The 546,811-nt window shown below is 42.9% G+C and overlaps 4 protein-coding genes and 1 long non-coding RNA gene across 20 annotated transcripts; 3 read left to right on the top strand and 2 right to left on the bottom strand.

Moving 5' to 3' along the window:
- Positions 1-5,144: 5,144 nt before the first annotated feature.
- On the bottom strand, positions 5,145-9,105 carry NPBWR1 (neuropeptides B and W receptor 1). Its single transcript, XM_082433076.1, has one exon. It carries the CDS (start codon positions 9,032-9,034, stop codon positions 8,033-8,035), a length of 1,002 nt encoding a protein of 333 aa, XP_082289202.1. The 5' UTR covers positions 9,035-9,105; the 3' UTR covers positions 5,145-8,032.
- Positions 9,106-84,957: 75,852 nt separating this feature from the next.
- Positions 84,958-113,104, bottom strand: LOC309646600. Its single transcript, XR_014255454.1, has 3 exons — positions 112,453-113,104; positions 109,188-112,280; positions 84,958-89,646 (listed from the first exon to the last, which is right to left on the bottom strand). It is a non-coding gene; the product is annotated as an uncharacterized lncRNA (long non-coding RNA).
- Positions 113,105-113,244: 140 nt separating this feature from the next.
- Positions 113,245-173,731, top strand: RB1CC1 (RB1 inducible coiled-coil 1). Of its 6 annotated transcripts, none has more exons than XM_082432980.1 (23): positions 113,245-113,718; positions 132,130-132,250; positions 133,225-133,351; positions 133,520-133,690; positions 138,233-138,435; positions 139,875-140,301; positions 144,073-144,243; positions 146,878-147,062; positions 147,229-147,415; positions 147,500-147,581; positions 147,706-147,767; positions 149,040-149,143; positions 149,910-150,036; positions 150,125-152,025; positions 159,912-160,077; positions 162,448-162,556; positions 162,640-162,868; positions 163,993-164,047; positions 165,392-165,439; positions 168,202-168,260; positions 170,262-170,389; positions 172,652-172,722; positions 173,469-173,731. In XM_082432980.1, exons 2-23 carry the CDS (start codon positions 132,180-132,182, stop codon positions 173,544-173,546), a joined length of 4,761 nt encoding a protein of 1,586 aa, XP_082289106.1. In that variant the 5' UTR covers positions 113,245-113,718; positions 132,130-132,179; the 3' UTR covers positions 173,547-173,731. The 6 variants fall into 6 exon arrangements, 4 of the variants coding, with proteins under 4 accessions (XP_082289106.1, XP_082289108.1, XP_082289107.1 ...); XM_082432982.1 differs by lacking the exon at positions 173,469-173,731 and adding an exon at positions 172,891-173,462; XM_082432981.1 differs by lacking the exon at positions 173,469-173,731 and adding an exon at positions 172,891-173,462 and having other exon boundaries at positions 170,262-170,398.
- A 34,278-nt stretch (positions 173,732-208,009) lies between these two features.
- On the top strand, positions 208,010-220,224 carry ALKAL1 (ALK and LTK ligand 1). Its single transcript, XM_082433113.1, has 4 exons — positions 208,010-208,458; positions 215,707-215,760; positions 217,365-217,445; positions 218,549-220,224. The coding sequence occupies exons 1-4, from the start codon at positions 208,293-208,295 to the stop codon at positions 218,611-218,613; spliced, it is 366 nt and encodes a 121-aa protein (XP_082289239.1). The 5' UTR covers positions 208,010-208,292; the 3' UTR covers positions 218,614-220,224.
- Positions 220,225-234,540: 14,316 nt separating this feature from the next.
- ST18 (ST18 C2H2C-type zinc finger transcription factor) lies at positions 234,541-543,498 on the top strand. Of its 11 annotated transcripts, XM_082432995.1 has the most exons (26): positions 405,718-409,849; positions 417,342-417,418; positions 431,611-431,653; positions 438,612-438,703; positions 440,410-440,560; positions 441,359-441,462; positions 447,918-447,972; positions 450,061-450,094; positions 475,070-475,272; positions 481,683-482,477; positions 488,728-488,862; positions 490,409-490,499; positions 491,506-491,610; positions 494,171-494,364; positions 496,521-496,732; positions 508,596-508,841; positions 515,504-515,619; positions 520,766-520,828; positions 521,571-521,639; positions 525,215-525,277; positions 525,379-525,459; positions 526,363-526,584; positions 532,196-532,284; positions 534,299-534,402; positions 536,834-536,977; positions 539,852-543,498. In XM_082432995.1, the coding sequence occupies exons 7-26, from the start codon at positions 447,918-447,920 to the stop codon at positions 539,990-539,992; spliced, it is 3,162 nt and encodes a 1,053-aa protein (XP_082289121.1). In that variant the 5' UTR covers positions 405,718-409,849; positions 417,342-417,418; positions 431,611-431,653; positions 438,612-438,703; positions 440,410-440,560; positions 441,359-441,462; the 3' UTR covers positions 539,993-543,498. The 11 variants fall into 11 exon arrangements, with proteins under 11 accessions (XP_082289115.1, XP_082289121.1, XP_082289120.1 ...); XM_082432994.1 differs by lacking the exon at positions 438,612-438,703; XM_082432993.1 differs by having other exon boundaries at positions 438,612-440,560.
- Positions 543,499-546,811: the final 3,313 nt, after the last annotated feature.

The raw sequence follows: 546,811 nt of genomic DNA, 5'->3' as shown, positions 1-546,811 counted from the left end.
TGAGGAGCAGTTAGACAAACAAGTCTGAAGATCAGAGGAAATGTTTCCTGGACAGGAAATCTGATCATTGTCTCTTGTAGACAGCATATATATGGGTCTTGTTTTTGTATCCATTCAGCGAGCCTGTGTCTTTTGGTTGGAGCATTTAGTCCATTCACATTTAAGGTAATTATCGATATGTATGTTCCTATTACCATTTTCTGAATTGTTATGGGTTTATTTTTGTAGGTCCTTTTCTTCTCTTGTGTTTCCCACTTAGAGAAGTTTTTTAGCATTTGTTGTAGAGCTGGTTTGGTAGTGCAGAATTCTCTTAGCTTTTGCTTCTCTATAAAACTTTGGATTTCTCCATTGAATCTGAATGAGATCCTTGCTGGGTAGAGTAATCTTGGTTGTAGGTTCTTCCTTTTCATCACTTTAAGTATATCGTGCCACTCCCTTCTGGCTTGTAGAGTTTCTGCTGTGAAATCAGCTGTTAACCTTATGGGAGTTCCCTTGTATGTTATTTGTCGTTTTTCCCTTGTTGCTTTCAATAATTTTTCTTTGTCTTTAATCTGTCAATTTGATTACTATGTGTCTCAGTGTGTTTCTCCTTGGGTTTATCCTGCCTGGGACTCTCTGTGCTTCCTGAACTTGGGTGGCTATTTTCTTTCCCATGTTAGGGAAGTTTTCAACTATAATCTCTTCAAATATTTTCTCGGGTCCTTTCTTGGTTTTTCTGTCTTAACCAGAAGTTAGTCAAATGTCTGATTAAATTACAGTTAAACATGCCACAGTGATGCTGTGTACAGTATGTGTGTATGCATACATGTGTACATGTTAGAGTGCACAGTATATGTGTACGCACACATGTATGTATATGTTATAGTGTACATTATGTATGTATGCAATATGTGTGTATATGTTATAGTACATGGTATGTATGTATGCATACATGTATACATATATGTTAGAGTGCACAGTATGTGTATATGCGTACATGTATGTATAAGCTACAGTGCACAGTATCACACAGCACTTAATGTCAAGTTGTCCTGTCATTAGTCATGCTAAATTTGATTCCTTGATAATACCACCAGATTCCTCCTTTATACATGTATATCTTCTATCCTTGAAATTAGCAAGTCATCTTGGGAGTGATATTTTGGCATCACACAAATATCCTTGTTCCCAATAAATCTTCCACCTGATAATTTTGTTATCTATTGATAAACCTTGCTTGGGTCAATTATTACAAAGTGGTTCATATTCTAACTTCAAAATGGTGATTTTTTTTTCTAATTCTGTCATTTCTTCTGCATTTATTAGCTGTCATTCTCTGCAAAGAAGAGTTTATGGCAGCTCTTTTTTTCATTGTTGCGGAATGATTGAATGCCATAAACACTGTAAGTAGAAGGCGAATGCAGTGAATTCAGGAGTGAAGGGAACAGCCTTTGAGAAGGTGGAAGGAAGGGATTAGCAGCACATGGGGTGCGGCTGATGTTTTCCTGGGACGCGCTGCTTCATGGGACGGGACGGAGGAGGGAAGCTGAGGGGCTTAGAGGCTTGCATGTGAGGTCAGAAAGTAAATCCACTCCTAGCCACACCCTAAGGAAATGATAAAAGAAGATAAAACATACACGAACAAGAAAATGCCATATAGTAATAAAAACTTATTTAAAATAAGAATAGTAAAGGAACAGCAATAGAGGAATGGCAAAGACTATTATATTTTCACTCTCTATAGAATATTATGTCATTAAAAATTATAATTAGGAGACCTATAGGAAGATAGGAACACAGCAAGTAAAAAAAAAAAAAAATCAATATTTTTTGCTTGAAGTTTTCTGATTTAAAAAAAAAAAGCTAGTACAGCTGCCACTGCAAAGCCTGATGTTCTGCGTAAATCATCCTTAAGGGGACAGGCAAGTCCTCTCTTTACAAATGCTTTAAACAAGTAGGTTTATTTTATCAGTGTGGCTCCTCCCACTGAGAATAACAAATAAAATTCATAAACTATTATTCACAAAGAGAATGTTTATTTTGAAGAATGTTTATATTTCAATATACTAATGGCAGGGAGAGAAAATAAGCACTTTGAAGTATGCCAGCAGGCCAAAGAAATAATTCTTATATGATTTTTTTTTTAAAGCTCTACTGTCAAGAGATGTCTCTGCCCTGGGAAGCCTAAATAATCAATACTTTGATATTTCAAAACTATTATTAGTTACTCAAATGATTCTAGTTTACTATTGTAAAATATAACTTAAAGGATGATCTGGCAAGAAAAAGTGAAAGCTTCTGAATGAGATCAATTAAAAGCAGGCCCAAATCAGTTATTTATGTAAGAGAAATAGGTGAGAAAATAAAATCTTGTCTGGTATGTCAGCTTTCACCTCAATAAGGTCACATATCCCAGTGACATAAGACGACAAGCATTGGTTCTCCACGGGGACATGTCAGCCGAGGGGCATGCTGTTGCCAGGAGCCCCTCAGGGAACCTGATTTCATGGGTCTCAAAGGCAGCCTGGCAGTATCTGAATAATCCTGCCACGTCAGCTGTGCTGGGCACGTGGGTGGTGCTGAGTTACACAGAGATTCAGCTCTGCTTCAAGTCGGTTATGCTTTCTCGACAGACTGCATGTAGGTATCTCCAGACACCAGAACGCTTGTTGTCAGAGAAACCTAGGATTTTCGATTGCTTTTCATTCCAGACGTTCTATGACATTTGGATGACATATCTACCTTTACACACTAAGCTTCTTCCAAGGAACTGATTTCTTACTGAGTTCCTCTCAATCAGCAGGTTTACTAGAATTTCATCAACCTGTTATACACACACACACACACACACACACACACACACCTATAGGACACATATGTATACACACACAGAGTGCAGTTTAAGATGATGGCGTTCATACGTATTCTGGTTATTTTCTCTTAAGCCCCTGCTAACGGCAGTAGCGGAGTAATTTTTAAATGCACAAAGAGAGCTGGATCCAGGGCGGCAGAGACGAGGCGTCAGCAGGTTGGAAAGAACAGGAAAGGGCAGCTCCGGGCAGCAGACGGGAGAAGCGCCAACGGGGGCGACGCGGGCTCCGTCCCAGCCGATCTGCCTCCAAAGCCCCCGGGAAGCCCCAAGCCCCTGGGAGTCGGGGCGGCTGCAGGGTCCCACACAGGGGCTGGAAGCGTGTAAGGAGAGCTGGGATGCCACATCTGACCCCCGCAGCCGGGTGACTCCCCTCTCCACCCCGTGGGGGGCAGAAGTCCTTGCTCTGGAGAAACTGGACCCAGGGAACCAGGCAGGAGAAGACAGGAACCAAGTGTGGGAACAAAAATAGGGAGATGGAGTGAAGTCTGAAAACAGAATGAGCGAAGAGACCCTTTGAACACAACTAGCGTCCAGACGTGCCAACAGCGCCCCTTCCCCCAAATCTCATAATCATAAGGTCTAAGAGCAACGAATTAAACCATTGAGGTGTAAACCTGGCAACCTCTGTCCCTGCCAGGAGGGATTTCCCAAAAGAGAAGTCCTGTTCTGGCTGGTGGGAGACATGCAGCTCACCCACTCTGACGTTTCTCAGACATGCCATTTTCACTTTCCCTCCCTTTCCCCATCTTTTTTTTTTTCATTTAATTGATGTCTTTTGTAACCTTGTGAGATATGGTACAAATAAATGTACCTTGCCCTAATTTTAAGGACAGTATCATCCATTGCAAAACTCTGTTCTGTATAAACAGAAGCACCGTTGACATTCTGTTCTACTTAAATGGCGCACCTGGGCCACAGGTCCTTACGCACAAAGCAGGCAGATTACAACGTACCTGGTGCATTTGCAGTTGAACACTACGTGCAGCCAGCTCTGGTCAAGGAAATTTTATTCTCATATAAACTTTAACAACACCATACACTTTAAAGACTCTGAGTTAGGATTGAAGTTTTATTATGAAACTTTGTCTTCCCTTTGTACTACATGAGGGAATACTAGTAGGTATATCTTGCTTGATCCATGTTTTCTATGATCTAATAATTTCAAATTATACATTGCAAACAATTTCATCTCTGCTGGAATGGGATGAGACAATTCCTAGAATAGGAACCAGATGGGCTCTGATTGGTCTTAACTGGTCTTTGTGGTCCTTGCCAAAACGACCCACTTCCTGTATCTCACTTTGTATATAAAATGGGAACCAAAGTGCCAGACCCGAAGCCATCCTAGTAAAAGAGCATTAAGGGAAGCATTCTTTGATGTCTTCCTTAGTTGGATAAGTGGAGATCATGGCCATCTAGGAGGAACAGTGTTTGCTGTTGTTTTCCCAGCATGTTGCTACGGAAAGGAGAGTTTTCTGGAAGTCGAGGGTCTTTTTGGTGAGATTCTCTACCTTGCACACGTGTATGCCACGTCTGTGCATCCTGTTAGCTGAAATAGTAATGTGTGTGCTGACAACTTAAGCAATTTCTCTTCCCTTCTCACTCTCCACACAGGCTGTTCAAATTTTCAAGAAATGAATACGATAAACAGCTTATTATCCTTTTTCCGTCCAGCGTATGTACTAGGGTTTTTGTGCTAATCAGCAGTTTGACATCATTTTCACAATCAACCAAAATAAGGGGGGGGGATTTCATTCTTAACCTTATCCTATCAAGTACTTCTATTTATGCATTGCTTATCTGTTAGATAAGTTTTCCCTGAAGGCAGTATTTTTAAAACTAATGATGCATTGGGACTTCCCTGGTGGTGCAGTGGTTAAGAATTCACCTGCCAATGCAAAGGACACGGGTTCGAGCCCTGGTCCGGGAAGATCCCACATGCCGTGGAGCAACTAAGCCCATGTGCCACAACTACTGAGCCTGCGCTCTAGAGCCTGCGAGCCACAACTACTGAGCCCGCGTGCCACAATTACTGAGGCCTGTGCACTTAGAGCCCGTGCTTTGCGACAAGAGAAGCCACCGCAATGAGAAGCCTGCGCACCGCAACGAAGAGTAGCCCCCGCTCGCCACAACTAGAGAAAGCCCATGCAGCAACAAAGATCCAACGCAGCCAAAAATAAATAAATAAAATGAATAAATTTATAATAAAATAAAATTAATAATGCATAAATACTAAGGTGACTGAATTATGGATCCCATGTTCTCAGGAAATAGAATATTCACTCTTCACAAAGAATGTTTCAGCTTTTATTTTAAACAGAGCTTCTGTGCAATGGTGTCGCAGGGTTTCTGCATTTCTCAAGAGAACGCCTAAGCACATACATTACATAACTGTACTAAGTTAAGTAAAACCAAATGGACATTTAAAATATCAGAAGTGGTATAACCAAACAACACAGTTTACAGGAAGACTGCAAAAATCAAACACAGAGTTAAAAGCTCTGCAATGCAATGATGTAAGTAAATTCTACTTTGGCATGACTATTGGCATATTTATTCTACCTAGTACCCAAGTCATAAGAAGGAAGTCTGAGACTTACAATCTGGGTTGCTACATGCTAATAAGAAGGCAACAACCTAGAAGTAATGATACAACAGTCTATCCAATAATTTAGAAAGCCGGGAGGAAACTGAAGTACTGGGTCCCACTTAATCACACACACACACACACACACACACACACACACACACTAGGATGCCAATCCACGCCTTGCTGTGTGGACAACGCAGCCATGTCGGTCCTGTGTTTTTCCAGCAGTCTCCTCGGTAGATTCCACGACAGCCAGGCTGATCTGTGGGAGGGATGATGCCGCGGACAGGTGGATCACACCGCTCTCCCCCGATCTGTGTCCAGAAGATGTCAAAGTACAGCCGCTGAGTTTACGAAGGCAGATGAGGTTTGAAACTCAGATCATCACCCTTGTCTGTGTTTGCGGCCAAATATCCACTTTACTCTCTGTCCACTACCTTAGAGAATGTGGTAGCTACTCTAAGCTTAAATTTTTAATTTTGAAAATACACTGAGGATTCACAAAATAATTTTGTGAGTCATAAAGAAAATCAATAGAATGTTTCCAAGAAATTTGAAGATACTAAAATGAATTCCAAGAGGCCTCTGAAGCCCACCAGCAGAGGACTGTTCAAATGCCATGATGTACATCATTCAAAATGCATTGGAGATGGAAAACCATGTTCTGAAAATTTTACTATTATTTGTCACCCAAGGTAGGTTTCTAAATTTACATTTTCTAAACTGATAGCTATGAATTATCGCATTGTTCCTAATCACTCTGAGAGCTAAGGAAGCAATTCTTATTCATGAAAATAAGCAAGGGAGTTAGCTTCTTCCTTGGGAAAAACCCAAGGGAGAGTTTTTCCTTTTCATTTATTTTGTTAGAAGTATTTGGAAGCTAAGTAATTGAGAAAGTGGTTAATGCCCATCAAACTAAGTAAACAAATTCTGCCAGCAACACTCATAATTTTTATCACACGTAACACTGACCCTGGGAAACAAATACTTTTAGAAATTTTCATTCCTGTTTGGAATTCATCCCAAAGGGAAAAAAATGTCTTTTAAAACACTCATTAATGACTGCAGTCTGGTTAAAGCTCTGCCCTCAGGTCTGAAGTGTAAACTGCAGATGGCTGGGCAAAGCCAATGTCAGTCCTCTCTCTTAATCCACTTTTGTCTCCCAGAAGTAGAGATAAAATATAGGGTGCTGTCTGGTCTCCCTTGTGAGACCAGACATCTCCCAGTTGCCGTCTGGGACTAAGAAATAAAGTACAAATAATCCACAGTTCCCTGTGGAAAGGGAACCAGGAGAGGTTATCATGAGGGCGTCGGTCATTTCAGCTCCCTGGGTCCCCTGAGGCGAACAGGATTAGGAATACGAGGAGAAAGGGAACGGAGGGATGGATACGCATCTCCTTATCTCATTAACTCCCCCGAAACGTGTGAGATTAGGACACACATAAAGTTCTCGGTCTTCAAAAGCAATATGCACACTGAGAATTGCAACGAACTGCTCCAAGCTGTACTAGGTCGACGGGGGCAGAGGGGCGTTGGTGTGTGTCGGGGGGAGTGGAGCCCTCTGGAGAGAGAAGCGATGACGAGTAACCGAGCCACGGAAAGAGCGGTTTCGCAGGTGCGCTCACCTGCACACACAGCGCTGTTTTTGGATGCTCGGCGCCCGCAGTTGGCTCCGCCAGGGGGCGCCACAAGCCGGCCGCGGATCCGGCCCCAGGCCCTTCCCGAGCCCGGCGGCCGGGTCCCCGCAGGGACAGCGGGGGTGGGAAAGCCAAAAGGCAAAGAAAGAAGAGGCTGGGACAGGAAGGGGGCTGTCACCGTTCTTATCACTGCTGAGTAGGCATCACAACCAATTTCCATCCTCCTGCATCCAAAGCCCCGGCCTCTGCTAGACGCGCGCGCGCTCACACACACTCACACTCACCCACTCCTGACCCGCCACCCGAGCTGTCTGTCTCCCCCGTCAAAGGCCCGGGCGGCCTTAGCATCTCCCCTCGCACCTCCGCGGCGTGGGAGCGCCCGCGCGCGCCGGACCCTCTTCCCCGGCGGCGAGAGCGCGCGGACACGGTGGGGGCGCGCGCCGGGCAGCCTGAGCAAAAGCACGAAAGGTCGCTGAGGGAAACCGGAGAAGCCGAGCGCGGAGGCGAGCGCGGAGCCGGCGCCGGGGCGCCCGCGGCATCCGAGGGCCTCTCCCCTGACGGCGCCGAGGGCTCCACGAAGAGCCGGGCTGCGGACGGCTGGGGCGGGAGGCGGGAGGCGGGGGGGACCGGAAGAGGGTCCCTGCAGTACTGCCCCCTTTTCTCCCCTTCCTCCCCTCCGTGTCAAGCTCGGGGGTCGCCTCGGCGCCCTTGGGCCTTAGGGAGAGGTCTGTGCGCTCTCCGGCGCCTCGGCCGGTGCCCATGTCCTGCGCGCCTCCGCACCACCCGGAGGGCTTGGCACACTGAAAGGGCGGGCGCGGCCAAAGCGCGTCCGAGTCCGCGGGGCCTGGGGAGGGGCCCGAGAACCTGCGTCTCTAGGAAGCCGGTGGGGGGGGGGCGAAGCTGCGGCTCAGGGACCACCCTGAGCGCCGGGCCGCCGGCTCCCGGCGCGCCGGCTCAGGCGGCGGCGGCGCGACACGGCAGCAGCTGGCGGAGGCTCCTTCGGAAGCTGTCGTCCAGGAAGGCGTAGAGGAAGGGGTTGAGGCAGCTGTTGGCGTAGCTCAGGCTGGTGATGAAGTAGGAGACGGCGATGACCACCGGCGTCTGCGGGAGGTCGGTGGTGAGCGCCACCACGGTGCTCAGGTGGTAGGGCGTCCAGCAGAGGAGGCACACGGCCAGGATCGCCACCACCAGCACGGTCACCCGCTTCTTGGCGCGCTCCAGGGCCCTGGCGTGGTTGTCGAGGCGTATGGCGCGCAGCCGGCACAGCAGCGTGGTGTAGAGGACGCAGATGGTGGACACGGGGAGGGCGAAGCCGAGCACCAGCGTGTAGAGGCGGCTCGCGCGCCACCAGAAGGCCTCGGGCTGCGGGAAGACCAGCACGCACTGGCGCCGGCCCTGCTCGTCGTCCAGCCGGGCGAAGATGGCGAAGGGCAGCACGACCAGCGTCACGACTCCCCACACGGCCAGGCTCACGGCGCGCGCGGCGCCGTACGTGCGGCCGGCCACCCGGCGCGACTCGGCCGTGGCCAGCACCACCAGGTAGCGGTCGGCGCTCATGACCGTGAGGAAGTACAGGCTGGAGAAGGTGTTGTACTGGTCGATGGCCACGATGAGCTTGCACATGAGCTCCCCGAAGGGCCAGCGCCGAAGCAGGAAGTCGGCGATGTTGATGGGCAGCACGAGCGTGAAGAGCTCGTCGGCCACGGCCAGGTTGAGGATAAACAGGTTGGTGACGGTCTTCATGCGGGGCGCCCGCAGCAGCACGAACAGCACGGCCGAGTTGCCCGCCAGCCCCACGGCGCAGATCACCGCGTACACGACGGGCACGGCCACGGCCAGAGGCGGCGGCAGCGGCGGCAGCGGCGGCAGCGGGCCGGACGCGTTGGGGCAGCCGAGCGCGGGCGCGGGGCACGACGTGTTGGCGCGCTCCGGGCCCCAGGACGACGCGTTGTGCATCCTGGCCGGGGCCAGGGGCTCGGTCCCCTCGGCCGCCTCCCTGCGGGGCTCCGCGGTCCGGGGGGCCCGACCCGCGCGCTCGCGGCCGCGCTCCGAGCCCGTCTCCGGCCTTCCCGGGGCGGCGCGCTCCCGCCGGCCTCTCAGCGCACGGGCGCCGCGGACGCCGGGGCCGCAGAGCGGAGCGGAGAGCGCCCGTTAGGCTCGTCGACGACGGGCAGCACCGAAGGGCGGTTCCGAGGCGAGGGGGCTGCTCGCCGCCCAACCTGCCCCACGTGATCGCTCTCTGCCACCTGTTTCTTTTTTTTGTTGTTTTTTTTCCGAGGTGGTAGATTCTTTTATTAATCTTCCATGGGAATCAACCTCCATCACCTCTCTTTCTTGGGCTTTAGATTCCCCATGTCTGAAATGAAGAGATTAGACCAAGTCAACTCTCAGTCTCTTCCAACTTGAACAACATCTAATCCTGTAACTATCTTGGTATCTCAGTTCCTGGTCAACACCTTCCTAGTTGAGGGCGGGGATTTAGGGTCCAGAGCTTGGAGGGGGCAGGGTGTTGTTCAAACAACCACTTTCTGCCACCTGTTGAACTCTTATTCTGATCCGCTGGCTCCAGCAAACGTTACCCTTAGGGGGAAAATACAAACCCACTGGCCCAGCTCTGGCCCCCGCCCGGCCCCCGGAGGCCCCGGTCACCCCAGCGAGCCCGGCAGCGACCAGCTTCGGGGCCCCGCGGTTTCGTGCGCCCCGGGTAAGAGCGGGCCCAACAGCAACCGCTGCCTCCCCCTGCCACTCCGGGGACGGGCCTGCGGCTCCCGGAGCGCTCCGGGGGGGGAGTGAGGGGCGGGGGGCGGCACCGGCCGGGGGGAGGGGCGGGGAGGCAGCGGCGCCCGCGGGCCGCGCGGCCCCGCCCCGTGCGCGCGCCCGGAACCGGCCTCCCGCGCCTCGGCTCGTCCCGCCCCCAGCGCGCCCCGCCGCCCCAAGCAGAGCCGCCGGGAACTGAGAGCAGCCTCCCCCGAAAATTAAGGAATAACTTTCTTCGTTCCGGTAGTGTGACCTCACTCCGTCTGAATTCATGAAAAGCTCTCCTGTTAAGAACTAAATGAAAGAAAAGCAAAGGTAGGGCGTTGCCGGGTCTATTTGAAACGGAGCGCAAGGCAGTTAAGGCTCCCGTTCCAGTTTTTTTTAACACCGTACCCCCAGTGGGCTTCTGTAATTTTAAATGTTAAGTTACATTCACATTGCAAGGCTATAGCGAGGGAACTTGCACGCAGTCTTCACATGCAAATCACCCGTTTTCTATGACTGGTCTCCACAAGGTTATAAGGTTGTTTCGAACACGTCATGGTCGACAATCTGAGATACTTAAGGCTTTCTGGAAAAAAAAAAAAAATATATATATATATATTTATAAATATATACATAAAGATAAAGTGCTTCCGATTCTCCCCCGAAGAGAACTGCCCCGCGGTCGCAGCAGTGCTGCCCGGGCCCCGGCGCGGGCTCCGGGGGCCTCCAAGTCTTCCTCATTTAAGAGGACCTCGCCTTGGGCACCTCATCTCTGAGGCCCGAGTGAAATGAGCTCAGTAGTGGTTCTCTCCACTTCCTATTTTCGTCCTCCACCTTCCTTTGGGAGAGCCAGCAAATGAAAGCACGGGGTTCTATCCTGCTTCCCTCCAAGAAATTTCCCTTTCACGAGAGCAGGCAAAAGCCCAGATAAAGTGCACGTTTGATCCTTTATGAAGCCTTGGAAAAGGAAAGGGCTTGAGACACCGAGAAAGAGACCCGAAGGAGCCAGTGGAAGAAGCCTGGAAGGGGCAACGGTACAAATGCTTTCCTTTACCCACTCAATTCTCCTTTTACTAGAATCTATATAAGTTTGGCTTCTCTGCAGTTTCATGCTTTGTGTGAGAATATGTCAAGAGAGTCAACGTCCATGAGCAAAAATATGTGAGAAAACACCATACGATGTTAAGTGAAACAAAAAAGAAAAATACATACATATATAATATATATAATGTATATATAATACACACATGTATATACATATGCATATATCTGTGTGTATGAATGTGTATATACATATATATGTATGTAGTTGCTTAATTGGCAAACATTTGGAGACTTTCTAGCTTTTTAATTATTGATTTCTAGCTTAATTGCACGTGGACGCAGTACAAATAGTATGATTTCAATTCATTGGCGTTTGTTGAAACATTGCCCAATATATAGTTCTCTAATTATTTTATGTTTACTTGAAAATAATGTGTGTTCTGCATTTGTTGGGTGCAGTTGTTGGGTGTAGACTATTGCACCCTACAAACGTCAGCTAGTCAAATTTATTACTGTGTTGTTTAAATCTTCTCTGTCAGTATTTTTTATCTGATTGTTTTGTCAACTTTTAACAGAGATGTGTTAAAAAATATCAATCAGTGATTGTGGATTTCTCTATGCTTCTAATTTTGTCAATTTTTACTACGTAATTTGATGCTGTTTTATTCGATGCACACAGATTTAAGATTGTCATATTTTTCCATGAAGTGGACTTTTTCACCGTTGTAAAATATTCTTCTTTAACTGCGCTACGACTACTTCTTGTATGTAGCCTCCTTTGTTTGATACTATTACAGCTACACCAGTTGTGTCTCTCTTAGTATTATCATGGAATACGTTTGGGATCTGAACTACTGTCCATCCATCAGTGAGTTGATGGTGACGGTTTATAATACAGATTTTGGAGTTGGAATTAATTGTATGTGCTTTATGGATTACCCTTTCATTAATGGTCTTGATTTTTTCTAAAGTCAGTTTTATATAGCTGTCATATACTGGGCATCATCTATGTGTCATAAATTATACTAGATGCAAGTAAAAGATGTAGAAAGAGGAACTTGCAGGCCAAAAGATACTTAAAGGATATATAAGGTTATCACAATGTGTAAAACTTAAGTACTCTCTAAATACTTGAAAAGATTAAGAATTTTTTGTTGTTGGGTCTTTTTAGAGCTAATGGTACTTTTAGTTTAGTTTGTTCTCCCCTTCAACAACAAAAATTTGGCATCCATCCATAAGCAGAAGTGCCTCTGTGGGATTTGTGGAACCAAGCACCATACACCAAGGGACCCAGAAGGAATCTCACCCACTGGTGCATCAGGTGATAGGCAGACAGACTGTGGCACCAGCTGTGGAACCTACAGGACACTGTGAGCTGGTTCCAGCCCCTCTTGGCCGCTGCCTGGGAGCTTCTGCAGAACACTGACGTGGGTGGTCACCTTCAGGCAAGAGAGCTCTTGCGGAAGTCAAGGTTTCCAGAGAAGCTCCAGCACTAAATTGTAGGGGAAAAAAATACAAACTTGGATGCATTAGAGGGTAAAAGGAACAACTTACCTTTGCTGGCATCACCCCACACCCAAGGCCGCACAGCTGAGGGCTAAACTAGATGACCTGTGATTTCTCCCATGAGGGAAAGGGAGAGCCAGTGAGTGAACTCCGGGCTTCCTGAGCTGTGCAGGATGCTGCCAGAGAGACTCATTCCTCTCTTGCAGCATCCAGAACACTAAAGAGGGAGAGCCATGATGGAGGAAGGAGCAGATAGAGAGTGGTATACGAGATTCCCTGCTGACTGCATTCTGGACTCAGTCAGGGAGCCTGCCCACGAGACGCAGGGGAAATACCACCCACAGATCCCCACTCCCCAAGTGACCCTCAGGCAGCCCCACAGCTCCTAGCACCCTGCAGTGGGCTCCCTGTGCATACAGTGGGCTGAGCAAGCTCTGGTAGGTGGGGGGCACAGGCAGAAGGCAGGCCAGGGTCTGTAGGCGAAGGAGAAATCACAAACGTGGGCTGTGTGCCACCTTCAGGGAAACAGCAGAGGCTACCAGCAGCCTGTCTGGTGCTTGGTAGGATTGAGAGAAGACACAGAAGCTTAAGACTTCTGCCATAAGAGGGAGCAAGAAATGAGAAGCAGGTGTATCCATTCAAGGTCAGAGAAAGTCTCAGAATCTATAGCAGGCCTGATGAAAGGAATTGCTGCCCTGAAGGCCAGTTAGTAAAAACTGGAGGAGGTGACTGCTACTTCAAATGTGAATCCAACAACGCAAGACTCCAAAGAACATGAAAAATCAAAGAAACATGAAGTCACAAAAAGATCATGATAATCTTCTAGTAACTGAACCCAAAGACATGGAGATCTGTGACTTACCTGATAAAGAACCCAAAATAGCTGTTTTAAGTAAACTCAGTGCCCTACAAGACAACAGAGAAAGACAAATGAAATCAAGTAAACAATATGCAATCAAAAGTGAACAGAAAGATTGAAATTTAACAAAGAGATAAAAACCATAAAAAACAATCAACAGAAATTCTGGAGCTGAAAAACTCATGAATGGAATGAAAAATGGAATAAAGGACACTAAATAGAAGAATCAGTGAGATACAGGATAGGAACTTGGAAGTAACCCAGTCTGAGGAGAAAAATAAGAGTGAAAGAGAGCAAAGAAAGCCAACGTGATCTATGGGACACCATCAGAAAAACCAGTATCTGAATTATTGAAGTTCCAGAAGAAAAGAGAATGAAGGGAGCAGAAAGGTTATTTACAGAAAGAATGGCAGAGAACTTCCCAAACCTGGGGAGAGATTTGGACACTGCAGTCCACAAAGCTAATAGACCACCCCATTATTTTAATCCAAAGAGACTTTCCTCAAGACACATTATAATAAAACTGTTGAAATTCAAAGACAAAGACTTTAACCAAGGAGGTGGAAGATCTTGAAAACTACAAGACCTTGATGAACGAATTTGAAGAAGACACAAATAAATGAATGTCTCGTGTTCATATTCTAGAAGAATTAATTTTATTAAAATGTCCATACTACCCAAAGCCATCAATAGATTCAGTGCAATCTCTATCAAGATTCCAGTGGCATTTTTTACACAAGTGGAAACAACAATCCTAAAGTTCAGATGGAATCACAAAAGACCTCAATAGCCAAAGCAATCCTGGGAAAGAAGAGCAAAGCAGGAGGTACTCTACTTCCGGATTTCAAGCTATGTTACAAAGCTGTATAATCAAAACAGCATGGTACTGGCATAAAAAGAGACACATAGGCCAATAGAACAGAATTGAGAGCTTGGGCTCTCACACATATATGGTCAACTAATATTGGACAAGGGAACACAGACACTCAGTGGAAAAAAGAAAGTTTCTTCAATAAATAGTGCTGAGAAAATTGAATATTCACATGTAAAAGAATAAAACTGGTCCCTATTTTACACCACAAACAAAAATTAACTCAAAATGGATTAAACACTTAAATGTAAGATGTGAAGCTGTAAAAATCCTAGGAAAAAACATAAGAAAAGGCTCCTTGACATGGGTCTTAGCAATGATGTTTTTGGATATGACACCTAAAGCACGAACACATTATATATATATAATGAAGTATTATTCAGCATGAGAAAGACCAAAATCCCATGATTTGCGAACACATGATGGACCTTGAGTGTACTGGGCTAAGTGAAATTAGATGGAGAAAATTAAACACTGTGTGTTCTCACTTATAAGGGGAATCTAAAAAAGCTGAAGTCATAGAAGCAGAGAGTAGAATGGTGGTTACCAGGAGCTGTGCAAAGGGGGAAATGGGGAGATGTTGGTCAAAAAGTACAAACTTCCAGTTAGAAGATAATAAGTTCTGGGGATAGATAGTATTGTTATCAACTGATCATAGATTCTGTTCTATATACTTAAAAGTTGCTAAGAGAATAAATGTCAGTGCTCTCAACACAAAAAAAGATACAGTAATTGTATGACATAATGGAGGTGTTAGCTAACATTATGCCGGTAATCATATTGCAATATATGTGTAACGAATCAACATGTTGCATACCTTTAAGTTACAGAATGTGATATGTCAATTATACCTCATTAACACTGGAAAAAATTAAAAACCATGGCTACAAAAAAAAAAAAAGGTTTTGAAATAGATAATGATGATGGTTGCACTATGTTGTGAATATAATTAATGTCTCTGACTTGGTTACTTAAAATGGTTAAAATGTCATATTTAGGGAATTCCCTGGTGGTCAAGAGGTTAGGGCTCTGTGTTTCCGCTGCCGAGGGTGTGGCTTCGATCCCTGGTGGGGGAACTAAGATCCCACAAACCGCACAGCGCAGCCAAAAAAGAAAGAAAGAAAGAAAATGTCATATTTATATAATACATATTTTACCACAATAAAAAAAAATGTAAGTAAAGGGATGGGGAAAGATATACCAAAAGAAATCTGGAATAACAGTGGTAATATCAGGCGTGGCAGATTTCAGACCCAGCTAGATTGTCAGGAATAAGAAACGGCATTACATAAAGATAGAGGAAGCAGCGCTCCAAGGAGACAGACCCATCCTGGATGTGTAGCATTTAACAATAGAGTCAAAATACATGAAGCAAAGACAAAGAGAACCGCAATGAAAAATAGGCTAACCCACTATTGAACTTGGAGACTTCAACACCCCTGTGTCAGTAATTGACAGAAGAACCAACAAGCAGAAAATCAGTAAAGACATAGTTGAACTGAACAGCACCATTCATCACCTAGATCTAATCAGCACTTACAGAGTACTTACTCCAATAACAGGAGAATACATATTCTTCCCAAGCTCATGGTATATTCCCCAAATAGAAAACATTTGGGGCCATAAGACATACCTTAACTAATTTAAAAGAACAGAAACAGTATAAAGTTTTCTCTTGGACCAGAATGGAATTATACTAGGAATCAATAAAGATTGCTGGAAAATCCCAAAATATTTGGAGATTAAACAACACACTTTTAAATAACACATGGGGCAAAGAAGAAGTCTCAAGAGAAATTTTAAAATATTTTAAGCTAAATGAAATTACAGCTTATCAAAATTTGTAGTATGAAGCGAAAGCAGTGCTGAGAGGGAAATTTATAGCATGGAATGCATATATTAGAAAAGAAAAAAGATCTAAAATCAATAATCTAAACTTCCACTGTAGGAAAGTACAAAAAAATAAAATAAAAAGGAACATATTAAATCCAAAGTAAGCAGAACAAAAGAAACAATAAAAGTCAGAGTCGAAATCAATGAAACTGAAAACACAAAAACAATAGAAAGAAGTGATACCAATTCTCTACCACCTCTTCCAGAAAATAGAAACAAAGAAAACGCTTCAGAACTCATCCTGTGAGACTAGCATTACCCTAATACCAAAACCAGGAAAAGACATTATAAGGAAGGAAAACAACAGATCAATGTGTCTCACAAACATAGATGAAAATTCTCAACAAAATATTAGCAAATTGAATCCAACAATGTATAAAAAGTATTGTACAACATGACCACGTCAGATTTATCCCAGGTATACAAGCTTGGTTCAACATTTGAAAATCAGTTAATGTACTCTATCACATCAACAGACTAATGAAGAAAAATCACATATGTTATCTATAGAAACATCAAAAATACTTGACCAAATCCAACACCCCTTCATGGTGATAAAACTCTCAGCAGGAATAGTGGAGAACATCAACTTGATAAGGAACATTTATCCAAAAAAAACCCCTCCAGGTAACATCATATTTAATGATGAGAAGCTACGTGCTTTCCCCCTACGATTGGGAACAAAGCAAGGATGTCCCCTCTCACCACTCTTTTTCAATATGGTACTGGAAATCCTAGGTAATACAATAGGAAGTCTGTCTTTTTACCTGCCCCTTAACTGCCTAAAGAACTCAGGCAAAGGCCCTGTTCCAGGAAGGGCACTGTCACCGGAGATCTACAAAGAACACGGGTCGGGCCTGGGGAGAGCTGCATAGGGCCGGGAGACCAGAGTCCTCTGTGTGTCCCACTGTCCCTGCGGGCCCAGCAAACATCTGTCACCAAACATCTGCTTTCCCACCTCCGTGTGAACTGCCTTCTCCCCGCTGAAGCCCCCCCCCCGCACCCCCTTCTCCTTCTCTCAGGCGCCACATCTGCAGCCTCATATTACGGGGCCCCTGTACATACGTAATTAAATCTGGTTTTCTCCTGTTCATCTGTCTCACGTCAATTTAATTCTTAGACCAGCCAGAACAACCTAGAAAGGGTGGAGGGAAATGCTTTTCTTCTCAAATACCACTCTTGGTATCAGTTTGCTTTTATAGCTTAGGAAGATAAGATAATAAACACAAATTGGCCAAAATTTGTCTTCGTATTGGAACCCTGTGTGCCAAGAGCATCATTAAGACTGAGTGATGGGTGATGAAGACCCTGACAGCCTCAAGTCTGAGGGCAAAAGTGTGTGCATAATGCTGGTTTGTTTACACAGATGTTCTTTGGAAGATATTTCCCATAATAAAATAAGTTGCAACGTTTTTCTGTGTTCATTTTTTTGGAATAAATCTTCTTAGAGCTGCTTGGTTATTACTGTTTTAAAATGAAATGCTTTTGATTATACTAAACATGTGACAGCGCTTTCTGATTTCTGTACGTCATACTGCTGAGAGATTCACGAAAGGAAACAATGATCAGAGCAAAGTGGTCACCGAGTTTATTAATCAAATCTCGGGGAGAAAAACAGACAAAGAGTGAACCCTAATGTAACCTATGGACTTTAATAATGATTTATCGATACTGGTTCATCAGTTGTAACAAATTTACCACACGAATTCAATATGTCAATAAGAGGATGATTCCTCATAATCATATTGGAAGGCAGGTCAGTAGCACACAGACTCACATAACAATAGAGTTAAAGTCTTGGAATATGGTACCTACATGGACAAGGCACTTACCCGACAACTCATGACCAATTAGGCATTATCCCAGGTTGGTTTGTGAATCCACCAGCCACAGGAGGCTGGGTGCTTCTCTGACCTGGCTGACTCATTGGCACTTTATCCAATAGAACGAGTGCTCTAATGCTTAGTTCGAATAGTGAATCTTAAAGTTTTTATGTCTTCTTTCATCCAAGGATTTATAATTGTTCCATTTAAAATCCTGTGGTGTTGTTTATTCATCTTCCTCTCTTCTCTCACTAATAGTGGCCCCAAGCAGTCCTAATTTCTCAGTCAGCTCCCTCTGGTTGCAGCTGAATAATTTATTTCCTTTACTTCCTGATGGCCTGGTTCCAGTTCTAGCAGAGTTTGCTGGAAGAAAATACCACCAAAATGTTGTCTGAAATTTGTCTGCCTCAGAGTGTGGAGGAATGCACAGCATATACAACAATCACTGAGGAACCGTAATGCATAAGACGATGTATAGAATGCTGAGAAATAAGACAGCGAGAAAGCAGCTATTGTACAAGGCAAAAGAGTTCTGCAAGTTTGTCATAGATCATAAGTGAAAAATGGTAGAACAAGGAAGTGAAGGCCGAATAAGTTTCTTATTGCAGGTCCTCTCGGAATCCTTAGTATGCTAACGTAAATCAGGAACTCCAATTCAAACAGCAGTAGGCAGAATTCTATAGACTTTCATTACCTGAGAACACTTCTTTATGTGGATGCTTCCAAGAGACAAGCATTCTACAGAACACACCTAAGAAAATGCAGTGAAGAATTAAGTACCAAAATAAAGACGAAGTAGTGCTGAGGCAAAGTCTGGTGGAAGTCCATGAGAAGAATTGTTCTTGCCGACCAGGGGGAAATCAGGGGAGGCTCCACTGAGGAGGTGGCAATGTAGCTGGTTTCCAAAGGATATAATGAGGATAAGATGTGGATATGGACAGTCCTGGTCAAAGAGCACGAACAAAAGAATGAGGCGTGGTGTTCCTTGAGGAGAGAGAATTTTGACATTCCTAGTCCGGAAGACCAGGAGGATGGTGCACCATTTACCAATGATAGGGAAAAAGAAAAAACTTTTGACCAGAAAGAACTAGAAGATGAAGGAAGTGGCATGCGAGCGACAAAGGTAACGGATTATTTTGAACTTGTTAAATTTGTGATGAAGAGGCTCTTGGTGAAGTTTTCAAGAGACAATTCCTGGAGATTAGGACAGAGCCTTAAGGAGACAATAAAGGTTTGAGGGACCTTCTCCTATCCAACATCCAGAAATATGGGACTAGCTAGAGTAGCCTCTTAGAGATTAACCCTTGGTGACATTAATCCGTGTATCTCAGAAAACAAATTACTTGATGAAGATATCAAAATCACGTCCATCTTTACAGTGGCAGAGAATGAGTTCTGATCAGCCTCTTAAAGATGAAATGACCTTGTTTGTATCTCATAATTTGCAGCACAGTCAAACGGTAGGGTTTCAGCAAAATTATAGCAAAATTTAATCCTAACTCTGACATCTCAGTCACCTTTCATATTATTTGAAAGAAAACTGGTCTGCCTTCTCTGGTCTGACAGATGATGGGAAATATTCATCTACATCAATTCGTGGGCAGTAGCTAAAGGATTGGCTGAATGGATGGTAAGGGATACAGAAAGGACAGGACTGGAGGACTAGTGACAAGGAAGTTTGGGGTATCCACATACCTCTATAGATAGATCTCTCCAATGGGGTTTGTGTCTGTATTAGTTATGTGTTGCTGTCTAACAAATTCCCTCCAAAACTTAGAGGCTCAGAACAACAACCCAGTAATGGCTTAGCGGGTCCCCTGCTTCACGGTCGGGCAAGGTTGCAAGCAGGGGTCAGAGCTGCTGGCTCAAGTGACGGCTCTTCTGGGACAGGATCCACCTCCAGGGAACATGGTTGTGGGCAAGACTCAGTCTCTGAATCTGGAAACCTCAGTCCCTCACGGGCTGCTGGCCGGGGCCCACGCTTCGCCACGTGACAGGTCGTCCTCTCCGTCGGGGCACGTGTGCAGGCGGAGTTCCTCGTCGTGTCGGTGGCATGTCACCACTTTCCCACATTTCATTCCCTCGAAGCACGTCACTGGGTCCAGTCCCCACTCAAGGGGAGGGCATCACACAAGGACGTCCACGCCCAGAGGCAGGACCCCCGGGAACCATCCTAGGAGGCTGCCCACCACTCATCCTAGGGCATCCACTGCCGAGGAGGCGCTCGGTACTCAGGCACACGAGGATGCGCTCCGTGGCTTCAGTCAGCATCCTTCCCCAGCCCCACAGGACCTTTTCATGGACGAGAGAAAAGTATCCATGGAGATAAGGATGCCATTCATGGGCTCAGCAACCCACGCTCCTCCTCACCAAGGCTTACCCCTCTCTCTGCGGCCTTATCTGCCAACAGCAGAGAGAACTAGTTTAGCCCCAAACAGGGAAGAGTTCTCCAGGAGGAACAAGCAGCTACCTGGTGGCAGGTTGGTCACTGGTCCTGCTCCGTCACGGAGGAGGAGAGGCTCATCCTCACTGGATGTTGACTTTACAAATCCGTCTTTAGGGAGCAGAATTTTCGGCGGAAGATGACTGAATGTAAGGAGTTGTTCATATGGTCTGTGACAGGTACAGTTACCTTTGGGACTGTTTGGGGCTGATTCAGAGAGGTGACCGTAGACTTCGTCTCTGTACTTTGACTGTCAGGCACCCAGGAGGTGCTCAATAAATGTTTAATGGATGAATCAATAAACTCAAATTGCTGTATCAAAGGATGCTAGTGAGTTAATCATGAACCTTCTCAGGTGATGCTTGTCATTTCAAAAGTTTCAAAGAAGATGTTTCAACACGAGGGAAGTCTTCAGGTTTTCAGTTACTGAGCTGGGTAGTGGAGAAGACTCTGAAGCAAGGATGGCCTCAAATCAAACCATTTATGTGCTGCCTGTACGGCACACGCTCAGAGGTGTTCATCATTATCTATGTTTCTGGCTGTTCATCATTATCCATGTTTCTCCATGGTTACTCTTGGCCAGCCTAGTAACATGCAAGGCTGCCTGTAGGATTGGCCATTTTTACAGCTTCCCTGTCAGCTCGGCTTGCAGGCAATTTATGCGTGGCTGGAGTTTCTGTAACTTAAAGGTCACGGAACTTTAATAAAAGACCAAAGGCTGTTATCATTCATCTGCTTTCTTTTATGGCCCTGTGTGAGAAACACAGAGGTAGTATTGATAATTCACGGAGGTCCTTATTTAGCTACTGAGAATATAATGCTGAGAACTGGAAAAGGTGTACAATGGCATGATAACCCTTGTATATGGATGGTAACCTACTACTCAGAACTTACCATCTCTAAGCAATGTGGGTGTTTTTTCCCTCTTTGCTGTGATTTGAAAGAGTTCTGCTGCCGTGCTCCCTAGGTAGGCTCTCCTCAGATGACCTGCACCTGCCCAGCATTGCATGCACAAGTCTGAAGAATCAAAGACGGTGCCAGGCACACACCTCAGCTGCCCCCGGAAAAGCTCTGGGCACCGCGGCGTGATGCCCTGAGACCACACTGCACGAGAAGTTCTGAGAAGCCAGCGCTCTTTGCAACGGCTTCATTGGGAAAACATCATGCGCGTGGAGGACCCCCCCGCCCCATTTCCCGCCCTCATTGTAGGTGCCCGAGGGAAACAATCAAGAAATCCTGTAAAATGTTTTTTCTAAAGTTCGACTTGTTTCAAGACTAGCTCATGTTAAAAAATGGTCAAGAAGTCTTACATTTTTTTAACTTTTTATTTTATATTGGAGTATAGTTGATTAACAATGTGGTGTTAGTTTCAGGTGTGCAGCAAAGTGACTCAGTTATACGTATACATGTATCTATTCTTTTCCCATTTGGGTTGTTACATAACATTGAGCAGAGATCCCTGTGCTATACAGCAGGTCCTTGTTGGTTATCCGTTTTAAATACAGCAGCGTGGACATGTCAATCCCAAACTCCCTAACTATCCCTCCCCCCGACCCTTCCCTGCTGGTGACCAGAAGTTCGTTCTCTAAGTCTGTGAGTCTGTTTCTGTTTTGTAAATAAGTTCATTTGTATCATTTTTTTTTTAGATTCCGCATGTAAGCGATATCATACGATATCTGTCTTTCTCTGTCTGACAAGAAGTCTTACATTTTTGGCAACTGAAACCAAGATGGATATTTTCACGTCACTGCCTGTGATAGCTGGAAGGAAAGTGGGCGTGCTTGGAGGGACAGCGGCAGAAAACTCCTTCTGGTAAGACACTTAGGTTTATTGGATGTTTGTGAAATGCCGGGTTTGCCTGTGTCAGCTCGTCCTATTCTCAGCTTGGTGCTGTGATTACCTCCCACCCTCCCCGTGAGGACACACTGAGGTGTAGAGCGCGTGCGCTGAAGGTCACAACGTGGTGAGCGGATGTGGGAGAGTTTGGACCACACCAGCCCTCGCTCCAAATTACTCCTCCAGACTGCCTTTCCCCCTTCGGTTATTGCCGTAGAAGGCCAGGAAGCAAAATATGATATCCAGGGACCCTTATAAATAGGTCACACATGGGGAAATTCTTAGAACTAAAAAATTATAGATCATGCAAGAAAGCATTGAAGTTACATTCAATAAAGCTGTCCGACTTGCCAAATATTTTTCCAAACTGCAGACACTTCTGTTTACCAGCTAACACTTTACTTAAAATTTCAGTTCTTGATAGTACTCGATAGCTCCTGATAGTATGCTAGTGACATGCTAACCGTCTTGCATCCCAATTGCTTCAAGCCAGTGTGTGATAAACCAAGGGGATGACGTCATAGAAACCCAGGGGCTGCTCTGTGTCCCCTCCTCTTCCTGCTGAGCTGTCCATTTTGTTTTCATTTATCAGGCCAGGGACACAGCTGCTGATACGGTACAGGTATAAGGCAGCCTCTCTAAAACATCACATTTTCAGTTCTCTGATGAAATTTAATTTTCTGAAGATTTTTTTCTTTTGTAGACACGTTCACTTAATTTAAGTTAGAATTTGTACTTCTGTATTACAAATGAATCCTTCATGTAATAAGCGTTTATTGCGTGCCAAACATTCTCATATGGGTCAGTTTTAGTCACCACGGCTAGCATAGTGTGAAATAACTTTTTCCATTCATATTTTATGATCTTCCTCGCAAAGCTTTTAAATAATTAAAGTTTATTTCAAATTAAAATGAAGTTAAAACATAAACTCCGGTACATGAATTTGTAATGAGTCTGTAATTCTTAGGAAATAGAATGTCTGCATTGTAATTCGTCTATTCTTTTAACTTGAAACCCTTTAAAACTAAGAAATGGAGCTGTCTACACTTCAAGTTTGCTCAAGGCACACTCCAGACAGCCACTCGGGGATTTTTGTTGAGATACACTTTAGAGTATGTTCCAGGCCCAGCCATAATCAAATGGCACACTCAGTTTGAGAAGTCCTTTGAGGAGTCTTAACAAGAGGACCATGAAAGGTGTAGGTAATGTTTAGGAAAATTGGTAAGAAGTAAGAAGAAATGTATCCTGCAGCTGGCCTCAGTGGAGGAAGAGAAGGAGGCATCGCCTCCTACGGGCCTGAAAGGATGAACAAGGGCCGGGTTCCCTGGGCACAGAGAGAGCAGTCTCGGGGTCAGGGCCGTGCAGCTGGACCACCCTAAGGGAGGAAGACGCAGCTGGACCTCCTGGCTCCACAGGGAGGAGACCCCAGAAAACACCCCTCACTCCCTTCCTGTCCTCTGACCTCTGCACAGCAGCCCACTGGCCAAACTCAGTGGGAAGCCAGAGGGCAGGGGGGGGCTGTGGATGCAGCCACAGAGGTCAGTGTCCCTGGACCCACACACTCTAGAGCATGGGGAGAAGGTGGGAGGGGGGTCTGAGAGGGATGAGCAGAAAACACCACACGGTACTTCTCTGTCACTGTGTGCTGCAGGCATTGCAAGAGCCTCATGAAATGGGGCCACTCAAAATTTGGTTGAGAAAATTAGTATAATACTAACCTCTTGGGTTTTCTTTTTCTTTTCTTTTCTTTCTTTCTTTTTTTTTCTTTTCTTTTTTTTTTTTAGTGAAACAAGTAAAGTGTTTATTTGGAGGAAAAATAGTATGGGTGAATAGACACACACAGATGGACTCGAGAGAGAGTCACGCCTTTGTGGTAGTTTGAATCGCTTATATGGGGCATTTCTTCTGGGTTTCCTCTGGCCAATCATTTGGGTTTTCTTTGTCTCTTCTTACTTCCTTTTGCTCTCAAATTAAGATAATTCTCTTACAAATTCTATGCTGAAATATTTGGGAAACAGATATCAAAATATTTCTTTGATCTACCTAAATAATTACTCTAATTCTCTCCTCTTCCCAAATTATGAGCGCAAAATACCAAAATAGTTTAAAGTAGCACAGGCCACATTGGAAATACAATTTTGAAGAAGATAAGGGGTATGTGTGAAATGAGAAAAATGCCTCTTGTTTCTGTGATGTAAGTGTCCCATGGCATTCCCTGAAAACCATGCGCCGAATAAATGAATATGAATGAATGAAGGGATTGGGTAGGAAACACAACACATAAACGTGTGAGGCCAGGGATGTCACTGCTCTACCAGGAGCAGGTCCTGCTCCCTCTCCTGTCATGTTTCTTCTCTGAGTGCCCCCATCCTCTCTTCACCCTACTTAACTTGTTTACGTGTCTGGCTTTCTGATGAAACTGTAAATTCCTTGAAAGCAGGTGCTGTATCCTCTCAGGAGGTAGGAACTCAATTCATGTTATTTAAATAGTCAACAAAGCAGGAATTACAGCAATAGTTTAATAGTAAATCTTACAAATAGGTGAAATCAACTAAATTTAAGAGGCCCAAAACTCATAGAATTTTCACATGTTCCAAATGCCAAAAAGACTTGAGGGAGGGGAAAAAAGCCTTCATTCCCTACCTTCTTTATTCTCTCATTAAATTATTTTTATCTTGCTAGTAGCAAATAGTGTTTCTTTTTTTTTTTTTTAACTGATGCTTTCTTCCATTTCCAAGTTGTACAAATGCTTGCATCACAATACAGGGCACCTATAACAATATTAAATGTATTTATATTATATATTTATAAATATTAGAATTCCCATAATGCTTATTATGGAAATCTTGGTGAAGTTCTAGAAATGGGAGCTATTTAGCATAGGTAGATTACTCTCTGAGGACACAATCCCGATTCCGTGATTCTTTAAGCCTGATCGGGCAAGGACAAAGGTTTTTCAAGCAAGGCGTCTTCATTTCTTCTGCTTAATTATGCATCTGTGTAGTGGCTGCGGAAGCTTGCAAAAAACTTTACCTTCATAGTTCAAAAGGAAAATGCTTTCTTAATACTTGCATTTTTAATGGCAAATATAACTTTTTAAAGCTTTTTATATTGAACATATCTATTAACTTTTGAAAAGTATGTTGAAGATGAAAGTATCTAAAGTGATGGAAGAAATTTTCGCACATTGAGGTATGGGGGAGTCGTTCTAGCTCGTACGTGATTTGTCTTGAACTTTATGCTAATGGACAGCCTGTCTTCTGGCCCGTCAGACATGTACTGTACATCCGCTTTAACCATTAAAGAAAAGAATGCATTGATCAATCAAAATGGATGCTATACAGCAGAAACTAACACAACACTGTAAATCAACTACACTCCAATACAAATTTACAAAAAAAAAACAAAAAGGAAATAGGCAGCTGGCTGTACTCAAACCTGGAAGAGCTGAAAATATACAAATTAAAGATGACTTTGAAAGAGGAAAAGGCCAGAATCCTATTACAACTAATCATTTTACATATTGATCTTTTGATCTCTGCCCATGGGCATGCATATTTTCTTCGTTATTCATTAATACATTCAACAAGCATTTACTGAGTCTCCTATATGCTGACGCTGTTATAAACGAAGCACATGCACAACTTTGTATTTACTTTTCAACTGAATATGATAATACACATTTTTGTCAAATGAAATAAACAAACAAAAAACACAAAATGGAGTAACCATGGTTCAGGCATCGGAAATGGAGCCCAGCTGTCACTGTGAATATTGGTTTCAGACACATTCCTGCATCACTGAGAACTTGAATTTTGAACTGTATCAAACTCGGGACACCACCAGCTGCTCTCAAAACAGTACCTGCCAGCAGCTGCCAGCTGCCACCTCATGGTCTCAAGGTCTCCCCTTGAGTGTGCCACCATTTCAGACCCCACCCGATCCTTGCTTAACAAGCACCCTTGCTGCTTGCCAGCTCCCATCCTAATTCTTGACAAACAACTTACGTAACTTTGTGGGTTCTGCCTTTGTAAGCTCCCCCCATTTTGTAGTCGGGCAGAACACAGTTCAAGTGCTTCTTGAATCTGTGTCTACCGGGCTATAGTTCTCAGTGTGACTCAGATAAAACTCATTTCTATTCTTTTTTTTTAAATTTCTATTTATTTATTTATTTATTTATGGCTGTGTTGGGTCTTCGTTTCTGTGCGAGGGCTTTCTCTAGTTGCGGCGAGCGGGGGCCACTCTTCATCGCGGTGTGCGGGCCTCTCACTATCGCGGCCTCTCTTGTTGCGGAGCACAGGCTCCAGACGCGCAGGCTCAGTAGTTGTGGCTCACGGGCCCAGTTGCTCTGCGGCATGTGGGATCTTCCTAGACCAGGGCTCGAACCCGCGTCCCCTGCATTGGCAGGCAGATTCTCAACCACTGCGCCACCAGGGAAGCCCCATTTCTATTCTTATAATAGATTATTTATGGATTATTTGTGTCGATAAAAGTCAGTGGATTGTGGTTTCATCCGCTTGTTTGCTGAAATTAAAAACACATAGAAACAAAAAACCCTGTGGCAAATACAACTTTTATCCTGTCTGCTATCAATTTGGAGAATAGTTTCTATAACTTCAACGTCTAAGTTTTCTCACTTTAATTTTTAGTCAGCATTATTTTTACGTTTATACAGTAGACAGTGAGCCAAAAATTAGAGCAGAAGTAGGTTGGTACTTTTGAATAGAGCTACTAATTTAACGGTAGAATGAGATTTGCCTTAATAAAATTTTGATGAAAATATTTGATTTCACGTACTCTGTTATAGAAGGAAAAAATTCAGGCTTTTGCCTGAAATATCTTATCAAAATTTCTGAATGCATTTGTAAGTGGAGGTTTTACCTTACTTTTTAATTACCCCTTTGGTGTTTAACAACACTTACTCTCAGGAAAATAATTTAAATCTGCTTAACTTCTTTCATGAAAGGTAAGCGGAGTTTCTCCTGATTTATCTTCACTAAAATTATTTATTAGATCATACTTACTCTTGTCACCTAAGAAAATATGAAATTATTCTAAGGCAAACTGACCAAATGTACTTCCGATTCAAAATGCACTCATTCTTCCCTTATCTTTGAGTGACTCAGGTTAGTAGATAAGAAATGGAGTGGCTGATGGTAGGCTTTCTGAAAGCAGGGATTTCTCTCTTTCATCCACTGGTGTAACCAACCATAGGCTTTAGAACAGCCCTAGTAATTGTCCAATTATACTTTTTGAATGAATGGATCAACCAAAGCAGATTGTCTCTGTCTGTTTTGGCTGCTTAAATAAGAACACCACATACCAGGTGGCTTATAAACAACAGAAATGTGTTTTTCACTGTTCTGGAGGCTGGGAAGTCCAAGGTCAAAGTGCCAGCAGTTTCAGGGTCCAATGAGAGCCCAATTCCTGGTTTATAGAAGCCGAGTGTCCGCTATAACCTCGCATGGCAGAAGGGCGAGGGATCTCTCAAGAGCTTCCTTTGTAAGGGCACTAATCCCATCACCTCCCAAAGGTCCCACCTGCACATACCATCACATTAGGGGCTAGGTTTCGACATATAAATTTTCAAGGGCCACAAACATTCAATCTATAGCACAGATCTTTCATAAAAGGCTGTTTCGTGGTAATTCTCTAGAAAGCAAACATTCAAGTAATAAAGCAAATAAAGGTAAATGTGGATGTTTACAGAGTGTTTCCAACTCAAATGAATCTCAGATAAATAGATGATAGATAGGTCAATTGATAAATATTATGTTATAATAAAGTCATACCACGGTCCACACACCAAGTCTGATCAGGGTTGGGGAAAGAGAGGAACCTCTGGGGATGTTTAACCGATTAGTACATAAAACTAACTTTGACTCAGATCAGTTTTCCACGCTTTGGTGATATGATTCACCTACAGGCTTATTTAAAATATCTTCCCAGGCTCCTCCATAAAAAGTCTGTTTCATTGGACCTGCAGGGATCCCAGGAGTCTGCATTTTTATAAGCTCAGCAAGTGATTTTTATAATCGGCTAAGAGAGCAAAGTGGCTCTATTTTCATAGTTGCTGGGAAATAGTTAATACAAAAGCAAGAGAAAATATAAATAAGTATGAAATAACAGAGCTGCAACTGTAAAAATAAGAACAATGTACAGTAGCTCCCCCTTATCTGCATGGGATCTGTTCCAAGCCACAGTGGGTGGTACCGAACCCTCTATATATTGATACTGTATCTTTTCCTATACATACATACCTGTGATAAAGTTTAATTTATAAATTAGAAACAGTAAGTGATTAACAACTATAACTAATAATAAAATAGAACAACTATAACAATATCCTGTATTAAAAGTTAGGTGAATGTGGTCTCTCCCTTTCGAAGTATCTTACTGCACAAATTTAATGCCTTTTCCATCTTTTTTTTTTTTTTAATAAATTTATTTATTTATTTACTTTTGGCTGTGTTGGGTCTTCGTTTCTGTGCGAGGGCTTTCTCTAGTTGCGGCGAGCGGGGGCCACTCTTCATCGCGGTGTGCGGGCCTCTCACTATCGCGGCCTCTCTTGTTGCGGAGCACAGGCTCCAGACGCGCAGGCTCAGTAGTTGTGGCTCACGGGCCCAGTTGCTCCGCGGCATGTGGGATCTTCCTAGACCAGGGCTCGAACCCGTGTCCCCTGCATTGGCAGGCAGATTCTCAATCACTGTGCCACCAGGGAAGGCCCACCTTTTCCATCTTAACGAAGCCCTTGTCAGGTACCACAGCTGTAAATTTTGCAGTTTGAGATGCTACAGCAAGACTAGGACAAATTTCGTTTTCCTTCTTCACAATTTCACAGATAGAATAGTTGTTCTTATTGTAGCTCTTAGCCACTTCAGCATATAATTCTTTTCTTTCCTTATGAACCTTCACCTTTTCACTTAAAGGAAGCACTTTATGCTTCTATTTGGCATATTCGAATTGCCAGCATGATTCCTCTTGTGCTTTGGGGCCATTATTAGGTAAAATAAGGGTCAGTTGATCACAAGCACAGGACAGTCGACCTGATCACCCAGCGGCTACTAAGTGAGTAACCTGCAGGACACTCTGGACAAAGAGATGATTCACGTCTCAGGTGGGATGGAGCTGATGGTGTGAGATTTCATCACGTACCCAGAATGACACACCATTCAAAACTTAAGGATTGTTTATTTCTGGAATTTTCCATTTAATATTTTCCGACCCTGGTTGACCGCAGGTGACTGAAACCGTGGATAAGGAGGAGGCCACTCTAAGAATAAAGAAAGAGGACAAAAAATAAGTACATAAGTGTTGATAAATATCAATATCTGATAGGAGAGTAGAGAAATGACTTTTTAAATGTCATTTTGAAATAAAACATTCTTTTTTTTAAAAAAAAAGGAACATTTATTCTTTACTTTTACCATAAGTGTTTTAGTATATTGTAGCAGCAGCTTCTGAAAATGTGCAACTTATAATTACAAAACTGTCCAAGGGAGGATCTTGCCCAGGAAAAGTAACCTTTTATTTGAAAACTGAAGGAACACCTAGTGTCTGGTAGACACTTTCAGGGCCGTGACTAATAGGTGTAATTAAAGTGTTTCTCAGCAGGCTGGGGAGAGAAAAATCTGAAACTCTGAAAAAAGTCTTGTCAATTTAAGGCCTCACAGATTTGAACTCCAATAAGAAAGACTCAAATCAAAGTTTGGAGGGGATTTGGGGTGAAGTCCTGTTGGACACACACAAGCTGGAGCTCCCTGGGCTGTGCCCACGCAGCCTGTTCCCCGGGCGTCGGGGGTCGTGGCTTGCTGGTGCAGGACCCGCTGAGTTCTCTAAATTGTAAGGAATGACTCAGAGTGCAGGCCCGCCACTGGGACCCACTCAGGTCCCCCTTGAAGTTGGGCATGAGAGGCATGGGGGTGAAGAGAAAGAAAGCAATGGGTTACAACCAGTCTGGCTACAACTCTGCAAGAACCGTGGGTGTGGTCAACCACAAACAGAAGTCACTGGAATCAAATAGATACAAAGTCTCTGAGGTTTCAAAGACGGCTGTACAGCTCCCAGCCGCAGGTGGTCGTTGAGAGGCACACTCTGAGTTTACAGGGAGCCCCTGCCTTCCCCCACCCCAGGGGAAGGGAAGGGAGGAAACAGGACTCACAGAGGACAAGCCCGGCTCCAACGTAGCCTCAGTGGTGGCTTCAGCCAGCCCATGGGGGCTCTGAAGCTGGCGTGATGTGGCCGAGTTGTCCCCAGCTGGGGTAGAGGTGGAGGACTTGGTACCCTTGCACTGACCGTAGGGACGTGGCTACACCAGGAAGGGGCGTAACCTTGGCAAGGCAGCTCCCTGCAGCTCAGGGCTAACAGATGCTGAGGGCTAACTGTTGCATCATTCCCAGTTACCAGGAAAATCAGTCCTTCAGTTCTAGATGGAGGTCCGGGCAGTGCCTGCCAGGGTCCACTTTACCAGGAAACCACAGTCTAGACTAAAAGAACCTGTGACTGGTTGAGCCATAAAATGACCCTTGAATCCCAGCCTACATGGGCAGGAAATGAGCTCAAGGCCACAGGGAGGGGAAACTCCAGTTCCGAGATAGAGTAGATGTACGTTTCCCTACTGTTCCCACTAAGTATAACTAAAAACCTTGGACGTTACATAAAGCATACATAAGAAAACTCAAGAATGTAGAGAGCAAGCAGACCAGCTAGGGACCTTGTGACCTGAGGAACACAGGGCAGTTCCCTGGCTTTTCTTCTTGCCTCACATGCGGAGCCAAAGAAACAGGCAACCTGGAAACACCAACAGGTGCAGATCCAAAAAGTCCCCCCGCCCCACCAAATAAAAGATCTGCTCTCTCTAGTCAAAGGACAAGGAAAACTGTAACCTCTGAGGACAGAAACTTTTAGACAATAATCATTCTACTCTAGCCAAACACCACAGGAAAAGGAAAGTGAGGAGCCCAGCTTCCTGGTCCCCACCAGCCTGTGACAGGGCACCCCTCATCCCCACAGTGGGAGAACCAGGGACTTTCATGACTGCGTGCAGGTCATGAGACCCCAACACAGTGTCCCTGGACCCCACGAGGGGAGACTTGGCTTTCAGCCCAACCCAGCAGTAACCAGGAGACCCAAACCCCTCAAGAGACCAAATGGGGAGTTTGGACTTCTACCGCTGCTGGCAGTATCAAGGAGATGCCCCCCCGCCTTTTTCTTGCCAGAGAAGTGTCAGAAAAAAACAGCTAAAACACAAAGCTTAAATAAGATCCAGAGTTTCATAATATAATACAAAAATGTCCAGCTTTCAATAGAAAATAACTCATCACACCAAGAACAAGATCTCAAGCTGAAAGAACAAAAGACAATAAATGGAAGCCAGCACCACAATGACAGAGATATTAGAATCATCCTACAAAGATACAAGCAGCCGAGATAAAAATAATTCCATGAGCAATCACAAAACACTTGAAATAAGTGAAAAACAGAAAGCCTCGGCAAAGAAAAGCAGCCCAATGGGAATTTTAAAACTGAAATAAATACAATAATGGAAATAAAAAGCTCAGTTGATGGGCTCAACAACAGACAGGAGGGGACAAAGGAAAGAATCAGTACACGGAAAAATGGAAAATAAGAAAATTTCAAATCTGAACAAAAGACAGAAAATAGGTTGAAAAATAAACAAACAGGGGAGAGGTAAATCAGAAACTTGGGATGAACACACACACACACACACACACTACTATATATAAGATAGATAAACAAGAAGGACCTACTGTATAGCACAGGGAACTCTACTCAATATTCTATGATAACGTATATCTAAAAGAAAAGAATCTAAAAAAGAATGAATATATGTATATGTATAACTGAATCACTTTGCAGTACACCTGAAACTAACACAACATTGTAAATCAACTATACTCCAATAAAATTTTAAAAATTAAAAATTAAAATAAAAAATTTTTTTTAAGTAATAATAAATAAATAAATGAACAGAGCCTCAGGGCCCTTCTCCCTGTGGGATAAGAACCACAGTTCTGCACAGCACAGGGAGATCAGCTCGGTGCTTTGTGACCACCTAGAGGGGTGGGATAGGGAGGGTGGGAGGGAGATGCAAGAGGGAGGGGATACGGGGATATATGTATATGTATAGCTGACTCACTTTGTTATACAGCAGAAACTAACACACCATTGTAAAGCAATTATCCTCCAATAAAGATGTTTTAAAAAAAAAGTTAAAAAGAACTACAGCTCTTACATTCCCATCACCTAGTCTCAGAAAGGAGAGAAGAAAGAGGTGGGGCTGGAAAAGTACTCAGATAAATTATGGCTAAAGCCAAGCGAGCAGATCATTGGACCCTCAGAATATTTCATCGCTCTCTGGTACAGGTCCACAGTGCAGCACGTACTGACCTCACAAATCACGACAGACGATGAGGCAATGCTTGGCTGTGCCTCAGATGTCGCTGGTGGGAATGACTGGTGGTGATTGACATGCACACTTTGTGTACAAGAAGAATGTAATGAGTCGCTGCCTCTCTCCTACAATTTGACTTTTATGATCTGTAATCTACTTTTTGGCCTCGAAAACAGCTGCTTCCCCCTCGCTGTCTGTCACTGCTTCATACATTCCAGTCAAGGTAGAAAGAAGACAGCAACCCGGTGTTCAGAGTGAGCCAGAAGCAGAAGCACAGTGACGCGGCTTCCAGCTCAGGAGCTGTCCCAGCGCTGACCTCACGGGCCGTGACCCTGGGCAAATAGCTGGACATTTCTGAGCCTCCGTTACCTCATCCTGAACATGGGCGCCATCAGAATGCCAACCTCCCTGGACAGCTGTGCAGGTTAGACGAGACGGTGGAAATTCTCACTGTGATCAGCTCCTGCAGTCAAGTCCACGAGGACAGGGCACAGCTGGCTGTGTTGGGAATTTTTTTCTCACAGAGATGGTTATGCCCAATCATTCATGCACCTACAGCCACATGATTAGGGAACTGGATGAGAGGAAGGCACAGTGTTACAGGAGCTCGTTGATTCATTCATTCATTCATACTCCCCTGCTGCATCCTGGAGGAGCTGACAATCTCGTCAGGGACCCGGACAAATAGACAGGCATGGTGATGAGCGCTGGAATAAGACATGGGCGTGGTTAGAGCCCCAGGCAGGGACCCAGCGGAAGGGCTAGAAATTCTATGTGGAGCCGCTCCTTGAACTGGCACAGCAAGATGGGGGGCGACACTCTCCATGTAGGGAGAAGAATGGGTCAAAGCAAGAGAGGGCATGGACACACAGGGAAGTGGAGGGATTTGGCTTGGCTGGAGAGTGGGAATACCAGTGGGAGAGAGGCCAGAGATGAAGCGCTTTCATGCAGTGATGCGGGGTGGTGGTCCTTAGGCAAAAGCAAGGAGCTTTTGTATTGTGAATATTGTGAATCAACTATACTTCAATGTAAAAAGGAAATATATTTAAATTCTTATATTACATTTCAGTAAATTATATGCTTCCAAAAGCTCTTGGTGTTGCGTTTGTCTTCAGATCGTTTGGTCTGTGGGTTCACCTTTTCAATAATTGCTGGCATTTCTCTGAAGGTTACAAAGGAAAAAAGTTCTTAAAAAGTTAATGAGTCTGTCTTCTGGGGCTCCAAAAGGAAATTGAGACTGTCTGTAGTTTAACGACGGTCTAGCTGCCCTGTACAAGGACAATAAAAATCATGTGCTCCCCTCATCAGACAGGTTTTGAGTGGTTACCTGCTGCCCTTCCAAGGAGCTCTGAAGCAATCAGGGAGCCTATATCAAGCAGAGCGTTCATCTCTGATCCGTCAAGTGGCTACCATTAAGCACATATCTTGACATTTACTTTAAAGGTGTTTCCCACAACATCCTATCACTCATTTGATCAAAGCCTGCTCTAAAGGGTTTATTTTAATGGCACACATTGGCCTTAGCATCCAGCACTTCCCTGTTTCAGACTCACAGATGGAGAAAAGATAAAGGACATCTGGCTTCTTTATAATTTAATTCGAGTCAGCGATCATTTATGCAGCGCTCAGCCCACGTAGGTCTCTACGTGGAGAGAGCCTCTACGTGTTGCAGCCTCCAGCCCACGTAGGTCTCTTTCTCCGGCTCCTTCTTGTCTCTCACCAACCTCCCGCATCAAAGTACTGCTCTTTCTATCCATTTAACTTAATGGAACCACCATTTAAAGGATCATCATTTAGACCCACAGGCGTGGAGAACAGACTTGTGGTTGCCAAGGGGGATGGAGTGGAGGAGGAATGGATTGGGAGTTTGGGATTAGCAGATGCAAATTACTATATGTAGGTTGGATAAACAACAAGGTCCTACTGTATATATAGCACAGGGAACTCTGCTCAATATACTGTAATAACCTAAATGAGAAAAGAACTTGAAAAAGAATAGACACATGTATATGTATAACTGAATCACTTTGCAGTACACCTGAAACTAACACAACATTGTTAATCAACTATACTCCAATATAAAATAAAAATTTAAAAGAATGGATAAACAACAATGTCCTTACTGTATAGCGCAGGGAACTATATTCAATATCCTGTAATAAACCATTATGAAAAAGAATATATATATATGCATAACTGAACCATGTTGCCGTACAGCAGAAATTAACACAACATTGTCAATCAAAGTATACTTCAATAAAGTAAATTTTAAAAAAATGATTCTTGTTTACTTCACTCCCCCTCTCTGTCTATATCTAATCAATTATCAAAATGTGCTGATTTTCTCAAATGTCTTGCCTTCTCTCCAACCAACTACCCACTCTCAGGCTGGGTCTCTTGCAACAGTTTTATGATCCTTCTTGGTGCTGTCAGACTAGACCTGCTGGATTCTGGCCTTAGCACAAGTCCCAGGTCATCAGTACAACCCCACCTCTGCCCCTGCCACTGTCCTCGGCGCCCTTTCTGGGTGCAGGGCAGTTTCCCGGCAGGTAACACCTCCTTGATGGGAACCCGACCCATAAGTCACATCATTTTACTACTTCCAGCCTGCACCACAGAAAGGCTTGTAGTTTTCTGTACAAATCATGCTGCTTTTTGTCTCATTTATTTGTTCATATAAGAAATATTTATTAAGGTACTTGCTCTCTGCAAGTCTGGAAATGTAATGGTGAACTGAATGTCTACACAAGGTTACAGTCTATTGGATGCCTCTGGAAATCCCAGCTCCTCACCACAAATCATGGGTTTTATTCATTGTTGGGCATCACCTTCTAGAAGAGACTTCTGACCAACCAGGCTCCCCGCCCCCACCTGCTTCACACCTGTCTCCTCCCCTGACTGTGCTTCTTTCTGCACATGTGAATATAAGAACAAATAGAGCTGCTCTGCAAGACCTCATAATCCGTGAGAGAAGATGAGAAATATGTGCATGTCCCCATAAAAATGCAGAGAGCAGTCAGAGAAACACAGCCTCCCTGTACTAGATAACAGAGAGATTCCCTCAAGAAACATGCCCTGGGCACCTGGTGTGAAGCATCTCCTGGTGCTTGGTGACAAGAAGAGTAGGCAGAAGCCCATACATCTGAGGAAATCACAGACTGACATGGGGTTCAGAAATTTTCATAGAGAGGAAGATTTGAGATGGACAGAATTTCCAGAAAGGAGAGTGAGGAAAGGGTGAGCATTGTGGGCATCAACAACTGGTGAGTGGTCCGTGGCAGGGTTTGCTGCAGGGATTAATTTCCCTGGAAGGGGAAAGGATAGCCAGAGAATTGATGTCTTAAATAAACAAGTAACCAATCTTTTAGGAGAAGGTGTAACCTCAAATTGACTAAATTTGTTTGATTCTGTTTGCATTTAAGTTTTCTGAGTCACGAGGGGATGGTCACTATTAATTCAGAGTGTGTGTCCAGGCAACAGCTAGGGATGTCAACTTACCGTGAATCATTCAATAATTTACTAGTTCAATCTGAGTTTCAAAACATTCGTTTTCTTTTTTTCTTCTCTCTGTGTGCCAAGCATGGATTTAATACACAATTACTGATGGATTTATTTTAGCTCTGGTATAAATAGATCATACGCTTTCTGAGTCATGTAGTTTCATCCTTTTGTTTTTTTAATCTTTAAATTTGATTTGTTTAAAAGTTAAAGAGGGGTGGAGTCAAGATGACGGTGTGGGAAGGTGCGGACTTAGCTTCTCCCCACAACTACAGTGCCCGCTGGCCGCTGGGGGGAGACTCTGACCCCCAAGGAGTCGGGAGAAACCCCAAAGTGAACCAGTAGGATGTAGGGGGACTGAGGGGGTAGGGGGAGTGGAGACCAGACAAGATCGGCGTCCCTGAGGCGGGAGAGATCAGGAGAGGCAGGTGGGAGGGGCCCTCCCAGACCGGAAGAGCAGGAGAGGAGAGGAGGGTATCTGCCCTGAGCACTCGAGCCCAGGAAGCCTGCTGGGCTCCCAGGTGAGTCCCCCGCCCTCTGAGACCAGGGTGGGGGGCACCCTGAGCCCCTTCTGCTTCTTGGGCCTAAGCCCCACTGCCCACAGCCCCCAGGGCCTTTTCCAGCCCTGTGGGTCCTGAGCATTGGCCCCACCCACCCCACAAACCTCGCCCTTGCTTAGGCCCCACCCTCCACAGCCAAGACCTTCTCCCCCCCCTTTTTTTTTTCTTTTCCCTCCTCCTCTTTTTTACTATTGTGGTACTGATGTACCTTCTGGTTGTTGTTTCATCTATATTTCTATTTTTATATTCTTACTAACATATCTGTTAGTTTCCTAGTCTAATTTTAGTTTTTACTTTGTTATTGTTCTTTTTTTTTTTTTTTTTGACACCCCACACAGCTTGTGGGATCTTGGTTCATGACCCAGGGGTCTGGCTGAAGCTCCTGCAGTGGGAGCTCCGAGTCCAAACCACTGGACTAACAGAGAACCTTAGACCCCAGAGAATATTCATCAGAGTGAGGTCTCACAGAGGTCTTCATCTCAGCACCAAGACCCAGCTCCACCCAATAGCCTACAAACTCCAGTGTTGGAAGCCTCAGGCCAAACAACCAGTAAAACAGGAACACAGTGCCACTCATTAAAAAAAAAAAAAAATGAGATGGCAAAAAAATGTCACAGATGAAGGAGCACAGTAAAAACCTACAAGACCAAATAAATGCAGAGGAAATAGGCAATCTACCTGAAAAACAATTCAGAGTAATGATAGTAAAGGTGATCCAGAATCTCGGAAATAGAATGGAAGCACATATTGAGAAAACACAAGAAATGTTTAACAAAGATCTACAAGAACTAAAGAACAAACCAACAGAGATGAACAACACAATAAATGAAATGAAAAATACACTACACAGAATCAATAACAGAATAACTGAGGCAGAGGAACGAATAAGTGTGCTGGAAGACAAAATGGTGGAAATAACTGCCAAGGAGCAGAATAAAGAAAAAAGAATGAAAAGAATTGAAGACAATCTTGGAGACCTATGGGCAACACTAAACGCACCAACATTTGAATTATAGGGGTCCCAGAAGAAGAAGAGAAAAAGAAAGGGTCTGAGAAAAAGTTTGAAGAGATTATAGTTGAAAACTTCCCTAACATCAGAAAGGAAATAGTCACCCAAGTCCAGGAAGCACAGAGAGTCCCATACAGGATAAACCCTAGGAAAAACACGCTAAGACACATATTAATCAAACTCACAAAAATTAAATTCAAAGAAAAAATATTAAAAGCAGCAAGGGAAAAATAAAAAATAACATACAAAGGAATCCCCATAAGGTTATCAGCTGATTTTTCAGCAGTAACTCTGCAGGCCAGAAGGGAGTGGCAGGATATACTTAAAGTGATGAAAGAGAAAAACCTACAGCCAAGATTACTCTACCCAGCAAGGATCTCATTCAGATTCGATGGAGAAGTCAAAAGCTTTTCGGACAAGCAAGAGCTAAGAGAATTCAGCACTACCAAACCAGCTCTACAACAAATGCTAAATAAACTTCTCTAGGCGGGAAATACAAGAGAAGAAAAAGACCTACAAAACAAACCCAAAACAATTAAGAAAATAGTAATAGGAACATACATATCGATATTAACCTTGAATGTAAATGGATTAAATGCCCCAACCAAAAGACACAGACTGGCTGAATGGATACAAAAGCAAGACCCATATATATACTGTCTACAAGAGACTCACTTCAGACCTAGGGACACATACAGAGTGAAAGTGAAGGGATGGAAAAAGATATTCCATGCAAATGGAAATCAAAAGAAAGCTGGAGTAGCAATAGTCATATCAGATAAAATAGACTTTAAAATAAAGACTGTTACAATAGATAAGGAGGGACACTACATAAGGATCAAAGGATCAATCCAAGAAGAAGGTATAACAATTATAAATGTTTATGCACCCAAGATAGGAGCACCTCAATACATAAGGCAAATGTTAACAACCATGAAAGGAGAAATCGACAGTAACACAACAATAGTAGGGGACTTTAACACCCCACTTACACCAATGGACAGATCATCCAAACAGAAAATAAGTAAGGAAACACAAGCTTTAAATGACAAAATAGACCAGATAGATCTAATTGATATTTATAGAACATTCCACCCAAAAGTGGCAGAGTACATTTTCTTCTCAAGTGCACATGGAACATTCTCCAGGATAGATCACATCGTGGATTACAAATCAAGCCTCAGAAAAATTGAAATTGTATCAAGCATCTTTTCTGACCACAACGCTATGAGATTGGAAATCAATTACAGGAAAAAAACTGTAAAAAACACAAATACATGGAGGCTAAATAGTGTGCTACTAAATAACCAAGAGATCACTGAAGAAATCAAAGAAGAAATAAAAAAATACATAGAAACAAATGGCAACAGAAACACAATGACCCAAAACCTATGGGACACAGCAAAAGCAGTTCTAAGAGGGAAGTTTATAGCAATTCAGTCTCACCTCAAGAAACAAGAAAAATCTCAAATAAACAACCTAACCCTAAACTTAAAACAACTAGAGAAAGAAGAACAAAGAAAATCCAAAGTCAGTAGAAGGAAAGAAATAGAGATCGGAGCAGAAGTAAATGAAATAGAAATGAAGAAAACAATAGCAAAGATCAATAAAACTAAAAGCTGGTTCTTTGAGAAGATAAACAAAATTGATAAACCCTTAGCCAGACTCATCAAGAAAAAAAGGGAGAGGATGCAAATCAATAAAATTAGAAATGAAAAAGGAGAAATCACAACTGACACTGCAGAAATATGAAGGATTATAAGATACTACTACAAACAACTATATGCCAATAAAATGGACAACCACGAGGAAATGGACAAATTCTTGGAAATGTACAATTTTCCAAGACTGAACCAGAAAGAATTAGAAAATATAAACAGACTTACCACAAGTAATGAAATTGAAACTGTAATTAAAAATCTTCCAACAAACAAAAGTCCAGGACCAGATGGTTTCACAGGCGAATTCTATCAAACATTTAGAGAACAGCTAACAATGATCCTTCTCAAACTCTTCCAAAAAATTGCAGAGGGAGAAACACTCCCAAATTCATTCTATGAGGCCACCATCACCCTGATATCAAAACCAGAAAAAAAATCACAAAAAAAGAAAATTATAGACCAATATCACTGATGAACATAGATGCAAAACTCCTGAACAAAATACTAGCAAACAGAATCCAACAGCACGTTAAAAGGATCATATGTCATGTTCAAATGGGATTTATCCCAGGAATACAAGGATTCTTCAATATACACAAATCAATCAATGTGATACACCACATTAACAAATTAAGGAATAAAAACCATATGATCATCTCAATAGATGCAGAAAAAGTTTTGACAAAATTCAACACCCATTTATGATAAAAACTCTCCAGAAAATGGGCATAGAGGGAACCTACCTCAACATGATAAAGGCCATATATGACAAAGCCACAGCAAGCATCATACTCAATGGTGAAAAATTGAAAGCGTTTCCACTAGGATCAGGAAAAAGACAAGGACGTCCACTCTTGCCACTATTATTCAACATAGTTTTGGAAGTCCTAGCCACAGCAATCAGAGAAGAAAAAGAAATACAAATTGGAAAAGAGGAAGTAAAACTGTCACTGTTTGTAGATGACATGATGCTATACATAGAAAATCCTAAAGATGCCACCAGAAAACTACTAGAGCTAATCAATTAATTTGGTAAGGCTATAGGATACAAAATTACTGCACAGAAATCTCTGGCATTCCTATACACCAGCAACGAAAAATCAGAAAGAGAAAATAAGGAAACACACCCATTTACCACTGCAACAAAAAGAATAAAATACCTAGGAATAAACCTGCCTAAGGAGGTGAAAGACTTGTACTCAGAAAACTGTAATATACTGATGAAAGAAATCAAAGATGACATAAACAGTTGGAGAAATATACCATGTTCTTGGATTGGAAGAATCAATATTGTGAAAATAACTATACTACCCAAAGCAATCTACAGATTCAATGCAATCCCTATCAAACTACCAATGGCATTCTTCACAGAATTAGAACAAAAAATCTTACAATTCGTATGGAAAAACAAAAGACCCCGAATAGCCAAAGCAATCTTGAGAAAGAAAAACGGAGTTGGAGGAATCATGCTCTCCAACTTCAAACTATACCACAAGCTCCAGTAATCAAGACAGTATGGTACTGGCACAAAAACAGAAATATAGATCAATGGAACAGGATAGAAAGCCCAGAGATAAACCCACGCACATATGGTCAACTTATTTTTGATAAAGGAGGCAAGAATATACAATGGAGAAAAGACAGCCTCTTCAATAAGTGGTGCTGGGAAAACTGGAGAGCTACATGTAAAAGAATGAAATTAGAACACTGCCTAATACCATACACAAAAATAAACTCCAAATGTATTAAAGACTCAAATGTAAGACCAGACACTATAAAACTTTTAGAGGAAAACATAGGAAAAACACTCCTTGACATAAACCACAGCAAGATCTTTTTTGACCCACCTCCTAAAGTAACAGAAATGAAAACAAAAGTAAGCCAATGGGACTTAATTAAACTTAAAAGCTTTTGCACAGCAAAGGAAACCATAAACAAGACAAAAAGACAACCCTCAGAATGGGAGAAAATATTTGCAAATGAAACAACAGACATAGGATTAATCTCCAAAATATACAAACAGCTCATGTAGCTCAATATCAAAAAAACAAACAATCCAGTTAAAAAATGGGCGGAAGACCTAAGTAGACATTTCACCAAGGAAGACATACAGATGGCCAAGAGACACATGAAAAGATGCTCAACATCACTAATTATTAGAGAAATGCAAATCAAAACTACAATGAGGTGTCACCTCATGCCTGTCAGAATGGCCATTATCAAAAAAGCTAGAAACAATAAATGCTGGAAAGGGTGTGGTGAAAAGGGAACCCTCCTACACTGTTGGTGGGAATGTAAATTGATACAGCCACTATGGAAAACAGTATGGAGGTTTCTTTAAAAACAAAAATAGAATTACCATATGACCCAGCAATCCCACTACTGGGCATATACCCTGAGAAAACCATATTCAAAAAGAGACATGCACCACAATGTTCATTGCAGCTCTATTTACAATAGCCAGGACATGGAACCAACCTAAATGTTCATCGACAGATGAATGGATAAAGAAGATGTGGCACATATATACAATGGAATATTACTCAGCCATAAAAAGAAGTGAAATTGAGTTATTTGTAGTGAGGTGGATGGACCTAGAGTCTGTCATACAGAGTGGAGTAAGTCAGAAAGAGAAAAACAAATACCATATGCTAACGCATATATATGGAATATAAAAAAAACAAAAACAAAAACATGGTACTGATGAACCTAGTTGCAGGGCAGGAATAAAGAGGTAGACATAGAGAATGGACTTGATGACATGGGGTGGGAGGGCGAAGGTGGGGCAAAGTGAGAGTAGCATCAACATATATACACTACCGAATGTAAAATAGTTGGCTGGTGGGAAGCAGCAGCAAAGCACAGGGAGATCAGCCCGGTGTCTTGAGATGACCTAGAGGGGTGGGATAGGGAGGATGGGAGGGAGACGCAAGAGGGAGGGGATATGGGGACATGTGTATGCATATGGCTGATTCGCTTTGTTGTGCAACAGAAACTAACATGGTACTGTGAAGCAATTATACTCCAATAAAGATCTATTAAAAAAAAGTTAAAGAAATCAATTCCTTATAAAATTATCAAAAATACTACATATAGAATTTCACATGTATTTGTTAGTTAATTATGCCTTATAGCCTGCTTATATCCAAATCAGAAATGGCATTATACCCTCTTTACTTTCTAACATTTCCAAGTTCTTCAATTTGTGAGGCCAGGAAGTAGCTATTGGAATTGCTGCAAAGCAGAAATTTGATCTGGGTCACATCTGACCAAACAAGAGCAGAAAACACATTCTTTTAAAATATCCACAAATCATATATGAATATTAGACCATATCACGGTCCACTAAGACAAACCTCAATATACTTAAAAGAATTGAAATCATGCGGTGTGTTCTCTGACTACAATGGAATCAATACGAGACGGATAATAGGAAAATCTCCAAACATGTGGAAACTAAACAACGCATTACTAAATAATCCATGGGTTAAAGAGGACGTCTCAATGAATGTAAAAGTACATTACATTGGATGAAAATGAAAATACACTATATCTTAATTTGTAGGACACACCTAAATCATTGCAGAGGGAAATAGCACAAAATGCTTACATTAGAAAAGAGGGAAAGTCTCAAATTGAGCATCTAAGCTTCCACCTCCAGAACCTAGAAAAAGATGAATAAAGTAAGCATGAAGAGTGCTTAAGGAAGTAAATAATAAACACAGAAGCTGATGACATTGAAAACAGAAAAATAACAGAGAAAATTAATGGGGAAAATCTGGTTCATTGAAAGAGCAATAAAATTGGCAAACCTCTATCAGGACTGACAAAGTAAAAAGAGAAAAGACACAAATCACCATCAGGAATGAAACAGGAGATACCAGTACAGACTCTGAAGACATCAGAAGGATAATAAGGAAATACCACAAACATCTCTACAGGCAGACATACATTTAGCAACTTAGATGAAACTTCCTCAAAAGCAAAATTACCACAGCTCACTCAATATGAAATAAATAATTTGAATAGCCTGGAATGATTATGGAAATTTAAATCTTACTTTAAAAACTCTAAAAAATAACTTGAAAAGACACATGCACCCCATGTTCATTGCAGCACTATTTACAATAGCCAAGACACGGGAGCAACCTAAGTGTCCATCGACAGATGAATGGATAAAGAAGACGTGGTACTTATATACAATGGAATATCACTCAGCCATAAAAAAAGAATGAAATAATGCCATTTGCAGCAACATGGATGGACCTAGAGATTATCATACTAAGTGAAGCAAGTCAGAGAAAGACAAGTATCATATGATATCGCTTATATGTGGAATCTAAAAAAAAAGATACAAATGAACTTATTTACAAAACAGAAGTAGAGTCACAGATGTAGAAAACAAGCTTATGGTTACCAGGGGGAAAAAGGGGAGGGGGGGCTAAATTGGGAGCTTGGGATTGACATATACACACTGCTATATATAAAATAGATAACTAATAAGGACCTGCTGCCATGACATAGCTGCCACAATTCTGAGAATTGGCCTCAAGGAAACGGGAACAAACCAACCCTGGAACTGAAGATTAACTGTACCTAAAACAATCAAGATGACGCTGGTTAGACCACCAATGACCAATTTCAAGATGACGGTCAGAGCTGACTGTGCTGTTTCTGTGTGTAGCCCCCTCCCTCTGTCTATAAAAGCTATTGCCCACTGATTGTCAGTCAGAGGAGTCGGCCTTTGGATAGGAATCTGCCTTCCCCCCCGCCCCCACTGCTTTCCTCCTCACCGGCATCTGAAATAAAGCAAACTTTTCTCTCCACCAACCTTGTCTCTTTATTGCTTTTGAGCGGCAAGCAGCCAGACCCCATTTTCGGTTACACTGGGAGTTCTAGCAAGTGCAATAAGTCAAGGAAAGGAAATAAAATGCATATGGATCAGAAAGGAAGAAATAGAACTGTCCCATTTTGTAGATGACATAATTATCTATATTAAAAATTCCAAGAAATCTTAAAAAACTCTTAGCACTAAGACATGAGTTTTGCAAAGTCTCAGGATAGAAGATAAATACAAAAATGAAATTCTACTTATATATACTAGTAATAAACGTGGACATCACAGTCAAAAAAAATATAATACCATGTATGGTTGCTCAGAAACGTGAAATATTTGGGGGTCAAACTAGCAAAATATGCACAGATCTTGTACACTGAAAACTACACAGTACTGATGGAAGAAAATTTAAATAAATGGTGAGACATACCATGTTCATGAATTAGAAGGTTGAACATAATAAAGTCAGTTCTCCCCAAACTGATATACAGGTTTAATGCAATTCCTATCAAAATCTCAGCCAGAGGATATGTAGATATAGACAAGATTATTCCAAAAGTTATTTAGAAATACAAAGTAATTAGGATAATTAAAACAATTTTGATAAAGAAGAATAAACTAAGAAGATTCATTCTACCCAATTTTAAGATGTATTATTTAGCTAAAACAAACAAGACTGTGTGGTTTGGGCAGAACAATAGACACATAAATCAATGGAATAGAGAACTCAGAAGTAGACCCACACAGATATGTCCAACTTTTTGGTAAAGTTTCAAAAGCAATTCAACAGAGTAAAGACAGACTTTTCAACACATGGTGCCAGAGCAATTGGAAACCCACAGGCAAAAGAAGATGAATCTTTACCTAAACTTCACTTTTTATACAAAAGTTAACTCAAAATGGATCACCAATTTTAAAAGTTAAACATAATACTATAAACCTTTTAGAAAAAAAATAGGAGAACATCTTGGGATCTAGTGGCAAAAAGAGTTCTCAGACACCAAAAACATGATCCATAAAAAGAAAAATTGATAAATTGGACTTCATAAAAATTAAAAGTTTTGCTCTGTCAGGAGAATAAAAGGACAAACTACTATAGATGGGGAGAAAACGTTTGCATACTACATATCCAGTGAAAGACCAGTATCTAAAATATACAAAAAAAACCTCTCAAAACCTAACAGTAAAATAAACAACCAAATTAGAAAATGGTTGAAAGGCATGAAGAAACATTTCACTGAAGAGAATACACAGATGGCAAATAATCACATGGAAATGTGTTCAACATCATTAGCCATTAGGAAATGCAAATTAAAACCACTATGAGATATCGCTACACACCATACAGAATGGCTAAAATAAATAATAATGACAACACCAAATTCTGATGAGGACGTGGGGAAACTGGATCACTCATACGTTGTCAGTGGAAACGTAAAATCATACAGCTACTCAAACAGTTTGGCAGTTTCTTTAAAAACGAAATATTCCACAACCGTAGAGTCCAGCAATTGCACTCCTGGGTGTTTATCCCAGAGAAATGAAACTCATGGTCAGACCAAAGCTGTACACACATGTTGTAGCAGCTTTATTTGCAATAGTCCAAACCTGGAAATGACCCAGATGTCTCTCAGTGGGTGAAGCAGTGGTACATCTATACAATGGAAATCCTAGTCAGCAATAAAAAAAGGAACAATCTGTTGATACATGCAAGAGCCTGGATAAATCCCCAGAGAATTATGCTGAGTGAAAAAAGCCAGTCCCCAAAGGTTATAATACTGTATGATTCCATTCACATAACATACTTGTAATGACAAAATTATAGAAATGGAGAGCAGATTCATGTTTGCCAGGCATTAAAAAAAAAAAAAAAAAAGAGAAGGAGAGAGGGGAGCAAGAGGGAGGCAGGTCTGGCTATAAAAGAGCTACAGGAGGGATCCCTAGGTGATGGAAAAGCTCGGTACCTTGACTGTATCCATGTCAATATCCTGGCAGTGATATAGTGTATCATTTTGCAAGATGTTACCATTGGAGAGACTGGGTAAAAAGGCACATGGGCTTTGTCTGTAGTATTTCTTTTTTTTTTTTTTTTAATAAATTTATTTATTTTATTTTATTTATTTTATTTTTGGCTGTGTTGGGTCTTTGTTGCTGCGTGCGGGCTTTTTTCTCTGGTTGCGGCGAGCGGGGGCTACTCTTCGGTGCAGTGCGTGGGCTTCTCATTGCGGTGGGTTCTCTTGTGAAGCACGGGCTCTAGGAACGTGGGCTTCAGTAGTTGTGGAGCACGGGCTCAGTAGTTGTGGCGCACGGGCTTAGTTGCTCCGTGGCATGTGGGATCTTCCCGGACCAGGGATCGAACCCGTGTCCCTTGCATTGGCAGGTGGATTCTTAACCACTGCGCCACCAGGGAAGCCCTGTCTGTAGTATTTCTTACAACTCATGTCAATCTATAATTATCTCGAAATAAAAAGTTTGATTTTTAAATATGGCCCTTTGATTTCATGTATCAGTGTCTTGAGGTTGGCATCTGCCTCTAACGAGAACTCACTGTGTTCACATAATCAGGTTTCTGAGGGTCAGCGTTCACCCACGACAAGTCCAGTATGGACAGCTTCGTCTGTGAAGACTTTTGGGACCTTTGGAAATATCCAACCTGACCTTTGCTGTATTATTTTCCACTTTCAAGCTTCTATAAATTCTAAGATTATTTCAGAGATTCATTCGAGTCCCCCTTTTCCATGGAGTTCTGCTTCTCCACCCTGGGGTCCTGGACGCTCCTCTCTGAAACCCTCTCTATGGACACCTGTCTATCTAGTGTAGGTGCCACGAGCCCCGTGAGGCTGTGGAGCCCTTGAGAGGTGCTGGTGTGACGTGAGAGTTGCTGGAAGTGAAAAACACAGACCAGATTTTGAACTCAGTGTGAAAAAGGGCATAATGCTTTATTCTGTTTATATGGACTTCATGTTAAAATGATAATATTCTAGATATAGTGGACTAAATAAATGATAGTAATAAAATTACTTTCTTAACTTGGGTGTAAAATGTGAAATCCTGTGCACAGCTCGCATTTTTGGCGCACATCGTGTTTCTACTGGACCCACTGATGGAATCTCACCATCTAAGCATCAACATCCACCACTGCAGTCTTCCTTAGCAGCAATTTTAAAACTGCCTACTATTTACTACTTATATATGCCACCTGCTGATGGCAGAGACTAAAGACTGCTCTTATTCCAATCACCCTTTTACCCCGTCTTCCTGAATCACATAGACTATAAAGCTAAAATTTCATTTCCCCAGAGTCCCTTGTAGCTAAGTTTCGAATGAGATCAAGCTCCCGCCATCAGGCTGCACAAACGAGAGGAAATGGAACAGCCATCACAGCGGGGAGGTTCTCTGGCAGGCATGCATTTCACAACCGACATCTAGTTTCCTGGGGCAGCTGTGCACGGGGTCTAGGGGCTGATCCCCAGCACCGGAGGTGCCATGCCATGGGCTGTGGTGGCAGTGTGGTTTCTGCCCTACAGCCCTGTCGTGTGATGGGCCGTCTTTGCTGGCTGGCTTGCACCTCACTGCACATCTTCTGCTGATGCAGCATCCCTGCATGGGTCTCAGCCCTGCTCAGGGATTCCATGAGCTCCTAATATGCTTTAATAGGCTCCTTTATGCTCAACTGTACTAGAATAGACAATGGGACCTGCGACTAATACTGCTGACCAAAGTCAAATGTATGTCTTTTGAGAAGGAGGACTAGTCTCTCCTTTGAATGTGTGTTACTAACATAATTTGCATGACTCAGTAAAGAGGTCCATAAATAAATGTTGTGATAATGATCAGAATGCCAGATTCTACTGCAGGGTAATAGCCATGGGCTTTTCAGAGCAATCATACATGGCATGGAAAAGATTTTTTCAAAACTCTCAATTCTTATACTAAAGTAAAAGAATGTGGGGACTTCCCTGGCGGTCCAGTGGTTAGGACTCTGTGCTTTCACTGCTGAGGGCGTGGGTTCAATCCCTGGTCAGGGAATTAAGATCCCACCAGCTGCGCCGTGTGGCCAAAAAAAATTTAAAAACAAAATAAGAGAATTTCATTTGACTCACAACAATGAGTTGATGAAAAAATGTCACTGTTGAGGAAAAACATCGTTATAACTTACATGTCCCTTTGCTTACAGTCTGATTTGTATTTATATGTTTTAATAAATATTAATTTTTCTGATCACCAAGTTTCTTTTGGCACTAAGGACATCATCAACGAATCCTAATAGTCAACATCCTAAATTCTGAAAGCCAAGAACGGTATCCTTGTTCCTTTGAATATGGAACTTTTGGAATTTATCCGACACAGGTCAGGAGAGACCATCTGCAATGTGCCCTGGGCATCGCAAGGCCCTCTTTTCTCAAGCCATCTCTCTGGGTGGTGTCTGTAGCAAACAACCTGAGGGATGGATAGTGCCTCCCTTGGGCTCAAAGAGCAGACTCTTTGGAGGTTCCCCAAGCTCAGTGTTCTCTAGTCACACATCCAATGCACGTACAGGTAACCGTCTGGGCTGTTCATCCCCATGGGACTCAGAGGGCCAGGGAACCGATGTGAATTGTGCTACTTGCTGCGCTGAGTAACAAAATCCTTTGTCTCTGACCCAGAAGTCTTGTGTCTTCCTCTGGTAACCATCAAACAGGAAGGGATAACTTATAAGCATAGTAAATCGGGTAAAATCAAATGCCAGGCCTGACCTCTAATATTTGAGTGACTCTTTGGCTGCTTCTTTTTTTTTTTTGACTCTTTGACTTAATACCAGGGGTACAATTTTTAGACTCCATAGTAATAACTTCAATCTGCTTCAAAAGACTGGGCCATTTCTGAGTCTCCAGAAATTATGGTTCTCTAATATGGGTAATGGAAGTGCCTTAAGATCTATTGACACAAAACCTGTTTAATTTTCAGAAGCTATTAAAATATGATTGCATGCTATGCTAACTATTGAATATTATTACCATTTGTTCTGTTTGCCCAGATATAGTATTTTTTTTTAAAGTACATTGCTCTTTTTTTTTAAATGTTTATTTATTTATTTATTTTTGGCTGCGTTGGGTCTTCGTTGCTGCGCGCGGGCTTTCTCTAGTTGTCGCGAGCGGGGGCTACTCTTCGTAGGGGTGTGCAGACTTCTCATTGCGGTGGCTTCTGTTGTTGAGGAGCACGGGCTCTAGGCACGCAGGCTTCAGTAGTTGTGGCACATGGGTTCAGTGGTTGTGGCTCGTGGGCTCTAGAGTGCAGGTTCAGTAGTTGTGGTGAATGGGCTTAGTTGCTCCGCAGCATGTGGGATCTTCCCGGACCAGGGCTCGAACCTGTGTCCCCTGCTTTGGCAGGTGGATTCTTAACCACTGCACCACCAGGGAAGCCCCAGATACAGTATTTATAGCATAATCTTCTGGTTCATTTCCCACAGAAGGGCATTTATAAATTGCAGGCTGCCCCGCGTGCGTGCTTCAGAAGCAGCTGACGCCCAGCACACCTCTTTTTACTCATTCATTTCACAAACATTTTTCGAGGAGGGCCTACGTTTCCAAAGGCACTGGACTGCGTGCCGGGGTAGCACGGAGATGTATATGGCAGGATCTCTGCGCTGCATACTATCCGCTTGTTCCCTCCTCACATTGGAGGGTGAGAGAGCCTGGAGTCCGGGGGATTTGATAGGAGGCTCACACAGGAGCTGCCAATATGCTCAACTAGTGGGTGCAGAAATGAGGGTCTGACGGAAGCGAAGACGGCTTAGAAGACTGGAGCAGGTGCGGGGCTGGAGGCACGGGAGAAGAAGCCGGTGATGGTTCTGAGGTTTAAGACTCGGTGCCTTGAGTGCTGGTGATACCCGCCCCCAGACAGAGAATTCTGAACGAGAACGTCTCCGGGAGGGGGTGAGGGAAGGAAAGCAGGTGGTAGGTTTTCGTCGTTGGTGTCTAGGGCAGCGGCGGGACGTGAGTGTAAGGAGTCAGCGGGTATCACGTGGGCTCAGGAAGGGGCCGGAGCAGGACGTGGCCGTGCAAGCTGTGCGTGTGCCGGCGATGCTGGGCTTGCAGAGGGGACGGTCCCTGCGGCAGTGCCAGGGAGGAGCACGGTGGGGAAGGACAGAACCTCCTGGGCCCCACCTCTGGGCAGTAACATGAGGAGGGGCCTCTGAAGGGCAGACAGAAGGAAGGATGCAGAGAGGCAGTGAGTCCAAAGCCACAGGGAGCGCTTCCAGAGGGAAGGCAGGCCAGCACCTCCACACGCTACAGAGGGCTCAAAGAAGATGACTCCTGAGAGAGGCTGCTGGAAGGCGAGCCCATCCTTGGGCACATGCTTGTGGAAGCCACGGCAGCTGGCAGGGCCTGGGCCGCTGGTCGTTGTGGCCAACTCCCAAGGGCCTGCCAGCTCGCGTTCCTTTGAACTCAGGGTGCGAGCACCTAGATGTCCCCAGGCCACACCTGATTTCGGTTAAAACCAAAGCCAACACCCCATCACCTGCCAACACCCCAACACCCACCTTTTGGCTCCTCTGGACCGAAGTTCCTGATCTTCGCGGTGATTGTTGCTGAGGACTCCAGGGCCCAAGAAAGGCCAGGCGGTGCCCACCTGCTCCCGCCACCCAGCCCTGGGTCCACGGAGTGGATTTGCTGCTTCAGCGCTGAACACCTCGGCCGTGGCTCCTTGCCAACCACCCGCCCCGCCCCCAGTACACTTCACAGCGTACCTGGGCCACGACGTGAGCCGTTCTCTACTAGTGACACCGGCTCCAAAGCAGTGCCGCACTTTGCCGTCCCCCATAGTCGCAGCTCACTGAGTCTGTACCCAGAGCTCTCAGCCCCTCTCTCCCCGGGTTCAGGCCTGGCTGGAGCCCAGCACGGGGCAGAGAAAGTGCTGGAAATGCAGAGCCGTTCCTAGCCCGAGCTTCTGTGCTCCGCTCTCTCTGTGCTTAAAGTGAGAACTTGATCAGGACAGGCCTCCGTCACGGCTACAAGCCAGCTGCCGTGGGCCAGGCTCCAGCCATCCCCCTACACCCGCCGCCCAGGCCTGAAGTGTAGGCTGAGCTCCACGAGCCTCTCGCGGACACACCCACGGCTCTCACCAGCCTTACGATGGATGTTCAGGGAAACACTATGAGGAGAAGGGACTTTTTTCCAAAAGGTTTTGTCACTTTACTAAAAATATTTACTTTTTTATTGTTTTAATTGTAGTTGATTTACAATACTTTGTTCGTTTCAGGTGTACAGTGTAGTGATTCAGTTATTTTCTTTTTCTGATTATACTCCATGATAAGTGATTATAAGATATTGAATGTAGTTCCCTGTGCTATACAGTAAATCTTTGTTGCTAATCTATTTTATATATAGTAGTGTGTATCTATTCATCTCGTACTCCTAATTTGTCCCTCCCCGGCTCCCTCTCCCCCTTGGTAACTATAAGTTTGTCTTCTATGTCTGTGACTCTTTCTGTTTTGGATATAGATTCATTTGTATTATTTTTTAGATTCCACATATAAGTGATATCACAGAATATTAATCTGACTCACGTCACTTAGTATGATAATCTAGGTCCATCCATGTTGCTGCAAATGGCATTATTTCTTTCTTTTTTATGGCTGAATAATATTCCAGCATATCTATGTACCATGCCTTCTTTATCCAGTCATCTGTCGATGGACGCTTAGGTTGTTTCCATGTCTTGGCTATTGTAAGTAGTGTTTCTGTGAACATTAGGGTGCAAATGTCTTTTGAATTAGTGTTTTCATTTCCTTTGCATGTGTTTCCAGAAGCGGAATTTCTGTATCTTACAGTAGTTATATAGGAACCTCCACACTGTTTTCCATAGTGGCTGCCCCAATTTACACTCTCACCAGCAGTGCACAAGGGTTCCCTTTTCTCCACATCCTCACCAGCATTTGTTGTCTCTTGTCTTTTTGATGGTAGCCTTTCTAACAGGTGTGAGGTGGTATCTCATTGTGGTTTTGATTTGCATTTCCCTATTGACTAGTGATGTTGAGCATCTTTTCAACTTGTTGACCATCTTTTCTTTGGAAAAATGTCTACTTTTTCCTTTTGTCAAAAATAATATGTGGGACCTTCAAGATGGTGGAGGAGTAAGACGTGGAGATCACCTTCCTCCCCACAAATACATCAAAAATACATCTACATGTGGAACAACTCCTACAGAACACCTACTGAACGCTGGCAGAAGACCTCAGACCTCCCAAAAGGCAAGAAACTCCCCCACATACCTGGGTAGGGCAAAAGAAAAAACAGATACAAAAGAATAGGGACGGGACCTGCACCTCTGGGAGGGAACTGTTAAGAACAGACGCCTTCAGGCAACCTACACGCAGAGGCAGGGCCAAATCCAAAGCTGAACCCCAGGAGCTGTGTGAACAAAGAATAGAAAGGGAAATCTCTCCCAGCAGCCTCAGGAGTAGCGGATTAAATCTCCACAATCAACTTGATGTACCCTGCTTCTGTGGAATACCTGAATAGACAACGAATCATCCCAAAATTGAGGCAGAAGACTTTGGGAGCAACTGTAGACTTGGGGTTTGCTGTCTGTGACTGACTTGTTTCTGATTTTTATGTTTATCTTAGTAGAGTTTTCAGTGCTTTTATGATTGGTGGATTTCTTTATTGGCTTGGTTATTATTTTTTTTAATTTTTAATTTTAATAATTTTTATTTATTTTTTCTTTCTTTTTTTCTCCCTTTTCTTCTGAGTCATGTGGCTGACAGGGTTTTGGTGCTCTGGCTTGGTGTCAGGCCTGAGCCTCCGAGGTGAGAGAGCCGAGTTCAGGACGTTGGACCACCAGAGACCTCCCAGCCCCACGTAATATCAGTCAGTGAGAGCTCTCCCAGAGATCTCCATCTCAATGCTAAGACCCAGCTCCACCCAACGGCCAGCAAGCTCCGGTGGTGGACGCCCCATGCCAAACAACTAGGTAGGCAGGAACACAACCCCACCCATTAGCAGAGAGGCTGCCTAAAATTATACTAAGTTCCCAGACACCCCAAAACACACCACTGGATGCAGTCCTGCCCACCAGAAACACAAGATCCAGCCCCACCCACCACAACACAGACACCAGTCCCCTCCACCAGGAAGCCTACACAACCCACTGAACCAACCTCACCCACTGGGGGCAGACACCAAAACCAACGGGAACTACAGACCTGCAGCCTGCGAAAAGGAGACCCCAAACACAGTAAGTTAAACAAAATGAGAAGACAGAGAAATATGCAGCAGATGAAGGAGCAAGGTAAAAACCCACCAGACCAAACAAATGAAGAGGAAATAGGCAGTCTACCTGAAAAAGTATTCAGAGAAATGATAGTAAAAATGATCCAAAATCTTGGAAATAGAATGGAGAAAATACAAGAAATGTTTAACAAGGACATAGAAGAACTAAAGACCAAACAAACAATGATGAACAACACAATAAGTGAAATTTAAAATTCTGTAGAAGGAATCAATAGCTGAATAACTGAGGCAGAAAACGGATAAGTGACCTGGAAGATAAAATAGTGGAAATAACTACAGCAGAGCAGAATAAAGAAAAAAGAATGAAAAGACTTGAGGACAGTCTCAGAGACCTCTGGGACAACATTAAACGCACCAACATTCGAACTATAGGGGTCCCAGAAGAAGAAGAGAAAAAGAAAGGCTCTGAGAAAATATTTGAAGAGATTATATTTGAAAATTTCCCTAACATGGGAAAGGAAATAATCAAGTCCAGGAAGCGCAGAGAGTCCCATACAACATAAATCCAAGGAGAAACACGCCAAGACACATATTAATCAAACTATCAAAAATTAAGTTCAAAGAAAAAATATTAAAAGCAGCAAGGGAAAAACAACAAATAACATACAAGGGAATCCCCATAAGGTTAACAGTTGATCTTTCAGCAGAAACTCTGCAAGCCAGAAGGGAGTGACAGGACATATTTAAAGTGATGAAAGGGGAAAACCTACAACCAAGATTACTCTATCCAGCAAGGATCTCATTCAGATTCAATGGAGAAATTAAAACCTTTATAGAAAAGCAAAAGTTAAGAGAACTCAGCACCACTAAACCAGCTTTACAACAAATGCTAAAGGAACCTCTCTGGCAGGAAATATAAAAGAAGGAAAAAACCTACAAAAACAACCCAAAACAATTAAGAAAATGGTAATAGGAACATACATATTGATAATTACCTTAAATGTAAATGGATTAAATGCTACAACCAAAAGACATAGACTGGCTGAATGGATACAAAAACAAGACCCGTATATATGCTGTCTACAAGAGACCCACTTCAGACCTAGGGACACATACAGACTGAAAGTGAGAGGATGGAAAAAGATATTCCATGCAAGTGGAAATCAAAAGAAAGCTGGAGTAGCAATTCTCATTTCAGACACAGTAGACTAAAATAAAGACTATTAGAAGAGACCAAGAAGGACACTACATAATGATCAAGGGATCAATCCAAGAAGAAGATATGACAATTGTAAATATTTATGCACCCAACATAAGAGCACCTCAATAAAAGAGGCAAATGCTAACAGCCATAAAAGGGGAAATCGACAGTAACACAATAATAGTAGGGGTCTTTAACACCCCATTTTCACCAATGGACAGATCATCCAAAATGAAAATAAATAAGGAAACACAAGATTTAAATGACACATTAAACAAAATGGACTTAATTGATATTAATAGGACATTCCATCCAAAAACAACAGAATACACATTCTCTTTTTTTTTTACATTTATGGTAAATTTTTTATTTTTTATTATTGAATTTTATTTTATTTATTTTTTTATACAGCAGATCCTTATTAGTGATCAATTTTATACACATCAGTGTATACATGTCAATCCCAATCGCCCAGTTCATCACACCACCACCTGCACCCCCCCACTGCTTTCCCCCCTTGGTGTCCATACGTTTGTTCTGTACATCTGTGTCTCAATTTCTGCCCTGCAAACCGGTTCATCTGTACCATTTTTCTAGATTCCACATATATGTGCTAACATACGATATTTGTTTTTCTCTTTCTGACTTACTTCACTCTGTATGACAGTTTCTAGATGCATCCACGTCTCTACAAATGACCCAATTTCATTCCATTTTATGGCTGAGTAATATTCCATTGTATATATGTACCACATCTTCTTTATCCATTCGTCTGTCAATGGGCATGTAGGTTGCTTCCATGACCTGGCTATTGTAAATAGTGCTGCAGTGAACATTGGGGTGCATGTGTCTTTTTGAATTATGGTTTTCTCTGGGTATATGCCCAGTAGTGGGATTGCTGGATCATATGGTAATTCAATTTTTAGTTTTTTAAGGAACCTCCATACTGTTCTCCATAGTGGCTGTGTCAATTTACATTCCCACCAACAGTGCAAGAGGGTTCCCTTTACTCCACACCCTCTCCAGCATTTGTTGTTTGTAGATTTTCTGATGATGCCCATTCTAACTGGTGTGAGGTGATACCTCATTGTAGTTTTGATTTGCATTTCTCTAATAATTAGTGATGTCAAGCAGCTTTTCATGTGCTTCTTGGCCATCTGTATGTCTTCTTTGGAGAAATGTCTATTTAGGTCTTCTGCCCATTTTTGGATTGGGTTGTTTGTTTTTTTAATATTGAGCTGCATGAGCTGTTTATATATTTTGGAGATTAATCCTTTGTCCGTTGATTAGTTTGCAAATATTTTCTCCCATTCTGAGGGTTGTCTTTTCATCTTGTTTGTAGTTTCCTTTGCTTTGCAAAAGCTTTTAAGTTTCATTAGGTCCCATTTGTTTATTTTCATTTTTATTTCCATTACTCTAGGAGGTGGATCAAAAAAGATCTTGCTGTGATTTATGTCAAAGAGTGTTCTTCCTATGTTTTCCTCTAAGAGTTTTATAGTGTCTGGTCTTGCATTTAGGTCTCTAATCCATTTTGAGTTTATTTCTGTGTATGGTGTTAGAGAGTGTTCTAATTTCATTCTTTTACATGTAGCTGTCCAGTTTTCCCAACACCACTTATTGAAGAGGCTGTCTTTTCTCCATTGCATATCCTTGCCTCCTTTGTCATAGATTAGTTGACCATAGGTACGTGGGTTTATCTCTGAGCTTCCTATCTTGTTCCATTGATCTATGTTTCTGTTTTTGTGCCAGTACCATATTGTCTTGATTACTGTAGCTTTGTAGTGTAGTCTGAAGTCAGGGAGTCTGATTCCTCCAGCTCCGTTTTTTTCCCTCAAGACTGCTTTGGCTATTCGGGGTCTTTTGTGTCTCCAAGCAAATTTTAAGATTTTTTGTTCTAGTTCCGTAAAAAATGCCATTGGTAATTCCATTAACATTGCAAAGAAAATAGTCAAATAACCAGAACTCCAATTTTGCACCTTCAGAAGGTATTGGTGGCCATGTTTCCCCAGTTCTCATGAGGAACAGGTAACCCCTGCTGGTGCTGACAATAACCCAGAGAAGAAGGAAGGCTGCAGGCCACTCCTGCACGTCTGCCTGGACACACATGCGTACCCAGCTCAGGAAGAGACGTGGATGAAGAGAAGGGAGAATCCTTTCTCAAAGGCAGTCAGGAAACACGTGTTCCAGGTCACAGGGGAGCAGACAAGAGTATGACTCTGTTAATGAATCCTTCCCACTGAATCCCACTGAGCTCCTGGCTGCACAATTGTCTTAACTATGAACTTTAGGAACCTGAGCATTAAGTTCACTGGAAATTCCAATGTGCAGAGAACTAAGAAACAGGAACAGGAACTTCCCTGGTGGCGCAGTGGATAGGACTCAGTGCTCCCAATGCAGGAGGCCCGGGTTCGATCCCTGGTCAGGGAACTAGATCCCACATGCATGCCGCAACTAAGAGTTCACATGCCACAACTAAGGAGCAAGCCTGCCACAACTAAGACCTGGTGCAACCAAATAAATAAATTAATTTTAAAAATAAATAAAAGGCTCCTATACCTTTAAAAAAAAAAGAAAAGAAACGGGAACAGAAAAGTCTAAGCCAAATTAGTTTGCATTTCCTCTTTGTGGACTGATTTCTAAAAATATGGAGAATGGTGTGGTGAGAGGTGATGACAGCATAAACAAGAGGGGCTGAGCACAAATGTGGAAGGACAAACCGATGTGAGAGGCATCAGGAGGGAGAGCTGATGAGAGGGAGGAGGTGAACAGGCAGACTGAAGACCATGAGAAGAATAAATACAATCAACCACAGAGTTTCAAATGCAGTGAAGGCTCAGACATCAACATTATGTATCTTCTTTGAAGCATTATATTTATTTATACCTAAGAAGGCAACCTCGACTTATGGGACTTTTCAAGTTAATAGATATTGGTTAATCCTGGCCAGGTGTCTGTTCCTGATACCATTTGGATTCTGGGCAAACTGACTTAATCTCATTATAATTTAAAGCTTGTTGCTAGGTAACTACGTCCAAGGTTCTTTCTGATCCCTAGATCAAGATATCCTTGCCCCAAAGTCGGTAAGCTAATCTGTTTAGATACACGCACATGTCATTTATGAAACTATCTCTGCATGAACAGAGTCAGATATTTTCCCACAGAAGCTGAGTGTTCACCCGCTGGTAACCTAAGTCATCTTTTTAAAAACACGAGGATGCCAAAAAAAAAAAAGATTCCAAATGTAGAAGAAAACGTAGCACAAGGAACAGAAAGAAATTCCTCACAGTATGGCATTAGATGGTTTTTGAAGTTATTGTAAATCGTGTATTATTTTTGTATATTTCATTTTATAATTGCTTGTTGCTACTATGTAACAGTACAGGGTTAAGCATTAAAAAACTGTTTCTTGGCCTTAAAAAAACCAAACAAAAAACCTGAGGAAATAGAATAGGCCCCTCCCACTGAATGGCCAACAACCCTCTGTCCTTGGCTTCAGAGTCACAAAAGTGTGAAGCAGCATCCTGTGAGCTGAAAATACAAAGTCCTCGCCTGCACCTTCTCGTGGAGGACATAGGGGGTCAGAGAGAGAGGATACATTGGAGTAATCTGGTTCCAAGGGGGTGAGCAGCCCAGGAGGGTTGACGTGGAGATGGGCTCTGGACGATGGAGTTGAGCACTGAGACTCTGGTCTATAGGACACAGGAAGGGATGGGGTAACTGAGGGAGAAACACAGCGCCTAAAGGACACTTGAAAGACATCCTATTCATACCATTAGTTGTCAGCCCCGTTCTAGGTCTCGTGTGGGTGATTACTGTTCAGCATCATGAATGAACTCACGTACTGTGCACGTATTGCTCCAAGGATATCACACAGTGACCACATGTGATGCTAAACACTTCCTGTGAATTTATTTGTCCAATAAATAAATAAATGCCACAAAACTATGGTGTGTCTATAAAGACTATAGAGAAAGGTGTTAAGTGCCAGTGATTCTACTGAACCCATCAAACAGGAACGCTTTGGGGACTTCCCTGGTGGTCCAGTGGTTAAGACTCCACACTCCCAAAGCAGGCGGCCCGGGTTCGATCCCTGGTCAGGGAACTAGATCCCACTTGCTGCAACTAAATATCCCGCATGCAGCAACGAAGATCCCGCGTGCTGCAACTAAGAGCCAGAGCAGCCAAATAAATAAATATTTTAAAAAAAGGAACGCTTTTGAAGAAGTCACCAAGATGGGACCCTGCAATAAAACAGACTTCAGTGATTTCCCTGGTGGTGCAGTGGTTAAGAATCTGCCTGCCAATGTAGGGGACACGGGGTTCTATCCCTGGTCCGGGAAGATCCCACATGCCGCGGAGCAGCTAAGCCCGTGCACCACAACTACTGGCCCTGCGCTCTAGAGCCCGCGTGCGACAGCTACTGGAGCCCGCGCGCCTGGAGCCCGTGCTCCGCAACAAGAGAAGCCACCGCAGTGAGAAGCCCGTGCACCACAAGGAAGAGCAGCCCCCGCTCGCCGCAACTAGAGAAAGCCCGCACGCAGCAACGAAGACCCAACGCAGCCAAAAAATTTTTAAAAAATTTAAAAAAAAAAACCAGACTTCATAAACCATATCTGAACAAAATGTGCTTGAGATGTGGCACATTTGGGGCAATAAACAAAATCAAATGAGAACAGGGAAATGTTTCCCATACAATCCTGGTGGTGCATTCAGTCACTCCCTTTCTTCCAATTTTATTTTTCTCATTAAAATCCAATCTATGGCACATTTCAAGTTCTCTGCCATCCAACAGTAACACACGGGAAGCAATAAGCTGCACGTACCCTGGGGGACACCAAGTGAAGACTCTCAGCGTTCCAAGCTCCATGTGACACTGCAGTCAACAAGACTTGTCAGCCGCTGATGGCACAAATCTGACACACTGCCAGGTGAGACTGGGTGAAATATGTGGATAATAAATGTAAGAGTGTTGGAACTGAGTCATACAATTTTTGCCTGTTTTATGGGGAAAAAATAAAAACAATTCAAAAATTGGGCTTGAGGGGAAATCACTTCTTCCCTGGACGTCAGAAAGCCTGGGTGGCAGCTCAGCCTATTCTAACTGTTCAGCTAAATCTGGTTTGCTCACAGTGAGGCAAGGGCTTTTTAATTCAACAATGTTCTTGCCTGAAAGCTCAAAAACTAATCATCTTTTTCATGCTATTGCCAATAGCTTTAGTGTTTTGTCAGAAGTGCATCCTTCTTCCAACAGAAATCTGCCAACAAACACACAAACAACCCTAAATGATTGAAGAGCTTCATTTCATCCTTATTTAAGTACCACAGGAAAAAAGTCTTCAATTTAAAAAACATACTTATGAGAAACTCATCTATCTGGTGAGTGAAATTAACTTTCTTCCCCTGAAAATTCTTGTTGAAAGTTAGTTAATTCTGGGCTCAGTACTGAATTTTTTGGGGAATTTCCCATGCTTCTCCCTACGCAAAGCCAAATTGACGGATAACTAAAGGTTAAAGGAAACCGCCCTTCGCATGATGTTGAACATAAGGATGGAAGAAGGTTACCATGCCATTTCTGTGGCGTTTGTGCTGCCAGGAGATAGGACTTAATGTCCCTGGCACAGCACTGCTTTTCTTCTGAAAATGCCAAGGTCAGAATATTCACTGATCAAAGGCAGGCCTACAGGAGGTCATCAGCTCATGCAGAAGACAGTGAACCAGCAGGAACAGTGTGATAAATTCCTTAGCATGTGCAAAGGAAGGGAGGTTACCCCTTCGGTTTTGCAAGGTCCATGAGGGCTTCCCGGAAGGCAACACTTATGAGCTGACTCCTAAAGGGAGGGAGAGAGCGAGTCGGGATGGAGAGAGGGCAGCAGAAGATGAGAAGTGTGGGAGGCCCTCTAGCCAGTGAATGCAGCTCCTGGACATGTCAGAGGTAAAGGGGCACAAAGCTTCGGGAGAGTCCCCAGCACTAGGCCTCATCAGCAGTGTTTCTGGGCGTGGTCCACAAGCCACCTCCATGTGCAGCGCTCAGCTTGTTGAAATGCAGCTTCCTGACCTTGACGCTCTACTACATCGGTATCTGGAGCCCAGGACTCTGAGTTTTGAATAAGCATTCTAGAGGATTCTCCCACACTCCAGATTTTATACCCTCCAGCACAGCATAAGATGGGCAAGGAGGAAGGGTCCAGAGATGATTTTGGAGAGGAGAGCAGTGTTGGACCACGATGTCCTTGAACATTGAAGGTTTGGGACTTGGGACTTCCCTGAGCGCAACAGAGAAGCCGCAGCCAGGATCCCCAACATAACAAAAAGCGAACAGAATTCTGCTTGAGCAAAGCCATCTTGGCGGCCGTGTGTGAGAAGGGAGCTGGGCTGTCAGCTCTTCTGTGTCCCAAGGAGCCAAAGAGAAATAGTTACAAGCAGACCTGATTGATTCAGTGGGATATGGTAGTGGAGGGGAGGGACGTGGTTTTCAGGACAAGAGACACCAAGAATGACCCCTCCCCAGGGTTCTGGCTTGATACAGGGCACAGGGCGCTGATCGCAAGGCGTGGTGCGGGGACAGTTCAGTTCTGAGCAGGTTGAGTTCGAAGTGTCTGTGGAACTCTGATTCTGGAGACACACTTGGGATGGAGTTAAACTCAGAAGTCATCGATACACAGATGGCAATAGAAACTGGGGGGAAATCAAAGCATATGGTACGCTTTTCTTCATAAAGTAGGAAGTGAAGTTATCTCCCAATCCTTAGTAAAAGAGGAGGTGTCAGAGAATGCAGGAAATACAGAATAGCCTCTACGAAGCCACAAGAGAGACCAACTGAGTAGGGAAACAGAGTAAGCGTTAAAGGCTCAGCAATCATGAAGAACAGCGACAATTGCAGCGGCCCCTGTCTTGCTGGCTGTGTTGTCCTCGTGCAGCACATGCTCGCCTGGGGCAGGAATGGAGAAAGAAGACAGCTGGGGTGCTGGGGCCTCGGCCTTTAGAGGAGCAGAGCGACTAAAGGGCCCCTCTTGTCTGGAGGGCTCCCTCCCCCGTGCTGTGTTCCCAAAACTCAGATCCCGAAAACAGAACCTGCCATGCCTTTCTTCAGTTTGACTGCACGCACACACGCGCACACACACAGAGACACACATGCACAGACACACACACACACTTTCCTGCAAATACAAGCACATCTCTTGACTACTCACTAGGTCTACTTAGGTAGCAATGAATGTTGACATTTCTTCCTGTTTCGCAGTTACATCTGCCTATAGCCAAAAAGCCAGTGTGACAATGCAGTAGAGCGGTCATTCTAAGGTGTATTCTGAGTTCATAATTAATCATTATTTCTATCCCTGGCGTTTCCCAGCATCTCTCCCTCTGTTCACTCCCTTCTTAGATGTCTTCACCAAAATACCCTTTATAAAGGGCTTAACTTGAACACGATTGTATTTTTTAGAAATCATATTCTCTGTAAACTCATCCCAGTTCATAATTTTTCACCGGTTGAATAATTTTTGACTATTAACAAAACAAAAACAGAGCACAAACAAGACAAAACAAAGCACCTTTAACCACATCAGTAGAAACCCACAGGAATTAAGGCTTACTACACCACGAATCAAAAGCAGATTGGGACAAGCTGAGTTGCTCCAAAAACAAGAGCGTGTGATGCTGTTGAATTATTTCAGTGCACCAATCACCCAGATTCAGTTTCATACCAAATAAACTTTTCTACTAACTCAATATTTATCTAAACATGTTCTAATCCAAACTTTTCTTGTGTTAACAAAAATTCAACTGAGTAAATTGAAGATTCTAATGGGCTTTATTAAACAATTCATGAATCAGGCAGCATTCCATCCAGCAAGTAGAGAGGAGCTCCAAGGAGCTGCACAAAATGAAAGTCTTTTATAGGCAGAAGGTGGTAAAGAGTGGACTGTCTCAGGCTTAGGTAACCTACCTACAGGGGATAAAAGGGGACTATGTGGCAGATACCTCATTGGTGCTGACCTGAAAATTCAAGACTGACCAGTTGAGACTACAGTCCTGGGGGAGGTTGTAACTGCAGTTAGGTTAGGTGTTAAGTCTTGGTTTGCTGATGTGACGCTGAGCACAAGTGACTCCATTTAGGGCCTGTCATTTCTTTTTTAACAATTATCTTTCATTAAGACAGCTTCCCACCCACTTCTGGTAATCATATTGCTGTTACTCTATTCAACTAAGATAAAAATATTGTAAATATCTTACTTTTCCTTCATATTCAATTTTTTGTCCTAATTTTTTTTCTTTTTTGAAAATGCCTTATTTACCTCTATCTTTGTTTCAGTCCCTTTTCTCTGTAAGATTATATTACTGGAATAGCTTTCCAGTAGGCTACCCTGATCCCAGATTGCATCCAGTGTGACAAAGAAAAAAAAAAATGTACAACTCTGTTCTTTTTTTAAATAAATTTATTTTTATTTATTTATTTGTTCATTTATTTATTTATTTTTGGCTGCGTTGAGTCTTCGTTGCTGCACATGGGGTTTCTCTAGTTGCGGCGAGCAAGGGCTAATCTTCGTTGTGATGCGTGGGCTTCTCATTGCAGTGGCTTCTCTTGTTGCAGAGAGCAGGCTCTAGGTACAAGGGCTTCAGTAGTTGCAACACGCAGGCTCAGTAGTTGTGGCACACGGGCTTAGTTTCTCCGCGGCATGTGGGATCTTCCCGGACCAGGGCTCGAACCCGTGTCCCCTGCATTGGCAGGCGGATTCTTAACCACTGTGCCACCAGGGAAGTCCCAACTCTATGTTCTGAATGTCACATCTCTAACCCCAAAATGAGTCCCATTGTTTATTGAATTAAATACTCAGCTTGACCTTTGGGGAGCTTTCATAATGCCCTCCCCCTTCCTTTCTGTCCATTGTTCACACTGGTCTTTAGATTTCATCTGACCTGACAAGAAATGCCAATCAGGGAATTCCCTGACAATCCAGTGGTTAGGACTCTGTGCTTTCACTGCTGAGGATGTGGGTTCAATCCCTGGTCAGGGAACTAAGAACCCACAAGCCACGCAGTGTGGCCAAAAAAAAAAAAGAGATGCCAATCATCCTTTTAAGCATACGTCATACTCAATTTCATCTCTATGCCAACATTCACTATAACCTATTATTTAGAGAGCTGCCTCTCCTTAAAGGACCACGTAGCTCCACCAGTAACTGTGATAAGCTTTCTTGAACCTTTTAGAGCTCTGAAAGTAATTTGTGGAGCAGATCACACAATTGTGCCTCTAATTATTCTTACATTCTAACTTAAATATTGACTTCTCTTTGCATTAAATTTGTAAGTTCTTTGGGACAGGTCTGTTTCTTAATGAGAAGTAAAATAAACATGCAAAGAAAACAATAACTTTCCTATATAACAGCCATAACCTACTATAAAATGTAATAGGAAAAGAATCCCATTTATTTAGCAAAACAGGAGTATACCTAGGAATGTAACTAAAAATAAGCATGCAGGCCATTATAAAGAAAACTTTATTGAAGTACAGCAAAGAAAACCAGAAAAAATAGAGAGAGACAGGCCATTATTATTGCAGGAGGCTCAATGCTCTAAAAAGTCAATGCTTTTTTTTTTTTTTTTTAGCTGCGCAGCTTGTGAGATTTTAGTTCCCCGACCAGGGATCAAACCTGGGCCCATCAGCAGTGAGAGCGTGGAGTCCTAACCACTGGACCGCCGGGGAATTCCCTAAAAAGTCAATGCTTCTAACAAATTAATCTCTCAACCTAAAGACTCCCAAAAGTCTCCATATTTTGACATGCTGTTTCTAGCTCATTAAGAAAATAAAGCAAATGGCAAGAACAACCTGAATACTTTCAGGGAAAAAAATCATAATATAAATGAACTTGCTATAGCAGATAAATATTTAATAATTATTCAATAATTAAAACAGCGTTGTCTTGGAATAGCAATTGGAAAACAAGAAAAATAAGTCAAGAAGCAGAATTAGGCATAATATTATAAAATATAATAAAGTAGCATTTCAAATTGATGAAGAAAAGATGGGCTGTTTAATGTATGGCTGAGTAAACAACTTATACTCAATGTAAAAATAAATATCAGATAGATTAAAATCTAAACATTAAAAAACAAAACTAACAATTCAACTTTTTGAAATTATGGTAGCGGCAAAAACAAATTTGAAAAGGACTGCACGTTTGTCATGAAAGAAACAGTTTATAAAGTATAGTGTAACAGTATGCCACAGCCTTCACCACCAGAAAGAGTAAGGTACATTTATTTGTACTGACATTTAAAGTTTCCAAGAAACTGAAAAGAATAAGGTAGACTTATTTGTACTGACACTTAAAGTTTCTAAGACATACTGCTGCATGGAAGAAGCCAGTGAAATGAACAGACATGAACCTCGATCTCATTTATGATTCTATAATGAGACACAGGGATTGTTTAAATGTGCAGTGAATGAGCGAGGATGTTAGGATGCTAGGCAATAATAGTGAACACTGGTTGCCCAGGGAGGGGAGGAGGGGTGGGTGTGTAACCAGGAGATGGAAAAGTAGAGAAGACCTTCATGTTTCACTCCAAGTTCCTCTGCAGAGTTTAAAACTATGACATGACAAAAAGGAGAAATACGTGTAATTAATTCATACCAAAGAAATACAGGAAAAGTGCCATTGTCTTTTAGTAGAGATGGCATTCCTAAAAACATGCAAACCTTTAAGAGGAAAACACATTGGATAACCAACAAGGTCCTACTGTATAGCACAGGGAATTATAATTAATATCCTGGGATAAACCATAATGGAAAAGAATACAAAAATGAATGTATATATATATGTATAACTGAATCACTTTGCTGTACAGCAGAAATTAACACAACATTGTTAATCAACTATACTTGAATTAAAAAAAAAAAACGAGGGACTTCCCTGGTGGTCCACTATTAAAGACTCCACACTTCCACTGCAGGGGGCACAGGTTCAATCCCTGGTTGGGGAACTATTATCCTGCATGCCTCATGGTGTGGCCAAAAACTGTAAATAAATAAAAATAAAGGAAAATGCTGTCAGATTTGATCACATAAGAATGTAAAGTCTTTCTAGGTCAAAAGAAAACAACACACAAAGAAAGTTAAAACACAAGTTGTACCTGAGAGAAGTATTTTAAAATGTATAACAGATGAAGGATAAATAGTCATAATATATGAAGAATTATTATGAACAAGAAAAAGACAAACTATCCCATAGAGAAATGGGCATCTGATAGAAAAGACAATTAACAAGACACAATCACAAAATTACATGTGGAACATACAAAAAGATGTTCAACCTGTCTAGTTATAAGAGAAATGCATATTAAAATGGTAAGTTTGCCCATCAAATATATAAGAATTTTTAAAATATTGATAATATTCAAACTCAGTGAGAACTGAGGTTAGCAGTCACTCTCAAAAGTGCTTCTTGTGAGTATAAATTAATATTATCGTGTATATGCTAGCAAGTAATTGGAGGCAACCTAAATGTTCACTGACAATGTGATGGTTAAACAAGTTACTAGGAGATGGTGCAGTCAATGAAAAGAACAACTATAGGCATTGAAAGATCTTCATGTTACATTGCTAAGTGAAAAACAAATCACAGGAAAATGTGTGTGCTGTACTCCTGCCTATGTTGGAAAAAGACACTCAATCTATACATAGTGTTATGGGCTGAATTGTGTCCCCCAGACTCATATGTTGAAGCCCTACCCCAAAAACATCAGAATGAGACTATATTTGGAGACAGGGCCTTTAAAGAGGTGATTAAGTTAAAACAAGGCTGCTAGTGTGGGCCCCAATCCAATCTGACCAGTGTCCTTATAAGAAGAGGTAATTTGGACACACAAAGAGACACAGGGGAGAAAAGACCATATGAGGACATGGCAAGAAGATGGCCGTCTGCAGGCCAAGGAGAGAGGCCTCAGGAGAAACCAAACTTGCTGACACCTTGATTTTGGACGTCCAGCCTCCAGAACTGTGAGAAAATACATTTCTGTTGTTTAAGCCCCCCAGTCTGTGGTGTTGTGTCATGGCAGCTGCTGCAGAGTAATACTAATAGCAAAGATTTTAGGAAGATACATACCCAGTGGAAAATAGAGGTCGCTTCTGAAGCTCCGGAATAAGAAGGGGGAAAGGAAAGAGATTAAAAAGTAGATATATATATATATATATATATATATATATATATATATATATATATATAGTTTATATATGCTTTCATGTTGCTAGAAATGTTTAGAGCAGTTATTTCTTTTGTAGCTTTTTTTAAATTGAAGTATCATTGATTTACAATGTTGTGTTAATTTCTGCTGTACAGCAAGGAGACTCAGTTATACACATACAGACATTCCTTTTCATATTCCTTTCCCTTATGGTTTATCACGGGATACTGAACGTAGTTCCCTGTGCTATACAGTAGGACCTTGTTGTTTAACCATTCTATATATAAAAGCTTACATCTACTAACCCCAAACTCCCACTCTATCCCTCCCATCTTTCATAATTAAAAAAGAAAAAAAAAAAGGATCACTCTGACAAGTTGGAGAACATTTGTCGATGACACACAAAGCAATACTTTAACCCATTACACAATGTTTTAAACACAATAGGTGCAGACAGTATATTTTGAGTTTAGTTATACAGGAAAGTCATAAAGTTTATATATGGAGTATGTATTTTTGAAAAGACTTAAAATATCAGTTCTATTTTCAGAAGGTACATTTTCAAAAAAAGAAACCTCACAGCCAGTGTAATTTTAAGTCCAAAGACTGTTCATTTTCCTTGCTGCATCTCCATTACTGCAACAAGCCACCACCACATTTTGCTAAATCTAAGTTATTCCAAATTAAATAAAAACACACAGACAAAGTCAGAAACATTTCCACCCCAGAGAGGGCAGCAGAATCCACAGCAAAGCTCTCTGGCTCAACCCTCCACGGCCACGGATACTGGATCTGCATCTGCTGGATGCAGATTCTGACAGGTTGTCTTACCCAACAGCTGGCTTCAAGAACTTGCTTCACGCTTAGGTCACTAAAGGACAAATTCAAGAAAAAGAAGCAAAGGGATGAGGAAGTCGTCCCGTCTCCCAATTCTGAAACTTAAAATTGTCGGCTAGAAGCGTAAAAACTCTACCATCAAAGTTTTCACTAGCTGGACCGTGTTTTAACCCGGCTCCACTGTCCACTCTCTGCCACCCCCATCCGCATCCCGCCCACCCCTGGGATTAGGGTTTGGATCCATATTGTGACATATTTGTTAACCTGAATCTTATTATGTGATTTTTGCCAGAGAAGAGTCTGCCCTGAGAGGAATGATGTTGGAGGCTCCAAGCAGAGGAACTATGTACCTGGAATTGAGCTGTAAAATGACACTCTGGTTGCTGTGTTGACGACAGACAAGGGAGGTGGGGGGCAAGCAGGCAGGAGAGTTAAGCGTCTAGTAAAATAGTCTAATGAAGAAGACGGTGGTGACTTAGACCAGAGCATAGGAAGGGAAAGGTGAGAAGCAGTCAGAGTCTGGATCTTTTGAAGGTAGAGCCAAGAGAATTTCCTGATGATTGGATTTGAGGGGTGAAAGTAAAAGAAGAGAATCAAGGATAAATTGGAGTTTGGGCAAAGACAAATGGAAGATTAAGTTGTTGGATGCAGGGGTTTTGGAGAATCAAGAGTGTGTTTGGGGGACTTCCCTGGTGGTCCAGTGGTTAAGACTCTGCTCTTACACTGCAGGGGGCACAGGTTTGATCCCTGGTCTGGGAACTAAGATCCTGCAAGCCACACAGTGTGGCCAAAAATAATAATAATAATAAGTGTGTGTATGGGCATATTTTGGAGATTTCACATAGAACACTGGATATATGATTAGAGTTTAGAACCAAGGTCTGAGCTGGACATACAGATTTGGGAGTGGAGGCTGTAGAGTTGGTGTCTGATGCCAGTGAGTTGGGTGTGACAGAGGTGAGGTCCAAGGTCAGAGAGACGAGGAGGGACAGCAGGAGAGATGAGAGGAGGGAGAGCATGACACCCTAGAAACCCAGGTGAGGAAGAGGCTTTGAAGAAGGGAGGTGACCAAGCATCCTTGTCCACTGTTAGAGCAGGACGGGACAGGGAAGGGCCATTGGTTTCCCGTACTGCAGTCATTGGGCACCGTGATAAATGCAGTCTCCAGGCCGTGGTGGTGCAAAGCACTTTTGTAGGATGACGAAGCAGATTGCAAAGCGCTATCTGCTATGTTTTCGTTTACGTCACAGGATGAAGCACATTAATTGATAATACTATCTGGAATCATATTACTACCAGATTTCTGGTAATATATTGATATGAATCTATGCTGGTGTGATAAAGAAGAGATACATATACATTGAAACATTTTTAATTAACTTGAGAGGAAACCATGGAGCCATAGATAAAAATCACAGACTCTTTCCAAAAGTTTATTTTTATCTTAAGAAAAAACCTCCTTCCTATTAAACCTTTACCAAATCCACTAAAGAGCGCAAAATTGACTGGCTGATGACTCACCTCTCAGCGATATTAGGTACAATTAGCAAATGCTCTGAAATAGATGCAGGACCTAGGAGGAGAAGCAATAGCCCTGAATAATCTCCAACCTGAATAATCAGCAAGCATTACAAAGCATCTGTAGTCCAGAGAAGGTGGCGTGCAGATCCCAAGGCCTGTATTTCTGCATCACCTTTGCCACGAGCGAGCTGCCTGAACTCTGACAGGTTACTGGCCCCTCTGGGCCTTCAGTTCTTCACGTATGAAATGAGTGGGTCAGAACAGAACCTCCAATTCTAAAACGCCATAAGTCTGCACCAGCGTAAAAACATTGGTGTCATTCAGAGCAAACTTTGAGAGTATATATGAGTGAACTCCATTCTTCTATATATATTTTTAAACTCAGAAGATCATTCTCGGATTCAAACTTGACACTACTGATAGCTTTCTTTCCCAGTACCCTATTCTCTACGCAAGTGGACTGACTCAAGGACGCATTGAACTGCTATGACACTGTTGAGTTGCAACGTGCAGGGAAGACTCAAATATTTACACCTTTCTCTTCCTCCCCAGAACCAGTAAATTCAGAAGGTTTCGTAATGATGAAGGATTATTGCACCCAACAGTCGTGAGCAGGGAAATGGTGACGCTGTCCCCACGGGGTCTTCAGGGGCTATAGCACCAAATGAAATGTTTAGTTTGCTTTTCCAGCAAAGAGATCCTGAACATAATATTTCAAGCTTTGTCTACTGATGTAGCAGAACTGAAAGAAAAATCAAATCAAAATGAAACAAAAAACTCATTATAGGTGAAAGGCAAGGGTTAGATGAAGGTATCTTTGCCTTCCAGAAATAAGTAACAAAATGCAGATGCATGGTTTATAAACATTTACTTTTCTCATGAAATAGAAATCAAGAAAATCATACATAACAAAAATGCAAATCAGCACTCTTGGACAATAAAAATCTTAAGAAAAAACACTGTTGGCTTTCAAGTTTCATTAGGTGTCAGAAGATATTTATTAGCAAAAATAACAAACCACTACTTTGCCTAGCATTTTAAAAAAATAGCTTAACGAGACTGAAAGGCAGGTCACCTTGCCCACTCTCCACCGGGCACTCATAAAGTGTCCAGATTCCATCGTGAACAAAATAGGAAGTGGTGGGTGTGCTTCAATCAGGGTAGGACATGACTATCATCAACAACACGTGTGTCATCTGGTTACAGATGAGTAGTTAAAACTCCTAACATTTCTATGCCTTTTTTAAAAAAATTTATTTTTGGCTGCGTTGGGTCTTCGTTGCTGCGTGCGGGCTTTCTCTAGTTGTGGCGAGCAGGGTCTACTCTTGGTTGCAGTGCGTGGGCTTCTCTTGTTGCAGAGCACGGGCTCTAGGCACACGGGCTTCAGTAGTTGTGGCATGCAGGCTCAGTAGTTGTGGCACACGGGCTTAGTTGCTCTGCGGCATGTGGGATCTTCCCAGACCAGGGCTCGAACCTGTGTCCCCTGTATTGGCAGGTGGATTCTTAACCCCTGAGCCCCCAAGGAAGCCCTGCGCCCCCAGGGAAGCCCTCTGTGCCATTTTTAATTAGAGTAAACTTCATAGACATTACCTTGCTTAATCATTCATTCAGAACAACCACGTTTGTTGAGAGTTTGCTATGTTCTAGCCCCTCATAAGGCACGGGTATGTATGTATACAATGGAATATTACTCAGCCATAAAAAAGAAATTCTGCCCTTTGTGACAACATGGATGGACCCAGAGAGCATCATGCTAAATGAAATAAGTCAGACAGAGAAGACAAACAACATATGATCTCACTTATATGTGGAATGTAAGACAACGACAACAGTAAAATGAACTCATAGATACAGAAAACCAGATTGCTGGTTGCCAGAGGCGGGGGTGGGGAGCTGAAATGGGCGAAGGTGGTCAAGAGGTACAACGTTTCAGTTATAAAATAAATATGCACTGGGAATGTAATATACAGCTTGGCAATGATAGTTAACAATACTGTATTGTATATTTGAAAGTTGCTAAGGGAATAGATCTTAAAAGTCCTCATCACAAGAAAAAAAATTGTACCTGTGTAGTGTTGGATGTTAACTAGAAATACTGTGGTGATAATTCATAATATATACAAATATTTTATCACTGTGTCATATACCTGAAACTAATATGTTATATATCAACTGGATATAAATTAAAAAATAAAAAAGACAGTTTAAAAGAAAAAAAAGTAAAGATCGGAAGGAAAATCAGAGAAGGGGATGAGAGCTGGCAGTCTCGGGGGAAGGAACGAGCTCCCACCTGTACTGATTCCTAGACTAGTGGGACGGTCCAGAGGGCGTTTGCAAGGTAAATTATAAATGATACAGCAAGTGTGGGAGAGTGTAAATATTTTATTCTCTATTAGCACAAGCCTGAAAAACAAATTTTCCCTAGATTTGATTACAGAAACTTTTCTTCTCTCAAAAATCGCTATATACAAATAACCAGAGGGAATGGAAAGAAACTAAATTTTTAAGAGCCATCAATCATTCGTTGTATTACTTCTTTCATTCATAACCACACAATGAGCACTGAGCCCAGCTCTGTTCTCTGTGCTCAGATGCTAAAGTGAATAAACACGAATTCTAGAATCCAGCGGAGACGAGGGGCGTGAATCACTCAGAGCAGGAGGGCAGTGGCCTGAGACGGGCACGCACCTTCCTGGGGTGCAGGTCACCTGGAGGACTAGAAGGGGGCCCAGGGGGTCGAGCCCAGGACCTCGGGGCAGAGACTGTGGCTGGAGAGCCCCCTGCATTTAGGGCGGGGTGCTGCCCAGCAGGAGGCACAGCATCTACCCGGGCTGGACTTTGGGAAATCGAGCTGACACAAGCGTCAGGAGGACAGAGAAGGACCGGCACGAATACACTGCGGTGGTTCAAGCTGTGAACCTCAGGAAACTAGAGCCCCTGCCCACCTCCAGAGGGGTCTGAGCTGACACAGAGGAAGCTCTGAACTGGATCTCACTGTGCCCAGCAGAGAAGCACCTGCTTTCCAGACACAGCGGTGAAGGCTTATAGCTCTTATATTTGGTGTTCTCCAGACACTAGTGAATTTATATATTGGTGTATAAAGAAATACATATATCTTTTTATCCTTTTCTTTTCTACAAAACTTGAACCATTCTCTGCATACCATACTTTTTAAAATTAATTAATTAATTTACTTTTGGCTGTGTTGGGTATTCGCTGCTGTGCGCGGGCTTTTCTCTAGTTGCGGCGAGTGGGGGCTACTCTTCATTGTGGTGCACGGGTTTCTCATTGCAGTGGCTTCTCTTGTTGCTGAACATGGACTCTAGGCATGTGAGGTTCAGCAGTTGTGGCATGTGGGCTCAGTAGTTGTGGCTCATGGCTTCTAGAGTGCAGGCTCAGTAGTTGTGGCACACAGGCTTAGTTGCTCCACGGCATGTGGGATCTTCCTGGACCAGGGCTCTAACCTGTGTCCCCTGCATTGGCAGACAGATTCTTAACCACTGCACCACCAGGGAAGTCCCTGCATACCATCCTGTAATTTTGGGTTTTTTTTTAACTTAACAGGCCTTAAAAATTTTTCCATCTCAATAAATATAAATTTATGCCATAATATAACAGCTGTATAATATTACATGATATACCTGGATCAAAATTTTCCTGATTAATCATCTGTTGTGAGGAATACGAGTTGTTGTTTCCTATTTTCACTCTCATAAACCAGGACATGATGAAAAACCTTGCAGTTTTCCCATTATTTCCTATGATTAAAATCCTAGGATTGAATTTACCATGGATCAAAGGATGTTTACTTTTGAAATTTTGATACATGTTCATATTGCTCCCTGGAAAGGTCGATCCAATCTTCACTCTCACCAATAGCATGAGATTTCCAATAAAACCATCTTGGATGCTTAATGAAACAGACTCCCACCTTGAGATACTAACACCTGCTATGTCACACATACACAAGTGTATCAGTTTTCTTCTCAGATCATTCATTTATCTTTTTTTTGATATGGTCTAAACATATACATAACATTTTGATTAAAAGCAATTTTCCAGTGTAAAAATCTGTACACAGACCAGAGGGCAGACAGCAGAAGCAAGAACTACAATTCTGCAGCCTGTGGAAGGAAAACCACATTCACAGAAAGATAGACAAAATGAAAAGGCAGAGGACTTTGTACCAGAAGAAGAAACAAGATAAAACCCCAGAAAAACAACTAAATGAAGTGGAGATAGGCAACCTTCCAGAAAAAGAATTCAGAATAATGATAGTGAAGATGATCCAGGACCTCGGAAAAAGAATGGAGGCAAAGATCGAGCAGATGCAAGAAATGTTTAACAAAGACCTAGAAGAATTAAAGAACAAAGACCTAGAAGAATTAAAGAACAAAGACCTAGAAGAATTAAAGAACAAACACCTAGAAGAATTAAAGAACAAACACCTAGAAGAATTAAAGAACAAACAAACAGAGATGAACAATACAATAACTGAAATGAAAAATACATTAGAAGGAATCAATAGCAGAATAACTGAGGCAGAAGAATGGATAAGCGACCTGGAAGACAGAATGGTGAAATTCACTGCTGCAGAACAGAATAAAGAAAAAAGAATGAGAAGAAATGAAGACAGCCTAAGAGACCTCTGGGACAATATTAAATGCAAAAACATTCACATGATAGGGGTCCCAGAAGGAGAAGAGAGAGAGAAAGGACCTGAGAAAATATTTGAAGAGATTATAGTCAAAAACTTCCCTAACATGGGAAAGGAAATAGCCACCCAACTCCAGGAAACGCAGAGAGTCCCAGGCAGGATAAACCCAAGGAGAAACATGCTGAGACACATAGTAATCAAATTGACAAAAAACTAAAAACAAAGAGAAATTATTGAAAGCAACAAGGGAAAACCGACAAATAACATACAAGGGAACTCCCATAAGGTTAACAGCTGATTTCTCAGCAGAAACTGTACAAGCCAGAAGGGAGTAGCACGATATACTTAAAGTGATGAAAGGGAAGCAGCTACAACCAAGATTACTCTAACTGGCAATGATCCCATTCAGACTTGACGTAGAAATCCAAAGCTTTATAGACAAGCAAAAGCTAAGAGAATTCAGCACTACCAAACCAGCTCTACAACAAATGCTAAAAAACTTCTCTAAGTGGGAAACACAAGAGAAGAAAAGGACCTAAAAAAACAAACGCATAACAATTCAGAAAATGGTAATAGGAACATACATATCGATAATTACCTTAAACGTGAATGGACTAAATGCTCCAACTAAAAGACACAGGCTCACTGAATGGATACAAAGACAAGACCCATATGTATGCCATTTACAAGAGACCTACTTCAGACCTAGGGACACATACACACTGAAAGTGAGGGGATGGAAAGAGATATTCCATGCAAGTGGAAATCAAAAGAAAGCTGGAGTAGCAATACTCATACCAGATAAAATAGACTTTAAAATAAAGACTATTACAAGAGACAAAGAAGGACACTACATAATGATCAAGGGATCAATCCAAGAAGAAGACATAACAATTAGAAATGTATATGCACCCAACATAGGAACACCTCAATACATAAGGCAACTGCTAACAGCTATAAAAGAGGAAATAGACAGTAACACAATAATAGTGGGGGACTTTAACACCTCACTTACACCAATGGACAGATCATCCAGACAGAAAATTAATAAGGAAACACAAGCTTTGAATGACATAATAGAGCAAATAGATTTAACTGATATTTACAGGACATTCCATCCAGAAACAGCAGATTACACTTTCTTCTCAAGTACACACAGAATATTCTCCAGGAGGATCACATCTTGGGTCACAAATCAAGCCTCAGTAAATTTAAGAAAATTGAAGTAATATCAAGCATCTTTTCTTACCACAATGCTATGAGATTAGCAATCAATTACAGGGGGGAAAAAACGTAAAACACACACACACATGCAGGCTAAACAATACATTACTAAATAACCAAGAGATCACTGAAGAAATCAAAGAGGAAATCAAAAAATACCTAGAGACAAATGACAACAAAAACATGACAATCCAAAACCTATGGGATGCGGCAAAAGCAGTTCTAAGAGGGGAAGTTTATAGCAATACAAGCCTACCTCTAAAAACAAGAAAAATCTCAAATAAACAATCTAACCTTACACCTAAAAGAACTAGAGGAAGAAGAACAAACAAAACCCAAAGTTAGCAGAAGGAAAGAAATCATAAAGATCAAAGCAGAAATAAATGAAATAGAAACAAAGAAAACAATAGCAAAGATCAATAAAACTAAAAGCTGGTTGTTTGAGAAGATAAACAAAATTGATAAACCTTTAGTCAGACTCATCAAGAAAAAGAGGGAGAGGACTCAAATCAATAAAATTAGAAATGAAAAAGGAGAAGTTACAACAGACAACCGCAGAAACACAAAGCATCCTAAGAGATTACTACAAGCAACTCTATGCCAATAAAATGGGCAACCTGGAAGAAATGGACAATATCTTAGAAAGGTATAACTTTCCAAGACTGAACCAGGAAGAAATAGAAACTATGAACAGACCAATCACAAGTAATGAAATTGAAACTGTGATCAAAAATCTTCCAACAAACAAAAGTCCAGGACCAGATGGCTTCACAGGTGAATTCTATCAAGCATTTAGAGAAGAGCTAACACCCATCCTTCTCAAACTCTTCCAAAAAATTGCAGAGGAAGGAACACTCCCAAACTCATTCTATGAGACCACCATCACCCTGATACCAAAACCAGACAAAGATACTACAGAAAAAGAAAATTACAGACCAATGTCACTGATGAATATAGATGCAAAAGTCCTCAACAAAATCCTAGCAAACAAAATCCAACAGCACATTAAAAGGATCATACACCATGATCAAGTGGGATTTATCCCAGGGATGCAAGGATTCTTCAATATATGCAAGTCAATCAATGTGATACACCATATTAATAAATTGAAGAATAAACACCATATGATCATCTCAGTAGATGCAGAAAAAGCTTTTGACAAAATTCAACACCCATTTATGATAAAAACTCTCCAGAAAGTGGGCATAGAGGGAACCTACCTCAACATAATAAAGGCCATAGACAACAAACCCACAGCAAATATCATTCTCAATGGTGAAAAACTGAAAGCATTTCCTCTAAGATCAGGAACAAGACAGGGATGTCCACTTTCGCCACTATTATTCAACATAGTCTTGGAAGTCCTAGCCACAGCATTCAGAGAAGAAAAAAAAATAAAAGGAATACAAATTGGAAAAGAAGAAGTAAAACTGTCACTGTTTGCAGATGACATGATGCTATACACAGAGAATCCTCAAGATGCCACCAGAAAACTACTAGAGCTAATCAATGAATGTGGTAAAGTTTCAGGATACAGAATTAATGCACAGAAATCTCTTGCATTCCTATACACTAACAACAAAAGATCAGAAAGAGAAATTAAGGCAACAATCCCATTCACCACTGCAAAAAAAGAATAAAATACCTAGGAATAAACCTACCTAAGGAGACAAAAGACCTGTATGCAGAAAACTATAAGACACTGATGAAAGAAATCAAAGATGACACAAACAGATGGAGAGATATACCATGTTCTTGGATTACAAGAATCAATATTGTGAAAATGACTATACTACCCAAAACAATCTACATATTCAATGCAATCCCTATCAAATTACCAGTGGCATTTTTTACAGAACTAGAACAAAAAAATCTTAAAATTTGTATGGAGACACAAAAAAAACCCGAATAGCCAAAGCATTCTTGAGGGAAAAAAACGGAGCTGGAGGAATCAGACTCCCTGACCTCAGGCTATACTACAAAGCTACAGTAATCAAAACAATATGGTACTGGCACAAAAACAGAAATACAGATCAATGGAACAGGATAGAAAGCCCAGAGATAAACCCACGAACCTATGGTCCACTAATCTATGACAAAGGAGGCAAGGATATACAATGGAGAAAAGACAGTCTCTTCAGTAAGTGGTGATGGGAAAACTGGACAGCTACATGTAAAAGAATGAAATTAGGACACTCCCTAATACCACACACAAAAATAAACTCAAAATGGATTAGAGACCTAAATATAAGATCGGACACTGTAAAACTCTTAGAGGAAAACATAGGAAGAACACTCTTTGACATAAATCACAGCAAGATCTTTTTTGATCCACCTCCTAGAGTAATGGAAATAAAAACAAAAATAAATAAATGGAACCTAATGAAACCTAAAAGCTTTTGCAAAGCAAACTACAAACAAGATGAAAAGACAACCCTCAGAATGGGAGAAAATATTTGCAAACGAATCAACAGACAAAAGATTAATCTCCAAAATATATAAACAGCTCTTGAAGCTCAATATTAAAGAAACAAACAACCCAACCCAAAAATGGGCAGAAGACCTAAATAGACATTTCTTCAAAGAAGACGTACAGATGGCCAAGAAGCACATGAAAAGCTGCTCAACATCACTAATTATTAGAGAAATGCAAATCAAAACTACAATGAGGTATCACCTCACTCCTGTTAGAATGGGCATCATCAGAAGATCTACAAACAGCAAATACTGGTGAGGGTGTGGAGGAAAGGGAACCCTCTTGCACTCTTGGTGGGAATGTAAATTGATACAGCCACTATGGAGAACAGTATGGAAGTTCCTTAAAAAACCAAAAATAGAATTACCATATGACCCAGCAATCCCACTACTGGGCATATACCCTGAGAAAACCATAATTCAAAAAGACACATGCACCCCAATGTTCACTGCAGCACTATTTACAATAGCCAGGTCATGGTAGCAACCTAAATGCCCATCGACAGATGAATGGATAAAGAAGATGTGGTACATATATACAATGGAGTATTACTCAGCCATAAAAAGGAACGAAATTGAGTCATTTGTAGAGATGTGGATGTACCTAGAGACTGTCATACAGAGTGAAGTAAGTCAGAAAGAGAAAAACAAATATTGTATATTAACGCATATATGTGGAACCTAGAAAAATGGTACAGATGAACCAGTTTGCAGGGCAGAAATAGAGACACAGATGTAGAGAACAAATGTATGGACACCAAGGGGGGAAAGTGGCAGGGGTGGTGGTGGTGGGATGAACTGGGAGATTGGGATTGACATGTATACACTGATGTGTATAAAATGGATGACTAATAGGAACCTGCTGTATAAAAAAATAAATAAAATAAAATTCAAAAATTCAAAAAAAATCTGTACAGAACAGTCCAAATCTCATTAAAATATATGCATAGAAAAAAGCCTGGGAAAATGCCCTCCAAAATATTAATAATGATTTTCTTTAGATTGTGGTGGCAAGAAGTGTGATTTGTATTTTCTTCTTCACAATTTTTATAGTTTCCAAATTTTTAAGAATTCATCCTTAGGAAAGCTTATTATATCAAAGCAGTGCACAGTATTAAGCAAATTATTCCAGTGATAAATTATTCCATTGCAAAAATTCAATTCTTTAAACCCTCTGTGCTAGTTAAATCTGGGGAATCATATCTGGATGCATGAAGGTGCTGGTGGGCCCATGAGGCTGTAGGCAGGCCTCCCTTTGCATGGTTGGGCTGTAAAAATGACCATGCACACTGAAACCATGCTCGGTCCCATAACATCAAAGGGGAAAGTATGATTGTTCTGTGACTTTTTAAACTTTTTGTCAAAATATTTAAAACTCTTGGACTTCCCTGGTGGTGCAGTGGTTAAGAATCCTCCTGCCAATGCAGGGGACATGGGTTTGAGCCCTGGTCTGGGAAGATCCCACATGCCGCAGAGCAGCTAAGCCCGTGCGCCACAACTGCTGAGCCTACGCTCTAGAGCCTGTGAGCCACAACTACTGAGCCCACATGCCACAACTACTAAAGCGCGCACGCCTAGAGCCCATGCTCTACAACAAGAGAAGCCACCACAGTGAGAAGCCCGTGCACCGCAATGAAGAGCAGCCCCTGCTCGCCACAACTAGAGAAAGCCCGCGCGCAGCAACGGAGACCCAATGCAGCCAAAAATAAATAATATAAATAAATAAATAAATTTATTTTTAAAAATAAATAAATAAAGCTCTTACTGTTATAAAGGAAAATGAAAAAAATTTAAACGTTATTAATGCTAATATTCAAATATGAATTTATATTAATTATACTAATATTCATTTAAATCCTAATGAATCCTAATTTTAAATATTAGGAACATTGAGAATAAAAATATTTTATTTCTTGAAAAACTTAAGAGCAGCTTGAACACTGTATAACTTACAGAACAAAGGGAGCATATTTTCCTTGCCTTGGTCAATTATACTCCTTTCTAAATGGATCAGCTGCCAATATTTTATAGTTTGTGCCTTTGATGTCATGAAATATCGTCAAGAATTCCCTTAACATGAAGCTTTTTGCCAGCGTCACGGTCTCTGGGACATTGTCGTCCTTTTCTCACAACCATGGTCCTTGTTTACGTTAAGTTCCTCTAGGCTGAACGACTAGAAGCTCTTGGGGCAGCAGGGTCAACAGTGCTATGGTCCGGTTTCGCTTCTATAATTCCATTGATGTTTCACTCAGATTTCACTTCCAGCATGGTCAGTTTTTGCTTCTTTGCTGCACTTTTGTCTTCGTCGGCCAGTTTCCTTTTCTGTGTCTATTTTCAGGAAATGTCACAGGGGTTTACAACTGGGAGACAAGGAGGCAACAGAGCTACATGCTTTGCTGCCTGTGTGTGACCTGAGTAAGCGCTCAGGGACCCATCACCAAAAGACTTTGAAAGATGTGATGACACACACCCGCTATTTATGTAATGACATACACGCTGAAGACCTAGCAGTTAAATTTGTACTTTATCCACTTACAGTTCATGTATCGTGGGCACTGACGTTTTAACTGAGTTGTTGGGGGGCTGCTTTATTGAGCTGAACGGGAGTAAATGAAAATTCATGCATATCGGGACCAACCAACACAGGGGCTGCCTGTGTTGTTCTTACTCGCACATGCCAATAACTTGGAGGAAACTTAGGGAGAGAATAGGACCTAAGCCCCGCCTCCTATTCCCTACATTATATCTATGCAAGATCTTTCCTTTACCTATTTGCTACAGTAGCTAAAATCCCACTGATGGTCAGCAACCCTTTGGTGTTAATACCCTGCCCTCCTTTGATCAATATTTACTGAGTACGTCCTGTTCCACACACAAGGAACGTAGTGGGAGAAGAGCAGAGAGGGATGTAAACGGAGCTTCTATTCCAAAGGAGAGAGTCAGAAAACAAAATGAACAAATAAACCTAAAGCATGATTTCTGCCTGTGAAACTTGCTTTGGAAAAAGTAGAAAGGGCGATGTGATAGAAGCGAAGGCAGAGTGGGTGGGAGGAGGCTTGTAAGCGTGAAGGAGAGCAAAGGCCCGCTGAGATTTCAGATGAGCTGCGCCCTGATGATGAGAAGGAAACAGGTTTCAGAAAATGAAAATGCATTTGGAGTGTTTGAAAAAAAAGCAAAGAGTGCGGCTGGGGCCCCCGGGTGAGGAGGGGAGGAAGGGGATGTGGGATGGCAGAGCTGGGCCAGATCTCGGAAGGCCTGCAGGGCCCCAGAACGGAATGGGGTTTTATTCCACTTACAATGGGAAAAGGTTGGAAAGTGTTAGGCAAAGGACTGGCGTGATAAGAGCTTTGTTAAGATGGAAATATATCTGGGAAGGGTGACAAGCTGCTGCCAGTTGGAAATAGAAATGGTAATTCTGTAGCTGAGCCGAGCAGAATAATTTGGGATGAGGGGTGCCAGCCACACTGAGTAAGATGAATTGGAACTCCTCCGTGCAGGGATGCAGGTGCTCCAGGGCACCCAGGACCATCAGGAGGACAATGGGCACCCCTGGGCAGGAGGCCGACCCACGCTGCCAGGTGCTCTCCGGGCTCGGTGATCCGGCCAACAGCAGCCAGTGTGCTGGAGGCATAGACACTGCCTGCTAAAAACGGCAGTTTTCTATCCTGAAGGTTGTCATTGCCTGGTGTCCTTTTTCATTTCTTATCTATTGTCGCTAACCCAAATCCCCTAAACCCAGCAGAGAGAAGAAGTAGCTAAGAAAGAAAGAAGATGCATAGTGAGAGGCAGGAGGAATTGTTACTTCGCTGTGTTTCCAAGATCTCGGAAGGCAGTTGAATCTTTCCTTAACACCTGGGGTCCTGGAAGTAAACCTGGAGTTCTGAAAACTGAAAGAAATCAAATTAACAGCCCTTCCTATGATATTGTGAAATAAGGATCTTTTGTTAACAGAGCCTCTTTGGGTTGGGGGATGAAATAGACAGGCTTTAAAGTCAAACAGGCTTAGGTTCAAATTCCAGGGGTAAATCATTTTATGTCTGAACCTCAGCTTCCTATTTGTATGGAAAACGGGTTTTATAATCATACTGACCCCACATGCTCCTCGGCAGGTGAGATGAGGCAAATATATAATATGTCAAAATCCCTGGCCCATAATGAGTGTGAAATAAATGTCTGGTATGTGAAATACGGAATCCATGAAAGTTTCCAGCTCGGAATACGAGCTCAGATAGATTAGTCATCTTCTCCGCCCTCCGGCCATTCCTCTCCCCGCCTCCCTCCCTTGAATGGGATGCGTGGCAGGCCCAGACTATCTGAATTTTCTTCAGTATTAAAATATTATTATAAGGTGCCAGGATAGGAAAAAGAGAAAAAGGAAAACAGGAAGTCAACAGGAACAGGCAACGTGGAGCGGTTCTGGGGGAGCTGGAGAGCAGATCCAGGCAGCGCCGTCTTCCAGCGCTGCTTTGTGCAGCTGAGCGGGAGCAGTTTGTTAAAATGATGGGATCGCACCCCATCCCGGCCCTGAAGCGTCAGCCGTCAATTCCCCGTGCACAGCACACTCTGGCGCAGCTGTTCCGTGAACGGGGAAGAGGGCCCTCCAGGCAGGCTCGCAAACACATTCTTAACTTTTTAAAACATCAAGTGACTGTGAAATGGTATTGAATGCTAAAATCAGAGTGGCAAGCTAGACAAGAATCTGGAAAGGTCATCCTACCAATTTCTTTGTCTTATGGCCCAAATAGGGAAGATGCCAAAAATTAATGACATTCAATTTAAAAAATATCAATAGTGCACGTACCACATTCTAGACACCCAGCTGGGCAGGGAGACTACAGAGATGGGTGTACCCAAAGGGAAGAAGATCTAACATCCGATAGCAAACTATTTTTCCGTTTAATAACCCTTCACCAAGTTGTCCCTGACATTTTATTCTGTCCCCAAAGTAGAGAAAGCCATGACCTCTCATGGGGATACCGGAGACATTTAAAGACTGAGACTCTTAGCTGATTTCAAAGTTTTGGCTCAAACAAATAAGGCAGATAAGCAGAAGAGATGATGTCAGACTCCAAACTCTGTGGCACTTACAAAATGTCTAATACCCAAGGTATGCATATTTGGATACCCTAAGGGGATGTTTCCAGCAAAATAGAAAATTAACCTCTTTAGAACTATAGATAACTGGTCTACTAGCCTAGAGGAAACAAACTCCTGTCTTGTGTGTATCCCTGTAATTTGCATGATATGAATATAAGTTCTGTCTGAAATAGAGGTACATCTTTTTTTTTAAACTGGGTTGAAATGGAATTGAAATAGTAATTTTTTTCTTTTTATCATTTCCCTCCACTTCCATCTGATGTTGTTATGTAGACCATGTTAGGCTTTCCTGATATCAGAGGGGCAGAACTGAAAGAGAAGAGAAAGAGTGATAGAAAAACTGTCTCGGGTTTGCTAAGGGAAGTTGGCAAACAGGGCTGGAGTAGGAATCTTGAGATTAAACCCCATCCTGGGGCAGAATTTTCCATTTATGTTTGAATCAGGTAGGTATACATTCTTTTATCGTCATTCTTAGTGTAAGAACCAGAGGAGAATTGGTAAATCATTTCAGAAGCAAAGTCAGACTGAGCTATGTGGTTGTTTTGTGCCTTATATAAAATGTATATAAGAATCGCCAAGCAATTAACAAAACTAGGCAAAAATTGCGGGGAAATTTACGTCTTACAGTTACCACGCAAACCATTCCTATACTCTATGCTTGCTCCTAGTTGCAGCCATTTAATCACTTTGACCTTCTTTAAAATTTTATATTCTATTCTCTTTATGTTCCTGTTAAAAGCAAGTTCAGAATAAAATCAAATACTCAAATAATCCATCAACTTTTTTTGCATTCAAAAATAAATGAAATTCATCACAAGCCCAATTAGAATCCCAGCAGTCTTTTTTGTAGGAATTGACCAGCTAGTTCTTAAGTTTATATGGAAAAGTCTATATAGAATATGCAAAAAAGTCTTAAGAAGACTAAAGTTGGAGAACTTATACCACCTGACTTCAAGACGTACTATAAATCTACAGTTTCAAAACAGTGTAATATTTATATAAGGATCAACCACTACAGCAATGGGATGGAATACAGAGGAGGAAAACAGACCGAAGCTTATAAGGTTATTTGATTTTCAGCAAAGAAGACAAAGAAATCAGAAATGGACAACCTTTTCATCAAATAGTGCTAGAACAACTGGATATTTTGGGGGGAAAAAAAAGCATGATCCCTACCTCACACCATACACAAAAATTATTTTCAGATGGATCATATGCCTAAATGTAAAAGCTCAAACCATAAAACTTTCAGGGGGAAACATAGGAGGCTATTTTTCTGACTTGAGGGTAGGTAAAGGTTTCCTAGAAAAAAACATAGAAAACAATAACAATAGGAAAAAAGTAATCATTGAAAACAAAAGACATTAAAAGAGAAAAGTGATAACTTGGATTTAATTATAATTTAAAATTTCTTATTAAAAGACACCTTTTAAAAAATGAATAATCAAGCCACAAGCTGAGGGAACATATATCTATCAGAGGACTGGTATTAAGGATAAGTAAAGACTCCTTACAACTTAGTAATGAAAACAAATAACCCAATGAAAAAATGGACACAAGATTTGAACAGATACTTCACAAAGAAGATATACGATTGGTCAGTAATCTCATTAAAAGCTACCCAGTGTCACTATTCATTAACGATATGCAAATTAAAATTGCGTAAGATGTCATTGCACACCCGCAGTAGCAAGTGCTAGCAAGCATGAGGAGTAACTGAAGCCTCAGACATTACTGGTGGGAATGTGAAAATGGAACAACTGCTTTGTAAAATGACCCCACGCTTCCTTCAAAAGGGAACCATACACCTACCCTAGCAATTCTCCTCCTGCATATAAGCCAAGTATCCATCAATAGGAGAATGGAAAAACATACTATGGTATATACATAAAATGGAACACCAATTAACAATAAAAAAGGAACAAGCTATGAATACACACAACTACTGGAGGGGAATGTCAAAAGCATTATGCTGAGTGAAAGCCTAACAGAAAAGAGTACAAAGCGTATGATTCCATTTACGTGAAGTTCTGGAACAGGAAAAACTAACCTGGAATGTAGAAATAAACATAGTGACTGCCTCTGGGTGGGCAGGGACAAAGATTGGCTGGAGATGAGAAGGGGGGTGGGTTTCTCAGGTGAAGAAGTTCTAAATCTTGATAGAGGTTTGGAATGCATAGATGTATGCATTCATCAAAACTCAAAGAATAGTAGACAAGATTTGTCTATTTCATTGTGTGTAAATTTTACCTTAAAAAAAAAAAAAACTGTAAACAATATAGAGTTTAGGGGAATTCCCTGCTGGTCCAGTGGTTAGGACTCTGCACTTCCACTGCCGAGGGCATGGGTTCAATCCCTGGTCAGCGAACTAAGATCCCACAAGCCATGCGGTGCAGCCAAAAAAAATTTAAAAATATATATATATGTGTATGTATCTATATATCTATATATCTATATCTATCTATCTATCTATCTATCTATCTATATATATATATATATAGCTTAGGGAAAGTGTACTGATTTCTGCAACTTACTTTGAAATGCATAAGAAAATAAGATGGGTTGATGGATAACAGAGGGATGGACAGATTGATAATAGGCAATAAAGTAAATAAAATAAAATGTTAATGGTAAAATCTAGGTTGTGGGTATACAGGTTTATAGTGTAAAATTCTTTCAACTTTTATGTATATTTAAAACTTTTCATAATTAAATGGTGAAAAAAATGAACTTGAAAGCTTTTCTTATACTTATCGTAAGTTTAGAATTAATGCAGCACTATATTATTAACATCCACCTGGAACTGTCTACATCTTCCAGATCTGGGCCATATTTGGCATTGCCAATCACGTTCTCACCCAGGCACCCCTCTTTATATTTGCACAGTTCATCATTCCCCCCCAACCCCTGAGCCCCCGTGCTCTACACTCTATTCAAATCTGTCAAGAGGCCTCATGATGATTACTGATCATGCCTCCATCTTCGTGGTCATTTTGAAACCATATACCTGTCAGTCCTCTACCCCCAAACCAGGGCTGTGGTTTTCCAGGGCTTTTTACTCCATCTGATCTCTGGGCAGAGGGTGGGAAAATAGCAGTCTCCTGGGCTGGTCACTAGGCAGCATGTTTGTCCAGGTGCCTAATTTCAAGAGTCATCATACTGAGATTATTTTTAGTCACATAAATTTTTCAGCCAGCAGGTACCTTACACACCAGATGGCTCCCTGCTCCTGCTTTTCTCAATAGGACCTTCTAATGAGACTATTATATGGTGTGCTTAGGGTACCACAATTAGAGGTAAAATGAAGAGAGAAATCCAGGCTTTCTGATTTCACAAAGGTCCTTCCAGTGAATCCCCACCAATCTCAGTTATGTTAATCTTATTTTAAAAAGAGAAAGAGTAGAGATAAGGGAAAAGTTCTCCTTAATGTGACTAATTCAGACAATAAAAATATTATTCCAATGGTTATTTGTGGAAATGTTTTATAGGAGTACATTTACTCTTATAAAGCACAGTAGGATTTCTGTGTGCTTAGAAGGCTGGGTGTCTGCTGGCCCACAAAAGCTATCATTAGAAGGAACTAAATGGTCTGAATGCCAACAGCCAGGTGCCATCAGGATTCTCAGATAAATAGATATGGATGGGGGAGAAAGTCAGATAGGAGAGGAGGAGGGAGCAGGATAATGAAAATGAAGATTAAATCTTGATTGTAATCTTTTCAATTCTGTAAGGCCATTTTCTAAAATTCTGTCATGTTGAAATGTTACCTTATTAATGACCATGAGCACGTCTCAAAAGATTCCAAACTTCTCCGTACTCTGGTCTTTCAGAGATATTTTTTAATGCGGATTCAGACATTCTCTGTGATACTGGAGAGAGCCCTCTTGGGCAGCAGGGCCCACGACCATTACCAATGCCCCAGGGAGCCTCCAGTTGGGCTGCAGCAACTGGAATAATAACACCGAGCATTCTGATCTAGCCTGTATCCTCCCTTTAGAGCCCATGGACCACCTGCCCACCTGTTCCTGTGCTTTCTATCAAGGCTACTTTCTACAGTAAGTGCACTTACCTCCACCTTTGGTCTCTTTCCTCTTGACTCATCACCTTAGTGTGAACATGATTTTCAACAATTGGTTAATTCTTTGCATTATACCTTACTTGTCCACTTTTTACCTTAGACCATTGTTTCCCTGTGATATTCCCATGACTTTACCTATTGGTATTCACACATCTACCAATGTAGATGTTCTTGTCTATGAGATTGGATCTCGTAGACAAGAACACACCTCGATAGAGGGATTCAATATAGGGATTCAAGGTATAAGGGAAAGAACATAGAATCTGAAATCAGGAGACTAGTTCATCTCTCAACTCAGAATCTTACTAGATGGGTGGCTTTGAAAAGTGCACAACCTCTGTTTCCTCTTTAAAAGTGAAATAATATTATTCTGCCATCCTCTAAAAGTTAAGCTGATGGCCAAATGACAAAATGTTTGTAAATTAGTTTGGGTCCCCCTCCCCCATCCCGTGCAGATGAGACAAGGATTTAAATGCAAGGAGTGTATTTGGAAGGTTCTGGAAACACTGGTAGAGAAGGGAAGAAGTGACACCGGGAGGAAAGAAGTGACACCAGGCAAGAAAATTCTGGGGAAAAGTACAAAACGCAAGTCTCAGAGTCATCCAACCCAAGACGCAAGGAAGCTGAATTGTTGGCTATGGAATGTTTCCGAGGGACTTATCCCCCAGCAATATAAAAACAATTGTTTCTATCCCAACTGAGAGTTCCTTTGTAGATGACCAATAAATGGAAATCAAAGCCACACTGAGCAGCAGTGATTTTTAATCAACTGTAAGAACTGTTTACATTAAGCACTGGTTGAGAGAATTTACTCTGGGTCTTTCAGGGTAAACACTTTACAACATTCTTTCAGTACATGTGCCACTAACCGTGTACTAAAAAAGTTCTGCCCTGGGATAAGTGAGGGTTAGACAGGTAGATGTGTAATTTATTGTAATTTTCTGTCTGAACTGGTACACTTTTGAGAGTGAGAGGGGGTGATATTAATAATCACGCCAGGATACATGGTCACCCTGAGTTTAGGTATAATGTGGCTGATTAATTTCAAAACATTTATAAACTTAGTGCGAACAAACTTGGCCTCGAGTTGATGTTAGTCAATTTAAAATGTCTCTCACAAAAGCATTCCATGGTCTCATAGCAGACACCCTCGAAAATTTTCAACTGTGAACTAATTCCTGTACCTTCTTCCCCTGTAGTTAGGTGGTTTCATACTTTTGTTTCAGACAGTTGTTATTGGTTTGACGTTCTTTGAAGGTAAGCCTTTCTAAAATCAAACACACACAAGCACACACACAACTTTTCTTTCTTTATAATTTCTATTCTAAGTTTGACCTTTACGATAGTATTTAGTTTCTTTTGCTTTTTGAACGGTAGCTTGGAAAGCATTAAAGTTTCTGCAAATATGTCTTAATAATCTCTTCTTTTCCTATTGTATTATTCAAAAATACTAACTTTACAGATCAAATTTATTTGTATTTTTTTGGCACTTTTTCCTTCTTTAACAGTATGGCTAAATTCTCCCAAATTTTAAAATAAATAGAAATATTTTTGCATGTATATTAAACCACTAAGGCCTATATAGTATGTCACATCTTTCCCAAATACATTCCTGTGAGATTGTAGTTTATGCAGGTGACTGCGTTACTACACAGCGAGGCCAATGCCATGGAAAGAAGAACTTATTACTTACATTTCCCAAGGGAAGGGGGCATGCACTCCATGCAGGGCACAGGGAAAATACTACACGATGAGACAGGACTACATTGTGGTACCAGAAAGTAAGAAAGTACACACACACACACACACACACACACACACACACACACACACACACAGAGTGATGGGGTTGTGTCCAACCGACACAGAAGTCAACCAAAAGATCTCCAAATGCTCAAAGCTGGAACTAAAGAACGTAGCATTGGATCATAACTGAAAATATAAAGTAAATATCCGTGAGTCCATACTGATATAAATAAATGACTGAATTTGTAAATGGGGAAGAATACACAAATCTCTTGGGTGAAAGAATTCCGAATAATTTCCGTAGATACTCTTCCGTCCAGGTGGTGAAGTGTAACTCCCGCTCTTCAAGTGTGGGCTGTGCACAAAGCCTTCCAGGGAATACCGCAGTGAAAAGGGGAAACGACAGTAACTTTACAGCGGAGGACCTGATCGATTCTATCTCAGTCAGTTGGTCAAGGTTAGCCCTGACCGCGGTGGGCCGTGTTGGTGGTGTGTATCCTGGATACAGATGATAAAAACGGACTGTACCCTGGCAGCGCCCCCCAAAACACAGAACTCCACTTGAATCAAGAGAAAAACATGGGACACGTCTCAGCTGAGGGACATTCTACAAGATGCCTGACCACTACTCCTTAAAATTGTCAAGACCCCCCAAAACAAAGAAGACATGAGGGAAACACGACGGAAACATGACAACCGAATGTATGGAGCTGTGAGCTCCTGGGTGGGACCCGGGAAGAGGGATAGGTCGTGGGGCAAAAACTAAGGAAATCTGAACAACAGATTAGTTAAGATTAACGTCTCAATATTGGTTAGTTAATTGTAACAAGTGCACCGTACTAGTGTAAGATGTTAATAGCAGGGGGAGCTGGATGTGGGGTGTGTACTATCTTCACACTTTTTTCTGGAAATTTTCTACAAATCTATTCTTATTTAAAAAAAAAAAAAGCACAAATTTTGAGAGATTAAGCTTTCCAGTCAGCAAAAGTAACTTCAACAATTTGTTTTTTACATTTGTTAATAAAAGTCATGTTTTAAAAACTGTTCACATATACAAAGGTTTATTTTCTGACTGGGTCCGTTCACTCATGACTGGCATAAATAAATGATGAACCAAGAGGCTCAGAGAGAGGAGAGCGTTTTCTCACTTGACGGATTATTTTCTGACGCTGGACACACTGTTGGGCTCCGGCCACACAGCCGAGGACGTGCGGGCTCTGTGCTCCACGTCCACTCGGGATCAGTCAGGATGCCCAGGCAGACCCGAGACCACCAGAGCTATTCCCACCCGCCAGCAGCTGGCGACACACCGGTCCTTTGGAAGACAACGGTCCTTTGCCTCTGCAAACACAAGAGAAAATGTTTGTAGAATGATTGTGTATATGCTGCAAACCACGTTAAAAGATAGGGAAAATGATTGCGTCTCTCTGCAGGAGACTTTGCGCTTATCTGCACCTTGGTTTCTGGGAATTCTGGCCAGAATTCTTGTGGTTCTACTGTGAAACAGACCATTCATTTCCTCCCGCTTTAGCCTTTGAGACCCTCCCAAGAGTTGGACCATTCACGGCCTTTCTCTCTCTCGTATTTGACGTACACTCCCATTACCAGGAAGGGTCAGGGCACACCTTTAAAAGAGTGACACAGCCACTGAGAACACGACACAAACTGGTTAGAGCCAACTAGTTCCAACATGGGGGACTTCCACTAGACACAGAGTGACACAGCCACTGAGAACACGACACAAACTGGTTACAGCCAACTAGTTCCCACATGGGGGACTTCCACTAGACACAGAGTGGCACAGCCACTGAGAACACGACACAAACTGGTTAGAGCCAACTAGTTCCAACATGGGGGACTTCCACTAGACCCTGAGCCTCATCGTACGCTTCCTGTAACACATCAGCTAAATGACACACCCACAGGTGCCACGACTGTTCCGAGGCTGACCATAAAAGGCCAAAAAGTGGGCAGTGGCCGAATTCCAGGAAATCTCTGCTCCTTCCCCAAAACAGTTGCAATAATCCTCCTACTCATTAGCCTATGAAATTACCCAGCCCATAAAAACTAACCACCCCATATTTCGGGGCCTCTCTCACTTTCTGAGACAACCGTAGTCTCTCTGAGGCAGGAGGTAGATGGCCCCAGGCTGAACAGTTTCTCCCTTGTGGACAGAAACTCCATAATAGCAGAAGCTCCATAAGAGCAGGATGATGGAGGAGGCTGGGCCCTGCCCGGATAGAAGATAAGAGACCGCATATTCCTCATTCTCGAAGTCAAGGAGACCTCCCCGACTACACATCCGCAGAAAGGCTCCTTGGAGGTCAAAAGGGGAGCGGGTGCCACCCCATAGTAAGTGATGTCAAGTACCCATAGGCCTCTTCGCTGGAATCCATCTTGGCTAAGAGATGCTCGCACACAGGGTAGGACCCTGAGGTAAACCAAATACGGACTCAGAACCAGGGAAAGCAAGTTGATTGATCAAAGGAAACCTAGAAGAAATGCCCCAAACAAGTGATTCAAACTGCCACAAGCGCTCGACTCTCTCTCTCTCTGAGCCCGCCCATGTGTCTACGCACAAGTTCTTTTTCCTCCTAATAAACACGTTACTTGCTTCACTACTTTCCATCTCTGTGGAAATTCATTTCTTCACAGCTGATGGGCCAGGGCCTTGTCACTGGCCACTGGTCCCTGGTGGTCTGGAGGCCAGCATTCAGTGCTCTCACTGCCACTCCCGACGTCGGTCTGTGGCCGGGACCCGAAATCCTGCTTCAAGCCGCTGCAGGCCGAGGCAACCGAGATCATGTCTATGGAATGTGTATCTCTCTAAATAAACCTGCTTTCACTTTACTATGGCTTGCTCTTGAATTCTTTTCTGCACCAACCCAAGGACCCACACTTTGTGGCCCGTCCCATCCCAGGGACTCGCCTGAGACCTGGGACGTGACCCTCCTCCCACGCCCCACTCTTTCCTGCAACGACATGGAATCCTTCCACATTGTAAGTTCTCAGTGTTCTCCCCTCTAATCCAAGCTCTCTCTGAGGATAAGGGCGGGGGTGTGATCTTCCTGAAGTACTAGTCTGATTATGACCTCAGCCAGTTAAAGAACCTTCAAGGGCTCCCCCTAGTAAAATTCAGTGCCTTTAGCTTGTCATGAGTAAATTCACAATCCTGATTCAATGTAATTCTTCTCCGTTAAACTCTCAACTCCAAGGATACCTTATCCTTTTTCCCTTCCTAGCCTGGGTGGCTGCAGAAGCTGGTCCTTAGGCCGGGGCAACGGAAGGGGAGAGGGCCTTTCTCCCTTCTAGGCCAGATGCTCTGGTTTACCTTTCATTTGCGTAGAGAACACTCCTGCAGCGGGACCTTTCCAAACCCCTTCTCTGACTCTCATCTCCCTTCCCATTGTGTCACCTCAAGGTCAGTGTCCCTCTGTAATGCCCAGCTGTCCAGCACTCTTTGCGCACTGGGGCACCGACCGCAGAACTGAAGTGTCATGGCACCCGAGGACTTTCTTCTCCCTCCTTTCCAGAGACTGTAAGTCCTCTGAGGACAAGACCTGGTCTGTTTGGATTTTTTTTTTTAACTTTCTAGGGCTTAGCGCTGCCTGGAACACAGGAGGCAACCAACAACTGCTAACTGAGCCGGATGAATCGATCTAATCTCTTCCAGCCTGGAACTTGAAACTCTCCCACAAAGATTCACAATGTCCCCGCCTCCTGGGATAAATCTCCTCAAGGAAGGACAGACGTAACTCCTACCTGAAGACCAAAAGACCCTTCGTCTTCTTTTAAATTTAAAAGAAGATGGTTAGGAGAGGGGTATAAGCATAAATACCCCAAAGAGAATTTAAAGATCTGTGAATTTACACTAACCTTTTCTGCAATATCCACTTTCTTTTGCCTCTACAGGTCTTCCAGGAAAAGGCGAGTGAGACTAAATTTTTAAATGTAAATGAGATGTTTTTTCCCAATTGCTTTGTATTTCAAGTACAGAAAAAAAAGTGCTGAATTTATTTTTTGCCAGCTTAAAGAGTGAAAATAGTTGTCTTTTGAACATTTAGTTTGCCATTAAATCAAATGAATTTGAAAAAAATATGTTTTAAAAACATTCTTCCTTGTAGATTATTCTATTTAACTGTGAATTAGATAATTTTCAAGAAATGAGATGCTAAATTAATCCTTAAATCATTGACTCACCAGAGTGTCTTCAGAAAGGCAGCGTGTTTACTTTGAAGTTTATTATTTTTAAAGTTGAATGTTTTAGGGTAAATGTTTTAGTTCAAATGATTGTGAACTAAAGTACATTTGAAGGGAAAGAATACTTGGAGCTAGTAGTCCAAGTATTTACTGCTTTCTGTTACAGTGTTTCAACTCTTTGTATTTTCATTGACTTCTTTCTAAAGATGTGCTTAATTGTCATGATCTACTTGAGGGTCTCACCCATTTTAAGTACATAATTTGATGTTGACTAATGTATACAGTTGTGTCATTACCACCCAAATTATGATATAAAATATTTCCATCACTCCAAAAAGTTCCACTGTGCTCCGTTAGAGTCTGTTCCCTCCCCCATCCCAGCAACCCATTAATCTGCTTTCTGTCACTATAGTTTATCGTTTCTAGAATTTCATGAGTGGAATCATACAGTTTGCAGTCTTTTGTTCAGGACGGGAGTAGTGTGAGGGGAGTGCTTTTCTGTCTGACTTCTTTTGGTTAGCGTAATGCCTTTGAGATTCTTCTTCGTTGTTGCCTGATTCTGTAGTTTGGTCCTTTGATGTTACCAAATCCAATGAACCAGTATACCGTAGTTTATTTATCTACTCATCTGTTGATGGACACTGGGTTGTTTCCAGTTTTTGGTTGTTGTGAGTAAAGCTTCTTTAAAGATCTGCTATACTAGTATTTGTGTGGACATAGGGATTTATTTCTCTTGGCTAAATACAAGAGTGGGACTACTGAGTTGTAGGGTAAGCATTTAATATATTTTTTAAAAGTTTTATTTATTTATGTATTTATGGCTGTGTTGGGTCTTCGTTGTTGAGCGCGGGCTTTGTCTAGTTGTGGCGAGCAGGGGTTACTCTTTGTTGCGGTGCGTGGGCTTCTCATTGCAGTGGCTTCTCTTGTTGCAGAGCACGGTCTCTAGGCACAGTAGTTGTGGCTCACGGGCTCTAGAGCACAGGCTCAGTAGTTGTGGCGCACGGGCTTAGTTGCTCCGCAGCATGTGAGATCTTCCTGGACCAGGGCTCGAACCCGTGTCCCCTGCATTGGCAGGTGGATTCTTAACCACTGCACCACCAGGGAAGTCCTAAGCATTTAATTTTTAAAGACTTAAACTTTTCCCAAAGTTGCTCTACCAATTTACATTCCCACCAGAAATGTATGAGAGTTACAGTTGCTTTGTGTCTTTGCCAACATTTGGTATTGGAAGCCTTTTTAAGTTTTGCATTTAGTAGGTATGGAGTGGCTTCTCATTTTGATTTTATTTCCCTGATGACTAATAATCATGAGCAGATTTTCATGTGCTAATTTGCCGTTTACTTCTCAGTGAGATGTACTTTGTTATGTTTAATCTTCCTGTTTCTTTTACTTGGGGTATGTTGAGCTTTGACCTGTTCGTTTTATAGTTTTCATCATATGACAAATATTTAGCCATTATCTCTTCATACATTTTTTGTCTGAACCCCTTCTCCCTCCTTTCTAAGACTAATTATATGTGTGATGTATATTAAGCTGTTTTATGTTGCTCTATTCATTTTTTTAAAACCTTTTCCCTCTGAGTTTCATTTTGGTTATTTTCAATTGCTTTGTCTTCAATTTCACAAGCTTTTTTGCAGTGTCTTATGGTGTCTTACATGCTGTTAATCTCATCCATTGTTTTTTTGCATCTCAGATCTGATATTTTTCACATCTAGAAATTTAACTTGGATCTTTTTACAATTTATGTTTCTTTTCTCTAATCCCCTTGAGCATAAGAAGTATATCTTTAATAGTTGTTTTAATATCTTGTCTGCTGACTATATTAGTTATGTCATTTCTGTATCTGCATCCTGGTTTTTTCCTCTTGGTGTTGGGACATGTTTTACTGCTTAATTGTATGTCTGACAATATATGATTAGATGCCAGTGCTGTCAATTATATGCTATTGGATGTTGGGTTTTTAAAAAAATTCCTTTAAATATGTTAGGGTTTCAGTTCTAAAATGCAGTTAAGTTACTTGAAATCCATTTGATCCTTTTGAGGCTTATTTGTCTAGCTCTATTAATGCAAACTATGAATGTATGATATGTAGCTAAATAGTCTGTTTAATCTGATTTCAATTATAACCAAATAGCTGGGTAGGAAAAAAAAGGTGGTCCTGAGAGCTAATCCAATTCCCTTTATTCCATCATGGCCAGAAGTAGAAATCCATCCAGAATCTTTTTTGATAGCAGTTCCATGAGAATATTTAAGTTCTCTTATCGACCTTCAAGTACATAATACAGTTCTGTTAACTGTAGTCACCATGCTATGTATTAGGTTCACAGAAATTATTCATCTTATGACTAGGAGTTTGTACCCTCTGAACAACCTCTCCCCATTTCCCCCACCTACCAGCCACGGCTACCACCACTGTTTCTATGAGTTCAGCTTTTTTAGATCCCACATATAGGTGAGATCATCCAGTACTTGTCTTTCTCTGATTTATTTTGCTTAGCATAATGTCCTCAGGGTTCATCCATGTGACCATAAATGTCAGCATTTCCTTTTTTATGGCTGGGCTATATTTCACTGTGTATTATTACCACATCATCTTTATCCATTCATCCATCAGTTGACACTGAGGTTGTTTCCATATATTGCCTATTATAAATAACGCTGCTATGAACGTGGGCGTGCCGATATTTCGCAGAGATTCCGTTTTCATTTCCTTCGGATATATAGCCAGAGGTGGAATTGCTGAATTATGTGATGGGTTTTAGTCACTTGTATTTCTTTAGTTACCTGTTAGTGTCATTTTGTCTTATTTCCTCCTTTTGAGTTCTCCATGTTTTTCTTAGAGATTTGTATGCGCTATTTAGCTAATAAGCATACAATCATTTCTTATGAATATTATTTCCTACTTTATTCTCTCATTTTATTCACAGTCAATTCACAACCATTGTGATGTATAGACATTTAGATCTTTTATAGTCAGATCTCCCTACCCTTTCCTTTCAGAGGCCTCCCATCCCTTTGATGCTTAGAAAGATTTATTTATCTAACTCAATGAATGGCTCAACAGCCAAACCAGAAACCTGAAAGATACATTATTATGTAAAGGCCCCTCGTTTGTTAAAAATTATTATAAATATATGTTTATTATTAATGCCTAAGCTAGTAGTAGGCACGGTTGGCACCAGGACACCACAGAGACAAAAATAAACAACACCCAGCCAGTCATCCTGCCTCTCCCAGTATTTCCCTCTTCACTCCCATGTCCATCATCTTAGTTCCCATCTGCACCTCCTGCCTCTATTAATCTACGCATTGCTCCCTGATTGCCAGAGTGATTTTCCAAAAAGCCAAAACTGTTTCTGCCACTCCTGTGTTTAAACACCTTCCATACCTCCTTGAAGATTAAGTCTCAGCAGTGTAGCTTGACTTTATTCATAGTTCATCTCTCCCCTTTTATTTAGTCACGCCCTAAATCCCATCGATTTTGCACACAAATTATTCCCTGTGGTGTTGGGAAAGTTTTAAATATTTTTTCTATTTAAACAATTTTTCTTCATTTAATACTACTGTCCTCTCTAATACACTCTACACTTTAATTGTCATAGCTGCAAACCTCCTTGGTTCCCCAAACAAGTGGAAATCTAACAAGTCCTTTCCACGTTCTGATTTGCTTTCCCTTGAAGGAAGGATGGACTTGCAAAGGCCATAATAAATGTATGCCCTGTCTACATTATAATGAAATACACAAGAGTCTACAGTGCCTTTTTTTTTTTTTTTTGCTGCATGACTTGAGGGATCTTAGTTCCCCCACCAGGGGTCGAACCCATGCCCCCTGCCGTGGAAGCACGGAGTCCTACCCCCTGGACTGTCAGAGAATTCCCCACAGTGTCTTTTTAAATCTGCCTTCTCAGGGGTGAGGAAATATGCATGATGGCAACCACATAGCAAGTCAAATGAAGTAGTCACATTCTTAAGATGAACTTCACGGTAATGATTATTTGTGACTGAAAATTGCATGCATTTTCGTTCATAATTTTGTTGTCCCCTAACTTATAGCCTCTGGAGGAGCAATTCATAAATAATCCAAAGGATGAGGGCAAGCATTCAGCCTCAGTGTGACTGGCTCTTTTGGGTGAAGGTACTGATTCATGTATAGGTTAGGCTGCTAATAAGCAGAATTGCACTTATCATGACTGGCCAGTGGCTTCTGTGGGGCAAGTTTGCTGGGTGCTGAATTACCGCAGCACAGATCTAACTGTAGCTAAAAACAAACCTACAACACAACCCATCCTTGCTTATCCTTTACAAATAAGAGAAATCAGACTGAAATTCCTATGGTAGAGTTTCTCAACCTAAGATCCTTGGTTCTTTATTGGTAAACACTGAATTTTGTGCATCTTTCTGGGTCAGAATGTCTGTAGCTATAAGCAAATTCCAGAAGGGGTTAATGATCCCCTAAAATGCTAAAATCTATAGTTTGGTAACCGGAACTCTATTTCCTGTATATACCCTATCCCACCTGACCCCAAAATTGAAAAGTATTCTATCTAATCTTCAACCTGAATTTACTCTTCCTGTTGTCCTTATCCTTCATTTGCCTGTTTATTTTGAATAATAAATACTGAATTTATTTTGTTGTGGCTTAATATTCAAGTAAAAATCATGTGATTGAATCATTGTGATGAACTCAACATTTTAAAACATTTGAAGGTTTCTAGCTTATAGTGACCCCTGGTGTTATTTTGAAAAATATGCAGTATGCTATTCATATCTTTAAGATCATCTTTAAGATCTTTAAGATCATCTACTGATGGTCTACTGGCCGGAGTGGGCAAACTGTATAGAAAGTTGCTCCTTCCTGGTGACCCATGGGGTAAATAGCAAATTTATCCACGTGAAATTAGATTCTGTGCACTAAACATACAAAAGAGCAACATTGTATTAGGTAACACCTGCACATGCTATTTTAAAATTTTACAATAAAACCATTTGGGAAATAAATTCATTTTATCAACTCAGAACTATTAAAGCGATAGGAAAAATAAAAAGTGATTATAGGAATTCAGACTTATCTAATCTAGTGGAAGGCAATATCTAAAAGGAGAAACATAGATATTTTTCAAGTGCCTTAAAATCCACAATTATGCAGAATTAGGTGTTCCCCCAAGAAGAGCAAATTTAAGAAATCAGTTGTCTATGTAATAATATGAGATAAATCTAAGTAACTCATACTGAACACTAGAACATTTATCTCTGGATATGCTATTGTAATGAAAACAAAATGTTCACCTCAAATCCTTCATGGATGTATAATCATAATTTAACTTGTCTTCTATTAATGAACAATCCATATTTTACTACTACAAACAGTAATTATTCTTGTTCATGTGTTCTTGTTCAGTTCCCATACGTGCAGTTATATCTATAGAATAAATTAGAATTGACACTTTTATGGTAACATTAATCACAATGGATTGTCAAATTGCCCTCCTTTGAGGTTGTAATACATTTACACTCCCTGAAATAAATATGTGCCCACTTTCTCACCTCCTTTCCAACACTATTTTTTACTTAAATACTACATTTTGGAGATATATATAGCTCTAGTTCATGCATTGAATAGTATTCAATCGTATAACTTGAATATACTGCTATTTATTTATCCACATCCCCACTAGTGGACAATTATGTTTTTCCCATGTCACTTTATCCTTGTCAGAGTGCCTGGTCCATGATAAATGTTTGTTGAGTGAATGAATAAACTAATGAATCAATGAGTAACAAAGAAACTGATTGCAAAGTATGCTAGACATCTGGTATGGACTGTAGTTGAGAATTCCTACTACAAATTGCAGTGTCAGAGGGATGCCCAAGAAACTCCAAGCCCAGCTACCTGCTGTCTTTTCAAGACCTTAGAGGTAGATGGGAAGGGTTGGGGAAGAATAGCCTTTCACTGCTTTTAAGCTCTGTATAATTTTTCAGTTTTCATAATTGGCATTAATATCCTCAATTATCACTTAATTGAAGTGTATATTAAGGATAATTTTTCTACTTTTAAATGTAAACAGTACGTTATTAGTGATCTTTTGAATTGTAGGGACACACCCAGCTAGCTACAGGCCACCACAGCCCGAGTGTGGCTTATATTTAACTGAATCAAGAATAAATCCGGCTAGGTTGCTTTGTTGTTAAAATGAGACCAGTTATTTGAAGCTCAAGTTCGAGTTCATATATTCTGGTTCACCAGCTGGTTTTTATATCATGACAATGGGGCAGCTTCCACATAAGAACTTTACAACACTGACCATCCAGTGATGGCAAGTTTTGGCATAGGACATTATTTAATATTTGGGAACAATGCATTTTGTGCTGGGGCAAAGGAACGCTGAAATGTGGTCGACTGAGGCCAAGCTTAGAAATTTCTGATTCCATGGCAAAATGCCATGCATCCTTCTTGCTTGTATCTAGCTTTCTACTATGGGAATAGAATTCACTCCAAAAGTTTTACAATTGTAGGTAAGAGAGAACATTTTAGGAGTATGTTAAAAGACACTCGTTTTGTTTCTCTCCTGTCCTATATTTTAGAATTGTACTTTATCTTAATGATTCTACCTCCTCTTATTATTTACCTGTCTTTCAAAATAAAATTGTGCACCAAGACTTTCCTGAAAGAGCCATTTCCGGACAATTTTTCTTTGAGCTGAGTTCATGTTGACTAGGCAAGCTTACAAACTTTTTTTTGGAGTATATACTCAGGAGTGGAATTGCTGGGTCATATAATGATTCTATTTTTAGTTCCTCTGTACTGTTTTCCATAGCGGGGGCACCAATTTACATTCCTACCAATAGTGTACAAGTGTTCTCTTTTCTCTACAGCCTCACCAGCATTTGTTATTTGTAGACTTTTTGATGGTAGCCATTCTGACAGGTGTGGAGTGATATCTCATTGTGGTTTTGATTTGCATTTCCTTGATGATCAATGATGTTGAGCATCTTTTCATGTGCCTGTTGGTCATCTGCACTTCCTCTTTGGAAAAATGTTTATTCAGGTCTTCTGCACATTTTTTAAAAGTGGGTTGTTTTTTTTTGATGTTGAGTTGTATGAGCTGTTTATATATTTTGTATATTAACCCCTTATTGGTCATATCATTTGCAAGTAATTCCCTTATTCAGTAGGTTGTCTTTTTATTTTATGGTTTCCTTCACAGTGCAAAAGCTTTTATATCTAATTAGGTCCCATTTATTTATTTTTGCTTTTATTTCCTTTGCTTTAGGAGACAGGTTAAAAAAAATATTGCTATGATTTATGTCAAAGAGTGTTCTGCCTATTTTCCTCTAGTAGTTTTATGGTTTCCACTCTTACATTTAGGTTTTTTAGCCTCCTACAATAAAGAATTATCTGGCCAAAAATAACAACAGATTGAGAAAACCTGAGTTGGATTAACAAAAGATATTTTGGGGGAAAAGTATTTTTTTGGAGCATTGTTTAAGATGGATGGCACATAGTGATAATAAAAGCAGACTGATTAAAGTTATATTTATTATTGTTAAATAATTAACATCGACAGTGCACTACCTTATTGCCTGCACCCAGGGCCAGTTGTTAGATTTCCATTAGATTTCTCCTTCTAAAGGGCTGCCAATTCAAGTGAGGGCTAAATCAGATTTCTGCTTTCAAAGTACTTTTAAAGCACTTCAGTGATAGTTAAGTGAACTAGAGCTTAGCAACAGGTGATTCATGTGGCTATATTTTTCTGTTTACTACTTATCTCATTTGATTTTTAAAAATATAATTTTAAAATGTTGTGAACTTTTTATTGAAATATAATTCACATACCAAAAATTCACCATTTTGGAACTTCCCTGGTGGCCCAGTGGGTAAGATTCCACACTCCCAATGCAGGGGGCCCAGGTTCGATCCCTGGTCAGGGAACTAGATCCCGCATGCTGCAACTAAGGCCTGGCGCAGCCAAAGTAAATAAATAAAAATTTTAAAAAATAAATATTTTTAAAAAACAAAGCAAAAATTCACCATTTTGAAGTGTAATTCAGTGGTTTTTAGTATAGTCATAAAGTTTTGTAACAATCACTACTATTTAGTTTCAGAATATTTTCATCATTCCTATTTTCATCATTCCCCAAAGAAACATGCACATAATCTTTTTAAAAAAATATTTATTTATTTATTTGGCTGCACCGGGTCTTAGTTGTGGCACACGGGATCTGTTTTAGTTGTGGCATGCAGGATCTTTAGTTGCGCCACGTGGGATCTAGGGATCGAACCCAGGCCTCCTGCATCTGGAGCGTGGAGTCTTAGCCACTGGAGCACCAGGGAAGTCCCAAAACATGCACATAAGTATTCATATCTCATTCTTCCCTTTCCCTAGTCCCTAACAACCACTAATCTACTCTCTGTCTAGGAATGTGCCTATTCGGCACATTTTATATAAGTGGAATTATAGAGTATGTGACTTTTTCTGAGTAGCTTCTTTCACTTAGTATGTTTCTGTGGTTCATCCATGTTGTAGCAAGTATCAGTATGTTCCTTTTTATTGCCAGATAATATTCCATTGTATGAATAAGCCACATTTGGTATATCCATTCATCAGTTGATATTTGGGTTGCTTCCACTTTTTGGCTACTAAGGATCCTATGAACATTTGTGTCCACATCTTTGTGTGGACATAGGTTTTTAATTACCTTGGGTATATACCTAGGAGTGGAGTTACTGGGTCATATAGTAATGCTGATTGTCATGTGAGGCACGGAAATTCTTGCATCACATATATTCTACTGTGTGGATATGCCACATTTTGTTTATCCATTGATCAGCTTGTGGATGTTAGGATTGTTTCCACTTTTTAACTGTTACGAATAATGTGGTATGAACATTTGTGTACAAGTTTTTGGTGGAGACGTGCTTTTGTTTCTCTAAGAATGGAATTGTGGGGCTATGTGATAACTCTATGTTTAACCTTTTGAGGAGCTGCCGATCTGTTTTCCAAAGTGGCTGCACCATTTTACAATCTCACCAGCAACATATAGAGTTCCAATTTCTCCACATCCTTGTTATTGCCTGTCTTTGATTTTAGGCATCCTAGCCAATATGAAGTGGTATCTTGTTGTAATTTTGATCTGCATTTCCCTAATAACTAACAAAATTGAGCATGTCTTCATGTGCTTATTGGCTATCTGTATATCTTTGTTGAAATGTACATTCAAATCTTCAGCCCATTTAAAAAAACTGGGTTGTCTTTTTATTATTGAGTTGTAAGAGTGCATTAGAGAGGCTGGGTACTTGTTCTTTATATGATATGTAATTTGAAAATATGTTCTCATCTTCTGTGTAGTCTTTTCACTTTTTGATGGTGTCCTCTGAAGTACAAGTTTTTAATTTTGATGAGGTCCAATTTATCTAATTTGTGTATGTGTATTGCCTGCATTTTTGGTGTTATATCTAAGAAACCATTGCCTAATGCAAGGTCATAAAGATTTACTCCTATGTTTTCCTGTAAGAGTTTTATAGTTCTAGTTATTACGTTTAAGTCTTTGATACAGTTTGAGTTAATTTTTGTAAGTGGTACGAGGTAGGAGCCCCACTTCACCTTTTGCATATAGATATCCAGTTGTTCCAACACCGTTTGTTAAGAAGGCATTCTTCCTCCATTGAAACGTCCTGGTGCTCTTTTTGAAAATCAATTAACTTTAACAGTTCATTTCTGGACTCTCAATTCTTTTCCTTTAATCTGTCTAACCTTATGTCAGTACCACACTGTCTTGATTATCGTAGCCTTGTAGTAAGTTTTCAAAGTGGGAAGTGTGAATGCTCCACATTTGTTCTTTTTCAAGATTGTTTTGGCTATTCTGGTCCCTTGCATTTCCATCTGAATTTTATGGTGAGCTTGCCAGTTTCTGCAAAAAAACCTACCTGGGATCTTGGTAGGGCCTATGTTGAATCTGTAGATCAATGTGGAAAGCATTGCCATCTTAGTAAGTCTTCTAATTCATGCACAGGGATGTCTTTAATTTCTTTCAACATTTTGCAATTTTCAGTGTACAAGTCCTACATTTCTTTGGTTAAACTTATTCCTATTATATGCTTTTAAAATGGATGCTATTAAAATGGAATTGATTTCTCAATTTCGTTTTTTATATTTATTGCTACATTACAGAAATCTAATAAAAATGTTTTTAAATAAACAATACCACTGAGGCAGATGCATGAAATAGGAAAAGGATGTTTCTTTAATCACTTAGTGTGGACTTTTGCTTTTTTTGAATCTGTACTATCTGCTCTGTTGAAGACATCCATTCCATAACTTCTTTAAAAAGGCTGGATGAACTTTCAGGAAACTTGTGATTCTCAGCTTATTTCTTGGTGATGTTGGACATTTTTCAAAATGATAATTTTTTTTTTTTGATAGGTAAGAAGTGATTTAGAGAGAAACACACTCCACAGACAGAGTGTGGGCCACCTCAGAAGGTGACAGCGGCAACAAAACAATAATCTTCTTGAAACAGGAGTAAAAAGTGTTCTCGGGAGCCTTGTATAGAAAGGAAAAGACAAGCATTTCACACAAAGATCTCTCTTGGGTCAGCTTCTAGGAATTTAGGGGTATAAAGGAAGGAAGGGAAAAAGGGGAAGAGGTAAAAAGCCTATAATATGAATGTGTCAAGAAAGATGTAAAATAAAGAAATTTGGGAAATTCTTTTATGTTTTAAATGTAACTAGATGTATGTACTGACAAACACTTTATTAATTTCAAGAACTGATGGAGTTGCATTTTTCAAAATGTATCGAGTGGCCATTGTATAATTATTGTTCTGAGCCAACACAAAATGTCTTGAGTTGCAGTATATTTTACATGCCTTTTTTTTTGTTTTGGCTCGCTGCACGGCTTGTGGGATCTTAGCTGCTCTGACCAGGGATTGAACTGGGGCTCTCAGCAGTGAAAATGCAGAGTCCTAACCACTGGACTGCTGGGAATTCCCTACATGATATTTTTTTTATTTTAACCTAGAGAGTTAATGTGGAGTAGCTACAATAGGTATTGCCAACACCACTTTAACAGGAGGAACTTCAGATCATAGATTTTCCAAATCCAAATGAGATCTCAGGTTTTCCACCTCCTAAATGCCAAAAACCTTATGAACTAGTTATGTAGAAATATACACGTATTTTAAAAAATTAGGACAGGGACACATGATTTCAGAGGGCAGGAGCTCTCTGTGTTCCCCTTTGCCTGGAAAAACAATAAAGCTATTCTTGACCAGAGGGCAGACAGCAGAAGCTAGAAGAACTACAATTCTGTAGCCTGTGGAAGGAAAACCACATTCACAGAAAGACAGACAAAATGAAAAGGCAGAGGACTTTCTACTAGATGAAGGAACAAGATAAAACCTCAGAAAAACAACTAAATGAAGTGGAGATAGGCAACCTTCCAGAAAAAGAATTCAGAATAATGATAGTGAAGATGATCCAGGACCTCGGAAAAAGAACGGAGGCAAAAATCGAGAAGATGCAAGACATGTTTAACAAAGACCTAGAAGAATTAAAGAACAAACAGAGATGAACAATACAATAACTGAAATGAAAAATACACTAGAAGGAACCAATAGCAGAATAACAAGGCAGAAGAACTGATAAGTGACCTGGAAGACAGAATGGTGGAATTCACTGCTGCAGAACAGAATAAAGAAAAAAGAATGAAAAAAAATGAAGACAGCCTAAGAGACCTCTGGGACAACATTAAATGCAACAATATTCGCATTATAAGGGTCCCAGAAGGAGAAGAGACAGAGAAAGGACACGACAAAATATTTGAAGAGATTGTAGTCAAAAACTTCCCTAACATGGGAAAGGAAATAGCCACCCAACTCCAGGAAGCGCAGAGAGTCCCATACAGGAAAAACCCAAGGAGAAACACACCAAGACACATAGTAATCAAATTGGCAAAAATTAAAAACAAAGAAAATTTATTGAAAGCAACAAGGGAAAAATGACAAATAACATACAAGGGAACTCCCATAAGGTTAACATCTGATTTCTCAGCAGAAACTCTACAAGCCAGAAGGGAGTGGCATGAGATATTTAAAGTGATGAAAGGGAAAAACCTACAACCAAGATTACTCTACCCAGCAAGGATCTCATTCAGATTCAACAGAGAAATCCAAAGCTTTACAGACAAGCAAAAGCTAAGAGAATTCAGCACTACCAAAACAGCTCTACAACAAATGCTATAAAACTTCTCTAAGTGGGAAACACAAGAGAAGAAAACGACCTACAAAAACAAACCCATAACAATTCAGAAAATGGTAATAGGAACATACATATTGATAATTACCTTAAATGTGAATGGACTAAATGCTCCAACCAAAAGACACAGGCTCACTGAATGGATACAAAAACAAGACCCATATATATGCTGTCTACAAGAGACCCACTTCAGACCTAGGGACACATACACACTGAAAGCGAGGGGATGGAAAGAGATATTCCATGCAAATGGAAATCAAAAGAAAGCTGGAGTAGCAATACTCATATCAGATAAAATAGACTTTAGAATAAAGAATGTTACAAGAGACAAGGAAGGACACTACATAATGATCAAGGGATCAATCCAAGAAGAAGATATAACAATTAGAAATATATATGCACCCAACATAGGAGCACCTCAATACATAAGGCAACTGCTAACAGCTATAAAAGAGGAAATTGACAGTAACACAATAATAGTGGGGGACTTTTAACACCTCACTTATGCCAATGGACAGATCATCCAGACAGAAAATTAATAAGGAAACACAAGCTTTGAATGACATAATAGAGCAAATAGATTTAACTGATATTTACAGGACATTCCATCCAGAAGGAGCAGATTACACTTTCTTCTCAAGTACACACAGAATATTCTCCAGGAGGATCACATCTTGGGTCACAAATCAAGCCTCGGTAAATTTAAGAAAATTGAAGTCATATCAAGCATCTTTTCTTACCACAACGCTATGAGATTAGCAATCAATTACAGGGGGGAAAAAACGTAAAAAACACAAACACATGGAGGCTAAACAATATGTTACTAAATAACCAAGAGATCACTGAAGAAATCAAAGAGGAAATCAAAAAATACCTAGAGACAAACGACAAGGAAAATACGACGATCCAAAACCTATGGGATGCAGCAAAAGCAGTTCTAAGAGGGGAAGTTTATAGCAATACAAGCCTACCTCAAGAAACAAGAAAAATCTCAAATAAACAATCTAACCTTACACCTAAAGGAACAAGAGAAAGAAGAACAAACAAAACCCAAAGTTAGCAGAAGGAAAGAAATCATAAAGATCAGAGCAGAAATAAATGAAATAGAAACAAAGGAACCAATAGGAAAGATCAATAAAACTAAAAGCTGGTTCTTTGAGAAGATAAACAAAATTGATAAACCTCTAGCCAGACTCATCAAGAAAAAGAGGGAGAGGACTCAAATCAATGAAATTAGAAATGAAAAAGGAGAAGTTACAATGGACACTGCAGAAATACAAAGCATCCTAAGAGACTACTAAAAGCAACTCTATGCCAATAAAATGGACAACCTGGAAGAAATGGACAAATTCTTAGACAGGTATAACCTTCCAAGACTGAACCAGGAAGAAACAGAAAATATGAACAGATCAATCACAAGTAATGAAATTGAAACTGTGATCAAAAATCTTCCAACAAACAAAAGTCCAGGACCAGATGGCTTCACAGGTGAATTCTATCAAGCATTTAGAGAAGAGCTAACACCCATTCTTCTCAAACTCTTCCAAAAAATTGCAGAGGAAGGAACACTCCCAAACTCATTCTATGAGACCACCATCACCCTGATACCAAAACCAGACAAGGATACTACAAAAAAAGAAAATTACAGACCAATGTCACTGATGAATATAGATGCAAAAATCCTCAACAAAATCCTAGCAAACAGAATCCAACAGCACATTAAAAGGATCATACACCATGACCAAGTGGGATTTATCCCAGGGATGCAAGGATTCTTCAATACAGGCAAATCAATCAATGTGATACACCATATTAACAAACTGAAGAATAAAAACCATATGATCATCACAATAGATGCAGAAAAAGCTTTTGACAAAATTCAACACCCATTTATGATTAAAAACTCTCCAGAAAATGGGCATAGAGGGAACCTACGTCAACATAATAAAGACCATAGATGAAACACCCACAGCAAATATCATTCTCAATGGTGAAAAACTGAAAGCATTTCCTCTAAGATCAGGAACAAGACAGGGATGTCCACTCTCGCCACTATTATTCAACATAGTATTGGAAGTCCTAGCCACAGCAATCAGAGAAGAAAAAGAAATAAAAGGAATACAAATTGGAAAAGAAGAAGTAAAACTGTCACTGTTTGCAGATGACATGATACTATACATAGAGAATCCTCAAGATGCCACCAGAAAACTACTAGAGCTAATCAATGAATTTGGTAAAGTTGCAGGATACAGAATTAATGCACAGAAATCTCTTGCATTCCTATACACTAACAACGAAAGATCAGAAAGAGAAATTAAGGCAGCAATCCCATTCACCGTTGCAACAAAAAGAATAAAATATCTAGGAATAAACCTACCTAAGGAAACAAAAGACCTGTATGCAGAAAACTATAAGACACTGATGAAAGAAATCAAAGATGACACAAACAGATGGAGAGATATACCATGTTCTTGGACTGGAAGAATCAATATTGTGAAAATGACTATACTACCCAAAGCAATCTACAGATTCAATGCAATCCCTATCAAATTACCAGTGGCATTTTTCACAGAGCTAGAATAAAAAAATCGTAAAATTTGTATGGAGACACAAAAGACCCTGAATAGCCAAAGCAGTCTTGAGGGAAAGAAACGGAGCTGGAGGAATCAGACTCCCTGGCTTCAGGCTATACTACAAAGCTACAGTAATCAAGACAGTATGGTACTGGCACAAAAACAGAACTATAGATCAATGGAACAGGATAGAAAGCCCAGAGATAAACCCACGCACCTATGGTCAACTAATCTATGACAAAGGAGGCAAGGATATACAATGGAGAAAAGACAGTCTCTCCAATAAGTGGTGCTGGGAAAACTGGACAGCTACATGTAAAAGAATAGAATTAGAATACTCCCTAACACCATGCACAAAAATAAACTCAAAATGGATTAAAGACCTAAATGTAAGACCAGACAATGGGCATCATCAGAAAATCTACAAATAACAAATACTGCAGAGGGTGTGGAGAAAAGCGAACCCTCTTGCGCTGTTGGTGGGAATGTAAATTGATACAGCCACTATGGAGAACAGTATGGAGGTTCCTTAAAAAACTAAAAATTGAATTACCGTATGACCCAGCAATTCCACTACTGGGCATATACCCAGAGAAAACCACAATTCAAAAAGACACATGCACCCTAATGTTCATTGCAGCACTATTTACAATAGCCAGGACATAGAAGCCACCTAAATGCCCATTGACAGACAAATGGATAAAGAAGATGTGGTACATATATACAGTGGATTACACAGCCATAAAAAGGAACGAAATTGGGTCATTTGTAGAGACGTGGATGGATCTAGAGACTGTCATAGAGAGTGAAGTAAGTCAGAAAGAGAAAAATAAATATCGTATATAAACGCATATATGTGGAACCTAGAAAAATGGTACAGATGAACTGGTTTGCAGGGCAGAAATAGAGACACAGATGTAGAGAACAAATGTATGGACACCAAGCGGGGAAAGCGGTGGGTGGGTGGGTGGTGTGATGAATTGGGCGATTGGGACTGACATGTATACACTGATGTGTATAAAATTGATCACTAATAAGGACCTGCTGTATAAAAAAATAAATAAAATAAAATTCAAAAAAAAATTAGGGCACATTTGAAAATGACAAGTGATTTCCAATGAATCCCTTCAACAGTACAAACATAGAAAGTTGTGAATGAATTAGTATTTATCTGATGAGTTCATTTTGAGAGAGAGGGTAGCACTATGGATTAAAAGGAGAAGGAATATTTAGTAGGACTGTAAGGAGTTTTAGAGATTTAGTCCTTTGTTTCTCAAGGCCATCATCTGCATTAGAATTCCCTTTAGAGCATGTTAAAAAAGAGTCTTGGACCCTGTCACTGGTATATATCTAGTGTATTAAAGAGTGGATAAATTTCTAATACTCCATTTTTCTATATAACAAAATTGGTTTAAGTAACAATCATGAAATAATAATAATGGCCAAAAAAGAAAGACTGAAAAAATTTTTTTAAGAATGAAAGTTTTTATTGAAAATTCATATAATCAAGGCAGTCAAAACTAAAGTTAAAAAATAAATATTACAGAAACAAAAAGGAAAACAATTTTTCTATAGTTTTATATCTGCTTAAGAGTTTTAACATTAATCTTTTGTTAAGAGATCAACATGACATTTCGTGTAAATAACTGTCTAGCAAGTAATAAGTGAATTTTAATAAAACTGAGAGATCAAAAGATATCTTACGTAACTACTAAATCTTACTGCTGATGTAATGCTTTCTTACTTGATTTTAGTTTTAAGTGGAATAACAGGCAATTAAGGATAAATTCCAATTTCAAAAGATGTTACTTAAATTCTGTAAAACATTTGCCATGTGCACTAAATTTGGCACTTACCAAGGGGTCCCACAGAATGACTGAATGCGATGGTGGGATGGAGTCAGGAGCCCACCACTCCCTTCAGTAGAAGGGACAGAAGAGTGGCTGGAGCGGGTACCAACAGTAGGCATGGATAGGTTTGCAGATTACTTGGCAGGAGAGCGGAGTTCTTTCTCACAGCTTCCATTTCCTCGTGATGTAGGAGGTGAGATTACTGACCAAGAGAGAGGAATTGCAAAGGGGTGGGGATTAGGGATTTAAGAGCAGTGCAGTTTGATGGAGAGCAGAGTTGACTACTAGGGAAACAAACAGAGCACAGACGGCTGAGGCAGGAATGGACACCAGGTTTCCAGACACCCAGTTCAGTGCTCCCTTTAATAAACCCTATTAAAAAGGATGCCTACTGGGAAGTGTTTTACATGCATGGGCAGCAGGTAGGGTTCACTAAAACAAATGGATGATTTGAGGAAGCAGTAGTTTCTGCTTTTTTTTTTTTTTTTTTAATAGATCTAAGACAACCCAGTTCTACTTTTTGACATTTTAACCTCTTTGTCAAAATAATGAAAGACAGGAACTCGATGTGAAAAAAATGACTGTTTTGTCTCAATCTATTGGTTTAAATCTGCTGGAAAATGAAGGATGCTGTATTTTCTTGTGGGTGTTGTATTAGAAACAATGTTGCTCACCAAGCTCACTAGCTTTGAAGATCCCCACTTGTAAATTAACTATCATCATCATCATTAATAACATGTGAGTACCAGCAGAGCAGCTGACTGGGGCAGCTTTAAGGTCTGTAAATAGCACTGGACAGATTAACTTAATAATCACATGCCAGAAGCCTCCAAGTATTGTACGTGACCATGTCTTACACACCAAATAGCTATGGTCTTCAAAACAAAGTCTGAGACTTTTTAAAGGGGCTAACTTTTAAAAATAGAAAATTATGATTCATACTTTAAGTCATGTCAGTCGTGGTTACTGCTGTTTGAATATAATCTAAAAAATCAGGCTAATGACACGAAATTGTTTGAGAAATATCTGACACAAACGGAGAATGAAATCCCCAATCAGGTAGAGTTAACAAAATTAAGCTGTGTACTGTGATCTTCCCAATATCCTGATGTATTTTTGGTTAAAAGATTAATGTCATAAACTTGTCACTACAAGGATTTTTGAATGATCCCCTGTCCGAGTTTTTGAGATACTTGAGGGCAGAAATTTTCCACAGTACCTTACCTACTCAACCTTCAACTTGAATATTTGCATAGTTTATTACATTCAATATTTTATTAATTGCTAAGTGCCCAGCTCTCTATAAAGTTCTAGGAACTTAAAAATGAGTAATTCATAGTTCCTCGTCTTAAGGGTTTCAGATTTAGATGGGGAGACAACAATTTACACTTGTGGGATACGACGCAGAGGTGGTGGAAGGGGGAGTGATCACTATATTGTCTAGAAGCTGGCAGCTGGCTGAGGTCCAAGCTCTGTTTTAAAGGATGACTTTGAAAGATGAACAAGAGTGGAAGAACATCCCTGGATGATGAAACTCGCGTACCAGGCATGTGTAAACGTGACAAGTGCCAGGAGATGCCCTAGAGGTGGGTTGGGACCTAAGAGATTCTTATGCTAAGAAGCTTAAATTGTATCTAAAACGCCAAACAAAATCAGTGAAGGTTGTAGGCGGTAAGAGACAGGATGAGATTGGTCTTAGATTGAGTAAATAACGAAAGATGAGTTGGGTGGTGAGCTGAGGTATCAACTAAAAAAACTGTAGGGCACTGTCACCAAATGTGAGTGCTCTGCACTGTAGAGCATGCATTTGGGGAGACAGCTCCATTAAAGGACTTACACTTCAGCAGGTCAGATAGATGCTGAAAGATACAAGGATCTAGGGGAACTACGGGCACGTCAGGGAAGACTCCCTGAGAAAGTGACACGGAAGTTGAGACCTAGAGGAAAAAGAGGCGTTAAAGACTGGAACTGATCTGAAGTACTTAGGGTGTTTAATAGCAAACTCTTCCTACTCCTCTTAAAGACTCAGAAAGAGAACCACTGTCTTTTGCCCTCATGGGAAATCTATCAAAGGGCCTAAAATGTTTATCAAATTAACGAAGTAATGTGATGAGGACAAGATCAAGTCTCTTATCTCTGCGCCCACAGCACCTTATATTTTCATCATTTGCATCCGTATTATAATTACTTGAGAATTTGGAAGAGGTCCAAGTAAAAGAACAGATTTAAGAGCCAAGAGGGAGACACTACAAAGGGAAGGGGGAGAAAAAAAGATTTAAAAATGTAAAAGGGCAAACGGTTTAGAAAGTTCATTGTCCATTTAATACAATAATTTGGGGGTCCTTATTAATCCGCAATTTCAGCAAGAAAAGTACAGTTGGCAAAAATGAGACTGTGGATCGAGGACTTCCTATCAGGAAGCTTGGTTGAGAAGGAATGCTGCATGAGGATTGTTTGTTCTTGTTTTCATTTTTTAAGGGAGAGGGCAGAGGGTTTTCAATATCCTTGGTTTGAAGGAAAATGTGACTTACTGAGAACTATTATGGACACACGCAGCATCAGGAAACTGTAACAGTGTTTTCTCTAGACAGCTAGATATATGTCAAAAAACTAATGTTGATACATTTTCACTCATCACTAGGAAAGGACATGAGGCATATAAACTTACTATTTACACTCTGGAGAAGAGGAAGAAGAGGATTGAATTAGGTTTTGTTTTGTTTTTTTCCCCCAAATAAAGAAGTCAGGCAAGTAACATTTAAAACATTTTAATAGATTATCATTGGCATATTCCAGTCATGATTTTACATTCTACGGTGTATTTAATTTGTACTGATGAACGTCATTGATAACTAAGAGGAAGGTCAAGCACCAATATATTCTTTAGAGGCCTAATCCTGTGCTCCGCTTGCTAATTTTCTGGCTGAATCCCTTCTGACCACTTTCTTTATGCTGGTTACGATGCTGTGCCTGATAAAATCAGCTCCTTTCTTCATCTCGCCAGTTCACACCTTCCCCCAAGGCATAACAACGGTTTAGCCTCTTAATTTTCAGTTCCCTGCAGTAGTACCTTGTTGGGGTGGTGTAATAAAACTCCATCTTTAAAAAAAAAAAAAAAAAAAGTAAAAATGACTCGCCAAAGACAAGACCTCTCCAGGATCGGCAGGAGTGTAAACCTAAGAATCAAGTGGTAACACGTGTTGGCCCGTCTCAGCCAAAACTTTCAGATACCGGATCAGCGCGATGGAAACTGAAAATCCGTAATGCTTACCAGCTGTTCGACGTTTTCTTTCAGTTCCCACCATTACAAACGAAGGAGCGCAGGTTTCGCTTGCCGTAGCGTGTGTTCCGCTTGGGCGCCCTCGAAAAGGGTGCTGACACGCCTCTTTACGCAATCGGAACTCAAAAGCCCTCTAGTGACTCAGCGGCAGCACCTCCAAGCTGTTACTCATACCAGATATTCCTGGACCTAACAGGAAGCCTAGAAGTCTTACGTATTACTCTACCTGCAACTCCAGCTCCTCAGATTTGAATACTTGCGCGCTGCGGCTCCCAGACATTGACCGTGACTCACCGTCTTCCCAGCATCAGGACCCCCGACACTGCTTTCCTTAGGGGGCTCGTGCTAACCCACTAGAGAGCTCAGGCTCGAGCTGAAAAATGGGGTGGTCGCGGCGCTTTCGACCTCCTCCCCACCGACCCAGCCTTAACTGCCTTCTTTCCCTTCCCTGATCTGAGCCTGTGCCGCCAGCGCCTGCAGGCTTGCCCAGGCCCCTGGCCGGCGGCCTGCAGGCCCGGCGGGGGGACACGCAGCCCTCCGCCCCGGCGCCCCGTCCCCTCACGGGCGCTGGGCCGGTGGCGGGCGCCCAGGGGCCGCGACAGGCCGAGGGGGCCGAGCTCTTCCGCCCGGGCTAACCCAGGATTCGGTGGGTCGGCGAGCGCAGGCCCACTCGCTGGAGCGGAGAAGGTCAGGCTCACCTTGGGGCAGTCGCGCCCGGACAGCGGCCGGCACCGCCCCGGGCCGCCCAGCGGAGTCTCCCGGGTCACGCGAGGACGCCAGGGCCCCGAGCTGGGCAGCACCAGCACACGCAACACCACCAGGCGGAGCCGGGGCCGACCCTTCCCGGCAGCCGGCCGACTTCCGGACCTGCGCGGAGCCGCCCTGCGCCCGCCGCGCCGCCCCTCCCCCGCCCGCTTCCCGGCGTGCCCCGCGCAGGAAGGGCCGGAGTCGACAATAACAAACCCGCGGCGGCCGTGTCCGCGGCCCTGCCGAGCCCGGCGCTGCCTTGGCTCCCCGTCGCCCGGCCCCTCGGCTCTAACCGGCCGCGGCCCGCTCTCCCCCGGCCCCCGACCCAGAGCCGAGGGGCCTGCCCGTCCCCGCCGCCCGGAGGCGGCGGCCCCGGCCGCGGCGGTTGTGTCGGTTGGCGGCACCGATGGACGGTTGGTAGCAGCCGCCGAGGACGAGGCGGCGGCGGAAGATGGTGCCGGGAGCCGCGGGCCCTGCTGCTGCCGCCGGAGGAGGAGGAGGCTCTGCCCGGTGAGTGCGGCGTCCTGCCCTTCGGGCGCGGCCCAGGGAGCGGGTGCCTGGGCGGGGGAGGCGGGGGCGGGCGGCTCCGCGGAGGCCTGTGCAGCTCCGGCCTCCCGGTGCCTCCCGCCGGCGTCGGGAGCGCCGGGGCCCAGGGACGCACCCTCGCCGCCGCCGCCGGGCTGGGCCCCGAGGTGTCAGGCTCGGAGGCCGGACGGGGCGAGGGTCCCAGACGCGGCTCCGTCCCGCGGCGGAGCGCGAGGCTCCCCCGAGGGCACCATGCGGATAAAGTTACTCCCGGGAATGACTCAGCCTCCGCCGCCCGGCGGGCGGGCGCGGGACGGGGCGCGGGTGCGGGTTTCACAGCTTCCGCGGCCGGAGCCGGACGGCCCTCGTGGGTGGGTCATCGCCGCCGTGCCTCCCACCGCCTGCCGCGCGCGCTGCGTTCGTTGTAGATGGTTTCGTGCCCGCGTCTCCTCCGTCTGAAGTGCAGTCGCCCCGCGGGGCCCTGGGCCGGCGCAGGTGCCCGCTGTTGATAAAGAGGCGCGTTGCTGCGAGACCCGGAGCCGGAGAGGAGCGTCCGCCAGGCAGGGAGCAATGATTTGGGCCGCAGGAGCAGGGCCTAACCGCCGTTTTGTATAGTTTCTAGGTTTTCGTGTGTGGGTGGTGCTTGTGTGCTTTCTCCCGAGGGTGGGAAGGTGAGTCGCTTAGGAGCCGGGTACTCAGTTTAAGCAGACAGCCTGTTTGGTGAAGCATCTCGCTGTTGTATGTCCGTATTTGATGTAAGCAGCGCCCTTCCGACCCTGACGTTACTATGAGGAGCAGCCGGGGTCCCCTGAGGAAGGTGGCTGACTTGATCCTGAAGGAGACCCTTGCTGGCGACGTGAAGACTTCTTTTTCCTTTCTGTCTTTAATGTTGCCACAACAGAATATGGTCTGGATGAACACATTTTCTCAGCAACATTTTCGTGTTTAATATTGTGTTTGAAACCTAGAGGTTTAGAAAAGAGATGCTTTCTGTTGATAAATGTTTGTGTTGGCAAATGCCTGTTGATGGACCATCGGACAGGGAGTCAGACCACGGTTTTAAAAAGTAATTTTATTTCGTCTGTTTGGAACCTTTTATGTTAGTCACAGTTAGGATTAGTTTGGGGCCTGATTCTCATATGGTGATGTTGGATGACAGGGAAGGCGAGGAGGCGAAACTCTTGTCTCTGAGGACAGTGTCTTTTGGCCCTTGCCGACAAGCACAGGGTCGGAACACATGGCAGATTTGACTCCTAGCACATGAAGTTCACTAAGTCAAGAGGGTAGAGGGCCCAAGACCTTTGTTTTTGAAAAGCCACACTTCTGAACTTAAAATTTTTATTATGTAAGCTTAAGGAGCTTTTATTTAGCCTCTGATTTTGAGACTGTCTTTAATTCTCATGCATTCAAGCAAATGTTTGAACACCTGCCCTATGCTTTACTTTGTAGCTGTATCTAACCCTTCAAAAACAGTAGTGGGTAGTGAAATTTTCTCATTCAGGTAATGCTGTCTGTAACCCCAGTTAAGCTTTCTGTGTTCAGAAAATACTGGCTCAGACAACTCAGGTAAAAATCTAGCAGCCCCTTTCCACGCACACTCATTTAGATGGTTATTCTTTTCTTACCAAGGCAGACCGTTGAACCAGTTACTGCAAGGAATACGAGAATGTGTTCGATATTGTTTTTGCCTTTTATAAAGAAAGAAAATTGAAGTCCTGTATACAGTCAATCACTATTTAAGCATTAATTGGAAATCTGAAGGAAAGACCCAAGAGAAGTGAGGAAGCTGACCGTGAGACTGTCTGGGGAAAGAAGGAATTGTAACTGCAAAGGCTCTGAGGACCTGGGCGTGTACGGGGAAAGGGGGGAAGGTTGCTGAGGTGGGCGGGATGAGTGAGGGGAGGCTAGTAGGAGCCTGTGGTGACAGCAGAGGCTCTACAGATACTCAGGTTTCGGGGCTCTGAGTAAGGAGAGTAGCGTACTCTAAGCCCCACGTGCAAAGGCACAGAGGTTTGTTCAGTAAACCTGGCAGAGCTGGGAAGCAGCTTGGGCTGAGAGTCATTCCTTTGCTCGTGAAATGTTAAACCCCAGCAGGGCCCAGTTAGCTCCAGCAACACGAGCAGTGGACAAAAGGAACTTTATATGTAAGCTTTGTATACAAGGTTGTAGGAAATGGTGAAACACCGGAAGTTTTCAGGAAGATAAATCGCAAACGCAGACTGCTCTGAGATGCTGAAGCAGACACAATGCTGGCGGAGCAGACTGTGGAGTGCTGGGTTGAAGATTCCGCACTTGCCGTCTCTACGTAGTGATGAAAAGGATGCACGTTCTCATTATTACATGACTCTGATTCTTCCATATTGGGGGCCTAGTAAGGCTAATTTGTCTGTAGCCTGGACCCCTTGTGCAGGGCCCTGGGAGGGGGGCCTTTCTTCCATGGCTCGGTGAAGTTTCTGTTCGGTTAAATCTCTCTGCAGGTGCGGTGCTGGAGCGCTGCAAGGGTCCCTTCCTGCGTCGGTTAGTGTCTGCTTTTCACAGCCGTCCAGTGGGGACCCAGAGGGTTACGCAGTGTCTCCCCGCAACCGCCCCCCCTCCCGATTTTGCTCTCTCTCGAATTCTCATATTTTATTGGCTTGTAATTACGCTAAGAGACGAAATAATGGTGACTCCCCCTCCTTTGGTTGCTGGGTCAGGACTATTTGCATCATGTTTTCCTTCATGTGCCGCACATAACTGGTTAGTAACCAGCAGAATATCGAAATGTTAGTCGCATCAGTACAGTACCTGTTCATATTTCCATGGCTGTTTTAGCCATTATACTGCAAATTCCAGATGTGCACATCCTTTTCTGATATTGCTGTATATTTACGTATAGTCTTGGTTTAATAGAATGAAACTAATTCAACATTTGCTGTAAAAGATAGTTTTGGTTCCATTTCTTTACTCTTAGTATCTATTATAAAATGAAGCATAGAACTAGAAAAGTTTGCTGTAGATACTGTTGTATGAGACTTAAGAGTTTAAAAAAGAAACAATTCGTTTTTAAAGAAGGTGTCATAAGTCGATCTTGATGTTTCAGAATTGTACCACGCACAGCCCTGGATTTAGCGTCGTCACGATGACGCTAATACAGAAAAAACGGTTGTGGCTTCCATGGTGGGTATTTGGAGGCCGGAGAGCTATTTTGTAGCAGACTGACTTAAATTCATTTTAATGGTTATTCTGAGAATCTATCAAATGACACATGAAAATTTTTTAAATGTATTAAGGATGAAATCGAATGATACTTTCTATTGGGACTAATTTTTTAGACTGTGTATTTACTAATATTTCCAATTCCAAATTATCTTTAAGTCATGTGTTTTACGCAGTTTTTTTGAGTGTCAGGATACCACGGTGTGTAATACATTTATATGTACTGATATGGAAAGATTCCCATGATATTGTGTTATTCAACTCAAACAAATTGCACGTATGCGTGATGTTATCTCAGTTTTGAGAAACCACACTGTCCATACAGAGGCATGTACTTCGTGTACACGTAGGAAAACCCCGAAGGGCCTCCTCCACGCAGCTGAGAGTATGCCTCTTGCCTCCGTTCCTGTCTGTCGTGCTGCCCTTCGATCAGGTGGCCTGTCAAGTTGCAGGCAAGGCATTCATTTAGGACGTCCTGGACCTTTATGGAAAGGTTCTCTCTCGGGGAGTGTAAGGAAGATGGCTGACCTACTCTTCTTTCCTTCTTTTTCTCTTTTTCTTTTCTTCTTGGCAGAGAAAGAGGAGGATCAGATGGGAATAAATCTGATCTGGAGAGGTTGAAGCCCAGTTTGCAGTCCCTGGGTAACCCGGACAACTCCATTTGTGGTGAACGTTACTAGTTTCATTGATGTAGCGCCCGTGGCCCTCGCTGAGGTCCACCTCTGAATTACAATTTGCAGAACTGCAGGTCAGAAGTTTCCCTAATCCTTGTTCTTCATGAAGCTTTTGGCCCACTTTGTCCGGCGTCATGCACATTTCCTGTGTTCCGCTAGACTTGAAAGCAACTCGCGGGTCTGTGTACTCCCAGCACCTGGCGTAGTGTCTGGCTCATGTCGGGTGTTCAGTAAAAGTAGGGTGAATAATGACTGGCTGTGTTCAGTTTGGGAGGGCAGAGTTGTCGTCTGGGGCTTTCCCCTTGGTCTCCCCAAGTAGGGAAGCTGATTCTGAGTTTTGAATGGATTAGACCGGTTGACAGTAAGCTGGAGTGACTGACCTGATCATTGTGGTGGTAAAATCTCTCAAAGAGGAAATTACAAATTAATCTCCAATGATAAATGATAGACACTTTTTTGTGAGTATGAGAGATGCTTTCTTTTTTTATGGGCATGAAAGTACAATTGTAACACCTGTATGTCTGGGAATAAATGCAGTGGAATCAGTATTTTTAAAAATACGTCTCTCCTTTCCCCTTCATTTATAGCTGACTTTATCCCAGGAGGATCCAGAAGAAACAGATGTCCTTTCATGATGGGAGATTATCCCCCCCCCCAATAAGATAATTCACACCACTTGATAGTTAGTGAAGAGCTCTGTAAGTTCAAGGCAGGGAAGGGAAGACTGTGGGCCACCTGTGACTAGGGAAGACTTCCCAGAAGGGCTTTTTTTTTTTTTTTAAAGATTTTTAAAAAATTATTTATTTATTTTTGGCTGCCTCAGGTCTTAGTTGCAGTGCACGGGCTTCTCTCTAGTTGCGGCCTGCAGGTTTTCTCTCTCTGGTTGTGGCGCGTGGGCTCTGTAGTTTGCGGCACGCGGGCTCAGTAGTTGTGACACAATGGGCTTAGTTGCCCCGCAGCATGTGGGATCTTTGATACCAGGGATCGAACCCGCGTCCTCTGCATTGCAAGGTGGATTTTTTTTTTTACCACGGGACCACCAGGGAAGTACCCAGAAGGGCTTTTGACCACAGTTGGATGAGTAAAGTTCAGATGAGCCGAAATGGGGCGAGTATTTTATCTGGTAAGACTATGTATAGATAAAGTGAGAGTGTGGGTTTCGTGTAGGAGAGTAGCTGGAGATACTTTTAAGAAAGACAAACTGGGGTTGATAATGAAGTCCTAGAATGTTGAAGATTACTTAAAATTACAATTGGCACCATTTTAGAAGCTTTTATTATATTTCTTACACCATAATCTGAAATGCAGTTTTGCTGTCCCTCTCATACACTCTGCAGAAGGTATGATTTCAGTTCATAAACTGATGTGCAGAGGTTCACTGAGAGTGGGAGAGTTGGCACTCAAATACAGGTGACTCTTGCCATTTTAATGCTAATCTAGCTTTAGGCCAGAGCTGGTGGATTCACACGTTTGACGGGGCAGGCAGAAGACGAAGCTCAGGGAGACTGTCTGTGCACCGAACCGGGTCCTGCACCCAGGTCACAGGCGGCAGGGCACGGTGGCCACTCGTGTGCTAGCTGCTCTGGCAGCAGTGCGGCTCCGGGTGGAGGGGCGAGGCGGCTTTGCCTGCAGTGGTTGTAAGTGGAGGGCGTGTTCAGGAAGGGCTGGAGCAGGATGAGGAGAGCTTCCAGGCTCTAAAAGAGGGATTATGTCGTTGGAAAATGAGGGGTTGGATTATAAAGGGAAAAAGGGATAGGATTTAGACAGAAGTAACTGAAGTCTTGGGTGGCAGAACCATCGTTTTGTTCACAAAAACACTTAGGGAATAGCTTTAAAGGAAAAGCACTGAGTTGAGATGTAGATGTGCTGAGTTTGAGGAACAGTGTGGTCTCTGACTGGAGACAGCAGCGGCCGGGCGCTGGTCCTGAGCTGAGGACAGAGGTCTGGGAGAGTTCATTGTCTTGCGCTCGGTTTGCATAACCCTCCTGTGTATGTGTAGTTTCTTCTCGACATTCTCACAACCTGTGAGTTGGGAAGTCTCCTTCCTTTTTGTATCAGAATAATTCAGGTTAGTTGAGGTCCATCAGCATCACACAGTCGGTAGTGGGGACAGGACTTGCATATAGGTCTTCTGACCCGTGATCTCATGTTCTTTTCACAGTTCTCTTCTCCCTCTTATGTGCACATCAAGACAGTGAATGAAACTTGAATGGCCATCTAGGGAAGTGTGCAGAGTAAGCGGGGTGGGTCTCCCTGGGGCCCCGAATGGGGGCCAGCCTGGGACCAGCAGGTGGGGAGGGTTGTCTTGTCTCTTAGCTGGACCAGCTCTTCTAGGGCAGTATCTTCAGGTCCTTTATTTCTTTGGAATGTGTAGAGTGTTGTCTTTTTTTCTTTTTCAAAATGGAAGCAAGTATTTTTAACCCCAGATTATAAATGTGATTTTAAAGACACCAGAGAGCATGAAAGTCCTGTGTCCAGAGATAGCCTTTGTTAAAAACATTGATGTTAAGTTGTTCCAAACTTTTTTAATGCTTGTGTCTGTGTATATATCCCTCAGTATTAGTTAATAAAATAAAAATAAAATCCACAAACAGAATCACATGATATATTCTGTAACTTGCTTTCTGTAATGAAATGATAGATATATCACTAATCGATGGGTCTAGATCTAATGAACATTTTTAAATGTCTGAGTAATGTCACATTATATAGTTGCACTGTAATTTATTTGACTGGCACCTGTGATAGTCATTGTTCTGATGTTTAATTGTTAATAACAGTGTAATGGAAATCATTGAATATATACCTTTGTACACTTGCCTGGGTATCTGCTTCCGATACCTTTCAAGAAGTGGAATTTCTGCTTTGCACATTTTAAATTTTGGTGCATATCACCAGATTAAATCTCCTTAAAAGTTACACCAATTTATATTCTTGTCAGAGCTGTGCCAGTGTGCTCAGTGTTACCTTGTCAGCAGTTTTATTCGTTAATCATTAATGGATAGTAATCTGAAGTGTAAAAATGGTATTTAAATAGACTTTGTTTTTCTGCATGCTGTGGATAGCCATTTAGTATAATACTTTGAACAGTTTTTACTTCCTCTCAGTTTGGATTTTTCCTATTGTGTGTCTGTGTGTATGTGTTTAAAGATATGTTTGAATCTCTTCTGTTCCATGTGTTATCTATTAATGGGCCAGAATCCTAGTTTTAATTGCTGTTATAGTATGTCTGATGTGTTTTGATCAATGTTCTTTTCTACAGTGTCTCAATATATGTACAGCAGGCTGGTAAGTTATATTCTCAACCGATAGAAACTAAAGACAGTGTTTATGCAAAGGGCCACATAATTTTAAGAAAATTTTGTGTTAGTGGTTGAGTTACTAATCATTTGATTTTTTTTTAATATGGGCTTATTTTCTTTCTTTTTTAAAAAAATTTATTTATTTTTATTTTTGGCTGCATTGCGTCTTCATTGCTGCGTGCAGGCTTTCTCTAGTTGTGGTGAGCGGGGGCTACTCTTCGTTGCAGTGTGCGGGCTTCTCACTGCGGTGGCTTCTCTTGTTGCGGAGCCCGGGCTGTAGGCGTGCGGGCTTCAGTAGTTGTGGCACGTGGGCTCAGTAGTTGTGGCACGTGGGTTCGGTAGTTGTGGCTTGCGGGCTATAACCCGCAGGCTCAGTAGTTGTGGTGCACGGGCTTAGTTGCTCCACGGCATGTGGGATCTTCCCGGACCAGGGATTGAACCCATGTTCCCTGCATTGGCAGGCGGATTCTTACCCACTGTGCCACCAGGGAAGCCCCTGACCCTTTGGTTTTAATTTAGAATTGCGTTGTGTTAACTTGTGTAATATTGAGTATGATTTCATTTTGTAGAAATTAAGAAAAAGTTTATATAAAAAATGAACATGCCAAATTTTAGAAAATCTTGACTGGTGGAAAGTAATGCTGCATTATGAACTAAGCTTATATTTTATATGAGGCACATAAAGTTAGTTTCTAATTCCTTCAGCAGCAGTTGGCTTCTGTGTTGGTACTTTATAATTAATTGCATGTAAGGAAGGATGTCTGTGACCTCTTTGCTTACAAAATGGAGGCAATGAAATGATAGGAGCAAGGGCACGAAAGGTGAAGCTTATTCCTCCCTGTTCAGGAGGTCAGCGTAAACGGCGTGCAGCTTTATGTAGCGAGCTGTAGAAATGCGATGCTGGAGTGTTAGTCCAAGGAATTTAGATGACTGAGTAGATGTTATCAAGCATTTTTAGTTTGGGGAGAAGTACAGTGACATTAAAATGAGACCTAAGATTGCATAATTGGTGATGTTCTCCAAGATGGCTTTGACATGACCGCTGCAGGTAGAAGGAGCTGAGCTAGGCTGTTGGCCCAGGTGTGCAGTAGTAGCGCTGAGTTAGATCGCTTCCTGGGAGTAAAGTGGACAGAGGGGCGCACAGACTTCGGGCTGTTAGGTCTGCGCCAGGGAGTACTTCTTCACATAAGACATGTTAAACCAAACTGATCACCACTGGTAAAACCGAAGAGGTGGGTAGGAGGGGTAGTTATAAAGAGGAGGATATGTTTAAGGTAGAGGTGATTATTACTGTTTTGGTTTTTTATTAAGGAACCTAGGAATATGTTGGCTGCTAAAGAAACTACCAAAAATTAGCTACTTGGATGTGATCTCTCTCAGTTACTATTTGAACTCTGCTTTGTCATTTACTTACGGCTAGTAGTGGAGTTTTTGTTAGTGAGGACCTATTCACTCAACAGATAATCTTGAGTACTTTGTGTTATGTCACAAGATATTTCCTGTCCCTGGGCAGCACTTTGGAGTATTTACTGTGGAGTTGGCAGTGTGCTGAATATGCTCTTTTGCGGGGATTATTTTACTTGTTTTCCACAAAAGCGGTATGAGGCAGGTATTGCTAATATCCCTACTTGACAGGTTAGGAAATGGAAATTTAGATGGATGTGCACTGATGAGGACGTTGAGGTTTTTTGTGTTTTTAACTCTGTTTACTTGACAGTGAAGCCATGTGGCTCATGGATTGGCTGGAGAAGATGTAACTCAGTAAAATTTTATAACTTTGATTTAGATTAAACAAGATTGGTCTTTATATAGGTCTTACGACATTTCTTTTAAAATAATTTAAAACATTAGCATGAATAAATATATTTTGTTCAGTCTGTTACCCTTTTTAGAACATTTAACTTTATAACCCATACTTTTCAGTTAGAATCTGACCAGAGCTTTTATTTCGCTCACATACAGATTCCTATTTCCATTTCCTTTTTATTGTGTCCAGTCTGCAGATTATGAAAAAAAAATAAAATTAAATGTAGAAATAAAACCTTTCCTCTACCAAACAAACTTACCTTGCTGTGAAGCAGTGACATGACCACCTAAAAATTAGTAATACAAGGTTGAAGTAACAGCTCAAGATAGAAATAGATTGTTTTAAAGGACTTTAGTCTTAGAGGAGCTAAGGTAAAGGAGAGAGAACTTGAGATCAGGCAGCTTTATGAGGAAATGCAGGTGGTGGAAAAGCAGGGGTCTCTGTGATACGCCTTGGCTTGGACTGGGACAGAGTGCTTGCGTGAGAGTCACGGGACATCTTTCTCGTTTACTGTTTATTTCACATCTGGCTCTTTGAATTGTTAGTTACATCTTGTTACCCCCGCAAGATGGTACACACTTCAGGACAGAGACTCAGTTTTGTCTGTTTCCATGTACACAAAACTTACCGCATAGAACCTCCCTCGAGCAGGTCGGCACTGGGGGTGTCGTCCAGGGCGTCTTTCCTCTCAGGGCAGTGACAGGTTTGGGGAACTCTTAACTCAGAAGTAATTTCATTTTTCTTGTCTGTAGTTTGAGAATAAGAAAGCCTGGATTGACCTTTATACTGTACATCGATCAGGTGTTGGTGCACAATGGAAGTCTGGTTTGTATGTTCCTGTATGTTCATGCTTACTTGTAGGAAGTTATGATTTTCGTTGCACTGGCGGTTGTTACTGTTGCTTCTAGGCAGTGAAGCATAATGTTTTTGCCTTGCCGTGGACACAGTGGCCACAGAGTCCCTCTGTACAGGCATTATTTGTATATTTTGCTCATTTTCATGGATTGGCTGCAAATATGATATGCTGAGAGCTGATAGGAGACGCTGGGTCCAGACTTACTTGAAAGTGGGATGAAGACTGCCTTGGAGAAATTATGGAAAAGAAAATTTCTTAGCTCTGTCTTACCACAGTGAAAGGCTGCTCCAAAAGTGTTTCAGTGACTTGTATCCATCAGCGTGAGAAAGGATGACCAAAATGTGTGGGGGGAATTAAGTTTTTGTCCAGCATGAACGGTGGGAGATCAGGTTCATAATTTCTGGTGTGCGTGTAACCCTCGCACAGGCATATGTGTCATTTTGTTCAGTAGTTACCACATGGCCAATCTTGCTTCATGCATGTTTCCCCCCCTCACTTCCCCTTGTCTCACTACTTTGATCTTGTAAAATTTGAAGAACAGATATGCCCCCGATAGCTCTGCAAGGTAGGTATTATCTCTGCTTTTGAGATGGGAGAGGTGTGTGTTTATTAAAGTTTTACTTACCTATCCCAGGAACACCGGTTGCTTTTCAGGAAGGTCATAATTATTTATAGTAGATTCCCACCTATAATATATGAATGCTGAATGTCTTGTGTGCTTTAGTAATTACCAGTATTTTGCTGATCTTATTTATCCCCCTGTCTAGCTAAACTCTCTCCTCCCTCCCTCTCTTCCTTCCTTCTTTCATTTGTTTTTGCTAGACTATTTTAGAACATCTCAACTGTCATTTTACACATGAATTTTTTTAGAACTAATTGTTTTTTACAACTAATATTTTATAACCAAAATGCTATTATCATCCAAAAAGAGGAATCGTAATTCTTTTTTTTTTAGTTAATTAATTAATTTATTTATTTTTGGCTTCGCTGGGTCTTCACTGCTGTGCGTGGGCTTTCTCTAGTTGCGGCGAGCGGGGGCTGCTCTTCCTTGTGGTGCACGGGCTTCTCACTGCGGTGGCTTCTCTTGTTGCGGAGCATGGGCTCTAGGTGTGTGGGCTTCAGTAGTTGTGGCTCGCGGGCTCTAGGCGCGTGGGCTCAGTAGTTGTGGCACGCAGGCTCAGTAGTTGTGGTGCACGGGCTTAGCGGCTCCGCGGCATGTGGGATGTTCCCGGACCAGGGCTGGAACCCGTGTCCCCTGCATCGGCAGGCGGATTCTTAACCACTGCGCCAGCAGGGAAGCGCTGTGCATTGGTTTAGTCGAACCTGGGCTTAGCTGGAGTGGTCCTCACAAGACCGCTCTCACTTGGGACACCAGCCACAGGTTTGGTGGCGCCCAGGACCACCCTCACTTCGGACCAGCTGACTGCAAAGTCAGGCGTTCCCCAAGCTCACAGAGTTCAGGAACGTGCTGTGCTTATGATTACAGTTCTTTTATAGTGAAAGGATGCACATTAAGATGAAAAGCAGACAGAGGCAGATCCGTGCGGAGGGGAGTCTGGAAGGGCTCCAGGTGCTGAGCTCTGGTGGTGCCCTCCACGGGGTCGAGGGAGGCTCCGTGCTGCCCCCTCTGCCGCAGCACAGAGTATGGCGCCCTGCGGCTTACCCGAGTCGTTGGGCAGAGTTGTAACTGGGGCTTCATCACCTAGCGTCCCGTGGCTGGCCTTTAGTCTCTGGCTGCTCCTGGAGGCCAGACACACGTCTTTATTCCCCATTTCCTCTGGGGATCGGGACTGATGCCGTGTTTCCCAGCTGTACGCACAGTTGAAGGAATAAAACAGAAAAGAGCGAGCGTACATGTTGGAATTGCTTTTACTTAAAAATAATGTGCTTTTTTTTTTTTTTTCTTCTTCTTCTTTTGCTATTCTTTCTGAAAGTAGATATCATGGAGTTTGTGTTTAGATATAAAATTTTCATGTTGCCCACTAGGATGTAGGCTTTATGAGAGAAGGCAATTTTATCATATTGTTTTCTCTTTATTCCCAAAGCCAAGAAAATGCCTAGGATGTACTAGAGCCTCAGGTGAAGTTTTATTGAATGAATGTTATTCGTTGACCTGGGTTCAAGGCCCTGGAACGTTTATTTACTAAGTTTCTGCCTTCGGCAAGTTGAGGAACCTCTGAGTCTTTTTGTTCATTTGCAGAGGGGGGCAGTAATACTGTAGATATCTCACACGTTGTGAGAAGTGAGTGAAGGAACGCTGAGCGTAATGACCGGCATGCGGTGCATCGCTCCGTAAGTGCTAGCGGTGATTATTTCACGTGCCGTCTCCTCAGGACAGGGGAATAGACAGCATTTGTGGTCCTGGCAGCCAGCAGCCTGACGTTTGCACGCAGACCCTCCGTGCTTGGACCCCGGAAGCGATGACTGACCTCACCAGCTGGGTTTTCTGCACACTGTTCAGGGGAGGCCCTTGGTGCGGGCTGACGGTGAGAATGCGGAGGGAAGATTCGGACGGGGGCTCTGGTTCACGCTGCCGGTTTGATGGCTGCAAACCATAGTCAGGGGATGAAAACATGGGACATCCTATCAGGGCGGGTGGGCTTCGGAGCTGTTGAAATGAGCTGAATGCACAGTGATGGGGTCAAGTGTGCCGATACAGTGGAGTGGAGTTCTGCTGAGTTCCGGAGCCACTGACGTCAAAACTATCCTTGAAATTGGCTACATTGCTCATCAGGTGTGCAGACCGACTCAGTCTCAGATAAGTTTTGTTCAGGTTTTTGTCGGCGTTGTGAACGACTGTGGGTCACAGGTTGAGCTGCGGCTTTGGGTGAGCGCCCAGAGAAGACTGGTGTTTGTTTGAAGGACACAGGAGCTGCTGCAGCTTGTCAGTTTCTCTCATTTGCTGCAGGTGTTGTGGAGGAGGGCGGCGACACTGAGGTCGTCGCTAATCTCTGATGCTCCTGATTGACTGAGAGTGAGGTCGTGAAAAGGAAAAGGAAAGATGGAGTGTTCCAGATTGAAGGAGATTAAATAGATTTTACAGCTAAATGCCGCATATGGTCCTGAGTTGGATCTTGTGTTGGGAGAAAAAAACTTTAAAGAATATTATTGGGGCAGTAATTTGAATATTGACTGTGGATTAGATAAACAGTAGTGATCAGTGATGTGATAAATGTACTTTGATTATGTACAAGCAAATCCTTGCTGTTAGGAAATACACACTCTGAAATATTTATGGGTAAAGAGACATTCTGTTCTGTCTTCAGATTACTCTCTTAGTTCAGAAAAAATGTATCTAATATTTGTATGTATCTAAAGAGAGAGAGGAAGAAGGAAAGAAAACCGTGCACGTAGCAGGAACTGGTGCAAAGGGTGAAACAGTGGAGCACAGTGGGTGAATCTGGGCAAAGGGCAGAAGGGAGTTTTTTGTACTATTTTCGTTAGCTTTTTTCTTATGTGTGAAACTATATCAAAACAAAAAAGATAAATAATGTTGAAAAGGAAACAAAAAAAGAAAACTTAGAATAATATAGTGATTATTATAGACTTTATGTTTAGTCTCAGAGAAATGCTGTGTCTTCCTGTGGTGCTTTCCCCACCTTCCCAGGACAGGCTTCCTCTCACCCACTGCGACCCTGTCTAAATGGACCCACACAGAGGCCTGCTGCCATCACCCCAACCTAAAGTAGGTCCTCTTTCCTGCCCACTCTTCGTTCATTGTAATCATCACAACTTACATCATGTTTGCTTTCTTCTTGCTTGATGCCTTTTTCTCCCTCAAGACTGTGGACTACATCAGGGCAAAGACCATATCTGTTCTGTTCACAGAATTCCCAGTCCTGGCACATAAGTTCGTAGGCGTTGGTTGGATTTGGATGAATGAATGAATGAGTGAGTGAAAGAATGAATCATCTCCGCCACCAGTGTTATTATACTTCTGTTTTAGTCACATACTTCAGCTGCATAATCTGTCGTGAAACAAGATGGCTCCTCTTCACCTGTAAGATAAAGTTTGTGCATTCACTGACATTTTTTATCTAATTCGCCCCTTTATCCATGAAACCTTCATTGACTGCAGTCATGTGATCCTCTGCTTATTTTCTAGTTTCGTCTCTTATAACAGCTCAGGTCTGCATCCTTTTTCTTGGGATGCACCCTCTGGCTACTCTTTTCTTGTCAATCTGAGTGCCTTTCGTGTTTCCCTATCACTCTCTACACACTTCTTAGACGGTAATGCGATTATGGTCATTCTGCCTACTTTTCCTGGTGGCAGATGTTACATTTTTTTCCATTGTTTTTATATCTTCAATGCTCAGCCCTTGAACGTACAGAATCTGCATATGCTGAGTACGTTTCTCGAGTGCTTGTCTTAGGCATTGCATTGGATGTTTATATATATATCGTGTTGCTTAATTTTTAAGCTCACTGGATAAGATGAGCTTCCATTTTTTCTGGTAATTGAGGTTCACAGAAGTTCTGGGACTGTGCTGGTCTTATTTACTGTTACATCCCACGTCTAACATAGTCATGGTACGTAGTAGGCAACCTATGCATGAATAAAGTCAAACTCACAAATAATCAGAGACAGGGTTTACATATAAAATAATGAAATAATATTAGCAAGCATTTGAAAATAGGATGATGGCAAGGATACAGTGACCTTGTTGACTGGGTGCGTTGCCTGAGGAGTATAAATTGGTAAGAGAAGCAAGCCTAACAGCCTTAAAATCTTTGAATGCTTTGACTCAGCGATTTTACTTCTAGGAATCTACTCTATGGGAATAATCCTAAGCATAAGAAAAAATGTGTACCTGTGAGATTAAAAGACAAAAACCTGGAGGTAGTAAATAGACTGTGGTGAATTCACAGGTTGGAATGCTTTTTGGCCATCAATATTGATGTTTATGAAGTATTTGTAATGGTGTGGAAGGATGATTATTAAGTGATGGACAGGTAATTTAGATAAGTCAAGACACACTGGATAATGCTCTGGTATGAAATTCTCATTTAAACTTCCAGTGATTTTTCACATGTTTTTCTCTCACACTACAAGCCCCACAGGGGTGGGCAGGGGACCGTGCTTATTGCTACTACCCAGAGACCCAGCTCTGCTGCTTGCGATGCCCTGATAATCAGCTCTTTATTCATCACTTCCGTGTGTTGGCTTCCTCGTCACTTTCCCTCATTCATTAAAAGATTTGGTTCTACTCTGTAGTGTAACAGGAGCATATCTCTTTGTATAAGTTAGGTATCTGTTTAGCTGGGCTGAGCCACTGGGGTTGCATTTGTAGGGTAGTTGCATCGCCCATAATCGGTAGTGGGGCGAGTGTGTTGGTGGTGGGTGAAATGCAGCCTTACTTATCCTTGGTGGAGATAAAGAACCTGTGGTTAGTGCCACGCATGTGACTTCTTAGCAGTCTTCACAAGGATATAGACTACTCCTTTACTGGTGTAAGATTAATGGTTCATTTTATTGAGAAAGTATTTTAGAGCTAGTTCCCAGGAGTACAGGGTCCTTGCTTTACAGAAGCTTGCCGTTCAGTAGAGCTGAGAACTCTGCAAAGAAACATCGCAATATGTGCAGCGTAGACGCGCACGTGGAGTACGTAGTCAGCACAGCTAGTGGCAGGACTGTGTGATTACCTCTGTGAAGGACTGTGTGGGGGGGGGGCAGGGGGAGGGTGGTCACAGCAGACAGAGGAAGGAGGCTCTAGGCGGGGGAGCAGCCCTCACGAAGGCTCAGAGACTCGACAGGGCTAGTTTTGTCCAGGAAGTTAGGCAGCGTGGTATCTGGGAGTGACGAGCTGGGGAGGCTGAGGGTGGAGAGGAAGAAGCCACGCAGCGTCTGCTGGTTTCCTGGGTGTCGTCGTCGTGGTTGGAGACTCGAGCAGATGGAACTGCACGGTCTGGGTTTGAGTCCTCACTCATTAACGTGTGACGTTACTGAAGCCCTTAATTCTTAGTTTCCTTGTCTATAAAGTGAGGACGATGATAGCATCTACCGTGCAGGATTCTTGTGAGCATCCGGTGAAAGCGTTTCATTTAGTAAAGCGTTTAGAACAGTCGCCTGGGACATAGTAAACACTGATAAACGGTGGCCGCTGCCATGAAGGTCATCCTGACCCTGGTGGGCTTTGGGGAGCAGAAGCGCCTCAACGCCAGGTGGTCAGGCTCTTAGAACGGCCTCCCTGAGGGCGGTGGGAGGGTATATGCTGGGGGGGGGGTCAAGGAGGTGGGGAGCCGGTTGAGAAAGTCCAGAGCCAGTGAGGGCTTGATAAAGCAGTAGCCGCAGGAATAGGGGTAGGTAGCGTAGATATCGCATCAGAACCAAGCAGACGTGGACCGTTACTGACGTTTATGGATCTGTGAGGAAGACGAAAGATCTAGGACAGCACGTGAGAGAGTGGGTGAATGTCGGTTCCATCAGCAAAGAGAAGCGAACATGAACAGTGAGAGTTTTGGGTGGCAGAGCGGATTCGAGAGGGGTTGTGTAGAGAACTTGGGTCCAGGGAGTGATTCAGGCTGGGTTTGGTCGTCAGCAGTGGGGGCTTTGCAGCCCCGGGAGGCGGTGAGGTCCCAGCCGAACGCTGGAGAGGAGGAGGAGGAGCCCAAGACGGGGTTGGGAGGCGGCCTTGCCCCTGCCCAGCACTGCCCTGTGGGGCCCCTGTGATGTTAGTACTGTGTCGCCTGTCGCTGAGGAAGAAGTTACCACGATCTTCGCTGTTTAAAACAGCACAGACCGATTATTTCACGTTTGTGGGCGCGGCTTGGCGGGGTCCTGTGCTTCACGGTCTCTCACAAGACTCCAGTGAAGGTCTCAGCCCGGGTGCGGTCTTGTCGGAGGCTCAGCAGGAAGGATCTGCTTCCGAGAGCTCGCTGTGGTTGTCAGGAACCGGCTGGTTCCTTGCAGGCTGTTGGACTGATGCCCTCAGCTTCTTGCTGGCTGTTGGCTTCGGTTTCTTGCCACGTGGGCCTCTCCATATGACAGCGCGTTCCATGGAAGCTGGTAAGAGGGAGGTCACAGTCCTGAGTAGTCATCATGTAAGTGACACCCCATCACCTTGGCCGAATCTCAGTGGTTAAAACAGATCACAGGCTCCACCCACGTCCAAGGGGACTTAGGGAAGCGGAGGCGCTGGCTCAGAGGCCCAGTGCTACGGGTACCATTTTATTCCTGTCTTACAAAAGAAGAAACTGAAACAGTTAAGCATACAAGTAATGGGACCCGTTATATTTTAAGGACTGAAAAATGGCTCTACGCTTTGACAGTGTTGGGGAGTTCTTTGGGGACTTTTGTTTGGTGTCTTTTTAATGCAGTGGTGTAGGTCAAGGTCATATGCTTGTGGTTGAGTGAATGTGCAGGTAGGAAGAGAAGCTGAGTAGAGATTACTCTTTCAGAAGGTAATGTTAAAAGGAAGAGCACTTAACCGTTTTTGTAGTCACACTGAATTATTTCTCTCTATAATCAGAAATTTTTCTTTTCCAGTTCACTGAGTTTAACCAGTAATGCCATTCAGTTGCCAATATCAAGCAAAGCAAACATAAGCCACTTTTAATCTGCTTTTTAAGAAAAGTGGTAAAATCCTTTTCACAGTGCCTGACGGTAAGTCACAGTTCCTGCCTTCGTAACGGAGTTTTGATCTAATGCATTTAAAATAGCGATTTTGGAAACATTAATTTTAAAGCCTTATTTGCTTTTTTCTTCTTCCCTCATAATTCTGCTCTAAGCTTATGTGGAGAGAGCATAAAGAAAGATAACTACTAGTTTCTGGAAATTTATTTATCATCATCTTTCATCACTTACATTGATATTGGGGATTTTTACCTCCAATTGTTAAAAATAAAACGCTAGCTCTTGACATCTGTCCCTTTTACTTATAGATGAGGAAGCTTTATTTTATATATGGGGTTTTGACTTGCACAACTAGGTGATGGCAGGGTTGCTTTAAATATTCTGATTTCCAGACCTGGGCACTTCCTGCTGTTCCACAAAGTGATGGACTGTTAGGGCCAGAGTTTCTTACGTGAAGTGTTTCTAACTCAGCGTGGAGGTGAACTCAAGAGTAAGAGGCACCTGGTGGAAGGAATAGGGACTGACTCTGTCCCTCCTATTGCAAGTGGTGGCTCTTCTTATTTGCTGTTAGTAAGTTTAACCTTAAGACTTTTTCACTGTTACAAGGAAGAAGCAGGGGAAGAACTTTTGGAGTTAGGAAGATGTTGGACCAAATTTTTAATTTTAATTTTTCTTCTTAATGTAAGGTGGTCCATGAGAACAGTGTGACATATACACCAAACTGTTCTAACTACTGTCCTCTTTTCTTCCTCAGAACAGATTATTTTTCTTTATGATAGAAGTTACGCTTCTCATTAGCCTCATTACTGTTCATTTTTGTTTTTTAAGCAACAAGTTTACTGAATTGTCCAGTTAGCCGTTCTAGACATCAAAACCTATTCTGTTTTTTTGTTGCTTATGTAGTATAACTGTGCTCTGTCTTACGTGAGCATAATTGTCTTTGTACTTGCATTTGTAAATTGACCACTTTTCTTGTCTGTTTCTTTCAGTAATCGTTCTCAGAGTGCGGTATAAGCTCACAGAATCCAGAGAAATCATCATGAAGTTGTATGTATTTCTGGTGAACACTGGAACCACCCTGACATTTGACACTGAGCTTACAGTGCAAACGTGAGCTGGGTTTCGTTGATTCTCATCAGCTTTGCATGTTGTACATGTAAAAAGTTAAAGATTTGATTTTTGAGAATACTATCCCTTTATTAAATAAGAGTAGCAATATGGCAAGTCTTAACTTTTTCATCCTCAGCATATTACGTATACAGTTGTCGTCTTCCTCTAAAGTGCTAATGATAAATTTGTTAAGTTGTGCTTTGTTCTGTTTGCGTGACTATATTTTTCAGAGTAAACATACTGATTTCAAACCAAAGCAGTCGAATAGAAGTAAGTTTTCATAGTTGGTTGCTCTTCTGAGTTTCACAGGACGCTGCTGAGGGGGTTATTGCTAGCTACATAAACCAGCACGTACCAGTCCTGTGGTTTTTCGTCATTGTTTTTACTATTTTATGTGAATAAAGTCAATAGTGTTTGTTTTGTTTGTTAATGATAGAGTAAAATTTTGAATTAATCTTATTTTTTTAATGGAATTATGAAATTATTTTTTTGAAAGTTCTAGTATAAAATCTGATTTGACCTGTAAAGGAATGGTTTTTTGAAAGATTAGGAAAAGGAAGCAATTTTCATATGGTGTAGACTTCATGTGTTTCGTGTAATGGGATGTGGAGATTTTAACACACATCCTTTGTTCTGAGGATTTTAACAGACCTCTTGCTAATTTGAGCATGTTCCTTTGCTACGTTATATAAAGATGACAAAACTAAATGTTTCTGCTGCCTGCATTTCATAGACTCACTTTGAGGTGTGGCACACGGGTGACCGTTGACCTTCTGGTTATTTATGATTGGCTGGTTGATTATGGAATCCAGCTGCAGAAACAAGAAGCTTGTAGTTTTTGCTACTGTTTTTGGGGAAATTTTTAGAGTGAAGTTCATTTATCTGTCAGGTATTTTTACGTAGTGCCACTTGGATAATGAAGAGAGTTGTCATGGGGCAAATGTAAATAGCTGCTGTCTTGGCCCCCTTTAAAGTGTGGCAGACCTGAAGCACGCCGTCCACAGCAAGTACAAGATCGCTGTTCAGCACCAGGTGCTGGTGGTCAACGGGGGAGAGTGCATGGCCGCGGACCGGAGAGTGTGCACCTACAGCGCCGGGACGGTAGGTGTCCAGGGCCTTTCCTTCCGTGCACACGCACGCCAGCTTCACGGAGGGGCTCGGGGCTCGTGGCCGCGAGGAATGTGTATCTGGTTGGTGTATGGAGGGCAGTGTGCACGTTCAGTATTTGTAACATTTTACTTCTTTTTTTTTGCATTTTTACTTCTATAGGACACAAATCCAATTTTTCTTTTTAACAAGGAAATGATCTTATCTGAACGTCTACCTGCTATTCCTAAAACTACCTTTTCAACAGAAAATGACATGGAAATAAAAGTTGAAGAGTCCCTTATGATGCCTGCAGTTTTTCACACTGTTGCTTCAAGGACACAACTTGCAGTGGTAATTGTAATATTTATTTATACCAGTTTAAAATTAAAAATTGGCATTATTTAACATAATAATGTCTTGTTCACATGCTTGGTAATGTTTTTGTGGCCATTATTAGCTTACTAGGCATTGGCGAATGATCTAACAAATTGATTGCTTCTAAAAGCATTCAAATCTCGGACTTCCCTAGTGGCGCAGTGGTTAAGAATCCGCCTGCCAACGCCAGGGACACGGGTTCGAGCCCTGGTCCGGGAAGATCCCACATGCCACGGGGCAACTAAGCCCATGCGCCACAACTACTGAAGCCCATGTGCCTAGAGCCCACGCTCCACAACAAGAGAAGCCACCGCAGTGAGAAGCCCACGCACGCAACGAAGAGTAGCCCCTGCTCACCACAACGAGCGAAAGCCCGTGCGCAGCAACAAAGACACAATGCAGCCAAAAATTAATAAATAAAAAATAAATAAATTTATTAAAAAATTTTAAAAAAACATTCAAATCTAAATAGCAGAGTAGTCTAAATTATAGAAGAAGCATGCCAAAATCATGAAAAATAACAAACTTTGAAAAAATATTTTGTGATTACTTTGTCTGGTTTTTAAATTTCAGGCGTGTGCTTTGTTAGTCATCCTATGTTTGCAAACAGTTACAAGATCTTAGAGTAGAACAACTGTCTTAAATATGGTTTGTTTACTCTTTCCTAGATGATGGTGTGCAGATAATGACTTCAGGACATTACTTTGATCAGTGCACTACCTGTGTTTGAGTAGGCAGACATAGGCACAGAGAGCTTAAAGAACTCTTAAGATTGCGACTCTTTCTCTCATATCCATACTTAGGTCCTGGAGGGGCGCCCAGTTTCTTCCTAATACGTACCTCTTGTGTTGCTGCCTGCAGTCCCCATGCACTGCTTCCCAGTCATTTGGTTCATGTTTTGTTTTTGTTTTTGTTTTTTTGTGTTTGTTTTTGACTTGCTGGTACTTTACTGTAATACTGGCTATAAGCTATCAGTAGTGGGACACATTTTGCTTTCAGACATAAAAAAAAATGTTATCTTTTAGAATCAACTGAAAAAGAGTACTTACCTTTTATAAAAATAATGAAATAAACTATTAAGTAGTAATATTTGCGTTTTTAAAGAAATATCAGCAGGTTGTTTTAATGTAGTACATACATTTGTGAAACTATACCATTTTTCACACAGGATACAACGTAAAAAGAGAATAACCCCATCTTTCTGGAATATGCTTAATAAACATTAAAGAGTCTGGAAATGATTTTTAGAAAGCAAAATTATTTTTAAAAAGACAAACTCTGTAAACTGAATTTATGTAATAGAGTCCTTCAGATTTCTGATTATTGGTCTATAAATAAATTAATAAAACAAATAAAGATAGGTTACACAGTTGCATGCCACTTAAAAAGCAATAGTTTTGATTTAATTGAAAAATATAGATACTACATGCTAATAGAAAAGTGTAATATTAGATATAAAAATTATAGGCTAACCAAATAGGATGTATAATTGTTAAGTGATTAGAGTAAGAAATCAAAAGAACAAATAAAACTTGATAAAAAGATTTAAAAATCAAACAGATGAAATGAGAGAGAGGATTAGTGTAGCAGTAAACAGTCTTTGCAGTATCTAGTGATGCCAGGTGACAAGTTAAAGAATTGTAAAGGTTTCATCCAGGCATGGATTAAGTCAAGTAGGAAAGAGAAGGGGGTATAAATAGTAGCAGAGAAGAGCTAGGAATGGAGTTCCTTAAACTAGCAAAAATCTGGATAGGATATAATAGAAATAATAAAGTGAATACTAAACATAAAATAGATTAATACAGTCTAGTATTTGGTTATTAATTAGCCAACTTTTCTCTTATTAAAAGAAATTTTATGGTATGATCAAAACAAAACAACTATGCCATCACAAGAAATACTGCTAAAACAGGTTGCTAAAGTATGAGAAGAAAGTTATGCACGGAACTAGTAGATAGTGGTTGTTAAAAGCATTAAACAGAAAAAAGTGAAATTAATAATAAAAGATTTAATTTATGAAAAAGGCAAGCCACATCTGTATTTGCCTATCAACACAGGCTAAATATAACAATATTAATCCCAGGAGAACTTTTAATATAATGACGTACGTCAGTGTTCATAGCAAATGGTGGAAACAGCTCAAATGTCCAGTGGATGGATACACAAAATGCAGTATATTCGTACAGTGGGATATCATTCCGCCTTCAACAGGAAGGAAATTTGTGAAACGAGCTACAACATGGTGGAACCTTGAAGACAGTATACTAAGTGAAATAAGCCAGACACGAAAGGACAAATAGCGTATCATTCCAATTATATGAGGTCTCTAGAATAGTCAAATTCATAGAGACAGACTAGAGAGCAGATGTTACCAGGGGCTGAGGAGTGAGGGGAATGTTGAGTTAATTGTTTAATGGATGCAGAGTTCCAGTTTGGGATGATGAAAGAATCCTGGAGATATGGGTGGTGGTGATGGTTGCCCAGCAACGTGAATGAGTTCATGGTACTGAGCCATACACTTAAAGATGGGTTAAAACAGTAAAATTTACGTGTGTTTCACCACAAAAATTTGTTTAAGGGAGATTTTAATACATTTCTGTCATAATCAAAAAGATCTTGTGGACTAGATTGAATTCTCTGAATCCTAAAAATATAGAATATACTTTTTTTTTATAGATAAAAACCCAGAAGAGTATCAAAAGACTAATATATTAATAGCAAAAAGCAGATGTTATAGGGATGCAAGGATGGTTCAATATTTGGAAATGTATTAATATAATTAATTGCCTCAATCACTAATACTTTACAGGAGAAAACACAGCACGTCATATTAATGTTGTCTGGAAGAGGCATGTGTTAAAATACAGCAGTTGTTCCTAATAAATTAAATAGCCCTAGAAGGGAGCAAAATAAATGTAACACAGACTTGACCAAATATAAAAAGATAATCAGCTTTCAAGTAAGTGAAAAGCTAGAGTCACTTGCATAAATCAGAATAAACCTGTTCAGTATTCTTTTGGAACGTCTGAGAAATTTACTGAAATAAAAAAAGTAAGTAAGTGGTGAAGTTAATGGAAAAGAAGCGAAAAACATCCATTTTAGGTGATATGATTGCATATTTGGGAAATTTGAGAGAATTTAATAAAAACCCACTGGAAGGAATCGTAAGGTTGATTGGGTGTTTGATAAATATATAAACATCATTCCTATTTCTCTGTATTGGCCCTACTTTAGAATAGAAATGGGAAACATATTGCATTCTCAATAGCAACAACAACAAAAGTCTATAAAGTTCCAGAACATAAAAAATTATTATTTTTTTAATCTTTTAAAAAATTTTTATTTTATAATGGAACATAGTTTATTAACAATAAAACATAATCAAATGAAAAGATATATTCTTAATGTTCATGATCATATTCTGATTACTATCTGTTCACTAGCTTAATTAGTTACAGTTAATTGCTATGATGAAGCATTTTTGCTTTGGGGGGGTTAGGGGAATTTGGTTGTTTTGTTTATTTGTTTTATTTGTTTTACATAAAATGGATGTTAAGTTTGCTTGGAAGGATCAGTGTCCAGGAGTAGCTAAGAAAGTGATGAGAAAGAAGAATGGGAAGTGGAGGGAAGAATGTACCTCTCAGATTGTAACATTCACCCAAAGCTACTCTAACCAAGACAGAGACCCACAGTCAAACTGTCCATCATGTCAGCAATTAGAGGCTCTGTCTTTTTTTTTTTTTGCTGCGCCACTGGGTTTGTGGGATCTTAGTTCCCCCACCAGGGATCAAACCTGGGCCCCCAGCAGTGGGAGTGTGGAGTCCTAACCACTGGACGCCAGGGAAGTCCTGAGCCTCTGTCTTTTAACCATCCAGAGTGTGGTCTCCCGAGTCACATTTCCCAGTTACTTGTGTGACCTTGGACTGTTGTCTTTACTGCTAGTAAATTTAATAATAGAGTGTTGTTTATTGATAAACATATTTGAAAAATGGACATATCACAATTATACATTCATAATTTTTAGTGCAGTTTCACAAAGTGAACATAAATTTTAAAATACGGTGTCACCCCAAAAGCCCTGCGTCATGCTTTCTCCCTTTCAGGACCCGTTATTTCTCTTCCATGAAGTTAACCAATATCCTGACTCCTAAAACGGTTTGTTTTCTTTTGTGTCTGGCCTCTTGGACTCACCATTACGTTCCTGAGACTCGTTCATGTATTAGTGGTTTGTATTCATTGCCATGTAGTATTCCACCATAGAAAGTTCACAGTTTTACTTTTGATGGTTATTGCTGTGTTGCCCTGCGTGGACCTCTAGCCGCGTGTACTCCCAGGAGCAATGAGTTCCTCCTCATTATCACGGCAACAAGCAGGAACCAGAAGCTGAAACTTTCCTGTAACAGTGCTTCCTTTGAAATGAGTTCAGAGCACATCCATGCGTGTATGTAAGTACACGTATGCAGACGTGCACACAAACGTTACCTGCTTTTACCGATTACTTCTTCTTTTCCAACATAGGAAATGTATGAAGTTGCCAAGAAGCTTTGCTCTTTCTGTGAAGGTCTGGTCCACGACGAACATCTTCAGCACCAGGGCTGGGCTGCAATCATGGCCAATCTGGAGGATTGTTCAAATTCCTACCAAAAGCTGCTTTTCAAGTTTGAAAGTATTTATTCGAATTATCTGCAATCCGTAGAGGACATCAAGTTAAAACTTACTCAGTATGTTTGCCATTAAAATGGATAATAAGATGTTTGTTTAAAATACCTTTGCAGTTTATCAGTAGTTTGAGTAACAGTAATTTCGTTTCTAGTAGGCCATATATTTATTATAATTGAGGTTCATGTTTTTGAGACTTTTATGATGACTTTTATGGACTGTAAAATTTTTTAAATTATGGACAGTTTTATCCTCCATATGTTTTATGGATCTGCCATGTTTCTTTTTCTTGTGTTTTCTTTATGTAAAAGACTCAAAATACTTTTGAAATCATTTAGAAACCCAGGAACCTTTGTCTCTTGCCTTGCTACCAATTTTACAATAAAGTAAAGCAAAATGCAGAAATAACAATCTAATGGGAGTGGAAAAGTTTTCAAACATTAGGCAGTCAAGGAAAATTTTATTTTTCTTTTTAAATATTGCCATATGATGAAAGCTTGCTGAGATGGAAAAAAGCCTTTGTGTTCTGGTTCTCATTTAGATGTTTTTCTGGTTCTTTGCATATAAGCCCATCTGATACCCATTGGTTCTTTTTTAAAAGGGCTATAATGAATGTAAAAAAATACGGCAATAATTCCACACAAATGTAGCCCTTTGTTGTGTGTGTGTTTGTGCTTTCAGTGTTTTGTATTCATTTTTTTGGTTCTTCTTAAATTTTTTATTTAACTAGAGTTGGAGGGAAGTATCATTTTCTTTTTCTTCTTTCAAGTGAACTTTATTAATTCAAGTTTCTCTATTTTGTGGTATGAATATTTAGAACATTTTGGCCTTAAGTGGACAATAGGATGCATCTTGGGAAGGAAGGAATGATTAATGAAGACTGGAAAGAGCATTTAAAATTTTTTATAACCTGAAATTTCAAGTAACTGTTTTTTGGGGGGTGGGTAGTTCTCTCAGATGTTAATTTAATGTAGGAGCCTGAATCATTTTACATATGTTTTTACAGAAGTCACATCATCAAGATTTCATCTTTTCCCCATGTTTGTTTTGACAGCATACATCTGTCTACCTGTTTATTTTCAGGGAGTGATGAATGCAAGAGTTAACCTTAATCTCTAATAAGAGTGTTAATTTTATGCTTTGCTTTCAATATATCAAAAATGTTTTGTCTTTAAGCTAATCGAACATTAAACTTTCTATGGTAAATCTTTTTTATAAGTTCCAATTTTTTATACCTTAAGGTTTGTTAAAAACCAAGTGTCCACATGTCTAGTGTAAACTTGCTATCTTTACTTTAGAGGGTGTTTCAGTGTGTGAACGATATCCTCCTTCTCTCTGTCTTCTTTTAAAGAACACCTCATGGACTACTTAGATGCATGTAGTGTTAACAGGGAGGTGGTGAGATTTCTGTGTGTGATGATAACATATTATTTCTTTCAAAATGCTAACCTCTGACTAGAGCAGTCCCATTATTTTACTGACAGGTCTTTTGTACTTTAAGTTTAGGAAATGCGGTTTCAGTCATGGCCAAGATTCCACTGTTGGAGTGCCTAACCAGACATAGTTACAGGGAATGTTTGGGAAGACTGGATTCCTTGCCTGAACGTGAAGGCTCAGAAAAGGCCGAGATGAAAACCTCCACTGAACTGGTGCTCTCTCCCGATATGCCTGCAACAATGAACAAACCCTCCTTAACCTCATTTCACAAGTCCGTGGAACATGTAGCCCCAGACACCACAGATGCTGAAAGTGGAAAAGAAATGAGGGAACCTTGTCCAAGTCCTGCCCAGCAGGACGAAGCTGCAGTAGACGCTAAAGACGGTGACCTGCCCGTTTTTAATGTTTCTTTGTTAGACTGGATCAACGTGCAGGATAGGCCTAATGACGTGGAATCCCTGGTCAGGAGGTGCTTTGACTCCATGAGCAGGGTAAGAGTCTTCTGATTTTTCTTGTCATTTAGCCACTTGAGACTATGTTACCTGTACTAAATATTTTCTGTACAGTAATGGGAGAAGGGGCGGGGGGTGGTACCATGTTATAGCAGAAATAATGAGCCTTGGAATAAAACTTTATAACCATATCTAAGACTTTGGACAAATCAGATCATTTAATGCATAACCTTATTTATGAACTGATAGTAAATTTGGGAAGATTATTAGAAGTAATATGGGTAAAATCTGTGTGCAGTGCCAAGCCTTGAGGTGTCCACTCCAATGGGGATGGTCTTGGTGGTGGTGGTACTTTGAATTTTTTTCCCCTGATCCTGTAACATTACTTGGACTTTTTAATATCTCCTATCCTCTAATTTGTCCCTACAGTTAGGCTCTTTGATCTGCTAGGTAAAACTTGAACAGTCTTGCTGGTTTTCATTATTGCGCCTTGAGTACTGAGCATTCTCTACAAGTAAATCTACAAGTAAATCGGTAAAATGATAATATTTGGCCATCGCTGTTTCTTAAATTAACTTAATAATTCATATGTTCACATTTACAGATGCTGTAGAACTTTCAAGCTTTTGGGGGAAAAATATTAATGATATAATTTCGTTTTTATCTATAACAGTTTTTTACACTGAGAATGATTGACGTTCGATGAAATACACAAGTCTCGAGTGGTTAGTTCACGGAGTAACCAACATCCACAGGCAGATACATTGAACCTTTCCACCTCCCGGAGAACCCCCATGGGCCTCTTTTGCATCACTCCCCACCCCCCCACCCAGGGAACTTGTCTCTGAGGTTTAGAAGAAGTAATTTTAGATACTGTATCTGCCTGAGATATTTTAAAATTCAAAACCTAGACATTGTGTTTTTAGTTTTAGTTTGTAACTATAGTGACTTGTGTTTTGGATTAAGTTCTCCCCCAAGTACACTTATAAAAACTTTTAAACCTGGGGAATAAATCTGGAATAAACCTCTTCAGATCTGATCAGTAAGTGGATAGAAAATCTTTGAGGCCTGAGAGGAAGTTGCTGAGGCACATGCGTCAGTGATGCAGACCATATGAAACAATATTTTGAAGGCTGCTGTTGTCTAAAGATGATGGGCAGAATACTAAACTTTTCTCAAAGGTAAACTTTTGACTCAGTTGGAAAAGAGACTTATTAATCTTTGGTTGGTTATTGGGGGAAAGGCAGCACACTGTCTGGGATGCCTGGAAAATAGCAACATTTTTTCTTGTTTAAGTTATTGGACAGTAAAAATGGAATGCATTCTAAAGTTTATTCTTAATTCTTTCAGTACACCCATTTCCTTGATGACATCCTTCAGGCATTTCTTTCATTTTGGCCATTTATTATTTGTTGTCAAAGAACGCTTCAATTAAGACATTTGCCAGGGCAGGGAAGCATGGAATATATTGTGCAAAGATTACTGCCAAAAATGAATGAAAACTAGTGTTCCTATTCAAACTGTTGACATTTTAGTAGCCTAAAAATTCCATCTGTGATTGTGGAAAATCAACCACATGATTGTGATAGGGTGATTGAAGCGTCATTTTTTATAATTGCACATGAATCAGAGAACAGGGCTCTAGGCCACGAGAACCACTTTTTTCAAGGGCTTGCAGTTGGCTTTGTGTTTGCATGTTTAAATGAAATCTAGCGAAGCCATAAGTTTTATTCACTTTATATGACAAGAGAGAAGAAACAATGATCCTTTTCTGGCTTAATAACGAAAATTCACAATAATTTATACCTGCAGAATTCAGAGAATCTTAAAATATTCTTCCATGCTTGTCTGTGTAGGTGTTGTACTCTGAGTGAATTATGAGATACAGAAACATTAGAACCTGGAGCCATGGTTTGGAGTTTGTTTTTTCTTCCTTAAATCACTGCTGTGTTTTATGTATAGCTGTAGTTTGGCCCAAGTTGAAATTTTGAATTATTTTAGTCATCTTTTTTAGCCTTTTATCACCCTCATAATTTATAACTAGTCAATACTTTGGATTGGAAATGTGTGCACATTGGACTCACCATGGAAATGAGGAAATGTTCACATATGCACAAGTTTTAGTTAATATTGTGTGAAGCAGGTGCTGCCCGTGTTAAATAATGGCTGTGTTAACTTTTTTGTGATGTTAGAAATGCAGCTTCTTACTGACTACACTGAATTCTTGATAACAGTAGAATAGTTCATTTTTAACTGCTTTCGTATGTTGTCTGTGAGCCTAACACTGTACGTAAAATGAGTAATTTACAGTCCCTTTGATTGTGGTGATCAGGGGAGACGTGAAGGAGGTGGCGTTTGACTAGGTCCCTCGCAGGGAGGCTGAGGTGGGCTTCAGCAGCTGGCAGGACAATCCGTGTGAACAAAGATGAAGCTAGAGAAACACAGCATTTGTCTGCAGTTCAGCGTTCTGTGCTTTTGGGACGTGTCTGTGGGCCGAGGGAGCCATTTCGGGATTTCAGCAGAGGACAGCTTAGCAATCGTGGCTGATGTCCACGTGGAGGCGTGAGCGGGCAGGCAGAAACCCAGGCTGAACATTTGTGAGAAGGATGAAGGGTTGAACAGGCGTTGGGAGTTACCTCCTTCGAAATCCTGTAAGGACCAGTAAGGATGGGCCACAGCCCAGAGTCCTCCGGGATCTCGCCTGTTTATGGAGGAGACGGAAGAGGAGCCAGACCCAGCGGAGGGGACGCCCGGAGCTGCGAGGGGGTGGTCTCCCTCCCGTGGGTAGGTGGGCTACGCTGTGAGCCCCGCAGGAAGCCAGTGCACCGGAGACGCCAGCGTGCAGTGTTCTTCCGAGGGAAGGTGGAGCAGGGTGGAGAGAATTTTGGGGGTTCCTTGAATTACCTAAATTCCAGAAATCTTGGAGAATTAAAGCCCGGGAACAGGAGAGATTGCAGAGTAAGAGAGTGTAGTTGATCAAGCAGCTTCCTTGAGGAGCTACAGACTGAAAATAAAGGTCTCTCCAGGAGGGAGAGAGGTTTGAAGGTGTTGCTGTGTTTTAGGAGGAAGTTGATTGATCAGACAGGTAATGACCGAAGAATGTGTTTTCGTTATTAATTCTGCTCCACTTCATAAGACCTTGAAAATAACATTTTTGGTGGAATATTGAGAATTGAATGAATTGTGGCTTGAATTGAAAGGTGTAATGGGGCTTCCCTGGTGGCGCAGTGGTTAAGAATCCGCCTGCCAGTGCAGGGGACACAAGTTCGAGCCCTGGTCCAGGAAGATCCCACGTGCCGCGGAGCAACTAAACCTGTGCGCCACAATTACTGAGCCTGTGCTCTAGAGCCCACGAGCCACAACTACTGAGCCCACGTGCCACAAGTACTGAAGCCCACATGCCTAGAGCCCGTGCTCCACAACAAGAGAAGCCACCTCAATGAGAAGCCCACGCACCGCAGCAAAGAGTAGCCCCCGCTCGCTGCAACTAGAGAAAGCCCGCGCGCAGCAACAAAGACCCAACACAGCCAAAAATAAATAAATTAATTAATTTTAAAAAAGTGTAATGCCTAGAACTAGATTCCTACTTATGTATCCCAATATAATCAGTAATAATTGTGTTTTATTAACACCATAATTACCCTGTTCTTGACCTTCTTGTGGAAATATAACCTTGATTTCTCGTGCTTTTGCTTTTCTATATTTTTCACTATTACTGTTTTTCATTAAAGCTGTGTATCAAAATAGTGTGAAATACATTTTAAGCTATTGGCTGAAAATTTCATTCGCACGTGTTTCCTTGTCATTCAGCTTGATCCACGGATCATCCGACCCTTTATAGCAGAATGCCGTCAGACTATTGCCAATCTCGATAATCAGAACATGAAGGCCATCAAGGGGCTGGAGGACCGGCTGTACGCCCTGGACCAGATGATCGCCAGCTGCGGCCGACTCGTCAACGAGCAGAAAGAACTCGCTCAGGTGCTTATCGCAGACTTCTCTCAGGAAAAGGAATTTGCGGTTTTCTAGACACATCTTTTACGTGCACTGTCAGTTTGCTGTGCGCCGTGTTTTCACCTCACCCATGAATACTGTTAACGCGGTATTACTGGTTCCACGTAGTAAAGAAGGAGGCCAGTTCTTCACGTTCAGGTTTGAGAACACCACGTGAGCTGAGGCTGCGGAGGGTGACAGCCGGGAGGTGGCCCGGAGACGCTGTGAGTGGCAGGGGAGACCTGCGCACGCTGACAGCCCCGTGCTCGACCCCCGAGCAACCTCTGCTCCCTCCTCGGGGAAAACGGGGAACCTCAGAAAATGTAGGTCTAGTTTAATGCAGTGTTCTAGGAGCCCTGCTGCCAGGTTAGGTCGATGACCAGAAGAAGGTGGTGGAATCGTGGGGAGTTTTCCCCTGGTGACTGGCTGTGACTCTGGACTGCTTTGTGTGCCCCCTTCCCTGGCGAGAGCCCTCTGTGAAGCAGCCTGGAGCCAGAAGAGGTCGCTCTTCTAACCTCGACGCTCACACACGCTTTTCGGGTTCCACTTGCCCTGCCACCGTTTTTCCTCTAAATGTGTTCTTTCATTAGAACATCAGAGTGGTCGTTTCAATGTGTACACATGCTTTATTTCACCTGCGCGGCTGAGGACGTGCGGTATCGGGTAGGTAGGTAAAGTGTGTAGATGGAGCCTTGCTGTGTTCTTTTTAAACATGTTTAAAATATGTATAGCGTTTTTATATAGTTCACTAACTGAGTTCATCTTGTAATTACCAGATTCTCTTTTTCTGGCTCTTGATTTTGGATCCGGCCCCCTTTCTGTGAACTGAGTTTCTTTATCTTGTGTTTGCACCGAGTGGCGCCCTCCCAGTGCAGTGCTGAGATGGATGTGATACTGGGTGTCCTTGGTTAATTCCTGATCTGTAGAAAATGATCAACATTTCACCATTAAAGTGTTTGTAGTAGGTTTTTTTCCTCCTTGTTTTAATAGAAACCCTTTATCAGATTAAGAAAGGTATGTTCTACTTCTAATCTTGGACCATCCTTGGATTCTTGGAATAAGCTCAACGTGGGCATAGTATATTGTCTTTTTAATGTATTAGCTGTATTCCTTTTAAGGAGTACATACATCCTTGATGTATTAAAGTCTATCATACGTTAAAATATCCTTTAGTATTTCCTTCCAGGGGCAAATTCAGGTTTTGCCATTTGAAAATCCTTTGTTTCTGAAGGATATTTTTTCTTAATAGAGAATTCTAGACTGTTACTGATTTACTTGTAGCTCTTTGCCTTTGGTTTGGGTTTTAGCAGTTTGACTGTGAGATGGTGAGGTGTGACTTTCTTTGTATTTCTCCTGCATTGGGCTTGTACTTCATGAATTGTGGATTGATGCCATATTTTTCTTGGATTCAGTAAAAAGCAATTGAAAACCTATTAAGATTTTATTAAAGGAGAATAAAGCAGTAAGTTACTTTTTAAAAATAGATTAAATTACAGAAAAAGCATAGCCACAGTTAAGCACGCAGCATATTGGAAGAAAAATAAGATATAAAATAATTACTAAAATTATCTTATTTTCAGATATTGAATCATCTCGACTTTTTTTTTAACACACATCATTTAAACTTAAATATTTTCATGATATTTAGAAAAAAACATGAAACAGAAAAGAGAGAGAGAACTACCAGAAAGTAAGAAGACACACTTGCTGTCCTTTGTTGGCTGTGTGGTTGAGCCCTACAAGGATAATTATCTAGAGTAGCAAGTGTGACAGCGAGATGGGTGTGCAGATCCTAAAACTTCTATAACATGGTAACTAGTCAGTAGAGTAGGGAAGAAACCTGTAAATACAGTGAAATTCTCAGCAAGATGTCTCATCAAGATGTCTTTGGACTTTTTTTTTTTTAAGTGTTTGCTCTTGGCTTTGGCACATCTGTCTGAATTAATCTATAGCCTAAAAACAATTCTTGCCTAACAAAAAGATGCAAGGTTCACCTGTGAAAATAAATAAGGATAGCTAAGAAAAAAGTGTGGTAATTACTTTTCCTATGAAACAATAAAATACACTGTAGAAGTCATTGTTCTAAAGATAATGATCACAGATCAGTGGAACAAAGTATATAATAGCCCAGAAACACCGGAGGAAGGAATGACTTTTCAGTGAGTAGTGCAAAGTCGATTGATTGATTTTTATTGGGGGAAGTGTATAATATGCTTTTGAATATCATTGATTAGATTAAATCTGTTGTTAGTTTTCACGGGGCTTAAAGTCAGTGCCCCTGTTTTTATTTACCCGTGCTCTGACTGAACTGTGGTGTAGCAGTTTACAGTCATAGGTTCTAGTTCTGATTTGCCTGCTGTGTCCTTGGATGTGTTGCTTTAGCTTCCTGGGTCTCATTTTTTTTTTCTAGCGCGAAAATGGAACAGAATTAGATGAGCATAAATTTCTTAAGAACTCTGAATCTTTTGCTATGGACATACCTACTACACTCAGAAAAGTAGGAGATTTTAAAATCTTATTTGAAAGTAGAACAGTTCATGTCTAATGTAAAGCTTTTCCTCTTAAGTGAATGCTCATGGTTTTCATGAAAGTTAATATCCTTTAAAATATTTTCTCCCAAAGGGATTTTTAGCTAATCAGATGAGAGCTGAAAACTTGAAGGATGCGTCTGTGTTACCTGATTTGTGCCTGAGTCATGCAAATCAGTTGATGATTATGTTGCAAAATCATAGAAAACTGTTGGATATTAAACAGAAGTGCACCACTGCCAAACAAGAACTAGCAAATAACCTTCATGTCAGACTGAAGTAAGTGATTCTAGGGTATCTAATTCGGGATGTTGAGAGTTGATTTTTTTTTATTTCTCCCGAGTGACGGCATAATCTTATCACCATGTTGACATACTTCACTGGTTGATTAACATGGGCTTGGATGATTTTTACAGAGTTTGTGTGTCTTGATTTCTTTCTGTAGGTGGTGTTGCTTTGTGATGCTTCATGCTGATCAGGATGGAGAGAAGTTGCAGGCTTTGCTCCGCCTCGTTATAGAGCTCTTAGAGAGAGTCAAGATCGTTGAAGCTCTGAGTACAGTTCCTCAGATGTACTGCTTAGCTGCTGTTGAGGTTGTCAGGAGAAAAATGTTCATAAAACACTACAGGGAGGTATGCAGGTTGGATTGTACTTTGATTGTGCCTGAGCCTCAGTGACTTGGTATGTGACACTAACAGAGGCTCTCCTTTTCTTAGTGGGCTGGTGCTTTAGTCAAAGACGGAAAGCGATTATATGAGGCTGAAAAGTCAAAAAGGGAATCCTTTGGGAAATTATTTAGTAAGTGTTCTTTATTAATAACTTATACTTTTTAAGAAAAAAATGCTGTTTTTATTTCATAGATATGAATAGTATTATATAGCCTGAGTTGTAAAATAACCATATTGTTAATTTCTTTACACAGGGAAGTCCTTTTTAAGAAATCGTCTGTTTAGGGGATTGGACTCCTGGCCCCCATCCTTTTGTGTATGTAATTTATTTTCTAATATGACTAAATCCTGTGTGTGTTCAGACCTTTATTTCAGAAGTAGAGATATTTATCAGAAACAGAAATTTTTTATCAAAATGTTTTTGGCTTTAAGATGAATTCATAGTTTTTGTTCAGGAGTCTTCACTGCATGGGACGATGAAGTCCTATTGCACTGTCAAGATGGGTGGGAACAGATTCTCCCCCTCACTTTATCTGTCTCTTCCCCTCCTGTCCCTGCCGCCCTTTCCCTCCCCTCCCCTCCCTTCCCCTTCCCTTCCCTTCCCTTCATTCATGTTGCACAAATCAGAATAGGGTGACCCATCAGGTCACCTTCATTGAAACCATGAAAAATAAGGTTGCTGCATTTCTAAACCAGAGTGGTCTGGGGACCACTTATTTTATTACATGAAGAAAATGATTCCGTGATCAAAGAAGTTTTGGAAATGCTGTAGGTTTGTTGTTTTCTCCTCAGACACACTGCTTAACTGTTAAACATGTGTTTGTACTGCAGGAATCCTTAGGGCTTTAAATGTATGTGTTTTTGTGTATCTATGAATGAGCGTCATAATAGGCAGGATTTCCCACACTCCTTTATCTAGGAACCCTGCTTAATGAAGGGTGTCTTGACATCTCTAAATCTGCATAAGTGATGACTGAGACCATTGGAGTTATCCTACAAGGTGCATTTCTTGGCAATATTTATAAAGAAATGGTAGATAATTTTTTTATGAATCTGAAATTGACTAAGACTTTGTATTTTGGAAAATGTAATGAAAAGGTGAAGAAAAGGGCAAGGAGAAAGTTTTGCGTAAGAAAAAACGATCTTTACTGCATTAAAACAACACAGCACACTAGTAGGTGACAGGAATAGATACAGAGGGCTGGGGCTGTCCTCACGACTGTGCTGTCGGTCAGGTAGAAACTTGGGAATAGCCTGTGTAATAGCGAGACAGTTGGGTTCCTTTAATGCTGGCGGGAATACCAGAATTCCCGTGAAAAGATGCTGAGAACAGAGAAGTGGGGAGTGAGCACGGCAGTTGATCACCAACAGCTTGCACGTCCCTGTTATTTCAGACTCAGAAAAGTGGTCTCCCCGTCCTCACTGAATAGTCCTGCATTTGCATTTTATTATTTTATTCTGTTTCTTAGGTGTGAGTAGATCATTTGAAGCATTTTTGTTTATTTGTTATTGAATTTCATTATACTAAGAAATCAGTTACAAAATTATACTGTATATTTTTTGGTAAATTATTATTTTTTTAATATAGACACAGAAGCCTCGAAAGTTTGACTGTGAACTTCCAGATATTTCATTAAAAGATTTACAGTTTCTGCAATCACTTTGTCCTTCCGAAGTTCAGCCATTCCTCAGGTACATACAGTTCATGTTTCTAGCCTCAGTTACTGCCTTGTGGTGATTCCGGTGTTCGGGAGCTGTGGGAAGAGCAGCAGCACCCCTGGGAGGTGCCGGCGTAGAGGAGGACGTCCTGGTAACTGGCTCCTCCGTGGCTGCTGTGGGGAGTCTCTGGGGAGTATAAGAATGATCCGGAAAAAAAGATCAGAAAATGAAGAAGATAAAGTGGGAGGAAATTAATGCCTTACGTGAAGTTGATTCTTTTCTGGTAGTGCTCTGACGTTGTTGCATACTGTGAGAGATTTCTGATTCATCACTTTATTTATTTATTTTATTTATTTTATATTTTATTTATATTTATTTTATATATATATATATATTTTTTTTTTAGTTGGAGTATAATTGCTTTACAGTGGTGTGTTAGTTTCTGTTGTACAGTGAAGTGAATCAGCCATTTGTATACCCATATCCCCTCCCTCTTGGACCTCCCACCCCTCTAGGTCACCACAGAGCACTGAGCTGAGCTCCCTGTGCTCTACAGCAGGTTCCCACTAGCTATCTGTTTTACACACGGTAGTGTATATATGTCCATCCTGATCTCCCGATTCGTCCCACCCTCCCCTTCCCCCGCCTTTAGTGATATGTCTTAGTCTGCTTAAACTATTCCTGGTATTGATTGAAAGAGGATGGTGAGTTGCTTTTGACATAGATTATAGTATTTGGTTGCAGTTATCCATTTTTCATTGAGAAATTAGAAATCTAATTTGATTGTGCTCTGTTTCAGGGTGCCCTTACTTTGTGACTTTGACCCTCTACACCAGCATGTACTTGCTCTACATAATTTGGTAAAAGCAGCACAAAGTTTGGATGAAATGTCACAGACCATTACAGACCTACTGAGTGAACAAAAGGCAAATCCCGTTCTTTGCAGTGGTTCGCCCCGTTAGCGTAAATGCCTGTGTCGCTGCAGCTCTGTAAGCCTGTCCCTCTCTTTTCCAGGCGTCCGCGAGTCAGACCTCCCCACAGGCGGCTTCCTCACCCCGGATAGAAAGCACGACAGGAATCACAGCTACTACCTCACCCAGAACACCCCCTCCACTCACCGTGCAGGGCCCCTTGTGTCCTGCAGTCTGTCCCTTAGAGGAGTTGTCTCCGGATAGCATTGATGCACATACGTTTGATTTTGAAACTATCCCCCACCCAAGCATAGGACAGAGTCTTCACCAGGCCTCGCTAGACTTGGATTCATTAGCAGAAAGTCCTGAGTCAGATTTCATGTCTGCAGTGAATGAGTTTGTCATAGAGGAAAACTTGTCATCTCCCAATCCTGTCAGTGACCCACAGAGTCCAGAGATGATGGTGGAATCCCTTTACTCCTCAGTCATCAATGCCATCGACAGCAGGCGAATGCAGGACACGAGTGCCCGAGGTCAGGAGCACTCGGGCCACCACGCGTCTCTCAGCGTCCAGTTGGAGAAGTGCCGTGTCACTGCCCACGACTCGCACCTCAGTGTACAAACCATAAAGGAGGACCTTTGCCACTTCCGAACGTTTGTGCAGAAGGAACAGTGTGACTTCTCAAATTCTTTAAAGTGTACAGCGGTAGAAATAAGAAACATTATTGAAAAAGTAAAATGCTCTTTGGAAATAACACTAAATGAAAGACACCAAAAAGAACTACAGTCTTTAAAAAGTGAATATGAGGGCAAACTTGCGGCGCTAGTAAAAGAGAGTGAAGAAAATGAAAACAAAATCACAAAGCTGAAAGGAGACTTGGTGTGCCTTGAGGAGGTTTTACAAAATAAAGATAACGAATTTGCTTTGGTTAAACGTGAGAAAGAAGCTGTCATCTGCCTGCAGAAGGAAAAGGATCAGAAGTTGTTAGAGGTGGAAAGTATAATGCACACGCAACACTGTGAGATTGAAGAACTGAAGCAGTCACGAGAGACCGTGCTGGAAGACTTAAAGAAGCTCCGCGTGGAGAACGATGAGAAGCTCCAGCTGTTGAGGGCGGAGCTCCAGTGCCTGGAGCAGGGCCATCTGAAGGACTTAGAGGACACTCTGCAGGTCAGGCACACTCAGGAGCTCAAGAAGGTCATGACCGGCCACGAGGTCTGTTTGGAGAAATTAGAAAAGGAAAATCAACAAAGAATCGAGCAGATGCAAGATTCTCATGCCACAGCCATCCAGGAAAAAGAACAGCAGCTCCAGGAATTAAAACTCAAGGTTTCTGATTTGTCGGACATGAGATGTAAATTAGAGGTTGAACTTGCCCTGAAGGAAGCAGAAACGGACGAAATAAAAATTTTGCTGGAAGAAAGCAGAGCCCAGCAGAAGGAGACCTTAAAATCTCTCGTGGAGCAAGAGACAGAACATTTGAGAACAGAGATAAGTAAACTAAACCAAAAGATTCAAGATGATAATGAAAATTATCAGGTGGGCTTGGCCGAACTAAGAACTTTAATGACAACTGAAAAAGATCAGTGCATTTCAGAGTTAATTAGTAGACATGAAGAAGAATCTGATATGCTTAGAGCCGAATTAAACAAAGTGACATCATTGCATCACCAAGCATCTGAAGTAGAAAAAGGCCTGAAAGAAGAATTGGCTGAACTGCAGAGTAAACTGGACTCAGAATTGAGTGCTCTTGAGAAACAAAAAGATGAGAAAATCACCCAGCAAGAAGAGAAATACGAAGCTATTATCCAGAAACTTGAAAAAGACAAAGAGGAATGTGTCACGAGGCACGAACAGGACCGAGAACAGCTGATTCAGAGGCTTAATTGTGAAAAAGAGGCAGCTATCGAGACTGCCCGTAAAGAAATGAACTTGGAAAGAGAAGCTGTTGAGAAGGAGTTGTTAGAAAAAATTAAACATCTTGAGAGTCAAATAGCAAAAAGGTAAGAATGAACTTTAGTCTACAATCATAAAATTAAAGTCTCAGTGATGGAGATTTTAATTGTGAGTGTAATCCCAGTACCTTGATTTACTCATTTACCTGAGGTGAAGGTAACAGTGAGATACTTTATGAAGTAAAAACATACTTTTTAAAGTAGCGTTTCTCACAGACATCTAAAAAAAATTAACAGGCTACGTGAATCCATTAGGATGGCTTTTAAAAATGGATTCGTATTTTGGATTTTGAGAGGAATTTTTGAAAATTTCCTATGTTTTCGGGATCTTCTTATTCCTTTTTTAAGTTATAAATTTCCTTTTGGTTTATTTGTAGTTCTTTCCCTAAATTCTTCATTTGAAAGTTACTTAGTTTCATTCTTTTAAAATACTGTATGTATGTATGTATAAAAGAGCCGTAGTTAGTAACTTCTAGGTTGGTGCTGTATAGCTTTCTGGTGGTTATTTTCTTGATATTACAATTTCAGTTATTTCCTCTGTGATTCAAAAGATAATGTTAAATGCTGGGTTTATACAGTGGTGAGGGTTTTTGCGTTGTTGTTATTGTTGCTGCCGGACGTTACTGCCTTGGCTGAGAGAAAGTGGGCTTCCGCATTTCCACTCGTTAAAATTCATTGAAGGCGTCTGTGGCCTAATAAATAATTTCTAGAACATTATCAGTTGGTTCTATCGTTAATTTTTCCAAGGGAACATATGTATAGGTATATTTGCATTGGCTATTTTAACCTCCGGCCAGAGGTTCAAGGGACTTTTACACCGTCTCCTGTGATTGACTGTCCGCTGTGTGGTGTTCGTACCCTGGAGCACAGGGTATGAACCCTCCGCGTCTGTTTTGAAGGCAGAAAGCCTTTATGTGTTCTGGAGGGATGGCGGGCTCTTAGAGGAGCTAGGCCCTACACGAACCTTCTCAGAGCTTGGGGGACGCCGAGGTCCGGGCAGTCACCGCAGCAGGCCAGGAGGGCCCCGGTGACACAGCAGGAGGACAGACGCCGGCGGGGCCCCTGGGACGGCGCGGCGGCTCCGGGCGTCCCCGCGGGGCCCAGCGATGGGCTCGGGGTGCGGCGCAGCCCGGGACTGTGTTCCTGGGCGACGGGGAGCGGGCCCGGCTGCCCTTCTCCTTCCAGACTCCGCGCTCGTCCTTCTCGGTGGCGGATTTGCGGTTGCAGAGGGGGTTCCGGGAATGATCCGGCGCAGGGGAGGCTCCGGCCCGGGGGTGAGCGCAGCACGGCGGGCCGCCCGGCACCGAGCACGCGGTCCTCACCCGGCTCCCGCGTCCGCTCACCCGCGCTGACCCGCCGATGCCAGGCTCCCGCGACGCGGCCTCTGTGCCCCGTCTCCCCTCCCTGGAGCCGTTCCCGCCACCCCGGAGTGGCTGCGCGGCTCTTCGTTCACCTTTCTCCGCCGACGGTCTCTCTCTGATACTCCGTTGGCCGGTCCTGCCCCGGGCGGGCGTCCTCGAGTTCACTGCTGATCTCGGGCGCCCCGCCCGCCGGGCTCTCGTCCTGCCCCTGGGCTCTGGAGCCGGGCCCGCGTGTTGTGCGGCGTCCTCTGGAAACCGGGCCCGCCAGCCTGCTTCCCTGCGGGCTCGCCGTGGCTGTGATGGAGGGAAGGGAAGCACCTCCCGTGCCCGCCTGGCGCTGCCGGGGCTCGTGTGGGCCCGCCTCGCGTCCACCACGCCGTCACCCGAGTGTCCCCCCGGCGTCCGGGCTCCGTGGGCGAGACAGTGTCCACTTCCTGACGGGCGGCTCAGGTCACACGGTAACTGGGCAGAGCACGGTCAGGCTCTCGGCCTCTGCAGACCCGGGAGCGAGCCCTAAGCCATCTTACGGGAGGGAAACGCTCACCTGCTTCAGAATCCCGAGGGCCGCAGCCGCGATTCTCTTGCAGGGCTTGCCGAGGCTCCGTACACTGCCCGTTTCTGCTACAGCCACTTCAGGCACCCGCTGGGAGGCGGGCCCCGCCGCAGGGCAGCTGGCACGTGTTGCAGGGGCTCACACACAGCCGGAGGCGGGGCAGGCGTCCAGGGGGAGCCGAGCGTCCCGGGTGCTGCCCGCAGCCCTCGGGACCCTCAGCCGCACCTCGGGCGGACGTCTCGCGGGCCTGGACCGCTGGGCACTTAGAAATCTCGCTGTGCTGGCAGGCTGGTGGGCCTCCACGGCCCTTGTTGCTCACCCCACTGGCACTCACGTGTCTTGCCCTGGCAGCTCAAGTAGTGGCTAATTCCTGTTTACCAGACCTGAGGAGCATACTGCCATAAATGCGTTGGATTAGTGTGATTTCTTGAGGAATAGCAGGAAGATCAGTATCCCTGCCAACTAGATTTCAACAGAGGACCGGAGAGTTGATCTAATCCTGGATAAGACCGAGTCGATTGCGGTCCCTGTTGGTGAAATCACACTGCTTCCTGTGGTCTCTACCCGGGACCCAGCCCACAGCCTGGTTTTGTGAACACAGCTGTATTGGCTCACAGAGAGGCCATTTCTCTAGCTGTGGCCTGTGGCTGCTTTCGGCACAGTTGAGTAGCTGTGACGGAGATTGTCTGAGTAACATTTATACTATTCGGTATTTGTCTTTACAAAGAAAAGTTTGTTTATCCCTGGTCTGTACTAATAAGAATAAAGGGGGAAGAAATCACCGAATCAGTAGCTACATGTCAGGTAGTAGTGGTCTTGTTAATTTGCTCCGGTAAAGAGGTTATGTATGAAATAGCAGTTTTATTGGCGTTACTACCTGATTAAATTATGATAACCCATTGCTTGTTTTTACATGTTTTTGACAGGACGCATACTTAAGTTGAGCAAGATTGTGGTAGAAATCTCCTCTCTGTTTTAGGGGTTTTACCTGGCTCTTTCTGCCATAATGGGCCTCGTTCCATCAGTAGGGGGACCAGCAGTGATTCGCCAACAGTTGCTTTTACATCTGTTCCATTTCAGATCCTGGATGGAAGGACGTGTCTCTCGTGTATGGTTATCAGTGGTGTCCTGGTGGACCACAGCGGCATTAGAGTCACGTGAGAGCCAGTGCTCAGTATTCCCTCAAAAGTTGATTAATTACTTTTCTTGAATACACACTCAGCCTGGAAAATGGCCGTGGGTCTCTTTGAAGGTTAGAAAGAAAACTCAGTGTAAAATTTTGGCATTGTAGTTGGTGACTGACTTAGGTCTTGGAATTGGGTGAGAGGTGGCGATTCTCTGGAAGTTAGATCTCTGAACGCCAGCTACTGGGTTTTTTAAAAATCAGTTTAATAAGCCTTTATCGGCCCATTCTGTTAGAGCCTTAGTGACAGGCGCTGCCGGAGGGTTTTCTGGGTCAGACTTTTGGCTGCTCTGGCTCTGCTGCCTGGGAGGGCACCACGTCCTGCGTCTGGTTAAGTGGTGCTGGTCGGCCTCTCCCCTCCAGAACCTGTCCTGCCCGTGAAGCTCGTTGAATTTTACTGGCTTGTCCCGCCACTCTCCCTGTCCTGCAGAGCCTTTGGGGTGGTGTTTCTGAAAGCCTTGGTGAAGGAGCATTCTCTGGGCCCTACCAGGGGGTATACAATAAATCCCAAGATTTTAGTTTCTTTTTAAAGAGTCACATTTTGTCAGTGGTAACAAATTATGTCACTTATTCATTGAAGTAATGTTGATCATTTCTGGGAAAACATCTGTCAAAAACGCAAGTCTCAATAACCGAAGCTTGTCATTTTTCAAATAGAAGTAGTGCACCATGAAAGAAGGCGCTCCTTTGGCGCACACAGAACAGCCGTGCACGTGCTTTTCCATGAGACAGACGTGCCTTGTGATGCAGAAGGGCTTCGTAGGTGCTCCTCATTTTGTCACACAGAGGATTAAAAGATGTAGGCTCAGTGGTCAGGATCCAGTAATATTAATAATTTTACTGCATCAAGGATATTCCAAAATCAACCTGCCTTCACTTGGAGTGCCTTGAAGTGCAGGATACAGTCATTGAGAGTACAGTTGGTGCTACTGTCTCTCCAGTAAGGTGTCAACAGTTTTATCATCTGTGCGATGCCAGCAGGGAGTAAAAGACAGATAGCATCCTGGCGTCATCGTGTGGGTAGTTTTGACCTTAGTGATCGCTTGACGAGTTTTTTAGTTACCTCCGGGGTTCTGTGGACCACCCTTTGAGAGTCACTGGTGTAGAGAACCAGCTGGCACTTTCTGTAAAGGCTTCCTTTTCAGTATTCTAGGCTTTGTGGGCTAAGTGGTCTCTGAGCTATTTAGCTTCGCTGTTGTATCGAGAGGAGTGAGAGAGGTGAATGAACAGGTGCGGCTGTGCTCCGGTCAAACTCAACAGGTCACCGGCCGGATCTGGCCTGCAGGCCGTGGTTTACCCGTTAGGTCCAGGTTTCAGGCAATCACCATAGCAAACTGATAATAGCTAATATTGAATCTAGAATCTCTGGTCTTTACATCCACGCTAATTTTGGCCTGATTCTTCCTGTTCTGACTCTCATTGGATCCATCCCTGTACATATTTCCTATGATTCTGCCAAAATAAATGAAGAAAATCTTGCAGTTGTATTTTCTCCTTGGTTAGATTTTTAGCTCCTCTGGGATCTGGGGATTGAAAGCCGCGCTGGGTCGGGAAGTAGTGAAATGGTGGGCGAGGTTGTCGAGAAGAAAGGTCAGCTTAACTGAGAAGGGACCTCAGGAAGGTGGTCCTGATCTCTCCAGATAAGGGGGCAGGGGAGCTTGGTGGGCCCTGGGGGCTCTGCTGGATGTCTCCAGACTCTTGCTCCCGGAAGACACAGCTGTCCGGTTCTGCAGTGGGGGGCCCGGTCCGCCGGAGCGCCCATTGCCCTGGCGCCGAGGTGGTTACTGCCTTCAGGTTGGAGCAGATCAGAGAATCGGTTCCAGGTTCCTGTCTTGATGGTTTTTTCCCCTAGGGTCGTATTTGTGTCTGTCTGGTATGAGCTTAGAAAAATAGAACCTCTTTTAAGTATTCCAAGAATGAAGAGTTTAATACTAGGTTTAGAACTTGTATGAATTTGGGGAGGGCTGGCGGAGTGAAGGGTAAGCGTTGCTGCTGAAGGACTGGGGATTGGTAGGTTCACAGTCCCCTGAAGTACAAAGCTGGTGGCTCATCAGGAAACCGTTACAGATTCTTTGGAGATTCCTGCCAGTTGTCTACTGAGACGTCAACCTAGGGAGTTCGCCTGGAAACCCCTTGTGAACCTTATTGCCCTCCTGTCTGGTCACAGCCCCCTCTGGAGCGATAGACTCTTTAGCACTCCTTTATGCGGGTAACTTTTTGTTGCCAAACTTGAAACCAGAGCTTCCTGGGAAGGGGATTCTGGATGGTGTCGTTCTCGGCTGCTGTCCCACAGAGGAAACCCTTGAAGGGGAGTGAGGCGACTTGAAGGGAGTCACCCCGGCCAGCTCCTCTCCCAGCCGCCCCCACCCGGCCGGTTGTGCGTCTGCCAGCAGCAGCGTTGAGAGGCCACCTGCCTGGGAGGAACGTTGGCGAGATGTAAGTGGGAGCATTAATTACGTCTGTAACGTCAGAGAGGTCCCACAGATCAGCGAGAAAAGGGCCAACAAGCCATGAGAAAACTGGGCAGAGGATGTGAATCGACAGATCCGAGAAGACAGAGAGACAGCCAGGATGCGACTAGCTGCTCCGTCTACTTGGGGTCAAGGAAACGCAAAGTTAAAAGTGGGTACCTTTCCCCCATGTAACTGGGAAAAGTGAAGTCAGTAGTATAGATCATTTTGAGAGTTGAGGGCAAGGGCTTTCTCACAGCCCGTGCACACGGAACGTGCGTGCAGGACACGCGTGTGTGGTTTGCATGTGTCGGGAAGCCTGCCCCCCGTGCTGCTCGTAGCCGTGTGTCCAGGAGCAGTTGCTGTGGGTCTGCCTGGGGACGGGAACACTGGAGTAGGGTGTCGTTTCCAATCTCCTATTCTGTCATCTCAGAAGAGTTTTAAAAAACCCACGATAAACTACTCGGTTACTAGGCCCAAATCTAATGCAGTCGCTGATGGGGGAGAGGCCGCTCTGGTGTGTGTTCAGCGCGGGTCTCCTAGTTACTAGGAGCACTGGGTGTGACAGCTTTGCTCACACACACTGGCTCATGGACGTGGGGGAACCAGAGCTGCTCTGTTTCAGGTTCCGTGTGATGGGATGACGTTCCCAGCTGGTGACAGATACACCTTGCTTCCTTGAGGTTTAAGTTCAAGGCCTTTTTAAGGTTTTAAATTAATATATGGAAAGATAGGGTTATGTAAGTTTCTCTTTTGGGGGAGGGCAGCCTTTATTGATAAATTTCTTAGATTTCCATGGTAGCACCGCTGGATCAGAAACACCTTTAACTAAATTGTGAGATACTGTAACCCTTTTTTATGTCTTCTCCCCACACAACACACACATGGCTCCTAATCCCCCAAAGGAAGCCAGCCAGTGATGCTGTTAAAAAAACTATGTAAAATATTCAGCTATTACTTACTGCTGAATTGCTAGGGTTAATTCCCCCTGAGGTCAGAGCCGTTTGGGGCCTTCGAGTCCTGCAAACTAAAGCTGAATGATGTGGCTGATGGTAATCTGGAGCATCTTCTAATGGGAGCCTCCAACAGTGTGACACAGTGTGTACTTTTGGTCAGACTAATAATACAGTCCCTCGATGTCATGGGGATTGGTTCCAGAACCTCCCCCGAATACCAAAATCCGCCGAAGCTCAAGTCAACTTGTATAGAGTGGTGTGGTGTTTGCATATAGCCTCCTGTACGCTTCAGATCATCTCTAGATTACCTGTAATACCTAACACAATGCAGATACTGTGTAAATAGTTGCCAGCCCTCAGGCAAATTCAAGTTTTGCTTTCTGGAACTTTCTGGGATACTTTCAACTCGTGGTTGGTTGAATCCGTGGATGCGGAACCCAAGGATAAGGAGGGCTGACCATAAAGCCACAAGAAGCCCTGGCCCAGCACAGCACGGTTCTTGATCATTCTTTGTGTTATAAGCTCTTTTTTTTTTTTTTTGGCTGTGTTGGGTCTTCGTTGCTGTGTGTGGGCTTTCTCTAGTTGCGGCGAGCGGGGACTGCTCTTCCTTGTGGTGCGCGGGCTTCTCATTGTGGTGGCTTCTCTTGTTGCGGAGCACAAGCTCTAGGCGCACGGGCTTCAGTCGTTGTGGCACGCAGGCTCAGTAGTTGTGGCACGCAGGCTCAGTAGTTGTGGTGCACGGGCTTAGTTGCTCTGCGGCAGGTGGGATCTTCCCAGACCAGGGATTGAACCCGTGTCCCCTGCACTGGCAGGTGGATTCTTAGCCACGGCGCCGCCAGGGAAGCCCCATAAGCTCCCCTTTCTTTGTTTTTACTGCCGAAGTGTTCACCTTGTGGGTCAGCACGAACCCTGTGCTGATGTCACGAGTGCTTATCCCGGGTGTTGGGGATGACCGTGTGTTTACAGAGCCAGGAGTGTCTGAACGTCCTTGTGCCTGAGCTGTCCTCTCCTTCCTGCCTCATCCTCGCACAGCACCGACCCTGAAACAGAAACAGCACTCCCCTCGGTGCACTGGGCGGTGCACAGGGGCAGGGCACCTAGGAAGGAAGGTGCTTTCCGCCCGTGCACGCCCACGCGATGTGGGCGCATGATTGCACTCCTACAGGATTCTTATTACTTAGCGTCCCGTGTCCGCTGAAACCTCTCATGCAGACATGCCCCAGTGTTCTGACCAGGATCCTTACAACAGTCTTTTAAAAATCTAAATTCACTATATGTCGTTCTTTCTAGACAAAATTCTTCAGTGACTTTACATTGTACTTAAAATACATTTGGTTACTTTTTAAAAAAATGTTATTGAAGTATAGTTGATTTACAATGTTGTATTCTGTGTAATTTTGAAAAAATTAATGCTGTATTTAATTTATAAAGTCATACCATTGAATCTACCAAAGAAGATTCTTCAAGCCTAGTCGCTGAACTTCAAGAAAAGCTCCAGGAAGAAAAAGCTAAGTTTCTAGAACAACTTGAAGAGCAGGAGAAAAGAAAAAACGAAGAAATGCAGAATGTGCGAACATCTTTGATTGCTGAACAACAGGTATGTAGGTCTCCCACCTTGCTGCATTCATTCTAGGTCTAGAGGAGATGAACATACATGAACAAGTACAATTTCTTTGTTCAGCTGAGGTTTCTTATATCTTAAATGTGATTTTTCCACATTGATCCTGATGGTATTTATTATTAAATATCTTCTTCGTGATAGAAGCATTTTCTTTTTAATGGTCATTATGTCACATAGGTGCTTCAGAATGAAGCTGTGCTAGATTAGGAATTAGGAAATGTGAATTCTGTTCCTGGTTCCTTAGCTACTTATGTGATCTCGTAAACATCGTTTAACGTCTTCACGTCAGTTTGGTTTTTTTGCAAGTGAAAGTGTTTGTATCACTGCATAGATGATATTTGAATTTTTTTTCTAAGCTGTAAAATTTTATTCTAAATTACATGCTGACAATTCTTATCCCTGTGGTAGGCTGGCGGTAGGTTAGGGTGGAGCACTGTTGAGCTTTGGTGATTCCCGTATTACTGTGGGTCAGTGGTGAGAGCTGGTGCTTGTGAGGTCGGCAGCGGCCAGTCCGCTGAGGGTCACAATGCCCTGTGAGGGAGCATTACATCAGCTAAGGTGCTGGGCGGCAGTGGGAGAGGAAATAAAGGGGCGACGCGGATGGATTTCTACGTAATGAGGATTGCTGGCTGGGGCGCGGGGCAGAGTGAGGGCTGCCAGACCAGGCCGGTGTGAGAGCAGGTGTAAGTCAGGCCAGGGGTAACACGACATCCTTTTTTATCCCGAGGAATACGTTTCTGAGACTGGTAGGCATGTTACAGTTGATGTGCACATTTAATGTGGTGTGGTGCAGTTTTCCTTTTCTTACTGTCTTTTTAGAGTTTAAAAAAAATGTCAACCAGAGAACAGAAAGAAAATGTAGAAGTATAGTTCCAAACACTTAGGAACTTTAAATGTTAAGGCCTGGGGAAAGACAGAGGAGCCTGGAAAAGGGGGAATGAGAAAGAGGAACCAGAAACAAAGCAGTGTGTGCTTCATGGAAACCAAGGGAATGGGCTGTCCAGGGCTGGCGGGGAGCCGCCAGGTTTAAGTAAGAACTGTCAGTGAAGAGGCCATTCAGGTCTCTGTTTTGAGAAGTCTGAAGTTGCGCATGCTTTCATGTTTCCTCCTCTGTGAGCTAGGTCTTTCTCTCCCGCTCTCTTGCTGCCTGTCTCTGTGCTCCTGTGAGCCTGTGCAACTGCAGACGTCCAGCATTGAGGGGGGTGAAATAAGACGGAAACCAGCGCGTAAAGCAGCCAGCCATCTGATCCAAATGTAGTTCTTCTTTCAGTAGTTGTCAGACGACAGGGGAGGTGACTCCTGAGGTACCTGCCAATTTTAAGTGGTGTTTGGATGTTAAGTGGTAGTTGCCTGAGTTGATTTGTCACTAGCTTTATAAGGGCTGCTTGGGCCTAGTTGGCTCTTACCTTAACTAGTCGTGTTTCTAATATGTGTATTATAAATTGTGTTAACTTTTCTGAAAATCCATTTGATATTGCAGAAACAGCCAGAGGTTATGAAAACCAAGTAACTAATGTACTATTATAAATATTTGTTAATTTTCTACCATAAATGTTACAGAACAATGGCTTAATACAAAGGCATATCATAAATATTCTTTTTCAGGGGATCTTCCTGTCTGCTTTCTGGCTAGAAATGAGTTTAACTCAATATTTAACAGATTCGCTAATTTTGGCCCAAGAATGCCACCTTCTTGTTAAATGTCTCTGTTTCTAGCATCATTGGCATTAATGATTGATTGGAGGATCTTTGACTCTTAATTTTGGAAATTGGCTCGCGGGATCTCTGCAGGCAGTTGGTATGTATGAGATCCGCAGTGAGAAGGCTTTCCTAGAAGTCGAGGAGTGGCAGGTCCAGCCATTATAAACCAGCAGATATCCAGATGAGAGGGGGAGATGGGATACAGTCATGTCCAAAATGTGACTGTGGAATCGAGATTTAGCTAAGGACAGAAGGAAGATTCCAGAGGCAGGGAGATCACTAAAAGAAACAGTTAAGTATATAACAGCACTGGTTAAAGTGTTGCCTATTTTATTTCTTTCCCCCAAATTTAAGAAATATTTACTAATGCTTTTCCTCTGACAATAAGTATGTGGACAATAATGTGAAAGTAGCATTCATTTTCAAGATACTAAATTGGAACACATCTTAATACAGAACTAGGAAAATACAATCGAATGTGGTTACCACAGCGTGGCATTTTTATTTCAAAATAAACATCACTTGTGAATTACGCTTTTTCTTCTCCCCATAGAGACGCACCGTGCAAAAATAGACGTATTTTCTTTAGCTCTAGCTGCCCTGTGCATGCAGATAATTTAAGTAGTTATCGTTCTGTTGTTCCAGACCAATTTTAATACTGTTTTAACGAGAGAGAAAATGAGAAAAGAGAACATAATCAGTGATCTCAGTGACAAGCTGAAAAGCACGATGCAGCAGCAAGAGCGGGACAAAGGTCAGTGACGCTTCCTAATGCGACATTGTTAGTTCCGTGTCACACGCAACGATTGTAACGCTCATGTCCGCCCGGGGCTGCAGATTTGATCGAGTCCCTGTCTGAGGACCGCGCGCGCTTGCTGGAGGAGAAGAAGAGGCTGGAGGAGGAGGTCAGCCGGCTGCGGGGCGGCGGGCCTGTCCCCTCGCCGGGGGTGGCCGCCGCCCCCGAGCTGTATGGGGCCTGTGCGCCCGAGCCCCCGGCGGAGGCCCCGGATGCCCTCGGCGAAGGCAGGCTGGACTCAGCGCTGGAGACCAGCATGATGTCTGTCCGGTGAGTGCCCCGTCCTGCTCGCCGGGGGCCGCGGCCCGTGGACCGGAGAGCTGCGCGTGTGAATTCTCCGTGCCACGGCCCGTGTTAGCGCCACTGATGGTGTGCGGGAGTCCTCTTCGGCACGCTTTCATACCGTGCCCAGGTGCCACCGCAGCGTGCAGGCGGCCGGCGGGGACCCTGCAGGGGCGTCCAGGCCTTGAGGCCATGGCGTCAGGGGCGCAGGGCTTCCTTAGGGTCGCTGGTGCGTTCAGCGTGCTGAGGCCGTGCTGGGGCGAGGGAGTTGTCACTTCTGCGTGGAAACTGAAGTAAAATCAGATAAAAGTCAAACTCCCGGAAGCAGAGAGCAGGAAAGCGGCTGCCAGGGGCTGGGGTGGAGCGTGGACCCTGTTCTCACCGAAGAGGCGGGTAAATGACGTGAGGAGATGGGTGTGTTAGGTAACTTGGTGGAGGGACCCCTCCCGCAGCGCGCACGTGTGTCAGACCATCGCGCTGCGCACTCCGGATATATTACGGTTTTACTTGTCAGTTATGGTTCAGCGTAAAAAAGTGAAAGAAAAGCCCGCACGCTCTTTCTTGTTTTCTTTTCCGGTTAGTTTCTGACTACCTCAGTGTGATGGGCAAGTTCACACATGACAGTGACTAGCGCTTTGTAGGCATGTAGGAATACTTTTGTAGTCTTTATATAGATTTGGTTTGTTCTTTATGAACTGAAGCTTTCAGTTTTACAGCTCACTCAAGGACTTGTGGCATTTTGTTTGTTTTTAGTTTTAATGGTGAAGCCTCCCAAGAATGACCGTTTTGTCTGTAACATGGATAAGAAGAATGGTCCCTGGGAGAAAGCTTGAAATTTCAAAGACATTATCCCTAGAAAAATGCATGCACAAAGTTTTGCTCATAATTTCAAAAGGTTTATCAGTCTAGGTTCAGGATCTGTGGTATAAATTTTATACCATCCTACACCATCAAAATGTGTCCTAATTTAAACAGGCTGCTTCTGAAAATTTAGTACAAACCCTTGAATCTGTGAAGTGCTCTGTATTAACAGTTACATTTCCAAAACCTTATTAGAGACTGTGAAGTCCAGAATTTTAAGACTTAAACTAAAATAAGCCATTCTCTCTTAGAGAAAACGTCCACATGCTCTCTGAAGAAAGGCAGAGGATAATGCTGTTGGAACGAGTAAGTGCATCGTTTTCTTGAAACACAAGGTTTAATAAATATGTTTACTCTGGGATGCAGTGAAGTAAACCTTACGCTGAAAGCAGACTTTATTTGTGTTTATAGATTAGGTTTTCTTTTTTTCTTTTCTTTTCTTTTTTTTTAATTTATTTTTTTGTCTGCACCGCGTGGCTTGTAGGATCTTAGTTCCCCGACCAGGGCTCAAACCCGGGCCCTGGCAGTGAAAGTGCTGAGCCCTAACCACTGGACCGCCAGGGACTTCCCCAAATTAGATGTGTTTTTTTTTTTTTTTTTTAATTTATTTATTTACTTATTTATTTATGGCTATGTTGGATCCTCGTTTCTGTGCGAGGGCCCTCCCCAGCCGCGGCAAGCGGGGGCCACCCCTCATCGCGGTGCGCGGGCCTCTCACTATCGCGGCCTCTCCCGTTGCAGAGCACAGGCTCCAGACGCGCAGGCCCAGCAACTGTGGCTCACGGGCCTACCTGCTCCGCGGCATGCGGGATCCTCCCAGACCAGGGCCCGAACCCACGTCCCCCGCACCGGCAGGCAGACTCTCAACCACTGCGCCACCAGGGAAGCCCCCTAGATGTTTTTTTAATGGTTATTTTTGTGGTTACTTTCGAGAAGTCCTGTCATCTCTGATCCAAGTGGCCAGGAACAGTTCAGGATTCAGCAATACAATAGAAGTGTGAATTTCACATATTAATTTCAAAAAACAAAATATTAACTATTTTCCAAAATAGGGCACAAGTAGAATATGTGAATAATGAAGAAGAGTTAGGGTTTTTATAGTGATTAATTGAAGTGAAGAGAAAAAAATGGTAATAAGGGGTTTCTTCTCAGTTGCAGACTTTACACATCTTTGTTCAGAGACCACTTTTCATTGCTTAGGCTTTGAAGATTTTTAACACTTTAGCTCCCTACGAGATAACTGTCTGATAAGGACTCGATCGAGTCAGAATTGTACAGATTTGTGCTCTTGCACATGTGCTCTTGTTAGTGAAGGTTCATCAGCGTCTGCTGGCACGAGTGTTATAACTGCAGATGCCTCCTCTGGGGCCCGACCTCCTAACAGAGCCTCTGGGGATGGATCTCAGATAGTTACTGCATATTTACAAGGCCACAAGTGGTTCTAATGCACATTAAACTTTGAGAATCCTTGGCTTAAGGAAATAAACCTAAAATTGTTCTAATTCTCTTTTAAGCCAGTAAATAAGACAGTTGGAAAGGATTCCTAGAAAAGAAATGTCCCCACAAACCTTTTATAGTAGAACCAGACTTGAGTACGCAGACTGTATTTTCGAGCATAAACCAGGGGGTCTCTCTTTCCCACCCCTGCAGACACTACAGTTGAAAGAAGAAGAAAACAAGCGGTTGAATCAGAGACTGGTAAGGTCTTCTCGCCCAGTTGATCTTGACATTTAAACTGCTTGCATTGCATTGCATTATAAAGATCAGAAGGCTGTGTGGTGTGATTAGTTCTTTCCCGGCAGTTTTCGTTGAGCTGCGCTGGTCATTGAGGACAGTTGACTCTTAAGCTTGACCACATGCACTGCCTCAGTCTTACAACGTTAAAAGCAGCCAGCAAAATCCAGATTGTCTTTTCTGATTACTAAGAAGCTGTAATCTCTTAGGATTGCATGATTATATGTGTTTATAATGTCAGGTTAGGGCTCTTCGTCAAGTGAGCAGGTCATCAGAGCTCCTCCTCACGGGGCTCTTGTTGACGCGTCCGCCCGTAGGTGTGTGGAATCAGCACGTTCTGTCCGTCACGGGTGTTTTTTCTTTCTTTTTTTAACTCAAGGCGTTTGAACCTGACACCTTGCCTGAGACCCTGCGTGGCCCTCTCGATTGCCTTGGCTTTCCTCTAGCCTGTGAATCTAACCAAGTGCTTGATGAGTCAGTTTTACAGTCAGTCTTACCTGCTTTAATAAAGCAGCTGCTTCGTTTTTCAAATTCTGATGATGACAGTTTATGAGCAAATAGGAACAGTTTAAGGCCTGTGTTCAGCACTTTTGAAAAATTTTAAGGTACTGATTAGAATTGAGTTTTTTAAAAAATAAAGTGTCTTGTAGGGAAACATCTGCTTTCTTTCCTTTGCCTTTCTTAACTTGAACAGCAAAAATTACGTATTAATTCCATAGCTCTGCCAGACTGTCAATCATGAATTTATCACCAAAACAATTTTTTGAAGGCTATTTGCTGTTTCCGTGAGTGAAGCAAACCCTTTTCAGGGAGGCTTGGAGGAGTTGCCTGCGGCCCCTGGGGCTGCTGCACAGAACAGACGTGCTCCACATGTGCTCCGTGCAGCGTCCCCGGGGGGACGGACGCTGTGCTGGGCGAGGGGACGGACGCTGTGCTGGGCGAGGGGACGGACGCTGTGCTGGGCGAGGGGACGGACACTGTGCTGGGCGAGGGGACGGACGCTGTGCTGGGCGAGGGATCGGACGCTGTGCTGGGCGAGGGGTCGGACGCTGTGCTGGGCGAGGGTTTAGGCACTTTGTTCACAGGCGCGCTCCTGGCGCCCGGAACAGTAGGTGGCGCACAGCACACAGTAGCTGCTGGGGAGAGGCGTACGAGGGAAAGGGTCCGGCCCTTCAGACCCGGAGCGCACCCGCTCCTCCGCGCCACTCACGCTTTCCTACCGATCGGCAGCTCTGTCCAGCCGGCGCTTCCTCACGTCTGAGCCCTTGTCTGTAACAGATGCGTGGAGAGCTTGAGCTTTTGTAAGAAGACCTAAGCAGAGTTGAGTACAGTCTGAAAAGTGGGTCGCTAAACTTGTTCTCACTGGCAGCACGTAGACCGTTTGGATGATTTTGAAGACAGGTTGGAATACACTTTCAGGTCTTTCTAGTCATTGTTTGTTGTTTTCTTTCTCTTTTGTTTTTAAACATTAATTGAGACCCTTCATAGTGTTCAAAGGGAAATGGAAGAAATTCTGAGCATCAGAATTAAACTTACGAACAAAGAGAAATCCATTTTATCTGTCCTTGATTTGTGTGGTTGTAATTGGGCCCACTCTGCTTGGGAGGGATACCTTGGCACCCGTGTCCCATGTAACATGTGACAGCGTGAGGAATGTGCTGAAGCCTGACTGAGGAGCGGGGAGTCCCGGCCGAGCCGAGGCAGCCACAGGCCAGTTAGCCTGTCCTGTCCCGTCCCGTCCCGTCCCGTCGTGTCCTGTCGTGTCCCGAGGCAGCCACAGGCCAGTTAGCCTGTCCCGTCCCGTCCCGTCGTGTCCCGTCGTGTCCCGTCCCGTCGTGTCCCGTCCCGTCGTGTCCCGTCGTGTCCCGTCCCGTCGTGTCCCATCCCATCGTGTCCCGTCCCGTCCCGTCATGTCCCGTCCCGTCCCGTCCCGTCCCGTCGTGTCCCGTCCCGTCCCGTCGTGTCTCGTCCCGTCATGTCCCGTCCCGTCCCGTCCCGTCATGTCCCGTCCCGTCGTGTCCCGTCCCATCCCGTCGTGTCCCGTCGTGTCCCGTCCCGTCCCGTCATGTCCCGTCCCGTCGTGTCCCGTCCCGTCGTGTCCCGCCCCGTCCCGTCCCGTCGTGTCCCGCCCCGCCCCGTCCCATCGTGTCCCGCCCCGTCCCGTCGTGTCCCGTCCCGTCCCGTCCCGTCGTGTCCCGTCGTGTCCCGTCCCGTCCCGTCCCATCCCGTCGTGTCCCGTCCCGCCCCGTCCCGTCGTGTCCCGTCGTGTCCCGTCCCGTCCCGTCGTGTCCCGTCGTGTCCCGTCCCGTCGTGTCCCCCTGCGATGCTCGTTAGGAGAGGAGGGGGAGCAGCCCCTGCCTTGTGTAATGCTTGCTCGGAAGAGTGGGTTTTAAACTCTTCTCGAAAAACATCAGTCTCCTTCCTAGTGATATTTTTTAGGATTAAATATGTATTTATAAATAAAATGATTCTGTATTCAGTTTTTAATCCAGCCAAACCTGATTAAGAAATAACATAAGTAAAAGTGTAGGTAAATTTGTCCACTGAAAGTCATTGTTGAAGGAAAGGAATTACATTAATGGAGCAGAGAAGTTTGGACCCTGAAACCTGGGACACAGACGTGAATGTGTGTAACGTTGGAAGAGATGTTTGCAGTGTGGACCTAGTAAGTGCATCGAGAGAGAACATGTTACTTGTGTAAGCTTTGTGAACTGTTCTCTTTCTAGATGTCTCAGAGCATGTCCTCCGTATCCTCAAGGCATTCGGAAAAGATAGCTATTAGAGAGTAAGTATTTGATTTGTATTTTGTGCTTTTTTCTGTGAAAATAACTTAACGAACTGAGTAGTATTGAATTGTCAATGAAAAAATGTATTTCAATGGCTATAATCTTTCAACTTTAGGTTCAGTCAGCTGAGTGTTTTGTACTCATTCGTAGTTAACATTTTTTTTTATTGAAAAAGCAAGGTTTTTCTAAATTATTTTGGGAACGTTAGGATTGTATTCGAAGTCCTTCCTATCATAGCTTTAATTATCACTTACACATACATTCCTGAAGCCTTTTGGATCCTACTTCCTTTTCAGCTGGTGCCATCTCTTTTAAATCCCATTTATCACCTTAGTCTTTTTCATTTTAGATTGGAGAATCTTGATATTTGAAGTTGGAGTGTTTCTTCATTTTTATTTCTCAGACTTCATTTTATTGATATGCTACAAATCCATAATACACTGTTAAAATTATCACTTGAATAATTTAATAGACAGTATTCCAGGACCAAATTACCACATAGTGATGTATTGGTTTTGGGCATGGGCTACTGGAAAGGAGGGTGTCTGATAAAGCATTGTTAGCAGCTCGTGAATACTGGTCATTTCTTCTCTACTTGTCAGGACTGACTTAAAAATAAATAAGACTCTCTATTTTGTCTGTAATAGATCCATCGACCATAGTTTCGGTTATCAGGCACTCCTGGTTACTGATCTTTAACTTCTCATTAGAGTTTTATCTTTTCTCAGTGATTTGAAAGGGCTGGGTGTATCAGTCTTTATCTACCAGCTATATGTCAAGTCAAATCAATACAAGGTCTTTCAAAGATTAGAGAGAGATGAGTTTAAAAAAAAAAAAAACTGCCTCAGAGAGGCCCTATCTTCCTTTTTTAAGGTATTATCCTCCAAAACAGTGCCTGTCACATCTTTTTAGGCAGGCAGTTAATTGTAGGATAAATAATTAGTGAATGATGGACTGTTATCTTTTTAAAGTTTCCCCAGTGACGTTAATGATTTATTAGGTATAGGACCCACTAAGTTATCGTAGATCTAGATTAACTTTGAACTGATATTCCAAACGACAGTTCTGAAGGACCCTGAAGAGACAGACACCAGCTGAGACACCCTAGGCGGTCACACCTACTCTTTCCTTCCTGCTCCCTCCTTCCTGGCTTCACCCGGAGTCAGTCATCGCTGTTGACTTGTTTAAGCCTAACTAAGTACATGCAGCTGGTTCAGTTGGGTTTTCTTTCAAATTGAGGAGACTACTTGGAGACTGGAGAAGTAGTGTAAGGTAGTTCTTTCTTTCCCACTGTGACTGTAAGTTTGCTCCCTCAATTTATGTTTATTATTGTAAAATGAAAGATTAGGATGAATACCTTCTTTCTATAGCTAGATGAACTATAATGGGTATTCTTTTTCTCCCCCTCACCGAAGCATTTTTTTGGGTTGTGTTCTTTTAAACAGTAGATTGTATTGGAAATTTTATTTTTAAAAATTTTGGGTCTTTGGCGGTTGCTCGCGTTAGCCTTTGAGCGTCTGTGTATGTCCAGCATTCCCGTGAGGGCCTGGGTAGAGTAAAACAAATCATGTAAATATGAAATTTCCTATTGCATTGTGTTTTTTTGTTTGTTTTTGTTTTAAATTTATTTATTTATTTATTTATTTATTTTTGGCTGCGTTGGGTCTTCGTTTCTGTGCGAGGGCTTTCTCTAGTAGCGGCGAGCGGGGGCCACTCTTCATCGTGGTGCGCAGGCCTCTCACTGTCGCGGCCTCTCTTGTTGTGGAGCACAGGCTCCAGACGCGCAGGCTCAGCAGTTGTGGCTCACGGGCCCAGTTGCTCCGCGGCATGTGGGATCTTCCCAGACCAGGGCTCGAACCCGTGTCCCCTGCATTGGCAGGCAGATTCTCAACCACTGCGCCACCAGGGAAGCCCCCTATTGCATTGTTAATTGAATGTTTCGTTGAACGTTGCAGAATCAAGGTGACTCCTTAGATCAATGAAATCATTCCTTTGTTCAGCTTTCAGGTGGGAGATCTGGTCCTCATCATCCTGGACGAGCGCCATGACAATTACGTGCTCTTCACCGTGAGTCCCACCTTGTACTTCCTGCACTCGGAGTCGCTGCCTGCCCTGGACCTCAAACCAGGTGAGGGGGGTAAGTGTCACATCTGTAACCAAAACAGTAAACCTAGAGTGGAGAGAACATGTTAAAGATTTTTCTCCCACGTTGTCTCATTATATCAGAATTAAATAGGTAAGCAGGAACTCTGCCTAATCAGGTTTTTGTGTGTTTGTTTGTTTTTCTAAAATCTTCATTATCCAGATTATTTTCCTGGATTCTGCTGATGCAGTTGGATCAAATATCTCATACTCTAGCAATAGCAGAATTACACTGTTAAAATTCTCATACCTATTTAAGCTTCAGTATAACATGCTCATTTGTTTATAAGGGCATTACTTGTTTTGGCAAAAATAAATTCTTTTAAATTATAAGATGTCTTTTCTCTCCTATTTATCATCCTGTTTCTACCTTTTTCTTTCATTGAACTTGTCAGTAAATTTTTTTAAAAAGGCAATAAGCTTTGTTAAAGTATACTAAATTACAGTTAGTATATTACTATCATCTATTACATTGATCTTTAAAGAACTCAAAAAGAACAGAATAGGTACCCTGGGGTACTTAGGTTAAATAGAATTATTCAAAAACAAGACTGTGTGTCCATTTGGTTTGATGTTCCTGTTTGGAATGACTTGTGAACATGGTCATATGCCCGTTCTCTGAAGTAGGCCGCACACGATCACGCCACCATGGCTGTTGGTGGTGGGTTATGTAGAATGTGACCATGAAAAATGAGAAGAGAAGCTTGCAGTTTAATTTACTGGTTTTGTACCTTGAAAACAATGAACTTGATTTTTTTTCTTGAATTTTTTGGTAGGTTTTTTGTTTTTCATTTATTTAGACTTATTTGAAAATGATTTTTAAATTTACCAAAAAAGTTGCATAAATAAGTACAGTATAAAAAAGCCCTATATCCCTTCACGCAGAGTCACCTGCTGTTAACATTCTGCCCCATTTGCATAACCTCTGCCTGTGCACGTCTAAATGTACTGATCCACAGCTGTACACAAGCACGCGCACGTTTGTTTCCACACAAAGTGACATCCTGCCCCTTTAACTACTTCACTCTGCATTTCCTAAGAACAGGAGGAGTTCAGTGTTTACATCTAGTAACCTCTCACTGTCTACCACACGCATTTGCATTGTAAAGACTCTCACAAGTCCCACAGAAAAGAATTTATTTAACAGTCTTTACCACAGAACTCAAGCCCCCTCTTTTTTCCTCCTCCTCCATCCCTCCGTCCCTCCCTCCTTTCCTACATACGTACATGCATACATACAGAACAGGATGCCAGTTGGGGTAATGCTGCCTACCGACTCCTTGCCCTGGGGGTGTGTGGGTGACCAGGGCGTTGTTATGCCCGTGACGGGGACGCATCACTCCTTGGACATGAGTGTTAGATGATTCTTTTCAGAAATTGTGAATTATTTGTGAAGGGCTCTATTAGTCCTTAGAGTAGACTTGCCATATCCTGTGGTCCAGGAGTTTTTTTATCTTTGTATCACATGGTAGTATCTGTATGTTCATTTCAGATGGTTTATTCAGGATATCTTTTTTTTATATCATGCCAAGTGAGGTTTATGGAATAAAAATCAGTTTTAGCTTCTCAGAGGCTTTACCCTTAACAGATAATTTATTGGTCGAATACTTTTGGAATCAACTCTTTTATGACAACTTCTCTTCTGATGAATTTTAAAAGAGAATGAGTATTTATCTCTTACACACTTTGCTGTGTGAGAACTAGCTTTTTCATCGTGTCTCCTTCCACATTTTTTAATCTCCCCTCCACACAAGTACTGCCCTTTAGACTTTCTTTCATCCTTAATCCTTATTAGTTATTTATCGTGCACTGACTGTGTTTGCATTGTGGTGCCAAAAAAAAGAAAGAAGACAATGCTTTGCTTTGAACCTAGAATATAAATTTTGTCTGTGTAACTTGTCTGCTTTCAGTAGCAGAAAAGGTCATGTGTTAGCACTTTCAGTAGGTGGCACTGTGGAGCTAATTTAGAATTCCTAGATTTATTTGTTCATGATTTGTACTCAGATTGTGTTTTTGTTTCTTGAACTTTGTCAGTTCTGTGGTTTGACTTACCATCTGCACTTAATGAGTAAGTGAAGCCAAAATTAGTGGTTGAAAAGTAAAATTCAGTTTTGTTTTATAAATTGTTATGCACTTCTGTGATTTCACTCTCGAGAATGTCATTAAACTGTTTTGACTCTGGCAGTTATGTTTTCATGAATAATTATAGTTGTACTTTCTAAAAGAGTTTAATGGTTTGATTCCATAGCCTCAGGTGCATCTCGAAGACCATGGGTCCTTGGAAAAGTGATGGAGAAGGAGTACTGTCAGGCCAAAAAGGTAAGCGCATCGTGGGACGCGGACCTACGAGTTGTAAGAAGATCCTCAGGATGCTTTATGCAGAGCAGTGCTCTTCTTGGCCTCTGATTCACTTGGATTAGGCCTGAATTTAATGAGTGTGAGTTTGCACCAGCAATTTTATGAATATTTATGTGATTTACCTTCCAGGAGTAGAGGTAGATGGCCAACAAGCTATCAACATATCCAGGAAAACTACAACAAGTTTCTGTTCTGAGTATTAAATTACTAGTGTTTTCATGTGCAAAGAAGGAACACAGCATAACTGGTGATTAATCTGTTTGTAGGTAGAGCTGATGTTTCCTTACTTTTATAATGCTACCCCCACTGAAGAAAGATAATGTGAGATATTGATGGCTCAGAATGCACCTGACTGATGTCGGCAGTGTCAGTGCTGTAGAGTCAGAGAGATCCAGTGAGCAGTCTTCCTAGCTCGTTTGTGGACCCCGTGCGCCAAAACAGCAATAGAACTTGACCTGTGTGTTGTTGAGGTTTCTTTGATGTTTAAAATAATAACATATGGCTCACTTTGTACTGTATTATTTAGCAGTGATTACCGACCCTGCCGTCAGTATTAGTGGCTCGTCTGTTATATGCTCATCTGGTGAGGGGCGGATCTGTGTCCTTTGATAAAGACACCCCTCTCCCCACAATGATCGAGCATTGCACAGTGTGGTAGGATGGTACCTCTGTAATTTGGTTTAATCACCCTTTTCTTTCTGTCTTAGGCACAAAACAGATTTAAAGTTCCTTTGGGGACAAAGTTTTACAGAGTGAAAGCTGTGTCATGGAATAAGAAAGTATAATTTATGGAAGAAATTGAGGCATTCTGTGACGTTTTTCTGATCTGTCCCAACAGTGCTCATTCATCACTCCAAAAACAGGCCATCTTTTTATATACAAGTCAACACGACAGCATACTTCTTTAGTGTATATCATTTACTTTTTACCTGGCTACATTTTAGGAACAATAAATTCATCAAAACCCTTGGCTGAGTTAAAATGGTTTTGTTTTTGTTTTTCTACCCAAGTAACTCTAGAAATGCGGACCAAACTAGTTCACTTTCTCAAAGGGCACACGCCGTGCGTCGTGGTTTACGATCAGCCATATTCTTCGCCTGTTACATATACCTTAGCTTGAACTTAGATACTCAGTGTTAGTTGTTATTACCAGCACTTGTCCTTTTGTGAAATCAATATCAGAAAACTTGCACTCTTTAACACATTCTTTATAAAATGTATAAATTCTTCAAAACTATTTAAAGAGGAGTGTTATTGCATGCAGATAATCATAATTTTGAGTTTGCCTCTGTAGATTACTAAAACAAATTGTTTCATTTATTTTTTTAAATGCCCTTTGATGTTTCAAAACAAAAAGGAACTCTTATTTGATTGACTGACTTTAAGATCAGCCATAATCAGCAATCTTCAAAAGCACTTTGAACAGATTGGTCGCCTGGGTTCTACAGGGAGGAGTGAGCTAGTGGGGGTTTCTCAAGCAGCACACAGACCTTCCCAACACTTTATTATTCTGTTTAGAATAATCTTATTGATGACGTCGTAATTCATGGTTCAGTTTCAGAAAAAACGTATTCATTGTACATTAACCATTTAGAGGTCATTTAAATATAACAAAATGTTGTATTGTAAAAGACATGTAGAATTTTAAAACAATAAAGATTTGAACCTGTAAATGTGTGTGCCTTTTAAAGAAGGATACAATTTTTAATATATTTGAGTGATTGCTGGGAAGTGTGAAAAACTTGTTCTGTATCGTATCAAAAGAGAAACATGTTTATTACAAAAATGTTCTTTAACTATATGCTATGTAACAGGGTAAAACAGTGTTACGTAGAATAGAATTGTGTGAAGCCGATCTTTAGCTAAGTTGCCACAGAGCAGAGGTATTTAAATGAGTAGTTGAGCTGGTTGAGACTTGTTTCAGGTTTGTTGCTAGAGAACAATAATAAAGTGATTCTTTTTTTCAGAAAATATTTAATTTCTTCATAAAAATAAGTTAAATATTTTTTTAAATATGTATGTCTAATAGTACAGAAAATGGAATAAACACCATAGTGTATAGAAAACTGAATTTGACAACATATTAATGAATAAATGAACAAATGATTTCACATGTTTCTATTCAATCCTTCCATTACATCTTCATGCAGAGAATATCAAAGCACTAAAGAACTTTATGTACAGAGTGGTCCTGCTAAGCAGGTGAGGTTGGTCTGAATGAATCTGCTGGGGGCCTGTTTGACTTGAGATTTCACGTGGTCATTGTGCTGTGGGGCTGTGGGCTGACGTGTGACATCTCAGGAGTGTCGCTCTTTAACGTTGGCTTCTGTTGCTTAGAGTTTTTCTTATATCCCATTTCATATCCATGCTATCAGTGGTCACATAAACCTTCACAAAGCAAACAAAAAGAAAATGCAGTTTTCTTAGTTAAAAAGAAGAAAAATGAAGCCTGGTTGAGTTCTTACCATTGGGTCGTTGAGGTGAGCCTTGGCATCAGAATGTCCACGCTTCAGTCCCAGATCTAACTTTAATTTTGGCCAAGTTGCATAAACTCTGAGCCTCAGTTTTCTCATGTATAAAATGGTGTAATAATAAGACCTACCTCGTAGGGTTATTTTGAAAATTAAGTGATGAAAATTCATAAAGGGCTTTGAACAATTTCAGATAAACAGGTTAAGTACTGAATAAACATTAGCTATTATAAAGATTTCTTTATCAGAATCTGTAAATTCACTATTCAAACTCGAGTAGAAATGTAGCTCTCTTTATTATGAGAATGAAAGTTTAAGTCACATTTAACTGCAAGTAAACTTGAAGCGTACATGAATTACATGGATAGTTTTACTTTTGCAAAAGTACCTGGATATCCTAAGAACAGAATGAGCAAAAATTATACAAACTTTCATTTTTATTTATTTAAAAAAATTATCATGGTATAAAACATGTACGTGCTTTCAAAAAATTAATATGCCCTTAAACCCCTGTCCTAGTTCCCAGTTTTGCCACGTGGAAGTAATTTTGCTTGTTTGGCCTTTTTTTTTTTTTTTATGTGCCAGACTATACGACTATACTGGTATTTCTCGATAAATCAATTTATATTTTCAGTTCACTTTCTCATATGATACGAAGATTTAGTTACTTCACAAGAACCTTTTCTGCTTGTATCTCTCCTGCACTGTATATTACTTTCTGATTGGTTCATTAGCATTTATATTATCATGACTTTTTTTTTAGTAGCCATCCTAAGTGGGTGTTTTATGTGCTTGTGGGGCATTTGTATATCTTTGTTGGAGAAATACCAGTTCAAGCACTTTGCCCATTTTTTTCAGTTGTCTTTCTGTTGTTGAGTCGTAAGAGTTTTTTTTAATATATTCTGGATACTAGGCTCATATGATTTACAAATATTTTCTCCCATTCTGTAGGTCATCTTGTCAGTTTCTTGATAATCTCCTTTGATGTGCAGAAGTTTATCATCTTGATAAAGTCCAATTTAATTTTTTTTTGCCTGTGCTTTTTTTTTTTTTTGCCTGTGCTTTTGATGTCATATCTAAGAGTTTTGTGGTATTAACTCATATTTAGATTGTTGATTCATTTTAAATTGACTTGTGTATTTGGTGTGAGGTAGGAGTCCAACTTCATTCTTTTGTATGTGGATATCCAGTAATCCCAGTACCACCTGAAGAAACTTTTTTTCCTCCAATTGAATTGTCATCGAAAATCATTTGACCATTGATGTATGGGCTTATTGCTGGACTCTCAGTTCTGATTCATTGGCGGGTGTGTGTGTGTGTGTGTGTGTGTCCTTATGTCAGTACTGCAGTCTTTACTATATTGAGTTTTATAGTAAACTTTGTAATAAGTTTTAAAATCTGGAATTATGAGTCCTCCAACTTTGATCCTCTTGGAAAATTGTTTGACTCTTTAGGGTACATTGAGTTTCCATATGATTTTTTTTTTGCCACGCTGTGAGGCATGCAGAATCCTAGTTCCCTGACCAGGGATCGAACCTGTACCCCTTGCAGTAGCAGCATGGAATCCTAACCACTGGACAACCAGGGAATTCCCTCCATATGAATTTTTGAATTGGTTTTTCCATTTTGGAAGAATGACTATTGGAATTTTGTTAAGGATTGCATCAAATCTGTAGGTTACTTTATGGCAGTACTGCCAATCTTTTTTTTTTTAAATTAATTAATTTATTTATTTTTGGCTGTGTTGGGTCTTTGTTGCTGTACGCGGGCTTTCTCTAGTTGCGGCGAGCGGGGGCTACTCTTCATTGCGGCACGCGGGCTTCTCATTGCGGTGGCTTCTTGTTGCGGAACACGGGCTCTAGGTGGGTGGGCTTCAGTAGTTGTGGCACGTGGGCTCCATAGTTGTGGCTCGCGGGCTCTGGAGCGCAGGCTCAGTAGTTGTGGCACGCGAGCTCAGTAGTTGTGGCACACAGGCTTAGTTGCTCCGCAGCACGTGGGATCTTCCCAGACCAGGGCTCAAACCCATGTCCCCTGCATTGGCAGGCGGATTCTTAACCACTGTGCCACCAGGGAAGTCCCTGTATTGACAATCTTAGTATTGTCTTTCAGTTCATAAATACATGATGTCTTTCCATTTATTTATATCCTCTTTATTTTAGAAACATTTTGTAGCCTTTGGTATACAGTCCTTTTTTAGTTAAATTTATTTTTAAGTATTTTATTCTTTTGGATTTTGTAAGTGGAATTGCTTCTTTAATTATCAGATTATCTGCAAATAGAAATTGTTCTACTTCTTCCCTTCCAATTTGGATGCCTTCTATTTCTTTTTCGTGCCTGATTGCTCTGGCTAGAACTTCCAATACTGTGTTGAAAAGAAGCAGTGAAAATGAGAATCTTTGTGTTCCTATCTTAGAGGGAAAGCGTTCAGTCTCTCGCCATTGTGTATGCTACTCACTGTGGTGGGTTTTTCACGTATGGCTTTCATGTTGAGGAACTTCCCTTCAGTTTCTAGTTTGTTGAATGTTTTTAATGACGAAGCGGTGTTGAAGTTTGTCAAATGCTTATTCTGTATTCATTGAGATGGCCATGTGTTTTTCTTGTCCTTCCTTCTATTAATGTTATGTGTTACATTGATTTTCATATGTTGAGTCATGCTTGCGTTCTGGAACAGACCTCCCCACCCCACCCGGCGGTCATTTTGTGTAATCCTTTTAATCTGTTGAATTCAATTCCTAGAATTTTGTTGAGGATTTTTGCATCTAAAGTGGAGGGACACATTCTCTGGATACTAATCCACCATCTTTTGTGACGTCACTATTGGATTGATCCTTTTAAAGACAAGAAAACAGGTTTGGAGTGATTAGTGACTTGGCCAATGTCTCAGAATTAGGAGCTCAGTGAGAATCACATCGATCACTCCTGACTTAGCGTAATGTTCTTCCAGTTGAGGGAGAGAGAGGAAGACCCCAAAACCCTGGGTTTATGGCTCAATTTATTCCAATGGTTGGAGTAGTTTACATGAATTCCATTTCTTTCAGGCATTGGCCTGAGAGAACAAATGCACTGAAAGATATGTATTTGCTAGAAATTAAGACTATGCATTTATCATAAGTGCTCTAAAGTGGATCGTTTATATCCTCCTTCCTACTTACTCAAAGTTGGGGGTCGAGAGATCTTGTTTATTTTTAAAATGTCTTTGTGCATATATGTTTATCAAAGTACAACTCCCTTAAAAATGCTGTGGGTTTCCTATAAAACTGTTTGGAGTTCCCTAAATGTCCTTTAAAAGCTAAATCGTGATTCACACAGACCTCTCTGGAATAGTGGAGTGCTCTGGGAAAAATCTCTTAAGATGCTTAAGAACTCCTTTGTCTGAGACAAAGAGAGGATTTTCTAGGTGCTGACGTAACCCAAAGGGCATAGCAGTTACAGTCTTGATTTGATCTTGATCCAGAAACCATTTCTTTGAGAATCTTCAGCTCTGGAGAGAGTGGACCCAACCTTACAGGTCCTGCGTCTTCTATATTTTTGCTGAACTCTTCTTGTAAATGAAAAGTTTCTTCTCTGTTTCATGTCCCTCTTCCCATGCCTCATACAGAGCTGAAGGAAACCAGTGGACACTTTGAACATTTCTTAGAAAGTTTCTTAGCCAAAAACACACATTTGCTAGTTTTGCCAGTGGTTTTGCTGCTTAAAGACGTAAGTCACCATCTTTCCAGCTTCCAATAGCAGTTTTGCTTTTCCAACCTTCACAGACAGTTAGTTCCCTGTTCTCCCAGGCTTGTCGGGCAGTGCCAGGTGTTTTGGGTTTTGGGTACCAGTTTCTGTGTCAAGTATATTGTAACTGCTCATTCAGTGAGCAGTGGCTTAAAGTATCGTTCATTTGCTTTACGTGGCTGCAGTAGTCTGTCGATTCACTTCAGGCTGGCTGACATTGCTCAGTTGGCTTGAACTGAGTTAGGGTCACCGGGGATGCCTCGGTTCCTTATGTGTCCTGTCAAAGTGCCCCGGTTTCTAAACAGTGGCTGCAGGGCTGCCTAAAAGAGGGGGCAACAAAGTCGGAGGCTTAGAATTCAAATTATGTCACTTCTACCACAGTCTTTTGATCATACTGAGTGACTGAGCCAACTCCAAGTATAGGAGTAGCTATTGGCCTTTAATATTAGGTATAAATGTCCTTGAAGATTTTTTAAAGCATGTGATTTAATGATGCCTAAAGCCACAAAACTGAATACTGTTTTGTTTTGTTTTTTAAGATTTTTTTTGATGTGGACCATTTTTAAAGTCCTTATTGAATTTGTTACAGTATCGCTTCTCTTTTGTGTTTTGGCTTTTTGGCCATGAGGCATGTGGGATCTTACCAGGGATCGAACCCGCACCCCCTGCATTGGAAGGCAAAGTCTTAACCACTGGGTCGCCAGGGAAGTCCCCAATACTGTTTGCTTTAAAATCTAATTTTCATAAATTTACCCTTTTACTTAAACACTTACTAGTGATGACTGGGAAGCAGTTTAAAATGTTATTAATGTCCATTAATTGATGGCTTTTATGTTAGTCATACTCTTAGAATATAAACAAGCCATCTTTGGCCGATTTTGAAAAACACTTTGTGTAATTTGTAATCTTTAAGGGTAAGATGGAAATTCAAACAATTCCTAACACAGTGGTACTGAGACATACTGTCAGCTGTAAGCTATTTGGTTTACATACTTCTTAGGTGTCTCAGACGCCACTGATTGTTTCCTTCTCACCTTAAGATAGATGAGGCTTAGTAGCAGCGTCACTTCCAGTGTTAGCGGAAACAAGCCTCCAGCCTCCACGTAACAAAATGGACCATCAGTCCTTTGCATACCCTTGTAGTGAAAGCAGTACGTGTGTGTGTGTGTGTGTGTGTGTGTGTGTCACGTAGGGACACTTCTGTCCGGGGTCTGTGCCGCACTAAAATGCTGGGCCGTCAAACCACTTGAACAGATGTTACCCTTTTCCTTCAGAGCCCGGCACTAGGCAGGAATCCTCCATCTTCGCTGTCACTAGAGTTTAATGGCAATTTAGGAAATGCCAACACTTTCAGTGGCTTTCAGGGACTATTTTTACAAACGTTATGTGTCGCTTCAGAAGGATCTCTCCAGTTTTGTGGACCCTAATAGCACAGATGCTTCTCTGACAGTCTAATTCTGAATTGATGCTGTAATACTTCTTAGACTGATTTAGAAATGCCACCAACTAATTCCCCCACTGGTCATAGTAGTAATGTTGCTCAGTGAATAATTAGCGTAGGTGTCACTTGTAATCTCTTTGGAATTCTGTTTGGCCAGTGGGTGTCTGCTTAACCAGCGTAGGCGTCTAACATGAACTTGGTTTCTTAAAGAATGAGTTCTTAAATAATTCCTACAGAAGTGTAGAGCCTAACCTTACAAGCATATACGATGCCTGAATTCTCGGCAATTTCAGTCACAATCATACACAAGCTTATCTCTGCATCCTACCTGTTTGAGAAGTATGGTCTCTGGAGATGTCACTGTCTATATAGGTGGTACTACTTTTAAAACAGGTTGTACATGGTCTAGTTGAAATACTTTTCCCTGTGTTTTCATGCCACCATGTACTGAATTAGGTCCTTTTAAAAAAGTAATATTTTCATGTATGTTACTCAGATTTAGCCTGTAGCCTTGAAGAATACAAGGGAGCAGGAATGAGCAACTTTTTCAACTATGACACTGGCCATTTATGCTCTGGAAATCTTACCAGAGGGCTCTTCTTTACCAATTAGCACTAAAAGCAATTGTGCATAATTTAAAATATTTTCAGATGCCTTACAAATAATAGTATCATTATATAATAAGTAAGAGCATTCAAAAATTCTACACTCTACAAGAATTCTCTCATCACTCTGATCCTGATATTTCCATGGCGATCCAGAGTGCTAGACAGAGGCCACCTTTGAACTTTGGCATCTGATACTTCCCAAAGCATCTCTGTATTAACCAGTGATCATATGAACCACTGTGTACTCCTTAAGACACTGGAGAGGCTTTTCAAACCATGAAGTTTTGATTTCTTGAAAAACTAGCCATTTACTGTTATCAGTCATCATGGTATTCTCAGCTGAGGTAGCTGAAACCTCACAGCATGAACTAAATGATAATTCCTAGTGGGTAGAGGCTTGTGGATATAACTGGAATGTCAAAAAGGTTTCTCCACTTTCGAAGCATAAACGCTGTCTTCTTATTCCCCTTGAATTACTTATCACTTTCCTTCTATAAGCATGTCAGTGCTGCTCTGTCTTTTAAATATCTTTATGCAAAACTGTTTCCTAAATATATATATACACACATAGATATATATTTATGAATCAGTAGTACCAGTTTTTCCATGATTATGTATAAAGGCAGACCGTGTCACAGGGGGTGTGGTTCTGGTATAAAGCAAAACCATGCTGATTCGTGGTGAGTAATATAGTTGCCAAGGGAACATAGGATACACAATGGTTCAACTTTAACTTTTCGACTACCATGTGAAAGCGATATGCGTTCAGTAGAAACCGTACTTCGACTTTTGGATTTTGATCTTCTCCTGGGCAGCGAGATGCGGTGGATCCCCTCGTGAGTGCTGGGCAGGGCAGCAGCAGCTCCTGTCACCACGAGGTCTCCAGGGTGGTCCACTGATGCACTGGCAACTGTTCTGATTTTCGCTTTCAGTACAGTGTTCAGTAAACCGCATGAGATAGGCAGCACTTTAGTATAAAACAGGCTCTGTGTGAGATGATTTTGCCCGGCTGTAGGCTAATGTGAGTGTTCTGAGCGCATCTGAGGGAGGTGAGGCTGAGCTACGATGTCCAGTAGGTTAAGTGTATTTAATGCCTTTTCCACTTGAAATATTTTCGACTTAACGCTGGGTTTATCAGGATGTAAATCCAATGTAAGTCAGGGAAGATCTGTACTAATAGATGAAGTCTTTCTCTTGTTGGAAACCACACATCTACAGCCTCTAGGACTATTTTTCCAGATGACTAATGCATTTTTTCTCTAAACTTTTCTAATTTTACTCAAGTTCTGGGGGTGCCTGCCTGTGTTCTCTGCAGTGTCCATTAGAATAAGCAAACTTAAATTGGAAATACACAGAGTATTCACAAAAATCTTGACAATTCCAACACTTCTGACATACCAAAATACCTGCTGAGTGCTCACTGCCATATTATTTCTATTTCGTTAAAAAATTACAGAGCTTGTCGCTAAAAGTTTATGGTTAGAATGAAGTTCAGAAAGTTTCCATTAAATAAATGCCTGACATCAAAATGATCCTGCTATTCAGGCAACAGCGAAATTCAAAGTTGGATTGGGGTTAGAAGGACCAAAGCCAAATGCCTTCTACTTCACTCGCAGCATTACGTAGGAGGGTGCAATTGCGAAATGGGAGATGACTGACATTTAGACTATCAATTTATTACAATTATTTTGCTCAGTATTTTCTCGTATATTTTTTTCAGTGTTTGGGGAGCCTCTATATTCAAGTTTCCCATAGTAACAAAGTTGGATATTACAGAAAGTGATGAGTGGTAGCTGTGGTCCTTTCGGGGAGCAAGTTCTGTACGTTAATATAAGAGGACAAGCAGACCGTGTAAGGATAGGGTTTGTCCGACGACGAGTGTGTTGACTATTTCCTGCTTAGTGATCCTCTTATAATAGGATGAACTGCTCTGTTCCAGGAGTCTTCCCGAGTGAATGCAGGCAGAGGAGGAAACAAGAAATCCATAATTTCACCATTAAAGCCGCACCTACTGCTGAACCTATGTTTATGGGAACCGGTGCGTTCTGAGATGGACTTAGACATTTTCACAAGGTATTAAGTGTTCAGTGACCAAGTACTTGTAGAGAATTGAATTTGGTAAACTAGTCCCACTGGGTGCATCAGAGAAACTGTGATCAATACTTAACATCAGGAGGGTTTTTTTTTACTTATGAAGAATATATGGAATTTTATTTCTTAAAAATAACACAACCAAAATATACACAAATATTTCTTCTTGTAGCTGATGTTGCCATTCACAAGCAAGAGCTAAAAATGTGCTTTTCTAATTAAAAGATAATTTATAATTTGCAGTGCAAACACAGATAGCATGAATATCTATAATAATTATAATAAATGCCAAGATTAAAGACGAATTGATGTAATATTTTTTTCACTCATAAAAAACAGGAAAAGGAAAAGTTAAAATCCCAGGTTATAGCACTAGCTGTTATTTCTCTGAGATCTCAAAACATTTGTAGAATATTTCTAGTAGGTATCCATATATACAACCAGGAATATAGAAAATGAATTATGAACAATGCAAAATAAAGGCTCCTTAGGCGTTCATGTAATTTCACTTTGTTTTCTGGATATTGGGTTAAGGGACATACTAAATTTTGTATTATTTTTTCTATTAGCAAAAGTAGATGTAATAGAATTTATAGTAAAAAATGTCTGGATCACCACTGCCAGTGCATGGCCTGCAGCTCTCTGCCATCTTTGTCCTTATAAAGAGATGGAAAGTAAGTCAGGGAAAAGAATCAAAAGAACTCTACCAAAGCAAATGCATTCATGTCTCCACCTAAAAATAGCATCTTGGGAAATGACTGTCTCTGGCCTCACAATCCAGTTACGGTTTCTGCTCACAGGGTAAAATGGAAAAGAAACAGAGTCCAGAAATAGACTCACATATATACAGTCACCTGATTTACTACAAAGGCACCATTGCAATTCAGTGGGGAAAGGATGGTCTTCTTAATAAAAGATACCAGATGCAAAATAAATGCACCTTGGCCTTGACTGCAGATTATGCACAAAATGTATTTGAAACACATAAAAAATGTATTTTGAAATGGATCATAAAATTAAATGTAAAAGGTAAAACAATAAAGCTTTTAGGAGAAAAAAAAATAGAAAAATATCCTTTTTTTCCCTCTGGGGAAGGACCAAAGAAAACATTAAAAGAAAAGATTGAGACATTAGATTTCATTGAAACTAAGAACTACTATTTATCAAAAGACCCCCTTAATTAGAGTAAAAAGACAAGTCACAGACTGGGAGAAGATATTTGCAGTACATGCATCTGACAAAGGACTAGTATCTAGAATATATAAAGAACTACAAATCGATAAAAAAAAAAAAGACAAGCTGATTTAAAAGTGAACAAAAGACTTGATGGGTTCTTCACAAAAGAGGAGAACCAATGGCCAATAAGCTATTAACAAAGTGCTTATATCATTAATCATCAGGAAAATGCAAGTCAAAACCACGATGAGGTGCCACTACACACCCACTCGACTGGCTTAAATTCAAAAGACTAACAATACCAAGTTGACAAAGAAGTGAGACAATTGGAACTCTCGTACACTGCAGGGGGGAAGAGATTTGAAAGCACGGCAGTATCTTTTGAAATTACACACTGCACTGACTTGGTAATCCCACTCTTAGGTATTTACCCAAGAATAATAAGTGCATATGTTTACCAAAAGATGCATACAATAATGTATAGAGGTAAAACCTGGAAACAACCCAAATGCTTTTCAGTAAGAAATGGATAAATAAATTGTGGTATATTCACACAGTGGTATATTATGTAGCAATTTATAAAAGAATGAGCTATTGGTACACATAAAAACATAAAGAGATGTCACAGACATAACAATGAATTAAAATGACAGATACAGAGATTTCATACTGAATGATTCCATTTATATGAAGTTCAAGAATGGGCGAATGAACCATGCTGACAGAAGTTAATTTTGTAGAAGGGCCCTGAGGGAGACTTATCGGGTGCTAGAAATATATTTTTTCATTGGGGTGGGGTTAAGTGGGTATATTCACCGACTTTACTAAATGTGTGTTTTACCTCAACTTTTTTAAATAACTGCAATGGTTGATTTATGTATTTCTTCTCACTATTTTGCCATATGTTGTTCTATGCATTTTTAGACCATATTGTTAGGTAGATCTATGTTCATAATTGTTACATTTTCTTGATATATTTTCCCATTAACCTTTATACAACATTCTTCTTTGTTTAGTATGATGCTTTTAGTTTTAAAAAATATATTTTGTCTTATATTTAATAGCTATCCTTGCTTTCTTTCAATCCATATTTGCCTGACATCTTTTTTCGATCTCTTCATTTTTATCCTTTCTTGCATTTTGTTTTACATGTGTCTCTTGTAGAAAATATATTGATGGATTTTTAGAAAACATTTACTTTAAATATTGTTATTTTAGGACTTAATTCTTTTTCCTGATATTGGCAGTATTTTACTCTGCTTCCTTTTTATTTCTACCTATGGGAAAGTTATACACTTAAAAAAAATCTTTCTGGTGATTATCTGTAATTTATTAAGACCCACCTATATGCTTCTTTTTCCCATAAGTGTCTAAAGCTTTATTTATATTTATTTCTATCTATGCTTTTCCCTAAATAAAACCTTTCCTCTATATAGTCTTAGCATGCTCATTAGTCCCTTTAGTTTCTCTTGACACTGCCTGAATTAGTGTTGTTCAGAGGTTTTTTTCCAGATTTTTAAAATATTTATTTATTTATTTATTTATTTATTTATTTATTTATCTTGGCTCTATTGGGTATTGCTGCGTGCGGGCTTTCTCTAGTTGCGGCGAGCGGGGGCTACTCTTCATTGCGGTGCGCAGGCTTCTCATTGCGGTGGCTTCTCTTGTTGCGGAGCACGGGCTCTAGGCACGTGGGCTTTAGTATTTGTGGCTCGTGGGCTTCAGTAGTTGTGGCTCGTGGGCTCTAGAGCGCATGCTCAGTAGCTGTGGCGCACGGGCTTAGCTGCTCTGCGGCATGTGGGATCTTCCGGGACCAGGGCTCGAATCCATGTCCCCTGCATTGGCAGGCGACTTCCCAACCACTGCGCCACCAGGGAAGTCCCTTTCCAAATTTTTTGACAATGTATTTCTTTCCTAGAAGTTCAAGGATTGAGCTGAGTCAGAGAGCCAGGTTCACCATCTTTTCCAACCTCGAAATAAATCTCTTTCTCTGTTTTCACACATAAGGACACTGATACTCACAGGGGTTAATGGAGTAGCTCAGGGTCAGGACCACGAATTCTGTCCATCACTCACCAGTTCAACAGTTACAGATAAATGGAAATACTCGCAATTAACTCCTTTTCCTGGCTTCCCATTTCCTACTGCAGGCAGCCTCACTCCGCCTTCTCCCTCTCACTTCCACTGGGAGATCCATGTGTCCTTCAGACCCTTGCTCAGTACTTACTATATGCAAGTCATCGTGAGGGTGACGGGGTGTGCTGGGGAGAGTGTGTGTCCCCGGTGGACACGACCTTCCCATTGGTCCCCAAATTCAAACGTAGTAAGCATCGTATTGGACCACTGCTCTGAGATGTTCAGTTCCCATGGAGGATGTCTTAGACTTTTAAATGTATTGTCTGCCGTTGTATGTCTTTGTCTCGCATTCATCACCCTCCAGGCTGTGAGTCCCAGAGAGGCAAGAACGGTGCCTGGCAGAGGTGCTCAGAGCAAGTTTGCTCCCTTCTCAGTTTGGGGAAGTCCTTTACCTCAAGTCTAAATCCAGCCTGACGCAATTTTATTTTATTTTATTTTTATTGAAGTAGAGTTGATTTACAGTGTTGTGTCAGTTTCTGGTGTATAGAAAAGTGATTCAGTCATACATTATTTTTTTCAGATCCTTTTCCATTATAGGTTATTGTAAGGCATTGAATATAGTTCCCTGTGGTATACAGTAAATCCTTGTTGCTTATCTGTTTTATATATAGTAGTGTGTATCTGCTAATCCCAAACTCCTTATGTATCCCTACCCAACCTCCTTGGTAACCATAAGTCTGTTTTCTATGTCTGTGGGTCTATTTCTGTTTCATAAATAAGTTCATGTCATATTTTAGATTCCACATATAAGTGATATCATATTTGTCTTTGTCTGGCTTACTTCACTTAGTATGATAATCTCTAGGTCCACCCATGTTGCTGCAAATGGCATTATTTCATTCTTTTTTAATGGCTGAGTAATATTCCATTGTATATATGTACGACATATTCTGTATCCATTCATCTGCCAGTGGACACTTAGGTTGCTTCCATGTCTTTGCTATTGCCATTTTAGAATTTTCTCTGGATATATGACCAGGATTGGGATTGCAGGATCATATGGTAGTTTTGTTTTTAGTTTTTTAAGGAACCTCCATACTGTTCTCCATAGTGACTGCACCGATTTACATTCCCACCAACAGTATAGGAGGGTTCCCTTTTCTCCACACCCTCTCCAACATTTGTTATTTGTAGACTTTCGGATGATGGCCATTCTGACTGGTACGAGGTGATACCTCATTATAGTTTTGATTTGGATTTCTCTAATGATTTGCAATGTTGAGCATCTTTTCATGCGCCTGTTGGCCATCTGTACGCAGCCTCATGCAGTTTTAGACTGCAGAACCCTTGGTCCATGTCTACTCACAGGAGGAACATGGTCAGAGAGGGGAGTTCAAAGGAAGACAATGGGGGAGGGCCGTGTTTTGCCTGTCGCCAGTACTTTACGGAGCGTGCAGTGCTCCGTGGCTAGCATGCCCAGGACAGTCGGGGCTCAGGACAGATGATCTGCCCGATTCTGAGATTCAAGTTAAATCAAATTCAGTGGTGTAGCGTGAACCTGTAGGAGGTGTGTGCATGAACAGAGAAGGGCAGATCCACATCTGATGACGGGGAAGGACAAGAGAGCGATGATCTATTTTGCGTTTCGAAGCCCCTCCCCACATCGAGGGGCCTCCTTGGTCACCGCTGGGTGCCTGGTAGCGCCGGGTGGAACCCCACAAAGTGACCCTCGCCAGCATCTTGCGCCTCGGTCCTTGAACAAGACCTCTAGCAGCTCTCTTTGCCCTTGGCTAAACCCATCACCCAAGGCTGAAACACACCACAACGGAAGAGCTGAGTCCCAAACCCCTTTATAAAGCAGCAGAGGAAAGAGGCCCGTTTAGCCAAACCAGCACACTTTATAAATGTAGGCAGCTGGCTCGCTTGCAAAAAAACATCAACCTAGTTTCTTGCCCAAAATAACATCCAGATGAAGTGAAGATAGAAAATGTAGATGCCATTTAAAAACCAGCCCAGTGATGGAGTTAAATACTTGTTACCACCCCAGAAGGGAAAAGACTTTCTAATCTTACTGAGAGAAGGAATTACGAAGGAAAGAAAAAAAGGTAAACTTGTCTGTGCTAATGGAAAAGTATCTTCGGTGAATGGAATAACCAAAATAAAATGGCCAACAGCTCACAAAGAAATATTATTTCTACAGTTATGATAAAGGCTTACTATTTTATGTAACTAAAAATAAATACAAATTAATAAGAAAGTTACAGTACATGAATGGGCCCAGTTACTACAAAAGATGCCAAGAAATTTTCTAAAGAAATTGGAATCTGTTTTACTTTTTACCTTTTAAAAAGAGTGTATCAAAAGAGAAAGTTGAAACTAAAAACGCTGGGTCTCCATGGCCTAAATCACAGACTATTTACCGGCAGCCTTAATAGTTAAATCCCACCTACTTCTTGGTGGGTTTTAATTTCTCTTTCAGGAGAACTTCAACTTTTCAGACACATCAAAATTGTTCTAGCAAAACGTTTAGTTTTATTTCTGTCTGTGACTTAAAAGCCTTGGATAATCATGAGTTATATACGGATTCAAGCCTGCCCTTCGCCTACCATTTTCCTTCTTTCTTTTTTCCTCCTTCTGATCTGTGTGTTTCCGCTTTGCGCTTAGCGTGAGCTCCCTGGTTAGTGAGCGCTCTCGGTGCATCGGGTACGGATGCTTGTGGGAAATCTTAGAGCTCCGAGCCTGAATTTGGACAGCAAAAAGTACAAGTAGGTGTCAATAAATTCAGCAGTACTGTGGCAATCTCGTCCAACTTGGGTTCATCTGTCCAGTACTAGTTGTTAGGTCACAGCCCTTGAAGACGTTCGGGAAATGTGCCTTTTTGCAAAAGCGTCGAATTCCCTAAACTTAAAGTGCCAGCAATTACAGGTCTCCCTACTGAACTCCAGTGACGGACCTTCCTGGGTGTCCGGTGCTGCGTTAAGTGCACTGGGGGACGACGCCCAGGCTGTCGCATTTGCTTTCTGTCTGTGGAAATTTAGTCCGAGGCCCCTTCTTCCACGCTCGGCTCGTTTCACTGAGTTCGCTGGCTGCCACCTCGCTGACGAAAGAGGCCTGGAGAGCAGAGGTGACTTGCAGCCTGGCTCACGACGGCCACCGGCAGCACCCCCAGAAGGGGGTCCGGGAGGGTCCGCGTCATCCCCCCGTTAAGCATCAGAGGCGCTGTGCTTATTCCTCCGTGGCGGAAGCAGGCTGCGTGTGCAAGGCTGACAGCATCCAAGGACCGTCTGGTTTATACACGTCCCGTGTTGTTTATGAACAGTTTTTAGATTAGCGTATACTTAAGACTAAAATTCCTAAAAATTGCCTTAAATTAGGAAATCATGCCATAAATAAATGCTACCTCGTTAGCATCTTCAGGGCAGGAACAAGCACAATGGAAGCTACTTCTGTGAAGGCCTTAGTGTCCGTCCGGGGCGTTGCCGAGGTCCAGGCGAAGGGCTCCGTGTGCCCTGGTGGTGCCGGCCGTGCCCGGGTGACGTGAGGAGTGCTACTGCCAGCCGACGCTGCCTCCCAGACGGCCGCCGTCCACTGGCCACTGGCCACGGTGGCCCTTTGGGGGCTGTTGCATCCTCACAGACACCTCTCCTCGTGGGAAGCTGGAGCGCGTTTTCTCAGCAGTTATGTAGAATGCTTGCAGCCGAGCCAAGGACCTAATCGCTAATCTTGCAGAGACGCACACGTGCTGCCTGGAGAGGGAAGCCAAGCTCAGAGCAAGCTCTCCGCACCTCCCCAGACAGGTCAGAGCCAGAGCCTCCTGACCGGCGAAGCTGGTGACGTCGGATTTGGTTCAGATGATTCTGTTCGGTGGATGAATTCGTGTAGAAGGAAGAAACAGGAAGACGATGGCGTCGGCTGGGCACAGAGAGCGTGAAGTCAGGAAGTTCAAGTCCTGACTCTGCCGTTCTCGAGCTCTGACCCTGGACCAGTGACCTCCTCCAGGATTCAGTCTCTCCGTCTATACGATGCAGATGGGGATGGTCGTAGTATTAACATCTCATAGGTGGCTGTGAGGGCTAAAGCCATCATCAGCTGTAAAGGGCTTGGAATGAAGCTGGCACTGTCTCCACGGTGGATGTGAGCTGGTCATTGCGTGGCCTCCATCCTCCTCGTTAGCACGTGCTTGTCTTCCTTGTAATGAGCACATTACCCCCCCGAGTCAAATATACTAACAAGAGAGGGAATAAATTACGATATATTTCAATAAAAGTACTTAATCCTCTTAGGGAGTTATTAGTAATTTTTACTGGTGAGTATTGATTATTTCAAGAGTGTGATCTATTAGAAATTGCGACTCAGAACCAGTGGCAAAGAGCCTTAGCAGCCTTAGCAACTCAGTTTTGTTTCATCAGACTTAATACTGACAACAGTTTGAATCAAACATGATCTGAATAGCCATTTATTCTTTAAAATGATACCCTTTATGATCCTAAAGATGTTCTAAAACATGTTATAAGGCAGGATTTCTCAAGCTAGTGTTCACAGCCATATTCTCATGATTCCATTAAAGAATTCTTTTAATTTAGAGGTGATACTTAAAATGAAATTATTTTAGCAGTAATAATGACTAAACATCTAATTTATAGGGCTACATCACAGTTGAAAGATATTTTCATACAAGAAGATTACATTTAGTGCTTCTAAGACAGCTCTTCTTTTTTTTTTTTTTTTTAATTCTGATTTCTTCTAAAAGGCTGAGAGTCAATTTACAAAAAGACCTTAAATGTACATTCCAAAGTATGTTAGCCTGGAGGTACAACAAAGGCCTCAACACCAATTGCTGACAGCATCAGGAAAAAAAAAAGCTCATGTATTAGCAACTGAAACAATATCCTGTAACTTAGAGATGCCCTCAGTGACGTGATTTCAAACCCTAACCCTAACCCAACCCTGAACCTAACCCTAACCCTAACCAAGTAGTCTGAACTCCTCTAACAGTACAATAAGGACAAAGATAAGTGAAAGGGCATTTAGAGTGTGAGTGATACACCTAGGAAATACATATTATTACTCACCATCTGCTCCCCTAAAATATGCCTGGACGTGATTCCTAGTGACAGAAGGTGAGACGAGGCAAAGTCTCACAACTGTCGAGGATGGTCCCACTGAAAACAACAATCATCATCTTGCTAAAGTGAGTGTGGTGTTTCAGCGATTGGTAATCAAATTTACGATGCTCTATTTCCTCTCTTCCACTTGACATCGATGAGTACTGGTTATAAAGGTGGCAACTGCTTTAATAATTAGGGCACCAAAAGAGCATATGAAATTAACTGTGTTTCTTTGCCACTGGCTAGTATTTACATGCAGGGTGCAGCAAGGCCTCTTTATCGTACAGCTACGCTCAAATCTCTTTGAGCTGAGGAATAATGGATGAAAAAATCTAATATAAACCTGGAGTTTTTTCAACTGTCTAGATCTCATTCATACAATAGGTATTTGATGGAGTCTTCCTGCAATTAATGGCTTAAAATCTATTCTCTTCATTAGTTGGCAACTTCTTAGGAAAATCAAAATTTAATAGATGATTCCTTTGATTGGCATATGAGCTTTTCCACTGTGATTTGGATACAAAGCATGAATTCAAACAGTTACCTTGGCTCCAGTATTCTAAAATTCAAACCTATTATAACTCATCAATAGAGTTGTATAAAATCAGAAAATATCAGTATCAGAGACCACCAAGGCCATCATCACCAAAAACCGAAACGATGCTTCTTGTCTGTAGCATATATGAATTTCCTAGGGCTATCCAACTGAAGGTTGAATTGCTCCAGAGACGCAAAATTTACTGCCACCCAGGGCAGGGTTGAAAAAGTGTAAACCTTTACTTGTAAAAGTGATGTCTGAGCAGATCAGAGGAATGAACGTCTCAAACTAAAATGCAGGGCTCTCAGCCCTGAGGTTCTGGGCAGAGTGGGAGGTGTAGAAACACCTGTTCAGTGTGATAGAAAAAGGCAAGGCTACTTAGCAGTGACATGGCTCAAGGGACAGAATCATTGTTGTCGCTGCATAAATTTTTAATTTCCCCAAAGAGAATTGCAGGCCAGAGGCGGAGCGTAGAAGGAAGGTCTTCTCAGGTGAGATGTCCGTGGCATGACCTTGGGATTTAACTGTGAAGGAGGCAAGCCTGGGACGAAGGTGTCATCTGTGGAGGACACACAGCTCAGGTTCTGGCCCCGGACTGGGAATGCAGGAGCAGCCCACGGACGCCCCAGAACGAGGCTGAGCAGCTGGGAGGAAAAAGACCGGCTGTAAAGGAGAAAGTAACTAATACCCTCATAAAAGTGTCAAAACCCCGCTTTGGACAGTGGGTTTAAGTAATCATATTAATCACCCTCACGAGGTTTACAAGGAGACTAGCAGATAAATAAGGTCACTTGTTTCCTTAAAGGGTTTGGATTGGTTTTATAGTTCAGACTGTTTCAGAAGATAGAAGATGGAAATTGAAACAAACTTTACAGTAAGTTTAAGGAGCGCAGCATCCCTGGACAGCTGGAGATTTTCCCTCTCACTGCGTTCTCAGCCCAACCATCGACCTCACTCAGAAAACATTCATTGATTTGACTCGTGGCACCGAGTCCATTCATAAGAAATAAACCATCCTGTGAGTGGTTTATTTAAAGCCAATATTTCTATCTATATACCTCAAATTATATTTTTCAATTTTTTTTAAAGAAATGAGCATTCTTTCTGCTGCTAAGTAAATAAAACTAGGAACAGCAAGTAAGTCAATAGTCCTTTGAGTCATAAAAAGCCATTTCCCTCATTATTCTCATCATTTGTAAGCATTTTAATCGAAGTAGAAGGTAGTACTTTCTTCAGAGGACTCAAGTAACCGAGTGAATTTCCTTCATTGCTAAGGATGGCAATCAATTAGTTTGTTTGTGGCTCGTAGTAACAAAGAGTATTTACATGAGTTATTGCAGTGGAAGTAAAAGATACTCCCCTGAGCCCTGATCTCACGGAACCTCTTCCAGTCTCTGTGAAGTTAGCACAAGAGATACGAGGGCTGCCCTCTTCCGCTGATGAGGAAGTCAAGACTCCGCTCGTGAGCGACTTGCCCAGATTCACACGCTCGGAAGTGGAGAAGCTGCTTCTAAACCCTAGAGTGTGTTTTTTGTTTTTGTTGTTTTTTAACCCAAACTTCAAATCGACTCTCTTTCCTGACTTCCTGCTTCAGGTCCTTCTTTGGAATGAAGTCAAAGTTACACAAACATACGTACAACTGCTGTTGGGTCTACTTAAACATACTAACTTTTTACAGCATTTTGAACTACAATAATGTGTTTTATCAGTTTTTCTACGATGGTTCCTTATACAGCAAGCCTCAGGACATCCAGAGCTCTCAAAAGACCAGCATTAAGAAAAAAAAAGAAAAAGAAAACCAAACAAAACCCTTTGCCAGTACTGCTAAGAAGTCCTGGTTTTACCATCTTGAATGCAAACCAGTGCCTCTTCGTCCCCCACACATGCTCTCCTGCAGTGGGCAGAGCAGCTGATGGGTCCTGGGGGAGTGATAACCCTGAATGAAATAATTCCCCTGATGCTTCAGGGGGGAAAGCCTTCTGAAGCAGCGGGACCACCTGTCGTGATTAGAACGATGTCAAAGTGACTGAGAAGCCCTCGTGCCCGAGCAGCGGTTCCCAGGTGTGGTCCTTGCTCACCTGCATCTCAGTCATCGAGCAGCCACAGTGACAAACGCAGATTCCAGGCTGCTGTCCTGAGCCAGGTTCTCTGGAGCTGGTCTCCATGTTCGTTTCCTAAGCAATTCTATAGGAGCGCCTGGCGGACACCAGAAATTCAGTGATCTCCTCAGCCTGGTACAGCAGGCTTGGGGAAGATAAGTGATGCTAATCCACCTCATCTGGGTCTGATTAATAAACTAGAATGTTCTCAAGAGCAAGGACTATATCTGACTCACTTATGTGTCTCAGAGCTTAGAGGTGGCCTAAGTGATCACAGAAGCTCAGTAACTATTGGCTGAACACATGCTAGAACAGAGTTTCTCAAACATAGACAAGGAATTGAATAAATATAAATAAGTATGGAAATAAATGGGAGAGAAAAAGAATCTAAAAGAGTGGATATATGTATATGTATAACTGATTCATTTTGCTGTACCGCAGAAACTAACACAATATTGTAAGTCAACTATACTCCAATAAGAATTTTCAAACAAAAACAAAAAAGAAAACCAAAACCAAAAATAAATAAATACATAAATGGGGGAGAAAGGCTGGTTCTGCCTTAAATAGACTGCCAACTAATAAATGTAGACTATTGATAAAAGTGGCAAATTACCATTAAGCAAACACACAGGAACAATTGTTGCAATCCAGAATCAGCAATGGATGCTAAAATTAGATGTTTAAAGTATGATGAGAAACAAGATATTTGGTCAAGAAGTACCTCTCCCCAAGATACCTATTCATTACAAAGGGGAAACTAGTAAATTTAGAGTGGGCATGTCTGTCAGACAAATGATCAAAGATGACGGCAGTAATGATATGTAGTCCCCCAAATATAATTTATTCATTGTGAAGTCCCCTGCTTTCCTTTTCCTTGTTATACTTGAAAGTTGCTAAGACAGTAGTATTAAATGTTCTCACCACACACACAAAAATGATAATTAGGTGATGGCGGTGTTAACTAACCCTATGGTGGTAATCATTTTGTAATATATGTGCATCACATCATCACGTTTAAACTTACACAATGTTATATGCCAACTTATCTCAATAACACTGGAAAAAATTATACACAATCTAGGCTTTTGTTTAAATAAACTGTTTAATTTAGAACAATTTTAGATTTACAGAAAAACTGTGAACATAGTACAGAGTGTTCCCGTATACCCCACACCCAGTTTCCCATATTATAACACCTTACATGAATATGGTACACTTGTGACAATTAATGAAGCTGTATTAAACATTGTTATTCCTAAAAGTCCATCCTTCATTCAGATTTCCTTAGTTTTTAGCTGCTGTCTCTTTCCTGCTGAGGATCCCATCCAGGAAACAACATTATGTTTGGTAATTGTGTCTCCTTTGCCTCCTCTTGGCTGTGACAGTTTCTCAGACTTTCCTTGTTTTTGGTGACCTTGATGGTTTTGTTCAGGAATTTTGTAGAATGTCCCTCAGTTGGGGTTTGTCCGAGATTTCTCTCATGACTGGGTGATGGGTTTATAGGACGAGGACCACAGAGGTAAGGTATTAATACCGTTTGACTGCATCCCATTTGAGGTGGGATATGTACTCTCCTCGTGACATGTCTCTTTATGTTGACCTCACTCACCTGGCTGAGGTGGTTTGGTCAGTTTTTAGTAATTATAAATAAAGACACTATAAACATTTGCATGCAAATGTGTGGACATAATTTCCAGATCAGTTGGGTAAATACTCAGGAGTGTGATTGCTAGATTGTATCTTAAGACAATGTTCAGCTTTGTAGAAACTATCAAATTGTCTTCCAAAGTGGCTGCACGTTGAGCAGGGGCTGACGCAATCAGACCGGCTTTTATGAACATGATTTAGTAGAAATCCCAGAGGCGGCTTAAAGAGTTGAGACAGAGAAGTCTAGCTGAGGGAATTCCTACAACTCCAACTGTTCTGACCGCCGTAGCTTAGGGCAGCAGCAGACAGAGCTGAGAGAGACGGGGAGGGCTTTGGAGCCTGGTAGAAAGCACAATGCAGGGATGGAAAATGAAATCGGGCACTTTTGGCAATTTACTGCCTTTCTGGTATAATCATCTGTCCAGAAATTAAGTCACCACTGCCACCTATTGGTGAATAAGGCGCCTGTTCTAACCTTGTCCTGCACAGAAATATACTGGCAAGAATCTTGTTGATTTCTCTCACTCACTCCAGTCAACCCACCCCAGAATATCTATTGAGCTCTGTTCGTGAACAATAAATGCCCTGTGTTCAGGCTGGGAGAGTTTAAGGTTTAAGAGAATATATGCAAAACAGCTACCCGCTCATCTGTTTAAGTGCAGGGTGAGGCCCCAGGGGGAGAACTGGACGGGACTGATTTAGCTTGCTGCCGGCTGAAACGGCGGTGGAAGGTGGCCCATCCGTAAAGGACACACGCAGACGGAAGCTTTACATGTGGTCTGAAAGGGGAGTCCCCAGGTCCAATGCACCCTAGAGCAGGGGTCCTCGACCCCCGGGCCGCAGACCGGTAGCGGTCCGAGGCCTGTTGGGAACCGGTCCGCACAGCAGAAGGTGAGCGGCGGGCGGGCGAGCAAAGCTTCATCTCCCGCTCCCCATCGCCCCCCATCGCTCGCATTACCGCCTGAGCCATCCCCCCATCCCCTCCCCACCCCCAGAGAAAAACTGTCTTCCACGAAACTGGTCCCTGGTGCCAAAAACGTTGGGGAGCACTGCCCTAGAGAACCGTCAGCCTCAGACTCCAGTGGCATTTCTAACAAGCAGGTTTGAGAGTTAATTGTCCCAAGCTTTGAGCCAGGTGTCCTTTTCCAAGATGTATGAGATGCTACAAGGAGAAGAACATCTCCTTTCTTTAAAGACACCATTTCCAGGCAAGAGCCTGCTGTGGCCACCTCCTCAAAAGGAGAAGACCCAGATGCATCCAAAGAAATGAAAACATTATTCACATCACTAGCAAAGGACTGAAAATTGTCCGTGCTAAACTAGAGGATCAAATGGCAGCCGGTCTCTGGCTGTCCCGGGATTTGTATTTATTTTAAAGGAGACTAAAAATTAAGTCTAGCCTAGATGTGGCCATCACCAAAAGTGAGTGGGAGACAGAGACTTGGAGAGAGTTAGGTACCCCTAAGGTCACACAGCTATGAAGGGCAGAGCTGGGATTTGCATCCAAGTAGGCTGATTTGGGACCCCTTTTTCTGGAAATGTCACGTTAGACTGTTTCCTCAACTTTTACTTGAGTTAACTGCAGCTACTTGATACAGCATTAGTAAATTGCTGGTACCATGAACTATGACTAATTTTTATTATTTTAAGCACAGTCTAACATACACTATCTTGTTTTTCCATTAAGATCAGAGTAGTGTCTTATCCTTTTTCTCCGTATAATATCTTACATATACAACTTTATTACTTTCAAATTCCAGTCTTTTAATTTTTTGAATTATTCCCAATCACTTGGATGGTTTATGTCTACTTAGCCATGACATAAATATTTTAAAAGTTTGTAATGATTCAAATATTTACCTAGGAACATTGCAATTTGTTTCTTTATCTTTCTGAGTATCTCAGCTCAAAAATATGAATAGAATGCACTATGATGCCCTTGCTAGAAAATTATGTCTACTATCTTTTTCCTCCTATTGCATTTAAGTATGCCAGTTAGCTGATTCAGAATCATAAAAGTGACATAAAGGTAGCTCAGACTAAACATGTATGAGAGAAGTACACAAATTAAGCTTTTTATAATTCTTGACGTAATTTAGTACTATCTTTAAAGACCCCCATGTGTTCAGAGTGACCACCTTGACAGCACTGTCACGTGTGTTTGCATGGAGCCAGAGCCGCTTTCCTGTGTTGCCTTCTTTGGCAGAGACCATCAGTGTGGAATCAGGAAGCATACGTCACCAAAGAGAAACGTGTAGTACAAATATACTGTATAATTCTCTTCTGGCCTCGCCTTGATTAAAAGGGACATATGGGCAAGGAGTCTTGCACAGAGAGAAAGCAATTTTCTAATCTCCCCAGACCTAAACGTCGTTTCTTTATTTAGATGCTGCACTATACTGTGAATTGTTTTCTTTTTCCTAAGATGATAAGAAATATGGAATACTTGCCACTCAGCACACTGAACAAAAATCCTCGCGTTACCTGTCTGCTCAGTCTAACTCCATGATTGTAAATGAGATCAGCTGTCACATTTATCATAGGCTATGGATTCTCTGTTTTATTTTCCTGACATTTAGCATAGAGATAAGAACTTTGTGTTGTCCATGGTTTTACTATAGAATCTTTAACTGTCCGTAATGTAACTCATTAAATCCAAAGCTTGTTATTGTAAACATTTCTGAAACGTGTTTGTGAAAATTGCATGTTATCACAAAACCAGTTTGTTATAGGAAATGTTAGTCATAAATATGCCTATTACTTACTGATTTGTTATAAATGACCGTCTCAATTTTCTCCCTTCTTTTTCTTTCCCTTGTCATACTATAGAATTGTACGAATCACATATATACACACAGTGAAAACTCTGAAGAGCTGGTAGATAAAAAAGCCAAAATTAAACACACATTTGAAAAATAAGTTCAAGGAAGGCCTTTATTAAATTTAGAGTGGAAACAACAACTTGAACTTGTGACCTTTGAAACTTAGGTCTTTGATACCCAGATGATGTGTCATCCCACTCACAAACCTCACCATATTTTGTCATGTGGAGCAATATGATTCATCTCCACCAAAGCCTCCTGGAAAGTAAGTGATTCCAGCTCTCTCCCTGACAGAGAGGTATCAGGGAACTCGAGACGTGTCAGGCACCTTTGTTGGTGCTGGAGAGCAAGGATGCTTGGTGCCGTCACAGATGTTGGTGGAGTGTCAAGGGGAAAGGAGACAGTTTATAGACTTCCAGCTGACCAAGTTGTGTTGTTCAAGCATCAAAATAAGTAAGTAATTTTGTCAAAATTATCATGAATTCTTAATGTTGCTTAAAGGTGTGGGCAAAACATACATGATTTTTCCATTGTATTTACAGAACATGTTGTCTGTTACTCAATTCAAACTACGTGTGTATTGAATGAAGTTGAGGTCAAATCAGACAGTAAAATATTATGTAACAATCTTGCAGCCTGGAGTGTGTGTGTGTGTATGTGTGTGCAAAATTCCATTAATATAGGCAGAAAAAAAGCTGTGAGAGAAATTATTTTAAGAGTTGTGTGAGAGATTATAGTTAAAAAGAGAAAAAGGTAAGTGTGAAATGTAATACACCAAGTTCTAGAGAGAAATGAGCTTGAAAGATTTTATTACTATCAGAAAGGGCTTGATTCCATGAACTCCATGACACTCTTTGTCTTGGAAGCTCCCCCAGGTTTTTGTGTTACAGTCCTAACCTGTTCCCTGAATTCAAAACTGAATTGGGGTCCTGAATTTCTAACAGACAACCTTGACTCGATAATCGCAGCTGACGTGAAATAGGACTTGTATTCACTTTGCTCAGGAAAAATAATCTTGTTACCCAAGAAGGTACAAAATACATATGGAGGGCGCCTTCAAGATGGCGGAGGAGCAAGACGTGGAGATCACCTTCCTCTTCACAAATACATCAGAAATACATCTACATGTGGAACAACTCCTACAGAACACCTACTGAATGCTGGCAGAAGACCTCAGACTTCCCAAAAGGCAAGAAACTCCCCACGTACCTGGGAAGGGCAAAAGAAAAAAGAAAAACCAGAGACAAAAGAATAGGGATGGGACCTGCCCCTCTGGGAGGGAGCTGTGAAGGAGGAAAAGTTTCCACACACCAGGAAGCCCCTTCACTGGTGGAGATGGGGGGGTGGCCGGGGGGAAGCTTTGGAGCCATGGAGGAGAGCGCAGCAACAGGGGTGCAGAGGGCCAAGCGGAGAGATTCCCACATGGAGGATTGGTGCCGACCAGCACTCACCAGCCTGAGAGGCTTGTCTGCTCACCCGCCAGGGTGGGCGGGGGCTGGGAGCTGAGGCTCAGGCTTTGGAGGTCAGATCCCAGGGAGAGGACTGGGGTTGGCTGTGTGAACACAGCCTGAAGGGGGCTAGTGCACCACAGCTAGCTGGGAGGGAGTTTGGGAAAAAGTCTGGATCTGCCGAAGAGGCAAGAGACCATTGTTTCGGGGTGCACGAGGAGAGGGGATTCAGAGCACCGCGTAAACGAGCTCCAGAGACGGGCGTGAGCCGTGGCTATCAGCGCGGACCCCAGAGACGGGCATGGGACACTAAGGCTGCTGCTGCAGCCACCAAGAGGCCTGTGTGCAAGCACAGGTCACTATCCACACCTCTCCTCCTGGAAGCCTGTGCAGCCCGCCACTGCCAGGGTCCCGTGATCCAGGGACAACTTCCCCGGGAGAACACACAACACGCATCGGGCTGTTGCAACGTCACGCCGGCCTCTGCCGCCGCAGGCTCGCCCCGCATCCATACCCCTCCCTCCCCTGGCCTGAGTGAGCCAGAGCCCCCGAATCAGCTGCTCCTTCAACCCCCTTCTGTCTGGGTGAAGAACAGACGCCCTCAGGTGACCTGCATGTAGAGGAGGGGCCAAATCCAAAGCTGAACCCTGGGAGCTGGGTGAACAAAGAAGAGAAAGGGAAATCTCTCCCAGCAGCCTCAGGAGCAGCAGATTAAATCTCCACAATCAACTTGATGTACACTGCATTTCTGGAATACCTGAATAGACAATGAATCATCCCAAAATTGAGGCAGTGGATTTTGGGAGCAACTGTAGACTTGGGGTTTACTTTCTTCATCTAATTTGTTTCTGGTTTTATGTTTATCTTAGTTTAGTATTTAAAGCTTATTATCATTGGTAGACTTGTTTATTGATTAGGTTGCTCTCTTCCTTTTATATATATATATATATATATATATATATGTTTCTTTTTTCCTTTTTCTCTTTTTGTTACTGTGTATGTGTATGCTTCTTTGTGTGATTTTTGTCTGTATAGCTTTGCTTTTGCCATTTGTCCTAGTGTTCTGACTGTCCGGTTTTTTTTTGGTTTTGGTTTTGGGTTTTTTTAGTATAGTTTTTAGTGCTTGTTATAATTGGTGGATTTGTTTTTTGGTTTGGTTGCTCTCTTCTTTCTCTCTTTTTTTAAAATTACTTTTTAATTTCTTTATTTTTCAAAAATTTTTTCTATTTTTATAACTTTATTTTGTTTATTTATTTTTTCTTTCTTTCTTTTTCTCCCTTTCTTCTGAGCCATGTGGGTGACAGGGTCTTGGTGCTCTGGCTGGGTGTCAGGCCTGAGCCTCTGAGGTGGGAGAGCTGAGTTCAGGACATTGGACCACCAGAGACCTCCCAGCCCCACGTAATATCAAACGGTGAAAGCTCTCCCAGAGATCTCCATCTCAACACTAAGACCCAGCTCCACTCACCGACCAGCAAGCTACAGAGCTGGAAACCCCATGCCAAACAACTAGCAAGACAGGAACACAACCCCACCCATTAGCAGAGAGGGTGCCTAAAATCATAATAAGGTCACAGACACCCCAAAACACACCACCGGACGCGGTCCTGCCCACCAGAAAGACAAGATCCAGCCTCGTCCACCAGAACACAGTCACCAGTCCCCTCCACCAGGAAGCCTACATAACCCACTGAACCAACCTTAGCCACTGGGGGCAGATACCAAAAACAACAGGAACTACGAACCTGCAGCCTGTGAAAATGAGAGCCCAAACACAGTAAGTTAAGCAAAATGAGAAAACAGAGAAATACACAGCAGATGAAGGAGCAAGGTAAAAACCCACCAGGCCAAACAAATGAAGAGGAAATAGGCAGTCTACCTGAAAACTAATTCAGAGAAATGATAGTAAAGATGATCCAAAATCTTGGAAATAGAATGGAGAAAATACAACAAGGACCTAGAAAAACTAAGGAGCAAACAAACAATGATGAACAACACAATAAATGAAATTTAAAATTCTCTAGAAGGAATCAATAGCAGAATAACTGAGGTAGAAGAACGGATAAGTGACCTGGAAGATAAAATACTGGGAATAACTACTGCAGAGCAGAATAAAGAAAAAAGAATGAAAAGAATTGAGGACAATCTCAGAGACTTCTGGGACAACATTAAATGCATCAACATTCGAATTATATGGGTCCCAGAAGAAGAGGAGAAAGAAAAAGGGACTGAGAAAATATTTGAACAGTTTATTGTTGAAAACTTCCCTAATATGGGTAAGAAAACAGTCAATCAAGTCCAGGAAGCACAGAGAGTCCCATACAGGATAAATCCAAGGAGAAACACGCCAATACACATATTAATCAAACTATCAAAAATTAAATACAAAGAAAAAATATTAAAAGTAGCAAGGGAAAAGCAACAATTAACATACAAGGGAATCCCCATAAAGTTAAGAGTTGATCTTTCAGCAGAAGTGCTGCAAGCCAGAAGGGACTGGCAGGACATATTTAAAGTGATCAAAGGGAAGAACCTACAACCAAGATTACTCTACCCAGCAAGGATCTCATTCAGATTCAATGGAGAAATTAAAACCTTTACAGACAAGCAAAAGCTAAGAGAATTCAGCACCACCAACCCAGCTCTACAACAAATGCTAAAGGAACTTCTATAGGCTGGAAACACAAAAGAAGGAAATGACTTACAATAACAAACCCAAAACAATTAAGAAAATGGTAATATGAACATTCATATTGATAACTACCTTAAATGTAAATGGATTAAATGCTCCAACCAAAAGACATAGACTGGCTGAATGGATACAAAAGCAAGACCCGTATATATGCTGTCTACAAGAGACCCACTTCAGACCTAGGGACATATACAGACTGAAAGTGAGGGAATGGAAAAAGATACTCCATGCAAATGGAAATCAAAAGAAAGCTGGAGTAGCAATTCTCATATCAGACAAAATAGACTTTAAAATAAAGACTATTACAAGAGACAAAGAAGGACACTACATAATGATCAAGGGATCAATCTAAAAAGAAGATATAACAATTGTAAATATTTATGCACCCAACATAGGAGCTCCTCAATACATAAGACAAATGCTAACAGTCATAAAAGGGGAAATTGACAGTAACACAATAATAGTAGGGGACTTTAACACCCCACTTTCACCAATGGACAGATCATCCAAAATGAAAATTAATAAGGAAACACAAGCTTTAAATGACACATTAAACAAGATGAACTTAATTGATATTTATAAAACATTCCATCCAAAAACAGCAGATTACACTTTTTTCTCAAGTGCTCATGGAACATTCTCCAGGATAGATCATATCTTGGGTCACAAACCAAGCCTTGGTAAATTTAAGAAAATTGAAATCGTATCAAGTATCTTTTTTGACCACAATGCTATGAGACTAGATATCAATTACAGGAAAAAATCTGTAAAAAATACAAACACATGGAGGCTAAACAATACACTACTAGATAGCCAAAAGATCACTGAAGAAATCAAAGAGGAAATAAAAAAATACCTAGAAACAGATGACAATGAAAACACGATGACCGAAAACCTATGGGATGCAGCAAAAGCAGTTCTAAGAGGGAAGTTTATAGCAATACACTTCTACCTCAAAAACAAGAAACATCTCAAATAAACAACTTAACCTTACACCTAAAGCAATTAGAGAAAATAGAACAAAAAACCCCCAAAGTTAGCAGAAGGAAAGAAATCATAAAGATCAGATCAGAAATAAATGAAAAAGAAGTGAAGGAAACAGTAGCAAAGATCAATAAAACTAAAAGCTGGTTCTTTGAGAAGATAAACAAAAGTGATAAACCATTAGCCAGACTCATCAAGAAAAAAAGGGAGAAGACTCAAATCAATAGAATTAGAAATGAAAAAGGAGACATAACAACTGACACTGCAGAATCACAAATGATCATGAGAGATTACTACAAGCAACTATATGCCAATAAAATGGACAACCTGGAAGAAATGGACAAATTCTTAGAAAAGCACAACCTCCCGAGACTGAACCAGGAAGAAATAGAAAATATAAGCAGACCAGTCACAAGCACTGATATTGAAACTGTGATTAAATATCTTCCAACAAACAAAAGCCCAGGACCAGATGGCTTCATAGGCAAATTCTATCAAACATTTAAAGAAAAGCTAACACCTATCCTTCTCAAACTCTTCCAAAATATAGCAGAGGGAGGAACACTCCCAAGCTCATTCTACGAGGCCACCATCACCCTGATACCAAAACCAGACAAAGATGCCACAAAAATAGAAAACTACAGGCCAATATCACTGATGAACATAGATGCAAAAATCCTCAAAAAATACTAGCAAACAGAATCCAACAGCACATTAAAAGGATCATACACCATGATCAAGTGGGGTTTATCCCAGGAATGCAAGGATTCTTCAATATATGCAAATCAATCAATGTGATACACCATATTAACAAACTGAAGGAGAAAAACCATATGATCATCTCAGTAGATGCAGAAAAAGCTTTTGACATAATTCAACACCCATTTATGATAAAAACTCTCCAGAAAGTAGGCATAGAGGGAACTTACCTCAACATAATAAAGGTCATATATGACAAACCCACAGCCAACATCATACTCAATGGTGAAAAACTGAAACCATTTCCACTAAGCTCAGGAACAAGACAAGGTTGTCCACTCTCACCGCTATTATTCAACATAGATTTGGAAATTTTAGCCACAGCAATCAGAGAAGAAAAAGAAAAGGAATACAAATCAGAAAAGAAGTAAAGCTGTCACTGTTTGCAGATGACATGATACTATACATAGAGAATCCTAAAGATGCTACCAGAAAACTACTAGAGCTAATCAATGAATTTGGTAAAGTAGCAGGATACAAAATTAATGCACAGAAATCTCTTGCATTCCTATACACTAATGATGAAAAATCTGAAAGAGAAATTAAGGAAACACTCCCATTTACCACTGCAACAAAAAGAATAAAATACCTAGGAATAAACCTACCTAAGGAGACAAAAGACCTGTATGCAGAAAACTATAAGACACTGATGAAGTAATTATAGATGATACAAACAGATGGAGAGACATACCATGTTCTTGGTTGGAAGAATCAACATTGTGAAAATGACTATACTACCCAAAGCAGTCTACAGATTCAATGCAATCCCTACCAAACTATCAATGGCATTTTTCACAGAAATAGAATTAAAAAATTTCACAATTTGTATGGAAACACAAAAGACCCTGAATAGCCAAAGCAATCTTGAGAAAGAAAAATGGAGCTGGAGGAATCAGGCTCCCTGACTTCAGACTATACTACAAACCTACAGTAATCAAGACAGTTATGGTACTGGCACAGAAAAAGAAATATAGATCAATGGAACAGGATAGAAAGCCCAGAGATAAACCCATGCACATATGGTCACCTTATCTTTGATAAAGGAGGCAAGAATATGCAATGGAGAAAAGACAACCTCTTCAATAAGTGGTGCTGGGAAAAGTGGACAGCTACATGTAAAAGAATGAAATTAGAACACTCCCTAACACCATACACAAAAATAAACTCAAAATGGATTAAAGACCTAGATGTAAGGCAGACACTATCAAACTCTTAGAGGAAAACATAGGCAGAACACTCTATGACATAAATCACAGCAAGATCCCTTTTGACCCACCTCCTAGAGAAATGGAAATAAAAACAAACGTAAACAAATGGGACCTAATGAAACTTAAAAGCTTTTGCACAGCAAAAGAAACCATAAACAAGACGAAAAGGCAACCCTCAGAATGGGAGAAAATATTTGCAAGTGAAGTAACTGACAAAGGATTAATCTCCAAAATTTACAAGCAGCTCATGCAGCTCAATATCAAATATCAAATATCAAAAAAACAAACGACCCAATCCAAAAATGGGCAGAAGACCTAAATAGACATTTCTCCAAAGAAGATATACAGATTGCCAACAAACACATGAAAGGATGCTCAACATCGCTAATCATTAGAGAAATGCAAATCACAACTACAATGAGGTATCACCTCACACGAGTCAGAATGGCCATCCTCAAAAAATCTACAAACAATAAAATGCTGGAGAGGGTGTGGAGAAAAGGGAACCCTCTTGCACTGTTGGTGGGAATGTAAATTGATACAGCCACTATGGAGAACAGTATGGAGGTTCCTTAAAAAACTAAAAATAGAACTACCATACAACCCAGCAATCCCACTACTGGGAAAACCATAATTCAAAAAGAGTCATGCACCACGATGTTCATTGCAGCTCTATTTACAGTAGCCAGGACATGGAAACAACCTAAGTGTCCATCGACAGATGAATGTATAAAGAAGATGTGACACATATATACAATGGAATATTACTCAGCCATAAAAAGAAATGAAATTATTTGTAGTGAAGTGGATGGACCTAGAATCTGTCATACAGGGTGAAGTAAGTCAGAAAGAGAAAAACAAATACCGTATGCTAACACATATATATGGAATTAAAAAAAAAATGTTCTGAAGAACCTAGGGGCAGGACAGGAATAAAGACACAGACATAGAGAATGGACTTGAGGACACGGAGAGGGGGAAGGGTAAGCTGGGACGAAGTGAGAGAGTGGCATGGACATATCTACACTACCAAATGTAAAATCGATAGCTAGTGGGAAGCAGCCGCATAGCACAGGGAGATCAGCTCGGTGCTTTGTGACCACCTAGAGGGGTGGGATAGGGAGGGTGGGAGGGAGATACAAGAGGGAGGAGATATGGGGATATATGTATACGTATAGCTGATTCACTTTGTTATACAGCAGAAACTAACACAATATTGTAAAGCAATTATGCTCCAATAAAGATGTAAAAACAAAAGAAAGAAAAAGAAAAAAGCTTTGCACAGCAAAGGAAACCATCCAAAAAACTGACAAGGCAAGCCACTAAATGGGAGAAAATATTTGCAAACTATATATCTGGTAAGGGGTTAATATCCAAAATATATTAAAAACACACACAATTCAAAACCAAAAAAACTCCTAAACCACCTGATTAAAAAATGGGCAGGGGAACTGAATAGACATTTTCCCAAAGGAGGCACACAAATGGCCAACAGATACATGAAAAGATGCTCAGTGTCACTACCCATCTGGGAAATGCAAATCAAAACCGCAGTGAGATATCATCTCACACTTGTTCGTATGGCTGTGATCAAAAAGACAAGAAATAGTTAAGTACTGGTGAGCATGCAGGGAAAGTGGAACCCTTGTGCACTGTCAGTTCCCGGTTGGTTCAGAATTAGTGCGGCCACCATGGAAAACAGAACTACCATATGATCCCGCAGCCTCGCTTCTGGGTTTATAGCCAAAGGAACTGAAACCGTATCTCAAAGAGATTTGTGCACTCCCATATTCATGACAGCATTATTTACAATAGCCAAGGTATGCAACCTCCTAAGTGTCGGTCCACAACAGATGAATGGATAAAGAAGACGTCACATACACACACACTGGAATACTACTCAGCCATGAGAAAGAAGGAAATCCTGCCGTTTGTGACAACTTGGGTGAACCTGGAGGGCATTATGCTAACTGAAATAAGACAGACAGGACAAATACCGCATGATATCACTTACATATGGAATTTTTTAAAAGTCAAACTGATAGAAACAGAGTAGAAAAGTGGTCGACTGGGCTGGGGAAACAGAGGGAGGCTGGTAAAAGGACAGACTTTCAGCCATAGATGATACTGTCTGAGGGTGTTTTTCCCTGACGGAGAGTTGATGGGGAGTCCCTCTTCCAAGGTCCTTTCTATATCCTTCCTCCGCCAGCTCCGAGCTGGGGGCGGGGCGGGGCGAGGGGCTGGGGGCGGGGCTCGAGCTCAGGGGACCCGCACCTTCCCTCCCAGCAGCTGCGTCTCCGCCGCCGCGCGCCGCTCCCGCGCTGCTCTCCTCGGTCCCGGCCGCGAAGTTGGTTCTGTCGATCCCCGTGGGCTGGACGGGGCGGCGGGCAGAGCCGGCCTTGCGCGGGGAGCCCGGACACCCGCAGAGCCGAGGCGGGGCCGTCGGGGAGGCCGCGCGGACCTGTGAGCATCCGCGCGCTGGGCCTCGCCCAGGTCCCCGGGGCAGCCGCGCGTCCCCGCCCGTGTGCTCGTCCTGCGTCCCTCCCCGAGGCGCGCAGGGGTCGCCCGCCGTCCGTCTTCGGGGCGCGGACCCTCCGCCTCCGCCCGGGACCCGCCTGATCTCCCTCCGGCCGCTCCCGCGCGCCCATGCGACCGGCGAGGCCAAGCGCCCGGCTGCCCGCGCTGCTCCTGCTGGCGCTGGTCCTGTCGCCGCCCGGGACCCAGGGGAGGCCCGGGGGCCGCAGGGGCGCGCGCGTCGCGGGCGAGGAGCCGAAGCCCTGGCGGTCCCTCCCCGCGGCCTCCCGGAGCGCAGGTAAGCGGCCCCGTGCGCCGAGCCCGGGGCGGGGGGACGCGGGCGGCCCGGAGAGGCGCGCGCACCGCGGGAACAGGCCGGCAGCCCTCGCCGCCGACGGCGCGCGCTCGGGGAAAGAGGCCAGGAGCCGGTGAGACGCACCGCGGCCGAGACGTAAGTATCCAGGAACCCATCCCGCGGAGGAACCGGCTCGTGCGCCCCTTCCCCGTGAGAGAGGCCGGGCCTCGGAAGCGGGGCCCGGAGCCCGAGGACAGGCAGCTCTGCCCCAGCGGCCGAGGCGGGGCGGACAGGTGGTCAGCCCGCGTGTGGGGATTGGGCCAGGTCCCTGGCGTCGCGCGCCGGGACGCCCCCTTGCGCCCCCCGGAGCTGGCGCAGGGCTGGGCGGCTGAGCAGGCTGCACCCGCCGCCGCGGCTCCCGGATCAGCTCCGGGCGCCCGGGCTCCTGGCCACTGAGCTGCCCAGCGCGTGGTGGGGACGAGAACAAGGAGAAAAAGGAGGCGACACGAGGGGTCCTGGGACACCCCAAGGCGGCCGAACGAGGAGTAACCGTGAGAAGCCCGGGGTGGAGCGGCCCGACGGGGCGGCGGGGCTGCGGGTCGCTTAGGGCCGCAAGGCCGGGGCGGGGCAGGAGGAGGGAGCCGCTCAGACGCGCCTCTGCCGGGAGCCCGCGCACCTGCGGAGCGACGACGGGCAGCAGTAGGCGCCCCTCCCCGGGGACCGCCCCCCGGCACCCCGCTGGCTGAGAGGTCGCAGCCCATTGCAGCCTTGCTGTCATCTCCTCGCTCCCCTGCCTCTTACTTCACTTTGAACAAAGCAGAGAGGGGTTTCTTAGGACCACTTTTCCTTCATGATAGTTACGATATAAATACATACATATTCGCTGCACAAATTTTCCTCCAGTACTTGCTACATGCCAGTCACCATGCAGAGGCCGACGCCAGCCAGGGGAGCGGGCAGTCAGGCGTCTGCGCTCCGAGGGCACGTTCTGGGTGGGGAGGCGGGGAGGCTGGCGCACAGGTAGACCCAAAGAGGAGGCCAGTGACGGGCTGAAGGGGAGGCAAGGGGATGGAGAAGGTCCAGGAAGCTGAGACGGGTCACTGAGCCCCAGGACCTCGTCCAGGGCTGGGCAGGGCTTCCCAGCGTGCTGGGGACGCACAGGGCTTTCCCGGCGGGGAGCTGGGCAGGGACGGTGACCACCGCAGTGATGCAGTGATGGCACCACACCCTTCGCGTCCTCGGACTTGCCACTGTTCTTGGCCCCAATGTTTATCTCAGAATGGAATGTCACTTTGGAAAGTAAAAGAGTGGGAGAAAGTCTCCAACTGCAGGAACATTTGTGGTAACATTAATTCAGACCTGTGTCATTGAAGTTTAACAGATCTTTTCGCTGTAAAAGACTGAAACCTTACCGAAGTGAGTTTCTAGGGAGAAAGAATATTTTATTAAAAGTTAAAATGTAAGTGGCAACAATCCAAAGTTTATAAAAACAACACAGCCCGGCAGAGAGTGATCTGTGCTCCACATTGGCTGCTTTCTCCAGCTGTTTGTGATGTAGTCTTTGGATGACGTGAGGAGGAAGGGTGACTCTTCACATCTGTATGTGAGTCTGTGAAAGTGAAGGGGACACTTGGACATGGGTCAGGGACCAACAAGGATGTGAGCCGGCCCTATCCAGGTGGTCCTCACAGGTACACTCGGGTGTGGCGGGGGTCACAGCTCATCCAGGAGGAAACATCTCCCAGGCTCTGGGGGCTAAGGACTGTCACCCCTGCCAGGTACCTCTGGAATTCTGACCCCGTGATTCTGCGACCTAGTAAACACCATCACCCGGGCCTTCGCATGCGCTCTGGGCTCTGAAACCCTTGCTGCACCTGCAGCTGTGGTGCCGCCCTTTTCTGTAGGTCAGCGGCTTCCCTAAACACTCCCGTGAGGCTCGAGGTGCAGGGATCGGTCCAGTAGGGGAAGCAGTAAGTGGGGAAGCCTCAGGTGAGAGGGTGACCAGTGAGGATGCCATTAGAACTGGAGGGGTCACTGGGAAGTAGGAGGTGTGAGAGGTAGGTACCCATCACCCTCAGGATTCACCATCCCCGGCCCCCCTTCCTCCCCGCCCCATGCCTTGTTCACGCATCACCCATCCATCAGTTCATCTAGCCACTCACAGCACACACCTGACGTGCTCTGATGGGCGTGGGAATACGGAGTTAACCAACATTATTGACTCGTGCTGAAGGAGCTCAGGTTAATGACCAAACCCCACTCCCAATGTCTCTACAATCTGATCCTTCCTTTTTATTGTCCTGCCCATCGCCCTGGTTCAAGCCTCAGGACAATGTCACACTGTCTCCCTAACTCGGGTAGTGCCCCCTGCTGGGCTGCCTCATTGGGCTAAGCATGGAAAGTGTGTGTTTTCATAACCTGTATCCCTTCTCCCCACTGTTGTCTGACCATCACACCAGCAGAATGGAGCAAAGAATCGTTCCCAGAACTCTGCAAAAGAAAGGGAGCTCTGGGGTACTCGTCACTGAAATGAAGACAGAGTCAGATGTCTGCGAAATGGCAGTGGTGGGGCTAGAGAGGGGGGTTGGAGGAATTTGGGACAGAGAAGGAATTGGTGTGAAATTCGGGAGATGGAAGTATAAGGGGGACTTTTAGAAAGTTTTGATGGAAAAGCTTTGCCTTTTCAAGAGATGTCACTGAACATTTACATTCTTCTGCAGGCTTCATGGAATCAGATTTGTGTTGCTGGGTTTTTTTGGGTTTGTTTGTTTGTTTTTGATGTAAAACCTTGCTGGCATGAGGCTTAAGGCAGGAATGTGAAGACCATTTTGGAGAGGTTCTTACAAACAATTACAAATGAATATTCTTTTTTTTTGAGATTAATACATCATTTTAATTGTAATTTAAAAAATAAAATACATATTACTTAGGTTGATCTTATCGTAAGTGCTGAAAAGTAGGTGCTTTAAGTGTCTTTTTAAAAATTTTTAAAAATTTTATATTGGACTATAGTTGATTTACAGTGTTGTGTTAATTTCAGTACAAATGAATATTCTTAGTAGTGCCAGGCTGTTTCCTCCCCAGTCACAGATCTGCAGTGGCGTCTCTGGATTTTCCAAAAAAAGCCCTAACTTCTCTTGAAGGCAGGACATTGAAGTCCCCTGTGACCTGCCCCATCTTCCCTTCTGTGGTTCTCACAGGGTGCAGGTCTCATGGGTTGGGCCTACTCCTTACAGATGCCGTAGCCGCTGTCTGTGCTATTCTGCCAGCTCCTGGAACGTACTTCTGTCATCTCTGCCTGTCAGAATTCACCTCTCCTTCCAGGCCCTCTTCCTGCATGATGTCTTTGCAGCTATTTCCGTGTGAAAAAAAAAAAAATCTAAATCCTAAATTCTTTGTAATATTATCAGTGAAATATTACACATACTGTACATTCCAAAAATATATTTTAGCAAGTATTGTGGTACAATTTTAAATAATCTAAACACTAGGTATATTAAAAATCAGGGCGCCCATACATGCCACACATATGTTTCTTTGCTCCGTCAGCTGCGCGGCCTGGAAACAAGCATGCCCCAGGAGCAACAAGCACACCTGGTACCCAGACTTTGGTTTCCTTTTTTTTGCCCTCGACGCAGCTTGTGGGTTCTTAGTTCCTCGACCAGGGATCGAACCCAGGCCCTAGGCAGTAAAGGTGCCGAGTCCTAACCACTGGACCGCCAGGGAATTCCCAGACTTGGGTTTCTAATACCATCCTCTATAAGAGGAACCAGGGCTCCTTGGAGAAATGACTGCTACTAACACCGAGACAGGAAGTTATTCAGGATGAGCCTGGAGCACGCTGTAGTGCCCGAAAGTAAAGAAGTGATAAAAATTCAAACCACCACCAACAAAACCCCCCATGATGACATAATTTTACTGGAAAGAATTCTGTGTCCTGTCTTTTAATAATCACAGACTACAAATACATTAGTAATAATATTATAACTTATTGATTATGAAGTAATTCACTGTTGAATATTCAAGAAGTTTTGTATCTCGTTTGGAACATTTAGATTACTGCTTTCAAACTTGAATGTGCAAATAAATCTCCTAGGAGTTCTTGTGAAAGTGACTCTATAGGTCTGGGCCTGAAATTCTATATTTCTTACAAGCTCCCAGAAGACCCATGGAACAGAGTTATTAATAAACATGAATTTTTTTCAAATGCTTATATTTTCCCTCAGTGATTCTCTCAGCACTGATGTAATAAATCTAGTTCTTATTTTTGAAAGTAGAATTGTTTTTATATATTTAGAAGGAGAATAATCATGCCAGCTCCTTAACTAAAGGAAATGATAACTCAGGGAACTATATAACAAACATTTCAATTCAAGTACATGAAAAATGCTAGATTAAAACATAAAGTAATGCCCTTCAGTACTTCCAGAGGTACTAAGGATTCACTAACATGGCTTTGTAAAGAATCGATCATGGCAGAGCAAATTATCTTTATGGTAAGATATTAAGTTATATGCAAGTAAAAGCAAACACTAAACATTTTCTGTTATTTTCTAGTTGTTGTGTATTATGATTTTTTAATTATTTCACATGATCTCTGCTCATTTTTAACAAGAAGTAGGTACAAGAGATAAGCTTGCCAACATTATATACATAATATGCAAGTCTGTTCCTTTAAAAATATATTATTGTAAACTTAAAATTGTTGTGGGTGGCAGATGGTAACTGTTTTGGTTAAATGAAAACTAGAAATTTTCATAAATTGGATGAATGAGATGATAGGTTATTCAAGTTGTTCCAGGGTAATCATCAAGCATTACCTAGGGATCCTTTTATTTATTTAAACTATTTATTTATTTATTTATTTATTTATGGCTGCGTTGGGTCTTTGTTGCTGCGCGTGGGCTTTCTCTAGTTGCGGCGAGCGGAAGCTACTCTTCGTTGAGGTGCGCGGGCTTCTCGTTGCGGTGGCTTCTCTTGTTGCAGAGCACGGGCTCTAGTCGCCCGGGCTTCAGCAGTTGCAGCCCGCGGGCTCAGTAGTTGTGGCTCACGGGCTCTAGAACGCAGGCTCAGTAGCTGTGGCGCACGGACTTAGTTGCTCCGCGGCATGTGGGATCTTCCCAGACCAGGGCTCGAACCTGTGTCCCCTGCATTGGCAGGCGGATTCTTAACCACTGCACCACCAGGGAAGTCCTGGGATCCTTTTATTTTTAATCCATCTGTACACGTAATCTCCTATACCGTTGTCCTTAGATACCAGAGGGGTGAAGCCTACATTCTATTCTTGTGCCGTCCAACATGGTAGCCACTGGGTACCTACGAGTACTGAACACTTGCACTGTGGTTGGTCCAAACTGAGGTGTGCTGTGAGTGTAAAATACACCTTGGATTTTGAAAACTTAGTATAAAAAATGTAGACTATCTTACTAGTAATTTTAAAATATTGATCACGTATTGAAAGGATAATATTTTGGATATAATGGGTTAAATAAAGTATTAATTTAATTTTAATTTAATTAAAATTAATTTTAATTTTTCAACTTCTTTTTACTTTTTAAAATGTGGCTACTAAAAATTTTAAATTACATATGTGGCTCCCATTTCTATAATGGAAGCCGATTGTTAAGACTGTTTTCCATCAGAGCTCAATTGTCTCATTTTGTTGTTGGGGGTAGTTCTCTCATATTCAGTCCTTCATCTGATATTTTGTTCATCAAAAGTTATCACCAGGGCATCTAATCCTTAAATACAGATTCATTTTCAATTAACTAGTTGCTTATTGAAAAATGAAAACAGATTTACGTTGAAAAAAGTTAAAGTTGGACTTCCCTGGTGACCCAACACAGCCAAAAATAAATAAATAAATTTTAAAAAATGTTAAAGTTAATGAGAAGAGTATGCACTGAAAAATCTCTCTTCCCTCCCACCCCAGAATCCTTGCCCCTGTTGCCTCTTTGCAGACAATCACCATTTTAGTTGAATACAAATAGGATGCGACAGAGCAGGCACTGGCAACCTTTCTCTATTTCAAACATTTTCAAAATATTTGGGGCTTGGTGGGCCATACAATCTCTGCAACAATGTCTTGCCCCTGCATCGTAGCACGAAAGCAGGCGTAGGCCACACGTAAATAATGAGCATGGCTGTGGTCCAATAAAACTTTATTTACAGAAACAGGCGTGGGGCAGGATGACTCCTGAGGGCAGTTTGCTAACCCCTCCACAGGCCAGCGCTGTTCGACAGATGCACGGTAACTTCTCTGTAAACCTTTTATCGTCTCTGCGTCTATTCTCGCCCCTCTGTACCAGGCATGATGATCTTTAAAAATGAAGCCTGATGGTATCACTCCCTTGCCTAAAATCCTGGCCTTCTCCTCACCCTTAGACAAAGTTCATAAAGGAAGGTCAGCATCCTTACCTCACCTCTGCCCGTCACCCTGGCCAGGGCTGGACACACAGACTTGGAATCAGCTGAGTGAACAACCACAAGCTCATGTGTTTAGTGCTTGTCATTATAGTCTACTTGTAAGGATATTAAAACTTTTTTATTGAGGCAAAATTGACATACAACATTACCTTGGTTTCAGGCGTACAACATAATGTTTCGATATTTGTATACATTGTAAAACGATCACCACGAGAAGTCTGGTTACCATCCGTCACCGTACATAGTTAACTTTCAGGATTTACTCTTGGCAACTTTCTAATGTGCTCTACAATATTACTGACTATATCCTCATGCTGTCCATTGCATCCCCATGACTTATTTATTTTATAACCAGAGGTTGGTACCTCAAGACCTCCTTCATCACCTATTCTGCTTCCTCCCCAATGCCCCTCCCCTCTGGCAACTACTGTTCTGTTCTCTGTTTCTGTGAACTTAGTTTTGTTTGTTCATTTGTTTTGTTTTTTAGATTCCACGTGTAAGTGAAATCATGTAGTATTTGTCTTTCCTGTCTGATTTATTTCACTTAACGTAATTCCCTCTAGGTCCATCCATGTTGTCACAAATGGCAGGGTATCATTCTTTTTTATGGCTGAGTACTATTCCGTTGTATACATATATACCACATTCATTCATCCATCAATGAACAATGAACAAGCACTTAGGTTGCTTCCGTATCTTGGCTATTGTAAATAATGCTGCAGTGAACACGGGGGTGCAGATATCCTTCTGAACTAGTGTTTATAAGGATATTTTTTAATGATGGAAGTGCATTCAAGAAATTCTAAAGTTTTTTTTTCTTTTCAGAAATATTCCCAAGAGATTTGAACTTAAAAGACAAATTCATAAAGCATTTCACAGGTAGGCATGAACTTTATCCGTGATTCAATTAAGTAAAAAGATTGCAGCCTATTACTCCATGAGGCACGGAGGATATGAAAATAAACGTCTGTTAGAGGCTCACGGTCCTGTCAGGGAGGTAGGCAAATGCTATTAGCTTGTTTTAATGGTGATGTGAAGCAGATCTGGGTGAATGATAGAAGTGTAAACAGGATATTAGGGAGACACGGGGAGTGGACAGTTTTGCCGAGAACTACCAGAAAAGGCTGTCGTGGACACAGTGTATACGCTGGGCTCTAAGGATGAAGTGGACAGTTTTGCCGAGAACTACCAGAAAAGGCTGTCGTGGACACGGTGTATACGCTGGGCTCTAAGGATGAAGTGGACAGTTTTGCCGAGAACTACCAGAAAAGGCTGTCGTGGACACAGTGTATACGCTGGGCTCTAAGGATGAGTAGGGTTTTCCCGGATGCGCGAGGCACCCTGGTCAGAAGCAATCCTCTGCACACGTGGTGCGGTTTGGGGCAGGACCGGGCGGCCAGTTTAGGCAAAGGGTGTGCGTGGCCGCCGGGCAGAGCGTGGCTGGGCGGCGGGGGGGGTTGTTCCGCGACGCGTCCTCCGTGGTGTGCTAGGGATTTAGCTGTGCCCCCGGCCAGCGACGCAGCGGAAGTGTTCCGCACGGGGCAGGGCAGGTTCCCTTCCATGTGTCACATGGTGAGCACCGGTGGCTTTCTCGCCCGCGACACTCCTTGGTTCTTCGTATCAACTTGGTGAATCATGACAATCATCCTGTGCCCCATGTTCTAGCAAATCACTTAATTCGAAGCGTGCACCCTGACCTTTACCCTGTTCCTAATCATTCCCCCGCCTTTCCCTGTTTTACATCTCAGGCCTATAAGCTGGGAGAGATGTGGGTTCCCCCTTGACCAAAGCCCAGGGCCACCTGGTTAATTAACTTTGGAACGAGGAGGTGAAGACCCTCCTGAGGCACCGGGAAGTGGAAGAAATTTCCTGATGTTTCTAGAACCCTGGTGGTGGCACTGTGGGCTCCCCTACTTCTACCACGTCCATAAAAAGCAGACTCCAGATGTAGGGATGAATCTTGGTGAGGACTGTCTTGGGTTTGTGGGGAAAGTAAGGGACGTCTCAAGACCCCGTCCACCTTACGGTCATCCTTGACACAAATCACTCCAAGTAGAAAATGGAATAAATGTCTCTGCATATAAACATTCATTCCTATTAAATAAAAAACTGAAGAACAGAAAGTGGAAACCGTGGATATTTATTTTTTATTCTTTCACACCCACTTGATTTGCTCTCTGCAGATTTTTTTTTTTCTGTCTAGAGCTTTTCCCTTTTACTTATTCTGAGGAGTTCTCCTGAAATTGGATTATGTTCCATTATGTGAGATGTTGAGAATGTGGAGTGAATTTCGATTGTTTTTCACAGATTACACCTCACTGCCTGCCCCAGGGTCTGGGGGAGGAGACGTGCCCGCAGGCAAGGTCTTTTAAGGACATGGAAAGATGTAAACCAGTTATATTATCTCTATCCATAAAGTGCTGGCAGATTTGATTGGAAAACACACCTATGTGTATCGTAAGCGTTCTTTTCCTGTCCGATAGGGCCGGTCACGTTTTCAGCCGAGTGTAGCAAGCATTTCCACAGGCTCTACCACAACACCAGGGATTGCTCAACACCAGCTTGTAAGTAACTTGGGTCATTTTTGTCCTTTTTAAAAAATCGTTATCCAACACTAAATGCATGTGATTTTAAACTTCAGCTGTCTGTGAGTGGGAAATAATAGACTAAACATTGTATGACGTGCTGTTTATAATATTGACGGTGCTTAAATTTAAGGTGTGTGCATTCTGTTGACACCGTGAGGAATGAAACCGCATTCTAATTGGGACTATTTCAGACAGATCTGAAAATAGCCAGATTTCCTTAAGGACCACAATGTCTGTCAGGATTTATCATTTGATAAATGATAAACCTTTTATCATTTATCAAATTCCTTGGCATAAATAAGGCACTCTCTTATATAAATGGAAAAAAAAAAAGATGACTATGAAGTGTAAGTCAAAATTTCCCCCGAAGTTTTTACAAGTAGTTTCATATCGCATCATTTATATGCTGAGTGATAGACTTTTCTGAATAACGGTAGCGTGCGTTTTAAAGGTTGTCTAATGAATTCTTTTGGATTCTTAAGTTACTGAACTAAATAGCAATTCCACACATTATATTTAAATGCTCCCCTTTAAACTGCCCAAATCATCAAGTGTGGTAACTCAGTTGGCTATTTTTAAATTCCTTTCTAAATCTAAACTTTCTTTTTAAAGAAAATGAACTTTAAAGGTTTTGTATTTTTTTTTTAACTAAATTGGTCACCTTGAGGGATATTTAATTTTACTTGGGATGTTGAGTCAGAGTTGTTATGATTTTTTCAAAAACTACTTGTGTTTGATGACTAGAGAAAATGAATCTTGTTGGCATCTAGGCAGAATGATTAAGTGGTAGCACAGCAGGGTGGAGAAACTTTGGGCTTTGGAATGAAACTGCTTACCAGCTATGAGATTCTTAACATTTTGAGGCTGTTTTCTCATCTCTAAAGTGAAGATGACAATAACATCTAGCTGCTTACATCATCAGGAGAATTAATGAGAAAATCCAGGTTAAGTACTTGATATATTAGATGTTTATTAAATTATAGCTATCATTATTAAGAATTAGTGACAATAATTTAACATGATTTTCCCCACATTTGTAGTAACCATATGCACAATTTACTTTTAAATGTCTTTCCTAGATTACAAAAGATGTGCTAGATTGCTCAAAAGATTAGCAGTGAGTCCTCTGTGCTCACAGGCATAGAAGACCTACATGTGAGTATGTATTTGTTAATTTTTCTTATTCTGTTTAACAGCCTGACTCTCTTAAGAAATTTTGAACAATTTTAAAAGCCCAGGAAGCTGATTTTTAGCACCACCAAATGAACTTAACCTGTGGATTTTCCACTTAGTGTTAAAGCTTGGTCTAAATGGTTTATTGAATTAATAAAAAATGTCCTCAACAGTGATTGAATTAATAGAAACAGCTTTTTGGCAGTCTTACAAGTCCTCAGTGATTTTTTAAAATATTTCAACATTTGATGTTATGTCATTATTGTGCAGAAACCGTATGCATATACACATTAGATGAGCAAAACTATTTAAAGGTCTACCTATTTTTTTAACTGGTCAAAGTATAATAAAAGTAGATATAATAAAAGTAGGGCCCTAAAATTTTGATTTGTGCAATATAGGTTAAAATAAGAGAGGACATATTAGAAGAATAGAAGAAAAAGCAAACAATCAAACATGTAATGAACATGTAAGCGTTTTGCCAGAGTGAAGTTAAGTCAGAATTTTCATTCTGGCTAAATTACCCTTGGAGACCTAGGGCAATAAAGTATTTGTATGACCTAGATAAATCAAAAGCAAATTCTAACATTTATTTACAAAAGTAGAGTCTGTACAAAAGACTGAAAGGTGTTCATTTCTTTGCAAATATCTTTCTAATCAGTAGTTCTTTCTGGTGTAGTACAGAGTCAACATTTGGAGGGTGGGAGCGGGGAAGGGGGGTGTCGCCAGCGTTCCAGTACCCCAGACAAGTCCCTTTTAAAGTTCCTCACCTTTCGAGGGTGGAAATCAAAGTCCTGGAGAACCTGTAGTCTGGAAGTATCTGTGAATATCTCGATCTGGCCAGTGTAACTTAATTTATCCCAAATAACTGCATGGGGATTTACTTACCCATCTGATAGGTTTGCTGTGACAATTACTGAGACAATTCTGACCTATTGTTGATGTTACTCTTCTTATTCTTATTGAAAAAGCAATTACAAATTAATAATAATAATTGGCACTCAATTCTGCATATTTAAAGTTGCTGAACTAAAAAATTTCCCTTTTTTTAGATTAAGAAAATAAGTTAGATCATTTCAGTGTTCAGTGGCAGGATATTCAAATCAGTTACTCTCATCCCATCTCAAACCTTTTGAATAATGCAAAACATGAGTAAATCAAGAAAGCTCATTAGGCTCTTGAAGTGACCTAAGTCAAGCCATGTTTAAAAAAAAAAAATCAATCCATCAATCAAGCCACGTTTATCTTGTTCTTTGTTTTGATATATTTTATTCGAATGAGTAAATGTACACAAAGTCCAAAAAGCAACCTAATAACTGGAAAACTTCTCAAAAAAACAAGTACTGTATTATAATTTAAAATATCTTATGCAAACTTACATTCTCCTGGGACAAGATTCATAGAGGACAGACCTGATAAACAGGCCCCTTTAAAATTGCAGAGTTTGGAGATTTCGTGAGTTTTTTTCTGGAGGAGTCATCTCTGATAGTATCTGTTTCCAAGTATTTAACAAGGAATTAGAGTATTACAGATGAATAAATTTTAGGAATATTTTTGAGTTATTTAGGTGATGTCAAGTTCATTTTTTGGCTTATGCAGATATCTTAAAACTTTAACGATGGAAGTCATCATTTAAACTTTCTAAAAGTACCGATCAGTCCCCTCCACATACACATTAATCTACATTCTCAGGATTTGACTGTAAATTAAAAGTCCACAGATTCTTTAAACAAAATAAAATAAAATATAACTATATTAAAACTATGCATATGTTTAAATATGTTAAAAACTAGGTCATAAATGACATTTTTCTTCTTCCCTCCCACAGGTATTTCTTAAGAACGTAAACCTAATTCGAAGGAAAAATAGTACCTAGAATCGTACTAACTGTAAAAAAGATAAACTTCTAATTTTATGGTGTATTAAGATGAGTAAAATAAGAGACTTCTCAGAAATAACTGGTGAGCTGTGTCCTAGCATAGGATGAGATCTTCCTTGGTTTATCTTGGTGTATATAGTAATCTGAAATTTTTTAATACAAAGTTTAATTCACATATTGCAAATAGAATATTAAAATTTATGCTATTCTACTTTATTTTTGCTATATATATTATTTTATTGTATGGTTAACATTCCATATATGTATGAATTATATATTTAATTACGTAAATTATGTCTGAGCATGCCAAAGAGAAATGATATTTTCGATATGATTTTTTGTAACATGTTTGTTGAATAATCATGTACAAGGTCCCCTTTTATAATTCTAACTTAATAATATTTAACACATTTATTCAGAATTTGTTACTTTTATTTGCATTCATTTGAAACGTGAATTTTGTTAAAACTGAAATATGAAAAATCTGTGTTTTTTTGAATTAACGACATTTGTAGCAGAGCTCCTACTATTGAAATATGATTACCATATATGTATACATGTGTAAATATTCATTTTCTGAACTGATAGCTAAGATCCTGAGACCATTTATGTCTTTTTGAATTTAGAGCATATGGTATTGCTGCCTTAAATAAGAAGTCCAAATGAACTTGGTGGGGAGAAGAGTGTGTGGGCACCTGGGAGCTCTGTTTAGAAAATAACAACACACCTGACGGGTTTAATCAGTTTCATTGAAAAACAATGATGTAAAAATGAGAAACCTAAACAAAATAATAGGAAACCCCACCCTTTTAGAGGAGGTAAAGCACGCTTTGCTTAGCAATGCATCGCAGTACAGTTGCCGCTTTTTTATCCCTTTTCCACTGTTTGTGCTGGTGTCGCGGAGACATGGGTCTGGACTGGCCATCACTTCCATTTTTAGCTCCTCTGTCCCTCCCATAACTGAGCATGTGTCTGTTTGTGTCTGTAAACACACATACTTGTTTGTCCATCAGAAAAACAAGCTCAAAAACCTCCTTTGGCTTCAGGGATATTGTGAAGCTACATTTTCAATGTTCAGTTTTATTGGTTTTGGTCTCTGGGCAAAGTCGTACAAATAATTACTTAAAAAAACTTGGGTGTGTGTTGAAATTCTGCTATAATGCCATGTCAGAAAGAATGAGAAGAATAATAGAGTTTTGGTTCCTTGCCTTTACATAGTAATTATAATGTTGACAACAGTTGGAAAAAGGAAGTAATCTTTACTCGTTAACTGTTTAGGGAGCTGGAGTGCTCTTTGTTATAAAAGTGAAGAGGTTATTGAATGGTGACAAATGAGAACTTCTCAGTGAGATGCATTTGGCTGAAACAGAAAATACCCTAGAGGAGCTGTACGATTAGTATGGTTTCCCCCAGGTAAGTTATTTCAGATGGAACCCTATGAAATTAGATTTTAAACATTCTCATAGATGACTAATGCGCCTCAGAAATGTGTTCTATGCTCTAAGTATACTTAAAACCTACAAAGATTGACTAAAGATATCGCCAGCTGAAATGATGTTTATTTTACTACAATTGACCCCTGAACCACATGGGTCTGAACCGTGTGGGCCCACTGACAGCGGGTTTTTTCCAGTAACTACATACTGCAGGCCTACATGGTCCACCTCTGGTTGGCTGAACCCGTGGAAGTGGAGAACCTTGGAGACAGAGGGCTGACTGTGAATTATACTCAGATCTTTGACTGGGGGGTCGGCACCCCGAACCACACATTGTTCAAGGATCAACTGTACTTGGTACTTATTTTTCATCATATTAACTTTGACGGACAGACGTTGGGAGGGTAATGAATAAAGAGACTTTTTTTTGAACATCTTTATTGGAGTATAACTGCTTTACAATGGTGTGTTAGTTGCTGCTGTATAACAAAGTGAATCAGCTATACGTATACATACATCCCCATATCCCCTCCCTCTTGCGTCTCCCTCCCACACTCCCTATCCTACCCCTCTAGGTGTTCACAAAGCACCGAGCTGATCTCCCTGTGCTATGCGGCTGCTTCCCACTAGCTATCTGTTTTACATCTGGTAGTGTATATATGTCCATGCCACTCTCTCACTTCGTCCCAGCTTACCCTTCCCCCTCCCCGTGTCCTCAAGTCCATTCTCTATGTCTGCATCTTTATTCCTGTCCTGCCCCTAGGTTCTTCAGAACAATTTTTTTTTTTAGATTCCATATATATGTGTTAGCCTACAGTATTTGTTTTTCTCTTTCTGACTTACTTCACTCTGTATGACAGACTCTAGGTCCATCCACCTCACTACAAGTAACTCAATTTCGTTCCTTTTTATGGCTGAGTAATATTCCATTGTATATATGTGCCACATCTTCTTTATCCATTCATCTGTCGATGGACACTTAGGTTGCCTCCATGTCCTGGCTATCGTAAATAGAGCTGCAATGAACATTGTGGTACATGACTCTTTTTGAATTATGGTTTTCTCAGGGTGTATGGCCAGTAGTGGGATTGCTGGGTCGTATGGTAGTTCTATTTTTAGTTTTTTGAGGAACCTCCATACTGTTCTCCATAGTGGCTGTATCAATTTACATTCCCACCAACAGTGCAAGAGTGTTCCCTTTCCTCCACACCCTCTCCAGCATTTATTGTTTGTAAATATTTTTGAGGATGGCCATTCTGACTGGTGTGAGGTGATACCTCATTGTAGTTGTGATTTGCATTTCTCTAATGATTAGTGATGTTGAGCATCTTTTCACGTGTTTGTTGGCAATCTGTATGTCTTCTTTGGATAAATGTCTGTTTAGGTCTTCTGCCCATTCTTGGATTGGGTTGTTTGTTTTTTTTTTTTTGTTATTGAGCTGCATGAACTGCTTGTGTATTTTGGAGATTAATCCTTTGTCAGTTGCTTCGTTTGCAAAACCTCAAATAAACAACCTAACCTTACACCTAAAGCAATTAGAGAAAGAAGAACAAAAAAACCCCCAAAGTTAGCAGAAGGAAAGAAATCATAAAGATCAGATCAGAAATAAATGAAAAAGAAATGAAGGAAACAATAGCAAAGATCAATAAAACTAAAAGCTGGTTCTCTGAGAAGATAAACAAAATTGATAACCCATTAGCCAGACTCATCAAGAAAAAAAGGGAGAAGACTCAAATCAACAGAATTAGAAGTAAAAAAGGAGACATAACAACTGACACTGCAGAAATACAAAGGATCGTGAGAGATTACTACAAGCAACTATATGCCAATAAAATGGACAACCTGGAAGAAATGGACAAATTCTTAGAAAAGCACAACCTTCGGAGACTGAACCAGGAAGAAATAGAAAATATAAACAGACCAATCACAAGCACTGAAATGGAAACTGTGATTAAAAATCTTCCAACAAACAAAAACCCAGGACCAGATGGCTTCACAGGCGAATTCTATCAAACATTTAGAGAAGAGCTAACACCTATCCTTCTCAAACTCTTCCAAAATATAGCAGAGGGAGGAACACTCCCAAACTCATTCTACGAGGCCACCATCACCCTGATACCAAAACCAGACAAAGAAACTTTTAATTTGTATCCATGGAGGGAATTTTCTCACACAGGGAGATGAGTGATTAAAAGATGAATGGGGTCAAATATTCATGCTTATGCAGTAAAGTAGCATCCACACATCCCAGAAGTAATCTCAGTGTCTAAACAGCAAGACAGGAGGTTGACAGTGTTTCCTCCCGAACACCCAAACTGGATCAATTCAGTTGGCTGTTCTCAGCTAGTCACCTAGGGGATTTAGCAGACAGCCCAGTCTGTCTGCTATATCTCTGAACTATCTGGATAATTACCAGAACTTCCACTTCACTTTCTCTTGAGCATCCTTGGCTTTGAAAGGCAAGATGCAGTTACCACGGCCTAGCCCTTGAGAGAACCCGGGAGACAGGAAGCGGGTGTGATTTTTTTTCTGGGGGGGGGCTGGGGAATGTATGTGTCTTATCACTTCTTACCTGTTCAATAAAAAGGTTAATTGATTGGAAAATCTAGCACAATCTGAAGTGGGCTTTCCACACGCTTCCTTGTTTCATTTGCTTCGTATCATGTCTCTATGTGATAATGGCATCTATTTCTCGCCTCTCTCTCCACAATAAATAAGCTCTAGGAGAGGAGAGACTGCCTTCTGGAGGATCTCCAGAGCCCAGGACGGTGACTGGCGCACAGTAGGTGCTTTATGTAATACAGGCATAAACAGTTATCTCACAATCGACGGGATGAGACACAAGAACATATTTTAACTCATAATAAAAAGCAGTCAACAATGTATGATACACTTGAGTGGATGTCTAGTTAGGCATTAAAACTCCTGTTTAACGTTTGATGTAAAATCACCATGGTGAGCCCACAGGGACCAGCTTGTCTGCTTCCTTCGCCCCCTGTGAGTGCCTCAGTGTGTCCACCTCACAGGGACAAACGCGGTATTAGAACTGCAAGAGCCGCTTAACTGGGATGTGGAAACTCCAATGCCTGTGGGGTCAGGTGCCCAGCGCAGGGACAAATGGGCCACAGGGACAGTGGACGCTGTCCCCCAAGCCGACGGGCAGGGTTCAGCCCTGGCCAGGGCTGCCGTGGTAGACTGCAGGCTTCCTTTGGATTTTTCTAGGAAAACTGGAATCTGGAGTTTCATGTGAATTATCTCAACTTCTAAATGTTGGCATTTAATCAGAAAAATTTAACACACAGTGCCAGCCAAATAAAAAAAAAAATTGAGCCCTATTTGGCTCATAAACTGCTATTATTTGCATCTGATGGACATTTTAACTTGGGGGTTTCTTCAGTTTGATTTCCTTTCATCCTCTCTGAAGAATCTTGGATCCCTGTTCTAGCTGGTTCCTATGGAGATTTAGTGAGGAGTTTCAGAGTTTTACCTTGGCTTTGGCCTGGCAGCCCCCTAAGACCCTGCTTCAGGAAAGTTCTCCTGGGCTCCATGCTGTGTGGCCCCAGGCCATGTAAAAAATGTGTCCAAGCCTCTCACGGAACGCAGATGCCTCTAGATCCTGGACAAAGGTGATAATCTGCAGCCTCTTCAGTCTGTGCCAGTGATGGGCAGGGAGGTGCATGAAGGGAGAAGAGGGTGGGAGGGAGGGAGACAAACGGTGAAGGAGGGAGGGAGGGGAAGAGAGAGAGAGAACAGTTTGAGGAATAGAAAGTCCTCTATGGGGGAAGGGGGTGTGTGAGATGAACTGGGAGATTGGGGCTGACGTACATACACTACTACGTATAAAATAGATAACTAACGAGAACCTACTGTGTAGCACAGGGAACTCTACTCAACGCTCTGTGGTGACCTAGATGGGAAGGAAATCCAAAACAGAGGGGATGTATGTATACGTATAGCTGATTCACTTTGCTGTACAGCAGAAACTAACACAACATTGTGAAGCAGCTATACTCTAATAAATATTAATTTAAAAAAAAGAGAGAAAGGAAAAGGAAGCCCTCTACGGCCTGTCTGCGCCGGGTCATTGCAGCTCCGGAGCCTGGGATAGCAGGTAGCTTTGAGCGACTGCTCAGCTGAGAGGTGCGGGCGACAGCATCCTCGGACCTTCTTGCTCAGCTTGGTGGGCTGTGTGCTGAGAAGCGGCGGCTGTGACGGCCGATGACTGCTCCGGGGAATCGCTGTGGTCTGGAACACCCTGGGTGGGGGGCCTGGGAGGTTAGCCGACCCCTTGAGCCGGTCCCCCCAGAGAACAGGGTGCCGTCCATGCGGGTTTCTTCAGTTCCGCTGCAAAACAAAAAGGGAAACAAAGAAATAATAATATCTCTTTTTTATTTATTATTATTTATTTATTTTTTGGCCGGGTCACGCGGCTTGCGGGATCTTCGTTCCGCGACCAGGGCTCGAACCCGGGCCCTCGGCGGTGAGAGCGGAGTCCTAACCACTGGACCGCCAGGCAATTCCCAGAAATGATAATTTAAAAACCCCCACAAAACTTCTTGGTTGCACACAACATTGTTTTTTTTTTTTAATTTTTATTTATTATTTATTTATTTATTTATTTATGGCTGTGTTGGGGCTTCGTTTCTGTGCGAGGGCTTTCTCTAGTTGCGGCAAGCGGGGGCCACTCTTCATCGCGGTGCGCGGGCCTCTCACTGTCACGACCTCTCTTGTTGCGGAGCACAGGCTCCAGACGCGCAGGCTCAGTAGTTGTGGCTCATGGGCCTAGTTGCTCCGCGGCATGTGGGATCTTCCCAGACCAGGGCTCGAACCCGTGTCCCCTGCATTGGCAGGCAGACTCTCAACCACTGCGCCACCAGGGAAGCCCCACAACATTGTTAATCAAACTGTACTCCAATGTAAAATTTAAAAAAAACCAAAAAACAAAAAAACTTCTTGGGCCTCGGAGGCGTTGTGAGTGGATACACGTCCGAGTCGTTGTGAGTGGATACACGTCACCAGAAACCAGGTGCCCGGGAGGCCGGAGCATCCCTGACGGCCCAGGGGAAGTTCTGTCCAGAGACGCAGATCCGCTTCTGGAACGGGACCTCCTCGCACCTCTGACCCCCCGGGGGCTTCAGCTCAGGCTCCAACCTCGAAGAAAATCTCTTTGATGTTTTTGTGTTACTTGGTGTCATCAGAAGCACAGAATCACAGACGGAAAGAGAAAGACCTGGAGGAGGGAGAGAGTTTGCACGAGGACCGGAGGACGGGGAGGTGCCGGAGGTCCCTGGGGTGCAGGCCAGATGCTCTCAGCCTGTGCGCCGCCAGCAGGCCCGCGATCCCCACGAAGGTGTGTATACGTAGAATTGGTGTACATCACATTTCATATTAGCCGTGCCTCATTGTTCTCAGGAAAGGACCCAGGGCTTTCCTTAAACTCGTGGAAGCGACCATGACCCCTTGCAGGCTAAGAACTGCCGACTTAACTGACTTGAGCCCGGAGATCTACGGATAGTGTGAGATGCAGAAAAGGCCTCAGACAGGCCAGAGGGGCAGCCTTTGGAGGATGGAGATGCCGGTGATGCCGCGGCCGTGGTGAGTTTGGGGAAAAGGTCCAGGGTGGTGACTGTGGGGTGGACGGGGATGGGGCGGTCAGGCCAGGAGTCCGATGCCTGCGGGAGAAGCTCGGGCGCCCGGCGGAGGTGAGGGCAGAGGCTGGGAGAGGAGGGCAGGTCCAGGGAGACCTTTGTAAGATACCAGATGCTTGGGGCTGTTTAAATATCGGTGAGAGAAGCACAGATCAGGAGCACCGGCTTCAGAGGAGGTGGGAGGGGATGGAATCCGGAACAAAAGAGGAAAAATTGAGGCTCACAGTAGACCTTTGAATAAACGAAGTTAACATATTTGCCGTATGCATTTTGGGGGATCACGTGTTGAATAGGTGAATTGCTAATGGCTGCATGACCTTGGGGAGTCCCCAGGCCCTGGGACTCCATCCTCTCGTCTGTGTGGGGTGGAGAGAAACAGATCGCTGATAGTCAAGTGCTCGGAGAGCTGCCTTCAGCACAGGAGTCCGTGTGTAGTTAAAGACCGAGACCCCTGAGCCGGCCAGCTGCACTGTCACCTGCCGTTAAGGTCGGGGAGAGGAAAGAACACCCGCCAATAGAACTGTAGTGGAGTCTTGTTAAGGGAACTTTTGAGTTCCTTAATTATCTGTCCCCAAACCAACCTAAAACCAGCCTCTCTCCCGACTTCGAACACTGCAGGTTAGCTTTGTCTCTTTCTGAACTTTCTATGCACAGAATCGTATAGAACCTCCTGCTCTGTCTCGGCCTTGTTTGCTCACCGCTGCGTTTATGAGGTTTGTCCCTGGCACTGCACACCATTGTCATTATCACTTACAAAGTGATGCGCTTTGGCTGTCTTGGATGGGACATTTCCCCACTTGCTTCTCAGTTGTCTTTCATCTTTCGTCAATTGTCTTTATGGAGGTTATAGGCCAATATGACAGATATTTTTCAGGGAAAAGATTGGTGCATAAACATCTGCAGTAACTTTAAGGAAGCAGTGTGGAGTGGTGTTTTAAGAACGTGGCTCGCGATCTTGAGTCTGAATTCTGCCACGGCAGCAGGTAGTCCTGAGTAGCTATTTATCCTCTTTGGACCCTGGGTTTCCAGTCTGCAAATGGAATGATAACCCTTAACTCATAACGTCTGCAAACCCCTTAGCCCACTGTTGGGCACACAAGAGCATACACAGATGGGGGCTCTGATTATACAGCCTCAGACTCTATTTTAAAAAATCAGTTTATTTCTCTTCTGAAAAATGTAATCATGGCTATTCTGTTTAATTGGAATGGAACTAGCTGTCTATTGAAAACTAAGCATAAATTAGTTGTGTGGTTTGCGTTTCATGGGTTGGAGAAAATTCAGCTGAAAATTTTTCTGCCCGCTCGTGGATTTTCATGCCAAAACAGAAAGAAACAATCTCTAATTTTTGCAGCAAAATATTTCAAACAAATAAGTGCTAGTTTCTTTTATTTTATCAATATATTTGTGTATGTGTTCAAAATTACCTGGTTTCCTAATAACAGAAACAACAAATTTTATTTTTTATTTTTTAAAATGTTGATTTTATATTGGAGTATAGACGAATTACAATGTTGTGTTAATTTCAGGTGTACGGCCAAGTGATTCAGTTGTACATATACATATATTCATTCTTTTCCAGACTCTTTTCCCATATAGGTTATTACAGAGTACTGAGTAGAGTTCCTTGTGCTATACAGTAGGTCCTTGTAGAAACAGCAAGTTTTAGATTAAACAAAAAAAAGACCATTTATGGCAGGATACAAGGCTAACTCATGGGTTCAAACTTTGACCTTGAGAAGGACAGGCATCCAAGGGTCCTGGGACCTTAACAGTAAGAATTTATGATTAAAAAAAATTATACTCCAATAAAGATATTAAAAGAAAAAAGAATTTATGGAACTGCCCTCGAGAAGACTGCCATTGATGAGATTTAGCTTTTCAAAATGCTCAATTTCCATGTTTTTCCATTCAAAAGTTAAAGTTTTTGATAAGGAGGAGCTAACTAGCCCGGATTGGATCCTGTGCTGACATCAAAGAGTGAGCTTTTTTTGGGGAAAAAAAATCTGCTATTCACTGGCTATGTTGCCTCCTAGTGGTTCCATATTTTCAACAGTCTGTCAAAGCTTCTCACTTCTGTGAAATATTGAACATCTCTTTAATCCATTTGCTTGACTTAAAAGCCAAGAAGAGAAGCTATAATAGGGGTGAGGAGGAAGGAGCTGAGTTCTGTTTATTCTGCTAATTCCGCTGCCCCGCTGATTTATCACCAGTGCGCAGAAGGGCCTTCGGTTATTCATGGAAAGTACTTGCTTTGCTGTAAAGAATTAGACTCGACCTCCATCACTGTTTGGGGTTCTGTCATTTATTAAAATAGCAGCCTCCAAAATTAGAATTTTAGTTCATCAGCTCCAAAGCACTTGTGGAATGACTTTAACTATGAAAATATCCATAAATTAAAGATGTTCTGAACCGGGTTCTAATGGAAACTATTTCATGTGTATGAGGGTGAAACACAGACAGTAACTATTTATTTTTGAATGTGGGCTGTGTGCAAAAGATTAGACTGAGCTGTTTCTCACGCTTATTTAATTCTTATAAAGTTAAATTATGAGGTAGAGATCATCAGTATTCAGCCTTATTTTAGAGGCAGAGGACTGAAGCTTCAAGGTTTTTAATAACTTCCTCAAGTGTGTGTGGAGAACACGTAGCAGAGTGAAGACTTGGTCCCGGGTTCTCTGCCTCTAAGTCTGATATTCTTTGGATGGCACCGCATGACTCGTATCGTCTGAGTGCTTCCCAAGCCCACTGGGTGTGTCGCCGTCCATGGAAGGGAGCTTGGGTCCTGGAGTCTGCAGGGCAGACCTGACCGGAAGGGGAGCTCAAGAATCAGCTTGGACAGAGTGGATGAGTTGCATCAAAAGCCAAAGTCATGGACTTCCCTGGTGGCGCAGTGGCTAAGAATACGCCTGCCAATGCAGGGGACACGGGTTCGAGCCCTGGCCCGGGAAGATCCCACAAGCCGCAGAGCAACTAAGTCCGTGCACCACAATTACTGAGCCTGCGCTCTAGAGCCTGTGAGCCACAACTACTGAGCCCGTGTGCCACAACTACCGAAGCTCGTGCACTTAGAGCCCGTGCTTTGCGACAAGAGAAGCCACCGCAATGAGAAGCCCGCGCACCGCAGCAAAGAGTAGCCCCTGCTCGCCGCAACTAGAGAAAGCCTGTGCACAGCAACAAAGACCCAACGCAGCCAAAAATTAATTAATTAATTATTTTTAAAAAGCCAAAGTCATCACCAGAAAAGGCAAAAGCATGCACCCTTAGATGTGAGCCTAGGATACAGCAGAGACAGAAGCTTGGTGCCCAGGAAGTGCAGAGAGCAGAGATTTATGGGGGCTTTAGTTTAAACATTTAAGAGACAGTCTGTGAACAGGACTAGAGCAGATATATTGGCTGCACAGGAGAGCACTGAGTGGGACCTATTGCTCAGAGGAGCTCCGTGGAGCCGGTGTTGCCTTTCTTCCTATGTCCTGTAACTTGCCAAACTCTACAGAACCAGGGTTTCTCTGGGGCTTTTTGGTGGGAATCCATATTGTGTCTGGAAGCTTCTATGAAGTGAGATCCCAGATATATGTCTCCAGCCACAGTTGTTTTGTTGAATCAGGTACTGGACAGTATTGCCTGTGGTGCTTGGGAGCTAGCATCTCTTATTCCAAGGATTTTGGTTGTATTTCCCAATAATGGGGTGGGTCCATGGACCAAGGACCCACGTGGTTCCAAGTATGTTGACTGAAGCAAGAGGTGGTGAAATGGGTTTGATGTGGATGGAATGGGAAGTTATAAGCTGTTGGCTGATGGGTGTGCAATTTCAGATACGTGGGCTGGCCCCAAAAACTGATGCTCCAGACGGTCTAAAGCTGCTTCCTGTGGAGTAAACCCAGACACTACTGGCTTAAGCCCATGTAACATGCAGACCCATTCATAGACCAGGTAATTCTTACCAGCTTTTCTCTGATGGTTAAGTTCTACACCTGGCCCCTACCATTCCAGAATCCCATTATTGCCACTAGATCAGGTACATTAACTCCACTGTAGTGTCCGCCGCCACAGTCTCTGCCTACAGAGCTGGAAAGCTCTTCTTGTTGCCTTGGTGAATGGCGTTTCTTCACAGCCCTCATAAGGAGTGGCTAGCAGATTGCCCCCAGTGGAATCATATAAAATTCCCGTTTCTCAGAACCTTCAGGATTCTCTTCAGCATTCTCCTGATGTCCTGGCATTCTGACCTCTTTAACAGCAGTCCATGGCTATGTTCTAGCTTCAGTTAGCCAGCGGAACAGACTTTCATACCATTCACAGGGGCTCAAACCAACCCAGTGAATCCCACATCCCAGATGAGATTGACTCATGTCAATGAATTCAGAGAGGCTGAGTCTCCTATTCCAGCCTCCTTGGTCTTACGTCTGTAGAATCCACGTCCACCGATGCTCACAGGCTCTGTCAGCAAGTTCAGCCAAGTCTTTGAACCCTTTAGTGTATAGACGATCTCCTTGTAGAGCAGGTGTTATTCCTTCCCCTCTGGGATATTTGGGGATCTAACTCATCAGGGCCTAGAGGCAATGGGAGGTAGTGGGTGTGTGTCCTGAGACGAACGGGCATTAGTTTGGAAACCAACTTTTATGATTGTATCACTGAAAGACTTGTATGCTGAGGAGGACTGATTTTCTCAGAATGGGGTGAAGAGACAGGAGGGGATTTCAGTGAACTTAGAAGCTCAGTTTTTAACTTGATCCATGTCTGCCTTAATGTTCCCACTCTGTGATTCAGAGTCCCACTTCACTTATTTTAGTGCAACACACCTGAAGGGGTCAAGCATTTCCTTGGTGCTGTAACTCCGCTCATCCTGCAATCAGACTCTGGCTTAGTTATATGTCAGTTCTATCTACTCTGTGACTAGGGCTTGGGGGACCCACTCAAAGCTGTGTGGAGTGTTTTCTGGTTCTCTCAATATTCTCAACGTGTTCTCATATTCGTGTTCATGTTCACATTTGAATTCATGCTTTATTTTTCACTTCCCCTTTCCCCTGGTACGCTTGCTCTCTAGGGCCATCCAGAGAAGCAGCACCGTCCCACCACCTTTACCACCACTATTGTGTCCACAGCGCCACGGACACCTGCTGTCCTGGTAACTTGCCCTCCATCCACACACCATGTTATGCTACCTATAATGTCAGTTGGAGTGATCCTGGCATGTGGAAGCTTGGCTAGGCAGTAGGCCCGAGTTACTCAATCCAATATTAATCTAAGTTTTGCTGTGAAGTTGTTTTCTAAGTATGTTAAGAATCTTGAGATGCAGAGATTATCCTGGGTTACGTGTAATTGCAAAAGTCCTTAAGCAGGGAGGCAAGAGGGTCAGAGTAAGTAGTAGGAGATGCGACCTTGGAGTGACCCAAAGAAGGGGCCGTGAGCCAAGGAATGCAGGGACCTCTAGAAGCTAAAAAGACTTATATATGCCTTTCACAATGGAGCCTGAATTCCCACCTTCTGGGCCACTTGTCTCTAACCAGCCAGCTGATTGGTCAATTAGATTTTTTAAAAAAAAAAGACCCAAACACCTATTTTTCTTGTAGCCATTGCATTGCATTTTTAACTCCTCACTAATTCATCATTGTGGTATTGCGTAAAAGGCACCAAAGTGCCAAATGCAAAGTAAATACCGGAAAGAAAAAAGACAGATGTAGAGAGTTTAAAAAATATAGTCTCACGTTAACTTGTAGCAGAAATTTGTTCTAAGAATATGAAGTCTTTCTCTTAATACGAGGAAATGAAGCAAAACAAAATGCAAACAGCAAAAAAAATTGTAAATAAAGGCTGGAAGTCTTAGGACTGCCCGATGACTGGTGAGAGGTCCCATGGTGGTCAGTTGAGAACAGACGCAGAATCGATGTTTGCATTCAGACGTGCACGTTTGTTCTTTCAGCCGTCTAGAAAAGGAAACCCTTTCTACAAAAATAAAGGTTCTTAGGAGTAAAACTGCACGCTAAGTGGTGCAGGGCTACTCATACTGCAGCTGCGAGCTGGTCTGCAGCATTTACTGCCCGCGAGGAGGACAGAGGTGAGAGGAAGGTGTAGGAAATCTACAGCGATTGGAATCTGAAAACAACCTACTTTGGATGCTTTGTGCATTTTGTATATGCTAAGAAACAAGACAGCAAGCCCCAAATGAAGTTATCATACTGAGTCCCATGTCACCAAACTGAGACCTAATTTCATTACAGTCTCTGCTCTCCCAGAAATGGAATCTTTTTTCTTCTTTTTTTAAATTGAAGTATAGTGAATGTACCAATATTATATAAGTTACAGGGGTACAATATAGTGATTCACAATTTTTAAAGGTTATACTCCATTTACAGTTATTATAAAATATTGGCTATATTCCCTGTGCTGTACAATAGGTCCTTGTAGCTTATTTTATACCTAATAGTTTATACCTCTTACTCCCCCTATCCCTCTAGTGTCCGTCCCCCCTACCCTCCTCTCCCCACTGGTCACCCCTAGCTTGTTGTCTGTCTGTGAGTCTGCTTCTTTTTTGTTATATTCACTAGTCTCTTGTGTTTTTTAGATTCTGCATATACATGAGATCATACAGCATTTGTCTTTCTCTGTCTGACTTACGTCACTTAGCATAGTGCCCTCCAAGTCCACCCATGTTGCTGCAAATGGCAAAGTTTCATTCTTTTTTTTTTTTTTAATCAGAAATAGAATCTGAAAGGAGTCAATCAGGAATGGCCGTCCAGCACCAGCGGGGTCATGTGCCTGGTAGACCCCGGGCGTGCCCTGAAGGGAGTGACCTTGACACAACTAACCTGCTGTTTGCTGGCGTCACCTCCTTGCTCCCGCTCCCTCTGCCTGCAAAGTCTCACTGTGTGCAGCCCCTCGGAGCGCCTTTCCGTCTGCTGGATGGGATGCCGCGGATCCCTTTATTCAAGTGGATCCTTGAACAAAGCCCATAAGATCTCAAAATGTACTCAGCTGAGTTTTAGTTTTTAACCTATGTTTTCTCCACTTTATTTCTCTGAAACTTCATTGTCTTTTACCAAAGTATTTTTGGTCCGTGACAAATCGGAGGACAAATGAAGCAAAAACCCCAAAAAACCCCTCCAACCCTTGTCTGCCCCCAGGGCTACTTTCATGCAGTGCTCAGCTTTGTCCACCAGGTGTCGCCTTAGCGCCAGAGTTGCTCCTAAAGGCTGGGGCATCCCGGGCGGGAGAGGCCGCGGGGGGCTTCCTCGCTGCGGTTAAAGGGTAGAAGAGAAGGCCAGCCCTACACAGCACAGTAGATCGCTCCCTGGTGTAACTCTTTATCCTCAGCAGGCAAACGGAGGCGTGATTCCAGTGACGAGAGGAACGTTTCGGAGTGTCCCCGGGTCACTGCTCTCATGCCAGGGGCAGTCACGGCCGACGGATGGCGCAGGGCTGCCTGTGACGTCGGGGGCTGGCGGGCTGCTGGCCTCCAGACAGAGGTCTGAGCATACGCCGTGGTCCTGCTTCTCGAACCCGAGCGCCGCAGAATCACCCGCAGGGCTTGTGGGCGCCATGGAGGCTCCGACTCGGCGGGGCCGGCACACTCTGGGGACCACGTCCCCAGAAGTGCCCCTGTCCTGCGACAAAGCGCTCTGGCCTTGGAGTTAGACCCCGGCTCACAGCCAAGCCCTGCCTCTCAGATGACCGAGTGACCTGGGGCAGGTGACCTGGGGCCATTGCAAGTCTCTGTCTCCTTACGTTTACATGGCGATGCTGATGGAGGTCAGAACCACTTGGGACAGTCCGTGTGGCAGTGGAGCCGAAAACCTGGTCTCCAGGGAGAATCTGGATTTTTGTGGAGCCTGAAGCTTATACAGTTTTGAGAACGAATACCAAAGTATACACAGAAGTGACTGCCAACTTCGTAAATGCATCCCACTAATCCCCCAATACATGTATACCAATCTCAGCTTCCACTTAGCTGTATCCCCAAACTGTTGTCATAACAAATTACAGTTAAAATATCCCATTTCACACACTGTATGAAAACATGACCATGTGAGTCCAGGGCTAGGACCCTTCTCAGGGCTTCCTTAGGAGGGGGCCCAGGTACAGGAAGGGTCTTGAGGCTTAAACTTCCTGAGCTTTATGGCTCAGCGGCCTCTGCCTGGAACGTTCTAAGCCAATGGTTACTCATGATTATTTGCTGGGCTCCTAATTTCAGCATGTGGCATTCATCTTCAATAAGTTTAAATGAGCTGAAAAAAGTGCAAGGAATCATTAATTTTTGTTACTATTTGGAGGCGATGTTAGTAGTATACTAAATATATATATGTATAATTTTTTTTTTTTTTAAATGAAGAAGTCACTTCTATTTGAAGTCAGAATTCAATTACAAAATGCAGGGACTTTGGTCTAGACGGAGTATTTTTTTTAAACTGTATTCAGCTTCTAAAGAGTTATGACAAACCAGGAGCATAAAGTCAAGCAACAGATGAGGAAGAAATTTGAAACCTGTAATTTACTGATTTATTTATTTCAGCACAGAACTCCATTTCGCTTAACCCAGTGGATCTTCTTCAAGTTTCAAGACAAAGACCAGATGACTAAACACCTTCTGTTAACATTGGAAACCAGCCACAGTTGAGGTGAGTCACCAAAATTCAGGGGGGAGAGGAGGGCTAGGGTGACGCCACGAAGGTCTCCCGCCCTGTCACTCCGCCAGCACGGCTGAGTGTCCCCTAGCTTCTGTAAACCTTGACTGTTCTCCAGAGCTCGGAGAAGGTTAATCCTGACAGTTTTTGCCAGGTTTCTCAGTGTTACTTGGGAGGGATGGCCTCTGGGTGTCCCTCCTCTGCCGTTTTTGCTGACATCACTCTAAAGATACATTAAATTATACTTTTAGTATCCATTTTCTGACCTACAATCAATCCTAGCACGCACTGAGCAAGGAAGCATAGCGCCCGACTTCACATTTTACATGGGGGCTCCACTGCCAAACATCTGACTGACGCTATACCCAGATGTATTCCATTGTCAGTTCAGCTAGGGCATTCATGTGCATCTCTTTACAAGACTTCTGTCCTTTATTCCTAGGCAAATCAACATTTATTACTGATTTACAGAAACTGGCATTTCTTCATTAGCTGTTTGATTTATTTAATCCTCACGTGATCCCGTGCCATAGACATGAACTCACTGACAAAAATACACAGAGAAAGAGGAACTGTGTGGAAAGGCAGGTGGGAACAGGCAATTTCAGCCTTTCTGGAGCCATGCGGCAGAGTCTTTCTTGCCTTTGAAGCTCTGGGAGAGAAGATGGTAGTTGTGTTCAATCCTGTGGCATGTTCCTCATTCAAGGCACACTCAGGGCCACCAACATTGCTATGGGAAAGGTGAATCCCTGGGATGTGAGGCTTGTGAAAAGCAAAACACCTTCGCAGAAAAACTTCCATGTTAATCTGAGTAGCTTTTTTTATCGTCACACTATAACACAAGGATAGAATGGAGACTTTCGGAGCAAGAAGCCAGGAGGTTTGGGGTCTAGACTGTTACTAACAAGCTCAGCAGGTCACGCCCCTCTCAGGGGTGGGAGACTTGAAGATTTCCTGCTGGTCCATCACCTCTTCAAGGACAGGCATCACATCTTTTCCTCTCCTGCCAAATAACTACATCAGTGTTTCCTACTAATAGCTGCTCAATACGTTTTCTAACAATAATAATATAAAATGTTATTATATGTTATATAATAATATAACAATAGTAATAAACAATAGCTGCTCGATACATTTTCTAAATGCACGAATATGCCTGAGTGTCCTCATTTATAAAGAATAGAGTTTAGATTTAATGATCTTGGAGGTCTTTTCTGGTTCTGATATCCTAACACAAATCATTTAAAGCCAGTTAATCTAATTCATTTCTTACATATTCAATAAGCATTGCAAATTCTTTTTCTTTTATTTAAGAAACAATATTAAACATACGGAGAGGGCATTGCACTGGCTCCTGAGTTGGGCCTGACCTTGAACCCTGACTCCACCTTTACTGCTGGAAGGCTTTGGCCAAAGGTTGGGATCATGCCGATGTTAGAGTATCACTGTGCTGAGTAAACAACAGCAGTAATAATAATCAAAACAACAGTTCGTGGGTTTTGAGCCCTTGCTATAGGCCAGGAAACAGCCACACAGTGTAAGTTACAGATGTACACAGTCGCTCCTCTGTATCCACAGGTCCTGCATCCGTGGATTCAACCAACTGCAGCATCAAAAATGGAAAAAAAAATTCCAGAAAGTTCCAAAAAGCAAAGCATAACTTTGCCACATTGACAACCACTTCCATAGCCCTTATGTTGTATCAGGTATTATAAGTGATTTAGAGACGAGTTAAAGAGTCTGGGAGGAGGTGCCCAGGGCACGTGTAAACACGAGGCCGTGATATATAAGGGACCTGAGCATCCAGGATTTTGGTGTTTGCTGGCGGTCGTCCCTGGAGCCAGCTCCCCGAGGATACTGCGGGACGACGGTAGTGTATGCCATGTATGTTGTAGATAACGTATCTGTGTCACATGCCACACTCTTACCCCACGAGCAGGGGTCACTGAGGCGTCGGTAGTCTAGGCAGCCCAGCCAGGCCTGCGCAGGTGGGGTGGCGCACAGGGGCTTCCAGCCCCGGCAGGTTAGAATGAGGCTCTGCGAGCAGCGCGTGTCCACGGTGAGAGGTCCGTCCTGGCCGCACGGCAGGGCTGCCCCAGCCAGCAGGCGGCCAGCCGGCCCCTGAGGACCCCTGGCAGGGGAGACAAACGCCTACACCTAAGCACCTACCTAAATGATGTAAGGAAGGACTGATCGAGCGCAGCTGGGGCATCTGGGCTGGTGAAGGGGCCTGGAGGAGCTTTCCCAGGACGGGGCCTCCAGAGGCGCCTGGGAGGCCCTGACAGGTGACGGGAAGGGGACGGAGAGGGGCAGGGCGGTGGCAGAGCAGGGGCAGAGGTGGTGGTGGCGTCGGGGAGCGGGGCTTCAGGAAATGAAGCGCGGGCACGTGGCCAGGCGGCGCGCGCCTGACTGTGAGCCCTGCAGGGCGCGAGGACGATCTGGACGCGCGCCTGCAGGTGCGGCCTGGACAGCATCTCGTGTGCCTTCCGGAGGCTCCTGCCTTGGGCTGGGCTGGACCCGCCGCAGCTTTTGGCCGGGGATCCGAGCGGAAAGCTAACGGGTGTGTGTGCAGAGGCGGCCCGGACGCGTGGGCAGCCCCCGGGGGGGAACCCGGGCATCTGCTCCTCTCGCGCGCTCCCCCCGCCGCCCCGGCCCGGCGCTTCGAATCCCAGCATCATTCGGTCGCGTTTGCCACCTGCTGAACAATCCGAAAGTCAGGAGCTGTTGTCTCCTCAGCCTCCCCCTTCACTCCGCACAGGCCGCTTGGCTTCGTAGAGTCATTTTCAAAACGCGGATGATGTCCTACGACTGCCCGTTCCATCTGTTCCTCCCTCTCGGAGGCCTGGCGCCTTCGCAGGGCCTGGGAGCAGGGCGCACGCCAGGAGAGGCTGGGGACGCAGCTGCGCGTTCTCTCCTGCCGCCCCGGACCATCTACCCATCCATCCTTCCGCGCAGGACAGAAGGCCACCTCTCCTTCTGGTGAGGCCAAGCCTCTGCTAATTCCCACATAAAGAAAAGGAAATAATGTGGACCGTCTTCCCATTACTATCAGCGGGCCAGCTCGACAGCCCTAATAGACACCCAGGGACGTGTTACAACACACACGCACGCTGAGTTCAAAATAAATCTTCCATAGGTACAGCTTGCTAAAACTCTGCATGTGAGAGCTTATTTCTGTACATTTTATTTTATTTTATTTTATTTTTAAAGGAGGATCCTGGTAAGGGTAGGTTTTTTTTTTTTAAATTTATTTATTTATGGCTGTGTTGCGTCTTCGTTTCTGTGCGAGGGCTTTCTCTAGTTGTGGCAAGCGGGGGCCACTCTTCATCGTGGTGCGCGGGCCTCTCACTATCGCGGCCTCTCTTGTTGCGGAGCACAGGCTCCAGACGCGCAGGCTCAGTAGTTGTGGCTCACGGGCCCAGTTGCTCCGCGGCATGTGGGATCTTCCCAGACCAGGGCTCGAACCCGTGTCCCCTGCATTGGCAGGCAGACTCTCAACCACTGCGCCACCAGGGAAGCCCTGTACATTTTATTTTTTAAAATAAATGCCAAGCTAAAATTCATGATAAAAATCGTTCTCACTTAAGAGATGGAGAATCAGTTCATTCACAACATGAAGCATCAAGGTCGTGTGAGTGAAAGTAACTTGGGGGTGCAGGTAAGCTTTGGGATTCTGTAGAAGCATTGACAGGCATACATTTGATCACTAGAGTTTAAGAGCTATCAGCAAAGAGAAATGGAGTGTTTTTGAAATAGAAATATTTAACTGAAGTTTTAAGAAAATCACAGCTTTATAAGCTACTGTTAAAAATATTATTCTTTTGAAGATATTTGTCATGTTTAATTGCCTGCAGATACGCATATTTTTTTGCCTTCAACAGTAATACAACTTTTATAAAAATTATCCTAGATTACCATCCTTGCTTCTTTGATTTAGTAAATTCTTTTCTTGAATGTTTTAATATTTGCATTGGATGTCTATGGAGTGTGTGTTGTGTTTGCCAATTGAAGTAGAAAAATTTAACACAGCTACCAAAGGTCTCAGTCAACAACTAGCAAGAGCTGTCTTTTATTTTATAGTTGTAGCAAGAACTCCTCCTAGTGGACTTTCTCCAAATTATTTACTGCATTTTCAGAAAAAGACACAAAGAAAAGAAACAGCATGAAATCAATAAATCATAACAGCTGATCTCTTTCACCAGTGGTGCAGAAAAATTTCTTTCTGTCTTTATGGAATAAATTGAACGAACTTACAAAGTACGTAAAACAAGTATGGGTAATCAAAAAAAAAACCTAGATCCAATTTCTGGTTATTATCTACCTTACACCATGCTATTTATTTGGGAAACATAATTCTAATACCACTTAATTCTAATTACAAAATTATTCAGATGCATAGATGAATATGTTTGCATTTACTAGGTGTACTCTGGATATTTGTGAAATTGCTTGAAAAGGTGTTTTTAACAGCTATAGAACAAGCTAAATGTTAAATGCCTGATTCTTAAAGAAGACTATGTGCATGGTGACTACTAATTTTTACCTAGTCAAAACTGTACCCTCTGAACATCTCCTAACTGCTAGGCAACGCAAAGCAAAAACTTTTCAAAAATAATTTGTGTCAAATTATAGCATTTTAATACACAAGCAATAAACTAAAGTCGATGATTAAAAAAGATATTATATATGGGATAACTTCTAGTATGTTTACTCTGAAAGCAAGAAAAGAATTTAGCAGAAGATAACATAATTGCAGTTACACAATTGTAGACACAAGACACTTTTTAATTCTACTGGTCAGATTCTGTTTAGCTTCTTTCCAGAACTCTGCTGGCTATTTTCTCCAAAATCCTATTTACTAAATATACACGTGAAGTAAAATCCCAGACAGGATTGTGGGTCTTTGACTATAGGATTTACTTTTACTGTGTTTACTACAACATTGCTGCATTAACTTCTTTCTTTCTTTCTTTTTTTAATAGAAGTATAGTTGATTTACAATGTTGTATTAACCTCTGCTGTACAGCAAAGTGATTCAGTTGTACAAATATATACATTCTTTTTGATGTTCTTTTCCGTTATGGTTTATCACAGGATACTGAATACAATTCCCTGTGCTATACAGTAGGACCTTGTTGTGTATCCATTCTATATATAATAGCTTACATCTGCTAACACCAGACTCTCAATCCATCCCTCCCTCCACTCCCCTTCCCCCTTGGCTTGTACCTTCTCTCTTTTAGTATCTGCAAAATGATTCTTAAGTAGGGAGACACTTAGCCTTAAACATTATTACGAGCTGAATAAACACAGATCTTATCAAAGAGTTTACTTAATAAATAATAAAATGAGACATTTAAAAAAAAGCTAGATCCCTCCAGCTCACTAAAATGAAAAAGACCTTTCACTGGGGCACCCTGCTTCCTTGTTATCCCTCTTACACACAGATCAATTATAGTCCCTGACACGACCCCAAACGTTCGGGTACCAGAAGCTGTAAGCCACGCCTCTGACTCAATGATTTCTTATTGGTTGTTCAAATGGTGCAAATGGTTTTCTGAAATGAAGCTTTTTGTGATTAATGCACCTCAATTCTGCAATTCAGTGAACGCATTTTCATATTTTTTATTACTGACTATAGCTCCTCTTTAATCATGAGACACATTCTGTACGTGGAACATGTTGGAGGCACATATTAAGCATTACTGCTTTGAAACCTGTTGGCTTATTACCACTTTCAAAGACCGCACTCTTTTACCCAGGATCTGAACAAATTTATCATTTAATTGGTGTAGGTGGAGTGCTAAATGTGAACTAGACAAACATAACACCGTCTCACGTGGTCTTTATATCCCAGTCGTGATGTATTCAGATGGTTCTGTTTTAAGGAAGAAACAACTGTTCCATCCAGGCTGGGTTTTCACTGGGGCAGGAGAACCGTGGGTACATCGGTGGCCGGTGGTTACACAGGAATAGGGCTTTACAGGTACCTGCCATACACATGTGAGGGACCAGCATGGCAGGGTGATTGCGGGCTTGCTTTGTTTATGACACATCTTACTTTCCGAACGTTACCTGCGGTCCCCCCAAGGCATCGCGTGTGGTCTGGTTCCCGGGTCAGATGCCCTGAGTGTCCCCAGACCCCGTGGCTCTCCATCTAGAGCTGGGAGGCCTCGTCAAAGCAGAGGGTGCTGGGCCCACCCCGGAGGGCAGGGTGGGGCCTGGGCAGATGCATTTCTAACAGATTCCCAGGAGATGCAGGTGCCGCTGGATCGAGGCGTTTTGAGGAGTACTTGTGCTATCTGAATATTACCTTCATCAGGCCCGAGATAAACCCCACGTCGTCCACATGGATCTCATTCTCTTACTTTTTGAACCAGGTTATGGGGTTACAGCGTGTCAGGGCCTGAGATGGGTCTTTCCCAGGGGGATCACGTCCGTTCTCACAACGGCTTCGGATGCAGTGGGAGAGCGTGGAGCCCCGGAGAGCGGCGGGCGTCCGAGGCTGGGAGTTGCAGGCGAAGAGGTGCTGGGGCAGCAGAGCACAGAGTCAGGAAGCGCTGTCCCCTTGCCAGGGCGTGGAGTCTCGGAGGGCAGCTCCCGAGCGCTCCTGTCTCTGGAATTCTCATTTCAGGAGCCGGTGAAGGACCCCCTCCAGACTCCCACCGACCTGGGCTGGAGCCCGTCTCTCCCCTCACAAGCAACATCGCATTCGGCAAATTACTGGATCTCTCTGAGCCTCCATTTCCTAATTTCTGAAGGGAGGAGAATACAACAAACTCAGGGATGCTGTTGAAAATGTAAAGAAAAATGTCAGGACACTTCCCGTGATTCGACACAAATCCCCAGCAGCTGAAAACACCATGGAGACAACAAAGTGATAGAGACCTTCCGTCGCTAAATCCTCCAAGTTGACACTAAGGCCAGTGTAAAGTCTGGCCTCAGATAACTTGTCCCGTCCGTCCTAGAGGGAAGCGAATACCTTGAATGAGCTGCATGGAGTAGCTTGCTATGTGCTACCATCTTGTCAATATTAGAACAAAAGTCACGCCACCAGACTTGCTAACCCCCTGTTGTAACAGTTTTAGATGTTTTCCATGTAGTGTGATCAAGAGAACATTCATTGAACAAATATTTATTGCACACCCACTATGTGCCAGGCAGTTTTTCAGCCTCTCCGGCTACAGCAATGACACACGATGCACCTGTTCAGACCAGTTTAACTTCCTGTAAGCAGCATTCCTTCATGTGCAGGAAAGTTTTGGTGATGCCTTGTGAAGGACTTGAAGTCTGCAAATAGTTATATATATTTTATTTTATTTATTTATTTTTGGCTGTGCTGGGTCTTCGTTTCTGTGCGAGGGCTTTCTCCAGTGGTGGCAAACGGGGGCCACTCTTCATCACGGTGCGCGGGCCTCTCACTATCGCGGCCTCTCCTGTTGCGGAGCACAGGCTCCAGTCGCACAGGCTCAGTAGTTGTGGCTCACGGGCCTAGTTGCTCCGCGGCATGTGGGATCTTCCCAGACCAGGGCTCGAACCCGTGTCCCCTGCATTGGTAGGCAGATTCTCAACCACCGCGCCACCAGGGAAGCCCCTAGTTATATATATTTTAAATACTTATACATAACCGGTTTTAACACAAAGGCAATTAGGGTCTCATAGTGCTTTAATATTATTTACTTGATGATAAGAAACAGTTAGATAGGGCTTAATATGATTCATTGGGGGCTCCTTTATTTCTAAGGCTAGAGCTTTCCAGGCAGTGGCAGGCCTGGGAGGGCCGGGGGTGAGCAGGGATCATGGAGCAGAGCCAGGGGAGGGGGCAGGCTGGCCCTTAGGGCTAGTGGATCTGCACTGAACATTGGCCTTTGGCCATTGGCTACATGGGAGCTGCCTGTCCTTTGACCTGACCCATCAGCAAGCTATAGGTGACATTTATTCTGCCTTAGGAATTGTTTCTTTACTTTCCATGCCCTTTATTTGTGTAGTATCTTCATCCTGTACCTTTTCTTAGACTGTTTTGCAGATAAAATTGGGCTCCATGAAGAGGGGCTGTTTGGAGGCTTCACTGGAAACTCTCAGAACAAAGTAACATTGCAATGTATCCTTTAGGTAACGCCCCTCTGCCGCCTTGCTAAGATGGATGGTGAAGTGTAAGGACACGGGTGGTGTCTGATAATGCTGGTGAGAAACGTGGTTTCAATCACGCCCTGAATCCTCAGGCATCCTGGTATATATGTGTATATTTTGAAATGATTAGCACGATAAATTTAGTAAATATCCGTCACCTTATAAATATAATTTTTTTCTTGTGACAACTTTTAAGACCTTAGCAAGTTGCAAATACACTGTAAATTGTTGTCAACCGTAGTCCCATCCTCTACCTTCCATCCCCAGGACTTATTTATCTTATAAATGGAGATTTGTACCTTTTGACCACCTTCACCCATGTCACCCACCCTCCACCCCTGCCTCTGGTGACCACCAATCTGTTCTTTGTATCTATAAATTCAGTTTTTTTAGATCCCTCACATAAGTAAGAGCATACAGTATGTCTTTCTCTGTCTGACTTACTTCACTTACCATAATGCCCTCTAGGTCCATCCGTGTTGTCACAAATGGTGGGATTTCCATCTTTTTCATGGATGAGTAATAGTCCATTGTATGTACACATCAGGTCTTTACCCATTTATCCGAGAGGGGGGGAGCGGCCCAAGTGGAATGTTGTCCGGCACCCTCCCTGCCCTGGGGCAGCCTGGCAGCGACATGAGCCCATCCACGTTCTCAGATCAGGTCAGTGATGTGGGATGATTATTACTAACAGCACTGCCAGCTTGGAGCTTGCTGTGGGTACTATTCTCCTATCATACATATTAGAGCATTAAAAGCACTGAGAAGTCCTGCAGTAGACACATTTGCTTACCTTCACTTAAGCCAGTGTTTCCCAGACGCGTTTGACCACAGGCCACTTAATCAGGCCCACAGATCTGAGGACCACGGCTCTACGGGGGAGGTCAGGGTCCCTCACCTTTCAGGCATCCTGTAACCTAAGCAGGTACCGACTGGCTGGAGTTGCCCAGCTGTCAGAACTGTGCATTCATTCGTCCATCCATCAGTTTGTACCGAGGGCCCATCCCGCCCAAGGACCGTTTCAGGCCCGCAAACGCCCTCAAAGTGTCCACTGCAGGAGGAAGCAGAAGGTGAGGGCGCAGGTGTCTGACTGCAGGCAGAGGAATATGGGCGCTCTTCCTACCCGGGGCTGAAGGGAGGCCTCTGGACGAGTGATGGGTGAGCAGAGGAGGAGGGAGCCCCCAGGAGGCCTGGGAAGAGGCTTCCAGGTAGAGGGCGTGAGGGCAGCACCGGCCTCACCTGCCCTAGGAATGGGGGAGAGTGGTGACCCGACTGCAGGAAGGAGGGCAGTGGTCTGCGAGGGGCCTGGGGCGAGACAGACAGGCCCCCAGGCCACTGCAAAGGCCTGGGACTGGGCCGCAGGGGTCGTGGCTCCACGGGAGGGCCCTGAGCAGGATGGCAGGTGGCGTCTTTGCGGGGATCCCGTGGCAGGTGTGTGCAGGGCAGAGGCAGGGGTGGAAGCAGGGCAGGGTTCAAGGCTTCCCCTCTAATCCAGGCAAGAGGCTGCGGCCTGGGCCAGGCTGGTGGCAGTGGCCACAAGGAAAAGGAGCTGAAATCTGCAGCTACTTCTCAGGTTGAGCTGAGGGTTGGCTGATGCGTTAGGCGTGGAATCCATTTAAGATCACAATGTTTTTGCCCACAGGAAGTTCGATGTGCAAACAGATGGCACGTACTCGCTGGTTTCCCAGCACCGCTCTGGGTCGCTCAGGCTCTACCACTAACCAGCTGCGCGTTTGCAGCTTCTCCTCGGAGTGCCACTGCCCGGGGTGAGACTGGACCAGAAGGGTCCAGGGCCTATGACCCCGGCTCCACGCCCATGATTTCCAGCATCCATAGGAGGCTATTTGGACGTGGAAAGGCAGCTCCGTACATTATTAACCACAATTAAGAACATGTATATCAATTAAATACATATAATTAAAGAAGTGGATGTTGGGAAAGGGGAAAAGTTTGATCTTTCAGTAGAAGTTTATTCTGATACGTGAACATGGGAATCCAGACGCTCAGGGGACAGAGAGGACCTGGGGAGGCGTCTGCCTGGTCCCACATCCCGGGAACCCGGTGGAGTTCTGAGCAGACGGGCAGCCCCAGGTGGGCAGAACTCAGCTTTTGTTCGGTTGCCTGGATGCGGTGCAGGAGGCATGGCTTTAGAATCCTCTCCCAGGGTCCTGCGGAAGCTGGGTGGCCAGGTGCCCTCAGTCTGAAGTAATTAAACACCCCTCCCTCCAGTGGCAGGAACTCCCTCCTTGAAAAACAATGCCAAGCTCTTGGAAGAGAAATGCAAAGAGAGGAGGAGAGAAAACAAGCGACCTCAGTGAGGTAGGTTTTCTTGAATCAAGGTGGGATGCGCTGTGGTTCGGTGACCTGTGTCTCGGGGTGAGACGCCCTTGGGGAGTTCTTCCCGGGAGGGGCCGGGGGTGGGTGGGTCAGGCATCTTGGCGGGGGGCACACACCACCATGGTGACCATTCACGCTGCAGACGTGGTGGGCTTTGCGTGGCTGGCAATCTCGGTGGACAATGCAGTTTACGAGCCTGGCACGCTCTTCAGATGTGGACTTTACCTAAGTCAATAAAGCCATCTGTCTGGTCAAAGTTTTGTTTTGTACTGAAGTGGCTTCTTAGGAAAACGGCTAAGCATTCAGCTGTTTCAGGAGAAACAAGAAACACCGGCTTGCTTTTACTTTTTTTATCTTTAAGGAAAATAACCCCTTTAAAAAGAGTGAAGAAAAATCTCCAGAATTCAAGTCAGCAGAGTGTACCTTTATTTTAAAGACAAATGCTGGGGTGGTTTGAGGATTTTTTACAAATTGGTCTAGTTTTTAAAGTGTGGTACAACCATGGAACTAAGAAAAACTATTTTTAATCACATATTTACAGAAAGCCATGTTATATATAATTTATCTATCTATAAACTTAACAAACTGATATAACCACAGTTAAACATTAAATATTAATTTGCCATACTCTGCATTACAAATTAAAAATTTCTCTCCCTGGACTAATGCATTTTAAAATTCTTTAAGTCATTGTGTGAAGTGGCTGAGGGGTTGTTCTCACACTTTTTATTTTTATAATTACTTAGTCATCCCCATTGAGGGAACGTGTCATTGTAGATTGAGTGAGGCCATAAATCAAATATAGGAAGCTGTGGTAAGCTGCTCAAATGAAAACCAAGACAGTTTTCATTTTAGAATTGAAATTAGCTTATGCTAAATTTTGATTCAAAATCAAAAAGAACTATTTTTTTAAACTCAGGAAAATTCAAGCTTCAAAGTTATTACGAAAACTTAATTTCTTTTGGAAATTAGAGTATCCTGATAATATAAGGCTAGAAATAAAAATGGCAAAAAATATTATTAACAAAAGAACTTTTGAACAGATCCAGATTCAGTTAGTTGGATTAAGATTTTAGGTATCTAACTTCTTGATCAAATAAAAGTAACAGACAATTTGGTAACTTACCTAAATTATTTAAATTTTGTCAGCTTCCAAAGAGAAATAATATTCAATTAAAAAGAAAATCTATTGAGGAAAGTATTTTTTGATGAGTCTTTAAATCCACATAGACATCTTCATTCTAAAGTTGATAATTTTATATGCTGGATTTGTTACATAGTTGTTCAGACAGAATGCTGTCTAATTTAACGATATATATACAATTTATGAGCTTTTATAAATTACGCTTTGCATCTTTCTTGAGTCCAATGCTTTATGAAGTGATGGGAAAGCTGAAAGAAGGAAACATCACACTGATGGATAAATTGGCTTCATGCCTTAGGGAACCGACATCACCTTGACTGGCACATGGTCACCAAATGGCAAGAAAAACTGGTAGGAGATATTGTAGCATCGTAGCTTTGAGTGTTATTCAGAAGGGGCGCAACAGAAACAAGTAGAAAAGTGAAGCATTAGAAGGCTGATCTGGAATCCATCCATTACGAGTTTTAAAGTGGATCATTCACAAATGTCGACACTCTATTAGTAACAAATTATTTGAAGCTACTTGGATTTGTGTGCTACAATGGGCTGTGACATATCAGCTTGGCTGGATTTCATGGGTGAGAACCACTGACTTAGACAAGCCACTCAGTCTTTATTTGCTTCAGTTTTCCTTCTCTGCGTGCTGAGTCTCTCTGGGGATTTTTTCAGTGTGTGAAGTTGTCGATTTCACTATTGAGTATTGGAGGACTCACTATTTTTTTAAAAATTTATTTGATTGAAGTATAGTTGATTTACAATGCTGTGGTTAACTCCTGCCATTCAGCAGGGTGATTCAGTTATACATGTATATACATTCTTTTTCATATTCTTTTCCATTATGGTTTACCACAGAATATTTTATATAGTCCCCTCTTCTATACAGTAGGACCTTGTTGTTTATCCATTCTTTTTAAAAATCTAATTTAATTAATTTATTTTTTATACGGCAGGTTCTTATTAGTTATCCATTTTATACATATTAGTGTATACATGTCAATCCCAATCTCCCAATTCATCAGCCCCCCCCACCACCATTTTCCCCCCTTGGTGTCCATACGTTTGTTCTCTACATCTGTGTCTCTATTTCTGCCCTGCAAACCGGTCCATCTGTACCATTTTTCTAGGTTCCACATATATGCATTAATATACGGTATTTGTTTTTCTCTTTCTGACTTACTGCACTCCATATGACAGTCTCTAGGTCCATCCACGTCTCTACAGATGACCCAGTTTCATTCCTTTTTATGGTTTCCATTCTTTATATACTAGTTTGCACCTGCTAATCGCAAACTCCCACTCCATCCCTCCCCCCAACCCCCGGCAACCACAAGTTTGTTCTCTATCGGAGGACTCACTATTGAATGTTGATTATTGACCATTGTTCCTTTTGACCAACTGAATTTTGGGTGCAAGTTAAACCCATTTTTCCCTTGTTCTTTGCTCTGAAAATATCCATGTAGGAGAGATAAAGAGGGGACTTTATGGGTCAAAATAACCAAAAGATTCTTAAAGATCATCTATCTGGTCTATCCCTCTCTCTCCAGTCTACATTCTATAAACTATTTAGAAACAGTCTGCATTATGCTTAGTGCTTTAGTAACTTTCACTTTATTAGCTGCATTATTTTAAAGCAGAAACAAATGTTTTGTATAGGTATTAAGCAATTTTCTCTCTCGTAAGGCATTTCCAGCTATGAGTAGTTTCGACACGCAGGCAGGTGGAAAGTGCTGGGTCAGTGGGCTGTGAGTGCCTCGTGCCCTCAGCCGGGCGGGTGGTGTGTAACAGAGATGTCTAGGCAGGTAAACTGGATTGGGTTATGGAATGGATTTATCACAACTTGTAAAGGTGTGGCTCTTATTCTCCAGGTGGGTGACACGTCTACCTCGTTGCTAGCTCTGGTAGCGGGAGGGTGAAAGGTGAAGAGGTCACAGGTCGATTAGCAGGTTCTTGCAAAGTCTGGCAAGATATTATGAAGGCTCAAATCACGGCAGCTGAGATGAGAACCAACAGAGAAATTTCTTTCATTGATGAATCTGTGGGATTTTATGGCAAATCCAATGCTAAATACAAAGGGGAAAGAGAGATGGAAACCTTTGAGGAGTTTATCGTGGGTACACGATGATGTCATTAGCTCCAGTGGGAGTTGACGTGGAGTAATATGGGAGAACTGGGATGAGGATGACATATTAGTGTGAAAACTACCCCAAAAGTGCCATGGACTATCCTACGTCACGGAGGAGTTTTAAACGCTACGAGCCACGAGCTGTGAGGTCAAACAGCCCTATCCAAGGTGTAGCCAGCACTGAACCACTTCCTCCACTGCATTTCACTTCTTCATCTCAAGTCGAGACTCTGTCTACCTCCTGGATAGAGATTCATGTCAGGTCTTGCAAGAGTTATGAACCTAAACAGCAGCTTTTACTGACAAAATGCCCGTGGTGGAGTAGACTGAGTTAGAATCCCTGCCTTTAAGTATTTATACCGTTTGAGTCATGCCAAGATTGTCACTCTGAACGTTGTTTCTGGGTTTAGCAGACGGAGGCTTTGGAAACCAAATAGTCTGTGTTGTCCTCTGACAGAATCGCTCATCTCACAAACTCATTTCAAGCACCTCCTGCAGGACTTCTCTGCAGTGGGAGAAAGTTCGCAATATTTATTGAGTATCTACAGCATTTTAACAATTCAGAGAGAGCATAACATAGGTTATATTTTGCTATCTGTGTAAATTAGCGGCAATTTTACCAAATGTTAAAAAATTTTCTGCAGTATGTTAAAAGATCAGGTACATTGCTTCGTGTTTAAATTTATTTAGGTGTCGTTACATTAATTTCCATACTTCCTTAAAGGCTGGACCAGTTCAGAATGTCACTATCAAGGTAGTCATTGTCTAGAATTCTCGTGAGCTGAATAAAAAAAAATGACGAAGGTTCATTTTGACTATCGGATTTAATATTTATTTTCCTGCTTATGATGGAATTCCTGTTCCTAACCGTGTAGCTGAAGGGATGATTTTGTGCATGTAAACCAATGCAAAGTTGCTCATGCAAATGTTTTTGAAATGGCTAGAGTATTACTCTGGCTGATTTGACTGCTATTTTGGATTTTTTTTTCCTGTTCTATTGAGGCACTTGCTTTCCAAGTAAATTTCCAAAAGTCAAATACATTTCAGGTTTAACACACCTATTTTTCCTTGATTCTAAAATAACATATTATCCAATCTATTCTGATGAATGTTTCAAAGGTATTTCAAGCAGCATTCAGAATTTCAAGCCACATTTCAGAATTTATGAAGTCTGTGAACCAATTTGAATCTTTGCCAGCAAGTGCTATAAAAGTTGACCTTTAAAGTTTTACAAATGTCCAGTTACTGTTCTGCCCTTTCTGATTGTTGCTTGAAGCAGAAGACGTTTTCAAGAAAGAGTCTAACCAAGATGTTTTGAAAGAGACCCCTATGATTCTTGCTTACGTTATTTCTATAGCAACTAGTGTGCCAGGGTATTTGCTTTTCAAATATATTTGGTTACAGGTATTAATACGCCCCAGAGCTGGTACAAACTGTTTATTCCTAAAACTAACCATAAACACCTGTCCTAAACTTTAACGGTAATAACATTACGTTGTTATTTTCCAGACTTCATAAGCAGGACAATAAGAAATTGCCATTGAATAGAGGAAAATATGAGTTGCTGTATTTTTGGTAAACAAATCTTGCTTCTGAATGCAAGTTGTATGACCCCCGGGCTGAGACTTGTGGTAGATATTTTTCTATTGCCATTTTCCTAGCGATTACATATTTTAAGTTTGTTCAACATTGAACAAACTTAAAATTGAACACACAAACAAACGGCTATTTTTAATACCATGGAATCTAATTAGAAGACCCCAGACTGAATTCTTTGGTTTGGCTTTTAAGGACCTTCCAGTTCATTTGCTTGTTATTGTTGTTGTATTTAAATCATACTCTCTACTAGTTTTGAAAAGTAAATATAACATAGTTTTCATAATCTTTCTGCAAAAGTGGTCTTAGATTTTTAAAAAAAAAGGTCAAAAATTTCATTAGAGATGTAAGTAGATATTTGCCACTTCACTCCATTGTGTACACTTACAACTGGGGCTGGGTTTAAAAAAATAATGTGCTTTAAAAAACAAAAAGCTAAGGGAAGACTCATCTTTAACTTGTTTTTCCTTCCAAGAAACTCCTTGCATATTTTGATCAACTTGGATTGTGGCTAAAAATCTTTATTTACAAAGTCAAATTTATCAGCAGACACAAGCCTGAATCTCTTACACAGCAAAAGGAATTTTTTAAGATTTTAATTTTCTCTCTTGATTATTCATGTAACTATACTACAACTCTATTGATCCTTTTTTTCTTTCCCTAATCTCTTTTTTAAATTTATTTTTATTTTTAATTTATTTTAATTTTTTAAATTGAAGTATAGTTGATTTACAATGTTGTATTAGTTTCAGGTGTATAGCAAATTGATTCAGTTTTATATATATATATAAAAGAATGTAGATATATATATATACTTTTTCAGATTCTTTTCCCTTATAGGTTATTACAAAATACTGACTATAGTTCCCTGTGCTATACAGTAGGACCTTGTTGTTTATCTATTTTATATCTAGTAGTGTGTATCTGTTAATCCCAAACTCCAAATTTATCCCTCCTCCCACCTTTCCCCTTTGGTGACCATAAGTTTGTTTTCTATGTCTGTGAGTCTGTTTCTGTTTTGTAAATACATTCATTTGTACCATTTTTTTAGATTCCACAAATAAGTGATATTATATGATATTTGTCTTCTCTGTCTGACTTCCTTCACTTAGGATGATCATCTCTAGGTCCATCCATGTTGCTGCAAATGGCATGATTTCGTTCTTTTTTGAAGATGAGAAAGGGATTTCTATATTAATCCAAGTAGGACATGGTTAAAACTAGTTTGAAACATATTGAACCCAGAGACCACATTATGGTAGTTAGGCATGGATTTAGTTTGTTTGTTTGTTGTTGTCTTAGTTTTTAGGTTTTCCATGAACACTAATTTCTAAAATAAAACTTATCCTAGTTCATCTGGGGCCCAAATACTATGTAAACTCAGTAATATATGTATGAATTTTGCTTCTTTCATAATAGGTTAAATAACTAAAGGTAATGTAAAGGCTAAGGTCAAATACTTCACCGAATAGTGCTTTATAAATAAATCTTTCCGTATTCCGTATGTTTTTTTTCCCTGATGTGCTCTGCTGCTGGCCCCTCCCCTCAGAAGGCTCTACTCAGAAGCTGGGGAAGGGGTATCAGGGGTGCTGACTGACACCCCCCTCTTGGGTTTTCATTTACTGTCGATACCATTGACCAGTGATACCCTCTGATGAATTAAGTGACTCTAGTGGTGAAGATATAAAGAGCACTTAAAAGAGTCTTTGCTCTTTAAAATGACATATTAGAGTCTTTACAGTCATTAACAGAGAAAAGATGTCCAGCTTTTCAACAAAACATATTAATTTCTTTTTTATTTATTTATTTATGGCTGTGTTGGGTCTTCATTTCTGTGCGAGGGCTTTCTCTAGTCGCAGCAAGTGGGGGCCACTCTTCATCGCGGTGCGCGGGCCTCTCACTATCGTGGCCTCTCTTGTCGCAGAGCACAGGCTCCAGACGCGCAGGCTCAGTAGTTGTGGCTCACGGGCCTAGTCGCTCCGCGGCATGTGGGATCTCCCCAGACCAGGGCTCGAACCCGTGTCCCCTGCATTGGCAGGCAGATTCTCAACCACTGCGCCACCAAGAAAGCCCCAGTTACTTAGTTTCTGATTGTCTTCCATGAAGAACTAAATGTAAACCACCTGCCCATGATAAATAAATCCCGTGTACATTAGCATGAAAGTTTTGAATATGACCAAACAGGGAAAAAGGAGAACTTACAGCAGGACTGAAGTTGGAGTCACGTGGTTTCAAAGTTTGTGGAAAGTTTTTTTCCTTTTTTCACGTTCTGTGTGTGTGTCAAGGATTCACAGGTGAGTCCTTCCAAGTTGTCAACTACGTTTCTCTTCAGCTGGTTTGGAGCTGGTTTTCCAACTGCTTTCACAAGTAAGATTTTTAAACAATTTTAAAGAAATGATACTCTGGCTTTTTTCTTCAAAATTTAAATGGAAGTGCAGTTGTGGTTTCCTTGCTAAGAATTCTCCTTTTTCTGTCTCTCATTTTCTTTCTGACACAAGTTTATTGGGACATTTTAAAGTTTTACTGCCTGGGTAAGAAATGGTCTTTCTTTGTAGTGTAAGATTATTGATGTTTGGTTTGGGATGCTTTTTTTTTTTTTCTGTGTTATTTTTGACTAGTTTGTGCTGACTTTTAAAGGGAACTTAATAGTCACTACTTGGTATCGTTTATACTTGGTGAGTAAAGTTCGAAGAAAATTGATAGATGTGTCCATAAAAGCATGTATCTGTGCTGCATTACCTGATCCAAGCTGGGGACGGGGATGTGAAAGTATGTCCAAAACTTTGCTCCTCTTATTAAGTTAGGAAATCTATATTTTTTCCAAATCTCAGTGAGTCACTCGCCTCTCGTGGAACTGCGCTGTGCTACTCACCAGCACTTCGGCCACAAGGCTTCCTAAAATCCCAGGACACTTCCTAAGGCACAGACCCCAGGAGCCTTACTGGACTGGTCCCCTTCCCCCCTCCTCCCCCAGACCTTGTGCTTCAAACTCAGAGCCCCTCACCACCTCTGGTTGTGTGTCTCTTCACATGTGGCCTTGGACATTTCATGGATTTGTGTTTGGGCTGCTCACCTAAATTTAAGAACCTCTTGGGACATATATTGTGTTGTCTTCTTTAAAAGTGTTTTTCCATCGCTAGCTACCCTGAAGTGATGTCGTGTTGCGTGAAAAACAGACATTCAAAGCATTATTGCTAAAGGGATGAAGTTAAATGTCTATTTGTAAACAATTATTGTTATTTTTTTGATACCATAAAATTCTCTTATGAGTTCTGTTTATTTTTTGACTCTGATGGTGAAATATCTGTCCCATAATCCATGTAAAGTTTGTGATAAAAAATATCTTCTGTCTTCTACAGAGGAAAAGGTGTGAGGTGACTGCTTTTTCCCTAAAACAATAATTCACAAAACTAGTTGGTAAAGACCCTTGTGGTGCATGAACACCTACACTCATTACTACTAAACGGTAAATCCACTCTTTTCTTCATCTGTTATGGAGATAGTAGAATAATGGGTTGCTCAATGCTGGTGATTAAATAAATTTATATTTGGTTGGATTCCAGGGAGTCAGCAGAGGGTGACCTTCTGTTAACATTTCATATCTTTCCTGCTTAGGCAGAGGCTCCAGAGTCCCCGGCTGAAATATTTCCTGATTTCTTTAAAATGAGCCTGTCCTTGATTTATTTTAGTTACTTCGAAGAGATGCCTGAAATTATTTTTATGGTTATAAAACATAAAATATAGTATCAGAGATACAGAACTAGTTGAACAGAGAGATACAAGTGGTAAACAAATTAGATGGTGATCACTAATGATTGTGTTAAAGACAGAAACTATTACAGGGGCTAATCTGAGTAATAAGGAAACAACTGTCTCATTTTAAAAAAAAAAAGATAGGGTCCATTACAATGAGACACCGACTGTAGTTTTAAAAAATGCAGTTAGAAAATATGGGGAAGGGAAAAGAAGTTTTATGATTCCAGGGTGCTTATCTAAGAGTACTAATTATCACTTTTTTGGGGGCCATGCCCCATGGCCTTCCGGATCTCAGTTCCCCAACCAGGGATTGAACCCCGGCCCTGGCAGTGAAAGTGTGGAGTCCTAACCACTGGACCACCATGGAAGTCCCGGGGTCACTGCTTGAAGTGCAGGACAAATTTGGCTTTGAGCTTGCTGTTGGCAAATAGTTATCCTATTTACACTATCCATATAAAAATAAACCAGGCACTAAGGATAAGTAAAGCTTTTCCTGAAAATGAAATCAGTGGGATGGCTATCTTGGGTTCTCATAATTTGGACACTGAATGACACTGGTCTGTGGGATCAATACATCCTTATAATATTTACAGTAACGATTTCTTACACGTTTCTCATAACATGCTTCAGTCGTTCAGAGCACAATGCCGGTTCTAGGGAGAGACCATAGGATAGTCTGTCTGCTATTTTGATAAGGCTCTTTTTAGACGTATAAGACTCTGGTTTGATCCAAGGATCTATGTATCTTTCAGGGAATGAATCTTTTTTTTTTTTCTAGTAGCAGCAGAAAAAATAGTTCCAGTTTTTTTCGTGAGCTAATGTTTTTATTTTGAAAAACTGCAAGCATATCACAAAGTTGAAAGAACTTTACAGTAAAAGGCTATTTACCCACAACTGAGATTCAGCCATTAACTCTTTTTTTTTTTTTAACTATTTTAAAATTATTATTTATTTTTGGCTGTGTTGGGTCTTCGTTTCTGTGCGAGGGCTTTCTCCAGTTGCAGCAAGCGGGGGCCACTCTTCATCGCGGTGCGCGGGCCTCTCACTATCGCGGCCTCTCTTGTTGCGGAGCACAGGCTCCAGACGTGCAGGCTCAGTAATTGTGGCTCACGGGCCTAGTTGCTCCGCGGCATGTGGGATCTTCCCGGACCAGGGCTTGAACTCGTGTCCCCTGCATTAGGAGGCAGATTCGCAACCACTGCGCCACCAGGGAAGCCCCAGCCATTAACTCTTTATTACGCTTGTTTTATCATGCCTGTCCCTCTATCTGTCCCTCCATCTATCAAAGTAAATTGCAGACATCTGTACACTTCTCCCTAAATACTTCAAATCATTAGAGTTCAATATCTGTTTATAATTTTTGTTATAAACAAGTATTATATTTTATATAATATTATATCAAATATATATTAGATAATGTAGAATATCTAACATAATATATAATATGCATTATATATTATATAATGTTTTTTATGTTTTAAGTAAAATTTACATATAATAAAATATACAAATCTTTAGTGTGCATGAGTTGACTTTTAAAGTTTACATATATTTGTGTACCCAAAGAACACTGTCCTTACCCCAGAAAGTTCCTCATACATCTTCCCCGTGCGTGAATCCTCATCACTAACACCCAGAGGCAATCACTGTCATGATGCTTTCCCACCAGAGATTAGGTTTGCCTGTTCTAGAAATTCATATAAATGGAATCATACAAGTTGTATTCTTTTGTATTGGCTTTTTTCACTTAGCGTTATGTCTTGAGGTTCATCCAAATTGGTGTGTGTATCATCTTTTCGTTTTTAGATGCTGAGTATTATTCCATCCTATGAATATATCACCATTTGTTTATTCATTCTTTTACTGAGGGCTGGTCGCCTAGGCTGTTTCCAGATTTGGGCTATTCCAAACAAAACTGCTTTTAACATGCTTGTTTGCATTTATTTTGGATAAATATCTGAGTGTGAAATTGTTGGGTCATAGAGCAGGTGTATGTTCAGTTTTATCAGTAACTGACAGTCTGCAGTGCAAAGTAGTTGTGCCATTTAACTGTCCCGGGGCTTCCCTGGTGGCACAGTGGGTAAGAATCCACCTGCCAATGCAGGGGACACGGGTTCGAGCCCTGGGCTGGGAAGATCCCACATGCCGCGGAGCAACTAAGCCCGTGAGCCTCAACTACTGAGCCCACGTGCCGCAACGACTGAGCCCACGTGCCACAACTACTGAAGCCCACACGCCTAGAGCCCATGCTCCACAACAAGAGAAGCCACTGCAATGAGAAGCCTGCGCACCACAAGGAAGAGTAGCTCCTGTTCACGGCAACCAGAGAAAGCCCTTGCGCAGCAACAAAGACCCCATAGCCCCCCCAAAATATATATCTGTATATATATATTAACTCTCCCACCAGCAATGTAGGAGTTCCACTTGCTCCTTATCTTCACCTGCATTTAGTGTTATTGATCTTTTTAATTTTAGACATTCTGGTTTTAATTGTATTTCCCTGATGACTAATGATGTTGGGTGCTTTTTCACATATGCATTGGTCATCTCTACATCTTTTCTGAAGTATCTGCTCAAAACTTGTCCATTTAAAAAATTGGGTTCTCATAGTCTTAGGTAGTAGGGATTCTTTATGTATCCCGGATGCTAGTTTTTTTGTCAGAGAAATGTTTTTGAATATTTTCTTCCAGTGTGAGAATCTCATTCACTTTCTTAATGGTGTCTTTTTGTGAACATGAAGTTTTAATTTTGATGAAGTCTAATTTATTATTTTTCCTTTCATGATTATCACTTTCTGTAAACTGAGAACCTTTTGCCTACCCTCAAATATGGAAGCTATTCTACGTTATCCTCTAAGGGCTTTATGGTCTTAGCTTTTGCATTTGGGTCTGTGGTCCATCCTGTGTTAATTTTTGTGTATGGTGTGAGGTATGGATTGAGTTTCTTTTTTCCCATAAAGACGTTCAGTTATTCTAATACCACTTTTGAAAAGACTATTTTCTTTCTCCAATGGATAACTCTAGTGACATTTTAAAAAATCAGATTACGATTTAAGTGTGTGTGTGTGTGTCTATTGCTAGGCTTTCTATTCTTTTCCTTTGATCTATTTGTGGATCCTTATTTAAATGCTATGCTATCCTGATTATTGGAACTTTAAGGTAATTCTTGCAGTCAGATGGTTGTGAATCCTCCAACTTGGTTATTGTTTTACAAGATTGCTTTAGACATTTTAGGTCCTTTATCATTTCTATAAAAACTTTACAGTCAGTCTGTCAAATGTAACACACACACACACACAAAGCCTGCTAGGATTATGTTATGACTCTTTTGACTTGACAGATCAATTTGGAGGAGAATTGACATCATACAGTATTGAGTTTTGCAATTCTTGAATATGGCATATCTCTTCATTTCTTTAATTTTACTTAGCAGTATTCTGAAGTTTTAAATGTAGAGGTTTTGTCCATTTTCTGTTTAATTTATTCCTTATTATTTCATATTTTTGGTGGTATTGTAATTGGATTTTTTAAAATTTAGTTTTTATTTATTTTCTGTTAGTATATAAAATGCATTTGATTTTTAGATATTGACCTGGTATCCTGCAACCTTGTTAATATCACTTATTAGTTCAGTAATTGCTGGATTTTCTGTAAAAACAATCGTGTTTTGTGTAAATACTGTTTTTCTTTCTTTTTGATCTTTATGCCTTTTATTTCTTTTTGCCTCTGCCATGGCTAGTATCTCTAGTACAATGTTGAATAGAAGTGGAAAGAGTGGGCATTCTTGTTTTGTTCCTGATCTTCGGAAGATAGTATTCAGTGTTTCACCATTAAGTTCGGTCTTAGCTATAGGTTCCTTTAAGAACCCCTTTATTAGATTGAGGAAGTTTCCTTTTATCCTGGTTTGCTGGGTATTTTTTAAAAATCAAAAATGGATTTTTTTGTCAAATGTTTTTTGTGTGTCTATTAAAATGATCATATGGTTTTCAATTCTATTCTACTAATGTGATGGCTTACATTGATTCTCAAATGTTAAATTGATCTTGCATTACTGGGATTAACTCTACTTGGTCACAATTGCTGGGTTCAATTTGGTAATTTTGTAAGGTATATTTGCATCTATTTTCATGAAAGATATTGGTCTGCAATTTTCTTTTTTCTTTTGTAATCTCTCTGTCAGATTTGAGGATTAGGGTTATACTCACCATATATAATGAGCTGCAAAATACCTCTTCTGTTTTCTGAAAGAGTTTATATCAGATTGTATTGTAATTTACCAGAGAAATAATCTGAACCTGGAATTTTCTTAAAAAAAGAAATGTGTGTTCTTAAATAACTATAGGGCTATTCAGATTTTGTTTCATTTTTGTGTCAATTTTTGGAAAATGTATTTCTCAAAGAAATTTTCTATTTCATCTATGTTTTCATATTTAGTGGCATAAAGTTGTTCATAATGTTATAATTATGTTTTAATGTTTGTAGCAATTGTATCAATAACGACTTTTTCACTGCGGATGTTGAAAATTTGTATTCTTTCTCTTTTTCCTTTTCTTGTTCAATCTAGTGTATCAATTTTGTTGATCTTTGCAGAGAACCATCTTTTGACTTTGTTAATTTCTCTATTTTTTTTCTCTCTTTAAAGAAAATCTATTGATTTCTGCTCTTCATTATTTCCTTTTTCCTATTTACACTGGGCTTACTTTTACCTTTCATAAAGTGGAAACTTGGTCATTGATTTTAGAACTTTCTTCTTTTTAATATAGGCATGTAAAGCTACAAATTGCTCTCTAAACATTTTAGTGACATCTCACCAATCTTTATATTTTTTATTCTGATTTAGTTAGAAATAGTTTCTAATTTCCCTTGTGATTTATTCTTTGATCAATGGATCATTGAGAAGTGTGCTGTTTGATGTTTAAATATGTAAGGATTTCCTAATTATCTTATTGATTTCCAATTATATTCTCTTGTGATCAGACAACATTCTCTTTGGGACTTTAAACCTTTTAAATCTGTTTAGACTGGTTTTATGGCCCTGCATATGGCCTTTTTTTTTTTTTCCATGTACTATGTGCACTTGAAAAGAATGCATATCCTGTAATTGTGCTATAAATATCAATCAGGACATATGGTTGATAATCTTCAGATCACCTGTGTACTTACATTTTGTCTAATTGTTTTTATCAATTTGCAAGAGAAGAGTGTTAAAATTTTTAAGTATAGTTATACATAGAATTATCTATTTCTCCTTTTACCTCTGTCAATTTTTGATTTATGCATTTAAAAATTTTGTACTAGGCACATAACACATTTATGATTGTCTATCTTCCTGATGAATTGACTCTTCCATCATTATAAAATGTCCCTCTTTATCTCTGTTAATACTTTGTCTTTTTTTTTTTTGTCTCTATTTAATTTGTTATAATATTGCTTCTGTTCTTTTTTCTTTTTTTTAAGTTTTGGGTTTTTGGCCATGAGGCATGCAGGATCTTAGTTCCCCTACCAGAGATCGAACCTGCACCCCCTGCATTGGAAGGCAAAGTCATAACCACTGGACTGCCCGGGAAGTTCCAATACTTTCTATCTTGAAGTATGTTTAATGTGATGTTAATATAGTTATTCCAGCCTTCTTAAGCTTATTGTTCGTATGGGATGTCTTTTTCTATCCACTGACATTTAACCTATCTGGGTCTTTATTTTTATAGATTGCTTCCTGAGACAGCATATAATTGGTCTTGCTATTTTTGTTTTCTGACAATTTCTGCCTTTTTGTTGGTGTGGTTAATCCAATAACTTTAAATGTAATTATAATCACATCTTTCTTAATAATGTATTATTTAATCTTCTATGTTTTCTATTCCTTTGTTCCTCCTTTCTTGCCTTCTTTTGGGCTTTTGAATATTTGTTAGAATTCCATTTTAATTTGTCTATTAAGTTTTTTTCATCTTTACGTATCTGTGTGTTTTTTTTTTTTAAATGGTTGTTCTAGGGATGTATCTTCTTAACTTTCTACAATCTGCTTAGAACTAGAATTGTAGACTTCATGAAACGTAGAAACTTTATAACCACTTAGGACTATTTCCCATCACCCTGCTATTATTTATGCTGTAGTTGTCATATGATTACATTTACATACATTATAAGTCCCACTAAATGGTGTTATAATTTTTGCTTTAAATGATAAAATGTATTGTTTTAAAAAGTGAGAATTTAAAAGTCCTTTTATATTTACCTAGATTTTTACTGTTTCTGGGCATCTGAGTTTCCTCTGGTATTATTTCTCTTCAGCCTGAGTAACCTTCTGTAGAGTATCTTGTAGGACATGTTTGCTGTCAGAGAATCCTTAGCTTTTGGCCTCCTCCTCCTCCCCATCTGCTTCTCTTCCTCTTCCTTCTTCCTCATTAATGCTTTATTTTTTCTTCATTCTTAGAGGATATTTTCAGTGGTTTGACAGTTTTTTCTCACTTAAAAGATGTTATCCCACTGTTTTTTGGCTTCCTTAGTTTCTGATGAGAAGTCAGTGATTATTCAAACATTGTTCCCTAGTATGTAATGTGTTGTTTTTCTCTGGCTGCTCTCAAGATTTTCTCTTTGTCTTTGTTTTTTGGCAAATTGGCGATATGCAACGAGGCATGGCTTTGTATGTATTTATCCTGCTTCGGGTACACTGAGCTTCTTGAATCTCTACATTCATGTCTTTCACCAAGTTGAGAAATTTTCTGGCCATTATTTCTTCAAATATTGTTCTGCCCCACCCTCTGTCCTGTCTTTCTGAAGTTGTATAATATGCTATTATAGTATATTAGAATTTTGGATATTGTCCCACTGGCCTTTGAGGCTCTATTATCATTTTTTTGTCTCTCTCTCTCTTTTTTTTTTTTTTTTGATTAGGTAATTTCTATTGATATGTTTTCAAGTTAATTGACATTTTACTCTGTCACCTCCATTCTGCTGTTAAGCTCATTCAGTATTTTTTTTTTAATTTCAGAACTGAAAACAGCTCTGGAATTTCCATTTAATTCTCTTTATATTTTTCATATCTCTGCTGAGTGTTCCTGCCTTCCCATCCCACTAGAGGTAAATAGGCATCTGGGAACAATTTGCCTTTTCTTGGAACCATGGCTTTACTATCGTACTCATGCTGCTGCCAGTTTCCACCTGGAGAGCGACCTTCCTGCTCAACATCTTCCTACCCTCCACTGCATCCCAGTTACCATGATGGGATGAAGTATCAACACCTGAAACTAATAGAACGTTATAGGACAAGTATATCTCAATTAAAAAAACTGATGCCTGGAAAAACCATCAACCACATCTGCCAATGTGGAAATGACCTACAAAAACCCTCCAGGCTACTGATTGAGAAAAGACTGCGATAATGTTGATAGGGGTAAGTCACAGGGAGTAACCCCCCCCATGCTTCTCATTGAGGTTATTAGATTGTTTCACCCTTAATGATCTCCTGGGTCTCCAACCCAGGAGTCAAAGAGGCATAGGTCAAGGAGAACAGTGAGGCCAGAGGGTGGAGGGTGGCTTAAGGAGCATGGCTTTTAGGCATAGAGGTCTGTACCTGACTGCTGTTATTTTGGGGGGAAAAAAGGAGTACCAAAATTCATTATTGTTTTTCTTAGATCAGTGTTTTCTGATCTATCAACAGATCATTCTCACAGACTCTGATGCTTGTAGTGGTACTAAGGGAAGGTTTTACATACTAATCCTTAGCCTGGGTGCATGGCAGGGGGTGGGGTGAGTGGGAGGGCAAGCAAAGGAGGAAGTCTTCCTGTGCAGGTACAGTACGCCATTACCTCACTTCAGAGGATGACCAAGATCTTGTTCTGCTTATTACCCTATTTAATAACCAGATTTCTAATAATTTTCTAATACTAGGAAATCTCAGTTCTTGTATTTTATTTGTATCTTAATTGGTTGGAATATATTTCCAATGTTTTTTTCTCAAGAACACATCAGGAATATACTTTCTAAGCCTTTTCTTTTTTTAAAATTGAGATATTATTCACATACCATAAGATTCATCCTGTTAAAGTGTGCAAATCAGTGGTTTTGAGTATATTCACAAAGTTGTGCACCATCAGCAGTATCTAATACTATTTATTTATTAAAAGTACCATTTGGATTTAATATAGAATGATGTATAATAAAACTTAAATAAGCAATATTTTTAGCCATGGTAGGAATAAACATTTATTTCATAGTTTTGGCTCTGCTACCAACCAGCTGTGTGACTTTGGACCAAGAACAATATCTTTCTGAATATCCAATTTCTTTTTTTTTTTAATCTAATACTATTTAACTCCAGAACATTTCCGACAGCCCCTAAAGAAACCCTATACCTATATGTAGTCACTCTGCCTTCCCCTCCCCCCAGCCTCTGGTGACTTATAATTTAGTTTCTGTCCCTACAGATTTCCTTATTCTGAACATTTTATCAAAATGAAATCATACAATATATGACCTTTTATACCTGGCTTCTTTCACTTAGCATGTTTGCAAGATTCATCCATGTTGTAGCTTGTATGAATATTTCATTCCTTTTTATGGCTGAATAATATTCCATTGTATGGAAGGAAAGACCAAATCTTGTTTTCCATTCATCTGTTGATAGACATTTGGGTTTTATACTTTTTGGCTATTATGATAATGCTGCTATGAACATTTGTGTACAGGTGTTTTGTGTGGATATGTTTTCATTTCTCTTGGGTATGTATCTAGGAGTGGAGTTGTCAGATTGTAAGCCCTTCCTTAGAATTTTATCTGTTAGTGTCACACATGAGAGATAACACAGCTAATGATAATATTTGGCTTTATAACTCTTTAAAAACAAAGTGGATATTTCCCTGTAATCATTTTCTCTCTGCATAGATGTATAGAGAATTTTTTTCTTTATCACAAATTCAGGGAGCCTACATGGGTGTGGCCTTGGGGAGAAAAGAGGTTGCGATGTGCCTTCCGAGAGCTCTCTATCCACCAGCCTTGGTGTTGTGTGCGTGTGCTCGTGTGTGCATGCTTTCAGTTTGCTTTCATCAACCTTACTTTTAAAGTGGAAAAATAAGCCTTTTTCGTGAAAAGACTTCTAAGATTCTGGCACTAGGTTTTAGAAATAGCATAAATTTTTATATTTTATTTTCTTTTTTTCCTGTAGTTATTTTATGGGACGTTGAAAGAAACTGTGATGGGGGCATCTTAAATAGATGCTATTGAAGCTAAATGTTTGGGTTCCTCTCTTTTTCTGAGGTTAGTGCGTGTTCTGAATCAAATAGTCAACTTATACTTACAGGGTTAAGAAGAGTCCCAACAAATTGGCAAGAAGCAGAGCCCACACCTGGGCCAATGTGGTAGCAGGCAATTTCCACGGATGTTTGTTTGGTGCTGTACGAGGGCATCGTACTGGGACCCTTTTAGTTGGAGTTGACCTTAATTTTTAAAATCCGTGCAAATAAGCCTCCATGATGGAATGTGAGTTTCTAGATTCTTAGCCACCAAAGGTCTGCCATTAAACATAGTTTGAAAACGGTACATTCGTTAAAAGGGTGTTTGGGGACAAGGAACGAAGTCACTGCATTATACTGCTCTGTGCAAGGCGTAGTGGACACACACGTGGGAAGGACAGAGCTCAGGAGGGCTTCTGGATGCTGACTGCCCTTGGCTGGAGAGTCGCAGTCAGTCTGGGACATTAAGTTCTTATTTAGATTTACTGAGCACATTTATTTCGCTTTCCCAGTAGAAGTATTATTTCTAATGTCCTCCTTTATTACATTAGGATATGTCAGATGCAACTACTATAAAAAGAAAATGCGTCTTGATCTTTGCCACAGTTTTCCATGTCAGATGTTGTATAATCTATATTTTGTATCACCAGTATGGAACCCCTTGAGGAAAATAATCTTCATCTTTCTACATCTGTGTCTTCAGGGCTTGGTATATTGCCCGCTCATTCCATCCTAATAAACGTGTTTGCTAATTACTCACAACTTGCCAGTCCCTGCTTTAGGCCCTCAGGTAGAAGGTTATCAAGATCGTCACAGGACAGTCGCACTCAGCCACCTGTCTACCGGGGAACAGTCAGGGAAGGCTTCCTGGAGGAAGCACCATTTGTGGTTTGAAGTTTGCGAGTGGGAATCAGTCAGGTGAAAGGGGCAGGGAGGCTGTCTCAGCTGGAGGGAAGGGCACGAGAGGGCTGGGCAGGTTTGGGGAAGCAAGGGTGGTCCAGTGTGATGGGAAGAGGACATGGTGCGGGCCGCAGAGGGGAGAGGGCACAGAGCCCTAGGCCGGGGGCGGCGGGGTGTGGAGGCGGCATGTATGTAAGAGCAAGACTCTGAGAAAGGTTTTAATCTGGGATGTGATGGGCTCCGTCTAACATTTGAAGACAAGACCACTCTATTGTGAGTGGACAGTGGGAGGGCGGGGCCGGAGGGGACACGGGTGCCCATTTGCTGGGCCGGCGGCTGAAGCTCCAGTGACAGCAGGAGACACGGAGAAAACTGGACAGAGAGGTAGATATTTCGAGGCATTCTGGTTGGAAATAGCAGAGCAACGCTATTTATGGCCCCCAAATGAATAAAAGCAAGAAAGAGACGGTGAACAAAGAAGAAAATCTCAGTTTTCATAACCTGAAGTCCTAAGTCATGAAAATATCTGACAAATGCAGTAGAGTTTGGGCAGAATGAAGGGAGACACGCGGAGTGGAAACATATTTCTGAAAGTTCGTGTTAGGTCACATTTTCCGGCAGGAGGTGGCACCGATCGGACAGGTGTAATCCATGACCCTTCCACGGGCCAGCAGGGTCAGCGGCCCCTAGAACCTGCAGGGTTCCTGACCCCCCTGCCAGCCCAGAGTAGAGGGGCCTGGGGCAGGCAGAAACCCCGAAGACGTCTTTAGAAGGAACAGGCTCCGAGGTGCCAATCAGCTTTGGGGCCGCCGTTCACGGTGCGTACATCATGCACGTACGTGCATCAGTTCGAGGCCCATGCATCAAGGCACATGGGCCTTCACGAGGGTGAGCAGCCTGCTGTCACCATGGGGGGGCAGGAAGGGCAGAGCAGACCCTCTAACTGAGGCTTCCTGCCCCCTGAGATCACTCCCTTTTTTTCCCTCTCAAAGCAAATAGCTTGGCTAAGAGTAATGGATACCATAAGCTATGAATAAAAATTGGACCAAAACCTAGCCTGGGACCTAGATACCAAAAGGGAAAAAAAAGAGCAGAAATTTACAAAGCAAAAACCATTTCAAGAACACATATGAAAGAAAACTGCTAAAGTGTGGATACTTGATACTTCTCCACAATATAGAAAAATTATAGTTTGTCCTTATTGAACAAGACGAGATGAAAAACAGTGGAAGAAAATGTGAAATGAGCTGGCAGAGTTCAGAAAAGAACTGGAACTTAAAAAGAAAATCTTAGAAATGAGACTCACTTATCTAGATCAAGAGAATTTGATACTTTTGACAAAACAGTTGTGGTCACGAAGGACAGATAAATACAATGGCATGAAAAATAATAATTAAAAAATATTTGGACACTCACTGAATGATGGGGAGCAAAAGAGAATTCTGGAGATATTCCTGAAGTAAGGATTTTTTAAAAATCTACACAAGAACATTCAAATACACAAGAGATCTCCCTTAATTTAAAAGTCCAAGGACTCCTCAGTGTTGGAAACAAAATAACAATGTCTTCTGTCCCCGGAGAGGGGACTTGCTAGCTCCAGACCTGGGGCAATTTCCCTAAATCTCTGCATCTCATTTTCTTCTCCTTTAAAATGGGAAGCGCGGTAGTACCTTCATCACAAGGTTCAGAAGACCAAGCTCATTAATTTCAATAAAGTGCTGAGATTAGTGTCTGGAAAATAACCTGAACTCTTCTTTCTTCTTCTCCTTCTCTGTTCCTCTTCCTTTTTTTCCCTTCTTATCCTCCTTTCTATTACTGTTACCATTTAACAAGTTCCCAGACGTTTGGGCCAAGAAAAGAAATAAGCTACAAAAAGATTGGAAGGAAGTGAGAAAATGGTCCGTATTTGCTGCTAACTTGATCTACTTCGAAAAATCAAGAAAAAAATTCAGCCAGATTTCCAGACGTAAGCGAACCCACGAAAATCAATCGTGATCATACACACCACTCTTGATCATCTAGAAGAATGACTGAGATGTTTTCGATAGAAATAGCAACACAACTGCAGTGTTTGTAGAAGATTACCTAGCAAAGAATGAGCCATACCTTTAGGGGGGAAATTAAAAACTGTTTAAAAGCATTTTAGAGAGACTCGAAAAAGATTTATAGTATACTCATGGATAGGATAACTAATAATGATAAAAACGTAAGTTTTTCCAAATTATATATTCAATTCAGTTTCAAATAAAATCCCAGCAGATATTTGAGGACACTGGGAAAACTGATTCTAAAATGTATAGGAATGAATAAGGGCCCACAAAAAAAGGTGAGACAAAAGTCAGTCTTTAAAGCTCATTAATCAAAGAACAGAATTAAGCGTACAACTATTTAAAAGAAACAAGAACATAAAATAATGGTTTATTTAATCAAAGTTAGGGAGGGGTGGGAGAGGAGGTGGAGGAACTGTAATATGCAAAACTAGTGATTTTTCACAGTGGATCTAATGCTGGAAAGTCAAGAAATGGAGCTTAAACGTAGATTATTGCACGTTCAAACAGTGACCACTGGAGGAACTAGACCCAGACAACGGGAGCAAGCCTGGGGAAGGGAAGGAAGTGGTGGTCATTCAGCAGAATTTCAGAAACAGTGATTTCAGGGGCACTGCCCACTCTTCTGGTCTATACATGGAGATAATAGGAAACGTAACCTGCTCACAATCCTTGAGGGAATGGAGATCGTTTCCTAAGGTGAGTGCCTCTGCGTCTACTAATAAAACATAACATGCCCCTTGATTTGGGGGCTCCTGGTGTAGCAGACAGAATAGTTTCTGATCGCCAAGCAGTTCCTGCCTCCGATGTCTTGAAACGTAATCAAACCAGGAGGCAGGTGTTTGAAGATTAATGATGTTTTCTTCTGGGACAGCAGGATGAGATAGCAGGAAGGGTCTCTAAGAAATGACAAGACAGGGCTTCCCTGGTGGTGCAGTGGTTAAGAATCCGCCTGCCAATCCAGGGGACACGGGTTCAAGCCCTGGTCTGGGAAGATCCCACATGCCGCAGATCAACTAAACCCACGCGCCACAACTACTGAGCCCACGTGCCACAACTACTGAGCCTGCGCACCTAGAGCCCGTGCTCCTCAACAAGAGAAGCCACCGCAATGAGAAGCCTGCACACTGCATGGAAGAGTAGCCCCCGCTTGCTTCAACTAGAGAAAGCCCGCGCGCAGCAATGAAGACCCAACGCAGCCAAATAAATAAATAATAAAAAAATAAAATAAAAAAATAAAACCCGACAGGGTTTGCTGATACCTCGGATTGAGGTTTAAGGGGAGACAAAACAAGGATGACAGGGAAGGTTTGGAATAATGGAATTGCATTTCCTGGAACAGGGAAAACTGGGGGAGCAGATTGAGGGGATGGGGTGTGTGATTCAGGAGTGGGAATTGGGCTTATTCAGTTAAAAAATGCCTGCCAATTATTCAAGTAAACGTATTCAGCCAAGATGCAAAATATAGATGTATTTGAAAATATGGTCTTAAATGCCTTTTCCTGCTTGATATTTCGATGCAGTTAATATATGCACCTCATATTTTTTTTTAACATCTTTATTGGAGTATAATTGCTTTACAATGGTGTGTTAGTTTCTGCTGTATAACAAAGTGAATCAGTTATACGTATACATACATCCCCGTATCCCCTCCCTCTTGTGTCTCCCTCCCACCCTCCCGATCCCACCCCTCTAGGTGGTCACAAAGCACGGAGCTGATCTCCCTGTGCTATGTGGCTGCTTCCCACTAGCTATCTATTTTACATTTGGTAGTGTATATATGTCCATGTCACTCTCTCACTTCGTCCCAGCTTACCCTTCCCCCTCCCTGTGTCCTCATGTCCATTCTCTACGTCTGTGTCTTTATTGCACCTCATATTCATTTGCCTGGAAAACTGTCTTCAAAATGACTCACAGTACATACACATCCTGTGGGTCCTTATGAGACCAATGGCCGCAGAGCAGCCTCGGGCCGGGGCTGCTCACAGGGAACCGACGGTGAACAAGATGACTCTGTGTCCCCCATCCCTCCCCCCAAACACCAGCAGGAACCCACACAGGGCTTTTATCCTAAAGAGACATCCTAAAGAGACGTTCTTTGAGCATAAAGAATGTGCCCCAAGAACAGCTTCATAGCTCTGGAAAGCGGTGGGCGTCTGCAGGGTCTAAGTCCCGTCCTCATCTTGGGAGACATAAGTTGGTTTCAGTTTTGATTTAAGGTTCCTCATTATATTAATAGTTCATTGGTTTTGCACTTGACACTTGTAGGAAGAGAACTTCTGTGTCAGTGTCTATAATGACTACTCTTTGGATCTATTATCTGTGAGGCAGTGAGTGAGGGGAGAGCAGTAGGAAAAAATAGGGACATGCACGTTATTTTTTTAAACGGAGATGCATTAGACTTACTGAACCCTTTCACTCTTTCTCTGAGTCCGAAGAGACTTCAGGATTTGGGAGGATCTCAGGGTCTTATGAATAATGGTGATCAGTGAGTCAGGAAAACCCTGAAGGATGGATTAGAGGGACGTCAGGTAGGAAGCTGCTTCATGACAGCGAGGCGGCCCCTCCGTCCTCTGAAAGCCTCTGAAACAAGTTTTGGCATAAACCAGAGAATAGTCTTTATTTTCCAGTAAAATTAAAAAAAATCACCTCCTCCACAGAATTACTTTCCTCTCAAATATTTCTTTTCTCTTTTAGGAAGAGGAATGGTCAAGGCTACGGATTAAGCTATTTAATAAACTACATTTTCAATGTGCTTTTGAATTATAACTTTAACTGCAAGTAGATGTCTTGAGTCAGTGGCTCTGACTGACCCCGTACGTAGAGGGCTGCATGGACTTTTTTACAGCGTGAGGATGAGAAGCCCAGCGAGGACTGAGCTTTGCCAGCCCTGCCTCCTTTGTTGCTTTCCCCTCAAAGCCAAAATGACACCATATTTTTGCACCTGGGATTAATTTTTATTTGAAATCAACAAGAGGGGCAGTTTGCTTCCACTTTGAGAAATTTGGTGAAGGTTAAGTTACCCGCGATTCAAGCCAAGCCATGTTAGACATGGTTATTCAATTGATAGAAACGGTCTCCATTAAATTTTTTTTCTGTGGGCTGCTAATTGCTATTTTCAGCCTCCAATTTCTTGCAGATGATTTGTTTGAAACCATGATTGTGGCTTCTGCTAAATCCTTTGAAATTCAGGCCTTTAATCCGATGCTTTACAAATTGTTTTAAAAGTACTGATCTAATTAAGCAAATTGATGCAAATATCACTTGCCAAGACCAAATTTTTCTTGTCTAATGGGCACTCTTTGTTCACATCATAACTTTAATTAAATTCGTGGATTCTGACACGCGTAGGCAAGTGTGTCTCAATATTCCGTAGCATCCATGTCCGTGAACCTGGAGGGAGACTAGGGTTCCTGGCACAGGGATGGCTCGGACGGTCCAGCCTAAAAGTACCATTAACATTGTGCTTTTTTTGTTTGTGGAGCCACTGGAGAGCTTCTGTGTTTATGAACAAAGATGGTCCAATGACTTATATTTCGTGGTTAGAATGATACACTGAGGAATTATCACAGTAGTATCCTTTATATTCACCCAATGTATTTTTCATTTCAGATGTGGTGTTTTTTGATCACCAGAAATTCTGCATGGGTCTTCTTTATATCTTCCTTTTCTCGCTAAATTATGCTCCTGTTTCCCTCTAGATTCTTGAATATAAGAAACATTTAAAATAGTTATTTCAGTGTTCCTATCTGCTAATCCCATCATCTCCGACATTTCTGAACCTGTTCTTCTTAATTAATTTATCTTGTAGTAATGGATCACTTTTCCCTGTTCCTTTTATGCCTGGTACATTTTTTCCCAGCTTTCCTGAAGTGTGACTGTGTATATTTAAGGTGTACAATGTGATGTTTCGACATATGTATACATGGTGCGATGATCACCACAATCAAGCTAATTAATGTATCCATCGCCTCACATAGTTACCTTGTTTCCTCTCCTGTGGTGAGAACACTTGGGATCTACTCTTTTAGCTGCTTTCAACTGTATAGTATTTTATTAACTACAGTCACCAGGGCTGTACATTAGGTCTCCAGAATTATTCATCTTACAACTGCATGTACCCTTTGACCAACATCTCCCCATTTCCCCCACCCCAGCGTCTGGTAACCAGCATTTACTCTCTGTTACTGTGGGTTCAAGATTTTTAGATTCCACAAATGAATGAGATCAGAATTTTTCTTTCTGTGTCTGGCTTATTTCACTTATCATAATGTCTTCCAGGTTCATCCATGTTGTCACAAATGGCAGGATTTCCTTCTTTTTAAGGCTGAATAAGATTCCATTGTGTATGTATATATATCACTTTTTTTTTTATCCATTCGTTCCTTGTTGGACACTTAGGTTGTTTCCTTATCTTGAGTACTGTGGATAATGCTGCAGTGAACATGGGGGTTCACATATCTCTTTGAGATACTGATTTCATTTCATTTCCTTTGACTGTAGAACAAGAAGTGGAGTTGCTGGATCATATGATAGTTCTATTTTTTAATTTTTTGAGGAAGCTTCACACTGTTTTCCATAGCGGCTGCACCAATTTACATTCCCACCGACAGTGCACAAGGGTTCCCTTTCTTCACATCCTCGCCAAGACTTTTATCCCTTGTTTTTCAATAGTAGTAATTCTGACAGGTGAGAGGTGACATCTCACTGTGGTTTTGCTTTGCATTTCCCTGCTGATTAGTGATGCTGAGCATCTTTTCATGTACCTGTTGGCCATGTGTATGTTTTCTTTGGAAAAAATGATCATTTGCCCATTTTAAAATCAGGTTATTTGTTTATTTATTTATTTTTGCTATTGAGTTGTATGAGTTCCCTGCATGTTTTGGATATTAACCCCTTATCGCATATATGATTTGCAAATATTTTCTCCCATTCTGTGTGTTGTCTACTCACTCTGTTGATTGTTTCCTTTGCTGGGCAGAAACCTTTTAATCTGGTGTAGTCCCACTTGTTTATTTTTGCTTTTGTTGCCTGTACTTTTGGTTTTAAATCCAAAAAATCACTGACAAGACAAATTTCAAGGAGATTTTCCCTATTTTTTTTTCTAGGGGTTTTACAGTTTCAGATCTTACATTTAAATCTTTTATTTTGAGTTGATTTTTGTGCATAAGGGTCTAATTTCATTCTTTTGCATGTGAATATCCAGTTTTCCCAGCACCATTTATTGAAGAGACTCTCCTTTCCCCATTGTGTATTGACACTTTTGTCAAACATTAGTTGACTATATATGTCAACTAATATAATATGTAGTATGTATTTGGGCTCTCTATTCTGTTCCATTGTTCTATGTGTCCTTTTTTATACCTATACCATACTGTTTAGATTACTGTTTAGATAGCTTTGTAATATATCTTGAAATCAGAAAGTGTGATACCTATAACTTTGTTCTTCTTGCTTGAGATTGTTTCAGCTATTTAGGGTCTTTGTGGTTCCATACAAATTTTAGGATTTTTTCTATTTCTGTGGAAAATGCCATTGGAATTTTGATAGGGATTGCATTGAATTTGCACTTCACTTTGGGTAGCATGGACACCTTAATGATATTAATTCTTCCAGTTCATAAACATGAATATCCATTTATGGAAATTTCTTTCACCAATGATTTATAGCTTTCAGTGTACAAATCTTTCACCTCCTTGGTTGAATCTATTCCTAAGTATTTTATTCCTTTTAATACTTTTGTAAATGGGATTGTTTTCTTAATTTCTTTTTTTGGACAGTTCCTTCTTAGTCTTTAGAAATGTGACTGATTTTTATATGTTGAATTTGTAATTTGCAGCTTTATTGAATTCATTTATTAGTTCTAACAGTTTGTGTTTTTTTTTTTTTGGTGGAGTCTTTAGGATTTTCTATATACAAAATCATGTCATCAGCAAAAAGAGACAATTTTACGTCTTCCTTTCTGATTTCAATGCCTTTTATTTCTTTTTCTTGCCTAACTGCTGTGGCTAAGACTTCCAGTACCACGCTGAATAGAAATGGTGACAGTTGGCATCCTTGTCTTATTCCTTCTTAGAGGAAAAGCTTTCAGATGTTCACTGTTGGGTATGCATTAGCTGTGGGTTTGCCTTGTAAATTATGATTAGATGTTGGCCATTATTGATCATTGTGAATGATATTGAGGACCAGACTGTGTTGTATTTCTTTAAATAGTGTTGGAGTTTCTTCTGGAATGCAGTTCCTTATAGCAAGTTGGATGCTTTCAAGGCTTGCTTTTATGCTTTAGGGAGGGTCTAGAACAGCCTTTTGTCTTGAGCTCATTTAGTCCCATTCTTAAGGCAATGTTCTCCTGAGAGCTTTCCTCTCAGGCATGCACAGACCAGCAATCAGCTGAGGATTTGAGGGGAGTTTATTTCAGTCTGCAGATCTGAGGGGCTCTCTCCTTTCCTCAGTGCAGCCGACCACCCGCCTTGCATGTCAGCACCCAGATCTGTGTCTTCTCCAAAAAGCCAAACCCTCAGGTCCTGGGCTGTGGCTTGGAAAGTGCCTCTGTTTGTGCTGCATTTAGTGTTCCATCCTGCGTACCCAGGGCCCACGCCCCAAACTTGTTATTTCATGCGTTTGTGTGGTTTTCTAGCTGTTTAAGGTGGAAGGGCAAATCTGATCCCTGTTAGTCATGGCCAGAAGAGGAAGTTATATGCTTCATATCTGATCATCTGATTTACATATGGACAGCCATATTGGTGAGCATTATCCAATATACAATTTCAGCCACAACTACAAGATACATATGTCATTAAAAATTTTTTAGTAGCTACGTTAAAAAAAGAAAAAGGTAAACATTTTAAATACTTTATTGAACTTAGTATATCTAAAATATTAACATTTCAACATCTAATCAATATAATAGTTATTAGCAAGTTATTTTACCTTCTTTTCTTATTCATGCCACATCCGTGAAACCCAGTGCGTGGTTTACATTTACCACACATTCAGGTGCTCAGAGGCCACATGTGCCGGGCCCACCATGTTGAACTGGGCAGAGATCACAGTCACTGGACACTCTGGTGTCCACGGACACCCTGGGATTATTGGGAGCTGCAAATTCTCTTGCACTTGCAGACGTCTCAAGAAGGGTTCAATGGGAAATAATACTGAGGCCCAGTATGTACTTTGTGATGCCCAGTGTCCCGCCCTGGGGACTGTTTTGGCCATGAGAGAAAAGAGCCTTTTCGTTCCTATCACCCGGGTCCAGGTGAGGAGCTCGACTCCTTCTATTGCTGTGCAGAAGCTCCTTCACGGGCAGCTCAGGTTATAGCAATGCGTGCTCACCCAGCTTGACCCTGAAGAGAGACGGAGGGGTGTATTTTGCTAGACTTCAAGTTTATCTTTATGTTGAGTATGTTGCAGTCATTGAAACTGGCTACTCCAGCAGCAGAAATGGCAGGGTGTGTGTGTGTGTGTGTGTGTGTGTGTGTGTGTGTGTGTCTGTGATTCGTGCATAACACGTAAGTGAAAGATGATATTTCTAGTGACGGTTTCTGGTAGAACATCAGGAACAGCCGTGGATCAAGCAGTGCTCCAACGTGATAGGATAACCCTGACCCACACCCTCTAGTGACGGCTTCGCTCTGCGAGCCGGCTTCGTTGAATTCCCAACGAGGTTGACTTTCATCCCAGGCAGCCCGTGTTTTTGTTTGTTTTGTTTTGCTTGTTTTATTGGAGTATAGTTGCTTTACAACGTTGTGTTAGTTTCTGCTGTACAACAAAGTGAATCAGCTATATGTATACATATATCCCCTGCCTCTTGGACCTCCCTCCTACCCCACCCCCCCATCCGACCCATCTAGGTCACCACAGAGCACCGAGCTGAGCTCCCTGTGCTATACCGCAGGTTCCCATTAGCTATCTGTTTTACACGTGGTAGTGTATTTATGTCAAACCTAATCTCCCAATTCGTCCCACCCTCCCCTTCCCCCCATGTGTCCACACGTCCATTCTCTACGTCTACATCTCTATTCCTGCCCTCAAACTAGGTTCATCTGTACCAGTTTTCTAGATGTCACATACGTGCGTTAATATACAATGTTTGTTTCCTTTTTCTGGCTTACTTCACTCTCTACTGGGCATGTACCCTGAGAAAACCATAATCCAGGCAGCCGGTCATGCCTTGGGAAGAATGTGTCTTTTAATCTGACACTTCTGTTGTGTAGCTTTTCCGTCTTGCTTTCAGCAGGGAGGCACTGAGCGTCCTCACGGAGCCTGGATGCTATGGGGGGTGCAGGAAAGAACAAAATACAGGTTTTGCCTTTAGTTTACTCTCTAGAGGTGGGAAAGAAGGGATTCCAAAAGCAGCCCTTGCTGGAGTTGAAGCAAATGAGATCACAAGTGGTTTTCTAGTTAATCCTGACGTAAAGAACATTTCTTTTTTTAAAAGGTGTATTTTATTTAGAAAAACAGTAAAAAGGAATTAGCATACAGTGGTTACCGGCTCCAAACGTATATCATTTCTTTCTGTCTTTCTAATTGAAGTATAGTTGATTTACAATGTTGTGTTAGTTTCAGGTGTACAGCAAAGTGATTCAGTCATACATACATATATATATGTATGTATATGTAGGTATGTATATATATTCTTTTCCATTAGAGATTATTGCAAGATATTGAATATAGTTCTCTGTGCTATACAGTAAATCCTTGTTGTTTATCTATTTTACATATAGTAGTGTGTATCTGCTAATCCCATACCCCTAATTTATTCCACCCCCCCTTCTCCTTTGGTGACCATAAGTTTGTTTTCTGTGTCTGTGAGTCTGTTTCTGTTTTGTAAATAAGTTCATTAGTATTATTTTTTTAGATTCCACATATATGTGATATCATATTTGTCTTTGTCTGACTTATTTCACTTAGAATGATAATCTCTAGGTCCATCTGTGCTGCTGCAAAAGGCATTATTTAAAGAACATTTCTGATTAAAGGTCCCAAAGACCCTCAGTAAGGGTAGTGTCACAGGGTCACGGGGTTGGAGACCTATAGCAGCTAAAACATTTTATAGCTTCTGCCAGAGGAGATAAACAGTACACAGAGCAAAACAGAACACCCAGAAATAGATTCAAAGAGAGAATCAAGATGTTAAAAAGGGCATTTGAAATCCCTGGGGAAGAGAGAGTGTTTGTCCAATGACTGTCTAGATACTTGGAGAAAAACGAATCTTGATCTCTGTCTTGCTTCTTCCATCAAAACAAACCCTTGCTGGGTGTGTCAGTTCCATATTACAGGCAAAGAAACAGACAGAGGCTCGCTCCTGATGTGTTTAGAAAATAACACATAAATTAATTAGGCTGTGCTCTGAGATCAAGACCCAGGGTCCTGAGAAACAAGAGCGACTGGGCTGGGAGGGGCCGTCTGTGGACCGTCTCACCTGCCGGGATCAGGAGAGCTGGGATTCCAGCTGTTGGCAGTGGTGGGGACCAAGGATGGGGAAGATGGGGTGCTACTCCCACGTGCATGGGTGACTCACATTCTCACATGGTGCCAGGGTTCTCCTCGGCACACCACCACCTTAGAGTCTCTCAGCATCGACACTGGAGCCTTCATTTCTCTAAGGGTTGGACACATACTTTCCTTCCCTTTCTCCACAGCTCGAATCTACTAGCGCCTCTCCCCAGAATCTTTTCAACGGTTCTAACTCAGTCCATCTGAAGTCGAGCTCCAGCACTGGTTGCTTTCAAAAGCTCCCAGGTAGCTGTAACGCAGCCCTGGCCTCAGCGCTAGACCAGAGGTCCCCAGGCTCAGCCCACATCGGGGTCACCTGGGGGCTTGGTGGACCACGGACTGCTGGGCCCCATGGCCAGACGCTCAGACCCAGCAGGTCTGGTTGGGGCCCGGCACCTTGCATTCCTAACAGGTTCGGGTGATACTGAAGCTGCTGGTCTGGGGGCCACACGCTGAGGACCACTGGCCGGGAGGTTGTGATTCATAATAAGAAATATGTGTTTGGTCTTGGTCCATTTCCTGGCACAGAGCTTCCCAAACCCTTGGAAACAATAAGACCAATGGGAGTATTTTAAAAATAATATTTGGTCTCTTGTCTTTAGTTCCTGAAAATGCTTCAGAACCACTAGGGTGGAATGGATGTCTTGTTATTCATAACAGGCCCCTTTCCAACACCACTGAGTTAATGGGAATGAGGTGACTCTTGGAAATCCCCTAAGGATGGGGCTGGTTGTCAGGGGAACCAACCATGGATCAAAGGGTCAGACTCTCAGTCCCACCCCGTCCCAGACCTCTGAGGAGTGGAGAGGGGCTGGAGGTTGAATCAATTGTCAGTGACCAGTGGTTTAGTCAATCAGCCTGTGTAATGAAGCCTCATAAAACAACCTCTATGGAGAACAGTATGGAGGCTCCTTAAAAAACTAAAAATAGAACTACTGTATGATCCAGCAATCCCACTCCTGGGCATATATCCTGAGAAAACCCTAATTTGAAAAGATACATGCACCCCAACGTTCACAGCAGCACTATTTACAACAGCCAAGACATGGAAACAACCTAAATGTCCATCAACAGAGGAATGAATAAAGAAGATGCGGTCTAGGGACTTCCCTGGTGGTGCAGTGGTTAAGAATCCGCCTGCCAATGCAGGGGACGCAGGTTCAAGCCCTGGTCTGAGAAGATCCCACATGCCACAGAGCAACTAAGCCCATGAGCCACAACTACTGAGCCCATGTGCCGCAACTACTGAGGCCCATGCGCCTAGAGCCCGTGCTCCACAACAAGAGAAGCCACCGTGATAAGAAGCCTGCGCACCACAACGAAGAGTAGCCCCCGCTCGCCGCAACTAGAGAAAGCCCGCACGCAACAACGAAGACCCAACGCAGCCATAAATAAATTTAAAAAAAAAGATGAGGTCTATATACAATGGAATATTACTCAGCCAAAAAAGAACAAAATAATGCCTTTTGCAGCTACATGGATGGACCTAGAGATTATCATACTGAGTGAAGTAAGTCAGAAAGGGAAAGACAAATACCATATGACAGCACTTTCCCTTACTCTTAATTTCAGTATCTTTAGCTTTAACTTTTAGCACAGTCGTAGCATGGTGTAACCGGGAGAAGTCACCCTGGCTTTGATACTGCTTTCAGGGAGGACCAAGCCGTCAGTCTAGATGTCTCTGGTTATCTCATCCTATTTGCATTGCTGCTTAGGTTGAAATTTAAACCCTTCCACCAGCTCGAGGACATTTCAGGTAGACCTTGGACAAGCCGGGATCTAAATAAGGACATAATGATAAGGAAGAGGGAAACTGAATGGGGGTTGGCTGGCAGGAAAAGATCTGGGAGGCAAGGTGGAGCCCAGTTTAGTAAGCCGTGGCCTGATCCATAAAGTAAGGAGTGAAGCAACTGTGCCACGGCACTGACAACAGCGGGGACGCAGAGCAGCGTGGTCTCCTCCCGGTGACCGCGCGCCCTCCTGCTCTCCGGTGGCGCTGCCCTCGTCCCTCTTGTCCTGTCCTCCACATCTCCACGCCCTCTGCCCCTGTGCTCCCGGCCCTACGGCACCCGCAGCTGCTGCTGTTCTCAGCGCAGGGTCACGGGGCTGTGACCCCCGCGCACACTTGTCAGCTCCGGCTGCTGTGACGAAACACAAGGACCGGGAAACAAGCAAACATCTATTTCTCTTGGTTCTGGAGGCCGGAAGTCCAACATCACGGTGCCGGCAGGTTCAACACCTGGTGAGATCTCTCTTCCTGGTTTGCAGGTGCCATATTCTCCTTCTGCCCTCACATGGTCAGTCCTTGGTTTGTGAGAGATGGAGAAAGGTGTTTTCCTCTGTCTCTCCCTCTTTTTATAAGGATGTTAATCCCGTCATGAGGACCCACCCGCATGACCTCATCTAACCCTAATCACCTTCCAAAGGCCCCACCTACAAATACAGTCACATTGGGGTTACGGCTCTAATGTATGAATTTTGGGGGGGATGACACAGCATTCAGTCCATAGCACTGAGTTTCTCGTCTTAAAAAGGATTTAGACTCTAAGCCTGTTGAGAACAGAAATAGGTGCTTAGTCCAGGGTCTGGTACGAAGGAGCTCTTTGATTGATAAATAAAGGACTTTGAAATCAATCCTTTCAGAGTTTGTCCTGGTGCTTCATTAGAGACGAGTCACGTGCTTAGTTAAAGACTTGCAGAGCCGTTATCTGAGCCAGATTTATACCCATAATCCTAACAATAAAAATACAGGTTGGATGTTCCTATGGCCCAGAGGTAGCTCCAGGGTCCTTATACTTATTAACTCATAACAGGTGCTCTTATAACTCTGTCTCATGGACGAGAACACTGAGCACGGGCTCCCAAAACCTGAGTCCGACCTCTGCCTGCCTGATCCCAGAGTTCTGTTATTTATGTCAAATATAACTGGAGACAAATGCCTGGGCCTTTCCTTCCAGAAACCCCAAATTTAAAATGTTCTGTTCAAATGCTCCATGTCAGTACCAAGTGGCAATTCCTCATGTTTTGAGTGATTTTTATCATCTTTGAAAAATCACTCTTATTTCTGATGTACCCAGGACGTTCAGGTGTGATTACAGAGCACGCTGCATTTTGCATGAACTGTCTGTTACGTGCATCGTCTCTACCTTGGCTTGTGGCATCATTTTTTAAAAAATGTGTACAAAGCATGAGTTAAGGGAAGTGCTATTAAAAACCATGCTCAATAAACCAAGGCATTTAAAAAAATAATTTGCTCCATTTCAGAGAGGTCCAGCTTATCAAATACGAGGATGGCAATTAATGCCTATTGTCCGAACGGTCCCCAAATGATTACAGGCTCCCGGGAGGGAGAAATTTGAAGTGGCCACTTTTGGTACCAGGTGTTCGAGTGAAGGGTGTTATTTGTCTTGAGATGTAATTGGTGTCAGCCACGCAATAAAGAGGTTTAAACTTTATGCCTCGGCTGTTATCACTGGGCCAACCCAGCCCTTTCATCAAACTCTGGCTCCATCACCATCACTGACAGTTGTCTCTCGCTGGGAGTTATCAATAAGATGATAGCTATTGTTTGAATCCAAAATTACGGACTAAGCCATGGGAGTTGAACAGCTGCAGGCTTACTCGTTCAGCAAGACCCCGGGTGTGTGAATTATAGTAATACGTGAATGTATGTACGTTAAATTATGTACCTACGCACAAGGATGGTTTTCTATGGAGTTTTAAGAAGTTGTTCAGCAGTATCTGGAGGTAGAAATCACTTTATCAGTGGAAACTATGCAAATTGGCTACCATCCTCTGCTAAAAAATGCCATGTAAAGAAGGGAACTAGGTAGTTTAAAATACAGAAGTCGTGGGACTTCCCTGGTGGCACAGTGGTTAAGAATCCGTCTGCCAATGCAGGGAACACGGGTTCAACTCCTGGTCCGGGAAGATCCCACATGCGGCAGAGCACTAAGCCTGTGGGCCACAACTACTGAGCCTGCACTCTAGAACCCATGCACCACAACTACTGAAGCCCGCGCGCCTAGAGCCTGTGCTCCGCAACAAGAGAAGCCCCTGCAATGAGAAGCCCGCGCACTGCAACGAAGAGTAGCCCCCGCTCGCCACAACTAGAGAAAGCCCGTGCACAGCAACGAAGACCCAACACAGCCAAAAATAAATCAAATAAATAAGTTTTGGAAAAAAAAAAAAAACAGAAGTCGTAAATAACATTATTATGCTAAATTTATATGTTACTTTCCTATCTATGAATATAAGACATATACAAATTACGTATAAATGATGACTAATAATTGGAGATTTCAAACTTGGAACCATTATAAAATCTGAGTCAAATTTTGAAGAAAATAATGTGTAATTGTATCAGTATTTCTTCAGCTACTCTCTCAGTGACATTTTACCATTCTTAGTTTTCTAATATGGAGTCTGGAGTGTATTTATCATATATCTGTTAGTATACAGAGTATAATTGTAATGATAGAGATTCCCTTACTATACAGGTCATGAAAACTTTGCTTAAAGTCTTATGGTTCATGAATCCCTATTCTGGAAAACCTTCTATCCAGCTAAGATTATTTTAATAGCTCTCACTTTAAACTAAGTCTTCACCATCTGTTCTTCCTTTATTCTAAATGCTAAAAGAAATTAATTCAAATGCATCATGAAAGAGCTATTTTATGTTTTTAAATCCCTGTCTGCAGCTTAACTCACAGGCTAAATGTGCACTGGCGATCTCTGAAAACATCTGGAAGAAAACAGCTGTCTTCTGACATCTCATTTGGAGTATTTCCCAGGGAAGAAGGGAAGTCGTCCTAAATAGATGTATTATTCTTCTCTTGCCCTGTCTAAAGTACACCATCACTATTAAGCTGATAAAGGAGGGGCAACCTTTAATATTGGGCTACCATAGTTTTATAAATAAACTGAGTTTTTAATACACAGGTGAAGTTTGTACTCTCAGCATTTTCTAAAATGTTAGCACTTGTCATTTTTTATTGATTGATTGATTGATTTTCTTTTTTAGCCAGACCTTATGAAATGCTGATCTGGTGTGCAGAGAGTAGTGCTGTCAGACATGGGCTTTACAGTCACAGCAGGTTTCAAATATCTAAGAAATAACACGGGAAGGGGAGTCCATGCCTCCCACAGCTCAGCCCCTGCCGGCTTAGGAAGCAGGCAGCAGTGGCTCACTCCGGAAGGTGTTTATTTCCAAGGAGGCAAGGACCAGAGCTCAGCCTACGTGGTGATTAGCGCCGAAGGTCCTTTTTGGTGCCTTTTTTCTCTCTATGCTAGGTAATCACAAACTGAGACAGGCTGTGAACAACATTAAAGGGAATGGTATTTTTCTTGCACAAATGATGCCGTGGCAAATCGGACTTTCTAACCACGGTTTCTGGGAAGACACGCGTCCGTCCGAGGCTGTGGTTACGCTGTGCGGGGCAGTGTGGAGGGGATGGATGCAGGGGGGCAGCAAAGCCCCGGTGCCTCCTTCCCGTGCCGGCAGCTGCCCCTGGCTCTAGGCACCGGTGTGTCTGTGCTCTCAGAGCTGGGGATGCCGGCTTCGTTGCCAAGTTCGACACTCACACCACGGCGTTTCTCTGGGGGGCTGGCTTCAGGGCTGTGCATCCTCAGTTCTTTCCCAAAGGATTCCAGGTACCCAGGGACACTCCGTCAAGGCAGTGGCTGGGACATGGGAGCAGTTGTGTCACCACCTCTCCTCGGACCCTTGTATTTCTCTCTGGGGTTTCTCTGGAAACACAGTGGCCTGGAAAACAGTGACTGCAGCTACTAGGGATAGGAGGGCCGAACGTCAGGCATAATCACAGGAGTTTGGAAGAGAAGACGTGGAGGGGCGGGATTGTTTTTGTTGAAGATCATTGAGTTAGAAAGGAAAAAATCAATTGATGTGACATGCATAAGAGGAAATAAAGTTAGTTTTTAAAGGTGGCACATTAAATGCCTAACCAATATGATTTAAAAATAGACAACAGGGAATAGGATGTTGTATCAATAAGTAGAACAAATACTACGGTAAAAATAGTATCTTTCATTAAATATAGAAGGGGTGGTGAAAACAGAAAGATTTGGAGAAAGAGGATAGAATTGGTCTCGGGAAAGTAGAAAAACACACACAAAGTGGTGAGAAAGGGACAGGAGTAGAGTGTCCCAAAGGAGGAAAGAAGGAAAGGGGGTCACTCTAGTGAGAATTAGTTAATTCACTGTAAGATTTAAACCAGTTGTTCACTGGGACTGTGGGCTTCAGGTTGCTCTCACTTCTTAACTAAAGCACGTTGCCTTTTGTAGGTTAACTTTGCTTACAGATACTGAATCCCTCCCAACCCTAAATTTTGGAATAGACATTAAACACACAAAGTCTTCAGGGGCCGGGTAGGAAATGTAAGTGAATTAAGCTGCCTGCAAGTAAAAAACAAAGCTAAACAAAATACATCCAATTGCCAGAAACTAATCACGTTTTCCTTATTTTCCTGAACTGTGATTTATACATAAGCCCAAACATATATGCATACACACACACACACACACACACGTATGATGTTTGTTGCTTGTTTGGTTAAGAACTGGAAATCTGACCTGCTTCTTCTACAGCAAGAGCTCGGTGTTGGGCCTTGCGTTCTGCATGGTGATGTGAGTACAGAATTTGGCTTTGACTTCTTTATGGGAGATAGATTAATTCACATTCAGTGTTTGCAGAGGCAGATCCTTACACGTACAGAGCCTCTGAATACTAATTTTTACTATGGGGGGACTAGTCCTGAGAGAGTTGAAAAATTCTGGTATTTCGATGTCACTATATTTGCACTTTACTAAAGTTTGGCAATTTCCATTTCATACCTTTTTTTCACTGTTTCCATATGACTTGAGAAAGGAAAAATTGACCTATTGGTTCAATAATTCTAGGTAAGAACTTATTAAATTCACAAAATGATGCACATTTGTTACAATCCGTAGCAGCTTTACTTTTTGGTGTTTTAGTCTTAAGAACTAGAGAGTTTTCAGTTCAATCTGATAACAGCTTTTTGGTAAACTGTGTCTCCCTCTAGTGATACAAACCACTATTCTTTTAAAAATACAGTAAAAGTTGCATCCTCTGAAAGAAATATGTGCTTCAATCCAGAAAAAAAGCATATTATTAAAAAAAATAAAGTTAACACACCTGGAGTTTACTTGACTGCTGTAGCAAGAGGTTTGGAGACTTTTTTTTTTGGCTGCGTTGGGTCTTCGTTGCTGTGCGTGGGCTTTCTCTAGTTGCAGCGAGCGGGGGCTACTCTTCGTTGCGGTGTGCGGGCTTCTCATCGCGGTGGCTTCTCTTGTTGCGGAGCACCGGCTCTAGGTGTGCGGGCTCAGTAGTTGTGGCACGCAGGCTCAGTAGTTGTGGTTCGCGGGCTCAGTAGTTGTGGCTCGCAGGCTTAGTTGCTCCGTGGCATGTGGGATCTTCCCGGACCAGGGCTCGAACCCGTGTCCCCCGCGTTGGCAGGTGGATTCTTAACCACTGTGCCACCAGGGAAGTCCCAAGAGGTTTGGAGACTTTTATTTTCATGACGGTTTTGAGGTAGGTGTTCTTTCTATAGGATTATGGTCACTTTAGAAAAGTTGTTATAAAGCACAGTTTTCCTACTGTATGTGGTTTTATTAAATAAAAGGACTTAGGCAAATTACATACTAATTGCTACAGTGGAAAGAGGGAAGTCCAGCAGCTCCCCAGACCCCAAAGGATGGGAAGACCCCACAGTTTACTCGTGGCTCATCACGGTGTGTAACAATTACGGAGGCAAATGCCATCCCTTCGTTCCTTCCTCCCTTCCTTCACCCCTCGAACCTCTCCAGAGCACTATGAGCCCGGCACTGAAGACACTTCGGTGAATGAGCCAAATGGCTGCTTCCAATGTATTGTCACACCGAAATCAATGTCTCAAAAAGCATTGGAGAGAATTTCATACATTAGTCCAGCATTTGAATGTTTTTGTCCAGAGTGTTTATTTTGGGGATGGGAACATGCACCTTAGCTCAGGACAGGCAAGCTCAGAAGTAAAGGGGCATCTGCACAAAGGAGAGCTTCCCAGGAAGGACAACCCCCTACAGACAAACCAGGAGGGATGTGCAGGCTCTGGATGCTTCTAGATCCCACACGGTGCAGAAACACCAGGTCTAAACGTGAAAGAAGACGGTTTCTGAAGGAAAAGTAACAATCCCCCTGGCCTCCAGATCCAACTTCAGACACTCCCCTCCACCTGCCGGAAGTGAGCCCGGTGATGGGGGCCGGGTGGGGAGGAGGGTAAGACACCCCCTGCCTGCGCTATTAAGTGGCTGCCCGAGGGCTGAGCCCAGGCCATCCCGTCCAGGCCCAGATTTCACCGTCAGACCCCACCAGGAATTGTCCAACACCCGCCAAAGCCGTGCTCCTCAATTTATGTGCAAAATCCCCGGGGGGTCTTTGTTAAAATGCAGATTCCTGGGCCCAGGACCAACTTGTTGAACCAAAATCTACTGGGAGTCAGAGATTGGGGCGGAATCGACATTTTTCACAAGAAATTTGCAGGAACTTTTATGGCCAGGAAAATTGGAGGATGACTAGAATTATTCTGTAAAATTGAACTCTTGCTTCCTTCCGTCCCTGATTCCAGCGTTTGACGGGCTTCATTATCTCAGGGCGGGGCTTTTTCGGGGGAACTTATTCATTTATTTAACCAGTCCCCACCAAGTAATATTGCTAGGTTCTGTGGGTTTACATGGATAAATCAGATGCAGAACTTCTCTTCAAAGACCCTACGACAGTATGTTGATACGGTGAGGTTTTAAAACGTTCTTTCAAACGAGAAGTATCGGTGCCTCATTCTATTTTTAAAGGTTCTATTTTCCTTACGTGTGAATGCCTCGCTTACTTCCTATTCAGGAATGGCTGTATAAATCATGTATTTTAGTTAACTCCCTTAATTTTCTGGAGGGAAGATGAATAACACGCATTATTATCTATAAATAATGGAACCTATGTTTCTGAGAGAGAATGGTTAAAAAAAAAAAAAAATGTGTACCAGCTGCTCTTCTCACTCACGACTTTATGTGGCCCTTGGGTCTGTGTGAATGTACTTAAGTGTACAGGTGCACGCGTTTGTGATCTAGGAAAAACGCTAACCCTATCATTAAAACAGTTCTTTAAAAAACCACATCGTTCTTTTCACCATGAGTAAAAATAATTTCACTAGTTCCTAACAGCCTCCTTCCAAAAATTTGCCCAGAGGCACGAGGCTGCCTTCGGCTCTGCATCCCTGGATTCCCTCCGGTTGGAGGTGGTCCTGGGACGCGGAAGCACAGGGGGGTGCCGGGCCTCGCACGCGAGGTGGACCCGCTCAGACCAGTCCTGGCTGATGACTTTGCCGCGGGTCCTGTGCTGGGCGCCCCTGGCTTCCAGGGCCTTTTCCAGGATCTCGCGGCTCCATGGAGACCCCCTCCCGTTCGCCCTCCCCTGTCTTCCCTCTGCGGCGAGGACGAAGTTAAACGCACGAGGAGACATCAGCCAGCATCTGTGACCTGGGGCGGACGGGCGTGAGGCTTAGGAGCTGAGGCTCTTAAGGCGTAATTCTTCCCGCTTTACCGAGTGCCGGTGGGGAGCGGGGCCGAGGAAGCCCTTTTCCTGAGCCCACGTGGACAGGGACATGGGCGAGCCCCGCTGGAGCGCAGAGTGTGGGCAGGGGGACTGTGGTGGGCACGTGGCCTGGAGCCCACGAACACGCTTTGTTTTGAGTCAGGCTAATCGTTAGGGCTTGCTCGGTTTGAGCGTCTGTGTTTAGATTTTCTGCTTCAGTTGAGAGGGGGTCCGTTAGTCGGATACGTCGCTCAGCTGACTCCGCTCACCTGGCTAGTTGGTGGCAAGGGGCCCAGGACGCCCCTCGGAGCGGGTGGTGAGGCTTTCTCATCGCACCCGAGTCAGGGGGCAGGAGCTCTGGGCTGTCAACTGCTTTCAAAGGCAACGTGAGTGATCTGAGCTACGACACATAAGCAAGACAGACGGAGAACCAAAGTAAAAAGCCTTTTCTAGCAATGCTTCTCCATCAGCTTAAACTATCTACGGGTTTTGACTATAATTCAAAATATTACATATTTGCTTTACATGTGTTGGCCATATTTTTAAGATCTTGAATGAAAATCTTAATCCATCACCAGGATGACTGAATTAGTCTTTTAAAAAAACTTCATTAACAAGAGATCTTACGAAAAAGGAAAGAAAAACAGCCATTTTTGAAAATTTTAATGCATTTTAAAAAATTAAAATGGTGTGGTAGACTGGAGGCAGGGGGGGCTCGTCTTTGGGAGCAAAAGGCAGAAATTCACAAAATGCAGGAAGGGAAGGGGAAGGCCCAGCCCAGGTTTCTACACAGGAGTTTGCGATCTTGTGTTACTGATAAATCACATGTTTAATTTCCCCTGGAAACATTCCCTGAGGTCCGTCGTTCTGTACTTGGAGGGAACGCTTAGCGAGAACTTGGAACAGGCGTACAGGTGAGGCAACCCGGCCTCCGAAGCCAGGAGACCCCGCGCTGCCCGGAGTCCAGCCTTGGCTCTTGACCTCGCTGCCACCCCTGCCGCCCGCTGTGCCCGGACTCTCAGCTGCTCCCCCAAGCTCCTCTTGTCAGGGCCAGCCCTGCCCTGGCGACTTCTGACTGCTCTCCGCCAGCTCAGCTTAAGCGTCCGTTCTCCGGGGAGGCCTTTCCCACTTGCCCGGAACCAGGCGGAATCCCCTCGTTGATCCATCCACAGCACCTTCCGCTTCTCTTTTCCAAATTCACCTCCACGTCCTACTTGTTCCATTTCTGCTGTGGCCACTGGGCTGCACGCTCAGAGGGGTGGAACTCGTCCTTCTCACCAGGGAGTTACCAGAACCCTCCGTGTCGCCTGGCACACAGGACACGCTGTGTAAACACTGGGTTATCGACTGACTGATGCCCCACAAAACCCGCCGCTAGGTAGCCAGGCTGCCTCGGACTCAGCACTGTTTTTGAGCAGCCCCACTAGATCCGTTAGTTCGACGCAGGCTAAACCTGAAATCGGTATTTGGTTCTGGGCTGTTCTAGAAGGAGCCCGAATAAGCGCGGTCTTGGAGTTCACGAGCTCGAGGGCTCTTTGCCGGGGGGAGGATTTAGAGCGCCTGCAGGGTGAGCGAGAGGTGGCACACCCTGTAATCTTAATGTTCGCAATCCAACAAATGTCTAGACTCATTTACTGGGTAGCAGGCACTTTACACGAATTAATTCGATTCCCATGACAAAGCTACGTGGGAAGTGGGGATTTATCACTCGGGGAAGCCGAGGCTGGGGGGCCGTTGCAGGGCCCATGGGGAGCCAACAGGGCTGCAGTCAGGCCCAGAGTCACGCTCTCAAGAGTGCAGCCGGAGCCCCGCTCATCACAGCCACCTGGATCTTGCAGGTTTTGGGGTCACACTTCGGCATTGAAGGAAAGGCTCTACTGCCATAAAAACTTAAAAATTGGGACCTCCCTGGCGGTCCAGTGGTTGAGACTCAGCGCTTCCAATGCTGGGGGTGTGGGTTCCATCTCTGGCCGGGTGACTAAGATCCCACATGCCACGCCGGGCAGCCCAAAAAAAAAAACAACAACCTTAAAGACTGCCAGTGACAGTAATCCCTGACGCCTGAGGTCTTCTCAAGCAGCTGCAGCACAGTGGGCTTTTATTTTAGTGTCCTGGCCCTGGTCCGAGTTCCCCTCCGGTGTTGGTATGGTCTGTGCGGAGGTGCCGCGCTGCACGGAGTTGGAAGCAGGTCTGGCCTGAAGAGGAAGGAAGACGGTGGGCTGGACACCGTTGTCTCTGGTTTGGGAGACCCCTGAGTCCTCCCCACCTCACTGCAAGGGAGGTGAGCCTGCACTGGGAGAGGTCCTGGGTTTTGAGAGCCAGCAGGGGGCCTGAGAAAGGGGTTCCCTCCTAAGTCCCCTCCTCCCCCGCGGGTCTTCTCCCAAACATCTAAGAGCAGATACCGCCCAGGGCCACACTTCTCTCTGACACAGGCTGACCCTGAAGAGGACAAGCGTGTGGACAAGTGTGGCCCCTTGTACGCTGTGACACCAGCGCTGAAGGCAGCCAGTCCTGCTTTCACCAGCCTTCCTCCCATGTGCCCTAACTTTCTCAAGGTCGACGGCATTTGCGGGGGATTCATTGGGAAACAGCTGCACTTTCTGGATGCATCGAGGCAAACTCGCTTCCCCGCGCAGAGTTTGGTTTCACAGAGGGAGGCGGGAAGTTAGGAGGCTTTTTGAGAGATTTAAGGCATCAAATTGCACATATAAAACGGTGATGAAACAATAACGCTTTCACAACATTGTAGAGCGGCCCTAATCACTTTTTCTGACCCGTTGTGTTTTAAAAATATTTACTTTGCGCACAGCACAGCCTGTAGGCTACGTGCTGAGCAGTGGCCGTGGGGTTGATGGTAAATAGTCAGGCGGGTTGGGGGGGGTGGGTCTCGGTCTCGTGCTCGGCGCCGGCATCGGGGCGCATCGCGGTCTGCCCGCAGGGGATGCGCCGCAGGGGACGCGCCCACAGAGGCGTGCGGCCCCGCGCTCCGTTCCAACACCATCTTCTTCCCTTTGCAGCTTCCCACTTCCCATCTGTGCCCACCCACTGGTTTCTCAAAGAATAATTTAAAAAAACTGGCACATGGTTCAGGGAAAAAGAATCGGAAGCGGTGGGCTCCCTGGTCCTGGGTTCATGGTGTCGGAGACATGCGGCCACAGGCCCGGCCGGCTTCCCCTCGTCGAGGCTGTGACCCAGCCTGACCCACCCGGCCTGTGCGCTGTTGCCGACCGTGGACACCGGAGCTCTGGTTGTACCCTGCAAGTTGCCAGGAGAGCGTTTTCTTTTTCCTTTCGTCTTTGCCAGTGCTGCCTGCAGACTCCAAAAGGCATCTTCAGAAAGCTGATAATTAGAGCGATGGGATCCGAGCATGAGTAATCACTCCCTATTTTGCTTGGGTGCAGTCCTTCGGAGAGGATGACGTCTTGCCAATAATTATTAGGTTATCACCTCGTCATATTACTCCTTCTGGAGCCTCAATTTGAGGATAAACGTTAGGCCAACCTTTGCCGCTCAATCCTCCGATTCAAATAAATGTCGTATTCCAGAAAGAAAAAGAACCAACAAAACTAGAAACCCTAAGAAGCAGTTATTTCTGAATAGAGCACAGCTATATGACGGTTATAAGGATAGTGTAAAAAAATGAGTACTTAGTAAAATGCCACTTGTATCCGTTAATGACCACTTGGAAGCATCCAGGAGTTCACATCTTCACTGCACCGTTTGTGGAAGGATGTCTGGGCTCTGCCATCTTGCTAGAATGCTCCTGTGAGTGGACCTGTGTGGTCTGTAGATGGAGTACTGCAAATTCAGCTTCCCCAGAGCACAGAGCCCTAAACCCTAGGTGCTGGTGATATCGTGCTTTGTCCATGTGCTTTGGAAGTGGGGGGAGAGTTGATGGACAAACAACTGGGATTTGCCTCTGGACTGACAGACAGGTCTCTTTATTTGGGCCTTTGTCTCAAAGGAGACAAAGAGGAGAGAGCCAGGGAAGAGCAGAACCAGCAGACTCCCGGGGTTGCCTTCAGGAAGGAGGCCCTAATGGGTGTTTCTCCCCAGAGATGGTGCCCCCGGCCGTGGCCCCAGGGGAGATTCCTCGGCTTTTTTGGTGAAGTGTACCTAGTTCTGGGCCTGGAAGTTAGCTCCTGTGTGCAAAGACGCAGGAAAGCAGACAGTGTGAAGGGGATTCCTTAAGGAATGGATGGAAGGCTTTCAGTACCAAAGGGAATGAATAATGAGTGTTTCCCTGGCCCCAAAGGTGGGTATTGGAATGCCCGTATCTTTGACACCCCTTACCCCCCAGGGCGCACACACCACCCATTCTCAATTTGAGGAAGGGTCTTTGCCTTAGCTGTTCCCGAAATTTCTTGGGCAACAGCCGTTTTTGTTCTGGATCCACATTCCATAAAGGAAGAACCCCACCTCTCCAAATAGGCTCCCGGATGACACATCTTCCCTTCAGAAAGGAAAAAAAGAGTTCAAAATTATGTGTAGGGAAAACCTTCCCATGTGAAAATCTGCAGCAGTAGAAGTTGGCCTTTGTTGGAGTTTGTTTTGGGTAAGCAGCAAGCATATTTCCCCGGGTTGGTTCGGCAATAACATTCGGAGATGTTGTGTCCAGTTGTCTCGTGAGGGATGAATGGCATATTGTGGATTCCAAAACTGAGTCTGCATCTGCTGTACCCAGACCTGCTCCGTTTGGGAAGCTCGCAAATAGGCTGGCCTTTTTTTTTTTTTTCTTCCCCCGAGTTTCTCTTTTGGCCAAAGAGAAATTGCTTCTGTGCCACTCAAAATGCTCAAACTTCTCTGCAACCCAGAAGAGAACGTAGCAGGGAAGGCCCTTCTCAAGAATTCATCAGCACGGGGGGTGGCATGAAGGTAGATGAACAGGGAGGTCACAGAAAGTTCTGGTGTCATTTCCCCCCCCCCCCCCCGGAAACAAAGAATTGATGTGGATCTAGAAAAAGAAGCTCACAAGAGAAATTGTTGGTGGGTTTTCTGATGTGCCTTGAACTTCTCAGGTGAGCTTGCCGAGGTGCTCTTTCATTGGTCTTCTTGGGATTACTGACAATCAAAACTTGCACAAAACTCAGCTTGGGCCTTCTGTATGTGGAATAACGCTCTAGGTATGTGAGGTTCTCTGAAAGTGATGGAGCAGAGAGAGGTAGCGTCTGGGGCGAGTACAGAAAGGAAAAAAAAATTATTAGTAAGAATGTCTTAGAGGTGATCAAAAGGTTTGTGAGAAACTAGATGCATCTAGGTTACTCTAGAAAGACCAAGATGAACAGGAAGGCTTCAACTGAAACAACCAGCTAAGAACAGGTGGGGCAGATAGTTGGTTATCACGGGCCAGGTGCTGCGTTAGCCTCTGGGGAAAACTCAAGGAACATAAAATACAGTGTCCCCGATTCCTGGAGCTTCTGGTCTGGCAGAGGAGTTTATCACGCGTCACTTAAGTAATTGGTGTGTTGAAAAAACACAATCCTTGATGGAACCAAAATACAAGGTGCACTTTTCCCCACTGTTGTCAACTTTGTTCACTGGGACTAACATCCTTGACCCCTGGGTGAAAAGTGGCAGCTCCCCCAGCTCTACTGCTTGCTCTCAGGTGATACAAAAGCTCCTCCTGGCCACTGTGAGTCACAGAAATATTCTCAGTTCAGCCCTTGAAACGTCGGGTCCCACGCACAGGCCAGATGCTGGCCTTGTCTTAGCTTTACTTCGTCCTGCCCTCCTCCTGGGGCCTGTCTGCTTGCAGCCGGGCTGGGGAGTCCTGCTGTCTCACGTCTGCTCCTTCCCCATTTCACTGCCCCCGCCACAGCTGTAGTGTGTGTGTGCGCACGCGCGCGTGTGTGTGCCCGTGTGTGTGCCCGCGTGTGTGTGTGTGTGAGGCCTCAGAGGTCAGAGCCCCAGCCCTTTCTCCGCCGGCCGGCTGGTGTCCCGGGTCCTGCCCTGGCAGACGGTTTGAGCCAACCCTGTCTCCGTGGACTTTCTAAAGCACCGAGTCTTTGGAAGTTCCAGGCGGCAAGGGTCCTCATTCTCCGAGTCTCCTTGAGGCCCGGGGGGATGCCTCCCACTTCCTAGGTCCCCCCGGACGGACGTGCCTTCCTCAGCCGTGCCTATCCCGTGGCCGCCCTCCAGCCTCTGCCTGTCCGGGCCTCCCCCGCCCTCCGGGGGGCCCCGTTGGACAGATTTCTCCTGCCGGCCCCAGGGACGCACACCTCTGGGCCTGGGAACGCTCATTCGCGCTCCGCCCACCCGAGGCGGGCGCGGGCCCAACAGCCAAGCATCCCTGCGCTCTGCGCTCTTGCGCAGCCTCCAGAGCTGTCTGCGGCTCCTCTGCGGTCCCGGACGGGTTCTGGGGGCTCCGCAGGGCCCCCTCCCCAGCGAGCGCAGGGGGCGTGCAGAGGCGCCCTCGCCGGGGCCGGGGGTTGGAAGGCAGGGGGCCCACTACGCTGCGCGGGGAGCGCCTGGAGTCTGTCCCCGGCCTCCCGGTCCCGCTGTCTCTAATCGTTCTTGTATTCCTGGTCCCGGGCGGGGTCCTGAGCCCAGAAGGAGCCCCTGGGCCCCGTCTGCGCGGCGGCGGGCGTGCGGGGACCGCTGCGGGGGTCTGGGCGGCGGAGCCTCGGCGGCCAGGCTCCCGGGAACCCCGCGGGCCTCCGTCCCAGGCTCGGCGTGATTGCACCTCGAACCGAACAAAAAGGGCGCCACCACGAGGATCGGGGAACAAAAGAAACGGAAGCGCACGAGGTTTAAACAAGCTGCCCTCAGGCCGCCGCTCAGCGGCAAGGCCGGGCCCCGGACCCAGGCCCCGGGGGCCGGGGCCCGCTGAGCGGGCCGGGCAGAGGGCCGCCCCCGCCGAGTGCGGGGCGGACGAGCGGGGCTCGGGGCCGAGAGGGCGCCTCCCCGGCCCGCGCCCGCGCCCCGCTCACAAGAGGTCCTTGTAGGAGGCGGCGGCCGTACCACGCGGCGCCGGGGCTGCGGCTGCGCTCGGACATGAGCCCGCTTGTTCGCCCGCTCTCCGTGAAAAGAGTTTTGAAATGAGTTCTGAATGGACAGCATTTTCTTTGTGCGCGTGGTAAATAACCCAGAGCAAAGTTAGCAAGTTGCAGCTTCTGCATTCTGACTCCATGGAACTTTTTTGTGGGGAGAAGGGCAGGATGTTTTTCACAGACTGTGACCTCCCTGGAGCACTAGAGGTAAGGAGGAAACGTTACTGAGGCAGTGGTGACTATTTTACATCTTGGAAGACGCAGCTTTTAACAAAGCTACAAGAGGAGAGCAGATTTCTACCTGCCACCCCAAACCCATGCCTCACGGAGTTTCCCGAGGTGCTCTTCCCACGGCTTTGGCATTTCTTTAGATCTGATTTAAAAATCAGTGATTCTGTGATGATCATTTTCATGTGCACATTTTTTTTCTCCTGTAGAAAGCAATAGCATCTCTGAATGGGGCCGCGTGGAGAAACCCTACGAGAACTAGCATAAGAGCCTTTTGGAATATATCCCGGAAAAGATAGCTCTCTACACATCTGCAGAGATTCTCCAGGTAAAGGTAAGAAAAGAAAATGCTGTGAAAAGTAGATTCAAGTTATTTCATGACGTCACACGGTGTTGAACTTTGGGAGAAACCCACAGAGGCCGATGCAGGATGGATGTGTGGGTGCGGGGTGCTGGGTGCGGGGCCTGCCCCTCCCCCTCGCGGGCCTGAGGACAGGCCTGTAGCCCTGGCCCCCTGTGACGGTGGCGGTCCCCAGGGGCCGTTTCAGAGCACACGTGCACGGGGTAGGGGACCGGAGGGATTGTGGTGTCCGGCAGGCCCGTCTCCTAAAACGTCAGTGGGTTTAACGCTGCAAATGTTACTTGTCTAGTATGGAATTCCTTTTAGGTTTATAGTTGCACTGGGACTGACTCGTTTTCTATTTAGGATTCTTTAAAAATCACTTTTACGGTGCTCAGATGAGAAGTACATCAGTTGCTTACGTATCATAAGCATCATACCTGAAGGCATGTCTCCTGCTGGAGCTATTTGCTTGTCACTCTAGGGGACCTGCGCCATCCGCACCCTGTATGTTTCTTTGCTGGAGTCCGGGCGCCAAGGAGTCGAACATTACGGAGCTTCCCTGGAGCAATAAGAGCTTTTTTAAAAAATTTTTAATCCCCAGTTAATTTCGGTTGCTAGAAATGAGCAGCATTTAGAACTCGCCAGCGGGTACTCTGAAGTTCAGAGGGTCACGTCGCGGTTATTTGGGCTTCTGGATGCATTTCTGAAGCAAAGCATCTGTAACACTGTTACTTGTTGGCAGGTTATATACACATAACATTAGCCCTGTAACAAGATTGTCTTTGCAGCAGGCTTAAAGGTCAAGCTGTTGGTTCTCAGGACTGTGTCGGTTTTTTTGTCTCCTGACGGTGCGTAAAGCAAAGCAGTTAGGACGCAAGTAGAAGTTATCTTGCAGGCGTTGTGATGTGGTCGACTTTGGTTTGGTTTTTGAACAATTGGTGGGATGCATTTGTCCTATACCGCTTGGAGCCTTGATCTTTCTATTTCAGATAAATTGCTTTCAAATTAATTGCAATGACTTCTTTAGGTCAACATAGAATGTAACACAAAAGCAGTGATTCTCCTGTAAAACATGGTGGTGCAGTTGAGGTAAAATGATGACATTCCTCATAAAATCTTCCTCGATTAAATAAGTTCACGGTAACACTGTTTTCTTTACCAACTTTATAACCATTTTTTTTTTTTTAGAGGAAAATGTGTCCTCAGTTTGTCATTAGTGTGTTACTTGGGACTGTGTACGTTTTCTGGGAAAAGCTTTACTTGCAACGTGCAATAAAACTTAAATTCATAGACCCTGAACTTATAAAAAAAAGTTTTACCTTAATTATTTCTTTAAACATTTTAAATTAAAATACAGCTTTGTACATTACCATCAGAAATAGGGCCGCTTAAACAACGTAAGTGTGAATTCAGGTGGTAATGTGGGTGGGTAGAGGCCTGAGACCACTTAACAGGACATCACCAGCAGAGGGCAGCGCAGAGCAATGGACTCAGAAGCCTTTCTGACCAGATGTCTAAAAATCTGAAGTGAAAATGTCTGTATGAAAGTGGTACTTTTTGGACAGCAACCTCCCCCAAACTCATACACCTCTAAAATAAATTGTTAAAAGGCCCAAACATGCCAATCTCTAAATAACCCTCTCACTGTGAAAGTGTTGAGGTGTAAGGACAAAGTTTGATTTCCTTATCAGAGGTGTTTGCACTATGATTTTACTTTTGATTGATTTTGTTACAAAAGACTCTGTGAATGCAAATACCAGTAATATGCACACATTTTCATTATAAAGCTTTTCAGGGTGATTTTTCTGTTGAAAAATATTGAAAATAATAGTAATTCAGACTCATGGAACAACCCCTTTCAAACTCAGCATATGACACAAAATGCAGCTTTGGAAAGGTTTCCATTAAATCCACATTTCCTTGATGAAAATGATAGCACATTGTTCTACGTGTTAAATTTTTTCTCCTCAAAATGACTACAGCAAACATTTGATGTTCTTAAAAAAAAAGCCCACATGTAATACGCAATATTTGACAAACGTTTTACGCTGGAAATCCAGAAAGAATAAGACAGACTAGCCTGGAACAGAATCCCAGAGAATTTAGAGGGACAATTTTATGAAAACATGTTCTATTTCATCACAGGGTTATTATAAAACCCGAGTTTAATGGTCTAGGCATAAATGTTGAGGGAATCTCAATCTCTGTGTACTGAGTTTTCTCCTGTAATCTGGAAGTTAGCATTTAAGATGATCATTCCTATCGGCTAATTAGGATTGCAAAACGCTTTTCTCTTCTCCACAGTTCCTGAGCACATATGAAATTGGAGCTGCTATCATAAGCCAAGTGTCCGTCTTATGCCATTGGCTTTCTTGGGTTTACCTTCTAAATGACTTTGGCTCATGTCGACTCTAGATATTTGACATATCAAGTACTGTTGTCTTCAGAGGTTTCCCAGGCAACCGCTACAATTCATCTGGTCCCAGTCAAAGTGCCCTTGAACTCCCAGTCACTTCACTTCTCGGTGTGAGTCCTGTGTGTGGTGGAAGGAGAGACACCGAAGGCTTCATGTAACAGGCTGATGTGAGTGGTTTGGTGAAGAGATGGTAGGATTTCACACAAAAACATCCACTTGGAGGTGAAGACTTAAGCTGGCTGCCTGCAGGTTCACTTTGTCAAGCTCTCATTTTAACCTGGGGGGACCACAGTCAGCACCCCGTGTCCTGGGATCTGCTTCACTCCTGCTCAAGGCTCCTGGACAGACTCCTGAGCCCCAAACTCTTACCCTACGTCACCCCAAGAACACCTTCAGGTACAGATTTCTGGCCCCCAGGAAACCACCACTGCTGGCCTGAGTGGCGCTGCGGGGTCCCTGTTGGCTCTCACACCCACTGACCTTCGAGAGGGGGCCCGGTCTCAGATCGTGTTCGCTTTGACCTGTCATGAAGCCACGAGTAGGGTCTTGTTCTGCTAGGCTTATTTCCACCCCAGAATCCTTCCCGAAGAGCAGAGTGGGAGGGAGAAATCGGAGTCGCTGACCCTGTGGTCTGTGAAGGTTCCTCTGTTCACGCTGATGCATTCTGTGTTTTGTTTAAAATAAAACACTTCGCCTCATCTAGGCAGACAGCACAGTTAGAATATTCTTTTCTTTCTTTACCTTGCCTCTTGTCCACACAACCGACTGACCAGTGGCTGGACTGATTGACAGATATGGCAATAGAATATACAGCCTGCATATCCCACCAGTGGAACTCTTTTAAGTGGGAGCAGATTGCTGCCCGAATATGGGGCTTCTGCAGACGTCTCCTTGTGGGCTCCACGCCGCACTCAAAAGTCCAGAGAGCTGAGCGGTTAGTCATCTGTCGTCCAGACCCCGCCATAAAGGCAGAGCCTCCACCCCTTCCCCAACCCCTCCCCTCGCCATTCCGCTCTCCCTGCATTTGTTATATTTTGTTCTGTCTGATACACTCACTGGGACGTGAACATCTCATTGCCGTGTATCTTAAGTAAGCAAATTTTGAAAAAACCACTTTCATGGGTCTGTAGGAAATTTAAATAAGGATTTTATATATAATAAGAATATATGTATTTTTAACTATATATATGGTAGCTTTAGCTACCAGCCCTTCCACCAACTACAGTTACCACTGTGATTATCACTTTGAATAATAACCCCTGGCTTGTTAAAATTAATGGAGATAAATGTAATTTTATAGTAGGAAATGTAGTTTTCAGGGTGTGAAATAATAGTAATCAATTTGAATAAATATTTGCTGTTTGTTTTCATAAAAGTTTAAATCCTCCAGAGAGAATTCTGACCGAAATAGGAATAGAGTAGGATCAAGGGAACAGGTGGGTGAGTCATATCGCTGGCTTTTAATGAGAGGATGCTGTGACTGTTGGCGTGGTCCGCCCATCGGCAGTTTCAGAATTTCTTAAGCTGAAATTCAGCTGGAGAGTTCTTCATCAGGGTGGACTTACGTTGATCATTTATAGTCTATCTGTGCATTGACGAGCGTTGGTGAGATAGGTTTGATACCTAAATCGCAGTTTAAAAAATGCAAAGAGGCATATGAATCCTCAGAGTGGGACATTTCCCGAGCCCAAGGGTTTTTGTGCAAAGCTAATATGTATAATAGAGAATCAGTCTTTCACTGTACACTTTAGTCGTCCTATTCCAATAACTGAATGAATATTCTGAATTAATAAGCATAACGTTTGTATAAGCTAAAGACTAGTCTAAGCTTTGCATTCATTGATGAGAGCTTTAAGCAAATGTTTCTTTTCATCAGCTTGTTCAAGAGGCATAAACATAATTATGGTTCTGAGGTCATAACATACAAACTGGTTAAAATAGTAACTGGCCCTGGAACAGGTCACTTCTTAAAGTTATGGGTTGTAAGTTGCTTTGAATACTGGGAAGATCCTGAAAGACTGTTTTTTTTCAAACATGTATATATTTATACTTTTATCTTACAGAAAAGAGTGAGCATTAAAATATATCTATAGGATTGAGCTTGTTTTTGTTTTTATTTTATTTGTTTTCTGTTTAATATTTAAAAATTTTTTTTGTTGGAGTATAGCTGATTTACAGCACTGTGTTAATCTCTGCTGTACAGCGGAGTGATTCAGTTATGCACATATATGCATGTTTTTCCAGATTCTTTTCCGTGATGGTTCATCACAGGATATTGAATATCGTTCCCTGTGCTCTACAGTAGGACCTTGTTATTGAGTTTGTTTTGTTTTCAGCTAACGTTTTGGTTAAAAATGAAACAGGAGTTGATATTCTTATTGTGATGGAAACTATAGAGAAGTGGTAGAAACATCAAAGGATGGGTTAGCGTTAAGGTTCTCAAAACGCTAAGAGGGACAGCCACGGGAAGACGGACTTTGCTTGCTGTCTTCTCCCACAGCTCTGCTCGGTGTCTTCTGCTAAGTGATGAGTTTTGGGGATCACACCTCGTTTTGTCTTCCTTTCCCCCCTTCTTCTGCACCCCTGGCGTTACCTGCTCTGTATCTGTTAAATATTAGGATGTTATGAAGCCAGAGAAGGAATGAGAGGCGCATTTGCTCCACGGCTGCTAATGCCTCAAATTCCTTCCGTTCCTGCCGTTCATTCTTTCAACAAATATCCCAGCCCGGTCTTGTGTCAGGCATGGGTCTCATTTTGCTGTATTATTTCATTTAATTCTCTCAGAGCCCTTCAAGGTTGTTATTATAATCTCCTTTGTACAGGTGACAAAACTGAGACTTTTAGAGAAGTAAGGAACATTTTCAAGACCATAGAACTAGAAAGTGCTGGAGTTGGGATTAAAATCCCAGTGCACTGTCTCCGAAACAGACCTGTCTCTAAGGAGGACTTGCTTTAGTGCTCACATTTCAAAACTTTTCATTTTGAAACAATGTCAAACTCAGAAAAAGCTCTAAGTATGAAGAATTCCTGAATACCCGTCACCAAGATTTTCCAATTGTGAACATTTTACCGAATTTGCTTTCTCTTTCTCTCTTTCTGTATTTATGCGTATGCGCGCGCACATGTACACAAATTATTTTTTCGTGAAACGTTTGTGGTAAGATCTAGACATGACCCCCTTTCCCGCTGACTACCGTAGTGTGTATTCCAAAACACGGATGTTATCTGATCTTCCCACGATGCCAGATCAAAAACATGCAATTAATAGGGATCCAATCCACAAACTTTATTCAAAACTTGCCAGTTATCCAGATAATGTCCATTACGGCAAAAAAAAAAAAAAAAAAAAAAAAAATTGTGCAGGATCCGACCCAGGGTTATGTATTGAACTGTCGTGTGTCTTTAGTGTCTTTTAATCAGGAACACTCCCCCAGTCTTTATCTTTCCTGACCGTCACACGTTTGAAGAGTAGGGGCCAGTTATTGTGTAAAACATCCCTCGGTTTGGGCTTGTCCGATGGTTCCTCATGATTTGATTCAAGGGGTCCATTTTTGGCAGGAAAACCATAGAAGGGGTGCTGTGTTCTTCTCAGGGTATTGTGTCAGGAGGCGGGGATGCTGATTTGCCTCATTACTGCTTGGTTTAAATGGGCAAGGTGTTCTTCACAGCAGGGCTACTGTTTTTCCCTTTTTAAGTGTTAATACCTCCTGGGGAGATGTTTTGAGACTATGTAAAGATTCTGTTTCCTATCTGATTTTTTATCTCACTGGTTTTAACATCTATTGATGATTCTTGCCTGTATCCCTTATTACCATGATGGTTGCCAAGTGGTAGCACTTATCTTTTTTGATCTCCTTTATTCAGTAACTTACTATTAGTCTAGAGAGATACAGTATTGCTAGTATTTACCCTAGTCTGTTGTGTGGTTTTATTATTAATCTGGGATCACACACAATGGTTTACAATTCTTATCTCTTTAGAGCTTCACATCCCCCTAGGTAGACACTATTATGTCCACATTCTATAGATGAGGAAACCAAGTAGCCAAAAATCAGTTGGCGGCCTCTTCTGGGAGAAAATATTAAAAATGGATCTTTAAAATTATCATTGAGGAAATTCACAATAAGATAATAGAGTGAAGTACAAAAATTACAGAAAAATAAGTTAAAGAAAGAGAGAAGCTAGAAAGAATCATATATAACATTGTGCCATGTTTTTAAAACGTTGAGTGTAGAAGCCAGAGAAAGAGACCAGACAACCTGACCCTCGCATTTGAGCAAGGTGTGTAGTGGATGGAACCTGAGGGATCTTATTACCTTCACAAACACCAAAGGGAAGACGTGGACAGCCCTGAGAAGTGAACTTCACTGTTTTTTTTTCTCGACTGAACGGGAAGATGGAAAGGGAAGACAGAAGGATTAGAGGCATCCCAAGCTAACCTTTATCTCAGCAGAAGATGGAGATTTCACAGAACGGGAGACAAAAGAGGAGAGGAGATGCAGTTCCCTGGGTAGCAGGAGGTCCCCACGGGAAGCCCTTCTCTCTCGCTGCACACTCAGCCCCTCGCCCCTGCGTCTTCCCTTCTTGTTTTCCCACCAGTGAGGGGGACGGTCCTGGGAGGATTCCTGTAGTGGGATGAGTGGATGCCTGGAGTGGATCGTGTACCTCGTGGCTCCACTGAGCCGGGGACCGATCCAGGGGCCTCTTGGGAGGTAGGTTGATCACTGATTCAGGATCTTGAAGTTTGGGATCCTCGGCCCCCAGCCATTCACCACCTCCATCACCATCCCCACAGCCATCAGCAGCTACTTGCTGAGACCACTCCTTGCTAGATACTGTGCTAAATTCTTCGCATATATGTTCTTCAACACTGTATAAACCCTCTGCGGAAGATGCTCTTAATTTAATGATGTCCTAACGCCAAGTCAGAGCTTGCCCCTTATAAGATCCTCAGTAATTATGTGTTGAGCACATTTTAATTTTGCAGATGAGGAATCAAGGCTCAGAGAGGCTGATTAATTTTCTGAGTTCAAACAGCTAGGCTCTGGTGGATCCAGAATTCAAAATGACATGTGGTCTGCCGCCTCTCTACCACTCGCTAAACCCTCCCAATTCCACACCATTGCTTATCCTCTTCCCTCCACGGGGGTGCCCTTCCTCCTCTTTTCTGCCAATCAACATCCTGCCCAGTCCTTCCCATCTTCAAGCCAGAGTTCACATTCTGCTCCTTCCCTAGGGTTTTTCAAATCTCGCCATGTGGGACGGACCCTCCTGCCTCCGTAGTTTCCTGGCCGCTGTCTCGCACTTTGGCAGAACACTGAAATGTCTGTACTTGGCTCCTCAGTGTCTGTGTTTGCGTCCCTCACCTGCGTGCCAGCAATATGGCTGAATTTCACAGCTTTTTCAAACTCTCACCTCTTGTTTAGCACGGTGCTTTGCATTCTAGGTGTTGAAGAAACAGTTGTGACATCGGGAGAATGAGCGGAGCCTCTGAACAGGGTCTTGGCCGCAGGAAGGGGGCCCTGACACCTGCTGGGACAGAGAGGACGCGGCAGCGGCCAGCTGGCCAGGGAGGGCACCCAAGATAAACTTTGCCTCGTTCACAATAGGCGAAAGGCCGGTCCTGGGTACACACACATCTTTTATAAATAAAACTGTTTCATTCATGGTGAACCGGAGAGAGGAAGAAACAACAGGTGCTAAAGATGAATAGAGTGTTGTCAGCCCGTTTGTTGATTGGAAACCAGGCCTAGATTTTGCTTCCTCCTGTTCTATCGAGTGGCCTCTGCCTGCGTGTCATTTTTACTTTTTAGTGCTGTCTGCACCTGTGGCCTTTGGACCCGGTGTTTACGGCAGATGGGCCGGGCCTGAGCCGTTCGTGTCGCCGTTCTGCGGCGCTCCGTTCTCTGCCAGCCGTGGCTGCGTCCCCTGCTCAGCTGCTGTGCTCGGGGTCCAGGGCTCCGAGCTGGGCCCGCTTACGACCATCCTTCCTCTTTGCTGCCAGGCCATTGCCCCTCAAAACTGAGTGCTTGACGGCAAACAGAACGTTGGGGATGGGGACCTTCCCCTCAAATGTCAGAACTGGACCCCTTTCTACCACTTTTTCAGTCTTTCTTTATAGCTGTTGTTTTCAGAGATTCCCTGATTCTCTTTGCTTTCCCTTTAACGAAGGTCTAAATGCACCTGGTAAACGGACATGTGGGAGGGGAGGGTGTCTTTGTTTCCTTGAAAGATAAGAGTGACGTGTGCGTGAATGGTGTACTTGGGACTTTCTTAGGGAGATTCATCTGCTGGCTTCTTTGCTCTTCCTCCTAACAGACTGAGAAGATGGATTTCAGCCCAGCAGAAAGCAAATGTTTGTCTAGCGGACAAGGAGATAGTCGTGAAGGGTCCAGTCTCCCCTTGAGGCTGTGCCAGCCTGGAGAAACAGACTGGGTGTCAGGGTCCAAACCACACCCCGTCCCCATCCTAACGTCCCTGCAAAGCATCATGCTTGTAGGGGGAAACAGGCCCATTTTTATAGCATCAATTAATTTTTTCCTAGAATGGCCCACTTGTCCTTCAGTCCCTGTCTCTAGACCCCCAGAAGCAGACATTCTGTTTGGACACGAGAGGACAGCGGCAGGTACGTCTGTCTTTGTGTCACCACGCCACGGGGAGGCGGGTGCACAGCCCCCCGGGACAGCTCTTCCAGGGGCTTCTCACCCCATGTGCGCACATGTGCAGGAGGGGCAGAAGGTCGAGCTCTCCGGGGTCCCACTTAGCCACTTCCTATTGTTTTTTTTAAGGTTTTCAAAATAACATTTATTTCTTAAAAGTTAACATGTGCATAATAGGAAACCAAAGAACACAAGAAGCAAAAACTGAAGTCATCCATCATCACAAGCAGTTTACCATTTGATGTGTCCTTCTAGATCTCGTTTGTATAGTTAAACACAACTAAGCATCCATTTTTATGTAATTAAGATCATACAGTTATGTATTTGCTGCGTCGGGTCTTAGTTGCAGCACACAGGGATCTCTTTGTTGAGGTACGCGGGATCTTTCATTGTGACGTGCGGGCATCTCTCTAGTTGTGGCATGTGGGTTTTCTCTCTCTAGTTGTGGTGTGCAGGCTCCAGAGCGCGTGGGCTCTGTAGTTGGCGGCACTCGGCCTCTCTAGTGGAGGCACGCGGGCTCAGTAGTTGCGGTGCGTGGGCTTAGTTGCCCCGCGGCACGTGGGATCTTAGTTCCCCAACCAGGGATCGAACCCGTGTCCCCTGCATTGGAAGGTGGATTCTTTACCACTGGACCACAGGGAAGTCCCTCGGCCACTTTCTAGGCACGCGACACAAAGCACCTTCCTCTCTCCACGCCTTCTGATGAAGCAGTTAGTGTGTGTGAAGCTCACAGCGAGTCTCAGAGGCTCTAGGGAGGACCGTGGTGGTGACGGGGTTGGTAGGGATGTGACGTTGGCTCCTGCATCCTCCATTTCTGCTTTCCTAGTGTTGTTACAGACCATCATTCACAAGACCGTGTCCAGCCCATCTCTGAACTGTGTCGCCACGTGTCCAAGAAGAAGCCCACCCTCCTGCACACTGGCTGTGATGGGCTCCCCTGGGCCCCCGATCCTGTCTCTTTCCTGTCCAGGCACTGACCACACGCCCCAGAGTGCTCTGAGCGGAAGAGCATCGCCTTGCTGCTCCCCTGTTTAGCCCCTGTTGCTGGGTGGGCATTTGCATTACCTGTGGATTTTCCGTGTTAGAGAAGGTGATTGATGTTTGTGCATCTTTATTTACCTTTTGGATTCTTCCTCCACGATCAAGTCCCAGGTGTGGAATTACTGGGTCAGAGGGTGTGACAGACCGGGAGGCCTGTGAGCCTCAGAGGAGGCATGGACTTCTGAGGGCCCTTTCCTAGGACATGGCCAAGGGAGTGACAGATTTTCCTTCTTAAGTGAGGAACTTCTAGTGCAGCACCCTGGACAGGGCCCCTCAGCCTCTACTGGAATACGTCCAGCTACTGGACCGTGGTTTCCTCCACTGAAATAAATACAAATAGTGATTACATGTTTGCTTTGTCGGATTAGCTTTGGGGTGGTGTGCTTTTAACACTCGGACTAGAAAACACCCCACTTACTCCATCTGTTTACTGGTGAGTTAGGTGAGAGGTCCAGGGAGCAGGAGAAGCGGGGCGGGGGCGGGTAGAGTGGGAGGCCCCAGGATTCAGTCTTGGATCTTTTTCTTCGTACTTTGAAGTACGGTGACTGCCCCTTCTTGGGTAGCTGTGTCGGACATACACAGAGCAGTAGCGGTCAGCTGTGCATTTCTCGGCCATGATGGGGTCTTATGTAAAGAGAGCCATTTCATCCCCGCCAGCTTCTACATACATTTTTATTTTCTCTTTCCAGTTTAATCTGACCCCCCAACATCTTAGATGTCAATTATTCTACAGTTAACCTCTCTTTTTTTAACTGAAGTATAGTTGATTTGCAATATTACATTAGTTGCAGGTGTACAACATAGTGATTCAGTATTTTTGTACAGTATACTCCATTTAAAGTTATTGTAAAATAAGGGCTGTATTCCCTGTGCTGTACAATATATACTTGTAGCTTATTTATTTATACATAGTAGTTTGTATCTATAAATCCCCTAACCATATTTGCCCTTCCCCCCTTTCCTCTCCCCACTGGTAACCACTAGTTTGTTCTCTATATCTGTGAATCTATTCTGTTTTGTTATATTCATTCACTTGTTTTATTGTTTAGATTCCACATATAAGTGACAATATACAGTATTTGTCTTTCTCTGTCTGACTTTTGTCACTTAGCATAATACCCTCCGGGTCCATCCATGTTGCTGCAAATGGCAAAATTTCATTCTTTTTTATGGCTGAGTAATATTCCACTGTATATATGTACCACATCTTCTTTATCCATGTCTCTGTCTTATGGACATTTAAGTTGCTCCCGTATCTTGGCTATTGTAAACAGTAATGCTTCGAACATGGGGGTGCATGCATCTTTTTGAATTAGTGTTTTTGTTTTCTTCAGTTACATACCCAGGAGTGGGATTGCTGGATCATAGGTAGTTCTACTTTTAGTTTTTTAAGGAACCTCCATATTGTTCTCCATAGTGGCTGCACTAATGTACATTCCCACCAACAGTCTAAAAGGATTCCCTTTTCTCTACATCCTCAACAACAGTCTAAAAGGATTCCCTTTTCTCTACATCCTCACCAACATTTGTTATTTGTAGACTTTTCGATGATAGCCATTCCGACAGGTGTGAGGTAATACCTCACTGTGGTTTTAATTTGCATTTCTCTGTTGATTAGTGATGTTGAGCATCTTTTCATATGCCTGCTGGCCATCTGTATATCTTTGGAAAAAATGTCTATTCAGGTCTTCTGCCCGTTTTTTAATGGGGTTGTTTGTTTGTTTTTTGATGTTGAGTTGTATGAGCTATTTATATATTTCACTATTTTATATTATATACTCAGTCATACCATTTGCAAATATTTTCTGCCCTTCAGTACAGTTAACCTCTCTGAGTCTCACTTTTGTATCATTAAATGGGTGAAGGGTTATTGGGAGATTAAATGTATCCAATGTAAGGTATTAGTACTAGTAACCTGATGTTTCTCTTCAAATGAATTAACTGCAAGTGCAGTTTCTTTCATATTCTTCAACAATTCCAGGTTTATTTACTGACACTGTGCTCTGCTCACAGCACTAAGATGTCCACAGTGGCCGGTGACATGATTTGCATTTGTAAGGGCTCTAGCGATGATGGTGATAGACACACACACATGTAATACCAAGGTGTTTGGTAGAAACCGACAGGTTTTGCAAGAGGGGCATGAAGGTGCAAAAGTTAAAAAAAAAGCACTTACAGTTACACTTGGGGAAGGGCAGCTCTGAGACGCCTCCACTGAAGAAGCAACAATAAGTTAGTCATTGAAGAATGTGTAGGCTTTGGACAGGCTGTTGGGAGGACAGAGGAAGCAGATGCAGAGATGACTTGGATTAAGGCGTGTAGGTGTGAAAGAGGATGCCTGGCCCGGTCAGAGAATACAGGGGGGCAGGTGTATGTGTGGGTGTGTCTGTGGGTGTGTCTGAATGCGTGTGGTTGTGTGTTTGAGTGTATGAGACGCTGTGTGTGTGTGTGTGTGTGTGTGTGTGTGTGTGTGTGTGTTGGAAGGATGGGTGACGTGAGGAAGAAGGAAAGGAGATGAAGTTGGAAAGGGAGTCTGGAGCCAGGTCGTGGAGCTCCTTGACTGCCTTGCTCCTGAGAATTATCTATAAATTGTCTGTTAAAATACTAGAAATAAGTGATAACATCCAGGAGGCACTTACAGATACCGCTGCTAAAATCAAGGCTTTGCTTTGATGTGTACCAAAAAGAGCCGTGATGGGACATTCGTTTCCAGGAAATAGAAATGAGTAGTAATGATGCCCGCGCGTTTTCGACATTACTCTCCCACTTTATGTTTCTAAAATTTCAATCCTGATTTATAGCCTTGACGTATCCTGAGGGTAGGTGTGTTAAGCATACTCTAAGTAGGGTATAAAGGCCCATTTCTGTTGTAAACAGTGGTTAAAGCTTAAAAATCATCAAGCGGAGGTCTGCCAGCTACGTTTTGCAGGTCTTTTTAGTTGTTTACATATTTAGCAGAACGCAGGGTTAACTTTTTAAAATGTTTCTTTCTGTGTATCCTTCCTGGAGAAAGAGCAAAGAAAACAGTTGAGAATAATAGGACGTGTTCTGTTTCTCTGAGTGACTCAGGGACGCGCGCCTGTTTATCTTCCTGATGTGGTCAAGTTGATGTGAAGGCCGAGCCCTGAAATGCAAGTCTTCCCTTTGAGCGTCAAAATGGAAAAGTTAAGTGCCCACTTCTGGTTCACTGGTAGAGGACAGCACATGGGCTTCCCGATGGGCGGGTTTACTGGAAAGCAGGTGCTTAGTGTTACGGACAAGCGAGATGACGGGTTTGCTCTGAGAGCCTCTTCCTGGGAGGCTGGCAGCTCGGTTACAGGCCGTAGGTTCCCCGGGCGTGTGTCCCCTGCACCCGGCTCTCCCGGTGCTTCTGTGCTGAGCCTCGGGGTCCTTTCGTTTCCTGAAACACTTTCCTGGTCTCTATCTGTACCGAAACAGTAACGATGATGATGAGGACGATAATGATGGTGCTAATAGTAGCAACAACAGCAATAGCGTAAGCAGATTTCCCTGGGGGAGCCTCTCCCGCTAACCCTGCCCGCCTGCCGAGCGGTACGGAGACTCACAGGATTGTTTTCGCTTCCTGTGAAACCCTCCTCTTCCGCTTTTCTCCCCTTTCATCTCTGTTCTTTCTCTTCTCAGTGTCTTTTGGACAAGACTTTTTGTGTGTCAGTGATTCCAAGCAAACAAGCTGTTCTGCCATACAAAAAATAAAAATAAAAATAAAAAGTAACATGCCTCAAAACACTATAGTAGATTACTTGCCTTCAAGATTAAGCTAAAATGTTTCCTGGAGCTTCGCCTTCAAGTCTGAACATCCCACCACTTAACTAGATGATAACAGAGTGTTTCTAGTTTCTTTCTTCTTTTCTTTTTGCCAGTAAAGCGTATCTGTACTAACCCAGGGCCACCTTTCGGTGAGGATGGAATGGGAGGCTGCCCTCTGCCATGCAAACACGCCTCCAGCCCTGTTTGTTTACGAGACGCTTTTTGTACCGGATGCAAACTGCTGCCCGTGTGATCCCGCTTTGTGGCCCACATCACATGTCCTGGTTAATCTGATAGAAGGCTTTAAATGGATGGGCAACTCTGCCAGCTTTGGGTGCCAGAAGGTTTTGGGCTTTGAAAGGAAGAAACAGCGAACAAACCCCAAATCAGAATCTCTAACTGCTATTTAATCACAACGCCCTAAGAAACATCTGAAGTTTTACCAGGTGCCTGGGGTGAATTTATAATTTTTTTTGTATTTAAAAAAACGCAAAGTGTATAGCCCTTAAATTTTACTTAGTATGTTCATATTATTATATTTATTTTAAATTGCATGAAGAAAGCACAACTAATGAGCTCTTTGGACGTGACTGCTTTGCATTGTTTGTAATGTGCTTCGAATATAGTATTCCTGGCTTGGAAGGCACTGAGAGAAAGATTTAAGAAAAGGCATACAGGTTGGCCTCAGATGGGAGAATGGTAGTCCTGACTAATAAGAACACGTACCGATAACACCCAGTGCCGATGCTAATTGATTACATTCCAGGATGTGGGACAATCTGCCCAGCAGAGTATGGTAATTATTCACGGAATGAATTGTTATGTTGTAGTTATGAGAAGAATCCAAAAATCTTTGCTTTGTGTGTGTGTGGGGGGGGGAGGGAGATGGCACAGACAGTACGGCCAGTTTAGAATATGTGTCGTGTGTACCTAAAATAGGTTGCATGAGAGGCTGTTTTGATAGAAACCAATCCACTTGTACATTTCTTAGGTGTTGTGAAGTATTTGATAAATCCTGGGAGATAAGTGGTACAAATTAAGATCCGTCCTTCCAGGAGTTTCTGTCTAGTTTGGGAGGCAGATCTACACAGAACAAAACGGGGAGAAGCATATGAGGCAGACAAATAAGCTCTGTGTGCCCACTGTCCGCGCTGGTGCAGAGAGGTTTGGAGTCATCTGATAAGAGGTGGATGATTCCCGTCATTGGAAAGGAGCTGAGTACAGGTTCCAGAATCATGTGACATGTGCCCATTCCTAATCCATGGGGAGATGCGGCAGCCTCCCTCCTTTTCTACCCTACTGAACACTCCCGAGTTTCTGGGTAAAGACAGTTAGACTTCAGACAGCAGAAGAATTTGGGAGTGGACAACTGCTAATTACTAGAGAAATGGAAATAAAAATCACAGTGAGGTATCACCTCACACAGGTCAGGATGGCAATCATCAAAAAGTCTACAAACAATAAATGCTGGAGAGCGTGTGGAGAAAAGGGAACCCTCCTGCACTCCTGGTGCGTGGGAATGTAAATTGGTGCCGGCACTGTGGAGAACAGTATGGAGGTTCCTTAAAAAACTAAAACTAGAGCTACCATATGATCCTGCAATCCCACTCCTGGGCATATATCCAGAGAAAACCATAATTCGAAAAGATACACGCACCCCAGTGTTCATTGCAGCTCTATTTACAATAGTCAGGACATGGAAGCAACCTAAGTGTCCATTGACAGAGGAATGGATAAAGAAGATGTGGTGTGTGTACATATATATATATATATACATATATTCCTCAGCCATAAAAAAAGGACGAAATAATGCCATTTGCAGCAACATGGCTGGACCTAGAGATGATCATATTAAGTGAAATAAGACAGAGGAAGACAAATATCATATGATACCACTTATATGTGGAATCTAAAATATGACACAAATGAACTTATTTATGAAACAGACAGACTCAACAGACATAGAAAACAAATATAGTTACCAAAGGGGAAACGGGGTGGGGGAGGGATAAGGTAGGAGTTTGGGATTAGCAGATACACACTACTATATATAAAATAGATAAACAGTAGGGTCCTACTGTAGAGCACAGGGAACTATAGTCAATATTCTGTAATAAACCGTAATGGAAAAGAATATGCAAAAGAAAGTGTATATTTATGGATAACTGAATCACTTTGCTGTACACCTGAAACTGACACAACCTTGTAAATCAACTCTACTTCAATAAAAAAAAGGAAGAAGAAAAAAGAAAAATTGGGAGCGGAGAACTCCACATGAGCGCATCAAGCCCCCAGCTGTATGAACCCCGCCTACCACCTGCTTCTTCCCGTAGCACCTCTTCTGTGTGCAGGTGGAGAAACTACCAAAGGGCATGGTGGTCCCGGGAGGGGGGCCTCCAGGCCGGGCCACAGCCTGTCCTGCACTTCCTTAGGGCTCCTCGTGCATCGATGAAGTCGCATCGAGTCCATAGGTATTGACTCAACATTTCTCCCCTGTTGAATCATAAGCCCTGAAAACCACATTATCTTGTGTTCTGCTTTATTCCTCGTTCCTAACACATGCCTGACCTGTAGCAGGAGATGGATGTATATTTTCAATGAATGAATCAGGCATTGGTGTATCCAGACCGTCAGATTCTTCTGCCAACTTTGGCTGGTGTGTCATGTAGAAGGTGTGTCCAACGCTGAGATTGGGATTCACCCCTAATGTTTGGATCAGCGATAGAAAGAAGAATACAGAGGGAGACTCAGAGACAGAGGCCAACGTGTTCCTTCTCTGCAGTTGGCCAGTGTCCTCCTTCAGTGCCCCATCGGGAAGGTAACCTGTTAGTATAAGCTCGTGTCCCTTTCATTTGTAGAAAGAGACTTTATTTTTCCTTCAGAGGACAGTGGGCATATAGCACTATTTGCTATGGCAACATTTGATCTGAAGCAAAGTTCCTAATGAAATATAGTATATGGAACACAAGAGTAGTAACGTAATCAAAAGCGTGATGAAGGACACACGCAATGATTGCTTATAGTAGCTCATTATTCTTCCATTACATCTGCTCATGTAATCGAGGCCTGTTGGCTTGACATGTTGGTGTCAGACATTTATGTTGAAACTATATCGAGAAAGTGAAGTTGAAATGTCTGATGTATTCAATATTGGAGTGACATTGTCTCATTGAAAAATAATCGAGAGGGAGTTCCCTGGCGGTCCAGTGGTTAGGGCTCCGAGCTCTCACTGCTGAGGACCCGGGTTTGATCCCTGGTCAGGGAACGAAGATCCCACAAGCCGCTCAGGGAGGCCAAAGGGAAAAAAAAAGAAAAAGAACTGGGAGAATAGCATTTTAATTTTCCAAGTACTCTTTCTATATTATCGTCTAAAAGTGTTCAGATTAAGTAGTTACCCAGAGGAGTTATGGTGCAAAATGAGTTTCACCCTGTACAGTGTTTGAAGAACATATACTGGGATGGTACATATTTTTTTCTTCCTAGGAAAGTTATATAATATATATCATATCTATCATATGCCTTCCAAATATATATATTTTAAAGGCCTCCTAGATGTGTTCCATGGATCCTTTAACGGGAAGTACACACTGAGCTGGGATGTCTTCAAATTAACCATTGCCCATTCTTAATTATCTGTTCTTATAACAAAGCTCAGGGCCTCCCCCATGCTTGCCACACCTAGGTTGTTTGGAAGGAACAAGATGCTTGAAAGAGATTTAAGTTTAATCCATACCTGAAGATCTACTTCTCTTTTTTGCATGAATGCCTGCCTTCCTGGTTTAACTGGGGAAATGACACAGCACTTTGAGAACATTAAAAAATACGTTGTTCTCAACACACATGCCCCTTGCTTTTGGGTGTAGCGCAGACAGTCTTTGTAGGAACTGATGCCCTTGGTGGAAGTAAGTAGCTCTTTCTAAGGCTGACCTTCCCTAACGGGTCCAGCATGAAACTTGGTGCCCTTACTCTTTCATCTAGTTTACTCTCCCTACATAGGAGAGTAACTAATTAAATATCCTGGTTTATCAATCACCAGTGGAATTGTAAGGTTGTGTTGCAGTGAGTGAGTTATAAGGAGTGACATAAATGCCAGAAAGAACCCTGTGGGTTCTTTATTGATTCTTATTTGAACAGCTATGGCCAGAATCTGGTTTAGGTAATTACATTGTTTTCTAAGTTAAAATAGTTCAACCATGTCGAATGCAGCAGTACGTTCTGGCCTTCATCACTTATTTTTTTCTGTGCATTAATAGAGATTCGAAGTATATTTTGGCCCTGGTGCTGGTGCTCCCTTGGTCCACCTTCAAGGATGAGCGGCATCTTTGTTAGACGAATCTGTCGTCAATCAGCGCTAACCCCAGACGGACCGTGGTGGGATGTGAGAGGAGAGGAGAAGTACCTGCAAAGTCCACTCCTGACGTCTGACTTGAGCACCTAGAGGGGGCTGCCGTCTCTCAATATGGGAGAGGCCGTGGGTGGAGCTGGTTTGCGGCAGGGAGGGCACCTGCAGCTTCTGGTCCAGCACTTTGATTTAATTGTGAGCTGGGCGTCCCAGGGAGGGTGTCAAATAGGCATTGCTGTTAGTCTGGAGTGTAGGCAAGAGGTCCTGGCCGGTGAGGTACATATGGAGGTTATTGGTGTATAGAGAGCATTTAGATCTGTAGGATTGAGGAGAGAGAGGAAAGAGGACTGGCGAGGGGGACATCCTTCTGGGGGCTTCCACAGGTGCGGAGCAGTGGTGCCAGGGCGGCCTGTGGGTCCCGTGGCTTGAGGGCTGAGCGTGGACGGCCGGGGAAGCCGACCGAGGGCCCTGGCGGCCTTGGCAAGAGCGGCCGCTTGGCCCCCAAAGCCTAGTGGGAGTGGACTTGAGGGACCGTGGGAGAGAGGGCGGGAAACAGGGGAGAAGAAGTGACGTTGAGTTTTGCTGCAAAGGGCAGCAAGGGACAGAGATGCTGTCTCACAGGAGAGTGAGGTCGAGTGAAGTTTTTGTTTGGTTATTTTGGTTTTAAGATGAGAGAAATAGCATATTTACACGCAGTTGAGAATGAATGAATGATGAGAGTGAGAGAGAGAGAGAAGTGATGCCCTCGTGGGTGGGAGGAGATGGACCAGGTTGACCAGAGTGCTGGGCTTTAACCGGGAGTCTGGAGGGTCCGTCTGTGTTGACAAGTGGGGAGGAAAGTCTGCGGGGACGGGCGCTATGGACACGCGGCGTCAGCCTGTGTGAGTGGGCTTTCCGGGGCTACTGCGTAAAGTACCGCAAAATGGGGCTTGCGTAACGGAATTTTATTCTCTCAGCTCCAGGGCCCAGAAACCTGAAAGCAGGTGTCAGCAGGGTTGGTTCCTAACGGAGGCTTGAGGAAGGGTCTGTTCCGTGCCTCTCCCCCAGCGTCCGGTGGTTGGTGGTGGTTCTCGTGTTCGCTGGCTTACAGGTGCATCCCTCTGTCCCCCGCCTGCGCTGTCACAGGGCCTTCTCTCATGTGTCTCCTCTGTATTTCTCGTCCTCTTATAAGGATACGAGTCTTCTTGGATTTAATGCAGCCTGACTTCATCTTAACCTGATTACATCTGCCAAGATCCCATTTCCAAATAAGGCCATATTCACAGGTTCCAGGCACACGTGGATCTGGGGGAGACGCTCTCCAACCCAGGCCCTCTGGAGGGTCTCCTGGGATGCTTGCATCTTCTCGGGAAGTAGAAAGCAAGGCCGTCAGCTGAGAGTGAGGCAGGCGAGGAGGTGTTTGAAGACCGCGGGTGAGGCGGAGCCTAGGACTGGCGCTGAGTCCGCGGGGGCTGAGCGGGCAGGGCTGCGTGCCTCTGACGCGGCTCGGCTGCACAGTTTTGGGGGCCGGGTGGGTCCACGGGGGATGGAACTGGGCGGTGTTACCAAACAGGTCCCACCAGATGCGGGAAAGGCGAGAGGCGTGGGGGCGCACCTAAGGCTCCCTTAGCATAACTGACCGCGGACTTAAATTAGGGAAGGAGGAGAATGAAGACACCAGGATCATGGAGGCTTCGTGAAAATGGCCCGACGTGGGGAGGTGGGTGGGCGGACGCCGTGGAGGAGGTGACAGCAGGTAGAGCTCAGAGAGCGTCAGTCCTGAAAGCGGCTGGTGGAGAGCCTGCGGGCTTTGACTCGGGAGGGGGCAGCTGGGGACAGGTGGGTGGCACGGTCCCTGGGGGAGAGGACTCGGGACAGGGCAGGGGAGGGAAGCACTGTTCCCACTTGTATCAAAGTGAACGCACATCAAGGCAGGGCCTAGGGACCGTGAGCCAGGAGCTAAACCTTCTGGAAAGGAAGGGAAATGATTTGGAGCCAGTAGGTCACAGCAGAATCGAAGGCGATGCAATTTGATGTCATGAGATTCGGAAGTGTGGGCTCCTGGCAGGTGGGAGGGCTTGTGACCGGAAGGTGGTGAAGGGACGCGCAGGGGGGCCCGGTCGGTCATGCAGTTCCTCCCCACCTTCGCATGTAAACGCACCCCTTCCCTTAGAGACAAGAGGTCACGGTGGAGTGACGCTGGGTGCAGGTGGGCAGGGAACTCTACCCCTCTGCTTGCATCCCCGAGGCTCCTCTGCAGGGACCCACGACCCCCAAACATGGCACTCTCCCAGAGGGAGTTTGAGGAACCAGCTCTACCGCACTTTCCCTGGGGTTCCTTTTTATTTTTTAACGATTATTTTGAAAAAATTCAAGTAAACACTACACCGTAAACATTCATGTGGTCGTCACCCAGCTGGAGGCTGTTCAAGCACATAATGTCACACCCTTCAGTGTGCATCAGAAGAAGGGCCCGTTTTCTTGCATAATTACTGTGTCATTATCACACCTCAAATCCACAGTGATTCCTTGACGGCATGCGCTGTCCCGCTGTCTTGTCGGCCGTACTCCACACGCGTGATCTGACACAGCTCTGAGGGCGTCCCTGTCACACGTGGAGGCCTGGATGGATCCAGTGAACGTTCGACAGTAACCGGATGTCCAGTAGGAATCACCTGGCTTAACTCTGAATAAACTAGTGTATTTTTAGCTGACACATTTTGGCCACTTTCTAAGTGCCAAGAGTTATTCTCAGAACTTCTGTAAGGATTAGCCCTTTAAATGTTCTCATTCATATTATGGGGTCGATGCTATTTTCGTCCTATTTTGCCCAGGAAGCTGAGAGTTCAGAGCCTGACAGCTCATGGGCAGAGTTGGAGGTGATGTAGCCAGTGGGGGGATGCATGGCCCCTGAGAGTGGACGGCCTGGCTTCAAGTCCTATCTAAACAGCAGAATGACAGTAGAACCTACCACATGGGATTGTTTTGGGAACTCAGTGAGTTAATCCATGTATAAAGTAAGGGGCACATATGCGTTGGCTCCTGCTGAATTAGGGTTTTAATCCACTTGTGACTCCAGACCGCAAGCATGACCCTAGTATAAAAATACACTGTATTTGGTAAATTAAGACATAGAAATAGATTCCTGTTTTTCGATGTGACTGGATCAGTTCGCTTAGCTTATCACAAAGAAGAAGATTCGGTGGGTGGTTTATACAGGCAGGAAAGTAGGCCGTGTGGTCACCGGCAGCCTCTCAATCCCCTGGGGAAAGGGCAGAGAGTAAGGGGGATGCTGGTAAAAACCATCATTTCTGGGGACTCAGCCGCCTGGAGACTCAGACTAGAGACCCACACGCTCACTGCTAGGGTCGCGATTGTTCAACAATACCGAGTTTTAACTTCATAATCTGCAGACCTCGAGTGATGTTTTATCTAAGAAAGTTCCAGCAAAGCTGAAACATGCACGGAGCTGTGGCTCTCCCAAGACCACAAGAGGCCGAACCACCAGGTGAGTCACGGAACGTGGTTGTGCCGTGGTTGCCCCTCTGTGGGCTCACGTAAGAAAGCACACGTGTGCACACACGCACACACACTCATGTGCACACACGCCTGATGAACATCCTTATCAGAGGCCTTTGCTCCCCACCCTCTTGCCGCGTCTCTGAGCTCAGTCTGCACTGGCCCCTCATCCGGCCATCCTTGGGTGCCGTGTCCCTCCGTCTGTGGCTGGCGCCCCCCCACCCTGGACGGTGACAAAGCCCACAGCCCCTCCCAGTCCCCAAGTCAGAGACGGAGTCATGCTCATCTCGTGGCCGCGGGTTTGGCTTTGGGTGCGGTTCAAACTGAGCATCAGTCCAATGGTTGACCTAGAGGTGGGTGCACGTGTGCATCTGTCCATGAAGACAAGAGAATCCCAAGCAGTGAGCGGGATAAGAAGTCTGTGTTGGCCTGACCAGGTCAGCATCCTTTGCCTTCTACCCTAGCGGGGCACAGAGAAACCCTCCAGGGCATTTCCTGGCAATTGTCTACATTACCCAAGGAGCGTCTTACATGAACTTCGTGAGAATGAAGTTAGCCCCTGAGCAGAATGCTGGTGATTTTTATTGTCTCACCTTAAACATGCTTAATGAGTTAATATCATGTTGTGTGATTAAAACCAGTACATTTATATTTTCTATCTTTGGCCACACTCCTTTCTTTCATTCCCTTTTTATGGCGTTTTAAATGTTGGACTGGGGATGAACAGAATTCCATATTGTTTGCCATATGTATTCATTATAGGTTTGGCATCTGTAATGGAGATTTACAAAAAACATTGATTTAAACAAGATAGAAGTGGATTTCTCTCCCATTTAACTGTCGGCATACGTAGGCTGGTCTGTCATCGGATCTGCGCCCCTGGGATCTTTTTACTCCCTGATACAAGGGTTTGCCTTCATCAGCATAATCCCAGAGGGTTTACCAGGGTGCTTGGCTTATGCCGTTTCAGTTAGAGGAAGGGATGCAAGTGTGAAGGAGGGAGAGAGTGACCCTATACTCTGTAAGATCATGACTCAGAAATAGTAAACCCACTTCCCTGCTCCTCCCTTTGGCCAGAACTTAGTGACAGGATCACAGCTTATCGGAAGGGAGTCTAGAACATGCGTCTTTGGGAGGCCATGGAAGTGGTTAAAATTCAGGGGCTAGTATAAGAGAGTAGGGGAGAACTGATTTGGGGGATAGTTAGCAATCTCAGTCACATCATAGAACTAGAACTCCTTTTATTTACATTCTAATGGTTATTAATATTAAATCATGTATATCTTTTCCTGTGTTTGCCAGAGATGGCTTTTGGCCACTAGACTCTGTTTTCCCCTTTCTTGGTCATCAGTAGTCACTGATACATGGCTGTCCAGCCAAGGACTGCAATTACTCATCCTTCTTGCTGCCAGGTCTGGTTAGCTGAACACTTCTCGACGGTGGAACAAGATGTGAGAGGAAGGGGATTGGTCCACCAAGGCTGAGGATGCTGAGCGAGCGTCAGTCCCCTGGTTCTCGTTCTCCTGTGTTGTCTGAACGCAGGAACGAGGCTCCAGGCTCTAAGGGATGGTGGGACCATGTATGGAGGAAACCTGGATACTTGAGTCACCACGTGGAAGTGAGCTGCCCACTGACCAAGAACTCTTGCTGGGACTGTTTCATGAGGAAAACGTAAATGTCCATTAGGCTTCAGCATGATGTATTTGGGGTCCTTTAGTTAACGTCACTCTAGCCTCCCTGATGCACTCTCTCTTTTGAGGCCTCCGTTTGCTATTGTAGTCATTGTGCTGTGGAACTAAAGGATCCACAAGAAACACCAGAATTTTGAATTCTAAGCAGCTGGTGAACATTTTTGGGTTGTAACATTTCTCCAAATTTTGTTGTTATTCACGAATTCTCCATTTGTTTGTGAATTTTGTTCTCTGTCAAAACATTTAAGACTATTTTCCATCTTTTAGAAATTGAACAGCAGTTTTTCTGACACTGGTTTTTCTGATGATAAATAGTATTTTTTCCTTCTATTTTTGCGTGTCAGGACGCTTAACGAAAAAATCAGTGTGCACTGATGGGCAGGGATTCCATGTAACACTTGTCACAGTATTTCCTACAAGAGACTGGCATTGGAACTCATTCTTAGAGAACAAATCGCATGCAGCCAGACCATATTTAACTTCAAGGTGGAATATATGATCTGAGGCCTTCTAACGTAGAGAAGCAGCCAAGACCCTATCTTTTTTTTTTTTTAATTAATTAATTTATTTATTTATTTTTGGCTGTGTTGGGTCTTCGTTTCTGTGCGAGGGCTTTCTCCAGTTGCAGCGAGCGGGGGCCACTCTTCATCACGGTGCGCAGGCCTCTCACTGTTGCGGCCTCTCCCGTTGCGGAGCACAGGCTCCAGACGCGCAGGCTCAGTAGTTGTGGCTCACGGGCCCAGTTGCTCTGCGGCATGTGGGATCTTCCCAGACCAGGGCTCGAACCCGTGTCCCCTGCATTGGCAGGCAGACTCTCAACCACTGCGCCACCAGGGAAGCCCCAAGACCCTATCTTAACATGAAACTCCCAAGTGAAAATGATACTATAATTCTGTAGAAACACTAGCTCAGATGTCTTCTGAATAAGCTTCACAAGGCTACTAATTTATACAAAGTCAATCAGAGTGTTTCCAAAGTCAAGAAAACACTGTAGTCATTTGTTTTCCTCCTCCAGACCTGAGTTCCAGTGCAAATTAGGATCACAGGCTGGGAAAACAGAAGGCACCAGTGGCCACTGGCTCAAGCACCATATTTTAATGGTCATTCCCCTGCTCCAAAGGCTACCAGTTTAGTAAGATTTTTTAAACTTACTAATTAACTTCAATGACTAGTCACATTGGAAAAAAGCCCAGGAGAGATGGCCAAATAATAATTGGTCTACGGGTTGCATAGTCTTAAGCCATTGCCCCTTTCTTTCCTTTGTCGGATTCTATAATGTTTTTGACAATTAAAATGTGATATAATCCTCATCACACAGTTTTTTGGAAAGTTTCAATATATATCAATGACCTTTATATGTTTATGCCCTTTGATCTGGTAGTGATTACAGTTTCTGAATATCTATCCTAAGGATATTTGAACTCTTTAATTAATCAGTTCATTTAATCCACATTATGGAGGCTCATATTTTCCAGGTACTTTTCTAGGTCTTGGGGATAGAGTATAGTGAATGATAGAAAATTTCTGCCCTCATGCAGTTTCCTTTCTAATAATAAAATGATAAACAAATCAAGAAATATATACAAAAACAATAAGATAATGTCAGGTAACATTAAACTCAGTGACAAAAACAAGAGCAGGGTAAGGAAATGGCCAGTAATGGCAAGGGTGTTGTACACTTCACATGGTTTACTGAGGGGTGACAAAGGCCTTTTTGAGGAGGTGACATGAGCAGTGACCCACATGAAGTGAGGGACAGTCCTGCTGAGTGTCATTGGATGGGTATTCTAGGCAGGGGAAGGGCAGGTACAAAGGCCCTAAGAGAACATGAACGAGGCTTATTTCAGGAATGGCAGGAAGTCCAGGGCTAGCTGGGACAAGTGTGGAGGTGGAGAGGAACCTGGGGGGCTATGGGAAAAGTGAGCTTGGGGCTCCCAGCCTGAGTGCAGAACCCACTGAGGTTGAGGTCCTGAGGCAGAGTCCCTGAGTTCAAGTCTCACCTTGACCTCCTAGAAACAATGATTCTGGACAAGTTACACACCCTCTCTGAGTCCCATTTACCTCATCTGGAGAGTGGAAACAGTGATAATCCCTTCATGGCTATTATGATGTCGAATGAGATAATTCATGAAACACACTTAAAACTGTGCCGGGCACTTAGTAAGTATTAAATATTTGCAAACTACAATCTTTATTGATCTGTTACAATGTAGTCATGAACATAATCCAAGGGATTTTTAAAACCAGTTTCTGTCTCTAAAAGAATCATTTGCTATAAGGAAACTTACTATTATATACTATGTTTAAAACAGTTTTTAGTCATATAATTCTGGCGGGGGGGGAAATATTTTTGCCAGGAATTCCTCCGGTTTTTTTTTTGTTTTTTTTTTTAACTTTTGTTTAGAATAGGTTCCCAGCTCTTAACTCAATGCCTGGTTTTTACTCTAAAGTGATAAAATCATGCCCTCCAGTTTGGGGCTGGTTTGTAGTAACTGGGTAGGAAGAATGAGTTTGTGGAACCTGGTTCTTACTCCAGCCCAAGTAAGTCACTTAGCTTTGTTGAGATTCACACTTTACGTCTGCAAAAAATAGACTCCAACGCTCCACTGGCAGAAGTTGATACATGTGCACATCATAGAAAGCATTTTGTAAATGTTGGGTTTTATTAGTTTGTGTTCGTTCTTCTATCATCATACTTTTGTGCACATATGTGAAAAAAATGTCTGAAGGAACTTTCTATGGAAACACACGACACTTGAAGAAACGTCACACCACAGGTCCTAAGGGTGGAGGGTGACACCAGTTCTTCACACCACTTTGGGACAGTTACCATCACCACCACTATAGCTGCCACATCCTTGAGCAAGAAAAGATCATAAACTCACTTAACAGCCATAATGCGTCTGGTGATACCGCTCAACTGAGTGGAAAAATGCATATTGGTGTCAATAGATTTGGTCAGAATGACAACAGAACATTTTGAAATGTCTTCGTTTCCTCGGCCTGAGTCCATCTGTTACTTCTTAAAACCAGTGTCTGAAGTGCTTCTGCACAAATGAGTGTTGCCAGGTTTTCCTTCTGCAAGTGTGTATGGACCGTGCACACCCATCTGAACTCAAGCAGTCGTGGGGAGGAGAGAGTTCAGAGGTCGTGGGGAGGAGAGAGTTCAGAGGTCGTGGGGAGGAGAGAGTTCAGAGGTCATGGGGAGGAGAGAGTTCAGAGGTCGTGGGACAGGGTAAGAAAGGCATGCCTGTAAACACGACTGTATATAAAACAGATAACCCACAAGGACCTTCTGTACAGCACAGGGAGCTCTGCTCGATATTATGTAACAACCTAAATGGGAGAAGAATCTGAAAAAGAATAGATACACGTATATGTATCACTGAATCGCTTTGCTGTACACCTGAGACTCACACCACGTTGTAAATCAACTCTAGTCCAATCTAAAATAAAAATTTAAAAAAAAGAAAGGCATGTTGATCCTCAGACTTGGCTCCAGCTAAGCCAGGAGCCAGAGTCCTTTTCCTTTCAGAGCTGGTCTTGTGAAATCTTTTACTATTTCCTCATTTCAGGGTCTTTTTTTTTTTTTAATTTTTAATTTTTATTTATTTATTTATGGCTGTGTTGGGTCTTCGTTTCTGTGCGAGGGCTTTCTCTAGTTGCGGCAAGTGGGGGCCACTCTTCATCGCAGTGCGCGGGCCTCTCACTATCGCGGCCTCTCTTGTTGCAGAGCACAGGCTCCAGACGCGCAGGCTCAGTAGTTGTGGCACACGGGCCTAGTTGCTCCGCGGCATGTGGGATCTTCCCAGACCGGGGCTCGAACCCATGTCCCCTGCATTAGCAGGCAGACTCTCAACCACTGTGCCACCAGGGAAGCCCTCAGGGTCTTTTTTCAATATCAGCCAGTCTACTAGTGGATGAGAAGAGAGAAGAGCGAAGGTGAGCAATTAAATTAAATAAAAAATGGATGTGTGGAGACACCATGAATGACAAGGGTTACAATCGAATTGTCAGCGAAACTTTGCTTCAGGCCTTGTTTTACCGGCTTGGTGAAGTGGGTAAATTGTCTGAAACTGCAGCTTAAAGACAGCTTCACGGGTCTGAATAATCTGTCATGTCCACAGAGCTGTAAGGGTGTGATGAGAAGCGAGGCCTCCACAAGAAGGATGTGCCTCTGAGCCCATCAACGTTCAGCTGGTGAACATCTTGAAGGAAAACGCCGGGCTCTCCCACACTGTGACCGAACCCCGTGATTTTGCCAGCGATTCCTATATAACCCACTTCCTAGAGCAACCTTTGCAGGGATGTACGTAAAGCCCAGAATTGGAACCAGCTTTACTTTTATTAAACTGGATCATGGCTGCCGTAAAAGTTCTGAAATCAGAGAAAAACTACACCCACACGAGTAATGTCCCCCATGATAATATTCAGAATGTGTAATGATATAACCCTAGAAAAAAACGCTTGAATTCTTCTCCTTCACTGGGTTATAACCAAGCTGACAGCCAGGAAGGGTCCTTGTGTGTTTTTCTCATCTAGCTGAGGCCTAGAGCATGGAATCTGTTTAGTAAATGTTGAATGCATGAATAAAAAGGTAATGCTCGCCCAAATGTTATAAACCAATTCTGATATTACCATAAAAACACGATGCTTTGCCAGCCACCCAGGAATATAATGGCACATTTAAAAATATGCAGCATTGAGCCCTCTGTGGTGTGTGCAATTCAAACAGAGCCCGAGATAGTAACCAGCCTGATATAATCGTTTCGTTATTAACGAATGGGCTGAGTATGAAACAGAGATACATAAAAGACTAAAGGGGATCAGCTTGGAAGATAGCCCTAAATGACCCAAAGATGAGCTAATTCACCGGAAAGATGGAGAAATGCTAACTGTCTACACTCTTAACAACATAGCTTCAAAATATATGAAACAAAAGACGGCAGAACATACACGCGGTAGTCACTGTGGGAGACTGAACCTGCGTCTCTAGGAACTGAGAGGGTTGGTCCCAGAGGCGGGCTTCGGAAGAGAAGGATGCCGGATGCTGACGTGGAGGATGCGGATCTCGGGTACCAAAGACATCGAGTGCAAGAACAAGTCTGCAAGATAGTCCGTGTGCTGCTGGCTCCGAGTGCTGGAAGGAACAGCCCTTGAAATCTACCAAATACTTTAAGTTTGAATAACTAAAGTTTAAATAGCCATGCGTCAAGGACTGCTTGTGCGCTCAGCAAAGCACGAGGATGGGCACTGAAAAACTATATTTGCAGAATTCCCTGGGGAAAATTTGTCACATAATAATATCTAACAAGGATTGAACTCCTACTGTGTGTAGCAGGCATTGTCCTAAGAATTCCCTAATTTAATTCACACAACAATCCTATGTTTATAGGTCAAGATTTCACTATAATTGTGGAATTTTATAGATAAGGAAACCTCAGCAAACAGAAGATAAATTTGCCTAATGACAAACTGAGACGAACAGCATTTGTACTGAAGCATCCTGACAGCAGTGGGTACCCACCTAGCTGTGCTAAAAAGCAGGTATTTCGTGATTTGACTTGATTTCGGGCAAACTTCTCAATGACCCTGATTTTATCCACCTTTAAAAATATGGTAGCTTGTATTATTTATATTTATGCGATATACAATCCATACCGATATGGAGATTTAATTCTCAAATGTCTGAGAAATGGCATCACATTATTTGGAAAGATGACCATCCTGGCTTGAATGGACTGGGAAAACATTCCAAGTTCATACAACGCAATCAAGTAAGCATGAAACAAGGTCTGACTTTATAATCTTCCTCTTTTGATAAATTAAAAGTTAGGTAATGTTTTCAAAATTCTGAACGAGAATATTGATTCAAAGTGCTAAGAATAGAAATATAAGTAACCTAAGACTGAAGCACAACCTGTAGAAAAATCATCTTCAGACATACTGGATTTCATCCTGAAAGGAAAGAAAAAAAACTGAGGTGAGAAAGCAACAAATGCTTGAGATCGCAGGGATCGAAGTCGAGAACTGATCCTTAACCAGTTAAAATGATCACCAGTAAGTGAAATCTAGAAATAGTATCCCACCTCTCAGCATGCTCTCAAATACCAGCTTTTTTGCATCATTAAAGAATTCATTCTTGAAGATGTTAACTCCTTCATCCTCTTCTATCCTCCTTAATACTTCCTATGCAAAATATTAAGATTTGAAATTAGGTGAAAAAAGTTTTTAAAAGGAATAGAAACATGCAGAAAGAATTCATACTGCTCTATGAATTATAGAGAAGTCTCAAAAACATGAACAAAAGGCATCACTTAAATGTCATCCCATTTAAATGGTGAATTCTCCAGGCCGTGTTTTTCAGTGTATTGGCAGTGGGTGAACCAAGCGACACGGCCCCCTGTTTTGCATGTCCCTTCTCTCTTCTCCCACTCTCAGCCGCCTTCCAGGACGTCCATATGCCTGGATCAATCTGTTGATTTCACTAATACTTTCCCCTCCCCCTTCAAGACGAGTGAATCATCTTAGACTCCTTGGTATGATCAGAAACTAGGAACCTTATTGATCATATGTTGTCTTTTTGACTACATACTCCCCTGATCCACTTCTCGCTTTTCCTTTGATTATTGAAGGTAGATTAATTTCAAGAGCATCATGGCCGGGAACAATTCATTCTATAGCTAAATAAAGGAAACTGCATAGGCTTCAGAATATTGCAAGGGAGCGTTCTGGGGAAAATATACTGAAGTGAAATATATGGAGACCAGGACTTGGTAAAACACATGACTATCTTATATTCAATATGTGGTTTTCGATTCAGGAAGTATTCAGTGGTAAAAGAAAACTCACAATGGAAGGCTTTACCATTTTTCTTTTGAAATCCTCATGCACTTTAAGAAGATTGGAGAAAACACATTTCAGCAGGCTTGGCAGTCACTCAAATTTGTGTGCTCTAAGTTTAGAACCAAACTCAATCTGCCCCCTGTTCAAGTTCTGTTCTGTGCTGGCAAAACACCACTTGCTTGTTCAGAGCGAGAAGGAAGGCTTGTAAAGCTCGGAAAACTTGCTGGACATTAAGGAACTCCTCGACAATTATATTACTCTCAGCTTAAGGAAGACTGAATTAAACACATGTGGGTGATATTTTTCTTGTAACCCGTGGGTGTAAAATAAATGGAAAAATATATAGCAAAATATTTGGGCTTTAGCAAAAACTCAGTAATGCCTAAAATTTGCCTAAGTTCACTTGCTTTTTCCAAGCTTTTATTTCTATTTTGTCATCACCATTTCCTTTTATATTTTGAGGAAATGTTTGTTTAGGTATAGTGATCTTTTTTGCAGCATTTGAAATCCAAATATTGCAATATTGTGTTAAGATGCAAAAGCTGAAATGTGGAAAGATGTACCATAATCTATTTATATTTAATTATGTAGACTGAATTAAGCATACACATAAATATTTGAAACATATATATACACACACAGATATGCTTATAAAAAAGTTCCACCTAAGTATTTATATAAATTTTGACTTTAAATTATTTTGCATACCAACTCTTTGAAATCTGGTAAGTAAATCTGGATAGCTACTGGTAAAATATACTGAAAAGACTAACAGTTTAAGACTAAGAGGATTGGGGTATAAGCAAGCTACTTAGCTTCTCTGAACCCTTTTCATTAAGTAAGGAAAGATGGAGTTAGACTTGATAATATTTAAATTTGTTTCTTATACTAAGTTTATGTGAGTCAGTGATTCCAACAAGATGTTTGAAAATTACTTGATTTTATGGTTAACAATGCTAACTTTAACTGCATTTGGTTACCTATTTGTTGCTATATCCGTGCTTATCTCAAGTGGATACAAGCCAAACTGAACACCTCGTGTCCTCTTAAAATCTTTCAGACTATTTGCTGTGTACTTTTATCAGTCTTAATGCGTATCAGTCAGATTTAATGATAGCAGTCAAAATGTATGTCTGTAGGATACTTAGGAATTCCAGCAGTGCCATCTCCATACTGTGCTTTATTCACACCCCCAATGGATGGCACTGTATAGTATAACAGTTAGGAACATAAACTCTGAAGTTAGACTTTTTGACTTAAAGTCCTGGCTCTGCCACTTCATAACTACTAGACTCTGGGTGAGTTGTTTTATCTCTCTGTGCCTCTTTTTTTTTTTTAACTGTCAAAAGAAGAGAACCTATTTCATTGTATAGTTCTGAGGATTTCGTGATTTTGTACTCAAAGTGCTGAGAATAGTGCCTGGTGCATAGCAAAGTTTCCACAAATGTTAGTTATTTCTTTGCTTCTTGTGTGTCCACCATATTAGAATTGAGGCTCCGTGAATGCAGCCGACGTGGTCGTGACGGCTTCACATTCTCCTCCTCCTCCTCCTCCTCCTCCTTTTTTTAAGTTGAAGTAAACTTCACATAACGTATAATTCCATTTGAAAGAGTACAGTTTAGTTACATTTAGTACCTTTACAATGCTGTGCAACCGTCACCTCTAGTTGCTTAAATGTCCGTCCTCATGTGGAGGAAGTTTTCTTCTATTCCTAAGTTTGTTGAGTGTTTTTGTCATGAAAGGATGTTGGATTTTTTTCATATGTTTTTTGTACATAAATTGAGATGATCATATGGGTTTCTTTTTCATTTGTTAATGTGCTGTATTATATTGATTGGTTTACATATGTTGACTCCTGCATTCCTGGGATAAATCCCATTTGGTCATGGAGTATAGTCCTCTTAAAATGCTGCTAGATTTGGTTTTCTAGTATTTGGTTGATGAATTTTGCATATATATTCATAAAAGATATTGATTAAGAGTTTTCTTGTGATGTCTTTTTTTTTTTTTTTTAATTTATTTACTTTTGGCTGCATTGGGTCTTCGTTGAGTTGCGCGTGCTTCTAATTGCAGTGGCTTCTCTTGTTGCGGAGCACGGGCTCTAGGCTTGAGGGCTTTAGTAGTTGTGGTTCTCGGGCTGTAGAGCACAGGCTCAGTTGTAGCACACGGGCTTAGTTGCTCCCTGGCATGTGGGATCTTCCCGGACCAGGGCTCGAACCCATGTCCCCCGCCTTGGCAGGCAGATTCTTAACCGCTGCGCCACCCAGGAAGCCCTCTTGTGACGTCTTTATGTGACTTTGGTATGAGGGCAATGTTGGCCTCAAAGAATGAGTTAGAAAGTGTTCCCTCCTCTTATGCTTTTTGCAAAGAATTTGAGAATGATTGGTATTAATTCTTTAAATGTACCTGGAATTCATTGTCATCTGGTCCTGAGCTTTTCTTTGCTGGGAGGTCTATTTTGATCACTGATTCAATCTCTCTGTTAAAGATCTATTGAGATTTTGTTTCCTGTTGAGTCAGTTTTAGTAGTTTGTGGGTACCTGCAAATTTGTCCATTTCATCAAAGTTATCTCATTTGTTGATATCTCATACAGTTATCCAAAACTTTCCCTTATAATTCTTTTTACTTCTATAAAGTGAGTAGCAGTGCCCCACTTTTACTTGTGATTTTAGTAATTTGAGTCTTTTCTCATTGTTTCATTGTCTAGCTAAACATTTACCAGTTTTGTTGGTCTTTTCCAAGAACCTGTTTTTGGTTTTGTTGATCCTTTCTGTTGCCAGGAGCTGGGCAATTCCATGGGCCCAGTTCAGAGCATGGTCTAATGGGGAGGGTACGGGCTCCCAAGTGGAAACGTCGTTTTGGCCCCGCAGACCCCTCGCTGAGGAACAGGCAAGAGGGTGGGCACCGAAAAGAGGCCTGGGTCTTTCCTAAGTGCAAGGGTGGGATGGGATGTCCCCGCTTGTGCACACAAGACCCCTACACGTGGGAGGAGAAGGGGTGGCCCGCTAGCCCTGGGCTGAGCTCCCTGTAGAGCCCTGGGGAGTCTGAAAATTTGCGATTGGACCATGGTCTTCTAGGCTCTTATGAAGGTATAGTTCTCAACGCAGGAGAACAGAACGTATTTTAGTTAAGTCTTTGAACTTCTTTACAACTTTCGAATATTTAGGCACACGGGGTAGCTGTGTGTGTTCTCGCCCCGAGCACTTCCGGGGTTGGAGGTGGGCTGTGGGAATGTCTGTCTGCTCCTCTGAGGTCTGGACACCCCTGAGCTCCCTCTTCCCTCACTGGCGACTTGGTTCACTGTCCTGTGTTTATCCCCCTCGTCCTCTGCATCACCAAGTAACGCTGGGGGCTCGGTGGTGCAGCCCTTGGTGCTTGTCTCTTTTCTACATTTATATTGTTAGAGCCCCAGCTCAGACTTGCCCTGTGAATGCAAACACAGTAGTATGGTAACCAACCAGAGTTCTTGGGCTCCTTAATAGAAATTGATCAGGGGCCAGACAAGAAATTCAGGCAAGGCTTTATTGGGGCCCCTGCTGCAGCGGGGTGGGAGTGAGAGCACGGAACAGGTTCCCTTGCTTGGTTCCTTATATGGGGTGAGGGTAGAGGTGTGTCCAGGGGTCGGGCCTGAGGGGTGGCTTAGGTATTGGTGTGTGTAGGGGCCATGCCCCATACCCTGCTTTTGCTCCCGACACCCCGTTTTTGCTCCTGGCTCTTTGGAAGTGGCAGTTGGGTTTTTGTTCTTTTTGTGTCTTGTTGTCCAGAATTTGCCCCAATGGTGCATGCACACAGTTATTTATAGTCCCTTATAGTTTCTTTATATTTTGTCGCTTGAGGAGAGGTTCGTCCAGGTGCAAGCATTTCAGCACTGCAGCAAAGGGTCCCAGCTCCCAGCTCCCAGCCTGTCTCAGTATATCCACTGCCTACTGGAGATATTCACCTGGATGCCTGGTATATTCTTGGCTTCCTCTAATAGACACCTGTTCCATCCCAGTTAAGGACAGTCCATCCTTCCAGGCTGTCAGGCTTAAAATATGACCCTCGACTCTTCCCCTCCCCTCGTACTTCACCTCCAGTCATTCCGGAGAGTATCTGGGCCCTGCCTTCAAAATGCTGTGTCCCGGTCTGACCACTCGCCATAGCCCCTGCCACGGCCCTGGTGCAGGTTACCACCTGGCTCAGCGGGTCACTCTGCAGCTCCGACTGGACTTCTCACCCTGCCCAGCACAGACACAGTGATGCTTTCAAAACTAACTCGGATCACGGGGTTCCTCCTCTCAGAACCCTCACCTGGCTCCTGTTTCATTTAGAGTAAAAGCAAAGCCCTTTCGGTGGTCAGTGGCTGAGCATATAACCCAGTTCTGGCCAGTGGCCACCAAGCCTGTGACAGTTATTCAGACTTGTGAAAGGACAGGATCTCTCCTTGGTGCTGGGCTTGGTTCTGGGAGACTGGGGCCTGGATGTGGAGAAAGGCATTCACCAGGCGGAGGGGACCTGCCCGAGAGAGGGACCAGAGGAAGAGGGCCGAAAAGTGGAGAGGTGTCTTCTGCCTCTGCAGCGACCTCACGGGCCAGTAAGGAAGCTGTTTGGTTTAGCGCAGATGGACGGAGCTGTGTTTCCTCTCTCCTGTGTCAGGAGTCTTCAAGCGAGCAGGGTGAAGGGGACAGGGCAGGAAGTGACGTCCACCTAGCCTTGCCTTTGGCCGGCACCATGCTAGAGGAGTGACACTGATGGTTTTATTATAGTCAGTCCTTCGCCTCTTATTTGTTTACATTTTTAGTCCATTTCCCTTACCTATAATTATCTTTCCCTTCTTCTCTGGCAAATGCTTTAAAACACCTGATCAAAATTCATATTTCCACCAAAATACCTTCAATTTGCCTCCCACTAATATGTACGTAAATAGTTTCTCCGTGTTAATTCCTAGCTGCTCCTACTTTTGTCTGTGTCTGTGAGAGCGTGTTTCTGTTTGGACTAGAAACTTTCTGGCAGCAAACGCTCCCTCTTCTATTTCTTCTTTATGTCCCCTCAGCATCTAGTACCATTATTTATTGTTCCCGATAGACTTTTAGTGGCTTAAAAATATTATTTGCAGCAGGGCACTACGTTATTTATGGTGAATTCAGAATAATTTACTTACAATAAGGCATCTAAGAAAGAGGATGCTTATTTTATAGTTTTACAAATTTACACAAAAACATGTACAGTGTTTAGAGCAGTGCTAGGTATATTAGTCAATCCTCAATAAATGGTATTACGGTTATTATTAGCTAAGAACTCTCCCACACTAGCACATTCAGTCTGCCTTTAGAGGCACGTAATTCTGTCTCATGATACGGTCGTTTGTGTGCACATCTTACGCCCTCGAATACCCGAGAGGCCCCTTGGCCGGGCCGTTTGTCCTGTGTGTGTGTTGGGAGGGACACTGTGGCACAGAGGAGGGAACAGGGGTCCAGGTCGGACTGGACCGCCTGGCGCTGAATCCACCAGCACAGCTTGGGTGCTTCATCCCACCCCCAGCTTCAGTTCGCCGCTTGTAAAATGGTGTAAAATTTGCCCAATTCTCGGCGTACTTGTGAGGGGCTTTTAGGTGAGCCCGGTGCTGTGACACGCTGGCTTCTCAGCTGATGGCCGGTCTTCTCCCACGGCCGCGCGCGGTGTCTCCCCGGCAGGACTTTTGACCTCCTTAGGGCCCCACTAAAAACGCAGACTGGAAAGACTCCAGGTTCATTTATTCGTCCCCCTGGGGCGTGGGGACCGTGTCTTAGTCACTGCATCCTCTTCACATCTGGCAGACAGGAGATGCTCCCTGAATTCTAGCTGATCCAACCCTCTCACATGTCTTATGTCCATCTTCACCTGGAAAATGATTCTAGACTTGTCTGAAGGGTTCATTCGGCCGCCGTTACTTTCACTTAGAGTCTTAAAAGTATAGAAGGGGGATGTCCAGGTCGATTCTGGGAATGATGAGCTTTGTGGATCTTTAAAACCCTGAACGCTCTCGGGGTTTCACGGCCACGTTTATGCTTGTTTAATTTAAAAAGATATCCCCTTGAAGATGCTGATTTGCCTTTGTGCTCACCCTGTTGCCCTCAAGCAGTCGACGCGATCTCACCTCCCGAGACAAGCCGGTGAGTCTGGCACGTGGAGAAGGCAGGGTCCCCGGCCTGGCTGAGCCAAGCCCTGTCCAGGCTGACTCGGTTGCCATTGTCTCTCCATCACGTCTCCCTCTCAAGAGTGGCTCTTCGCAGACGTGACAGACCGTGCCAAGGTGTATGGGTGCACAAAGAGGTGAGGGCAGGTGCTCCGTCTGGCGTCTGAACCTGCCAAACCGACTGCGTGTTGCATTTCTGGCGCTTCCATCCACCCCGTTTCCAACTCTACGAGCTCCGTGGGTTTGGGTTTTCATCAAAGGCACAGGTACATTGTTTTTCTGACTTTTCATTGCAGCTCCTTGCATACATTTTTTTGGATCCCTGTGAAATGGATTCCACTGTTTGACATCTATTTAAGCCAGTGATTCCTCTTCTCAGACTCTGTGACTGTATAACATGAACATTATTTGCTTTTCTATACATCCTTTAGATTCTAGATTTCAAATTGACTGTTCCTGTGTGGCAAACCACAGTTCTTCCTTGAAATAACTCAAACCTAGATCAATGGCGTTCTAATTTGAAGATGAAAGAAGTTGGTCCGAAATCTGCATTCATTTCCATACATGTAAATAATGATAAATATTTGAAAAGCCTGTTTGACTTCTTTAAAGCCTTATTCCCTCCCCCACTGGAGGTGGTCTAGATAGCATTAGTTCTGTTTGACAGGGCAATCCAGCCTGTGTTTGCTTCCAGTATTTCATAGAAGATATTTGAAAAGATGGCAATTAGAAAAGATGTCCTAGATACAAGGATCCTAGTATAGCTCAGCCTCATTGATTGGTATTTATTGAGATGCAAAGCACAGGCAATTAATCTGTTGTCTTCAAGAAATCTCTTAATAATTGTGTGGTATGAGGAATAAGTAGTGTGTAGGAAAAGTTACAAAAAGATCTGAAAGGCAAGTCAGCATAGCCTAGAGATCCAGCAGAGATAGTACTTTTAACGAATTATGGAGGGCTTCCCGGAGGAAGCATCACTTGAGTACATTTGGTTTTTTAATAGCATTGAAAAAATATGGGACAAAGAAGGTCATCTTCATCTGAATATACACAGAAATTCATAGAATCCTTGAATTAGAATAGGTATTTGAATTTTAGTGCGATTCTTTTTGGATTCCCCCAAGAAAAAAATGTCTGTAGACTCTGAAAATGGCAGTTTGTAAAGCAAACCATACCTCATTCTAGGTGTACCTCCAGACATGTAAAAGAACTTTTGGACCCCAAGGGGGAGGTCAGGTTTTCAGATAAAATGTCCTCAAGGGTCAGTCAGTATATCCAGGAGGCATCACTTGAAATGAGAGTTTAGTTTACCCATCTCATCAGAGTTGACATAGTTGAGAGTGATACTGAGTTGCTCTGAAATTACCCATTTTGCGCCGTTAGCCTCATACCAAATGGTATCTCAGGAAATGAATGTATTTTGATATTCCTTTATTTAACAAACATTTATTGAGCATCTGCTAGGAGATACCGAGACATATTTCCTGTTGTTGTTACCAAGACACTAACATTTCTTGGGGGCAGCAGTCGGAGAGGAATTAGATCAGACAGTATGATGGGGTCAGCAGGCGTAAGTGTTATGATGAAATGTAATTCGAGGGTGTGACGGAGCGCTTTCCATCATTGTTTCCTCCCCAGCCCACCTGGGCACATATAGGGTTGGTTGGAGTCTCGCTCAAAAATCTGAAATGAATTTTCGAGACTTAGAAAATGACTACATTTGGTTTGTTATTGTCGTGCTTTCCAAAGTAAGGATGATTTCACGTGAAAACGGTGACGGTGACAGGGTCCCTCTGAGGTCTGCGTGATGCCCAGTCCTCTGCCGTGTGGGTCTCCCCTCTGTGCATCGACGCTGCGTCGTCGTACCCCGGATGTCACCGGACTAGCTCGTCTCAAGGTCAAACGCAGAATGAGCACAGACGTTCATCCCCCCAGGGTTTTAGAGGACCCTGTCTGGTACAGTGACCCACTGTAATGATCGGGACTTCGAGGAATGGCTTTGGGCAGAATAAGTTATTTTTCGTGAGTTTACAAATTCATTAGGTTAGAGCTTCAGTAGATATTTTAAAATACAAACTTCTGGTTTCCTGTTCTCTTGGGAGGATGGGGTGGATATCGTCCCTCCAAATCCATCCTCCACACTGTTGCGTCTGCCCCTTCCCCACCTGCCTTGCCCCTTCCCCGGACTTCAGGTCGGGTTCAGGGGCTGCGAGGCCCTGGGGGAGACCGGACGGGGGAAGGCCGTGAGGTTGGTGTGTTGGACCCCAAATGCCTCCAGGAAGAGTCGCTGTGGGGTTAAAGCCACAGCTCCGGTCAGGGGCCCCCCAGCAGCTACCCTCTTCCCCCGGGTGCTGGGAGCCCTGACTAGTTCACCCCTCTTGGGTCCCCTGCCCTGCGCACGCCTCGGAGGACAGCCTCTCTCTGTGTGACACTCCGCACGTTTCCTGGTCTGAGTGTGAGCCCGTTTGCCACCAGGGCCCCGGAGGATGCACAGGAAAACTAGATTAGTGAGCTGAACTACTTAATTGTGCTAGAAACCAGAAATTTGTTTTACTTTGGTTTTTGCAAGTCCATTTCTACTTAATATTCTTCCTTTATGTTTGTCCCAGAAAAGAGTTAAATGAGAATTTCTTTTCAATTAAAAAAGCATTATCTTACATTACGAGATCATGAACAGTTTTTAGAGGGCTTGTTTGGGACGGGCTCAAACTCTGTGAAGCACACCTTTGAGTAAGTTACATTTAAGAAAAGTCAGAGTAATACATTCACATATTCTGTTGGTTAGCAGTGGACTCAGGGTGATTTCAAGTTCAGTTCTGTAACTGCTACATTTTAGCATTTTGGGCTTCTCATCTGTAAATGGGAACAACAATAAAAACAAATACAAATATACCTTAGAATCAAATGACAGAATAAATGTAAAATGCTGGACATTGTTCTTGGCACATGGAAAACCTTCCATAAATATTAGCTTTATTATTATTCATTAAATCCTTTTTACTTTTAAAGCTCAATATATTAACTCCAAAGTATTAATACTTTCAAGTGATGTTCTGATGTGTTATTGACTAAGATCCTCTTTCATTAGAAGTGGCAGTTATTATGTGGGATTTTAATCAGATTTAGGATATTTCACCAGAGATGTAAGATAGTCTCCAGGATCTTGTTTAGAATTGAATTATTTTAACATTTGTCTACATTTTTAAAAAAGTTAAGACTCTAATACTTTGTTGAAGAAACTGTACGAGCTTTGGGGGAAGAAAATAAGGTTTATTTTATGATATCTGACTCTTTAAGAATTGACTCAACTATTTAGAATGCCTTGGGGCCAATTAAAATTATACATAGAAGGAGTCTTAATAACTTTTTGATAATAACAAAAGTTCTGACTAAATTTAAATTGATTTTGTGCCCTAGTATTAATAGTGGTACGGCTATTATGTAGCTGTTAATGATGATACAGCTATTATAATTACAGCTATTGTAATTAATGAGGGAATTATTTTACTGGTTAACCATTACATTATCATCTGCAGAAAATGGTAATTTTTTTGCTCCTTGAAAACACTTTATTAGCATATCCATACCGTGTGTTTATGCGAGCTAAGAAGAGATCACCGTCTCAGTAAGGATGTATTTCCTCTTATTTATTAAAGGAAATAGCACTTTCACGTGAAGAGATAATTGGCTACTTAAAATACATTTAAAAGTATTTTACGGATGCAGAGTCAGGATTTTACAAGAAATCTTCTGCAAATCTGTAATTAAATAGGTAATCTCACTGTCCACTTAAGCTCTCAGCTTGTGGAGCAGTATCTGTCTACCCAAAATTGTTGACTCACAGCCATAATTTTAATCCTTTGCTGTACCTTTAATTCACTTACAGATGGCTCTGTGTGAAAGGTCACAGCCACTCTGTCCTTTGCGGTCAGCGAAGCTTCCACGGTGTGTTTGGGATTCGGGTTTCGTGGCGACTTTGCTCCCAGGACTAATGGAACTTTTATAAAGCCAGCATGGTCCCTCCCGTTTGTTCTTCTGGGAGATTTTATAATCAAGCTTTAATGATAGAAACGTCTACAGTTGGTACGTTCAAGGACATCGTTCCCAGCTCTGTGAATAAAAGATATGATCACCTCGTATAAAGTAGGAAGGGGAGACAGGAGTGTGGTCCTGAACTGGGCACCCGGGACCAGTTCCAGGCACCGCACTTTGTAAAATACGGTCATAAACCCGGCGCTCCTGGAGCTTTATTGTCTCTGGCGGGTCAGTTACGGGCCTGGTTTATTTCTTCCACTGGGTGCCCCTGCCTGTGCCCTGGCCGGAGAGCTTTCCTTCACTGAGAGCGGATTTCAAGCCTCCCATCCCTGGTTTCTGGTGGGTCTGCTTCCACATCCTGCTGACAAATTAAAGCACCTGCTTGCTTAGTCAGTGCGAGAGCTTGAAGCTGCTGGCATTTTGAGTCATTCTGCTTTGATGAGTGTAGGTACCGTGTTTCCAGATCTCCACCTCATCCATATGTCTTTCCCACACACACAAATGAAAATACACCTTGTTCTTGAGTTTTACCAGCCCCCTTTTTATGATACTTACAAAGGTCAGCATCAAAAAATAGTATTGCCTTGTGCAGTGTACAGGAGTGACAGGGAAAATAGCCCATTGCAGGGGTTTTATAAACGATCTCAGGAGAACAGTGGTGAAATGAGGTGGATGAAGCAGGCCTTGAGTCCTGGGTCCCAGCCCTTTACTCTTCACAATGCGGTCCCTGGGCCAGCAGCCTTCATGTCTCAGAGCCTGTGGGAAATGCAGCATCTCAGGGAGCCAGAACCTGCCTGGCAGCCGTGCCCACCAAAGTTTCGATGCCCTGCCAGAGCCGACTGAGTCACGGAAGGTGGTCCTGGAAATGTCACTTCCGAGGAGAGATTTTTACAATGTAATATAATAAAACTCGTGTTCTCATCCTCAGAGCAGCCTGGAACATCGTAAGCACTCCATGAATGTTTGTTGAATGAATGAACAAAAGGCCTAAATTGCCCTTTAACAGCAGCCGTTGGTCTCCCAGATTGTTTTGTACTCTTTTGGGGGGTGAGAGTTATATAAAATCCCATACAGGATCCTAAAGTCTTCCTCTCTTTCTCTCCGCTTCATTTTTGTTCTGGATTCCTCCCGTAAATACCATCTCTCTTTTTTTTTTTTTTCTTGGTTGGCTCTGAGTGCAATGTATTTCAAGGTGCATGCTCTTTGGAAAGCCATTTCCTTAAATAAAAGGGGGTGGGGGCTCCCCGCCCAGCAGTACAGCTCTGGGGCTGAGCTGGGACCGAGTGGCCGACCAAGAGCCCCGGGTCTCACCTGCAGTGATGAGGGAGAGGAGGCAGAATCTCATCAGTCCATCAGGTGAGTCTCAGGGAGCCTGAGCCTGTGTTCTTACTTACAGCACAATTCTGACCACAGACTTTTGGGGAACAACCAGAAGATCTGAGCGAACATCTAAGTACTCCTCCTGTGGCCCCGTCTTCCCCTTCTAGGGACCCTTGTGATATACGGTGCACACCTGGACCATCCAGGCTACTCCCCCATCTCCAGGTCAGCTGATGAGCAACCTTAATTCCATCTTCAGCCTCATTCCCCTTTGCCGTGTAAGGCAGCCTGTTCACAGGTCCCAGGGGTTAGGACACGGACGTCCTTAGGAGGCCATTATTCTGCCTACCTCGGATAGATGAGAAGAAAGGATCTCAAAAGTCTTAGCAAATTGTTAGATATTTTTAGGTTATATCCTTTGGTTTTCTAAAAAGTCGGACCTTATTATTTGCATCCTTTTCAAGTCACGGTCAAATAGTTCGTCCTGGTGATTTGACAGATGAAAAGGCTTTGACGCATCTCTTTCTGTGTGTCCAAGTAAAAAGTAAAAACAAAAACCACACTTTTGGAGGGTAGTGGATTGCAATTCATTTGTGTGTAAATCTGAGACGTCCGTGTAAACTACGCCTTGCCATGCGTGCTGTAGGGTGACGTTAGGTTGGGGTAGGAGAGAGCAGACTTTCATTTTACTCAGTGTGATTGTGGGCACTTGCCAGTCTAATGCACGCTTATAGTTTTAGACTTTTGGTCACAGGACTCCAGGGAATCTTGTTTTCAGTTGCACCTCTTTTAAATTCAGGAAAGTGCTCTAGAAACACTCTGTCTTTGGCTTCTTTTGTGGGGTCTTTCCCAGAACTTCCCCTCCTCCTAGTGTCTGAGGTTCCCTCTAGGACGCTTTGCTCTTTGTTTTCTCAGTTCACAGTTAAGATGAGTCCAAAGTTGTGCTTTGGAACAAAGCAGACAGCAAACAGCATCCTTCTTCCCGGTGCAGAGCGCACCAGCGCGTCTTAAGAAAAGTGGGTCACATTTTGCAGAAATTGTGTAGGGTCCATTTCCCCCTGCTCCTGGGTAGAAATGGATCCCGTCCATCTGATCGCAAAGGTCGCAGACGTGATGAAAGAGGTGAGGGCAGACCTTCTGGACCGCGTAAAGCATGTAAACCTGCTCTCGTCCACTCTTTTGATGTCCGAGAGCTGCGTCCGGTCTCTGCTCTTCGGCTGCGGGAACTGTGCGCTAGGGGTGAGAACCACAAGAAAGAGTGAGTGAGGGTGTCTATTCACCGGAGGCAGAAACAGATCCACACCTCAGAACATCTCAAAAGGACACCAGGGCTTCCCTGGTGGCGCAGTGGTTGAGAATCTGCCTGTCAATGCAGGGGACACGGGTTCGATCCCTGGTCTGGGAAAGATCCCACATGCCGCGGAGCAACTAGGCCCATGAGCCACAACTACTGAGCCTGCGCGTCTGGAGCCTGTGCTCCCAACAAGAGAGGCCGCGATAGTGAGAGGCCCGCATACCGCGATGAAGAGTGGCCCCCACTTGCCGCAACTAGAGAAAGCCCTCGCACAGAAGCAAAGACCCAACACAGCCATAAATAAATAAATTAATAAATTAATTTAAAAAAAAAAAAGGACACCAGTGAAGTGTGCCAGGATTTGAAGGCTTGTTGTTCTAGTGTTGACGATAAGAATTCCGTGTTTCAGCTTCACGGACAGTTTGAGAGAATCTCAACGTTGGAAAAGTGTTCTAACTCCTTGCTAGAGTTGGTGCTTGGAGTCCAGGGGGTAAGCACGCCCTGCTGTGTGCCAGAAGATGGAACCATTTTTAAAATCAATTTTGAATTTCAAAGCAAACGTGCAATATGAAATCGCCTCTTCTTTGAGTTCATAGCCATAAGAAGAAATAAGACTTCAGATCTAAGGAGGCCTCCAATCTTATGTGTAAAATAACCTCGCTCCATGCAGCTTGACACTTTATGGCAAAATTAATACAGGGTTAAAGGCAAAGCAAGGCAACTTACAGAAAACAGCAGTGGGAAAACATTATTTGGCAAATTATTTAAAATGTTCCTAATGCCAATATCAAAGGGTGAGAAAACTTAATAGGCGTGGGAAGAGGAGAGCAATTAAAGGTGTCAAAAGATCCACACAAATGAGTAACATCCAAGCAACTAAAATAGAACTGGGGAAGAGGGGGCGTAGGAGGGGAGATGCCAGCCCAGAGCACAGCCTCACGTGGCCTGAGCCAGCTGCCCAGGCCACCAGGAGCCGGGCAGGGGACCTCGGTGATGGAGGGGCAGGGGGAGCTGGGCTCGCCCCAGGCCTCAGACCTCGGCCTTCAGACCAGCGCCCTCCACTGCGATGTGCTGGAGTCCAGACAGCTGGGGGGAAAGCCAACAGGTGAGTCTGTGGACATGGGTGTTTCTCGATAGATTTCAAACCATTTCAGAACCCTGTCTCCACATGAAGGTTTGAAACAAAATGGTCCACGGCCCGCATCCCTGGGCCTGTGACCAGGATGGAGTGCGTCCTGTGACCAGGTTCTGTTCTGAGGCACAGGGAACCTTAAGAAGGGAGTGATCCTCCACGGGCTCGAGCTGATCCCGTGAGCCCTTTCAATCCGGCTCTAGAGGTCAGAGTAGCAGGAAAGGGTCCCGTGTGAGATCTTCTGCTGTTGACTTTGCAGCTGGAGGAGCTACGTGGCAGGAACCGAGAATGGCCTGTAGGAGCTTACAGCCAGCAAGGGACTGGGGACCCCAGTCCTGCAGCCCCAAGGACTTCATCCTGCTGCAAGGTGGGTGAGCCTGGAGGAGGCCCCAGCCCCAGATGTGCCCGGTCTTGCCAGTGCCTGAGTTTCACTCCTGTGAGACCCTGAGTGGAGACCCAGCCACCCTGTGTGTGAAATTCTGACCTGAAGAACCTTGAGCCCATCAACACACATGGTCTGAAGCTGCTGAGATTGTCGTAATCTGTCGGTCTGTTCTGTAGCCACGGAAAACCAGCACACTCTGAGCTAGTTGTATAAAGAAATGTTTCAGTAACAGAGTTCATGAAACTCTTTTCTTTCCTGAGTGCCACTGTGCTATGACTAATTCATAAGATAGTTTAAAAGTACAAGTTATACATTTTAATTGTGCATTAGGAATCACTAGAAGATATGCCGTTGAAAAAGAAAATTCCTTGACATTGATATAGCCATATTCTCTACATTTTAAAAATGTTCACCTTCTGTAAACTATTATGTACAAAATAAGCTTCAAGGATACATTGTACAGCACAGGGAATATAGCCAATATTTTTATAATAACTATAAATGGAGTATGACCTTTAAACATTGTGAATCACTATATTGTACACCTGTAACTTACATAATATTGTACATCAACTATACTTCAATTTAAAAAAAAAGGAAAAAAAAGTTCACCTTGACGTTTTCCTTTGGAAGACGCTGTCCAGTTCATCCTGACATTCTTACAAAGATAGACACAGTCACTGCACATAAAGGACAAGGAGTATAGTTGTGGGTCCATTTGGCCGTAAAGCTTGAGCCACAGGAAGAAACACACTAGGTGTAGCTGGTTCCACTTGAACAGGTAGATGTTGATCAACGACCACCTGGAGGAAGCAGGGTTTATAACCTCCTGTTCCTGAGGCCAAGGGGTCCTGGGACGAGTTTACTGAGGGCTTCCCTGCAATTAGAGAAACTTTGACATCTCTGTGACATGCCCACTCCACCAGCAATAAAGCGGACGGCTCACCCTGAACAGAGGGCTTCCAGGAGATCACACGATGTGTCTCTGGGTCCCATCCTTGCCCCTCGTGGTGCCCTCGGGGGCTTTCCTGCCCAGGTGGGTCGACTCAGTCATGGGGCAGCTGTGTAGTGAATGGGGTGAAGTGGATCAGTAGCCCTCTGGGTGCTTGGAGTCAAAACTGGGATTGTTTTCTTTCTAAACCCGAGTTCAAAGCAGATCTGGCATATTCCTTCTCTCCACTCCCCCAGGGTGGAGAGACAGAAAGAGTACTTGCAGTTTCCACTAGTAGACAGGCATAATAATAATCAAAGAACACGAAACCGAAGCCAAAACCTTTGCCAGACTAAAAGAAACAAATTGCACCGAGAAACCAGCCCAGACTTCCTGGCTGTTGCAGTGGCAGCTCTTGTTATCGTATTTCTCAGCCCCATCTTTCTGTTTTTCTTATATGGCAAATGTCAGATTGTTGACTTTCCATCATGTAATGTCACAAAGAATGATCATTAAGCAACCTTTTGAAAAACAAACATCTTTACTTGGTTTTGAAAGGTTTGCAACAAAGGAAATGTCTGAAAATGACTTCCGCAGAGTTCAGTGGAGTGAGCCCCTGAAAGTATGTTATTCTGACCTGGTATAAACAGGTTGCATTGCCTGCAGGTCAAAATGCCATAAAATGAAGGTATTTTGAAAGCAGGAAACACGTCTTCTGCATGACTGAGGATTGTGACAGCAACTATGTAAGGGGGCAGATCCTTAAAATGAGGCCAGATGCTTCCCTAGAAGGACGTCCTGTGGGCTAGGAGAAAAGAAACCAAATCCAAGTCCTCGAACGTCAGAAAACATCCACTGCTTATGTAGATTCTTTCATGAGAACTTTCCCTGTATCGTGTAATAGAGGAAGACACGAAACCTTTCAAAGGGCTTTTCCCAGCTCTTTTCTCCTTCAGTTAACTTAGTTCGTCTCACCTGTATGTTCATCTTACCTTTCCTCCTGATGAGGGAAGGCAGAAAATTCACACCTGGCTCCTGAGAGGAACTCTGAATCTTGTCATATTTTCACCGAAATAATCTAAAAAGCAAGGATAATGTTGATGAGGATTTCCATTCACTGCATTTTTGTTTACTGGTGACTCTTGACATAGGAGTTACCTGGGTGAGGAGGGCGTGGAAGAGTGTCCTCAGAAGCGTGGACAGCAGGGGCTGGAGCCGGGGGGCGGGGGCACGCGGGAGAATGGGGCAGGAGAGACAGCAGGGGCCAAGCAGGCATGACCTGGTGGCCCCTTAAGGATTATTGTCTTATTCGAACAACAGTGGGGGAGGTCCCTGAAGGATTTAAGTCTGGGGGCAGGTAACAGAATCAGGTTTGTGCTCGTGAGATCACCTTGCTGGCTGCAGCATGGAGAATGGATTAAAGGAAAGGACCTGGGAGCTCTGGAAAATCAGGAGGGTTTCGGAAGTCCCAGCAGGAGGTGGCGGATACACAGAATTGGCCAAGTTGTAGCACTATTTAGGAATTCGTATCCAGATCTGTGACAGACCGACTGGGGCTGATGGCAGGAAGGGGCGTGTCCTGGGTTTGGGGATGGCTGTGCTCTTGCCTGGAGCCTAGAACCTTGGAAAAGAACTTTTTTTTTTTTTAACTTTGTTTTGTTTTGGCTAGAGGCTTGCATTCCATTTTAGATGTAGTGAGTTTAGGGTTCATTTTAGGCAACCAGGTGATGTCCAGGGGGCATCAGATAGCTGACATGTATACCACCCAGTGGGAAAAAATTAAGAAAATAAGGTAGAACGCTAGAAACAAAATGTTGCAGTGTTAAGTCAAAATAAAAATCAGAAATTTGAGAACTCCAGTTCAATTTTCAAGATACCCTTTCCAAATACTGCAATTTTGTTCTTTATCCAACAGATGGTGGCAACATTTTAATTTCTCTGACCTCTGAGAGAAGAAACTGGTGGTGGTAATAGAGGGCCTGCAGGGCGAGCTTGGGAACAGCTCTGTGGGTTGAGATGTGAAGTGGGAGGTCTGCAGGATGGAGGGCTCCTTTGGGGTCCTCAGAGGTTGCCGAGGGGAACAAGAAACAGGGGGCACGTGGGCTGGTTTGAGCCAAACCTTGGAGCTGTAGCAACCTACACAGGGAAATATAGAGCAAGAGGTAGCTTGGGAAAACGCATGTTTTCACAGCTCTCTTTGGAAAAATCCTAGAATCCCTCATAAGCCTCAATGCTTGGGGACATATTTTAAGATTTTAAACTGGGGCCAGATGATTCCCTAGAAAAATGCCCTGTAGACTAAGAAAAAAGAAACCAAATCCAAATCTAGTATTTGTCTATATATCATTGACTAAATTAAATTCTCTAGTAGTATAATCACATGATCCAGATTTCTAGGAGAGAGAATGATCTTTCTATGAATATGCTAAAAAGTGAGTTATACATTTGGATGCTTTCCTTTTTCAGTCAAAAATGCACTTTTTTTTTTTGGCTGTACCACACAGTTTGTAGGATCTTAGTTCCCCGACCAGGGATCCAGCCCGGGCCCTGACAGTGAAAGTGCCAAGTCCTAGCCACTGGACCGCCAGGGAATTCCCCCAAAATGTATTTTTAAGAACTTAAAAATTAGGTGAAATAATATTTTTCCTTCCCATTTTAAATCATATCATCAATTGAAACACAGGAAAATTAGAAAATAGATTTTGCCAAATGTGATTTTTTTTTAGTGAAAATTTATGTTTGTCTATGTATTAAGTCAGAGCAGGAAGGAAGCAGGTAGAGATGAGCTAAATATTGTTCACTAAAGTGTGGAGGAAGGATTCAAATTATTTTTACTAAGGTAGGTATTCTGCGACATCAAATATTTTGCAGAGAATATAACATTTCAAAGGTACAAGAGGTGTTTGTCTTTGGGCCATCTAAGTTCCTTTTTGTTGTCCTGCAAGGGAGGCAAATGGCCTCTCTGGTGATCTCTGAGAGGTACCCTGTAGCTGATAAGGGCTTCTCCTGGGATGGGGTGACCGACTCTCCAAAAATAACTCCCTTTCACAGACATGGACTCCCTCGGCTTCCTCTGAGGCCTTGCAGAAACTTCTCTATTTGCTGTGAGGAAAATCACAAGGAATGCAATTATTAATAATCCATACACCTGGAAACAAGACATTGTTTGGTGTGGCCAAGTTTCAGCAGTAGCAAGAGAAGCATCCTTTCCTGGGACTAAAGGATTTACATGTTGTACACAATACTTTTCAGTGAAAGTGACCACAGTTTCAAAGTTTATAAAAATGTGAAGAAAGAACTACAAGAGCGTGTTCTTCCTCTGTCTTTTCTGGAAGCTGTCTTTCTCGTCTTCAGTTTTTCTCCTCCTCCCAGCTTTCTCTTCTCTGACTTCACTTTGGCATTATCTTTTTCTGCCCTTTGCTCTTTTCAAGAATCCTATCGTTCTCAGCATTCTTTTCTTTCAAATCATCTTCTCCTGTCTCCTTTCAACCAAAACTACAGCCTGTTCATTCAGCCCAGTGGCTCCTGGCTGAGAAATGAGTCTGAATGATAGGCTAATACAGGCGCCCCTGCCCAGCAGGTTGCTTTCTCTAAAAGGTTCTCAGTGGGGTCCTCTCAGCCACTTGTCTTTTCTATTTAACATTTTTTTTCTTTTTCTTAATATAAAATGCTAAGTGAGTCTTGTTCTGGTAGAATGATTAGTTACACAAGAAAACGCAGAAAGCTGACCCTTGAGAAACATTTCGGATACCCTAGCTGGAAGACTTTCCTCTTTAATACTTCAAAATGCGTGTGTCACTTGTCACTTGACAGTGGTTGAGCATGGTTGGCTCAAAGCAGAGCTGGTTCTCCCCTGTGACCAAGGAGGTGGGAGAGGCTGGGTGGATGAGAATTTGGGCTCTAGGATCTGCTTCTCCCATTGTGGTTCACAGGCTCTGTGTTTGGGGGCAGCTCTCCCAACTGAGCCCAGAACCGGTTTCCTGCACAGTGGAGATAATACCAAGGTCCTGTAGGATCGCTGAATGATGTGTTGCTAGCACATCGGAGGGTCTGTGGAACTTTGGTTAAAAAAATAAGCTCCGTTGAGCGCTCCTTGGTGAAATGGTAGCAGTATCTTTACCATACCTTCCAGCCTCAGGAAGAATGAATGAGTTCTAGGTCTGAGTGAATGTTCTGTCATAAGAAAATTCCCTTCTCTTAAACTGAATGTGAAAAGAAACACTGAGTAAAGTTTAGGGATTTCAAGATGTTTCTCAGAGAAAATTTTGTAATCCAGTTCTTAGAAGTGAAAAAAGAAAAAGATACATCAAGACAGTATAGATTTGGACCACAATCAAAATTAAGTCGATCAGTGAAATATTTCTGCCCTATGAGAAGTATTTCTCCACAATATTAAATCTCTTTTGATTACTATTTAGACTGCTTAGCATAATAGTTAATGTATATTTATTTTTAACATGTAACAATGAGTAACTGTACTTTAGAGTGGCAAACAGCTCATTTTGTTATATTTGTCACATATATTTGTTACATATTTTATATAGTATATATGCACATATATATGTGTATATATACACACACACACTTTTTAACATAGAATTATGTATCAATACTCTATTTTGGTGGTTTTGGAATGTGAGAGAAGCAACCCTTCCTTTTCTCCCCACCTCCCAAAATATTTACTGCACACTAGCTGTGTATAAGCAGATTTGACTGTGGTGACTGTTAGAAATGAAATGACTATATTAAGACAGCTGCTCACCCATCACATAAAGTCATGACCCCAAACCTATGTTTCCTGGGCCTTTGCTCTGCAGGACACATATTTGTCTCCTATTTGGTCAAAGTTGTCAGTGTAACAATGTGTCACCATTCACTCACTCACTAAATGTGCTGTGAAGCTATGATTTTTCAGCCATTTTGCCAGGTTTTATACACGTAGACATAAGTGTTCTACCTAAAACGTATGCTTCCTCCTTCTTCGTTTCTCGTTGCAGAGATAGGTTGGGTGTGTCGATACGTGGTTACTTGTGTACACGTGTGTGTACATACGTGTGTGTAGGTGTGCGAAGTGCTGAGGGAGTGACCTCTTCATAAATCCATGTTTACTCATCTGGGCCTTAAAGTGATTTAGGAGATGCGTGTATATTATATAACGTAAATATGATACACACATATAAATCAACATATAAACATAGTATACAGCCATAAATGAACGCCTAAGTTTAGATAGAGATATATGGGTTATAATTACACGCAGTTGTCTATCTCTACCCCAGAGCCTCAAGTGGACCAGGGTGGCGCGATGCCCAGTGCACTTGGGTGCGTCCCTCCTCCAGCCGAGGTAGTGGCTCCTTGATGGCTCAGCAAGCAGGAGGTTAACAGAGGGGGAGGAGCAGACGAGGAAAATCAAGGCCGCTCATTGCAGGAAGCAGTTGCACGGCAACCGCAGCCAGGGAAACAGTTCTCAAGCAGCAGCCAGTGGAGCGGGGCTGAGTTCACCAGGAGCTCCTGCTCCTCCCCCACCCCCAGTTCTGGTTCTTTCTGTCCCGTCCCCCACGCCCCCCCACCGTCTCTCTCCTTCTCTCTCTGCCTCTCGGTTGCTCTGTCTTGGTCTGAGACGTACCACACACGGTGGTTGGCAGGACCAGCAGGGGACCCTGCACCATGCCATCCCCCCCCAGATCTTTGCCCATCACCAGACCCTGAGCTCATGCACCAGAAGGTCAAGTTGGGCTGCTCTCTTCCTGCCCAGGTGTTACCTGTCAGGTGAGCACAGGGCCCCTCTGAATGTGACGTCACGATCCACGGAAGCTGTGTTGAATCAACACAAACTCCAACATAGCCACCAAGGTCTCCTTTATGAGGGAGACTGATACAGATGCCATATATTGTACCGGAAAGGGACTGGGCCCGCCATTTATTGTAACTTTGTCCCATATCACGCATTCTGTATCAGCTACTCTTTGAAAAAGGACAGTTGATATCAGAGTTCTGATTAGACTTTTGTTGCAGAAGAGGTGTGTTGGCCTATAGCCTAGTAGACTCCTGTTATTTTTTTCGTCTCTCAAAGCTGGACTGGCAGGGGATTTCCCAGTATTAATTAATTAACTTCAGGCTCTTTTGGCAAAATGCCTTGAAAGAGATGGCATGTCCTGAGTGACCCTCATGTGTACTTTCTGCCAGGGATCATTAAAACGCAAAATTGTCTCACCCGGTTCCTTAGTACATTAAATGAAGATAACAAGAATAATAAACTTGCATATTAACATAAAGGAAATATTAATCTACTAGACACTTAAAGAAAACGATGTCAAATTCCTTCTGGATCCTTGGGCAAATGCAGATTTTAAGATCACTTTAAATGTTCGCCATCCATGATTCAATGAGAGTCTGGAGATGAACAGGGCTCTGTGACACTCAGGCATCTAGAAAACAGGCAAACACACAGGACAAAGTGACACCTCACAACCTACGCAAACGTTCACTAGTGAAACAGCCCGCTATTAGCTGGGAGGGCAGCTCTTTACGTTTTAGACACGGGGAAGCAGAGGGGTGAGAGCTGGACCGCACTGCGCCTTGGGTGGCAGCAGCCATGGCAACAGGGTTCCCTTAGAGATGTCACAGAGCGAGAGCATCCCTAGGGAGGGCCTGCCCTGTCACAAATGCCTGCATTTAGAGGAGCGCCAGGCTGGGGGGTGGGAACTATTAGCCCCTTTAGCTCTGAGAGGCTGGGTCAACCAGGACTTACCATTGCCCCGATCACAAACGCAGGTACACACTATACCCACAGGAACACAAATACATACACACACAGCATCCCTCTAAACAGATTCGCCCACTTTTTCAGTCACTGGGATATGTTCTGAGAGGAAGAAGGCTGAATTGATGCCAAAGGAAGAAACGAACTGAAATAAATGAATAATTGGGGCCCGAAAGGCAGCATTAACGAAGCAGTGAGGTGTGGGAGGGAAGCTCTGTTTCACGAGGCAGCCCCGTCACCACTGGACGGATGTGGCGAGACGGAGCTTCCTGTTTCTCAGCAGCCGGACGGCAGCCCTGCACCCACACTCTGTCCGCCTGCCGGGTTGCCATTCTTAGGGACGCGTGAAGCCGCGTGTGGCCGGGACCGTGTCATGCCCAGCGGGCTGGAGGCCTCCGTGCTGGCGAGCGCGGGATGCAGGTCTGACTTCCCCAGACCTGGGCGATTTAGAAATCCTCAGGGGCTTGGTAAGTTCTGGAGGGGGCAAGTCCATGTCCCAAACCACGGATGTCCGCTGCCAGACACTTCATGTCTCAAAGCAGCCAAGAAATGCCGGTGGTTAATGTGACCGACATTGTTATCAGTAGATGGAAGGGGAGGTTGTATCAGGGACAGACCTGTGGAGCACCTGCTCTGCCCAAACCCCCGAACCAGGTGATGGGGGCGCTTTGTCCTTTCCGTGCCACTTTGCACAGAGCAGGGTAGGTCTCTGGCTAAGACCACCCTGTTACGAAGTCCTCGCTTTGTTCCTATCACTCTGGGTTGCCCATTTTTGAACAGCTTGGAAGACAGGAGAATTATTGGGGCCTGATTAGCGCAGGGTTTGTGTCTGCACGTTCCACGTGTGATTCAAGTTTAATCAAAAACCCAGAGTCGAGTGAAGCGTCAGAGACTTTCTCCTCCCTGGGGCTGGTCTCTTACTTTGCTGAGGCTGTAGGATGCACTTCAGCTTTGTTTCTCAAGTTAAGATCATCCTCACACTCCGGAAAGAAAACGTTGTTATTCCCATTTTCCGGATGCCATGTGGGTACCCACACCCACTACAGTTAAGTAGCTGATTGCAAAAGCAAGATCTCCGATCGTGAATGAATGATCATGGCTGAATCTCCCCACCCAAAGTTTCCCTACAGGGGCATTTCAGGGGCCTGAATCGCAGCTGAAACGGGCGCCTTTGTGTCTGCTCTGTGGGAGGGTGGTGTCGCATCGAAGCAAGCGTTGGCCCGACTTCATAAAGAGAAACCTGGATACGGATGGGGTTTCGCTTTGATTGGATTCTGGAACTTCCTGCACTCATCTGGGTGCTGTCCAGCAACTGGGTGGCCCTGGCAGGGGAGCCCGGCTTCTGCAACAATTACTGGTCAATCGCGAGTGATTGTAATGGCAGCGTGTCTAAAACAATACGGGGAAAAGTGCTGCCTGGGAAACGTGAAACGGTGGTCCTCCACCAAGTGGCCAAGCAGATGAGAGTCACCGGAGATTTTGGAAATTTGAGTTACCGCTCTCGACCGCAGGAAGATTTCACAGAAAAAAATCGTGGAGGTGTATTTTCTTCTCCTAAGGCAGGCAGAACAAGGCCCAGTGGGTTCTACACACTCTGTCTCTCTTGGTCAGTGGAGATGGCTGGACGGACTTCAGGAAAGGGCAGGGCTGGGTCAGTTTCACCATCTGAATCCAGCCAAGAACTGGGAAGAACCGACAGAGAGTGTCTTACTGCAGCTAACGTCCCCTCCACCAAGAGGGACGCGGCGTGGTCTGGGAGAATGCAGGCTCCCAGAGATGACTGCGTTAGGAAACATTCCTGGCATGCTTAAGAATAAGCCGCTCAATATTCTGTAACCACCTACATGGGAAAAGAATCTGAAGAAGAATAGATACGTGTACATGTATCACTGAATCACTTTGCTGTACACCTGAAACTCACACAGTACTGTTGGTCAACTCTACTCCAGTATAAAATTAAAAGTTAAAAAAAAAAAAGACCTGGGCGGGGGATGGGTTGCTCTGATACTTGCAGAAAGCAGAGAAGCGCGGCTGCACTTGCCCTCATGCCCTTTGTTGCCTGCGTGTCACGTGGCTGCAGGATAATACAGGCAAGCATGGACCAAGCCGCTGCCCCGTCAGGCCCGGGCGGAGCCTGCGGGTCTCCTTCCCGAGCCCCCCAGGCGCGGCGTGCACCTGCCCTCTGAGGCTGCCTTGCTGGCTTCCCCAGGAGTGCTGCGTGCACTTGGCCTGGGCCAGTGGACTCTTCCTGGGCCGCTGATTGACTGCCGCCAGCCCTGTGTCGGTTTCCTCACTCCTGTGAGAAACTGTGACATATTCACTCTTGGCAGTCACTGTCTCAGGCGATAAATCACTGCCCTCAAATTTCCCGAGTTCTGACACATGTAATGGGCTTGGTGGGGGATTTGCGATCATTCTTTTTCAGTATTTATGAAATCGTGCAGCTCCCTGTGGCTTCTGGGCCTTTAAGCTGCCTTTCAGATGCTCCTCCCATAAAGTTTCCATGATTATCCCTTTCCAGCTTGGAAATCTGAATCTTTATGCGTTGTTATTGGGACAAAGGACGTGCTGTTGATTTGGCCTTATGTTACTGAATTTGTAATATGTCTGTAGCCTCACCTGACTAAATATATAGCTCGCTAATGGCTGTCTTAATACAGAATGAATTTCATAACTATGCATCTTTCGTGACTGCAAATGTAAATCCCGTGGTTCTACCCAAATGTGTAAACCATACACTAAACCAAAGATCATACCAGTGAATGTTTTCTACACGGTGGCGCCTCGTGTTGCCAGAAAAGTCTTGCTCTTAGCATTCTGTGCCTCTGTCTGTAGTGAATCCCTGTTCTCATGACCCCCGTCGGGCCACTTCCCTACTGCTATATGCCGAGTCCAGTTGCCACCACTGTGGAAATGGGAATAGTGGTAAGGCTGACACTTGCCAGTCAAATTTTAGTCTCTTTTTTGGAATTTATGCTGCACTCTTAGAAGCGTAAATGGTTGGAAATAGGCCTGTTGTATTTTAAGAAGTGTAGGGGTTTCTGAAATTTTGTTCTGTGCTTTGTATTTATGTGCTATGACCCTAGGTAACTAAGTATGAGAGTCTGAAGTCTGGTTAGGGTTTAACTTAAGGCTTTTATGACAGAATGACCAGGTGTTCTTTATGCTATTTCAGAAGTTCAGTGCTGCTATTCTGATATATTGAGAAGCAACGTTTGAGAGAAATTTAAGGCTTGTTGAGAATTCCAACAAACAAGTATTGTGTTGGCCAGTGGTGACTTGTGCCTGTTTAACTTATTTGGGAAGTAGAGTAGCCTATTTCTTTTGAGACCTTCAGTTATTCCTCAGTGAGGATGGGAGGGAGTGGAAAAGGGAACAGGAATGCAGAATCCTGTCTGGAACCAGTCTGGGGAGGATTCCTAGCTAATGGTATCTGGGAATAGGGAAATGAAAGAACCAGAGAATTTTGTATTTGAATTTCAAGATAAAGGTACTGAAGACCAGGAAAGTTTCCCTAAGCTTCCAATACAAGGGCATTATTCTCTGTCCTCCTTTTACTGTCTCCTTTTTGAAAATTACACTGGTATTAATTTATTAGTGTGGTGTAATAATAATTAAAATAATGTACAGACACCGTGTTGTAATTAAGCATTCAGGATGCTTACCTATAGTACTTACGGGGACTATATTATTTTTAGAGATGGTAATACCAGAACTTAACCACTCTTAGGTTAGGATCAATGCACACATACTCCTTTCTGTTCTGTCTTAAGTAGTACAGGGCCAGCACTTACAGACTCTCTAGGTTGACATGCTGAACGAATTCTCTGTCCCGTGACCTCCTCGGGACTGTCTTATTTCTATTAGTGGTGCCATCATTTTCCCAGTTACTCAGGGTTGGAGCTACTTCAGATTAGTCACTAAACGTTACCATGGTTTCTTTTTACTCTTATTTATCCTATTTTCCTTTTCTCTTTCTTTCTACACTATTTCCACTCCCAGCTTGGACTTCTGCTGTTGTAATCATGTTATTTCTCTGCCTCTCTCACTGTTTCTTTGTCTCACAATTTGTTCTGTATTTTGCAGGCTGGCTAATCTTCATAAAGTAACATTGATCATGCTACTACTCTCTTTATAGTTTCTATTGGTTCCCTGTTGATTAAAAATTAAGTCCCATGTCCTGGCATTCAAAACTGAAAAAAAAAATTATGCCCACCTTAATTTTCCAAACGTATTTTCACGTGCTTTCACAAAAGGGGTCTAGATTACTCTTTTGGATCATACGTGTCTGGGCGTTAAGTCTAGTTTTGTTACAATCAGTTTTTTTACTTAGAACAAGGTTCATCATCTCTATAGTCAGTGCCATAGAAAAAGAGGTGATATGACTTGTTCAAGTAATAAAACTGATATGTGACGAAATTGGACTTAAGGCTCAGATCAAATAGAGCATCTGTGGTTAAGGTAAGGGTGGAAGTCAAGACCCCTAGCTCCCTGGCCTCTCCGGGCTTCACGTGAATATTTTTAAAAAATCATTATTCTAGACACATTGCTTTGGTGTCTAGACCCCAGCTCTCTGCCCGCCCCCAGCAATCCGCGGAGTTACTGCATCACCACCATTTGTAGAATGTGATTCTTGGCCAGAGGTCCCTTCAAGGAGCTGCCTCTTGGGAAGACTGCACCAACATCACTGCTCCAGAGCCCTGCCCGGCGCCTAATCAGTGCTCAAGAAACAGCTGTCAGCTGATGGATTAGCGATAGCTCCTGACCCCTGCGGTGGCACAGAACAGGCAGGATTTGCAAGAGATTCAATAACGTACCACGTCACTGGCTGTAGTTACCAGCATTGTTGTAAAATGACTCTTGAGTATGAGTATTTTCTTTGCCTGAGGATATGACTTGATTTGCTTATTGGCTGGGTTTTTTTTTTTTTTCCCATGGCTTTTTTTTTTTTTAAATTTTATTTATTTATTTATTTTTGGCTGTGTTGGGTCTTTGTTTCTGTGCGAGGGCTTTCTCTAGTTGCGGCGAGCGGGGGCCACTCTTCATCACGGTGCACGGGCCTCTCACTATCGTGGCCTCTCCTGTTGCGGAGCACAGGCTCCAGACGCGCAGGCTCAGTAATTGTGGCTCACGGGCCTAGTTGCTCCGCGGCATGTGGGATCTTCCCAGACCAGGGCTCGAACCCGTGTCCCCTGCATTGGCAGGCAGATTCTCAACCACTGCGCCACCAGGGAAGCCCCTATTGGCTGGTTTTTAAGTAAAATGAATTAGATTACAAAGGTGACTCTGTATTCTTTGATGTTAAAATAATTAGTGCTTTATATGACTTACTCTGCTAGAAAGAAATGCCTTCAGGTGAAGGAACCAGGCACAGTTCCGTAATACACTGAACTCTGAATCAGCAGAAGGACTACTTAATCCTTAGAGAGGAGACACCGGGTTGAATGACATTTTATGGAAGCGTGTCCAGAAGGAATGCCGTATATCTTCACGTTAACTTATTCTTTATTGTATAATTGAAGTAGCTGTTTGATTAAAGTTGTTTTCATGTAAAGAAAATTGATCAGATATCAGTGTCCCAATTTTTATAATTTTATTTTTGTTTATGGTACATGCAATCAATGAAACCCAGTAAGAGTATTCATTAAGGATGTTTATTACAGGTTACATAAATCCCATCTGAACAAACTCAAGTAAATAGAAAGGAGAGAGGGAACCACGGGGGGAGGAGCGTTTGACTAAACGCTGCTTAACTAAAATTTTCCACAAATAAAAAAATTACAGGCCATTTTCCTTGACAATTAACAAGAATTTAGAAATCTACAATAAAAATATGGTCAAAATTTACATATACCTAAGATTTCTAAATAACTCTCACCATGAGGAAAGTCAAATGGAGATGACAAACCATCTAGAATTAGAAACAATTAAAACTGTGTATTCAATCCTGTTGAATATGGCCAAGCTAGAATGCAGCACAGGAACTTTATAGCCTTAAATGAGCCTATTAGACAAAAGAAAAAAGATTGAAAAATAAATGAATATTTTAGGGGCTTTTATTTTAGAAATTCAACACATAATTCCAAAGAAAGTGAGAGAAATGGTGGCAGAGAGAGGAAGGGTGGGTTGAGCACTGTGTTGGTTTCTAAGGGCTGATGTAACAAATCACCACACGCTGAGTGGCTCAAAGCAACAGACATTTATCTTTGCACACTTCTAGAGGCCAGAAGTCTGAAGTCAAGGTGCCGCCAGGCCACATTCCCTCCTGAGACCCCAGCAGAGGACTCTTGTTTTTTCTAGGTTCTGGCGGCTCTCAGCATCGCTCCAGTCTTGTCCTTTCTCTTCCAGGGCCATCTCCTCTGTGCCCCTCTCTTTTCCTCTTCTGCTTCTTAGAAGGACACCTGGCATTGGATTTAGGGCCACCAGGTAATCCAGGATGCTCTCAGGTGAAGATCCTTACGCCAATTACATCTGCAAAGACCCTTTTTCCAAATAAGTTCACATTCCCAGGCTCTGAGGCTGGGATGTGAACATATCCTTTGGGGCGACCATTCAACCCATGAGAAATAAAATCAGAAGATGGTTTTCTAAAATACTAACAAAATTCACTGAACTAAAAGAATAATTACAAAAATACAACACTAACTCATGATAAACATTCTTTGTGAGCTGGGAAGAGAAGAAATCTTTCTCCACTTGATATAGGGGTCATCTTCCCAAACTCCCAATCAGGGAGATACTTTAGAAAAATCCCCATTCAGTAAAACACAAACCTATGGTTACCAGGGGGAAAGAGGGGGGATAAATTGGGAGATTGGAATTGACATATTCACACTACTATATATAAAATAGATAACTAATAAGGACCTACTATATAGCACAGGGAACTCTACTCAATACTCTGTAATGACCTGTATGGGAATAGAATCTAAGAAAGAGTAGATATATGTATTAATATATGTATAACTGATTCACTTAGTTTCTTTACAGCAGAAACTAACACAACAGTGTAAATCAACTATACTCAATAAAAATTAAAAAAAAGAAAATCCCCATGCAAGTCAAGAAAGCTCACTCTCACCACTACTTTTCCAACGGTCCTGGACATTCTCACTAAAACAGTAAAGTAAGAAGAACATGTTGAACAGGACCTGTACTGTACTGCATACGAGATGGCCACCACCAGAAAGACAAGTAGCGCCAAATGACAAAACTCTGCGAAGAAGACGTTAACAAGGGAAAAATGATTAGCTTTTCTATAGATGGGTGATAGCAACTTCGGAAATGTAACAGGGAAAAACGATTATGCTCAAAATAGTAACAGCAAGTAGAAAGTATCTACAATAACAGCTAACCAAAATAACCATAGTCTTTATGGAGAAAACTATAAAAAATTAAAGAAATCCATAAAATAAAACTTAAATGAATGTAGAGCTCTGTTCTGTTCATGGGAAGGCTCGGTTTTATAAAAGTGTCCATTCTACTCAAATTATAACAAGTTTTGCAGAAACGATAAAGTTTGTGAATGTCAAGGGGAGGTGAGGATCTGGGCACAGATCTGCTGTGTGCTGCTGAAGGCAGTGTAAGCCAGCACACGTACCCGGACAGTGTTTTTATAGTTTTCTCCATAAACACCTCGAAAATTTAAAGTGTGTATATCCCATTGCCTGCAAATTCCACTACCTGCTATTCACACTTAGAAAGTATTTGCGCATGCAGTTATCCTTCACACAACAAACAAACAGCTCATAGAAAAAGAGATCAGATTTGTGGTCACCAGAGGTGGCAGGTGGGAGGGAACTTGGATGAAGAAGGTCAAAGGGTACAAACTTCCAGTTATAAGTACTCGGGATGTAATATACAACGTGATAAATAGAATTGACACTGCTGAATGTTATATATGACAGTTAAGATAGTAAATCCTAAGAGTTCTCATCACAAGGAAATTATTTTTTTCTTTTTCTTTTATTTTGTGTCTATATGAGATGATGGAGGTTCACTAAACTTATTGTGATGATCATTTCACGGTGTATGTAAGTCAAATCATTATGCTGTACACTTTGAACTTCAATGCTAGATGTCAGTTATATCTCAGTAAAACTCTTATAGTTAAAAAAATTTGCACACGAACAAAGGAAGGTATAGTCAATGATGGTATAGCCAGACAGCCTAAATGCCCATCATTAAGGGAATGACTAAAAACTAAATTGGTATATTCACACAATGAGATTCTAATTAGCAATTTAAAGTTTGCCTGCATGATCTAAACCATACCCTGCTTGAGACATTTAAGTTGTAAAATATGTTCAGTCTGATGCCTTTCACTTAAAAACACAAAACACCAAGATCATTCTTAATGGGTCCATCTATGGGTGTGTAAATAAGTAGAGCAGATTCTGGAGGGGTACCCATCAGCCTTCTTATAGTTTCAGAGTGATGTCAAATCCCTTGTACATCCCCTGTAACAATTTTTAAAAGATTTTATTCTTGTTTGACTTGAGTACTTGAAAAATAATAGAAGAAAGAACAAATAATGAGGATGTACATACCCAAAAGAACGTGGGATAGGTTTATAAGTAAAAAGATACAGATTTACATTTTCTTGACTGGAACAGCTAATGTGCAGTTATTTGTACAATATACTTTCTTCAACAAACACTTATGAGCCCCGCTCTACCCCGGGTACTGTCCCCCGATGCAGTTTTCAATAGAATGTACAGGTGGAGGGGGCAGCCATGTGACACGTGAGGGTTAGTGATGTAACTTTTCCCGAGGTTGGCGGGTCAATGAGGGGTTGTTATGAGAGTTTACATTTATTTATTTATTTATTTTTGGCTGCGTTGGATCTTCGTTGCTGCGTGCAGGCTTTTCTCTAGTTGTGGCGAGCGGGGGCTACTCTTCATTGTGGTGCGCAGGCTTCTCATTGCGGTGGCTTCTCTTGTTGCGGAGCCCTGGCTCTAGGCGTGTGGGCTTCAGTAGTTGTGGCACGCGGGCTCAGTAGTTGTGGCTTGTGGGCTCTAGAGCGCAGGCTCAGTAGTTGTGGTGCACGGGCTTAGTTGCTCTGCAGCATGTGGGATCTTCCCAGACCAGGGCTGGAACCCGTGTCCCCTGCATTGGCAGGTGGATTCTTAACCACTGTGCCACCAGGGAAGTCTGGTTATGTGTGTTTAAAATGCGTTGTCTTTACAGTGAAACCTCTTAATAGTTAACGTCTTCTATTTTATTTATTTATTTATTTATAACATCTTTACTGGAGTATAATTGCTTTACAATGTTGTGTTAGTTTCTGCTGTATAACAAAGTGAATCAGCTATACGTATACACATATCCCCATATCTCCTCCCTCTTGCTTCTCCCTTCCACCCTCCCTATCCCACCCCTCTAGATGGTCACAAAGCACCGAGCTGATCTCCGAGAGATATACCATGTTCTTGGATTGGAAGAATCAACATTGTGAAAATGACTATACTACTCAAAACAATCTACAGATTCAATGCAATCCCTATGAAACTACCAATGACATTTTTCACAGAACTAGAACTAAAAATTTCGCAATTTGTATGGAAACACAAAAGACCCCAACTAGCCAAAGCAATCTTGAGAACGTCCTCTATTTAATACCGTATCCGAGCAGAGGGTCACCATCGAAGTATGGCAAAGCCTTACTCATTCCCTTATTGGGTAGGACCCGTTTTATTTCTCTACAAGGGTGAAATAGAATATAATTAAATCTAACACTTTGACCGTATCCGTCTGTTTTCCCTCTAGATAAGCAATGTAGAATCAGAGCATTGGCCGTCTGTGAAAGGGGAACTCTGATGTGTCTTCACAGCGGAGACCCCGCCAGCATCTCAGTTTTATGAAGGGTGCTTTGAGGCTTCCCTCAGCACTTCCACGCCTTCACCAGTGTGCGGGGCCAGGGGGCACCCCTCCCTCTGCCCTCTCGTGCAGCTTCACTCTCTTCGGAAAAGGTGGTCTCTACATCTTATGAGACTCACCTGCTTTGACATCGGGGCTGGTTGGCTTTCTCAGGGGACAGCATCTCTCCGTGGTGTGAATGTAATGGCTCAGAGGGGAGGACCAGGCCGAGGAAAGACAGTCCCCCAAGGGGTGGGAGGGAAGGTGCCAATGGGGGACAGTGGCGGCAGGTGCATGCTGGGCCGCTGGGGATGGGGTGCTGGGAGGACTTTAGGTGACGCTGGGGCAGGAGAGTGGTGGTTGGCTGGAAGGTTTGAAGTTACGGGCATCGTCAGGACGTTGGAAAACGGTCACAGCAAGAGAGGAGAAGCAAGGCGGCCAGTTGTGACCCACGGAACCAGACCTGAAGCAGGACAGCTTTAGTTGGCAGCTCAAAGGGCCGGAGGTACAGGACTCCGCTCAGGACCTGGGGCGGGTGGCACCTGTGACGTCACCTGCCCCGCAGGATGGGCAGGAAATTCCCTGCAGATCCGAAGGGCGGGGGGCACGGAAGCATGTCCTCACCTCTCCATCATGTTCCCGTCCACGCACCAGCACTTGGCATCTGTGTCCGCCCTGGAAGCTGAGGCCGGGTGGTCTTAGGGAGGAGGGTGGGCAAGAGGTTAACCGGGGGGGTCCAGGCCTGCGAGAGAAAGAAGTGGGGGAGGTGGGATGGGGTGGGGGCCCGGGCAGTGCAGCTCCAGCCCCGGGAGCTCAGGCCGCTGCCCCGCTGCCCCGCTGCCCCGCGTGGGGTGGTCGCCTGCCGGGGCCTGGACCAACTGAGGGGCCCCTGAAGGCATCAGAGGAGCTGTGGGCTCCGGACTGCACGACGTGAGGCTGAAAGGAAGCTCTTTCCTGAAAGTGAGGGGAGCTGACCCCTGCGCACCACGCCCCACGTCTCCATCCCTCTCCGGCGCCGGGCCCTCCCTCTCCGGGCAGGCCCTCGGCAGAGGTTGGCTGGGGGATCAGCCACGGCTCCGGCGGCGGAGCCCCTGCCCAGCTCCTCTGAGCCTCAGCTGTCACCTCTCCAGCGAGTGGCTGACCTGCTGGCCTGATCCGGGCCCCTTCCTGAGGGATGTGTAAGGCGCACCCCTTATGGCGGAGATGGGCCAGGAGGACAGAGCCCCACACGTATTCCTCTTACAAACAGCTTGGGCGCTTTCCACGCTTGGGGTCATTCAGCAGATGCCGCCTCGTCCCCGGCCAATCCAAGCACAAGTGCGATTTGGGGGTACCGCAGTAACTGGTGGGCAGCGTGGTGTGGGGTCCAGCTCGTGCAGCTCACCTGTGCCCGGAGGTCGGCCCGGGGCCAGCCGCAGACGCTGGGAAGGGCTGCATCTGCTGTGGAGGACCCAGGCTGCTCCGGGGGTGGGTGCAGGCACCTGGCACGGGGGCCCCTCTCGGGTCCCTGCCAACGTCAGCCTGTCCTTGCTCCGAATTCCGGGGCCCAGCCTTGAGCTTCTGCCCTGGGGCTTGACATCAGCTTGTCTTTTTCACCCAGGAAGAAAGTCCTCGCCAGAGGTCTTGGGAGGCAGCTTGGGCGAGGGTGGTGTCAGGCTCAGCGTCACACCAGCCTTAGAGCAGTAAAGGCTTTTCAAGTTTCAGGGCAGGAAAGTAACAGGGGGGCCCGGGAGGTGCCCTCACCCCCTCAGCTCTGCTCTGTCCTTTCCTGAGCCCGCGGACGGCCTGATCAGCACTTCACAGAGAACCTACCCGAAGTATTTAGGACGGTGGCTCCTCCACCCCTGCACTACTCGCCCACTTGCTCGGGAGAGGGGCTGGGGTTTCTGTCTTTCTCTCATCCCCGTATCCCATCCATCCTTCAGTGCTCACTCCAAAGGGAGCCTTGAATCTGACCGCTGCCCATCCCCCAGCTCCCCGGCCACCCGGGTCAGTGACTCTCCTCCCGACAGTGCAGCGGTGTCCCTGTGGCTCTAGTGTACACTGCCGCACACCCGCCCACGTCCCCAGAGCCGCTGGGGACTCTTCAAGTGCAGCTCGGTCACATCGCACCCTTGCCCATGGCCCTCAGACCCCCTGCTGCACCTGGCTTGAAATCCAGGCTCCCAGCTGGGGCTCACCTGCCCACCTGCGGTTAAACCGGAGGTGGTGTGATGGGTGAACCAGGAAGGGGAGACTGGGGAGTCTCACCGCGGTTTCCTGGAAGCAAGACATTCAGGCTGTGGGAACACGGTGGGCAAAAAGTGGGTTGACTTTTCAAAATTCCATTCATTTTCCCTCAGAACTGATTTCTTTCTTCAGCAGTTTTTTTTCTATGAAAAGCAAGCATAGAATAGGACTGTCAAACAGTCCCCCACCACCTTGCTTGCTCTCAACTTCTATATAATTCCAATTAAAACACAAAATCCAGCTGCCACAGAAACCAGAGTTTCTAGTGGAAATACTGAGCGGCCTTCGATTAGAGGGAATGAAGGACACACCAGGTACGCAGCCCCAATGACGTGCACAGCGCATGGGTGTAGGTGTGCAGAGAACTTGATTGTGGAACTGTTGCTATTTTATTGTCACAAACAGACACGGCCCAGAGTCCCAATGGCTTTATCTGTCTTCTATCTGTTCCTATCACTGGTGATATCTATAGCAACCAAGATGCATAATTGCCATGTCAGCACCACACCCGGTAAATGGTATGAAAGAAAAATGAGGTCTTGTTCCTTCTCTCTCATCCGTCTCTTAAGCATCGCAGTGTCACGGGTATGGAACATGTCACAAAGGTGGGATTGAAAATGTATACAGATTAAACTCTAAGTGAGGTTTTGAATGACTAAGCAACCAGACCAGTGGTCTCTTTGAATTCAAGATGCAGAATAATCACCTGATCTGTGTCTTTCCATCATCCCCGTACACGGTATACGTTAGGAGTATAATGTAGAATGTGAGGCAGGTTGAAAAGAAAGGAGTTAACAGCATCCAGGTTTTTATATGAAGGGCTTCTGTGTCTGAGTCCTGGGTGGGGAAATTAAAATGGTTTGCTTCAGGGGATTGAGCTGCCGACTGTGAAATCCATCCTGCCCCGAATCTTACGGGGCAGTGGTGGTCCCTCTGTAGAGATCTGCAGACCAGAGAACAAGGCAGAAGGGTGTGGTCAAGCTCCCCCTTCCCTACCCTGGACGTCTGCCATCGGGGGCCTACTTTGCTAATTATTTTATATCTACGCATCACTTTACTATTATTTATCAATATTTTGATTTCAATAAACTCACTGTTTAAAATAAATAAATGTTAGCCTCACACTGAGCCACGATACCCACCTATCAGAGTTCAATGCACAGCCTGTGCTTCTGACACCATTAAAAGGAACGCATAAGTGACCCGTCCACTAGAATAGCCACTGCCGGCCCCCGTCCGCGTTCCCTGGTTTTTCAGGCCTATCAGTGCCGACCCTTACGTTAGGTCTTCGTCTACACCTTTACTACTCACCAGAAGGAGGACTCCCACAGCAACGGTACACAGTAGGCGCTCCGCTGACATTTAGCGAAGTAGTGTAGAGATACAACATGCTTCCCTGTGCCATGGGGAGTACTAGCAGATTTGCGAAATTCATTGGTTTGGAGAACAGACGAGTGCGAATGTGTACAAAGATACACCGAGAAGCGGCAGAGGATGGTTTGGGTTTGACGTGTCCTTGTTCCTTCTACCCGGGTCTTCCTGGCAGAGTTCCAACGGCCTTCCACACTGTTTCAGAGCATGTCACGGCGGTAATCAAGTAATCAGGGGGGAAGCAAAAGACCCGAAGTTTACTTTAGAAAACAATTTACGTTCCCTCCTCAAGAGGCAGAGGTCCACACCACCCAAGTCTCTGTTTTCTTCTCTCTTCACCCTGTTTCACACACGGAAACTTACCCTTTCCGTAGAAAACATCAAAGTATCTAACATGAGAGGAGGGTCAATTAACTTATTGTACACACAGAAGGTATTATGCAACCATTATGTGATTCTTGGGAAGGGTTTTAACAACAGGGAATTGCTTCTGCTGCTATAATACGAGAAGAAGTACAGAAGATACAGGAGCACCAAACGGCCTGTAAAAACTGGGTGTTGCATGCACACACAGCATATGTGCACATGTACACACACACTCTTACATGGGACATAAGATGTAAGGACCACATTGAAATCTTAACGGTGGTTATTTTGGTTGACAAGATCAGAGGTGGTTTTTTTACTTCATCAAATTTTTGCAAGTGCCCATTTGTTGTTTCTATAATTCTGAAAAAGCTACAGTTATGAAAAGTGAAGTTACAGCAACGAGTGAGGGAAAATCCAATGGTGACAACTATTAAGCCATCTAATCGGCATAGGTCTCACTGGGTCCCTAGTTACTAAGGATTACTTTTGACATGGAATTTGACAGAATACCCCAGAGTATGATGAAGATGACGGACCTCCTCAAACTATCCAGAGGACGGAGCAGTGGTCACTGTTTGCTGCCCCTCAGGATCTCATTAGGATCTCCAGCTTTGGACCTTGGAACTTGGGCAAGTTCAAAGAGCTTCACTTAGGGAGTTGCTTTCTAGGCACTGGCAGCTTGGCATGGTTTACGGTCCAGAATCACCCGCTGTAGTTTCTTCGTAAGTCCGCACCCCGGCAGGCAGCACACATCCTGAGTTTTGCTATTGTTACAGCCCTCACTCAGGTTGAAAGCTGTGCTTAGGAGACACACAGATCCTGGTTTGTATTTCAGATAAATACTGGACTACCTAATCCAATAAATCCAATATCTAAATATACTTAAGCATATTACATCTATATGTGTATATATATATATATATATATGCATAATAAGATTATATATATCTAATATAATCTATCTAAATGTACTAAATATAGAATCTAAGAAAGGTTGCAATATTGATCTTTCTAGTGCTTTAAACTCTCTTTTACGTGTTTGACAAATAGAAGGAAATCCAAGAACTCAGCTGTAATTATTTCCTTAGGCTTTTGTTTGCCTGTTTCGTGTTTTCCTTGTTAATCGCTGTCATTCCAGGGTCACGAACCTGTGCTTGAAGTACATTCATCTTCCATGAAAATCCCACGTACTTGTCAAGCATGATTCTTTCTCATGAGGCCCCACATTATAGCTCCAACCTGCCCCCATTCCTAAGCCCCAGAGCCACGATTCCAACTGCCTTCTCTAGATCTTGATTGGGATTTCCTACCTGTACCCGACGCTCGTAACCCAGAATCGTGCTTTGAATTACCCGTCCTGAGAGCTCTCTCACTGAATCCCTCTGCGTTCTTGCCATCACCATCAACGCCTGGGAAATATGTTTGATGTGCGGTACCTCTTTCTCGTTACCTAGATTATAACCAATAGTTAAATTGGGCAAGTCCGGCTTCCATCGCTGTCCTATTTCAGGCCTCCATTTCTTCTTTCCTGGGGTACTGTATTCCAGCAAGCGTCCTGACGCTTTTTCTCCTGTTGGACTTTATTCTTTAAGTTGTTACCACGTTAATCTACTTAGAGTACAACTCCATCCCACCATATTTGTAAAAGCATCTTGCATGGATTCTTCCCTCCCACCCACCAAGTTGAGTACAGGCTCCCCACCTTGGTACCCGATACCCTTCACATTTGTTTTCCTTGTATTCGTTGTTTCATCAAGCTTATTGGCCATCTCCTCCGTGCCAGCCATGTTCTACGCATCAGTCAGCACAGTAACAAACATCCCCGGCTTTAAGGAGTTTGCGGTCCAGCTGAGAGGCTGGAGAATAAGCATAAAAAATAAGTGAATTTCTAAGCATGCTAGGGTGTGATTGTTGTAAGGAGGACCTGTGGTGCAGGGGAAGAGGCATCAAATGAGCATCTCAGTTAGGGTGGCCAGAGTGGGCGTCACTGAAAAGGTGGCCTCTGTGCAGAGATTTGAAGGCGATGTGGGGAAGGCCATTCTGGGCAAGGGGACTGTGGAGGGTGACCTGTGTGTCCAGCCCAGAGTGGGTGGGCAGGAGACAGGTCACGCAGAGCCGGCGGGTACAGATGAGGGCTTTCACTCCGAGAGCCTTGGAGAGCCACTGGAGGGCTTGAGACGTGACTTATCTGAGAAACACTAGAAAGAACACTCTGGCAGTGATATGGAGAAAACCCAGGGAGGAGGTGATGGTGGAGGTGAGGGTCCTGCCAGGGGACGTCGCAGTAGTCCCCCGAGAGGTCATGGTGCTCGCTCGAGGTGGTGGGCAGGCGTCATGGTGGGGCTGACAAGTGGCCTGACCTGGGTAATAGGTTTGAAGAAAGAGCTTAAAGATTTGCCGACCGATTGGATACGGGGAGTGAGAGAAAGAGAGGTCAAGTGTGCTTCTGGGATTTTGTGCTGAGCAGCTGGAAGGGTGGGTCGTCATTAACTAAGATGGGGAGACCGAGGATGGGGCAGGAATGGGGAAGTGGGGAGGAGAATGCGCCATCAGGAAGTGTGATGTTTGAGGTGTCCACGTCCCACCCCGGAGGAAAAGCAAGTCTGGAGGTCGGGGGAGAGATTCAAGCTGGAGCTACAACTCTGAGAGCCATTCACAGAGAAATTATGCTTAAAACCATGAGACCTGTTGATATCAATACAGGAATGAGCATAAATAAAGAAAGGGAGGTCCTGAGGACCAAGCCCTCACAACCCCCCTGCTCCCCCAGATAAAAGTGTGATTGCTGTGGAGAAACCAACAGAGCGGGCACAGCTGTGCCCATTGAGTTAGGAGGAAAACCAAGTGAGTTTTCCAGGAAGCTAAAGCGAAAAATCTTCTACAGGAGGAGGGTGAGGTGCTGTGTTAAATGCACCAGTCTACTCTGGTGTAAACCATTTTCTAGCCATATCACCTAGACGTTACCTAATATGTGTATTTTATTCTTAAACCAGATGGGTCTAGCGACTTTCATGAATCATGTTCTAAAAATTCCTATCTGTGTTCAGCTTTATTTAAAAGAAGTCATCTTCTCTCAACATTTCGGTACGTGAGATACTTCTTACATTTTTAATTACATGTGTTACCTAATTATTATATACGCATTGAGAAAAAAGAGTAAATTCAAATATAGCATCCTATAGACTGAATGTTTCTCTCCCCTTCTCTCCCCAATTCATAAACTGAAATCTTAAACTCTCAATGTGATGGAATTAGGAGGTGGGGGCCTTTGGGGGTGATTAGGTTATGAGGGTGGGGCCCTCATGAAGGGGATTAGTGCCCTTATAATAGAGACCACAGACAGCTCCCCTGCCCCTTCCTTCCTGTGAGGAAATATGGGAAAGTAGGGCCTTGGCAGACACCAAGTCTGCTGGTGCCTTGATGCTGGGCTCCCAGCCTCTAGAACTGTGAGAAATAAATTTCTGTTGTTTAAGCCACCCAGCCTATGATATTTTATTATAGCAGCCTGAACAGGCTAAGAAAAGGCAGAACAAAAAAATCATCCTAAATCCAACAATATGGATATGACTGTTCATTTAAGTTGTTTATAAGTTTTGATATGATAAATATAATTTTTGTGAGCATATATTTATATATATATATATATATTTGAGTAATATAAAATCATTTCCTTCAGGTGAATTTCTAGAATTAATGTTTCTGAATCCAAAGGATTTGAAAAATTCCATTTAACTGCTTAAATTCATATAATTTATATTTTAATCCTCAGATGTTAAGTTTCTTTCACTATTTTTTTTTAATGGACTTTTTTTTTAAATTTTTTATTTATTTGTTTATTTATTTATGGCTGTGTTGGGTCTTCGTTTCTGTGTGAGGGCTTTCTCTAGTTGCGGCAAGTGGGGGCCACTCTTCATCGCGGTGCGCAGACCTCTCACTAGCGCGGCCTCTCTTGTTGCGGAGCACAGGCTCCAGATGCGCAGGCTCAGTAATTGTGGCTCACGGGACCAGTTGCTACGCGGCATGTGGGATCTTTCCAGACCAGGGCTCGAACCCGTGTCCCCTGCATTGGCAGGCAGATTCTCAACCACTGCGCCACCAGGGAAGCCCTCTTTCACTATTTTTTATTTTATAAGTATAGGTGTGTGTGTGTGCGCATATATGTTCTCACACGCTGGTTTTTTTCAGATTTACTTGGTATGAAAAAATCTTGCTGGCATTTTAATTGGACTTGCTTAAAATTTACATAATTATTTCACTTTTAATATACATATTTCCCCATCAAGGAACATTATGTGTTTCCTCATTTAACTAAGTTTATTGTATGTTCTTCAGTTATTTTTTATCTTTGTGTCTTTTTCATGCTAAAGTGATGATGATTTTTAAATAATTTCAGACTTACAGAAAAGATGCATGACTAATACAAACAAAACTTTTTTCCAGAGCTATTTTAGAGTCAGTTATATACATATGCCCCATCACCTCAAATACTTTAGTAATTCCTAGAAGTAAGGACATAATCACAATACCATAAATTCCCATCAGAATCAGGAAATTAACTTGTTAGACTTCTACCATGCAATCCATAGACCCATTCAACTACTGCCAATTGTCCCAATGATGTGTTTTATAGGAAAACAGTCAAATCCAGAATGAAGCATTGGATCTAGTGTCGTGTCTTTTTAGACTCCTTCAGTCTGGAATAGATCCAAGTCTCTCCTAATTTCCACGACCTTGACACTTTTGAGTATTATAGACCGTTTTTATAGATCATCTGTCAGTTTGAATCTCAGTTTCTTCATGATGACACTGAGTTTATGGGCCGTTGGCAGGGACATCACAAGAGTGATGCCACATCCTTCCCATTGTCCCATTGCTGATGTCCGCTTTGATCTCTTGAAAAGGTGCATTTGTGGGTTGGATTGTCTTTCCCAAGAAGGTATGGGAAATCTTAAGCCCTGGTACCTCTGAGTGGGACCTTATTTGGAAATAAGATCTTTGCAGATGTAATCAAGTTAAGATGAGGTCACGTTGGATTAGTGAGGGCCTTAAATCCAATGACTGGTGTCCTTATAAGAGGAGAGAGATTTGAAGACACAAACACAGAGGGATGAAGCCACATGATGACGGAAGCAGAGATTGGAGTGATGCAGCCACAAGCCAAGGGACACTGAGGACTGCCAGCTGCCGCCAGAAGCTAGAAGTGCCAGGGAGGACCCTCTCTTAGAGCCTTCACTGGGCCCCTGGCCCTGCAAACACCTGGACTTTGGACTTCTAGCCTCCAGCGTTGTGAGAGAATAAATTTGTGTCATTTTAAGCCACCCAGTTTGTGGTAATCTGTTAACTGCAGCCCCAGAAAACTAATACAAGGTAGTATCTGCCAGATTCCTCCATAATAAAATTACTTTTTCTCTTTATAATAAGTAAGCTTTTTTTTTCCTGAGGGGAGTCCTTTGAGATTAAGTAAGAAAGTCCTTATAAAACTTTTACTCACCAGTTTTTAGGATCCATCGGTGATTCCTGGCCTAATTAATTATTACTATTACGATTGCCAAATGGTGATTTTTCTAATGGAATCATTCCTTCCACGTATGTTTGTTGGAATTGTACTCTAAGGATGAGGAAAGGAAGGAGGGAAGGAAGGAAGGGAGGGAGGGAGGGAGGGAGGAAGGACATACTGTGTCTCATCATTTTTCAATTGATTCTCTTAGAATTTCCAAGTAGATCATAATAACATTGATAAATAATGATGGATTTTCTACTAACTTTCTAATATTTCACTGAATTGCATTTCCAAGAAAATGTTGAATAATGTGAGGCTAATATATTTTTTCTTAATTAGAAATGTTTCTAGTGTTTCAACTTTGTGCAAATATTGGCAATTGGTTTGAGATAGACTTTCTTACATTAGAAATAAGTATCAATTCTTGTTTTACTTAGTTTTTGTCAAGAATGAATGTTGAATTTTATCAAATGCATTTTTGGGATATATTGAGATGTTAGTTTGACTTTTTTCCTTATGATGTTGTAATATAACCAAACATATTAATAAATATCTTAATACATTCCCACACTTTTGGAAAAGACACTAATTGTTTAAATCATATCATTCTTTAACTATATAGTTTTTAAAAATTCATTATTTTTCAGGAATTTTGTATTATTGATTTTGCTGTCTTCTTCATATTTTAGTATCAAGGTTATATTAATTTTGGAAAACCAAAAAAATTTCCTTTCTAATCTATGCTTCAAAAGAGTTAACTAAAATAGAAATTATTTGATTTGAGGTAACTGGCTTATAAAACATTAGCACATATGGCCATTTTGAAGGGAAGGAGGTATATCTCTATGACAAGTTTAAACATTTCTTCCATTGTCAGCAAGCTATTCAGACATTCTACTTCATCCTGACAACATTTTAGTAATGTGCATTTTTCTAGAAGAAAATTTGATGGACTTTTTCACGTTTACTTTCAAAGGGAGCTGTAATGTTTAAAAATCTCTTCTATATTTGTGTTTATGTTCCTTTTTAATGTGTGTGTTGTGTATCTCTGCTTTTTCTGTTTTTCTTTTTTCTTTCTCTCTCTCTCTCTCTCTGTCTCTCTCTGGCAGTTCTGTCAATGGTTTGTTTATTTCGGGCTCAGCAGATTTCTCTGTAAAGGGCCAAGGAGTAAATATATAGGCTGGGTGAGCCATACGGCCTCAATCACAACTATTCAGCTCTGCCCTTGCAGCATGAAAGTAGCCAGAGACATAAATAAATGAGTGTGACTGGCTTCCAATAGAACTTTATTATGGACACTGAAATTTGAATTTCATTTAATTTTCATGTGTCACAAAATATTATTCTTCATTTTCCCCCAACTATTTAAAAATCTAAAAACCATTTGAACTCGAGTGTCATACAAAAACAGGTGGCAGGCAGGATTTGGCCTGTAGGCCGTAGTTTCCCAACCCCTAGTCTAGTTTACAGATTTGGGCAAAACATGAAACAAACCCAAAAAAACACTTAAATTTCTTTATCATATCTATATCTAATTCTTTGTTCTCTAAATTACTTAGGATTTTAAGAATTTAGTCATCCCTGCCATCTACTTTTTTATTTTAATATTTATTTTTTCTATCTCCTTGAGTTTAATGCTTAGGCTTTTTGTTGTTTTGTTTTTTACTGTTTTTCATGAATGTTTAAGTATACAGCAATCTGTATAATAGTATAACAAACAACCACATCCTCATTACCATGCTTAATAAGTAAGAGATTACAAATAGAGAAAAGCATTTCTATGTTTGGCAGCCTGGTGAACAAACTAACTTTCATACTCTCCCAATGGAAATCACTTAAAAAAAAAATTAAAAAGCTGGGTTAATTGTTTTGAAATATGTCGCTGAGCTAGAGAAACAGAAGGAGTCAGCAGAAGGCTGAAAACAATTTAAAATCAGGGACCTCACAGGACAGATTAAAAAGTGTCAAAGCAACTTTGGCCTAAGAGGGTTATCTGCCAACTCTTTGGGATCCAGAGCTTCTGCTGTGGCTCCTAACGGGACACAAGAGGGAAGGCATCTCCCCCGGTCTCCAGAGCAAAGAGGGGGCGCCTTGGGGGCTCCACCTCAGGAAGGGGTGAGCACGGAATGCAAACTGCGTGACTTGGGCTGGGTCCTGGGGGAGAAAAGTAAACTCCCATGAGCATTTGTAACCCCGAGGGGCTGTCACTCCCATTGTCACCTGAATTCATACTCTGGGGTTGAAAAGCTGAAATTGAGAATTTACTATAAAGTGGTCTCAGGTTGGGACTTCCCTGGTGGCACAGTGGATAAGACTCTGCGCTCCTAATGCAGGGGCCCCGGCCTCGATCCCTAGTCAGGGAACTAGATCCCACATGCGTGCCACAACTAAGAGTTCACATGCCACAACTAAGAAGCCACCAAGCTGCAACTAAGGAGCCCGCCTGTCGCAACTAAGACCCGGCACAACCAAATAAATAAATAAATAAATATTTTTAAAAAAAAAGTGGTGTCAGGTTGATAATGCCTGCATGTGATTGGCAGAAAAGCAACTAAAAACCTGCTCAGAAGAGATACTACTTCAGGTAGATCTGAAAAACAAATTTCTACAAAACACAGGGGCTCACATTTTTAAATCTCCAAAGGAAAGAACAGAAGTAACAAAGCAAGCCTCAGCCTGAACGTGATCAGGAAGTGTAATTATCTGATTTAGAATGTAAACTAAGTAGGTTTACTATGTTTTAATATAGAATAGAGAGGCTTGAAAATATGAGAATGAAGCATGGTATTTAAAACTGACATCAAAGATTTGAAAAAGAACAAAATGAAAAAACTAAAAATGAAAAATATGATTAAAACTTTTCAACATTATAGGTAAAGAGCAAATTAGGCAAAACCAAAGAGAGAATTGAATCCATGAATAGAAGATAAACTAAAAACATTACCCAAAATGCAGCCCAGAGAGAAACAAAGAAATGGGAAATATAACAGGGTAGCTAGGAGACAATATGAATGAGAAGTTATTATATATATTATATATCTAATATATATGTCTTTATTAATATATATGTATATATACACATACATATATGTGTGTGTGTATATATATATACACACACACACGTATATAAACACACGTGTGTATTTATATATCAGAGTCCCAGAGGGAGAAAATAGTGTGAGGATGAGGCAATATTCCAAAACACAATGACTAGGAATTTTACTGAACTGATGAAAGATGCCAAATCCCAAATCCAGGAAACCCAATTCCAAAGCCAGATAAAGGACATCTACACCCAGTAATAACACTTCAGAACACCAAAAAGAATGACCAGTTAGAAAAGAGAGATCACTTACAGAGAAATAGATATTGGACTGACAGCGGAATTTCTGGCAGGACAGTGGAGTCTGGAGAGAGAACAGTATGTTTAGTGAGTGGAGAGAAAGACCCAGCAAGACAGTGTCTCAGGATGGAGAGGAAACAAGACAATCATCAATTATCTACCTGACGTAGAGCCAGCATCTCACACGGGAAGTTTGAGATGCAAAAAGCACATGTTTGAAGGAAATGGCACATGTGTAGACACAATTTCGTATCATTCTGTGGCTCCATGGATGTCTATTTTCCAGAGTTGGATAGAGGATTTGAAAGTGGGGCTCAAATCTCCATCTGAAAAGGAACATTTCTCACTCTTTTTTTAAATCTTTTAAATAAATGTAATGCATGCTTGTTGCACACCGTTAGGAAAAGAGAGAAAGTAGAAAAGCAAATGGAAGGTGTCCATAGTTTATCAATTGTCAATATTTCAATATATTATAATACTTTTAGTCGTGTTTATTAGTGCTTTTTACTTAATTAGTTTCATGCTGATATGACTCATTTTTGAATCACTACTACAAAATGAGGCTCTTTCCATAACATCGAATATTCTTCAGAAATATCACCGCTACGGAACATTCCATGGTCTGAATGTAGCATAATGTAGCTGAGATCAGCGCCCTGCTCGCCAATCCCATTTCCTCTGCTTGGGCACACAGATTGTTTTTCGCAGGCTTTGGGGCATTAATTTTGGGCCAGTGACTGTGTTCTGACCAGTGAAATACGTGCAGAGCTGAAAGGTACCGTTTCCAGGTCCCGAATTCCTCGTGGGACCCTCCTCTGCCTGCAGGCGGGGCGGGGAGGGTTCTGGTGCCCCCCCGTGGGTGGCCACGAGTGGGGGGCTACACCTCCTCCTGTTGGTGTCAATTTAGAAGCGGGAAGCTGGGTCCAGAGGGCACAAGAATGAGGTTATAGAAGAAATCACCATCGTCCTTTGGGAAAAACAGCTGAAAAAAAATGTATACAGTTGCCGATGACTTTCAGAAGAGAAACCCCGGTCTTAGATGACTTCTGCATGCAGCTCTCATTAACTCAGGGAGCGATGGTTCACTCGTGGTTTGTAATGGTCATACCCTTTCCTGGGCATATATAGCAGGTGTTTTAGAAAAGGTGGCTTCCTTGATATGTGACTTTTAATTTTCTACCCTTTGCCATTTTACTGTCACGTTTGGAATGTATTTTTAAAAATTTATGTGCTGTTTATATATTGCAAGTATGCTACAAATACTTTCCACTTTGCTGGTAGCTTTTATAATGTATGATATTTTTGATGCACTCCCTTTAACTTTTTAAATCTTATGAAGTCAGATCCATTTTTTGTTGTTGTGGTTTATAATTTCTTCTGCTGATTTTATTCTTAGGCTCTGAGCCCTCCTAGAACAAGCATATTTTTTAGACAGATTTTAAATTCTGCATTAAATTTTTTACTTTGCAATTCATTTTATGTTTACAGGTGGGAAATAACACTTAACATTAACTTTTTAAAAAATAATTGTAATAAAACAAAAATGTAATTGTGCCATTTATCATGTGCTTTTAGAGCAAGTGCTGACTGGGTTACATGCACAGCTTAATTTAATCCTTGCAACAATGCAGTGAGAGGGTACTGTTATGAGCATCCTAGTTGAGAGATGAAGAAGAGAGCTGAGGAGCCTTAAGTATCTAGTCTACGATGATAGAGCTGAGAACTGGGAGACCCCGGTCTGCGCCCAGGCCAGCTGGCCCTACACCCGCAAGCCTGCAGCCTGGGCGCCAGGTATGCTCTGGCGGCACCGTTTTCTTGCAGGTGTGAGGGGGTATCTGTAGAGTCAAGGTGATGCTTCTTATTGTAGACAGATTCTTATAGGAATTGAGGTCTCGCCGTGGGCTATCAGTTCTGTTCTATTTGTCTCTCTGACTCATGCATTATTATCTTACTATTAAAATTTTAGTAATTCTCAAAGAAATCATGTTAAATGCCATTCTTCATTTAGCTTTTAGCCTTTCCTCAGCTACTTGCAACTTCTTCTTTCTTTAAATTTCAATTATACCTTACTGATATTTTCTTTTGGAATTCATTCTTGGAAAAATGTTACTATTCAATTTTATTTATTACTTCTTTGCACACTTGTCTTAGATCCTGTACTAGACAGCAGTCTTTTAAGAAAGGGATATTTATCTGTGGCACCTACACTGTGATTTCTCATGGTTGTTCAGTAAATGTCTGATTTAATTCTTTTAAAATGGATCGTGTGGATTGAATTGAGTGTATTTAGCACATGCTATAACAGCACCTCCTACGGGCCAGGCTTTATTCTAATGCACAGGACCACTTGGTAAGGCAGGAGTGATTACTGCCCCATTCTAGAGGTGGGGAAGCTGAGGCTTGGAGAGGTCACACAGCCTGGCAGGGTCGCAACTCAGGCCAGCTGAGAGCTGGCTGGCCCTGCTGCATGCTCTGGGTTCACTGTGCTACTCGCCCCCCGATGACTGGAGTGCTAGGTGGTGAGAAACAGGTGGTATCTGAAGTTCCCCCAGACACCTTAGGTCTCCACTTGGATGGGTGGTAGAATCCAGGTAGGCTGAAAGAAGGAGTGCACACATTCCCAGCAGAGGAAACAGCTTGCATAATGTGGGAAAAGCAGAAACAGGCCATTTGTGGAAATCAACCAGACTTCAATGGCAAATTCTGTTGAGAAATCAAATAGGTTTTTTTTGGGGGGTCGGGGGGAAGTGGGGAATATGTTACAAAGAAGTCATTGTTATTTTAAAAATAATTTTTAATTAGGGATTCTTTATCAAATCTAAGTAAAATTTCTACTTTCCCCTAGCATTGCACTATTTTTTTTTCTATCCGTATGGACTATGTTACAGCAACAAAGGTGCCAAGCAACAGAAGAATTTGCATGTTAAGTCTGGCTTGCATTTTCCAGGCAGGGTTTGTGTCAAGTTGGGGAAATTACATTGTCCCCGACTTTTTCCAACAAGACATCAGAGTAGATTATCTGGCTGCCGCACGCATGGCCGTGCAGCTGCTCCCCTGTTCTGTTTGTCCCAGCCTCCCCCCAGCTCCGCAGAGTCAGATGCAGAACATACTGGGGGGCAGGCGGGCTTGCCAGTAACAGGGTCGACATCCGGGCAGGAGGCCGGCAGGACGGGGGTGCAAGTCCAGCTTCTGCAACCGATTTCCTGTTTGCTGTGTTAACACACAAACAGGAGCTTGTCTCCTTTAATTCAGAAGAAGAGAAAAAGCTTTTTTGCTTGAGTCTCAGAATGATCCCCCAAACCCCTCTCCTTCTCAGGGTTTGACCTTACTAAAAAAGCACCATAGCCATCCCATGTGAAAAAGGGGGCAGTCAGCGAGATGTCAGAGAGTGAGAAAATGAAATTTTGCATCAGGCAAAATTTCCTCACCGATATTTCAGAAGGCTTCATAATTCTGTGACTGTGTACAAATGACCCATCTTCTTAATCTGAATTTCTAGGGTCATTAACATTTTTTTTCTCTGCCCTGGAGTAGTTTATTACTTCGAGAGAGAGGGGAAAAAAGCCAGTTTAAAACCAGGTAAGGGAAGAAAGCTGACAAAAACATAAATTAGAGGAAGAACTTAATTTAAAAAGTGTCAAAAAGGATAGATAGTCTTAGTTCAATAATAAAGCCTGGTTCGAGAGCCTTCTATCTTTAAATAAAGCGCTCCAGCACTCTATTACCTGTGTACAACCCATCTTTGATTTCCAATCTAACTCTATTTTTGCTTCTCGTGAGTAGCATACAAATGTGAGGAAAAAAAGTGGTTACACGCGTGACGATTAGGACATGCCTTTGATTTGAATGTCAGTGTTTTGTCAGGCTAGAGGTGAGGAAATGAAGGGCTGTTTGCGGGCTCCTTCGAGCTGGATCTTGTCCGAAAATGACTCCTATCCCCCTCCTTTTATTCGCATGCTAAGTTCATCATGCAAACCGCAAGTATAAGCATATCTTTGTTTGAAAAGAAATGAAGGGCCACAGAACGCAGCAAGTTGCTAATCCGTGGGAGGGGACGGTGGGGTGGGTGCCCATCTGGGCCCTTCCCTTCTCTCTGCACAGGAGCTTTGAGTCCAGGGATGGGGTCTACTCGTCGGGGCTCTGCCCCATCGAGAACCACGTGCCGGATACGGCGGATGGGAGGGCCGAGTGTTGACACGATCTTTCCTCGGCCACTGACCCGTTGCACAGGAGGGTAGAGGCCGAGGGAACCTTCTCCTAGTTTTATCTCTGAGGATGGTGTTGAAAAGCACCACCTGTCCTTGGGCTTGATGAGGATGGCGCCTAATTTACTCTTTTTTAAAAAAATTTTATTGGAGTAGAGTTGATGTACAATGTTGTGTTAGTTTCAGGAGTACAGCAAAGTGAATCAGTTATACATATACATGTATCTATTCTTTTTCAGATTCTTTTCTCATTTAGGTTATTACAGAATACTGAGTAGAGTTCCCTGTGCTGTACAGTAGGTCCTTGTTGATTATCCATTTTATGTATAGTAGTGTGTGTATGTTAATCCCAATCTCCTAATTTATCACTTCCCGCCATATTTCCCCTTTGGTAACCATAAGTTTGAATTCAAGATCTGTGAGTCTGTTTCTGTTTTGTAAATAAGTTCATTTCTATCATTTTGTATTAGCTTCCACATATAAGTGATATCATATGGTATTTGTCTTTCTCTGTGTGACCTACTTCATTTAGTATGATCATCTCTAGGTCCATCCAGGTTGCTGCAAATGGCATGATTTCATTCTTTTTTATGGCTGAGTAATATTCCACTGTGTATAGCACATCTTCTTTATCCATTCCTCTGTTGATGGATGCTGAGGTTGCTTCCATGTCTTGCCTATTGTAAACAGTGCTGCAGTGAACATTGGGGTCCATGTACCTCTTCGAATTATGATTTTCTCCAGATACATGCCCAGGAGTAGCATTGCTGGATCATATGGTAGCTCTATATTTAGTTTTTTAATTTATTCTTGTAGGAGCAGGGGGTAGGCCTACAATAGCTAAGACTTCAAATTCCCTGATAATATTGCTCAGAAGCGTCCCCTGCCAGATCCCTGCCTACCAGACTCCTTGAGTCCTCCCCAGGAATCCTCTCAGAAGAGAGGGTCCTTGACCAGCGGGGCTCTGCTTGCCTGCCGGCAGGTGGGTGGGCTTCAGTCCCCGCGTGCGGGCTGGCAGCAGTGGAGGGTCGCTGCCGTGCCAGTGGCTGCTGACTGATGGCCCCATTTACATCAGAGGCAGTTATTATGCGTGAAGTCGCTCAAGCATCATTTGTTTCAGGGAGTCTGACCGGTCCATTTTGCAGTTCCTTTCTGGTTCATGGTCAGAAGCAAATGCAGGATCTCAGCCTGGCTTCATTTGGGGCCAGTGATGCGTCCTCCCTTATAGATACCAAATTTAAACGAGTGTCACACTTACGACATGGGAAAAGGTCTTCTTCCCTCGTGCCAGTGTGAGGCCCCAGGGGAGCTGTAACAGGGCTGGAGCCCCTGCTGACATGGCACCCACGTTCATCTGGACAGATCACCTGGACGGTCAAAGTCACACACCTGTGGCCAGTGAGGAGGCTGCCACGTGCACGAAACACTGGGCTCTGGACCACTGTCCAAACCCCAGGTCGGCTGCAGTGTCACTTGAATCTGAACTTAAGGGAAACAATCCCTTTCTACTTTGAGATAAAGCTGCAGATTCCATTCCGGGACAGGAAATGATTGATGCGGCTTTGGAGTTCCACTCAAAAGATTACTAACATTTGGGCAGTACTTTATAGTTTTAAAACAATCACTTATTTGTACATACTGAGGAAGGTATGATCCCCACTTATCAGTGAGGAAACTGAGTCTCTAACTAATTTAGTCAAATTTCATAGGCAAAATAAAATAAAGGAAGCAACGTCACAAAAAATGGAAAAAACCCAATTTTTTCCATGTAAAGAATTCAGCAAAAATCATATTCTGGATGCGGGAAATGAGAACCAAAGTGCTATGACAAATGTAGCCCTGGCTGCTGACCTAATGTATGGAAACACGAGGCCAAAAGCACCTGTCTTTGTCTTTGAACGTGGAGCGAAGGAAGGTGTGTCATCACTGGGCAGGTGCAACATTGTACATGCTCTATAAGTTACTGGCCACAACGGTGTACGTTGTATGCATGTATCACACAACAGTGTATGCCGTGTGCCCTTGCTTTGCTACTGTCCCTTGAGATGGTCTACACAGCCAGCTCTGGTCCAAGCAGCAGTCAGGGAGCTTCTCTGTACTACCCAACAGAGCCTGCAGAACAGAGTTAAGCCTGCCTCTGACCCTACCCTTTATCTCTTCCACTATCCTGTGTTACCTTTTTAGTACCTCGAAGGAATCATGAAAATAAGATGAAGAACTAAAACACTTCATACATAACGTTGCAGAATTGAGGCTTCTACTACTTCGCAGGTGTAGCAAAACCACGTTTTTTCTGATCATCCAGTTTCTACAGACATTGTTGAGGCTGTCGTAGGAAGATATTCAATTTGACGAGTTCCATGTGCCTATTTGTTCATAGGAAAGGGGCCAGAGTAACTTCATTAAACACAGATCCCATATCTGAGATTTTCCTGCTTTGTTTACTGGGAGGAGACAGAGCTGATTGGCAAGCTAATTTCTAAGCATTAGTGTCTCGGAATTACAAAACCAAGGCTTTGTGTTGATTTGCCTGTGGAATGAGGTGTTGTCGATGAGCCCCATCATTTGAAAACACTCAATTGTAAATATGAATAAAAGTAAAAACAGTTAAACGCAATAGACACACACTGGAGTTAAATGCCTTCCTCCTTATTCCCAGTGATGGCTTCAGGGGGTGCCGAGCCAAGACAGCTCCCCCCAGGACGCTGTGTCGGAGTTTATTCATTTCATTCATGATAACGTATTATAGCCCAGAGTGAGAAGACACACACCTGAGGCTGTTTAAGGCATTAGCTGGGTATCTTCTGCCATCATGTCTCCGAGCAGACATTTCATGCACGAGGATTACATTTAATCAAACATTTCTTCCGCTGAAGCACACACACACACACACACACACACACACACACACACACACACACACACTCACAATGTCACAGTTCTCTCTGCCTTAGCGCTGTCATCTGAAGTAGAACCATCTGGCTTCCCCAAACACAGGCACCTCTTACCTCGGTGCGTTTCTGCTCGCAAGTGAAGTGACACTGCTTTATGAAAGCATATAAATACGTAGTTCTTAAGCACTGTGCAAAAATAAATGGGTTTTTTTTTTCAGCATTAATGCATGGAGGGCTGGAAGTGGCACCAGTGATTTCTAAATTTTGCAAGTAAAATATTTTTCTGACAGAAGTTAATAACGCCTATTTTAGTGATTTTCAGTAAATACTAGTCGAGTTTCTGTGCATACTCTGTATGACTATTATGTGAAAGAATGGAGAATATACCTATTAATGAAACTGAAAAGTGAGAAAGGAGATGCAGTATAACAAGGGCTATTTGTAAACCAAAACATCAAAACATATGAATATATTTTGAACAGAAAGGAGCAGTTGTGACTCTTTAATGTGGATGAACTCGTCTGGGAATATAATTAACGTGAAGTAGTCGTGGCTTGTATTGTCACAATGATATCGCAGAAGGGAAGCACTCAAGATCGCTTTAGTTTTCAACTTAACAATTTCCAACGATCTAAAAGTTTTTTGATAAGCGGTTAAGCCAAACGTGGTCGTAGATTGATTCTGCTTTTCCAAAGCAGACAACAGAAACAACACTCATTAACAACAATTATTCAGATCTCCGCAGACTCACTGGGCATGTAAGAGGTACCAGGTCTTGCCAGCCACCCTGGGTGCAGAGCAACGAGACAGCACGTGTGACCCGCCTACCAGGGAAACGGCATCTGTCGGAGAATTGCATTTATTCGGCAGATGTTTGGTGTCACCTTCTGGGTGTTCGACACGGGGACGGCATCTCTGATCTTCTGGAGCTTATGTTGTGGTGGGAGAGGAGGCCAGGTGGGCAAGAAGTTATCAGGCGGCGAGGGATGCTGGGATGAAACCAGCAGGGGGCTCGGATGGGGGGGGGACATTCTGCGGAGATGCTTTGAAGGCTTCACTGCTGAGATGCCGTCCATGCAGGGGTGATGCGGATACCGGTAATAATCCTTTGTTTGGGCCTTGTGAGCACGCACCCTGAGGGCTTATTATTCCTTGAGAAGGAAGTAAACACCATTTGACTTAGGTGACCAGAGTGGCAGATCCGTGTGTGGCATCCTAGTGCAGTTTGAGTATCGTGGACGAAACGTTCCATTCCCGAAGTCTATTTTATTCATACAGTCATTACTAAGATATAATGGAAAGACTCAGGCTTAACGGTAAGCTTTTTTTTTTTTTTTTTTTTTGTCAGAATTAAACCTTATTTTTGTCTCTGGAGAGCTTCCAGGATGCTTTCCGACCAGCAAGGGCAGGACTTCTCTGATACTGAGTGAGACTTTTCTGTGTTCTCCCTTTCTTGCTATACCTCTTCTGGGGAAATTCTCTTAAGAGTTTGTTGGAGATATTTATCTGTGTCTAAAAATCCCTTCCATGACTAAGCTTTTAAATTGTATTTTTATTTGCTTGTTTGTTCGTTTAATAAAAAAAAAAAGTTAGAAAGACTCGTAAGCGACTCTCTTATCCTCCTACCCGTTGCCTCTAAGACAAAGAGCATATACTGAATATAATGAAATACAAGGAGAAAAAGAAACTAGTTAATATAGCAAAGCATTATCCAGATAATCTTACTATAATCTTAGCAGATAAAGTAATTATTAAAAAATGTTCAGCAATCGTTGTAAAACGTTTGGTATCTTGGATAGATTGTACGTGCGTAGAAATTTGGGGACGACCAACATTTTGAATTCTGTTTTATCTGGACCTTTGTATATTTTGTTGTTAGTCTTTTAAAAGGCCTACTAGAGTATGAGGTTTTTATTTTTGAACAGTTTTCTTATAAAAATCAGTGCCACGTTTCTGCCTTAGACATTGTGGATAAAATATTTTTGCCCAGTCTTTTCTTTAGACCGATGGTTCTCAAACTTGAGCGTGCATCCCTCCTAACCAGCATAATCTCAAGACGTGTTAAACCACAGGTTCCCAGGCCTTACCCCAGAGTGTCTGACTCAGCCGGTCTGGGACAGGGTTTAAGACTTTGCATTTCTCTAGCAAGTTCCCTGGTGATGCTGGTCCGTAGGCCAAACTGAGAACCACTGACTTGGTGATTATCTGGTGGTCGGATAATGTTGCTGTGAGGCAATGTGGTTTAGTGGAATGAGCATGAATTTTGGAGTCATGTCTATGTCTGGGTTCAAATGTGAGAAAAATCCCAAAAGCCTGGCCATGCAGAATCAGTGCAGAGCAAAGGCCACCCATCTCCTGTGTTCACGTGCGTTCCCGGCTACTGGCCAGCTGTCCCAATTTTCATAATCTTCATAGCTTGTTAAATGAGAAGAAATGGCAATAAGGAAGAAATTATAATAATGATGATGCAAATAATTATGTGTGTGGAGTTTACGGCTTAAAAAAAATATGTACAGAGAGGCAGCAGGAAAATTATGGAATTGGGGTCCAACACCTAGATTTGCTGTCTGCTGTTTTCTGCACAGTACTGTGTGACTTCAGGCAAGGCATTTCATCTCTTGAACACTAGTATTTCTCACATGTGAAGTGGAAAAATAACCCACGCCAGCTTCATACCCTTCCCAATAGTAAATGCAATGTTATCTCCTTTTAAGGCTCACATTTTTCTGTTTTTAAATGTGTGCATTTGGAAATTGACTAAAACTAAGCTTCACATGAAGGAATATTCAGTTATATGTAATTCCTTACATTGCTGGGGGGTAACAAAAAGAGAATTAATCTCAGAAGTGGCATTTTGATTTGTCCTTGAACATATGAAGGGGAGGGCATGCTTCCTGAGGGAAAGAGCCAGTGAGGACCCACGGAAAAATGTAGCCGAGATTGGACACTTCCCAAACGAGAAGCCCATGATTTGGGGTTATGGCCCCGGATCCCCAGGGGCTCCCGCTCTGTGTGCCTTCAGAGCGAGTCTTGAAGTCCCTGCTCTCTCAGGTTGGAAGCTTCGTGTATTTCTTGTCATCAGGGCTCAGAAACACATTTTGTTTGCCTTACAAACCTAATCCCGACAATCTGGGCCAGAGCCTGGTGTCTGACCCCGCACTTTTGCAGGAGAGGCTGGACCCAGTGAGAAAGATGGCAAGGAAAACACAAGGTGATTCTGTTGTGGAAATGTAGACAGCAGCAGACAGTTAAACTAAAGAGATGTGTTGGATACACCAGATAAGAATTTCTATCCTCATTACATTTAAGGAGTCATGTTTCTAGCCTTTATTTCTAACAGTAAAGGGCTGCAAAGGGGGGGGAAATGACCAAGGTCATAGCTTTCAGCTTGGATCAGAATCCAGCATTATGGTAACGACGGACACAAAGATAAATGTTCGTCTTTCTCGTGGAAGCCAAGCCCTGAGAACCTTGGAATTGAAAGAGACCTTGGATGCTGTCCCATGTAGCTTTCTTCCTTGTGGCAGTCTCCTCTGACACATCTCCACGGACAACCGTTCATCCCCTGCCCACACGTCCTATGATAAGCCAGCTTGTTTTATTTTCCAGTATGATCGTTAGGAACACCCTTCCTTAACGACTGGCCAGCATTTTCTTCCTTTTCACCTGTATCTATTGTCATAATCGTGCCTTCTGATGTGAACATAGGACCAAAAAAAATACCTCACAGGTATGAGAAGCAAGTTTCCTAAAGATATTTCCAAATGAGAATGGACCAACTCATGACTAAAGCTACATATGATTTGGGGCGGAGCGGGGGAGCGGAGAGGAGTCTAATTTCTCCTTCACTCTAATCCCCTTGAGGATTTTCCAGTTCCCTGATCTATCCCCACCTTCTGTCTCATTTCCTGAGGCCGGGTCCCCTGCGACTCATGGTCCATCATCGGCAACGTTCTCTGTAACCTGAACTTCTCTAACCTGTGTTCTAACCAGAACCTGGTTTTCCCTTGAGGACACTGCGTCCCCTGCAGCTCTTGAGAAGTGGGGGCTCTTTCCTCACCCACATGCCTCCACAGCCTGCTCAGAGAGGAGACAGGAGTCCTCCTTACTCCCCCACCCATTGCTGCTTCCGGAACATTCTCCCCTCCCTCCTAAAGAGCCACAGCTCTGTATCCTCTCCTGGGGAGAGTAGAAGGTCCCTTGGTCACACTCCCTTGTTTCTTGAAGATTTTAGCTCCAGGCTCACAGCCACTCTCTTACGCACACCAGGTGATTTTTCCTGGGTGATTTCAACCTCCACATGGCAACTATGTCCTAGAGGATGCCTTTCAAAATCCTAGCATTTCAGTGACTTGTGTTCCTCCCAGCCGCTCACTCTCTTGGCTACGCCCCGGCCAAGAACCACAGTGCTTCCGTGTCTTACTTCCCAGCACCTCTTTCGAGCACAGCGCCTTCCCTCTTCCGAGCCAGCCTCTGACATCCCAATTCCAGCATCTTTTGACGGCAGTAGACTCTAAAATCTCCCAACACCAGTAATCACACTTCTCACAATCAAACTTTCAGGTCACGTCAGTGCACACCACGCACCCCAGCCCTGCCCCTCTCTTGCTTCGCTTTCCTTTCTCGGGAAAAATCTTTGGTTAAATCCTGGGTAAAGACCCTAGGTTCAATCCCATATTTGCCTCTCTGTGTCCGCTCCAGGATGGTTGAATGTGCTGGGTTAAATCTCAGCCCGGCTGACTGATCTCCTTTTGAACTTAGGACCACAGATCTCAGCCCTGGTTCTGCACGGCCGTCGCGCCTTTGCTCTTTCAGATGCGTCTCCTCAGACTTCCAGCACCTCCCACCCTTCCCGTTTAGTTGGTGACGTTTGCTAAGAAGATCGCAGCCATCAGAGAAGAGCTACCGCCTCCCCGCCCGCTGGCTCAGCAAACACGTGGCTTTTCCGCCAGAACCTCCAGCCCCGCCGTCCGGGGCCCGCCCGGCTCGCCCTGCAACCCAAGGGCCCCGCGGCCGCTCTCCTGCCCCTCGTCCCTCCGTCTCCGCTCTCTCCTGGGCCATCCTGTGAGCAGGGAAACCTCTCAGCTCTGCCTCCTCTGTGATACTGGCAGAAACTGCTTCCTCCACCTGTGCCTCACCCCCTGCTTTCCTTTCCAGAGCCCTCCTCAGAGACCCCTCGGGACTCCCGGGGCCCAGGCCCTCTCCTCTCCTCTCGGACTTGCTGCTGCACAGGGTTTCCCCGCGCGCCACGTGGGCGCTGCTCTCCTAACGGGCAGCGAGCGGCTGGCATCCCTCCTGCGCGCGCAAGCCCACCTTCCCCAGCTTGACTTGGCAGCGGCGTCTTATACAGCTGACCTCTCCTTCCGTGAAGCATCGTCTTCGTCATCATGGTCCTCTGGAAGTGCATCTTCTCCTTCCTCCCGCCCTCCCTCCCTCCCTTCCTTCCCTCCTTCCTCCCTCTCGCTCTTTCTCTCTTTCTTTCTTTCATCCTCTTTCTCTTTCTTTTTCTTTCTTTCTCTCTCTCTTTCTTTTCTTTCTTTCATCCTCTTTCTCTCTTTCTTTCTTTCTTCCTTTCTTTCATCCTCTTTCTCTTTCTTTCATCCTTTCTCTTTCTTTCTTTCTTTTCTTTCTTCCTTCCCTCCTTCCTCTCTCTCGCTCTTTCTCTCTTTCTTTCTTTCATCCTCTTTCTCTCTTTCTCTTTCTTTCTTTCTTTCTTTCTTTCTTTCTTTCTTTCTTTCTTTCTTTCTTTCATTCTTTCTTTCTTTCTCTCTCTCTCTCCCTCCCTCCCTTCCTTCCTTCCCTCCTTCCTCCCTCTTGCTCTTTCTCTTTCATCCTCTTTCTCTTTCTTTTTCTTTCTTTCTCTCTCTCTTTTCTTTCTTTCATCCTCTTTCTCTCTCTCTCTTTCTCTCTTTCTTTTCTTTCTTCCTTCCTTCCTTCCTCCCTCTCGCTCTCTCTTTCTTTCTTTCATCCTCTTTCTCTCTCTCTCGCTCTTTCTCTTTCTTTCATCCTCTTTCTGTCTTTCCCTTTTTCTTTCTTTCTTTCTTTCTTTCTTTCTTTCTTTCTTTCTTTCTTTCTTTCTTTCTTTCTTTCTTTCTTTCTTTCTTTCTTTCTCTCTCTCTCTCTCTCTCTCCCTCCCTCCCTCCCTCTCTCTTTCTTCCTTCCTCCCTCTCTCTCTCACTTTTTCTTTCCTCTGCTGCTTCTTGGTCAGTCCCCTGACCTATGACCTGGTGAGGGTCCCAGACCACACCTGAGCCATGTCCCAGTCAGCCTTGTGGCTTTGAACGCAATCCCTGTGTCGACAGAGCTCACGTCTCCAGCTCTTCCTGAGCTCTGGGTTCATCAGACCGTCTTCTCAACGCCTGCGTTACCGCGTCTCACCGGGTCCGGGGTCGTCAGGAGCTCGTTATGTTCCCCCCACGTGCTCCCCTCTCCTTCCTTCTCTCCCTAGAGCAGCTCCAGCCATCCTGCTGTGGAGTCAGGAACGCGGAGCCAACCTAATGTCTCTCGTTCTCTTCGGTTCCATATCTGATGCAGCAGCAAACTGTCGATTCCAGCTTCAAAATATACCCAGAATGCGACCGCTTCTCTTTGCTCTGTCCTAATGCTCTGGTCCAAGCGGAGATCTCCTTGCGCCTGGATCAGAGCCTCCTAACTAGCCTTCCTGCTTCGACCCCTGTTTTCTTATACACTGTTCGCAACACAGTAGCCAGAGCATTTAGGAACAAAGTCAAATACTATGTCACTGTTCTGCTCAAACCCCTCCTTTTCGTTGGAAGTAAAAGCCAGTTCCGTACACTCCGAGGTCTTAGACAGCCCCGGCCCTGGGCGCAGCAGGGACACTGCTTTCTCAGGGCTCTGCATGTGCTGCTCCCCTGCCCCCCTAGCAGATGCTGTGAGAGCCACATCCTTACCCCACTGGCCACCAAGGGCACCTCTGGCTTTGAGGATTGTTCTGCTACAGGCCAGGGATTTGGACCTCAAGCACTCGAGTTTCTCTGCCCGAGGGCTGTTCCCTAACCTTAGAATTGTGCTCGGCCTGCACAGGGCAGGCCAGAAGTGCTGGGAAGGACCCTCCCGGGAGGGACCCTCCCCCTGTGGGAGGGCAGTACCGCAGCCTGCTGATGCCCTGGTGGGACCATTCCCAGGTGTGTTTCTCAGAGTCCCCACTGGGGTTTGAACCTCAAATGCCCACAGTGGTAATTCAGTCATCAGCACAAACTTTGTTTTCCTATTTTAAGCTGTTATATGATTAGAATGTTTAATATGAATCAACCTTGTATTACTGAAATTAGTTAACCCAATTTTCTCATGACAGATTATCTTTTCGGTATATTATTAGATGAGTTCACTAACATTTTGCTTAGGACTTTGTGTCTAAGTTCACAAGTAAGATTATCGTGGAATTTTCTTCCTCCCCCTGTTCCCCCCCCCCCGCCCCCGGTTTTGATATCATGATTCTACTTAACCTCATAAAACTAATTGGAGAGTATGCCCTCTTTCTCTGTTCTCTGCATGAGTTTGCATATGATTGGAATCATCTGTTTGTTAATGCTCTGGTAAAATTCATTTGTTAAACCTTCTGGAACTGTTTGTTTTTCAGGGGAGAATTTTATGTACCATCTCAATTTAGTTAATGCTATGAGACCATTAGAAGTCTAGATAACCCTGAGTCAGGCTAAACCTTTATGTTTTTAGAGGAATTTGTTTGTTTAACCAGTCTTCAAATGCATTGGCATAAAGTTGTCCGTATTCTTTACATTCCTAATGCTTCTCTAAGTCCCTTTTCTCATTTCTAATATTGTTTATTTGCCTTATTTTTCTTGTTGATAATTCTCACCTGATTTTTCCCTTTTTACATCAGCCTTTTAAGACAGCTTTGATTCTGTTGAGCCCCTCAATTTTATTTTCATTGCATTAATACCTGCTATTTATTACTTCCTTTCTTACCGTTTCTATATGGTTATTCTTCTGTTTATTTTTCTAACTTCTTAAACTGGCTGTTTACTCATTACTTTTCAAATTGTTTTCTTTTTTATGTAAAGTCTACACACACATTTAAGGCCTCAGTGGATAACATTTTCCATATCCCATAGGTTTTAAGACCTCATATTTTTGTTATCCTTCTGTAAGAATATTTTCCAATTGCCATGTGCTCAATGAGTTAGTTAAAAGCATTGTAAATTTTAATTGTCTAATATTTGTTTTTCTTTTAAGTTACACTTTGTTATTGATTTCTACCTTAACTGCCTTATGCTGAAGGAACATGGTCTCATGATGTTAATTCTTTAAAATTTATTTTTGGTATATTGTCACTTTCATAATATTCTATGTATTTTTTAAAAAAATAGGTTCTCACGGGGAGGGGGAAGGGTGAGCTGGGACGAAGTGAGAGAGTGGCATGGACATATATACGCTACCAAATGTAAAATAGATAGCTAGTGGGAAGCAGCCGCATAGCACAGGGAGATCAGCTTGGTGCTTTGAGACCACCTAGAGGGGTGGGATAGGGAGGGTGGGAGGGAGACGCAAGAGGGAGGGAATATGGGGATATATGTATACGTATAACTGATTCACTTTGTTATACGGCAGAAACTAACACAACAATGTAAAGCAATTATACTCCAATAAAGATGTTAAAAGAAATAAAATAAAATAATAAATGGTTTCTATATATGTCTAGTAGCTCGTTTGTGTACTGTTTAATCATCTACAGCCTTACTGATCTTTGTGTTACTAGTCAGTTACTGAGAGAATTAAAGTCTACACCATGATCAGAGATTCGCTGATTTTATCAGAGTTCTCTAAATTTTTGCTTTATGTATTTTGAGGCTATGTTATTAGATGCTTACAAGACTAGAAGTGTTATGTGTTCCTGATAAACTGACATTTTTGTCATATAATGGCATATAATGGTTATGCTTTTTCTTTGTTTATTTTATTCTTTCTTCCTTATTTTGGACTGATAAAAATTTTTTCTTCAATCAATACTCCTTTCTTTCATTGGTTACCCTAGAAACTTTCATATATATGTTTTACTTAATAAATTTAAAATTAATCAGTACCCTTTCCCTCCTCTCAGACGATATAGCCACAGCCTTCTTTAAATCAAACCCACCCCTCCTGGCTTCAAACCATAGTTTAATAACTCTTCCCCACATTAGACATTATTCTTACGGCTTTATGGAGTCAGCGTTTGTTTAGTTTGCTCACATGTTACCCTCTTTTTAATTTATTAATGCTTTTGCATGTCAGACTTTCATTTTGGGTGACTTCTTTCTTCCTGAAGTTCATTCTTTAGAAGAGCCCTTATGGACGGGCCTATTTGTATTATAGTAAAGTCTTTCTATTTGTATTTGTCTGAAAACGGTTTTCTTTCCCCTCCATTTCTGAAGATAGAATTGCTCACTCTACATGATTTTACTCTCTCTCAGTTTCTCTTAGCTTCTGGAGATATTAATCCATGGACTCCAGGCTTCCCTTTTTGTTGCAGAGAAGGCTCCTGGCAGTTTATTGCATTTTGTATCAAGTAATCTTTGATTGTTTTTCAAATCTTCTTGTTTATCAAGTGTTCTGCACTTCCGCTGTCGCATATGCAGGTATACATTTTGTCTTATTTATTCTGACTGGAATTCATTGTGACTCGGAACTGTGAGGACATTTTCATCCAATGTCTCCCTGAATATTGCAGTTCCCTGATTCTTCCTAATGGTTCTTTCTGAGCTTGTTATTAGATGTACGATAGGCCTTCTCATTCCAGCCACCACATCTTCTAATCGTTTTAATGTTTTAATTTCTTTTTCTCTTTGTGTCTGAGTAACTTCTTCAGATCTGTCTCCCAGTTCTTCAAATGTATCGAATTTGTTGTTTAGTCCGTCTACCAAAGTTCTCATTTTGTTTGTGATATTTTTCATTCTTATATGTCGTATGTTCTTTATCAAATCTGACTGGTCATTTTCGACAGTTTCTTGTTCTTTAATCATAGATTAGGTGTGTTCATTTATTGCTTTAACTATGCTAAATGTGTTTTATATTCTATAGCCATTATTGCCACAATTTGCAATTTTATAATACTGCTCGCCTTGTCTTCCGCTTACCATCTCTCTACCATTTGTTTTATTATTATCTTTTGAACAAGCGTGCCTTCATATGCACTGGAGCCTTATCTGTGGGAGTTCTTTGAGGGTTGACTGAAGGTCTGTTCCTTTAGGAAAAGTTGTGTTTGCTTTCACCAGGAGGCCACCCAGGCCACTGTAAAGTCTTCACTTGGATCTTGGGGGGGGATTCAGGTGCCAAACCCACACGAGGGACTAACTGTTGCTGCGAGTCATCGTTATTACTCTTTGGAGGTGGAAGTGCCCACCGTGGGCGACAGGTTCGTGGTTATTTCCCACCTTCGCCCAGAGCCAGGCCCAAGGGCAGGCGAGCTTCCTCCCCATTGCCTTTGTGAGGCACCTTTTTTTCTAGTTAATCTTTTCATTTGGGGCGTTTCTCTCCATGGGTCCAGGCTTTCCTAGCGGTGGGAGTGGGGTTGGGATGATTTCTCCAAGTCTCTTCCCAGATTGCACAGCCGGACGCTCTCTGTCCATTCTCTGCAGAGCTAACTGGAACCAAAGCTCCCGGGAGCCAGGGACGGGCAGACGTCCCCAGAATCACCTGTGTGATTTCATCATTTTGCTTATTTTTTAAAATAGTCTATATTTTTATTTATTTTTCATGGAAAGGGTTTTTTTTTTACACTATTGACTCTAAATATTGCCAGCAAATGAAAACTACATAATGCCTATCCTCTATAAAAAAAAACCTCTTTTCTAGAATTTATGATGCCAGGGGACAATCATTATGCTCATTCCTGGCCGGAGATCAGTAAGTAGGACAGTGTCAACATTTAGATCAAAAGCCATAGCATCCACGTCTGGGTAAGCAATTGAAAATTCACGGCTGTCACCATCATTAGCAGATGTGGTGGCGTTGTTATCAGCTTGGAAGTTCTGTCTCTGTAGTATATCTTCACAAAATAAGTAATTTTATAGGTTTTTGTGAATTTTTATAATATTGTGCAAAACGTGACAGTGTCATGTTCACTTCAATAATGGGATTGCTATCAAGTCTGTGGTTGTCCTGGAAACAGAGAAAGTTAAGGGTTATAAGATAAAAATGGTCTCAAAAGATCACTTTTTCCTCACGTGGAAATATATTCATCTCAGAAACAAACCCTAAGAAACTTAATAGGAACTTCACAAGGAATCCTGGAGTTCAAGGATGACCTAAAATGCTTTCGTTATTTAACACTTTCTAAGTATTGCTAGTGGTGAGGTTAATAACCTACTAGTTCTGATTCTACTCGGAAAGTTACAATTTGCGGGTATTAACCTTGATGGTAAGTACACTATTTTACATGTTTAGCATGTTTTAAAAAGCATATTCATTATTCAAATTCTCTTTGGGACGAGGCACAGCCTATATAGTCGAAACCACAAACATGGACTGAATGAGATTGAATACATTTCTTCTGAGGTCTAAGAACATCAGGAGGTGGGAATTCCTTCCCTTGGTTTGAAATCTCAGCATTGCAGTGGAGGAAAGAGGAGGAAAGTACTATATTCTGCTGTTCTGAGTATTATTTTAATTTAGGATTAAACAAAAGATCCATGATTGCCATGATTTCAGGGACTCGAAGCAGGAGAGGACTTGAGCTGACTCGTGAGCCAAGAAACAGGGCTCAGGATGAGCAGGGACAAAATTTCGTGAGTTTCAGACCCTGGTCTCCCTTCACACCAGGAAGAGTTAAGCCACTTAGAGCGGCCTTGCTCAGCACCAACCTGCCCTCTGCCCTCATCTGTCCTCAGACAACCTTAAAGCTGTCAAACACAGCTGAAACGTAAGGTGATTTGTAGCTTTGAACATAATTTGGACGAATAATTTCTTGTTTTTGACTCTCAAAGTAGATTATTTCATTCCCTGTGGAGTTAGAAGGTGTGGACTTGGTCGAGTGAACAATGATTGAGCTGATCGTTGGGGGAGGGTGTGGGTCCTGGGTGCAGATTCTGGGGCAGAACCTGGAGGAAGCGCCAAGAGAAAGAAGGGCTCTGATTCCTCACGTGGGCAAGGTGTTTGCTTCCTGCCAGGAAGTACAGGATCCTGGAATGCCAGTCAAAGTTTATCTAAAAGAACTGGGGAAATAACTTTCTTTTGGGGCTTTTTGGAGGACATCCTGTTCCGATAGGTGTGTGTATGTGTTTGTTTTTCTCCCGGAATCATGTGGCTCCCTGAAGAAGTGCGTTTCATGTCTGTTTCTTGCTCCACTGGTGGGCTCTGACCTTCCAAATTTTGGAGACTTCCAGCTTTTTTCTTTCATCTCACTTCTGCGGTCTGGGGATGAGAAGCGTTGTGCTCCGGTGCTGTGAAAAATCTTGTGTTTATAACTGCATGCGATTTGCCCAGAAATAGGGTCCACAGGTTTTATCACCTTCACAAAACGGTTTGTGATACCCTCTTCCTAGAAACATATTAAATGATTTTTTATAACAGCCTATCTTATAGATAAGTCTGCTTAGTTTCTAGAATTCATGGCACATTTTCTATAATTCCTCCAACTTTTTAGTTAGAAGGATGATAATTTACCACCGATAAACATCTGCTTGCACTGTACTTGCATTTCAGTAATGAAGAAACTGTGATTGTTTGGACCTTTGGCTGTGATGGATTGGATTTGGCAAAGCTGAATGATATGACACACCAAATGCACTGAGACGAAATTGCTTCCAAGTCGATAAACTGAAACAAATGAATTTCAACCTGAAGTGAACTTTAACAAAAGTCATCCATCTCATTTTAGTTATAATTTACTTTTTAAAAGAACGTAATAGACGACATTATAATCTAGATAGTAGAAGACGGTATGCAATTTCTATTCACAAGGTCGAAAAGCTTTTATTCACTTACGTAGTTTCCCTGTTTCCAAGTTCAATAGTAAGGGTGTATCTTAAGATTTTACTTGCAGTAAAAAAAAAAAAAAAAAAAAAAAAAGACATAGAAGTATCCCTCCTTCAATTATTTTCAAGTATTCTAATTTAAATTTTATATCAGTTAACATCTAGGATTTTGACTAAACATCATACAGAAACCAAACCTGCCAATACTGGTGGGTTTTTGATCTGGTGGAATAAGTAACATTTTTAGTAAAAGAACATCAGAATTAAAATGTTATAAAACTCTGTATATGGTCTGGCTTAAGATAAAAAAAAAAACTTTCTGTGTATTTTACATATTCAGACAAGTAAATATGTAAAATTTAGACAAAATTTCATTCTTTCATTAGTAAGTAAATAGCTTTCTGTGAATTCAAAACGTTGGGAAAAGAGAAAATAATGCACCAATTATTAAAATATGAAATTAACTGGACCGTTTTTTACAGACTTTAAAGTATGACTGTACATCTAAACAAGTTTTAAAAATTGGGCTGTTATTTGTTAGTTGGATGGCTTTTTGAAAATTGATTTATTACATATCAAAACTATGTGCAATTAGAATGTAATGCAGTGTTGCCATGAAACCAGGGTTTGCTGTTGTGGGTTTTTGAGTTTATGGCTAGGTGTTTAACAAGATGGTGTAAGCAGGTCCACCTCTCGCCTCCTCCCCCTACTTATTATATATTATTGGAAATTATTTGCTTTTTGGAAGAAAAATAGGTTGTGTCACTGAAATACCAGACAACTCTTTTTTCCTTCTATTTTTGTCACATTCATGAACAGAATTTTGCTTGGAAAATGCTGGTTTCTGAAAACTAAGTTTGGAGGTAAAGGACGTATACATTTCACATACATATATTTTTATAGTTAACATTTACATGTATGTAGTATATACACATGTGTATACAGATACGAATGTTTTACCTACATACGTATTTTATTTTAACCTTTTTTGGTGTATTTTCTTCTAAAGGAAATCTGAACAGCACATAAACATCAATCATCACATTTTAAGAGTGAATGTGTAGAAGTGGGATACTGCTTAGTGATGATTGCATTTGATAAATTTCAGTCTTTTGATTACTTTCGGTGTTTCTACTATCGGTTGATATATTCTTCTTTCGCTGCTCTAAGAAAAGATGTCAAGTTGTCTGGTTTAAGGTGAGAAGTATTATTTCTACAGAGGCCCTCAGTGTGGGGAGAATACCCGAATGTGTCATGATTTAAAAGAAATTCACTAAAGAGAGGCATGTCAATGGGTTATAGAACTGCTGAACCCCTCGGAAGCACTGTGGAATAAAATGTATGAGAAACATAGTATCCGTCATTAAGATTTTTGATGAATTGCTTGTTAATCCATACACTGTATGCATGTTGCAACATTTCTAGGCTTAATTAGTGTACTTGATGATTATGTTTATTTTCTGATGTACACACTGATTAAGCATTGTCCATACCCCGGAGCTTGAAACAAGATCAGTCTGTAAAGTAGTACCGAGTCGTCTAACGGGGGACTCAGAATGCAAATAGATCAACTTATGTAAAATTAAATTAGTTCTAATAGAACCCATTTTGCCTGAGCAGCTGGTGTCACATTATAAACAGCGTCCTCTTGTTGTAAGAAATAAAGGGCTTCTGTTGACAGATCCTTATATGCTTCTAAGCTTAAAAAACTCAATGCGGATGGTGTTAGAGTTGAACTGAAACTCTTAGACACAAGGAATCGTGGTGTGTTTTCAGTTAACTCATTCTATTGTGTTCTTGAAATGCCACTCATTAGGCCATTATGGCATCTCGGGGAGTGAGTGCCAGGTTTCAGAATGCTTTTCGTGATAACCTTCTGTTTTTAGGCATTTAAACTTTTGCGAATTTTTCTCTCATATTGAGATTCTCTGGAGGGTCTTAGGTCATACATTCAAACATTTATCGAACCCTTCTCTGCCTTAATTTGCAAATACTTTAGGCATGTTCTCTTTTCTCTCCTCCATTCGATGGCTACATTTATAAAGCTAAATTTAGCATTTAAGAAGTTAAAGACCAGAAGTTTATTTTAAAATTACTTGCAACACCGCTGAGAAAGGAATTGTCCCTTTATTTGTGTGTATTCTGTAAACGTTTGTTGAGTGTCTCCTGCTGGATGTCATACGCTATACTAAGCGCTGGATTTGTGTGGAAGACACTTTGTATCCTCAGGAGAGGATTTCTCAATGGGGAATATATTAGGACAAAGATAAAAGACATAGTAGTAGGCTGAATGGCGTTTGGAGGTATTAATAGTGCACGGGTGGAGAACAGAGAGCCCAGAAGGAAAATTCTTGCTGTGAACAGCATAGATACTCACTCACTTGACTTCTGTAAGATCTGTTTCCTGCAAAGACCTCCCATGTCAATTTCACAACCTTTTAGAACAAAGTCTTGTGATTCTCTTGCCCTCCCCTAAAAATGTATTACACTGTGTTCAGTTTTCAATGCATCATATACATAGTTTAATAAGTCATTGCTGTGTCTACATGTTTATATGTGACATTTCAATCCATCTTTATTTATTTGATAGATTTGAGATTGCACTATGATCTTGAGGACTTATCTTTTTTTCTGTTCTCTTTGGTGTGACAGCTATCCTATATACTGCTTACTGCTTTTATGCATATTGTAGCTGAGCTCATATAATTGTTTCATCTATTCATTTACTATAGTATTGTTTTAAAAAAATAAAATAAAATTAAAAAGCTCCAATGTCATGAATCCACGAGCTTTGGGGGGGGGGCGGAAGAGAGGGTTGGGGGAAAAGCTATGGAGTGGGAATGTTGCGTATCCACTGATAAGCGCCTCGATACTAAGAGCATAGGGAACAGCACCTTAAGGAGAAGTATTCAGCCACACTCCTGAGTCACGCTTGAGGCGGGAACGACAAGAACACTCCTGCACTAGTGGTGACAGTGTACCCCGCTGTCACCGTAGAGGAGTGCAGTCTCGAAGAAGGTATCAAATGCTTTAAACATATCCAGACACTTTAGTGCGGTATTTTTATCTTTGAGAATCTTCTCTGAATAAAAACCCTAAAGAGGGAAAAAATACTTCCAAACAAGGATGTTCACCACGGCGTTATTACAGAGAAACACCGGAAACCCCTGTCATGCAGCAGGGGAAAGACTGAGCAAACCACGGAACAAACGTTTGATGGAATTAAGTTTTTGACTCCATCTACGAAAATGAGTTTTACTTCGAAGACTTTAGAATATTTAGAAAATGCTGATGCTTGATGTTAAGTGAACTTAGCAGGAGACAAAGTGTGCGTACGATACCTTCAAACAATGTAAAACAGGAAACACACGTTTTCTTCCCCTGGGAAAAACTCTGGAGGAAAATAAAACAAATTATTATTGTTCTCTTACTTTTTTATTTTCCAAATTTTATTTCCCCATTTGTCAGGGAGAGAAACAAACTTACTCAAAATATAGGTCAGCTACAAGAGGTAAAAATGTGGTTTTGCCATGATTATCAAAGTCAAGTGTTTAAGAGGCTTCATGGACTCGCCCGGCAGAGTCTCCATCCCTGAACTTGTGGGAAACGATGTTCCGGAAGAGGGGGCCAGGGTGAAAGAACATCAGATTCTGGGTCAGAGATCCAATCAGTAATCCCTGAAACTTGGCCCAAACGGACTTCTGTCAATTTCTTCATCTATAAACTGAAGGGCTTGTGCTGAGTGACTTTTAAGGACCCTTTAGCATCTTCCACTTTGATTCTGTGATCCCAGCATGAAATGGACAGTGTGGAGAAAAGGGCCATCCGCTTCTGACGCAGAAGATTCTGATACTCAGGCTCCAGCTAGCGTGACACTCAGAGGAGGGTCCTGGCAGATCCACGGGGCTCTCTAGTCTGCCCAGAGACCACTCCGAAACGAGATTTCCAAATGCATTGAACTACACCTACTCACCCTGTACTCAACGCCAGCCGAGCTGCTCAGAGGCTGAAGGGCAGACAGTGCGTTCTCAGAAACGTCTGTAGCAATGAGACATTGGACCTCCACGTAGCTCTAACCTACTGTTGAGTAACACCCCAGGAAGGCCTTCAGAAACCTGGTATCCCAGGGTGGGCTTGTCTCGTAACTCCCAGTGGGGCATCAGATTATCCTTCTTGGCCAGTTTCCTGGAGAAAATCATCAGTCATGCTGTGCAGAATGCGTCATAGTTCATCCTAAAGGTTCCCTGGGAGTAACCCCACCCCCAGTTCACATCCAAATAGGGGATGATGGGTCTTCTTGTCAGGTGTTAGGGGCTTGTCTGGTTAGGGGCTTGGATTTTCCCCAGAGTGGGGTCTTATTTGACTTGACGACGTTACAGGGCTGTCCTCCACGAGAGAGCATCATGGGGGCGTCACCACGGGGCACTGGTCTAAATCTTCTCTCATAGGAATAATATGTGGTGATGGTCGCTAAAGGACGTTTTAGATGTTCTAAAGTGCATTCCGAGACTGAGTTATAGCAGCAAAACTCTATCCAGGTTGGACTCCATGCTCTGTGGGTTGATGTCATAACCCACATAACCAGGGCATAACCCTGTCCTGAGCAACAGCGTGAAGTCCGCGTGCGCCTGGGAGGACGCTGCTGCGTCTCAGGACACAGGGTCCTCTTGATGAGGCACAAGTCCAGCTGGCCTCGGCACCGGCGGTGGCTGCGCTTCTCGGAGCAGTGGGTCTGTTGAGATGTCGTAGCTACCATGAGCCGTGTGACTGTCACCCGGGGCCGCTGCCATACCCACAGCAAGGGCACAGGGCTTTCTGCTCTGCTTTCTTCAGCCGTATTGCTGCCCAGTTCTACATCCCCCAACTTGGCTTCTCCTTTCCTTTACTCCTCCTTGAGATTTATTATACTTTCTTGCCTTTTGTGAATTCCTATAAGCTGCTTTAAGTTCTCTCTGGAACAAGCAATACATTAGCAAGTAAGTAAATAAATTGATGGTCTTTTCTTCAGCGTCATCCCCAACTGATCTGGAGGCGTGGGAAGATGCTGGGCGACGCCTCTCCCTGGTGCATGTCCTTGGTCTGCTCCAGATCTTGAGACCGGCCGAGGAAGGCACTGGTCTCTATATTAGCTAATACTTAGTAGATGAGACAGTAAACGTTGACGACGAGGAGTCTCAGGAAGGCTGCCTGTGGTTGCTGTGCCAGCTGACACTCGATTTTTGGAAACGAAGAAGGATGGGGATTCGTTCTTCCATGGCAGACACGTTACACTGGACCCAAACGCTCTCTGCTGTTTCCCAATATTGGAATTTTGTCCTAATCGGCAAGTACGCAGCGAGGGGGCCTCAGTGCACTCTTTTCTGCCCACAGGGAGCTTGCAGGTGCGGTGAAGAAACAAGCGTAAATCACCCGGTTGCTGCGAAGGGGTGCTGTAGATCGTCCTGCCTGTTTTCATGCCCTGCTTCCTTTTCATCTCACTCTGATCTCAGCTGTCAATGCCGAGCTGAATTAGATGCAGAGATGAAAGGCAGGAGTGAGACAGCAGTTGAGGGAATCCCAGGGAGGGAGGACGCATCTGAGATCGGCTCGGCAGTTGGAGGGTACGTCTGCCCCTCGTCGCGGTCCCTGCAGTTTCACAGGCGTTCTGGCCGCTCTCGCCGCTTCCTCTTCACCTCACTCCTCAGGCTGCGCTTCGCAACCCGGTCAGCATCTCGTGTAGCGGCCCCTCGGTTCCTTGACCTGCCCGCCTCCAGTGATCTTTCCTTCTAACCCCCTCCGGGTTCGTTCTCATATGATACTCGTGACTTTGTCATCATCAATGGCTGCAGCGTGGCGCAGCGGGTGTCGTAAGCATCCTGTCTCCTGATTGCGTTCCCTCTTTTACAAGTGTAGGTGCTACGGCCCATCATCACACACCACGGGAACCACTGCCGCCCTCCTGCCCCACGTGCGCTCACCTGCCTACGACCATCCTCTTTACGGCCAGCGCCTCCGCAGCTCTGTGCCTGGGCCCAGGCAGCCACGCAGGCTGGAGAAGCGGACCCCATGGGGCGCCAGTGTCTTCCCTGCCCCCAGCATTCCTTACTTTCCTAAATGACAGGATCAGATGGAAACTCCTGGCCCTCCTCCTGAGAACACGCTGCCCTTCTGAATCTAGGCATCCCCTTCACCTGTCCTGTAGATTCCACAGCTTTCCTCTCCCATAAGAGTCCGCTCCTGTTATAACCCTCTCTCCATTTCATGGTCAGTTTGTCCTTCTCTGCTGTATAGCTCCCAGGAGAACAAAACGAGGTATCTTTTTTTAAACAGACTTTCCTTGACAACCACGCTTACATGCCTATCACTCTGCCTATTGTCACAGAAACGTCTTCAGAGAGCCGTTTATCACCCAAGTCTCCACTTCCGTACCTCCTGTTCTCCCCTCACTCCAACCCATTTTCCTTACCATTCCTGAAATAGCCCTTGCCTCCAATTGCTGTTGACTCCAAATGGCCAGTTCAGCGGTCACTTTTCTGTCTTCAACTTATTTGACTACTTGCCAGTGTTTCATACCGTTGACCACACACGTCTTGATGAACTCTTTTCTCCTGACGTCTGTGCTGTCACCTGCTCAGTCTCCCCTCCTGGCTTCTCCTCTCGTGCTGGTGGCTAAGTATCATCTCGTTCCTTTCTGTGGTCCCTGGATTTCTACCCTTCCCTGTAGCTGTTCTCTCCCCATGTAATCTTGTCCAGTCCCTTTGGCTTTAGATACTATCTTCATGGCTCTGACACTCAAATGTGTATCTTATGAACCGGACTTTCCACTGAAATGCAGGATTATGCCATAGGTGTCTTAATTGTAACGTGGGCAAAAGACCACTCTTTGCTTACCTACCCCTACCCAAACTTGTTCCTTCTGGTTTCTCTTTGTCACTAAATGAACCACCTTCCGTGCAGTTGCTCAAGCCCCAAATAAGAAGTAATTCTTATCACACTTCCAACATGTTCTATGGATTCTAGCTCCAAAATATCTCTCGAATCCGGCCATATTTCCCCATCTCCATTGTTCACCTTCTAGAACATAAGCTACTTTAGAGCTGCCTGGCTTATTTCAGCGGCATTTGATTTGACTCCTTGCTTGCCCTCGCTCTCCCTTCTACCTGTTCCATCTAGTATCTAGAGTGATCTAAGGCGGTTTGCATCTCTCTGCTGGCTGGAGCCCTCCAGCAAGGTCCCCTTGAGCTACAGTAAATGTACACACCTGGCCACTGTGTGACCCCCAACAGCTGACCCAATTCCTATTCTCCCCTGGTCACTCTGCTCCACCACCAGACCTCCTATTCTCTCAGTCAGAACAGCCTCAGTGTCTCCCTCCTTTTGCATCTGCCTCTTCCTCTGCTTAGGTCTCTGACCTCAGACCCTCCACCAGCCAAGTCTTTGGCGTCATTCAGCTCTAAACTCCACGTGACGTGTTCTATGATGCCTTCTGTTACAAATCCCACCCTCCACACGCACACGGGGGGCTCTAGCCGGTCGCCCTGCTTTTTCCACTCACACCTTCACTTTGCGCACACAGCCCCCATCTTGTACTCTTTTGTTTTTCTGTTTATTCTAGAATTCGAGCTCGCTGGTGACAGGTACCTTGTCTTGTTCTTCACTGGGCATGAGTGGTGCCAGACGCATGGCAGGGACTTCATAAATACTTGTTAAGTATTTGCATCCATAGCGTTTAAAAACAGGCATCTCAGTATAACCTCCATAAACCAGATACTTGTAGAATTGACCGTTGAGGTCAATTTAACTATTTGGTGACTAAGAATTAACAGTTTTTATTCTATAACGCCTGATGAAAATATCTATAAGATGGATAAGTAATCTTTTTATAAATAATATTTTCTTAGTGAGCACCTTATCGTAGACATTTTCTTCTCTTAAAGATCTAACACTGAATTATTTTCATTGTCTTGACTCACTCTGTTTTATCCGTCTATTTATTTATTGGTTCTTTAAAAGAATGAGCCCTGGAGAATTTAACACAAAGTACTATTTTAATATTGGTATGTTACAACATTGTATATTTATAATGAGATGTCAGTGATATTTAGATAATGTACATAGTCAATTTTTAACCCAAAGAGTTTTCTTAAAATTCAGTGTACATTTCCCTCTAGAATAATAATGTCAAGTAAAATTATCTACATAAAATTAAAATGAATTAGGTAGAGAGCTCATGCAAAAAGTTTGCTTTTTATTTCCCAACAAGTGCTCATTATCTGGGCAATTAAAAAATTATTAAGATTTGTATTTTGTTAACATTTTTTTCCTGCATTTTTTTTTAGCACACTCTGTGCATTTACAATGTCATGACTAATCCCAGGGGATTAGAGAGGAGTACTTAGGACTGTGGAAGCAAACGATGGTTACAGAAGATAATTCGCACACAAGCCACCTTTCCGAATTTCCCTTGAGTCAGGATCCCTCCTCCAGGCTGCATCTTACCTTTTTGAGCATCTTTAGAATCAGTGCCCTGGATAGTCAGGATTTATCCTCACACACTTCTGTTTTCTCATTGTCAAACCCTATTCTTGAACATTTCTCCATGCCTTGTATTTGGAGTCATGCTGTGTACTCATCAGGACTCCTGTTGACAAGGGGCAGAATTGTAACTCAGACCACAAGGGCAGACGTATCTTGTGGGAAGGGCAGGAATGTAGCTGGGTGTCAGGAACAACAGAAACCAGGAACGTTATCCCTTAGCCTCTTGTGTCTGCATCTCCTTTTTTATGAGCTTCCTTCTCTCCTGCTGCAGACCATCTCCTCCTTATCCCTGGAGACATGGTGTCTATAGTTTCAGATTTATATCTCAGCCAACCAAGAACCACGAAGCCTTGGTTGCTCTGAGCTGAAGTCCAAAAATCTTAGAGAAATGCTCTCATCGGCCAAATATGGTGAATTTTCTAACCCCCAAATAAGAACCATATTATGATGCAACAATCCCCACCCCCAGATCCATCGATAAGGAGAAAGCATCTCTCTGGTTTCAGAGGAAAATTCCCCAGGGGAGTGTTCTTCGTAGTACGTGTTTTGATGTGCGCAGCAGCGCTGAGACTTCGGCCGCTCCAGGGGTGGGTGCTGCCCCAGCGCCCTGGGTGCTGGCCTTCAGGTGCTAATCCTCTGTGGGAGACGCCCCAGCTGCTGACCCCCCAGTGGACATGTCTTATGCTTTCAGCCATTCGCATCTTAGTCTGCTAGTACTCCTCAATAATACATGTGTGGAAAGACGGTGAGAAAATTAGGCTGAATCTAGCGTTTTTTTTGGTCTCAGAGTCTAAAAATTCCTTTAACAAACCTCAAGGACACCTTGTTTGCTTTGTCTCATATCTCTTGACATATACTGTTTGTTTAAAGCATGCATACAAATTTATATATTGAAATATACTTAAAGAATCCAAGATGCTTCCAATCTGTGTAATATTTACTTGGAGTACTTGTACTTAGTCTCTTGAAAAGAATTGAGTCTCTGAGTTCTCCATGTGAAACGAAAACAAAAAGAGGCTTACCTGTAAGGTTGTCATTTGTACCTAAGTTTTTTAATGAGTGAATTTGCATTATAAATGTTTTCCATTCATAAATACATAAGTGAACCAAAGGTTTTTGTCCTTTCCTTCACTGGTTTGTTTTAAAAAATAATAATAAATAAAAGTTTATTGCAAAAAAAAAAAAATCTTACCGTTTCCATCTGTTTGCTTCTACTCTCCTCACTTATAGAATCAAAAAACTAAGGCACAAAACCTGGTCTAATTTCATATATTGATTTACTGCCACAGCTGGGCCTCCAATTCTTCTTGACTCAACATAGTGGTTAAGAGATTACCCTATTTGGCCAAATGCTTTCTTATGCAATCTAAGCCTCAGTTTCTTTGTCTGTATGACGGCGATTATAGCACATACTTCTCCGTGTTTTTGTGAGAATCAAGTGACATTAGGAAAATAAAGTGATTAGCACAGTGCCTGGGTCACTAAGTGTTTAACAGATATTAGCTATTATTAGTAGTAATGTGGGTTTTTAGCCCAGGAAAAGTTCACACTGCTGTCTTATGATACAACTTATCGGGGTAGTATATAGTAACAATAGCTCCATGCTATTATTTTGGTGACAACCTGGTAGAGCATGAAAATTTCTTTTCAATAACAAACTTGACTAGATATATACATTCACATAGTTAAGTCTCTGTTGACTTAAAGACATGGAAGTTACTGTAACTTAGATATTTAGCCATTAAGAATCCAGAGTATCCAGAACCAAGTGCCAGGGAGGACGTGGAGCAACAGGAACTCTCATCCATCGCCGGTTGGGATGCAAAGTGATGCAGCCACTTTGAAAGACAGATTGGCAGATTCTTAACAATCTAAACATACTCTCACCATACACTCCAGCAATTGGATTCCTCAGTATTTATTTACCCAGAGGAGTTGAGAACACTTACGTCCACACAAAATTCTGCACATGGATGTTTATAACAGCTTTATTCATAATTACCAAAGCCTGAAGCCAACCAAGATGTCCTTCAGAAGGTGAATGATAAACAAACTGTGGTACATCCAGACAATGGAATTTTACTCAATGATGAAAAAAAGAAAAATGAGCCATCGAGCCATAAAAAGACACAGAGGAAACTTAAATGGATATTACTAAGTGAAAGAAGCCAATCTAGAAAGGCTACGTACTTCATGATTCCAACTATATGACCTTCTGGAAGAGACAAAACTATGGAGACAGTGAAAAGATCAGGGGTTGCCAGGGGTTGGTGGGGAGGGAGGGGTGAGTGGGCAGAGCACAGAGGATTTTAGGGCAGTGGAAACACTCTGTATGATATTACAGAGGTGGATATATCTGGCCAAACCACAGAATGTACAACGCGGAGAGAACCCTAAAGTAAACTGTGGACTTTGGCTGACGACGAGGCGTCAGTGTAGGTTCATCAGTTGTAACAAATGAAGCATCTGGTGGGGGTGTGGATAACGGGGGAGACTCCACATGCGGTGGAGGGTCACTGGGGAAACCTCTGCTCCTTCCTCTCAATTTCACTGTAAACCTAAAACTGCTCTAAAAAATAAAGTCGAACACAATTTTTTAATTTAAAAGTAATTTCCCATTGGAAGTTCAAGTCTTATTTCATTTGTTCATTTTGGATCAGTGACTTTTGAAATTTTGAATGTTTAACATTATTGGTCTGATTGGAACACTCACCTTAAGGAATATTTCCTTCTTAATTTATGAGGATATTGTGGAGACTTGTTTACAAACTCCACTTGGTCGTCAATTTTCTTAATATCATATTTCTTAATGCTTAGGAAATAGGACATCCCCATCCCAAAATACTTGGATGTAAATTAAATCGGAAAAAGTCGCTATTTTATTTATTTATTTTTAAAATAAATTTATTTATTTATTTACTTTTGGCTGCGTTGGGTCTTCGTTGCTGCGCGCGGGCTTTCTCTAGTTGTGGTGAGTGGGGGCAACTCTTCATTGCGGTGCGTGGGCTTCTCATTGTGGTGGCTTCTCTTGTTGCGGAGCACAGGCTCTAGGCGCGCAGGCTTCAGTAGTTGTGGCACGAGGGCTCAGTAGTTGTGGCTCGTGGGCTTAGTTGCTCTGCGGCATGTGGGATCTTCCCGGACCAGGGCTCGAACCCGTATGCCCTGTACTGGCAGACAGATTCTTAATCACTGCGCCACCAGGGAAGCCCCAAAGTCACTATTTTAAAGAGTGTAAAATAACTGAAGGGAATTCTGATAGATTTCACTTATAAAAATCTATATGGTATTATCAGAAATTCGAAGGATTAAATATACACAGAAAAATGTTAACACAAGTTTACTCATAATAATAGTTAAATATGAGGAAGAGCGTTTGGCACTCAGGTGTCTGCAAAGATAGAACTGATTCCCTCGATGGTCACTCGGGTTCATCCTTGTCAAAGGTGTTCTGTGAAACTCAGGTCTGGGTAAGTACTTGCCTTAAATAACTGCAGTATCTTCTAACATCAGTGGTTTACGAATCCATCTTAACACTTTGGGATTATTTATTTAGCATTTTTTCTCTGCCAAGCTCGAAGTATTTTTGAGCCAGCTGTATGTCTACCTGGGAGGTGATTTATTTGGAGAAGAGGCAGCAATGACACTTCCTCTCCATACAGGATAGAAGAATCCAGTCACCCAAATCGCAACAAGCTCCTCACCTGTCAATTCCCCAATAGGGACGTGTGCGGAAAATGGAAACTGACACGGATGCTCACTAAGGAAACTGTTAGCTCCTCACCAAAGTGAAGAATGACAGCAAAGGCAGAAGAAGCCCTTCACACAAGCATTGTGACCTCAATTTCGCTCCAGATATTTGGGTTTCTGGGGAAGAAACACAAGCAGTATAATAGCCTGAGGACAGCAGTGAGAAGTTTGGGCCCCTTTTGAGAGGAGTCTTCGGGGAGATGGAATCACATTTAAGGCCTCTTTGTTGAAACTGAAATATATTTGACATATAACGTTGTGTAAATTTAAAGTATACAACATGTTAATTTGATGCATTTATACATTTACATTATAGATTTGATACATTTATATCACTGTAATGTGATTGCCATCGCCTCCTATACATGATGTCTGGAGATTAAATTAAGTTGTCCCTGGGCAAGAATGAGCATGATATTTCCAGTAAACAGTGAGGCGCTAACTATATAGTCTGTGTGTAAAGAGAAGCAGGTAAAGTAGCTGAAGAGGCAAAGTGGGATAAAATTGAGAAACTCCATGTAGTACGAAGACATCTGGACTTAGTCCTACAGATAAAAGAGATTTCTAAGCAGAGGATGTGTTTATGAGGCTAACACTAGCTGTCTAAGAAATCCACACAAAAATGTACAATAACACAAACACAAGAATTGTTTAATTTTGGTCATGTAAATAGTCTCAAAACTTCGTGTTTTGTAAGGGAAGCTGGGGGCTTTGGTCCATGCGGTCATTCAGGACTCAGACTGACTGGGGATCTGCCATCTTCAACATACGGCTTTCAAGGTCATCTCTGTGCATTTGGCAGAAGACAATGAAGCTTGAGGACAGTGGGGGGGCTTTGTGGGGTGGACGGGAGGTGATGAACGCATGAGGCTGGGCCCCGTCTCTGCACGTGGTCACACCTAACCTCAAAGAGGGGGTTGGGCTGGACGGGAGGTGATGAACGCGTGAGGCTGGGCCCCGTCTCTGCACGTGGCCACACCTAACCTCAAAGAGGGGGGTGGGCTGGACGGGAGGTGATGGACGCGTGAGGCTGGGCCCCGTCTCTGCACGTGGCCACACCTAACCTCAAAGAGGGGGGTGGGCTGGACGGGAGGTGATGGACACGTGAGGCTGGGCCCCGTCTCTGCACGCGGTGTGGGTGTGTGTGTTGTTCAGAGCATGGAGACTGGTCCGCAAGGGGACCACCCCGTGACTCAGTAGTGCTAGAACTTTAACATCTGAACTTCCTGCTCAGATTGAGAAGTTGATGTTTGGGGTTTAACCCAACATGGAACGATGAGAATGACAGGTGCCTAGAATCTGAGGCCAGTGAAACGGTGTTTGCAGGTTGCTGAGGATGTAGCTGTGCTGTGGACTGGGGTGAACGCTGGACTGCAGGAGGCCCCCTGAATCGAGACGGCCCCAAGTCATATCATTTATCATCCTTGCCTTGTTCCTAAGATGGGGTCCAGAATAGTCTCTGGTCATATCTTTGTCTGTTCAGAAAAGGGTAAGAAAAATATCGTGTGATCTCTGGAAACACGTTCAACATTCTTAAAGTCTTTGCAACTGATTTATTTAGATGTGTTTTCTCTTCTCACGCCTTTAAGAGTCAGTGGCAGCAGCTGGGCCTCCAGAGCACCGTGCTGGCCTCCCCCACCATTCAGGACATTCAGAGTGTTAGCCAACAGGCTTGTTTGTTTGCTTGGGCCATTCTGAAATCATCCTTCCTCTTCTGCTCTTTTCTTTTTGTTGTTTTAAATGCTAACTGTTCAGTCATGAAGACACTTATTCCAAACACATTTACAAAATGAATTGTAGAAACAATAGAGATTCCTTTGTTTGGAGACCTTGTGGTCTACTACATCAAATCACAGTGAGACAGAAACTAGGAAGTCTAGAAAATGCAGGGTTTTTCCTAAGTGGAATCATAATAGGCCTGATTTGCCTTTCTGGGAAGAGGGGAACAAGCTAGTTGTTATGGACTGAATGTTTATGTCTTCCCTAAATTAATATGTTGAAGCCTCTACCCCCATTGTGATGGTATTTGGAGGTGGGGCCTTTGGGAGGTAATTAAATTTAGGTGAGGTCTTGAGGGTGGGGCCCCCATGGGGGGATTAGCGCCCTTATAAGGAGAAGAAGAGACCAGAGCTCTCTCTCTCCACCATGTGAAGACACAGTGAGAAAACAGCCACCTGCAAGCCAGGAAGAGAGCTCTTAACAGGAATGGAATCACCTTGATCTTGGACTTACCAGGCTCCAGGACTGTGGGAAGTAAATGTCTGCTGTTAACGCTGCCTAGTCTGTGGTATTTGGTTATAGCACCCTGAGCTAAGACACTTGTTTAAGCCCAAATCTATCTAAATAGAATAACTGCTGTGTGTGAGTGTGTGTGTGTGTCTGTGTGTAGGAGGAGGAGGGGTTGTGCAGAGAAATGAGAATAAGGGCCCACACACCTAGAATGAGTTGCGTGTGCTCAGTGCATGCACAGAGCTGGACCTCCAGCGGCAGGAATGTGATCCAGAATCAGCAGGGTGTGGAGGGATGACTGGGACGAGCACATCACCATGGCGACCCTGTTCAGATCCCTCAAGTCCATGATCCAAGGCCACCATGTCACCACGTGTGAAGTAGGTACAAGGATCTTAACACGGATTTCATGCAGCTGAGTGATGCAGCCTGTCACAAGGCAGAGTGAGTGAGTGAGCTGCCCACCACGGACCAAATGCAATTCAGCTGCCTGGGGATGAAGCAAAACTATATCTATCTGATGTCAAGGCCATATTGCAAATATATAGATAGAGACATAATAGACAGAGACAAATATAGACATAGGTGTGGGCGTAGATATAGGCAAAGATACACATACAAGTACAGAAGTAAAGGTACATGTACCAAGATTCTCAGCAAAGATTTTACTCCTCACTGTATCTTAACTGTATATCAGTGTTCCTGTGGTTCCTGATGAAAAGCATCACCTGACAAAAGAAAGATCTTTAAAATTTCTTATTGACTCCATCAATTTTGCTTGAAAAATCTTCATTTTCCTGAATGATAACAGCTTTGTAAAAGATCAGAAAATGGAGCATTGGAAACCTTTTACACTGGTGTCCATTTCTTATGAAAATGCCAAAAGTTGAAGGTAAAAAAAATTCACTGGAGAGTTTCCCCATCAGATTCCTGGTGGTTTTCCCTGATCGGATATGATGTGTGGACAAGAGTGAGGCTGGCAGAACTGCCTGGTGGTTGAGAAAGGGGGCCTGGCCGCAGACCACCTGAGCTTGAGGCCTGGGTCAGCAGCTTTACTAGCAGAACCTATTTGGGAAATTTATGAGATTTTAGGGTTCAGCTTCCAAATTAGCCTGTGAAAAGCACTTAGAGCAGTGCCTGCCAGAAGATAAGCACTAAGTCAAATGTTAGCTACTATTACTGTGGGTAATATCATCCTCATTATAATTTGAGCTAATATGTAGCTGCATTGGGGGTGTCTTGTCTTTCATTTATTATCAAAATGTCATTTGATTCTATAATTTTCCCATATCGGATTCAATTTGCTACGTTTTACTGGCTACAAATATGTCTACTTTTGCAAATAGGTACAGGAAATTCTCAGAGTCCATCTGTAGGGGTTAAAAATGGAAAATGTGAGCTGGATGGGGCCGTAGCCTTATGACTGAGGCAGTTTGGTTTAACCCCAGGCAGCAGGTGGAATATAGGTGTGCCACCTACACCTGACCTTGACAGTGTGTTCAAATGTTGACATGAAAGGTGAAGACCTAGAAGTTGAACCTATAGTTTGGCCTCTACAACATCACTGAACTTGGGGTCCAGGTGACCGTTACTACCAGAACCTGAGAGACTTCAAAGGACACTCTGGCACTTAGCTCTGTCAGGCTGTTACTGACTTCCTTGGGGATGCTCTGAGCCACCAAGGCAGACCAAACTGGAAGGAATGAATCCCCTGTGTCAGACCACACTCCACTTTAGGAGGCAGTAAGCACCATGACAAATCGCATACCAGGTACTTGTAAAACTGTAGAGCTGGGGGATTTCTTTCTGGTCTCCCCAGGAGTTACACCAATATAGGGCAGTTTACTGTCCCAGGGAGACATTGGCTTTTATGCTTAAAATGTTTTTAAACTGAGCTTTCCAAATTCCAGAATTAGCTCACATCATGCATAGTGTGAAAGATTGAATTCTTACCTTCTAAGATCGGGAACAGAACAATGGTGTCTGCTCTTTCCACTTCTGTTCTGTACTGGAGGTTTAAAGGAAGTAGTAAAACTATTTCCATTTGCAGATGACGTGATGCAGTATATAGATTTGTATACAGAAAATACTAAGGAATCCACTAAAAAAACTATTAGAGCTAACAAGCAAGTTCAGTAAGGTTTCAAGTTACAACATAAACATATAAAAATCAATTGTATTTCTACACAGTAGCAATAAACAAAACAAGAAAGTAAGAAAATAATTTTACTTACAATAGTAGCAAAAAGAATAAAATACTTAGGAATAAAATTAGCAAGACAAGTGTAAAACTTTGAACACTATAAAACATTGTTGAAAGAAATTAAAGAAGACCTAAATAAATGAAAAGGCATGTTCATGGATTAGAAGTTTCAATATTGTTAAGGTGGCAATACTAACCAAAGTGATCTGCAGATCCAACACGTTCCCTATTAAAATCCCAGCTGGTTTCTTTGCAGAAATTGACAAGTTGATCCTAAGTTTCATATGGAAATTCAAGGGATCCATAATAGCCAAACAATCTTGGGTAAGAACAAAGTTGGGGGACTCACACATTCCAATTTCAAAACTTGCTCCAAAGCTACAGTGATCAAACAAGTGTGGCATTGGTGTAAATGGAGACATATAGATCAATAGAATAGAACAGAGAGTCTAGAAATAAATCCCCACCTCTATGGTAAATTGATTTTCAACAAGGGTGCCAAGACAATTCAACGGGGAAAACATATTCTTGTCAACAAAGATGCTTGGACAGCGGGATATTCACATGCAAAAGGATGCAGTTGGACCCCTTCTTCACGCCATATACAAAAATTAACTCAAAGTGAATCAAAAACCTACATGTAAGGGCTCAAACTATAAAACTCTCAGGAGAAAACATAGATGTAATCTTTGTGACCTTGAATTTGGCAATAGTTTCTTAGATATGACACCAAAGCAGAAGTAATCAAAGAAGCACATAGATCAAAATTAAAAACCTTTGTGTTTTGAAGGACAAAATGAAGAAAGTAAAAAAACAACCCATACAACAGGAGAAAAGTTTTGCCAGTTAAATATCAGATAAGGGATTTGTATCTAGGATACACATATAAAGAATTCTTACAACTCAATAATAAAAATACAAGCGACCCAATGTAAAAATGGGCAAAAGATCTGAATAGACAGTACTCCATAAAAGATTTCAAATAACCAATAAGCATATGAAAAGATTCTCAATACCATTAGTCATTAGGGAAATGCAAATCAAAACCATTAGATAGCATTCACATGCCCCAGGATGGCCGTGAGAAAAAAAAGATAGATAGATAATAACAAGTGTTGGTGAAGATGTGGAGAAATTAGAACCCTCGTGTACTGCCAATGGGAATGTAAAGAGGTGCGGCTGCTTTGGAAGACAATTCAGAAGGTAGGGTTAGCAAATGACCTAGTAATTCCTCTCCGAGGAGTACACCCAGGAGAAATGAAAATATACCTCCACGCAAACACTTGTATATGAATGTTTATAGCAACACTATTCATAGCTGTCCATCAGCGGGTGAAGGGATAAATAAAATGTGGTATATCCAAACAGTGAACCAGCACTCAGTAGTAAAGAAAAATGTCCTTATACATGCCATGACACGGATGAACCTTGAAAATATGCCAAGTGAAAGAAGGCAGTAACAAAGGACAAGATATTGTACTATGATTATGAAATGTCCAAAATAGGCAAATTCATAGTGACAGGAAATAGATTAGTGGTTATCTGGGCCTGAAGGAGGGAGTTAGATTGGCTGATGGGGGGAGAGGGGTGAATGGCGAGGGACTGCTAATGGTTATGGCATTTCTTTTTGGGGTGATGAAAGAGCTCTAAAATTGTGATAATGGTTGCACAACTATGAACAAAATGAACACCATTAAACTGTATACTTTCAATGGGTAACTAATTCAGTGTGTCATTTATATTTCAATAAAGCTGTTCTTGAAAAATTTTTCAGTAGTAGGCGATTGTTTATTTCAGTGTCAATAGTATCAGTAAAGTCACTGAAATTGATCAAGTGCCTGGTCTGTCAGCTAGAAATCCATGTTGTCACTACACTGCAAACATTTGCATCTTGTGCAGGTTCACTGATGGTATGGGTGACCGCTCAGGAAAGGAGCTCATTTCAAAGAGCGGGGTTAGAGCACCTTACACTCCCAGGGTGGAGATTTTCAGAGTGGACATCCGCTGCTCCTAATTTGGCCTTGCGTTGGAGGATTAAATAGCGCGATGAAATTTTGCACTAGGCAAACAGATGATTTACAGTGCCAAAGTGTTGCAAAACATGGATGAACTGATAGCCCACACACTCGGAAGACCAGTGAATCTAAGCATAAACCGCAACCCCACACACTCAGGTTGTAACGCATTTAATATCGTACCCGATCCAAGCAAGTGGTAGGCTGCTTTGTTTCGGTGAACAGACAGTTGGAGGCTGGAGGAGTCCTATCCTGGGCCTGGGCTCCAGGTCTGGGGCCGGGGAAGGGGGCAGGATTCCGGTGCCTCTCGGGAAACCGAGACACAGAACAGTGGGGGAAAAGGGTCTCAAACAATTCATTAAGGTCCTGCTGGAGGAGAAGACTAAGGTCCTTTATCTCACATCCCTCATCTGTTCAGAGAGCCTAGCACAGTGTCTGTGAGGCTTGTTCAGTGTTGAAAGGATGTGAGAAGGTTTTAATTCTTTTAAAAAAATTTTTTTAAAGTTATCTTCTTCTCAGGCAATAAATTCTTATTAATGTCTTTTTTTTCCCATTATGGACACAGAATCTAGTTTGCTGTCATAGATGCTACTGCCATGGTGGTTTTTCTTTGAAAAATAAATCGACTCAAACTTTTCAAAATGTTGTGATGTGGTTCAGCCCTACAAACAAACAAACAAAAAGTGAAATCGTCATTATGTTATTGGTTAGTGGGAAAATACTGCCAAGGGTGTTTCAAAAAATAGTTTCCAAGTAAATATCTGGAAGCCAGATTTTTCCTCTCGATTTTTGGTCCCATTTCCTAAAAGCTCCCACTTGTCTTGGCCGTTTGGGGGTCTGCCCTTTCCAATGTAAAAGGGCTTGCTGCACATTTTTGAAGGATTGATTGTTTTTTTTTTTCCTTCCCATGATTTCATTTCTTTAATACGGTTAGGAGTGAGAAGCAGATCAAGGATCTGCTAGGAGTCAGGGATGAAAAGAGCCACGTGAAAAAATTCCCTGGTGAGCTGGGCACGACCTGCAGAGGGAAGTGAAGCCAGGGTCCAGCGTGAGGGGCAGGGATGGGGATGCAGGGATGGGGCGCCGGGGCTCGGAGCCGGAGACCATTCTGTGTGGGAGCCCCATGCCGCATCAAGCTTTCCTAAGCTCCACCCAGAAGTGTGGTCGCCTTTGTCATTTTAATTGGTCTGTGTTTGTGAAGTGGGGCCTCTATTTACTTATAGCTTGGGGCTTGTGTTTACCAAGCCTGGTGGAGGCCAAGTGACAGAGCTCCTGCAAGCTCTCCCGCTGTATCTTGAGGCACTTTTCTTTTCAGTATCTGTGCCTGTCTAATTCGTGAGCTTCTGTGAAGCAAGCGCAGGAGGGTACAAGGCCTACAGGGAGGAATTACACCTAATTACTCAAATAATTGCTAGGCTGTTGCCTTCTTAGTCACTGAAAATAATTTCCAGGTCCCTGGCTTTTATAGATAGTCTTCTAAAGGCAGGAGGACACAGCCCCCTTTTTAACTCAGCCCATTCACTCACAAAATCAGAACACTCGAGCCTGCAAAATTAATAAGCACCACTTCCATTACATATATTTTAGGTTGTTGTTGCCGTGGCGATAAAGTCAGGGACATTGAATCCCCTCTGTTGAGCCATTGTTATCATTCCTGGCCATCTGCTGCCGAGGAGTGATACTCTCATCTCATTTGCATGATGACTGATATATGGGAGGTTTGGAAGGACATATGCCACGGCAATCATGTGATGAAAATTAAAGTGAAAGTTTTGGGCCCAGAGCCGAAAAAAAATCTGTGTATGCGCATGAGGCTGTTGATGTGCAAATGTGAATCATATTGAGAAGGTCTGAATAGGGAGGTGTGACGTAAAGAGAGGACACAAGGCAGGTGCTTATCTCTGAGCAGTCAAAGGCACTGGATGTCATATCATGGGAACTACCTTTCAAAGAAACAGCTTTAGTGCTTCCGTTCAGCACACAAGGGAGGAGAGAAATATAAGTTTTGGAAACGAACAAAAAAGTAAGTTGAAAACTTTGGAACCGCGTACTGCTCGCACGGAGGTTTAAGTCACTCAGCCTTGTAGTAAGTTTTTGTGTCTTCTTAGGTCGTCATATTGAGTTTTGTTTCTGGGGGGAAAAGAAATGAGAGCACTAAAGGTTGAAGTTTAGAAGTATGTAGACGGTTTTTCTGATGTTTGTTTTGAACTTCTGTTTTCTGGTTTCTCCTGTGGTATATGCTTGGTCATTATTTTAAATGCTCTTTCTGTCTCTCTTTCTTAAATTTTTGCAAAAAGGATTGTTGTATCTTCACGGAGAAGGATTTCAGAATAAAATGTCTTGGTGCAGTTGCATTTATACTGCACCAATAATGCCTGTGTTCATACACATTTTTTGAAATGTGCAAATTTACAACAGAGAATATTTGATACGAAATTATACTTAGTACACTTTTTTCTCTGAAACAAAGTAAAGTGGAAATAATTTCTGAGATCACAAAAGCTACCATTGAGATCCCAAATCTGACAGCTCACTAGGGTAGAGGAAATCTTTTCGGGGGGGGGGAAGGGGGTTATCAACACAACAATATAGGTTATTTTTATAAACAAATAACCATATCAAAAAGATGTTTCATATATTTTTTTTGGAAAGTCAAAATTCTGGTCATGGCTACACATAAGGGAAAGAGTTTGTGGGAAATTCCAAAGATATTTAAAATGATAAGTATGGTATTTATAATCTTGTCTTTAAATATTTAGAGAATTGAATCAGAGGAGTCTTAAAAAATGATACAGTTCATTTTTTGATAAATTCAGATGTCAGGAGGCTCTTCAGAAAGTTAAAGAGTGATATTAGAAAAGGCTGAAGAAGGAGAAAGACTTAAAATGAACCTTGAACAAAATTTTGCTGAAGGATGAGTTCAGTGAAATATTACTAAAGGACAGAGAAAAATTTCAAATACCTTGCTAAACAGTACTTGGCCTCATATTCCTTTCATCCTCACAAGGCATTTATTAAACATGCTTTGGTTTGATACATGTGGAAATCGTAGAAGTCTCCTAAAGGGGTATACTGAGCTTTTTTTTCAGTTTCAAAGAACAAAGCAGCTAATAGGCAAAGGGTGTAAAATAACTTCTTCAGTATTTTTTTCTAAAAGAAAGTGGCTTATTGTCAGAAAAGTTATACCAACTCTTATGCCATAACTAGCACTGCAAAATCCCATAAACTCTAGGGAAAAAAATCGATGAAGAAACCTTAAATATAATTGTGTACATTGTCTTTATGTTAGGGAAAAAATAAATAAGGTCCAGGGAATAATCAGATTCATAGTCTAAAATAAAACTGAAATTACTTTCCCTAACTTTTGTTCCCCTTGCAAATATCATCTGCATATTATCCTACTTTTATGTGTGTAACCTAAGATTACCAGTGATCTCTTTTCTCCTTATTCTAAATATTCAGTTACTCAGTGGTGATTATTGTGGCCTTCTTGGCTTACTCCAATATTAGATTACTATAGATTTCTTGTGCCAAATTAGCGGAAATCACTGTTGCACATAAGAGTGATTCACTCTTTTTTAGTTGTATTTATGTCATAGAAGCAGCATCATTTTAAGCTTAAAAGCTTTTATATTTTAGATTTGGATATACTGTACCTTGGAGAGCATAAGGTAGTTGTATTTAAAACCTTTCAAAGTACACTGGAACTTTTATGGAGATTCTAATTTAGTTACGTTTAAAGGAGTCCTTTTTTTTCTTTTTAAGAGTGGCCATTAGTATTCTGCTATAACATCAGCCAGTAGGATTTAAAGTTTCCTGGTTCTTCTTAACTTAGACATTTTAAGTGCAAATTAACTAGAAAAGAATAGAAAACACCAGGAGCTGTCCATGGTAGCATGCTTTTTAAAAAGTTAGATTTATAAAATGCATATCTGCATACTCTGTGTAATTGGCTTTATTACCATTTTAAAAGGTCAGGATTAAATTCTTATTAGATAAATTAACTGGGCATATACAGTAGTTATTTGCAGGTAATGTAACAATCTTATGCTTACAATTCAATTGCAAAACTTTAAGCTTCCATAATGTTAATGAATGTTTCTGGTTGCAGCTTTAAAGTATTTATGAGTAAATAAACAAAAATCACAGGCTATTAGATATGTAATTATTTAGGTTGACATTAATAGAAAACCACAGTGCAAATAGTTTCCATGGTAGTAGGGCAATGTGAACAAACATCAAAAAATGTAACTTGTATGACTTTATTGCTCTTGAAATTAATTCTTGTCCTTATGTGACCTGCCATGTCTGCTATAGAAATCCAAAAGATCATAATTGTTTGATATGAAGTGCAAAAAGAAGAGTTAAATTGAAAGTTTAACATCATGAAATGCAAAATCCCAAGCGGTATATAAACATTAAAAGAAACTTTGGACTGCTAATCCTAGGAAATGAGTTTTATGGATTGAATTCAACAAGGCTTCAGAAATGGTTCCATCTGCTGCCTAGCAGCTGGTGAAAGGATAAATTTAATTCATTAATTCATTTGGAAAAAAGGATCCAAAGTAGTAAAGACTTCATTGCTCATAATGCATATAGGTGAAAACACAAACTGAAATCTGGTCCAATTGATCATCCTAGATAATGAGCTACATTTTGTCTTCCCTTTTTTACTAAAGGTCTTAGTGACTGAGTCAATACGGTGTTGATTTTTATGATAATAACCAATCATTTCCAATCATTTCAATGATAAAAAAAAAAATCAGGGAAATTTAAAGTGAGTCACGATTTTTAATCCAGGGAACTGTAGCATTACAAATTATACACGTTCTCATTTTGTGTTTGTGTATGTGGGTAGCAGTGTGTGTATCTATGCTTACAATATATACGTATCCCTACTCTAAATCATATATATCCCGAATCACTTCAATGAACTACTAATATTAAATGACATCCTCCCCTTTGTCGAAATATTCAAACTTATTTAGTACTCGAGATGAATGCAGATAAAGCCTACTTCAGATTCAGAATTCATTTTTACTCAAAAGTTGCAAGGTTCAAAATAACATTTGTTTTGTTTTCTCCTCTTTCTACACTTCAAACTAGTTACTTCAGCCTCTGTTTTTACCCACACGCTGTAGAGGACTTCAAAAGATAAAAAGTTGTACTTGAAGTTGTCTTTCCCCACCTCCTTTTCCATGTTAATTACGTTGACATAGGACATGGAAAAAAGATCTGGTTGGCTGGATTGCACGGGACTTTTTAGTATCTTTATATAAAAATGGTAGGGGTTTCATGCCCAGCTTCTTGAGTTGTTTAAATTTAACCAACACGATGAGGTATTGAAAAAGTTAATGTTGTTGAATTCCCTTTAACTTATAATCGTATTGGTGGATTTTTTTTTAATCTGCTGGCATCTTAATAAGATTGAGTTTCCGCTTACACGTGTATAGCTCACCTTCCTCGGCAAGGTAAATGTGTCCTGGTTGCTAGTCAATTGATTATGATAGAGGTAAGAACGCCCCTGACCTGATTCAGCAGCCAGCATCCCTTCGAACCCTTCTTTTCGGATGGTGATTTCATGAATGGTTTTGGACTTTTCTTTCTCTGTGGTCATGGCTCACTGTGGTGGGTTTGTTTGCACCCTGTGGGTTGGGTTAAGAATCAGGGTTTATGCATTTACTTGTACTGTTGCATTGTTTATACAGCTTTGGTTTAGTTTTGATCTCTTTTCTTTTTTTTTTGCCTTTGAGGCTCTTCCACAGTGTCAGCTGCTGACTGATAGTAGGAAAAACGGCCTCGTGGTGTGAATGAAAGGGACCTAGCGGTTGGTAAACAGAGATAAGGAATAAATAGAGCACAGGCAAAAGGAGATAGTTCTGCGGGGCCCAGATTGCTGCCAGTCTGTTCAGGGGAGATGCAGAGCCTGTCCTTTTCCCAGATTAAATTAGTGTGCGAAATCTCCAGTGACCTCCTCCGCTTCTCCCCATACTCTTCAGCCAAGCTGAACAGCCTCTGCTGTAAAGGGTTCATTTTATCCAGCGACTGCCTGGACAATGGAGCTCTCCCTGATACTTACGGACAGCTGTCGTCATTCCCCGTGCTGTCAGCATTTCATTTTTCATAAGAGTTAAAAGGGTTTTTACCTTGTCACGGAAAGAAGGCAGGAACGTAACTTTGCCAGTTCCAAGGCTGCTCGGGCAGCGGGTAGGACTGGGGCGGGGGGCAACTTCGGAGTCAGGAGAAACTGCTAGAGGATGCGGCGCTTTTTGGTTTTGCTAATAAGATTAAACTAAGACAGAAATTAAATTTCAAATCCGGGTTCCTTGCTCAGAGACAATATCTTTGATGCTGAAAGTTCGGTTTTAAAAAAATTAAGGTCACCCATGCCAACTAGAGAATTCCTCTCCGCCTGCTGTACCCTTGTTTTGGCTGAAGATGCATGCATTTTATTACCTGCGAGTAACCACCCTTAAATAGGAAGCCTGTAAGATACCTCGGGAGTCTCATATTTTTTTCTCTCTCCTTTTTTTTAGTGATTTACTGCAAATATATTCAGCATTTGACTGATTAAATAGACCTTCGGCAACCTTGAGGGTCACTGTGTAGAGTATGTACATAGAAAATGCATCAGCCCATTGTACCCTGGCAGCTAATGAGATTGGTCGTTAAGTAAATGACACAAAGCTTACAAAAAAAGCTTAGCAGCTCACTAGAGTATCACAGAGTGTCCCTGCACACCACACAACGACACAAACACTGGACTACCCTAGCCCACCCCTGCTTTATTCTACATCACTGCTTCCCTGAGGTCATCGTGAGAGGCAGAACAAAGGCTAGGAGGTACGGGTAAGTCAGTCTGGCAATTAAGCCCCAGGGAGAAAGTAGAACAAATCTTAGCCTAACCGTGGCGATGCAAGTCCGATTCTCGACAAGTAGGTCAGAATGAGGGGATTTTGCTATCACTTCTGGAAATACTGCTTCAGTGATCAAAGCTCTTATGTTGCTGTTATGGTTGTTTCATTTTGCCATTTCATAAAAGTTTTTACATTTCAAAGTCGAGTGTACTCCAAAATGCAAGGGAACTTGAATTGGAGAGGTGGGCTATTTGCTGGAGAAAGGGGGCTTCTGCAAGTGACGATCATTCAGGTGTGTGTGCAGCTCTGAAAAACTTTCAAATGCATGAGGTAACTCTGATTTTAGTTAGTCCTACTGCTTTTAGGAGACAACAGAAACTGGGGTATGAATGGGTGCAGTGAAGTTCTTTCTCGTTAATATAAAATTGTCCCCTCCACTAGTATGTATTTAACAGATGTGGGACAACCGTTTCCTCGATCAGTATGTTAAAAATCAATCAATCAGACACAACAAAACAAGGAGATAAAAGCTCCTCTTTTTTTGTGCGTTCCAGTTCTCTTGAATCTGCAAATAAAATCATTGCTATGACTCTGTAATGTTGAGTAGGATTAGTGGTTATTTGCTTGCTGGACTTGGGGAAAAAAATCAAAGCTATCTGACACTGAGCAGCACGGGGGTACTGTGTCCCTTGAAAAATGCATTTAGTATTGAACTATAACGTTGCAGGATCCTTTTAGAGAAATATGGCAACAGGAAGTTGCCAGAAAGTCTTATTTGCCTTGCTGAAATGTCTGTCTGCCTTAGACGTGTGTACTCAGAGGCTGTTTAGTTCAAGAGAGAATGATATTGTTCCACAACATTCAGGTAAATTCAATATTTTATTCTAAGAACCGTCAGCCCAGTGGATTGTCAACGGTTTAATAAACTCTGACACTCTCATTGAAAACATTTTTTAAAGTATTGTTAAGTGTGCTGTTTTAAAATAGATGGATTCATAATATCTGTGTCAGGATTCAATTTTTGAAGACACTGTCATTTAATATCAGGATGGCATGTCATCTGTTCATGAATTAAAACTCTCCGTATTACATAGAAACCAGTTTGCAAACTTGCATTACTTGCCCTGAAACATTTTATTTATGTAAGAATATGGAAATATTATGATACAGAATAAGTTGCTTGCTACTGGTATTCATGGGAGATTCATAATAGTTCATAATATGGTCTGGGTGACCAGAGGCCACGTACTTTTTAAATTTTTTTGTCTTGAAGTACTTTTCTCCTTCCAAATGTGTTCCCAACATTCATTTTCTTTATATGAGTCATTTAAGACTGTATGTGTAGAGTATATAACACATATTATGTATTACAAACTCTAAGTATTATTTTTATAGTAACCAGAATTTAGAGGGAAATAGATTTTGTGAAGAAAGTGGTATAATTGCGTCTTGTTCTTTCAAGTAAACTATATGTAGGGGAGAGATACTTTGATTTTACTTAATTCAGATTTTCCTAATATGTCATCTCATCACCAGGCCTCTAATGGGACAGAACTCGTGGAAAAAGCAAGCTGTCTGAAAGTGGCTACTCTTACAACCTAACAATTTTGGTTTAAGGCAGAGTTATGCAACTAGGTCATTCTTCTGGGCGTTCTAGGTGCATGAGGCTCTCTCTCTGTGCTGAACAATTTAAATCTGAATCTTGTGAAGTATAATTTATTTTTTCTGCGGTTGCTCATGTTCATCATGTTACTACAGGAGTGAAATGTTCAGAAAACACACAATCCTTTCGGATGGCTGTACGTATTTGACTGCTGCCCTTCAGTCCAGCAAACGGTGGGCAATCTTGGCCCAAGTCTGTTAGTTGCATCACTGTGGATAAAACTGAGTGGGATTACTTTCACAGAAATATGATTGTCACTCTTCAAAACAAAATCGGGCTGTGTTGTAATTAAGGTCAGAGGGCACAGATCCTTACTTTTGCTTTATGTGAACTTGTTTTCACCAGTATTAGTCTTGAATTGGAAAGAGGTTTTTAAAAATTTAACTGAAAATACCCGAAGAAAATGGTTTTATCTGCTGTATAACTTGCTTCTTCAAAGAAATGTGAGGAACTTCATTTCTGTTGACAGAAGGAAACTTCGTTACTGAACTTTTATTCAGATTGGTTTATTTGAGAAATAAGTATTATAAGTTCCAAGGGTTGTATGACTTGCTGTGGGTAGTACAGGGAGCTCATTTGCATCCCTAACCACCCACCATCTAAGCAGAACTATGACACGTTTCCTAGAGATAAGACCGTCGTTATATAAGTGTCATGTGAGTGACACAAAGTGACCAGAGAATCTACCCCACTCCCTTCCCGAGTTCATATGTTTGAAACCTGGCTCTTCCATTGACCAAATCTGTGGTCCTGGATAGTTATTGAACTTTCCTGGGCCTCAGTTTTCTGGTCTGTTAGATGGGGGCCAGGGTGGATAAATCTTGCCTTACAACTTCTGTGAAAACTAAATAAGATAATGTAAGTATTTAAAAAGCTTTTGCTGCTTTAACTTTCCCTTGGCGCTCGAACCAGTGAGTGGCCCTGCCGATATCAGGTGAAGACGCTTCCACGTTTGCCTCACGCTTACAGAACTCTTTCTCATGTTTTACTTTCAGAGCCCTCAATTTTGTGAGGTTCCTTGAAAGACTGTGAAAACCATTTTACATGGCTGCGTGCTCGTATCAAGTCTAAGGTAACACGTTAAAAATACCAAATGTATATTGATATATGTGATTAGATTGATTATGCATAGCTTTATTAACAGCAATCAAGTGTATGCTAAAATTTCATTACATTTCAACTTCGACTTTCTATAAGCAGAAACACTGAATTTCATTTCAGTGAAATTGAAATTCATTTCATTTCAAAACAGAATATCCATAATTTAAATATTTAGTTACAGCAAAGGTCTTTATCTACTGCTATTAGGTTTACTCCTCATTTTTTAAAATTAGTATCTTTATTTTTTGTCCCTTTGAGATTTATTTCATAAGGTTTTGACTTAGATTGTTTCTTTTAATTGATACTTTGATTTGGTAAAAAACATTTTCTTTTTCAAGGACATTGTGATTGGAAAATATTTTATTCTATGAACTATTTAAAGAAACTTGAAACTAGTCGACGGCTAAATATTTTAAAAATTTCATTCCAGTGAACTCTAAGAGACACCCGAGTGTCTTTACAAGTATTTGAACAGTGTTTTGTCAAATGTAGCATCAAATTTATAAGCTTTCAGGTACAAATTTGTTACTTTTTTGGTTTAACTCTTCAGATTCTGATTGTAAGAATATTTGTTCTGATAGGGTTTGACCTGTACATTTAAGTTGCAACTTTGTGAGAATTTTGTTGCTAAGAAGAATTTCTGATCTCATGTACCTCATATCCACAGGTAAATTGGGTCAACCTCAGAAATGTGAATGCGTTCAAAGTCTTACTAGTGACTTATTTATACTACTAAGTAGTATTAACTACAAAAGTATAATAGCTTTTAAAATCAGAGCATTTTAATTTATTTGACTTAGTGTAAATATGAAGGTATAGAGGTACTTGCACAATATATGTTCTCCAAATATTCCTAAATATTATATTTGTTGGTTTATCAGAGTGAAATACCTATTAATTGATATGCTATTAGGATGAAGAGTTACACTTGGTATTTCCATGAGAAAATATTTACATCATGATTTCATTGCCAAATAAGTATACCAATATGGATGGTACATTTTCTCCACCTTTTCCGAAATTTACAAGTAACATAGGTAGTTTAATTTAATTTCCTAAATTTTGAGTTTTTCCTCATGAAGGAAACATGGCTCAAGGCCAGTGTGTAAACCTTGCCTCACCCTTTTTTTTTTCAGATGTGTCATATACGTGTCCAATTTCTACATGAGGGAATTCATGCTTGGCACGGGACAAAACTTAGTTATCCGGACTTGCAATGTTAGGCAGAAGCAGCCAGAAATGAAATGGTTAATTATTTAAATAGAATAAACAGTATTTTCATTCCTGGCAAGTAGATTAAAGAGAATAAGAAAACAAAAAATGAAAAATTTTGTTATTGAAAACCTAATTTGTAGAAGAATACCATCAGCTAGGAAGATGCATCCACTGTTTGCTCTTTCGTTTCTGTGGCATATTTGGTATGAATTAGAATGAAGGTATTTACCTCTTTTAAATTTTCTTCTTTCAAATAACAAACAATGGTAGGGAATTAGTCTTAACATTTCTATGCTGAAGGGTGAAAAGTGGGTGAGGGTGAAATATGCTCATGAAGAAAATGAAATCAAGAAAAGATTGAAGTTGACAAAATGACTACTCCAGAAAAGGGGCAAACCTATTATGTACAGAGCCCTTGACCTTTTTGTGTGTGAAATATACCAGTGTCTACCAAAAGGGTTAAACAAAATGCATTCTGTTGCATCTGCTTACTAAATCCCTTACTTTAGTAGAAATTCAAATTTTGTAAAGATTATTCGTTTTATTGATGCATATAATTATAATCACAAGCCATCTGCTGATTTGGCAGGCATGGTTAAAATTCTCCAACTCTCATAACCTTTCAAGTACTGTGCCCTTGGGACTCTATTTCACTTTTATATTTTGGAAAACATGTAGGGACAAATAAGGGCGGTCATCTACAGAATGTCAGGCCTGAGGAAGGGAAAGAATGGAGATCGGGGTACCGTGGTGGGTATTTTTAATAGTAGAGGAAGTTATTTTTTCCTTTTCTTTTTTCTTTTTTTTTTGCTTCTGAATTCATGAAGCATTATCCTAGTTCTATGAGGTATTTAGGAATTTTTTTTTCCTAGGGATTAAAGCTCTACCTTTTCACTCCTGAAAGGCGGTTTCTAAGTCTAAACAAAACAAACGAATAAAAAACCTTTCTGAATATTGCTTGCATTGGTTTTCACAGGTAAATGGAATCTATTTCACCGAGACCTTTTGAGCTAATAGAATATTCCACTGGTTTTATTTATCTGAAATGCATTTGGCTGAATTACCTTCCAGCCATAGATTTCAGATTGTAGAACAGTTTGTACATTTTGATGTGGATCTTTGGTTTGAAGGTCAAATTTCCAAGCGTTTTTGTAGGAAATCACGGGCTGATTAGATTTCCTGTGGCAGGAATCTTCTGGTAGCCCTTCTTTGCTCCCATAAACAGTTGAAGTTTGGTGACATCCCATGCCTGCTTCACTTACTTCCTTGGGACTGTTCCTACATAATCAAACCTGGTCAACCCCGGAGATTCCAACAGTCAGGTTTTGTGGTCGGAGATGGTATATAGGCCGTATCACAGCAGATTGCAAGTGAGCTGAGGGGGACGGACAGAAGCCGTGCGATCCCAGGACTTGGCTTTGTCAAATGATGGAAACACACACCTCCGTCCTTCCCTCTCCCTAACACACGCACGCACTCACACTCAACGCACACCTGTTAAGTCAGCAACCCAAGAACTATTTCTTAGGTTTGGCCAATAAGAAAAAGAACTTCTGATACAAACACTGTGCACATGAATTTCTTCATAACAAGGATGATGTACATGACAACAGTAATAAAATAGCAATCTTTGTCCTTCATCAGTGCACGTGCTGTGCCGGCCCTGTGTTAAACCCCTACGCGCGTTATGTGATGTAATACTTGTAAGATTTCCCTTCGTACCCCTTTTAAGCGGATAAAGCAAATGAAGCTGAGACACATTCAGGTGCTTTCCCTGAGGTCACCAGCAGGATTGAGGCTTGAGCCCAAATCTAACTGTTCCCCAAATCCATGCTCTTAATTTCTTTCTCTGCTATGCAGTCTCTGGGCACAGAGATTAGGGAAAAACAAACCTTGTCAGCGACATAGTGTCAAGTGACACTGGGTCCCACGGACTCTGGGCTCTACTCACAGCCAAGTATGGTTAAGGGTTGAATGATCTTGACTCGACCAGTTGCTTTATTTTGATAACATCTGTCACATTCCGGGCTGAGCTTGGTGTCCACTGGGGTCCTTTTCGTTCCTCAAATTCTATAACTCCATGAACTTTTATAAGGAAACATCCCAAGATTTGAAAAACAGTTCACGGACAGCTTGTCTTCGGTATACCTAAGACATACATGTTTAGCAGGCCAGTAACCTTGGTATCAGAAGTAGCCTATTCTAAGAACTGTATGAGCTTTAGCTCTGAGACTAAACATCACATCGAAGTTAGACATTTGCCAAACAGCCAGAAATCTTAGGTCTGTGAGCGTAAGCACAGATACTTGGAAACACCTGATCATTGCATTCTTCTTCTGAGAATTTTGGTGTCGAGCGGAAGACATTATTTTTTTCTGCTATGATAACAATACCACACTGACCTGGTGCCACCCACTATTTTGAGTCCAGATATGAATTCTTTTCATTTTAACAACAATCACAACAAGAGCAAAAGCTGATAGGTGAGGTCTGCCATCATCCCCTTTCATAGATGAGGAGACCCCCCCTGGGGATATGGATAAGCCTGCCGGGGACTCAGGGCTGCAGGTCAGAGCCCGACTGACCCCGCCCGGCGCTGTGGCCTCGGGCAGCGTGGGTTACACAGCCAGCCTCTGTGCTCCCTTCTCTCTGTGGACTTGTGAAGATTTCACTTTGCTTAAAAAAAGCTTTGGAAACATAAATTACAGATTACAAATATGTTTAGGCTCATTGTAGTATTTATTTTTGCATTTTAGATCTTAATTAGGCAGTTACTATTATAATACTCATATAGTTTCCTTAAGTTATTATAGAAGATTAACGTGAAAACACTGTTTAATCTTTTGCAAATACCATGTTGAAAATATAATACTGAGTAAAAAGAGTCAAGTTAATGAGATTTGACAAAAATCCTTTAGAAGAGAAACTGTATTTAAAATAATTTTATTCTTCTCAGTATCTAGCATAGGAACTTTGAACCTTGTGAGTTCAAATGCAAAAGTGTTTGTTGAAATAAAGAATCTAAGGATGAAGAGTTTCGATCGCAATGGAACTCTTGCTAGGTATTGTAGATACCACGTGAAGTTCACAGGAGATTAAAATATTTTATTCCAGCTGGATATGATTTAAGATATTGTTTGTATTTATAGTTTCCAAGAGAGTGAAGTAAGAAATGTAAATATCGCCACTAGAAAACCGTGAACAGGTTATGTAGGCTCTCAGTTGACTAAGAAATATTGTCTAGAAGGTTCCAGAAGTATAGACAGTGGATGTAGGACGTGGCACCTGCCCTGAGGGACTTTATGAGCCAGAGCAAAGCACGGTGGTGTAGGTGAAGCCTGCAACCTTGGCTGGGTCATTTTTCACAGGATGGGGGGGCTTCCCCATGGCCGGTGCAAAGATGAAATAGGCCACGGCCACACGTCACTCCACTCTGCCACTCGGCCCTACTGTATGTGGGCCAGAGCACCTCACCAGGCACAGTCAGTTTTATTTTCCCCTAAAAGGTAAGGTTATGGCCTAAAGAATAGAATGACCACCTTTGCCTAGCAGTAGCCTCAGGGAAGATTTCATAGAAGAGGCATTTAAAGGGCCTTGAATCCATCCAGTCAACCAACTTCTTGAGAATCTACTATGTTCCAGCAACTCTGTCACGCATGGAGGGTACAGACACAAGTATTGTAAGATCTCATACCATAGCAGGTGACACGGGCAAACTGACGTTCACAGTCCCAAGGGGCCCATGTTATGCAAGAGGCAGCCCCAGGGCAGCCATTTGAAAACCGGTCAGGAGTCATGAATGACAGCCATGTGGCTGGGATTACAGGTGGCTGGGTAACCAGGTGAAGAGACTCAGAAGGAAGAGGTTGTTTAGAGGAGAAGCTGATGTACATCTTGAATGCAAGCCAGCCAGGTGGTGACGTCGAGTATCCAGCTGATCTGTGGATCTGAGATTCAAGGGCGGGATCTGAGACAGAGGGATGGACATTTGGACGTGGCTTCCAAGGAGAACGCGCGGAGTAAGAAAAGGATCAAGATTAGCAACTCCGGGAAATCTCAGTGTTTGGCGGGAAGATGGAAAAGGGGGAGCCAACAAAGGAGGAATGTAGAGAAGGCTGGAGAAAGCCAGGATTCGGGGAAGACAAGGACGTAAACGGCTTGCTCAGGAAATAGACTGACGATGCAGCGTGAGACGCATTGACTGATAGGTCACTGGTGGTCTTTCCAGAGACGCTCGAGCTGACTCGGGCCGGGAGCCAGGTGGCCCTGGGCTGTGCAGGAACGGTGCGCTGAGAACAGAAAGCCTCCGGGGATTTTAAGAAGTTTGACTCTGAAGAACAGAGTTAACAAGATATAGGGAGAAATGTGTTTATATACTGAAGAGAAGGAACCAGAAGACATCAGAAGGCTGGAAAGTTTGAAGATAGGGATGAAAAACAAACTAGATCAAGTAGGAAGCAAATGTAATAGAGCCCAATGGAGAGCCTACCGTGAGAAAGCAGCAGGGAACCTCTCACCCTAAAACCGGAGCAAGGGGGAGAGGAGAGGATGCAAATAAAAGGATGTCCGTACGTGTATGAGATGAGATATTGGGACCATTCAGAGTAGACAGGAGTTGATGCAGATAGAAGTAGGTCTGTGCATGTAAGGATGAGACATTAGGACCATTCAGAGTAGGTAGCCCCCAAAATTTTCTGTAAAGTTAGGCAGCAAAGTCCTATTTCAACTCTGTGTGGAATGGTTTTAAACTGTAAGTGCCTTTAACATGTTAGTTTTTATTAATTATTACATTTACATCATATTAAAAACAACAGGTTCTACTTCACTCCTAAATGTTATGCATAATGGATATTGGCGTGGAAACTCAGAAGACTGAAGAGAACCAGAGGAGCTAGGGCTTCGAGCTGTCTTAGAAGATGCAGACGATTAGGAAGGGGGAGGGGAAGAGGAGAGTGTCTGGGGCTGATGAGGAAGAGGTGAGCAGAGGGGGAGGGGGAGGGGGAGGGGAGGGGTTGGCTTCTCTCCACCCAGGATTCGTGAGGACATTGGGAGCGATGAGTTTGTCTCATAGCAGGCAGCAGATCCATTTCTGTTCTTTATCGCTCTCCTTTTTGTACTCTTCCTTGATTTACACTGAAGATGGAACTTCAAGGCTGTCTGTCGCTTTACCACCTCCACCCCAGAGGAGGTCCACCTCCTCACACCCAGATGACCGCCATGGCCTGGATGCTGACTTCCCTGCTTTCTCACCTCTGCTCACAGCTGTCCAGGGGCATCCTATCCCACTTAAAACAAAAAAAAGACTCCTCACTATGGTCTGTATGGCTCGATCTGTTTTTTAAAACAGCTTTATTGAGATATAATTCACATGCCATACAATTTACCCATTTAATGTTACAGTTCAATAAAAGTCTTTAGTATATTCAGAGTTATGCATCAGTTTTAGAACATTTTCCTTCCCCCCAAAAGAAACTCTGCACCCCTTAGCCATCACCCTCCAATGTTCCCTCTGCCCCAAGTTCTAGGCAACCACTTATCGACTTTATGTTTTCGTAGATAGGCCTATTCTGGAAATTTCATATAAATGGAATAGCATCATGTGTGGTCTTTTGTGACTTTTCTTTCACTCAGCATGATATTTTCAAGGCTCATCTCTGTTGTATCATGTATCAGTGCTTCACTCGTTTTTATTGCTGAACAATATTCCGTGGATTGGATAGACCACGTTTTATTTATCCATTCATTAGTTTATGGACATTTGGGTTGTCTCCACTTTTCCACTATTATGAGCAATGCTGCTATGAACATTCATGTACAATTTTTTGTGTGGACGTATGTTTTTATTTCTCTTGGGTATGTACCTAGGGGTTGAATTGCTGTATTATATACTAACCCTATGTTTAACCATTTGAGGAACTGCCAGACGTTTTTCCAACACAGCTGCACCATTTCACATTCACACCAACAGTGTAGGAAGGTCCGATTTCTTCACATCCTCACCAACACTTGTTATTATGTGTCTTCCAATTATAGCCATCCTAGTCGGTGTAAAGTGGTATCTCACTGTGGTTTTGATTTGCAGTTCCCTAGTGACTAATGATGTTGAGCATCTTTTCATGTGCTTATTGGCCATTTGTATGTCTTCTTTGGAGAAATGTCTGTTCAAGTCCTTGGCCCAATTTTAAGTGAGCAATTTGTCCTTCTGTTATTGAGTTGTGATCTTTTTTATACATTCTGGATAGAGGGCTCTAACTCTTTTCAACCTAGGCACAGTTCTTGTACTCTTTCTTAAATGAACAAAGATTATTGTTACTTCAATTTAAAATACCCCCCATCTTTTAGAGTATTTTCCTGTAGCGCTTATCACTGCTTCAAATTGCACTGTACACTTATTGTTTCCTTGGTTCTTGGTTTGGCTCCCAAGAATATAATCCCAAGAATATAATTTCTGTCTTGTCCATCCTTGCTTCTCCATCTCCTCTCTCATGATGATGAAAGGTTGCTGTGCTTAAACACATGGACCTTGCAGCGAGAGTCCAATTCCCAGGGCTTCTCATCAAGAGCTGGGTGACTCTGGGCAAGCATTTGACTTCTCTGTGTTTTAATCTCCTCATTTGAAAGATGGGAAGAATTAATAATCCCTGATTCACTTAATTGTTGTGCAAAATGAGTTAATATATAAAAATATAAAGCATTTACAACAGTATCTAGCACAAAGAAATAATAGAATGAAAAAGTCAACAAAGATTTTTGAATGAATACTTCATGAATTTTCCCACTAACAAAGAAAATGGTCTGTTAAATTTCCAAAGATTTAATCAGCCTCACCAACACATGTCCTCACCATGACCAGGCAGGGTTATTAATTGGGTACCACCTACCTGTGGGCTTTGCATGAAAACTGATCTCTTTGGGGATCATGGAGTTTTATAGAATTTGTACTGTGTGCCATGCCTTTTATGAGTGACATCTCATAAGTCCTCACGGCTCTAGAGGGAGGTTCTGTTATGGTATCTTTTTAACAGATGAAGAACCTAAAGATCAGGGAGGTTAAATACAGACCTGAGATCACAGAACTAGCAAATGTTAGAGTTAGGATTTAAATTCAGGTTGGCGTCACCCCTCTACACCTGCTGCCTTGGGCCAGGGCTCAGGGTCTCCTGTCATCAACAAGCATTTCCCAGGTCATTTATCACTGTATTTCCCCACATATGGTTTTATGGTTTTTACCGTATTTCAGAGTCTCCATAATCTTAGCACGCATTACTGATTGTCTAAACATTCTATCCCATTATTTTCAGTCTAAACGAAGCACAGAAGTTCTCATTCCTTGAATTCGTGGGTCTTTCCAGGGTTTGCTCAAAGAAAGACATACAGGCTCCACCTGCCATTTTAGCCAGTGCTACATGGCAGGAGAGACCCTGGCATCGCACATGGTCTTGAGCACCAGCTCAACTTAAATTAGGAATAATAATGTCACCCTCCTTACGTTGTTGTGAGGCTTAAATAAGATAATACGACCATGAGATGCCCAGTCTGGTGTGTGACTCAACATCCAGGCACGATTGATGGCAGTGATCGCTGAAAGCCTCCTCTGACTTTGTGTTTACGTCTTGCCTCCTGCAGATCACGTAAAGCATCGTCCACCACTTTCTACTCCTCACCACCTCCTCTGTCTAATTTGAGATCAACATGTTACTTAGCACATTCATGATTAATAATACTATGTTTCTTCTATTATCTTTTAATTTTATTTCATGACATTTTAAGAACTGCCCAATTAAGTTTCTTTAGGCATTTGTAACATGCCAGTCACTCTTCTATTTTTAACATATGACTGAACTGGCAGTGACAGTCCTTAAGTTTTCATTCTCCCTCTCCTACTTTGAGTTAACGTCAATGGTTATTAAGGTTATTAATAGTTATTAATAGTTACATACTTTTTTGTCCGTTTTTAATTTTCAGTTATTTTTAATTTGTAAAGTTAATCTCAATTCACAAGTAAACTGTTCATAAGATTGTTATTCTGTACATCACTAGTTTTCAGATATTAATAATCTACTTTAAGCATTACATTTATTAGTCTTACAAGTTGATCTACCCTGTATGTTTTCACCAGCATAACTTTTTGCTACATGCACTGGATACTTTCATGCTTTATCTCTAGATATTTGATCCATTGTTTTCCTAAAATTCATGTCCCAGAGGCAGTGCCTTGATCACAGTTCCCAATTTTCTTAATAATTGGTCAGTGGTCCTCAAATAGTCAACACTCTCATTGGGCTTCTGGACTACGGAGAAAGCAGAGAGGAGATTGTCCCGGCCCTGCAGGAGCCTTCAGTGAGCAGGGGAGAGCATGTCGAGGGTGATACATTATGGGTTTAGTGGGGCTTCCTTTGGGAACACGGAACCACACTTGGGAGGAGGAGTTAAAAGGTGAGAGGAAACCCATCCAGGTTACTTGGAGGCCAAGTCTTCATTTCACGAGCGTTCTCATTATTCACTTTGAAAACACACTGTATAAATTAAGTCTTTAAAAGCAGGAATTCCGTAGTTCTTCCAAGGAATTTCCTCCTTGTACACTTTTCGAAAAATTTAAAGTACCCCCAAAATACGTAGTCCGTTACCTCTGACGGAAAACTAAGATCAGATTCCCTCAGTAACCTGCCACAGATAATGAAACACTGGAATCTAGAGAGAAACCAGCAAAAACAAACAAAAACCAATAAAAATAACAGACAGGAATTGGATAAGCACAGGACAAAGTGCTTGACGTGAACGGTCCCGACCTCTCTGTACAACCAGATGTTCAAATGACCGAAGGCTCTTATTTAGTCTGATTCATTGTAACTCTTAAAAACTGCCCAAGCAGAGAGATCGGTTAGGATCTTGACACAACAGTCAGCCGTGACAGCACAATGCACAGCTGACCTGAATTTGTAGGATTATGACTTCTTCTCTACTCAAACTATACACCCTGATGTTTGTGCTTCTTCAGGAGAGAGCTCGTCAAACCCATCAGATGGTTCTCCCAACTTACCAAGAAATAAACGCGGCACCCTCTTCTCAAAGATTTTCATTTTATCGCCTCTTTGCTTTATTCGACAGAAGTATCTGTGCTATGAGAGGGGCACACACCTTACACCCCTCTCCACTCTACAGGACCCCACCTGTTTATATAAACGCTTTTCCCTCTTCTCCAGAAGAATAGGTGCTTAATGAAGATTTGAACGAATAAGTTAATGAGTTCATTCAATAATACTGTTCTATACGGAGAAGGTTGGTTATACCGGCATTAATCAAATTCCTTATTTGTGACATTATCTTGTATTTAGATGAGGTTGATACTTTTAAAATAGCTTTGTTAAATAAATATCAGTGGGGTAGCAAGACATAAGAGGCGGTGAGAATTCAGAAGGGGCATTGATTCCTTTAAAATTGTTCTCATTTGTGAACAAACTTCTGGTTACTGGGGGGGAAGGGTTGGGGGGAGGGATAGACTGGGAGTTTGGGATTGACATGTACACACTGCTGTTTTTAAAATGGATAACCACCAAGGACCTACTGTATCACACAGGGAACTCTGTCTAATACTCTGAAATAACCTAAATGGGAAAAGAATTTGAAAAAGAATTTGAAAAAACTGTTCTCATTTGCTTACTGCTATTTCTTATATTGAGCCATATTCTCCCAGCTTTAGTGGAGTGTTGTTTGATAAGTTCACGTTTCAGGACACTCAATAGTTTTTCCTGGCCTGAGCACATCACTGCTAAAGCACCTAACTTCTGCTCCGTGAGTCATTTTCTGTTTGGAGAACCACCCTCCATCTCGTTACTAAAACACTCTTCACCAGTGTTTCCTTCTACAGTTTATTTTACTACCAACTGCTTGTACTTTCCTAGTTCTAAAATATGTATTCCAATGAACAATGTTGAAGAATGACCTTGTAAGAGCTTTGTCACTGAGGTATTTACCAGGACAGTGATGTAAATTTATTTTTAGTATTAGACTAAAAGGTGTTTTCATCCTTTGAGAAGTTTTCGGGATAATGTGTTCTTCAAAATAGCAGCGATCAGAACACTTCACATTGCGTCTATGAGAAACTCGCTGTGCCACTTAGAAATAAGTCAGAATTTACTAGGGCTGGTAAAACATTGAACGTCTCAAGGAAATATGCATCATTGCTTGACATGGAAATTCATTTTTATGATATCGTTTTTAATTAATTCATCCTCTTATTTTATTCGCTTTGGGCCAGTTTAAATGCTGTGCAGTCTTAGATCTGTAATTTGTGAGCTTACATTTGATAATGGCACCTGTAATGAAGAAGTACATAATTGCTGTTTCTTTCTCAACATGAATGGCTTCAACTGAAGGGAAGATCAAGTTCAATAAGCTATAAAGTGGTTCTCAGAATGTACTCCAGTGATGGGCCAGAACATTCACTTTTTATCTGTTCTTTTCTATCATAAACTATTAAATACAGAGCAAATACATAGCTCTAGAATAGAGTGGGGAAGTGCCTCTGTTCCATGTGGATGCAGGGGATTTAGCCTTTGGGATTGGAGTTCTTCAAAGCCTGTATTAGTGACTCTCTAAGGCAACGGTTCTCGAAGTGTGGTCCCCGGACCATCAGCACCTGCATCACCTGGGAACATGTTGAAAAGGTACACTCTCAGGCCCTCTCCAGACGACCCTGCAGGTGACTCTGGTGCTGCTGATGTTTGAGAACCACTGCCCTGACACTTTGCTGTTCAAAGTGTGGCCTGTGGAGTAGCGGGAGCCCCTGGACCCTCATTAGGATTACAGGACCTCGGGGTGTCGGAATCAGGACCTGCACTTTAACAAGACACCCAGGTGACCCTGATGCATATTAGAACCTGAAAGCCACTGACCTGAGGGTTAGAGCAGGAAACCTACAGGGGAGGGTACCTGCCATTCAGGGGCATTTGGGAGGCTGTCAAAGTGGGATCAGTGGATGCTTTTTTTTCACTGCCCAAAATATATTCAAACACCCTAATTCAACTTATTTATATTAGGGAACTGTGGGAATAACCCTGAGAGTACAGAAAGAAATGTTTACAGATAACAGCATGAAAAAAGAAAAGAGTTCATGTGTTTTGCTTATTTTATAAAGTAGTTAATAGGTCATTCAGCCAACAAAATACAAAACCACGATGAAATATTACCTTTAAACCTTAATTATTTTCAAGGAAGTATTACCCATTAAATGTTCCCTAGCTTTTGATATTGTGATTTCTATTTTTTAATTTCTTTTGGTAGAAGTTGTTAATTTTATTCTAGTGTTTACCTTACATCAATATATCAATACTTCTGTTTACTTTTTTATTTCTCTCCTTTTTTTAAAAAAATATAATCTTTTACTGTCTGGTTTGTATATTTTAAATGATATACTTTGAATCCCAGTTATTATTTATACCACTTCATACCAGTGATTTCATTCCATTTTCCAGTTTTTCTATCCCTTGTCAGAACAAAAAACACATAGTATTCCTCTATCTATAACTCCATCCTTGTTTGTCTTCATTTTGCAATTAAATAAATGAAATTCTGACCATCTATCTTTTTGCCAAAACTTTCAGTCATCTCTAGTAGAGGGCTTGGCAAACTACACACATTTTTGTTGAGTGGGATCAGTGGGTACTTTACTGTTTGTGGATCCCTCTCAGTTCCTTCTGGAATAAAAAGGGGGAAGAGATGGGTAAACCTCTTGGCTACAATGTTCAAAAATATGTAAAGGCACCCTGTCTACATTGTGAGATGGAGAGCAGAACCATGATATGAGTAGCAGAGCTATTAACTGGATAATAAATTATATGTGTGCATATATACACACACACACATATATACATATATACTCATACACATATGTATAGACACATATATATCAATATATCCCACAATGGCCTAGACATTTTAAGAGAAAGCATAGTTTTCAAGTCTAATTTTTTCTGAAAACTCAATTTTCTAATTCACTTTTCATGTACAAATAAATCCAAGATGTGTTTGTGTCTTTCTATCTCATTTTCTACCCTCGAATTTAATTTCCTGGAATGCATCTTTTTAGAAAGTCTTTTTACCAGGGAAGGAGGTTGCAAACTTTCGAGTCCTGCCTCATCCCCACAGGGTTGTTGTTACGATGCTGAGGAATCAGTAAGACAAAGCTTTCTGTGGAGGCTGTGAAGTTTGCCTCTTTCCAGGACTCGGCATTTTCCATCTTCTCGTAGTGAAGCCAGTGGCCTGGGCAGAAAAGAATAGCTGACAAAGTAAAATCTTATTTGTAAGAATATTATTAACGTGGAAACACATGAAAATTAAGGGATCTTTTTTTTAAAAAAAGCCTTTGGAAATCTTTGCACAACAAACACCCCCATATGTAAATAAGACTGTCACTAGCTGTTTGTCCACAGCGAGGCCTCCAGATGAAGCAGGGCTGTGCTCTGACAGGGACAGCTGACTCATTAGCAGAGAGCAGTGAAAGGTAATTAACCCTGGGAAAAGTACAGCTGCCGTGCGGGCTGTTCCTTTCTGTAGGATCTGATTAGAAATTAGTGTTAAACCACTGATTCTTTTTTTTTTTTTTAAAGAAAAAAAAAAAAAAGACTGTCATTGATAATTCACTTTCACTCTCAGGTGTGTCCCCAGAAAAGGTTCTCAAATGTACTTGTAGACAAAAGGACTCAAATCTAAAAAGCATTTTCTGATCACAGTAGACACCTGTTTTTCTTGTTGAGGGGGGAGTTCTTTCAAATGAATATTGTTGAACTATTGAAGATTGGTTTGTGCCCTGATCTGTTCTCTCACAGTCAGTATGTAAATTACTTGAAAAGATTGTTTTATACAGTTAATAAGCTGTAGATAATTACCATTTAATTAAGTTTCTCTTTTTCTTTCCATTTTCCCTCTGATGATGCTTCTCGTCACTAGCAATGGAAACTCTCCAGTTCAAATCCAGTGGACGCTAGGGAAGGTAAGCGAAGACTATTTAGAAATAAACTTTCCCCCCCAAAAGAGAAGCATCCCTAACTTTTCAATGACCTTCGAAAACTTGAGAATTTAAGGAACTTGGTTTTAGGGGACAACCAAAGATGCCTGATTTTGTTAATGTTGGTCTCATCCTGGTCATTTGAGTCACAATTGTGTATTTTTTTTGAGAAGTGTGTACACCTGTTCATCTTGATTTATGACTTCACTTGTCTCATATGAGGAGTATTAATACTTTAACAGAGTCAGGATTTACATATGTGGCTGAAGAATGTGGTGGGTAGCATAATGGCCCCCCACCAAAGCATCTATGTCTCAATTCCTGAAACCTATGAATACGTTACCTTACATGCAAAGGGAGTGTGATTAAATTGCGAGTCTAGAGATGAGGAGATTCTCCTGGATTATCCAGGTGGGCCCAACTAATCCCAGCGACTTTAAGAGAGAAGCAGATGAATGAGTCATGCAGATGCAGCCTGAGAAGGACTCAATTCCACCAACTGTTGGAAGAAGGAGGAAGGGATCTTGGGCCCCAGAAAGCAGTGGCTTCGAGATGCTGAGAATGGCCACTGAAAAAACAGGGACCTCAGTCCTATGACAGTAAGGAATTCTGACCTGCAGCCTCCAGCAAGGAGCTCAGCCTGACTTGATTTCAGGCTGGTGAGACCGTCCCAGACTCCGGACCCCCAGAGCTGTAAGATACTGACTTATTTGTGCTGTTTTAAGCCACACAGTTTGAGGACTTTTGTTACAGCAGCAACAGGAAACTAATACAGAAGATAAGCCAACCTATAGATGGGACATAGTTTACAGCTGACAGTATAAATCCTATGAAGAATTTCTTGTGTTTGAATGAAGAGAAGAAAAATTTCTTGAGAGGCCAAGACTAATAAGTCGTTTTTAGGAATTGGAGTCTGTAGATTGTAATGATGGTTATCACTAAATCTGAGATTTCTGTCTTCTGCATTGCAACACCCCTGCCCACACCAAAAGTGTTCTCCATGTGATATTTTTGTAAACATGATGCCTGTATCCTCCAAGGTACAAAGGAGTACCTGCTTTATTGGGGTGGTGAGTACATCTGTGTTTCACTGGGCTTGGGTGAGAGGAATGGAATGTCCGTGGGAAAGGCGACCTCTCTGATGCAGAGAGAAAATTGATCTGACCGTTGCAGTGTACGCGGAGCCTGGCGCCTAGAACCACAGGGCTGTCACGCAGAGCCTGGTGCTAGCGTGGGGACGCTGATGTTGTTCCCTTTCTTCACTGTGAAAAGGGTAGAGTCTCCCCATAGGCACAGGATGGTGACAGGAAAGGAGTGCATCGTGGTGCTCATAAGAGTGTCTTTCACGGGGTGAGAGTTCAGTCAAGGTGAGCTCAACGTATTTAGAAAATACCATATCATTTTACTATCTTGATAAAAAATAATGGATGACTTTTGTCTTTCCTCGTGGTTCCATTTTTATCTCCAATAGAAAAGTCATCAATTTGCAGTATATGGACGTACGTTGTTTAACGTAAAACGTAAGTGCGTAGTGGTTAGGACACTGGCCATACTGACAAATTTTAAGTAAGAAAAGTGAGGTATAGAAACTGGAAACTGGATGGAGTTTAAGTGAGTTGGAGATCTTCCTAAATGGTTTTCTTGCCAAATTTGGAAAAATAAGACTAATATTTCTGTTTTACCTTTGGCTTTTATCCCCACATAGGGACTGATTTAAATCACATACTGTCATTTTTCATGCAAATTAGATGAAAGTAGACATTGGGGAAGAAATCTGACCATAAAATCTGTTACAATCTATGCTTGCTCCCCTTTGTGTTACGGGAGCTGACTTTTTAACACAAGGGAAGACAACATTGAAGACAAAATCGTAAATTCTGCTTACCTGGCATTGCAATCAAACAGACAAAATCTATAAGTTCCAGATGTTGTGCTGAGAAGTTATGTTTTGAATACAATTAATAGGATAATATCTCAAGCATTTGAAGAGTATTATCTTTGGCTTATTTTAATTGAATTCAGTAATAATATATTGAGCACCTACTTTGGCCACAACATCATGTTGCAATGAAAGGTCAACGCTACACAGCCCCTCACGTCCGTGAGCTTTACCAGCGCCAGGACGATAAAGTGACCTTGAGTCAGCGTGGCATCAGGCAGCACCTATGAATCCGGGTGGAGGTGCCATCAGAACAGGACTTGGACACAGAATTCTGTGAGATGCGGCCTCTTGCAGCACAGCATGGATGACAAATTGCATTTCAACAGACAGATTTTTCAGCTCTGATACTGAAGGGAAAAGTTCCTTTGGAAGTTACGAATAACATCAACACATTCTAAACATTGAATTTTAGCTCTGTCATTTGACCAGCTGGTCTCCTTGGACCCTTGCATAACTATACAAAAATATGGCTTTAATACGTTGTTTCACCAAGCCAAGTATGATTTCGACTGTTGGTATTTTTTTCAACTGGTCTTTGGGGACGTTTACTTATTTTAGCCAAAGTCTCTGAATCTCTCAGGATGAATTCTTCAGGATTCATCATTTCTGGAAGCGTTTCCAGGCTGCACTCCTGTCGCTGTTTCTGCCTCTTCCGTTATCATACTTTCTTTCTTTCTTTTTTTTTTTTAACTTGAGAATTTAGGTGTTTTTTTTTAAACTTCTTATTTTATATTGGAATATAGCCAATTAACAATGTTGCGGTAGTTTCAGGTACACAGCAAAGGACTCAGCTACATATACATGTACCCATTCTCTCCCAAGGCTGCCACATAACATTGAGCAGAGTTCCCGGTGCTATACAGTAGGTCCTTATTATTAGAGAAACGCAAATCAAAACTACAATGAGGTATCACCTCGCACCAGTCAGAATGGCCATCATCCAAAAGTCTACAAATGATAAATCCCGGAGAGGGTGTGGAGAAAAGGGAACCCTCCTACGCTGTTGGTGGGAATGTCAACTGGTGGAGCTACTATGGATAAGAGTATGGAAGTTCCTTAAAAAACTGAAAATAGAGCTACCATATGACCCTGAAATCCCACTCCTGGGCATGTATCTGGAGAAAAACATGTCCCAGAAGGATACATGCACCCCAATGTTCACTGCAGCACTGTTTACAATAGCCAGGACATGGAAGCAACAGTTTTCATACTTTCCACATCCTACTGGAATCCTCAGTTTTCTGGTTTGTACCACGAGGGCAGGAGCTGTGCTTCCTATATCTTTTGATGCCCGAGACTAACATGGAGTTCCCTAGATCAGTTCTCAATAAAAGTGTATTGACCCAATAATAAGTAAAGTGTTTAGGACAAAGAGACTTATATTAACAGAATCCATATTAAATTAAACACTGTAATGAGAACAAAATCCAAAAATCATTCTGCAAAAATCCAGTGCCCATTGGCTTCAATGTTTGAGAATCAAGTCATTTCTTTGTAAATTTCGTTAGATTCGCCCATCCCGTATTTCCTAGTCAGACAATAAAGATAAATGACTTTATTCTTTTACCTTAATTCAATTTTACAGAATATGGTGAAGATTTTAATGCAAAATGAACAGTTCCTGTTGGGAAAAGCAGCACACTTGTTGAAAAAAAAATCTAAAAAACCTCTTAAAAACGGGCAAGGAAAATAGAAAATGTCTTAGGATATCAAGCATATTGTGTAACAATCTATAGAATAAAACAGCTTAAATAGAGAAAATTCCCTTTACATAATAAAAAACCTCATTTCTGAATCAACAAGTGCTCTTTGAACGTTATTTAAAATGTTTTGACATTATAGGGTTGTTTAGTATAGATTTACTCAAAATAGCACATTTACTTGCAACACAAGCCTTGAAGTTAAGTGGTTAGTTTGATAAAACAGAGTTTCCATAGTTACCACAGGAGAACAGAGGATAACTTTTATTTCTTTGGAAGCCAGGAAGGGGCTTTAGAGAAAAGATTAAGCAAACAGACCCAAGTAGGTTCATTACGCAGGGCTTTACACCTGATTGGCTTTTTAAAAGCGGAAACTTGATATTACAGGAAATAAAGTTTTCCCACTAAAATCTATAGCAGCACACTAAGAAATCTGCACATTCCCTTTCCCTGGGCATTTCCAACTAGGTTCTGAGTCAGAGGGAAAGCTAGTTTAATGAGATGATCTCTGTGAGATGCATGTTTGCTCATAGTGTTTTGTTAAGAACCATGCCATAAACAAGTGGTTGAAAAGCCACGCAGGAGAGAGCGCTGCCTTGCTCTCCAAGGCAGATCCTGCCATCTCAGGTCTAACTTGGTTATTCACGATCACCATTCTGTCGAAAGGCCTGATGAAGGGGAAATGGAAACCCACGCTGGCGAAGCTCCCCTCGTGCCAGCTTCACTGAGATGGGCTCTGCGTGCTAAAGACAGTCACTGTTGCCGTGTCCTCTGATGTGTGTAACCCAAGGAGTTCTTCACCATTGATTGTGGAGAAGCAGAATGACGTGGTTCCTACTGTCTCACCTTCAGCCCGTGAGCAGCAGTGATTAAGAGGACTTTTCCAAAGTTTCTATGTAGTTACAAGGACAGTTTCAATCTTCTGTCATTTTTTTGCATTAGCTCTGATTATGCTTTTACCAGAAAAATGCATTTGTTTTAAAGGTAACAATGCAGACTAGGAGAATAGCTTATGTTTCATCTATATTTATCAGCACTCACTGTACATTTGTGTCTTCATTACCAGGAAATATTAAGGGACATTGTGCCATCGATTCCTGTTTACAGTTTATTATGCAGAGATAGGAAACACTTAGCATGTAAAATGAATGTAGAAATTATTCCTGGATAGAAACACGGACATTTCCCACTCGTTGGCTCTTTCTCCTCCATCACCGGATCAGAGTGTAATTGTCAGTAATCAGGCCTGCTTGCTGCTGATAAAACCACTCTGAATGCTAGCAGCCTTCTTTGTGTGATGACTCAATTATTCCAGAAGTGCCTCATCAAATCTGCCCCATCAGCTGGGCTAATAAATAAGGAGAAGAAACTGGCCCCCCAAAGCAAATTATAAATCCATTTGCATTAACCATTTCGCTGGTCCATGATCTAGGCAGAAATAAGCATGGCAGATTGTGTTAAGCTTATTTGAATATGTTTATAATGTTTACAGCATGCAACTCTTTTTTTCCCCACAAGGTGTTGGAATTATCAGTCATGAATGGCATCTGAATTCAGCTATGTTAATTGCAGCAAGGCTTTAAGTAGCTTTGAGGGCTATTTTGTTACTTAAATCAGGTGAAAGTTAAATCCTCTTGCAGGGAAAAAATCGGGGTCTTGCACAAGTTATTGGCATTGCGTCAGAGTTTAAGGAGAAGAGGCCTGTGTTTTGTTTTATTTTTTTATTTTTTTATTTTATTTAATTTATTTATTTATTTATTTATTTATTTATTTATTTATTTATGGCTGTGTTGGGTCTTCGTCTCTGTGCGAGGGCTTTCTCTAGTTGCGGCAAGCGGGGGCCACTCTTCATCGCGGTGCGCGGGCCTCTCACTATCGCGGCCTCTCTTGTTGCGGAGCACAGGCTCCAGACGCGCAGGCTCAGTAGTTGTGGCTCACGGGCTTACTTACTCCGCGGCATGTGGGATCTTCCCAGACCAGGGCTCGAACCCATGTCCCCTGCATTGGCAGGCGGATTCCTAACCACTGCGCCACCAGGGAAGCCCCTGTGTTTTATTTTTACAGGTGATGGAAGGACAAACACAAATAATACAATGCCTGCTAGTACAAGGATCAGATGACTTCTTATCCATCTCAGTGGAAACCAGAAGTTATTTTGATGCTCTGTATGACTACAGCAATTTGCAAAGCAAAAAATTACATTTTCTAGAGAAGATCAGAGTTGCCATAGCATTCCTTGTACTTCAAATTCCTTGAAAGACTTCATAGGGCAGAGATTTCAAAAAGCCAGGCAAACCAGTAAAAATCAATTAAATCCGTCAATGGAAATTTTGTACATTGACAAATCTTATTTCTCCTCTTCTTGTAAAATAACAAACTCTACTGCATAAGAAGAAGTTTTGTTTGTGTTTGAACTTCACTGATCACTTGGGGAAGCAAAAAACGTTCAGAATGGATCATGAAAAGCAATTTGGTTGCTGATATCAAAGAATTAGTCTTGTTGAAAATGCAGCGACATAAAATCCAAAACATCCCCCCTAACAGTAAGTGATACCACCACCCCACTTTGCAGTGGGAGCTGCTTTTCCTGTGGAGCTGTTCCAGTTTTGATGAAGCTCTTCTTTCTACTCCTACGTTGACCAGGAGCCTAATTCTGGGCTGATGGTCAAAGTAAAGCTTGTGGCCAATCAACAGTATATTTCTTTGCCTAAAACGACTTAAAAGAAACTCACCACTTCTCTTCATTTGCCCCAGCCAATGAAGCCTAACCCCCTAATATCAACCTGGAAAGCTAAGAAGAAGAAAGTCATCTTTGACGGCATAAATATAAAGTGGCAGTAGGCGAATGTAAATTGTGTGCATCAATTTCTAAATATATAATCTCTTGCTATGATAGGAAAGGCAATTCTATAGCTCATTGACTAGAAACATCAAAATATGGGGTTTAAATTTTCATTCGAAATTTAATGGCACAACATGGCAAACGGAAAGCCAAAGAATTCGATTGTCTGTCCTGGCAGATTTATACGAAATTTGACTCTCACTAAAATTATCATGGTGATTAATATAAAAATAATGCTGGAAACTTAGAACTATAAAGGACTTGCCTTCCCATTAAAAGGCAAAAACAAGCAAGAATAATCCCCCTTTTTCATCGTTTCAACTAATGAACAATTGGTGAATATCCCGAAGTTAGTGACTGAGAGGTTAAAAGTGTGAGAGGTTAGGAGACAGGACCTCAAGGGCCAGCAGTGCTGAGGTTAACATGCTGGCATTCTCCTGTTTTCATTTTACTTGGCAGGAAACTAAATCTGAGAGTGGTGTTTGGAGCTTGAATTAGCATCCCAAACTTCTGAGCCGGCCATGCATTTTGCATCCCACCTGGTTCTGTTGGTAAGCAAATTCCCAAAATAGTAGTTATATCACAGGGCTACCGGTGCTATGACATTTCGTATTCAATGTGCTTGCCCTTTCACCAAATTTTTCACTTTGAGTTTAGTTTGGAGGATTCTTTTTTAATATAGAGTTTTCTTTGAATCGTAAGTAGATCTATGGTTCTCTGCTTTAAGGACACAATTGACGGTTGCATCCTATCACTTTAGGTCACCCCACCACCACCACTAATAAAATATAATCTGATATATCCTTTTTTAAAAATAACACTGCAGATTCATTACATTATATTATAGGTTTAAAGAACCGTCTTTTTCTGAAGCGAGTACTTACCACTGAAGCGGCTGTAAATTTAGGACTCCATCCGCTATTATTGGCATATGGCAGAGCAGACAAATGGAGAACTCTGTGATGCCTCCATTTAACAAGGGAAGCCACGTCTTACTTACTTAGAGCACACACTGAAGGACTGTGTAGCCCATTCCCAACTCCTTGGGTGTCATATAGTTTTACCTTTTAAGATTGCTGTTTCAGGAAGAGATGGGCTTCAATAGAAAAGTGTCCATCCTGGTAGGCGGGGGATAGAACTAACTCAGTTACAAGTTGGGGGAGCTTGGTCAAGATTCCAAGTCTTAGGTTAACTGTCTTCCAAAATGTGTATCTCCTATGAAAATTTTAGGAAGTCCTTAAGTTTCACAACATGGTTTAAGGTCATCAAAGAGATTAAAGATGGCAATGAATAAAAATGGGTTTCTTAAGGTATCTCTTTGATATAATAACAGGACACAAGCAGGGAATGGAGGGAACCGATTGCAGTGGAAGATTCCTTTTGGTATCAGCCAAGGGTGTGTTTCCAAAAGGCGGCGGGTGGAGTTACGAATGATGGACGCCTGGAACGGCGAGCGTCCGCGGGCCCCTCTTTCCCATCCGTATTTTGGTGCACTTGGACTTCCCAGCCCGTTTGTGTCAAATCATATTTCTAAACTTATATGTTGTCGGCGCCCTCTGTGCACGGCTCCACGTGGATCTCAGCTGTGCTGCCTTAACTCTCATCCCCGGGGAGGGGAGAGACAGCAGATGGGGTTAGGGCAGAGGGCTGATGCATCTGACAGCAAACGGCCGGGTTGTTGCGTGGAAGCCGCGAGCGTCAGGAAGCTACTTTTCCCCTGAGAACCAACTAACCACTGAAGAAAGTTGAAAATGAGCCCTCTGAGAAACGCTATTAAAAGTAGTAAAAAATTGCAATTGTGCAGATGATGTGCTGCTGTGTGCTTATTCGGATGCTAATGAGTTTGACATTAGGGAACTCAGAGGGTTTACAGCTACTCCCTTATGTGATTCAGTTCTTTATTGGCAATCTTTGAGAAAATAAATGGAAAATGTATTGCTAATAAACACACAACACGATAGGGTGTAGACAAAAAGCCATTACTTTCAGGATTTAGAAAGAGCTCTGCCCACCAGTGTTTTCCGGGATCTTTTGTCTTAGGTTAGAGTGTGGCAAACAAAGGGGACAGGCAGGTGGACCGAGGGTGAAGGAGGAGAAGCCAAACACGTTTGTAGAGAAAGCTCTTTTTTTTTTTTTTTTTTTTTAGTTGCAATCAAACAAACTAAGAAGTCCCGATTCCTGTGCTACTTTTCAATCCTTACATCCTGTGCGATAATCTGCTCTATCTTTTGAAGGTTTTATCCCCATTTTTCCCTAGGAACTAGAGTTGCTGAGTTGAGTTGAAGAAGCATCTGCTTAATGTCTGGTCAAAGCTTTCAAGTAACACAGAAACCCATGGTTAAAAAGCTGGGCACGCCAACCTACTGCAAAGGGTAAAACACGGACGAGAGAAATCTTCTGCCAGGAAGGTTGGTGACTTGGGTTCTAGTATGTCAGAACTGACGGGTGAACCATTGTAAATGTGCATTAATATAGATAGTATACGTAGAGTGTTTGTACCAATAGCCACTCTCTTATCAGGCTGAGTGTATTACATTGAGTTTCAGAGTGTTCTCTCAAGGGCCAAATGGACTGAAGACAGATTCTATTCCATCCCTGGGACCAAATAGAGGTGACACAGGCCTGTGTATTATGTCTGAAAGCAAGGAAGCCACGTGCGAATTGTTTCCACAGGAAGCAGGTTAAAACACTGGCAAAAAGCGTTAGTAGCCTTTTAAGACAGCCTCATTCAAGAGCTCCCTGAATACGGATGCCTTTGGAATCTTGTCTTTTGGGACTTCTTGAGTATAACACGTGCCAGACCGTGTCTGAACTTTTTCTTCTGGTGGTTAAAAGTAAAAATGACAATAATGATACTGAGAATCCCTATTATCCAATTTTCCTAGTAAATTGAAGGCATAACATAAATTATATAGAGAGAGAGAGAGAAAGAGAGAGAGAAAGAGAGAAATTACCAGTTTTTGTTTGGTAAGAAAATTTTCTTACCAATTTTTGTTTGGTAAGGAAAACAAAAATTAATTTGGCTTACCTTAAAAAAGCTAAACATCGTTTTCCCATTGATATGTTAGTATGAAATTTTCATTCTGTTTGTAGTATAGTCCACCAGAATTATAGGTAATTGTTTATTGTTCACTTCACTGTTTATTATTGCTCTTCTATTTATTTGTTCTACCTTATATGCCTTCTCTTACTTTTTATCTTAATAGAATGAATTGCAGGATTTCTCACTAAAGCAGACAAAGGTATTCAGTCACTCTGAGAGAGGAGGGCAAACCAAGTTAGCGTACAAGTTACCTGGAGAAAGAGAGAGGTAAGGCAACGTTTTTATTAAAGAGTAGAATATATTGAAATAAAATGAGTCCGATCAAAGCATTTATATAAAGGCTCTCCTCTACAACAGCGCTTTATCTCTGCCCATTTGCTTTGACAGAAATTTACTGTTAACGCCCAATTTAGAATTATGATTTTTGTCAGAAGTATGGTCACTTTAATCCTTTAAAAAATTAAACAGGTGAAGTTCTCCTCACCTACACACCCTTTTGCATGTTGATTGGTATGTGTTACTTGTTTAAACATGTTTGCCCTTAGAGAAAGATTCAGCATTAAAATAGTTTTAAAATTCCAATATGAATTTATTTGTATTTGAAATCAGTTTACTTGAGGATTAAGAGTAAATAAGTGAGATATTTTAAAAGCATGTTTTTAAAAGCACTATAGCTGACATCTAGAGTTCATTCCTACAGACACTAAAAAGTAAGGAATTGGGTTGTCCTTGGGAAAAAATTCTATTTAAAATAACTTATCCCTGTATGAAGGAGCTTGTTTTCTAACATTTACACATTTTTCAACACATGCCTCTCAAAATATCAGCAAGAAAAAAAATTTTTAAGGCCCTTTTAGGGTGTTCCTTACACTGAGTTATCTTTAAACAGGGCATATTAAAATTTTTTTTAAGTCTCCGAAAACACAAAGCTGGCGATTGCCCCCTTAGATCACAAAGCTGTGACTCAGAGGCCGTGGTTCGGCGACTAATAGAAATCGTTGGCACACTCTGTCCACCTAAGGGAATACTAGAACTATTTGCTGGAGTCGTTACGCAAAAGGACACAGACGTATGGCTTTGGTTCATGGTCACGTGGCCAGTTGTGCAAAGTTAGAGGGTTAGTCTACACACGGGAGCCACAGAAACTCCGAAATCAGAAGCAAGAATCAAAACACCTCAGCCTCCTCCTAAAGCCACCCAAGCTCTCCCAGGTCCAAGGTTTCCTTCATTGCCGGGCATTTCCACTTGACTCTAGAAATTCCCTTTGAAAAGCATCTCCTCTGTTGGGGATGTGATGCCCTTGGCCTTCAGGAAGAGCTCTTTCCAGACAGCTGTGCTTCGTCTGAGAGAGCGCCGAACCTGCTTTTCCGTTAGGTGTGGTGTTTGCCAGGCTGGGAGGGATCAGGGGACATGAGATGGGTCACCGATGTAAACGGTACCATCATTCAATTCTTCAGCTTTGTATGCAGAATCAAAGGCAGTACAAATAGAGACGGACAGGAACAGAGAGTTGACATCAGGGATCCTGTGCCCTAAACAGAGGATTCAGAAAATTTTCATTTCATTTAGGATAAAGCATTCAGAAAAGGTTCAGAAAATTATTAACATGGCATCAAGGGTGATGTCAAAGCTCCTGATTTTATTCATTTAAATGTTTTTACGTTTACTTTCTGAATTACTCTTCCTGAGGAATTAATAAATGTATGAAAGGAGAACCAGGAAAACAATAAAAGGGTAAGAACAGAGAAAAAACATACTTGAACATTCAATCTTGGTATTCTCATCAATGAGTCAAGTATTCTTTTAGGATCACAGCTCATTTTCCCCATCTTTTTCTTGTATAACAGGGAAACATCTTTTGCTGCCGTTTTGGGCTGATCCAAAGCTATGTTTAAAACAAAATAATGCCAGAATCATCAAAAGAAAGGGCACTCGGTGTAGGGTTCTTTGTTCTTCAATCTGGCCAAGTTTCATCCCAAGGTACTGGCATCATTTAGCTGTTCCATTTTCTGGGTTTAGCCTTTTCCAACTTCCTGAGTTTCTCTTTGTCGTTTTTTAAAAAATGATTTTTGTAAAGAAAGCATCCGCTGAGGATAAGGTGCTCCTCGTGGGGAAGACCCCTGGACCTCCTCTGGGCAGGCACAGAGCTAACTTCCTCTCACCGTTGCCGTGAGTTTCCTAAGATTGAAGGGGCAGCCCACAAGAGTCATGAGACACAACAGACAAAACTGCTTTGTCAGTTCCCAACTCTCAGGAGAGGAACACAATGAAATCTTGTTAAAAGTGGGACTTATTGCAAATTGAATGTATGTGAAGGACTTCTCAAATTAAAAGTAGCTACCGGCATGAAATTATATGTCACTAAACAGTATGACAATTAATTGTATAAGGATTTTTGAGAAACTATCCTCAAAACGTTATGATCACCATGGCTTTTCTACTAATATTAAGAAACTCAAGACTGCTTATAAATATATATTGAGGACATCAGCGTCCAGAGTTCTGTTGAAAGGAGAAATAAAATGTAAGCATTACCGAGAGATTTGTTTTCCCCAAATCTTTTTTTTTTTTAATTTATTTATTTATTTATTTTTGGCTGTGTTGGGCCTTCGTTTCTGTGCGAGGGCTTTCTCTAGTTGCGGCGAGCAGGGGCCACTCTTCATCGCGGTGCGCGGGCCTCTCACTATCGCGGCCTCTCTTGTTGCGGAGCACAGGCTCCAGACGCGCAGGCTCAGTAGTTGTGGCTCACGGGCTTAGTTGCTCCGCGGCATGTGGGATCTTCCCAGACCAGGGCTCGAACCCGTGTCCCCTGCATTGGCAGGCGGATTCCCAACCACTGCGCCAACAGGGAAGTCCCTTCCCCAAATCTTAAGAAGTGATTAAATATTTACTTGGAAGTTGTTTTTGTTGACAAATAATTTTGTTTGTTTAACCATTAGGTTAAAATAGGATTTTTGAGTGAAAAATAAAATCAAAGGGAACTAAATCTCCTCACATACCTGTAATTTGCTTGTATGAATGAAAGCAAAATTGAGTTTATCAATTTGGTGTCCTGCTCCTTGAATCTCTCCCTTCCACAAATCAGCAGTTCCACGGGTCCCTCTTCAGCCCAAAAGAAGGCACCAGATCTGTGCCTTGGAGCGATGTAGAAGGAAGATATCCTGATCACCCCTGATGTAACTAACTAAGCACCAGGAGGAAAAGGGGGTCAAGTCCATGTCACTAGGGAATTACTGTGCACACCTGTATGTAGGTCTGTAAATATGTGACGATAGTAAATGAAAGCTTTCCACATTCAACTAAGTAGTGAAAATTTATTTTATCGTCATTTTTCTTCTTCATCGCCTATCTGCTTATCTCCGTTGTTGGTGCTGGCATATCCTTCCCCCAAGTTTTGCTTCTTTGCCTTCTGTATTTTATAAGTTTCTTTCCCTCTTGCCTCTTCTTGTATTAACTCCTCTCCCCAGAGAACTGGGGAAGAAAGTCTTTAAAATTTTTTTTCACGGCTTTATTATGAAATAGATAGCAAGCAGGAACACTTTTTTTCCTTTCTACATAAATATTATACATAACATATCCATAATTATAGGTTAAAAGAACTTTTCTTACTTTCAGGAAAAATAAGAGTGGCAAAACTTGCCTTTAATATTTTATCTCGATTGAGTAGATTGTCAAAGCCAGGAGGAACCCATGATAGGAATGTCAGAAAATGTCTTGTCTTGTTCCCATCCATAAACAATGGGATGGAGATAAAGGTCCTAAGAAGTGAGGAGAAGGACAGCTTTTTAGAAAATCAAAGCTCTATTTTGGGAAAAGAAATGATTCTTTAAGTTTCACAAAATCAGTTGCAGGCTTGTCGATAGAATTTGGGACTTTGGTAGTAAAGGTGGTCAAGTGTCCTTTTCCAATAGAAAAAAAAAAACCCACGTCCCCAACAGGAAGTGGAGTTTTCAAGATACAGGCCATGTGAGTTAGGTCATTGTCCTGAATCGTACGTACTGGTGGCCTCTTCTGTAACGTGGAGAGCTTGAAGGGGTGGCCGTCCCCCTGCCCCGCTGCACGCCCCCTGGGTCTCAGCACCAGCAGTGAGGTAGAACCTCTTTCCCCTTGAATGAACCATCACCGGAACATGGTACCCACTGAATCCGAGGTTCGATTTTACAAAAATTAAGTCTTCCCTTTGGCAATTTATTAAAGTCCATGGGAATAATCCAAAGAATATTTTGAGATTCCTGCTCCCATGTGTAAGGTTTTTGAGAACAAAGGCTTATTTTTAAGCTGAGATCTACCAGAGAGCGAGCTTTCTCATGACTGTTGCCCCCCAAAGAAAAGCACGTATGCTCTAGGTGTCTGATGTTCTCATTCCCAAAGAGCTGCAAGACATGACTAGACCCTGAACTTAGTAGCAGCTACGGTCCTTCAGGTGTGAACAGGAGAGAGGTGAAATGGATGGATTGTATGTTGGGGTCTGACCCATCCCACACCTACAACCTGGCCCGCAAGTTAGAATGAAGGCTGAGCTTCGTGGATGAGTTTCCAGTTCTTACAGGGCTTGTGTGGGACGTATGTGCTCCACCAGCAAGAGGACAATAGCCCCACAACATGCAGGCGTGAGGCTGGCGCTCCAGGCCCCATCAAGCAGAGGCGCATGAATATTTATGCCTCCCTTCCGATGACTTTAACGGGGAGGTGGCTGCATGGGGCGGTGGCAGTCCCCTCAGGTCCTCGGGGAGCTGAATTGTGAAAGAGCACGAGTCTTGGAGCCGTTATGAAGAAGGTTACGTTTAAGCAGTTTTCTGACATTTCTATATGCCTGCTGGCACTCTGCACACCGTGTTTCTGTAAAGAAACTCGTGGAGTTCAACCTCCACCTGTGTTTGGGGGCGGGCGAGGGTGGGGACGCCCAGAGTGGCGGGGGGAGCTATCAGAGCACCTGCACGCAGGGTGACTGCAGACCCGTGTTGAGGCGTTGCTCACCCACGGGAGGAGCTCCCTCGGAAATAGTTGATGGTTTGCACCATTTTAACCCTCAGGCTACTGGTTTCTCCTAATCCAGTGACTCGTATAGCACACAGAAGGGAGTTTGCGTGAACTGAGCCACTTTATATGCAGCAGAGAGCCTCACGGAGAAGGACTTCACAACACGGTGGTCACCGTCCTGTGTAAACCAAGCCACGTTAACCCCAGGCAGTGTCTCATCTGTCATAAGTCTGTGTGGTTTTAGAAGAAGGGAAATCTACAGGAGGAAAAATAAAAAAACCTCCTCTGTTTTCCTGTTGTTTTCTCTTATCATGTAGTTGGAAAATATTCGTTAACAATGGACCGTTTTATTTAGACTAAAGCAACGGCTGCTCAAAAAAGCAGCGGACACTTTTGTTGGCTAATTTGAAAAACAGTTCAGCGATCGGTGTGGTGTTTATTATGAAATGATGACAAAAGGGTGCTGGTGGTTTTAATAGTTTCAGCTTACGAGAGCTGTCATTAATTTTGTCTGTAGTGTTGCAGGTGAAAAAATGCACAATGGATAAATAGTCTATATTGGTTTAACTGAACATAATATATAGTGTGTTCTGGAGTTGTTTGTCTCAATAGACTATAGTAATCAAAAGTAATGAACCTATTATGTGCAGGACCTTGGAGAGCGTCGAATGGCAGTAAAAGTGTGGCACATAAAAGGTTTATTAAAGGAAATTAAAGTCCATCATTGCCACACCTGCTCCCCTATTACAAGTCTATAGCAGGTCAGTGCTTTCCATCACAACTCAGCCTCGGAAAGCAGAGATGCGTCTCCCGTTCTCATTGCGGTCACACCGCATCCCCGCCGGCGTCGGGATTTAAGGACGAGCCACGGAGAGCGCCTTCCGCCTGCTTCTGATTTTCAACAAGCAGAACAACTTCCTTCTGCTTAAGAATTCCTTCTGATAAAGTGCAAAAGTGAATTAAACTACGAGATGCTTAGAGGATCCTAGTGGGATGGTTGGGTGCAGTCAGGTCAGACTCTATCTCCGTGTGGACAGAAACAACAAGCTTTTTATGTCTTGGCATCCCTTTGATAATTAGCTCGATTATATTTAAAATCATTAGTAATGATGTTTTAGGGAATTTGACAGTGACAGACACAACACTCAAATTTTACTTTCCTTATGGATTTGGACGATTATAACCCACATTTATTCTGGAATTATGGGAGTAAATGTATGCCATTGTTGATCGTAAACATTTCCAGTGGTATTTTACAATGAGGGCATTTCAGTGTTTTGTGTTCATGTTGGATTTTTACAGTGGGAATTATTTTTCCTAACTTAGAAAGAAGCATGTAGCAGAAAGTTTCTAGAAATGCAAAGGAATCTGGTTTAGTAAATTAATCTGAAACCTTTTGGTTTGGCATTTGAGGTTTTGTCTCTTTCACCATCACTGTTCATCAGACCATCCCTCTTTCTATCTTTGTAATGCCGGAAGTGTTTGAATCAGTAGCAAACACTTGTGGGCAAGGACATCTGCCCTCTTGTCCCTTCCGTCTGGTTCCGGCATCTATAGAAGTGTTTCCAGAACTCATGGGGTGTGAGGCAGTCACAGCTCTATCTCTTCAGAGTCAGATGCTGTTCAAGAGCATGAAAGGCTACTCTGCTTTTCATAATGACCTTCAGAACTTCTAGTGACATGTGTTCGTATTTTGGTCAATGTCAAAGCAGTGACCTCAGGACTTTGTGCTCACGTTACAGATGGATGCAGAGGCTGAAGATAAAACGCTGCGTACCCGTGCGAAAGGAACCAAGGGTGAGTTAGCAAGCAGATTCCATGACACCGTGCTCAGCACACCATGAAATGTGGGCGTTCCATGCTCAGTCCCTGACGTGTAGTCAGAAGAATTACAACTTCCTCAGGGCTTCCATTTTTAAATCAAGCCAGGACATTGGATCATGGCATTGAGAGGCTAGTAAATACTATGAACCAGGAGTAAAGGACTCAGAATAGTCCAAATGATGTAGGATGCTAATTTTTACAAAATGCAATCGTGAGTAGATTTAAACATCGTGCAAAATAGCATAAGGGTCAGCAAGGGAAGAACACTTCGTGGAGACCTCAGATTATTGACGTGACCTTTAATGTCCAAGGGAAAAGACCGAATTGTTCGTTTGTTGCCAAAGCAGGTTTTGATTTTTATGTTATCCGGTTTAGTGGCTTCCAGTCTAAACTTAGTTCAAGTAAAATGACGATGTTTGTTTTTGGACTGTCCCTGCTGGGAATTTCCAGCAGCTCTGCGAAGCAACGTCTGAAAGGTTTAACTTGTCAGTTATCCCTCTCTTTTTGTAACCAACAGATGGTAATGTAACACTGAAATATAAACAGGCCCTTGATGATCTAAACATCTGGAAAACAGGATTGACTGGCAATAATACCCCTTAAGGAAAATAACTTTTATTATAATTAGCTATATTTGTGTGACCCTTCATTCTAAATGGAAGGTTCAGCCTGGCCTCTGGAAGGAAGCTGGGCAGCTGTTCCCCACCTGACCCTCCTAGCGTTGGTCTTGCTGAGGAAAGGTTGGGTCGGACAGTTATCAGGCAGTCATTTGTAAGCGTTTTGAGATTTACAGTTGAAAATGTCTAATCAAATTCAACGCTTTCATTAGCTTTGTTTATGTGTGTAGTCAAGGTAAATAACTCCTGTTTCAGTAAAGTCCAGAATCCCCCATTTTTTTTCAATTCCAGGATGATTTTTTTTTTCAGTTAAAATACAACCCTGGTTATCATTAGCCATGATAAACAAAATGCAGAATCTGGCTGTACAAGATACGGGACTTTTCTCTACCCAAACTGAAGTTTCACAGTGTTCTATTTTCCAAGTTTAGTTTAAGTTACTTTAAAAGTAATTACATCGTATATCCTAATATTTGGAATGCAGTTTTGGAAATATCACATTTTTACGCAGCAAGCTTCTCTATGGAATACAGGTTTTTAAAACAAGAACAGTTTTATCATTATTTAGCATAGGCTCACGTCTGCCATAAACATCAGCATTCTAGGAACTGTGTTTGGATTATTCGAATCTCTTATTCTGACTTCTGAAAGCACACAACTCTATCATACTTCTAAAATGTGAGTATTTTAATTTGCCATTCTTTTTGGACTTTGGATCCTTTTGGCACATACATATACACCCTTAAATAGAGCCAAAATGTTCTTTGAGAACTGAAACAACTGTTTCTCATTGCAGCATGAGTCATCCTTAAAACCACCTGTTGTCTCTCTCAATATGCTGCTTATCCTGGTGTAGGCAGGTATTTATAAACATGAACTTCTTTAGTTCCCATCATCTCAGAAAAATCAAAGCTCTTTTTTTCTAGAAATATCTTATTTTTAATAGGATGTTGAAATTAACGTGACTAAAACTTCTCTTTCTACAGGGAAGAAATTGAAGGAACAGAATCTTAGGATATTTATTAATAAAACTTTGCCAGTTTTATTTAAATGCTTGTTTAATGTCAATAAAACAGTAAACAGGATTCTTTTGAAATTTTTCCTAGAGACAGTAAAATTGATTTAAAAAATAGTTCAAGTCCTTCGTACTCCTGTACTTTTTCAATGAATCTCTAAAGACAGGTATTTGGAAGTCCAATCCATGACTTCGAAGTCCCAGGGTCACCTGAGGCACTAATCTGGAACCATCTGTTCTGGGCCATGATCACCTGTCCTCTTGTTTCCAAAGAACCAGAACCAGAAAAGATGAATCGGCCCAGAGGGAAATTGAGTGGGGTCTGCATTAAGCATACATTGGTCGTTATCTCTAGGCGGTAAAAGGTTTCTGTCATACAGTTTTCAAAATTATAAACTGATTTTCCTTCTCTTTCTTTCTTTCTGTCAATAGCACCAATGGATTCTCTAATCCAGGAGCTCAGGTAAGGGTTGCCCTACTTTACTTTTTCTAAGATTGATCAACTTTAATTATTAGAACGTTTTGTCCTTTTCAAGCCTCGGCTCCTCATTTTACTGTGAGGAATAAGCCAACAGGCCTATTTCACTTGGCCTCTGTCTCTACACCAAAGAAACTGAGAAGGGGAGAAACTACTGATTGTCGATCCGAAACAATTCAAGCTAATATTTTGATAACAAAACACAAAAACGCTGTTCTGTAACCTGGGAAAATCTCCACTTTCTCCTTGGAGGGTGCACTGCCTCTGTGCACACACCCGTGTGTGGTTTGTTTTCCTGCTGATGGAAGTAAGGAACTGAGCTCATCCGAGAACATGAGTGAGGAATAACCCAAGTCCAGAATGCTCCATGTTTCTTTTTAATAATTAGATAATTCTGTTTTAGATTCCACATATAAGTGATATCATATGATATTTGTCTTTCTCTGCCGGGCTTACTTCACTCAGTGTGATCATCTCTAGGTGCATCCATGTGGCTGCAAATGGCATTATGTCATCCTTTTTTATGGCCGAGTAATATTCCATTGTATCTATGTACCACATCTTCTTTATCCATTCCTCTGTCAATCGACATTTAGGTTGCTTCCATGTCTTGACTGATACAAACAAACTTATTTACAAAACAGAAATAGAACCACAGACATAGAAGACTTATGGTTACCAAAAGGGAAGGGGGAGGAGGGATAAATTAGGAGTTTGGGATGAACAAATACACACTACTATGTATAAAATAGATCATCAACAAGGACCTACTGTGTAGCACAGGGAACTGCACTCAATATTTTGTAATAACTCTATAATGGAAAAGAATATGAAAAGTATGTATATGGTGTGTATATATATATATATTCAGATATATATCTGAATTATTGTGCTGTATACCTGAAACTAACACAACATTGTGAATCAACTATACTTCAATTTTTGAAAAAATTTAGATAATTCTATCAGATAATCACGTGAATTTTTGACAGTAGACATTTGAAGATAATGTGATGATGGGGTTTGGGGTGGATCTGAGCACTTCCGCCTTAGATACTGTGCTACGCGCCTCGGGCAATGCTCTGGAAATTCCACCTGACTAGGTTTTGCAGAATAAACTCCAAGTGGGTTTTCTTTCACAGAGTCTTTGCAAGGTATAGTTGTTGTTTTTTCTAAGTGCATATTTAAAGAAACGCATGCTGCCAGTACATTTTCTGTCCTGATGCTACTTTGTAGTGAAATGTTTCAGGAGCAAGAGGAGGCCCTTGTCTCCTCTCTAGGTTTGCAAGCCCAGGAAGTCCCAAACTCAGGGTCTAATCCACCTTTCTGAAAACAGCGATGGTCTATGTGTTCCTCTGGGAAATGTGTGAAAACTGGAGCATGTGTAACAGCGTCTGGATGTGTAACAGTGTCTGGCACACCTTGACGTTTGCAATGTATGCATTTATGATTCACATGGTTGTTTTCCAGGCCACTGTGCTCTGTGATTTCCTTTGGAGGGCTAGCTTAGTACCTTCATTCTGCAAGTTTCGGTTCATCAACTTAGTGGAACTGGATCTATCAGAATTGGGTGCAAGCTTTCATGCTGGTGCTCTTCTCTGTGGAAATGAGTTTGTAGGAAATCCATGGCCCTGCATCTGTTGTCGATTTTATCGTTGAAAATATTACATTTTAAACTACTTTTATGAGAGCAGAACATAGATATACCCACACGTCGGGACAGGATTAAATGGCCAGAGTGTCTGGCTGCCTTACGTTCTTGCTTTTTACATCTGCTCTCATTAACAATTCCTATTTGTTTGGAGACTTGATGTCCTTGTAGAATGATGGAGAGAAGTTGAAAATGGTCAAGACTCCAGAAGCCTGCCATGTGTGCCCTCCCAGGGTGGGTTCCTCGGGCATCCCACAGCTAAAGAACTGTGTTTCCAGTTGGAGTCTTTTTAGGGAATCAAACTATTCAGAGGAGGGAAAAGTCCTTTAGAGTAATGTGTCTTGAAGAATAACTTGCAAAGAAAAAGAGAAATTTGAAGGAATGAATACGTTGTGTGCTTTGGATTAAGGAGAAATATAAAATTCATAGAGAAAAAGAAGACATTAGCAGAGAGAAGCAACTTTGAGAGGAAAAATGTTTAATATGACCCTCCTGGAGACATAGAAATTACTGTTTAAGCACTTTATTAGCATCAATAATTGCAATAAAATTAATATTTATTGAGAGCCAGGCAGTCCTGAGGGTCCTGGAGCAATCTGTCTCATCAATCCTCCAAGAACCTTAGAAGGTAGAAACGATGATACTTCCAATTTTCAGATGAAGAAAGTGAAAATAAACAGTTTACATAAATAGCCTAAGATTAAACAACTAGTAAGGAATCCAGACTTCTGACTCAGGCCAGCTTCTCACTCACCAGGCTGAGCTTTCTGTCATGTGCAGTTAACACTAATTGTCTAGAATATAGATCAAAAACACGGTCCATTGTTGATGTCCTCAGAACCTGGATTCTTAAAATTCTGCAGTTTAACCCTTATGGTTTATTTTTCAAAGCCTAGTTTTCTGAAATTCAAAAAAAAAAAAACATTTTAATTAAAAATAACATTTCCTAGTCTCGTAGTTCTCTAAAAAAACTTTTTGTCAGATATTCAATTTTACCTAATTTGTCATTAGACCAATTCAGGAAGCTGGTGATAAATGCTGGGAAAATTCATAAACAAAATGAATTCACCTATTTTTCTTTACTAACAACGAGTTTATAAAAATTACTGATTATTGTTAATTTGATAATTACTTATTTTCAACAGCCGGATCATGCTTAGGCTAAATAGGTCTCAAGTTGTTTCTTAAATGGTTTAAGTTGACCCAGATATGGACCGGAAATGCCATTGTACATAAATCTTGGAAAAAAATTCTGATTCATATGGAAGGTTTATTTTTAGTGTGTTTTTAATTCTGTCCAACTTTATCCATTTGCTACAACTGTTCCTCCAGTTGATTCTGCAGCTTTGTTGTGGTCCAGAATCCAGTATTTTTGTGCACCTGAATTCTGAGTATCTCAGGAAATGTGGCATATTTTCCTCAGTGTAAAAGTTACGGGTCTTTTGTGGAGAACATTGGCAACTTTATTTAGTTCTTCTTTTTAGAATGCATTGGACATGTTATTGCTTCCAGAGCTACTACCTATAAAAATACTAATACAAATGAAGCTGATTTAAATATACGGCATATTGTTCCTGACACTAATAAAAATTGATACTGGCATTCTCATCTTCTTATGATACTCTGTCTTCACCATTAAAAAAGCAATTTATAACCTCAGACCCACCGTTAATCACGTGCCTTATTAGCATTTCCAGCCTTTTCTCCAGCACGATTCAGGTTACAGGTGGTGCTGCGAAGGCTCTCGTGAGCCCGTCTAAATCATGACCATTGGATTTTCTCTGCTCTTTTCTTTTATTACTATTATCTTTAATCCGATCTGCCTGCAATTGCATCTACTAATATTGGTAATTGTGTCCTGCGTTGGCAAAGTGTCTTATGCCAGTCCCGGCCCCTCTCCTCTAATTAGGAAACTACATTCCAGCCTCTGAAATGGCTTTCCTATGTGACTCCTTAGAGGCACAAGTGAATTCAAGGCTCTTAATTATATTAGAGGCACTTCCCACTGTCCTTTCATGGTCTTCTTGCTGCCTCCCAGTTGGCTTAAGTTTTGTAATAAAATTTTAATTTAGTTGTCTCTTTTTATTTTATTTTACATAATTTGTTCCTTCATTCAAAACCTTATCACTTGGTATTTTCTTGTAAGTTTTAAAATATTAAACATTTTATGAGTTCTATAATCAGCTATAGATTTAATAACAATATTTAATTGACGTGAGAATATTTTGCGACTTACAGATTTAGATGGCTTTCTCTTCTTTCTTCTATCTTATTTCATGCACTGAAGTCTTTATATCAGTTAAATATTTAATACTTAGTAGTTTTCTTTCCAGTTTTTCTTTTTTTCTTGAGACTAAAGTTTCCTTTAATGGTCATGATTTTCTTGGAACTACTTGTTGCACAGAATTTCTGGAGAGGACGTTCAACTGAAGGAAATACAGTGAACAGAAACTGATTTCTAAAGTTAAGTGTCATAAATCTGTTATCCAGGTTAAAGGAAATACGTTGTTTTAATCACAAGGTTGGAGAAAAGAAGGAAGAAACCCTCTTCTTTGCTTTATTGCTGTGATTTCCAAATGCACGGCTCAGTGCCTGTTTGGGATATTTAATAACATATCATATCTATTATGTTCCCGTTAGCCATGTGTCTCTCTAAACGTGGCCAAACCTATAAATTAGAATCCAAGGAACTGACACCTTGAAGAAAACCTATTTTCCTAAAACCCCTTTGAGGGGAAGTGAGACTGATAACCAAAGAAGGAGATGATAAGGACTTAATTTGGGAGAGAAGTCTCCAGCAAGGGGGTGCTTGAGGCATGACTGTCCCTCACCCCCCGTCCTGGTGGCCCTCATCCGCCTCCGTGTAAAGGGCAGGGGGCTGGTGTCCAGCCTGCGCCGCGGGGGCGTGAGTAATCCTTCCAGAGAGTTAGTTTGTTTTCTGTACTGTACTTACCGGGGTAGGAAAGTGTCTTAAGATATCTTAGGGAAGCTTTCAACAAGAATAAAAATTTGAAAAGAGTTCGTTGTTTAACAAGAAAATTCCATTAACTGTGTGCCAGCAGTACTTATGGGCCTGCATTTAGCACTGAGCCTGCCATGAGCGGCCTTCAGTAGGTGTCTCTCGAGTGAGGGGTGGAAATAGTGCGCAGGATCTGATTAGATCCCTACAACCAGCCCCTAGGGTCACTGGGACAAGTGACATTGTCCACAGTTAACTCACAGGCCGGGTTCAGGGAAGTTACATGCTTTACACACGCAAGGTCTTTGACTAATAAGAGACTGGACCAGAGGCAGAACTTAGGGCCCGTCTGTGGTCCAGGGTGCACCCCACGCCTCCCCAGACCCACTGCAGCCACTGTATTGTCCTCTGTTACTGCAGACCCTAGCATTCCTTTCTTTCCCCGATAGACTTTACTTTTTAGAGCGGTTTTCGGTTCACAGCAAAACTGAGCAGAACAGACAGAACTTCCCAAAGACGCCCAGCCTCCTCCACCATCAATATCCCCACTAGGTGGTATGTTCGTTACAACTGATGAACCTGCACTGACACACTGGAATCCTATCTTATCTTCCGAATTTTGGGGGAAATACTTACTTAAACTTCATCAGTAAATTGATAAATCAAGGTGGACTATATCAGACCTACAAACTAACCCCAGCACATTTTCTTTCCTTTTTTTTTTTTTAACGTCTTCATTGGAGTATAACTGCTTTACATTGTTGTGTTAGTTTCTGCTGTATAACAAAGTGAATCAGCTATACGCATACATATATCCCCATATCCCCTCCCTCTTGCGTCTCCCTCCCACCCTCCCTATCCCCCCACCTCTAGGCAGACACAAAGCACTGAGCTGACCTCCCTGCCAGCACATTTTCTTGATTCACGGCACTGCCAATTATAAAGAGACCACTGTCCTTTCCTTCTGGACTTTTTATTCCATGAATTAATTATGTGATTTTAAGTCTGTTAAAATACCTGGATTGGATACAAATCTCTGTTCGTTCTAGTTGTTTTTCCTTTTGAAGTGCTTCCTCCCAGGTGATGAGCTATCATGGGCCTTCCTCTTCAGAGACTGATTTCACAGAGTGTGGGGTGTGTGTCCTTTCTGTGTCCACGTGAGGTTAAGGAGAGGCATTTAGAACTGGGCCGGCAGTGGGCTCCTGTCCCTTCACAGCTGAGCTTAGAGACTGAACAGCTATGTGTTTTCCAGTCTGCATATATAAAATGATGATTGCATGGGGCACGGTGCGCCCCATCTTAACTGTATATGTTTTATTTTACATCATAATGCCCGCATTATGATGTAAAACACCATGGGGCTTATACGTAAATATTCAGTGAAGTTTCTCAGAAAAAAATAAGAACAAGGAAATGCGCTTTCTTTTCTTTACCTTTTCTTTCCATGTTCCAACGTTATCACAAGGATATCGGTGGCCTGTGTCAGCCGACGGTTCTAGGAATCTAAGGCGCAAACATCTCCAGAAATCAGACCTTTTCTAAAACCGTGACACATGCCACCCCTGCAGGCCGCACATGAAGATTCACTTCACCATGGTTTTTGGATTTGCAGAGCTCACCCACAGAGATAATTTTTTTACCCATTTAGCTCTTCTTTTCTTGTAACACAAATGAGGGGAAAGAATATCTCCATCTATATCTGTTGCTTCAGCACTTCTTCTGCCCCAGTGTAGTACCAGGTACTGCAGTGGAGACAAAATTAGCGCATAGATGTAATAAACCAGGGAAGTATGTGATAAAAACACTGTGGGTGACACTGCAGTGGGAGAGGTCCCCTCCCACTCCGGGATCACGTGTCACCCGGAGCCAAACCGGCTGCTCCGAGCGTCCCCTGGGCGCTTATTAGAAATGCAAGCTCCCAGGCCCACCCCAGACCGAGTGAACCTGCGTGCTAGCGAGATCTCTGAGCTGTTATCCTGCATATTAAAGTTCCAGAGGCACCCACAAGCTTAGACTTCACTCCGTACTTGGAAAAGCTCTTCTCTCCATTGTTAATTTTCATGGCGTGGGTTGGCAGGGAAAGACAAGCGTCTGGATTTCTTTGGAATTTTCTTGGTCTGTGAACTCTTGGGTTAATGTTAATGACTGTTTGCATTTCTACTTGATGGAGAATAGCAGAACACTGAACAAACAAAATGTTGACAGTAGTGTGGCAAAAAGCACAAGCCTTGGTCTTTTGCGAGTCTTTGTTTTAACCTCTTGGACGTGTTTGAAATCAACCAAATCTTCCTTAAATATTTTCCACAGATCATTAGAAAGAGAATTCGTGTAAGGATGCGTTTAAACACCACTTTATATGCCTCTACAGTCATCTAGAGTGTGTTCTCAGGGGATGTCATTATTATGTTTCAAACAAAATCCAGACTCCCCGTCGGCTTCCATAGGTCACGTGACTGCCTCGTCACCTTGATGTATCGATAACCAACGTGCTGAGGTTCCTTTCAACCCACCCAGGCACGTCACAGGTTAGGATGTGGTCATGATCTTCTTGCCCTAATGTGTTCTGGAGCATCTCTAGTGCAGCGTGAAACTATTGAATTCCATCTCTTGTTTCTCCTTCATCTTCCGTGAAGGAACGATTAACTTGAATCACCAGGCAGAGCTCTTCATTTCTGCTGTTATCTCTTAGGTAAGCTAAACCCACTTGAAGTCCCGTTTCAATTACCGTGTATGTTTGCAAACATAAGATTTCTGACAATTGTCGTGTTTTTCCTGCTTGAAGTGTGAACTGAGATAAACCTGTCCCTCAATGTTGACACATCAACTTCCTGCAACCAAAGCGTGTGTGTGCTTTAGTTTTCAGTGTTTCCTCTCCATGGGTGACTTCTCGTTAACTCTAACACAAACTTGGACTTTGACGGGTGGGTGTGGTGGCGAGAACGTGGGTGAACAGCAGCCCTGGGTTCTGGGGGTCCGGTCAGACCAGCTGTGGGACCTCGGAGACACGTTCAGATGTCACGTCTTTGCTGCCTTCTTGACTAAGGAAACTGTTCCGTACGGCGCTTTCAGTCTTGGCCTCTGGGTTCACCTAACTGCTCCCGCCATCTCCAAGCAGAGCTAAATTGACCTCTGGCTTTATTCAGACGTATCTTCTGATTCGTCTTTGCCATTGAAGCTCTCCTTTGCTACATTTTCACTTGTTTATTTTTCCCCTTGTGTGATCCTTCTCCTTGTTTATTTTATCCTCCTTGAAGGAGAAAGTCCTTTTTTCGAATCACCTCCACTTCCAAATGTTCTTCTTCCAATCTCATCACCAGACTGTTTTCTGCAGGAAATCCCAAGCCTAAAGCTACTTCTTATTTTATTTTATTTTATTTTATTATTTTACTATTTTATTTTATTTTATTTTATTTTATTTTATTTTATCTTATTTTATATAATGCTTTTTCCATCTCAACTCTGTTACAGTCTGTTCCTGGCAAAATTCTTCCCTTCATCTAATCCCCTATGGGATTTGTACTCATTCTTTAAGGCTAATGACTAATGTCATCTCTGCAATGAGCTGTCCCATGACCTCCCAGGCTGACTAATACTTTTTTCCATTGTGTCCCCAAAGCGTTTCTTTTCTTGTCTGTTTTAAAGCACTTATGACTTTGAATTGTAGCTATTTTATTACTCATCCATCCGTCTGTCCACGCATCCAGAAGAAAACAGATCCCCTGCCTTCAAGTTTAGAATTTGGTTGGGGAGACATCAAAAAAAAGAATAAACTATTTAAAAAACTTTAATTCATCATATATAATTCTTTTTGATACACTGTAAACTTTTTAAAGACAAGAAATCTATTTTATTCACCGTTGTATCCCTAGTACATGATGTTACTTGAGATATCTTATTTTACATTGTCTACCAATATTTGTTTTGAGAATAATGTAGTTAGGAACTCACTGCCAAGGAATTTCTATTTAACATGTTGATTCTCTTTATCTTTTTACAATGCCTGTAACCTCTTTCCTTCCAGTTCTTAGATTCTTCCCCTACGTCTGTCCCTTTAAAGTCTAGACTGTTTAGTCAACAAAGCTTCTACCGGCCCCTTGACTACAAACCATGCTACTCTTGCTATAATAATCATTTCTAATTTATTTTTCTACCATCAATACATGTCTTCCTCTACAACATAAAAATGAGGTGCTCTTAATTCTGTTAACTTCTCCCTTAGTTTTCATTTGGTCATTTTCAGTCCAGAAAAGAAATCACAACTAGAACAGAAGTGCCTACTGCCCATTTCTGAGTTGCTTGTAGGAAGGAATCAGCCAGCGAGTCTGTGGACAGGAGACCCTGAGGCCACAGGTCAGCAGGTGAAGCCGCCGCTGCTGGACGTGTGAACACTTGGGAGAAACCGAGGGCCGGGGCATCTGATCCTTAAAGGTCCTCACCGTGGTCCCCACCTGAGGTAGGGAGCGCATCCCCACCTGTGGGATCTTCTTGTGAGGTGAGGATGTTGTCCAGGGCTGTGGCAGTAAAACTTGTAGGGAAATGACAGCACACGCCCGGGGGCACTGCAGAGTAGGCTCTGCTCTTCCCGGTGCCCCGTGAGAACTGAGGGAGTTCAGACCCCTCTGCCCGCGAAGGGTCCGTGGAAATTGCTCCAGAGCCCCTGAGGGCCCACGTCCTTGGAGGTGGAGGCCGACACAGAGCCTGCCGTCTGTCCTGGGATCACGGGGCTCCGTGTTTATTGTACGGGAGGCTTATTGTACAGGAGCACGATGACGTGAGCAGTGAATTCCGGCCAGGTTTTGACCTGCGTTGGGAGGGTGAGAACGTGTCCACCCAGGGAACTCCTACGGGCAGGAAACAGGCACTCGGTTAAACCAGATTTAACCAAGGCAGACTCTTCCAGCGGCCTGGTTCTGGGCCAGCTGGGGGTTTGGGTGGCAGGGGGTCAAGGGGGAGGGACAGATGAGAACAGAGGGGCGTCCCTTGAGTGTAGATGAAGGCCAGTTCCCTCCAGGACTTCAGACCCACTTCCTCAACAAGATGGCCCCATGTTTTTAAAAGCAGTGACAAATCACGTACCAGTAGAAAGCCTGGGCTCTGAGATCCCAGTGTCTTCCGTTTTGTGCTTCAGTGAATTAAGCTTTGATGTCCGGTTTATTTCTACACCTAAAACATACGAAGGACAATTTCTTGACAACACTGTAGACCAAGCCTGCACACAGGTTTCTAACTTCATGATTCCTACTAACCATGGGAACATCTCGAAAACAATGACTTACAGGATAGCTCCCAGCCAGCATGGGGGTGGAACGGTAAAACGGGGTTCCCGAGCACTTCTGGACCCTGAAGCACTGCTGTGTCTCAGGGGCCACCGTCCACGTCGTCTCGAGGAGTGAAGTCTGGCTCGGAAGCGGGTTCCTATCGCTTAGGTGTTCTCAGGGAAGCAGTCGTACAGTATTCTGAATGAGAATATGAATTTCTAAAAAAGGTTACATGACGGAATAGAAACTACGAGGCAGGCACGGGCAAAGTAGTCACCCCGTCCTGCGCCCACCAGCGAATGGGAGTAAGGGCATCCCGTGAGTGGTCCAGGAAGACGGCCGCCTGCCGGGTCCGGAGGTGGCAGAACCATGTTGGGGCCGAGCCTGCCTGACTTGGTGGGGCCTGGGGACAGAGGTGGGCCAGGAGGGGGCGTCCTTAGGAGCTCTGATGGGAAGGATGGCACAAATACGCTTAAGGGGTGCCTTACGGGAAGTGACGTGTGGATTTGCAGGCTTAATGTAGAAGCTTGAGAGCGCCTAGATCAGGAATAGCCCTTAAAAGCAAGTTATTTCCGATTCAGTTGGGTACTTGGCTGCCACAACACTGCACAGATTTGTGTGTGTACATATATATATATACTTACACATACACATGATTTGTGTGTGTACATATATATATATATATATATATACTTACGCATACACATGATTTGTGTGTGTACATATATATATATACTTACGCATACACATGATTTGTGTGTGTACATATATATATATACTTACGCATACACATGATTTGTGTGTGTACATATATATACATACTTACGCATACACATGATTTGTGTGTGTACATATATATACTTACGCATACACATGATTTGTGTGTGTACATATGTATATATACTTACGCATACACATGATTTGTGTGTGTACATATGTATATATACTTACGCATACACATGATTTGTGTGTGTACATATGTATATATACTTACGCATACACATGATTTGTGTGTGTACATATGTATATATACTTACACATACACATGATTTGTGTGTGTACATATGTATATATACTTACGCATACACATGATTTGTGTGTGTACATATGTATATATACTTACGCATACACATGATTTGTGTGTGTACATATGTATATATACTTACGCATACACATGATTTGTGTGTGTACATATGTATATATACTTACGCATACACATGATTTGTGTGTGTACATATATATATATACTTACACATACACATGTATAGCGAGATGACACACATTTATATACACGTAATTTTAATAATACAGCAAAGGAGGTGATCCCTACATATATATATATACTTACGCATACACATGTATAGCGAGATGACACACATATTTATATACACGTAATTTTAATAATACAGCAAAGGAGGTGATCCCTACATATATATATATACTTACACATACACATGTATAGCGAGATGACACACACATTTATATACACGTAATTTTAATAATACAGCAAAGGCGGTGATCCCTACTAATTCAGCACTCACTTGACTAAAAATTTTAACAGTTGATCCCCCTTTTAAATATTTCTCCGGCATGACAGCAAGTTCTGTGAAATGATTCGTAATGTGTCTTGGTGAAGTCGAGAAGGATAAATGGAAGCCGTCCAAATATCAGACGACCAAAGACCTTGTGTGTATCTGTAGGTTTCTAGTTTTTTTTAGTTCAGGGTACTAAGAAAGGAACTGAGATTTATGGACCAAGTACCTGCATTCAGGTAAATGTCAAGAAATAAAATCGGCATTTACGATAGTAGTCATAAAAGAGCCACATGGTCTTAAAGAGTCTTTTGTCATCGTCATGTTAAAAGCCAAAACATTGCCGTATTAATTGATGAAGTTGTGTCTCTGTGTCTGTGTGTGTGCCTGGTCTGTTTTGTTTTCCCTCGGTGGGTGTACCTCTCCCTCGTGTTGGTTGCTTTCGGTGTCTATTTCTGCTGGTCTTTGACATTGTGCCCCCGGCACACGAGGACATGCACACACGCGTGCACACCCACACACACACACACACACACACACACACTTAGTTTCCGCCCCTCCTCCCAGCCTCCCTGCCTCCGTTCAGTGACTCTTCCGCCTAACACTCTCTCCCTCTCTCTCACTTTCCTTCTTTTCATATTATCTTTCCTTCTTCTGCAGATTTCTACTCTAAATATTTCTACTAGACCCCATGCACATACACTCAAAACTGAGAAAACCATTCTTTTGAACATTGAGAAATATCTATAGTAGAAACCACAACAGGAATTGCCGGAAAAAGAAATCAATGAATAATGAAAAAGGTCAACATTGATGAACTCTGTTCTAGGTGACAGAAATAATGTGGCTCTCCTTCTTACTACAAAAATAATCAAATGTAAAGACTACCTGACAAAAGTATTCATACATAAATTTCATCTAAAGAAGTGAATTCATTATATTTGAAAGAGAATGAAGCCACTATGTTAGTTTCTAATGTGCAAAATATGGTTATAATTATCTATTGCATGTAAAACCATGTTATTCTTACATCAGATTTTTAAACATATGAAGCCTTACTCTGTGTCATTCTCAACAACCCTTCAGAGCCTGTTCCTTAGAAAGAGTTCACATCTGCACATCTTGGGAAAAAGAAAAAATAAATAAATGTTCACAGTAGAGAACTGAGGACACCTATACTTTACTCATTACGGTGCTAAATAGCTGGTACTTTATGCTTCCTGGTCTTCATTTAAAGATACCCAATGTACTTAGTTTTACTTCTGTGGCCCTGAGGTGAGTTTTTCCGGGAGTGAATCACCCACGGTAAAAAAAAAAAAGGCTGCAAACCCCATCACTAGTCCGTGATCTTTACTTTGTGAATAAATGAGATCGTTTTCATTTCCTAAGGATGTGTCTGTGCCACAAACATAAATAAGACCTTGGTATTTGATAGACTTGGACCTGGTGCATAATAGTGTCTTTTATAAGTTGCCCACGATAAACATTTTTCCCCCTGAGTTGTCTGGCTGATTCACACATGATCCTGAGTTTATTCACATGATCGTGAATGAAATATCAATTACCTTTATTATTTTGGTTCAAGAGTAACTTTTGGAGCAGACTCTTCAGTGTGACTTTTACAGTCACTCTCACGTACTCTGTGTGATGTTGCCAATCAAAGATGAGGGTTAAAAAAAAAAAAGATGAGGGTTGAAATGGCCTTTCTGAACTGAAATTGTTGCCTGTGCCTGGATCCTGGTCCGGTGTTCTAGTCAACAACCTCTGTAAAAACTTAACCTTCTCGTTCTGATTACCAAATAATCAGATTATTCAAATTCACTTTGAATTCCAAGTTTTATGATGAAGTTAAGTGTGTCTTCTTTCCTTGGAAGTGTGCGTGGAAGGTTTCTGGTCCTCGTCCAACTGTAGAAAGTGCTCGCACGGTGCCTACATGATCGTAACCAATGCTCCGTGACCTCCAGGAAGGCCCCGAGTTACACACACGCACATGCATAAAGTACAGATCAGTGTCATAAGGTATAAAGTCGGGGAGGAGACATGCAGGACGTCAGTCTCCTGCACGTCTCCAAGCAAGATGAGGTGGGATGCTGATGAAATGGCAGGGTGAATGAAGCGTCTCATTCATGGGGGTGACATGAAAATAACGTGAAGATGCTGGCATTTAAGATTTCTCTTTCTTTCAAGTTTGGGACTTAACAACCCTTTCCCCAGGGACGAGCTGAGCAGCACAGCTGGTTCCTCCATAGCAAGCGGGGGCGAGGGTGGGAGCCTGGCAGCCAGCAGCGTGACCATCCAGCCTGGGGAGCAAGGGCACCCCCAGCCCCTGCTGACAGCACCCAAGCCTCTTGCTTTTTTGTTTAATCGAAGTAGAGTTAGTTTACAATGTCTCTTGAGTTTTAGGTGTACAGCAAAGTGATTCCATTATACATATATATATATCTTTTCAGATTCTTTTCCCTTACAGATTATTATAAAATATTGAGTATATTTCCCTGTGCTATACAGTAGGTCCTTGTTGGTCCTTTTTTTAATTTAACCATTTTTGCAAGCATATTGTGCTAATAGAATTTCTGCTGGTAACTCAATTGCTACATAAAATTATGTAAAATACTGTGCTAGGGAAATCAGAGGGGATTGCTTTAATTTCTTCTAAAACTAGGTATTTGTGAATACGCACAAAAATGAATGTATATGGTCTTACCATATACTAACATGTTACACAAAGATAATGCACAGTATTTTTATCCTCATTATCATGGAATTTCACCACTCTCATTATTTTATTTTATCTTAATTTTTGGATAGGAATACAAACTAAGTAAAAAAAAAAAATTTCAGATTATTGCCTAATTCATTAAAGCGAAAAGAGTAACTTTGAACTCAGTTCTACAAATGCATTTAACTTAAATTGTCAAGATGCTATTATTACTCAACCGCATTTAATTTTTTTAGCAGATGCAATCTATGGTAAAATACTTATCAGAGCAACTAAGATGATGTGATAATCATTTAAAGTTTTTTTTTAAAGTAAGGCCATTTTAGGTATCTTCTCAAATATGATATTTTGTTAAGGCAAACATTCATGAACTCTGTGAATTTCATTTTTATATTTCTTCATGATCAAAATAAGATCATTGTTTAATTTTTCTTAATACTTTTAGTTTTATAGTGCTATTTGACAAAGTTAATATAAAATCATATATATCTTATTGTTTTATATACTTTAGAACATATATTTGAAGTATTACTCAATAAATTAAAAAAACAAACAGTGTGGCTTTAATGAAGCCAAATTTGCTAGCAAACAACAACAACTCTCCTTTTGTGTTGAAATTCTTTGTGAATTCTTTTGGTATCCTGATTCTAAAATCCACATAATAACCACCTCTTACTGTCTTTACTTTCTAATTTTATCTTAATAGATCCAACTTCTCTTCTTTCGGGGAAATCCCTATGACCTATCATGTTATATTTCTGAAGAGGCCAATGGGCTATTTACGTATTGCATGGCTAAGCTGTGGCTATACATTAATGAATCAATTAGTCAATCTATAGGCAGTTACAAGGAACTTGGCAATTCCACATTATTTCACTGAGATGCATCCTTTTCCTTTGGGTATAAATTGGAGGACATTTATATTTTGTTAGACTGTATTCCAAATTTTGGTGTATTCGTTTGTGTTTTAGTTGATGATTAAATATTGTTTCTTTTAAAATTTTGGTTCATGTGAGGATTGAACTGTCTTTAAAACTGACTGATTGTTCTGCCTTCTTGGAGAGCAGAGTTTGGGAATGACCAGTTGGTCATTTGGTCAATCCTTGTGTGGGCCAAGTAGGATTTCCTGAGTTATCTGCTCCTGTTAACTTAATTCCCCCTACCCCCCGTACAAAAGCTGGTGTGGATCTGTAACCTTTTGTTCCAAGAGGGTGGGCGGCCACATGGTCTGAACAGCCAATGGGTAGCTTTCTCATGACTCTCCTGGGGAAAGGCAATTGCATCCAAGTCATCTTTATACGCTTGCATCTGGGTGGAGTTCAACTTCCAGGCACATTTACCAGCACGACACCAAGACCCAGGCTTTACAGATGCCCAGGAGATAAGAAATGAACAAGAAGCAGTCTCCATTCCCTTGTAGATGGTTCCAGTTTCTTGGGAGAGACAATGACAATTCAGAGGGCTAAGTTTTATAATCATGCAAAATGCCAAACCCACAGTGGCGTAAAAAGGATGTGTTCTGACAGCGTTTCCAGAATGACATCCCAGAGGAAGGTGTGTCCGGCCAGCGGGGGGCTGAGAAGGTGGTGGGGCAGCAGGAGGTTTGAGGGAGTCTTCTTACCTCCTTCCACTGTTACTCAGGATTCAGAGCAAGTTTTATCATTATTATTATTATTAATTATTATTATTGCAATGTGGCTTTTAACGGCTCGACTATTTTATGAACAAACTGTTGTAGATGTTATGCAATTACTTTATCACTCATAAAACTTAATCCCAATTAAATGAGGAAAAAGCATCTATTAGCTCTCGCCTTATGGGAAAAAAAATTCTCCCCTCTTATAAACCTGATATTATCAAATAACCTTGCCAATGGAATCAGTGTTCCATGACAGCAAACCAACCATCGATAGATAGCAACAACTTAGTCGCTGAATTGATGACATGAGTCATAGGAGAAGCTTAATTATAGGTTTACTGCGGGGTGCACGGCTCAGCTCTGTGAACACGAGCGCAGGCACAAGTTTCTCCGATGCGGCTGAGAGAGCTGGGCGTGGATTCAGGGACCATCCTCCAAGAAAGAACAGTGTCTCAGAGTCTTGTCTGTGTAAAAGTAAATTTGTCACTTGCGGTGGCCTGTACCTCTTGGGAATCAGGAGGCCCGTTTCCGATGAACGAAGGCTTAACTTCCCGCAGGGGCCTGTCTCATGATTTCGTGAAAGCTGGTCCGGTAGCCGCGAGAGGGCAGGGCAGAGTGGGAAGCAGACTGCAGTGCAGTTGCTGCGGAAGCCAAGGCCGTTCCTCCTGGGCGCCCTGGGGCTGGGATTGCTCCTCAGAGTTTGTCCCAGTCATTCTCTACTTTCTCTTCCATCCTTGGAAGGAGGCCCTCCCTCCTGGCCAAGCACCTCTGCTCATCTAGGCGGCTTACCTGGCAGTGGAAGTGAGACCCTCGTCCCTAAGGGAGCTGAGCCCTGCTCCCCAGGGCCTTCAGATGCTCTGGCTGCCGTCCATGCTGGCTGGCTGTCAGGGCTGGGCCAGAAAGAACCAGGAGACGCCTCAGCAGGTCACTCAAGGGCCAGATGTGTTCTTCTCTGCTCCCCTAAGGTGACAGCAGCCTTGCCGCTCCCAACGGTCAGGGCCCATTACTCCTGCCAGGATGGTGACTCTCTCCCTGGCCTGCTGGTCTCCCAGCCCAAGAAGCCCAAGTGACCAAGAGGTAGGCAGAGCTGAAAGTTTTTTGTTTTTTGTTTTTTTAAAAAAAATTTTTTATTATTTATTTATTTATTATTTTTATTTTTGGCTGTGTTGGGTCTTCGTTTCTGTGCTAGGGCCTTCTCCAGTCGCGGCGAGCGGGGGCCACTCCTCATCGCGGTGTGCGGGCCTCTCACTATCGCGGCCTCTCTTGTTGCGGAGCACAGGCTCCAGACGCGCAGGCTCAGTAGTTGTGGCTCACGGGCCTAGTTGCTCCGTGGCATGTGGGATCTTCCCAGACCAGGGCTCGAACCCGTGTCCCCTGCATTGGCAGGCAGATTCTCAACCACTGCGCCACCAGGGAAGCCCCGAGCTGAAAGTTTGATTGGACTCTTATGTGTCCCCTGGTGGAAGCACTCCCTCAGGGGACCAGGATCTTTAGACCCACGGGGGGTAGATTTGGGGTGAGGGATGTACAGATCCTTCAAGCTGGTCATTGGGAGTCACGGTAAACCAAACCATCCCTAATTCCTGTTAGTTCTTGGGCCCATGTATTCAGACTGTGGAGGGCGTGGCATTACGTAATGATCATCAAGCGTGCATATTGGCCCCTAAGAAGGCACGCCCTCTTGGCAGTGTATCTCCTTCAAGCCAGCATCTCAGCTGTGCCTTCCAGAGGCTGTTCTATCACTCCATCAGGACTGCAGTTTCCAGGATGTGCGATATGTGATACCCACGGTGTATCCAATTATTCTCTTCCCATGGTCGTCTTCCTAACTGGGTCTCTTGGTCCATGAGACGTATGAGAATTCTCGTTGATAGAACATTCAGATAGCGGTACTGTCTGAGGCTCTGAAGACAGGCCAGGCAAATCCATACCCAGAATATGTGTTAATTCCAGTCAAGTTGAATTGCTGCCCCTTCCACAGTGAAAAGTCCAGCGGCTGGTTGGCCTTCTCAAGAGATGGTGTCCTGTTGGGAGGTTGGCATTTATCTCTTCTGCTGACAGATTGGACGATGGGCTGCGAGAGTAGCTAAATTGGTCTTAGTGGGAGCCCTGCTGTGGGGCCTGTCCTATCCCTCCATCCCTGCCATGATGTCTCCTCCACTATCAACTCCAGCGTAGGAAAGCCGAAGGCAGAGGCTAGCTGACTTCTCCTGACCAGGCCACTCTGTCTGGTTGGTGGTTGAATGCTTTTTCCCAGGTATGTGCTCTCTGGTGGGTGTCATCATGCAAGGAAAGACCTTCTCATCTCACACTAACTCTCACAGGTCCACCCGCAGGCGTCTTCCTTAGATCCCCTCGACCCTGATCTTCTAGGTAAACCATTCATGTCCTTGTCCCTGCTTGACCTTATGACTTAGTAGGTCTAATAGAAACCAGTTCCTGATGGTCAGCTCTGGCCTCCCGGTCAGGGATTCTATCTCTAGAATGTAGTAGTGTAGTTCTTTGCCGCAAATGACGTGGCCTTGCTTCAGAAACCTGTGTCTCTGTGTTGCGATCCTTCCATGAGATCTTGCCGCAAACTCTGTGAGCATCTTTTCCTTTGACCACAGATGCCTACAGACATACCATAGGCTCTACCAGGTTTTATGTCCAACCAGCGAGGCTGTCCTCAGTGCAGCCGGGACCTGCTCTGCAGCCCTGTCAAAGCTGGCCACCTTCCTTGTCACCCAAGCACGAATCAGCGCGGTAGTCCCGAGGGTGCAATATGCGGTCCCCAGAACCTAATCAGGCAATCTGGCATTGTGCCTCCTTCCCAGTGGTGGGAAGAGTAGATGCGATACTTTGTCCTTTATTATCACTGGGGACACCTGAAATGCCCCCGGCCACTGAGCCCTCAAAGTGTCACTGATATGATGTGCCCCTGAATCTTTGTCGGTTTATCTTCTACCCTCTGGGGCACAGATGTCTTCCCAGAGCTTCTAAAATACTTGCCACTTCCTGCTTATCTGTTCTCATCAACACGATGTCATCAACCTCATCTACCCACGTGGTGATTTGTGGGACGCACGGATCACCTAGGCCCCTTCAGACTGTATTACGGCGGAGGGCAGCCGAATTGGCACACACCTCAGCAGGACTGTGGATCTGCCCTCTTTTCTATGTTACTGGAATGCTAACACTCCTGGTTTCGCTCTCTGATGGAGATGGAAAAGGATGTAACTGCCGTGTCAGTGACTGCAAAGCACGTAGCTGAGTCTCTGTTAATCTGCAAAGCAAAGATCCCATGTTTCGGTCTAGCAACTGCAGTTAGAACTTTATTTGTCTGGGTTTGTGACTGCCCGCTGTTAACCCCCAGCATCAGTCTTACTAGGGTCTGCACTGGTGAATTTCAGGGAGAAATTGTAGGAACCACCAGCCATGCATCCTCTAAGTTTTAAGGGAGGCACTAATCATTGTCCTTTCTTCTAGAATATGATGTTTGGGTTTGCTGTTTTGATGATGAGAAGGAGAAGTTTTAAAGGATTCCACTTATAATTCCACTTTATTTGTCAACAAGCGAGTTATGTTTTTGCATTTACCTGGAGAGGAAAGAGCCTGAGCGCCTCTTCATTTGGGTATCAGTTCTTTTGCGATGTGCCTGCCATGTCTTTGCCCACTTTTTAAATTCATTGTCATTTTCTTATTTATTTGGAAGAATTCTTTCTCTTATTGGCCTTTTAATAACTGTTTTGAAGAGTGTAACACACCTATAGAAGCACGTACTTATCATTAAGAGTAGAGCTCAATGAATCTTTATGACCTGAACAAGCTCATGTAAACAGATCAAGAAACAGAATATTGATAGAAAGCTCTCCTTACTGGCTGGTATCTTTTGATGAATAAAGGTTCTTAAGATTAAGGTGTTCTAATTTATCAGTCTTTTCCTTTAAATTAGTGCTTTTTGTAAACTGCTTAAGAAGTCTTTGCCAAGGTCATGAAGGTATCATCTCACATTTTTTTCTAGAAGTTTTATTGTTTTCCAGTGCATGGTTTAAATCCTTTGGGAATTGTTTGCTGTATATACCATCAAGTAGAATCAAGCCTTTTTTTTTTTCAGATAAATATCCAATTGACCCAGTGTCAGTCACTGAAGAAGGAACCCTTTCCCCAATGACACCTTTGCCATAAATTGACCATATATGTGTGAGTCGATTTCTGAACCCAGTAGATGGAACATCTACTCTGTTCCTTTGCTCTATTTTTGTATGTTTGCACCAGAAACACCTATCTCAAGTACTAAGCGTGGCTTATGATAAACTTTTACATCCAAGATGCTTTTTGCTATTCTTGGTTCTTTTCATTCCCATTCAAACTTTAGAGTTAACTTGTTAATTGCTAAAAAAAAAAAAAAATTCTTCATGGGATTTTGTTTGGGATTGCATTCAATCTAGTAGATAAATTTGAGGAGAATTGAAATCTTGCAGTACTGAGTCTTTTATTCCATGAACATTTTTTATTTCTTCATTTATTAAGATCGTCTTTAATTTTCTCAAAATGTTATTTGTTTTGTATAAGTTTTACATGTCTTGCGTTAGATTTATTCCTCAGTATTTGGTATTTCTATGCACCATAAATGGTTTTATTTTAAAATTTTTTCTAATGTTTTTATCACTGGTTTATAGAAGTCCAAATCATTTTAATAGTGACTTCACTGAAGTTACTTCCTTATTTTAATATTTTATCTGTAGATTCTTTGGGGTTTTTCTCAAATACAGTCATGTCTCTGAAAATAATAATGGTATAATTTTTTTCTTTTTCAATCATCATACCTTTGTTTTTTCCTGCCAGTCTTTTTAATTCAAATTCATACTTCCTGGTCCCTTCCCATGAGTCTGTGGTATTCTGCCTGATTAAAAGAAATCAGTAGGAATACCCACTATGAATTTTCCATGGAAATGTTGGAGCATGTAAATAGTTTCCTTAGACTCAGGGATTTATAACTTCCATTTGTTTTTCTATTTTATTCTTTTTGGGGGATGTACCCAAAATGTATCTATTGCTGAACCTACATTTTTTAAATTAATTTTTATCGGAGTATAGTTGATTTACAATGTTGTGTTAGTTTCTGCTGTACAGCAAAGTGATTCAGTTATACGTATGCATATATCCACTCTTTTTTAGATTCTACTCCCATATATGAACCTACATTTTTAATTGTGTTACATATCTTTTGGTAACTTGCATTGAGGATTTATTACTGTGGAAAGTGGAAAATAAGCTGGAAAATTGTTCTAGAGTCCAGTGTTCATTATACAGATTTGGGGGGATTCACAGTTCCCCACTCTATTGTACTCTGTCCCGAAACCTGAAAGGTCAGTGAATTTGACTTCTAAACAGACCTCCAGCAATGAGACTATCATTAGTGTTATTGACTGTTGTTTTCCTCTATCACCTTTTGAATAAAATTTCAGCCATATGTTGTCATCAAAGGGAGTACCGTTTCCAATTAGAATTCGAGTTTCTAAATGGAAGCATTTTTCAAATAGGTAACCAAAAATTTCAGGTAAAACTACAGATCCTTTAAAGATGTTTTAATAAAATCAAAACTGCAGATATGAAGTATGGCGCTGAAAGGTATTTGGCTCATTGGTAACGTCCCCTGGAGGACTATGAATGTTTAAAGCAACAGTTTGATTGACTAGAACAATAAATGCAGGGCTGAGTGTGCTTTTTCCCTTCCTTTCTCATCTACTAGAAAAATATAGATAATAGAGCTCATTTATTTCCTTAACATTTCAGAGCTCCACAGATGGGAAAACACAACCCAGTGGAAATTATTTCTGGCAACCTTGAGAAGATATGTTAGCATTTTGTGGCATTTCTTTCAGTGACATGTAAAGCCTGGCTTTCCCTCATTGCAGTGTCACAGTGAAGTGTCACAATAAAGCCAAAATAGTGTGCCCTCAGGGAAAACGCGGGAAAGGGACCATTTTCCATGCACACACAAAGGGTAATATTTATTATAAAGCCTTCCATTTTAGCTCCAAATGCTGCCTGGGCCATAGCTACTTTGCAGTGGAGAAATGCACAGAAAGGGAGATTTCAAGCAAATGTTATGTATAAATCTAATGTAATTCATGTGAATACAAATACCATGTTTAAAAGTAGAATGCTTTTATGGACACACAAGCTTGGAGAGTCTGTGCAGATGGTGCTCAGCCTGGTTTTGATGGAGTCCAAGGTGCAGAGAGTCAGAACCAGGAGTCCGAACAGCCCTGTCTTGACCTATTTTTGTCACTCGCAGCACAGATGTCACCTTCTTTACCTACGACACGTGATAACATGGGAATTATTATCCCCCTATGTTGGCTAAGGAATTTAGTGTTCCAAAAGATTCAATTAATTCATTACAGATGACACAGCCAATATTATTTAGGGAACTTCATACACCGTGTCAAATACAATAACTTATTTGAAGCTAAATTTGTTTTTTTGGTTTTTTTCCATTTTTTTAATTTAATTTTTTTTTATACAGCAGATTCTTATTAGTCATCTATTTTATACATATTAGTGTGTACATGTACTTTCGATAAAACCTCAACATCCTTTTCGTCCTTCCGCAAGTTATTATTTGGACCCAGATACTGAACTTGAGTTTTCTTATCATTAATGTCTTCTCGTCACGTTCGTTCTACTGCCCCCGACTGTGGACATGCTGGGGGGCAGGGCGGTGTCTTAGCCACGTTTTGCAGCATTTTTCTTTGCCGCAGCTCGGCCTCATCTCCCGATCTAATGAGTGTCCCGAATCATCGGGGACAGCCCTGTGGTGGGCGGGTTCCTCCGGCTGGAGCGGTGGCTGCTTTATTCGGGTCCCACTCCGCCCGGTTGTCAAAGGCAGATGGAAACTACCCAGGTTCCTCGTTCTGATTCGGCAACACGTAGGAGAGCATGAGCTTTGGGGACCAGCAGAGCAGACTCAAATATCAGCCCCACCAATTACGGGGTCACGTGATTTGGGGAATGTTCCTTGTCTTTCTACGTAAACTTGGATAATAATATTAGCAAGACAAAAATCTGTAAGGATCTTACCGGAAGTACACGTTCAGCCTCATCCGTCACCCCAGCCACCAAAGAAAGGAACGGCGTTTGTCTGACCGACCAAGCCCACCAGCCCGGGTCTCTTTGATCAGTGTTTCCTGGCGCTGACAAACCTTTGTTTGAATAGACTTTCTCAGCCTTCTTCCCAGTGCCCGTGCTAGGCTAACATGAGTGTTTAGAATCCACCTTCTTCCCCCGCTTTAATAGCTGCGTGTCATTTGCCAGGAGCCTCTCCTTTTCCCTAAATCTTCCTGCTTCGGGATGATGGTTAGCGGCCTCGCTTGTGGTATCCCCTGAGCATCCTGGATGGAGACTCACTCGATTTAGAAGACTTTGGTTTACGGGCCTTGAACTCTCTGCACATTCCTGGGAACTGTGCCCTCCCGCCCCTCCCCCTTCAGAGGTCTTCCCCCCGGACAGAGCAGGCTCCTACACGGGGGGTCTGCTGCTCTGCACGTTGCTGCCCTGACACGGGACGCGCGTGCTGTAGACCGTTCTCTTTGACAGGCCGGGCCCGGGCCGTGCAGGCCTGCCCTCTCCAGTGTCCTCACAGAGGCACGCGCGCTCCTGCTCACCTGCTGAGACGCTCTTCCGCTCCATCGCCTGTGCGTGGTCACTTTATTTATTTTTTTTTTAAAGATTTTTTTGGATGTGGACCATTTTTTAAAGTCTTTATTGAATTTGTGACAATATTGCTTCTGTTTTTTGTTTTGGTTTTTTGGCCGCGAGGCATGTGGGAGCTTAGCTCCCCGACCAGGCATCGAACCCGCACCCCCTGCGTTGGAAGGAGAAGTCTTAACCACTCGCCAGGGAAGTCTCCATGGTCCCTTTAAATTTGGGCTCATCAGAGAAGTTTTGCCAAAGCACGTTAGTTTATTTAGGAAACTCACTGTTCTCTTCCTTACCGGGATAATCTTCAGTTCTCAGTGTTTGATCTTCTGTGAGAGATTTCTAACCCTCTTGGATTATCTCTCCTTCCAGAATCTCTTTCTTTCCCAGAAGGAAGAGCACTTTTTTTCTTCTGAAGTTTTAAAATCTACTCTTCTAAATTCAAGAATTCACGTGTGACGCTAATCAAATAATTTTCACGAATGGGCCACCATTGGTGTTTCTCTGCCTTGATGCTTCAAAACAATTTAAGGCCTTGTCTTAGTAATAATGCTGAATATTCAGTCTTCTTTTAGCGATGGAGTAATATCTCATTACTCTGAGTCCAGATTCTCTGCTCCGGATCTTTTTATCTTAAGTTTGCATTTTTCTTCAAAGAGCGTTCAATAAATACATGTCAGAGACTCACTGTTGGCTAAACCCTCTGGTCTTCCTGGGTCTTGCCAAGAGAATTGTTTGTCTTAACTTCAGCACATAGAGTGAGCTGCGTTAATGCCAAGTGAGCTATATGTAGGAAATCTCTTTTGAAAGGGCCATCCTCAGGAGGACTTCCAAATAAAACTGTACGAGAACAGGAGGAAGGATAAACTGTGGTCCATGTTTGTGAAACCCAATCTTATTTCTCCTCCTTTTATTTGTTTGTTCTGTGTGCCAAATGGGTAAGAACCAAACGGCAGAGTGCCGTAAGCATCTTTCCACTTTTTTCTGGGACTGGAGATGGGCTGATCAGATGTTCACAGCTTGTCCCCCGCTTAATGCCCTGTCTTTCAAGTCAAAGCCCAGGATATGGCATCTCAAGGTTGACATGCAACTGTGGCAGAGATAAGCAGTTTCGGTAGCAAACAACTATCCAAAAAACCTTGTGATTTATCCATACTGGACATGTTTTCTTGTAGCTGGTGGTATATTTTTCACATTAGCTCTTTCTTGGGATTAACAAACCAGCGCAAATCTTGTTTCATCCCTCCCTGGGAATTTAGTGTAGTGCCAGGCAAAGCACAGATTAACGTATGCTTACTCAGGATTAAGGATTTTTTTTTTTTTTAGCTCTTCTGATCGGCAGTAAAATAGAATCTACACAGTTCAGTGAATTCAGCGGATGGGCTGTTTGCATTAATGCCGACAACTAACCCCAAACCTTGGGTCCCAGGTTTCTTTGGTCGTGCTTGGTGATGGTCGAAGGGCAGACAGCCGTGAACTCTTTCACCATGTTCTTAATCCGTCTCCGTTACTGCAGCGCTGCTCACGACTGCTCCACGGCCAAGAAGAGGAGAGCCGGGGAGCAGGCTTTGGGGGTGCCGGTCAACAAGAGAAAGTCCCTGCTCATGAAGCCCCGACACTACAGCCCCAGCCAGGACTGCGAGGAGGGACGGGCTGAGCGGACGGCGGACGCCTTGGGGCAGGACGGCCCCCCGGAGACCCACCATCACCCCGGTGCAGGTAGCGAGGAGGAGTGGCCCCAGCTTGACTTCCTCCCCGCACACAGAGCCAGGCCCACCTTAGGGGAACATGCTGTTTGTATGGTGGGAAAAGCAAATCCCAGCGTGAGAGCAAAACCAGACATTGGTTTCCCTCAGCATCCGCTAGTGAGGACAGGTTTTCCTTCCAAAACTCTGGGGAGTCTAAGCCCAAGCCACAGGGCACAGAACATCCTTGCCCCCAGGCATGGGTTTGGACCGGGCCTCTTTCCGAAGAAAATAAAAGCGACTAAGCCCCAAAGTTGAAGAGGACCTTGACTCCCTAATGGGGTGGATGTCTAGTCCCTGAAAGATAAAACCCCTGCAAAATAAGCTTTAAGATATTCCTGATATGACGTATGAGACGCAGTCTCTATTTTGAAATTTTATTTTGTTAATTTTTTACTGAAGGACGGTTGATTTACAATATTATATTTGTTTCAGGTGTACAGCATAGTGATTCAGTATTTTTACAGATTATACACCATTAAAAGTTATGACACGATAATGGGTATAGTTCCCTGTGCTGTACGGTATATCCTTGTTGCTTATCTGTTTTACACGTAATAGTTTGTGCCTCTTAATCCCCTGCCCCTAATTTTTTTTTGAAATTTTAGGACGTGCTTCTCCGCAGTTCACGGTCACCCCCACTAGACCCTGGTTGTCCCAGTGCCTCCAGGACCTGGGCCATCACAGACCACTTTGTGCATGAGGCTAAAATCGAAGGACATGCAAAATGTCTCAAAAGTTTATTTTAGAAAATACATGGAAATCTAAAGCTTGACCTTTTAGGAAATGAAACTAGATGTGTGTATGTTCTATTACATACACATTTTTTTCTGAATGTGAGTTTTTAAGGAATCAAAATATACAAAATAAGTTGTTACTTGAAAAGAAGTATAAATTATACAAACCAAAGGCAACGAGCTTCTTAGATCATAAATATCTATTGCATATAGAATGGTAGTAATTGCAGTAGGTGTTAATAGAAAAGATATAAAAGCATATTGACTGAGTGAGCACAGATCTCAGATCACAATCATCAGCTCTCCAGTAATCTCGGCTTACAAGTAATTGGAGATTCTGTAGTTAAAACAGTTGTATTCTGATTTGCTAGTGTTTGGCTGAATTTTCTGGCTTTTGTGTATTTAACATATGGCTTAAAGCCTCATGGCTCATCTGTAAATTATAATCATCCTTGACTTTTTTTGTTTGTTTCCTTGAGCTGGTCAGTTTTTTGTTGTTGTTGTTGATTCACGAAAATTGTAGGTTGAATCTAGTACTAGGGAAAGTCCTTGAGTCAGTATGGTTAAGTATATATAATTCATCTCGTTGACATTAATTCACGAAGTATTTAAGAAAATGGGTATCTTTTACACCAACACATTTTGCAGGCGCCCTGAGGACCAGGACTGTACCTGCCCACCAGCTTCCCACCTTCTTTTGTAGCTGAATGATCATTGTAGATGCTTGATAGTAACCAGGAAAATATACTGTCAAATATTCTCAGTTAAATATTCACTTACAAGCACTGATGGACTTCTATCTGCAGCTTCACAAATGTTCACTCTTTAGTATTAGAGCCACTGCTAATCATAATGAATATGCTAAAATTACAGCCGTAATGGCCATTATTTTTGAATTCTTAATATATCCCGAGCACATAAATCATATCACTTAATCCACCCAACAATGACGTGAGTGTGTATTATTATGGCCACAATTTTACAAATGAGACGATTGAGGACAAAGGGATTTAATGCTAAAGGTAACGCAGCTTGTAGGTGTTGGAAAGAAGATAATTAGGAAACAATTGAAGGACAAGCAAAATAACTATTTCCCAGCTAACCGTGCTCCATAATCCAATCCTTCCCACGATCTGACCACCTTTGGAAGGCAAGTTGGGCAAAGTCCCTACGACGTCAAATCACGAAGTCACATTTCCAGAAATGACAGGTCACAGATGCTTCTCTCCCTGGTCGAGAGAGGGAAAGTCTAAGCTGCCTTCAGCCCTCTGAGCAAGTGGCCCCCAGCCCCCGGAAGGCAAGAGAGCTGAGTATGCACCCAAGCCCAGCATAAGGGCTTTCATCTACCATCTCGGTCACTCCAGGCACCCCAAGGTCTTCACCTGACCAGGTGTGTGCCCAATTTTGTCTTCAGCAGGCGGTTCAAGTGATGAGAGAGGGTTAGGCTCACGAAGGCTGAGGTCACGAGCTTGAATCCCTTTAATGGCAAAATTGTGCCCCATGCCCTCCCCTGGCTGTCTTTCAAAGAGCTGCAGGTGGGCGTTAAGGATGATAGAAGAAATTTTGGACAAAACCATGCAGATGCACATTTTTCACTGGGGCAAACAGAAGATGACCTTGCAGAGCCCTCTCAGGAGGCAGGACAAACTCGTGTGTTCCCAGTGCAGACGAGGGAAAGAAGCGGGTTGAGCCGGTGTGTGAGGTCCTCCCGGGCTGTGAGCACGTGATCGTGATTCCAGGAAACCCATCACACCTGTGGAGGCTCTGGGAGCTGGGATGATACTTTGAATATCTTATCTCTCAACAAACAGCAAATAAGGGATAAGCCACTCCCATTTTAAAACTTTGAAAGATGAATTCATTTTTTAGGGCTTTTATTCCCAGCAAAATTGACATACTCAGGAGGCCTGGAAAACTAATTTACCTGTAAAAGTCACTTAGATAGTTACAGAAACAGAACTAAAATCTGAAATCCAGTTGTACTAAAGGAATCAAACTCAAAACATGTGATTTTCAGAGGATTTCTTTTGTTTAAGTTGTTTTGATGCAGAACAGTTGATACCTATGGAGAATCCGCTAGCAGGTAACTTCAGGATTACCAGGCCCCTCAGAGGAGAGACTTTGGTTTAAAGCAAATCAACAAATGTGAGCTTTTACATATCAGGCCGAAAGAAAGTTTATTTATTTATTTTTTTGCTCTGTAAGGAAAGTGTTGTCCTTCTCCAGCCCCAGAAGTGCACCTGAGGAATTTTCTACCCTATGTTGTTGTGAGATGCACTTTGTTAGTTTTTGTTTGTTGTTGTGTTTGCCTTTACGTGTTTTTCTTTATACTTTAAGGATTGTTGTTTTTCGTTACAAGTTACGTGACAAGTGTATTCTGGTATTTTCCTATAAATTCACTCTTGAAAGTATCCAAATGTGGGAAAATAGTAGGCACCTGGCCGTGGGTCTGGATCTCAGCCCCCCACTGGCTGGTGGTGTGAACTTGAGCAAGCCCTTGGCTCTTTAGGACCCTGGTTTCCCGCCTGTAACAGGGAGTCGAAAGTACTTTTCTTGTAGTTGTTGTGAAGATTAAATGAAATGAGTAACTGAACACCATGCCAGGAACATACCAGTTCATTGTCTTAGCATGTCACAGGGTCATCCGGTCATTGGGACATCAGATCATCCTCGTTTTAAAGATGAGGACCCAGGACTCGGGAGACATGGGCCAGCCCGAGGCCATACAGGCAGGTGGTGCTGGGCCAACCACACGACCCCAGTCTCTGGACCTCAGACCCGGGAGGTCTCCCTCCACGCCGTGCACGGACCCTCCCATCCCCAAGGCAGTTGGTGAGCATAGCAAGTGTGACGTGGGTGATGGTGAACTTGGCTGAGTCCTCTTTACACTTGAACTGTGACCTTCCACAGCGGGCGTGGTCACCCTTACTCTGAATGAAAAACGGGCCGCACCTTATCTGGGTGGACGCTCCCGTGTCTCCTCTGCCATTGCTGACTCTACCATAGTAACAGGGAAGGGAGAAGGAGCCATCCTTCACCGCATACCTGTTGGGTGGCACCTGCTTTCCTGTGAGGCTCAGAAAGGGTGAGGAACCCATCGGAGTTGGCACAGAGACACACGCCAGGCCCGGAATCAAACGAGGTCCCCAACCCAGGGCTCTTTGGGTTATGTCAGTGGCAGAAGCACAAAAGAGACCACCGGGCCACCCCGGAAAACAAAAACACACAAGCACAGAAAAAGTAGGCAGCCTGTTACAAAGCCGGGGGGAAGGGGCGCCCCGTCGCAGATCTGTCTGCTCAAAAGCGAGCTCAACTTCTCTCTTTGTGACAATGACAGTGATGGCGGGGGGGGTGGGCGCGTGGGAAGTTGGCGTGCAGGTTTGCAGAGCAGCCCTGGAAACCCCGCGGGCGACACGTGCAGGCACCTCTACCGGCAGGGCTCCTCTCTTTCTGAAGAATAATTAATAAATATTTTCTTTTAGCATATAACCAACAGTTGAGCCAAACAATTATGTAAACTGGAGATGACCCAAAACGCTCGCCTTGGCGGCGGCTCGGTGACACGCGTCGTCGGGCACACGTGCATTGCTATCAGCCCCGCCTCTCTGGTGATCTGCACTTAATAGGAATATTTTAAACTATGTAGCTAAGCAACAGAGGTAATTGTTGCTTTCTAGAGCTTTTGTTAGCACTCTCACACAGCCCAAATATGCATAATTAGGTATAATGTCTATAAATCATTATTGTACACATGTGGGTAGTTAAGTGGAGTTGAGAGAATAGTTCAATGAATTGAGCATATTCACTGAAAATGCTTTTTATTTGTTTTCTGTAGTTCATAATATTCTAAAATTATCATAACCCTTTACACTTTCTCTTAACAGCCAACTGTGATATTGAGAAAAACTTCATTTGCATTTTAGACTATGTTTAATATATTATTTAAACCTGGAGTTCCTCTGATATGAATTCAGGAGAGGATACACCATCCTCTCAAATATTATGTGCTGGTTTCGCCAGCCTCTTTTCTAGGAAGTAAAATGTTAAATTTTTCAGTTTATGTTGAATAGATCCCAACAAAAGACTGCACTCTATAATCAGCATTATTTAAAGGGGCTAGTGTTGTGACTGAATTCTTCCCTTCATCCAAAAATGCTTTTAGTTACTATGGCAATATTTACTTGATCCTGGCAGTCCAGTGTTGATTTAGGGAGATAATTACCAGAAAGGAAGATGATGGAGATGCATTTTTGAGTGTCCTTGTCAGACACAATGTTTATAAAAAATTAAACGAGACCCAAAAAAGGCACATTGTCTTCTGCACAGACACCCTCTCCCACAGCCCTTCCACAGGATGGCTGTGCTTTTCTTTCCTCCCAAGATGTTTATTAACGCAGAATGCACTTCACCTGGTGTCTTTAACAGTCTTTAAGCGGGCTTATTATTTTGTGTTCCCATCCGCCACCCTGCCTTTAGAGACACAGAAATAGTCCTGCTTCTTCTTCTTCTTTTTTTTTTTTTTTTTTTTTGTCTTAGTGACTGCCAGGGACCACTGCCTGATTATCTGGTGCATTTCACAGCCTGGCGATCGCTGGGCGCCGAGCTCCCTGGACCCCGCCATGTGCGCGGCCAGGGCTGGGGCACTGGCGAATCTGCACCTCAGGTGGTGTGTTTGCACCGGGACAGGCTTGGGGAAGATGACTGTACATATAAATATATACACACACACAATCTGTCACCCCGACTGGGCCACTGCCAAGAGGGAAGGGGGTGACATGGACAGCTGCTCTGGGCCGGTGGACACCCCATGGACAGACTGGCGCTTGGGGGGGTGGGCGCTCTCCTCAGTCCCAGGCCTTCTTGACCATCAGGACTGAGAACAGCTGGTTAACATTCAGCATCCTCCAACCGTCCCCACTCCTGACTCATCTCCTTTTTACACAAGTGCATGCAGGTACCAGGCCAGAAACTGAGCTACTGTTGAAGATATTATTCCATCGTGTTCATTCTCCCATTTACTTGTGTTTCCCTCGGCATGGCGTCTTCGTGTGACAATTACGACAGTGATCAGGGAGTCTCGAGAACCTCAGGCTTCTTTAGTTACCATCTCGTGTAGATGTGTTGTGTATTTTAGCTAACATTCCGTAAAATCTGAAAGTATGTTTGGGACTCTACGGAGGCAGAGAAAATCAACCAAATAAGCTTTGAAAATATATTGCCACGCTAGCAGAGAAATTCGATGAGTACTTCCTTTTTATAATGTATAGTAGGACATATGTTTAATTTTCTTCCAGTTGACTGAGATTTGCAAATATAAGAGGTACAGTAACACGAATTTCACATTCAGGACTCTGTGATGGTTGAGTATTTCAGTAACTAGACGAACTTAGCTCTGACATGCTGAAAATTAGAATAGCTCGTCTCTTTGAAGGCAATTCTCAGAATATTAAGGTCTGAGTTTTGTTTTGTTTTGTCAAGAGGGTATATATTTTTCTACCCAATGTTTATATAATTGATGGAGTCCACATATTCACATATTGCATGTATTATATATGTATATGTCTATCTATTTATCTATCACTGTAATTTCCTTAAAATACTTTTTGTTCTTGTTTTTCAAATATTGGCTTTCTTTTTTCCCTACAAGAAATCATGATAAAACCCATGGAAGAGAAGCTTCATTCAACTGCACAAGAAAATTCCGATGGGAAGGAAGACAGATACGGCCTTTATCAAGAGCTCGTGGTCAAATCGCTAATGCATTTGGGGAAATTTGAAAAAAATGCATCTGTTCAGACCATAAGTGAGAACTTAAATGACAGTGGCATCCAGTCTCTAAAAGCAGAGGGGGATGAAGTGGATGAGTGCTTTATGGTTCATTCCGACGATGGAAAAGACAAAATCGATGATTCGCAGCTGCGGTTCTGCTCCTCCGACGACAATGAAAGTAACTCTGAAAGTGCAGAGAATGGTTGGGACAGCGACTCCAACTTCTCAGAAGAAACCAAACCTCAGAGCGTCCCAAAGTATGTTCTAGTGGATGACAGGAAAGACCTATTGGAAGTTCCTGAAATAAAAACTGAAAGTGACAAGTTTATCTCTTGCGAAAGCACATGTGATTCGAAAACAGAAAGGAGAGACCCACAGAACGTTCCCATGGACCCGTCAGATGGCCCAGCCCAGCCCTCGTTCCCTGGGAGTAAGGAGCAGGATCGCAGCCACGGGTGTCCGGCCGCGGGGGTGGAGGAAGCCGCTGCCCCGGAGAAAGCCAAGGGGAACTTGAGTTTGCTGGAGCAGGCGATCGCCCTGCAGGCTGAGCGAAGCTGTGTTTTCCACAGCACCTACAAGGAGCTAGACAGGTTTCTGCTGGAGCATCTCTCGGGGGAGAGGAGGCAAACCAAAGTCATTGACGTGGGCGGAAGACAAGTCTTTACCAATAAACGTAAGACACCGTTTTGCTTCTATTTTATTTAAAATTGCTTTAGAGTTGGGGGGGGGGGGTTGGAAATGCGTAAGATTTGATTGCTTCTCCCAGATAGCTTTTTGACAGCACAATTTAAAAACCTAATTTATATTTGAAAATTAACAAATTTTTTTTCCTACTCTCTAGATTGTTCTCAGATTAAAGCTTGGTCGGTTTGTAGGGTTTTAACTCACACAAAAAAAGACCATTGCCTGTGTTTCTTTTTTTTTAATAAATTTATTTATTTATTTATTTTTGGCTGTGCTGGGTCTTGGTAGCTGCGTGTGGGCTTTTCTCCAGTTGCAGCATTGCGGTGAGTGGGCTTCTCATTGTGGTGGCTTCTCTTGTTGCGGAGCACGGGCTCTAGGCACGCGGGCTTCAGTCGTTGTGGCTCGCAGGCTCTAGAGCACAGGCTCAGTAGTTGTGGCGCATGGGCTTAGCTGCTCCGCAGCATGTGGAATCCTCCCGGACCAGGGCTCGAACCCGTGTCCCCTGCGTTGGCAGGCAGGTTCTTAACAACTGCGCCACCAGGGAAGCCCAACCTGTGTTTCTTTTAATATGACTGCTTTTAAAAAATATATCGTACTTGTTAAAAAGTACTATATTGGGTATGTTAGAAGTACATATGTATTTACTGGATTTTAAATCATTTTATGAATCAAATCAATTCCAGAAATTTAATTTTTCTTTCCCACCCTCTTTCTGGGATCATCTGACTGCTTTTGAGCTTCAAAATAGTGTCAAGCTACTTGCAAGCCAGGCAGGATGCTCTGATCCTTCTTAGGACAAGACTGGATGTTAATGCCTTTATAAGCCTGTGCTTTTACAAGCTCTCTAACTGAGGGTCCACAAACATCTGGACCAAACTTGGATGAGACAGTCAATGTGCTCGGAGGAGACCTGAAGACTGATCCTCAGACTTTGGGAAAACTGTGTTCCGTGTGCCCATAAAGATGCCCCCCACCACTGGGTCTTGCACCAGGTGGGCCTGGTGATGAGGCTTCCAGTTACGTAGAGTTTCCCAAGGGGTGGTCTTTGGCTTGTTAAGATGAGTATTTCCAGGATCCCATCAGACTTACTGCTTCAGAACTTGCTTTTTTTTTTAATTTTTTTAATTTAATTTTTATTTTATATTAGAGTAGATTGATTTACAATGTAGTGTTAGTTTCAGGCATACAGCAAAGTGGTTCAGGTATACATATACCTATATCCATTCTTTTCCAAATTCTTTTCCCATATAGGTTATTACAGAATACTGAGTAGAGTTCCCTGTGCTATACAGCAGGACCTTGTTGCTTATCTATTTCATATATGGTAGTGTGTACATGTTAATCCTGAACTCCTAATTTATCCCTCCCCCCCCTTCCCCCTTTGGTAACTGTAAGTTTGTTTTTGAAGTCTGCAAGTCTGTTTCTGTTTTGTAAATAAGTTCATTTGTATCATTTTTTTAGATTCCACGTATAAGTGATATCATATGATATTTGTCTTTCTCTGTCTGACTTACTTTACCTAGTATGATAATCTCCAGGTCCATCCATGTTGCTACAAATGGCATTATTTCATCCTTTTTTATGGCTGAGTAATATTCCATTGTATTTATGTACCGCATCTTCTTTATCCATTCCTCTGTCGATGGACATTTAAGTTGCTTCCATGTCTTGGCTATTGTGAATAGTGCTGAAATGAACATTGGGGTGCATGTATCTTTTCGAATTATGGTTTTCTCCGGATATATGCCCAGGAGTGGGATTGCTGGATCATATGGTAGCCCTATTTTTAGTTTTTTAAGGAACTTCCATACTGTTCTCCATAGTGACTGCACCTGTTTACATTACCACCCACAGTGTAGGAGGGTTCCCTTTTCTTCACACCTTCTCCAGTGTTTATTGTTTGTAGATTTTTTGATGGTGGCCACTCTGACTGGTGTGAGGTGATACCTCATTGTAGTTTTGATTTGCATTTCTCAGGTAATTAGCAATGTTGAGCATCTTTTCATGTGCATAACTTGCTTGTTTTTAAAAGCAAGTTCCTGAGGTGATTCTTCGGTGCCCTAAAATCTGAGAACCACAGAATTCGGGGAGGAGTATCTTAGAGATAATCAAGGTCATGGACCTAAAGCGCTGACAAGAAAAATGCGCTAGTGTGGTTAGATGTCCTGATTGCTGAGATTTATCCAGAAATCAATTGTGTATTTTAAGTCCATTTTAGTACTCCCCTACAGTCTTGTCAAATACTGTCTTGCAGCTCAGAGTTGAGAAAAAAAGAATAAAATAATGTCATTTAGTGAAGAGTAAGATAATAGTTCTGTGCAAACATACTGTAAGGGCTGGGATGGAGACAGAATATTAAGGACTAGTATGTGGTCTGGGGCAGCAGGATGTGTTAGCAGCTCTGAGCGCTCCACTCACACCCAACTTGTGGAACTTACCTGTGTGGGTTTTTTGGGTCTTTTTTTTTATACATAGATTCATTTATAGCATCTTTTTTATTATTTATTTATTTATTTATTTATTTATTTATTTATTTATTTATGGCTGTGTTGGGTCTTCGTTTCTGTGCGAGGGCTTTCTCTAGTTGCGGCAAGTGGGGGCCACTCTTCATCGCGGTGCGCGGGCCTCTCACTATCGCGGCCTCTCTTGTTGCGGAGCACAGGCTCCAGACGCGCAGGCTCAGTAGTTGTGCCTCACGGGCCTAGTTGCTCCGTGGCATGTGGGATCTTCCCAGACCAGGGCTCGAACCCGTGTCCCCTGCATTGGCAGGCAGACTCTCAACCACTGAGCCACCAGGGAAGCCCTTTTTTTTTTTTTTTTAATGAACTACAAAATCAGGAAAAAAAAGATGAAATTTACTTCAAATTCCAAAACCCCATCATTTCCAATATACTATATTTCATCCATTCTAAGATGCACAGTTTTCCCATCTTATCATCTCTGTGAAATTAGAAACATGTCCCGTTATTCAGTTTTCAATCATTTTTCCTTCCTTACTAGCACACAAAATGATGTTTCATCTCGCAACTGACAGTATCTTCAGCCAATGAAATCCAGTCTTTGGAGATACTAATTATTTGTGCCATAGCTTAAAACACTTGACGATACTTTGGTCATTTTTATAGAACTTTTAAAATGGTTTTTTGTTTACAAAAATTAACAAGGCAATAGAATGTGCACGGTGGAGACTTAGAGAATCGCTAACGGGACTGGATGAGTCCACAGTGTAGCCTGTGTGTAGGGCGAGGTCCTGCCTTGGATGTAAAGTCCACGCAGGGAGCTCCAGAGTAGACCAGGAAGAAACAGGCAAAACAGTGCAGCCGACTGCAGGGGCCTCCAGGCTTCATGCAGAGGATGTCCAGGTTCACGCTCCTGCGTCCGTCCCTGGTGTGGGAGCTTAAGAGGAGCTTTTTTCTCTTGTGAGTATTCCATGCTCCTAAGTAAGCACTAATCCCCGTGCACCCTGGGCATGTGACTTTGCTCTCAGGGAGAGAACACTAGGATTTCAAAATACCGTTTCACCCAAGCCTTCCGATGAGTCGGCAATTCTGACAGTACCAAGTTTTGCTATCCTGTTGCCACCCAGCAATAGGGAGACTTTGGGTCCCCCTAGTCTAACTAGAGTCGCCATATAATTTATCCTACAGCCTACAACACTTTCGGGGTGAAGGGGAGCCGTGGGAACAATCCCACGAGTCCATCAGGTATGAATAGGACAGTCCCAGGCAAACCAGGACGTCAGGTCACCAGAGTATAAGGTCATTTTCATTAAGCAGCATCCAGCAAAGAAAACTGAAGAGGAAGAGCCAGGCCCGAGAGCTCCCCCAGAGCCGCAGCTCCAGCTCGTGTCAGGCACAGGCGCCGGCCCCGGAGAGCATCGTGGGGCATCTTTGCTCCTCGCATTGGAGGGGCTGGCAGGCACAGCACAGGGCGGGCAGTCGGCAGCCCACACCTGGTCAGGTGCCAGCCTGCCTTATCTCCCACACCCTCCCTGGCTTCCCGCAGACAGTGTGGCCAAACCGCTCACTGTGGTTTAGAAATGCGGCCCCACCTGGACCAGATCCAAGGGAGGAAGTCCATCAAAATTCACATCCCCTCTCCTGCTTCCCGATTCTCTCCAAGTCGCTCTCCCAGGGTGTCAGCACCCAGCCCCTCCCAATTCCATGTTAATCAAACATCGGGGATATTTTTGTTCCCAATTGAATAGAAATATATTTTTTCATACATCATAAGAAGTAGTTCTGGTCAAAATTCTATTCAACTGATCTGTATTTCTCGCTATATTCTTTTTTTAAATTAATTTGTGTTGGAGTATGGCTGCTTTACAATGTTGTGTTAGTTTCTGCCGTTCCGCAAAGTGAAGCACTGGGGACTTTGAGTAGCATTCTACACACATTAGGTGCCCAAACGGACTTGAAATTTGGCAGCCTTTTAGGACTAAGTAAAAAATACCCCCGCAAAATCATACAGCATGTCAGAACCCTTCGTATGCACCTTTGTCTCTTACGGCAAAGAGTGTGGTCTCCACCTCGTGGCGTTAAATCCTGTCTCAGGAAACACGCAGGCCAGCTGCTCGGGTCCTTCCCTTCCCACCCAAGACGCGCATCCCCTCCCTGCGGACCCCGCCCTCCCTGGCTGCGCGCTAGGGTGGAGGGTCCTTGGCTCCTCCCCCCTTGGCTGGAACCACGTCCCCAGATAATTGCCTTGCGTACCACCTGCTGTACCCACCTGCCCAGTCCGGCGGCCGGGGTGGCGTGGCGACACGGGGGCACGTCTGCCCCCCGCAGTCGTCCGCCCTGGGGACGTCTGTCGCATCCGGCAGCGCTGCCCTGCTCTCGGTGCCACGTTGGGAGCCGGAGCACGTGGGCCCTCGGCGTCCTCGCACCCGGGACCCTGCCCCGTCCGTACGCATCGCCGGCAGCTCTCTTGCGGCAGGAGGTACAGACTGTTTATTTCGCTCTCAGCGTCGTGTGTCCGTGACGGCTGATACTTCGCGTCGGGAGAAGCCTGCAGCCTGCCGGCCTCCACCCCACGCTGGGCCTGTCTCTGAGGCCGCCTTGCCCGCTCCGGTCCCGGTTCCTCTAGATGCCCCGAATGTGAGGGGCAGGCTGGCCCCAGCGCCTGACATTGTCGCTCCGCGCACGAGTTAGGGGCAGTTTCGGCTCTAAGAATGCATTTCTGTTTTGCGCTTATCTACCCTCTCAGTCACGAATATGAGAATATTCATGTTCGTCCTCGTTTATTTTATGTATTTATATATCCCTCTATCTAAGCCAGCAGTGTGTGTGCCGGAAAACCGAGACCCCGAGCTGTGTTCAGCCGCCCCGTCTCGGCAGCCCGGCAGCATGGGTTGCAAGGCGTCCCTTTCCTCTGCCGCGGCACCTGGTCCTTCCCCGCCAGCCCGTGTTCCTGGCAGCGCCCAGCAGACCCCTCACGGCGGTCCCCCGCCGTGTGCTGCCATCCTCTGTAAGTCTCCTGCAAGAACGCCTTCTTGCCAGGCCTCTTCCTGCTGCCTCTGTCTTCCACTTCTGCACTAGGAGTGAAACCAACAGCTTCTCTGCAGCTACTGCGCGTTGAGCCAGAGCTTCAAACCGCGGGGCTCTGGGCATCTTGGGCCCTCACAGCGCTGCCCGCTGGCCGGGCATGGCGTGAGATGGCCTTCTGGACGCCTGTGCTCGCTCTTACTGGGGCAGCCTCCCCACGTGGCTAGGAACAGCTGCTCAAACCCAGAGCTCCGGGGCCCCTGGGCCTGCCGCCAGGACCCACTGGACCGCCCAGACGGGCCCTCCTCAGATGCGGCGGCTTCTTCACTGCGTGATTTTTGAATCTGGCTTTTTCCAGATTCCTTCAATAGGAGATAGTTTGGGTTTAAATAAATGCTTTCCTTTTTCCTTTTCTTTTTTTTTTTTTCCTTTTCCAGAGCCTATTCCTCCTCTGGTGTAGGGCTGACGTTTCATAATGAGGCTCCAACTATGATCTGTGACATGACAACTTAAAACCGTCGCTGTGTTTCAACACTCCCTTGCCCTGTGTCAGCCTCTGCTTAAGAAACCAAGAAAATTGAACACATTCTTTCTGCTTCCGCAGGTCTTAGTTGAGGGTCTTCTTCAAGGCGATGTGAGAAGAACGCTTACGATCAGAAGCTTGCGCTGAGTGAGAAGGTTGTCTGCAAGGCCGCTCGGCTGAAGGGGAGGGAAGGGGAATAACCAGATGTCTCTCTCGATTTACTTCCTCTGTAGATTCACCGAGGCCTGAAAAGAGGGAGACCAAGTGCCCCATCCCCGGGTGCGACGGCACGGGGCACGTGACAGGACTGTACCCTCACCACCGCAGCCTTTCGGGGTGCCCTCACAAAGTGCGGGTTCCCCTGGAGAGTGAGTACCGCCGGCCCGGAAAGAAGTCCACCGAGTTGCCCACTTCCTCCTCCAGTTTGGAGTCAGGAACGGAAATACCAAGTTTTCTCCCTCCGCGTCAAGACAATTTCCATCTAGCTGGGTGTTTAAAACAGAGCGTAGTAATAGAGAACTTGGGGTACAGTGAGGCCAGTAGATCAGGAGATGCTGACACTGAAAACCTAATTCGCTACTCACAGTTCCCAAGAGGAGGGGGCGCCTCAGGCCAGGCAGGGCCCCCGGGGGGCACCAGGGCCAGCGGCGGGGAGGGGTGAATTGGGAGCAAGAGGCCTTTTGAGCTTTCGTGGGAGGGAGCGGAGTGAGCTGGCCTCAGACTGGCCAGCTGGAGTTCTTCCAGTGGGCTCTGGGCCTCGGGCGCTGGCTCTGGTTGTCTGGGACCCGGCCCTGGGGGTTAGGGCAGGTGTAGAGTGTCCTGAAGTGTGAGAGTCAGACAGAGGAGAAGGTCAGGTGTGGGCTCCAATTGGTTGGTTTGTATTTGAAAAGTGTTTCTTCTCTCGAAGAATTAGGGAGCCCTGGGAGGGGCCATCTCTCCAGGGTCAGCAAGACCCTGATGTCAAAGCATCAGAATCTGCAGAAAATACGGGGCCTGGTTAATGCCCTGTGTCACCACGGTCCTTTCTCACCTGCGTCCTCAGTGCATCCCCTAAACTCAGGACATGCACCACCAGTGTCCCCCACCTCCCGTCTGCAGGCAGGGACACCTGGTGTCTGAGATGTCACCCCGGACGTCCTGCAGCTGCTGAGAGCCCCGAGTGAGAGCAGACCTCGTTGGTCTCTCCACTCACAGCCCCACCGTGAGCGCAGAAACTGGAGGGAAAGGACAGGCCAGGGCTGCTCCTAAGTTTTGAAATAGCTACACGTTCCGTCCTCCACTTTTGAGCCTGCTTATTGCAACTCCTCTTGGGCCACACAAGCCACAGTGACGAGAGCGTCTCAGTGTCACCCTTCTCAAAGGCACGGTCCTGCAAAGCACTCAATCTAGTCAGTTCCGCCCAGTCCCGCCCACACGAGTCACCTGAGTGTCCACTCAGCCGTGCGCTTTCACCAGCCACCCGTGGCAGTGGGGTGGGGATTGGGCGGCGACCGACAAGGAGCCAAAATAACAGCTCTTAGGAAATAAAGGAGACTATGTTAACACAGTGGGGGAAAGACAGAGAGAACTGTTTGGCAAATAACGCCCTCCGTCCACTCCCCCAAGGAAAAGCACATCAATATGAAAGGAAGGTTATGAGCTTCTCAGTTTCAGTTAAGTATCAGCAGAGAACGGCTCATTTAAGTCTAGTCTTAACCATACGTGAAGTTTAGAGAAACTGATTTAAACAGGCTTGCTGAATTTAATGTTTGAAGTTGTCAAGGACTCGTTTACTTCAACCCGAAGATCTATAGGGAGGGAGCGTGGTGGATGATGTAACTGAATTCCTTTGAATGCAAAGTTGAGACAGTCTGTTGGTGTGTGATGTATTGATGATAAATTGCCCTTTTCTTTTATGTGCTATTTTGTGCTCAGTTCTTGCCATGCATGAAAATGTGCTCAAGTGCCCCACCCCGGGATGCACAGGACGAGGGCATGTGAACAGCAACCGCAACACACACAGGAGGTAATTGGGATGAGACTCGAGAGAAACTTTCCACCAAGAAAACAAGGAACTTGCCGTGTGTTATCAGAATTGCTGGATCAGCATCAAATATGTTAGCACTTGACATAGGTGACAAGTATTCTCAAGGCGTGCAGAGTGAAAAATAAAAAATACCTCATTATTTACTCCCCTATAAATTTTCATTGAGCAGCCAAGTATGCCAACAAAAAATGTCATATTTGAAGACCGGGGGTAGATATTTATATAGCGATACACAGAGAGCCTGGTCTCTGCTGTGAACCTTCCCTGCCCCAGAGCTGTTTGACCTTGGAAAGAGTGGCTTAGGGGTTATCTTGAATCCCATCCAATACACATTAAAACGGTACCCAAGAGCTTCAGATTACTGAAGGTAAACATCATTTCATTTCATTGCGATTTATTTCACTGAGATCACAACTAACTTAAAACCACATACGTGCATTTATATACAAATATATTGCATATATATAAATATTTTTGGTGAAAATGCTTATCGTTTAATGTGTTTCATGTATAGATTATGTGGTCATGAGATACTAGTTGACTCATAAGCATATTGCCAGAAAACTTACATTCTGTGCTCTCCATTTAAACTGAGATGTAAAATGAAGTCCCTAACATTTTGCAAAAGACCCTAAGCTATCATAGAATTATCGTGCTAACATCTATGGTTGGACAATTGCAGTTGGATGAGCGCATTCTACTTAAAATATCATGAAGTCTCAATAATTTAGTTATTCCTCCCTTACATAATATTTTGATTTTAAAAATGAGTTTGTTTTTTTATCACCTCTGAGATGAGGTTTGGGGACAAACGTCGACACAGTAGTTTGCAAAACCTTTGGGATCTTTTAGGATGAGAACGGTGCTAAGTGAACTATTCATACAACTTAACATTTGGTGCTTGCCAAGGACACTGTGAGGTAGGTGCCAGAGCAAATTACATTATCTTTTTAACTCAGATCTGCCTACTTTTTTTTTTTAACAGTCTTTCTGGTTGTCCAATTGCTGCAGCTGAAAAACTGGCACTGTCCCAGGACAAAAGTCAGCTTGATTCTGCCAAAACCGGGCAGTGTCCTGACCAGGGTCACAGGTATGATGCTCCCCTGGGGTTCCCGTTACTCCCTGCGTGCCGAGCGCCTACACAGAGGGTCCCTCTCCTCCCAGGTGCCAGCTCACCATGGGCCACCTTCGTTCCAATGCCCAGCCACCAGTGTCCACTTGAGAGGCTGGGCCAGCTAATCATGCTGTCACTGAAATGAACTGCTAGACCCTCCAGAAGTTTAACTTGAAATTAGTCTGCATGCAGTGGTCACGTAATATGGATGAATCTAAAAAATGTAAAGTCTACGATAACATAGATTAATCAAATTCTGTGTCACTAAGCACAAGCCCTCCCACTAGTCAGGCAGGAGCCCCCTTATGGTTGACGTAACCTTTCCACCTCATAATCCCTCATCACTCAAAATATGTGATGCTGTATGGTCGTCCCACCAGATATGCACACAGATATGTTCCAGATATGCGCACAGATATGTTCCAGATATGCGCACAGATATGTTCCAGATATGCGCACAGATATGTTCCAGATATGCGCACAGATATGTCCCAGATATGCGCACAGATATGTCCCAGATATGCGCACAGAAATGTCCCAGATATGCGCACAGATATGTCCCAGATATGCGCACAGATATGTTCCAGATATGCGCACAGATATGTCCCAGATATGCGCACAGATATGTTCCAGATATGCGCACAGATATGTCCCAGATATGCGCACAGATATGTTCCAGATATGCGCACAGATATGTTCCAGATATGCACACAGATATGTTCCAGATATGCGCACAGTTTCTTTAAAACAAAAATTCATTCCAAATTGATAACTATGGATAAAACACCTCCTGTTGGTCCTAGGTCCTTCACAGTCTCCAGTAGTTTGGAGGACCTTACTTACACCTAGATAATAAAGTATGGATGAGGACACAGTGTGCGGTGATACACTTATTAATTCAAAAATCATATACATAAGAAAAGTGATTTTGGAATTACAACAGATGACCAGATCTTCATTGTTGTTACTGAGACACTGGAATGAAAAACAGTTATTAGGAACATTTTCAAGATATGGTGTCCCTTAATATTTGCTTCTGTAGATTTAATTACAAGACTCAAATTGTCATGACTTTGCCGAGGGTCAAAATCACATGAGTGAGGAACATAAATCAAGCGAAGATCATGAATTACTGAATAACGGGTTAAAAATCTTATAACAAGATTCTTGGTTAGTATTACAGTACTGTATTCTCTAGTTTCTCCCTAAGTAGGTTATTTATCAAACATAGAAATAGCATTAAGTTTCATTTTGCTCATTTCTTAAAAGAGAAGTAGTATTTTAGACTAGAACACTGTTGCAATATTAGGGGTATAAACCAAGTTATATATACAATAACAAATTCAACTAATCACTCAAATATTTTGATGTAGCAGCTAAAAAGTTTTTTACCTAATCCAAGAAACATCATCAAAACTTTGACATTCTGATGAGTAAGGTATGTTCTGGTGAAAAACAAAAGAAAAATATGTATTTTTGATATTGCTAAATTCTGAAAGTATATTTATTTATGTTCTTTTAGCATTAGACCACAGCACGACAGCATTTGTGTTTTCCGTGGCCGGCATTGTTGCTATACAAATATGATACCCTTGTTTAATCCACACAGTAATTCTAAAGGAATGTTTAAGTCACATTTAGCTTGGGTTAAGATAATTCTATTGAAAAATGTGATAGCTGTTATAATACAGTAATTTGTATTCATATTGAAACAATGGCAATTTAATAGATAAAATTTTGAAATACTATTTAAAATGTTACTTAAAGCAGCAAAAACATTCAGTCTGAAGGTGGGGAAAAAGACGAGAAGCCCAAGAAGAAATTCGCAGTTCAGGAATCCGGTTTCTGGTGCCAACACTGCCCCTGTTAGGGGCCAGGGCCCTGCCAGCTGTGCTGAACAGAATATAATGACACTTCCTCACTAGTTCCAGTCGTGACTTTTCACTGCTACTCTGACGAACGGTCCTGAGCGGCAGGGTGTGCACACCTTATCAGTGCCCTAGTGATGGTTCCATGGCGCTTTTCTCTAAGTAGCTCAGGGTGTGCACACCTTATCAGTGCCCTAGTGATGGTTCCATGGCGCTTTTCTCTAAGTAGCTCAGGGTGTGCACACCTTATCAGTGCCCTAGTGATGGTTCCATGGCGCTTTTCTCTAAGTAGCTCAGGGTGTGCACACCTTATCAGTGCCCTAGTGATGGTTCCATGGCACTTTTCTCTAAGTAGCTCAGAGTGCTAGCAGAAGTCAAATACCTGCTCCTTAAGCATCCCCATAAATGAATGGAGGATGGTACTTTCTCTCTTACTGATGGGAGACTCAGACACACAATGTGCAGCCTCCCCGAGGCCACCCAGGGCCCGAAGTGCTGCCTTGTCCCTCACCCCACCCCATCCTGTGTGACCACAGCTCTTTTCCCTAGTGCGTGGCTCAGTGGGAAACTCCAGGTGTGACACACCTGACCTGCTTTAACTTCTGATGCTGGGATGCTCACCAACAGTGTCGTCCTATTTCTTCTGAGCTCTGCCCCTCTCTCTTCAGGACAAGCTTGGTGAAGCAAATCGAATTCAATTTCCGATCACAAGCCATCATCTCTCCCAGAGCTACGGTGTCAAAAGAGCAAGAGAAATTTGGAAAAGTACCTTTCGATTATGCCAGTTTCGATGCCCAGGTTTTTGGTAAACATCCTCTCGTACAAACAGGTCAAGGCCGAAAAACACCACCATTTCCTGAATGTAAGCTTCAAATTCTAATACTTACTCCAAAAAAAATGCATCTTGTGTATGTGCATGTTGGGTGAGGGGCATGTATTTAAATATGTAATATACTATTTACTGCTAGGAGGAGAGAAAATATATTGTACAGTGAAATAAAATAAGGGTAACAATAATAAGTTAATCAGTACTACTGATTTTGCATGAAATTACACTGAGTATGGTAAATAGTGGATTAATTATTCTACAAATATGGTGCCATTTTTGAATCTAAATACAGTAATTCTAAAGAAATATTTAATTCTCATTTAGCCAGGATTGGAATTAGTACACTGAAAACTGCAATAGCTATTATAATACAGTAATTTTGATTCATATTAAAATTATGAAAATTTAATAGGTAAAAATATGGAAATACTACTTACATCAGCAAAAGTGTTCAAATTGAAGGTGGGAGAAAAAGTGAAAAGTCTAAGAAGAAACTCACAATTCAGAAATCAAGGTTTTACTAGGAAAAAAAAAAAACACGTGGCTTTGGAGATGTTCATCCACAAATTTAAGAATTAGTGCAGAAACATTGAAAACGTGTCCATTCTCTAATGCTAACACAAAGACACTATAACACATAAAACTTGGTGTTTTTACTAACAGTTTCTTCAAGTTGTTTAGAGTCCTTGAATATTCTAATGAAAAGGTGAGAAAGTAAATGTTGGGAATAAACCCAGGAATGATTTCTGCCAAGCAAAATAATCCCCCAGTTGGAGTCCTCCATAGACCGTGAATTTTTTACAACGTTGTGCAAATCCCTGGAATCCCTTTGATCTCACACGTAGTTAACCCAGATGTAGGGCTCTTAGGAGCACAGAATGCTTCTCCCTTCTGTGTTGTGGTCGCCTTTCGTAAAGAACGTGAATGTCGTATAAAACCTAACAGTGGATAAACAGACTTGAAAGGAGTTTGTCCACCAACAAGAAGCACATTAAACTCCAGAAGATAGTTTACCTGTTCCTACTAAAAATAGGGTACAGCCAACATAAGTAACCACTGACAACCTGTTAGACTCAGGAAAGAAGGATATACACACACAATGTATTGTATCTATCTGTATAAATATAGATATAGATATAGTTCTAGGGTATATACACAAAATATACACACATACATATATGTTGAATTCAGGTGAAACTAATTAATAAGAGTGTTCTATATACTCATGTAATATGGATTTTGGTTTAAAAATGTAGCACATTCAGTGACATTTTCATATTTTTATAACTACAGGAATAACATTTGGTAATGTTTTAAATTATTTCGTGAAAAATAATGATCAGATATTTAAAGTAAACACTACTTACGGTGAAACAGCTATAACTGCCTTTATATTAGCCCACGTTAAATGCTGGGTGTGTTTCCTGGTCCCTGAGTGATGTTTACCAACACCCAGAGTGGAGAGAAACACATTAAATCTCTCAGTAACACCTTGGTACCCACAACGGAACATAAAGCAGCGCTCACTCTCGGTAGCACTGAGAATGCTGCCTTTCCGTTGCAGTGCCTTTCCGTCCCCCTTGAAGCTCTGTGCATCCCTCACTCACTGCCCCGCACCGAGCATGAAGATGCCAGCTCAGGAAAGCCTCCGCCACCAACTCCGTTCCCCCGAGTTGGAGGAAGAAAAACTCATGCTGTTTTAAGCACGAAACAAACCTGCACATCCAATAGCAAAACAGTGCAATCCCATGGCTAAGTAAAAACTGTTATTATGAAAACAAATACAAAAGGTCCGTTTTTCTCCCCTGGGATTACTGGGCCTCACGCATACGCCGTTTGTGGACGTACCGGCCTTAAGCCTGTCTCGTCCCTGATGGGTTTTGAAGCTACCCACGCTGCCAGCGCACCTGCCCGCTAACGTGAGTTCTGGAGTTTCTGTCATAAGACGTGGAAATGCAAAAAAGTATTAAGAGAATAGGCATTCTTTCCCCGCAATCACATCATTTGATCTGTGAACTAATGTGAAAACCATTCTGAATAACCTTCATTTAACGTACCCGGGGAGAATGGAGCGTGTTTTAATTTATTCTTCACGTATTTTCATGCAAGGAAGTTCTATCTTTAAAACAAATCTATCTAATGACTAAATCCATGTACGTGCAATTGCTAATCAAATCTCTCTTCAACAGCGAAGCATTTTTCCAATCCAGGGAAATTTCCTAACCGGCTGCTGAGTGCGGGCATCTGCACACCGAGCCCCGGCCGTGCCAGCTCTCACAGCCACGGTCAGCGCGGCGAAGACACCCACGTAGCGGCAGCTGCTGCCATCCTGAACCTCTCCACCCGCTGCAGGGAAGCCGCAGACATCCTCTCCAACAAACCGCAGAATCTGCCTGCCAAGGTAGGCCGGCCAAGAGCCCGGAGGGGGGGCAGCGACTCACAGTGAAAATCCACTGCCTGCGTGATCCCGGCCACACTCGCCCCCCCGCCCCTGCAGCACGGCCCCCCTTGTCTCGGGAAGAGAACCTGGGCAGGGAGGAGTGTGGTGGGAGGAAGGACCTTGGAGGGAGACAGTGGCGCTTTTGCAGGTTGTGCACCAGAGCTGGGGCAGGGGCGCGGTATGGAGCTGGTTGGGGGCAGCTCGATAGATTCCAAACCTCTTTTTGTGTTGGGGACTCTGGCACACGAGGAAGGAGATTGCCACTAGAATCACGCTGAACAACTGAAGCTTTTCACTGCCTTCGAATCAAAGATGGTAGGACGTGTTACATTACACAGCCCCCTGTAAAACACTGGCAAAATTCATGAAATTTCACTATTGTACATGTGACTGTCGTATAGCGTAAGATGGTCTGAGTTGCTGTAGTTTTCACGAAGGACACATCCTAAAACCTGGATCCGTTAAATCGACAAGACAGGGCCCCGGGGGCGTCTTGAGAACTCAGGGCGCAAATTCAAATCCAAAATCAAATTCTGTAAAGTTTATGGAGACCCCAGCTTTCTGGAGCTCGCGAAATTAATCACATTTCTCTAATAACCTCTCCTCGCCGACTAACGCGGAGAAGTAGACATCTGTGTTTATGATGCCTTGAGGAAAACAAAAAGCAAAGGTCCTTCATGTCTTGCCTTTTGAGGAGGGGGTTGTGGTACTCCAAAGTAACAGTGACCCTCAGAGGGAACGTGAGCTTCCTGCAGTCAGCAGGGACCTGTAACTCCTGCCCACGCGAAGGGCTGTTAAAAGAAGCTATTTTCCTACCTAGACAGCTGAAGCCAGCTGGAGGAGAGCGCCCAGGCTTATTTGGAGAAGAGATGTAACTCTTGCTTTCAGGGGAAGATCGCCCAGGTTAAACTCTAACCCGAAACTCGGCGAGCACAGGCTCTAGCTCTCTTTTGCCTTTAAGCTCAGCCCGTGCCCGGCGTGGTCAGCTGCCACCTGTGCCGTGTGCCAGGCCTTCAGGAGAGCAGGGCGCACGGTGCATCGAGCCTTTGACAGAAGAATCAGAATTAGCTTCTGGACAAATCTCAGCCAAGTAAACCCCAGGAAGAGTTGGTGGCCAAAAACCACTCAAAAACAATTTTTAAACAAATGAGGTTCTTAAACAAAGAAAAACACACTGCCTCAAAAATATAAAGAAAATGCCAAGCTCTCCAAAATCACAGGCAGAAATTATGTACATAAATGAATGATGTAGGGTCCTTTAAAATGTAACTCTGGTTATTTTTTTTAATTCATTTTTAAAAACCTGAATACATTTCTTCTTTTTAAAGGGATATTCTAATATACAGCTTGTTGGAGAAATACTAAACTATCTTCCTTCTTGGTGCTTTATTCTTTGTCTAGGCTGTCCTACAAGAATAAAAGTGCCGATATTATAATGGTTAAAGCTGCTTAAATGACTTGAGTAAATGGTTGTAGAGTGAAGGCTTTCCATCTGCCCAGGTAGATACGTTTTGTTCCTCAGAATTCTGCCTTTAACCTTTATATTCTCCATGTTCTATTAATTGCTGGAGCCAAACGATGAATCAAACAAGGATGACTAAAATTTGAAGGTATTTTCCCTTATCGATGTATGTTCTTCTGTTTTTAAAACACATTTCTGGTCGGAAAAGTGACTGTTAAATCGGCACATTTCGAAAATTCAAACAGCGGACTCGCTGTGGGTATTTGACGCTCCTGCTGGGAGCGCTGTGTGTGCCGGGGTTGCTCTGTGGAGCTGATGCGCCTGCCCCGGGCGACAGGAACCCCCTGCGCGTCTCAGCCTCCAAACTGCCAACCAAGCCCTACCTGCAAAGCCAAACCATTGATGATAAGGGTGGAAGAGACAGAAAGTGCACCGGTCGGCTTTTAGGAAGAGCTTGTGATGCTGGCAGTTTTAGGAACCTTTTGCCCACGAAAATTGTCTTGTTTGACATCGTAGTTGTTAAAATAGGATGACTTGACTGTGGCACCCTACACTGTCACCTGGTACAGAATCCTTCTTCCAGGCCTGCGTTTGCACACAACTGTAACAGTTTGCAGAATTCTATCCTGGTTGGATCCTATTTTCTGAATATAAAAGAGAACCTCATAAATTCCTGAAACCACAAAAGGTAATTATTGTAACAAAAAAAAAAAAAAAGAGAGAAAAAGCCAAAGTAATTAACCCTGAAAAATAGGCTCTGATCAAACAGTGCCCAGTGACAGCCATTTCTTTTTTTTTTTTTTTTTAATAGATCTTTACTGGAGTATAATTGCTTCACAATACCGTGTTAGTTTCTATTGCACAACAAAGCGAATCAGCCATATGCATACACATGTCCCCATGCCCCCTCCCTCTTGCGTCTCCCTCCCATCCTCCCTATCCCACCCCTCTAGGTCATCCCAAAGCACCCAGATGATCTCCCTGTGCTATGCTGCTGCTTCCCACCAGCCAACTATTTTACATTCGGTAGTGTATATATGTCGATGCCACTCTCACTTCACCCCAGCTTCGCCCTCCATCACATGTCCTCAAGTCCATTCTCTATGTCTACCTCTTTATTCCTGCCCTGCAACTAAGTTCATCAGAACCTTTTTTTTTTTTAGATTCCATATATATGTGTTAGTATACGGTATTTGTTTTTCTCTTTCTGACTTACTTCACGCTGTGTGACAGACTCTAGGTCCATCCACCTCACTACAAATAACTCAATTTCGTTTCTTTTTATGGCTGAGTAATATTCCACTGTATATATGTGCCACATCTTCTTTATTTATTCATCTGTCGATGGACATTTAGGTTGGTTCCATGTCCTGGCTATTGTAAATAGTGCTGCAGTGAACATCGTGGTGCATGTCTCTTTTTGAATTATGGTTTTCTCAGTGTATATGCCCAGTAGTGGGATTGCTGGGTCATATGGTAGTTCTATTTTTAGTTTTTTAAGGAACCTCCATACTGTTTTCCATAGTGGTTGTATCAATTTACATTCCCACCAATGGTGCAGGAGGGTTCCCTTTTCACCACACCCTTTCCAGCATTTACTGTTTCTAGCTTTTTTGAAAATGGCCATTCTGACTGGCGTGAGGTGATACCTCATTGTAGTTTTGATTTGCATTTCTCTAATAATTAGTGATGTTGAGCATCTTTTCTGTGCCTCTTGGCCATCTGTATGTCTTCCTTGGTGAAATGTCTGTTAAGATCTTCCACCCATTTCTTAACTGGATTGTTTGTTTTTTTGATATTGAGCTCCATGAGTGGTTTGTATATTTTGGAGATTAATCCTTTGTCTGTTGTTTCATTTGCAAATATTTTCTCCCATTCTGAGGGTTGTCTTTTTGTCTTGTTTATGGTTTCCTTTGCTGTGCAAAAGCTTTTAAGTTTAATTAAGTCCCATTTCTTTATTTTTGTTTTTATTTCTTTTACTCTAGGAGGTGGGTCAAAAAAGATCTTGCTGTGGTTTATGTCAAAGAGTGTTTTTCCTATGTTTTACTCTAAAAGTTTTATAGTGTCTGGTCTTACATTTGAGTCTTTAATCCATTTTAGTTTATTTTTGTGTATGGTGTTAGGGAGTGTTTTAATTTCATTCTTTTACATGTAGCTGTCCAGTTTTCCCAGCACCACTTATTGAAGAGACTGTCTTTTCTCCATTGTATATTCTTGCCTCCTTTATCAAAAATAAGTTAACCATGTGTGTGTAGGTTTATCTCTGGGCTTTCTATCTTGTTCTATTGATCTATATTTCTGTTTTTGTGCCAGTACCATACTGTCCTGATTACTGTAGCTTTGTGGTATAGTTTGGAGTTGGGGAGCCTGATTCTTCCAACTCCGTTTTTCTTTCTCAAGATTGCTTTGGCTATTCTGGGTCTTTTGTGTTTCCATACGAATTGTAAGATCTTTTGTTCTAATTCTGTGAAGAATGCCATTGGTCGTTTGATAGGGATTGCATTGAATCTGTAGATTGCTTTGGGTAGTAGAGTCATTTTCACAATATTGATTCTTCCAATCCAAGAACATGGTATATTTCTCCGTTTGTTTATGTCATCTTTGATCTCTTTCATCAGTGTTTTATGGTATTCTGAGTACAAGTCTTTCGCCTCCTTAGGCAGGTTTATTCCTAGGTATATTATTCTCTTTGTTGCGGTGGTAAATGGGAGTGTTTCCTTAATTTCTCTTTCTGATTTTTCATTGTTGGTGTATAGGAATGCCAGAGATTTCTGTGCATTAATTTTGTATCCTGCAACCTTACCAAATTCATTGATTAGTTCTAGTAGTTTTCTGGTGGCATCTTTAGGATTTTCTGTGTATAGTATCATGCCATCAGCAAACTGTGACAGTTTTACTTATTTTCCAATTTGTGTTCCTTTTCTTTCTTTTTCTTCTCTGATTGCCGTGGCTAGAACTTCCAAAACTATGTTGAATAAGAGTGGCAAGAGTGGACATCCTTGTCTTGTTCCTGATCCTAGTGGAAATACTTTCAGTTTTTCACCATTGAGTATGATGCTTGCTGTGTGTTTGTCATATATGGCCTTTATTATGTTGAGGTAGTTTCCCTCTATGCCCATTTTCTGGTGAGTTTTTATCATAAATGGGTGTTGAATTTTGTCAGAAGCTTTTTCTGCATCTATTGAGATGATCATATGGTTTGTTTTCCTTAATTTGTTAATGTGGTGTATCACATTGAATGATTTGCATATATTGAAGAATCTTTGCATCCCTTGGATAAATCCCACTTGATCATGGTGTATGATCCTTTTAATGTGCTGTAGGATTCTGTTTGCTAGTATTTTGTTCAGGATTTTTGCATCTCTGTTCATCAGTGATATTGGTCTATAATTTTCTTTTTTTGTGATATCTTTTTCTGGTTTTGGTATCAGGGTGATGGTGGCTTTGTAGAATGAATTTGGGAGTGTTTCTCACTCTGCAATCTTTTGCAAGAGTTTGAGAAGGATCAGTGTTAGCTCTTCTCTAAATGTTTGATAGAATTCTCCTGTGAAGCCATGTGACAGCCATTTCTATTGTCTGTGTGGCCCTCTGCTCTGTGCCCTTTGCTTAATGTAGGATTAAGTGTAAACAATCTTCCCCTCCACATTGAATACTAGCCTGATTCTCTCTCCACCAGGATTTGGTGTTGCCTCCATGGCAGGCTGTTAGTACGTTTGTTTTTTCTAGCCAAAATCCATAGATGTCTTGAGTTCCTAGCTTAGAAAGAAGGATACACAGCTTTTCCCTACTCTTGACCTCTATAGCAGCGCATAGAAGCATCTGTGATGTCCCAGAGATATTCTGGCAGGTGGACTCAGCTGTCCCACCTGAAAGGTCTGTAGGTGCTGGGCTGCCCAAGTCACAGGTTAGAGTGCCTCAGAGACCCTGCCTTCAAGGAGCTTACAGTAAGAGAGGGACAAAAGAAGCGGTCATTCCAGGTGGAGAACTGGGTCTTCAGAGGTGATGTTCCTGAGGTTCAGGGGAGGCATGGGTGGCTTGTAGGGAATTTGATCAGAATTTGGACAAGGGATTTATTTTCCTTCCGCCTCCATGTCCTTCCCTTTACCCGATGAGCTTCTCTGAAGTTGCTTAAAGAGCCCAAGAGGAGAACAAATTACAGATCATGTGCAGGAGCATGACCTTGTCAAAATCAAGCCAAAGGACACTAACCTTGAGATTGCCTTCATCCACTGGTCGGAACTAATACAGATTGTTTTTCATGCTGTGTGCAGACTCACAGCTGACTCCAGGTTTATTGGGAGACCTGAATCCGTGATTTTCAAAATCCCTACTCTTCTGGAAGATAAGGGGGTGGAGGCAGACTTCAGAGATGCAAGAGAACGTCCTCTAAAGACAGTGAAGGACGATAGGCACGTTCCGAAGTGTTCTCCTCCTTCCAAAGTTTCTCAGCCTGAGCATCTGCCCACCCAACACTAAAATGCCTCCTTCACGGCTCCTCCCCAGCGCCGAGCTGAGATGCCAGGGCTAACACTGCCCATCGCTGCCCAAGCTTGAGTCCAGCACATCCTGAAAGTAGATCTTAGAAGGAATTGCTTATTTGTTAAAATCCAGTCCAGCACGTACCCAGCAGGTCTACGCCACCTAAATCACTTGTGCGTGTTTTAAGTATCTCCTTGAGGAATCGAGTCAGGAGGAAAAGTTAGTAGTAGGAATCCTTAATGGAGATTGTCATGGTTACGGGTACTTTTGTCTGAAGGATGAACCCCATCTCGATGCTAGCACGGTCCTTGGTGCTGAGATTTGTATAATGTCCTTTACCTCCATTTGGAATTAATGTGAGTTTGCAGAGCTCACATGGACCACAGCTTCAAACGCTCCCCCTTTAGTCTGGAGTCAGGTGCTCCCGAGATGAGGGCAGGGCTGAGTAGAAGCGGGCGGCAGGAGGAGCGAGCGGCGGGGGTTTGCCACGTTCCCTAAGACCCGAGCTCCATCCTCCTTCCTCCCCATCTTTCTCCTCCTCTTCCTCCCCTCAGCAGAGGTAGGAATAGGCACACAGTCTATCTTTATCCCGATCGCTGCCGCTTGCCAAGCGCTCTGTTGTTTGTTTTGGTGTTTTCCCCACCTGTTTAGACAAAGTGGCATATGCACAGTGTGCCTTGAAAGAAAACAAAAAATTGACACTTGCTTGAAATGTTTAAAGTTCAAAGTCTGTTTTGTGCTTGAACAAGGCCTAGACACAGCAGGATATCACATCGCCATTCCTGCTGCCTGCTCTCAGAAATAGCCTGGCGGCTCTGGGCGCGGTTAGAATCCAAAAGCAGCCTTTTGCAGTAACTTTAACATGAAGTCAGAGGATGCTACAGAATGTGAGTGAAATGTCCTGAGGGACCTGAGTTGGGATCTCAAGGAACCAGCTGACATATATGGGGAAACTGCCTCTTTGCCTCAGTGTAGAACAGCATAGGGAGGTATCTTCGGGTCCAAGAACCTAATCAAATTATTCTTATTATCACTTGTTGTTTGTTGAACACCTACTATGTGCCAGGCACTGTAAATAAGCACTCTGCCCTTTTTAATCCTTCTAGAAACTCTGTAAAGCAGATACCATTATCCCATTTTGCAGGTGAAGAAAAGTAGTGTGGAGATACTAAATAATTGCTTCCGAGTGGCACAGCTACAGCCATTGGAGCAAAAATGTGAATCCGCACGCGTCTAACTTCTGACCTTCCTGAAGAGTTTATCATTCCCTGGTGTACAGACTGCTGGCCCACCAAGAGTTTTCACTGTGATACCAAGTGCCAGACAAAGACTTGGGGGAAATGGTTACGAATTTAACTTTAATTTTATACTTATATCAGCCACTTGCTTCTCCTCTGAATTCTGTCATTTATATTGAGTACATTTCACAAGTCTATACTCTTAATAGTTTTAATATTTGATTGCTGTTTAGTAAGAATAAGATGTTTTCAGTTCATTGATTTAGTTTACTTTATTTTATATTTTTGTGGCATGCGGGATCTTAGTTCCCGGACCAGGGATCAAACCCGCACCCCCTGCGGTGGAAGCGCAGAGTCTTAACCACTGGACCGCCAGGGAAGTCTCTCATTTGTTTATTGTTAATACCCTGCCTATACTTATTTTTTTTTTTGAGGATAGGCAAGAGGATTTTTTTAATATTAATTTAATTTTTAATTTAATTTTTATTTTATATTAGAGTATAGTTGATTTACAATGTTGTGTTAGTTTACAGGGTACAGCAAAGTGATTCAGTTGTACATACACATATATCCATTCTTTTTCAGATTCTTTTCCCATATAGGTTATTACAGGTTATTGAGTAGAGTGCCCTGCGCTATAAATAGCACAGGATAAATTAGGAGTTTGGGATTAACATATACACACTACTATATATAACACAGATAATCAACAAGGACCTTCTGTATAGCACAGAGAGCTCTACTCAATACCCTGCCTACTTTGAAAACATATTTCAGAGGACTTTCGATACCGACAAGATACCCCCCCAAGCGAACTCTGTGAAGCACGACCAGAAGAGCGCGAGCGGCGAGTTGGAAGCAGAAACCAGGCTGCGGGCCACCTGTCTTCGCACGTCCTCTTAGCCCAGCCGCAAAGGCAAGGTGGCGCTGACCTCTCTCGTATTAACAGAAAACCTGCCAAATAAGGAAAACAAGGCTATCTTGTCCTAGCAATGTCTTGAAAGTTAATGCTTTTCATAATCAGAACTTGTAAGGTAAAATTACAATTTTGCTTTTTTTTTTACTTCATCACCATCTTTGAATGTAAGATCATTTTTAATTGTTGAAACAATATAATATCATCATTTGCCCGGAAAATATTGGAGGAAAACAGCCATCGGCCTATCCTCTAACTACAGATACAAGAATTTTTGTGTTTTCCCGTTTGCTCTTCTTCAGAAAATGAATTTCTCCCCATTTTCCCTAGCTGTACACATAGCCAGCATGCCAGGCTGTCTCCTGCTTTCAGTGACATAAGTCTTTTCCCTGTTGCAACAAACTTCTCATAATTATCATTTTACTGAGCACATAACATGCCATTTTTAAAAATTTATTTATTTTTATTTTTATTTATTTTTGGCTGCATTGGATCTTTGTTGCTGCGCACGGGCTTTCTCTAGTTGTGGCGAGCGGGGGCTACTCTCTGTTGCGGTGCGTGGGCTTCTCATTGTGGTGGCTTCTCTTGTTGCGGAGCACGGGCTCTAGGCGCGGGGGCTTCAGTAGTTGTGGCTCACGGGCTCAGTAGTTGTGGCTCGCAGGCTCAGTAGTTGTGGCACGTGGGCTCAGTAGTTGTGGCTCACGGGTTCTAGAGCACAGGCTCAGTAGTTGTGGCGCCCAGGCTTTGTTGCTCCGCAGCATGTGGGATCTTCCCGGACCAGGGCTCAAACCCGTGTCCCCTGCATTGGCAGGCAGATTCTTAACCACTGCGCCGCCAGGGAAACCCTTTTTTAAAATTTATTTATTTTTATTTTTATTTTGTTTTATTTTTGTAACGTGCCATTTAATAGATGCAGCACAGTATTGTTTCTCTGTTGGCAGACATCTGAGTCACTTCTTATTTTATAGCACAGATAAGACTTATAATGAAAAATTATCTCAACTTTCAGTTGAATAATAATTTATAATTGTATAATTTATATATAAATTATATAACTTAAAATAATAATTTATAGTCTATTTCACTAAAAATGTCCTATATGCACAAAATAAGCTCCTTGAAGTCAGGGACACTGTACGTTTCAGTTTTCTTTTCCCCGTAAATATAGTGGCTTGAAAATATTATGTGCTTTCTCAGTCATTTCATGAATAAAGACATCTGTATTATTACAGGTAGCATCTGTAACTCAAAAGTAGCTGAAATAGATGGTCACTGATGTCGCTCCTAAGTTGGAAAGTGTATGAGTAGTGTTAGACCAGCCTCAAAAAGCTTAAAATTCAAATAATGAAAACAAGGGTCTAAAACAGCCCTTTAAGAAATGAGCGTATTAGGCGTCGGGCTGGGGGTCCGTGTCGGGGTGGAGCCGTTCCCTCCGCCTCCTGCCGCCTCTCCCACCCCGTCCTCAATGTCCTGCCATTTGGAGTTTCAAGCACAGAGAGAAGTCATGTCTGTTGGTACTGCTCTGAATAAAATCCATGCAGTAAACGTGTGATCCACCCATCCACGGGCAGAAAGGGGCCCTTCCCTGGGTGCTGTGTGTAATTGTTGAATGCATCTGTGAGCTCACTTAAAGCCCATCTGTACCCGCACGGCCTCCTGCCTCCCCCCAGCCCGGTCAGGTGCTCAGAGCAGCCGGCTGGGGCACGGGGTGCAGAAAAGCACCTCTTTTAAACATTAGGAGTGATTTTTTTTTTTCAATCAGCCCATGATTACTCAAGATGTAGGACCATCACAACTCTGAGAATCTCCGATTTTTTAATTTACTCATTGGAAGTTTTTTTTTCCTGTAAAAACTAAAATATATATTAGTGTTGTCTTGGAATAGTTGGTATTTTTTCAGCAAGCTCGAATCTGCACTATTTATGGGTTTTGCGCTATAAAACACTGCAGCCCGGTCACGTGACTCCTTTTTCCTAAGCCATCTGTCACAGAGGTCTGGAATTTTATGTGAATGTTGGTTGTGCAGTCTTAACCCAAGTTTTTTATTTTTTTTATGAAAAATGTCAGCAACTACAATATTTAGCATTTTACTTTACATTGGCCATTAAACTTGATAGCTATAGCTCTGTTTCATTGCTATAGTTACGTATCAGGTTTGAAGCCAAAAATTGCTTTGATCTACTCCTGGCAGAATACATTGTATCATGGAGAGAGCACATAGCACTGATATGGTTAATATCTTGGATTTTTGTAACTAAGGTTTATTAATGCTGGTATAAAAACGTATTTGATATTATACAGATGGCATAAGATGTAGTGGTTACTAAGTTATTATCCCGGATAAGCTGTACTGTGAAATTCAGGGCTTAAAACTATCACAGGAGATTAAACTATTTACTGAAAAGGACAGAAAGATATGACCAAACATCTTAGTACAAATATATTAGAAGTGTATTTACCTCCCACAAATATAATAGAGCATTTCTATCTCATAGGCTGAGAGATTGAGAATAGGAACTTTGCAGGTCAAACAAGCAAACAGAAGAGATGCTTTTATTTTTTAACTCAGGCGGCCGCTACGGTGGATCACATCTCAGGGGGAACCGCTGGGGAGGGGGTATGGGTGCAGTGTAAATGGGGAGTTAAAATAAACCCCTGGGAAGTAACCGTCAGGGATCTTAGGAGCATATTCAGAGAAGATTTCTGCTTTGCCGGCCAAAAGGAAAAGAGAAGAGACATTGTCCAGAAGCTAATTGTGAATTGATGGATGACAGTGACAAAACCGCTCAGGTATTCATTTGACCCACTTGCGAGGGTGACGAGCTCATTCACCCTGGCTTCTGGGAGTTACTGGCTGGCAGTGTTCACGATTCAGGGCCATGCACGCCATCCTCGGGCACGTGAATTGTGGAAGGTCTAGGGCACATGGGGACTTTGTTGGCACTTGAACCTTAAAAAGAAAACGAAGCTTAGCCAAAGGTCTCCTGAAGAGAAACGCCGTGAGGTAGAATTAAAGTCTCATACTGAGTATCTGGAAAAGAATCACCTTTATTCTGGAGTTTCCACTGTAGAACTTAACCCCCGCCGTCCGCCCCGTCCTGTCATGTGACAGCTGGTACCTCCACTCCAGGCCCCCAGGGGAACTTTGCTTTACACTGCCCGCCTCTCCCAACCCGCCCGCCACGAGTTAACCAAGCTTTTCTGGCACAAGGCACCCAGGGTAAAATGTCACTTTCATACTAATCTAATATAGTTCTCATATTTCCCAGTAAAAAGTCTCTTCCAGCTGGTTATTTGTGCATGTTTTTCACGTTAGATTAATATTGTGATGGGGGAAGAATATTGTGCCTCTTTATAAACTCAAGTGTTAATGCTTCAAAGGATGAATTGGGAGTGATAATTCTGCAAACTAGAAAGGAAGGTTTAAAGCTAAACTTGGGGGAAAAAAAAAAGATAAAACAGGTTTAGCCAGTACATTTAGTATTTGGACGATCTTATTTATATTAGGCTTACTTTGTTTAAACCCAGAAACACAAAGCTCACTAATGGGGCTGCTCTGAAAAGTCTGCCTAAGAATTGAACATTAACCAAAGCAAATCAGAAAGCTAGATTTAAAATCAGATATACTTACATAAAAGCTTGCATTTAAAATGATCCCTTAAAAGCCCACATGGCTAGGCTACCACTGCAAACTGCTTAAATGTTTTTCTGTTTCCTATTGTATACCAGGGAGCCGAGATAGAAGTGGATGAAAATGGCACATTGGACTTAAGCATGAAAAAAAACCGAATCCTGGACAAAGCTGCACCCCTAACTTCCACTAACCCTTCTGTTCCAACTGCTTCCTCTTCCCCATTCAAAACCAGCAGCCTGTTGGTCAATGCCGCCTTCTACCAGGCCCTCTGTGATCACGAGGGCTGGGACACGCCTATCAACTATAGCAAAGCTCATGGGAAGACAGAGGAGGAGAAAGAGGTATTGTTTCAATGTCGGCCGATAAGCTTGAGACGGAGCGTGATCGGAGGGCGTGGTCAGCTTTTTCCTCCCGGATTAATTCTCACACTCCTGTGTAGATAATACGTAATTCTGTACCTTGTTTTTGATTTTGGTAAAACGATGGTTTTAAATTTCAGCAGGAATTTATAAATGAATCCAACGTTTCCCATCCCTTGCCTAAAACAATATGTCATTAGAGTGCGCTGTACCCCCATTACGGCTGAGTAGTGTGCGCTGCGTGAGAGGTGATGTCATCTCTCCCTCGGACACGGCAGCCTGTGAGGAGCAAGGTGCCACTCGACACCAAGCCGCCAGCCTCCGTGTGCTCTGCACCGGATGCCGGAACACGAGAACGAATCGGGGGCAAGGACGCATCTCGCCAGATCCCCTTCCGTGGTTTCGTGGAGGGATGGTGTTGGCATCCCTGTGTGCAGAGGCGTGGTCTGGGGACTGGTCGTGGACGTGGGATGTCTCAGCCATGGCGACTCCAGAGTTGTGGGCTGGGTTATCCTTGGAGGTGGCTTCACCCCTGGAAGCCAGACATTGTGGCCGTGCAGGAATTCATCAGCCCACATCTCACAGTTGGAGCCCCCTGGCTGGGTCTGATTAGCCTTGACTCAGTGTCATTCAGAAGAGCTCATGGCCATACCCTCCACGGTTAGACTCAGTGACGTTGCAGATGTGACCCCAGCTTTACTGTAGGTGATTCTGTTTGTCAGGGAGTGGTTGGCACTTGCCAGCTGATGTGTTTGAAGAACTGAAATAGACACTTGAAAGTGTGCATCACCACCTTTTTCAGTTGCGTGAAGCTCAGAGACTTTGGTGGAGGACTAATTTGATTTAGCATGTGCTTTATTTTTTAATTGAAGTATAGTTGATTTACAATATCATGTAAGTTTCAGGTACAGCACAGCGATTCAGTTATACATATGTGTGTGTGTGTGTATATGGATTCTTTTTCAGATTCTTTTCCCTTATAGGTTATTATATAATACTGAGTATAGTTCCTTGTGTGATTTTAGCATCTCAGGGCATGAGTCAATGTCAATGGCAGTGATGACAAGATTGGGTTGTTTCCTGTTCCCCTTCTTTCCCTCCCTCCCGCCCATCCTCCCTCCACACACTTCCACTGTGATCCCCACGTCCAGGCAGTAAGATCGGTCCTGAGGATGCAGCACCACCTGGCACATGCTTCCTCCACACGCGTGCTCAGTCTGGTAGGAGGACCGACCTGTAACCAAGCTCACAGAGCAGCGAGTAGCTAAGCAGGCATGCAGAGTAGACGGGAGGGCCGGAGGAGACCTCAGGACCCAAGGCAGGCTCTGCGTCACCACTGGCCACACCATCACGGGGAGGGTGGGGGGACTGACACAGCGGCAGCTTCATGTTGTAGTCTGCCATACGGGGTATAGTCATTGTCATTCTGCTTGGCTTTTAAAAATTCACCCAAGAACCTCCCTGGTGGTGCAGTGGTTAAGAATCCACCTGTCAATGCAGGGGACACGGGTTCAAGCCCTGGTCCGGAAGATCCCACATGCCGCGGAGCAACTAAACCCGTGCGCCACAACTACTGAGCCTGCGCTCTAGAGCCCACGAGCCACAACTACTGAGCCCATGTGCCACAACTACTGAAGCCCGCGCGCCTAGAGCCCATGCTCCGCAACAAGAGAAGCCACCGCAATGAGAAGCCCGTGCACCGCAACGAAGAGTAGCCCCCACTCGCCGCAACTAGAGAAAGCCCGCGTGCAGCAACGAAGACCCAGTGCAGCCAAAAATAAATAAATTTATTTAAAAAATTCACCCAAGTATTTAGGGATGGTCTTAGTTAATCTATCATAACACTGTTTTAGAAGAACCGTTTCTTAAATCATATACATTTGACTCTAATAAATATAGAACTGACCCTGCAGCACACGTGTAAGAAGCTGCTTCGCCACAGGTGGTGACTGTGAACTGGTGAGTGTGCATCTCTGCCCTCCTCCACATCCCCGGCTGCTGCAGCTGCGCAAAGTCACAGAAGTTACACCTACACCTGTACATCATCGTACAATCCAGAAATCTGCCGGTATTCGCCTTAGCAATCGCTCGGCACGCGGGTCTGAGATGGAAGTCAGGAGGCGGGGGAGTGGGCTGAGAGCAAGTTTGTTGATTCGGTCCAGTCCGTGCACATCAGCTCCTGAGACGGGGGACGCCCCCCGGTCCACGAGACCCCCCGATTGCCAACCGGGCCTATTCCACTCCCCACAGGGGAACCTAATCCCAGTTACGAGGCCTGGAGGTGGAGGTCCAGTCAAAGGCACGTGGCACGGAGGACGGTCCCTTCCGGATAAGCATAACGGCGTCCCTGTTCTTGGGTGATCCTGCTGGAAGGAAAGCCCCCGTGTTGGGGAGTCTTGGTGCTGTGTGCAGGGGGCTTAGACTTTCTGTCTTCACCCCTGCGAGCCCGCTGTACACAGGCCGAGGTCACCGATGACGAGCAATCTCCTTTCTGTTCACACAGAGTCAGGCGTCCGGTCCAGTTCCGACCAGTAACAGAGCATAGTGGGTTCTTGTTCCCCTTCAGGGTGCTTGTGTCATTTGACTTCGGTTATAAGTTTGTGCAGCGATGTCTACAGGGTACCCCTCGTATTCTGGGACACTCCTGCCGCTTGGGGGTCTAGTGAGCACCTCAGGGACCTCCTTGTATGTACTTCTGATCCCTCAGATCGCCAGAAAATTCAGTCTCATGACAAATATTCTCTCTTTATCAAAACGTGTGGATTCATCTGGGCGGCTTTATGGATTCAGCTGGAGTACGCTCCTGTCTAAGGCTTACGGACCTGTGACAGTGTTCAACGTGCCAGCAAAATCATGGGGAAGATGATCTGTTTAGATTAGATTTCTGCTCCTTCCAGAATGGCTTATTACCTCCTTCGGGTCTGATAGTGTAGACTCACTGCTACAAATGGCAACCTAAGTATTCTGACGTCTGGAATTGACAAGCTAAGTGGAAATTCAATGTTACTGAGAGCAACAAAGAGGACTTTGGAGACATCTACTGAGTTCTTGGAGTCCGAATGCTTGCACTAGGTCTGAGTTGACAAAATATGGTTTAAGCCTAATGCCTATTGTCACGGTCTGAACGTGGGTGGTTCATTGCTGGGGCGCTGTCCCCACGGGGACACACACAAAGGTGCTTCTGAACCCCTGTAACTCCTGGGGCAGTTTCTCACCCTTGTTCTTTGTGCCTTCGTCCGTGCCAAGGTAATTTACCAATAGAGAGTATTTTTCACATTTTGTTCTGAATCCCTAAATGAAAAATGTGATACTCGATAGTTATTATTTTGAAAAAGTAGATTGTATTCAATGTCCTCGTTGGGAAGGTAGCAGAGGGAGGCCACGTTGAGTAAGAATAAAGATTAAAGATCTTTATAAACAGCGTCTCATTATCCTAACAATTCTGAAAAGCAGGATTATTATCAAAGTTTCTAGAGGAGAAAATTGAGGCTTGCCGGGGTAAAGTTGTTGTTCTTTGGTCATATAGAAAATAAGTAATGGGCCTGGGCTTCCCTAAGATGAAGAAAAGGGAGAGGGAGAAAATGGAGAAAAGGAAAAGAAAAAAGTACACGTGAAAATGGAGACAGCTAGGAAATATTGAGAAAAAGCAGGAAGGAAAGAAAAAAGAGAATAATGAAGCAGTGGTACTTGGCCAGGTGTGTGCTGGAGACCACAGTGGTTTTGGTGCTTCTCAGGATGGCAGGACCAGAGCCCCTGAGCCCGGTTACAGGACGTGACCGCACGTGACCACACAAACCAGGGACAGATGGTCCTGGCTGTCGTTCCCGTGAGCTCTGCAGAGACGCTGCTCGGGGCCCCGGCAGTGCTCTGTGAACGTGGGCTGTTCCCACCTACCCAGCCCCGCACGTCCCACACGAGACTCACACCCGTACCCACGACCAGAAACAGGGCGATTATTTCCAATTCATTGTTATCTAGTTCATATGCACAACAGTTGCTTAATTTTGGTGGTAATTTTCAGAAAATATTGTCTGTCTCTCTCAGTGAAATAGCCTGTCCAGATGCCCTCTAAATAAAAAATCCTGAATCTGGAAAAAACTCAAACTATCTCGAAAGGAAAATGCTGAGAAATAACTAGGGCTGTCAGTTTCATTCAACTGTCAGTTCTCCAAAGATTTCAGGGCTTCAAATGTTAAAAGTGCCAGATGCTATTATCTGTTATTCATGTTCCCATTATGTTCTGGTCTTTACTGAAATCTATATAAACTTCTATCTGTACATTAAAGGAATTTCATTGCACCCATATACTCTCTAAACACACACATATATGTATGCCACATTTTCTCTTTATGTCTCCCCAATATAAATTTATTATTTTCAAAATGATACTTTAAATGTTGAAAAAATTCTGACAAATGATGTTGACATATTTTTATGGTGTGCTATTTAGGAGTTTATCCAATATAAAATGCTTCTGTAACAAAATTAAGCATTCTTATAGTGATGGTCACCTGTATTTTAATACCTATGCTCTCTGCAAGCTTCTAGAGGTAGAATGCTGAGCAAAAAAAAGGGAAAAAGACAATTATTTCATAATGCAATCACATACCCAAGAGTTCATAGTTTTTAAAAGAAGTTACAAAATATTTAAAAGGTCATATCCAATAAAATTATCCTATTGAATCATCACCACATACTACTGTGCTAAGTTAAATACCATATATGCTGCAAGCATGAATTTTGAATGCATTTGAGTCAAATAAGTTCAACTTTCATAGTTGACCATTTCTTTCAAAATCCCTTATTCCCTTGTCTTCCATAATGTGCAGATTCAACAAACAACAGCTAATGACCTTTATGTGTTCATATGTAAATGTACACGCCTCCTTAGAGATACTTTGCTCTTGTTCATCACAAAGAAAATAATAAAATAGCTCTTTTTCACTTTATGCCATTTTTGTGAAAAATTCAGCATCTGAACAGAAAAACAAAAGCTGTTCCACACTGAGACAAAATTGGATTTATCATTTGTATCTACTTTCAAAAGGCCAAGACGTTTGTAAATTATAGTGGAAAACACCACCCGGGCTGAATCCAGGTAGCTCCAAATGAAATGGAAGGTAGTGCTAATGCTTCGCTTTAGGCATTTACACTGTGAAACGTGAAAAGGATAAGCCTAATTCACTTCTTTTCTATAGATTCCGCGGAAGCAGCATTAAAATAGCCCTCCTCTTCTACCTTAGTAGACAACTATCATCAAACACCTATTTCTCTTTATTTTTCAGTGGTGTATTATTATCTGCTACTATTTTCAAACATTAATCAATAATATAAAATGGAATACTCAGTATTAAAAATAATATGAAAGAAGAAATTAGACCAAACCAGGTTTTATTAATTTGGCCTGAAGATAATGTTACTTGAGGTAGTGTAAACGTATTTACCACTGTGTGGTCCTATGTAAAATAATTGATTGAACTGTTATCCAAGTAATTAATGAAAGAAATTGCATTTGCCTTTATGACTGAGATGAAGGCTTAGAATTTTTCTTTGGTTGGGAAAATCCAGGGATTTTGTTTTTCCATTGATTTTGGGTGTAGACTCAGGATTATTAAAATTGTATTTGCCCTTGCAATTTCATATTCATTTGATTTAAATGAGATTTACCTGAATAACTCAAAATTGTTTTCTCACCTTAAATGGATCAATACTTTTGAGATTTAGGAGAGGGTTTTTTTATATTAGTTTATCTGATTTTAATGTTAAATCCAGAATGTATTATATTTACTGGATATAAACTTAATGATACAAGTAAGCTAATTATGTGACTGAATAAAACCATCATTAGTTTTCTGTAAGATACTATATCAGATGGTAAATAAATGATTTGAAAGGATCAATGAGATTTCCTTATGAAATCAGGATCAGTACTAAGCTTAAAATAAGGCCATGAAAATTAGTGATAATCCAACAAGAAATTCCATCTAATGAATAAAACCATTATAAAATACCACAACTTAGCAAAAGAGGTAATTTAAGAAAAACAGGAAGTGATGTGAGACTAAAAGCAATTATCCAGAAAAATCAAACTAAATGTTGCCTAGATATTGTGGACTCAGTGATTACATATTTAAACAAACAATTTAAATCTTAATTATTTGCTTATCAGAAAGGACATTCTACTAACCTAAATTTGCTTCTTCCTTCTCTGTTTAAAAATTTGTGTGATTCATTTTTTGCAGTGTTTCTTTTGTTTTACCAATGACTGCTGAGTGCATAAAGAACTCTTCCTATGTTCTCTAGGAAATGTTTGCTACACTGTAAAACTTGAAATATATTAAAATATTAACTTATTTACGTAGCTCAAGAAATACCTCTGTAGTTATGTTTGCCAAAATGCAAACTTTCTAAAGGTGTGCCCATGAGTTATAATTTCTCATTCTTCACCGAGCGTAAATGTCCATAGCGGTCCAGATCTACCCTTATACTCATTATCTTATTTATTTTGTGTACAAATCCGATGAGGGATGTCATCTAGGTCTTTAAGCCAAAACTCAAATTTGACCCCAATGACTTCAAATACAGTTGTCTTTCCAGAGTTTCCTAATGCCTTGTGTGCTTCTGTATTTTTTTTTTTTTTTCAGAAAGACCCAGTGAGCTCTCTAGAAAATTTAGAGGAAAAGAAGTTCTCTGGAGAGGCCTCCATACCAAGCCCTAAACCCAAGCTCCACGCAAGAGATCTCAAGAAAGAACTAATCACGTAAGTCATCTGGAATGGCTTACTCTGTGGTTCTAGAGCGGAGACGCCAATTTAAAACCTTGAGTAGTAAATAACGCCTTGGCTTATGGAGCTGACTTTGCAAATGTTTTAGGGCAGTTTCAACCAGTTGGTAGTTAAATGTTTTGTATATACCTAGACCTATGCTCAGAACTAAGAGGATTATGAAAAAAATGTACCTGACATGATCTCAGGCTAAGAGAATTAAAAGTCTAATCGACTGAAAAACAAAACATGTAAAACAATTAGAAATGTTTATGTTCTGATCAGAAGATCTTAATCTAACACCCACTGACCTCAGAGGAGCCAAGTCAGGGCTTCAGGGAGTCTACAGACTCACAAAACTTACTGCAGAGTGTTATTTGGGAAGGGGGTTCATGGTTTTCGTCACATTCTCAAGGGGTTCTGTGACTCAGAAGTTGAAAGGACAGGGCAGGAAGTACTAGTCAAGCTGCAGTGGGTTCTGAGACAGGCCCGGTCGTCCGGAGCAGGAGGCCCCAAGCTGAGCCCCAGGACCAGGTGACCTGGAGAGAGAGAGAGAGAGAGAGCAGGACGAGGGCCCTGAGAAGATGGCCAGGTTTCGCGTGAACAAGCCACAGGGTGTTTGAGCAGAAAAGTGCACTAGGGCTGGGGTATTCTAGGAAGAGCAGTGTGCAGAATTCTTCAGAGGCCGGGTGCGCGTGGGGACCGTCTGGGGTCAGGAAGATCATCTGAAATGTTGACTAGAGATGCAGATGTGAGATCGTGAGGTGTGGCCTGGGAGATAGGGCCTCCAGGGAAGATGTATACAAGGAAGAGGACAGAGTGCCCGTCCCGGAATTCGAGGGCACGCATCCTGCTGGGACCTGACAGGGAAAAAGAAGCCCACAAAGAGTAAAGACCTGGGGCCGAGGAGGAGGAAAGTGATGGTCATGGGAGCTGAGAGCTCAGAAAACTCCCACCCGGGCCTTTGATGGTTTCAGATGCCACAGCAAGTTCAAAGAAGTTAAAGCAGAAAAGGCAGGACAAACCCCAGGAGAGTGGGTCTCGGGAATAAGGGAGGCCAGCCAGCGGGGGGACGCGCGGCGGGAACGGGGGGCAGGGGGCAGAGCTGGGGTGCGAGGGATGTGCCACCAAGTGACGCAGGGACATTAACTCGCCATTAATGGCAAGGCCATTAGCTGTGGCCTGAGCCCAGCTCGCACACCCTTATTCCTTCTTCACCCCGAGGATCTCTGACCGGGGGCTGTTGGAGTTTAGAGTGTGGCTCACACAGCTTGCTTACGGGTGTGAGTTCACCTGGGCCATCGCCAGGACAGAGGCCATCCTGGCCGCCTTCCTCCTCATCTGCCGGTCACCACTGTGCGGGGGGACATGGAGACATCAGGGTGGACATTGAGGGAGGGAGGGGGACAGGGAGAGGGAGGGCTTTCAGGCAAAGGTAAGGCGGGAACCGTGGCTTTGGGGCATTTATAGCCTCAGCAGATAGCGTAGTCCCGGCAGAATGGTTGCTGGGAGTGAGTGAGTGACATACAGGAAAAGCTTTTCCATAGGAAAGTGATTAAACATTCATGTATATTCTTACCCAAGTACATTTAAAGCTGCCAGTTAATGAGAGTTTCTAGCAAAGAGGTACCCTTGCACTTAGGCCCTGGCATCTGTACCCTCTCTTCTGAATCCCCCAGCATAAAAGTACGTTTACCTTTTTCTACTAAACTAGATTAAGCACCCTCTCCTGAGCAGAATGCTCTACCCACCGATCTCTGCGGGGCCGCCCTCCCCTCCCTCAGCTCTTCCCCCACGTGTCACCCACCCGAGAGGCCGTCCCGGCTGCTGTGGTCCCCCCTTCCCAGCCCCGCTGCACCCGCCACCTTTCCCAGGAGGGCAGGCTGTTCCTGCCACTGAGGTTGCTGCTTCCACGTCCCCGCGTGGGTCCCTGGTACCACTGCACTGCCGCTCGTTTCCCCAGTGACAGGGACACACCTCAGACGCTGCACAGGCCCTGCACACAAGCTGTCGATCAGAAGACCCCGGTCCAGCATCAGTCTGTCCTGTGCACACTCGAGTGATTTTTTTTTTAACGTCTTTATTGGAGTATAATGGCTTTACAATGGTGTGTTAGTTGCTGCTGTATAACAAAGCGAATCAGCTATATGTATACATATCTCCCCATATCCCCTCCCTCTTGCATCTCCCTCCCACCCTCCCTATCCCACCCCTCTAGGTGGTCACAAAGCACCGAGCTGATCTCCCTGTGCTATGTGGCTGCTTCCCACTAGTATCTATTTTACATTTGGTAGCGTATACATGTCCATGCCACTCTCTCACTTCGTCCCAGCTTACCCTTCCCCCTCCCCATGTCCTCAAGTCCATTCTCTACGTCTGCGTCTTTATTTCCTGTCCTGCCCCTAGGTTCTTCAGAGCCATTTTTTTTTAAGATTCCATATATATGTGTTAGCATACGGTATTTGTTTTTCTCTTTCTGACTTACTTCACTCTGTCTGACAGCCACTAGGTCCATCCACCTCACTACAGATAACTCAATTTCGTTTCTTTTTATGGTCGAGTGATTTTTAATAAACAGATATGCTGCATTCCTTAAGGATTTCGTGGGCAGACATTGCTGCCTCGAGCATGATGTTCTCTTAGGAGGTCAACACTTCCTGATGAGGTGGGGCCCACGTACCAGAGCTGCACGTCACCAAGCGCTGCGCCCTCTGGGAGGTGACCTGGGGCAGCCGTGTCAAGGCTGCCATGGGCCTGCTAGTCAAGTTTCTAAAATCTTTGTATGGATTTTGTTTCTGCATATTATCTCAAATATCTTCCAAAAGGGCCAATGCTTATCCTTTGAAGGTAGATTTTGGAAATTTCCAGAGTCGTTCCAAGCTAAATGAAGTGTAAAAAACTGATAATTAACCTGCATCACCATTTTGGACAGAAAAATGAAGTGTGATTATTTTGTAATGGGCGCTTCTCATTGGTGCAAAGAGAAAGGGCTCCAAAAAGATGGTGAACAATTTTTGGAATATAATCATGAATTCCTAGGAAATTGACTCTCTAGAGGCCTCGTGGTTTTCCACTCATTTCAGCACAGGGGAGCGCTTGGGTGGGTACCACGTACTTCTACACACCTGTGTCACACACTGGTTCTGTAAACGTCTCACTGCTTTACAGTTTCACCCTGTCCTTATTATGCTTTGTTTTATGTTTCTAACAGATAAATGCACCTTAGTTGCTTACCAGAAACTGTTTGGCTAAATTAATAGGACTTTTTGATGTCATTGATCAACATGAATTTGCTTAGAGTTTGAGCGCCACTTACTTGAGGGAACTAGCTAGTTTCCTTTCTCTAAGTTGTGATACTTTCATCTGCAAATCTTCCCAGAATATATCACCCAACTGGGATCTGCAAATGTTATTGTACAAGATTTCTCATTGAAGATCTGTAAATTAAGCAAGGCATCAGGATCCAAAACAGGATCTTTTCCCACTACATCGCCCCCTTCAATCTTGGCTTTATTCCTTGACCTCTTGATACCACAAAGCTGAAACAAAATAGCCACTATTTAAATGCACACTTTATCATTATACTTCCTAAGTAATTTATGACTGTCTGGTTTAAAAAATCATTGGCACTTTGCCTCTCCTGGCGGTATTAATAGGAATAATTTAAAAATAGAAATGAAACTTAAAGTAGAATAAAATAAATGCAAAGCTATTTTGGCACACCAGGTGGCGATGTATTTCCAAAGTAGGAATTCCCAGGGCACTGTAACCCATCTCTCACGCTCTGAATATTCCAGCTGTGTAATTATCAGAAAAGATTGTTTCTCTGTTTAGCGGGTGAATGGCACTTGCAAGATAACTCAGCTCAGATGTTAGTCGTTGTTCTTTTTTTTTCTTTATTCGTTTACATAGATTTGTAGCTTCCGCATTTTCCTTCCTGATGTTCCATCTAGGAAAGTGGTGGGCAAAGAGCTGGCTGGCTCAGGTCGGATCAAGCTCTGGAAATCGCGCATCTCTCTGAGAGATGAAGAGGCTCTAACTCCTACAGTTTCTTTAGAGTACTTGAGAATGATTGCAAAGTAACTCACAGGGAAAAAAAATACTGAGAAGGTGACATTTCAGAAATCTTGGATGTCATCAGTCTATCCCCAGATGCCCCTTTAAAGAGGCAGAGTCTGCATCCCACACGTGGGTGAGCCTTCGCGTTAGGCAGGGTGCCGAAAACATCAGAAAGCACGAGTGACGTACCTGATGTTTCCCCTGATTAGTGGCACCGACACAAAGACCACCGAGTGGGCTGGGGTCAATCCGCTTACCTCGCACCAGCAACTTTCAAGCAGCGTCAGAGGGAAATAAATGGCTGAGAAACCAAGGAATCTGTTAACTCTGGCAGCAAAACTGCTCAGGGTAACTATCCACTTTCACTATTTTTAAAACACACATAAGATGCACAGAATGTGACCAGCTCCTGAGATAAATGAAGTGCCCGGGACGGACTCCGGTCGTGGGCAGACAGCCCGGAGAGCCTACTGCTTAGGTGGTTAATTCCTGATTGTCTTTGCTGGGTTCAAAACTTTGGATGAAACTGATCACAAGCTTTATTAACTAAACTTCGTAACTATTTCTGCACTATCAGCAACTGTCCCGTCTAAAATGTCAGTTTACATTTCAGCCATGTGTAGTATTTTCAAAGATCTTCCTTTTCAGGTGTTTTCTAACATGTTTATGAAGTTACTCTGTTACCTTTTTCTTTAAAAAAAGTCACAAAAATTCCTTTCTGACATCTGTGATATAATTGGTACCTTAGAGCGGCTCTCATGATAAAGCATGGGTTTTTAATATTCATGTTTTATAACTCATATTTTCAAAGAAATAGGACACCACTGACTGTTGCATCACTGTTCTACATCATCTGAATCAGAGAGCTGATCTGGTGCTGGAAACGAATAACTCAGGATCCTGCCGGTTTCCTCCTGTCTCGTCTGCTGGTCCTTATGTAATCTACATCTTTAGTTCGTTAGCTTCTGCACGTCCCGTATGTGTTAACCGGTCTTGAAAAGAGACGCTACCTCATACCCAGTCAGACAGAGCAAGTGCATCCGTGAACGCACCTGACCCTGATTCTATGTTTTTATTGACCCAGCTGCCCAACGCCAGGATGCGACGGGAGTGGCCACGTCACGGGCAACTATGCGTCTCATCGCAGGTAGCTCCCCACCTTCTCGCTTAGGCGTTCCTCATCTGTCCTTAAGGACTCACCCTCACCCCTTCTAGAAAGATATTATCTGGATCGGGAGTTGGAGACTGAGTTAGTTGGGGTTTTGGTTTGTTTCGTTTTTCAGAAATAAAGCTAAGTCTTCAGTCTTTTTGCTTATATTGTAAAGAAAGTGTACTTCTCTGGTCAAAAACGGTTTTCTGATCCTATGATCCACGCTACAGCCCAGAAGGTAGAGCTCATGTCAGGCTCAGGTCCTGTCTAGCTTTAGGACTCAAGTGAAGCCCAGGTAGGACAGCAGTGACCCCAGCTGACCTTTTACGCTGCGGGAGGCTTCAGTAAAGGGTTGGAGGGACGGCAGCGCGGAGGCTGTGCTCGGCCCTTCCTCCCACCTGTGTCACCCATGTGATTCGCTCTCCCTCTGGGCAGGGCCTTAACCTCTGAGCACCATCCCTCGGGATGCAGAGGGAGGGTCCTCTGGGTCAGTCATCACTGGAGCCGGGGGTCTCGCTGGGCTAAAGCCCCTGGTTTGGTAAATAGCAAACCAGAGTCTGTGACAAGTAGTCAAGGTGCCCAAAGCCCGGTCTGGCTAGAGCAGCGAAGCCGGGTTCAGACTTTTTCCCAAACCGCGTCGGTGGATTGAACGTGTGTTCACCAGCTCAGGCTGCCCCCGAGTCGGGCCTGCGCGTGTCAGCGCGTGTGTCTCTGTTTTTGCTTTCTCCTCCCTCTTCAGTGTTTCTGGATGTCCTTTGGCAGATAAGACTCTGAAATCCCTCATGGCGGCCAACTCTCAGGAACTCAAGTAAGTGTCCGGCCAGGGTGGCCCTAACCAGGGGCAGACGGCACCTAAGTAAATTACGACCACGCGCTCTCTCACCAAAAACTCAAACAACCGAAACCAAATCACTGTAATTTAGTTTAGTTAATGAGCTGGCCTTGGAGGGCTTGTATTTTACGATGTTTTTAAAAGCAATGATGTTGAACACCTACGACACCTTTTCTCCGTTACTTTCAGAACGTGTATACTAATCAGACCTAGGAGGGTACGGCCAGCATTTTCATCTTCTGACTTTAGGAAAACTGCACAGTACTTCACCTTGTGGGCATTTTGAATCATACGACAGCCTTTCACCTTTGGGGGCGACATACTATTCTGGCTCATTTTCACCTTGTCTACAGGATCTCAAAGTCACACATATATTGACTTTTGTTGACTGATTTTATTTTTCCTACTATTATCTTCTTTTATCGCAAACTTCTCACTTGTTATTTTCATATGTTGTTATAATACATGTAGACTAATAAAAAGTTATAATCCACTTTTTACCCTTTAAAAATATAGTAAGGCATACATTTAGAAAAGATGAAGAATAACATTAAGCAAAATCAACAAAATGCATTTGCACATAATATTTTAGGAAAAATCAGTGTTACTAAGTCTAGTGATAAAATAATATTTGTGTAAATAGTAGAATTAACACTTGGTGTCTAAATTACAGGTAAAATTTCGGAGAATATATCTTCTTAATATTTTGTTAGTATTTCCATTTTTTAACTTGTTTAAAATTTATCTAAAAATTATCCCAAAAAAAGTTTATGAAACAAGATGTGATATTAAACAGGTATAAAAATTCAGAATTTTAGTACCATGAATAGTAAAGACAACTCTAAAATATACAAAGTGAGTGTACAATTGATTGTGTCAGTGTAGATTCTAGAAATCATTTTATTGGCTACTATTTTTCTAGATTGAAATGTAAGGATGTGAAGTGGAGACTTATTAGCCGACTGAAAGGAGAGAAGGGCTAGGCATACTCACTCAGTCTTACTCAATTGCTCTGAACTTCTATATTGCTGTATCTTAAAAATAGCTATCAGTTCTCCTAAGTATTTTCTCTAAACGTTATTTCTAGAAAAAAATGTGGAGAATACATTGAAAACATGTAGATTGAGTGGTTCTGTAGCAATGTTCAGTACTTACCTGCTTTATACAGCCACCTAATAAGTAACATCTTTGTGGGTTTTTCTGTACAAAAAGAAAAGGGGACATTTCATTGACCTCTTGTTTGGATATTCAGGGAGAATTTCAAAACAAGGTTTTTTTGGCATAGACTTTTCCAGAATTGCAATATGCTAGTAAACCACTATTTTACTAAAAATATTAATAGCATCTGAGCCTTTCCTACAGTATAGAATACATATCAAATCTCTAAATGTTTGATTAGAGAATCATTGCAGGGTTCTCTGGTTAGCTCGAAGAGATGTATGCAGATTTCATATTTCCTTCAAGAAAAGCATTCACTCCCTATGTTCCGCCTCAAGGTTGTATATGAAAGAATTTCTGTGAAAGTTCAGTGGGTTAGAGTTTAAGAAAAGGAATAGTGTTCACATTCTTCTTTGGATTATTATCTTTCTCAAACTCTTGTTTTAGTAGAAATCTGAACCCGGGTGGGCATACAAGTGAAATAATAACAATGACCTTGTCTACAAGAACTTTCAGGAAAGCAAACATTTTATGACAGCCTCTGCGTTTTTTTTTTTTAATATAAATTTATTTATTTATTTATTTATTTTATTTATACTTTTTTACTTTTGGCTGCGTTGGGTCTCTGTTGCTGCACGCGGGCTTTCTCTAGTTGTGGCGAGCGTGGGCTACTCTTCATTGCGGTGCACGGGCTTCTCATTGTGGTGGCCTCTCGTTGCAGAGCACAGGCTCTAGGCGCGCGGGCTTCAGTAGTTGTGGCATGCGGGCTCAGTAGTTGTGGCTCGCAGGCTCAGTAGTTGTGGCACGCGGGCTCTAGAGCACAGGCCCAGTAGTTGTGGCTCGCAGGCTCAGTAGTTGTGGCTTGTGGGCTCAGTAGTGGCTCGCGGGCTCTAGAGCACAGGCTTAGTATTTGTGGCTCACAGGCTTAGTTGCCCCGTGGCACGTGGGATCTTCCCAGACCAGGGATCGAACCCATGTCCCCTGCATTGGCAGGCAGACTCTTAACCACTGTGCCACCAGGGAAGCCCACCTCTGCGTTTTTATTAGTATCTTGCATTTTTTAAGGCAACAAAAGAGTGAGAATCTCTGTATATTTTTGCATTCAAGTGTATTTTAAACCCTGTTCCTAATTAGCATTCTAAGTAGAATTGGAATCTCCTTCCGCCTTCACTCCCCTGACTCCAAATTTAATGGTTGATTGTCGGTCAGAGTTATTGGTAGAGTTTCCACAAGACCTTTTAAGGTGGACCATGAGGCAGAACAGATCAGGTGCAAACGTCCTAGGTTCTTTGGCAGTTGCATTAATCCACCAGGTCTCTGGCTGTCCCATCCACCACCGTTGTCCATCTGAATGTAAGGGGTTATGATGGTGGTGGAGCAAATCAAAGGAAATAAATTACACACAGAAACAACTTGGAAACTCTTTTTTCTTAAGCAAAAGATAAGAACTTTGCGTGATGTAGACAGAAGCCCAGCAGTAAGTTGTGGGTCGAATTTCAGATTCCTTCCAAAATAAGGTTTAACAACAGGGACCTATTGTGTAGCACAGGGAACTATACTCAATACTTGTAATAACCCATAAGGGAAAAGAATCTGAAAAATTTTATGTATATATATATATATGTGTATATATATATATATATGTGTATATATATATATATATATATATATATATATATATATATATATATATATAAAACTGAATCACTCTGCTATACACCTGAAACTAACACAACATTGGAAATCAACTACACTTCAATTAAAAAAATAAGACTTAAAAAGAAGGAAAAAAAGAATGCAGGATAACAATGAATACAGTGTCTTCCAAGCATTGGACAGTAGTTAACACATCTTAACATTTCCTTTAAAAATGGATTCTTAGGGCTTTGCTGGTGGCGCAGTGGTTAAGAATCCACCTGCCAGTGCAGGGGACACGGGTTCGAGCCCTGGTCCGGAAAGATCCCACATGCCGCGGAGCAACTAAGCCCATGCGCCACAACTACTGAGCCTGCGCTCTAGAGCCCGCGAGCCACAACTACTGAGCCCACGTGCCACAACTACTGAAGCCCGTGTGCCTAGAGCCCATGCTCCGCAACAAGAGAAGCCACCGCAATGAGAAGCCCGCGCACACTGCAATGAAGAGTAGACCCCACTCGCCGCAACTAGAGAAAGCCCATGCGCGCAACGAAGACCCAACACAGCCAAAAATAAATAAATTAAAAATAAATAAATTTATTTTTTAAAAAAAGGATTCTTAGCCAAAAAACAGTTCTGTGCAAGCAAAAAGAGTCCCACAAATCAGCTCATCCTGTTTGACTGCTTGGCTCTGTGTGATGGGTCGTGACCCCCTAGCCACTCCCACGCGGCCCCAGCTCCGCTCTCGTGTCTTCCAGGTGTCCCACCCCAGGCTGTGACGGTTCGGGGCACGTGACGGGAAACTATGCCTCCCACCGAAGGTAAGACTGACCCCACGGCCGAGATGGAAATCAGAGCGGTGGCAGCCGCGCCCGTGAGATCACATGCTTCTGTTTTGTTCTTTGTTGGGACCGTATTTCAGCCTGTCCGGCTGCCCTCGTGCCAGGAAAGGTGGTGTCAAGGTGACCCCTACGAAGGAAGAAAAAGAAGACCCTGAACTCAAGTAAGTGTGACGGCTGAGGCAGCGGCATCAGGGCAGAGGCCACTTGTGGGACAAACGGGGGGACTACGGTTGGGAGGCAACTGCGTGTCTTGTTCATCACGAGGCCCTGGGAGCAGCACGGAGAGCTCGGAGGCTGCAGAACACCTCCCCCTCCCCAGCGGAGCTCACACGGTTCTCTGATGGTGCAGAGGAAAGAAGGACTTCATCCTTTCCCAGCGGTTTTAAAGGAAAGCAGCCTCGTGGACATGCCCTAGTGTGACACACATGGCTGCGGGCTCCCCTGAAACTTAAGCCGCAATTTTATCTAAAGTGAATTCCCTCCTCTGAGAAATATGCTTCAGGTCTTGGGTGACAGATGCAGATACAGGTGCAGAAATGTACAGAGGCTTGCTCGACACCGTGCAATATTTAGACATTTGGAAATCAGAACTCCCGTTCTCTGAGCCTTGGACTCTGTGATGAGGGGGAGCCAGTTGACATGTTAGACCCTTGGTCTTTGCTTGGAGGCAATGTAACCCGTAACAAAGGGCTTCCCTGGTTGTTTCTGGAGCTGAGAAGTGTGGCCACAAACTTGACTCCACTCCTTCTAAACTGCTGGCAAGCCCCCTGAGCTCTAGAAGTCATTCTCCGCCCCTCTAAAATGGGGTAACAGCATCTCTGCCCGCCAGGTGAGCAGTGAGGGTCTCATGAGATAATGCATGACAGCCTGGGAGCCTGAGGCCCATCATTACTGCCAGTACTGCTGTCTCCCTGGCTGGAAGGCATCTGGTAGACGCTGTCGTTTCCCCACTTGCCCCCTGTGTGGTCTGCTCTCACCACCACCTTCTCGTTCGCTCGCCTCAGTGCTTCACCTGGCTTATCTCGTCTCTCCCAGCTGCTAACGACCGTGCTGTGTCTCTCCAGATGCCCTGTGATCGGGTGTGACGGCCAAGGTCACATATCAGGTAAATACACATCCCACCGCACGGCTTCTGGCTGTCCCCTGGCCGCCAAGAGACAGAAGGAAAACCCTCTCAATGGGGCCCCCCTCTCCTGGAAGCTGAACAAACAGGAACTTCCCCACTGCCCGCTGCCCGGCTGCAATGGGCTGGGCCACGTGAACAACGTGTTTGTCACCCACAGGAGGTAAGCTTTGCTTCTTAATGTGTGGTTGCTGTGACTGTTTGTCACCTGGATTGCCCGGGGGAGGGGAGAGACCCCCCTGAAGGTCATTAATCATAGCACCTTAGATGTCCAAGTAATGAGTCTTGCCAGATAGATATTTGACCAGTTTGAAGGATGGAAAATGTTATTTTCTCTATTTCTGAAATTCACTGCACGATTTTCAACTGCTTTTGAAACTGTGCTTCTGTTTTTTTTATTCTAAAATATTGCTTGTGCTGCTTTTTATAATGGTTCTGTCAGTGGTTCCCTTCAGTTCTAAGTGGTGATAGCTACTCACTGTTGTGTGATCGTAAACGTTCACTTTACGTGTTTATGTCACGCCCTTCCGCTCGTGAACTGGCTCCATTTCAGACCAAATGGTAGTTATTTTGCAGCTGGGAAGCTGTGAGTCATCCCCAGCGGCCAGAAAGAAAAAGACACAGCGGTTACTAAGTACACAGAGGACAAGAGAGATTTAGAAAACCCTTTCTAGCTTCACAAGGACTCAGTTCCTTTATCATTGAGTGGCATGTATTTCAACCAGGCTCTTTGTCGGGAGCACTGATCTTAGACCAGGCTTTTGTCCACATTCTACATCAAGGAGAGGAGCTAGCAGAATTCCCTGGCGGTCCAGTGGTTAGGACTCCACACTTTCACTGCCAAGGGTGCAGATTCGATCCCTGGTCAGGGAACTAAGATCCCACAAGCCAAGCGGCATGGCCAAAAAAAATAAATAAATAAGGAGCGGAGCTAGAAGGTTCACTGCACACATCTCTGGTCGTGGGGCCGTGGTGCACGATGCAGATTCAAGATCTAACAAAGCTTTGTGAGTCCTGACGCTCTGCTTATGGGCAGGATGCCAACAGAGCAAAGCTGGTTCCGTTTTCGAGGTGCACGTCGACGGTGTCAGGAAATGAAGTTTTCCAAGAGCCACACCTGCTTACGGAGAAAACCCGATCTCTTTAGGTGGTTTATTTTTTGATGGTTCTCTGATGCCTGATCACGTTCACAATAGTGCACATTGTTTTCTTCTGGGTCTGTGCCATCGTTTCCTGTTCAGGAAGGACAGTCACAAATCAAGTGAGCCTCGTAGCTGCACAGCAGCGGTGCTTTCTCACCACGGACCCTGTAACATCCTTGTTGACATCGATAATGAAATATTAATGCTGGGCTGTGGCGGGTGCATCCCTCAGTTAGAACAACAGATTTCTCTTGAAAAATCCTGGAGTGGTTTTACATGATGACGCCAGGCCTGGTAAGGATGTGGAGCCACAGGGACCCTCAGAGCTTAAGTGGAACAGGAATTGGTAGGACCATGTCAGGAAGCTGATGCCTCAGATGTAAGCGAGCAGGTGGGGGTGCCCTGCTGTCCAGCCGCCGGGCGGCCAGGCTCAGTCCCAGAGGCTCTCCTGCACCCGGAGATGGAGACGGACGTGTGCCAGGAGGTCGGCTTCCCGGACCAAGGCTGGGGACCGCCTGCCCGCCGCCTCGGCCCCTGCAGTGCAGGGCACAGGAGTGGTTCCACCTGCAGGGCCTCGGATCCGTGTGGATGTAAAGGCACCGCGGGGCGGATTTGGAGCAGGTGCTGAGTGGGACAGAGTGCTGAGGGATACGTGTGGTGTGATTCTGTCCCACAAAGTGAAAAACCATGTAACAAAATCACGTTTTAAAAAACTAGGTAATTTTTCATCTGCAATTGGAGTTAATGGCTGTCTCTGGGGGACAGGAGACAGCAATTGCTACGGGGCAGGTGAAGCTTCAAAGCGCGTTCTGTGTTTGAAGGTAAATTCAAGGTGTGCCCCTCAAGGGTATTCTTTCAACTGCAAATACACGTTGTATGTATCTGTGTACATACTATTTATTTCATAATAAGAAAAGGATATTACGAGTTCAAAAATATAGGCTGCAGTATTAATGCAGAGATATTATTTTCTAGGAGAAGAAAAACAGTTAAGAATTTAGACAAATGAATAATTCAGATTTCACTGTTTTTCACTCTTGCTACTCAAAGGATTTAAGAGCCCAAATTTAACCTGGGGTATTCTCTTTGGGGTGGAATGCTTTTCTTTACTATGTGTAGGATTTAAACAAATAAGATAATAAAATGCCCGGCTTATTGCCTGGTACATAGTAGGTGTTCAGCACAGACTATTTCCTTTCCCTTTTGTACAATTGTATTAATATATGTGTGGCTATGCAATAATTCAGTAAAGCAGGAATGACACGCCGGAATCACACGTACTGACCTACGGCACACCTTTATCTGTCCTGTTCTCGACCCTGACGTCCTGAGTTGTTCTGTTCTCTTTCTCGTCACTGCCAAAGGCCAACTGCTATTCCAGGCTGCTCTGTCCCAGCAGACAGCCTGTTCCGAGTTCCTCACGTGGCTTATCCCTTTCAACCCTTCCAAACCCTGTAAGCTACAGGGACTGCGGTGACCCTCAGCTGACAGAAGAATCAGAGCACAGGGAAGTTCAGGGCTTGCCCCGCTCCTGCACAGCTCACAACATCGGGACCCCAGAGCCCCTCTCCCGAGCCGGGTACCAGCCCATCCCCGGTGTTTCCTGGATCCGACCGACCACCAGGCACCCAGGCGGACTTTCCTCAGCCGTCCTCTAAAGCAAGTTCTGTAACTTTTCCCATTTAAGATTCAGCAAAATGGGAATAATTACAAAACTTACCTTAGAGGATGGCTGAGAACAATTACCTGTGCATTACATCAGCATTTTGTTTACATACTAATTACTTTAAAACCTTTCTTTAAGACTTCATGTTACAGACTTCCACTTTGAAAGAATAGCAACTGAGAAGACAAATGATATTATATTAAATACACATCATTATGGATGTTTGCAGCTTTAAAACCAGAAGTCCTGTGACTAATAGAACTCATTTAGTGCCACACCATAACTGTAATTTTATTGAGGTTTACTAATATATCATAAATAGTGATGTCCACCACACAGATTTGTCACCTGCCATTTTACTGTAACAGGGCAGGTGAAGATATAGTTTTAAATTGCCTTCCCCTGGGGCTTCGCTGGTGGTGCAGTGGTTAAGATTCCGCCTGCCAATGCAGGGGGACACGGGTTCGAGCCCTGGTCCGGGAAGATCCCACGTGCCGCAGAGCAACTAAGCCCATGTGCCACAACTACTGAGCCTGGGCTCTAGAGCCCACGAGCCACAACTACTGAGCCTGCGAGCCACAACTACTGAAGCCCACGTGCCTAGAGCCCATGCTCCGCAACAAGAGAAGCCACCGTAATGAGAAGCCTGCGCACCGCAATGAAGAGCAGCCTCCGCTCGCCGCAACTAGAGAAAGCCCACACACAGCAACGAAGACCCAACACAGCCCAAACTATATATATATATGAATAAATTTTTAAAAAATAAATTTTAAAAAACAATTTTGTTTAAATCTTTTTTTTTTTTTAATTGCCTTTCCCTGCCTTCATAGAATTTTGAATTTGGTCCAAGCCATATAAAGCATGTTTCTCCTGCCTTACAATACGGAGCCCGAACCCCAAAGGTGACGCCCAGCCAACCTCCACGTTTTCCTGAGCGGCGAGACTGAGCCTTGTGGAGGACGTGACATCCTCAAAAGGAAAAGGGACGTTAAAAATATTTTCTTGCCCCAGTTTTCTTAAATTTAGGATTTGTTTTATATCCTGGAAGATATAACCACATTGGGAGGTACAAAACATCCAGTGGGATTTTTTAGACCAAAGCCTCCCTCCCATCACTTAACTGTACTCGGATCTAACGCCCATGGTTGTGGAGTTTCACTAGCATTCCACACGGCTGTCCCCACCGGACGCTCACCCTGTGTTGTCTGAACAGTGCAGACCCTTGACGGGAGAGACAGACGTTCTTGGGAGGTATTAACATCCATCTTGTTACAAACCTCCCGCAGGTGACTTTTAAAATCCAGTTTACCAGCCAAACATTACTCCTGTTTGTGAACACTTGTCGGAACACAATATGTGACAGAAAACAAGACAGACTTGTACAAAGTTTCCAGGAAAAAGAAAAGAAGATAATGTAGCTTATAAAGGCCACTCTTTTTTTTTTTTTTTTTTTTTTGGCTGTGTTGGGTCTTTGTTTCTGTGCGAGGGCTTTCTCTAGTTGCGGCGAGCGGGGGCCACTCTTCATCGCGGTGCGCGGGCCTCTCACTATCGCGGCCTCTCTTGTTGCGGAGCACAGGCTCCAGACGCGCAGGCTCAGTAGTTGTGGCTCACAGGCCCAGTTGCTCCACGGCATGTGGGATCTTCCCAGACCAGGGCTCGAACCCGTGTCCCCTGCATTGGCAGGCAGACTCAACCACTGTGCCACCAGGGAAGCCCAAGGCCACTCATTTTAGTGAGCAGCTTCCAAAATAGAAAAATCAGGTTCAAAGTTCAGTTTGTGCTTTTCCATTATTTTCTTTTCCTGTGTAAAGTATTTCATAATTTATCAAATCTTGGCAAACCACAGAGCCTTCCTTTTATATGTAGTATTACATATCTATTATTATTTTATTTCATATAATCTTAATATAGAACAATTTTAAATTCTTAAAAAAAATACATTCATTCTGCAAACATTTATTAAGGGCTTTGTTTCAGAAATATTCTCCTTTCACTCTGCCAAGTGTTCCAATCTTTGGATGGAAAATGATTGTTTCATGCATGAATTGTAACGAAATTTCTCTGGGAAAAAATATTTTCAATGGCTAATTATAATTTTTAATTTTATTTAAAAATGGTATCTCCAAATATATAACCAAATGACAAAAGAATTAAGGGCTGCATAGAGCGGCAAAATCATCTCATCGTGTACTACAGGAAACAAGTATCGTTCAATGTTGTCATTATCATTCTGGTGTAATTTAAACAAAACAGACGACATTATAGGAAGGAAGCAGGGCTGAAGGGTGTGGCTTTTCAGGAAAAGCATATAAAGAGCCTGCAGGGCAGCGCACTTCCTGGGCAGTGAAGGTGCTTAAATACACCTACAGCCCTGCCTTTTCTCTTCCTTTCAGGTAGAGATTTTTTAACGAAAAATGATGTTTTAAAAGTTAAAGAATAAATTTGAAACTTTCCCCTACCCAAACTGGATTTGCCATGAAGTGGGGGAGAGGAATATTATTTTGGGCTTGTATCAATTTGAGTCATTCTGTAAAGATCAGATGTCAGTGCGTATAAAGACAGGAAGAAGAAGAGTTATTATTCATGGCATTTTTGACTAATCTGGAACAAATCTTATGCAAAATATATACATACAGTTTTACATTTACAGTGAATAAAGTAACCACTACTAAAATAAGGCCCTTACATGAATGCAAAATAGTAACATTTTAACAAAATTAATTAAATGATAATTATCAACAGTAGCTATTTGTATTTTAAGAAAAAAGCACAAAACACTTTACATTATTTGAGGGCCTTTTGCTTTTGTTTTAATAGATATTGTTACTTTCTGCACGGAGACTGCAGATTGTAATGTAATGAGTAGGCAGGCAAAGACTTAAAAGAGTAAGTAGTGAGTACAAAAGTTTAATTTTTGTAAGAAACAATACGTGTTTCACACATCGGTGTAATTTCTCTTTTCACAGCTTATCTGGATGTCCTCTCAACGCACAAGCCATCAAGAAGGGCAAGGTCTCTGAAGAACTAATGACCATCAAGGTCAAAGCATCTGGAGGTAAGAGGGCAGGGCGGGGCAGCGATCCCCGAGGTCTGGAGCCTGGTCTCCGGCGGGTCCTGGGTCCAAACCATCCTCCGTGCGGGAAGTGCGATTTGAATAGACAAGAAGGAGGCTTTCCTCAAATTTGAACTAAACTATAACTTTCTCTAAAGAACAATCTCTTGGGGTTTTTTCCTTACCTTTCAATAAGGATCTCCAGCAGAGAAAGTTAAGCAATGAGACTTTCGATGAATTAGGGTACACTGGCTGAACTTTTGTGCTTCAGTCCTGAAAATGATAGATTTTTGTGTGAGCCTGCACGTGTGTGTGTGTGTGTGTGTGTGTGTGTGTGTGTGTGTTCCTGGTATAAGCCCTCTATCAAATTTCAAGTTTTGGGCACCTATGTTTGAATCCTTAAGTTCTGCTCTACCCTCAGAATGGTATTTTTATGGAGAATCCACATGGTTTAATTTAGCGTCTCTATTTCTCTACATGCCTTCCTAGTGTCAACCCCCGACCACAGTTAATATACACAGTGTCTGAGCTGAGGTCTATATTGGATCTTCCTGTGTCCCTCTGATTCTTCAGTACTTTTCTTGAGTTCTCACCAGCATTATCTCAGGCGTGTGTTGTTTCCTTTGAAGATCATCCTGATGCATCTGGGAAACAAAGGCAAAACAATTACTTTGCTTTGGGGATTTTATCTGATGGCGTCTTTAGCACATGGGTAGAACCAAGCCGGAGACTGTGACCTGTTGCTACTTTATTTCTCTGAAAGCATCACTCCATCTTTTAAATCCATGTGTGACTCTTAAAAAGAGTGGCTTGTTTCCACGTTGTGCTTCCGTGAAGAATATACCACATGCACCTTACACATCCTGCTGTTGTAGGTTTGTCTCAGGTGTGTGCCTAGGAACGGAGTTGCTGGGCCGTGGAGCATGTGAGGTCCACCTTCAGTAGGTGATGAACTGTGTTCCAGAGCAGCGACCCAGGAACGTACCAGAGCCTAGAGCTGTTTCACACAGATTGTCCGTTCTCCCCATCCTGCTCCCATGCGTTGGTCTCATTAACTCTAAATGCTGGCATTCACATTTATCCCTCTGAATTGTCCTCTCGTGGTTTAGAGTCATCATTCTGGACTGTTGAAATGGCCTTAAATCCTGCTTCTGGCATCCTGAATATGAGCTCCTATTCTCAGCTTTTTAAAATCTTTAGAATGTATTCATATCCCTTCTATAAAAGAATGATGGGAAAATAACTCCCGTGCATTGAGAACCTGTGGTATGTTCAGCACTTTATGTCTTATTGCGTTAATTCTCACGACAGTTTACTGAAGCACAAGGACGTGAAGTAAGTGACCCAAGTTCAGGAACAAGAGCCAGGCAGCATTCAGACTCCAAAGCCACACTCTCTCCAGACGGCATTTGCTCCTGATCCTATTCCAAGGAGAAGCCAAGCTGTGTGTCCCTGGGCTCGAGCCCACCTGCCGGGACCCCCCCTCTGCCTCTAATAATGGCTCATAAGATCCCATGCGTTTGGTCGTTAATCAGCACAATCCAAGTCTTCCTGTCCTGGCAGCATCGTACAAGAGAGAATGCCCGGGCTTTGGATCTCAGGCAGGCTCTGCCCCCTTCCTTTGGCCCCGGGGCAGGTGATGCGGCCCCGTCGGGGGTCACGGTGGCCTCCTTTAGCCTCTGTGGAGCTCTGGCCTTTGTGGGGGGAAGGAAGGGTGATGACACCTGCCCCACAGGGTCCAGCCAAGTTCAAGGGAGAAGTTACTTGTGAACCTGTCCAGCAGCAGACCCGGAACACAGCAGACCTACATTAAACGCTGGGGCATTTCTTACTAAGGAAGTAAATCCTGCAACTCTTTGAACCCACTTTTTTAGAATCTTGGATATGGGTAAAAATTCAACGTTTCAAATTAAAGTCTCATTTTCACCTAGCAAACCACAAATTCAATGTAAAAGGGCTCAGATTTGTCTCAGTCTCTTATTTTCTGTTTGAACTAAAAGAGTCTGACTTTTTACAGGTATAGAGAGTGATGAAGAAATTAGGCATTTGGATGAAGAAATAAAGGAACTCAATGAGTCCAACCTTAAAATTGAAGCAGATATGATGAAACTCCAGACGCAGGTAAAAAAAAAAAAAAAAAAGGAAGAAGGAAGGGAGGAAGGAAAGAAGGAAGGAGTGGGGGAAGGGATGGAGGAAACGAGAAGGAAGGAGAGCAATGAGTTATCTTTAGGTAATCATAATCCTAAATGGAGGGAACACATTGAACTATTAAACCCTATGATAAAAAACAAACTTATCGGACTTCCCTGGTGGCACAGTGGTTAAGAATCAGCCTACCAATGCAGGGGACACGGGTTCGAGCCCTGGTCCGGGAAGATCCCACATGCCGCAGAGCAACTAAGCCTGTGCACAACTACTGAGCCCACGTGCCACAACTACTGAAGCCCGCGTGCCTAGAGCCCGTGCTCCGCAACAAGAGAAGCCACCGCAATGAGAAGCCCACGCACCGCAACGAAGAGTAGCCCCCGCTCGCCACAACTAGAGAAAGCCTGCACGCAGCAACAAAGACCCAACGCAGCCAAAAATAAATAAATAAATTTTAAGAAAAACATAAAACATACGGATCTTTTGCAATGAACACAGAGTGTGTCTCCTGTACACGATCCTTGTGAAGGCTTGAATACATGGATCACCCTGGGCGATCACTGGTTTGGAAGCTGTAGGCCAAACTGCTCACATTTTTGCCCTGGGTGCACCAAAGGCTTTATCAGCAAGTAAGACAATCATCCTATAATTGCAGAGCCTCTAGAGTATGTGGTGCTTTAGAAAAACCGTCATGAGAAGATATGGGAGACCTTAGTTTTATTGGAAATTCAATAAAACAGTGCAACTTTTTAAATTTAATTTTTCTAGAACACCTCTGAATGAGTCAGTCTTTGATAGGAATGGATCTTTTCCCAGATTTTCCTGACATTCTTTATTGAAAATTCAAGCAATTTCTCAATTCTGCATTCTCCTGGGTCATGTCTGCCCCAGCCCCTGATTAAATTTACCCACAGGGAAATTAAAAGTTAAGTCCAGGATTCGTTTTTGTCTTTTTTTGTTTGTTTGTTTTTTGGCCATGCCCCAAGGCTTGCGGGATCTTAGCTCCCCGACCAGAGATCGAACCCGGGCCCCAGCAATGAGGGTGCCGAGTCCTAACCACTGGACCACCAGGGAACTCCCCAGTCCAGGATTTTTAAAAACACTCATAATAACTCTGTTGCAATAAATCAGAAAGAAAAGAATGAGACAAAGTTAAGTTGAAGTGTCTTTCTCCCTTTTCTCCTTTCCTGAGACGTGAGGTTTGGGCCACCGAGATTATTGACACTCAGAAGTCTTCACTCACAGGGGCCTAAGACAGAAGCTTTTAGTTCCCCTGAAAAGCAGGTTTCTGCGTGACCAGTGTCATAATCTTCCATTAATAACAATCCAGGCTACAAAGAGAGCGTCATGCGTGGTTTTCCCAATCATGAGAACTTGTCTTGAGAACCATTAGTGAAGAAAGCAAAGGCCTTTGCCCTCATGGAGCTTACAGTCTAGAAGGGGAGGTAAACAATAACAAAAAATCATAAACGATAAATTACATCGCACGAGGGCAGGGCATGGGGAGAAGCAGCCAGGGTTCGAGGCAGAGAGGAGAGCCGGGCTTAGCCACAGGAAGAAGGAAACATTTGGCAAGACTTGAGGAGCTCAGGGCATTAGCCAAACAGGAAGGGGGACGAGTGTTTCCAACAGTAGAAACAGCCAATGCAAAACCCCGAACCCTTGAGAAGGGCCAGCGTCTTGAGAAATAGGAGAGTGAGTGTGGCTACAGGTCAGTGACCTGGGGGTTATAGGAGGTGAGTCCCCGGGGACACACAGGGTTCCCAGGCCCTTTTTAAGACGTTGGTTTTTATTCTGAATGAACGCAGAACCGTTACGGGGTTTAGAGCTGAGGGTTAACGCGATCATATTTGACCTACGATCTGCCTGACATTTGAAGAGACCCGCGTGGGTAGGTGGGGTGAAGACGGGTCAGCAAGAGATGGGGTGGTGCCCAGCCGGGTGCAGGGCCACCCCTGAGAGGGGGTCCCAGTCCCCGCGGTGGCTGGACCTGGGGAGCAGCGGTGCAGGTGGGCGCCGTCTCCATCCTGGGCCTCTGCAGGGGGAGCCCAGTGGACGTGAAGGGCGAGAGGAAGCGCCGTCAGGGACGCCTCCCAGGCCTGCACAGCGAGCAAGCGGCCGTCACCTGGGAAGGAGGGGGCTGCGCAGGCGGCAGGTTTGGGGAAATAGCGAAGGTTTGCCCTTGAAGTCCACCTTACAGCCACGTGGAGGTGTGGATCTGCAGCCGTGGGAGAATCTGGGCTGAAGAGACGCGCTTGGGACCGTGGTTCCAGCCCTCAGAGCGATGGGGGGCGGCAGGGCTGCTGCTTTGTGAGGACCATGGCCATGCCTGGTCAGCACCGGACTCCGCTGAAGCCCGATCTTTCCAAACTCTGCTTCCCACGTTCCCACGTTCTTTCCATTTCAGATCACGTCTATGGAGAGCAACTTAAAGACGATAGAGGAGGAAAACAAACTGATAGAACAGAGCAACGAGAGCCTGCTGAAGGACCTGGCGGGCCTGAGCCAAGCCCTCATTTCCAGCCTCGCAGACATCCAGCTCCCACAGGTGGTGAGTCTGAGGCCGCGCGGCTCCGTCCCAGGGCTCCCCTTGCTGGCGAGCCGTCACCCAGGGCTCCGAGGGGACAAGCCGCCCACACTTCATCCCTGGGAACGTGATGGATATTTACGTTTACCCTATGTCACGACCAAGGGCTTCTGATACCGCAGGAGTCATTCAAAGATGATGAGGGTTTATTTGAAACTAGGTTTATAATGTAAATGAAAATTGGAGGCCAAAGTTCCCGCTCTCAAAATTTGTTTCCAAATGGAAAGCTTGCTAACGTGGCTTACACAATCTGAGACCCATGCTTTCTTTTTTTTTTTTTTTAACATCTTTATTGGAGTATAATGGCTTTACAGTGGTGTGTTAGTTTCTGCTGTATAACAAAGTGAATCAGCTATACATATACATATATCCCCATATCCCCTCCCTCTTGCAGCTCCCTCCCACCCTCCCTATCCCACCCCTCTAGGTGGTCACAAAGCACCGAGCTGATCTCCCTGTGCTATGCGGCTGCTTCCCACTAGCTATCTATTTTACATTTGGTAGTGTATATATGTCCATGCAACTCTCTCACTTCGTCCTAGCTTACCCTTCCCCCTCCCGTGTCCTCAAGTCCATTCTCTACGTCTGCATCTTTACCTAAGTATGAAGAACATACTTAAGTACTCCTCATATAGAATAAAAAGCACAAGAGTGAGCAAGGCATCCTATTTCCAAAACCTAAACTTATGCTTGAGGCATTGCAACTATTTAAAATTCATAGAAAATTGGTTTCCTTTACATTTTCATAAATACAATAAACATTTGGAAGAGGGCTGCATTGTTGAATGCTTTTCATTTCCTCAGTACAGGCATATTTAGAACAAGTTTTCTAAAGCTGCAAATTTTGTATACAGAAGGGTTTGAAAAAGCAGCAATTTAATAAAGAAATAGGATTGGTTTTCCTGAAAGCAAGAAATCTCTCAATTTGTCCAACTTCCCAGCATGGAGCCCTCATCTTCACCAATTCCAAATATGTCACCTGACAATAAGAAATAAAACCAATATTTTTTTTTAATTTTATTGCATTTTAATTTATTTATTTATTTATGTATTTATTCATTTTTAAATTTTTTTATATTTATTTTTGGCTGTGTTGGGTCTTCGTTTCTGTGCGAGGGCTTTCTCTAGTTGCGGCAAGTGGGGGCCACTCTTCATCGCGGTGCGCGGGCCTCTCACTATCGCGGCCTCTCTCGTTGCGGAGCACAGGCTCCAGACGCGCAGGCTCAGTACTTGTGGCTCATGGGCCTAGTTGCTCCGCAGCATGTGGGATCTTCCCAGACCAGGGCTCGAACCCGTGTCCCCTGCATTGGCAGGCAGATTCTCAACCACTGCGCCACCAGGGAAGCCCGCCAATATTTTTTTAAAAAAATCAATAATGTAATAAAAAAGAACCCAAAGGAAAATAAATGATTACTTTATGGCCAGTATTAAGGTAATTATTGAATATTATTGTTATATTATTTCCTTTTTTGTTATATTATTTCTTAACATTTCCTAACTCATACTTCAAATTTGTATTCTGTAATATTTCTTTCTTCAGTGGTGCCATAAAAATCACAGTTACCGTGCAAGATTAGTTGTACTTTGTATAGTTACATACAAGGCAGTCTCATGGTGATTTGGGGGCAGGTCCCACTAAATGTTCACAATTTATTTCGAGCACTGGTCTCCCATCTTATGGCGGAGGGAACGGAGGCTCTGAGCCTTACGTAATTTGATGGAGGTTCCAAAGCCAGCACAAGCGAGGTGGCCTTTATCACTCACAAACGAGGCGGCCTTTATCACTCACAAGCGAGGCGGCCTTTATCACTCACAAGCGAGGCGGCCTTTATCATTCACAAGCGAGGCGGCCTTTATCACTCACAAGCGAGGTGGCCTTTATCACTCTGCCATCCGGGTCCTCGTCCAGCTAGAAACTCGGGACACAGCAAAGGCAGAAATGACAAGGGAACGGAAAGCAGTGTCAGGCAGCTGGTGGAGTCAGTGCTTGGCCGGGCAGAATGAAATCAGCTTCACGCTGAGAAAGCCGAGCTCTTCAGCAGCAGCAATCACAGTAACGCCCTTTATTCCTTTTCACTGAGACCTTTCACAAGCCCCTTCTTCCAGGCCTCTTGTGCAGTAGGTAAGGCACGTTTCCGAAAAGCTGGGAAATGCGGGCCCAAGAAGTGGCGGAGCGGCAGTCCCCCGGCCGCTCGTTCCTTCCACTCGGGCAGTTGCCACGTCGCGAGGGCTGCTCTGTTTGAGCCACCACGTTAGGGACAGGAGGGGCCCACACGCAAGCAAAGAGGACGAGGTGAACAGACCGGACCCTGTGAATCCCGTGTTCCACCTGGAAAGACAGAGAGCGGGGAAGAGCCCAGCCCTGACCTCGAGGGGGAAATGGACAAAGGAGTCTGAGGATGAAAGAGGACGGTTCCCACCAGACAGCTGGGGGCACCTCGTCCCGCCTCACAGCCCTGAAACCCCGGCCCAGGGCTGTCAGGGGAAGCTTCTGGGCGAGCAAAGCCCTCCTCCGGCCTGGCCCACACCCCCCTTCTGCAGACGAGGTCTCCGTGCTGAGCACGTGCCTGTGAGGGAGGCCGAGAGCCCCTCTCGGGAGAAGGGTGCAGCTGGGAAGGGCCCAGCCCGGCGGCGAGCCCTCCACCTGGTGTGGCTCCAAGCTGACCCCAAACGACGGGCGGTCACGCTCACCCCATCAACTGAGTGAAGAGCCAGCAGCCGCCTGCCTCCCTGCGTCCCTCCCTGATGCCAGAGTCACGGTGGCCCCCGTGGACTTGCTCCCCTTTTCCCGGCAGCCTGGGTCACGTGCCTGATGCCATGTGTTCTGTCCTCCTTCAGGGGCCCATCAGTGAGCAGAATTTCGAAGCGTACGTCAACACGCTCACGGACATGTACAGCAATCTGGAGCGGGGCTATTCCCCCGAATGCAAGGCTCTGCTGGAGAGCATCAAGCAGGCGGTGAAGGGCATCCACGTGTAGGAGCCCAGCGCCACGGGCCGCGGGACTCGCCGCCAGCAGCCGCGTGTACAGATCTGGAGGGCCCCCCCGGCCGCTAAGGCAGGCAGGTGCCCTACTGCATCTACAATTGCAACATTGCACTAATTTTTTTCCCCCCAGCTAACGTGAAAAGGAAAGAAAAACTATGATAGACTCTTTGGATGAAAAGCAATGCAGTCAAATATTAGATCTTATTTATTTTCATATGCTTTTCTTTTATTTCTTCATTGCACTCTTTTGGGTTTTTTTTGTACAGTATATGTAAAATAAACGTGACATTTTTATATTTTATTTATTTCTAATCAAAGAGTTTTTTTATCTTTTAATTGCATTTTGAAGTCTGCCATATTTTTACAAGTGTGTTTATTAATTTATTTTCCAATAGAATTTAAATAGAAATGCTATTCTCAAATCACATATCTTGCTGGGTTTAAAGGAGAAGACAAAAAAGAATGAAGGAAATCCTTGTCTAAGGACTGCACTGTGGTCCAGTTTGATTTTTATTGCACACTTCTACCCCAACCCCCCGTACCACCTTCACTGGCTTTGTGTTTATAAACAGGCTTAGGTAAGATGCGCAGAAGGGACAGCAAGATAAAAGGCACCCACTCGTGGGATGTGCGCCCTCACAGAAGCACAGTAGACTGGAAAACAGCCTGTTCCGAATTTGTTAGCAATAATTAAATATAGCAATCAGCAAAGTATTCGACTTGGCTGTACGGTTTCAATTCATATGAATTATTTATTTGAAGTGAAACAAGCTTTTTTAGTGATGCAGGTCTGTCCATTTGTTTTTCAAGTCACACCAGATAGTTGGCAGCTCTGACCCTGAGATGAGAAATAAGACTTGATGTGACCAGCCAGGCTTTCCTGCCACACGTTGGCACAATATACAAGGGACAATATTGATGTAGATTTGTACTTAGCAAATGTAAACGCATCCAAATGGAAAACTGTGTAGATACCATATCCCCTGAAATAGCATTTATCTTACTGGGTTGACTGGGAAGAAATGGAAAATATAATCACACATGCAAAAATGGTACCCAGATCCGAGTCATTGCTTTAAACACTGGCGACATTGTCTCAGCCTCCTTAGGCAGCCAGCCAGCTTTCAATTTGCCAGAAGTCTTTATGCAGAACGACAAGTGCTACAAAGCACACACACTCGCAACCCACAGACAGACACACTCACAGACAGGAAATTGAGCCCACAATCTCGCATTTCTGGGTGGATCAGAGTTTAGTAGTTGCTATAGTAAAGGCAATGTCTATTTCAGGGATTGTAAAGTAGTTAAGCATTGTTTCAAAAGTTTTTTTATATTTATTTTTTTTAAGAAAAAGGTATAGACAACCAGCTAAACTGCCTTTTTGCTGTGCACACACCCCGGGTGTGCTACGTGCCTCTGTGTAAATGGGCTTGATTTCTGTGCTGTAACGAAGTGTTTATTTTTCTTAGCCTCCTGGGTGTGTAGACCGAATGCGATGGCGCTCGCAGGCTTGATGTTTTCCACTGTTATTACTGTTACTGCACAAACTACAGCACCGTCCACCGTGATTTCACCCCATGACACTGGTCATTGTTCCGTATTAAGTGGGGCTTATCTTTGGTTTGGGGTTCATTTGAACCCTGACTCTTAGTCTAGTGAAAATGAGATGTCTGTGCTTAGGTAGGAACGGTGGGTATTTAAAAATCAACTTTAAAAAAAAAAAGAGCTACCATGTGTGCTGTCTATTATAAACGGGACACCAAACAGAATTTTCTATTAAAGTTATGTACTTGCAAACATTTTGCTATACAGTCCTTGATAGATGCACACGGATGAGTTCACTTATTACAAAGACAAAAGTTTAATTTGCTAAATATTTTAACAAGTTTGTTATATATTTTATTTAATTTAAAAGAAACCTCTTACCGACCTATGTATTTATTATTATAATTTACTGTGACTTCAGGTTCATTGATTTGTGTTTGCGTAGTTTGAACAGGACGTTTCTGTGAAGGATGTTTGTATTTATTTGCCTCCTTTGTACTTGATCTGTTTTGTAATGTGCACTGAATTTTTTTTTCCTTTCCACTATGTTAATGATCGATACTGTAAATTGGGTCTTTTGTAAACAACAAAAAGGCAATGATGTACGCATTTTTTTAATTTGAAGTAGTTTGTACACTGTTTCTTCAAACAATTAATATTTCTTACATCAAAGCAACCAACTGTGTTCAGTGCTGTACATTTGGTGTATGGTAGGAAATAAAAATTGATAAGAGTTTTGCTGTGGTCTTTCTTGAGCTACTAAAGACACTTGTGGCCATCCCATGGTAAGCACTGTGCCCTCCCCCCAAAGAGCTCAGCGTGGGGAGTGCACACCTGAGCCTGTGAGTTGCTCTGATGCTCTGGGGTCTATCTACCAGTCTGCTTGGCTTATTTTTTCACCCCAAGTGGACAGGACTTTTGCCAGTTGGTAGCTGCCCCAGCCTGGGGTTCAGTAAATACACATGCAAACCAGCAGATGCCTCTGAGATCAGGAAACCTTCGCTTGCACCAGCAGGAAATTCACCTGCATCTAGTGAGCAGTAAGATAGAGGCCCCACCCTCCTGATGCTGACATCACTTTGGGTGCTGAGTATATACGTGCATTCCTGTAAGCCAGTTGAACACAGATTCAAGGAAAATAATCAATTGTGTTTTTTTAATATTTATTTATTTATTTGGTTGTGCTGGGTCTTAGTTGCGGAAGGCGGGCTCCTTAGTTGTGGCTCGCCAGCTCCTTAGTTGTGGCCTGCGAACTCTTAGTTGCGGCTTGCATGTGGGATCTAGTTCCCTGACCAGGGATGGAACCCGGGCCCCCTGCATCGGGAGTGCGGAGTCTTATCCCCTGCACCACCAGGGAAGCCCCGGAAGATAATCAATTCTTGACGGCGCCTGTTTGGCTTGCATGTTTTTCCCATCTCATGTCAAACAGCTTAATTTAACTTTCCAGTTTCTGCTCAGCTTTACACATCTCTAGGCCTGGTTGCCATTTATACTCAATGTGGTAAAAAAAAAGAAAGAAAAAATCCATGTCATCATTGTGATAAAGCAAACTTGACTGAAGGGGAGTCTGGGTCCCCAGAGGAAAGCCAGGGTACTTGGGTAGACCTCTGAGTCACAGGGGTTGGTGCACAGGGGTTAATGCACAGTATATATAGCTTGCTTTTTTTTAAGTATTTGTTTATTTATTTGTTTATGGCTGTGTTGGGTCTCCGTTTCTGTGCAAGGGCTTTCTCTAGTTGCGGCAAGCGGGGGCCACTCTTCATCGCGGTGCGCAGGCCTCTCACTATCGTGGCCTCTCTTGCTGCAGAGCACAGGCTCCAGACGCACAGGCTCAGTAATTGTGGCTCACGGGCCCAGCCGCTCCGCGGCATGTGGGATCTTCCCAGACCAGGGCCCGAACCCGTGTCCCCTGCACTGGCAGGCAGACTCTCAACCACTACGCCACCAGGGAAGCCCATATAGCTTGCTTTTAATCACCACGTGTATGTGTGTAAGATGTGCCTATGTTCCATCCTGTAAATGGATCACGGGTCTCAAGTCTGCTCAGCGGTTCTTAGCGCCCCTCCTTGCAGAGAAGGCGCGTCTCGCCCTGCCTGGGATTTTACATCAGCGAGCAGCGCCTGCATCCCTGTCACTCGACGTGGCGGAAGAGGAGAACTGGTCCTACGGAATTACGAAGAAAACAGTAAGAGTCCTATGTTCATACGACAGATGTTTTATCAGAAGGCGTGTGTGCCAGGCCCACCCCCATGTGGGTTCAGCCTGGTGGGGGAGGGGAAATGAGTGATAGGTACACAGGCTCCTGCGGAAACAGTGTTCAGGGTACCACCTGCCTCTGACTTCCTGGGAAAAGGGCTGGTTACAGATGAGCTGGCAAGTCGGGAGAAAGGCATTGCACAGCACGAACGGCACCTACAGAAGATGACAGTGAGACAGTCATCCACCGAGCAGGTAATTAAAATATCCGAAAGTTAGTGAGAAATGAGGCGAAAAGCCCAGGTTGGTAGGAAAGGGAGTCAAATTATAAACATCCAAGGTAAAGAACTGTAATTTCCACACGCAGACCCCAGAATACCAAAGAAAGATCTAAAACCAAAGAATGACAAGATCGGGTTTCCATTAGAGACAATTTATTCCATCAATTCAAGCAATTACTATTTCTTACCTGAAGACAACAAAATTGGGTTCAGTGCTGTACCTCTGATATTTGGTAGGAAATAAAAATTGATAATGAATTTTGCTGTGATCAGTTTCAGGCTGCTGTATGGAAACCCTTGTCACCAGCCCATGAAAGGCCCTAGAGCCTTAGACACAGAAGTAAAACACTTCTACTGGAACCAGGTTCTGAGTGAAAAGAAGAGGGTAAATGATTCCTTGATTTGCCTCCCTAGAAAAAGTTTTAAAAATTAACTTGCCATGGTGCATAAGTATTTTACTAATCTTCTTAAAACTCATGTTTTCTTCATCTCTTTCCACACATTACGTCCATTTTATTGTGGTCTGGGAATAGTACTCTGCTATTTCCTCTCTTTATTTAGCAGCTAATTACAAAGCAAGCAGATTTAATTGGCTAATCGCTGTCTGCGCTGTCAGACCCCATCAATGATGCCTGGACACTTCAGCTCCTGAAATCCTCAAACACGTTGATGTAGTAAATATCATATCAGTGATACTGATGAAGAAACGGCTGCTCAGAAAAGTTAGTAAGTTGCCCAACACCAGAAAACTGGGAAAAGGCACAGCCAGATTGGAACACTTTCCACTGGTTTTAAGATCTAACCCATGGGGATCTGTCTACTCACCTGTTAGATGCTGTCTCACCTGGAAGAAAGAAAACAAGAATTAGTCAAGATTAAGATATCTGTTATGGGAAGGAAATCCAAAAAAGAGGGGATATATGTATACATATAGCTAATTCACTTTGCTGTGCAGTAGAAACTAACACACATTGTAAAGCAAATATACTCCAATAAAAATTTTTAAAAAAGATATCTGTTGATCCTCACTCATTTCTATTAGGTCTAAAACTAAGAATGGAATTTTAGGGCCAGCTATAGTAAATACTGCTGTGCAGCTTTCCACAGTTGAATGTAAAAAAAAAAAAATTTGTTGGGCCCAGACACGTGGAATATCCCTAAATCTTGAGGTGACAACAGTGCATCCTGGTGTCCTGAGCTCCTGAATCGCTTCTCTTAGCTTCCTAGACACAACACGACGGAGTGTTTCCATCAGCATCGTGAGACTTGGAGAGTGAAGAATTTGCCTGACACCCCAGAGATAAGTCCAAGGTCAGGATTCAACCCGGTTCTGACCCCCCGAGAAGCTCCTGTCCCTTCTGCAGGCCACCAGCACCATCTAGCCAACCCCTAACTCCCCGGCCAACATCCCAACCTGCCTCAGATTACAGCCTGCGGGCAGGAGGGGCCAGTTCAATCACCAGTCTGGATAAAGCTGTTCAAAGAAGCATCACTTTCACATTTTAGCCACATTGTTATGGTGTGTTTTTCTTGTACAGGCACGTCATGCACATGTGACGCCCTAATCGTCGATTTGACGAACTGGGATTGAAAATCTTGATAACGGGTCACCACTGCCCCCAAAATAAGGAAAATATAAAGAACTCATTTTTTGTTGTTGTTTTTAAGGCAAAACAACATAATTATCGTGTTCGGTCATAAGCTGCTTTGTGTATGCTTGACAGTTTTGCATTGGCCTCCGACAAGTAAAAAGACACTTTGTATCGACCTTTACCAGTTATTAAATATGTAAAAACATAAAGAGACTGTAAATTTCCCTGCTCTTAAGAAACAGCTGCTGTTTCAGAGTTTTCCCCTCAAATATGTATTATCACATATAAATGCAGTCATTTTCCTTCTGTGACTGATTACCTAATTCAGTTTGGAATGAAATCCAGGACTGGGGGAAAGGGCTAGATATCGTAGATGTTCTGAAGCAAGAATGGCACTCTGGGGACAGGACGCTAACAATGATTTTGAAGGATCAAACTTCAGCCGCTGGAAATCATTGTGAACATTTCTCCCCAAGACTAGCGTCCTTGAATTCAAAAAATAAGGCCCAAGGCCCGGAGGACCAGCGGCTTCCACGCCCACCACTGGCTGTGCTGGGCTCCGACGCACCTGGACCACCGGTGTCTCCCTGACATGCCTTTGCCACTCCGGGAAATCCTTGCCCAGGAACGAAAAGTTTAAATATCTTCAGTACTTGTTCAACAGCTTCTCAACAATACACGTATCCGCTCGGGAAGGACTCAGCGTGCTCTCGCTGGAGACACCCTTCCAGGACAACAGACACCCCGAAATGACCGTTAACTCTTGGAGATGCGCCCTGCCGGAAGCATCTCTTACAAACCTGCACGTGGGGAAGCCCCCCAGGGGCCAATCACACCCTCACAGGCAGAGCCCTCCTCAAACCACGCAGTGCCTTCCTTAGGGGACTGTCAGGGTTACATTAACCAAGCTTTGTGCCGTCTGTGGGTGCAGCATTCGACAGACCCAAGGAGTTCCTGTGTAGCCACCAGTTACAACTACAGCTCCCGTCATTCGGTGAGTGGATAAATCGGTGGCTCAGTTTGACTCATCAGAAATCTGAAAGCTTAACTCCGAACCTTGCCAACAACCCTCTTGGGCACTTCCATGAACATAAAGGAAAACCAAAAGCTTCTGCTCTCCCCTCATGCCCTTTGTCTCCCGAGAATCACCTGGATCTGTGGCAAAAACGTAAATAACGCGCAGAAGCAGGGGAGGGA

Source organism: Balaenoptera physalus, assembly GCF_965194825.1.
Source record: "Balaenoptera physalus genome assembly, chromosome: 17".
In the NCBI taxonomy this organism is placed as follows: domain Eukaryota; kingdom Metazoa; phylum Chordata; class Mammalia; order Artiodactyla; family Balaenopteridae; genus Balaenoptera; species Balaenoptera physalus.
This window is presented reverse-complemented; position numbering and strand designations above follow the sequence as displayed.

What these genes read in the sequence shown, in the direction of transcription:
- RB1CC1 (XM_082432979.1), top strand. Translation starts at nt 132,180, where the DNA reads ATGAAGTTGTATGTATTTCTGGTGAACACTGGAACCACCCTGACATTT. An exon ending in ATCAAGTTAAAACTTACTCA is followed by an intron (nt 138,436 to 139,874) that starts GTATGTTTGCCA and finishes TTGTACTTTAAG; the next exon opens with TTTAGGAAATGCGGTTTCAG. An exon ending in ATCCTTTGGGAAATTATTTA is followed by an intron (nt 147,582 to 147,705) that starts GTAAGTGTTCTT and finishes TTCTTTACACAG; the next exon opens with GGAAGTCCTTTTTAAGAAAT.
- ALKAL1 (XM_082433113.1), top strand. Translation starts at nt 208,293, where the DNA reads ATGCGACCGGCGAGGCCAAGCGCCCGGCTGCCCGCGCTGCTCCTGCTG. An exon ending in CGCGGCCTCCCGGAGCGCAG is followed by an intron (nt 208,459 to 215,706) that starts GTAAGCGGCCCC and finishes TTTTCTTTTCAG; the next exon opens with AAATATTCCCAAGAGATTTG. An exon ending in ATTCATAAAGCATTTCACAG is followed by an intron (nt 215,761 to 217,364) that starts GTAGGCATGAAC and finishes CCTGTCCGATAG; the next exon opens with GGCCGGTCACGTTTTCAGCC.
- NPBWR1 (XM_082433076.1), bottom strand. Translation starts at nt 9,034, where the DNA reads ATGCACAACGCGTCGTCCTGGGGCCCGGAGCGCGCCAACACGTCGTGC.
- ST18 (XM_082432988.1), top strand. Translation starts at nt 431,591, where the DNA reads ATGATGCTTCTCGTCACTAGCAATGGAAACTCTCCAGTTCAAATCCAG. An exon ending in CCGTGCGAAAGGAACCAAGG is followed by an intron (nt 447,973 to 450,060) that starts GTGAGTTAGCAA and finishes TCTTTCTGTCAA; the next exon opens with TAGCACCAATGGATTCTCTA. An exon ending in GCCAACTCTCAGGAACTCAA is followed by an intron (nt 521,640 to 525,214) that starts GTAAGTGTCCGG and finishes CGTGTCTTCCAG; the next exon opens with GTGTCCCACCCCAGGCTGTG.